We start from the raw sequence: 576,716 nt of genomic DNA, 5'->3' as shown, positions 1-576,716 counted from the left end.
ATCTTTTACTAGTCAGATGAAGTGAGCTCATTAAATAGGTGGCTACCTAAACACGTACTAATTTTCTTTTTTTAAATCTGCATTGTACCACACAAAAAAAGTACATGAAAACCAAACTAAACTGCAAATAAACTAAAAGAGCCCTGGACGTCCTAACCACAACAGCAAGAGGAACCTGTGCAATATTAAACAAAACTTGCTGTTTTTACATCAATAATACAGGTCAAGTAAAACAAAATTTAAAAATACTTAAAGAAAATGTGGCCATAAACTCAAATCAGAGTATGTATGGACATAACTTTTGAGTGGACATATGAAATATAAGCATTTTAAAGCTGTACAGTTCTGAGGTATTCATTTACATACAATAAAATGCACAAAGCTTAAAAGTAAACCCAGTGGTAGAATTCTCTCCTGCCATGTAGGAGAGCCGGGTTCGATTCTCGGTCCATACTTCCCCCAAAACAAACAAACAAGCAAAATACAAACAAACAAACAAAAGAATTCAACAAATGGTGTTGCAATAATGGGACACTCACATGGAAAAATAATGAAATGTGACCCCGCCAATATAACACCCCCCCAAAAATAGTAAAGTCCAGTGACTTTTTTTTTTTCCATATATGTCCTCTTCTCAAATCAAGAGAAAGAACATTTCCTTCCCCTGAAAAATGTATTTATGCTCCTTGCCAGGCAATTCTACTTTGGGCAAAACCTGTACCAATTCTTCCACCATATATTAGTTTTTGCCTTTGTATTCCCTGGTTTCTTTTGTTCAATGTAACGGTTTTGAGAGTAATCCATGTTGCTGCATATATCAGTAGTTAATTCCTTTCTATTTCTGAGTAGTGATCCATTGTATGAATATAATGGAATTTGTTTATCCATTCACCTGCCAACAGACATTTATGTTGCTTCCAGTTTTTGGCTTTTTAAGAATAAAACTTGTATGAACTGTTTTGTTCAAGTCTTTTTATTTAAAAATGTACTATTTTCTCTAGGGTATATACCTAGTAATAGGACTTTATTAGAAACTGTCTGGTGACATATGTAAATTAAAAAATAACTTATAGAAATGTGAAATAAAAGCAAAAGTCCCTTAAACTTTGCTTGATAATTCATAAAATATTAAAAATAGGTAAAATAAGAGGAACCATCCAAGATTTGAAACGCTTTGTAGAGACAGAGTAATTTTATCCTATAAAAATGCCACAACTGTTCTCTTAAGATATAAATTTTCCACGGTTGCGACTTTAAGCAAATTGTTTTTAGGGAAATTGGCTCAAAGACTCAATAAAGACTCTTGTCGAGACAGGTCGCCCCCCCCCCTTCTGTACTCGTGTAATTGAACTTTTAAAACAATGTAGATTTTACATTCATCCTCGTGAGAGTTCATACCTGTGGGAAGTACATGTCTATTTATGCACAGGGACATACATGGGATAGAAGGAAGTTGGAACAAGTAGACACTGGTGGAAAGAGGGAGAGGAATTCCTGGCCCTGTGCATGGAGCTCTGGGGGACAGATAAGGGGCCAGAAGCTGGCAGGATGCCGTAGGAATGAGAACGTGGCTGAGCCCGGGCAGGAGCCTAAGCAGGGCAGAGGTCCTGATACAGCGAAGGCCTAGTGGGTTTCACCAGGCAATGTTGAGACTACTTTGTGGGGAGGAGCTGGGGCTGTTGTTACAATTAATGAGGAAAATAAGGTCACGACCGATCCTGGGGTGGGGGAGGTGACAAAGAGAACTACATAACTAAGAGGGTCTCCGGTGTCAGCAGATGCTACAAGTTAGCATTTGTCAGAATCAACCCTAAGCAGTCTTTGTCCTGGTTGCAGAAATTTCAACTTCACTGCCGAAATGTGTCAGCACTTATGATTGCAGGTTTTTAAAAAAATTAAATTTGTAGTCATTCAAATGTGTTCATTATCCCTTTGGCCTTAGTGTCCTCCAGACTTTTGATAAAATTGCTTTCTAGCTCATCTTTCAAGTTATTAATAAAAAATATTAACCTGGACAGAATGAGAACAAAACCCACTGGAATGCAGAGACTTCCCCTCCAGGGTGACAGTGATTCATTAGTCAACACGCCTGGAGAACTATTGTTGAACCAACTATAAATCTACCTCCTAGTTCCCACTGACACATTTCCACCTTTCTACAAGAAAATCATGGGGGGATTTAGTAAAAGGCCTTCCAGAAATCAAGACGCAGAGTCTATTACATCGCCCTGATCCACTAATCTAATAATTCACCAAAAAAGAAATGAGGTTAGACTTGTTCTGAGTCCCCACTATTACCTGGCAAATATTGCTTTCTTTTTAAAGTCCTCAGAAAACCAACTGTTTGCTAATCCCTTCTCAATTTTTGTTGGCATCTGATGGTACTTGTCAATCAAATTGTAACTTTGATCTATCATGCCATTTTAAAATCAGGACACATTTTCTATTTCCATCCATTGGCTACTCTCTCTGATTTTCTAGGCTATTGCAAAGACTTCACAGGTGATCTCGGTGGATATCTGGGAGGTTGTCTGTCTGGCCCTCAGACTCATATAAGCAAGATAGGCAGTGTGCTTGGTATAAGGGAGCTTCTCAGACGTGATTAAAATTCATCCAGTGAAGTAGAGCGGCAGAAAGGTGAGCTGTGTTGTATACATATGATGGAATATTATGAGGCTACAGAAAAGAAAGAAGTCGTGAGGTAGGCAACAAGATGAATGAAACTTGAGTGTAAAATGTTGTGTAAAATGTTGTGTAAAATGAGCCAGAAACAAAAGAACAAATACTGTATGGTCTCTTTTAGAAAACACTTATGGGAAAATTGAGGCTTAGATTGTGAGCTCTTACAGCAGTCACATATGTCCCTGAGCTTTAAGTGTTATTTCTAGATCTGAGATGCTCTGCTATCTCTGTATAAGCTGGTAATTCCCTGGAACTTTGGGTACCTGTGTGACACCCAAGAATCAGAGCTGGAGCTCTGCAGTTCTGAAAGTCAGCATTGGTGCATACAATGATTGTTTAAAGAAACCAAAAAAGAGAGAGGTAAGAATGAAACCACTCTGGCTGGGATTAAGGTAAATCAGAATACAGGGTAAAGGATGATAGTGTCTATATTTTAGAACTTCACCTACTGTATGAGACCAAAGGAAGAGAGGTTTATTTTGATCAAAAACCTAAATTTTCTGTAGTGTACAATCTAACTCAACCTGTCTGGATAGTTCAATTAAACCACCCAAATACATGAAGCTCAGAATGGGTACAAGGGCTTGTAATTCTGTATAGCCTTATATAATACTAAGATATATCCCAGAGTATGTTGGGCAGATAATTAAAAAGTATTGGCAAAGTCCCTTGAGGGACTGGGGAAAAAATATAGAACTATTAAACTTTCCCTCATGGGAAACCCCAGATATTCTCCCAAACACTAGGGACTCCAAAGGCAATAGGCCAAGCCCTTGATCGGGAGGCTTCCTCTTATGAAATTTATTTCTGTAGTGGAGAAGCTAAGCCTACCTAGGATTATGCCTAAGAGTTACTTTCAGAGAACCTCTTTTGTTGCTCAGATGTGGCCTCTTTCTCTATACACCCAACTCTGCAAGGACAATCATTACCCTTCCTGCTATGCAGGACATGATGTCCAGGGGTATGAGTCTCCCTGGCAACATGGGACATGACTCCCAGGGATAAGCCTGGTCCTGGCACCATAGGATCAACAATGCCTGCTGGACCAACAGAAGGAAAAGAATTGCAGCAAAATAAGCTATCAGTGGCGAAGAGAGTTCAAATAGAATTGAGAGGCTATTCTGGAGGCTACTTTTAGCAAACTTCAGTTAGGTATGGCTAAATGCCATGGTTTGCCAACTCCCAACCTGTTAACCCTAAATAACATGCAGGGCTCTATCTGAGAGCCTACGAAAGTTTCATGCACTAAGATTACTTTCCAGAAACCTAAAGCTTTCAGATGGTTCCTGGGCAAGTTAAGTCCTGAAACCTAGAGGTGCCAGTCTTTCAAAGAACGTCAACCAGTCCCATCCCTCAATCCTACATTATTGACACCTCTTTTCAATATGGAAAATTGTTAGAATGGGCATAACCCAAGTATCCCTAATGATTGAGAAAAAGATCAAAGGAAAAGGAGGAGATTATAACAGAGAAGATAGTAATTAACAAATGAGTAGGACTACTGAATCATTATATTGATATTTCTTTTAATCTCCAGTGTCTTGGAGCAGCTAGAAGGAAAAACCAGAAATTGTGGAAACTAAATGTTGAAATCGGTTCTACGACTATTTGTTAAAATGCACTTTTAAATTTATTGCTTTTTTGTATATATGTTATATTTCACAACAAAAAATGTTAAAAAAAAATTACTCAGTGAGGGATATCCTTCCCATTTTATGGGATAAAAATCAATCAGTCCTGTGACTTTTCTGATCACTCATGGATACATAAGAGTTCTATAGTCACTTTAGGTCATCAAATATAGTCTCAATTTAGATATTAGAATTCTACTCCTATATAATAAGCAGAACTGCAAACATTGGTTAAATGAAATCTTTCTCACTAGCCTGGACCTGCCGCAGGCAGCTGACAGCTGGTGAAAGTGTGTGTTTGATTTTTTTCTTTTTCCCTGTTACAAACCTGGAATCCTGACTCCTCTGGGATGAGGGTTGGGGTGAGAGGTCAGGGGAGTAGGGAAGCTCTTCTTTGACTGGCACTGTAGTAAAATGGCTCTTCACTCTGTGGGCCTGGTAGGTATTACAAAGCTCCTCATTCTCTAGATTTTTCAGGCAGGAATCAGACCCCAATTTACTGTGTCCCGCTTTCACCCCTTCCTCCCCAACTGCTTTCCTTTGACGCCTCACTAGCCAGACTAGAGATGAAGGGGAAGCATCCCAAAGCACACCAGCTATTCTCTCCAAAGACCTCTCCCTCCCAAATCCTCTTCCATCTCCACTCCCCTGACCCCAAATGCCCTCGCTGTGGTGTTACAGGGTTCAAGAGACATCCAACCAGTTCAAAGATATTTGTTTTGAAATATTTGAACAGTGGCTTCCTGTGGAATATAACATCTTTCTCTCATGTTGCAGCCAAAAGGGAGGCAGATTCCCATTTGTGTATTCTGTTAGTTTTCCATTATCTGCTCTCCCATCTTGACCTTCAATTTCCTCCATTCTTATTGGATGACATTTCTTCTTGATAGGGAGACAGATGGAAATGAGTTAAGAAATTTTACATTCCTTATGAAATCTCCCTTCCTTACCTCCCATCTTTCTCAAACAGAGGGGTTTTCTTCCTTTTTGAAACATGTACTTGTAAAAACCACAACCGTAAAGGCATTCACTTAATTTATAAAGAATAGCATAATTGTACATTGATCTGAATAATCATGTTCTTTGCAATATTTCCTAATAGTAAAATTAAAGTGGGTGTGGGGAAAGAGAAGCAGGGGAAAGAAACTAACATTTATCAAAAACTTAATGTATGCTCATCATTTTATATTTATGATCTTATATAAAAATCACAATAGTCATGAGAGATAAATATTATTATCATTGCCATTTTATAGATGAGGAAACACAGGGATAGAGAAATAAAGCAAGTTGTCTAAAGTCTATAGCTAGCCAGATATGCCTGATTTCAAAGTCCATGCTTTTTCTAATATACCTCTCTGACTCTCTAATTATTGTCATAAGATAGATTGGTGAGTTTGGCTAAATAGCAAATGAATTGGATTATTTTTATTTAAAAAACACTGAATTGACAACTGCATTTATACCGAACCAAACAGCAGTTTGAACTTGCCTTTTAATCATGACCTTAGCCTTTATTTAAAAAAGAAAAAAAAAAGGTTTTTCTCTGATTTTTTTTTTGTTGGGGGGTGAATATAAAGAAAATAAAAATCACCAGGTGTAAATATCTAAAGAGTTGATATATTTCTTTTCAATACATTTCACTTAGGAATTTGCATGTAATAATTTTATGAAATCGAAATAATGCAATATACGCAATTCAGAATCCTAATTCTTAAACTGGCTATATTATGAACATTTCCATTCGTCAGTAAAAATTTCTGAAAACTTTTTTTAATGGCTGCATACTAAGCCAATATATGGGGACAGTATGATTTATTTATTCTTCTTCCTTTATTACTGAACGTTGAAGTTGTTTTCATTTCTTACCATGTTAAAATTAACTTCATAGTGTGTACCACTGTGCGTAAGTCTGCATTCGACTTTCTAATAATTACTAAAAGAAAAATGAATGATCAAAGAGTATGGACTTTTTAAAGGCTCTTGACTCAATTTGCCATATTACTTTCTAGAAAGCTTTGTTCAGCGATGGGCTCCTTTTAATGGATGGTGCCATCAGACTCCATCAGTCTGAAGCTTCATGTCCAGTCTAGAGCTGACCTTGCCAAGAGAATCTGAATGTTTATGTAAGCTGCCCAGCTCCTCCTCTTCTCTGGACAATGTCAGAGTCATAGAACAAAGTGGTTTTTGGCTCCCGGAACCTTAATCTCCAAGCTGGGAATCTGTTTGGAGGGAGGGTAAGGAGGAAGTACACTGTATATATTTGCATATTTGTAGTCAGGGCTCTCCCACAAGGCAGCATACGCCTCTGTTCCTACCTGCATTTCCTTCATCGTCCTGTAACACCAAGCCCTGCATCAGGCAGGCGAGTCGTACAACCACAGGGCAGGGCACCTCTATTTGCTCTCAATCACATTCTGGTCACACCTTCCAGTGCATAAATCCAGGGCTCCTCCGTGAAGGTGGAGTTTCTCCCAGGGATCCAAAGGGTTTAACAACATGGTGATAAACACTCCTTCATGTGGGTTTGTTTTGCATCTGCTGCAGGTTCAGTTATCCTAGTTTTGCTCTCAAAGGATGACCTTTATCCACAGCTTGTTCTAAACTTTACCCACTCCCTCCCCTCTGAACTACACTTTTAAAATAGGAAAACGACATACAGCAATACTAAAAATATACTTAGGTGACAATATTTAAAAATGTTTTTCTAATTTTAGAAGTAGTACATGTTTAATACAACAAAATAAAAATTAAAAAAAAAAACACCTTGGAAAACCCAGGGAAGCAGGAGGGGAAGGCTGCAGAGTGACCAGCATGGACGGTGGCCTGCCCAGCAGATGGGGAGTGCACAGGTCTCGGTGGACATCTGTGCAGTCAGCAGGGGTGATGTACAGCTCAGCAGATGTTGGGTGGCCACACAACAAAGACCGAGGACTTGACACTGTGTAAACCCCCCAAACTTAGTTCTAATCCCTAGAGAAGGGGGAGGGGTTGAAAACCTCTGCAGTGACTGAAATGAAAAATATAACGGTAGAATGGAGTTTGTATAGAAACGAAGTTCATTTGCAGGAGAACAAAGAATACCTGAGTCTAGTTTGCATTCCCTTTGTGACACCCTTTGGCTCCTGATCCCCAATCTTCGATGTATCCCGCCACCAAGCTTTTTGCCTCTGTTAGCTTCTGTCCCCGTACCAGAGAGAGTTTGAGGGACAGAACTATGATCTTTTGGGCCCCCTGTGGCAACTAGCCCTGCAAATCACCATGGAAACCAAAGATACTGTGATTGCTCGTGTGGCTCCTAAATGGAGACTGTTTGCAGGTGAAGGCTCAGAAAAGCCACACTCAAAATGATGTAACCACAAATGGCCCTCTATCTCTGGGGAATTTTCCTCTTACTTCTCCTCATTGGATTTGTTGGCTATGAATAAACCAAAGCAACAGAGGCATGAATATGCCAGACCAGGTTATTTGCCCCACAAGGCCCCTGAAGCCAACTGGCACGGTTGCCTTTCCCTTGGGGTCCTTCTTTCTTTGCATTTCTGCATCTTTGGCAACATTTCAGGGGAGCCCCAGTGTAGGGCAACATCTTAACTGTCGAGACACTGTAGCATCAGAGAGAGTCACTGAGGCAGGCTGTGGAGTCCCTGGAGACCTCCAAAAATGGACCACGTAAGTATCAGGATTGTCACTGCAGTGATGTCTTTCAAAGAATGTGAAACATCCAAAAGGCTGAGCCGTAGGGTACCACGTAAGCAATTTATGGTGACAAAGGAAAACTATGCAGTTATTAGGAAATATATAGATTTATGTAAATTAAAAGGGAGTGTGTTCCTAATGAATTCTAAGAAAGGATTTAAAACAGTCTGCAGCACAGTATCCTATTCTTAAATAAAAATACAATATTTATTTATTATAGTAGATGTAGAAAAATTATAATGACGGGATAACAGCAATTTTCATTTCCTTTTTTTCCTATTTCTCTGTATGTTTAAAATGATTATGATATATATACTTTGCTTTAATTTTAGAAACTACTGTGGAAGTGTTGTTAAAACCCATTGTGGCAGCCATGGAGGTATGTTGCTCAGATCTCCCTTCAAGGAAAAACATGACATCAAGGAGTTCAGTAAACTGGTTGCCACTAGCTGCAGTGTCTTTGGGATCCACTGCAGCTTCTTTGGGATCCACTGCAGGGTCTTCAGGATCTACTGCAGCACTTGAGCCACGTTCATGCTGTTCTGGGCAGCCAGCCGCCAATGGCTGAGCATGGAGGGGATTCCTGACCCAGCATTCATCTTTGACACTTTTGTCATCTTTGACTATTTTTGTCATCATGCAAATGGTCCATATACCCATTATCAAGTCTTCAGTTAAACTTCTGCAAACCTTTTGTGTCTGGTTTCTTGTTTGTACTTACTCTGCACTGTTGTGTTTTGTTCTCAGCAAGTGTTCTCCCTCACCAGCACCAATGAAGACCAAGTAACTCCCAGCCATTTCTGCTTCTTAGGGAAGTCCTCTTGGGCACTCTTTGCACTGGAGCTTCGCCTTGAGACTTTCTCAGGGCTACCCAATAATCTGAGGCTCTTCCTCCTCAACCTTTCTTTCCTCCCCTTCCTTTCACAGGCATTTCAGTTTCTCAGCTGCTGAAACAATTTCCATACAATAGGTTGGCTTAACTGGAATTTATTGGTTCATGGTTTCAGAGGCTGGGAGGTTTGCTTCCTCCCAGAGGTGGTATCTTCTGGCTGGCCAGCAATCTCTGGGGCGCCCTGGCTTCTCCATCACATGGCTGTGCATATCGTGGTGTCTTCTCCGTTCTCTTCCAGGTTCCCTTGACTTTCAGCTTCTGGATGCTCCCTATGGCTTCTCTTTCCACCTGACTTTCACTCTGCTTATAAAGGACTCCAGTAATTCAGTTTAATACCCAACCTGATTCAGTTAGACTACACCTTAACTCTAGTCACATCTCAAAGAGATGTCATTTACATTGGGTTCACAACCACCAGAATGTGGACCAAGTCCAAAAACATATCCAAATTGGAGCACACAATTCAATCCACCACAACAGGCATCAGACCTGCACCACAATCTGTAGTCTCTCCCTGCCTACTCCTGTTCCCTCTCCTGCTTTATTCTTTACAGGTATCACCTCAATAAATCTTTTGCACTTTTAACTCCATCTCAGTGTCTATTTCCTGGAGGGCCCAACCAATTCTGCTGTGTTTCTGAACTGACTATAAGAAACCTAGACTTAGCTCTTATGTTCTTTACATAGAGATATGCCCCACCACCGCCTCCTCGAGGAGTGATTGTCCCAGATGATCCTTAAGTGGTATAAAAAAAAACAGAATGAAATGCTTTTTGCTAGTAGAATTTTTATCTTCTTCTAATCGAAGCTGCCTGGAATTAAGAATGAGGTTGTTAACACAGGTTGCCTGCTGAGGTAAATGTGCCAAGGAGGATAGCAAGCAAAACTGGAAAAAGGGGGGGAAAAATCAAGATTATAGAGGTAAAACTCAGCATGGATTATGCTATGATTGCATGTTTGCATCCACATATTCTCATAAAAAGTATATTCATATACCAGCCCTATCACAGATCCACTGTAAGAGAGATTTCCTGGGCTGGAGTCCTTGTTTTTTTTTTTTTGGTGGATGGTCCAGGAACTGAACCCAGTTCTCCCGCACGGTAGGAGAGCATTCTACAGGGTATTTTTAAAACTTCTCAGGAGACACTGATGGGCAGGTGGAGTGGGCAAGTGTTTCTTTATCAATGTGACCCTCAGCCACCGGCATCAGAATCAGCTAGACATTTTGAATTTGAAAATTCACCCTCTTGGACTCTACGGTGGACCTACCGAGTTGGAATCTGGGTTGGGAAATATTTTCCAACCAGAATGAGGGCTCTCAGCATCCTGCGGCCACAGGACCGAATTCCTAGGGCCTAGAGCAACCACGGAAGTCGCTGGCACACCAGGCCAGCTCCAGTGCGGTGGGTCATCTTTTCAAAGATCTGCTTGTAAAATTTTTGATGACTGTCTCACCCAGCAGTTTCAACTTCTTGGAACTTATGCTAAGGAAATAACCACATGATGTGCAGGGACGTATGTGGAAGGAGGTTCATCACAACCCTTTTACATGAATGAACATTTAGGAACAACCCAAATATCCATCAAGGGGAGAATAATGAAAATAACTATGACACATCCATACAGTGGAAGACCATGTCGCGATTAAAACTGTGAGCTAGATCTCTATGCACAGAAATGGAAATATACCCACCATATACTGTGTTAAACAGGAAAAAATATCAGACGGCAGAATAATCCCAGATGCAGCCACTTCGTTTGGCATAGCTGCAGGTCATGTACAGTCTTTAGGGCACTTTCCTTTTCACCCCCAAAAAACGGGTCCAAATGCTTTTACGGAGAACCTTGGAGAAACTTGAACCCGCTGTATTTTATTTTTACGTCACACACATACACATTTACTTTTTATCACGGAAGTTTTCAAACATAAATCAAAGTCGTGAATAGTGTAATGATCCCAGTGTAGCTACCACCCAGCTTCAGCAATTATCAAGACAAGGACAGTCTTGTTTCATCATTCACCCCAAGCTGTTATTCTTTACCTGGATTGTTTAGAAGTGAATTCTAGATACGATTTAATCTCATCTGTAAATATTTCCATAGGTAACTCTAAAATATAAAGACTTTTAAAATACATAACTGCAAGGGCGGGCCATGGTGGCTCAGCAGGCAAGAATGCTTGCCTGCCATGCCAGAGGACCTGGGTTCGATTCCCGGTGCCTGCCCATGTTAAAAAAAAAAAAGACATAACTGCAATAGATTTGTGACACCTAAAATATTAACAAGAAATTTTAAATATAATCCTAGTTTCCTAAGTATGTGTATATACAGTTTGTTTGAATCTGATCCAAACAAGGTCTATACAAAGTGATTTGTTGATATGTCTCTTTTAATAATAATGTAATTAATAATAGTTAGTTGTTCTCCCTCTATTTTTTCTCTTGTAATAAAGAAAGCAAGTTGATCCTATAAAGCTGCACTGTCCAATACAGTAAGAACTAGCCATATTTGGCTACCAAACATTTAAAATGTAGCCTGTGCCACCAACTGAATTAATTTTAACTAATATAAATACAAATTTAAGAATTTGACACTTTATTCAGTTATTGGAAAACTTTTAAGAATGTTTGGAAGGGCTTGGTTATGAGAACCTGCATTTTTCACTGTAAATTTTATGAAAGCTAAATGTAGGCTAAGTATTTCTGAAAAATTGAGCATTCAAACTGAGATGTGCTTTAAATGTAAAATGCACACTGGATTTTGAATATTTAGCATAAAAATAATGTAAAATTTCTCATTAATAATTTTTATATTGATTGTATTTTAAAATGGTAATGTTTTGGATATATAGGTCAAATAAAGGATATCGTTAAAATAATTTTGCCTGTTTCTTTTTGCTTTTTTTAAAAAATGTGACTACTAAAAAATGTAAAATCAGTTACATATGTGCTTGCATATCTATAGAAATTTTCATTCTGACTTTTGCTGATTGAATACCCATGTGTTGTTTAACACATTTCTCCATTCCCTGTAATTCCCATGAGTTAGTAGTAGATCTTGATCAGAGTCAGGTTTAATTTTTTTTCTCATGACCACTTCATAGGTCGGATGTGGTGTGTGAGGCACATGGCCCCTGGTTGTCTCTATTTTTGTGGTACATCAGCCATTGATAATCATTGTGATGATGAAAAGGTTGCACAATGGTGGCATTCTAATTCTATTATCTCTTTGTTTATTAGTTCTATATTTCAGAAATTTCCTCTCACAAGCTCTTTGACTACCTTGAATGCTTTATCTGAGGAAAGATAGGACAAATGCTTCAGTATTTCCTTCAGTTACCAGTCTTCAAATAAGACTTTCAAATAAGAGTTGGTTACCTAGCAACTCCAAAGGTGATCAAAGAGAAACTTTGTTTTTGGCATTGTTATAAAGTTGTGGATTTAAACCTAAATGACAGATTTAATCTCTTGCAGTAAAGACTGATGCTTGTAGAAGATGCTGTCGATATGCTGCCCATATCCTTTGGGATTTACCACTTCAGGGTGCCCCTGTGATTTCCACTGCTAGTATCTGCATCTGCTTGCCTGTCGGTTTTTCCAAGAGTGAAAGACAGGCAGGTAAATCTGGAAGTTTGCAGAATTAACAATTGTAGTAGTTAGGTTCAGGTGTCAACTTGAACAGGTGATGGTGCACAGTTGTTCTGTGGTTGCGGACTTAAATCATCAGCATGTGAAATTAATCTATGGCTGATTGCATCTGTGGTCAGCTAAGGGGAGTGGCTTCTACAAAGAGTGAGGCTTAAAAGGAGAGGCCAGACGTGAGAGAAGGAGCTCAGCACAAATGCAGCTCAGGGCTGAGAGCCAACACAGACCTTGGGAGATGCAGAAAGGACACACTCCGAGGAAAAGCCATTTGAACCCGGAAGCCAAGAGGGAAGGGCAACAGACATCACCGTGTACCTTCCATGTGACAGAGAGAGCCAGAGGGAAGCCAGCTGCCTTTCCTCCAAAGAAAAGTAAATTTGCAACTAAATAAATCCCCTTTATAAAAGCCAGTCCATTTCTGGTATATTACATTCCAGCAGCTTTGGCAAATGAAAACAACGACCTATTCCCCAACAGGCCTTCACCACTGACTCCCAGGAGCTGGTATATACATATCCCAGCTTCCTTATTTTTCGGTTGGGACAACTCTGACGGGTGTGTTTGCATTGCTTCCCAGAATTTCCCCAACAGAACTAAGCTCCAGTCATCCAGAGTGGTAGCTGGCTTGATGACACACTTTTTACTGGCTGCTTTCTCTTCCCTGTTTCACTTCCCCATCCCCTAAACAGTGTTTCCTTCATTTCCCAAATATACTACTTGCATAAAGATACTTGTCTCAGGGTGTGTTTTTAGAGGAACACAAACTAAGGAAATGCTAAATTGTCTTGGCCAGTGAGAGCTTCTTCAAGCGGCTCATGAGTCTTTTGACATGATCCTAATTGCCTTTGGTAGCTTCCTTGCCTTCTGATAAGATTTTCCAAACTCATCTGGTACATATCAGCTCCAGACCTGAATTTCTTGCTTGTTACTTAATCTGAAAATTATTTTCTTTTAGGTTAAGTCCATTTGAGTTTATTGAGCATTAATACATTGGCTTCAATAGTTCTGTCATATGGTCTTATAATGAATGTATGACTTTTAGAAATATAATATTGTTTTGTGGATTATTTTATTTGGCCTTTTTTTTGGTATAACTTTTGAATTTAGACAAGCTTGTATTTTTTTTATTTATACTAATTCTACCCCTATATTATTCCTTGTATTCTTTAGGCTATTATCTATTGCCCCCCTCTTCCATGAGCAATCATGAAAGTACCTAGTAACTCCCCCTTTCTTATCCATACCTTCTTCTCAGCATCTAAGCTGAAGTAATATCCTTTTATCTCAGTTAAAACCAATAAGAAAATTTGGAAGTTTATGGAACTTTTTATATACTTTTCCCATTACCCCCCCTTTTGATAGTTTTCCTCTATTTATACTGTCAGAACATAATGCATTCATACTATACTCTTCTTGAGAACCGTCACTTAATCTTAATTCTACAGGAAAATATGTCTTTGACGCCAACCACAAGTCGTTTTGCTGATACCTCTGTAGTTATTTGGTTTTTTGAAACTCATTCTGTAGTGGATTCCTCAGGATGGATTCATGGGAAAAATATTCCCTGTGTTTTTGTTTTTGTTTTTTTTATGTGAAACAGCATTATCTTTGCCTTTATATTTAAAGGTCAGTTTGCTTGGTACAAAATCTTTGCCTCACAGTTTATTTCCTTGAGAATAATAAATATGTCGTTCCACTGTCTTCTGGTATAAAGCATAAAGTGCAAAGTTGGAAAGCAATTGGATTTTCTTTCCTGTATAAGTGACTTGACCTTTTTGCTGTTGGTTTTTTTTTCCTTTAAGTCATTTTTTTTCCTTTTTCTTTAAAGTCCAGCTGTTCTAGGTTGATTTTCCCAGATACAAAATGTGTCTTTCACTATGAAGTTTCAAGTCCTTTTTATCTCAGTAAAATTTTCTTAAATAATTTTGTATTTGTTTTATTGTATTGCTTTGGCTTTCATCTTCAGGATTTCTATTGTACATATGTTGGATCTTTGCCTGATACATGTGTGCTTTGGGTGTGTGCACTCTTTTTTCTTGAATCATTCAAAAAAACATTTCTGCTTTACAACTTTATTTTTCTATGGGCATTATCTGTGGTGTTTGTTTACTTTTGGGTTCTGTGTTGGTTTCAAAACACGGCCACAAAGAGGCAAGAGAAAGCATTGTAAGGGAACTATTCTGTATTTTGATTGTAGTGGTGGTTATAAGAGTGTATATGATTATCAAAATTCATTAACTGTACAATTAAAATAGGTGAATTTTATCATATGTAAAATCATCCTTAATAAAGCTGAAAAAATGGGCATAAATTCTTTGACACTCCTCCCATCAAGAAATGGGGTTTATGTCCCCTCCTCTTAAAGTTAGTTTGGCCTGTAACTGCTTTGACTAATAGCATACAGTGGAAATGCTGCTCTGTGACTTCCAAGGCTAGGACATAAAAGGCCAAGTGGTTTCTACCTTTCCTCTGGAACACTCACTCTTGGAAATGTTAAGCTACCATGTATAAAGTCTACCCCAAGAATGCTATGCTGGATAGGCCATGAAGACATGCCAGCCAATAGTCCTAGCTGAATTTGCCCTTCAGCCATCCCAACACAAGTGCCAGATATTGAAGAGGTTATCTTGGAAGTAGATCTTCTAATCCCAGCTGTTTAATTTCCCAGCCATTTGAGTCATCCTAGTAAGGCCCAGAACCCATGAGCATGAATCAATTGTGGCCATTTGAGTCCACTAAGTTTTAGGGTAATTTATTAGCAATAGATAGCTGGAACATGTCCCTTCTATTTTAGCTTTCATTTATGAAATTATATTTTTTTTATAGCTTATTCTTTCCTGAGCTTAGTAACTTCAATTTTCAAATCTTTCTTTCCTCAAATCACCTCACTTCTAAGTTTTTGGAATCTTATTATGCTATTCTTTCTTAGCACTTTTCATGTCCTTAATTTCTTTTAGTTCATATAACATTTCAGTTTACAGGGTTTATCTGTTTTGTGGGCATCTTTCTAACATATCTTTGTTATCTGTAAGACATTATTCTGCCCCTAAATTCACTATTCTAGAATTTCTTCTTCCACTGTTTTCATAAAACGATGAAAAGTAAAATATGGCCACATTCTGAGATGTTTCCTCTGCTGTCCTCTCCCCTTTAATCTGAATCTTCTCTTTTTTTTCCCTCTGATACTCTGTTTAACTTGTGCACCCAGCAGTTTCCTCTCAATGAGGAGTTTTATCTTGGAGGGAAAATTAGATTTGTTAGTTTCAAAATTCCGGAGAGCTCCAGCACCTGTGACCTTCCTGGGGAACCCTTGCATTCACTTGCAAATTGGATCCTATGAAAATCCCTCCTGGTTTTGGTGTCTTAGTTTGTGCCACCATGATTCCCAATGAGTATCTTATGGTAATTTGTAGATTCTTTGGTTCTCAGGGCTACTGGAGCCCCCTTTCCTTCCAGACACTTACTGATTTCACCTGGTTCCTATGGTTGTCAGTAACTTGTACTCACCTTCTCACACTTTGCAATGTGCTAGAATACCTGGCCACTTAACTTTGTTGTAGCTCAATCATTCTCAAACTTTAAAATCAACCAGAATCAACCACAGATGCTGGGCCCTATTCCCAGAGTTTCTGATTGAGAGGTCAAGTGTAGGGTCTGAAAATTTGTATTTCTAACAAGTTCACAAGCGCGGCTGATGCTGCTGCTTTGAAGACCACTGCTGTTAGGACCATTATAGATTGTAGATGTTGTCTGTGCACTTTTGTTTTGCTGTCTTCACTGTTTTATCTGTTTCGGGGGGAATTGAGGAGTTCAAAAACTATGTTGCTGCTTTGAAAAATAGATTGGGAGTCCCTGAAAATATTAAACATGGAGTTACCATTGGTACCCCCCCAGTCCACTCTAGGTAAATACCAAAGAAAAACGAAAGCATAAGTTCACACAAAAACATGTACCCATTTGAATGTTCATAGCAGCATTATTTATAGTAACCAAAAAAGTAGAAACAACCCAAATGTCCATCAACTGATTAATAGATAAATGAAATGTGGTTTCTCTATATGATGAAGTATTATTGGCAATAAAAAGGAATGAAATGCTGATACATACTACAACATGGATGAACCTAGAACACATTATGCTAAATGAAAGGAGGCAGACACTGAAGGCCGCATAGCCTATAATTCCCATTTATATGAAATATCCAAAATGAGCTATTCCATAGAGACAGAAACTAGATTAGTGTTTTTTTATGACTGGGGGCTTAGGGGGAAATGAGAAGTAACTGCTAATAGGCACAGAATTTTATTTGGGGTTGATGAAACTGTTCTAAATTTATTGCAGAAATGGTTACACAACTCTGTGAATATGCTAAAAACTATTGTTCAGTATGGTATGTGGATTATAGCTCCATAAAGTTGTTATACTAAAAGCCCCAGCGATGTTCCCACCACTGCCTTCTTCCTAGAATCCCCTTATTTAAAAAATACATACTATCCACCATGTCCTGTCCTTTGTGACACGTTTCATGTCAAACTTTTGCAGGCAGTCCCAGCACGGTTGCCTGCCAAGGGTGCTGCGATTGAGAGCTGGGGGTGAGGGCACCCTGAGGTAGGCTTTGTGGCTCCGGACTGTTGTGCTCAGTATAAGCTGTGGCGAGGGGACGTGGGGTTTGCCACGATAAAGCCATCCTCTTGGCCTCAGAACAAAGCCTCTCCTCTCTGGGAATCCCAGCCCCTCCCTGGCCCTTGGTGCAGCCCACAGGCAGTTGTCTCTCGACCCTGAAAGGAAGCAGATACCTTCCTCGCTGGCTATTATTATTTTTTCCCACTGGCAGGCTCCTTCCCAGCCCGTCCCTTGGTTCCAAGGGCTGTCAGGGTCACACCTCTTCCCCAAGCGCCCCCCACCCCCTGCCCCGTCAAGACTCATTCTGCTTTCCATCTTGTCAGGCAACAAAGACACTGGAGGAATTTATTTATACCTCCAGCCAGCTAATGAGACAATTCAATGAAAAGCAGCCCCAGCTTGGTGGAGCCTCCTCAGACCTTTGATTGCCTCTTCTGTGTTCCAATTCCCAGCATTAATTCTACATATAAATTTTCCACGGTGAATAGACACCATTCTTCCGGGAAACCCATTCGTTCCCTTGGCTATTCTATTTCACTCCCCTGTTTTGCTTTTTATCGTCATTGTTAAGCTGTAATTAATTCTTCTCCTATCAGCTTCTCTTTAGCGTACTATGCGTAATGTGGCATGAAGTGTCTTCCCTCACCCCCAGCCACACACCTATTCTTGAAAATAACAAAAGCTTCTGACATTTTGGAAATGCACAAGCTGCTAAGTCCTTCTCTCTATGGGATGGGGGAAGAAGGCAAGAAGGTTTGGGCAGGCGGAATTGAAACGCCTTCACAGTCAAGTGACCATGGATTTCAATTTAGCTGAGATGGTTATGGTTTTATTTAGCAGACAAATACTTGAAGAGTTAAAGTCATGAAGGAAATCTAAAAGAAAAGTCAAAAATGCAGTTTAAAATATGGCCCATTTCCTACTACTCAAATTAAGAATGAGTGTTTGCTTTTAAACTGCAGGGGAACTTTGCTGTATTCTGTTCCGTCCAATTTCTGGCAGCGTCCCCCAAAGGTCAGTCTCCTTGAAAGGTTTCCAAGCACCATGGACAATTTTGGGAAGATGTCTGCAGAGGGCTGTGTGATGACTCCAAGAAAGCAGATTCTGGTCCTAATCACTGGAATCTGTGAATGTGACCTTATTTGGAAAAAGGGTCTTTGCCGATGCAATTAAATTAAGGATGTTGAAGTGAGGAGATTATCCCAAATAATGTGGGTGGGCCTAAATCCAATGACAAGTGCCCTTATCATAGACACACAGAGGAGAGAGACAGATGAAGAGGAAAAGGTGATGTGAAGATGGAGGCAGAGACTGGAGCAAAGCATCTACAAGCCAAGAACTGTTAAGGAATGCTGAGAAGGCACCATGAGCTTAAAAGAGGCAAGGAAGGATTTTTTCCTAGAGCCTCCAAACGTAGTTGGGTCCTGACAACACCTTGACTTTGGACTTCTGGCCTACAGGTCTGTGAGAGAATACATTTCTGTTGTTTAAGACCACCAAGTTTGTGACGATTTGTTACAGTAACCACAAGAAACTGATGTAGCTGCCATAGTTAGCCAACTCGTTTGAACAGAAAACATAAAGAGACAGGATTGGATGATACCAAGACACAAAACCTTTAAAAACCACAAGAAACTGATGTAGCTGCCGTAGTTAGCCAACTCGTTTGAGCAGAAAACATAGAGAGATAGGATTGGATGATACCAAGTCACAAAACCTTTAAAAAACCAGTTTCCTTCCAGTTACCAGCAAGCTAAGTTGGCAGATCAGATATGGCAACCACGTAACTCAAGCCTAAAGCATATATTGGTTGCAGAATGAATTCCTAAATGAATTTCTGTGCTGATTTGAATCTGTTATGTACCCCAGAAAAGTAAGTTCTTTTAATTCAATCTTGTGGGGCAGAACTGTTGTTGGGTGGGAACTTTTGATTTGGATGTTTCCATGGAAATGTAATCCCACCCATTCAAGGTGGGTCTTAATCCACTTGCTGGAGTCCTTTAAGGGAGAGACATTTTGAAGAGAGCTCAGAGCCAGAAGAGTTCAGAGAAGCTGAGACAGAAACGCCTACAGAGAAACAAGCAAGGACCCACAGAAGCCAAAGAGATATTTTGGAGAGAAGGATCTGCAGACATCATTGAGTGCCTTCTCATGTGACAGAGGAATCCCACATGCCATCTGCCTTTCTTCAGTGAAGGTGTCCTCTTGTTGATGTCTAAATTTGGACATTTTCATGGCCTTAGAAATGTAACTTGTAACTTACTAAATCCCCATTGTTAAAAGTGAAATCACTTCTGGCACACTGCATTTTGGCAACTTTAGCAAACCAAACAATTTCTGTAACTCTGAGTTTATCAGAACTGGCTGCCCACAGCCTTGCTTTTCAGTAATATTACTTCTCACGTGTGCTCACAAATGGCGTTTAGTTGTTCATCTGAGATTGTTTTAATATCTAAAATTCCTTTTTTACAAAAAGTTTCCAAATTCAGATTCTCTATTTTTTTTTTTTCTGATGGCTGGAAAAAATACATTTGTCACAAGTAGTTCTAGAAGTTTTCTAGAGTCATGGTTCTACATGAGATCTTTCTGAGAAATCATATTGGTTGTGAGCTGATGGCCCTGCTTTTGTCTCAGAAAGTGGCATGTCCAGCAGATTAAGTGACTAGAAGGGTTGGCCATTCATCCACCTTAAGATCTGACTCTTCTTTTGCATATTTATTCATTCAACAAATGTCAATGTTTAATGTATTAGTTTTCTCATGGGCTGATGATATCTTATTGGGTCCCATTTTTCTTTCTCCTCTAGTTGTTCGGGTAATTATGGGGATCATTCTCCCCCATAAGCTTCTCCTAATTTAGTTCATTTTCTTCCTACTGCCAGCAAATCAAGTAATATCCAATGTTATTATCCAAGTTTCCTTGACCTGTCCCCAAGATTTAAGCCAAGCTGGTTTGGGATCATATTTTTCACCCTTCAGTAGAAGCAGCTCCTATACAGGACTCAGCACAGAGTAGGTCATCATAAATGACTGTTGAATTAAAAGGCCAAATTTCCAGATGTTTTACCCATATAATACAACTCTGTTATGCTTTGATTTTATCCTGTGAGACAGTGTTTGAAAACATATGTTTAAATTTCTTCTATTTCTATTATTTTAAATAACATTCTCTCTCAACTTACATGGTGAGTGTTCATCCCAAATGACTAGCTATATGTTTCAGTTTGACTTGTCAGAGTTCTGTATGTGTGTATTTGTATGTGTGTGCGCGTGTATTTGCACACACACACACAAATCCCTCTGGTAAGAGAAAGTTTATTTTTCCTCTCCGCATAACTTGAAGTCCACTGAATGAATTCAACTGAAATCACCTCTCCGAACCAAAAATAAATAGATAAATAAAATATCGACAGGATAAACTATGGCCAAAAATGTTATTTATTTTCAAAAAGTGGAAAGGTAAGTATAATTAAGTTTGCTGCTTGAATCACGGCTCTCTTGGAGACAACCTAAAAGAATACGTTCCTCCTTAGTTCTGCAGCCCAAACACAGTGGCAGTGGGGCCCCTCTTCTTGGATGAAAGGTTTTCATTTCTGGCAGAGCATGCCATAAACCAAGGCCCACAGCAGTGAAGCAAGAGGTGGTGTGGAATTTACAAAGCTCAGAGGGGCAATCTTGATCCATTTGTGCTGCTTAATATCTCCTTCCTTTGGGTTGAATGCCAGCCTTCAATTAGAAACAGAAACAGAACCTTTTTATTTTGGACAGCAGCCCTGCACCCCCAGCCCCAGACTCTCCCTGGATGGGGAATGCCCCTGGAAGAGAGGCCTGGTAAAATCTGAAGAGAAGAACTGAAACTCCCCTCTGCAGACCAGCAGGCTGTTAGCAAAGGGTGTTCGCATTCCTGGGCCATTTCCTGTGTATTCCAGGTTGCCCCTGCTGGGCATGGTTCATCATGGCAGGAATTGACCTCAAGAAGGTCATGTCTGGTGCGGACTTGAAGAAAAAAGACTTAGTGGGTTTCTTCTTTAATTTTTGGTGACTATTCTATATATTTTTTAAATCCCAAGAGTCCAAGGGAATCTGGCACTCTTGCTCACCTAGGCTGGTCCCCACACCACCCAGCTTCCTCCCTGCATTGAATTTGGGAACCTACCCATTGGGCCAAGTCTATCTGAGGCTTCCCTGCATCTCATCAGGGTTGAAGCTGATGTCATTAATGCCAAAACCAGTTATGGGGTAAGCAGGATTAATGGGAACATCAGGGGTTTTTCTGTTTGTTTGTTTAACTTGTATTTGTTGTAAGGGTGTAAAAAAGTAGCACAAGTTCTGATGCATTATAGTAGATCTTAGCCAAAAAGCCAAGAAGCAGTCTAAAACATTATAAAAGGCCTGTCCTCTTTTCCCTAACTTTCTTCTTCCTTTGCATGTACTTGCAGCTCTGCAGATGATCAGAGATTGCTCCTAAAAAAGACCCTGGGGTGTTGGGGGGATGCAAGGGTAGTTCAGTGATAGAATTCTCGCCTACCATGCGGGAGACCCAGGCTCGATTCCCGGCCCATGGACCTACCAAACAAAAAAATTTCAACCAATGGTGCTGCAATAATGGGATACTCATGTGGAAAAAAGAATGAAATGTGATCCCCACCATACAGCATACAAAAAAAAGGCCTTGGGGTCATCCTGGCCAGGATCCTCCCACAATGCACTAATGAAATTTGGTTCCTGCATTTGGATTTTGGAGGGAAGGGCATTTATTGGTTGCCCACTTCCTCATATTCATTCCCCACAACTTTCCCACCCCCATGGTATGGGTCAGGCATTGGGGGTTACGACAGCCTTTTCACAGCCCCACTGGCTGCCAAGGTGGATGGTCTTATGCCTAGCTCTGGCCTGTCTCCAGAACTGGGTGTTGGGTAACCTGCAGGGTGATGCATTAGTGTCTGCAGCTGAAGGGATCTGGGGAGGGCAGGTGTGCAGGATGTAGACTGCACCTTTTTGCTTTCCCCTCCTACTTGGCTGTCACAGTGTGACTGTGTGGTTGTGAGAGCCTTGTGTCTGAAGCTCCTTTTGTCTACCTTATTGATGGACAAGTAAAACATATGGATTAAAAATAAATAAAAAATAGGGGGAACAGATGTTAAAATAAATTTAGTAGATTGAAATGCTGGTGATCAGTGAAGGGGAGGGGTAAGAGGTATGGTATGTATGAATTTTTTTCTGTTTTCTTTTTATTGGTTTTTCTGAATTGAGGCATATGTTCTAAGAAATGATCATGATGATGAATATACAACTGTGTGATGATAGTGTGAGTTATTGATTATATAGCAAGAACAGAATGATCATACGATAAGAATGTTTGTGTTTGTATGTGGTTATGTATCATAAATAAAAAATAAATTAATTTAAAAAAAGTCTCTGTTCTCATGGAGCTTACCTCCTAGTTAGGAAACATGCAGTGAATGCAAACAAATAAATCACTTCAGGTAGTTTTAAGTAACATGGGAAACAAAAATAAAAAGGCTAGTATAATATAGAGTAGCTAGGCGGTAAGGTAACTGCCTTTTCGGGTGATCAGAGAAGGTCTCTGTGAAACAGTGATATTTGGGCTTGGAATCTCCGTGATGATGTGCATAGAACCTCAAGGTAAGGCAGCACCAGTCTTGAGAGGTTACACGGTAGGCATACAGGAAGAGAGCTGCCAGGTGTCTGAGTTTGGGACCAGAAAGCCAAGTAGGAGGGAAAACAAAAAGGTGCGGTCTACATCCTGCTCACCTGCCCTCCCCAGATCCCTTCAGCTGCAGACACTAATGCATCACCCTGCAGGTTACCCAACACCCAGTTCTGGAGCCAGGCCGGAGCTAGGCATAGGACCATCCACCTTGGCAGCCAGTGGGGCTGTGCAAAGGCTGCCCATGCAGCCCTCTCAGAGCAGCACATTTGGAGGGCGGTGTCAGCAACATTGACTATGCACAGTTTATTGTGTGACACGGGTATTGAGTCACACTTCTCTACCTGCTCTTCATTGTGGTCCATTGAGGGAGAAAGGTATGACCTGTCAAACTGTCATACTCTGGCGTAATCCAGTGTGATAAGTGCAGGGATAGGTGGGAGTGAGGGGAGCTGAATCACTCTAGTTTATCCTCAGTCCATCTTCAGACGTGACTCTTTGTACCACTTTCCAGCAATCATCGGGGCTCTACTTGACAGTTACTCTGGTTCAGACTAACCATGGTTAGTCTGCCATGGGTGAGTATAACTCCAAGTTGGACCAGCTCTGGAAGCCCATATCTCCCACCCCACCACCCTGGTGCTGCTCTCCACGAAGTGGTCTCTAGGAATTTCCCAGCCCATGATAGAAAGCTGGAGTCCCATCCTGTGTCTGGAACAAGTCCTGGGTCCTCCACACTCCACACATCCAGGCCTCCCAACTTGGCTCTGCAGCTGTTTCCTACCCAGTGTCATGCTGGGATTTATATCCAGCACCACCCAAGGCCAGATTGGACTCAACAGGCCCAACACAGTCACTCCAGGGCTGAGCTGAGCTGAGCTGAGGGATCCGGATGGCTCCATCCTGTGGTCTCAGAAACACAGACTCTCCACTGTGCTGAACAGGGGGCCTGGTGGCTACTCTTCACAATCTGCGGTGAGAGTGGGGCATTCCCTCCACTGGAGTCTCCATCTCAGAGCAAGTTGGCAGAGAGAGATCATGCACATTTTCCCACACTTGTAATATCGGTGCTGTGTCTGGGTCTCCAGAGCAAGCAGCATGAAACTCTTCCATCGAAAAGCCTCCTGGGTAAAGTTCTGATAACACGCGACAGCATGGGTGAGCCTTGAATACATTTTGCTAAGTGAAAGAAGCCAGACACAAAACGATAAACCGTGTATGATTCCACTTAGATGAAATATCTAAAACAGGCAAATTCACAGAGGTGGAAAACAGACTAGAGACTACCAGTAATGGGGATCAGGGAATGGGGAGTTACTGGTTAATTGGTGCAGAGTTTCTGTTTAGGCTGATGGAAATGTTTCAGTAATGGTTGGTGGTGACAGTTATGTAAGTAATGCCACTGAGTCGTACACTTAAAAATGGTTTAAAAAAAAAAAAAAGGGCCACGGTGGCTCAGCAGGCAGAATTCTCACCTGCCATGTCGGAGACTCAGGTTTGATTCCCAGAGCCTGCCCATGCGGAAAAAAAAAAAAAAAATTTAAGATGACTAATTCTTTTTGTATTCTATATGCCCCAGATCGCATTTCATTCTTTTTCCATGTGAGTATCCTATTATTGCAGCACCATTTGTTGGATTTTTGTTTGTTTATTCTTTCTTTATTTGCTTGTTTGTTTTGGGGAGGTACATGGGCCAGGAATCGAACCGGGGTCTCCCACATGGCAAGCGAGAATTCTACCACGGAACTACCCTCGCATTTCCAGAAGGACTAATTTTGTTTTATATATTTATACATATATAAAATTATGTGTATATGTGTATACATACACATAATTTTTTAATGGTAAAAATAAATAAATACATACATGAAAGGGCTCATGGACTTGTTTTCAGGGTTGGTAAAAAGTGGAGCTGAGGATTCTGTACGTCACTCCAGGGCCAGGCCAGAGTGGGTGGGGAAAGCAGGCGGGAAGGCAGGAGTCCTGGGACCTGCTGAAGGGGAGCGGGTCGGAGTCAGGGGGCTGAGCATAAAGAGCCAGCGTAGAGGGCAGTGGTTCTGACACTCCCTCCTTTATTCGTCACTGCTGGCTGAGGGATGACTCCCTTCTGCGTGGCAGATCAAAGCACTCATGAGGCATAATTTCATTCTCTCCTCACTAAGGGGCATGTAGGTGGTTTCCAAACAATGCTTGCACAAAAACATCTGAAAGACAGGTTATCAATGAAGCAACCAAGTTGCAGACCAACACATATGTTAGTATTTTATTGTTATAAAATAGATCTCACCCATAGGGTGGGCCACCGTGGCTCAGTGGCGGAGTTCTCACCTGCCATGCCGGAGACCTGGATTCGATTCCCGGGGCCTGCCCATGTTAAAAAAAAAAAAAAAAGATCGCCCACATAAGTCAAAACCATTTATTTCCGTACATATTTATATGCATAAGTAGGGGCTGGCGGCCCTACTGCATAAGCAATGGTCGCCTCTGGAGGAGGAGTAAGAGCAAAGAAGGGAATGGGAAATGTTAAGGGAAAGTGTGGTTTGAAATTTTTACAGTAAGAATGTTTGTCGGCCAAGAAATGATGATCATACATCTATGTGATGATATTAAGAACTACTGATTGCATATGTAGAATGGAATGATTTCTAAATATTGTGTTAGTTAATTTTTTTTAATTAATAATAAAAAAAAGAATGTTTGTCGATACTTCTGAGGTAAATTTTGTAAAACTGATCATTTCAAAACATCTCCCTGTTCTTTGAGTTGTTAGGGGTGGAAGTGCAGGATGGGGTGAGTGGCCTTCTGGGTTAGGTCAATCTGTGATGGGCCCTCTGGCTATGAAAGGGACAATCTAAATGGAAAATGATTGAAACCAGAGAGGGCTAGCTCACTCTGCAAAGGTCACTAGCTCTGTGCTGGCAACCAGGCAGAGAGGCTCCAAGGCCCTGGAAAAGGAGGAAGGTCTAGAGAGGAGTGATTAAGAGAGAGAGAGAATATGGGCCCAAGAATGGCAGCTGTTGGGGCCCAGGGAGAAAGATGGCATTCCCCGAGGAGACAGGGCCCAGGCCTGCAGGATCCAAGGTCTAAAATTCCACCATAGGTAGTTTCCTGCTTGGAACTGTCCCAGAGACCCTTAGTTATCCCCAAATCTTTAGGAGACATCTGTTACATGCAAAACTATATTAGTATACCTTTAGAGAATAAAGGAGAATGTGAAATGGTTAATCACAGGGCAGGTGACAAGCAGGGACTGAGAACTCAGAGAGATCAGGAATTTGAGGTAAGGCACCCGGGAGAATATGAACCCCCTTGGGATTCTTTAGAGACCCTAAAAAGGACAATACATTATCCGTGGGACATGGGATAGAGTCTCGAGCAAGTTTAATTGGTCACTGGAGGACTGGTGATTCCAAAAGACTGGAGCTCCTGAGGCTGTATGAGTTAATATGAGTAGAAGCATGCTAATTGATTTGAAAAAAATCAGAAACCTATAAAGTAGTAAAAATTGCTAGCGCAGCATTTCCATCCACTTGGTGTAATACATTCGTGTATTAAAAAGTAAATGCACATATCCCCCCTACTTTCCCCTCTACAATTGCATCTGATGGTTCAGCTTTTACAGTAATGCAGTCCATGGAGTCAGAAGCCCAGAGATCCATAAACTACCCAGACATCGAATAATGCTTTAAAAGGGGCTCTGAACACTGGAGGGTAAGTGACCAGTAATGGTTGAGCTGAGCCCAGAGGAGGAGGAGAGAAGACCCGAGGCTCCAGGGGAAAGTGAAGTAGCCAGTGTAAGGAGAATTTTTACAGCAGCAGTAAAAACAGGCCCCATGCACAAGCAGCTAGATTCTGAGTTGGCCAAATAAACTTGGGCCTCTAGCTGTTCAAGTTGCCAGCCTTGGCTTCAGTTCTGGCTGCTACTATCTTAAAGACCCAGTAAAAACACTTCGACAGAGAAAGAGGCACCACCACCTCATTATGGAGTGGCACAGGGTGCTTCTCAGAAGGGCCCCTGGTTACCAGGAGATCCAGGCAGCAGGCCGTCCTGTCAAAGGGCTCCTGGCAGGTGATTATTACTATTCAGCACCAGGCTTTGGTTCCTTGGAATCAAACAATGCTTTAGGCTTCTGAGAGGGGGCCATGCTTTGCAGACATGGAAGAGAATGCCTGTATTTGCAAAATGCTATGATTTAGAGTTGCTGACCCTGCAGCCCATTCCCATAGGAACTTCAAATAGAGATGCTCACCCATCAGAACCTCCCTAACTCCCTGCTCTCAACCAGTCCTTGGTGATAAGTGTAAATTTCCTGCTCTGGGCTGCTCAGGAAAGGTCAGAGCACACTTGCCAGGTTCACTGACACTCCCAGTTGAGATGTGCTAGGAAAGTCAGGCTGGATTCAGGCTGACAAACATTTAACAACTGTCTCTAAAGGAGAATAAAAGGCCCGCGATGCATCATTTGCCGATTTCCATGAAGTAAAAACTCCCACCATGACTGATTTCAAGCTACCAAATGATGTTGCTGATAGCGGCGGAGTTGGGAATATCAAGCTATAAGCAATAGAAATATCCTCAAAGGCATAGATAATAGTAAAATATAATAAGCAAATTAGGAAAGATGAGCTTTGAGTATTTATTACCCACATCTTTAATACAATTTATTTAATTTCGCCATATCATTTAATTTTTAAACAATTGTTGTGTTTAATAACTGGCTCACAAAATCTCTGAAAATTTAGCAATCAATTCTCATGAGGGCGTGGGAGCCAGCTCTAGCATACCACTGCCTCCACCCTGGAGCCTCCTTGCTTTGCTTTCTGGGCCTAATTTCTTTCTGCTGATTTTCTCCATGTTTATCTCCTCTTTATTCCTCTCTTCTCCCCTTCTTCCCTCTCTCTGGGCTGTGGCCCCATCTCCCCACTTTGCTGCATTTATTGAGTGCTTAGCCTCTGTACTGAGTATTCGCGTGTATACTTGGAGCTCTCTATGGGGAAGACTTCTGGTGCATCCATAGCCAGGTGTGCTCTTCTTTGTGGTGGTTTGAGGCTGTTTGTACCCCAGAAAAACATGTTATTGAATTTTGTTCATTCCTGTGGTAGGAAAAAGCATTGTAAATAAGACCTTTTGATGAAATTACTTCAGTTAAGGTGTGAACCACCTCAATCAGGATGAGTCTTAATCCTATCACTAGAGTCCTTTCTGAAAGAATGGAATTCATAACTAGAGGGAAAAGCCACAAAAGCATGAAGATTAAATCAATGAAACTCTGAAGTGATGGGAGAGACCAGCAGATGACGCTATGTGCCTTGCCATATGGCAGAGGAGCCAAGGATTGCCGGCAGCCAATCTCTGGGGACAAAGCATCGCCCTGATGATTCCTTGATTTGAACATTTTCCTGGCCTCAAAACTGTGAGCAAATAAATTCCCATTGGTTAAACCTAACCATTTCTTGGTATGGTATTTGCTCTGAGCAGCTGAGGAAACTAACATAAGGATGATGACACTTTGCCTCCCAGCAGCTAGGCAGAGCTGAATGGCTAGTTCTGGCCATTGGGCTGTGAATGGAAGTGGCATGTGTCACTTCTAGACTGAAGCATTTAATTGATGGCATGAGCTCTTCCAAAGCTGTCTTTCCCTGTTGCAGTGATCTTGGAGGAGGCCTTGAGTTAAGCTGGCAGGGCCAAACAGTTGAAGCTGCTCATATTGCTGGGTCACCACACAGAGGATAGTTGCCCCAAGAGTCACTGTACCCTTAACAGATTTTGTGTGAGCAAGAAATTAGCATTTATGTGCTAATCCACAGAGATTTTGGTGTTTTAATTAATACAGCATAATCTAGTCTATCCTAATAATCTTCTTTATAATGAATGACCAACCACATGCTTGTATTATCAGGAAATCCATTCTGCCTCCTTTAAGCCACCCCCTCCCCCCCATGGAAATCTTTATTTGTCTAGAAATCTCCATTTGCTGTAAGTGTTTTGGCTTGTTTTTCTTAGGGATTTGAAGTTTCCAATTAGTTTGAGCCTTCTATTAGGATATAGACAAAGAAACAACAAAATGTTGGCTTAAATAAGATAGAAGTTTCAAATGCTTATTCCTCTTACACATTAGAAGTCCAGATGTCAGTAATATAGGGTTGGCAAGTTTCATTCTGAATACGTAGATTTCATCTCTGGGTCCATGGCATATGTCCATTTGTTGCCCTTTCCCAACCAGAAAGGAAAAGGAAAAGGGTCTGGGAAAGAGAAACCTAATTCTTTAAAGCTAAGACCTACAAGTGGCATATATCACTTCTGCTCATATCTCACTGGCCAAAAATTCAGCCACATGGATATACCTGGCTGCAGGGGAGGCTGGAGATCAGTCTCTAGCTGGGCAGCCAGGTACCCTGCTACCACTTGGTGAAACATTTCTGTTATTAAAAGAAAAAAAGGGAGAATGGATGCAGGAGAAAAGTGGCTGTCTCTGCCATAATCTATTGTGTTAACTTGGGGCTGGTGGTTGGGTATGGGGAGTATTAGTTGTCCAGCTGACCCTTTTGCTCAAGAACCTCAGTGGATCATGACTACATTTGCACTCAGTATAAATTCTCTGCCCATAATTCAGGTTTCTGAGGTCTAGAGCCACTCAGTGTAGGCAGCTTTTTCTGGGCTGCCCTAGGGAGCCCCTTCAGCTCAGTCATGTTCTCCCCATCCCATGGTGACCTCTGTATGCAGCAATCTTGTCTTCCTACTTCATTGTCTTAGTCTACTTGTACTCCATTTTCCCTCTATTTTCAAAATTTCACTATCTATTCAAGGATATCCCATTCTCAGACCTCTTCCAAAAGTCTGTTCAGAATATTCCAATCCATACTATTATCTTTATCCTTTTATTTCCTTTCTGTCTCATGGTCAGCGCCATTATTTTGTCTACTGAACTCCTCGAGGGTAGAAACCATGGCTTGTACTTGTTTTGTGTGCTGCTATAATGTGTAGCACCAGACTTTGCAATGATAGCAGTGGGAGACACTCGTGGTTGCCCACTCAACTGCCAGCCAGCCTCCCACTACAGAGGAAGGAATATGAAAGTCACGTCTGCCATCCTCATGTGCAGCAAGGATGAATGATCCAGTCCTCACCACTGGAGCCTGAAAGAGTTCTTATAGGGTATGACTGGGAAAGATTTCCTTCCTGATGAAAGAGAAAAGTGTGGAAAGAGAAATCTTCTTCTTTCTTGTTCTTGGACATTGCCATGTAAGGATATGATGCTTGGAGCTGTGCAACCAAGATGGGGAGATATGCTGATGATTTGCAGGGTAGGCAGAAAGAAAGCCTTGGTCCTTGGTGATTGAGTTCTTGAATCAACCACGTAGCTCTAGACGTCTTTTGCAAGATAATAAATATTATAATTGTTTGAATCACTTTGGTAAAAGAAAAGCTGTTTTTTCGATAGCTGAAATAACCCAACTGGTATATTAAGCATACTAGTAGGAATACCATGAGTTACATAGTACAGTTAGAGATGTCCTTCTAGATCCAATGCAACTGTTGTTGAGAAGAGACCTTTGGCTCCAGTCACTGTCTGAATAATCCCTGGAGCATCTGCATGGATTGGGTACATGGCCACAGCTATATCCTCAAAGAAGACACCATTGAGGCTGAAACAATGGGGCCCTTAACCCTCATAGCTGGAGATTTTTGGGTGAGTTGGGCACTATATTATAAGAGGTACATTGATAAAACAGAGTGTGCACAGAGGAGGGTAGCAGGGATTGAGTAGGACCTGGAAATGAGATCAATTCAACAAGAGTCTGAGGGTCTGCAGAAAAGACTTCTTGGAAGACATGATTGGGCCATTACCCACAATTAATGAACTGGCATTGGGAGGGAGAAGAGACCTGCCCTATGCTGCCCAATGAGTAGAAGTCCCAGGGAAGTTTATTTCAGCATGTTTTGTTATTCACAGCAGTCCAATGTTGAAGGAGCTTCCTAGAAGGTGGGGACACATAACAGGAAAACCATGGGAAGATTTCTGTAGGAGATGGGAGAGGGATCCGAGTATTCCTTGAGTTCTTCCCAGCCCAAGATGTGATCCTCTGACATCATGAGAAGCATTTCTAACAAAGTTTCCATGGCCACAACTCCAGGAGATAAAGAATTGATGGGTCAGCAGAGACACGTACAGAAGCAAATGCACCAGAAGGCATCCACATAAGAACAACCTTCAGTTTCCCAAAACATTATCACTAAGAACATATATGACAATATCAGATTCTGCCCTCCCCATGGAGCCTCTCCTGGGTCCTCTGACCTCAGTTTCCACCTCTGCTCCTCTGCAGCTGGGATCACTCCCTCCACTGGTCAAATATCTCCTCCTTATCACCAGGAACCCTCACACCACCTCCATTTACTGACCTCTCTTTTATCTCCCCAGGCCTTAAACTTAAACTTAGGATGCACTCCCTTCCCATGTGAAGCAGAACAATCCCCATATTTCTCAGTCTGTGTCAGAGTGGAGCAGGTGGGTACTGGCCTCAATACGAGTCCCTGCTTTCTCCCAGCCTTGAGCTAGGATCACTGAACAGACATCCCCTGAGGCTCTTTGTGAGTTGATCAACCTCAGGAGTGAGCTGGGAAAGCACTTAAATATACAGGGCTTTGTTTTTTTTCATTCTTGATCATTTCATTAAGTCAGCTACCGACACTTTATGCTTTAGAAGAAGTAAAAGTCTTTGATAATGGACCTACCCACTCACAGAATCCTAGAAAATATGCCTCCCTGACCTCTCCAGGCAATCAGCTCATACCATGAAATATGAAATCCACACATGCAGAACTGTGGATGATATTAATGGTCATAAAACAATCCGACTTCTTCAAAAATCTAAGCCTTATTTCTGACACAGTCGCCCCCTAGAACAGACTGGCTATTCATGGTAGGAAGATGTATTTTCTTTTTTGTTATTAAAATTTACCAGTGATTAATCTACTGAGTGAGAGGCTTCTCATATTATGGACAAGTTGAAGCTTTTCCCTGTGTGATAGCTGCACACAGAAGCTCCCAGTCTGGGCTTGGAGATGTTTAACCTTCTATCCTAGGAGAGTTCTCTCTATCAGTTCCATGAATGCCCATCTATAAGTCGGTATCTTAGCTGGGCAGGAACTGGGATCTGTGTGGTCTTGGAGAAAGGGGTAAGGCAACACATCCACCCTCACCTTCAACCCATTATCTACTTATATGACCTAATTAAGAGGAACAACTTAAATGCCCATTAGGGAAATGGTTTGGTAAATCATGGAATGTACGTGTAGGCTGTGTGCCCAGAGTCCACTCATCCCCCTGTGTTCTGGGAGCTCCCTTCCCTTTAGCTCCTCATACTGCCAGCTTACACAGTTCAATAGGGGCAGACAGGTTCCTACTAAATGACCCTAGTTCCTCTTCTCCCCCCGCCCCCCAGTTAATTTGAACAAGGTCAGCACCTGATCAAAGCTGGGTCAATCAGCATGTTCTCCCAAATATTTGAGTTAGAATGGAGAGAGATCAGTTTCTCTCTGGAGTTCCCAGACATGTCAACTCAGGAGTGGTCAATGGCCATGTTTACTGCAAAAGCCAATATGCAAAAATAGAGGAAACTGGAGAAGTTCAGAAGAAAACAGATGCAAGTTGAGGGAATTGGCTTTCTGGGTTTCCTCCACCATTCCAGTCCCTAGTCATAATCTAGGCCTGAGATTTGATTATCTCCCTGCTTTTAGCTTCCTTGAGACATCCCTGATCCTTACACAATTTCCTTTAGTTTTTAAAAATTTATACTCGCTTGAGTAAGTTTCTATTTCCAATCAAAAGACTACTAACTAATATGTTTAACATTGGCTATTATATAACCATTAAAAGTTTGCTTATAAATAATTTTTAGTGTCTAAGGGAAATGTGTGTGATATAATGGTGAGTTGTTTAAAAAAAACAGAGTATAGAATTGTAGACACAGCACAATCTTAGTAATGTAAAACAATAGCAGAGTAAGAAAACATCAAAATATTGTGATTATTTCTAGGTAGTGGAATTGCAGGTGAGTTTTATTTTCTTTGCTATGTCTTTTTATCTCTATATATTAAATAGTTTTTCATAAAGTTTGTATTAATTTTGTAACCATAAAATAATATTTACTTGTATAAAGTAAAAATATTTAAGAATCTTTCCACGTGACCCCCTCCACCCCAAATCTGCAATGGAAGACCCAGCTTGAGTCCAAGTGTATTCACCAATAAAATTCAAACCTGTCTAGAAAGCAGGTTTACTGCTTTTGCAGTCAGCATGGCCACTGACCACTCATGAGCTGACATGTCATGGAACTCCAGAGAGAAACTAATCTCTCTCCATTCTAACTCAAATATTTGAGAAGACATGCTGATTGACCCAGCTTTGATCAGGTGCTGACCTTGTTCAAATCAACTTAGGGGAAGAGGGACTGGGGGTCTATTGGCATGAGAGGGTGAAGAGCCTGCTAGAAGAGAACTCGCTTAGCACAGGAGTCAGACATCCTCAACTGGCTTGTGAACTGAACCTTGGTTTTCAGGAAGGAGAGGAATACATAGCTGGATGCCCATTGCTCAGACCTGCCCAGCCAGTCTGCTTTGGCTGGTGTCTCAGCAAGAAGCTATTGATTAAAACTGAAAGAATTGTTTTGCTGAAAGTCCAGGGAGACAGGATATAAGCAGCCCTCCTTTGGGGCCCTTCTAACAGATGTAACATGTAAAGAGACAGAGATTCTCTCCCCCCATTTTGCTACAGACCACTGTGCAGCTTGGACATCATAGGGGGCCTGGGGTGTTGGCAGTCGTGTTGACAGCAGCAGCAATGCATGGTAGAGCTGTGTTCATGAGAGACAGCAGTCAGGCATGAAACCCACAGCAGTACCCAGCAGAAGCAATGCCAGTTTCCAATTAATGCAGCACAGTGGAGTTGTCCCATAGAACCTACAGTGACATCCAGCAAAGGCAGCAATGTCCAGTGGGTGTGGCCAGTCTACTGGTTAACGTGGTGACCAGCACTCTTGGATTGGAATAGGAGTAAAGGAACCAAATGTTGATAGCTGGCTGGATGAGTCAGTAGAAAGCTGGAAAGCTAAAGCTATTCTAAAAATCCTCAGTAGCTTTCTAATGCCTCATTGACCGGAATTTTGTCACATGCCCAACCCCCAGCTGAAGAGAAGTTTGAAAAAGGAAGTTTTCAACTCCATTTTTCATCTAGAAGCAAGCAAGAAGAAGAATATTAGGAATGAATATTGACTTTATAAAGGTGAGCTGCTAAATAAATCAGTAGCAAATTAGATATAGGCAAATATTATTGGGAAAAATTCAGAGGGATCCGCACTCGAATTGGAATTTTATGAAACATAGAAGGATATGTCTTAACCCTACATCAAAAGCTAGTGAAAGGATGCAAGGTAAAATTCTCACCTGCCATGCAGGAGACCTGGGTTTGGTTCCCAGCCAATGCACTTGCCCCCCAAAAACAAACAAACAAACATAATTCTACAAATAGTGCTGCAATAACGGGATACTTACATGGAAAAAGAATGAAACGTGACCCCTGCCATACAGCATACAAAAAAAAAAAAAAGCTAGTGAATGGGTGTTCATTTTATGTTTTAAATTAAAATGAAATGTTTCACATATGCCTATGCCATTCTTTCTGATTCCTCCCAGTAGCTAACTTTTTCAACCTTTTCAACTTGGATCTTATCATATCAGGCTGATTATATAGACTTCTATCACATTTTTCTTTTTTACTTATTTTGAAAATAGCTTAATTCCTTTAAATATTCATGCCCATTGTAATACTGAAATAATGCAGAAATAAATATACAAAGAATAAAGTAAAATTCAACCATTGCGGTAAATGTCCTTCTAGACATCCTTCTATGTGTACCTACTCAAATATTACGTAAATACGTTTACTCTATAGTCTATTAAAGTGCAGTAGCATTGTCTGAAAAAACACAGTATAGCAATACCTTTATTAAAAATACATTATTGGTGCAATGGTGGCTCAGTGGCAGAATTCTCACCTGCCATGCCAGAGACCCAGATTTGCTTCCCGGTGCCTGCCCACATGAAAAACAAAATTATTGCTAAATATGAAGGATATAAAGAATGTGTTTCTTTTTTATTAAAAGGAAAAAAGTGGGTATTTTCCTAAGATCAAAATGAATGGTTGTTACAAAATGAGGAAAATATAAAACAAAACCTGAGTTAATATGGGAGGTTTAGAAAGTTCTCAGGGAATAAAATTGTGGTCAAGATTAAGAAAAGTTTCATGGATCTAAAATATACTAATACAAAATTAAAACCGTTTTCTGTTAAATGATAAAGTTTTCTTAAATTATTATTCCATCTTCAACACAAAGTTTCCTTAAGTAGTAGAGTAAAAAGCAAAAAGTTTATACTTTGGCAAAAAACCTTTTTGTGTCTGTGTTAACTTTAGCATACCCTTAAGTTGTTCAAAACAAAATTTTTAAGGCTTTTTCTCACTTTAAATTAAAAAAATTCGTATTTGAAAAAAACATTATTGCTAAAAAAAGTTACAAAAATGGGATCATGCTGTTTTGTTATCCCCCCTTTTTCACACTCAATTAAACATGCCATAGACAAATCTGCATGTCATCAAATAAAGATCTATATTATCAATTATATATTATCTATATTATTTCTTTTGCCAGTTATTTAACCCTATTGATGAATATTTAGCTAAATGTCCCTTGTTCACTGTTATAAAAAAAGATGAGATGGAAATCCTTGGCAAGTCTTATTTGGCAATTGTTTTCACGAAAATGACAAGAGGCAAGATTGCTGGGTCAAAGGTATATGCATTTAAAAGGTTCATGTCAACCAACATTCTCTTCAGCAATCTTTCATCTACTATGTTCTTTTTTGTAGATGTTTTTTGGTGTAGGTGCCATGCTGAGGTTTTTCCAGCTTTTACTTATCTTTAGTGGAGGGCGTTCCATCAGGGCTTGCCATTTGCTAACAGTGTGGGTGAAAGCTTCTTGATTTTTTTTCCCCTGATAAGTTTAGTAACCATTTGCATCTTATCTTAAAATATGAGTGGAAAAGCTAGAATCTAATTATGGTTTTTCTTTGCGTCTTTATTCATTTGCCAGAAAGATCTGGCAAAGGTATAGGACCTTGATGTCACTTTTACCTTTGTGGCTACTCCTGCCACATTTATGACCTCACCAAGTTGGGGAGTTTTGGTTTTTCTTTGTTTCCCCTCTTCTGGGTAGACTGGCCCCATTGGTAAGAAGCTGGGTGAGTGGTGCCCTGTGTTTCATCAAATCAATCTGCTGGTCTTTAAGAAGGAGATGAACATAGCTAAAATTCTAGTTGCACCAGCATCTTCCTGGTGGTTAATCGGGTCCTCTCTGGAAAGGACCTGACCATTGGTGTCCAAGCACTACCTGCCGCTGGCCTCTCAGGAAGGAATAGGCTTGTCTTTGGTGAATCTCACTGCTCAGAGCTGACATGATTCTATCTAACTCAATCTCCAGAAGGAATAGGAGCCCCCTCAACCAATGTCTCTGACCTCAGAACCTAAAATCACACCCTCAAAGACGAGATGCTACCTTTGATGGTCACAACTCTTTCCTTTGGAGACACAGCCTGTGTCCCTGGCTGTGCCAGACATACCTGTTCCCTGCCCATGGACCACTCTTTCTGTTTGGAAGGCAATTGTTGAGTCACCTCCTTGGAAAGCCATCTATTTTCTGGTGAACAGGACTGGAGTCATCTGAAGAGGACCTAGATACTGTCCATGATAATAGTGGGGTGAGCAAGAGGCAGAGTTCTCTCTTCAGAACCAAAGTGCCAAGAGCTGGTGCAGCTTTCCTGTGAGAACCACTGTTTATATTTTAGGAATCTCATCTGCCAGCCTTTTAAAAAAGTACTGATGGCCAAGTGCACCTGACAATCAAGGTTTGTAGACTGGCTCAGTAACACCTCTCAGCCTTTCAACTCCATATTAATATTCTATTGCTGCCATGATGAATTACCACAAATTTAGTGGCTTAAAGCAATTCCCATTTGCTAACTCACAGATTTTAAGGTCAGCAGTTTGACATGAATCTCACCAGGCTAAAGTCAAGGTGTATTCCTTATGGAAGCTTTTGGGGAGAATCACTTCTGGGCACATACAGGTTGTTGAAAGAATCCAGTTACATGCAATCATAGGACTCAGCATGCCTATTGGTCTTTCTCAGCTTTTAGGAGCTGCCCCCATTCTTTGACTCATTACCCCTTTCAACTTCAAATCCAGCATCTGTGGATGGAGGCTTTCTCATGCCTCGTCTTTCTGCCTTCTCTTCTGTCACCTCTCTCTCTCTCTCAGGCAGGGAAAGGTAATTCTGCTTTTAAGGGCTCATATGATGAGATTGGGCCCACCCAGAAAAATCAGGATAATCTCCCCATCTCAAGATCTGTAACTTTAGCACAGACAAATGCAAAGACCCTTTTGCCATGTGATGTAGCGTATTCACAGTTTCCAGGGATAGGAACATGAATATCTTTACGGAGCCCATCATTCAGCTTACCATGACCTCCTTGACCAGGATTCATCCAGGAGCAAGAGCTCCTTCAGAGATCAGTCCAAGGAAGGCCTGCATGATTCTCTCCACTCCAAACCCCTGTTCACACATCTGCCTTCCTGAGACCAGTTGAACTCCCAGCTGAAAACCTCACTGACTCATGCCACAATGCATTATGATCAAGAGGCTGAGCGCCTGATGTGGCTTCTCTCTCTAAAGCCATCTCGGCAGGTGAACTCACTGCTCTCCCTCCTACATGGGACACGACTCCCAGGGATGTAAATTTCCTGGCAATGTAGGACAGAACTCTTGGGATGAGCCAGGATCTGGCATTATGGGATTGAGAAAGCCTTCTTAACCAAAAGGAGGAAGAGAGAAATGAGACAAAATAAAGTTTCAGTGGCTGAGAGATTTCAAACAGAGTTGAAAGGTTATCCTGGAGGTTATTCTTATGTATTATATAGCTATCTCTTTTTAGCTTATTGGAGTGGCTAGAACAAGCACCTGAAACAGTTGAACTATGTTTCAGTAGCCTTGATTCTTTAAGACAATTGCTTAACGATATAGCTTCCACAATGTGACTGTGACTGTGAAAACCTTGTGTCTGATGTTCCCTTTATCCAGGCTATGGACAGATAAGTAAAAAATAAGGACAGAATAAATAAATAAATAAATAATGCGGGGCGGGGATAAGGGGTAAAAAAAAATTGGGTGGATTGCAATACTTGTGGCCAGTGAGAGGGAGGGGTAAGGAGTATAGGATGTGTGAGGTTTTCTTTTTTCTCTTTATTTATTTCTCTGGAGTGATGCAAATGTTCTAAAAATGATCATGGTGATGAATACACAACTACGTGATGACATTGTGAGCCACTGATTGTATACTTTGGATAGACTGTATGTGTGTGAAGATATTCCAATAAAAATATTTTTTTAAAAAGAGGCTAAGGAAGTGGCACAGCCTACTGCCCCTGGAGGGAGTAGGGGAGTAAGGCTGGTACTTTTACCTCCAAACCCTAAGCTGTCCAGTTCATCTCCTATACTGCTGCTTCTGGAAGTTGAGCCAAAATTTCTGGGAGGAGCCCAAGGAGTTTACAAGGGACCATTAGAGGCTGGGATTAAGGTTTTGGTGTAATTGTAAGTATTATGATGGTATTATAGCCAGGGACCTAGGAAAGCCCAGACACATCTGTCAATCATCCCTTGCCCCTTGGGATCTCACATAAAGAAGAGTGTACAGGATGAAGAATAAAAAGTGGCATTTTATTATTAACTGTGTTAGTGGCTGACACTCAAATGCAAAACTAGGTGAAAGGATGATTGTATAAGATATCTGGAGTCTAAGCAAGGTCCCTGTAGGGAGTTGAATAGAGTCTCCCCTAAATTCATGCCCACCCAGAATCTCAGAATGTGAGCTTATTTCAATACACAGTCTTTACAGATATAATCAAGTTAAGATGATATCATTCTGGATTAGGGTGTGCCTTAAATCCAATAGCTAGTGTCCCTATAAGAAGAAGAGATGGCACAGAGACACACAGTGGAAGAGACCATGTGGTGAAAGAGGCAGAGTTTGGAGTGATGTAGCCACAAGCCAAGGAAGCCAAAGGTTACCAGAAACTACTAGAAGCTAGGAAGAGGCATGGAAGGGTTCTTTGCTATAGCCTGCAGAGGAGCATGGCTCTACTGATGCCTTGGTTTTAGACTCTGGGCTTCCAGAACTGTGAGGAATACATGTCTACTGTTTTTATGGTACCCAGTTGGTGGTAATTTGTTACAGCAGCCCTAGGAAAACAATACAGTCGCCCACTTCCCCTCCTCTTGAATATCAATCTGCGATCAGCGCATGTAGGCATATGTGCTGAGGAAGTGAGCAGCCCAACCTGACTTTACACATACAGGATGAGTGAGCCATGACCAGGCCTGAACAGAGGTGGCGGCCACTGCCTGAGTCTACTCACTACATACAGGTGGGAAGCAAACACACAGAGGGCCCCAGGGCTAGGGCCTTCCTAAGACTCATGCAGGATGTGAAAGAGAGAAAGTGGCACCCAGAGTGGATGCCTTTAAAGTGCGGTAACTCCACTCACCAGGGAAATATGGCCCAATGAACAGTCTTGACTCTGACCTGCCAGATTAGCATCTGTTCTTTCTTTGGGCAGGGAGGGCAGTTAGAAAGATGCTGTACTGGTTTGTGAACAAATGGACAACAGGATATTTCAGTGGGGTTTGCCTATGTCTACTTCTGGTCTCAATCCGATGGCTGCCTCTAATTTTCTGTAGATGGACGGGGGGGGAAGTGCTTATTGTCCCACAGGCTTGTGAGCCCAGGCCCCTTGGCAATGAAGTGATCAGTTCCTGAGATTGCTGGCTGACCATACCTGTCAGTGGAAGGATGCATCACCCAGAGAGGGCCACTTGACCACAGACCTCCTGGCGTGCAATGATAGGGTGAGCTGCTCCCTGAAATGTCAAGGACACCCTGACTTTCTGAGAGTAAAAGGACGTAGAAGCATTGGCCGCCAAATTTCTCTGCTGAGATCTTACTGGATTGGGTTTGGGGAACACGAGTAGTTTCCCATGTTGTATGAATTCTTGAGATTCTCTCCAGGAAGTTTTGCTGAACCCCAAGTCAGGGTTAGACATCCCACTTGGGTGTTTTTCTGTCTGTTCCATACTGTACTGAAATCCCCTTTTACTCATCTGTCTTCCCTAATGAATTCTGAATTTCTTGAGGCCAAGAACTGTGCTTTTTCTCTATTGCTTCCCTAGCCCACCCAGCACAGGGCCTCACACAGCAGGGACCGAGCTACCAGCTGCTGATGAACATTGCTTAAGTTCCTTGGCTCCTAAAACAAACACCATGCAATGGGTTGTCTTAACAACAGGAATTTATTGTCCCACAGTTTTGAGCCAGAAGAAGTCCAAAACAGAGATGTTAGCAAGACGATGCCTTCTTCGCAAAGAGGGGTGTTCTGGGGCTGGCTGCCAGAGATCCTTGGTCCTTGGTTTTGCTGTCACATAGCAGTGCACACGGCAGTGTCTTCTCCTTTCTCTGCTGAATCCCATTGACTTCTGGCTTCCGGCTGCTCCCATGGCTTCTCTGGCCTTCTCTATAAGGCCTCCGGGAAAAGGGCTAGGGCTCATCCTAATTCAGTTGGGCCACATCATAACCAAAATAACCTCACCACAAGATCCTAGTTACTATGGGTTAACACTCACAGTAATGGATTAAAACTAAGAACATGTTTTTCTGGGGTACCTAACTCTAAGCTACCACTGATACTCCTTTTTGCTTTCTGATCTATTGGCATGGACAGAGGGAAATACCTGAAATCTCTGAATTTGTAGTCCAGCTGCCTTGATCTCTGATAATGGTTGTATAACCCTTATTTTCTGCCCCTGTGATTGTAAAAACCTTGTGATTAACCTTCATTTGTACCCAGTTATCCAGTTCTTCAACTTTACAGGCTTGTAATCACTAAAGACAGACCCTAATGTTTATTAATGAAGGGTCTTGGGTCAGCCCAGGACTAACCCCAAGTTCACAGTTATCTTGAAGACTAAGGCTGGATGTACTCAAAGGGGGCCTGCCTGACATGTGCAGTACCTTAGCCTTTAACCTACAAGTCACCTATATCTCATTCTGCTATTTTCTTACACGCGGTCTGTGACTAAGCATGTAATCAATCTGCACATGCTCAATAATGAAATCACCTCTAATTACATCACCTGGGGCCACTGTGCTCATTATCCTAAACCTGCCCACTTTTTTCTCCAATTAAACCATCAGAATTACCACAGTTCTGGGAGACAGATTTTGGGCCAATAGGCCATTTGCCCTCCTACTACGTGGCTAGCAATAAACTCTTTCTTTGAAACCCTAGTGTCTCAGGAATTGGTTATTGAGGGCGGTAGGCAAAGGAATCCACAGCCTTTGTGCAGTAACAGAAGTTTTGGGGGTAGGGTGGGGACTTTTTCAAAACCCAACTGTAAACGGTCTTTGCAAAACTATTGTGAGCATTTTCTCTATCTATGCAAATCAAATCATCTCTGAATAAAGCAAACCACACCTATAATAATTAGCAACATCTGAAAAACTGCCACAATTAACACTCTGTAAGTAATAGTGTCTGAACAAATTCCTTATTTTCGTAACAAGAATCTTCTAAATAGCTAACACCTGGGAGAAATCCTAACCATAAAATAGAATCAAATTTTGCAAGGACTTTTTCCCAACCAGAAATTTAAGGTATGACAAGGCATAGCTTTACTAATAATCTAATAGTTTTAAAATAATACTGAGATACCTTTTATGTCTGTGAAATTGGGAAAGATTTTTAAAACATTTGTAAAACGGCCATGATATGACCAAATGGACTAACTGGACTTCTAAGAGTTCATTTTCTTTGATTTAGTAACTCCTCCCTAGGAATTTATCCTAAGGAAACAACCCTGAGTGGGACAAAAATTCATACTGAATATGCTTAGCAAAGTATACTTTATGATAGAAAAATGTTGTAAATGTTCAAATGGAGGCTGATTAAATAGATTATGTTTAATTCATTTGCTGAAACATTATGAAGCCATTAAAACGTTTTTGAAAATTATTTGATAACATGAGAGCATGCTCACTACATGTTCTCTGCAAATAAATAAAGCAGAACACAAACTGCATAAATTGTAGCAAACAGCTGAATCCCCACTTTGTTTAAAAATTACGTATGTATAGAGAAAAGACTGAACGCAAACTCCACAAAATGTTAACCACAACTACGTCTGAGAGATGGAATTATAGGGGCTTTACATTTTTTCTCTATGCTGTCTTCAAAAAATTTTTTCAACAAAAATGTAATATTTTGCAATCAGAAAAAAATGTACGTTTTGAAAACAATCTAGCAATTGCTTCTGTGACTAGCCAGGCGATTAACAAAATGGAGAAGATGTTTTTCTGGAAAAGAAATTAAATAATTTATGATAAAGGTCTTGATGTAGAAATAACTCACAGTTGTAAAAAAATCTAACATGCAAGAAAGCAGCCTGGACACACACAGAAGTGCTAACTCTGAGGTGTGAAATTTCACACATGCCAACGCCTGTGTGGGACCCATGGAGTATTTCCTGTAATGGCACATGGGAACTCATAGTCCCCCAGCTTTAACTAAGGCAGACTCGAAGGGGCAGTGAGAGTGCTGAGTTGTGCATTTTTGGTTCTGCCTTGGACTTCCTGGGTAATAAGTCCATTAACCTCTTTGAGCTCCTCAAGCCCCTGTCTCATAAGGAAATCCACTAACATCAATAAGGCGCCTTAGGGCAAAAGTGGAAGAGAATGAAAGCCACATTTAATGTGGTTTCAGACAGAAATCCAAGCCAGGGAGACAAGGACACTATACAGCTGTCTCCAATCGAATAGCCAACAGTGTCAGCTAAGAGTCATCCCAGGGCCCGGTTTCATGGCCTCCTCATTGCAACACTGCTGAAGGCACCCAAGGAGTGATGGCGCTTTTGTGCATGCAAATGGAGCTGCCTGGGACCCACTGCCATTCCTTTCACAGGAAGTCTTTATCAGGAACTAGTTACCATAATTCTATAAAACTGTCTGCCCTTAGCAATGCATCAGGCAGTGGTAATATGCTTGTAAACCCTGACTTCCCTGTGGACACTGAATACCAGCCCTAAAGGCATATATATGGTCCAGTGTTCAGGCTTCTGTTAGCCTGCAAATAAGCTAGGCCAGTGTCCTAAACTTTATTTGTAAAGGAGTCCTGAAGAGCTTGGAGTGGCAGGGAACTCATGTTAGAAACGTAGCACAGTGTATGGCACTAGTAGATATTCAATAAATATTTGATGACCAGTGAGGGCCAAGTGGGAGCCAAGTTCAGGTCCTATCCCTTGGAAACATATTGAACCAAATGTAGCTGAAAGCTGCATACTTTACAATACTTAATAATTTTGCTTAATATTGGCAGTTAAAATAACAGAAAACCATTCAGAGCATTAAATGACTGAATAATTAGTCTCAAACATATTTATCTTAATGTGTTTGTTGAGAAAAAAGTAGGCTTAATTAGAGGAAGATGGAAATGGAGACTTAATTAGAGGAAGATGGAAATGGAAAGAGGAATCTGGGCAGTTTCAAAAAGCTTCAAAATAGGAGACACTGGGTTTTTATTATTTTAATTTCAATATCATTTATACCTTTGTAACACTGGCACTTACCTTTTGGTTGACAGCCAAGTTTGGGGTCATTTTACAATGATCACAAGAGAAAAGAGGAGTGAGAGAAAATGAAGCAGTGTAAACTTGTGCTAGGACACTAAAGAGTCATGGCAAACCTCCTGCCACATACCTGGGGAAGAACAGGGACCAGGAGGCAAATCTAAGGTTTGGAGGACCTCGTTCAACCACTGATCAGCTCTGTTACATGGGGTCAGAGAGCTCCCTGCCTGAGCTTCTTACTGCCAAGTATAATACCCATTTCATAGGGCTACTGGAAGGATTTAATCAGATCATGTATTTAAGTGCTCTTGCACTGGTAAAATATAAATGCCAGACAGTGGTTATTTTTGATGATGAAGATGATGATGATGATGAGAAATGGGTTTTCTTGGGCTCCTTCTTTAAGCTCTGTTTCAGGAGGGTCTGAGCTGTGCCCATCTTATTCACTACTGTACATCCAGCACTTAGCAGGACTGGTGCGGGGCAGGAATTTTACAAATATTTGTTCTCATTTTCCCTATGGTCAATGGCATAATTTTTTTTCATCTATTTACTTTTTTATCTTTAAGTGTTTTGTAATAAATGATAGATATTGCAAAACTTCATTCTCAAAAAATTCAGTATGCACATCTAAAAAATGACATTTTCCTTCAAAACCACATTAAAATTAACAACAAAATTAACAGTAATTCCAAATATCATGAACATCTAGTCTGTATTCAGATTTCTTCAATTATCCCTGAAATGTCTTTTACAGCTGACTTTCTCATACCAGGACCAAATAAGGAACCCAAATTACATTTTTGGTTATTAGCTCTTTTAAGTCTTTTTGCTCTAGAAATAGAACCCCAACCCCTTTCTGTTTTCTATGACAGACTTATTGAAGCAACTGTAGAATATCCCACCTTTTGGATTTGTCTGATTGCTTTAGTTGGGGTGATATCTAACCTGCTCCTCTCACCCCTATATTTCTTTCATGAGCTGAAAGTTAAATTTAAAGGCTGATATGATTCAGTTTAAACATTTTCATTCAGAAAACTTCACAGATGATGCTGTGTATTTTATACAGCACCACAGTACAAGGCAAATAATGTGAGGTTGTCCTACTATTACGGATGCTAAGATTGACCACTTCATTGCAAAGTAGGGTTATTCCCCCTTGGAACTGCCAAGTAAACCATAGTTTGCTAAAGCTGCTGGAGTGCAATATACAAGGGAAGTAATTAAGTTGCAAGTTTTCAGTTCTAAGGCCATGGAAATGTCCAAATTAAGGTGCCAACTCAATAAAGACTGATGCTGTCTGGAACACCTCTATGAGCTAGGAAGTTTACTTGGCTGGCATCTGCTGGGGTCCTTGGCTTCTGGATATCTCGCTCAGCTGGGAAGGCACATGGTGACGTCTGCTAGCTTTCTCTCTTCATTTCATCAGACTTTCCCAGAGGCACTTTCCTTTTGTATCTCAAAAGGCCCCTGGATGGGTGGGCTCTGTTGACTCTGAAATTTTCTCCAAAATGGTTCCCTCTTAAAGGACTCCAATAAACGACCCCACCTTGAATCGGTGGGGATATTTCTCCCATGGCAACAACCTAATCAAAACTTACCACCCACAAGTGGGTGGGTAACATCTCCATGGAAACAATAGAAAAGATCCCACCCAGAGATATTGAATAAGGATTTTAAAATATGGCTTTTCTGGGGTACACAACAGTTTCAAACCTGTACAGGTGCTAACTGTTATCTTACAAACATGTAGTTCACCATCAACCTTTCACTGGATGGTTTTCGTATCCACTGATGACTCTCTCCTGAATCAATTATCCCAGTAGGCAAAGCATAAATTTTCTAATTCTATCATTTCTTCTTCGATTATTAGCCTGCATTCTTTGCTTAGCAGATGTCACACCTCTCATGTCAACCTCTCCATCTTCAGATCCCTTCTCGGGTTGTCTGCTCCTCAATCTAAGACAAGCAGTGGCTATCATGTAGCAGCAAATCCTGGTTATGCAATTTCTGAGTTTTGTGTTAACTTTCCTGCTGTACTTGGAAGCGTCTCTTAACATGATTTTTCCAATGCTTCCCTCGGAAACTCCTCCACAAGCTGATGGAATTCAATGTCATTTATTTTTCTCTTTGACTTAACATTTTATTTTAAGCATTCCAGTGAGAACTGTTAATTCTGAAACCTCAGATCAGAGTCAAAAGCTGGCCTCCTACCCAACTGACTACACCGTTTACATGTGGCTGGGCCGGCTGCAAGCCGAAAACCTCAACTCTCCACCCAGCCAAGCAACACAAATTGCACTGAGCTCTTTAACTTGTCCTCATCAATTCAGCCCAGCTCCTTGCTTCTTCATTGCCCCACGTCCCACCCCCCACCCCAGCACCCTTGGATTCCCTGCATCTATAGATTTTCTCCTCCATGACTGAGTTCAGCATGACAGCAATGTGGCTCTCCCTTCCTGAAATCAGATGCAGATTATCCCACCCTCTCTTTGACCCCTTTGCCGCCAGGCTTGCAACATAAGCTCCCATCTAATTGCTGCTCTGCCTCTCTCAGCAGAACTTGACCTCTTTCTCAGTTCTTCTCTTAAAGTAACTGTCTGTGTTTTTCATTATGTTTGCCAAGATGTACGCGCATGAACTTTTCGTGGATGAAGCTCGTTTTGCAACTTCTTCTTCAAACCTCTGAGGCAGCAGGTTCAAGAGTGCAGCTTTTGGGGGGTAGTTTTTGGTCCAGGAGCCTTCAACCAAGACAACTGAGTTCAACCTCATGTACCGCGGGGACTGCGGGAGAGCTGCCCCTTTAAGAGGTGGACGCATTCTGGTTCCAACTTCAAACCACAGTTGGAAGTTCAAGCCGCAATCTGAATACACATGTCCTGCCCAGAAAACTGCCCCAGCCTTGGCGTTGACTTTCTCCTACCAGGCTGTCATCCTTATACCCTTTCCACGCAAACACAAGCATCTCCCTTTAAATATTGAAGTCTCAGAGCCTCCACCCTGAAAAGGAAGCTGGAAGCCAAGTTCCCTGCACCCTCAGCTTCTGTAGTCTAATCAGCAACCTGGCAAGCAGAAGCGGCTCCCGCGGCAGCCTGGGTTTGCCCAACATGATGCCAGCCGAAAATTCCTTTATGATCACCGCACAGATGTCATCTCTGTGTATCAGCTAATCCTTCCCTTAAAAATAAAAGTGCTCATGAAACTGAGAGAGAAGAGAGGGGAAACACTGAGTGATAAGAATGCTAATTGGAATGAGGAGAGTTTCCAGCATTTAACTTTGCTAGTTGAAAATAAAAAAGTCATCTATAAAAAGGGCTGGAAGGCTTTTGCTTGCAGCCTGGGGCCTTTGCCAGGGGACAGATTTCTCTGCCTCAACTCAGTTTCTTCCAGCTTTATCCTATGAGTGCTCCTTTTCCTTTCTTCCTTTCTTCTTTTCTCTTTTAACTGAGCCTTCTCTGTCTGGGAAGCAATCTGCCGGGGGGCAAGAGAGCCCTGAGTGCTGCAGACCCAGGAAGCAGAAAAAGCTAACTCGCTGCTGATGGGGACCGTGGACCATTTGGGTGTGTGCAGTGGGGAGACCCCACTCCTCAGCCTGACGGGGCCCTGGAGAGGTCACAGCCCAAGCTCCCTGCTGCTGCTTCTGTCACCTCCCATGCAGTTGCATTCCCTTTTGCCTTCTTCTCCCTGACTGGGTCCCTCCTTTGATCCTTTTCCTTTGGCAGCAATGCTGACTAGGAGAGTCACCAGGCCTGAGGCCTTGGGTCGCCACCTTGGTTTTTGACCAGGCTTGCACGTCCAAGGATGGCCTTCCCCTGACTTTGGTGTCTGGATGCACGACCCCGGTGACTTTGTAAAAAAAATGGTATCATCTCAAGAGGTTTGCCTGCTGTAGAGAGGGGAATAAATAAGTTGATATGCAAATAAATCCACCAGAGCAGGGGGGGGGGATGTTCTGGAACTTTGCAAAACCGAGATAGCACATCTTAGAAGGTGGATGTTACTGTATTTCTAGTGAGCTCTGAGTCTGTGATTCCAGACAGGGGCTGTGGGAGAGAGAAAGTGAGCCGTGACTGACACGTGAGCCTCATGGATTGATTTGAGTTCAATATATTCCAAGAGCCAGTCTAATTGCTGGTTCAGTCTCAGGCTTTGATTTTCCTTTTTGCCAATTTTTCTCAACTACCACATTTCATTTCTATCAAGGGGCTCAGAGCTGCCCCTCATTTCTGTGGAGAATCCTTCTGGATTCAAAACCGGGCTCCTCTAAGAACATAGCCTGGGGGCACTGCCCTTGGCCAAAGGAAGAACCAGGCATTCCCTTCCCGAGAGAAGCATGCTGGTAAATTCTTGGGGGGTGGGGGGGAATTAGTTATTTTAATTTTCAGTTGGAGTGACAGGTGGCAGCCTGCCCTAGTTCACACAAAATCGGGGCCATGTTGCTATCAGGGTAGAGTCAGGTGAAAGTGGGAGGAGAGCTTCCAGTTGTGTGTGTCCCCGAGCACCGCCCAGCCAACGTGGAAGGCCACAGATACTGACCTCTGGGGTCTCACCCCATGACCCTCTCGCCACTTCACAGACCCCTACCCCAGCCTGGCTGCAGGTCTCCCCAGCTTGACCCCATGAGGTATCATCTGATTCTCTCTATTCTGGAAAATTTCAAATGCATGCAAAGGTAAATAGAATAGTAAACGATGCCCCTTCCGCCCTTCACCAGCTTCAGCAATTATCGACTCCTGGCCAGTCTTGCTCCTGCTACACGTCCACCCATATTCACCACCACCTTGCTGGGATGATTCTGAAGCAAATTCTAGATATTATATCAATTAATCTGTAAAGAGTTCAACATACATTTCCAAAAGATAAGACATAGAGCTACTCCACTATTACATCTAACAACAATTACAATAATTTCTAATATCTCCCAATATCCAGTCAGTGTTAACATTTCCCTGATGTCTCAATGTATTTTCATATTTGTTCAAGGGAAGATCCAAAGAAGGTCCATATATTGTAACTGGCTTATGTGGTGTCATGGTCAGGTTCATGTGTCAGCTTGGCCTAGTTGTGGTACCTGTTTGTCTGGTTGGACAAGTGCTGGCCTGTCCGTTGCAATGAGGACATTTCATAGAATCAGATCATGATCACGTCAGCTGCATCCACAGCTGATTCCATCTGTAATCAGCCAAAGGGGGGTGTCTTCTGCAATGAGTGATGCTTAATCTAATCATGGGAAGCCTTTTAAGGAGGATTCAGAAGAAACAGGCTCTATTCCTGCTTCAGCTGGTGAGCCTCTTCTGTGGAGTTCAGGCCCTTATTGGAGGTGTCAGCCTCACAGCCTGCCCCGCGGATTTTGGACTCTGTGTTTCCGCAGTCACGTGAGACACTTTTATAAATTTTATATTTGCGAGTGTTCTCTGTTGATTCTGTTTCTCCAGAGAATCCTAACTAATACATCTTGGTACGGGGAGTGGTTCTTAAGAAACAGAATCTTAAAAATGGGTTTTTATGAATGGTTTTCTACTATGACTAGACTCAAAGACACTAAAGACTCTGATTCCCGTAATCAGAATGACACTCCCAATCCACAGAATGAGTTGGCAAAAGAGATAGTCAAAACATCATCATTCAATTCTCCTAATGCTTCGCTTGTACGAAGCCAGGCTCTGGGGGATAATGTCTTTGACACCTTTACAGAGTTTTGTAGAAATAAGAGGTATAGAGATGTTGGTTGGTTGTTGTTAGATACACTGGCTACATTAAGGAGTGAAAGGGATGGGCTTAAGACTTCAAACGAGAAGCTTAAGCGATATCTGACAGATGTAGACATTTCTATGAGTATCCTGAAGGAAAATCTTATTTCTTGTAGCTGTAGACTTGAGATCTTTGAAAATCAGACTCAGAATCTTATTGTTAGAGTAGCAACTTCACAACATAAACTGAAATCTCAGTCTTGCATGTGTCTGCCATTAAAGTGAGGGCATTGATTGGAAAGGAGTAGGACCCTGAAAAATGGGATGGTGACATATGGATTGATAATGATATCGGGGCTGAGGTTGAAACCCTAGATCATGCTGAGTCTTCTCTAGATAACCCTGTAATAGTTTGCCCTGGGGACATAACCACCCTACCTCCAGCCTGCCTTGAGGAGTTGACCACCCAATCACCTTCTCCTGAAGGGATTAGCCCTAGAGTGATTAATCCTATTTCACCAGATGAAACTGCAAATGAAGGCCCTGAAGCAAATGGCTTGGAAGATATTTCTAATTCTTTTCATGACCTACCCCCACCACCCCTCCTTTCTTCCAGACCTATAACTAGACTAAAGTTCCAACAGGCCCCTAAAGGTGAGGTACAAAGTATCACACATGAGGAGGTACGTTATACTACAAAAGGACTGTGTGAGTTTTCCAATTTATATAGACAGAAATCAGGGGAATATGTGTGGCAATGGATTTTAAGGGTGTGGGATAATGGTGGGAGGAATATAAGACTGGATCAGACTGAATTTATGGATAGGGGCCAATAAGCAGAGATTCTGCATTCAGTGTTATAGCTCAAGTGGTTAGAAAAGGTATTAACAGTTTGTTTGGATGGTTGGTTGAAACATGGATCAAAAGGTGGCCAACATTACCTGAGGTTGAAATGCCAGAACTGCCCTGGTATAATGTAGATGAGGGGATTCAGAGGTTTAGAGAGATTGGAATGTTAAAATGGATTTATCATGCAAAGCCTGCTCTTACACCCCAGGAATGTCCAGAGGATGCAGCTTTTATGAGAACAGTGAGAAATAAATTTGTGAGACTAGCAACATCATCCCTAAAGAGTTCTGTGGTTGCACTTCTCTGTAGGCCAGGTATTACTGTAGGAACTGTTGTCACAGAGCGAGAATCCTTAAACACAATGGGGATGACAGAATCCCGAGTAGGCAAAAGCCAGGTGGCAGCACTTAATAGCCAAAGGCAAGGTAGACGTGGCTATTATAATAGACAGCAAACTCAAAGTAGTAGTCAAAATTATATGACATACAGAGATTTGTGGCATTGGCTAGTAAATCATGGGGTACCTAGAAATACAATAGAAGGGCAGTCTACTAAATTCTTGCTCAAGCTGTATAAACAAAAAAGTTCTAAGTCAAGTGAACAGAAATCTAATCTGAATTACAAAAACACAGAGTCACAGCCCCTTAATCAATTTCCAGACTTGAGACAGTTGGTAGATCCAGAGCCCCTTGAATGAAGGGGAGGCCAGGTCTCTTTGGGGGAGAACCCTGTTACACTGCCACAAATTTATACTGTTAATCTTCCTTCAAGGCTTCCCCAAGGAGACTGATGGCCTTTTACCAGAGTAACTGTGCATTGGGGAAAAGGAAATGATCAGATATTTCAGGGATTATTAGACACTGGCTCAGAAGTGACATTAACTCCAGGGGACCCAAAACATCACTCTGGTCCACCAGTCAGAGTGGGGGCTTATGGAGGCCAGGTGATCAATGGAGTTTTAGCTCAGGTCCATCTCACAGTGGGTCCAGTGGGCCCCCGGACCCATCCAGTAGTTATTTCCCCAGTTCCAGAATGTATAATTGGTACAGACATACAGAGCAACTGGCAGAATCCCCACATTAGCTCTCTAACTCATGCAGTGAGGGCTATTACGGTGGGAAAGGCCAAGTCGAAGCCACTAGAACTGCCCCTACCTAGCAAAATAGTAAATCAGAAGCAATATCGGATTCCTGGAGGGATTACAGAGATTACTGCCACTCTTAAAAGAGGACTTGAAGGATGCAGGGGTAGTGATTCCCACTACATCCCCCATTCAACTCTCCTATTTGTCCTGTGCAGAAAACAGATGGGTCTTGGAGAATGACAGTGGATTACTGTAAGCTCAACCAGGTGGTAACTCCAATTGCAGCTGCTGTTCCAGATGTGGTAATATTGCTTGAACAAATCAATACATCCCCTGGTACCTGGTATGCAGCCATTGATCTGGAAAATGCTTTTTTCTCAATAGCTATTAGTAAGGAACACCAGAAACAGTTTGTTTTCAGCTGGCAAGGTCAGCAATATACTTTCACTGTCCTACCTCAGGGGTATATCAACTCTTCAGCCCTATGTCATAATCTTGTCCGTAGGGACCTTGATCATTTCTTCCTCCCACAAGACATCACACTGGTTCATTATATTGATGGTATCATGTTGATTGGAGCTAGTGAGCAAAAAGTAGCAACTACTCTAGATTTACTGGTAAAGCATTTGTGTATCAGAGGATGGGAGATAAATCCAACAAAAATACAGGCGCCTTCCACCTCGGTGAAATTTCTAGGTGTCCAGTGGTGTGGGGCATGTTGAGATATCCCTTCTAAGGTGAAGGATAAGTTGCTGCATCTGGCCCCTCCTACAACCAAAAAGAGGCACAGCGCCTAGTTGGTTTTTTTGGATTTTGGCAACAACATATTCCTCATTTGGGTGTGCTACTCTGGCCCATTTATCGAGTGACCAGAAAAGCTGCTAATTTTGAGTGGGGACCTGAACAAGAGGAGGCTCTGTGTCAGGTCCAGGCTGCTGTACAAGCCACTCTGCCACTTGGGCCCTATGATCCAGCAGATCCAATGGTGCCGGAAGTGTCAGTGGCAAATAGAGATGCTGTCTGGACCCTTTGGCAGGCCCCTATAGGAGAATCACAATGCAGACCGTTAAGATTTTGGAGCAAAGTATTACCATCTGCTGCAGATAACTACTCTCCTTTTGAGAAACAGCTTTTGGCCTACTACTGGGCCTTAGTACAGACTGAACACTTAACCATGGTCCACCAAGTTACCATGAAACCTGAGTTGCCTATCATGAGTTGGGTGTTGTCTGACCCACCAAGTCATAAAGTTGGGTGTGTGCAGCAGCACTCTATTGTAAAATGGAAATGGTATATACGAGATAGAGCCAGAGCAGGTCCTGAAGGCACAAGTAAGTTACATGAAGAAGTGACACAAATGCCCATGGTTTCCACTCATGCTGCCACATTACCTTCTCTTTCCCAGACCAGAGCTATGGCCTCTTGGGGAGTTCCTTACAGTGAATTGACTGAGGAAGAGAAAACTCAGGCCTGGTTTACAGATGGTTCAGCACGATATGCAGGTACCACCCAAAAGTGGACAGCTGCAGCATTACAGCCCCTTTCTGGGATGTCCTTGAAGGACAGTGGTGAGGGGAAATCCTCCCAGTGGGCAGAACTTCGAGCAGTGCACCTGGTTGTTCATTTTGCTTGGAAGAAAAACTGGCCAGAGGTGCGTTTGTATACTGATTCATGGGCTGTTGCTAATGGTTTGGCTGGATGGTCAGGGACTTGGAAAGACTGTAAATGGAAAATTGGTGACAAAGTGGTCTGGGGAAGAAGTATGTGGATAGACCTTTCTGAGTGGGCTGAAAACATGAACATATTTGTGTCCCGTGTGAATGCATACCAGAGGGTGACTTCAGCAGAGGAAGGATAAGATGACCTGTTCTGTGGATACCAGTCAACCTCTTTCCCCAGCAACTACTGTCATTGCCCAGTGGGCTCATGAACAAAGTGGTCATGATGGCAGGGATGGAGGTTATGCATGGGCTCAGCAACATGGACTTCCACTCACCAAGGCTGACTTGGCTACAGCCACTGCTGAGTGCCCAATTTGCCAGCAGCAGAGACCCACATTCAGCCCCCGATATGGCACCATTCCCCGAGGTGACCAGCCAGCTACATGGTGGCAGGTTGGTTACATTGGACCACTCCCTTCATGGAAGGGGCAGCGATTTGTTCTAACTGGAATAGACACATACTTTGGATATGGGTTTGCTTTCCCTGCATGCAATGCTTCTGCCAAAACTACCATCCGTGGGCTTACAGAATGCCTTATCCATTGTCATGGTATTCCATATAGCATTGTTCTGATCAAGGAACACACTTCATGGCAAATGAAGTGTGGGAATGGGCACATGCTCATTGAATTCTCTGGTTTTACCATGTTCCCCATCATCCAGAAGCAGCCGAATTGATAAAATGGTGGAATGGCCTTTTGAAAATTCAATTATGGTGCCAACTAGGTGGTAATACCTTGAAAGGCTGGGGTAATGTTCTCCAGGAAGCTGTATATGTTCTGAATCAGCGTCCGCTGTATGGTGCTCTTTCTCCCATAGCCAGGATCCAGGATCCAGGAACCAAGGGGTGGCAATGGGAGTGGTACCATTCACTATTACCCCTAGTGATCCACGAGGAAAATTTTTGTTTTCTATCCCTGTGACCTTGAGCTCTGCTCGTCTATAGGTTTTAGTTCCAAAACGGGGAGTGCTTCCTCCAGGAGAAGCAGCAATGATTCCACCATCCTGGAAGTTAAGACTGCCACCTGGTCACTTTGGGCTACTTATGCCCCTGGATCAACAAGCCAAGAAGGGGATTACATTATTGTCTGGGGTGATTGACCCTGACTATCAGGAGGAAGTAGGACTGCAACTACAAAATGGAGGTAAAGAAGAGTTTTCTTGGAATATAGGCGATCCCCTAGGGCGTCTTTTAGTACTACCATGCCCTGTGATTAAAATCAATGGAAAACTGCAACAACCCAATCCAGGCAGGACTACTAATGGGTCTGAAAGTTTGGGAATGAAGGTTTGGGTCACCCCACCAGGCAAAGACCACAGCCAGTTGAAGTGCTTGCTGAGGGTAAAGGGAACATGGAATGGGTAGTGGAAGAAGGTAGTGATAAATATGAACTTCGACCACGTGATCAGTTACAGAAACGAGGACAGTAATGCTGTTTTGTTCATGTTACGCTATTTAAGTTGTAAGATATCAAGTTTAAGAATGAATGTTGCCCAAGGATTTGCGCCCTATTTTGGAGATATTTAATGTGTTTCCAGTTATACTCAGGACTGTTGAGTATTGTTAGGCAAAAGAAAAAATGTGTGTTTTATTGTTTTTATTTGGAAATTGGGTATGGTTTAAGGTGATATATATAGCTGCCAAGTTTACAAGGGGTGGACTGTCATGGTCAGGTTCATGTGTCAACTTGGCCAAGTTGTGGTACCTGTTTGTCTGGTTGGACAAGTGCTGGCCTGTCTGTTGCAATGAGGACATTTCATAGAATTAGATCAGGATCACATCAGCTGCATCCACAGCTGATTCCATTTGTAATCAGCCAAAGGGGAGTGTCTTCTGCAATGAGTGATGCTTAATCTAATCATGGGAAGCCTTTTAAGGAGGATTCAGAAGAGACAGACTCTATTCCTGCTTCAGCTGGCTAGCCTCTCCTGTGGAGTCTTCCAGACCTTCCATCGGAGTCATCGGCTTCATAGCCTGCCCTGCGGTTTTTGGACTCCGTGTTCCCGCGGTCACTTGAGACACTTTTATAAATTTTATATTGGTGAGTATTGTCTGTTGATTCTGTTTCTCTAGAGAACCTAACTAATACATGTGGCTTGTAAGGGTTTTTTCCCTGTAAGTTTTTTTTCTCTCTCTCTTTCTTTCTGCAAGTTTGTTTATTGAAGAAACTTCAGTTTTGAAAATTTTCAAGTGTTATAGGTTTAACTGCATCTCCAAAAAAGATATGTTCAAGTCCTATCCCTGAGTGCTTCAGAATGTGACCTCAATTAGAAATAAGGTTGTTGCAGATGGAATTAGTTAAGATGAGGTCATACTGTAGTGGGGCAGGCCCCTAAGCCAATCTGATGGTGATCTTCAAGAAGAGGAGAAGACACACGGACAGCGAAGAGAAGATGGCCCTGTGAAGACAGAACCAGAAAATGGAATTATGCATCTAAAAGTCATGGAACACCAAGGGTCGCCTGCAAACACCAGCAGCTAGAATAGTCCAGGAAAGATTCTCCCCTGGAGCCTTCAGAGGGAGTTGGATACTACAGCCACCTTGATTTCAGACTTCTGACCTCAAAAGGAGAATAAATTTCTGTTGCTTTAAGCCACCCAGTTTAAGCCACTCTGTCTTAACAGAATAGTACTCTGTTAAGGCAGCCCCAGGAAACCGAAGCATCAGTCTTGGCTCTGAGGAGGAAAAAAGCATAGTCTCCTTCACTGAGAGAATGCATCACCAGCCGTGGACACTAGTAGAGGCTTGCCTGATGGGGACCGGAGAGGTGGGTCTTCTCACACAAGCTACTAAGGACTCTGTGTCTGGAATGTAGGAGACCCACCCAAGCAGAAGCACCCAGGACCCAGGGCCCAGGCTCCTCAGACAAGGTTCGGCCAGTCTTTATACCAATAGGATCTCTGAGGACTGAGCCACAGTGAACCCACCTGGACTGCAGTCACGGACTAAAGCCTGCTGGTCACTGACTGCATCTGCTATCTAGCCCTGTCCAGGACCAGGGTCATCTTACCAGGGCATATGAGAAGTGGCAGGAGCATAGCAGGTTCTCTACCTTCAGCCCTGAGCAGGCAGCAGCAGAGGTAATGCCATGAGGGCAGTGCAGCTGGGCACCATCCACCCTTGACTGCCATAGTGAAGTTTGGGGCTTGGGACCCAGTTGAAGGGGCCCTGTGTCCGCCTCCAGGAAATATAGGTAGGGGAACTAACCAGTTCTGCTTGAGACTTTCATCTACTGCCTCAAGTTTCTTTCTGAACCAGAGAATGTTCTGGTTTCTTACCAAAGTGCAAAGGGGTTTTGGTAAAAGCTATCCCATTCTAAGTATGTGAACCAGACTCTGGTTCAACAGGCCCAACAACTGGCTCAAGCGAGCCCCAGTCCAGGTGGTTGTTATCTTCTGAGCAACAACAATGAGGCAGAGTAGTGGGGTTGTGGGGAGTTGGGTTGGAACTACTCACCTATAAGATGCTCTGAGTCTTACCTTTGGAGTTTGATGGCAGGAATTGGAGGGGGTGAACACATGAAAAGTTGGTATTGTCGCTCACCTACTGTTCATGTTTTTATTTCCTGCTGATGATCAGAAGTAGCTGGCATGAGTCCCATGGCCCTGCCAGCTTTACTTCAGTGTCCTTGTAGTAACAGACCATGCAAATATCCACACAGCTCACCTGGAGAGGAACAAAGCAAATTAGCAACCTCTGAGCTGTCCTGGGGCCAAGTATAATGGCTGGTTTCCAGATCCTCATATCCAGGTCTCCAGGAGCTCACAGCAGCTCAAAGGCACATCATATCCTTGCCACTTCCTGGGACTTTCTTTGTAACAGTGTTCTAGTTTGCTAGCTGCTGGAATGCAATATACCAGAAATGGAATGGCTTTTTTAAAAAAGGGGAATTTAATAATTTACAAGTTTACAATTTTAAGGCCATGAAAATGTCCCAACTAAAGTAAGTCTATAATAATGTCCAATCTAAGGTATCTAGGGAAAGATACCTTGGTTCAAGAAGGCCATTAAGTTCAGGATTTCTCTCTCAAGTGGAAGGGCACATGACGAACACAGTCAAGGTTTCTCACTCATCTTGAAAGGCACATGGTGAACACAGCATCATCTGCTAGCTTCCTTTCCAGGCATCCTGCTCATGAAGCTCCCTCATGGGCATCCTCCTTCATCTCCAAAGGTCGCCCGCTGGTGGACTCTGCTTCATGGTTCTCGTCATACTGTCATCCTTCTCTGCGCTCTCAAAATCTCCAAATGTCACTGGCTGGTGGACTCTGTGGTTCTCTTGGCCTCATGGCTCTGCTTGGCTCTGCTGTGGCTCTCTCTTCATTCTCAAAAGGCATTCTCTACAAAAATGTCTCCTCTTTTATAGGATCCCAGTAAACTATCAAAACCCACATAGAATGGAAGGAGACACACTTCCACCTAATCAAATTTAATACCCACAATTGATTGACTCACATCTCTGTGGAGATAACCTAATCAAGTTTTCACCTATAGTACTAAAGAGGGATTAGAAGAAACCACTGCTCTCACAAGATTAATGAGGATTAAAACGTGGTTTTTCTAGGTTACATAAATCCTTTCTCAATGCCACAAGCAGTCAACTAGGCCTGCCAGGGGCCAATACTATAACGATGTGGAGCTGCCATTTGCTTCTACTTTTCACCAGCTTTCAGCTCAAAGCATCCCTAGGATTCACTTTAGTGGCTTTGCTGGACCAGTAGAAAATAAAAGTGTAGTTGTCATTATTGCTGATCACAAATATTGTTGGCTCTCTGCCTTCTGGGCACACAAAAGGATTGGCTTTCCGAATCCCATTGTGTTTGGGTGGGTCATCGGACTAGTTTGACCAATGAATTGTGAACAGAAGTAATATATGTCGCTTCTATGCCTGAGTATTTAATTGTAGGGCAAGACACTTTTCCCCCAACTCTGATCTCTCTCTCTCCCTCTGCTGTGACTACTTGTGATGTTTGAAATGCTGGCTTCTCTGTCAGCCTAGGTCTCAGTGTAAGGAACACGGAGAAAAGCCCTGCCGACCACGATGGATATACAACTTTACCAAAATAAATCTCTGTTGTTATAAACTAATGTAATTTGGGGATTTTTATCAGAACGAAATTCAGCCTATCCTGACTGATACAACAGATCAGATACACTTGGGGCAGAGGCTGACTAGGGTGTCCTTGAGATTATACAGCCTCCTTGAGTTCCAGGGTCTGATGTAAGCTCCTGCATGATCTCTTAGAGGAGGAGTGATTATCCATTTTGGTAACACACTTAAGATTTCCTGAAATGGCTCGCTCCAGATACCCAGAATAGTCCACTGGACTTTGGAGCCTTGCATCCCTCATGATGCCATGTGCTACCTATAGGGCATAAGCCAAGATAGAGGAAGCCCAAGTGGAGTTAGGAAGAAGACTGCCCCCCCAACCCCGCCCCTGCCAAAGATGCCCATGGCTAATCTCTGGGACCTGTGCTTATATTACTATACATGGCAATAGGGGTTTTATGGATGGGATTAAGTTAAGGGTCCTGAGATGAGGAGATTATCCTGGATTATCCCGTTGGGCCCAATGAAATAATTAGGGTCCTTGTAAGTGCAAAAAAGAAGCAGGAATGTCAGAGAAGGTGAGAGATTTGAAAGTATTGTACTTCTGGCTTTAAGATGGAGGGAGGGATCATGAACCAAGGAATGCAGGGGGCCTCTAGAAGCTGGAAAAGCCAAGGAAACAGAGTCTCTACTTGAGCCTCCAGAAGGAACACAGCCCTGCCCATACTTTGATTTTAGCCCAGTGAGATCCACTTTGAATTCCTGACCTCCAAAATTGGAAAATAATAAAATTGCGTTGTTTTAAGTCACTAATTTTGTGGTAATTTGTTACAGCAGCAATAGAAAACTACTACAGAAGGGAAGATCCACTCCTGCTTCTGATAACTAAACTTGCCAGAGCCGCAGCACAACATGCACTTGGTGGACCCCCTGGAGCTCCCAGACCTGTCCTGTGGCTGTGTGGCCCATCCATGGACTCTGAGTTCTATAATGATCGTGGTAGGTATTCCTCAAGAGCCTCCAAGTTTGGATCCCGTCTATTGCCCATCACTCTCCTTGAACCATAAATGCAGCATCTTCCTCATATACTGTTACATATCGAACATGAAGCAAACAGAAAAATGAATGCATGAATAAATGTCACAAGGAATTCTCTGGTTACGTATTTCTTGATGATTTATTGAAAATCTCCAGCAAGAAGCACACCAAACTGAGTTGCGTGCAGTGAAAAATTCAGTTAAAAAACAAAACAGCAAAGGATATAAACAAAGCATTTAAAGTCTTGCCCTATAAACAAAGCGTTTAAAGTCTTGCCCATTCACAGTTTTTGTCAGGTGCCTACACAATCTGTATGGCTCTCCTTAGTTGGCTGCTCTTTTTATTCCTTCTGCCATGCATGTTTTATTTGTGCATGTGCTTGCAGAGGGATTTTCTGACAGTGCAATGGACCCATTCTCCCCTGGGCACCTGCTTCCTCCAGCTTATTAAAATTTCACTCACTTTTTAGAGAAGTAGCATGATTTTGTAAGCAAGGATGTTCAGTGGGACTAGAATAAAGCAAACTCATATTTTAGTAAACTGAATCTAGTTTCATTCATCCATGTTTCTTCCAACCCTACTAAGGAATAACAACTATAAAAGAATTAGAGTTTATTGCTACTATCAAGCAGCATTTTTGAAGAGAACTAGAGAGATAAAAATCCCATTTTAACAACAATGAGCATACCTCACTGCACATCAGTAATCTGTTTCTAGAAAACAGAAGTTCTGCCCCCAAAACATTGATCATCAGGATCATTATTTTAAATGGAAATAGTGATAATGCATTCTATAACAACCCAAAACCCTCAGATAATTTCCTAAAACATAATTGAAACATGGCAAAATGCCTATGTGTGTAACAAGTATCCAGTCTGCATGTAAAATGCTTCAAATGTTACTCTGATCAAACAAAACTACTGACTTATAAAACAGCTCAAAACGGCTCAAACAGGTAAATGAAAAATCTGAGACTATGAAACTTCTAGAAGAAAACATGGGAAAAAATCTTTGTAATTTTGTTTAGGCGAAGATCTCTTAGATATGACACCAAATCCATAAAAGAAAAAAGTTAAATTGGATTTAATCAAAATTGAGAACTGCTTTTCCAAAGACACTGTAAAGAGAATGAAAAGAAAAGCTACAGGCCAGGAGAAAATATTTGCAAATCACATGTCAAACAAAGGACTTGATTCCAAAATATATACAGAACTCTCAAAACTCAGTATTAGAAAATAACCCAATTAAAAATGGGCCCAAGGTTTAAACAGAGACTGCACCATAGCAGATAAATGGAGGACAAACAAGCACATGAAAAGATGGTTATCATCATTAGTCACTAGGGAAATGAACTACTTACCTATTAGAGTGGTTAACATCAAACAAGCAAACAAAAAAAGATGACAATACAAGTGCGGACAAGAACACAGAGCAACAAGAATTCTCATTCATTGCTGGTGGGAATGCAAAATGGCACAGCCACTTTGGAAAAGAGTTCCAGATACTCATCCAAAAGAAATGAAAATTTATGTTCACATAAAACCTGTATAAGAATATTTGTAGCAGCTTTATTCATAATTGTCAGAATCTAGAAACAGCTCAAATGTTCCTCCACTGGGGGATGGATAAACGAATTGTGTCTTATCCCATACATTGGAATGCTATCAGCAATAAAAAGGAATAAATTATGATACACGCTATCAATACGAATGAATTTTGGATGCATCAAGTTAAGTGAAAGAAGCCAGACTCAAAAGGCTACATTTTGAATATGTCATTCTGAAAAGGCTAAACTATGGGGACAGAAAATAGACCCGAGATTGCCAAGGACTGGGGGTGGGGAATAAGGGGGAGAACTGGACACAAAGGGACACAGAGGAACTTCTCGTGCGATGGAAACATACTATATCTTGATTATGGCGATGGTGATGTGTTTGTCAAAACTTGCAGAACCACACACTTTTTTAAAAGGTGAATTTTACTGTATGTAAATTACACCTTAATAAACACCAGCAACAAAACAAACACCCACTGCTCTTAGGCATCCATAGCGCCCACGACCCTTCTGGACACTCAATATACTTTTCAAAACATCTGCACATGATTCTGCTATTCTACCATTTGTGTTTGCAAAGTAAGTTAAGGCTTTCTGCACATTGTTTTCTAAAAATATTGAATTAAGGCTTCGGGATGTAAATATAATTTTTTCCTATGTAAACATCCAGCAAAAATATATTGAGAAATACATATGTTCAATAAAATTTGTGTATTAAAAACCCAGAAGGATCCTACCAGGAAAAAAACAGAACTGGAGAGATATTCTGTAGGGTTTGCCAGTATCATGATACTGCTGAACTCTATTTTTATGTCCTGGCTTACAGCCTATACCATCACTGTTAAACTGACATGTATACAACAAGTTCTGTTGAATAAAAATTCCTCCGTATTTAGCATATCTTTTGCAGTCACTGACAGTTAAACCAGCAAAGAGCAGAAGAATCCAAAGGAGCTGAATAATTTAAAGAATAAAGATGATCTAATATTGATTAATATTAATGTTAATATTGATTTCTAGATCTGGTACCTAGAGAATACATAATCTTTTCATGTCCATGGAATATTTACAAAAATTGGCATGTCAGTCTATGAGATTTTCTAAAATGTACAAATAGAATAAACTGCATTCTCTGATTATGATTCAATGTTACTATAAATAAATAATGGGAGAATAACCAAAAACTTCTACTACTTGGAATAAAACTTGTAATTACAGAATGTTTGGCAAATATTAAAACTGTGAATACTACATATAAAAACTTAAACGAGACAAAAAACCAACTTTCGAGACAGGGCGGTGCGATGGCGGCTCGGTGGCAGAGTTCTCGCCTGCCATGCCAGAGACCTGGGTTCATTTCCCGGTGCCTGCCCGGGTTAAGAAAAAAAAAAAACTTACGAGACGGAAAAAAAGTGTGTAGGCTTAAACACCTCAACTACCAAAAAGAAAGCTGAAAATAAGCAATAAATTAAGTAGTCAACTGAATATGTCTGGCACATATTAAACAACCAGTAAACATTTAGTGAGTAAAGAAATCAGAGGGAAAAAATAAGCTTAAGGAAAACATTTTAAAAACTTTACTTAAGTTTAAAAACAAAGAGTGAGTCAAACAGTTGGGCCTTGGGGGTGAAGACTGGTCAATCAAATAGATCTTCTACCAGCTAAACGAATTAAAAGGAAAGAGAAAGCATAACTTTAAAAATTTAGAATAAGAAAGGAGATAAAGTCATAAATATAAATGAGATGCAAAGAATTATAAGAGAATACTTTCTATTCTATACATTTGATAATCTAGGTGAAATGAGAAATTTTTAAGGAAAATACAAATTACTGGAAGCATGTGGGAAGAAGCATAAAACTAGGAGGCATTATTAGATCAAAGGTAAAAGTATGGATTTTGAAGCCGGGCAGTCCTTATTTCAGGTCTGAGCACTGCCTCTTGTTTGCTTGTAACCTTAGCAAATCACTTAACTTCTCTCAGCCTCAGTTTCCCTATCTGGAAGAGGGCACAAACATGGAATCTACACCATAGGAATAGCGTGGAGATTAAAAGAGATGACTGTAAACAGCTTTCCTGATGCACTCTTGTGATTACTAAAATTTAAAGAAACCGCAGAATAAATCAAGAATGTGGTCAAAGAGTTATCCCTCTTCAGAATACTGGAAGCAAATAGTTTCACTGTTTCCACTGCTATTGAAGCTGTTTCAGAACCTAAGAAAAGAAGAAAGGCATCCCATTTCTATTTTAGAAGGCCAGGATGATCCTGACACTAAAACCTGACAATGATAGTACATGAAAGAAAAGTCCAGACCAACTTTCTTAGAAATACAGATATAAGCATTTCAAATAAAATATTAGAACTCAAACCCAAGGGCATTTCATAGTAACATATATATCAAATTATTATTGCTTTATTATATTTCTGATTATATGGTGTACAAGTTTCCTGTGGCTGCTGTAACAAATTACCACAAACTTGGTGGCTTAAAACAACGCACATTTATTCTCTTACAGTTTGTGGAGGTCAGAAGTCCAAAATCAGTTTCAGTGGGCCAAAAGCAAGAGACTGTAGGAGAGAATCCAGTTACTTGACTCCTTTAGTTTTTGCCAGTATTCCTTGCCTCGCCACCCTTTCCTCCATCTTCAAAGCCTGCCACATAGCTTCTTCAAGTCTGTCTCTCTCTGCTGAGGTCACCACGTTGCCTTTTCTTTTTAGGGACATGTGAAGTCTCTCTCTACCTCCCTTTTATATCGATACATGTGACTGCATTTAGGATCTACCCAGGTAATCTAGGATTATCACCCCATTTCAAGATTATTAACTTAATCACATTTGCAAAGACCTCCTTTTGTGGCCATACAAGGGAACATTCATGAGTTCCAGAGTTATGATCTCTAAGGTGAGACTTTTCTGGACTTCCACAGTCTGCCCTTTGGGCCCCAAAGAGTCATGTCTGTTCCACATGCAATATACATTCACCCCATCCCAACAGCCCCAAGAGGCACAAGCCATTACAGCATCAACTCAAATTCAAAATGTCATCAGCTCAAAAGTCCAAAATCTCATCCCCTAATTCAGGTATGGGCACAATCCATCCTGGGGCAAAGTTCCACTCTAACTGTGAAGGTACAAAATTAGAAAACAAGTTATCCGTTCCCAAAACAGAATGGAAGGTACAAGCGTATTTAACAGTGTAGACATGCCCATTCTAAAAGGGAGACAATGGGATCCCAAACAAGTCTGAAGTCCAGCAGGGCAAATTCCACTTAGGTCTCTAGAGGCTTGGGAAGACATCCTTTGGGGTTGCAGCCCTGGTCTCCGAGTTATTCCTTTTTCTTGAAGACAGCTGAGTAGTTTTTATTAGCCTCTTTCCTGCCTGTAGAGTTCGGGGCGTCTGACAGCCTTCCTCTATTTCCTCCTCTCTCTGTCTCTTTCAGTACAAGTCAGCAGTATTTCTGCTGGTATAATATCCTCAAAAACCCTGTGAATCTCTCTCTGGCGTGTGTCACAGGAATTCACTCCATTACACAAGGGGATCCTCCACAGTTCTCCCCTGGATAGCTGATCTCTCCCCTGGCTTCTGCTGAGATGGTTGCAGGATCCATGAGCCACACCCCTAATCTCTTCAGCACTGGTAACAGATTGTCCAGGCCCACTCTCGGCCTTCTCTCCAGGGCATGCTTCCCAAACATTGAATCTTCTGATATTAAGATCTTTTGCAATCTGGATAGGCTAAGGGTTTTCCCTATCATCAAGTGTGGTGCCTTTTCACTTCACAGTTCTTTCTTCAATTTGTGTCTTTACTCTCACATTTTATATAAGCAGCAAGAGAAAAAAAAAAAAAAAAAAAAAGCCAAGACATACCTTCAACACTTTGCTTGGAAATCTCCTCAGCTAAATATCCAAGTTCATCTCACGAGTTCTGCTTGCCATGCAACTATAAGACAGGATTCAGCTCGGCTTTCCGCCACGACAGAACAAGATCTCCTTCACCAGCGATGCACGTCATGTTCAGATTCCTGCCAGCGTTCTGCTTCTGTGTTCTCCATGAGGAGACAGGCTTCCTCTGCTGGGTCCTCACTTCCTCCTGAGCTCTCCCTGGCAGAGTCTTAAACATCCGTATTCCTCCCAAAAGTCTGATCAAGGCAATTTGGGCCATCAGCATTTGCCTATTACGCTCCTCAAACTTCTTCAGCCTCTACCCATTATCCAATCCCAAAGCCACTCTCACATTTGTAGGTATTTGACTCAGCAGTACTCTACATCCAGTTATCAAAATCTGATTCACTCAGGGGCCCACTAGAGAAATAGAACCGATATATATATGACTAACTGTAAAGAGTTGCCTTATGCAATTGTAGGGACCAGCCAAGGCTTAAGGAAGGATAAGCTGAAACTCTGGGGCCCAACCTGAGCCAGCAGGTCACAGGCAGAATTTCTTCTTTTTCAAAGAATCTAAGTTCTGCTCTCAAGGCCTTTCAACTGATTGAATCAGGCCCACCCAGATTATCTAGGATAAGTTCCTTTACGAATTTGAACTTAATTGATTATAGACAATAATCACATCTACAAAATACTTTCACAGCAACACCTAGATCAGTGTTTGGTTGAACAACCAGAAACGATGGTCCAGCCAAGCTGACATATAAAACAGAGCATCAATATAGTTACTAAATGGTTAATGCAAAATATTCAGATAACCCAGAAATGCAAAGTAACGTAATGAAAAATACCAGAGACCTACCTACCAGAGATACCCTTGCGGCCTCTTGGGGAATATTCTTCCAGACTTTACTCTGTGCAAATACAAAGACATGCATATACACATTTAAAAATAAAATCAACAATAAAAATTTTACAAAACAAAATAGCTATATATATATATATATATATAAAATTTTAGAAGTAATACATGCTCACTATGAAGCACTCAGAAAGATATAAAGGAGAAAGTAAATATTATTGCAAGTCCCATCACTCAGAGATAAATCACCATTAATATTTTAGTGTATTTTAAATGTTTTTTTCAGAGGTACACAGAGATAAATATAGATATAAATATACACATTTAATTTAATAGCTGTATGCATTTTATAAAGCATAGTTTATTCAACCAATCCTTTTCTAATCATCCTTGTATTAGTCAGCACTCTTTCTATTGCACGTGACCAAAACAACTCAAAATAGCTTATGAGAAACAAAAGAATATATTGGCTTAAGTCACTGGGAGATTAAGGCACAGCTGGAACCAGAAGTTAAATGATGTCAGACTTATATCTCTCCAGCTCTTCGTAGGCTCTTTCCACATGCTGGGCACAATGGCTAGCAACTGCTCTAGACTCACTTTCTTTAGGCTTAACAATCTGTAGCAGAGAGTGCTATTAGTCTACCCAATATCCTAGTAGAACACCAGTTTCATTAGGGAAGCAAGTGCCCAGGTTGAAAACTACACGTCTGAGACTCCCTTGCAGGCAGGACTCAATTTTGGCCAATAATATGTAAGTTAAAGTCTTATGGCGAGGTTACAGGGAAGACTCTTAAAAAGTGATGACTTGGTTGGCATGTACCTTTTACCCTTTTCCTTTTCCTCCTTTTTCCTACCTGATCCATGGATGTGATGACTGGAGTGACAGCAGCCATCCTGTGATCAGGAGATACCCCTAAGGAAGAAAGCTGCATGTTAAGAATGAGAGCACAAAGACAGGAGAAGGATTGTGGGCCATTAGGATGGTAATGTGGAACTGCTGTATCCATTCTGGACTGCTTAATTAGAACTTTTTTTTATATGAAAGAACAATAAACCTCTATCTTGCTTATGCCACTGTTAATTGAGCTTTTTGTTACATGTAACTGACCAATACACGACCACAGTAAAAAAGAGACCTGTCCAAATAACTGGCCAGAAAAGCCCAGATGGGCTTGACTTAGATCTACGCCTGCCTACCCTGAGGCCAGAGGGATGGTACATGAGCTAGGTTACATGTTGTCCCTCCAAAACAGAAAAGCCCAACTTAAAACATTAGCTTAAACAGAAGCCACCATTCCCACTTATGTGTCATTGGCCAAAGCTGGTTACATAGAAGGTTGCCAAATAAAACACAAGATCCCTAATTAAATTGGAATTTCAGATAAACAGTGAATACTTTTTTAGTATAAGTATGTTCCAAATATTGCCTAGGACATACTTACATTAAAAAATTATTTTTTCTTTATCTGAAATACGAAGTTAACTGGATGGCCTGTGTTTTTGTTTCCTAAATCTGAGAACCCTGTTCACATGGCCACCCAGAAATATGAGAGATTAGGGAGGTGAAAAGAATATTTAGCTTTTCTAGCCTCTCTGTTTGAGGAGGGAAAAGGAAAACAGGTGTTAGGTTAGCTGACCAATACTGTCTGCCCTCAAATTGCCTTATTCTTTTAGCTCCAAATTCTTCTTTGCCTGAAATTCATTTCGGGACCCAATTTTTGTTGCTTACTTTAACGTAGAATATATCTGTCTATCCTTCCATATTCAACCTGGGTGTGTCATTTCCTTTTACATAGAGTTCTAGAAAGTAGTTTATAGCTCATTTTGCCTTTACAAATAATTCTTATCTGAATCTTTATATTTTAACAAAGGGATTCCACCCTCTTGTACATTTTATGGTAGATGCTCTCTTAATGTATCTTTTTTGTTTTGTTTTCTTTCCTACTTTGCTGTTGCTCCATACTCTGCATTGGCCTTGTTTCCTTCTCTTTTTCTTTCTTCTTTTAGGATTTGAAAACTACATATCCTATGTCTGATCTATTTATGGTTACCTTTACCTTCCAATTTGTAATCAAGATATTTGAGCACATGTTTCTCTAGAAACTTATGGATGACAAGAAAATACTGTTGGTGATATTACTTATCTCCCTTACTACCTCCCAATCTTGTTTAAGAATTCTAGAATACTACAGATAATGTTTTACATTATACATCCATCTGTTTAAAGAAACTTTTAAAAACAGTTGTATAATAATTTACAACCACAGTGTCAGCATTTAAATTTCAGTGTTTTTCAGTGTTCCCTATTCCTTTTCCTTTCTTGATTTCCGTATTTTAATTCATTTTTTTTATTTGATTGGGTGTCTTCTTTGAGAAATTTTTCAGAAAGGGTATGTGCATGGCATCCCGCCCAAGCCCCTGCATGTCTGAGCATGCTTTTTGCTTCTCCTCATACACATGAACAATCATTGGCTTGGAGTAGAATCTATGGCACAATCTTTGATGATCTGACATTTGTTAACATTGCTCAGTCATCTTCCAGTTTTCAGTATCACAGAAGAAAAGTCCAGTACCAACTTGGTTCTCCTCTCGTGTATTTTTTTTCCCCCTGGCTGGATGTTTCTTTATTCTTTGGAATTCACAAGATATGAGGCCTTCTAAAAATCAACCCGCTGTTCATCATAAAAACACTCAACCAATTAGGATGGTTGCTGGAACTCCTTTGTCACCAGAGCCCCATTCCAGACCTGACATCTCGTTGCAAGGAGGAAACAAGCAGGTATAAGTAAGTGATAGGGCTTATTGACGAAAGAAAGTTCATGGGCAAGGGAGAGAGGGCAGGTGTGCCCAAGGGAGAGACTACAGAACTGTTGATTGGCACATGGGTTTTTATTAGATTAAACAAAGGGAGGTGGAGTTTGAGCTCTTGGTACATTCGGGTTGGTTAGTAAACATGTAAATTAAAGATTGTAAGTGAACTGCTGCGATTGGCTGTCTAGACATTCAAATGAAGGACTGTAAATGAGCTACTGTGATTGGTCCATGCCTTGTGGTTGAACAATGTGTCCTGTTTTGCTCACCTGCTTAGGGTTTCAGGAACTTGATAGTTTTCTCAAGATACCTTCTTCTTGCACTGGTCTGAAAGCATCTCAAGGCCTACAAGATGTTTTCCCTAGTCTAACCTGCTTCAGGACCAGAAGGCGTATTCTATTTCTTTTTCTGCTGTAGCAAATCAACACAAACTTAGAGGCTTAAAAATCAGAAATGTACTATCTTACAGTTCTATAGGCTAGAAGTACAACCTGGCTTTCCCTGGGCTAAACTCAAGGCACCCATGCACGCCTGTAGCATTGCACAATCTAGAAGTCACAGTTCACATTGAACATATGTAAAAGGTGTACCAGAACCACCCCCTCCCATCACCTCCCCAAGACCAACAGAGTTTTGCAACCTCATGGCCTTTTCCAGATGCCTTGTAGTTTGTTGTTGTTGTTTCTCAAAATTTCCCTCTCTTTTGGTAGAATACCTTAGGTCTGTCTTCTGGCTGAGTGGTTCAAAAATTTGATAGCCCATCAAAATCAACTCCAGGAAAAACATATGGATTCCTAGCCTGCACCCTGATAGTTCTGATTTCACAAGTCTAGGGAAATCCAGAGACCATTTTTAATAAGTCCTCTGGGTGATGGGAGGCTTTAATTCATCTACTTGGGCAATTGGGAAGCACTTTCATAATTCACTGCTTCTGTGTTTTGTAATATCCATTCTGCTATTTACTGCTCTATTGAGCCTTTTAGTTTCACATTATTTTTCATCTCCAAGAACTCTTCATTTTTCTCAGATTGCTCCTTTTTTATGACAGTTTTCTTTTTCTGTTTTATTATTGCAATGCCCTTTCAGTTCTCACTGAGAATACTAATTAGAAGGTGGTTTTTTTTTTTCAATTCTCTCCTTTTTTCTGTATTGTTTTCTTTGTGTGCCCAGAGTGCTGTCATTCTGAGTGACTTTTCTTCTCCTTCGGCCTGTGGTGTAAGGGATTTGAATGCTTGGTGTGGCAGGGGCATCCTGTCCACAAGAGGCACTCACCAGGAAGAGGACTCCCACTAAAGTAAAGACAATGTCTCATCATTGCTGGAAATTTCCATCAATAATAACCCAGCAAGAACTTATCCAGCATCTTCTGAAGCACTGGTTTCCTCCTGGCTGCACATTAGAATCACCTGGGAAGATTTTAAAAATCCTGATGCCTGGGCTGTACCCAGAACAATGAAATCAGACTCTCTGTAGCTGGGTCTCAGGTATAGGTACTTTCTAAAGCTCCCCAGGTAATCCCAAAGTGTGCTTAAGGTTGCAAACTCGTGTTATAACCTAAGCAAGCACTTGAACTTCCTGTGCATAAAAATCACCTGGATATCATAGCAAAAAGCAGATTCTGATTCATAAAGTGTAGGATGCAACGTAAGAGTCTGCATTTCTAAGAACTACTATGGGATAGTAATGCTGCTGGTTTACAGACCACACTAAATATTAAAGTCTAAAGCAATGGGTCTCGCAGTGCACTGCCCAGACCAGCGATATCAGTATCCTGGGAACTTGTTAGAAATGCAAGTTCTCCAGACCAACCCCAGACCTCCTACATCAGAAAACCTGGGGATGGGGCCCAGCACCTGTGTTTTAACAATCCCTTCTGGAGATGCTGATGCTTGTTCAGGTTTGGAAACCCAAAGCACACTTCTCTAAGCATAAGCTTCTGACCACCTTTGTCAGAATCACCTGGCTGTGCTTTATAAGCTGCAAATTTGTGTACACCCCCCTGGCTTACCCATTCAGACCCTCTTAGGGCGAACCCTGATTCCACCTTTTTAACAGGCTTCCCAGGTCATGCTTGTGCACACTAGAGTTTAAGAACTGCTGTCTCTGGTGCCTTGCCCTCACTGAGTGTCTGAGTATGTTCCATGATCCAGCAGTGAAGCAGTTTTGGTTATTTCGATGCCCCTAGCTATTTCTAGCTGGTTAATTACCTGTGTAAAAGCTTAACATGATTAATTCAGGTGGATACCATCTTCGAAGTTCCAGAGAACCTTATAATTATGTGTGAAATACACACTTAATTTAAGCACAGGGGCAAACAGTACCCTGTTGATGCCCAGGGGTATGCAGGGCAGATTTGGAGCAGGGCATGGGATATCATAGCCATCCTGTGCCATAGAATCCTCAAGGTTTGGGTTTTCCGAATTCCCAAGTCAGTCTCCATAGCAATCACTTAAGATGTAATACTGCTAGTTTGTCTAAACTCTTTTGTTTTTTTGGTATGGGCAGGCACCGGGAATCGAACCCGGGTCTCTGGCACGGCAGGCGAGAACTCTGCCTGCTGAGCCACCATGGCCCGCCCTTGTCTAAACTTTTAAAAAAAAAAAGACATTCAAGCTTCTGTAGATAAAGCCCAGCAGAAATCTGGGTGCAATTATTTGAATAATTTGATCACAAAATGCGCCCAAAGAAATGTCATTTTTTTCCCCAGAAAAATATGTTTTTCAGGCCTGAGTTTTCAAAATTTCCTCAGACTCTTGTTTTGGCTCTTAGAGAGGGACAAAGTGTTTGTTTTTGCCAATGATACATTTTGATGGGCAATGCCATGATTTATTAAACAAGTGGAGAAGCTTTGGTTCAGAAATTCCCCTTTCGCTTTGTACTGGATGAGCAATTCAAATGATTTGGCTTTGGCTTCAGTATTCCTTCGGAGAGTTAGGTTATTTTTTATTTTTATTGTTTGGTAATCCTTTATGCAAAAAAAAAAAATTAAATCAATCCTGATGGCTAAAGCACTTCCATAACTGCCCACCCCACCCTGGGCAGAAAAAGAAAATAATAACACAAAACAGCTCCACAAGCTGTCCCCTCACTAACTCAAAACAGTTCTCGAGGGGAGTATCTCCTCTCCAAGGTTTTCTTTCCATCACTGGTTCCAGGGCTGAAACTGGAAAGGGGCCAAGCTTTAGCACCTCCTTGCTTTTGATTGCTGTTTATCCCCTGAAACATGATTGTCTATAATTATGGATAATCTCTCCCTTGTTTACTCTTCTCCACTGAAGCTTGAACGTGGTTCAATTGTGTCTCTCTCTCTTTCCTCTGCTTGGGTGCAGGGAGGAAACATTTCCTGCATTTTAACTTTGTTGTTTTTTTAAGGAAGAAAGGAAGGAGGAAAGAAAGAAAGAAAAAGAAAACAGGATGGGGGAAATAAAGAGAGAAAAGTGTTAGATCTCCATTGATCCCTTCTTTCTCTCAGACCTGACATTCTGGCATTTCCTGAATTTATTCGCTCAACAGCGTCAGTCGAGTGCCAAAGCACTGTGCTAAGTAGCTTGGAGGATCAGAAGTGAAACCAAAACAGACCCTGCCCCTGAAGCACTGGAGGAATAAAGGCCTCTTGACATAAAAATGTATGAAGTTATAGGAAAACATTGTAATTGAGAAAATAATAGGAAGGAATAAAGCTATTCATCTTTTCTTTCCCTGATGACATATTATTCATCAATATTTTCCCTCTCCCGGTCACTTGCTAGTTTGGTCCTGGACCTAGAATTAATCTTTAATAACTGAGTTTATTAGAGGAAGGGATCCATGTGTATGTGATTTAGCCTTTTCTGCTACATCTCAATTCCCCTGTTTTAAAGTGAAGCAGGGCTGTCTACATGCCAGGTCCCAAAAACCTGAATAGGCACAATAGATAGATACACAATTACAAGGGTATGGCCTATACATGCAGGGCCCCGCATTCCCCAGAGTCCAGAGCTTAGTTTAATGCTCTGCTGTCATCACCTTGACGTTTTTAATAATTTTTAAACCAGGGCCCTGCATTTTCATTTTACACTGGAACACACAGGTTATGAAGCCAATCCAGCACACATGCCGAGAACCCATGTTCCTATGGCAACCTCATCCAACTTGGAGCAAAAATGAATGGAAGTTCACCCAGAATCTAATGACACCGAGGCAGAGGGAAGGAGAGAAAAGTTTGCGTGTATGCTCATGCACTCAGGACTCTTGTGGCATTCTTCCAGTCCGTGTTTAGATTTCTTTCAAATGCCTATTAATCTTGTCACGTTTCAGTCTAGCTCCTCCGAAATAGAACTGACCCCAGAAATATCCTGGCAAATGGGCTCTTCAGGCCAATCACCTTTCTCAGGTGTCCTGCTCGCTGAAGGTGCTGCTGTGGGGACATCAGTCTCCCTGAGAAGGAAGCTGCTAATTCCCAGGTACTGAGTTTGGAGGACAGACTAAAAAAAGGGTAAATAACTCTTTAGGAGGGAATGTTTGATAAAGATGTCCCAAAGGAGGAGAGGTGAAGCCTGTTGGCCAAATCACCAGAGAAATACATTAGGGGAAACCAGGATCCACAACCCCAAACCCTAATTTATACATCCCCATAGGAGAGGGGAAAAGTTTCATCCTGAACTGTGAAAAGAATTAGCCCCATCTCTGCAAAGGGGCCCCAGGCCTGACCACATGGTCCAGTGGTGAATGAAGAAAGGGCATTTTCTTTTGACAAACCCCTTGGGTTGTCTTATAAGGATTGCTTTGTATTTGGTGAGGCAAATATTGGCAAGGGAATTGGTTAAAAAGTTAAAAAAAAAAAAAAAAGAGCAAAATCTTAAAAGCGAAAGCTTTAAAAAGCCTGGGAAAAAATAGGCACAGCTTTTGATTTTGGATGGTGGGATGATGATTGGGATTTTTTTCCCCTTCTTTTTACTCCTGGTTTTTCAAAAATTGTACGGAGATACTTTGTAAAATTCTTATAATATAAAAAATAAGTTTCTTTAATAACTATTAAGAATGGAAGGCTTACAGTGATTGTATATTTTAGATGGTTTGTGTGGTATGTAAATATATCTCAATAAAATTGAAAAAAATGGAAGGTTTAGAATTTTTAAATATGGAGATGGGACATACATTTGAGCTTTTTTTTTTTTGCTTGAGCATACATTTGCTTAAGCTGAAGCCTTTTTCATGAGGAATGCAGAAAATCATTTGACTTTTACTTCTCACTTCATTTTTAAATCATAGGAGATATTTGTATGCAAACAAGAACATGAGCTCATGGCCGGCAGAATTAATTTGTACCTGCTGAACATTCCCACCTGAATCTCCAGGCATTGCTTGGCAGTTTCCAGAGCAGTAGGAATCAAAGCCATCAAAAGCTGCTGTGACATCAGACTGCCAAGAGGCACCCAGAAGCCAAGTACTCCCTCTTACACAGACTGATCCAGCAATGGAGGCACGAGGACCAAGTTTATAAATTACCTGGCATGTGTGAGTAACAACGTTTGCAAGAAAGTCTTTCAACCTTTTTTTTTCTTATGAAGCGCTGGTGGCTCTTTCAAGTACCAATTATAAATTTTCAAACCCCAGACATTTGGGTGCCAGTCTGAAACAGGACTGTTCGTGCTAAGACTTGCAGTAAATTGCAACAGTGTGGAAAGTGGGTGGTTTGTTTCCCAGAGTTCAAGCAGGGACTGCAACTGCCAGTGGCGTCTCTTTGAGATGCTTCTACATGGGGCTCTAAGTTATTCCAAGAAGGGAAATAGCTTTCATGGGCTCCTGAAATGGGCTGGCTGGAGGGGTGACCAGCAGGAGACAGAATTCACAGGCCTGCGGGCTCCAGGCTCACCCATAAAAAAGTAACTGCTTATGCAGCTTCCAGCTAGGAGAAGAATATAAATGAACACTGTGCTCTTCCAAAGGCCTCTAATCTGAGGCGCCTGAGGATAATACATATGTATGTGTTAAATTTATCTATGAAGAGTCGGAACTTGCGGGTGCCTCTTGACGGCTTACGAGTCAAAATTCTCATGGTGTTGGAAGTTAACTTCACAGATAGGGCCCTGTTTCTAGACAAAAGGTCACTGGGCTGTCACTGAGAGATTCAGTGGGGAAACCCCTCAAGACGGCAGCATGTTAACTTGGGGGTAAACCCCAGCGTGCAGTGCACTTTGCACATGTATATGCACGTATGTTTCAACCTCAGTCAGATGGGTGGCACCACAAAACTAGTATTTAAGTGATTAAGTGTATTTGAGATTTTATTAATTCTAGAAGAGGTGGCACATGAAAGGAGATCCAGGCGGGCAGGGAGGAGTGTGTAGGTTGCAAATAAGAGAAGGGTGTGCTGTCTCTGAGTAGCTGCAATGTGCTGGGCCTGGAGGAAATGCTTGAATTAGCCACCACATAAAGGACCACGTTGAATGATGGCTGCGGGCTTACCCGCATATACAGATTCCAGAGGTCTAGAGGCAAATCTGGTCACACAACCCAGTACCTCAAGGGTGGCCATGAAGACAGTAAGGAGGACGTGAAGTCAGAAAGACCCTCTACCCCAAAAGAAAACCTCTCAAATCAAAGAGGGGGTACAAGCTTATTCCAAATGCATCAGTTTCCTGAAACAGGAGGCAAGAGAAAAGTAAGCAACCTAGACTCTGCCTGTGATGCTAGGCAGGAAAGAACAATATGGACCAATTCAGTCCCAGAGAACTTTCCTCAAGAGAAAAAGTTCTAAAAACAAACAAAAGCCCTGAGAGAACCTGGTCATCAACAATATTTGTCACACTTACTAGAGGTGAGGCCTGGGCCAGGGCAGAGAGATCAATGTCTAGCAGGAAAAATGCAAGAGAACCTGTAACCCACAGGGGTCAGTCAGCCAGCCAAAGGGCAGGTCTTAGGTTTCAAGGCTATTGGTGGAAGCTGGGGCTGGGGACACCAGGAGAAATAGAAGCTCCCTGGAAAAGGGTGACAATGACTAGAAGATTCGCTTGCTAAACATGAACTTGAAAGTTACAGTACAAAAAGCACAGACCATGTCTTTCAAAGATATCTGGCTTCATCACTTAGCACCTTTCCAAGCCTGGTTCAGTTAACCTATTTGAGCCTCAGTTTCCTCATCTTTAAAATGTGTATAATAAAACCTACCACATGAGACTGATGGGAGGATTAAATAGCAAATATTGGCAAACAATAAGCATTCCAAAAAATGTTAGTTTCCTTCTTCTTTCCTTTCCAAAGCATAAGCTTCTTGATTCAGATCTCTTTTGTTCAGTTTCCCTTTTTTTCCAACTTTTACTTCCCCTATTGTTTTTCAAGGACTGATGGAAGCTAAAGGTATAAACCGACCCCCCTTCCTTGTCCCTGGCCCAGGCCTCTAGTTCTGAGACCTACTTCTCCGTTGTAAGATGGGCCAGCCACACAGCAGGCTCCCCATGTCATGGAGCTGACAGTAGAGGCTTGGAGTTGATTTGGATCTGCATCTCTTTTCTAGAATGGTCTTGAAAACTGCATTTCTCTTGGACCAGGCCATTGATATCTCTAAATTGGATTATTGTCATTCTTTCATTTAATGATCCTCAGGTCCAAGGATCTTCCAAAATCTTGAAGAAATTGTCCTGCTCAGCCTCCATTTCCTACATTCTTGTACATGCTACAATCTCTGTGGAGGACAATTTGATAATATCTATTAAAATTACAAATGCAAGGTGGGCCAAGGTGGCTCAGCAGGCAGAGTTCTCACCTGCCATGCCGGAGACCCGGGTTTGATTCCTAGTGCCTGCCCATGCAAAAAAAAAAAAAAAATACAAGAACCAAATACAACTGACCTTATTCTAATTTTCACAGCCAATAACTTTACGATCAGTTCACTGTTTTAAAGATAGACCTGAAGTAAGTCAGCTTCTGTTATCCAAGGTTAAGACCAGTACATGGTGTTGAGGAAAGCAGCTGAGAAACATAAAATATAAATATATAGACAAGTATATTCTTTGAGTTTTTTTTTAATTAGATAATGAACGCTCAAGGTTAAAAAAATCAAAGCCATATAGAGAGTAAAAGATTTCTCTTCCATCCCTTGCCCACCTTTTTCCCTACTCCCTCTCCCCAGAGGTAATCACTTTTACTATTTTACATTTCCTTTCAGTTTTCCTTATGCAAATGTAAATATATTTCTATTTTCTACCTTTCTTAAACAAAAGGTAACAGATAACATATGCTGTTCTACACCTTGCTTTTCCCACGTAGCAATATATCCTGTATATTTTAATAAATCAGCATATAGATAAGTCCTTATGTATTTTTCCTCTCTTTTAGAAATTCATACTGTTCCACCGTGTATATTTACTGTATTTTAATCAAACCTCAACCAATGGACACTTGGGTCGTTACCAATCTTTGTCAACACAAACAATAATTCAGTGACAACTTAAACATCTTTTAATTTGTACATGTTTAGGTGGATCTGTAGAAGAAATTCCAAGAGGTAGAGGTAGGCGTAATGAATTAGAAGGTCAATGCATTTGCTTTTTTTTGCATGGGCAGGCACTGGGAATCGAACCAGGGTCTCTGGCATGGCAGGTGAGAACTCTGCCTGCTGATCCACCATGGCCTGCCCTGCATTTATAATTTTAATAGATATTATCAAATTGTTCTCCACAGGGGTTGTAGCATCGTGGACTTCCTCCAGCAGAGTGCCTGCTTTCCCATAACCTCACTTATAGAAACTTTGAACTTTGGGATTTTTTTTGCCAATCCAGTATGTGAAAAATGGTACCTCAGTGTCATTCAAATAGGCTGTCTTTGCCTTTCTCTTATTATGAGTTAGGATGAGGATCTTTTAAATATTTAAGAACAATTTGCATTTTTTTTCTCTGTAAGCTGTCTGTGTCCCCATGTCCTTTTCCTGATTTTCTATGAGTCATTGGTCTTTATCAATTTTTAGAGTTCTATATATAATTGGGAGTCAGTCCTTTTTCTGACAGGAGTTCAATTTTTTCCCATTTGCCATTTTTCCTTTGACTTTTTTATATAACTGAATTAATCATGGCTTTCATTTATGACTTTTGAATTTTGAGTCATAATTAGATAGGCTTTTCCTACTTCAACGTTAAAAAGGAATTTGTCCATATTTTCATCTAATATGTCTATGATTTTATGTTTATATTAAAACATGTATGATCCATATGGGATTCATCCTGGTGTACACTGAGATAGGGATCCAACTTTACCTTTCTCCAGAAGGCTGCAGAGTTGTCTCATTTATTTATAAATCTATCTTTACCTACACTTATTCAAGATATAACCTTCCTCATATATATAACAGTCATTTATATTTGTATTGGAATCTATTTTTGGATTTTCTATTCTATTTCATACAACCCTGGAGGCATATCCAGGATTAATTAAAAGCAAGGGGTTTGGAATCAAACTGCTTAGATTCAAATCAAATACATCACATGTTAAGTGTGATCTGGGGCAATACACTAATTTTCTCAACCTGTAAAATGGGATTAAATGTGCCTTGTACTGTGCCTGGCACAGGAGGCATAGTCAATCAATGTTAGCATTGGGAGAATAATGTTGATATGGTCCCCACCCATTAAAATGAGTGATACATCTTCTCTAAGAAGTTGCTTGAGGGGTGCCTCATACTTGGTCCTCTGTGAGAACACTGTTGTTTGTACAAGTCCTCTCTTCTTGTGCTCTGGTGTTGCCAGAGCAGGTCCAAACCAGCTGAGTTCCTTCCTGCTAGGGAGCCATCCAATGACATCTGTTTATAGCAAGTCCTGGAGAGATGGCTTCTTCTTGTAGTTCCGCTCTGAACCTGAGCTCCTGGGGGGAGGGTCTGTGAACTAACACCAGGCTCCCTTCATAAGTCCTTACAAATGCCTTCCCTTCTCTTTCATACTAAACCTTCATCCAAAGCAACTCCTCCTTGTAGATCAGTCCTCAGTCCACCTAGACAGGTCTGAATCCCAGCTCAAACCTACGACAGGTCTCTCTCGCTCCCCCTCCCTCCTTCCCTTCCCTCTCTTACATAAATAAATGAATGCATATTAACTAGAGATGTGTGTATCTAAGAATGTGAGTTAATGAGTTTTCCAGAATTGAAGAGAGAGGCCATTTGGGATACTAAAAAGCAGTAAGATAGAAGAATGCAAATATGAATCAGGGGTCCAGTCTGCCCACGTGTTCAGGCGTTCAGCCACCTACCCATGTTCAAGGGCACTCACCGTGCAGACCACAGCTAGGTTTTGAAGCGGAGATCAAAAGAAACTGAAGCCAGAGCTCTGATCTTGAAGGGTTTCCAGCTCAACTTAAATACAAAAATTGCAGAGACATACACCAAGCATAAGAGAAACAAGTAGTACAGCAGCTAGCCCATAAATGCACGCCTGGACATAGTCCTCTCAGTAGTAGCCACATGATCAGAAACCATACGTGAGCAAGGCACATTACTGTGCAGTTGTTAATAATGGAAAAGTACACTCTAAAAGTCCAAAAAATACCAAAGGAATTTAAAACAAAATACAGCAACCCAACTTTATTTATGTAGAATTGCATAGTTAAGGTCTCCTGTGAATCACTGATCAAGTAGGGCTGAGTCAATGAAAACAGAGCTATTTAACAGACCAAGCACATAAAATGCAGGTAAACATTTACTTTCTTTCTTAATCCCTCAGGCTCTGTCTCCCCATTTTAGCCACTCAGCAACTTCAAGGACACAACACAGTCACTGAAAATTCAGAATCAAGATGGATAATATTTAGCATTTGAGGGCAGGATGTGAGTTAAGTGATTTTCCTCTTATAGGGAATCCCTCTTTATATAATTTGGGTGGAAATAACCATCATCACCATACAGCTTCTATTACTAGCTGAGTTCTTGCCATGGGCAAGCACTAATATGGTATTTCACCTGAGTTCTCATTTAGCTGTCTGAAGCTCTCTAAAGCAAATACTATTTCCATTTCATGGATGAAGAAATTGAGGCTTAGATCTTTTAAGTCACTTTCCCAAGATCATAGAGCTTATACTAAGTAGCAGAACTTGAACTCAGGTCTGTCAGAGCCTATATTATTACCCTCTGTAATCATTCATTAATTACATTTAAACTTCAAGTACAAGAACTAATTGAGTCAAGTTTGCTAACAGCACCTGGGGGCATCAGTTACACAGCAGTAGCAGGGGCAGGTGGGTTGACCCTATTCTGTTCTAGTTCATGGGTATGAGCTCATTACTAAACATTCTCCTTGGCTAAAAATATCAAGCAGCCCACTCCCTGGAGCCCCGCAGCTGCTCAGGACACATGCCCTAGAACTAGAAAGTGCTTCATAAAGACTTTATGATGATGGTGATTGTAGTGAGAGGAAAGGGAAGGAAGTGAATGCAAGAAAGGCTGAGAGAGGCAACAGTAGAGGCAGCAAAAATAAGCCCTGGACCCACAATGTCTGCTCCCCTCACTGAGGTGGTAGGGTTCTTCCTAAAGAACCTTCCTAAAGGGATCTGTTCAGGCCACAATGCCAACCATCTTTAACTCTCCTTTGCTTTCATGGACCCTTTCTGGAATAAATGTGTTCCCATGGGTAGCTAAAGGTGGCTGGGAAATGGTCTCAATCCTTCAATCCACTTAACGGATATCTATTAAACTTCTATCACATGCCAGGCACTGTTCTAGATTCTAGGAATATAGCAACAAACAACTCTCCCTCCATAAGACATCCCTGAGTGAACCTCATGGAAATTACATTCTAGGGGGAAGGAGGAGCCACAGGAATCAGACAGGAAACAGAAAGACAACATCTATTTATAGTAAGTCAGATGGTGATAAGGGCTTTGAAGCAAAACAGATCAGAGTAAGGAGGATGAGAGGGTGAGGGGGAAGGAGGAGATTGAGGAATCACTGTTGCAATTAGAGGAATCAGGGAAGGGCCCTGTTCTAGTTTGCTAGCTGCCAGAATACAACACACCAGAGACAGACTGGCTTTCAATAAAAGGGGATTTATTAAATTAACGTGTAGTTCTTCAGAGGAAAGGCAGCTAACTTTCAACTGAGATTCTTTCTTATGTGGGAAGGCACAGCGTGATCTCTGCTGGCCTTCTCTCCAGGCCTCTGGGTTCCAGCAACTTTCCCTGGGGTGATTCCTTTCTGCATCTCCAAAAGCCTGGGCTGAGCTGCGAGTGCTGAGATGAGGAATGCTGAGCTGCTTAGGCTGTACTATGTTGTGCTCTCTCATTTAAGCACCAGCCAATTAAGTCAAAGATCATTCATTGCAGCAGGCACGCCTCCTAGCCGACTGCAGATGTAATCAGCAACAGATGAGGTTCACGTACCATTGGCTCATGTCCACAGCAACAGAACTAGGTGCCCTCACCTGGCCAAGTTGACAACTGAATCTAACTACCACAGGCCACAGTAAGGATTGTGGTTTTCTTTTGAGTGGATGGAAAAGCTGTGGAAGGGCTTTGAGTAGAGGCGTGACACCATGTTTGAGTTTAAAGGAACCATTCTGACTGTCCTAAGGAGGACAAGAGAGAGTAACTGAGAAAGTATTGCAATGATGTAGATGAAACATGAGATGGCCTGCACCAGGGTGGTAGTGGAGAAATGATGCAAAGTGAACAGATTTGGCCTACATTTTGAGAGTAGAATCTGCAGAATTCGCTGAAGGAATGCATGTGAGGTGTAGAAAATAGAAAGGAGTCAAGGAAAATTCTAAGGTTTTTGGCCTGATCAATTGGAAGGATGGAATTGCCATTTACTGATATTGGGGGAAATTACCAGAAGAATGGATTTGGGACAAATAAGGAATTTGGTTTTGAAAATCTAAGTTTGAGATGACTATTAGATATCCAAGTGGAGATGTTTAGTAGGTAACCTGGCATTCAACGGAGAGGGCTGGGCCTCAGGAGAATTATCCAAGGCCTTCTCACTAGCAGAAGCCTAGACCCGTTGAGGAACTCTACTTAGTCTGAGTTCTGAGCTCAGGTTCTCAGGAATAGACCCACACCACTTCCTCACCACTCAGGGTTTGCATGCTACCATACTCTTTAATCTAGGCATTCGTCAATAAAGATGAGTGGACAACTAGAAAAAATCAATTACTGGATACATGAGGGAAACAAAAGCTCAAAAACACAAGCAGAGCAAATTGTCATTGATGAAAGAGCGTTAATCTAAGAAATAGGAGAACACCTTTTAAATATTCTAATTAATGTTCAAACAAGATTCAAGAGACACTGGAAAAAGTAGATGGTCTTTTTTTTTAAAGAAGTAATTTAAGAACAAGAAAAAAATTAAAAAGCATCATTGCCAAACTTTAAAAAACCCAACAGAGTTGGTGATGTGAAACCTAGATAAAATGGATGTTTTTTAATACAATGAAAAATTGCCAAAGGCAACCCGAGAATAATTAGAAAATTTAACCTAGAAATATTCAAGGAAAGCTAGAAAATTATAGAATACAGTGTAGCAAAATTTTTCAAAATTTTCCATAAACTTTGATGATCAAGCCCATCATAAGGGCATTATAAAACACCTAGAAATTAAATTGCAAAAATATGCAAGATGTGTATGAAGAAAATGATAACAATTTACTAAAGAAGTTAAAAGAATACCTGATCAGGTGTACCAAGTATTTGCCAGCATTACTGAAAATACTTTCTCCTGTTTGCCTATTCAATGTGTAAAGACTGGGGAGAGGTGTTACAGTCACAAACAACAGGGTTTTTATGTATTTTTGTATTTCTCTATTGTGTAAAGACTGGGGAGAGGTGTTACAGTCACAAACAACAGGGTTTTTATGTATTTTTGTATTTCTATTCATTTTTTCTTAATTTTTCTGCTGTGTTAACGGGTACAAAAATTCATTACTATTGTATCTCATTATGGATGAAATATTTTTCTGTTTAGTGTTTTCTGCTTTGAATAAAACCTTGTCTAATGAAAACTCACTCCCTACTTCTTTTTTGTTTATTTACAGGCTTAGTACATCTTTTCCCATCTTTGTATTTTCTATTTTGATTCAGGGCCATTTTGTTGTAAAAGTGTCTCAAATAGACAGACTACATAAAATCATTTTTAAAAACAGTCTCTGAGTCTTTTACTTTTAACAGAGAATTTTATCTCACTTACATTAACTGTCATTGACTCAGAGTGGAATCTGAGTAAAAGTTACACTAGTTCTTTTGTAATGAGGAACTACTTAATTTCAAAACTTACTGAAGATATTTAGGCTTTAAAAATAATAGTATTAGTACTATTATTCCCCATCTGGGGAATTCCTGATATTCTCGCAAGCAGTGGGGACAAACAATTAGATAGGCTGAGCTCTTGATCATGGGACTCACCCTTATGAAACTTATTCCTGCAAAAGGGAAGCTAAGCCTATTTATAATTATGGCTAAGAGTCACCCCCAGGGAACCCCTTTTGTTGCTCAGATATGGCTCCTCTCTCTAAGCCAACTCAGCAAGTGAGCTCATTGCCCTTTCCCCTACATGGGACATGACTCCCAGGGGTGTAAATCTCCCTGGTAATGTGGGACATGACGCCTGGTTTGAGCCTAGACTTGATATCATGGGACTGAGAAAGCCTTCTTGACGAAAAGAGGGAAGAGAAATGAAACAAAATAAAGTTTCAGTGGCTGAGAGATTTCAAAGAGTCAAGGGGTTATCCTAGAAGTTATTCTTATGCGTTATACAGATATCCTTTTTAGTTTATGGTTATTGGAGTGGCTGAAGGGAGGTATCTGAAACTGTTGAAATGTATTCCAGTAGCTTTGAATCTTGAAGACGATTGTATAACTATACAACTTTTACAACGTGACTGTATGAATGTGGAAACCTTGTGGCTGACGCTTCCTTTATCTAGGGCATGGACAGATGAATAAAAAAATAATAATAAGGGCAAAAATAGATAAATAACAGGGGGAAATGGGGGTAAAAAAATTAGGTAGATTGCAATACTAGTAGTGGTCAATGAGAGGGGGGGTAAGGCGTATGGAATGAATAGGTTTTTCTTTTTATTTCTTTTTCTGGAGTGATGCAAATGTTCTAAAAATGATTATGGTGATGAATACACAACCATGTGATGATATTGTGAGCCACTGATGTATACTTTGGATGGACTGTGTGATGTGTGAAGATATCTCAAAAAATATATATTTTTAAATAATAGTATACAGTCTCATTCCAGAGTATGGGCTTGTTGACTTCCTCAATTAGCCCTTCCTTTTGTTTCTTTCATAGAGTGCTTCCAGGAACTTTGACATATATATTTTGGGATAGGAAGCTACTACCTGGCTGTCATAATCAAAGTTCTGGGGCCCAGAGTTTGCAAAACCTGGTGAGCAACTTCCTGTTCCAAATGTTTAGCCAAACTTATTTCCATCTGTGTGTGTAATGCATTACAGGAATCATTAATTAAATCTGAATTTAATTCAGTTTAGGGGACTGAATTAGTTCGGTTTAGGGGACTATGAAGGTTTTTCAAATAAGAAGTCATTTGAACCGAAGCATGAAAGAAGTGGCAAATACACACATAGGAAGGGGGAGGGTATTTCAAACAGAGGAAAAAACATGAATGTCGGTGTAATCCTGGAATGTGTTTGAGTAGTTCAGTGTGGCTGCAGCATGGGGAGAATAGCGAAATGATGTCAGGCTGTAGTAGAACAAAATGTTGCATTGGTAAAGCCAGACTGTGACGGCCCTGCACTCCATACTAAGGAGACTAGACTTCATTTAGTAAGAAACAAGGAGCCATTAAAGGTGTATAAAAAAGAAAGTGAACATTCCTAAACTATTTTAGGAAGATAAGATTATGCAAGCAAGAGACTGAAGGTAGGAAGGTTTTTAAGATATCTAGGCCAGGGATGATAAAAACCTCATTAACATGGTGGCCCTCCTTATGCCACATCCATGGCAGACATCACTACTTAATCTTGGCATTGTTTCTCTGTGATGCATCAGAATCTTTCTCAAGATGGCACTTCAGTCCATCTGAGTCAGCACAGGCACTAAATGAGCCTTCTAACCCTGGTTTAGGCAAGAGCTGTGGAGGGTCCGAGCTGGGGCAGACATGAGGGACATTGCATGGATAGAATAAAAAGGACCACAAGAGGTGTGTGAGGAAGGAAAATTTTAGCTTTGCAGAAATTCTTTCATAAAATGCACTGTGAAGGCATTATCACCAGGGGTTTTGATTCTCTTCAGTAAGTGCATTGGGCTGTGCTGATGCAAAGAAGATATTTGTGTTCAATAGTAAATGTGCAGTTCAACAAACTAACAACTCATTTTGAAATTAATTGGTATGAAAATGCAATGCGAAAAAAATTTTAAATTATTTTTATGTCTTTTTCCAGTCTATAATTGATTCTCTTATTGAGTGTTTTATGTTAAGTGCTTTATGACATGGGATATTAAGGATACTGCATAAAAATAAAATGGACTATACTATGCCTCATACACATAACCCAAACCCAAGTCCATTTGTCATTGCTTTAAATTAACTTTGGCTTTTACAATTTTTTTTCTGTCTTTTGCAGCTCTTCATTGATTTTTTTTCGTCCATCTCCTCTCAGTGACCTTTATTACACAGCCCTTTCTGATGCTAGTCCCTCCTACTCCATTTCATCTTTTCAATTTCTCCCTTATGCCTTATCTTGTTGGTCCTGTTTCAGACTGAGACTAAATTATATAGATTCCCCAGAGAGCCTGCATCGAACTAAGGAAGTGAACTGATAATCCTACAATAATATAACTGAGTTTGTAAAAATGTTCTTCCACCCTATTACTGAAAATTGGCTATTAATTTATTAGGTTAGTAAATAATTATTTGGCACATACTATGTTCGAGGCACCACCCTAGGCACTAGAAATACATGTGTCTGCCCACAAAGTCACTGTCAAGTTTTATGCGATTTATGTTTGTTACGGAGTCATAACTTTAGTCACACTACAACTCAGATGTGCAAAGAGAATATTGCTTTTTTTAGGTTGTCCTTTATAGATTTCTTCATGAGACCCTACCTCCTGGGAAGCTGGAAAAAACTCCTAAATTTTAGTCCAATCTCATAGCCTGGTTTGGTGCAATCACTTAAATGGTGTCCTTAAGAAAATGTTCAGTCTCTTTGGGTAAAACAGCTCTGCCTCTCAGACAGTCAGCTGCCCTCCCTGTTCCTCTACAAGCTGGCACCTAGGTGTAGGAGGAAGAGGTACAGCTCCCGTGACTTCGGCAAGGGGAAAAAGGTCTTAGATATGGGTCTCTGAGTCCTCGTTGGCCTCTGTGGCGATGGCGTCTCTTGTCCAATTCATCACCCCTCACTTCGTGAGCTTCCTCGGCCGTTGGCTATGGTCTCGTGGCAGAGCAATCCAGCTCCAGTGGTGTTCCCAGCTGCCTGGCCCCTTCAGCTCTTGCTGGCACCACAGAGTCCTCTGAGGTTCTGCTTTGTTATTCACCCAGCTCCTGGACACGTCTAACACCTTCCCTTCACCGCCACAGGGCCCACTGCAGGCCCACCAGCTCTCAACTCAGCTACCTTCTGAACACCCACCCACTCAGGGCGTGCAGGAACTTCTGGGTCCTACCCATGCGGCAGTGAAACCAACAACCACTGGGAAAACCAAACTCTGGTTCTCTCTCTCTGAAAACCATGCTACACCACCAAATGTGCTCCGAAGTGGCCCCTGCAGGCTGCGGCAGCACGACCTTTGAAAGGATCTCCTTCCAGAGACATAAACATGAAGAAAATCAAATGCCTAACATTCCCCTTAACCTAGCACTCCTCTCAGCTCTGAGCTGAGACCTTGAAGAATTCTGGGCACACTCCCTATTTCCCTGTTCTCGAGCATTTGTCTCCCTTTTTCCTTCTACTGTCTCCCCAGCCCAGGTTGGGGTTGGGGTGGGGGCAGGGCAAGGTGTTTCCTTTACTGCCCCTATATGTCTTCTTGGAAATTCTTCTAAGTACCCAGGGCCAGAAGAGGTGGGCACTGACCTGTGTTCTTCCTTCATAAATGTTTCCTTCTTCTCCTTTACTTCAGCCTTATGGCTACGCCTTAATAGCAAACGGGAAGGACAAGTGAGAGAGCGGCCTAACAATAAGTTAACCCAAATTGAGAGGCATTTTGAAATTTCTGTTTAACATTGAAAACGAGCTAGGATTACTTTTTATTTTTTATTTTTTTAACTGCCAAAAGATTAGAGCCACAAAATTCAGCTCTGAAATTCTGGAACAAAGAATAAGCCTTTTGGAAGAGGTCCCCTCCTGATTCAGATCACATTTCTATTGCAGCACGGTCTGGCTGTACATAAAGCAATTACATGTATTTGAATATTACAATGCTTCTGTTATAAGTCTCATTCGATAATAGGAAACTGGAATAGAAATCTTAGGAGTTAGAAGGAACATTAGGGATCATCTCATTACTTGTTCCCGCTAAATAGGAATTCTGACCGGTATCTCTCAAGCCTGCGACTAAACACTTTAAGTCCTAAGGAAACGCACCAACCTCAGTGGGCAGTCTCTCACGGTTAAACGACCCCCATGGTGACAAAATCCTGCTTCACATGGAGTCAAATTTGCCTCCTCAGACGCGGAAGACGTTATTCCTACTCTGCAGCTACAGAGGCAAATTGTAACATCTTTTGTCCACAGCACCACACTTAGAATACTCGAATTCTAAAACAGGCTGCCCCTTCCTCAATCTTTTCTTCTCCAATTCAGGGTACGTGTGCGCGTGCTTCCTTCTTTCGTTTCAACCTCTGCCGCCCGGACGCCCTTTCCCAGGCAGGTTTTGTTCTGGGTGTGGCGTCTCTCGGAACACGCTGCCCGGGTATGAACGGGAGGCCCCAGCAGCGGCTCCCGAGCGCTGCAGCCGGCAGGATCTGGACCACAGGTTTGTCATGTCCGAGTCTATTAACAGAGATGAATACCTGCTTGCTCCCCAGCCTCCACCCCCGGGTCACTGAAGCTCCCCGCTCGGGCCCTGAGCTACACCTGCCAAGAGCATGTTGGATGTAGATGCTGTCACGCAGCCCACCTCCTTTCCCCCACGTGTCTCTGCCTCGCTTGACAGCGGAAGAAACTGAGGTGCTGGTCATGTCCCGGCTCGTCCGGCTAATAGATGCAGTTATAAAAACCCACGCTAGCGAATAAAGCATGGGCGGGGGGCAGGCTATGGCATAGAAACAACCGTTCAAAAACGAAGAAAGATTTTTTTTCTCCTTATTTTCTCCCTTTGTTGTCTCAGAATCTTTCCCTTAGCTTTTAAAAATCATCTTCCATATTTGTTGGTACCATCAAGACTGTTTAAAGAAAGTAAAGTTATCCAAGTCCCATTGGGAGAAATGTACCGTTACAATACCATACTTTCTCATAACAAGACCCCATGATTGTTAGTGTGAATCATTTCCAAATGGATGGTTTGTCCCTCCCCCACTAGTTCAGTATTAAGATAGTCAACCTTGGAATGCACATCTGTAAATACTTAATTCAGTCCTAATGAAATAGTAACCTATAACTATCACAATATATGTGAAATAGAAAGTATCTTGGATAATACTTTGCCTCCTAAGTGAAATACCTTAAGTGAATACAAAGGTGGTGATATAATATTCCCACAAGAACTGCAAAGTTTGCATTTCCTGACTTGGGTAGGTTTTAAGTTACATCATTTACTTTGAGAAAAATACATAGATGGCTTTTAGGTTAGTATGGCAGTCGATGCATTGTTTCTGATATGGTTGCTCCTGCCATCCCATTAAAATACCATAAGGATACACTAAAATACAAAACAGATTTGGAAACTATAAAGAAGACAATGCTATAGGCCTGCAGTCAAGCAAATAAAGAAGAAACATTAAGATGCTTATTTGATTTGCCTCTTGCATGCTCCACCATTTAAAGGAGAACAGGGAAGAATGCCCTAGAGAAGGAAATAATTACTCAGATTCTTTCTTCAATGTCTATTCCCAATTTAGGTGCAGATGCGACAACCTAGAAAACAAATTGCCATGCCCTAACTGTGCAGGGGTTGTGTTCTGAGTGAGCTGGTCTCAGTCTCCTACCACCCGTTCAGCACTGTAACTGAGAAGTCAGGATTTCAGGGCTGATTTTGATTGCTGAATCATTGTATAGCTACTCCTTTTTGCTTTCTGGTATATTGCAGTAGACAGAGGGAAATACCTGAAATCTCTAAATTGTAATCCAGCTGCCTTGATCTCACCTAATGATTGTATAGCCTTTTCTGCCCCTGTAATTTTAAAAACCTTGGGATTAATCTTCATTTATTCCCAGTTGTTCAGTTTTTCAACTTTGGAGACTTGTAATCATTAAAGACAGCCCTATTGTTTATTAATGAAGGCTCCTAGGTCAGCCCAGAACTAACCCACCCCAAGTCCAAAGTTGTCTTGATAACCAAGACTGGATCTAATCAAAGTGGGCCTGCCTGACATGCACAGGAGCTAAGAATTTAACCTATGAGTCATCTGTACTTCATTATAATATTCTGCCATTTTCTTACCTGTGACTAAGCATGTAATCAGTCTGCACATGCTCAGTAATTAGATTACCTCTAATTACATCATCAGGGGCCATGGTGCACATTATCCTAAACCCTGCCGATCTTTTTCTCTAAAAACTCTAAACCTATCAGAATTACTGCAGTTCGGAGAGACATATTTTGGGCTGCTAGGCCATCTGCTCTCCTACTATGTGCCTAGTAATAAGCTCTTTTTTTCTTTGAAACCTGGTGTCTCAGGAATTGGTTATTGAGTGCTTTGGGCTAAAGAATCCATGGCCTTTGTCCGGTAACAGTAGCACTTTGCACATTCATCTGGAGACTGATTCTCAGCATGCAATAGAACAGGAAGACAGGAAGCAAGCAGAGAGGCACTACAGCCTGGAATAGAAAACTCCTTATATATTATGAACAGAGGTAGAAATAAAAAGAGTGTTGAAGGTATGTGCTCTTCATATAAGATACTGTTTAAAGAAGAAGAGCTAACTGCACCTGACTCTCTGGTTTAGAGACTCTTCAGGTTGAAATGGAAAATCCCACCTGGATCCAGCAAAGATAAACCAACAAATGCTTGCTAGAGGCTCTTATTTCCAACGTAATCTTTATGTTTTGAGTTAACAGGGCTAAGTGACCTGTGCATCCCTTGTTTGTTAGTAAAACCTGAGTCTGGATCTATTTCTTTCATTCATTCATGACTAAACAGAAAAAAGTAACAATATGAGGTTTATGAAAATGTTTATATTCTTGTCACTGATGAAAAATGAAATTTTAAGGTTTACTTTTCTAAGCTTAAAGATGTAAAGATTAATTAAAGATACAATTTCCGAATCCTAAATTACCACAGAGAATTCAAGAAAATAAACATTACTATTATTATTTTAAAAACAACATAGAGTATAGAATAAAAGAAGACAAAAGAAACAGCAAGAAAACACAAAAAGCAGAAAACATCAAATAAGTTGATAAAAACAGTTATCTTTACAAAGGACATAAATAAATGCATAAACAATTTTTCTGTGAAAACAAAAATTTTAATTGGTCTAATAGAGAGTCATATTATCTTACTGATGAGAAATTTATTCTAGGAGATATTAAAGCATTTTATAAAGCTATAGACATTAAAACAGTGTGGTTATGGCATAAAAAAAGATAGATCGGTGGAATAGAATGCAAGTAAATGGAAATCAGATGACGTATTCAGTAAATGATGTTGTGACATCTTGCTGGACATTTTGGAAAATAAAATGCTTCATCCACAATACACTTTTTTCAGAGTAAATTCCAGCAAGATTACAAATTAAAATGTAGAAGCTTGAAGAACAAAGATATTTGCGGAAAGGCCCTTTTGAGGCTTTCCATCAAGTGCAGAAAACATAAAGAAAAGATTGCTAGAGATCAAAATAAAAAATCCTTAGAGAAGGGAAAACATACCGTAATCAAAGTTAAAAGAAAAATATGTAAAGATATTTCCTTGCAACATACAAGGAAGTAATATCCTTTATATATAATAGTTATAATAAAGTGATAAGAGAAGATGTGCATCCAAATATAAATATAGGCAAAGGACATTAAAAGACAATTTGCCAAAGAGCACAAATGCCCAACAACCATACAAAAATATGTTCAGCCTCACTAATAATCAGATATGCAGATTAAATAATCAATAATTGTGGAAACATTTTACCTTTCATATTGGCAAAACCAAGAAAGATTGATACTCCTCAGCAGTGTCAAGGATGTGGGAAAATCAAATATAGCTCTGTTGCCTTCTGGGCTGGATATGTTACTGTGCCATCTCCAGCACCAGACACCTCTTCTGACATTAAAGTCCACAGAAACTGAATGTTGCTGCTGCTGAAGGGATTGATAGACAAGGAGAAAGCAGAAAAGTCAAAGGAGTGGCCCTGATATTGTTGAAGGGCAGATGTAGCCAGAGTCATTAGATGAGAAAGATGGAAGAATAAGAGATTATGGTTGGATAGCAGGATGTTGAAATATGTAGTATGGAAAATTCTGGAAAAGGACAGGACCCAGGTTGAGACAGTGGGAGAAGGTGGCTAGGGTGGCATGGGAACAAAGCCTTTTGGAAATGAGGGGGTCAATGACTGGGAGGCCGAGGTATTGAATGTGTTCATGTGGACCATGAAGTCCCTCAGGATGATGGCATGAGTTAGGATGGAAAATAAGCCGTGAGCCAGGAGAGAAAGTCACCAGTGAATGAAGGGGAGAAACTTGGATGCTAGTAAAAGTCAGTATCGAGGTGAAAAAAAGAGTGGTAGAGCAAAAAAACAGACATTTTAATTTCACAACAGAATGAAGAAATAATAGCTTAGAAGTGGCATTTTGGAGCAAGGAGAATAAATGCCACTTTCTGAATCTGAAATACACGAAGCAGAACAAGCAGCTTCCATTTAAGAGGGTATCAGAGGAAGTGATGTCCCTGGGGGAAAGCATGGTACCAGTTAAGATGGAGAAAATATTCAATGAAAATGCTGAAGATATAGAGGGACTATGGGATTAAGGAATGGGAGTTTTGCAGGATATGAAGAGGGGTTTGGGAGAAAGGGGAAAATTGATTTTTGAGTAAGAGAGTTGTACAGGAATATGAGGTCAGGGAAGTAGCACAAGCTGAAGAGGCTATAGTTTTAGGGAATGAGAGAAGAACATAAGTCTGTGAATCAGGTGCTGGGGCTGGTAGTTCCTTGGAAGGTTCTGGGCACCCCAGAATTCAGTAGTGATTGTGAAGGAAGCTCTGGAGGCTATGAAGTGGAAGGAGAGTGATCTTTTCTTTGTGTTCTTTAGAAGGGTAGAGGCCGTATTAGGACACTGTGGTGTAAACTTGATGGAATAGCGCAGGGTGGAAGGCTCCAAAGACTGGTGGCCAATAAACTTAGTCTCAGCATGTAGAGGTGTGTAGTGGCAGCTTAGCATTCCTGGGTTGCTTATCTTCCTACTGTTGACATGGTTTTGTCCAGTATTTGTCATGGGATATTGCATTTCTGTAACTGACAAAAGCTGGTTGGGCAAGTCCACCAGGTGTCCATTCACATGAAGGACTAAGGAGTCTTCTGGCCAAGACCTTAATCTGGGAAAGAACTACAAACCCGCTTAGCCCTCGACCAAAGTTTTGGTCATCAGAGATGATGTGTGATGGCACAGCATTGGTGCCTGTCACCTGGGTTTATCCCTCAGCAAAGCTCACCATGGACTCAGATAGGAAAAGGGTGGATGTAAATACTGAAAGACAAGTGTCACGGTGCTGGTGAGTATATCTAGGTTTGCAAACACTAGGAACCTAAATTTGACTTGTGTGACCAAACCACAAGAAGGGCAGGGATACTGTTGGGCCTGAAATACAGGTGTTGGGGATTGAATCATGTCCCCCACAAAAGGTAAGTTCAGGTTCCCAGTCTAGTCCTGTGGATGTCAACTCATGTGTAAACAGGACCTTTGAAGTTATTAGTTAAGGTGTGTCCAAACTGAATGAGAGTGAGTCTTAATCCAATTGGTTGAAGTCCTTATAAGCAAAGGAAATTGGACATGGAAAGAGAAGCCACAGGGAACAGCCTGAAGCTACAAGTAAAGGAACCCAGAAGAGAATGGAGAAGAGGCTGCCATGTGCGCTGCCAATGTGACAGAAAAGCCAAGGACCAAGGATTGTCAGCAGCCAGCCCCAGACGGTGGGTCTTCAGGGAGAAAGCATCGTGTTGTTGATGCCTTGATTTGGACTTCTTCTAGCCTCAAAACCCTGAGCCAATAAATTCTGATGGTTTAAGCCAATCCATTGTATGGTATTTACCAGCTAGGAATCTAATTTGTCAGGTCTCTGCTTCTCTTTGCAAGCTGGCTTTCTTCTCTCAGACCAGTCCTTCCACAGCTAGAAATTTAGTGACCAGCAACTCCCATGTTCAATCTACTAAATTTACCACTCCTACTCAGTAAGCAGACTAAAAGCATGGTTACAGTATAAGCCGAAAAGAGTAGTTATTTCACCCACTTTGCGATAGAACATGGGTCAGCCTTTGGCATCTCAACATCTCCCCCGTGCCACCAGCGACAGCCAGGGGATGCAGCAGCAGTGCCTGGTAAGCGCCAGAGCCAGGTGGACATACCCAGTTCCATTGGGAGGAGTTCAGGCCAGAGAGGAAGAAAATAATAACAGAGCCTCCCAACAGCTGATGGAATTAAACTAGGAATGCATGAGAGATACCCCCAGATAATCCCAGAAATGCTCACTAACTAGGAAGCAACAGTTACCACTGGGTACTGCAATGATGGGGGTGGGCGGGAGAAGCAAATTAGCAAAGTACAGGTAATCTTCATCAAAGTGAACTCATGTTTAACCCCAAGCTTGGATGACTTCAGCAAACAAAGGCTACAGAAAAGAAATGAATTAACAAGTGAATGATTGTTAACACTCTTGCTATAACAAAAATGGCAATTTATATGTAAAGGAGGAACACTAAATGCTCTCTGGAACACTAAATGCTCTCTCTTGTCCTTTCCCAATGTTTTGCAGGTCCAAGCCTTTCCTTTCAGAGATATAAAGGGGTACCTGAAACATTGTCCAATTTAATTAAGAGCAGTGTCCACCAGAGATATGAGCAATGTATTCTGAGTCCCCCAGCAGACCGTCCTTTTTCTTAAATAAGAAATATGTCCCATATTTCACTGAATCTAAAACACCATCGTTTGTAAGATGAACCAGTATTTTAAATTTTGCTAAGAAATAAAAGGCTGCCAATTAAACTCTGGTATAATGTTGGTTTAGCATTTAGAGGCTTTTTTTTTTTTTTTGTACTTACTGGAAAAGCTCTTTTAAACTTCTTTAGACAGATTTTTATCATACATTACTCTTGTGCAACATAAAAAGGGAAATTTAAGCAAAAGAATTGGTTACAGTATTCTTAAAACTTCTTCTCATTCAGTGTCTGGCTCTTTTGTATCAGTTTTTAAATTCGAGTTGTTGATATCACCCCTGGTGATAGAACATTCTTTAACAGAGTTCTTCACTAATATCCTGTTTTTTTCCCAAGCCACTGACCCCACATCTGCAAGTTTTGTTCCACATGTGTAAGCAATGACAGTACCACCAGCATCTGCTGCCCAGCTGGCAGAGATTTTAAGACACATTCTAATTTCAGAGTCATTACAATGTGGCAAAAAAAAATGGGCATTGCTTTTTAGTTTATGGGGCACTGGAGTGGCTGGAGGAAGTACCTGAAACTGTTAAGCTGTGTTCCAGTAGCCTTGATTCTTGAAGACGATTGTATAACGATATAGCTTTTACAATGTGAGGATGTGATTGTGAAAACCTTGTGGCTGATGCTCCTTTTATCCAGGGTATGGTCAGATAAGTTAAAAAAAATGGATAAAAAATAAATAAATAATAGGGGATAAGGAGTAAAATAAATTGGGTAGATTGAAATACTAGTAGTCAATGAGAGGGAGGGGTAAGGGGTATGGAATGTATGAGTGTTTTCTTTTTATTTCTTTTTCTTGAGTAATACAAATGTTCTAAAAATGATCATGGTGATGAATACACAACTATATGGTGATATTGTGAGCCATTGATTGTACACCGTGTAAGGACTGTATGTGTGTGAAGATTTGTCAATAAAAATTTATTTAGAAAAAGGCATTGAAGAACCAGTGAAACGCAGTATTCATAATGGGGAGTGCCATAGTCCTGCCAAGTGCAGAATTTCTACTGACATTGAAGTTTCAAGACAGTGCAGAAGAAACATCATTCTAGAAGGTACAGTCTTCCCCACATTGTTGCCAAGTCTCTGCCTACTCTCCCCACATTTTTGATAAGACCAACCTTAGTGATGATGGTGGGTCAGTTATTTTTGAGGGAGGCTCAGATGACCTAAATGAGAAAGACAATGCATGCTTTACATATCTTGCTTTTTTTTCATTTAATGAAGTGTTTTGCAGACCCTTTCCATACAAGCACTTATAATTAATTAATTCCTTATAACATCTACACAGCATCCCATTGTATGCATGAGTCATAATTTACTTTACTAGTTCACTAACAATGGACACTTAGTTGGCTTCCAGCCTTTCAGTTATTAAAATAATGCTGCCCTGGACATCTTTTCCTTTGAAAACACAAGAACCCATTAATAGAGATTTCCTCTCAATAGAGCCTCGGGGTTTTAGATGAGAGGAGACTTACTTTTCAATGTACAGCCTTTACTTACTCTTTACCTGTAATTATCTTTGCTATATGCTTTTATTATTTTGAAAATTAAAAAGTAAAAGCTTTTTATTTCCCCCCCCTGATTTTCTGCTTTGGTTTTGTTTGCTTGGTAGCCTGGAGTTTAGAATGAATGGTGGGTTTAGGCCTCTCCACTGATACTGCTCCAACCTGGAAAGGCTCTTGCCTTGTTGGATTTTTCTCAAGGACCACCGGCATCTCCAAGCTCAGCTCAGCTCTCTCTCTTCCAACTCCAAGCTGGAAAAAGACACATTCCCTTCAAGAGACCCTCCAGGCTGCCTGTGGTATCAAATGCTGTTCTTTTTTTTGTCCCCCGTTTCCAGATAGGAGAAAGGGGTATCTCTGTAGTATCCTGAAGAGACTTTGCAATCTGTTTTGTAAAGGAGCTTTTACCGTTCCTTCTATGTTCTTTTTAACGCTGAAAATTAGCATTCATATTCCACAAGGGGCAAGATCATTTTTGCTCTGAAAATTCCCCTATGTGGCCTAATCTAGAGCTAATCCCTAGTCCTTAGCAAAGCCTGTTGGGATGGACCTCTTGTGGTTTGGTATCTTTCTAATAATGAAAATATATTTCAAAATGGTTAAATAATCTGTTCTTTCCTACTTGAAGTGATTTTTTTTAAACCATTCTTTTTACCATTATCAGTTTCAAAATTCTGTGATTTTATATTGTAAAAGTTCAGATATACTAAGCTTTCTTTTTAAAACAAGACCTAGACTTCTGCTTCCATAGTGAAAGGACCAGTAATTTGGACAAACCCTCCTCTGGGGACAATTAGAAAAACCACAAAAAATATAAATTTATTCATATCAGCATTCGAGTTTTGATTCTCTTTTTTGGTATGCTTGTTGAGGGTACTTGACTTTGTTTCATCCCAGGAACAGGCAATCTCCAGTGTGTTTATTATGATTTTTTTAAATGCACATTTCAAAAATAAGTGGTGGGGAAGAGAACAATCTTCCCAAATAACAAATATAGATACTCTCCGCTCTAAGAGATGGTGCTTGATCCCCTCCATGACCCGATCAGATGAGCTGGACTTAGTGACGTACTTCCAAAGAATAAAATATGAAAAGGGAAAATAGCAACTTTACAGTGGAGAAAACTGGTAAACTCCACCTTAACCAAATGGTTGAGATTGCCTACCTCAGTGATGTCCCGTGGCCACCAGGTATGCCCTAAGATGGGATGGGAGAGGGCACGTCATCTCTGTGGTGTTCTTTCAGAAATACCCATGACCCCATCATGAGGAAACATCATCAAACCCAAATTGAGGAACATTCTACAAAACACCAGTACTTTTAAAAGGGTGAAGGACATGAGGGACAAGGAATAACCAAGAGGCCATAAGAGAGTGGAGGAAATTAGGGAGACACAAAACCAAATGCAACCTGGGACCCCCAAACTGAATTCACAACCAGAAATAAAATTTGTACTTTATTTTTTAAATTTTATATTTGAATTTTCTCTTTTCAAGATCAAACCAATGAAGTTAGGACTTTGTTTAGTCTGATTATCTTTACACACAGTATTATGGAATATGACAACAAATACCCTCTATTGCTGCTGAAAAACAGAGTTCTCATGTCATCCCTCAGTTTGACAGCCAGAAACCATGAGGAGAGGACGTCAATAGCCAGGGCAGGCATAAGGCAGTGAGCTTTTCCTGGAAACCACTGTATCTGGTCTTCCTGGACACCGGGGTACCACCACAGCTGCAGCTGCTGCTTTCCGGGGTTGCTCTGAGGTCTCCAGCTCCTGCACCTCCCTAAATGAGCACAGGCTGCCAACAACTGTACTGTGATTAGCACGATAGCAGAAACATTGTCCTCAATTGCATTTTTAGACTGTCTGTTCTCGCAGAGTCTTTTAGAACAATTGTGCTTGTTGTTTGAACACTATTAAAATAAGAAAGATGCTACAAACCACAGAGAACCAATGACTTTTTTCAATGGGTTTCCAATCTATAAACAAGAAAGGGAAACACAAATAAATATATATTTTTTCACTGGGTCAAATTTTCTGACCCACGGTTCAAAGCCTGGCTCTCTGTCTTTGGCTAAGCGAGACTTTGTCAGATATCTGAGAAGGTGAGAGGGTTTTGCTTCTCTTCCCTCTATCCTGTAGGAGACCAAAGGTACTGTTTCCCCTTCTGCTTTACTTCTTCCTGAAAAGGAAGAGTGTTATAGGGAAAACTCAGAATCGACCATTATGAATAAAGAGCCTCCCCTCAATTTCAAGTCCAATGGTGGATGGTGAAGATGGGAGAAGAATGATAAGGCAGAAGGTGAAAAGGGAACACATCATTTTTCCACTCAAACTCCCAGCCACAAAGACAAAGCTTAGCTAGCTAGAACCTTAAATTACTGCTCATAATCATAATAAAGATTAGTGTTTGGAATTTGTCCCATTCCCCCCAACATACACTTTTTTTTTCTGCACCCTACTAATTGAATGACCTGGAGTTTCTTCTTGAGACATTTAAAAGCATCTAAAAGTGAACTCACAAAATTTCCCTATGCTCATTTCAACAGTAGAGCTCTTCTTGCAAGGTGCTTGTTTGGGGACTTGCATGAAGTAACAGATGCAAAAACGTTTTGTAAAACACAGAGCATTCCGTGCATGTAAGCTATTATTGGAAGGATGCAGAAGGATGAATTTAAATCTGAAGATCCCCTGGAAAATGTGTGAAAGTTCCCTCCATATAGATTGTCACCCTCATCGTGCATTTACAGACCATTTAACAATTTCTCCCCGTGCTCACACCCATCTTCCCAGCGACATTCTTGCCCTGTGCTGGGGAGGGCGGGGGGGCTGACTCTCCCAGCCTTCCCGGTGGTCAGCATCATCGCCTGCGGAAGAAGGGGCTCGGTTGCTAGGAGACCAGCAAAAGTGGGTAGCCAGCTCCCAAGCAGGTTAGAATCCAGTGAGGAAGGATTTAAAAAGTCTATTTCCGTCTGCTTCTGCTAGAATTGAAATTCTCTTCAGGGTCCAGCCACCAGTGATACAATCTGCTTACATTATGGGTATTGAGAGGCCCTAGAAAGGGATCTATCTGGCCATTTCTTGTGTCTCCCTCCCACAGTGCCTGGAAAGGCAGGCATTAAAAAAAAAAAAAGAGTTGATGGAGTCCATAGCAGGAGCAGAGAAGTGACAGCAAGAATTAACCCAAGCACATGTGATCATGACCCTTAGCTGCCAATGAGGAAATAATTGTGCTCAAGTTATGTTAATTACAGCACATCTTCTGTTGCTTCTAAAGCACATCAAGGCAGGTGGCTACACAAGAACTGAGACTGTTTTCAAGTCCACAAAGCTGTATCAAATGGGTCTTTTTCTCTAGAGTTTATCTTCACAGGAACAGCCTGACATATGCTTCTGGGCTAATGGGATCATGATGACACTGTATTAAAGTTCTCCCTTTGAGGATTATAAAAAGAATATGATTTTCAAATGAGAATTGTTTGTTTGGTATTGTCTTCCCAATGCATACAGAACACTTAAGAATTCAAATGCTTTTTTTGATCTCGGTGAGCCTTCAGCAAGATATACTGACACTTACAACTGCCTAGAACAGAGTATTGAACTCAGGAGGAATCAACTGGAAAAAACAGTGGAATAATAGGTGCATTTAGAGTCATTTATGGGCTGATGCTTGACAGTCTTTGTGCCTTGTTACTGCCAGAGCAGTGAGAGCAAAACTGTAGTGCTGATTCATCAGGAAGAAAGAAGCTCGCAGGCCGTATGAAAATAAACCATCTCTGAAGACTTCCAGTGCCCCTCAGCAGACATGCTTTATTTGGTTAAAATGTAATGTCTAATGACAAAACGGAAGAACCATTTCATTATTTACAGGGACACCGTGGCTTCCAGCCTGCTTTTATAGACGGTCTGGGAGGGAGGGTGGGCATGGGGGGGGGGTGGCTCAAAGGGGGTGCAGTAATTGGTTGAGAAAAGAAAGATTCAGGAAAATAGAGGACATGCACAGGGCAGTGCCTATTTAATGGAGGTGAAGATGAGGGCAGACCTGAAATCTGAGAATAGCGTGCATCAAAAAAGACAGGAAACTCTTCATTGGCTAATAGGATGTGAGAGGAACACACAATGCTGAGCTGATGTGGGGAATTGCAGCAAGGTGGGCCAATGAAATACCATGATACTCTGCATATAAATGAGAAACAGCTCAATCTCATCTATGCCTCCGCATCTGACTCACTGAATGAAGTGGGCAGCCTCTAGAGCTGTTCCCCCTGATCTCTCCAATCTGTCAAGAGGAAATAGTTACTTGGTACATGGAGACTATTGTGGTGAGTGGAACAACCATGGAGTCATGTAGACCTGGGTTCAAATGCTGGCTGTGCTATTTCCTACTGTGGGATCTTGGACAAAATATTAAATCCTCTGAGTCTCAGTTTTCTCATCCATAATACAAGGGTGATGATAAGGCCTATGCTGCCTTCTTCCAGCCAGCAGTTCTTGCAAAAGCCCAGCTCCATCTGCCTTCTGGGCCTCTGCGTTCCCACTCCAGATTCAAATACCTTGGAGAGAGGGTCTGCTTGGTGATTGAAGGGGTAGGGCCTTTTGATTTTGAAGCCTTCTCCAGAATCATATAGTGTGAGGAAGGGGGTGTGTTTCCAAAAGGAGAGATGCCTATAGAGTGAGCAAAGACGTGATCCCAACAAAACAGCTTGGGAGGAATTTTGAAACACCTAAGACTGAAGACCAGTAAAACTGTACTTCTTCAGAAGTTTGTAATAAAGCAGCAGTAAGTTTTGCAATTTCAAAGAAATGCCCTTTAGGATTTGGTTCACCTTGGCAGCATTGTCCACATCTCCTAAGAGGAGACTCAAGCGTTTGTTGTCAGACAGTTTCTGCAGGTTTTCTCATGGCCAGGGCTGAATGAACCAGGCCACCTAAATATCCCCCTGGTCCCTGGGACCCAAAGGACAACGATAATGCCTTCTGCTTTGGAACCCATATGGCTAAGTTTCTCTGGGAAGCACCTTCTCCTTCCTTCATGAATGAAAATGAGTCTGTTTCTTGCTCCTCCCTTCAAAGATTCAACTTTAGGAAATGTTGGGTTCCTTGGCCGTAAACACAGGTGGGAATGAGTGAAAGCAGGTATTGGCTCTCAGGAAATTCTGTAGTTAAGCCTCATTAGCAAGTGGGGCTACAGCACCCTTCGATTTTTGTTTCTTTTTCCTTTCAACAGTACCAGGATTCTAGCAGGAGCAGTTGAATGTAGGGTGAAGGTACCTGGGGCTGGTCCTGGGGGCAAGACTCTAATTGTCAGCTGAAGGGGGGCTTCTTTGGCTTTCTGCTTCATGATTCCCTGCTAGGCAGTATGTGTGGTGGCTGTTGGGCATTAGATCATGTCCCCTACAAAAGGCATGTTCAGGTCCCCACCCCTGGTCCTGCGGCGGTGAACCCATTTGTATATAGAATCTTTGAAGATGTTATTAGTTAAGCAGTACCCAAACAGAAAGAGAGTGAGCCTTAATCCAAAATGGCTGAAGTCCTTGTAAACAAAGGAAATTGGACACAGAAAGAGAAGCCACGGGGAGTAGCCACAAGCTAGAAGTCAACAGAATCCAGGATTGCCAGAAGCCAAGCTCCAGAGCACCACAATTTTGGGGGAGAAAACATCATCTTGCTGACACTATAATATTGGATTTCTAGCCTCAAATTCTTGAGGGCAAAAAAAATCTCATTGTTTAAGCCAAGCCATTGTATGGTATTTGTCTTAGCATCTGGGAGGCTAAAATAGTGGGTCATCTACGAAACTGGAGCGAGCAACCTAAGAAGTTACCAGGAATAAAGCAGCTTCTGGCCCAGATATAGGTTACCATGATAGCAGCCCAGGCCTCCCTGTCTCAAGCCTCTCAAGCTAGGCAGGACTTACCTCACCTCCACCTGACCAGCAGCTGGAGGTACTTCTGAAAATGTCTCATTGGTTAGTAGATCTCCCTATCACCAGCATGAACCTGACTAACCCTTGGCATACCTAAGGGGGCAGATTTTCAAATGAGTTTTCTATGCCCACCTGTCTAGCTGCACACAAGGATGACCCATTTCTCACCTTCCCCGGGCAGGTGGAAACCCAGAAAGTTCACTCGCTCAGTTAACCTGTGCTAACGTGTGCAGGGGCATAAGTCTTTTAGCCATGTCAGAAGCTCCACTACTGGTTTCCCAGGGAGCCAAAACCTCCTCCCTGTGCAGGCTAAGCTCACCTTGCCCTTCCCTCCAAGGTGTTGTTTGCAACTTGCATCCCTGTCCTTGAACTAATCAGATGGAGTCCTGCCCCAGGGGAGCAGATGGGCAGAGAGGCACTAGGGGCCAAGTCAAGTGAGACCTAGAAGGCAAGGATTCACAAGTTGAAGATTCACAATCAGAAAGCTGTAGTAAGGAGATTGCACTGAAGTCAGAAGCCAAAAATGGCTTATGGAGAAGCATTAATGGAGGACGAGCCTAGGGGCAGGCAACAAAGAAACTAGAGAGCTGCCATTATGCCAGAGGAGGGGTGTGTCTCCAGAGAGTCAAAGGAAGCAAGGCAAGGACAAAAAAAAACAGGTTCTAAGCCTGGAGAAAGCCTAGGTGAGGTTGGGTGAATAGGACCCAGTTTGGTTTCAGCTCCCAAAGGCTGAGACCTGGGCAGGTGAGGAGGGAGGGAGCAACTGATATGCTGCCAGCAGCTGGCAGCCACATGGATTTTCAGCCTGTGCTGCAGGAGTCCAGGAACACCTGCCACACCTGAAGTTACCTTTTAAGGAAAGTGGCCCAAACCGGTTTTTGCCGGTGTCAGTTGCTACTGCTTATGCCATGTTTTGAGTGAAACCAACTTGGTGTCCTGATCATAACTGGCTTCACCGGATACTGATGCCAAGCCAAAGGCAGCCACCTATGAGTTGTACACACATGAAATAGAACAAGGGCTTCTGAGTAATGAGGCATAAAATCTGCCAAGTGAGAGCATTTCATATTGGAAGGTGGCAAGCCCACCCAATTCAATTCTCCCTTTTGAGAAAAATAAATGCAAGGTCAGTATCACTCATAGTCTGGCTGGAAGTACTGGAACCTGCACAGAATATACAGCTGAGGAGACAAAGTCTCTTATGACCCCATATTTCTTACGTATGTTAGCAATAAGTCCTTGTCATCAAAGATCATATGTCCTAGTCTCTTGTTTGAAACCTTATGGAGCTAGTTTCACATGTAGGAAGTTCCTGAGGGACAAGACCAAGAATGGGCCTTGGGGTCAGCACCTGAGCTGAGATAGGCCGTGCAGGACAGAAGTTGACAACATCACAGGCTCTGACCAGGAAGATGATGTGCTCTATAAACGACAGAAACAAGAGAAAGTAAAAGAATAAAAATGTACATTCATGTTGATGAGAAACACTGAGATGTGAATGGGACTCTATCTAGACTCACAGACTAGGAACAAGCAATTGCGTCCAAAATCGGCACTGAGCTAGTGGCTGGGGTCCACAAAGAGAGTGAATGTTGGAGATCTGGGGGGAGCTGGGATGCTAGGAAAGTCCCTGGAGTGAAATTTCCATACGGGATGTTGGTGAATAGCTCCTGGAGAGGACAAGAGTTGCCCAGGTGAGACTGTAGATTTCAATTTTTGAGGCTGATTTTTGTCTATTGGCTTCCTCTCCCTTCTTCCAGAAAAAATAAAGTTAGATTTCTGCTTCTATAATCGGCTCACAAAATGGTTAAGCTAGCTATTTTTGCTGCTTGTTTTTTCCTCCTTCCTACAATGTTGTTTATATGCATATTTTAAAACTATCGGGGGAGGCGGAACTGATATTTTGTAACTACACAAAGATTAGGTTTCTGCAACTTTGGACTTTTCTGGAGAGATGGGAATCTAGGGAAAGTGAGATAAACTCCAGCCGCCTTTTCAAATGAATTCTGGCAATTGTGTAAAGAAGTTAAAGACTGTGCATGAAGCTCTAGGTTGGGGGACAGGCAGGCAGGATGTAGAAAGGGCTTCTTGTATTCTGCACACTTCCACACGTGGTCTGCAGCTTTGCTTTGTTCTGATTTGATTTGCTTTGATTTTCTTGGCTTTGCTCTACTGTGGAGGGACTAGTCTGAGGAAGGGGAGGGAGCATGGAGAGGGGCACACTATCCTGAATACGTTGGGATCAAAAGGACTGGCTCTGCAACTCATTGCACAGTTCGCTCTTTCCCTTCTCTTTTCTTATTCCTTAAGGGCTTGGTTAGGCGCTTACAGGAGGAGAACAAAGTGTGAGAATGAAGCTGGTTTGCAATGGACTGTGAGAATCTTCGTTCCAATAGAGGCCCAGGAGAAGCATAGAACCCTTGCCAACAGCTACAATTCCTTTCATTCTGCCTGTGCAGAGCTCTACAGCATCTGGAGTTTGCCAATGATCTTGCAGATGAGGCTCAGTATTCTGCAAACTGGGCTGTGGTGGGCAAGTACATGAGCACCTTTCAGGGCAAGGGGTGGAAGAGCCCCAGGAGCAGGGGTTAAGCTCCCTGGACTCGAGGGGGTATAACATAGGGTTCTTGACAAGTTTTCAAAGATCATGCCCCTAGAGTTCTTCCCAGGGAGGAAAACAAACATGATTCTTTTTATTTGTGGGACTTCCCAAGAGGTTGTGGTTTGGTGGTAAGAAAACAATTTTAAATATGTAAATAAGCTTTGGAGCAGAGCAGTATCCCCAGAGATAAGGAAACATTAACTCTCAATTCTGATTAGTTTAGACATTTTCTCTGCTTAGGGACAGATAGGTAGGTCAACAAGATGATCTCTTGAGAATTCTCTCAGATCTATGATATAATATTTTCTCTAGGTTGGGTAATATCCCAATTGTACAACTTGAATTTATGATCAAGGAAATGAATGACAAGTAGTTTTTATTGTGTGTTCTGCATAAATAGGTGTGTTATCTATGCATGCTGTATTGTAAATCTGCTTGCTTACACATATATTTTCACTCCAGTGCAACACTGTGGCCATACATTTTGAATGACCTAAATAAAGATAGTTTTAGAAGACTTGCAGGCATTTCTGTATAGCTTTGGAAGAATAACCTCTTTAAAAACACCAGTTCCTCAGCAGTGATTTATTCGAGGGGCTCCCTGTAGGCTGTACCAGTTCTGCGTGTTACAAGGGTATGTGAAAGCAGAGTATAGGACTGTTTAAATCAGAGCTTGCTAGAGGAGAGTAGGGGAAGTTGCAATGCCATGGGAACAGTAATCAAAATCCAGAAGCAGCCTGTAGCATGTTATACTCAGGTACCAGAAGCCAAGGAACTCAAAGCCCATCTGCCTGGGTGCCACCACAGCTGCTCTGTCTCCTACCCGATAACTAAACTTCACAATTGAGGAACATGTCTGAAAGTGCTCCGTCCAATTGTCTTTAGCTTCCAAAGAGCATATATAACACACAGGAAGCTAGCAAGAGGAAAGAGACATTGAAACTAGCAGGAGCAATGCATGGAACAGAAACAGCAGAGCAGACGGCCTGATGTGGAGATAGGGAGTGGAAGAGTTTGTACTCCAAACAAATCAGGCATTAAGTGAAAAAGGATACACATCAAAAAGGAAGGAAAGGAGGGGTGGGCCATGGTGGCTCAGCAGGCAAAGTTCAGGCCTGCCATGCCAGAGACCTGGGTTCAATTCCTGATGCCTGCCCATGCAAAAAAAATAAAGCAAAGGTCGAAAAGGAAGAGACCGTCATTTCAGGCAAGATTGTATAGTACAAAGAGCCCCAGAATTGCAGTAAAAAGGCTTGGCCTCTGTTCACCAATCATGGCTGTGTTCTCTTGGGAAAGTTGCTTTACTTCTCACCTCCAGTTTGTTAGCTATAAAAAGAGAAGGGAAAGCAATCAACACTGAGCACCATCCTTGAGAAAACTCGTCACATACATGACCTCACAAAATTCTTAGTTCACTAAATGTGGGAGACATTATTGTCCCCATTTTATAGATGAGGACTTGGAGGCTTGACAGATAAACCAACCTTAACAAGGGAAGCTTAAAGAGATTAAATGATCTGTCCAAATTCACGTGGCTGGTAAATTGCAGATTGGGATTTTGAGCCCAGATCTAAACAACATCTGCATGGGCTCTTTCCACTGCAAAACAACTCCCTTCCTACAGCATAATTATGAGTTTAAAGGGCAGAGTATATATGAAAGCATTTGGACAACTGTGAAAAACGGTTGTGAATAATTATTGATGTGAAGAATTATTCTAATTTAAAGTTAGACTTCTTTGTACAAGCTGACAATGAGATAGTGGAAAACCGTGGTTCAAAGAAATGCAGCTCACTTGCCAAGTCAATGACATTACTTCCCAGATCACCAACAGTAATAAAGTGAGTTAATGACTGAATAAAGCTTTTAATGGCGGGTTGGGTTAAATGACCTCTTAGGCCTTGCCAAGTCAGTAATTCTGAGAATCAGGAATTTTATCAGAGCACCAAGAATGTAGCCCTGTGCTGAATCTGACCTCAGAGAAAACTGTGGAGTCAGCAAAATAGTCCCTTTTGTCTCTCATTTCATTTCTCTATTCTTTCCCCTCACTTTCAACCCTTTTTCCAGGCAGCCAAACTCTTAGGCTATCCTTAGCCTCGTGTGTCACGAAGGGAAGGAATTTGACCAATGAATGCAGAATAAAGGAGGGAAGGATCATGTTTGACGATGGACTCCAGCCCTGAGGGCTTATGTGATTTAGGGGTTGTCATTTAACCTCTCTGAGTCCCCAAATTCTTCATCTATAAGATGAGAAAGACTTACTCTTAGAGATCATTGTAGGAATTTAATGATGTGCCATGTAAAGTGCTTAGCAAGTAGTTTGAACTCCTTAAGTGTTAGTTCCCTTCAGTCTTCCAGATGCAGTGACTATTGGCAAAAAGCTAATCCTCCAAGAGGCGTCTGCATATTTTAGAAAGGATACCTAGAGAAGACAATTCAATACAGAGTGGTACCCAATCTAATGGTGGATTTTTTTTTCCTGCAATGAAGCATCTGGGTGGAAGAGATAAATTGAGGGTAGGGAAAGGGCAGAAAAAATAGACAGGACATCCTGGCCATCTCCCATTTCATTCCCTTATCCATGCCATCCTATAGCGCTGTAATTAGAAAAGCAAACCAAGGGCAGCCTTGTGAGAATACTTCCTTATTTTACTCAATTAAACATCGATTACTGAAGCTACTTTTTCTCCTATAGAGGTGTTTAAAGAATGGTTGTTACCTGTGGACAATCAGGAAACCTGACTGGTCATTTAGAGAGGTCATTCCATGGATCTAAAGGTTCTCCATCCAGAAATGGTTTCACTAGGGTTACAACAAAATATTGGTGGATTTAGCACACACTGATCTAGGCAGAGGAAGATATCTGAGATGAAGGCCTTTCGTTCCTTCCTTCCAGGAGGATACCATCCAGAAAAAAGTTTACAAGGAGACTATGGAAACCTGGATTTCTTCAGAGTCTAAGAATCTGTCATGTACTGTGTTTCCTTTTAATAAGCTGGAACTGCTAATGAAACGGAGACTTTCTTCTCACAGCTATAAAGTGCAGGGACTTTTGTCTATTTGTTTATTGCTGTATTTCCAGTATCTATAACAGTGTCAGCCATGTCGTTACCATTTAATAAGCATTTGTGAAACAAATGAATTGTGAAGATGATGCTTAAAAGAAACAGTTCTTCAGATTCCACTATAGAGATGTGTTTTAGCAGGCAGTTGGTTAACAAATTCTTAGAAATAGAGTTGATGTGGGATACTTCAAATGCTTCAGCCACTGCTAAGAATTCTTAGGTATGATGCAGAGTCTTCTCATAGAGCCTTTGCCTTTTGCTAATAAACAGTAAGTAAGTCTTTGGAAAATCTGCCCTTCATACATAATTGGAGGAAGATATACTTTGGTGACAGGATAAGAAAGATGTGACCTTTTAAGTTTTGTTCAATTGGTAGGTAAGGGAAACATAATCTGAAGACAATATTCTGACAAGCTTTCAAAAGCCAAAAAAAAAAAAAGGTACAGTTAAATAGAGTCCAAATTCCTTGCAGATTCCAGCTTTTTTTGGCAAAAATTCTTCTTAGTTCAAAACAGAAGGAAATTATTAAATGAATTCATGAGGTTCTCTTAGATATCAAGTAGTGCATTCAAAATATACTGTTAAATGAAAAGGAATGAAAATCATGATTAAATGTCTTATGAAACCCATCTGCATTTTTAAGATTAGGGGACCTCATTTTGTATTCTATTGAAAGCCAAACATTTGAAAATGATTTTAAATAGTGAGTTGAATACACAGTTCTGATATCTATATATTTATTCTACTACAGATTTTGTTTTGAAAAGACAAAGCCAGACACTGTACATTTTTTAATTTAAAAGGGAGGAGGTAAAATATTCAACAACAGCAACTCAGGTTTCCAGGATTTTTCTATAGAAGAATGAGATCTGCATTTGTGGTAGGGGTTTGTAGGTGCTTGGGGTGATTTTAAAACAGTTTGATCTAAATAATTAATCTTTCAAATGTTTTATACTCCTCGTTTGTATAACATTTTATATATAACATTTTTTATTTTAAAAATAGTTCTTTTACTTCATAATAACTTCAGAAATATGTGCCCATTTTTTTTTTTTACTAGACAGGAAGTTAAAATACCAGATTGTCAGGCACCTGGCAACCCTATTATAACTTTATGGGTTCATATAGCTCTTTCCCTTGGAACACTGCATTTGATTATGCATCTGGCCTCCTTAGTTTCTAGGAGAGGAGGGTGTTCACAAGAAGTAGTTCCTCATCATCTACCACACCTGTGGCAAGGCCAGGCCACCAAAGCCAAAAAAGCAGTGTTCCAAAGCAGCATCAACCTCACAGCCAGGTCCAGAAACTAAGTTCCAATTCCTAAGGACAATATTCAAAGGACAGAGCCAAGTCTGAATGGACCACTGTCGAAGCAGCAAGGAGATTGCATGTGGTAAACTCAACAAGGAGCAAGGCAGGGTGAAGATAAAGAGGAACGCCAGAGCTGGTCTGTGACCAGGTACCTCCAACATACGGTCATTCTCTGAAGCCACGGATGGCTCATCCTTAAAAATTAAAGGTATCACGCTGGGAAATGGACACTTTTGTAAATTCCTTGAATGCTATTCTACAATGCCACTTAAGGACTGAGAATTGGTGTCATCCAATCCACCACTCTCAGTGAGTGGTCCTGGCAAGAGGGAAGCAGCAGGGTCTTCCCTTTCAAAGTGGCAGCAGTGCATGGGTGCTTGGCCTAGGGACATGGTTGAGGTCAAAGCAGACAGGAGACAAGAATAGGGAGTAGCAGGTTAAATGAAAAGAGTAGAAAGTAGCCTTAGTGAATTCTGGGGAGTTTTTACCAGAGATTTGTATCTTGTACCAGAGCTAGTACAAAGACACAGAGAAGATTGTATTAATAAGACTGCCTCTTAGGGAAAATATTGTTTTATGTCTCTTGGGATGCAGGTTAGATCCTCTGAGGGTGGGCTTACATAATAATAAATGTCTTCTAAGCTGGCTTCTAAGGTCCACTGACGGCAAAGATTGTACTGAAAGGACGATGCGAATTTGGGGCCAGAGCTGTATTTAGAGGGGCATGAGTGAAGGACAGGGGATAACTACAAAAGAGAGAAACACAATATGCCTATCGAAGATGGTATCTGAGGGAGGTCGCTCTGTGGTATGGATGTTAATTCTCTCCTCCATCCTCCCCTCTACCCAATGAAATCTTCAGTAAATACTACGTTAATTACTGATATTTTTGTGCCATTAAAACACAAAAAGATACTGTAGCTGCAGGAAGGCAGTGTGTGGTGGAAACAGAGCCCGCATATGATGACAGCTAACTGATCAGACAACCTTCTGTTTGCCTTTTGCGCCCCTTTCTTTGGATAAGACAAAACTGTGCACACTGCAACCCCTACCACCACCTCCCACTTACCTGGTAGAAGATTGGGAGGTGGAAGGTGAGGTCTTCTGGCTTATATTCCTTGTAGGAGTCCAGACAACTGGAGGAGAAGGAGGTGTCATTAGGAGTTTAGCAACTTTTTCATGAGAATACTCAGGCTCCTTGCCTTGGTTCACAGGGGACCTCCTTGGGGTGTGGAGTTGGGTGTTAGTGATATGTATGTGGAGTTGAAAATGAGGTGAACATGTCTGCAGAGGGGCAACTGGAGTGAGAAAAAAAAGTGTGTGTGTGAGGTGGCGACTTGCATTACTTCAAGGGGCCCATAGTAAACTCCTTCAATTATTAGCTTGAGCGAACAGTCCAAATATGCTATTTTCTGCTGCAATGTAATTTCTTCTGGATAAAAAGAAAAACATGGTGATCATAACTCCCAGCCTGAAGTAGAGTAGGTGAAGCTTCAGTCCTTATTAAGGGATAGATGATCAGTGTTAGTAAAGTGATTTTTTTTTTGAACCAATAAGTTATGTTCAGCAGAGTTAGAACATAGTCATCCCTTCCCCCTACAGCCTTCTCTTCAGTCCATGCAAAACAAATTGGAGTGAAACAACACCATCTGCTCATTTCACACTCGATGATGAATCATGTCAATTCCTTCTCAAGGTTAGGAAGTCCAAACTCAAAAAGACACTCTTCTAGTTATGCAGTGAAAAATGCTTCTTAAAAACTGGAAACTGGTAGGCTTAGAAGGGTGCAATATTTCCCCAAATACAACATAGCAGGGGATGAGCTGATAAGGGCTAAAATGTTGAAGGCTTGCTTGTAGATGTGCTGCAGGGAGCTTTATTTGGTGGCTCAAAGTCCTGTTTCAATGGCCAGGTGCATTTCCATGATTTTATGCCTAACATGAATGAGAAGAACAGCAGTAGAAAGAGACACATAATCAACTGTTTCACCATAGTGCTTGCATTCTAATGCGGTGAGGAAGAGAAGGAAGTAAGAAAGATAAGTCTGGCTCAGTTTGAGAGTACTATTTTGTCCTGATATTTTTGTTCTCTGAAGAAACACATTTTTTTAAGCAATCACTTAAAAAAATCTAAATCTCTAAATTAAACTCCAATATTCTATGCAGAGAAGAGAATTTGGATTAGAAAGGAAGTTCAGTCATTTGATTCTCCCTTTGTTTATTTGTCTCAGTCAAGCTCTGGGGTCCAGAAGTAAAGATAAGGGTGGAGTCTCACCAATTCATATGTATCCCTCCAGAGATTCGGAGGGCAGTCCTTTTGCTTTGCCCACAAATCTTAATCTCTAACCAGCCACCCATCAAATAACGTGGCTCCCAAGAGGACCCCTGGGACAATAGGTGGCTGGATTTATCTTAGAGACGAGATACTTGGAATACAAAGTCTGAGAATAATCGAGTCTCATGCTACCTACAGCACTCCTCACTAGCATGTGTGTTGCTGGTTTTTATGTCCTTGGAGAAACAGGAGATTAACATAAAAGGATAAATTGTCATGCTATGTGGCAAATGAGCATCTATTATAAAAAAACAAAAACAAAAACTGTACTTCTTTTTGTTCATAAAGATCTTATACCAAAGTTTTGAGATTTGATGAACGAGACCGTGCTAACTCTAATTCATTCAATCATTCAACCATCTGTCAGTGTGTCCATCTGCCCAGCAAAAATGCTGGATGCCTACAGTTCTGCCAGCTCTCAGAATGACAGAGACAAGTAAGGCATGGGCCCTGCCCCAGTGAGGAAAGCAGATCTGTCAATCACAACTGGCAATAAGTGCAATAACAGAAGTGTGTTTAAGGTGGAAATGTAATCAAGAAGGAGGGAGTGATTGGCTATCTGTGGGTGGGAGTGTGGGGGTGTGCGGTTCTAGGCAGGGAAACCTTACTGAAAGCATTACAATATGAAAAAGGAGTTGGAATTTGTTAGGCAAGTGCCCAGTCTGAAGGCACAGCTTGAGCAAAGATATAGAGGTATGAAAAAGCATGGGTTATTTTAGGAGCTGGAAGTCCTTTGATATTGCTACAGGGTTTTGTTTGGCAGTGGTGGAGATGGACCTGGAGAAGTAAGAAGAGGCTAGAGTGAGATGGGCCTCATGGACCCTGCTTAGGCATTTCCCTGTAGACAGCAGGGACCACTGGCGGGATTTAAGGAGAGCACATGTTTAGAATCATTTCTGTGATCGTTCTGAGACAAATCAGAGGAGAGTGTGAAGGCAGGAAATCCAAGAGGGTAAGTTGTCACTATGTTCACACCATGCTTTTAACGCTCTGACCCTATTTCAGCTTCTGAATTTCCAGACTGAGAAATGCCGATGTTAGTCAATCCAGTGTTTTTAGTATCATAGATCATGCAGACATTGATAATTTTATAGTATACTGGAGTTGACACTTAAGGCAGCTTGTGGATAAGAGGACTGGGGGCTCCAGCCCCCTCCTGTCCTGTTCAGCTAGTCTAAGGAATCAGTAGGTTGGCCCAGCTATAACCCAGTGGAGCTACTCCTTGTGCCACAGTGGCTCTGAGCCTACCTGTAATAGAATCAGGTGAGATAGTAATAAACATTCTCGGTTAGGGTAGAGTTGGGAGCCAAGCTCTGGTCTCCTGATTCCAGTTATACTGCCTTTCTTCTCCAATGCAAACATGCTGCTTTTCTGAGCTGCGCTTTAGGAGAATTACTTTCCCATGGTATAGAAAAACGGGTAATGATCCATAAAGGCCAATCAAGGAAGTTAGGGATATTCAGGACTGACATACTAGAAGATAATCAAATTCTCTCATAAACTGTCTTTCAGTATCGAAGTCAGAAGAAGAAAACTGAACTGTGTGGTTCATTGGTTCCTTTCTATACTGATTAGGTCCACAATTATTGTTCTTAGTGATGAAGAATCTCTTTAATCCGGGACACGTAAACATAGGGATTCTGGATATCTATGAAAGTAAATAGTAAGAACATGAAGGAAACAAAAGCCCAATTCTTCTAATAGCTGAAGTACTCTACTTGTCATAGTTACTCTTTCTTTCTCTTTATTTAGGGTTTTTGTGTTGGCAGAAAAAGATCATGCAATAATGTTATTTTAATTTGCTAGTTGGTCTATGAATAATTCATTAAAAATAAAATCTCATTCCCAGCTCATGCACTTCCCCTCAAAAAAAAAATAATAAAAATAAAAATAAATCTCAATATCTTTTGAGTTTATTTTAGGGTCCTAGGCATTGATTAAAATACCAGCCTGTTTAGCAGATCAGCATGGTGGAGGCCAATCTTCAGGAAAAGGCCCTCCCTCTTTGAGCCATTACACACTTCTGGTGAATTTGTTTTGCATTATATTACATATCAGTGAATTTCCTCTTCCCATTAACTTTACAAATCAATTATTAAAGTCATCTTTAGATTTTTTTCTCTTCACATTTGTTTCACTATGATTAAAAGGCAAACTGAAAGTTTTAAAGTTGACTGTCAAGCTGGCAGGAATAGTAAATGTTATTTGTCCTCATCTCATTTTTGTCTTCAAAGCACCCTATCTAGGACTAAGAAAGGAATGTGTGCTGCTGGTAACATTATACTTCTTAGTTGTCCTGCTGAGACTGCCAACACAGTAGCCAAACAACTGTAATAATTTCTGGAAGGCATTTGTGGCATTGACACTTGGCCCATTATGAACTGCACCAAACCCCTCAAATCACTTCATACCGATCTGAAAGCTGCCGTCAGGCGGTGAAAGCTTTCAGTTGTTACTGACTTGAGCTAGATTTGTGTTCTACTTAGCAATTTCCATTTGGTGTTTCTGTTTGTGTTCGAATCAGGGCAAAGGTACGCTTGGACTCTCAAAATTCATTCCATATTTCTTTTAATCAATACAAATCAAAAGCAGCCTCAGAAATGCCTCATTGTCAATACGTCTGGCCAAGTCAGAAGTAAATGTCATGTGTTCTGAGGGCTGCATTTTTTCAAGGAAGCACTAGCCAGGCATATTTGTTACCTCAATTAGTCTGATTTAGTGGCTCCATCAGTGAGCGAGGGCCTCTGGCACTCAGCAGAGTAATTTGATTTCTAAACTGCTAGTAAGACACTAAAATCATCTGAAACGGGAAATCCGTGTCCTGAAAGCAGATGTACAGATCTTGACACTTTCGGTGGCATAGCTAGCTGGGAGGGAATTGTGGTGTTCTTTAATACAGGCTTCATCTAGGATCAGTGCCTCTCAGTGTCACATGCCTTGAGACTCTTGCTTTGACCATCAGTTCCCTGAGATTGCTGAGAGGTGACAGGACCAATGTTCCTTTTGGAAAGTCAGTTTCCTGAAGTGATCCTTTTGTTCTTTAACTGCTTTTAGCTGGCAAAAGGTACCGGCTGACAGCCCTGAAGACAGCCCTGCAGGGCATGCTTTAGAAAGAGAGAATGTTATTCTCAAAGGCAATCCATCTGCTCTCTCTTACCCTTACTCCATCTAGAAGCCCTGAAACCAATCTTCCACTGCTCAGACTGTGTGCTTTGGAGAAGTGGTCACATTGTGACTGGGACTAGTTAGATTCTCAATCAAGAGGGAGAAATGGTGGCTAGCATTATCTAGACAAGAGATGAAGAGAATGGGCCCAAGGTAACCTAAGCCAATATATTGTATTCTTCCCTCTCTTAATTCCCTGCTAAACTGCTTTTGGCAGTGTAACATAAAAAATAATTATTTATCACCTCTAGAAATCAGAAGGTAATCCATTTGCATTCCTGTCTCAAGAGTAAATTTATGCTGGTTACAAAAATACATATTATATTAAGCTAGGCATTTTTTTGGTTGCAAGCAATAGACAACAAATTCAAATTAGCCTGAACATAACCGGGGATTTATTAGACAAATACTGAGGTATTTTTCACAAAACCCAAAGTACAATTGAACAACTATAGATGCGGGGATGCAGCTGTGCCTCAGACCAGGAATTGAGGACTTGAGGATGTTTAAATATTGTCTTACTCATCTCTCCTGCAGTGTGACACACAGAGATTCTGTGGGTCAATCTCATCCTCTGTTGCTGCAGACTGGTTTTTCCCACATGCTGAAAAATATGGCTTTCTACAATTCTTGTTTTTTAAATCTTAGACCTTCAGCCACCAGAAAGAAATTTGCCTCACTGTCAGTACTCCAAGTCAAAGAGCCCCTTGTGGGTCTGATTTAAGTAAGATACCCATGCAGCAACCACTCAACTAGGGCCAGTGGGTTAGGGTACTATGATAAGGCAGGCTGGGGTCAGGTGTCCACATCAAGCCAAAGCAGCTGAAGCCAGCAGATGGGGGTCAAACTGTACTAAGCTGAAGCTCTGGCAGCTCTGGTGGTGAAGGGCTGAATGACATGCCCTCCCCAGCTGCTCCCTACACATAACGAAAACGAAAAGGAAACAGTTGAAAAAGAAAAGATATATTAAGCAAAAATAAACATAAAGAAAGTAAAATTCAAGGTCAAAGCTGTTCAGCAAATACAGTCATTTTATTTTGAAAAAGGTATATTTCAAAATAAGAACATAAAAGTAATAAACCCAAAAACATTGAGTAACATAATATAAAAAAAACATACAGTAAAACCCATTAAAATATAAGGAAAATTAATTATATATCTATAAAACCAACAAGTCCATTAAAATACTATTTGAATTGATAAAAAGATTTCAATAAAATGGTAGTATGAGATGAATATATAAAAATCAATAGCTAGCCTATATTAAAAATGTGATGATAAAGGAAATCCTATTCCTAATACCACCAAAAATACAAAAATGGTGGAGAGGGGATTAAGATGAACACTTGATCAAATTATTATAAAATTTATCTAGAAGGATAAACCATAATGATAGATATAAATTATATACACACACACACATATATAAGTAATTATAAGTATTTATATATATATAAAAGGCAAAAATAATGGGGGGGAATTAGCCCTACCAGATATTAGAATGTTTTATACTTGGGTAATTAAAGCACTATGGTATTAATGCAAAATAGAAGACAAATGAATAAAAGAAATGACCTTGAAAAAGATCCTGATATACTTAAAATGTTAATGTGTGTTAAATGAAACTGCACAAATCAATGCATGTGGGAACAATTATTCAGCAAAGAGTTTGGGGACAACTGGTAGTTATGCAGAAAGAGAGCAGCCCGCCAGCAAAGTCAACAGCCAAGCAAGAATCTGGTATAAATATCTGCAGCAAGGATGATAAAAGATTAATTTTTCTACTCTTTGAAAGTTTATTTATATCAATAAGAAGCCTAAATAAGCAAAGAGTGTAAAAAAAGTATAAATATCCAATGATTCTACCTCAAAGATTGAAAAAAATCGGTATAACCTTTGGAAATAATTAATAACAATGTATTATTAATACATTAATACTTAATAATTATTAAGTATCTGAAAAATGTTCATACTTTGTGACACAATAATTCTACCTCTGGTAAACTATCCTAACAAAATAATTTGAAAAACTGAAAACCATTACCAACTAACCTTTTCATGGCAGTCATGTCTGGGTTAACCACGCTGTATGAAATAGCAGCTCTGCCACTTTCTACCTCCTTTTCCTGCTTTATTTTCCTTAATGGCGTTTATTGTCACCTGACATTTGTTTATTGCTGGCCCCCCCCTTACTGGAATATAAGCCCCATGAGAGTTTACCTGCTCTGTTCACTACTACATTCCCAGGCCCCAGAACTCTGCCTTGTACATAGTAGGCAATTGATAAGTATTTCTGCAATAATTGAACAACCCCAAATGTCCAACAATAAGGAAATCATTAAGACGATTATGATTAATCTACCCAATCTCATATTCTATCCCTATCAGATATATTGTTTACAAATAATAATTTATAGCATGGGAAAGTATTTCTAAAGAAGTAATTTTAAGAAAGCAGAGTAATTTTCACATATGTATATTATGTTTACAAACATAGAAAAAGAAACTTTGTGGAAAGAAATAAAAATGGAGGGTGCTGTAGCCCACAAACATTAAGAATGGTTGTGGGAAGAGGGAAAACAGGTGATTTTCCTTTGGGACATTTTAAACGTTTTTTAATTGTTAAATATAACATATATACAAACCAAAGAAAGAAAAAGCAATGATTTTCAAAGCACACTTCAACAACTAATTACAGAACAGATTTCAGAGTTTGTTATGGGTTACCATTCAACTATTGCAGATTTTTCCTTCTAGCTACTCCAAAACACTGGAGGCTGGAAGAAATATTTTTTTCTTTTTTGTGAAAAATAACATACATACAGAAAAGCAATAAAATTCAAAGCACATTGCAACAATTCGTTGTAGAACAGGTTCCAGAGTTTGTTATGAGTTACAATGCCACAATTTTAGGTTTTTACTTCTATCTGCTCTAAGATACTGGAGATGAAAAGAAATATCGATATAATAATTCAACAATCATACTCTTTTTAAACCCTACCTTCTCTATATAACTCCACCATCACCTCTGATCTTTCTTCCATTTTTTAGGGCTATTTGGGCTATGCCCATTCTAACTTTTTTATGTTGAGAGGGTCTGTCAGTAATATGGGATAGGGGGATGGAACTAACTGACGTTCTGGAGAGGCTGGCCCCTCTGCATTTCAGGACTTATCTGGTCCAGAGACTCATCTGGAGTTTGTAGATTTCTGGAAAGTTACCCTAGTGCATGGAACCTTTGTAGACTTTTATATAATGCCCTAGATATCCTTTAGGATTGGCTAGAATGGTTTTGTTTGGGGTTTGACAAGTTATGATAGGTAGCAATGTCTGAACTGAAGCTTGTGTAAGAGTGACCTCCAGAATAGCTTCTTGACTCTGAAATCTCTCAGCCACTGATACCTCATTTGTTACACTTCTTTGCCCCTTTTTATTCAAGATGGCATTGTTTATCCTGTGGTGCCAGGGCCATACTCATTCCTGGGAGTCATCTCCCATGCTGCTAGGGAGACTTTCACCCCTGGATGTCATGTCCCACAGAGGGGTTAGGGCAATATTTTCACTTGCGGAGTTGGGCTTAGAAAGAGAAAGGCCACATTTGAGCAATGAGAGGTCCTCCAGAGGTGACTCTTAGGTATACCTATAGGTAGGCTAAGCTTCTCCATTACACACATAAGCTTCACAAGAGCAAGCCTCAAGTTCAAGGGCTTGGCCTATTGATTTGGGTGTTCCTAATGTCTGACACAGTTTCAGCGGTTTCCCTTCTTCGGGGCATTTTAATATTGGAAAATTTGATAATTGCAACATCAAAAGAGATTTTTTAAATCACCAATGATAAGAAGGTATGATTTCCGATTAAACTAGTGACAAATAGGAAAAGGAAAAGGAAAAGTGCAAAAGTGGTAAAAGTAGGGAATTATAGGTTAATATTTTAGTATAATTAGATAAATTTGTGTTTAAAATATGAAAATTTCCAAGATTGATTACCTTATAAGTCACTATTCAAAAGAAACCAGTATATTTTGATTACTTCTGACATCCAACTTAAGGGATAACTACCCTTAAGTTCAGCTTTAGAATATAAAAATTCTGAATCCAATGGGTGATTTCTCATAAATACATATAACTGGGACCCACTCCCTGGTAGTTTCTAATTCAAGAGAATTGGGTTGAGGCCTGTGAATCTGCATGTGCTTAAAACCTAGTCCGTGGTTGATTCTGTTTGGGAATTCCTGGGCTAAGTGACAGAGAGGCTTTGCCTCCTGGGGGCAGCACACTTGAGCTTCTTGGGTAGAAGAACCTCTCCTATCTATCTTTAGGTCAATATTTCTCCTGCAGTGTTTCCCCAGCCACAGCAGTTTTTTGCTATACACCTGAGGGTATGTATGAGGAATCTAGAACCCTAGAGCGACGAGCCAAGCTACTGACTGTCCCTCCACTGCTACATGGGCATCCACCTACTGACCCATTGCTATTGCCAGACATTTCCCTTAACGCCAAAGGCTATGCCAACCTAGGCTGGACTTCTTATAATCCACAGTCCTCCACATGACACAATGGGTCAGCGTCACCACTGATTCAAAACCCCTCATCCTAGTGGTCATTGTCTTTTAGGCTCATGTTAAAAAAGTTCTGTTTCCTCCTCACTCAGTTCTGAATCCCTGCTATAAAACTAACACCTTCATTTTCCCAGCCTCTGCACAGGCCCTCCCTTTATCTCTACTTTTTTTGAAATTTGACTCTGGAGGCCACTGTTGCCAACCTCATTTGTTCAGACCCCATGTGAACAATAGATGGTGGTAATATTCACTTGGACACACTCCTGTCCCCCACCCAGCCCACCACTGCGTTTCCCCACCATTTCATTTCCATTTCCATTACAGGCAAAACCAACCAACCAACCAACCAACAAAAAGCAATTTTTCAGAATCACGGCATCCAGTTGCACCGTCTTCTTTTTGTCATCTAATAACTGACTCCTGAGTTCACGCCTCAGGTGTCTTAAGTGTAAAGTGACTTACACTCTTTCTCTCCACCCCTGTCCATGTCCTGCCACCCTGGCTGACTTCACTGGCCTTGTGGATGACTCAGCTCTTAGCTACACTGCCCCTGTTCTCTCGCCTCTCCCTCCCCACCACTTTTAATGCCTGGGAGGAGATTGCATGGCAACAGGCAGGGCAGAAAGAAGTCAATATAGAATAACATTCCTGTTGACTCTTTCTAAAGGAAATCTAGAGTGAGAGGCAACTGTCTTTAGTATTTTCCAATCAATGGTGAGTTTGGGGGTGTCTTCTGCTTGGGGGTTTCTCAGCTCAGGATGGCCAACTAGGGCTAAAGGAAAGGGACCAAAACACATTTGGCCCTTATATAGAACATAAACTAAAGGAATAAATGAGATTCCCGAAGTTTTTATGCTGTCTAGTTTAGTTCCCTAATTTTGGAGAGTAGACTGGGAGGTGGAGGTTGTGGAGGGAGGAGTTACATCCGGAATAAGGAGTCTGTTGTCCTCTGGTAATTTTTTTTTTTAATCACTTCAGACCCTTTGGGGAAAGTAACTTGGGGTGTGTGTGTGTGTGTGTATGTGTGTGTGTGTATCATAAGGAAGCTCAATGACAGGCAACTGGATAGACCCAATTCACAGCAGCAAGAAAGGAAACCCCTAACATTTCTAAAAAATACAAATAACATGCCAAACACTGTTGCCTAAGAGTTTCTTGGCTTCCTTACTCTTCTGAAATAATAAACTTCAACATACAACCTTCTATGATTATGCTACTTCTTCTTTATTCATAATACAACTGCTTTTTGAGCTTCCTGAGTGCTCCAATCCCATAACATCCTCATTTTACCCTAACCATTCTGTCCATTCTAGATTTCCTTCCCTAAACTATATTATATATCATTTCAATAATTCACTTTTCAGCATCCTTGAGTCCCTCAATTTGTTGTTCTTTCGTGTCTCTACCCATCTCTAGAAATCCCCTATGCTGAATCAATCCACATTTCTACCTTCTCTCCTCTTACAATGTGCAGCCTTGTAGGTGGAGAGAAATCCCAAATGTATCACTACTAATTTCAGCTGGGCCCATATATGGTTCTCTCTCCTAAAACATTTATCATTCTCCTTAAACACTCTATCACATCCTTTTTCCTCTTTTCACAGCGGATGGCCTGGCTGCATACTTCATGGAGAATATCAAGACCCCCCTGTATGAACTTTGTAAACCCTCACCTACAAACCTATCTGCACTCCTTCCTCTTTGCCTCCTTCCTCCCTTCCAAGCAAAATCCATGATATCTATATTCCCTTCCACAATATAAAAAGTCTTAATATTAACACCAAATATTTATTCCCTGAACAAATATTTATTAAGCAGCAGGTACCAGTCTTGTTGATGGGATAAAGGGACAAAGAGAACCCAGCAGCAAAAGATGCCTGTTGTATTGAATGGCTTGTACCCCCTTGACATGAATTGCACATTCGTCTTCTATCTACTTGGTTGTGGTGGGAGCTGCAGTGCTCCTATTCTCCACTGCCTGGTCTCCCTAAGTGGTTTGGGGAGGGCCTCTAAACTAAGGCTGGCAATCAGCCCTTCCACAGGGAAATCTGAATCAGAATCAGAATCAGATGGCACGTAACAAGGTAACCTGGAAGCTCTTGTGACTAGGGCACAGGGGAAACCATTCTGCAGTTGGAATGAAGCTAAGACATATTTAGAGAGAAACGCAGAGACAAGGGATTCTTCAAAAGAGGATTTTCTGGGTTCTTTAAGGTGCCCCAGTCTCTGGTTCTATTCCTTAGGTCCAGTTGTGTTCTTGTGTTGATATTTCAGTGTCTTTCCAATCAAATGTCCTTTTGCTTAAGCTAGTATTTTGTGTTAGGTTTCTGTTACTTGCAACCCAAAAGCAAGATACTATCATTCTTGCTGGATCTTGTTTTGGGTTTGCTATATGTTGCTATCCACCTATGTATACTATGAGAATAGAATTTTAGGGGAGTAGGTAGCAACTATCAGGATGTTCCCTCTTATTTGCTGTCTTCATTACGGTGCCACAAGAAGGAAACATGCTCAAATCCAGCTGAAACCCACCTGGAAACCACCAGGTGTTCTAACTCTGTTTTGTAAAGTCCTTTTTTACCAATTACCAGTTGCCTGAGACCACTGAAGTCAGGTAATCCTGGGCCTTGCTGAACTGCAGCTCCCAAATTCTGTACTTCACTGTTTCTAAAACTAACACTTATCCCCTTTCTCTCTGGACTCTTCAACACCTTCCTCTCTATTGGCTCCTTTTATCAGCATTTAAATCCGCTTCCCTATTAATAAAATCCATTCTAGACTTCCCAAACTTTTCTCCTTTTTACAGGTAAACTTTTGTTTTTGTTTTTTTGTTTTTTTTTGGCATGGGCAGGCACCGAGAATTGAATCCGGGTCTCTGGCATTGCAGGCGAGAATCCTGCCTGCTGAGACACCGTGGCCCGCCCGGTAGGTAAACTTGATGAAGTTGTCCAAACTCTGTGTCAAGCCATACCTATCAGATGCAGTTGTACTTGCTAAGGTTACCCTTGACCACCTTATCACTAAATCCAACCTATGTTTTTCAGGTTTTACCTTACTTGACTTCTCAGGAGCAAGTGACATTGTTGACCTCTCCTGCATTCCTGAAACTCTTTCTTTGGCTTTTATGACACACTTGCCTCTGGTTTTCTTTCTACGTGTGTGCTTCTTTGTAAGTTCCTCTTTTTTGTTTTATGGCTTAAATAAGCTGGTGTTCCTAAAGACCTGTCTTAGTCCTCCTCAGCAGTCCTAAAATCTCTTAGGGTAATCTCAGCCATGCTCTTGGCATTATCATATACGTCTGAATATAGGACAGAGGTTCCCATTTGCCCCAAGAATTCCTCAGGAAAGAGGGAGTCAACCTATATGCGGACTCTTAAAAAATCCTCCATGTTTCTAGATGTTCTCTCAAATATTTTATTTTAAACGACCAAATGCTTTTTTTGGGGGGAAGGGTATACATATGTTTATGTATATACACACTCATGTTCTCATGTAATGTTCATATAGAGGCTGTTAACAGACAAAGGCCATGGATTCTTTTGCACTTGCGCTCAATAACCAACTCCTGAGACACTGGGGTTTCAAAGAGAAAAAGAGTTTATTTCTAGGTGCATAGTAGGAGAGCAGATGACCTAGTGGTCCAAAAATCTGTCTCTTCAAACTGCAGTAATTCTGATAGTTTTATTAGAGAAAATGATGGGCAGCATTTAGGATAATGAGCACAGCAGTCTCAGATGATGTAATTGAAGGTGATCTAATTATTGTGCACGTGCAGATTGATTACATACTTAGTTTCAGAACGTATGTAAGAAAATGGTAGAATAAGGTATAAGATGACTTGTAGGTTAAAGTCTAAGCTACTGTGCATGTCGGGCAGGCCCACTTTGATTAGATCCAGTCTCAATTATCAAGATAACTTTGGACTTGGGGTGGGTTCATTTGAGACTCACCCAAGACCTGTCATTAATAAACATCAGGGGCTGTCTTTAGTAATTACAAGACTTTAAAGTTGAAAAACTGGATAACTGGGTACAAACGAAGGTTAGTCACAAGATTTTTACAATCACTGGGGCAGGAGATAAAGGCTATGCAATCATTATCAGAGATCAAGGCAGCTGGATTACAATCTAGAAATTTCAGGTATTCCCCTTGGTCTACTGCAATATACCATAAAGCAAAAAGGAATATCTCTATAATGATTCAACAATCAAAATCATCCCTTAAATTCTGATTTCTCGGTTACAAGGCCACCTGGCAGAATTGGTAAGAACAGACTTAGTAATTACTTCTAAAGAAATAATTTCACACTTGCAAATGTTGGATGTCCTTGTAAACAAGCTTTTAAAACATCCCTATAAAAAGAATATACTAAGTGATTATGACTTGACTACATGATGAATGATGTAATGTGATTGGATATTTGTGGCTTGTAATAAAATTCCCAGATAGAGCGTCATAATAGAAAGTCAAAAAATTAGGTGGAACTAAAGTTGATGTTCCTGTGAAACTTCATCAGACGCTCAAAAGGTGATTCTGGTAGTGAAAAAATACATTGATGATAAAGATGAACCTGTTGATGATGAAAACACAGAAAAGAGTTTCAATAAAATGATTTTGTGATATTTATGTAGAAAATATACTTAAAATTAATATACTTATGTAATATGTAATTTAAAGTATTTACTGTAATTAAATTAATAAAGTAAATATTGTAAGTAGATCACTGATCATTTCATCTTTATATATTCAAGTTGGCCACAAAGCTTTATTTAGGGGTGGTGGTGGTGAAGGATATTTCCATTGGGAAAACGAAGGCACATCCTATATCCAGAGGCACCTTATTTTCAGATATATATATGCTATATGCTGATGACTCATCTCTCCAGCCTAAATTTCCCTGCTAAACTGTAACCTAAATAAGGACCATTTTACAAGATTATTCCTACTCAAGACATCCCCTAGGCACTTTAAACTCAACTTGTCCAAAGTTAAACTCCTCACATTTCCTCCTACCTGCTTCTCCTTCTTGTTCCCCTAAGCTGAAACCTGAGTAACTTGGTCTTCTCGGTCTCCCACATATCCTGTTGTTTCTGTCTATCTCCAACATCTCTCTATCTGTTCACTTCTCTTAACCCCTCTACCTTACTCCAGACCACCATCATTTCCTCCCCAGACCACTGTAACAAAATCTGAACTGGTTTTCTGGGGCTTGTCTCTTTCTAACCTACATTCCAAAAGCAGCCAGAGTGATCCTTCTAAAATGCAAATCTGAAGTAAATTCCCACTACTCCTAACCACCTTCAGGTCTCAGTTTAGTGCTCTCATTCTCCATTCCCAGCAGACCCACCCCACTCACACACACACACACACACACACACACACACACACACACACAGGCAGGTTAGATGCTTGTTCTCTGTTTTCCCACACTTCTTATCTTTCCTTATCACAGCACTCTTCACACTTCTTTGTTATAATTGTTTCTCTTTCCTGCTAAATGGCAACCTTGTCTATCTGCTCACCATTGTGTTCCCCTAAACACAGGGCCTGAGATGAAGTAAGTGCTTTATAAATATTAAATGAATGAACCAATATTTTTGTAACCCCACCACCTGGCACAGTGCCTGGGAAATATCAAGTCCTCAATAATATTTGTTGAATTGATAGACTGTTTTTTAACTAAAGACGTGATTATTAACTAAGCAACACGTAACAAGCAAAATTAATATTGTGCAGTCTTTGTCCTTCCTAATAGGTATAATCAGAGATGGCTCCCTGGACCAGGTGGCTTTTGAAGGAGAAAGGGAGAAAATAAAAATGTTTGCTTAGTGAAATGTAAGGCGCACGTATAAAAATATGAACATCTATGCAGAAGAAAATCATGTTCCTAAGACATGGGCAACTCCTAGTTGAAATTTGCTGTGACTTGGCAGAGTGTTCCTAGTCAGGGGGGCTAGCTTTCTTCTGCTCTTTATCTCGGAAACTGTGATTCAGGGAAAATCATCTGCAGAATCTCATTACTGACAGCATCAATGAATTATAATACCTAATGTTGAAAAATAATTATTTCAATATGAATGATACTATTTCAACCAAGTTTAATTTTCATAGGCTTTATTAATTTTCATTTAGCTTTTATATCAAAGTAAACTTAGAATAAATTTCATAAGAATATTACTCGTTATTTTTGGCCTGCACTTTGATGATTTATACTAACATACAATGGCAACTTTGTCTTCTTTGCTCTAAAAGTTTCCTTGCGCAGTACTTATTGAACATGGGCTTCATGTTCTAACTTTACTTAAATGAAAAAAGTTTTAATTTCATGAACGGTTAATGATAGCTCTTCATAGATTAATAGTTTAGACTACATAAAGTTATTTTGATTAGCAATATAGATGTGGACTGAGTTATTCATTGTAAATCTTGGAAGAATGAGGGTAAATGGGATGTCTAAGAAAATCTTTTCTCAAAGACACCTTACTAACAAAGGAGAAGTTAATGACTGCAAACAATGATTTAAAAAAAGAGAGAATGTCTACAGTGCCCATAATATTGGAACAAGGCAAAGGATCTGAATTCAAATATGTGCCTGGGTTATTTTACTGTTAACTCATGAACTGATTCGAAATCTGTTTCTTAATCTGGGGCTCCATTTATTACTTGTTTATTAGCGTGGGTTTGATTAAAATTGTGTTTCAATCACAAGTCCCCAAAATATGATTGTCATCCTATTTTACCGAAAATTCTTTAAAATTTTTTATGTAAACCTGATGAAATACACAGTGGGCTGATAAATCATTAAGATAGTTCGCAAAAGTCATACATGAAAATCCCACACCTCAAATATTTTTCAAAACTTGGGAGATAAATGTAACCTTCATTTTAGAAGTCATAGTATGCATTTCACAGTTTTAATATAATAAAATTTTCCACTTAGAAAATGTACCAAAAAAACTACCATTTGCAAGGCAATTTATAGTTTCCAAAGAGCCTCCCACATTATCTCAGAAAAATGAATAATGGTATGATTATCAAAGGTTAATTAAGCAAATACTTGTGAAGTAATTGGGAGATAATCTATTTCTAATTTAATAGGTCAATCGGGGTGTCTAGGAAATATTTTTGACGGTAATAACTATAAGAAAAATTAAGAACGATATTTAAATTGTTTCCCGCATGGAAACAATAAGTGGGTGTTTCTGCTTTTAAGAGTCATTGTTTCTCAGAACTGGGATGAGAGTTCCTAATTTCACCGTATTGATGGTTTAAGAGGTTTTATGAAAATTCTGAGCTCTTCCCTCCGAAGTAAATCCAAGCTTTATATTGCTTATTTTGGCACTTCGGAATAAAAGAAAACATCTGAAGAAAGTAACTACAAAAGCCACTGAGGGATGTGAAAGTCGGAGAACTAATCACTTTCTTGTGGAAAGCAATACATTTCGTTATTGACTACGCAAAACAGTGGGAAAAAAATTTCCAACTTATTAACGACCAAACATATCTCTCCGGTGCATACCCAAACAAAATTTTCTTAAAATATTTTCCAAGGGCGCAGAAGTGTAACTACAAACTAATTTCCGCCAACTTTGGGGTACTGCCTTACGATTGCAAAGTGGTTTGAAATCATATCCCACTTGCTCCCGCTTTACCGGCGAAAGCTGACTCCCAGGTACGAAAACTCTGCAAAGGTATAGGTAAAGGTTTCAGTTATTGCCAGAGGATTAGCCCTGGGGAGTCACAGTGCTCGGCCCCGGCCCCCGCACGAGCCGAAGGAGTGGACACCAAGCACCTTTGTCTGCCCGGGTTTCCTGGACCTGGGCCCACTGAAGCGGGTGGGGGCGCGGGTCCCGCGGTCCGGGCGGGCCCCAGCACTGCCCAGGGGAAACGCGCTGCGAGGGCGGCCCGGCCTGGAAGCGGGAGGTCAGCGGCGGTGCGACCGGTCCCCCTCCCACGGGAACCGCGCCAGATCCTAGCAGGAGCCGGGCGGGATCGCTATTGTTTTTGGCGAGCACATAAATCCCCGTGCCGACCCTCTGCGCACCCAGGTTTCCTCCTGGAGGCCATCAGATTTCCTCTTAGGCCCTATATAGAGGCCCCGGGCCCAGGCTGAGAGGCGCGCGCCAGCTCCGGCAAGCCTGCGCTCGCAGCGCCTCTTGCCCGAAGGTCTCTGCAGACAGAGTAGGATCAGAAGGTGAGAAGGGGTGATCTCTCCCCGGGGCCAGGAGCAGGAAGCGGGGGCGACACGGGTGAAAGGGACTACGGCGAGCGAGCGGGAGAAGGGGCAGGATTCGCTTCTCCGGGATTTCCCTGACGCCAGCAGCAGAGCCCGGCGCGCGCGCCCCGCGCCCGTCCGCGGCGTGGGGGAGGGGAGCGGGCCTGCTGCTTGCCCTCGCGCCAGCCCTTGCGCCCTCCACCGCGGCCCGCGAGGCGGCTGCCGGGATTGGAGCGAGCGCAGGCCGCGCGCAAAGCCCGGGCTGTGCGGGCGAGGGAGGCGCGCGCTCGTGTGTGCGCGGGTATGCGCGCCCAGGGTCCCCACCCCCCACCCCCCACCCCCGCCGCTCGTGGGCTCCGCCCCCTTCGCTCTGGTGTGTGGAGCTGGAGTCGGCGGCGGGTGGCGGCGCCTGGAACCTGGAGACCGAGAGCCCCCCCTCCCCGGAATGTACTGACTCCCTCTTCTCGGCTCTCCTTCACTCCCCGCCCCCCTGCAGGAGGGAGGCGCCCCCGAGTCTCCCCTCCCGCGAGAGGGGCCGCGCGGGCCCGGACGGGCTGGAGCAGCAGCGGCGGCGGCGGCTGCGGGAGCGGAGCCTGCAACGAGGGACCGGCTGAGGAGTGCGGGAGGGAAGGAGGCGAGGACTCCGCTGCACTGTCGCCGCCGCAGCAGCCGCTTACTCGCCGGGGAGAGATGACGGCGGAGCAGGGAGCCCGGCGACTCCTCGGCACCTCCTCCATCTGGCTCTGTTGCTTGCTGCTGCTCGGACGCCAGGAGCACGGCGCCGCGGCCGCCAGGAACGGCTCCCCGCCGCAGTCCCCAGGTAAGCGGCGAGCCGCTAGGGGCGCGGGCCGGGTGGGCCGGGGGCGCGGGGTGGGGGTGGGGGCGCGGCACCGGTGGCGGCGGCTGCAGTGTTTTGTTTAGGATCCAGAAGGAAACGTGCAGGAACTTCTCTGCCTCTCCTCCGGTTGCCTGAGAGAAAGGGGGTCGCGGATAGTCAAGAGTGAAATAGCCGGGAGGGGGGCTGCGGGGTGCATCTGGGGCCCCCGGCTCTAGGTCTGTGCTTTGTACCAGGAGGCAGGTTCACCCCTCTCCTCCCTCCCCTCCCCCAGGCTCATCCCACTTGTAAGAGTGGGACATTCTTGTGCTCACACAAGCACCAGTAGAGGCCACTACACACCTCATTAAATAAACAATCGTATGGCCAATTCATTAATTTTCAGGAAAGGAAGATGGGGGGGTGGGAGTGGGGGTGGTTTGAACTCCGCATTCTCTGGCCAGGGATTTCCCAGCTGAGGTCCCGGGGAAGCTCTGGCTTATCTCGAGGGACTCCTCGTGCACTGATTGGAGCTGCAAGTCTGCGGAAGAAAGAGGATGTCAGAGGGGCACAATTGCCGCCTCAGAGTCAGTGGTGTTGACTTAAAGATGAGGATACCTTGGAGAATGGTTCCAAGTGATTATAGCTGTTAGTGTTTCCGTTATGAAATGCCTCTTGTTTCCTGGGGATTATAACTATGTTTAAAGCTTGTTAACCACTTTTAACCTAGGGAATTGTCGAACCATCGGATTTTGAGTACGGGTAGGTTGTTTTCGGGCGGCAATCTTTAAATATATTTAGCTTCAAAAGACATTTTCAGTTTTCTTCTCAATATTATAGATTAACGAAATCACCTGCATTTCTCTTTTTTAAGGGGGACCAATTAACAAAAACGCCAAGCCTACCCATAAAGACCTGATTATATAGTTGAGGAGGGCACACTCAGGTCAGCAGTGGAAGGATAGATTTGCCCATCATCTGTTAAAATTGTTTGACCAAATTGGTATAGAATAAAACTTGACAAACCTTTTATTTACTTGTGTGAGATTTGAAATTTTTAGGTTGGAAAGTCATTTGAGCAGGCAGAATGGCAACTCTCATTGCTAACCCATTACTTGCTTTTCTCTGATACATGCGAAATAATATTTAAAATCACACATCATTATAATTTGGTTGATAAACTTTACTTTGGATTGTCTTGCAGAGTCCGTAGCTCATGGATTTTGCCAGTGTTAAAGAAAAGCTTTAAACCTTGAGTACAAAGCGATACTACCTTAGCAGATATGTTGACATAGTGTTTCAGTATAAAATTAACATCACTTAACATGGTGTGTACTCCCACATTCAGCCTTTACATGGTTTAGAATACACATTTCAGCCTTGAAATGTGGATAACTGATCCAATCCTTTCTTTCAGTGGAGATGGGCAAGAGAAATGTTAATTGTCTTGGAAAACAAGTTCCCTCACACTCTTGTTTAATTTTATATGTACAATTGGTAGATCATCATATTATGTGCTTAAGGTAATAGGTGGAGTTTTCGTTTGAAGTTTTGTCAGTAATCTTGTAAGTAAATAAAGTGCTAGTAATTTTATTGCTTAAGTTAATAAAAATAATATAAGCAGTCTTTTAGGAAATGATCTGAATATCTGTTCGTTTTAACATTAATTCAGGATATGCTTTTTTAGTTGGTACGGATGAGGTGCGAGAGGCATTGTTCAGCTGCTCTCTGCATTCCTGGTGCTTTACAGTCTGGTGAATGGATGGGAAAGATAGCCATTCAACCTCAAATTATATAATTAAGTAATTGTGATAAGCACTACAAAGAGGAATAGATTTTTGAGAAAGTATGTACTGGTGTCTCAGAAGTTGACACGTAAGCTGGGATCTGGGAAGGTGAGTAAGTGGAGGTAGGAAGGCTCCCAGTTAATCCTTGGTAACGTTGGGTCTAGGACGCAGAGCTTCTGGTTTAGTCCAGAATGCTTTCTACAAACCATCCTCCCTCATTACAAAGGGAAAAGAAATAACTGCTGGAAGGAGGGTTGGTCAATTCTGTCATAACCTGAGAAGAGAGCAAGGGAATTGGGAACTGAGTAAGCAGCAACTGAAACAAGCTCTCAGTAAATCAGGTATCATTTGTCAGTAGTTTTAATTTTTAAAAATTTTTGCAGAGTGGTAGACTCAAACCTATTTGTGGAAAATTAGACTGAGGAGGTGGTAGGAGATGTTTGGTATTAAAAAGAAAAATAGGGCATGGGACAACAAGATAAATGAAAGGTCTTTTTCCAGTTTAGGGGAAATGAAGACATGCAGAGAATAGAGGAAAAAGGAAAGCATGAAGGGGCCTGGTTTTAGAAAATGTCCAGAATGGTGGAGGATTGGAAATGAGTAGGACATAATTTGGTTTGAGAAAGAAAGGAATGGCAGATTACTGAAAAGATATGTAAGAAACTATGGGAAGATGACAGCAGGGCACTTGTGAAATGCAAGTCGTCTTTTTTCTTTTTAGGGCAAAAGGGTTAAGGAATGTTAACGGTGGAAATGGAATGCAGAATGGAGAAAGTTTGGAGGATAATGGCGAGAGCTCAGTTAAAATCACTTTGAATTTAAAGTAGATCATATCAACAATTTCTTCTTTTTTCTCTAGCGACTATGTGTGTTCCAAGAGTAGAATTAGAAAATGATTTTAATTCAATAGTGGTTGCTTATGAATTACATGAGATGTACATAAATTCTTTTGTTTTATTCGAATAGTCAGGTATCCCGTTCATTGGTCAAATTGGAAAAGAGTATTTGATGAAACGTCATTTTTTTTATCATAATAGTTTTGAGGTTACCTCGTCCTAGACTTTAGATATGCTGAGCTACTAAGAATCCTCGCCTCAACATCCTTCATCGATGGTTTTACTTACCACTTCTGCTTGAATCATTTACTTGATTGTGAGAGTCATTACTTTTCAAGACAGTCAATTCCAGTTTTGAATGACTTCTGTTAGAAAACTTAGCTTTATGCTGTGCATTTATTTAACTGTAATTTTCACCAGCTTCTTTCTCTTCTTGAAAATTTTCTCTTTTTTGCCTCTTTTGATATCACTTGATGTCCTGATTCAGCTCTTAACTTGCCTGATCTAGTCTTCATTTGTTTTTACAGGTTTCTTTCTCCCACTCATTAAATATTGGTATCCAAAGTTCATATCATTTTGTATACTCTTTGCTTGTCTTCAGTTGCTTCTTTTAAACTGATGACTCTCCTTGACCAAACCCTTCTTTGCGTGCCACTTAGTAGCTTCACTAGACAGGCACCTTGCATTATACAAGTCTAAATGTAAACAAATCTTTGCTTCTCTTCCCCTTGCTTCCCTCATCCCCTTTCTTCAAATAGTATCAAACTACCTCCTGGCCAGGCTTTCAGGTTGTTCGAATGAATGCATGGACTTGTCTTCCTGTTTTAACTGCCTTGGGCATCACTGTCGAACCCACTTAACCCTTTTTGAGATCTTAAATCATCCTGAACTCTTCCTTTTCTCTCATTTCCGTAGCCAATAGTACCATTTGTTTTTTTCCTTCCTAGATATTTCTTCAATCTTTATCTTTTCATCTTCAGTCCTATGTGGACTAACAGTAGTAGCTTTATAATTAATCTCTTTGTCTCCACTGTTATCCTCTAGAAATCTGACCTCCTGCTAGAGAGCATTCTTAAATATTTTCTGATCATAACCATTGTCCTACTAAAATTTCTTATTGATTTTCCACTGTTTGAATCTAAATTCCTTGGTATGAAGCTTGTGAGGCCCTTTGTGATCTTTTCCACCATTTCCCTCATCAGTTAAAATCTCATCTCTAGGCACCACTATTATGTACCTTACATTCTATCACAACACATTGACTTTGCTGCATCATGTGTGCATGCTGTGGCATGTGTTGGTTGGTCTTTCTTCCTGTTAATACCATGTCCCATTTCATCCACTTCTAAAACTTTTGCTCATCTATTCAATGAATTTTTCTCTACTAGCCCCCTCCACCAAAGAGGGTTACAGTCATCAGTATCTCTGTTTTCATAGCTTTGTTAGTACTTCCCATTTTGTGTTATTTTCTTGACTTTTCTACTAGTCTGAACCTCTTGAGGGTTGGGACTTTGTATTATTCACCTTTGTGTCACTAGTGTAACAAACGTAGCACAAGCATCTGGCAGAGAGTAGATAACCAATAAATGTTTGTTGAGTGAATGTTGAATTGCCTTTGTTTTTAATTCCCGGGACCATACAGCACACATCTGGTTCCTATATATTATGGCTCTTCTCATGTTCGATGACAGAATTTGTGTGTCTTTCTGCCTGTCTCCCCTCTACCTCCACCCTTCTTTCTAAGTTAATATCCTTAGTTCCTTCAGCCACTCTCATAGCTCTTAGTTTTCTGAACTTTTGTGAATTTGGTTCTCCTCCTGTGGATATGTAGCAGTTTTAGTGTTTATTAGTTTGTCATCTTTGAGGACATCAGTGATATTTCTGAGTCATTTATGAGAAGGCACTGATGCCCTGTTCTGCTTGGCTGTTAGAAGAAGATACAAAAGAAATAATATATTTCCAGGACGAATGCTCAGATGAGTGACTGCTTTTAGTAAATTATGAAAATTAGTACATGATGTGGGATTGTGTAAAAAGACTTCTGTTACGGAGGCAGAAGATTTGGGATATAACTCACAGTTTTACAGCTTCCCACATATTTGTAAATTGGGGCTCTAGTAAAAGAAGAGTAACATCTTGCCTCCGTAACTGGACTGTCTGAAGAATGAAATGTGGACTTGTTTGTAAACTGCAAAGTCCTGTATCTTTATAAATTGGTTTTAATGATTCTTTATGAACTTTAAATATATTATAATTTTATTGAAGTGTAGTTTTTTTCTGTTGTCTTAATTGATTATTGTTGGTTTTTGCCTTATGAATTTTCTCTTCACTAATACAAATATTTGGGCAACATTAATAAATCTCATTATATAGGGCCTCCGTTTCTTTTATTTTATTTATGTACTTATCTTTTTTTCCCAATACTTTATATTATTCATGACTTCTATGTGGTCGGGAGGTATGTACCATGTTATTGGTAAGCATTTTGGCTTCTGAGTAAAAGCACGTCAGTAGGAGAACAGTCAGGGGAAATGGAATGTAAGATCATATTGACCAGAGCACTAAATGAGGTCAGTGGCTAGAATATTTTTTCAACTTTAAAGTCTTGTGTTTAAGATTGAAAAATTGCCCGTTAGGGAGCACAAGCTATAGAAAGGTATTTTTATAAAACATCGCCCAATTTCGAATGCAAAGTTTATTCATTCAAAAATTTGGGAGAGACAAGGAATGCTATGATATTAGTGTATTTTTTTCTAGTCACTGTCTATATGGCACTTCCTTTTTGCTTTGTAGTCATGTTGTATGAACAAATTTATCTATACATGCTTTCCCTTAATGTGTCATTCTTCTTTGTTGATACATTATTTTTGTCATTTTAAAAATACTTAAATGCATGTTTGAGTTAAAACGGTTAAGTCTATAAAGTAAAATTTTCTATCACTTCTATCAATAAATTCCATTTTCTACCTTCAATAACCACTTTTAATACTTTTTCCCTCTGCATTTACATGTGTGTATAGTCATATTTTTTTACTATATAAGTGGGATCATCTATTGTTTTCAGCTTGCTGTTTTCACTTAACAGTCCCTTAGAGGTCTTTCCATGCCAGTATGTACAGATTTTCATATACCTGTTATTTAAAATGCCTGTATGTTATTCTGGTCAATGACTGTAATATTAAGAGTGGCCAAAAAATGTAGTATTTATCAAATACTCACTGAGCTCTAGGTACTGTGCCAAGCCATTTTACGTGTATATAGTCTTTTTTACAACCTTGTGAGGAAGATGGTAATATCCCCCATTCTACAGATAAATAAACTGAGTCTCAAAGATTAATGACTTGCTACAGGTCTCACAGCATTGAAAAGTAGGCCTTTGAATCCAAGCTTTTCCTCTAAACCTATGCTCTAAATCTAAATCTATGCTCTTATCACTTGGCATAATGCTGCTAATATTTTATTGTTTTCCAGTTGTGGTTATTGAAGTTTTCCTTTTCAATATTTTGCTGTAGTGAAGAACGCCATGATGAATATCTCTCAGTATATGGTCTTTCCCTCTATGTTTTGGATTGTACCGTAAAGCTCATTTCCTACATGGGATTACAGGTGAAAACATCATTTTTGTGTATATGTGGGCCTCAAGGTTCCATTTATTGTAGAAGAATAATGACATCATTAAAAATAATACTATTGACTAGTACTCACAATTTTTTCAAGGTATTTTTACCTTTAATTGCAAGCATTTAGTACTTAGGCCATTATTTTCTCTTCACCAATAAAAATATTTGGGCACAGTGTATTAATTTCTTAGAGCTGCTATAACAGAGTGCCATGAATTGAATGGCTTGAAACAGCAGAAAGTGATCTTCTCAGTTCTGGAGACCAGAAGGCCAAAATCAAGGTGTCAGCAGGGCCATGTGGCACATGAAACCGATAGTGGAGAATCCTCTCTTCCCTCTCCTAGCTTCTGGTGTTGGTTGGCGTTCTTTGGCTTGTAGACGCATCACTCCAATCTCTGGCTCCTTTATCTTCTCCTTGGTGTTTCTCTGTCTCTTTCCCCCCCCCTGCCCCCCTCCCCTTTTTTTTTATAAGGAGACCAATTATACCGGAGCAGGATGCACCCTATCCCAGTTTGCCCTCATTTGAACTAATCTCGTCTTCAAAGACACTGTTTTCCAGATAAGGTTGCATTCATGCTACCAGGGGTTAGGACTTGAATGTGACTTTGGGAGGGGCACAATTCCACCCATCAAACAAAGCTTCTCTGATTCATCTGTCAGTTGAGGGGATGGGCTAATAGGTAATCTCAGAAGTCCCTTCTACCTCCAACTTTCTATAACTTTAATGTCCATAAAATAGAGTTGGTGGGTATATCTCAGTTCAAGGACCTCTCTCCATTTCTTGTGTTTGAACACTAGCTATTTCTGTTCTTGCATGCAAGCATTACCATTTGTTATTCTTTAAATGTCAAGTTTGTCAAGTTGTATACCTTTTCTTTTTTTCTGGTGTGAAGTGGGATGTGATTGGGAAAAATTTTTAAGTTGCTTGTAAGTAGTTTTATTTTATTTTATATGTATAAAAATAGCTTTAAGTCTGAGTTCAGGAAATACAGGGTCAGTGTTAAGCCATTGTGAAATGTTTTAAATTAGAAATTTTAGATGCTTACTTTAATGCGTGTAAGAGATGGAAAGTTAGAGGACCAGGCTACAGATCTGGCTGAAATGAGGAGGTATGCCCTTATAAATCCTAAATGTAAGGAAAGGGAGAAAGACATAGCAGTTGGTATCTGGGGTAATCAGTTGTGAAGCTATATAGGTTTTATTATACTGAAATTAGTACTTGAATTTTTCTTAATAAAGAGTTAGCAGTTGAGTAGTCTGAAATAAAGATTGTGCATCCTTGCTTTTCTTCTTAAAAAAATCATTTAAAGGACATTTAAAATTGTTTTATAGTAAGAATTTTTAAATTGAAATTTCTAATAAGTCAGTCAGTTCTATGGCTAACGCTAAAATCTTAAGTAATTTTGGCTGTTTACATACACATATCTTTGAGGGTTAATTATGCAGAAAGCTGTGCATTATAGAGATGCTAAGATGCACTGGATATGTTTTCTCTCCTTGGGAAGCCTTTGGTCTAATTTGGAAGTAAGATAGATAACAGATAACTTGGTTTGGAGGATAAAAGCACCATCGATGCTTTGTAAGTAGAGAAACACTTTCTTGAATCATAGTGTTATTGTTGATCAAGGAATAGTGCTATTTTTTCTCATAATTCTGGTTCTGTATCTTTAGAGTAGTTCTTAGTTTCATTAAGCCATTAGACCAGGGTTATGAGAGGGAGTTATTTTTCATTTACTCTAAGTGAAACAATTATATGAATGTCTGAATATATGGGATGTTGATAATGGAGCCATCGGAGGGTGCAACTATTCCCATGGTCTTTTATATGTCCAGAGATTGATCATATCAGTTTTCAGGATTTATTACTCATCAGTAATAGCTAGTAAAATTTACTGAGGAGTCCTGAGCAGATGAATTTTTAGAATGCTGCTATGTAGAAACTGAATACACAATGTTTTCTGTTTTTCTGCTGCAGAAAATCACCTGACATTATTTTAATCTGTAAATTCAAGGTTAGAATAAATAGCAAATTGGAAGTAAAAAAATCTTGGATTTTTAGCATAATTTTAAACATAATAACTAAAATTTGAGGATCTTTTTTGGGTTATTCTTGAAAGCTTTTGAAGTTTGAGTTTTAGTTGTTTTAAATTAATTTAGTGTCTGGCATCCAAGAAATTGTGTACAGAACTTCTTATAGTCATGTGCCATTTACTAGTAGCACGTCACCTACATAAGACTCAACCATCACGTGCCCTTCCCTCCAAAATATAATTGAAGACTTGGGAGATAAGAGAAAATTTCTCATACAGTCCAAAAGGTCCTTGGTTTACAGCCTATTTACCTTTAATCCATATGCATTTCTAATAAACTGTATCATCTGATTTCTAATCCCATTGCTGATCAGAAGTGGATAGAAAGGCTGTCTTGCGAAGGTTGTTTGACAACAGCAAGTTGTTACATTTGCAGAGAAGACTTAAAATAAGTATAAGAACAAAAAATTTTCCCTTAAATAGAAATAATTGTCTCAGCCAAGTTGAAGAACACTTTTTTCCCCTCTCCGTTACCGCTAATTGACATTGCCTGCTCCCAGCTCATTCGTTTACCCCCTGATAGTATAGATACAATTGCTGTCTGGGAGATACAACTTCCATCAAATCTCTGGAGTCTCATCATATCTCAAATTAATATGGGTCCAAGTTGGGGTCTGAGGTGAGAGGAAAGCTGCTGGCCCCTACTTCTCAGGCCAGGGCATTTATCTTTATTAGCAGCATCACCAACCCTGATGGCTAAAGAATTTGTGGACATTTTTAATTTTTATTTTTAGGTAGAGTTAATTATTGGTTTGACTTAAAAATTAAAAACATAAAATTTCAAACTGTATTAAAATAAATGAAATTGAATTCAAGTTCCCCATTTGGAGTATTCTGATATTCTCACAAACAGTGGGGACAACCAAATCAATAGGCCGAGCCCTCAGTCTTGGGGTTTGTTCATATGAAACTTATCCCCCCCCAAAAAATTAAAGAAATGAAATCATAAGTCCCCCTTCCTCTTTCCAGAGATAATCACATTTAGTAGATTTTCAGTTTTATATATGCAATGAAATGTAAAATATATAATACATATATATATCACAAAAATAACAAGTTGAATTATGCTGTACATACTGTTTTTCTCCTTGTTTTAGGATATCTTTCCATGTGAGTACATATAAATTTATCACAGTCGTTTTGGTCGCCATATGGTATTTTATTTTATGGATGTGTATATATATATATATATAACTTATTTAACCATTTCCCGTTTGGTGCTCCCAGTTTTTATGATTCCAAATAAATGATGTAGTGAATATATTTTTCCAAATATCTTTGTGCACATGTGCAAGTATACTGTAGTATACCTAAGATTGTGAAAATATAAGTGTACTATAGGATGTGAAATTGTGAGGTAAAAGGGTATGCATACTGAATTTTTTAGTTATTTCTGATTTTCTCTCCAAAAAGCCAGATTTACATTTCTATCAACATGAATGAGAGTGTCTATTTCCTATACCCTTGCCAGAAAACTTTCTTTAAGATTTGCATTTTTAAAGTATTAATGGAGGTGGGTATCTTTTCACATTTTTATCCATCAATTTATATTGTTTCTGAGATTTGTCTGTTTATGTCTTTTACTCATATTTTATATCCTTTTTAAAATCTTTAGTTCATTTATGAATATAAATCAAATAATATATAATAAAGAATAGGAACAATTTAAAACTTCCTAACTGTCAGAAACTCTCGTGGCTGCTTGTGGTTTTTAACTTAATGATAAGCCACCTGAGTGATTAAGTCAGTCTGCTTATCTGATTTCTGCTACCCACAATTCATTTTCACTTGAAATGAAGCTTAAAGTTTCATACTGTTCTGTTTTGAAAGGGAAAGGAGTTAAATATTTTCTTCGTTGAGTTGAATAAAAAGAATAGAAATTGAAACAGGTGCTATCCCTCTTTTAAGAAGGGATGAGTAATTTTGATTTAAAGTGAGTAAGTACAGGGCGGGCCACAGTTGCTAAGCAGGCCGAGTTGTTGCCTGCCGTGCCGGAGACCCAGGTTTGATTCCCAGTCCTGCCCATGTTAAAAAAACAAACAAACAAAAAACACAACTGAGTAAGTATAGGTGATGAAATACTTCAGTGCCAGTTTAACTCAAGGTACTGTGGTGGTATCAAAGTGGAAAATGAATCAAGAATATAGTAGCAAAGACACCTTTGAGGGCAGGGTGTAATTTCTGTTTTGGACACTTTGAGTCTGACATGCCAGCAGACATGTTGGTTAAGGTATTTCAGAAGTAGAGCTCGGATGAGAGATCCAGGCAATAAATGTATGTTCAGGATTAACTGATAGTGGTGGTAGTTTAAGCCATGAAAACAGATCCTTACCACTTTGGAGGGAAAAAGAAAATCTAGGGTAAAGGCTTGGATGTACATACATTGTTACTTTAGTTCAAAGGAAGTACATATACTTAGGCCTGCAGAGGAAGAGACCACTGTTAAACCTGGATAACTACCTAGAAACTGAGCTGTGTAAAGAAGTTCATTTTGCTTATGGATATCTTATAGGGAAACTCATGTGTGAATGAATGGGATAGTACTCAAGTAATATCGGTTCTTTTCCCTACATCAATGATGTGGCTGTGGAGTAGAGTGCTGGGCAGTGGGGAGGGGAGGCTTAGCAAGACGGTCCTAAACACTGTTCTTTACTTTAAATAACATATAATAACTTGCAACCATAATGGGCTGAGGTGAACAATGAATGAGTTAACAACTGTCGTGCTTAGAGCAGAGCCTGGCATATCTTAATCATTCATTAAATATAGACTGTTGTTCTTATTATTACATACTGGATGGAGAGGCCAGCTAGAAAATGTGGTAAGGTGCTGATACTAAGAGAGAGACACTAAGAGGAAATAAACTTAGTTGGATTAACAGGTACATATCTCATATTGCATCCTCATACTGAATGGCAGATAGAATGGCTTGTTCTATTTAGATTATTTCATATTATCTCTTTCTGATATACAGTTGAAACTTTTAAACTTAAAATGTTTGTATGATGTGACTTTTATTTACTTAGTGGTTACACAAATCTACATTAGGCTAGTAAAGTTTACTTCTTTTATTTCTCTATTACCTCTGCTTTGTTATCTCTTTCTGTAATTCCAAAAGATATGTGTATTTGCTCTCTTATCTCTGTTCTCCATGATTCTGTTTCTTCTTTTTGTTGTGTCAACTATTTATTTATCTTGAGACTATATTATTAGAAAAATATGAATTTAGAATTGTTGGCCTCCTGTGAATTGTCATCATTGTTGTCTTTTGCCATCATCTCTAGCTGTCTTTTGGGTAATGTTTAAATGGTCTTTTTCTTTCCTTTTACTTTTAGCCTTTTTGTTGTCTTCATTTATGTTGTATGTCAAGCATATAGTTATATTTAATTTATTATTTAGCCTGACAATTTTGGTCTTTTATCTAGAGTATTTAGTCCATTTATATTTAATAATAGTGGATGATCATCTGGCTTTAAATTCTCCATTTTATTATTTGCTCCCTATTCTTTCTACCTATTCTATATTCCCCTTCTCTTACTTTCTTTTGATTATTTTCAGTTACTCAGTTTTTCCCTTTTTTATCATTTACCAGCTGTATATTCTTTTGTCATTCATTTAATGGCTCCTAAATATATTTTTTTGTGTATGTGTGCTATATAGTGGTGTCACATTTCATTCTTTTTCCATTTATGTATCCTGTTATTGCAGCACCATTTGTTGAATTTTTGTTTGTTTGTTTTTGGAAGTGTATGGGCTGGGAATTGAACCTGGGTGTCCCTCATGGCAGGTGAGAATTCTACCATGAAGTACCCTTGCACCCCTGTATATGCATCTTTGACTTATTACTTTTACCATTTCCTGGGCAATGCAGTATGTTCAGAATACCTTAACTCGAATTGTCCTTCCCTTACAGTTTATATGCAATTCTTTTTATGCATTTAGTTTTCTATATAACTAAATGTCTTATATCCATAAGACATTATTATTTTATAAGCCATTATTCATTTACATTCGTCCATGTATTTACTCTCTCAGTCAGTTCCTCTCCATTTCTTTCTGCATGTCTGAGCTTCCTTCTGGATCCATTTTCTTTCTGCCTGGAGAATATCCTTTAGTATTTAGTTAGGTCTGCTAGTGATGTGTACTGTCAACTTTTGTCTGAAAACATTTATCTCACCTTCGATTTTGAATGCTTTTTTGGGGCTGGGGTGGGGGAGGCTGGGTGTGGAATTCTAGGTAGACAGTCTTTTCTTTCAGTCCTGTAAATACAGGCATACTTTGGAGATATTGAGGGCTTAGTTCCAGGTGACCACAATTAAGTGAATATTGCAGTAAAGCAAGTCACATGAATTTTTTGGTTTTCTAATGCATATAAAAGTTATATTTATGCTATACTGTAGTCTATTAAGTGTGTAATAGTATTATGTCTAAAAAAAGTGTACATACCTTAATTAAAATGTGACACAGAGACACAAAGTTTTAAAAAAATGATGTTGGAAAAATGGTGCTAATAGGCTTGCTCCATGAGGGATCGCCACAAACCTTAAATTTGTAAAAAAGAGAGCGTAGTAAAATGAGGTATGCCTGTTGGTTCCTTCAGTTGGCCTCTTACCAAATGAAAAGTCAGCTGTCAGTCGTATTTTTACTCTGGGTAATTTGATCCTTGCTTCCTGCCACTTTCAAGGTTTGTTCTCTTATCTATGGTCTTCAATAAATCTAACTATGATGTTCCTAGTTGAAACTTTGTTGAGTTTCTTGTATCTGTGGGATGATCTCTTTCATCAATTTTGGAAGGTTCTTGGCCACTGTCTTTTCAAATATTTCGACTGTCCCATTAGAATTCAGTTCACTTAGACATCTTTGGATCTTCATGTCTCTGATGGGCTCAGATAAACTATGGTTTTGTAGCTCACTAAGCTGATTTTGCTTGTTAGAGGGAGAGCAACAATCTCTTGTAACTTTTTTAACATTCTCACCAGAGGCTGCACTTAATTTATTGAGTTCTTAATTTCATTTGTTATATTTTTTAGTTCAGAATTTCTGTTCTGTTTTCTTTTATAGTTTCCAGGTCTTTGCTGAAGTTCTCCATCTTGCATTTTATCGCTTTAAGCCACTCCATCATTTGCGTTCCTGTATGTGTTGCTTTTATGTCTGTTATTTCTCCTGATTTTTTTCAGCTCTTATTTGTGAATAATTTCAGCTCTTAATTGTTTATTTGTGATTGTGTGTCAGGCATTATGTATGAAAAATTATAGAGATAATCTACATGATACTCTCTTCTCCCAGAAAGGATTACCTTTGCTTCTGGTAGGTGATTATGATAGAGGCACTAACAATCTCAAATCACTTTGATCCATTCAGAGATTGAAGTAATTCAAAATTGGGTGTGCTTCAGACTGTGAGTTGAAATATTTTAGGCATCCCTTTACTAATCTACAGCCATGGAGTTTATCCAAGCCCCACCTCCTTGGCCCAAACTCTAATTTTTGTCCCTTCTAAGTTTGAGTTTGTCGAAAGCTATGCCCATCTTCTTAGCCACTTCAGCAGTAACTTCTAAAATCTGCATGCAAATTTAAGCAAAAAGCAGCCCCAAATGCCAGATTTACCTTTTTGAATTTTTTCATTACCTTGGTCTCTTGATTCCTCATTGTCTTGCTTACCTTCACAGAGCTGTTTTGTCTTGTCTGGTTTCTCTGTTTATCCTCTGTGGGAGAGTTGATCTAAACCACTGTACTCTTGTCATCTCTGAAAGCTGAACTCTGTCAATGTCTCTTTTTATGGTTCTCCCTATTTGTCTTCTATAACTAATTTTAAAGCTTGTCTTTGGTTTTCTTTTGGGTCCAATCTGTCTATATTATATTTCTTTGAAAAATTACTCAGTTGCTTTGTGATTGTAAGCAATCTTTCTTAATTTCAGATTGTTCTCTTTTCATATAAGCAGCATTCTCAAGTTTCTTTGGGATTTTTGCAGTTGGGATTTCTGCAGTTGGGAATTCTAATGACATTTAGAGTTCTCTATCAGTAAATTTTCTAGCAGAAAATTTTGCTTTGGGTCATAGAATAATCATTCTTTTAGCTTCTGGACCCTTTTCAAGTATTTATTGGGGGAAGGGCTGGTGATGATGATGACAGGATGGTTTCTGTGTGTTCTCAGTATTGCTGGTTGAGGTGGAGTCTTTTGAAGATTGCATGAGTTCCTGTTTTAATATTCAGGTCTAAATGAAAGAAAAGAAAATTTTGTATTTGCAAGAGTTTTAAGTTGATAAATAATTGATATAGTGCTTTGCCGAAAGTAGGGCCAAGGTATGGTCAGGCAGCTATGAGACAGGAAGTTTACCTGCTAAAGCATTTGTTTTCAGTGCTGAAATTAAAAAACGAAGAATGCAGTGCTGGCAATTGCTTGTGGATCTAGCAGTGGTGGCCACCTCTTCTCCCTCTGTCCCTTGTCTTTAAGCTTTATTCAACACGTTGTCCTCAAGATGAGTGCTACAGCCACATGCTTAGCTAGCAGCATAGGGCCACATGTAGGTGACACCTTTCTGTGATTTCCGGTGGGAATACAAATCCCACCCCCCACCACCCCAGGCTTTTTTTAATTTAATGGTTATTTCAGTGGATATTGAGGAGGTAGCGTTTTGGGTAGGCAGTGGTTAATTGAGCTCAGTTTTGCCATCTTGAATTGATCATCTACTCTGTGTGTGTTTTTTCTCAGTTGGTCTTGTTTGGTGTCTGACCCAATTATAAAAGAATAGTTTTTTGTTGTTGTTGATAACGTTTATGTACATGTAGAGTATAATTATGCAGTTTATTGAAGGACTCTATGAGGCTAATTAACTCTTGCATAATAAGAACCCTTTGATGAAATGAGGCATTTTTAAATCGACAGGTGTTTTATGAATACTGTATTTCGGGCCTGTGCAATGTTTTGTGGTACAGACAGGGGCAAGAACCTTAATTTTATGTACCTCTTTTTTCTCTGAGGTCGAGAGTCCTTTTTTCGGAGAACCAAAGCACAAATGTTGTTTTTAATTTTTTTTAGACAATGTAATGATTGTTGAATGCAAATAAATATTTGTAGAGTGGTAGATAATTGTGTTCACATATGTAGAGAATGTTCCAGTTAAAATCTTACATATAAATTTTGAAAAAAAAATTCTTACGTATAATTTTAATTGATTTCCTCATCTTTTTTTTATGGTCAGTAAATTTCAGCTTATTTTCTGATCAACTGATCACAGATTATTAAGTAATAAAGTGCTATTATGCTCTTATGTATATGATCAGATTTACTCATATTACATGTAGCAAATAAGTTTTTTTAAAAAAATAAGGAATTCAAAGTTTAATAAGGTAGGTAAAACATGAAACAGAAAAGTAGAAGCATTATATATGCATTTTGCAACTTTTCATCTAGAAGTAAAACAATTGAGAATCTGCTTCACCTTAAATCTCGAGTTTTCCAGTCTAGAAATTGTACTTTGGAAATGATTTGACAGAAGTATAGTGGAAGGAAATAGGAGAGGCAAGTACCTAGTGCCAAAGAGCAAATTGGAAAAGAAAATGGCAAGCTTCAGTATGCTGTGTGTGAAAGATCAGGTTATTTCTGTCATAGGTACAAAATACTTTGTAAGAAAAGTTGGCATCTTCGTTTAACCCCCAACAAAAATAGTAGTTTAGGGAAAGCGGTGGTTAAATTGAGGCTTCCTGATTAATGCTTTGTCATTGTGTAAGTTAATTAAAAAAAAATTATTTTAGGTGAATGTAAGTTAATTCTATTCATATTTTCTCCTAGGCTAAATATGTATTTTATTTAAATAATGTTATAAATTTGATATGACAAAATACATTTTTCAGTTTTTAATTCAGTGACTTTCACACTTGTTCAAGTGTTAGAACACCCAGAAGTACTGGTATGCTCTGTGAGATACTGTGAACTGGTAATTAGTAATGACTTTAAATTAATTACATTAAACAAATGAAGTATGATTTTTAATAACTGTAAATATGACTTGTGTGACTTGTATAGTATGCTAATGCTGATGGAATGCAATATACCAGAAATGGATTGCTTTTTTTTTTTTTAACTTTTTTTATTGTATAGTATAACATGTATACAAAGCAAAGAAATAAAAAAGCAATAGTTTTCAAAGCACTCTTCAAAAAGTGGCTGTTTACAGGATAGATCCCAGAGTTTTTCATGGGCTGCGATACAGTTCTCTTGTATTTTTCCTTCTAGCTGCTCCAGAATATAGGAAGCTAGAGGGCTTAAATACTTTTTATCATTATAATTGACTTTTTTCCCCTCTTTTATGGTGAACAGTTACGTGTGTACAAAAGAGCTATAAATTTCAAAACACAGCACCACGATTAGTTGTAGAACATATTTCAGACTTTGAAATGGGTTACAATTTCACAATTTTAGGGTTTTTTTAAAAATTTTTTTTTATTAATTAAAGAAAAAAAGAAATTAACACAACATTTAGAAATCATTCCATTCTACATATGCAATCAGTAATTCTTAACATCATCACATAGATGCATGATCATCATTTCTTAGTACATTTGCATCGGTTTAGAAGAACTAGTGACACACCAGACAAAGATATAGAATGTTAATATAGAGAAAAGAAATAAAAGTAATAATAATAGTAAAACAAACAAACAAACAAAAAAAACACAAAAACAAACAAAAACACAAAAACAAACAAAAACAAACAAACAAACAAAACCTATAGCTCAGATGCAGCTTCATTCAGTGTTTTAACATGATTACTTTACAATTAGGTATTATTGTGCTGTCCATTTTTTTTTTTAAAGTATTTTTTTTATTTTATTATTTTTTGTTTGTTTTGTTTGTTTTTTACATGGGCTGGGGCCGGGAATCGAACCGGGGTCCTCCGGCATGGCAGGCAAGCACTCTTGCCCGCTGAGCCACCGCGGCCCGCCCTGTGCTGTCCATTTTTGAGTTTTTGTATCTAGTCCTGTTGCACAGTCTGTATCTCTTCAGCTCCAATTACCAATTATTTTACCCTGTTTCTACCTCCTGCTGGACTCTGTTACCAATGACATATTCCAAGTTTATTCTCGAATGTCCGTTCACATCAGTGGGACCATACAGTATTTGTCCTTTAGTTTTTGGCTAGACTCACTCAGCATAATGTTCTCTAGGTCCATCCATGTTATTACATGCTTCATAAGTTTATCCTGCCTTAAAGCTGCATAATATTCCATCGTATGTATATATCACAGTTTGTTTAGCCATTCTTCTGTTGATGGACATTTTGGCTGTTTCCATCTCTTTGCAATTGTAAATAACGCTGCTATAAACATTGGTGTACAAATGTCCGTTTGTGTCTTTGCCCTTAAGTCCTTTGAGTAGATACCTAGCAATGGTATTGCTGGGTCGTATGGCAATTCTATATTCAGCTTTTTGAGGAACCGCCAAACTGCCTTCCACAGTGGTTGCACCCTTTGACATTCCCACCAACAGTGGATAAGTGTGCCTCTTTCTCCGCATCCTCTCCAGCACTTGTCATTTTCTGTTTTGTTGATAATGGCCATTCTGGTGGGTGTGAGATGATATTTCATTGTGGTTTTGATTTGCATTTCTCTAATGGCCGGGGACATTGAGCATCTCTTCATGTGCCTTTTGGCCATTTGTATTTCCTCTTCTGAGAGGTGTCTGTTCAAGTCTTTTTCCCATTTTGTAATTGGGTTGGCTGTCTTTGTTGTTGAGTTGGACAATCTCTTTATAAATTCTGGATACTAGACCTTTATCTGATATGTCATTTCCAAATATTGTCTCCCATTGTGTAGGCTGTCTTTCTACTTTCTTGATGAAGTTCTTTGATGCACAAAAGTGTTTAATTTTGAAGGAGCTCCCATTTATTTCCTTCTTCAGTGCTCTTGCTTTAGGTTTAAGGTCCATAAAACCGCCTCCAATTGTAAGTTTCATAAGATATCTCCCTACATTTTCCTCTAACTGTTTTATGGTCTTAGACCTAAACTTTTGTATAGGATGTGAAATACGGGTCTTCTTTCATTCTTTTGCATATGGATATCCAGTTCTCTAGGCACCATTTATTGAAGAGACTTTTCTGTCCCAGGTGAGTTGGCTTGACTGCCTTATCAAAGATCAAATGTCCATAGATGAGAGGGTCTATATCTGAGCACTCTATTCGATTCCATTGGTCGATATATTTATCTTTATGCCAATACCATGCTGTTTTGACCACTGTGGCTTCATAATGTGCCTTAAAACAATTTTAGGTTTTTAATTCTAGCTGCTCTAAAATACTAGAGACTAAAAGAGATACCAGTTTAATGATTCAGCATTCATATTTATTTGTTAAGTCCTATCTTCTATGTATAATTCCACCATCATCCTTGATCTTTTGATACCTCTCTTTGGGGTTGTTTGGGCTATGGCAATTCTAAATTTTTGATATTGGAAGGATCTGTCACTAATATGGGGTAGGGAGATGGAACTATATTATTCTGGAGAGACTGGGCTAGGTTTCAGGACTTATCTGGACTAGGAACCCATCTGGAGGGTGTAGGTTTCTGGAAAGTTACTCTAGTGCCTGGAACCCTTGTGGAATCTTATATAATGCCCTAGGTGTTCTATAGGATTGGCTGGAATGGTCCTGGTTGGGGATTGGCAGATTATGATAGATAACAATGTCTAACTGAAGCATGGGTAAGAGTGACCTCCAGAGTAGCCTCTCGACTCTATTTGAACTCTCTCTACCACTGATACTTTATTAGTTATACTTCTTTCCCCCCATTTGGTCAGGATGGAATTGTTGATTCCATGCTGCCAGGTCTGGATTCATTCCTGGGAGTCTTCTCCCACGTCTCCAGGGAGACTTTCACCCCTGGATGCCATGTCCCACGTAGTGGGGAGGGCAATGATTTCACTTGCAGAGTTGGGCTTAGAGAGTGTGAGGCCACATCTGAGCAACAACAGAGATCCTCCAGAAGTAACTCTTAGGCATGCCTATAGGTAGCCTAAGCTTCTCCACTACCAATATAAGCTTCACAAGAGTAAGCCTCAGGATCGAGGGCATGGCCTATTGATTTGGGTGTCCCTGAAGTTTGACACAGTATCAAGGGATTCCTTGTTGGTAAGGTTTAATAGTTTCATAGTTTTTCTCCCCTCCCTCAGAGGACTTTGCCAATACTTTTTGAGTATCTGCTTAATGTGCTCTAGGATGTTTCCAGGCAGTAAAATAATGTATACAGGATTAAAGGACCTCTTTCTTACTCTGGACTCCCTGTGTTTCAGTTGTTCGAATGAGCTATACAGATAGGTTGGATTAGATTATGCTCGACAGAAAATTTCAGTTCCAAATCAAATAAACCTTTCTTCCATTGATCTCAAAGAGTATGTGTGGTTCTAAAATATAGACACCGTCTTCTTTACCCCTGTATTCTGAATTATTTTAACCCGAACCTGTTCAGCTTTATTCTTATCTTTAAATATCAGGTTGTATATATAAAACAGCCTCTCAAAATCCGGAAGTAATCACCACTCCGGATTTAATGTGTCTGTTCTAAAAGCTCACAATCTAGACCCTGTTTTCTGAAGGTAACCAGACCATTGTTCTTTTGTTTCTGGCTTATTTTGTCTCATCAAATGTTCCACATGTTCATTCACATCATTGCGTGCCTCATGACATTCTTCCTTTTTGTAGCAGCACAACCTTCATTCATAAGCATATACCGTCGTTTGCTAATCTACTTCTCTGTCAGTGTATCGTTCAGCCGCTTGCATTCATTGGGCATTGTGTATAGGGCCCAAAGTCCACAGTCCATCAACATTCTCAATTTTAGATAATTTCATTGTTTCCAGGAGACAGAGAACGAATAAACACACCCTCACCAAATAGAAAATCTAAACCTCCTCTTAACTCTTCTTGCTCACTCCTTATTTACCTCTGCTTCAGAAAAATGCCTATTCATATCTTAAGCCCATTTTGTAATTGTATTGTTTGTTCTTTTGTTGTTGAGTTGCATGATTTCTTTGTATATACTGGAAATCAAACCTTTGTCTGATATGAGATTTCCAAATATTTTCTCCCATTGAGTTGGCTGCCTTTTCACCTTTTTTGATGGTCTTTTGCATTGCAGAAGCATTTGATTTTGAGGAGTTCCCATTCATCTATTTTTTCTTTTGTTGCTTGTGCTTTAGGTGTAAAGTTTAGGAAGCTACCTCTTATTACTAAGTCTTGAAGATGCTTCCCTGCACTTTCTTCTAGAAGCTTTATGATGCTAGTTCTTATATTTAGGTGTTTGATCTACCTTGAGTTAATATTCATGTAGGGTGTAAGATAGGGGACCTCTTTCATTCTCTTGGCTATTGATATCCAGGTCTTCCATGCCCAATTATTATAAAGACTATATTGTCTCAGTTCAGAGGATTTGAGGACCTTGTCAAAAACCAATTGACCATAGATTTGGTGGTCTGTTTCTGCACTCTCAATTCGATTCCATTGATCAGTGCTTCTGTCTTTGTGCCAGTACCATGCTATTTTGACCACTGTGGCTTTATAATCGGTTTTAAAGTCAAGGAGTGTTAATCCTCCCACTTCAGTCTTCTCTTTTAGGATGCTATTAGCCATTCGGGGTCTCTTTCCCTTCCAGATGAGTTTGGTAACTAGCTTTACCAAGTCTTCAAAGTAGGTTTTGGAATTTTGACTGGTATTGTATTGAATCTGTAGATCAGTTTGGGAGAATTGACATCTTAACTACATTAAGCCTTCCTGTCCAAGAGCAGGGAATGTCTTTCCACCTATTTAGATCTCCTTTGATTTCTTTTAGCAGTGTTATGTAGTTTTCTGTGTACAAGTCCTTTACGTCCTTAGTTAAGTTCATTCCTAAGTACTTGATTCTTTTAGTTGCTATTTTGAATGAATTTTTTTCCTTAACTGAGTCCTCAGCTAGGTCATTGCTTGTGTATAGAAATGCTACTGATTTTTGCACAGGATAATTTTATATCCTGCCATCTTGCTGAATTTGTTTCATCTCAAGTAACTTTACTGTAGATTTCTCAGAATCTTCCAAGTGTAGTATCATATCATCTGCAGATAATGAGAGTTTCACTTCTTCCTTTCCAATTTGGATGCCTTTTATTTCTTTGTCCTGCCTGATTGCTCTAGCTAGAACTTGTAGCACAATGTTGAATAATATTGGTGACAGTGGGCATCATTGTCTTGTACCAGATCTTACGGGGAAGGCTTTCAGTCTCTCTCCATTGAATATAATGCTGCCTTTGGTTTTTCATATATTCCCTTCATCATATTGAGGTAGTTACCTTTGATTCCTATAGTTTAGAGTATTTTTATAAGAAAAGGATCTGAATTTTGTCTGTTGCTTTTTCAGCATCAATAGAGATGATCATGTGATTTTTTTTCCCTTTTGATTTGTTAATGTGCTGCATTACATTAATTGATTTTCTTGTAGTGAACCATCCTTGCATTCCTGGTATAAAGCACATTTGGTCATGGTGTATAATTCTTTCAATGTGCTGTTGGATTAGATTTGCTAATATTTTATTGAGGATTTTTGCATCTGTGTTCATTAGGGAGATTGGCCTTTAGTTTTCCTTTCTTATAGCATCTTTACCCGGCTTTGGTATTAAAATATTAACTTCATAAAATGAGTTAGGTAGAGCTCCTTTTCCCCCAGTTTTTTGAAAAAGTTTGAGCAGGATTGGTGTTAGTTCTTTCTGGAATGTTTGATAAAATTCCCCTGTGAAGCCCTGGGTTTTTCTTTGGAGGAGGATTTTTGATGACTGATTGAATCTCTTTACTTGTGATTGATTTGCTGAGATCTTCTGTTTCTTCCCGAGTCAGTGTAGCTTGTTGGTGTGTCTCCAGAAATTTGTCCATTTCATCTAACGTATAATTGTTCATAGTATCCTCTTATAATTTCTTTAGGGTCTGTGGTAATGCACCCTTTCTCATTTCTAATATTGTTTATTTGCATCCTCTCTCTTTTTTCTTTGTCAGTCTTGCTAATGACCCATCAATTTTATTGATTTTCTCAAAGAACCAACTTTTGGTTTTATTGATTCTTTCTATTGTTCTCCTAATCATTTATCTCTGCTTTAATCTTTGTTATTTCTCTTCTTGTATTTGCTTTGGAGTTAATTTGCTGTTCTTTCTCGAATTCCTCCAGATTTGCTGTTAAGTCCTCAAATTTTGCTCTTTCTTGTTTTTTAATATAGACATTTAAGGCAGTAAATTTCCCTCTCAGCACAGCCTTTGCCATATCCCATAAGTTCTAATAAGTTGTATTCTCATTTTCATTCATCTCCAGATAGCTACCTGTTTCTCTAGCAATTTCTTCTTTGACCTACTGGTTGTTTAGAGTGTGTTACTTAATTGCCATATATTTGTGAATGTTCTTATTCTTTGGTGTTTATTGAGATCCAGCTTTATCCCATTGTGATCACAGAAAGTGCTTTGAATAATTTCAATATTTTTAAATTTATAAAGACCTGTTTGGTACCCCAACAGATGATCTATCCTGGAGAATGTTCCATGAGCACTAGAGAAAAATGTATATCCTTGTGCTTTGGGGTACAATGACCTATATATGTCTGTTAGGTCTAATGCATTTATCAAGTTGTTTAAGTTCTCTGTTTCCTTGTTGATCTTCTGTCTGGTTGTTCTATCTATGGAGGAGAGTGGTGTATTGAAGTCTCCTACTATTATTGTTGAAACAGCTATCACTTCCTTCAGTTTTGCCAATGTCTGTCTCATGTACTTTGGCCCTCCTTGATTAGGAGCATAAATATTTATGCTTGTTATATCTTCTTGGTGAATTGACCCTTTAATTAGTATATAGGGTCCTTTGTCTCTTATGATGTCTTTACATTTAAAGTCTATCTTGTCCGATATTAGTATAGCTACTCCCTCTTTCTTTTGGTTACAGCTTGCATGGAAAATCTTTTCCTATCCTTTCACTTTCAATCTGTTCGTATCCTTGTGTCTAAGATGAGTCTCCTGTAAGCAGCATATAGCCAGATTATGTTTCTTAATCCATTCTGCCCATCTGTATCTTTTAATTGGTAAGTTTAGTCTGTTAACATTCAGAGTTATTACTGAAAAGGTGTTTCTTGATTCTACCATCTTATCTTTTTTATTTTATTTGTCAGATCTATATGTTCTTTTCTTTCTTTGTCTTTGTATTCTTTAAATTACCCTTCGTGTACTTTTCAATTCCGTTCCCTCCTCCAGACCTCCCTCTCCTGTCTTTTTTTTTTCAGCTAGCAGAGCTCCTTTTAGTTTTTTTTTGTAGGGCCCGTCACTTGTTGACAGATTCTTTCAGGACTTCTTTGTCTGTGAAAGCTTTAATCTCTCCCTCAGTTTTGAAGGACAGTTTGGCTGTATACAGAATTCTTGGATGGAAGTCTTTCTCTTTCAGGATCTTGAATATATCATACCACTCCTTCTCACCTCCAGGGTGCTAGTTGAGTAGTCTGAATTCAGTCTTATTTGGTTTCCCTTTTATGTAGTAGATTGGTTTTCTCTTGCTGCTTTCAGAATTTTCTGCTTCTCTTCAACATTTGACAGACTGATTAGTATGTGCCTTGTGGAAGGCCTATTTGGACTTATTCTGTTTGGAGTTCTTTGAGCTTCTTTGACTTGTATATTTATGTCCTTTATGAGGGTTGGGAAGTTTTCCCCCATTATATCCTCAACTACTCTTCCTAACCCATTACTCCTCTCTTCTCCTTGTGGGACAACAATGATTCTTATATTTGAGTGCTTTGTTTTGTCTATTATTTCCCTGAGTTCCCATTCAATTTTTTCCATCTTTTTTGCCATTTGCTGTTTTGTCTTTGAAGTCAATTGTCCTGTCCTCTATATCACTTTCTTCTGTCTCTTCAAATCTGGTGTTGTGTGCCTCTGGTATGTTTTTTATGTTGTCAACAGTCTTTAATCTCTGTGATTTCCGCTATTTTTCTGTTTATTCTTTCAGATTCCTCTTTGTGCTCTTCTACTATCTTCTTGATCTCCTTTGTCATTTCTATCGTGCTTATTTTATTAAGTAGAGTTGTATGAACATCTTTGACTAGTTGTTCCCAAGTCTGTATCTCCTCTGGTGTTTTAATTTGGTCATTAGGCAGGGCTATATCTGTCTGCGTTGTGGTATGCTTAGTGATCTTCTGCTGTCTTAATGACATGTGAATATCTTGATTGATTTACTTTGGGAGTTGATGTCTTTCAGTAGTCTAAGGCCTTGTGTTTGTGGGATGGTTGTACAGCAGGGAGCAGGGCACGTGGTGAAGCACTCAGTGTGGTGATTTGTTTCAGGGTAGGTTTGGGTGCTCTTGGGGATGTTACGCTGACGCTTGTGAATGTGGGCAACCAGTGGCCAGGGAGGATGGAGCTGTGCAGGTGCACTGGATGGGGAGTAGGGGATAACTCTGGTGTGCGCTGGTCTAAGGCATGGGGCCCTTTGTGCGCATGCGTTGAGCTGTGGCAGCAGGTCGGTGTTATGCCTATGTGGATTGGGGGCAGATGTGACCCGGCTACACAGGTTGGTATTTTCTCAGAGCTGGGAAGTGAGGCTGAGGGCTATGTGCCTGTGCGGATCTAGGACTGCTGTAAAGGGCATTTCCCAGAGCTGAATAATGTGATTGGGGGCCTGTATGCATGCATGGGCCTGAGAGTGCCATAAAAGGATGTGCTGAGCTCAGGGAGGGTATGGTGAGGCTGTGTGACGTTTGGGTGGGGGGCAAGGGTAGCCTAGGTATGGAGGTTAGTGCATGCAACCTTTATGCTCTGGCAACAGCCTGCAGGGAACAGGGCATGGGAGGTAGTGCTCTGGAGGTGTGCAGGAGAGGTGGGTTGGGCTGCACTTGGGGTGGAGGTGTGGGGCAGTTACGTGCAGTGGGGGCTGCTGGGCTGGGAACACCTGGAGTGTGCAGAATGCGCTTGGGTGATGGAGTTCAGGTGCATGGGGTGTGGGGTGAGGCACTGGTCATGGGGTTGCATTGGTGAGGGTAGTGCACCCAAGGAACACGGCCTGGCTGACTTCCTAGTCCCGTGTTCCCGTCTGTGCCCTCCCGTGGGCCCCACAGCTCCACGCCTCTCCGCCGGGCTCCAGCTTTCTGCCTCTCAGTTCCTTGGCCTCTGCAACCAGGGCTGCTGCATGTGGTACAGAAGGCTCTCCCAGGTCAGCCATTCTCCCAGGTCAGCTGCACTCCCAATTTACCACCTCAGTTGCCCTCCTGACCCTTCTTTAACTTTTCCGTGGAGCAGGGCTAATCTCAAGCTACTCTAGTTGGCCATCTTCCCTGAAGTAATCTGGTTCGACTTTTATAAAGGGGATTTATTAAGTTACAAGTTTACAGTTCTAAGGCCATAAAAACTTCCAAACTGGCATCCAGGGAAAGATACCTTGACTCAAGAAAGGCTGTTCTAGGAAGGCTTGTGGGTGGCATCTGCTGGTTCTTTGGCTTCTGGTTTCAAACAGCTTTGGGGGAGTTTCTTTCTGCATCTCCAAACTGTCTCTGTCTTTGTTGGCGCTGAGTGTTTTCCCAAAATGGTTCCCTCATAAAGGACTCCAGTAAGTGGATTAAGACCCACCTTGAATGAGTGGAGTTACATCTCCATGGAAACAACCTAATCAAAAGGTCCCACCCTAAAAATTAGGTCTGCCACCACAAGACTGGATTAGGAAAAATAACGTGGCTTTTCTTGGGTACATAACAGTTTCAAACCAGCACAGTAGCTTAACTGACAAAATATTTAATGAGCATTTACTCTGTACAATGAAATAAGATAACTTCATGATGAAGATGAAACTGGAAGAGCTTAAAGAAAATAGAACTGACTTTTTTCCTAAACACTGAGGGTGTATACACTCTCCTGTGATTTCTTTGAGAGTGTCAGTAGGGACTGATTGCCTTCATGAGTGGCATCATGATGAAGGAATTCTTAGGGTGTGGTCACTACCTGCAGGAAATCGTTATACATCAACTGAAATAAAATATCTGGGGTTGAGTGGGCTGGGATTGGCATTTTCCCCAGGCATCCCAGGGGGTTCTTATGCACAGTAAAGTATGAGAAATATTTTCTAATGTTGATTGAAAAGAGCAAGATATTATTTCTGAGTTTGTAAGGGATAATGTTTTAAAATGAACTTCCTCTGACTATCTCGCCTCCCTCCTTCCGAAAATATAATTTACATGTGATGGGGTAGTTGCTGTTTATTCAGTTGTATTTTAGAAATGTCTTTTTGTATGAACATTTGGAATATTGAAATAAGTGCCATTTCTCTGAAAGTCTTTTATTTTAGTTTTCCTGTAGGAATGATCATATTATAATATATCTAATGGCTTTTAATAGTTTTTCAGCTATGAAATTTAATTAGAATTTGGGCTGCATTCCATTAATGTAATATCTGGAAGATTCAAAATTATAATACATTTTATAAAATTTTAGTTTTGTTTTATTAACTGCTTCCTCTTACAAAAGCAGGAATGTAAGTGAAACGTTAAACTCAAAGTCTTATTGTTTATAAATATTTTTTAATTTTCCAAAGCAGTGAATTTCAGAGTACTTATTCATTCAGTACATGCTGAACTTCATGCTCTCTGCTGGGGCCATAGAGATACTTAAAAGTCTGTCCTGATAAAGTTTAGACTCTAGTGTAAAGCAATAGGAAAAAATTTATGTAGAAGCACGTGATTTGTGTTTAGCCTAACTTTAAAGAAGAATTTGAAACTCCAGTGAAAGGAAATTTAACTTGACCATTTTAAATCAGGCAGGAAAAAGGGCCTGTGTGTGGGTAGTGTGGGGTCTCACAGTGAGAGTGTTCATGTAGGCTGTAGCTTAGGTAGTCTACAGTAATAACTTGAATTAGGTTGACCAGGGTGAAGAGAAGTGGATGGAATGGAAGGATATTAAAGTGATAAAATAGAATTGTTGATGGATTAGATATGGTGGTGAGGGAGAGAGATGTGCTGAAAAAAAATGATTCCTGAGGTTTTTTAGGACTTAAATGGTGGGATAGTCGATGGTGTCATTTACTGGGAAAGGACGACCTTTTTCTGGGGCAAGGACGTAATACATTTACTATGCCTTCAGTATATCCAAAGGAGAGTTGGTTATAATCTGGAGTATAGAGGAAGGTGTGGGCTGTAGATTTGTGAGCCATCTGCTTATAGGATATGGGTGAGAAGGATGTGCTGTTAGAGGACAGAGAAGAACTGGATGGAGAGGTAGGAGGAAAACCACAATAGGATTGTATCATGGAAGCCAGGAAAGGAGCATCAAATTTTGTGGCCAAATAAATAAGGTAAGAAGTGAAGAATGTCTTTTGCATTTAGCCATTTATAGTTTATTGGTTACCTTAGTGAGATCCTGAGGTGGAATTTGGAAGCAGGTTGAAGGACAAGTAGGAAGGAAGGAAATGAAAGCTGGAAAGTTCCAGAAATTTAGCTGTGAAGGGGATGACAGAGGTAGTGGTTGAGGTTGAGTGTGTGTGTGTGTGTGTGTGTGTGTGTGTGTGTGTTGGCCCAGAGGCTTGAGCATATTTGAAAAGCAGCAGAAGGCTTTATTTGAGAGAGGTAGTCTGAACATAGAGGGTAAATGGAATAATCAATACTGTAAGTTTCCTGGGAAGATTGGAAGGGTTCAGAGCATGAGGAGAAAGATTTGATTAGATCAGAGGAGGGATAGCTCCTTTCCTTTAACTGAAATAAAGGACAGTAAGAATAGATTAATATTCTTAATGAAGAGAAGAGGTTTTCACATTGTGTGAAGAGGTTTGATAAGCGTAAAATCATTTTCTTGAGAATTGGAGAGTTAGTTGACCAGAGAGCTAGCATTACCTGTTAAGTTCTGATATGATTATATACCTTAATAGGGGATTTAACAGCATTGTAAATTCTAAGGGGTTAACATTGTTTTCTATGCTTTTTTTTCTTTATCTATCAGGGGTCTCTGAACACATTGGAGATTGTAGGTTCCTACTAAATATTTACCCTAAACTAGAATCTTAAATGGAAAATGATTAAATAGTAAATATTCTTGACTGACTGAATTTTACAGACTGATAGACTTAATAAATGGAGACCTCTTCCTGTACAATGTTTAATTCACCATTTCAACAAATCTCTCCCTGCAGCTTACTAAGCTTTCTTTTTAATTAAGTACTTGATTTACATAGCAGATTTTACTCATTTGAGGACTCAATCCTTGTCTAAACACATAAAGGTAACAGCTCAGGCATAGTTAGGATGCATTGTAAATGCAATCAATTTTTTCACCTGAGAGCAATTCACTTTAAGACAGCCTTCTCTAAAAACCTGTTGTATCTAAAAGTAGGGACTATTCAGAGACTAATTATCTAGTTTATTTATCTCAAGATTAGGCAGTCTCCTTGTTTCTCCCTCCTCTCTAATCTATCCCTCTCTTTGGCCATTTTGTTCCTTAAAGCTCTGGGGCAAGCTAAGGAAAAGAAAAGTAGCAAATGCAGATAAACTAATGGCAAAAATGAAGTGCTCCTTTTCTTGTTTATTTTTCTTGTATCTTATTTCTGTGGCTCACTGGGAGCTGTTAAATGTGACTATTGTATATTTCAGTGTCATAAAATGAGTTTTCAATGTGTGAAATACCCTCATATTATTTCAATTATGGAGACAATTAAAAATTCCAGGCAAATAGAGTTCTTTCCTTATGTTTGAAGGAGCATAGGCATATAGCTTTTTATGGCCCAGGGAGCACTCCTTTCTCTGTGTAGGCCTTCACGTCCCTGTTGTGACTCACCCCCTTCTGTCAGTCTTGCCCACCAGCCCCTGGCACTCCAGCTTGCTCCTTCTCCTTTCAGAGCAGACTGGACCAGGATCAGATGGGCTTAGAGAACAGATGAAGAAATTCAGGCTGTGTTCGCTAAACGATACTCCTCCAGGTTGTGCATGTCTGTATCCTTTGAAGCCTAGCCCAGTGCTCACACGTCTCCAGAAATTTTTTATTTTTGAATGAAAGACTATTTCAAAATTATAGAGTGTAAGAGGAATTATTTAATTTATCCTTTTGTTTATCTTGATAAGAAAAGTGAGGCTTAGATTGAATAGTATCTATTTATTAAATGCCTGTGACATGGTTAGTTTTGCTTTAGACCACACAAAGATGTAAGTGAATATAATATGCAATTCCCGCCTTCTAGGAATCCCAAGTTAAATAATAATATAGAAAATCAAGCAACCATTTTATGGTTGGTGGTGTGCTTTTTTCTCTGTTAGTTTTTGTTTGTGTGTGTGTGTACCTGTTTGCTGTATACTAAGTATGGCAGATAAAAAGCTGCAAAAGATAAGCCTTAAGAAACTTGTCTAAAATAACATGAGACAGCATAAGAATCAATGTCTCAAAGCAGTATATGATTATGCCAAATGAGTGGTACACCTTTTTATATACTAACTTTATGAAATAAAAAAAATCCTACTGATTTGTTATTGGGAAGACATGCATTTTCAGTTGCTTTTTTTCTTAAAAAAAAAAAACAAACCTTTTTTTATTGTGAAATATAACATATATGGAAAGAAAAAATAAGCACTAATTTTCAAAGTATACTTCAACAAGTAGTTAGCAGACTAGATTCAGAGTTTGTTATGGGTTACCGTTCCACTATTTCAGATATTTTCCTTCTGGCTGCTCCAAAACACTAGAGGCTAGAAATATCAACATAGTGATTAAGCAGTCTACTCATTTATTAAATCCTATTTTCTCTGTTATGCCTCCTCCTTCTCCTTTGATCCTTCTCCCAATCTATAGGGATCTTTAGGCAGTGCTTATTCTGACTTTTTTCATGTTGAGAAAAGGGGTGTTGACACTGAAGGATGGGGGAATGTAATTAGTTTGAGAAGCTGCTCCCTATGGGTTTCAGGATTTATCTGGCTTAGGAACCCTTTGGAAATTATAGGTTCCAGGAAAGCAAACTTAATGCATGAAACTTTAGAGTCTCAGTTCAAGCCCTCGGTGTTCTAAAGAGTTAACAGGAGTGGTATTGGTTGGGGTTTAACAAACCATGGCAATTAGCACTATCTAACTGAAGCTTGCATAAAAATAGCCTCCAGAATAGCCTCTTGACTCTGATCTCTCTTGGCCACTGATGCCTTATTTTATTACACTTCTTTTTCCCCTTTTGGTCAGGAAGGCTTCATCTCCCATGCCGCCAGGCAGACTTTCGTCCCTGGATGTCATGTCCCACATAGGGGGACAGACAATGGTTTCACTTGCAGTTTTGGGCTTAGAGAGAGAAGCCACATCTGAGCAAAAAAAGAGGTTCTCTGGAGGTGAATCTTAGGCATACCTATAGGTGGGCTAAGCTTCTCCACTACATACATAAGCTTCACAAGAGCAAGTGTTCTAGTTTGCTGGCTGCTGGAATGCAACATACCAGAAATGGAATGGCTTTTAAAAAGGTGAGTTTATTAAGTTGCAGGTTTACAATTCTAAGGCCGTGAGAATGTCTGAATTAAAGCAAGTCTATAAGCATGTCCAAATTAAGGCACCAACAAGAGGTTACCTTCACTCAAGAAAGGCCAGTGAAGTTCAGGATTTCTCTCTCAACTGGAAAGGCACACAGTGAACATGAAGATGTCCTCTAGCTTCTTGTTTCATGAAGCTCTCCTGGGGGCATATATTCCTTCTTCATCTTCAAAGGTCTCCGGTTGCATGGGCTCTGGCTCTCATCGTTCTTGGGACTCTACTTTGTTGCTCCCTTTCATTCTGAAGCTTTCTCCAAAATGCTTCCTCTTTTAAAGGATTCCAGTAAACTAATCAAGACCCACCTGGAATGGGTGGAGTCACACCTCCCTCTAATGAAGGTTAATACCCACAATTGAATGAGTCCCATCTCCCTGGAGATAACCTGATCAAGTGTCCAACCTATAGTACTGAATAAAGATTAAAGGAATGGTTGCTCCCACAAGATTAGGACCATGATTAAAACATGGCTTGTCTAGGGTACATAAATTCATTCAAACCAGCACAGCAAACCTCAAGATCAAGGGCTTTGCCTATTGATTTTGGTGTCCCTAATGTTTGGCATAGTATCTGGGGTTTCCCCAGTGGTAAAGTTTAATAGTTCTATATTTTTTCTTCCCTCCCTCAAGGGCCTTTGCCAATACTTTTTTATTGTCTGCTTAATACACTCTGGGATCTATCCAGGCATTACATTAAGCTATAGAGGATTAAAGGCCCTCATTTTTCTTCTTTTTTTTTGGCATGGGCAGGTACTGGGAGTCGAACCTGCGTCCTGGCATGGCAGGCAAGAACTCTGCCAGTGAGCCACCGTTGCCCCCTCATTTTTGTTCTGGGCTCCCTGTGTTTAGATTATTTAAATGATCTATCCAGACAGGTTGAATTAGATTAAGTGCTACAGAAAATTTAGGTTCTGGATATAATAAAACTTTCTTCCTTTGGTCTCAAAGAGTAGGTGAAGTTCTAAAATACAGGCAATGCCTTCCATACCTGTGTATTCTGAATTACCTCAATCCTTACCTGATCAGCTTCGTTTTTATCTCTAAATACCAGATTATACATATGTAAAACAGCCACTCTAAATCCAGAAATAACAATTATCACTTGGACTAAATGTGACTGCTATAAGAGCTTACAACCTAGGCTCCAGTTTTCTTATAAATATTTTCTAAATGGAATCATACAATATTTGCTCTTTTGCTTCTGGCTTATTTTGCTCACCAAAGCTCCCACAGATTCATTCACATTGTTTCATGCCTTCCAACTTCTGCACTAAATAGAAAATCCAAACCTCCCCCTAACTCTTGTCCTTCCCCCCATTATGTACCCCTGGTATTATTGCGGTTCTGTTGATGTTTTCCTGTTAAACATAGCCCTGTGGTTATGTATGGCATTAACTATGCATAGCATGCAATAGCATTCTTCCCCCTATACCTTGATATTATACACTCTTTGTGTAAGAGTCATACCTTTGCAGTAGTTCATGCAAGAACTTATATTTTTAGTATTAATTGGTGGGACACATGAGTCTATACAACCCCTTTCAATCATGTTCACCTTTAATATGGTAACATTACTTATAGACCCACTGCCTTCACTTCTTTCCATTCCGTTTCAATTAACTTTAACGTCATTAGCAAAACTGTTCACCCATCTCAAGCTTCTGTGTATCTCCAGGTCCTCTGTATTCTGTATTATAAGCCTCTGATTTTACCTTTACCATGATCATAAAAGTAGAATCCTATAGCATCTGTTGTTTCATGTCTGGCTTATTTCACTCAGCTTTATGTCCTCAAGGCTTACTGATCTTATCTTGTAGTTGAGGACATCATTTCATCTTATTCATAATATTCCATCTTATGTGTATGTCACATTTTGTTTATCCACTTGTCTGTTCATGGACATTTGGATTGTTTCCATCTTTTGACAATTGTTAATAGTGCTACTCTGAATACCCGTGTACAAATGTCTGTTTATGTCACTGTTTTCAGCTCTTCTGGGTGTATACTGAGTATTGATATTGCCAGGTCATAGGGCAACTCAATATTTAGTTTTCTGAGAAGTTTCTAAACTTTTCCACAGTGGCTGCACCATTATACATTCCCGCCAACAATGAATAAGTATTCTGATTTCCCCACGTCCTCTCCAGCATTTGTAGTTTCCTGTTTCTTTAATAGCAGACATTCTTATAGGTATGAGTTGGTATCTCATTGTCATCTTGATTTACATTTCCTTTACAGCTAATGAAAATCAGCATCTCTTCATGTGCTTTATAGCCATTTGTATTTGCTCTTCTCAAAAGTATGTATTCCTATCCTCTGCCCATTTTATAATTGGGTTGTTTGTTGTTGAGCTGTATAATTTCTTTATGTACCTGGGTATCAAGCCTTTATGGTTTCCAAATATTTTCTCCCATTGAGTTGGCTTCCTCTTCACCTTTTTGACAATGTCCTTTGAGGCACAGAAGCTATTGATCTTAAGGGGTTTCCATTTATCTATTTAGCTTTACACCTAAAGCTGCCTGTGCTTTAGGTGTAAAGTTTAAGAAGCTACCTCCTATTACTAGATCTTGAAAATGTTCCCCTACCTTTTCTTCTAGTAGTTTTATGATACTGGCTCTTAAATTTAGGTCTTTAAACCATTTTAAATTAATTTTTGTATAGGGTGTAAGATAGGGGTCCTCTTTCATTCTATTGGTTGTTGATATCCAATTCTCCCATCTCCATTTATTGTAAAGACTGTTCTGTCCCAGTTTAATGGATTTGGGGGCCTTATTGAAGATCAACTGACCATAGATTCCATACTTTCAGTTCAGTTCCATTGGCTAATAGTTCTGTATTTGTGCCAGTGCCATGCTGTTTTGACCACTGTGGCTTTATAGTATGCTTTAAAGTCTGGAAGTATTGGTCCTCCCAGTATGCTCTTCTTTTTTAGAATATCTTTAGCTATTTGGGGTCTCTTTCCTTTCCAAATAAGTTTAATGTCTAGCTTTTCCAGGTCTTCACAGTAGGTTGTTGGGATTTGATTTATATTGCATTGAATCTGTACATCAATTTGGATAGAATTTACATCTTAATGATTGTGATGGCTAAGTTCAGATATCAGCTTGGCCAAGTTATGTACCCAGTTGTCTGATCAGGCAAACATTGGTCTAACCATTACTGCAAGGATATTTCCTGGCTGGTTGATAAACCTAGAAAGCCGGTTTATTCAATCATCAGTCAGTTGATTGCATCTATAACTGATTACCTCTACGATCAACTAAGCACATGCCTTCCCCAAACAATATAATCCAATCACTTGGATTTGGTTCGATCATTTGAAGACTTTTAAGGGAAAAGAGAGGACTTTCAGTTCTTATTCAGTCATCCAGCTTCTCCTGTGGAGTTCTTTGAGACTCTGCATTGGAGTTGCCAGCCTCATGGCCTGCCCTACGGATTTTGGACTCTTGCATCCCAGTTGTTGTGTGAGACACTTTTATAAATCTCATATTTACAGATATCTCCTGTTGGTTCTGTTTCTCTAGAGAACCCTGACTAACACATTCCACCTTCCTATCCATGAGCATGGAATGTCTTTCCATCTATTTGGGTCATTAAAAAATTTATTTTAGCAGTGTTTTGTAGTTTTCTGTATACAAGTCATGACATCCCTGGTTAGTCTTATTCATAGATACCTAATTATTTGGTCACTATTTTGAATGGGATTTTTTTTTCCTTAATTGTCTCCTCAGATAGGTCATTACTTGTGTGTAAGATCGTTAGTGATTTTTGTACATTAATCTTGTATCCCACCACTTTGCAGAATCTTTTTTATTAGCTCACTTAGGTTTGTGGTAGATTTCTCAGGATTTTCCAAGTATAGGATCATGTCGCCAGCAAATAATGAAAGTTTTGCTTCTTTCTTTTGTATTTGGATGCCTTTTATTTCTTTCTCCTATCTAATTGTGCCAACTAGGAATTCTGCCACAGTGTTGAATAAAAGTGGTAACAGTGGCATACTTGTCTCGTTCCGAATTTTAGGGGGACTGCCTTCAATGTCTTATTGTTAAGTCTGATGCAGGCTGTGGGTTTTTCATATATTCCTTTTATTATATTGAGGAGATTTCAACCAATTTCCATCTTTTGAAGTGTTTTTATCAGGAAATGATGCTGAATTTTGTTGAATGCCTTTTCAGCATTGAGCAATATGATCATGTGAATTTTCCCTTTCGATTTGTTAATATGCTGTATTATGTTGTTTGATTTTCTTGTGTTGAACCACCTTTGCATTTCTGGTATAAACTCTACTTGGTTGTGATGTATAGTTCTTTTAATGTGTTGTGGATTTGATTTGCTAAGTATTTTGAGAATTTTTATTTCTTTGTTTGTTATGGAGATTGGTCTGTACTTTTCCTTTTCTTGTGGCATCTTTATCTGGTTTTGCTATTAGAGTGATTGTTAGCTTTATAAAATGAGTAAAGTAGTGTTCCTTTTCCCTCAACTTTTGGAAAGAGTTGAACAGGATTGGTGTTAGTTCTTTTTGGAATGCTTGATAAAATTCCCCTGTGAAGCCATCTGGTTCTGGGCTTTTCTTTTTGGGAAGATTTTTGATGACTGATTGAATCTCTTTACTTATAATTGGTTTGTTGAGATCTTCTATTTTTTCTTGAGTCAGTATAGGTAGTTTTGTGTTTCTAAAAGTTTGTTCATTTCATCTAAGTTGTCTAGTTTTTGGCATATAGTTGTTCACAGTGTTCTTTTATGATTTTTAAGATTTCTTCAGGATCCGTGGTACTGACCCCCCTCTCATTTCTCATTTTGTTTATTTGCATCCTCTCTGTTTTTTTTTGTCAGCCTAGGTAAGGGGTCCAGCAAGTACATTCGTTTTCTCAAAGAACCAGCTTTTGGTTCTGTTGAGTTATTCTATTGTTTTTATTTTTCCTCCAGTTTATTTCTATTTTAAGCTTTGTTATTTTTCTTCTTTTATTTGCTTTGGGGTTAGTTTTCTCTTCTTTCTCTAATTTCTCCAGGTGAGCAGGTATGTCATTGATTTTTGTTCATGCTTGTTTTCAGTATGGGCATTTAGGACAATAATTTTCCATCTCAGCATTGCCTTTGCTGCATCCCATAAGTTCTAATATGTTGCATTCTCATTTTCAGTCATCTGTAGGTATTTAGCGATTTCTTTAGCAATTTCTTCTTTGCTGATTATTTTAAGAGTGTGTTGTTTAATCTCCATTTATTTGTGAAAGCTCTGGTTCTTCGGTGATTAATTTCCAGCTTCATTCCATTATCATCAGAGAAAGTACTTTGGGTAATGTCAATCTTATTAAATTTACAAAGACTAATTTTATATCTCAGTATCCTGAAGAACATTCCATGTGTACTAGGGAAGAATGTATATCCTGGTGTTTGGAGGTGTAACGATCTATATGTATCTATTAGTTCAGTTCACTTATCACATTTGTTAGGTTCTCTGTTTCCTTGTCCTCTGTCTTGTTCTGTTTGTAGTGAAGAGTGGTGTATTGAAGTCTCCTAATATTATTGTGGAAACGTTTATAGCTCCTTTCATTTTTTTTTTGGTATTTAGAGAATACTTTATTAGTTTCTGTAATCAAACACCTATAGATAAGACCTTACATATTTAATACTGTGTGTTACTCCTGTACAAATAGAAAAAAAATAAGTTTAGTTTCTAGACCAGTATGGCTATTAATTTCTGTACAATGCCAGCTCAACACAGTATAACTAGGATACTTTTTCCAAAGTTGACAGCACAGCTAAAGTTTCCAAAAATTCAGATTATATATATGTGTGTATATAAATAAAGACCAATAGCAGTATGTTATGCATCAATAGCAGCAACAGCTTTTCCAGGTTCTGCAGTTATCTGAACAAAATTATAGGGACATCTGGCACACTCCATTAAAAAAAAAAAAAGTAAAAAACAAAAGTCCCAGAAAATAGCAAGTTCTATTACAGCTATGATACCTGGCACCATTTTTTTTTTTATTAGCATGTCAGTCATCATTTGGAAAGAAAAAATTCTAGAATAACATCATTAAAAACAGGTCTGTTATAGCATGGTAACTATTATGTTATAATAAAGCAGGTACAAAATATTTTACATTCACAGAGGTATGATAACAGTGTTGTCTTACATTTATAGTACTAGAGGATACAATTAAGAAGGCATTGTTTGAGACTTGATTATACTTTTCCAATGGGGCTGCTCCTTTCAGTTTTGCCAATGTTTGTCTCATGTACTTTGTAGCTCCTTGATTGGGAGCATAAACATTTATGATTGTTATTTCTTCTTGGACAGTTGTTCCTTTTATTAATATGTATTGTCCTTTGTCATTTATTATGTCGTTACATTTAATGTCTGTTTCATCTGATATTAGTATAGCCAGCTCCTGCTTTCTTTTAGTTACAGCTTGCTTAGAACATCTTTTTCCATTCTTTCACTTTCATTCTGTTTGTGTTCTTGGATCTAAGATGCATTTCTTGTAAACATCGTATAGATGGATTATATTTGTAATCCATTCTGCCAATCTGTATCTTTTAATTGGTAAATTTAGTCTGCTAGTGTTCAAAGTTATTACTGTAAAAACAGTTCTTGAATCTACCATCTTATCCTTTAATTTTTATTTGTCAGATCTATAGGTTCTTTTCCCTCTTTTTATCCTTTTAATTACCCTTACTCTTCAATTCTGTGCCCTCCTTCAGACTTCCCTCTCCTGTCTTTTTTTTTTCAGGTCACAGGACTCTCTTTAGTATTTCTTGTAGGGCAGATCTCTTGTTGACTGGTTCTCTCAATCTTTGTTTGTCTTTGAAGATTTTAATCTCTCTGAGGAACAACTTGTTGGATAAAGAATTCTTGTCTGGAAGTGTTTCTTTTTAGGATCTTAAGTATATCGTACCCACTGCCTTCTTGCCTCTTTGGTGCCTTTTGAGCTATCTGAGCTCTGTCTTATGTGTTTTCCCTTGTATATAGTGGATCAGATTTCTCATGCTTTCAGGACTTTTTGCTTCTTTCACCGATTGACAGTTTGATTAGTATATGTCTTGGAGTAGACCTATTTGGATTTATTCTATTTGGGGTTTGTTGGGCCTCTTTGATTTACATATTTATATCTTTTTAGCGGTTGGAAAGTTTTCCCTGTTCATATCTTCAACTAACCTTCGCAGCCCTGCACTCTTCTCTTTTCTTTCTGGGACAAGAATGATTCTTATATTTATGCTCCTTTTGTTGTCCTTCATTTCCCTAAGATCCAGCTCCATTTTTTCCCTGTCTTGCCATTGTTCTTTTGTATAGTCTAATTCAATTGTTCTATCTTCTAGCTCACTTATTCTTTTTTCTGCTTCTTCAAATCTGCTGTCATGTGTCTCTAGTATATTTCTCATTTGGTCTACTGTATCTTTGATCTCTATGTGATCTGCCATTTTTACTTTAATCTTTTGAATTCCTTATGCTCCTCTAACATCCTTTATTTTGTTGTAGATATCCTTGAGTAGTTGTTCTGTATTCTGTGTATTCTCTAGTTTTTTGATTGGGTCATTTGACTGGGCCATTTCTGTCTGGATCTTCACGTGGCTTGTGATTTTCTGTTGCGCTTGGGATATTTGTTTATCTTAAAACAGTTATTTTGCAAGTTGGTTTCCTTCACTTGTCTGAAATTTTGTATATACTTGGTTTAACCTTAGCAGTGGTAGGCCCCTAAGTCAGAAGGAGACAGCCCCGAATATATTGGGAATGAGCTCAGACTGATGCCCACAGAAGGGAGAGAAAATTAAAAAATCAATATAATATGAATATATAAAAATGTATATAAATAAAAATTTAAAAACAATATTATTACTAATAAAAAAATAAAAAATATATTTAAAAAAAAAGAAAACCTAAGCAGATAGGGAGTTTGCCAGACTGCACTTACTGCTTCTTCCCAGCAGGTGGTGCTCCTGAGGCACCTCCTCCCTCAAGTCCGCCCCTCCCTGACTACAGCAGCTGCCTGGGAAGATGGCTTGTGTAAAAGCCGATTGCAGCACTTGGTGCATCCATCATTCACTGCACCCATTTGGACCACCGTTAGCAGTGCCCGAGGGCTCGGCTTTTTACAATGGGTGACTAGCCACACTTCTGGTCTCTTGACCGGTGCTGCTGGCTGTGCGAGGAGGTTTCCACAGCCAGCAGCTGGGGCTCACTGGAGCAGAACGATGTTCATTTCCCTCAGATCCGCACTTCCCCCCATGCTGCTGCGTGCCCCCCGTGGGGGTCACGGCCAGTCAGACCCACCCTGTCTTCCGGTCCTGATCGCCCCACCTCTTTCCTCTCTGGGAAGCCTCTTCGATCACTCACCCCTGGAACTGCAGTCCTGGTTTCTTTTTTTCTGTCTGTATCTTGTTCTGTGGAACGGGAGGTGAATCCAGCCTACCTCAGTCCACCATCTTCCTGGATGTCTTCAGTTGTGTTTTTAGAAGTGGGAACAGATTTGGATGGGTGAACTCTGTGTTTGAAAGTATTATACTGATGATTATTGTCATTATGATAGAGATGATTGAACAGTGTTTCTCAGAGTAAACTGTTCATGTGAAGATAGAGCCTGTTGATGGTCTCTTTTCTGTCATATAATGTCACGTCATCAGTCTACCCAATTGAGTTGGACAGTGTTGACCTATTGTAAATTTATTTTATTGCTATGTGTGTGCTTGTGGGAACTGGTGAATCCTAGGATGTGTTTTTAGCTGGAAAGGGACCTTCAAGATCGTCTGGTTACACAATCCTTTCCCTCTGCTCTGGTCCACAGAGGTTGAATCTCTTAAGTAGGTTGCACATTACTTGAGATGAAACTGGCACTCTCCCACATTCTCTTGTAAATTGAAATTAGCCATATTTTTCACTAATTGCAGGGGTGGTTTAGTGTGAAAGGAAGGGGTAGAAATCTGGGGAGAGGATTGGTGAAGTGATGTTGCTTCTGGTGAACTTACGAGAGGTTGGAAGAACCAAAATTTAGGTACAGCTCTGGTCTCCCTTTTAGCTGCTTTTGGTTTGTGATGGTATAACTTTGCCTGCAAATGGTCATGGTGAATATTTTCATTTTAATCAACAGCACCATGGGTATAGAAACAGATCCGGTAATATATCTAGATATAAGAGACTGTGAAAATAATGGCATTTATTATATTTACCCTGCTCTCAAGGTGTTTGTAACCTTTGAGAGATGATGCCTTCGCAAGGTTTACAGCCTGATTTGGGAGTTGGGGTTAAAGGGCCTAAAGAAGTTAAATAACAATACCACTTGTTATTTGTCTGCTATCCTAAATGAACGCTCATTACTGTTTTTACCCAGTGCCTGAAGTAGTACTGGGGACATAGCTGCTGTCAGTATCTGTTGACTGGGTAGTTGGTGCTGACAGCCAGGCATAGGGGAGGGCTGTGGCAGCCGGAAAAGGCCTGGGATCTCGTAAAGTGCAGAGGGTGACCTTCATTCTGGATGATTGTGCTTCCAAGCCCCTGACCGCAGCACCTCCCCATCGTCGTCCTCAAACCCCAAAGTAGTCCCTTCGTTTTGGTAAATGAGGTTTTCTCTTGAGGCAAACCTGACCTCTCTCACTTTTATTTTGCCATTTCTTTGGCCACCTCCTTATCTCTTCCTTTCCTCTCTTTCCACAGCATTACTGCTCATCTAAATCCTGGGGTTTAGAAGGCTCATGTTTTGGTTTATAGGACAACTGTGTTCTTAGTCCTGGTACTCTCTTCAGGAAATATTGTAGGAGCTGAGGCATTATTTCGGAAAGAACTGTGTTATCAGAAAAAGTTCAGAAGCATGAACTTGTTTGTTATTATTAAGGGGAAAACTCTCCACGATAGGTGATATCTTATAAGAACGTAGCAGTTTTGAGCTACATTTTTAAGCTATTTTAACTAGAGTTAAATTGGCTGCATTTTTTAAATACAAATTAAACTGGTTGTGTTCTGCACCCTCAGTTTTTGGTAGTATAAAGGCTTGTTTTACAGAGAAGGACACATAAACAAGTAAGTACAAGGAAGCTTGTGTAAATGAAGCTCTGCTGTATAGCTTGGTGACTTTTTCTGATTTAAGATGTAGTTTTTGGCACTTCAAATAGTTTGTGTTCCATGAGGGCGAAGTCCACTATATTTTACTGTGTTTAGTAAAAACTAATTATGATCTGTAATAGGAAGTGAGCTGTCAGCCTCATTTATTCATTCAACAAGCATTCATTGAGTAGGTATTATGTGCAAGGCACTGTGCTAGGTATCGGGAGATAGGAGAAATAGGAGTTAACAGTCTAAAAGAGGGCATATCATGTATAAAAACACCATAATGCCATGTAAGAAGTGATGTGTGCTGTAAAAGAGGTGTTGAGTGCTTCAGGGATTCCAAAAATAGAGAAGTTACTTCCTGACAGGGTAACCCAGGGAATGTTTTACGGGAATGATCGAATGTGAGCTGGATTGTGGAGGCTGAGTACAGGTTGCCTGCAGTGACACAGGCTGTGTGTGCACTGCACAGCTTGGGAATGCCAGCCACGCAGACTGTGATGCAAGTGGTGCCCCAGGAGTTGTGCGCTATGTGCAAGCTAAGTACATGATGTGGACCTGTTGAGTTGTGAAGGGGAGAGAGAAATGTAATAAGCAAAGGCCTAGACTAGGAAAGCATTGATGATAGAGGCAACAGAAAGTCATTTATTTTGAGTTTAGATGATGTGAAGCTTGATATGACAATGGTGTGTGCAGTGAATTGGAGCAGTTGGCTGAGTCGAAGCTATTTACCAAATTGGTATTTCATGGTCCATTGTTCTTCTAGTCTAGGGGTTAATAATTTTATCATGAGCAACAATCAAAATTGTTCCCTGCTCAAATAAGTTTGTCAATCCCTGCAGGAGAGGGAGGGAAAATGATAATGATATTTCAGATTGGGTTCTGTGATATACTGTATTCACTTGTGTTGCTATAACAGCAGAAGTGATACTTGTGTTCCCAAGTGTTCCTAGATTTTATCAGTTGAGATTTGTTGCATTTTTTCACACTGATGTCTCCAAGCATGGTTGAGGAGCAGCAGTGTAGGCAGTTGGGCGCCTATCACAGCTCTCCACCCACTCCACCAAGGGCCCTGCTTAATTTAGGAAATAAATGGCAGTGTCTCCTGCATTCTTGCAAAATAAGTCCATTACACAGGAAGGGGTTCTTAGAATGTTTTTAAGGACGCTGTGGTTGAGGTATAGTTTGGATGGCTGTTGGTCACATAGATATATTAGGTGTCCTGTGATTCTACTGTGTTAAGGTACAGTTGTATTTTCTTTGTGTCTTTCTGTAGATCTCTTCCTCATACCTACCCCACTAGCAGTGCTTTGGGACCTTAGGCATGTTGATTAGTGCCCCTTGCCTCAATTTTCTCATGCATAAAATAGGGATACTAAATACCTTGTATTTCTGTATTAAGGATTAGGTTAAGTGAGATATGGAACTCACACAGTGCCTGGCATGTAGAAAATGTGTAGTATGTGTTTGCATGTGATTGTTATCATAATTATATTACTTAGGTGGCTGTTTGACCTAAGTAATTGTTCTCTTTTCTGAGAGAAGAGTTTCTGTCTTTTGTTGTTTTGTTTTAAGTACTTTTTCCCCTACATAATCTGGGGTAGATGAGCTGGTGAGAGGAACTTTCTTCATCAGACACTATGAACCAGAGGAGTAATTTATGTTAGGTCTTACGTGTTAAGGACTTCAGTGTGCCGAAGGCTTTCTTAAGTGTTTGCAAACACTTAAGAAAGCTCTTTTATCTGTGGTCATATACCTAGTAAGTGACAAGCGGAATTTGGAAACAGGCCAGGCTCTTAACCAGCTTGCTTAATTACAATATACTAAACAGTATGGCTGTTCCCACCTGGAATCCTGGCTTCTTCCCTCTCTAAAGTGCATTTGTTCTCATTTCCTTTGTTTAGTCAAACCTACTTCCTCTGTTCCAACGAAAAAGAAAAGAACCTCTTAAATTGTTCAGAGTTTTATATAGCAAAGAGTGCCCAACTAGATTTTGCTTTGGAAACTTACTGTTACTAGTTATTTACTGCCCCAAATCTTGCTCCAAAGAACAGAGGTTTTACTGTCAAAAGTTTGGCATGATTGTATGCTGTTATACCATGCATTTTGATATGATAGTCCCAAAATTGTGACCCTAGCAATACAAATGATATATTAAAAAATATCCTAGAGTTAAAACATACATGCTAGTTTCTGTAACTTTTGGTTATATAAGAGTACTAGTAATTTCTTTTTGTTTTCTGTGCATGGTCTGGGAAATAATTGTTTTTTAATGGGTAGAATTATCCACTCTTATTCTTGGAAGACTTTTTTTAAAATTTTTAATGTTTTTTGAAGTATAATTTACATATGATGAAATGCAGAGGGGATCTTATCCATTTTTAATGGATATACAATGTTTTTTTTCCTCCATTCCATCATTTAGCATGTGAAAATATATTTTAATTTTAAATGTCTCTCTTTGCTTTGGGGTAGTATTTTCCTGTTTTCTGCGTATTTGTTATGAAATTCATATGTATTTCAACTCGTTTATTTTTTATTCAGGCATGTGCTAAAACAGTAACCTATTGGAGGTAATCTTTTCTATGAGCTTCTGGTACTCTTGAATAATTTCCCTTAAAAAAAATGGGCTGTTAGTGTTGGAGCTACATAGGGCGATAAGTTTCCTGGGAGGAAACGATAATAAAAAATTCAGGAAGTTATTAGGAAATGAGTACTTGTGTTCTTGTTCACTCAGATAAGCTGCTGAGACCTTTGTATATATGAAAACAGTTTCTGTTAGAGGAAAGTATGAGAGATTTGGCAACTTTCTTCTAAGTGTAAGGGACTTTGAACTATAGAATGATTGAATGTATGATGAATAATTGAAAGAAAAATACCCCAAAGCAAAGTTGAGAATTGATTTTTCTCCTTCTTTTTTTTTTAGTTTTTCTGACAAGGAAGAAAAGTAAGAGTTTTCTGCAGCCATGTTATGTGATTAAGTACCCATAGGGGAAAAATGTTCCCTATGAAACTCAGGGGAGACCCTGTGTTTCAGGGATAGAAAAGAAGTAAATGAGCATGTGCTTTCTCCCTTTGGTTCTATCTATTTGCTTTTTTTCCTTCTCTATGCTTAGTTCTCTTGTAATCATTAGACAGTTACTTAGCCATTTTGCTCTTAAGTAACTCTGAACTGTAACTCTCTCACCATTGTTTTTCCTTTTATTGAAAGGAATCGTTGTATTGATTGTTTTATTTAACAAACTGAGTTTAGAGGCCTGTTTTCCCCCAGCATGTGTTCCTGGCAGAGGGGGTTTACTCTTAAGCTCTAGGCTTTGGTTCGCTCCTCATTTGCATGCCCTCCCTTCCAGTGCTCGAGGGAGGCTTTAGCAATGTGGTCTATAGTCATTGTGCCGGTTTGGATCTATTCCGTATTCCCAGAAAAGCCATGTTTTAATCCTGATCCTATCTTGTGGGGACAGCTATTTCTTTTCATCTTGATTCAGTACTGTAAGATGGAAACTTCTGATCAAATTATTTCCACAGACACGTGACACACCCAATTGTGGGTGTGGCCCTTTGATTAGATGGAGATGTGACTCCACCCGTTCCAGGTGGGTCTTGATTAGTTTACTAGAGTCTTTAAAAGGGGAAACATTTTGGAGAAACCTCAGAAACAACCAAGCCGACAGAAACTTAAGAGCAGAGCTAACACAGATTTTGGTCCTGGAGAAGCAAAGTGAGGAACCTCAACAGGAACAGAGGCTGAAAGCAATGGAGCCCAGGAGCAAGGGACCAGCAGATGCCAGCCATGTGACTGCTCTGTTGCAGATCCATTGACCTTTCTTTAATTAAGGTATCATTTCCTGGATGCCTTAGTTTGGACGTTTTTTAGGCTTAGAACTGCAAACTTGTAACTCATTATATTGCCCTTTTTTAAGGCTGTCCCAGTTCTGGTTTATCACATTCCAGTGGCTTATAAACTGAAACAGTCATATTTTTGTAAAATTTGCAAAATTGAGATTCTTTTTCTTGATGTGGACCCCCAGATTATGTATGCTTCAAATCCCACAAAACTCAGATAAGCTCTGGTTCATGGTGCAGTTTGGGTGTTGATTTCTTATTGGCACTGAGGTAGGATTGGTGAGTAGATTGAAGGATAGCAAGAAGGAAGAATTAGCAAGGAGGCTGAGATAGTATGTGGTTTATGTAGTGTCCAGGGGTCTGTTTCTGAGAGCAGGTGCTGTGGTTTTTCTCCTGTAAACGTGGGCCAGAAAGATGGGGGTAGGGGTGAGTTGGAGTAGGACTGAAGAAGTAGTAGTGGAGGGGAGGATGTGCTGAAGCCAGGAGGGACAGATAGAATGCTGTCTTTAGATTTAAAGGTTATGTTGCCAATAGTATTCTCAATAACATTTAAAAATAACTGTATTTTTTAAAAATGTTATTGGGAGTATCCCAACGTACTATGTATGTATTTCATCTTGAAATTTAATAATACATTTTAAGAATTTTTAAACTTTTATTGAAGAATTTTGAAAAGTCAGTTTCTTGGGTAATAATTAATGAAATTGAAGTCTTTCTCTTATCAATTAGAATATTTTGCTGAAAACAAAACGAAAATACAAAAATGTCACTCGTTGTTTGGGATTGTTATAACTTGGGTTTTGGCAAGTAGCAAATCCTTAGTTTGGTAGGTGTTCCTTCTCTCCTTTCTTCTTTTGTCTCTCCTATGTCTTTTTCTTCCTTTGCCTCTTTCTTTGCTTTGGGATTCAAAGCTGTATTATACAGCTGAATATTTTAAATGACTGGACTTTGGATAACCACATTTTGTATTGTATTTTAGTGTTCTTTAAAGATAATTGGATCATCTGCATGACCTGAAGACAAATTTACCATTAAATAAAAGTATAACAATTTGAGAACCAGTTATATTGAGGTTGTGATTAACTGGCTTGGGTTTAAATATGCTTAAAATTATTTAACTTTTCCTAAAATTCCTTCTAGTTGGACTGACTTCTTAGGGTTTTTAAGAGCATTTCTAGAAAGTTGTGTGGATCTGCCACTTGGTGGTGAAGTATTCAAGTGTTAAATATTTGATGAGTTTAATAATGGGTTCTTTCAAGTCTTTGCCTTTGTGGCATCCTGTTTTTAGATTTAGAGTTAATATAGGTACTAAATTTTCTTTCCTTAAGTTTTTTTGATTGAAAAAAAATGTTGCTTAAATATAATAGAAAAGGGGAATTTTGACTAAAGTATTTCTCTATACTGCTTTGTACAGGACTCCTTACTGCCTTATGAAATTTGTCTATTATTGAGTTGAGAAAACTCTGAGCACCTTGAGAACAAACTCCCCTTAAGTTTCAGAAAGATAAGAGCTTTTGAGAAGAGAAGATTGATGTTAGTTATTCTCAGAACTTTTAATGTAGATAGTCATTGACACAGAAAAAACACAAATAAAATTCATAGGACAAAAGCATTATTTTTGGAGCAAGAAAGAAAGGATTCTGTTTATTCACTTAAAATATAGCATTAGGTATTACTCTAGTTTGCTAGCTACCAGAGTGCAATATACCAGAAACAAAATGGCTTTTTAAAAAGGGGAATTTAATAAGTTGCTAGTCTACAGTTCTAAGGCCAAGAAAATATCCCAGTTAAAACAAGTCTATAGAAATGTCCGATCAAAGGCATCCAGGGAAAGATACCTTGGTTCAAGAAGACCAGTGAAGTTTAGAGTTTCTCTCTCAATTGAGAAGGCACATGGGAACACAGTCAGAGTTTTCTCTCACCTGGAAAGGCACATGGTGAACACAGTCAGATTCCTCTCTTATCTGGAATGGCACATGCTGAACACGGCATCATCTGCTCACTTTTTCTCCTGGCTTCCTGTTTCATGAAGCTCCCCAGGAGACATTTTCCTTCTTCATCTCCAAAGGTTGCTGACTGGTGGACTCTGGTTCTCATGGCTATGTCATTCTGCTCTGATCTCTCTGAATCTCTCTTTCTCCAAAATGTTTCCTCTTTTATAGGATTCCAGTAAACTAATCAAGACCCACCCAAATGGGAGGAGACCTGCCTCTACCTAATCCAGCTAAACAACTGCTCTTGATTAAATCACATCAAGATCACATGACTCCCTAAATCACGTCTCCAGGGAGATGATCTAATTACAGTTTCAAACATACAGTACTGAATAGGGGTTAGAAGAAACAGTTGCTATTACAAAGTAGGATTAGGATTAAAACATGGCTTTTCTAAGGTATATACATCCTTTCAAACCAGCACACGTATTTTAAAGCTATTTTTAATAAATAAAATTGATATTATTTTATGGTTTTCAAATGAATTACTAATACAAGTAAGATTTTATTTACTGGATGCTGTGCTAGGTATAGAGGATAAAGTAGTGAATAACAGAAACATTCCTTTTCATCTTGGAGTTTATAATCTAGGTAGGCAGATAGTAAGCAAATATTTATGAAATAGCTTTTTACAATGTTGATAAATGCAATAACAGAAAAGTGTATTAACAGAGAGAACTAACCTAGTGTATTGGTTTGCTAAGGCTACTGGAATGCAATATGCCAGAAATAGGATGGCTTTTATAAAGGGAATTTACTATAAGTTTACAGTTCTAAGCCCATGAAAATTAAGACACCAGCAAGAGACGACCTTCACTCAAGAAAGGCTGATGCTGTCTGGAGCACCTCTGTCAGCTGGGAAGGCATGTAGTTGGCTTCTGTTGGTCCCTTGCTCCTGGGCTCCATTGTTTTCAACCTCTGTTTCCTGTGGAGGTTCCTCACTTTGCTTCTCTGGGGCTGGTTTTCATCTCTTGGCTTCCCTTGGCTCTCTCCAGGTTGTGGCTTGCTTAGCATCTCAAGGGAAGGCACATGGTGATGTCTGCAGGGCTCTGCCTGTGTCTAGACATCTAGTCTCTCTGTCGGCACTCCAGGCATCTCCATATATCTGTGTCTCTGTCAGCTCTGAGGCAACCGTTCTCCAAGCATCTGCATCTGAGGTTTCTCCAAACTGTTTTCCTTTTTAAAGGACTCTAGTCATTAAGACCTGCCTTGAATGGGCAGAATCACATCTCCATCTAGTCAAAATGCCACACCCACAGCTGGGTGTGTCACATCTCCTTGGAAACACTCCAGAGTCTCTCACCCTAAGCATTAAGTCTGGCCCCACAAGATTGAATCAGGATTAAAACATGGCTTTTCTGAGGCACATAATAGTTTCAAACTGGCATACCAGGCGGGTGTCAGAGAAAACTTTCTTGAAGAAGTGACATTTCAACTGAGACCTGACAGATAAAAGGCCCAGCCAAGGGTAGACTCTAAGGTGGGAAAGAACTTGGCAGGTACGAGGAATTGAAAAGGAAATCAGTGTGGCTGCAATACAATGAGGAAGGGGATATTGTATAAAAGAAAACATAAGGCAGGGTAGGAGTAGGCAGTTTTTGTTCTTGTTGTAAGGGTTTTGGACTTCTCAAGAGTAATGACAAGCTGCTGGAGTAATGTAGGCAGGGAGTGTCTGGATTAAGTTAATGGTGAATGGATCAGAGGAAGGTAAGACTTGAGGGTGGGCGACTGGTGAGAAAGCCTTGTGGTATTCCTGACTTGGACCAGAGAGTATAAGTGGACATGGTGAGAGGCTGACATATGTGGAATATATTTGGAGTAGATTAGGCGAAATTTGGTAAGCAGTTAGATTTAGTGGAAGCAGGGAAAGCAAGATGGAAATACCAACAATGAATCCCAGCTTTCTGGCATTCCCTCATTTATTCCACTTAAGGGTATGAAGTTAAGTAACCATTGTGTTCAGTTCGTAGTGTATATATATATATATATATATATATATATATATATATAATCATTGGACATTACGAGGGCGCTCTCCTTATTTTATTGTTCTTCTTTTCTTCCCCTTCATTCCTAATCCCTACTCTTATTTCTTCTCTTTCCTTAGCCTCCTACTCTAATATGCTATATGTATGTTCTTAAGTATGTATCAATGTATGTAAATTATGAAATGTTGTTTTGTGTGTTTTTTAACTTGTGATCCTGTTCTTTACTTTCTTACTCCACCAGTTACTAACTGTATGCCTATAGGTAAGATACTTAGTGATTGTTGAGATGTGGTTTCCTCATCTGTAAAATGAGTATAATAATAGTACTTGGGTGATTGGGTTGTTGGGAGGGTTAAAGAATTAATTTATGAAATGTGATTTATGTGCTTTGTTTTTTCCCCTTTCTACCTGATGTGGTGTTTTAAGGATGTATCCATGTTGTTAATGTACATTAGTTAGTTGTTTTTGTTACTTTATAGTATGTATGCATTCACTGTATTTTAATTATCCATTTCCAAGCTGGTGGATACATAAGTTTGTTCCAGCACCCACTACCACAAATAAAACCATGATAAAGCCTTTTACATGACTTCTTATTGACCTTTGCATGAATTTCTCTGAGAATATAATCCCAGGAGTAGAAGTGTTGGATCTTAGGGCACGTATATAATTTAATTTCATAAAGTACAGCTTCATTGTTTTTTAGAATGTTTGCATTAGTTTATACATCCACCAGTAACACATATATGACTACTCATTTCCTTGTGCTTTTCCAGTATTTGTTAGGATTTAGCTATCTAAATTTTGCCATTTTGATACTGATGTAAAGAGTTATTTCAGTGTTGATTGAATTTACATTTTTCTGATTACTGTTGAATCTTGTAATGATTGTAGACATCCGGTTGTCCCCTTCTATAACTTTCCTATTTACTTTCTGAGTATTTCAGATTTCTGACCTTTCTTGTTTTTGAGGGCAGCCATTCTTCCGGTCTGCCCTTGGCAAAAGTGGTCAAGGAAACTTAACTTGTACTTCCTCAGAGCGGCAGAGGACAGTTGAGGGGCTGAATTTGCTGGGCAGGTACCAAGATAAGAAAGTGCATTTTTGGGGAGCCATGTGTGGTAGTTTGGAGGTTTGTACCTCAGAAAACAGCATGTTCTTAAACTTAATCCATTCCTGTGAGTGTGAACCCATATAAGCAGAACCTTTTGGTGAGGCCATTTCGGTTAAGATGTGACCCAACGCAATCAGGATGGGTCTTATTCCTATTACTGGAGTCTTTTATAAGCAGAATGAAATTCAGATAGAAAGCCACAGGAAGCAAGAAGCTGAAGGTCAGCAGAACTTGGAAAAGAAGGAAGACACCAGCAGACACTGCCATGTGCATTGCTGCGTGACAGAGGAGCCAAGGATCATGGGCAGCAAGTTCTAGAACGCTTGTCTTTGGGCAGAAAGCATTGCCTTGATGATTCTTTGGTTTGAACTTCTAGGCTCAAAACTGTGGAGCTCATAAATTCCAGTTATTTAAGCCAACCTATTCACGGTATTTGTTTTAGCAGTGAGAGAACTAAAAACACTGTTTAAGAAGCTCCCTTCCTCACCCCTTGCCAAGGACAGTTTGGAGGCAGCCAGTGCTCTCTTTGTGGGTCCTTGGCCTTAAAATGTTCCAACTAGAAAAGATCAACTTGCTCAGGTGTGCCTTCCTGGCCCTCAACAGAATTTTCCCCTCCAGGCGAAAGCACCTTTTGAAATCAAAAGGAGTGTAAGAAAAAATTGAGGCCAGTTGCCTGGGCAAAGGCTTACCTGTTGTAAGTCCTGCTGCCTTAGCTGTTGTAAGTCCTGCTGCAGAACACCCAGGAGAAGAAGATCTGTTTCCTGGAAAGGGAACATTCAGACGCCTGTAAGTAAAGGAACCCTTACTTAAGTAAGTGACTTAAGTTAGTGACTTAAGTCACTAACAAGCACAGACCCAGGACACAGCACAGGCCCGGAAAACAGGGAGGATCCTGTAACTTGGATTCTCCTTGGGCCAACTTTCCTGATAGGTGGACTGTACTCAACAAAGAAGATCATACTTGGGACATATCAGAGAAAGACTTTAAAACATGGTTCTAAGTATGCTTAGAATGCTGAAGGAAAACATCAATAAAGAACTAAAGAACATTAGGAAAATGAAAGATGAACAAAAGAGAATATCAAGAAAGAGATGGAAATTATGAAAAGGAACCAAATAGAGATGAAATCCAAGCAACAGAGGTAAAGAAATTCCCTAGAGGGTTTCAAAAGCAGATTGAAGCTGGTGCAAAAAAGAATCTATGAATATGAAGAAAAGACAATTGAAGTTATTCAATCTGAGAAGCAGAAAGAAAACAAAACAAAGACAAATGAACAGAAAGTTTAAGAGACCTGTGGGGCACTATTGATCATACCAGTATACATGGAGTTACAGAGTAAGATGTGAGAAAGGAAAGGAGAGGATATTCAAAGAAATAATGGCTGGAAACTCCCCCAGTGGTTTTTAAAGTTTATTATATATTTTACTGATACAGAGAATGTACTAAATTCTCTGTATCAGTAAATCTGAATCTTAAAGAATGCTTCCATTGATTTTTGTGAAAATCTTGTTTCTGTAGCCAACTTATGGTCACAATTGATGAACAAGTGTATTTGGAACATGAGTGATGGCTAATATTTTTCTTTGAGTTAAATAAAATGAAAGTGATAAAAACAGATGTGCCATAAAATTTCACTTGTTCACTACAATGAAAGTAACTTGTTTTTGAATATTTCCTCAGTTGTTGTGCTATTCACAATGTTACTACTATAAATATAACATTCATTTTTTATATTTAATGAGCATTATTAACACTTTCTCACCACTTTTTTTAAATTTTAAATTGTGACATATAACATATATATATATAAAAGCAATAAATTTCTAAGTATATTTTAACAAGTAATTATAGAATAGATTTCAGTGTTTGGTATGGAATACAGTACCACAATTTCAAGTTTTTTCTTCTACCTGCTCCAAGACACTGGAGACTAAGTAGGAATATCGATATAATGATTCACTGGCCCTACTCATTTGTTAAATTCTAACTTCTCTATTATTACTCTTCCCTCTCCTTTGATCCTTTTCCCAATCTGTAGGGATATTTGGGCTATGTCCATTCTAACTGTTTTCATGTTGAAAAGGGGTACCAACAATATGGGATGAGGGATGAAATTAGTTGATGTTCTTGGAGAGACTGGCACCTCTGAGTTTCAGAACTTGTCTGGCCTAGTGGCAATCTGAAGGTTATAGGTTTCTGAAAAGTAAACTTAGTACATGAAACTTTTGTAGAATCTCAGATAGAGCCCTAGGTATTCTGTAGGGTTAACAGAAATGATGTTGGTTGGGATTTGGCACACCATGGAAATTAGCAATATCTAGCTGAAGCATGTATAAGAGTAGCCTCAAGAATAACCTCTTGACTCTATTTGAACTTTCTTAGCTACTGAGACCTTACTTTGTACATTTCTTTTCCTCCTTTTGGTCAGGAGGCATTGTTAATCTTGTGGTGCCAGAGTCAGACTCACCCCTGGGTGTAGCCAGGGAAATTTATACCCCTGGACATCACGCCCCACGTAGGGAAGAAGAGTAATGATTTTCCTCACAGAGTTGGGCTTAGAGAGAGAAAGACAACATCCGAGCAACAAAAGAGGTTCTCTGGAAGTAACTCTTAGGCATAATTATAGGTAGGCTTAAGTTTGCTGCTATAGAAATAAGTTTCATAAGAGCAATCTTCAAGACAAGGAAAACTCCCCAAATGTAATGAAAGACATGAGTATATATATCCAAGTTGCTCAATGTACTCCAAACAGAATAAACCCCTGGAGACCCATACTCTGTTGTCAGATAATCAAAATGTTGAATACCAAAGATAAAGGGAGAATTCTGAAAGCCACAAGAGAAGTAATGTATCATGTACAAGGCAGCCTTCTACATGATCAGACAAAATGCTGATTTCTTTTGGAAATCCTGGAAGCAAGAGGAGTGGAATGACATATTTAAAGCACTGAAAACAAAAAATTGCTGACCAAAAATTCTGTATTCAGCAAACTGTCTTTCTAAATGAGGGCGAGATTAGGACATTCCCAAATAAATAAAAGCTAAACACTAGTTTGTTACTAGTGAACTGGCCCTACAAAAAAAATCCTAAATGGAATTCTCTAGGTTGAAGAAAAGGATACTGGGCAATAGATCAAAGCCACATGAAAAAATAAAGATCTCCAGTAAAGATAACGATATGGATAATATAAAAGCTATTGCTATTATATATTTTATTTGTAACCCCACTTTTACTTCCTAAAGGATCTAAAATGCAAAGGCATGAAAATAATAAGTCAGTGATTTTGGACTCATAATGTGTAAGTATATAATTTGTGACCAGAACTACATAAAAGTACAGGAACATAGTTTGTGTATGCTGTTGAAGTTAAATTGGCATCAAATCAGATGAGATTGTTACAGATTTAAGATGCTAAATTTAAGCCCCATGATAACTACAAAGAAAATATCAGAAAAATATTCAGAGGTAAATGAAAAGGTTTCTTTCAAAAAAGATGAATTAAATACAAAAATCAACAATAATGAAGTAATTTTTAGACAAAAAAAAGTATGACTTATAAAAACAAATGGGTAAAATGGCAGAGGAAAGTTCTTCATTATCATTAGTAACCTTAAATGTAAAAAGATTAAGCTCTCCAGTCAATATGCATAGATTTCTCTACAACAGAAAGGAAAGGATCCCTTTAAAAATGTGCAAAAGATTTTGAGTAGACATTTCTCCAAAAAAGATATACAAATGGCCAGTGAACACATGAAAAGATGCTCAGCATCATTAGGGAAATGTAGATCAAAGCAACAGAGAGATACCATTTCACACCCGCTAGAATGGCTCTTATTTAAAAAATGGAAAATAATAAGTGCTGATGAGGAAGCAGAAATAGAAACCCCCATTCATTGTTGATGGGAATGTAAAATGGTGCAGCTGTTGTGGAAAACACTTTGATAGTTCCTTAAAAAGTTAAGACATACAACAATTGTATGACTGCACAATCCCATGTGTAAATGTGTGTGCAGAATAATTGAAAGCAGGAATCAGACAGATGTTTGCGCACCAGTGTTCCATAGCATCTTTGCTGGTTTGAAAATATAATGTACCCCAGAAAAGTCATGTTTTACTCCAGATTCAGTCTTGTGGGGGCAGCTGTTTCTTTGAATCTTGATTCAGTATTGTAGGGTAGAAACTTTGATTAGATTATCCCCACAGAGGTTGGCACGCCTTGTGTATGTGTAACTTTTTAATTAGATGAGACGTGATTCTACCCATTCAGGTCAGTCTTGATTAGTTTACGCAAATCTTTTAAAAGAAGGAACATTTTGGAGAAAGTTCAGAGCCAACAGAGAGCCGAAGTAGATGTTTGGAAATCAAGACAGAAATAGGCTGTTTTTGAAGCATGGACTCACAGAAATAGACAGAACCTGAAGAGAAGAAATCTCTAGCCCCAGCAGATGCTAAGCTATGATGAGATAAAACCCAAAGTTGCATCCTAGAGGAGCTAAGTGAATGCCTATAGATGCTTAGAGAGAAACCACTAGCATCGGAAGCTAGAAGTAGCAAAACTTGAAACAAGGACCAAATGATGCCAGCCATATGCCTTCCTAGCTGACCAAGGTGTTCCGGATGGCATCAACCTTTCTTGAGTGAAGGTAACCTCTTGTTGGTGCCTTAGTTAGGACATTTTCTCAGTGTTAGAACTGTAAACTTGTAACTTATTAAATTCCCTTTTTAAAAAGCATTCTGACTGCTTACAAACTAATACTGTCCCAATAATGCCCTTTTGGGCCTTTTTTTGTCCTTTATTAGAGTCAATTCTGCATAACATATTGCACTTAACTGTCACTGTTCTTTGCTGGCTCTCTTTTTTTTTAATTATGGAAACATATGCAATGTAAACTTTCCAGTCTCAACCATTTCTAAGCATACCATTTGGCAGACTAATCACGTTCATAATGTTCTACTACCACCACCGCCATCCATGACCAAAACTTTTCCATAACCCCACACAGAAGCTCGGTATCAATGAAGCATCACCTCCCAGTTCCCTGCCCCCAAACTGGGCCCTAGAAACCAGTTTTCTTCTCTGGGGCTGGCTTTCATCTCTTATGTTCACTTGGCTCTCTCCTGGGTCTGACTTGCTTGACATCTCATGGGAAGGCACATGGTGACATCTGCTAGGCCCCAAGCATCTCCAGACATCTCTGTTCTGAGCTCTCTCCAAAATGTTTCCTCTTTTGAAGGACGAAGTAAACTAATCAAGACCCACCTTGAATGGGTGGAGTCACGTCTCCATCCAATCAAAAGGTCACTCCCACAATTGGGCATGCCACATCTGTTAAGATATTCAAATCAAAAGTTTTTGTGCTACAATATTGAATCAGAATTAAAAGAAACAGCTGCCCCTCACAAGATTGAATCAGGAGAAAGATACGGCTTTTCTGGGGTACATAATAGTTTCAAACCAGCACAAGGACGTAAAAAAATTGGAGTATAAACTGCAAGTTTTATATCAATGTTAAAGTTTTTGAACTTGTTAAAACTACTTAAGATGGTTGTATAAGTAAGTATACTTGTTCTTAGGAAATGTACATGGAAATATTATGTTTTCAAGGAGGATGGTGTATTCAATATACTTTCAGATGTTTAGAAAATTGATAGATAGGTGGATACCTAGAATGATACAGCAAATGTGGCAGAATGTTAAAATTGGTGGACCTGGGTATCTGGAGCTAAGTATTTTGGAGTTCTCTGTAAGGGTTTTGTAATGATTTTTGCAACTGTCCTGTAAGTTTGAAATTCTAACAAAATTATAAGTTTTTAATTTTGTGACAGAATAGATAAATATTTATTGAATACCTGCTGTATTCTAAGCATAAGGGCAAGAGCTAGGAACCAGATGTCCAGAGTCACCAGTCGACCTGTGGAACTTATGAGAGAACAGCTAAATGTATTATTTAATGATTTAGAAAACTTGGATAATGAGGAAATTGGGATGGAATGAGGCTTGAATGGAAATAGTTCAAATAATTTTTAATTAACATATTATAAAACTAACTGTGTGTGTGTATAGTTCTATGAGTTTTATCACATGTATGAATTCCTTTAACTACCACAATAATAATAGTACAGGACAATACCACCACCACCACCACCACCACCACCACCACCCAAATTTATTTCATGCTGGCCCTTTGTAGTCATGTTCTCCCTTCACTTCTAACTTTGGCATCCACTTATCTGCTCTCCATCCCTTGAGTTTTACCTTTGCCAGAATTTCATGTAAATGGAATCAAATAGCATATTAACCGTTGAGGCTGGCTCTTTCACTGAGCACAGTGCATTGAAATTCATCCATGTTGTTGTATGTATAAATATTTCATTCCTTCCTATTGCTTAGTGCTGTTCCATTGTATGGATTTATCACCCTGTGCAAAGACATTTGGGTTATCTTTATTTTATAGTTTATGATAACTATAGAGTCATTATAAAGTCAGTCTAGTGAGAAAAGTAGCCTGCTTTTATGAATATATTCTAGCTTGTTGCATCTTGAATGCATCATTGAACCTGTCTGGGCCTTTTTTTTTTCCAGAATTATATTAAAGATGTTGTAATAGATGATTTCTGGCTGTCTTCTAACTCTATGATTATATTACCATGAAAATATATAATCACTTGCTGTTTATATGAACTAAAAGATATATTCTGTTTCATAAATGATCACTTAAACTATGCTGTCAATAAATCCTGGTAGGCCGTTTAAAATATAAAAACTTATTTTCATAATCAGAATAGTAATATATTTATCGTAGAAAACTTAGAAAATATTGTTAAAAAGCTTAGAAACTATAGAAACTAATAAAGAAAATCAGAATCACTTACTTCACAGTTCAGTGATTAATATCACTGTTTTAGATTTTTTTTTTCTAATTTTTTCCCTCTGCATACATACTTGAAGATTTTAAAACTGCGTATGTGCATCTATGTGTTTAAAACAAAAATTGGGATGAGGAACATATAATTCCCGGAGGGTTCCTAGGTCAGATAAATCCTGAAACTCAGAGGGACCACCCTTTCCAAGATTATCAATTAATTTCATCCCCCGTCCTTTAATGTAAACACCCCTTCTTAGCATGAAAAAGTCAGAATGGGCATTGCCCCAAGATCCCTGTAGATTGACAGAAAGGTTAAAGGAGAAGGAGGAGGTATAACAGAGAGAATGGGAATTTACAAATGAGTATGGCTGCTGAATCACTGTATTAATATTCGTTCTAGCCTCCAATACTTCGGAGCAACTAGAACGAAAAATCTGAGATGGTGGAATGGTAGCCCATGGTAAACTCTGGAATCTGCTCTGTAACTACTTGTTGAGTGTGCTTTGAAAATTATTATTGCTTTTTTCCTTTTTGCTTTTATATGTGTTATATTTTATAATAAAGAAACATTTAAAAAACTGGGATCATACTTCAGATAAAATTTTTACATGGAGCCAGTATGGCTACCTAATTTCATTGTATGAATATGACATAATTTTACATAAATATTCCTCTAATGTTGAACATTTAAGTATAATAAATATCTTTTAGGTAAGTTTTTTTATTTAGTTGTTTCGTATTTCTAGAAATAGAAAGTATTTGACATCAGAGGCTTTTCATATACCTTGCCAAAGTGCTTTTTAGAAAAGATCATAGAGCTTTTTTACTGCCTAGCAGATTAACTTGAAAAAAGTGTGTGTGTTTGTGTTTTTGTATAAAGTATTTATTAGAAATTATGTCTCTATTTATATATACGTATTTTTAATTTTAAGGAGTGGAGAAACCATTCTTAAAAGTTTAGTTTACCAAATGAATGTGAATATATTTTATTGTATTAGTGTGAATATTTGAGATATTTTTGAAACCAAAATTAAACCTTTTAAATTATGAATTTGCAAAAATGCCAACAAGAAGTTACTATGATCATGATAATGATATGGTCAGTAATTCACACAGCGCCATAATTTTGTTCTCTTTCAGCTTAACCAAGAGTATCAAAGAGGAACGATTCAGTTGTCAAGTGCAGTTTGTACCATATAACTTTACTGAAATTTTATTGGAAAATAATGTAGTTTTAAATTATTTATAGAAAGTATTTATTTCGATGGTATCAAGTAGACATTTTCAATTTTCTTAACTTTATTTTGAAATAATTTTAAATGTACTGAACTGTAACAAAAATAATACAAAACCCATACAGAAAACTCCCGACATACGTCTCTTCCCCAGAATACCCATATTCACCAATTTTAACATTTTGCCACATTTACCATGTCAATTCTTTCTTTACCTTTCTATCTGTCTTACCTGTCTATCAATCTGTTTTCTGAACATCAGGTAAATATGTTGATTCATAAAGTTGCTGAAACAGGTTCCTCTGGTATAAAAGTATGTAAGGCTCCCAAAATAGAATTAGGAATCTGTTTTTAGGTGTATTTTAGCAAGGGCAACTGTGTGTAGAGTGACCATAGTCCTGGTTTGCTTGGACCAGTTTATGCCTTTTGTTTCTGGTATAATTGTTAATGGTGTCCCTGTCTCCTCAGAAGTGTCTTGGTTTTGATGATAAATTATAGATCACCCTGCATTTATGGTAAATTGGATCTTTCCAGAATATAGACTTGTTCAAAGTTTTGAACCACGTTTTACTGGCGAAGGAACCCTCAAATAAGTATTTAAGAGATTATGGGAACTTGAGAAAAAATTGCAGCTTGGGGACATATAGTATTTCTTTGTTAAACATGGTTTTCCAGTGACAATTTCGAAAGAAATCTGGTTTTCTATATATGTACCAGCATTTAAAATTTGCCATTTAAATGTATGTTCAGTTCTATACAGCTGCCTTTAATAAAGTAACAGTTCAACTGTTACTGCCTTTCCTGACTGTAGACCAGTTTGTGAGGTCTTTGAGGTAGTTCAGAGAGAAGTTTTATTTCCAATACAGTCTCTCAGTACCTGTGTTTAAAAGAGCAGATCCAGAAGAGAGAGCCTAAGTCGTGAGTTAATATGTAATGAGTATTTTGCCAAGATTTGCAAAATGAAAGAGGAATCCACTTTCAAAGAACACTATTTTAGGACAGTAAGAACAGAAGTACAGTCTGCATAACATAAAATTATGGTATGATTAATTTATTTTATTCTTATTATGTGCCAGGTACTATAGGCTCTGGGGATATGCATTGAGTAAGGCCAACACAGTCCTTGTCCTTATGAAACTTAAGGTCTAGAGAGGAAAATAGAACATTTAAACATATCATTAAAATGAAAGTGATAGGTGTTTATGGGATGATGGAAAAGGGGTATTTAATCAACTTGGAATCATAAAATTCGAAGCACTACTCACACACTTTATTAAAATTAGTCAGTAGTACCCAGAACTTAAAATACAGTATTCTGGTGTGATGTTTTCCTGTCTGATTTACATGAACCTATGTAATATAGATGTTCCCAAAGCTTGCTTGGAATGTAATCAGGCTCAGTGCATTTTTTGCAGATGTTCCTGCTTATATGTATTATGTGAGTCCTTGTGAAGGCCTAAATTCAAGCAGAAGCCCATTATTGTTCCTTATCAAAAACAAATTTATAAAATGCTGTTATAGACTCAGTTATATAGAAGCTTTATTCTAGGTCTGCGGAAGAGTGAGTTTATCTGGATGCCCACAGTAGCACATTTGCTGTTTCTAGTGTGATACAGACTTTTTTAATATGACCCATTTGAATGTGTGTTTATTTCATTGTAGTTTAAAACTATACTGAAAATTGAATTAAGCAAAGAATTCCTGAAGCTGCTCACTTGAATATAGTAGCCACTCTTCCACATATGGCTATTGAGCACTTGAAATGTATCTAGCTTGATTTGAAATTTACCAAATGTAAAAATACACAGACTTGAGAAGATTTAATATTTTAAAAATGTAAAATATCTCATCAGTACTCCTTTATTGATTGCATGTTTAAATTATATGTTACGTATTTTGGGTTAAAATTAATCTTACCTCATTTTTTCATGTGACTACTTGAACATTTAAAATTACAGATGTGCTTTTATCTTTTTCTCTTGCATAGCACTGCCCTGAAGAATCTATTCAGGATCTTAGATTTCTTTGGAATGTGATACTTGAGGGCATCCATAGTTTCTCAGTTTACATTCCATCTCATGAACTCTCAGGGCAGGAAGTTCAACTGGATTTTATAATAAATTAGAATCAGAAATCTGACACCATTAAACACCTCTGTGTCCTCAGAAAGAATTCCTTTTTTTTTTTTTTTTTTATTACTTTCTCACATCTGTTTGTGTATAATTCTTTTGTTCGGAATCAAAGGTCCCTTTAATTAGTCACATAAATATAAGTCTTATTTTCCTAACAGGGTTATAAACTTGAGGGCAAAGATCATTGTGTATTTTTTGCAAGTGACCTATACATTGTAAATGTGATAAGCACTTGTTGAGGTGAGGGAGTGCCAAAACATTACCTCCATCTACAGTAGTGATTTTCAGAGTTACTCAGAAGAGAGAAAAAACACCATAGCTATTATGATATGGGCAAGTAACATGGAAAAGGTAGAATTTGATCTGTGCCCTAAATAGTAATTAAATTACCAAGCATTGTAACACTTGACAACTTTCAGAAAACTTGAGTGGACTGTCATGCTTTTGTTAACATAGTGAAGATGGATGAAATTATCTAAAAATTTGTTTCAGGTAAAAGCAGTACAAAGAGCAGTGACTGGATCCTGAACTAAAAGCAGAGATAAAACTCAAAACCAACTCACAAAGGTCACCAGACTTGTGATTTACCAGCATTTATGGAGAAAGTTCATCTTAGAACAGAGTTTTATGTTCATGTAAGGTCAAAGTTGTCTCAGTATTGTTTAAAGGTTTTAATCATGAAGTTAAATAAACTATAAGGGAGAGGAGAATAAGCCATAAATAAGATGGAGGTAGAGAGCTATAACTAAAGGGCATGAACCTGTAGCAGTCAAAGTCCAATCAGCAACTATACCTGTAATCCAAACAGGGAAATTTTAATAAAAAAGAATTGTTATTTAGGTAAAAGAGAACTCTTTAGATGTACAGTGTTAGTAACTTCCAAGAATGGCTACTACCCTTAAGGCTGAGGGAAAAATGAAGCAGAAAGGAATTTAGGAACTGAGAGGAGCCTGTTCAGACTTCTGAGAGTGCATGGCTTCCGTAGAAACACACTGCCTGCTGTTGTGATGAAGAAACGTGCTGGAGGGTACCTGCTTCTGAACTGGTACCTTTGAATGCCTGCCTGCTCTGTTCATCATTGCGTGGGAAACAACACTGGAAGAGAAGAAAGTTCCTCTTCCTCTTCCAGCCTTGCAGAATCTCTTTAGCACCCTCTGTTGGCAGAGCCTGATAACAAGTCAGCTGGCAAAAGAAGTACATAGTCTGAAGACTCAAGTTTCAGTAGAACGAAGCAGGACAGTGACGGTTTAAAGCTGAAAGGCCATAAGTTAATAACTGGTTTAATTCATAAAGGAAAAGGGGTCTTTACACACATTCAGAGTAATGCTTTGGAAGTATCACAAAAAGTTAGGACAACGCTGATGTCATTTTAGATACGAGGATGTTGGGGAATGACCAGGATTGTCCATGGAGAGCCAGTTTTCAGGTAAAGCAGGAGTAGAGGGAACATTTTGTGAGAAGGTCAGTGTGGATTGGAGATTTGTATATAACAGTCTGGATTCTGTAAGATACCATGGAAAAATTGAACGGTCAACAATGGGAGCTAAAAAGCTGCTGCTTTTAGTAGAAGGCAGGGGGACATTAGTTGAGTTGTGAAAGTTCCTTTTTGCCTGCCTTTACAAAAATAGGGAATGTGGGAGAATAAGCCGATTTGATGGTGAGTAATTTTAGTTTTAGGTTTGTTGATTTTTTTGTTGTTGTTAACTGTTCTCAAGAAAGTGGGAAGATGTCTGTTAATAGTTCAGTGAAATCATGTGCAAAGTGCCAGGAAGAAAGTTAGGACTAGAGATTTGGAAATCAGCTTCTCAGAAATGTTATTGAGGCCAGAAAATGTGCACAAAATTACCATAGGAAAAGTATAGAAAAATAAATGAGAACTGATCCTTGTGAAATACTTTCATTTAGAAAATGATAGGAGAAAGAGGTGACAAGGAAGTAGACAAACAAGAAGGAAGAGAGTTTCAAAAGTAGAATATGACAGAGGAGAGAGTATCAAAGTGGAGATGGGCAAGAAGAAACACTAAATAAGCATTTTTTGCAAAATGGGGGTTGTTGGTAGCTCTGAAGAAAGCAGTTTAGTACAGATGATGAGTGACTAAGCTAGCCCATAAGATGTTAAGGAATGGGAAATGAGGAAGATGAAGGCAGGGAGTGCAGACAACTATTTGGAGAAGTTTTATAGTGAAGGGAAGGAGTAAGAGAGAAGATAATATCTTAAAAGGATAGCAGGATTAAGGGAAAGATTTAAAAAAAATTTTTTGCTGTAATTTTCATTTGGGAAATGAGGGCATTTTTGTAGGTCAGGGCAGAGGCCCGGTGGAAAGGAAGAGATCAAACAGGAGCAAGAGAGCAAGCAAGTTGCTTCAAATGATGAATGAAGAGCCAGATGAATATGTAGGACAAGAATGATATCAAGCAGAGAAGTGGAGGGAGTAAAGAAATTATACTTTCTATAGGATGAAGCATGTGAAGTTGCTATTTGACCATTTTTTTTTCCCTAAAAAAATTGCAATTTAAAATGGTTTAACATGATACTTCTGACAGAAAGTGGGGAAGAAAGGTGAGATTTTGAAGTACAAAGAAAAGTTCAACTTATAAAAAAGGGATTCGTTTTCCCAGCAAAATACGAGGTAGGGTCCAGAGAGGTTTGGGATACATACAATGGGTGGGGAAAATAAGAACAGAAAGTCAGGGACAAAGATGTGTGAAGGAGCAGTGGCCTTGATGTAAGGTGAAGACTAGGATTAAGGAGAGACGCTAAAATGGAGAGGATGGGCAGATTCAGAAGAGGTTGTTTCAGTTAATTTTGGTAAACTAAGTGGACAGCATGAGAGAGTGAAGGTGAGTGTCCTAGTTTGAAAGCTGCTGAAATGCAGTATACCAGAAATGGAATGGCTTTTATTAAAGGGAATTTAATAAACGACAAGTTTACAGTTCTAAGGAAGTGAAAATGTCCAAATTAAGGCACCAACAAGAAGTTACCTTACTCAGAAAGGCCAATGGGTCAGGAATACCTCTGTCAGCTGGGCAGTCGTGTGGCTGGTATCTGCTGGTCCCTAGTTCCTGGGATCCGTTGCTTTCAGCCTCTGATCCTGTGGGGGTTCCCTACTTTACTTCTCCAGGGCTGGCTTTCATCTCTTGGTTTCCTTTGGCTCTCTTCTGGTTCTGGCTTGCTTAACATCTCATGGCAATGTCTGTTGGGCTCCAAGCATCTTCAGACATCTGTGACTTTGTTCTCTATGTGTCAGGTCAGCTGTGACATTTCTTTTGGCTCTGAGGCTTTTGTCATTTCTGTAGGTTCTGCTCTGAAGTTCATGTTGGCTCTGTCATTTCTGGCTCTCTCCGAAATGTTCCCTTTTATAAAGGATTCATTCCAGTAAACGATAATCAAGACCCACCTGGAGTGGGTGGAGTCATATCTCCATCTAATCAAAGGCCACATGCACAGTTGGGCGTGTCACATCTCTATGGAGATAATCTAATCAAAAGATGCCAACGTACAATATTGAATGAGGATTAAAAGAAACTCTGCCTGCACAAGTTTGAATCCGGATTAAAACAGGGCTTTTCTGGGGGACATAATAGACTCAAATCTGCACAGTGAGGTAGAAGGTAACCTTAAAATTTTGAGATGGGAGGATTAGATAATAATGATGCTTCTCAAGAAAATTTGAAAAGAATAGGGAGGGAAAAGTGTTAGATCTTAAACTGTTGAGCTTGAGTTGACAGGAAGAAAAAACTGAGATGCATATGCCATCCTTACAATTGATAGTTGGAGTCCCAAGAGTAAGTAAACTCAGGGGAAACAAACCTAGAGAAAGGGTCATTTTATTTTTGATTTGTAATTCAAGTATCTGAGAGTTTTAAACTTCTTATCTTTTGATGTCTGTTCTTGAGTATAATGATGAGTGGGCACTGGGTTTTAAGTTTGATTAAAAAAAATCCTTCCTGCCCCCCCAGTGAGAAGTAGGGAATTTTACCACCTTTTTAGAGTGGGCATAATTATGTGAAGTAAAAGAATAGGAGTGAGAGTACAGATTCTAATTGCTTATCTTGATGAGTATACATCGGTACATCTTTTTTTAATGCAATTTTATTAAGATATATTCATATAGCATACAATCCATCCAAAGTATACAATCAGTGGCTCACAGTATCATCATGTAGTTCATCACCACATTCAGTTTTTTTATCATCACATAGTTGTGTATTTATCACCATGATTATTTTTAGAACATTTGCATCAGTCCAGAAAAAGAAATAAAAAGAAAAAACACATACATACCCCTTACCTCTCCCTCTCATTGGCCACTAGTATTGCAATCTACCCATTTGTTTTTACCCTCTATCTCATACCCCCCTGTTATTTAAATTTTTGTCCTTATTTTTTTTTTTTACTTATCTTTCCATACCCTGAATAAAGGGAGAGTCAGACACAAGGTTTTCGCAGTGACACAGTCACATTGTAAAAGCTATATAGTTAAATAATCATCTTCAAGAATCAAGGCTACTGGAACACAGCTCAACAATTTCAGGTACTTCCCTCTAATCACTCTAATACACCATAAACTAAAAAGGGATATCTATATAATACATAAGAATAACCTCCAGAATAACCTCTTGACTCTCTTTGAAATCTCTCAGCCACTGAAACTTTATTTTATCTCATTTCTCTCTTCCCCCTTTTGGTCTTGAAGACTTTCTCAATCTTATAATGCCGGGTCCCTGCTCATCCCCAGGAGTCATGTCCCACATTGCCAGGGAGATGGGTTTTTTTAAAAATATTCTTATTGTAAACAACAAGCAAGCATACATTCTTTGCATGGTTTCAATCAGTAGCTCACAATATCATCACATAGTTGTGTATTCATCACCATGATAATTTTTTTGAACATTTGCATCTCTCCAGCAAAAGAAAGAAAAAAGAAAAAACTCATAATGCCATACCCCTTACCCCTTCCTCTCATTGACCACTAGTATTTCAGTCTACTCAATTTATTTTAACCTTTATTCCCCTCTTATTTGTTTATTTCTTATCCATATTTTTTCCTCATCTGTCCATACCATAGATAAAAGAATCATCAGGCACAAGGTTTTCACAGTCACATAGACACATTGCAATAGCTGTATCATTATACAGTCATCTTCAAGAAACATGGCTATTGGAACATAGCTTTACAGTTTCAAGTACTTCCCTTAGTTTACCATAAACTAAAAAGGGATATTTATCTAATGCGTAGGAATAACCTCCAGGATAACCTCTTGACTCTATTTGAAATCTCTCAGCCATTGACAACTTTATTTTGTCTCATTTCTCTCTTCCTCCTTTTGGTCAAGAAGGTTTTCTCAATCCCTCGATGCCAAGTCCCAGCTCATCTGGGATTTCTGTCCATGTTGCCAGGGAGGTTTACACCCCTGGAAGTCATGTCCATGTAGAGGTGGGGAAGTCAGTGAGTTCTCTTGCCATGTTGACTAAGAGAGCAAGAGACCACATCTGAGCAACAAAAGAGGTTCTTTCAGAGTGACTCCTAGGCCTAATTTTAAATAGGCTTAGCCTTTCCTCTGTAGGGATAAGTTTCATATGGGCAAACTCCAAGATTGAGGCTTGGCCTATTGATTTTGTTGTCCTCACTGCTTGTGAGAATATCAGGAATTCTCCAAATGGGAAGTTGAATTTCCCCCCCTTTCTCCCCATTCCTCCAAGGAGACTTTGAAAATACTTCTTTATTCACTGTTCAAAACCACTCTGGGATTTATTGGGCCGTCACACGAACCTGGACAAACAAAAAAATCTCACGCCCTATTCAAGGTTCTATGTACTTAAGGTGTTCAATTAAACTGTCCATGTAAGTTAAATTATTGTTAAGTTATAAATAATACCCTTGGGAATCATGTGCCACGTAGGAGGGAGGGCAGTGAGTTCAACTGCCGAGTTGGCTTAGAGAGAGAAGCCACATTGACCAACCAAAGAGGTTGTCTGGAGTTGACTCTTAAGCATAATTATAAGTAGGCTTAGCTTCTCTTTTGCAGGAATAAGTTTCATAGGGATGAGCCCCAAGATCCAGGGCTCAGCCTATTAAATTGGTTGTCCCCAGTGTTTGCAAGAATATCAAGAATTCCCCAGGTAGGGGAGTTTAATATTTCTTCCTTTTTCCCCAGTCCCCTAAGGAAACTTTGATACAGCTTTTTTTTTCCAAAAACACTTTTTATCGTGAAATACAACATACATGCAGAAAAACAATATGTTTCACAGTGCAGTTATAGAGCAAGTTTCAAAGTATAGCTTAACAAATAGTTACAGAGCACTCACAGTTTCCTCACTTAGTTGTGCAGTCATCATCACTCTCAATTTTAGAGTTTACATTGTTCCAAAGAGAAAAATAACAGACACAAACACAGAAAGAAAACTCAGAACATCTCATATCCCTTATCCAACCCCCAGTTATTTACCCCCTAATATTGGTGTGGGGGTAATTAATTTTTACTTAAGAAAGTAATTAAAAGTATTACTTTTAATTAAGAAAGTAATTTACCCCCTAATATTGGTGTGGGGGTAATTAACTTTTACTTAAGAAAGTAATTAAAAGTATTACTTTTAATTAAGAAAGTAATTAAAAGTATTACTTTTACTTAAGAAAGTAATTAAAAGTATTACACTGCTTTTAGATTTGAATGTATACCGGGTAGCAGAATTGCTGGGTTGTAGGGCAACTCGATATTTGGTTTTCTGAAGAATTGCCAGACTGACTTCCACAGTGGCTGTGCCATTTTACATTCCCATCAGTGGTGAATAAGTGCCAATTTCTCTTCATGTTCTCCAACATTTGTAGTTTCCTATAATAGCAACCATTAGTATAGGTGTGAGGTGATAATCTCATTGTGGTTTTGAGTTCCATTTCCTTAATAGCTAATGAACATCTTGTCATGTGCTTTTTTTTTTTTTTTTAGCTATTTGTATTTCCTCTTTGGAAAAATATCTATTTATAATCTTTTGCCCATTTTATAATAGGGTTGTTTGTCCTTTTGTTGTTGAGCTGTATGATTTCTTTATATATATACTGGCTGTCAAACCCTGATCAGAAATTTGGTTTCCAAATATTTTCTCCCATTGAGTTAGCTGCTTCTTCACCTTTTTAACAAAGTCCTTTGAAGCACAGAAATGTTCAAGCTTGAAAAGTTCCCATTTATCTATTTTTGTTGTTGTTGTTGCTTGTGCTTTGGGTATACGGTCTAAGAAGCTACCTCCTATCACTAGGTGTTGAAGATGTTTCCCTATTTTCTCTTGGGAGTTTTATGGTACTGGCTTTTATATTTAGGTCTTTGATCCACTTTTAGTTAACTTTTGTATAGGGTGTTTATCCATTCCTTTGGATATGGCTATCCAGTTCTCCCAGCCCCATTTAATGAAGAGACTATTTTGTCACAGTTCAGTGGATTTGGAGGCCTTGTCAAAAATCAATTGACCATAGGTCTGAGGGTCTGTTTCTGAGCTTTAAATTAGATACTACTGATTAGTGCCAGTACCATGCTGTTTTGACCACTGTGGCTTTATAATACATTTCAAAGTAAGGAAGTGTAAGTCTTCCCACTTTGTTCTTCCTTTTCAGGATGTTTTTGGCTATTCAAGGCCCCTATCCCTTCCAAATGAATTTGGTAATTAGCTTTCCCAAATCTGCAAAGTAGGTTGTTAAAATTTTGATTGGTATTGTGTTGAATCTGTAGATTAGTTTCAATAGAATTGACATCTTAACGACCTCTAGCCTTCCAATCCAAGAACACAGACTGTCTTTCCACCTATTTCAGTCTTTTAGCAATGTTTTTTAGTTTTCTGTGTACAGGTCCTTTACATCCTTGGTTAAGTTTCTTCCTAGAGACATAATTCTTTCAGTTGTTAATGTGAATGGAATGTTTTTCTTAATTTCCTCCTCAGGCCATTACTAGTGTAGAGAAACACTACTAAATTTTGTGCATTAATTTGTATCCCGCCACTTTGCTGAATTTGTTTATTAGCTCAAGCAACTTTGTTGTAGATTTCTCAGGATTTTCAAAATATAGGATCATGTCATCTGCAAGTAATAAGAGTTTTGCTTCTTGCTTTCTGATTTGGGTGCCTTTTATTTCTTTTTCTTGCTTAACTGCTCTAGCTAGAACTCTTAGCATAATGTTGAATAGCAGTGGTGACAGTGGGCATCCTTGTTTCGTTCTTGATTGTAGGGGGAAGGCTTTCAATCTCTCACTGTTGAGTACGATGTTGGCTGTGGGTTTTTCATATATGCCCTCTATGATATTGAAGTTTCCTTTGATTCCTAACCTTTTGAAGTGTTTTTATCAGGAAAGGATGCTGAATTTTGTCGAGTCCCTTTTTAGCATCAACTGAGATGATTATGCTACTTTTCCCTTTTGATTTGTTAATGTGTTGTATTACGTTGATTACTTTTCTTGTGTTGAACCACCCTTGCATGCCTGTGTGCCCACAAGCCTCTGGAGTGGGAAAGAGCTCCTGGCATTGCTGTGTGGCTCCTCCCTTGCCCCCGCCTCTCTGCCTGTGCACACTATTAGCACCCCTGGCCTCTGTGCAGAAAGGATAGAGGCATTGGGACCCAGAGTGTCTCTTTTGCCGACCAGTTGTCAGATTGGTTCTGCCCTATGTTCCCCTCCTCCCAAGTGGAGTGCCCCCCAATGTACTCCCCAAACCAGGAGGCTATCATGGCCTGCCTCAGGGATGGGGGATAAGCACTGGGCACCACAGCAGGTTCTCTGCGTGTGGGTAAACCAAGTCTGCTGGCTCCCAGGTTCCTGGGAACTCCTGGCTGCAGGTTTGAGAGGCTGCAGAGGTGAGAGTGCAGGAGTAAACCGTTCCTCTGGCCAGTGCTTGACAGCCAGTCTCAGGTGTGGTCATGATTGAGTAAACTTACCTTGTCCTCTCAGTCATAATTTCTCTGCTTTTTTGTTCAGATCCTCCCTATTTATTGTAGAAGTCCTTCTCTGGTCACTTGTGCCCTAGAACTGCTGTCCCAGATGTTTTCTGACTTTCTTTAATTGTTCCATGGTGGAAGAGTGAGCTCTTCCTGTCCTATTCTGCCATCTTCCCCAATGTCCTTCAGTATAGTTTATTTTTGTAGATGGTGGTATTTATCAAATTTTCTCAATTTGCATTATTTTTGACGTGGTACTTTGCTTCTAGACATGTATTCGATGGATATTGCACATGTGCAAAAAGTTAGAGGCATGAGGCTGCTTGCTAAAGCATTGTTTTTTTTACTTTTTTTTTTTTTTGCATGGGCAGGCACCGGAAATCAAACCCAGGTCTCCAGCATGGCAGGTGAGAACTCTGCCTGCTAATCCACCATGGTCTGCCCTAAAGTATTGTTTTTAATAGCAAAAAACAGAATGACTTAAATACTTAACAGGAGATACTGCCCTCCGGTGTACTATTTACACTTGTGCTGCCAGCATAATTATCAAGAGCCTTCTCTTTAACTCTAAGAAGTGACCTGGTTTGGCCCCTTACCCTTTGTGATGGCTAGGTTCTGGTGTCAGCTTGGCCAATTGATGACTCCCAGTTGTCTGGTCAGGCAAGCATTGACCTGACTATTGATGTGAGGATATTTCATGGCTGTTTGATAAACTGGAAGGCTGGTGTATTAAATCATCAGTCAGTTGATGGCAGCTGTGGCTCATTACATTTGCAATCAACTAAGGCGTGTCTCCCACCAATGAGATAATCCAGTCAATTAAAGAGTTTTAAGGAAGAAGAGAGATTTTGTCACAGCTTCTTCAGCCAGTGAGCCTCTCCTGTGGGGTTTGTCCAGACCGTTCATTGAAGCTGCCAACTTCATAGTCTGCCGTATGGATTTTGGGCTCTTCCATTTCCACGATTGTGTGAGATACCTTTATAAATCTCATATTTACAAATATCTCCTGTTGGTTCTATTTCTCTAGAGAACTCTGACTAATATACCCTTACAAATTCACTGATTGGCTTTTCATTTCAGCAAAGTAGGCTGTTGATATTTTGATTTGGATTGTGTTGAATCTGTAAATCAGTTTGGATAGAACTGGCATCTTAATGTCATTTAATCTTCCAGTCTGTGAGTGTGGACTTCTTTTTTTTTTTTTAATCCCTTCTGTCAAACTGTCTTTTGATTGGAGAGGTTAGTCCATTAATGTTCAGTGTTATTACTGTAATGGCAGTCCTTACTTACTTCAACTGTTTTATCCTTTGGCTTTTGTATATCATATTTTATTTTTGTCTCTCTTTTAATCCTTTTAATTACCTCTACTGATAATTTTCATTTCTCCACTCTTCTCCAAACCTGTCTCTCCTGTGTTTTCTTTGTCTGAAAATGTTTTAATTTCTCCTTCATTTTTGAAGGACAGTTTTGCTGGATATAGAATTCTTGGTTGGCAGTTTTTCTCTTTTAGTAATTTAAATATATCATTCCACTGTCTTCTCTCCTTCATGGTTTCTGCTGAGTAATCTACACAGAGTCTTATTGGCCTTCCTTTGTATGTGATGGATTGCTTTTCTCTTGGTGCTTTCAAGATTCTCTCTTTCTCTTTGACCTCTGACATTCTGATTAGTAAATGTTTTGGAGTACGTCTATTTGGATCTATTCTCTTTGGGGTACACTACACTTCTTGGCTCTGTAATTTTAAGTCTTTCATAAGAGTTGGGAAATGTTCAGTGATAATTTCCTCCATTAGTTTTCCCCCTCCGTTTCCCTTCTCTTCTCCTTCTGGGACACCCACAACATGTATATTCATGCACTTCATATTGTCATTCAATTCCCTGAGTCCCTGCTCATATTTTTCCATTTTTTCCCCTATATTTTCTTTTTCTTGTCAGATTTCAGATGTTCCATCCTCCAGTTCACTAATCCTATCTTCTGCCTCTCAAAATCTAACACTGTAGGTTTCCATTGTTTTTTTCATCTCTTCTACTGTGCCTTTCATTCCCATGAATTCTGTGATTTGTTTTTTCGGACTTTCAGTTTCTTCTTTTTGTTCATTTCTTGCCTTCTTTATATCCTTCCTCAGTTCATTGATTTGATTTTTTAGGAGGTTTTCCATATCTGTTCGTACATTCTGAATTAATTGTTTCAACTCCTGTATCTCATTTGAATTGTTGGTTTGTTCCTTTGACTGGGCCATAGCTTCAATTTTCCTAGTGTGATTTGTTATTTTTTGCTGGCATCTAGGCATTAAATTACCTTAATTAGTTTAATTTGGAGATTGTTTTCACTTCTTTTACCTAGGGTTTTCTTGATGGATGAATTTTTTGTCTGTCTGTTCTTTGACGTTCAGTTCAGCTTTTTCTGGACCTCTAGCTTAGGTTTTGTTTAACAGAGGAGAATTTTTCAGTTCTTGTTTTCTTGTTTCTTGCCCTGCTTGTATGGTGCCTTTTTCCCCCACCCTTTAGGAGGTTCTCCTTAGGTATTATAGACCCCAGCTGGATTTTCCCAGACCAAACTGGCCTCCTGTTAGGAGGAAAGAGTCACCTGCATCAATTTTCCCTGAGGGTGAGACCCAGCAGGTTGAAAGACTTTCCTGTGAAGTCTCTGGACTCTGTTTTTCTTATCCTGCCCAGTATGTGGCACTTGTCTTCCTGCAGGTCCCACCAGCATAGGATGATGTGGTACCTTTAACTTTGGCAGGTTCTCCCTCCTGGAGGCGTGGTGGAGACAGAGGAGAGGTTGTAGGCTGGTTTTAATGGCTTTAAGTTACCAAGACCTGGGGTCTGAATTTCTTGAGGGAGGGATTCCACCTGAGTTGGGCCTCACCCCTCCCCTGGGGAAGACACAAGCTCCTGACTAGGTCTCATACAAGCTTGTTTCTGCCAATGCCTGGGGCAGTTGCAGCCTGAGAAGCCCTGCCGCTGTATCCAGAGGCAGTGAAGCCTTTGTAGAAACACAGCCACAAAAACCTCTGTTTCTTTTTTTTTTTTTATCCTCCTTTTCCCATCAGCCCTGCCCCCTTGACACCGGGGCAAAGATGAGCGACCTCCATTTTGACCAGGTTCGCCTGAGCTGGGGGCCTATTTTGAATTGTCAGAATTTGTTAATTAATTCCACAATTGGGGTTTGGTTGGGCTCAGCCCCTGTGCTGGTAAAGTCTCTTTCCTTTCCCCTCTGGGAAGCTGCCTGTTGGGGAGGGGCACCGGCCGCCACGGCTTGAGGAACTCATGGTTCTGGGGGGGCTTGTAGCCGGTCCAGCTGGTCCAGACTGGGGTACACTGTGTGTCCGGTCACTGACATGGCTCAGGAGTTGTTCTTTACTGTTTCTGGTTATTTAGTAGCTGTTCTGGAGGACGAACTAAATCTCACACCTTGCTAAGGTGCCGTCTTGGCCGTCTCTCCCTGTCTTTTCTTTTTCAGCCTGTAGGACTCCCTTTAGTATATTTTATAGTGCATAGCTTGTTAACTAACTCTCTCAGTTTCTTTTTATTTGTGTATATTTTTAACTCTCCTTTAGGTTTTTTTTGTTTGTTTTATTTTGGCATGGGTGGGCTCCGGGAATTGAGCCTGGGTCTCTGGCATGGCAGGTGAGAATTCTGCCACTGAGCCACTGTTGGTTCGCCCTTCTCTAGAAGGACAGTTTTGCTGGGTAAAGAATTTTTGCCTGGCAGTTTTTCTTTTAGTACCTAACTATATCAGTCCACAGCCTTCTCACCTCCATGGTTTCTGATGAGAAATCCACACTTATTCTTATTGCAGTTCCCTTCTAAGTAACGAATCCCTTTTCTCTTGCTGTGTTCAGAATTCTCTCTTTATCTTTGGCAGTTGACATTCTGATTAGTATGTGTTTTGGAGTGGGTATCTCAGAATATTCTGTTTAGAATATGTCGAACTTCCTGGGTTTGCATCTTCATGCCTTTTATAATGGTTAGGAAATTTTTGGCCATTATTTCCTCAAATATTCTTTCTGTCTCTTTTCACTTCTCTTCTCCTTCTGCAATGTCCATGATGCATATGTTTGCGCGCTTCATATTGTCAGTCATTTCCCTGAGACAGTGCTCACATTTATCCATTTCTTTCTCCAACTGTCTTTTTGTTTGTTTGAATTTGGGAGTACTGTCTTCTAGCTTGCTGATTCATTCTTCTGCCTCTTCATATCTGCTCTTGTGTGAATCTGGTGTAGTTTTATTTTTAACATTTTTTATTGTGCAATATAACATGTGCAAAAAAGCAAATCTCACATACACTGTAACAAGTAGTTATAAAATATATTTCAACGTTTGGTATGGATTATAGTTCCACAATTTCAAGTTTTTCCTTCTAACTGCTCCAAGACACTGGAGACTAAAAGGAAATATCAAAACAATGACTCAGCAATCATACTCATTTTTTAAAAATGAGTATGTATTCACAGGAGCTTTATTTGTAAGAGCCAAAAACAACCTAAATGTACACTGGCAGATGAATGGATGATCAAACTGTGTGTATGACTCAGTGGAGTACCACTCACTAATAAAAAGGAATGAATTTTTGGTACATGCAGCAATATGATAAATTCTAAAGGCATTATACTGAGTGAAAGAATAAAAAGAAAGCAACTGTATCAAGTTATTGGAAATACAAACTAAGGTATAAGTAGATAGAAAAAGAAAAATATTTTCTGTTGCAATGTCACTCAGTTTTTTAGAGTTCTGTCTTATAAGCCAAAACAATTGTCAAACATTTTTTTAAATTATCCAATGCTTCTCATTCAGTTTATTTAAAGTAATAAATGTTACCACCATGAGCTACAAAAGGGATTTTTACTCAGTCTTTAAAAACACTCACTTTCTCAATTCTGATACAGTCATCCTGAATTATCCCTGAGATTTTAATACTGAGGTCAATAATGTACAATGGTAATTTTTTGGATGGGCAGAAAATTTGTCAGTTGGGTAAAGGGTGGTTATTAAATGAGAATTTGAAAAGGAGAACCAAGCAGACTGAATTTAAGAAATAGTACATAATCATACTCATTTGTTAAATGCTATTTTCTCTGTTGCAACTCCTTCTTCTCCTTTGATCCTTCTCACAATCTTTAGGGATAATTGGGCTATACCCATTCTGACTTTCTCATGTTGGAAAGCAGTGTCAGCAGTGTTGGATGGAATTAGTTGATGTTCTTGGAGAAGCTGGACCCTCTGGATTATCTGGCCTAGGAACCATCTGGAGGTTGTAGGTTTCTAGTAAGTAATCTTAGTGTGTGAAACTTTTGTAGAACCTCAGATAGAGACCTAGGCATTCTTCAGTGTTAACAGGAATGGGATTGGTTGGGATTTGGCAAACCATGGCAATTAGCAATATCTAGCTAAAGCTTGTGTAAAAGTAGCCTCCAGAATAGCCTCTCAACTCAATTTGAACTCTCTTAGCCAGTGGTACCTTATTTTGTTACATTTCTTTCACCCCTTTTGTTGGTCAGGAAGGCATTGTCAATCCCACAGTGCCAGGGTCAGGCTCATTGCTGGGAGTCATGTCCTACCTTGCCAGGAAGACTTTCCCCCCACGCATCACATGCCATGTAGGGGGAGATGGTAGTGATTTTCCTTGCAGAATTGGGCTTAAAGAGAGAGGGAGTCCACATCTAAGTGACAAAAGAGGTTTTCTGGAAGTAACTGTTAGGCATAACTATAGGTGAGTTTAGTTTTTCCGCTACAGAAATCAGTTTAAGAGCAAGCTTCAACATCAAGGGGTTGGCCTATTGTCCTTGGAGTCCCTAATGTTTGAGAGATTATTGGGTTTTCCTGGTGGTAAAGTTTAATAGTTCCATTATTTCTCCCATCCCTCAAGGATCTTTGCCAATACTTTTTTTGTTTTTTGTTTTTTGTTTTTTTTGGCAATACTTTACCAATACTTTGCCCAACTTGTTCTGAGATGTATCTGAGTATTATATTAAACTATACAGAGTTATAAGCCCTTGTTCCTGTTCTGGGCTCTATGTATTTGGGTTGTTTAAATGAACTATCCAGACTGGTTCAGTTAGATTATATGCTATAGAAAATTTAGATTTTGAACAAGATATATCTCTCTTCCTTTGGTCTCATACAGTAGATGAAGTTCTACAATACAGATAATATCACCCTTTACCTTGTGTTCTGAATTACCTTAGTCTCGACCAGATTGGCTTAGTTCTTCAATCTTCAATCTCTAATTGAAGCCTTTTCTTTTTTTGGCATCTTTCACAATTGTTGTATGTAGTGATGCTGACTTTAGAGCTATACAACTCTACCTCTGAGTCTTGGGTGTCACACAGATACCTAAAGTTCCAGGGAAATACCAGGTTGAACATATGTAGCACAGCATATCAAAATCTAGAAATAACATTTACAGCTCTGGACTAAATGTGACTGCTACAAGAGCTTACAATCTAGGCCCCAATTTTCTTATAAGTATTTTCTAACAGAGACCATACAGTATTTATTCTCTTGTTCCTTGTTTATTTTGCACCACTTAATGTCCCCAACGTTTATTCACTTTGTTACATGCCTCATGACTTCAGTCTTCTCTTTAGCTGGACAATATTCCATCATATGTATACACTCTGTGGTGTATTTAAAATTTCATTTATTGTCTTTCATTCGTATAGCATGTTTTTTTTCTTTGTGTGTTTTCAAATTCTTTTTTATGCTCATCCAGTGTTGTCTTAATATCCTTTATCTCGTTGCCCATCTCACTGAATTTGTTTAGGAGATTTGTTTGAACATCTTTGATTAATTGTTCCAAATTCTCGATCTCCTCCAGCCTTTTAATTTGATTGTTTTGGTCATGTCTTCTTGTTTCTTAGTATGTGTTATAATTTTTGCTGATATCTGGGCATCTGATTTTCTTGATAAGATTATTCTGAAAGTCGGTTTCCCTTTCTTGTCTAAGATTTTGTTGTTAATTTGGTTTGCATTAAAGCTCTTCCTTTGTACTGGGTTATTCAGGATTTCCCAGTCAAAATAGAGCTGGGGTCCCACTTACAGGGTGCAGAACAGTTCCAAAGGACCCTGGGGAAAGACCGTCAGGAAAGCAGCTTCCCAAGACTGCACTTTCCCACCCTTCCCAGCAGATGGCACTCTTTCAGCAACCTATGCCTCTAAGTTACTTTTTTAGATGTCTGTCCCCTTTGCTTCTGAGTTGGTGGAAATAATGGCACCTCAACCTTTTCAGAAAAAACAATGCTGTGGGAACCTGAGGTCCAGTTTTGTTGATCAACTGTTGCATTAGAACTGTGCCGAATCCCTTTCTGTTCGCAGTTGGGAGAGCTTCCCCGCTTCTCCCAGCCTGCGTCAGCCTACCGAGTAGAGTCCAGATTGACTTGAAGCTGTCAGCCTCGTGGGTGGAGGATGGTGCCACAGGCCGCCGCTGAGTTGAGTCATGGCAGCCTCTCCATCACAGTTTTCCCGTTTCTTCCTCTAGCTCTTTTGTACATTGCAGTGGTCATGCCCATTCTCCTAAGCTCCAGAACAGCTGCTTTGGACATTTTTTGCTTATTCTCTAGGTATTTTGGTGGAGGAGTGAGTTATGCCCTCTCCTTATTCCACCATCATCCCAGAAGTCTCCTCAGTGTAGTTTTAATTTGCATTTCTCTTATTCTATGAGTGAGGTTGAGCATCTCTTTAAATGCTTAAGGCCAATTTGCATTTCATTTTAGTAACTTATTCTACATCTGCATGAAAATGATATGCTATTATAGTAGTGTGGAAAAGTCTTGAACTCTCAACAGATGAATTTCAATTGCTTTTGGTTACTATATGCATGGCTTTACTGTGAGTGTTTAAGGCTGGTGTTTTATCCTTCTGATACTACTAACATCTTTCTTGGATTTTTAAGGTTTCCATTCTTTTTCCCTCTTTCAAGATTCACATCAAGAAATTCAGACCTCAATGAATGAAATATGCATTTGTTTGTGACTTAACACGACTTCTTGCTAATGTAAGATTGAGTTAGCAAACTGTTAAATTTATTTCCATCAGTAAGCATACAGTTCAGTAGAAGAATTCCAGAACTTGTTCTTCAGACCTTGTGATGTGATTTTCATTGAGAACTTGTGCATGCACAACATTCTTTGCAGAAAGCAGCCTTGATATTACAAGGTTCAATATTAAGAATTCTTAGTCTGTATTCTTCTCTTTTGCATATATTTAAATTTTTAGATTGTCCTTTGGGATTTAATAAATTCCACTTCTGTCAGTAAAGCTGCTGACAGCAAAAGCTTTGAATTAATTATTCACGTGCTGTTTTGTTTTCTCTGTTCAAGAGTTTATGCATCTTTACTTAGAATTGTTTTTCAAGCTGAACTTGTTATAACAGTTTTTAGACCTGTGGTGGTATACGCTAATAAAATCTATATTGCTTATTTTTCATATGAGAAAAGTACTCCATTAGTGAAATTTGGAGCAACATCAGATCTCTAGAATATTGCTGACTACTAAAAAATAATGGAAAAATAGCTTCCAAAACTGTGAAATAATTACTCTCATAAAAATTGCTGTTCTTTCAAGACGTGGGTGCCTGGATTTTATCACTATCATCTGTGTACTTCCTATTCATGTTCGTATAAGTCCTTGCTTACAGGCTTCTCTCCATCCCAAGTCTACCACTGTTGTGAATAATTTGAGTGTTCACTTGGCTTAACTTTCCAATATTATTTTCAGATTTTTAACTTTCTTGTCTGTGGTGACTTCTTTCATGCTACTTTTCTTTCTTGCCACTTCAAACATCAACTTCTATAACTGTTCCTAACCCTTGTCCTCAATCAGCAGTGCTGAAATATTTCAATAATATCCCAGTCCAGGCAGTCTCCTGTCCTTCCAGGTTTCTCACATTATTTTGACACTGTTTTTAGCTATTTAGATGGCTGTTTATTTCCTTCCGTATCTGTTTTAGAACCCGTGGATCAACCCTTTAACCACGTGCAGATATCCTCAGCCCTCTTACTTTGTTGTCGCTTCTAATTCATCTGTCTAGAAAATCTCAATTTTAAATGTCCTTTGCTTGTTCTACTTTATATCATATTCTCATATTCAAACTTTTAAATACTTCATCTGGGCTCTCTGTGCAGTCCAGTAATCCTCCTTTGTCTTTTCAGTGCCCTCTCTCTTTCTCTTTCTTTTTTTCTCACTGCGGATGTTTACTGCTGTCTGCAAGCCTCCAGCACCCCCCCATCACCCCAGCACACCCTCAGCCCTCACCATCAACAGATGAACTTACCTCATCCTTCAGAGACTGGGCAAACCATTAACAGTAACTGCCACCATCTCTACCCACTTCTCATCCTTCCTGCCTTGTTACAATGAAAGAGGCATCCTTCCTCCAAACCCAAGCTCATCCTTTTACACATCTTTTCTAATATAAGCATTTCATGTTTTAACCTGGGTGCTTAGTTTATAGCACCTTCATTCATGTGCCAGGCAAGGTTCCAGCTCTCGTAGAGCTTGTGTGTCATATTGTGCATATTGGCTAGAATGGAACGAGAGGCAGTAAACAACAGAAGAAAATTCTTTTGTTTTTATATATAATAGATCCTTGGTAATAATTTTGAAAGGAGTAATGTATAAATGATTATTTTAAAGATTCCTTCCAACTCCAGAAATCTTTGCGGTTACTATTTTTACTGACGTAAGCTCTTCAAACTCTGCTCTCTAAAAATGTAAGAGACCTGCTGATTGATCTCTTGCATTAGATAATAGTCCACAGCCTTTTATCCTACCATATTCTTCTTTATCTAGTTTCCCTGCACATATCTGTGGTAATCAAGGTCTGTTACATGCAGTGAGAAATGATTAACTTCAAAAATAGAAAAAAATATAATGTTGCATTACAGCATGATAGAATAGATTATGTTCTTTTTAAGAAAAAGTGTATTATGCTCATTTAAAGGCTGAGACCTAGATCAAAAAACTAGAAGTTTCTTCTTAATAGTTAAAATATAGATTTGATAGTCAATAGGTCAAGTTATCAGAAACAGGCAGAATATTTAGAACACTGTTTTCTTAAAATACTGTCACTTTATTAATTTGGCTCTATTTTAATTATATAAAAATGTGATATGAAATCTGTTTAAATGTCTTATATAACCAGGATATCAACTAAGATTTTATTGTAAGCTTTAGAAGCTAACTTTTGCAAAAATGGGATTTATTGGAATGATGTGGGGGTTAGCTCAAAGGACAAAGGAAAAGCTAAAGAACTGAATAATTACCCACTGTTCCATTTAGACTGTGGGGATTAGTTTTCTATAAATTATAAGTTTTCTGGGTGGGGTCACTGATTTTTCTTGTGTCTTTATGCCTAAGATTATATGTTTCATGTTGCATAGTTTCTGACATGTTGTAATTGCTTAGACAGTCAACAATTCAGTGCCATTTTTCTTCTCGACATTTTAATATTATAGAAGTACATAGGAATAAGGACATTCTCCTACATAACCATAATACCATTAGCACATATAAGAAAATTAAAACTATTTCAGTGATATCATCAAATATACTCAAAATTTAACTTCATCCAATTATTCCTGAAATGTATTTTATGGCTCAGGATCCAAAAAGGGCTCACTCATTACATTTGCTTTTGTATTTTTAGTCTTGGTTCACCTTGAACAATCCTCTTACCTTCATTTGTGTTTCACAACATTAGCTTTTTTTTTTTTTTTTAAATAGTCGTGGGCAGTTGTCTTAGAGAATGTCTCACTTCTAGAGTTGTGTAATTGTTTCTTCACACCTTAGATTTAGGTTAAATATTTTTACTACATGCTTCTGATTGTATCATATGATCACACATGCTGTCATGTTATCCTACTATTGGTAATAATGAATTTGATCACTTTGTTAAGGTGGTGACCACTAGATCTGCCCATGATAAAGGCACATTTCCCCCTTTGTAATTAATAAGTAATTTGTGGATGACACTGAAATTTTTGGCAGTCTTTCATCAGCAAACTTGCCGCCGATGAATGGTTTGATCATCAATCATGAATCAACTGCTACTGCGAACTTTACTTAATAGTATTTTAAAAGTTTGAGTTCTGAATAGGCATTTCTGAATAGGTTTTAAGGAGAGGATGCTGATATTGGCTTAAAAATTCTTTAAATTGTACTGTTTAGATGGTAGACCAGTTATTTAGATTTGACAGCCAAGAAGGAGCTTGGTTTTGATGTCTCCTGTCTGTTGTCATGATTCGTATTAATCTTTTACCCTTGGTAGAAATAATACGTTTTTTTTTCTTTAGAGAACTTTTTGTTTGTTTTGAAGCACATTCATGAAGGGTAGTATGGTCTTAATGCAGTGCTGTTCAATAGAATAGAGTGGGCCACGTATGCAATTTAAAATTTTCTAGTTACCATGTTAGAAAAGTAAAAAGAAACAAGTGAAAATAATTTTAATGTATTTTACCTAAATGTGTATATCCAAAATACCACTTTAACATGTACTATAATGAAAATATTGAGATAGTTTACCTTCTTTTTGGGGGCATGTGTCTTTTAAATTTGGAGTGTATTTTATACATAGAGCAAATCTTAATTTGAACTAGCCACATTTCATGTTCTCAGGGCTCCATGCCGCTAAGCAGCTGCCGTATTGGACAGCACAGGTCTAGTGGTTATGATCGTGGGCAAGGGGAGTCACACTATCTTGGTTCAACTCTTGCCTTCTCCAGCAGGTAGCTGTTTGTCTTTGGGCAACTTACATTCTCTTTGTGGCTCAGTCTTCCTGTAAAATGGAGATGATAACAGTTCCTACCACTAGGGTTGGGAGAATTGAAAGAATTAGTGTAGGTAAAACACTAGACAGTGCCTGGCACATTAATAATTGCTCAGTAAATTTAACGCCTATTATTATGTCTTTGTCTTGTAATTCATATTTTATCTTAGGAGTATCTTGTGTTTTATTAGGGAGATTGGGACTATATCTTGGATCCCTTGACTTCTGTGTATATCATACTGTTTCTTGCCCTTAATCCCTTGTTTTACCTCTTCTGAGGTGACTTTATAAACCAGTAAGATTAACTAGATCTTTCAGGACAGTTTTGATTTCAAATATTCTCTCCTCTTGTTCCCATAATTCATTAAAATGAATGGGAAAACCTAACAACTGTGCAGATGGCAATGAGTTAATGAAAGATTTAGTACTGTGACAAAAAACACAAAAGATTGCAAGATTTTTGTTTTCATTGTAAAACACAAATACCATTCTACCACAAAACTCACGTGATTGTAGCAGTAAGGGTAAGGTGTTTAGCAAATGAAGTAGAGGTGATCTTAATGTTTGTAGTTATAGATGTATCCAGTTCAGAATTATTTAGAATGTGTTCCACATTAATTAACTATATGCTTTTATTGTAAGGCAAAATAAATGCAGAAGATTGGAAAAGAAAGAAGTGTTTAATGGAATTTTGCAAAGGAGATATCCTATTTAAAAAGAACTTGACAGTTTACTATGATGAAATAATATATATTCAGAATACTAAAATATTGTTTTCAATGTAGAAAAATATGACACCACTTGAAAATCAAAGAAGTGTCAATGAGATGAAAGCTTTGTAATCATCACTGAATCAATGAGAATTTCCTGAAGATGATAAAATGAAACTAGGATAATTGAATATTGCAGTGTAAAACAATGTCATGATTCAGAACTGTGGAAACCACCTCTGAATTCATTTTCATTTCATATTATCATATTACCAGTAAGCCCATATTTTCATCAGTAAAGCAAAAAGTGGAACTGAGATGATATTCTTGTTTCAGAAATTGAAAAGCTTTGAATCAAGTATTGGGTGAAATGTCTGCCAATGCTTAGGAGAATCTTCTGACCACTGTCAACCAAGAAATGAAGATGTTTATTTGGGGTCTTAGACTTTGGAATTCAGGGAGGACAGATTCAAGTGGCAACCCAAATCGTGTCCTGTCTTGTTGCTTCCGGTCAAGGGTTTTTAAAGAAAAAGAAGATTGCGTAGGTTGTTTGTAATTGGTGGCTATTTGGGGTGCTCCACTTGTCCTTTGGTTTAGGTAGTTTGCTGACTTCCTTATCTTGCGGTATGAGTCTGGTGTCCATATAACCTTAGGGGTCTCAGGAACATTGTCATTTGTGGCTGTGCTTACTTTTGTAGTTTGTGGCATCTGGCTGAGATTTGCATGAAAGTCACCTGTGGAGCACCCTCCTTACTCTTATTTGAAGTGCCTTAGCCATAGAAACTCTAAGAAATAAGAAATTTTGTCTAATTTCTTTTAACATCACAAATATTGAAAAGTTGCTTGTAAGATATTTTCATGAAAGCTCTGTAATTAATGTAAACATTCTTAGATTTGTTTCATCTAGCAGAATGATTCAGATATTTTCCCTATTTTGAGCCGAGGTATTGCTAAGATGGTTGGCATGCCAACAGATATGATTCATGTTCTTGTTCTAAGAACTGTTCTAGAGAATTTCCAGGTTACTGTTCAGAACATTGGTAGGCTGTTTGCAGGTTATCAGATTGTACCTGGTTATTCTTGCAACTGTGTAAAGGTTGTTTTATGAGATACTCATTTTAATTATTTATAGAACTTTAAAAAATGATATCTTTAAAACATTTTTTTTTTTTTTTTTTTGCAAAGAACAGATTTCAGGTCATCTGGATATAAAATTTCTGAGACTTAGTAATCTTAGAAAAATAGTGAAGATTTGATGATATTATATAAAGTTGAGAATCACTAATATTTAATTCCATCTTGACCCAGCCACTTTTTCTACCTATAGCATCCTGCAAAGAATGACAACAGCAACAAAAAAGGTACAAATAGCCGTGACAAACAAGGAGTCATTTTAATACTCTCTTATTGTTTAGTCTTCTAGTGGGGGAGATGGAAGACCTCCCCCCCCCCCCCGCAAAAAAATGAAAGGAAACACAAAGGATAATTGCTATGAAGGTTAGGATAGGGCACTGGGACCTCTTCAGGGAAAATATCAGGGAAGGCCTCTGCAGAGTGACCTTTGGGTTGGAAGGTGAAGGAGGAGAAGTAGCTAGCTTTGTGATAGAAGAGTGGGCCGGGAGCAGGTGCTCCAGGCTGAGGGGACGGCAAATGCAAAGGCCTGATATGGGCAAGAACGTGACTTGTTCAAGAAACTGAACAGTATAGAAAAAGTTCATTGAGGGAGAGGGAGTGTGATGTGAGATTATGTTGGAGAAAGGCAGGAAGCAGATCCTGTACCCTTCGAATGTTGATGTATTTTAATTTTAATTATAAATTGAGAACTTGAAGCAAGAGAGCATGAACTGTATGGTAATGGTGGATGCCAAAGGATCAGGAATGGGGAACTGTTGGATTTAGAGACTGACTGGATGGGATAAGAGAGTTGAAAGAAAATTACTAAGAAATAGGAAGTCTTTTGATTCTAGTCTCTTAGCTTAGATTAAGAGATAATTTTTATGATGAATAGCATTATTCAGAATACTTGGATCTGTAGGTATATAAAAAATGTTTGCTCATCCTGCCCTGCATTTTGCCACCATCAAACTTTGAACGTCTTTGGGCAGTAGGACAGATAAATTCATTTTATTTCTGCTAATATTCAAATAATGGATGATATTCTTTTACTCTGGATAGTATAAAATTTATAATTATTATTAACTGTGTAATTAAGGTATTCAGTGAATGATAAGGTTTGTTGATATTTGTGGGTCAGAGGGATTACAAAGAGAATAAGTTCCCTGTGGATATTTTCCTTTCATAAGATGGAATTCTATCAAGAAGTGAGAAGTAGTCTATCAAAAAGTGAGGAATAGTCTATCAAAAAGTGAGAGATAACCCATTAAGAAGTGAGAAATTTGAGGAGACTTGGGAATGCAAAAGAGATCAGACAGAATCATTAAACCTATTTCAAAATATTTGTCCAATTTCTCTGGCCATAGTAAACTAAATTAAGCAGACTTAAGTGGATGGGAAATCGGGACCCTGGGGAGAATGTAGGACAGTTTTTATACAAAAAACAGCCAAGAAGCAAGTGTCAGATAACCCTGTACTGTGACAAAGGAAAAGTGGTTATAGGAAATGGTGATAGATCTTTCTAAGACTAATTCTCTATTCTTAGGAAAGGATTGTTTGCCAGCAACAAAAATGCTTCTTTGTTATTAAAAAAAAAACACAAAAGAAATTCTTCATATTTATGTATTTTAAAGTAAACAGTATAGAAATAAATGGGGTAAAAAGTACTCTCCGTGTCCTCTCTCCCATCAGCATTCCCATCCCACAGCCCTTCAGGACAAAACACTTAACTATTCAGGGATTTTCCCCTATGTATTTACATTTAAATGTGTACATATATACAGTTAAAAACAATATCATAAGTGCAGGTCGTACTGTACAAATTTGAAACTGGAATAGTTTTTATTTAACATTGTATCTTGACAGTCTTTAATCTTTCCATGTCAGTATATGAGTATACCTCAGCCTTTTTAAATAGCCATATATTATTCTATAGTATGGATGCACGATAATTATAATTATATAGCCATTCTTTAATTTATAGAAATTTAGATTATTTATCAGTGATGGAAACAATATTATATAAACAAGCTTGGGCATTATTTCTTTGTGCATGTGTGCAAGTTTTTTTTCAATAAATGGAAGTGGTGTTGCTAGACCAAAGGGAAAGAAAGACAGTTTTAATGTATTAATGTAGGTATTTGCCCAAATTTCCCTCCAGAAAAGCTGATTCAATTTACGTTCCCACCTGTAATAGTGGAGAGGGCTCTTGTAAATTATATCCCTGACAGTACTGGATAATATTAATTTAAAATTATTTTGTTCTGGTAGATAAAAATGGGTTCTCATTTTAGTTTGCATTTCTTGGCTTTTTGATGAAGGGAAAAAATTTTGTATCATTTTTGGATTTCTTTTCCCTTGAATGATGTTTCTATACACTTTGCCTGTTTTTCTTTGGGATTCTGAAATTTGTACCTGTGTTCTGGATATTGATTCTCTGGCTATTGACTTCAGCTGTCATTTGTCTTTTAACTTTAGTTTTGCCATATGAAAGTTGTTCATTTGTGGCAGGTTACTTCTGCCAATCTTTTTTTGTGTGGGTTCTCTGGATCTTATATCTTGTTTACTAAATATCTTCGTTCTCCAAACTTATCAAATATGTTCCTATTTTTAATAGTAGAAGGGATTTTGTTTCTCCTTTGTAGACCATATATGTGTGTGTGTGAATGTTTATTTACTAATGAAAATAACTATATTCCTGCTTAAACAATACTATTTTTACCGGAAGTACTCAGACAAATACCAAAGATGAAAAAAAAATTGCAAATCAACTGAAGTCCCTCTACACTGAGATAATCCCCAAGCATTTTGGTAACTTTTTTTTTAATATATGACTTTAGGTGTTTACACAAGTACGAACATATATCCATAATACCACATTCATATATGTACTATTTCTAAATGGATTATGTATATAAGCTAGTTTTTATCGTGAAACTATTTTATATATACCATGTAATTCTATTTAAATAGAATTACATGTACATACTTGGGGATTTTTATCATAATCTATTCCCACCCCTGCCCCTCCACTCCTTCTCTCCCTAAAAATCTCTGCCCATCCTTCCCTCTTTTTATTTTTATTAAAATATCATCATGCGCCATACAGTCCATTGAAAAGTATACAATCAGTGGCTAACTGTATCATCACATAGTTGTGTATTCATCATCATAATTATTTTTAGAACATTTGCATCAGTCACACAAAAAAGAGAAAAAACAAAAAACCCATACATTCCATATCTCTTTCCCTTTCCTCTCATTAACCCCTAGTATTTCAGTCAACCCAATTTTTTTTTACCTTCTATCCCCCCTATTATTTATTTAGTTTTTGTCCTTATTTTTTTACTCATTTGTCCATACCCTGAATAAAGGGAGCATCAGCCACATGGTTTTCACAATAACACGGTCACATTGTAAAAGCTAAATAGTTATAGATAGAAGTGAAGGCAGTTCACTAGTGGGTCTATAAGTAATATTACCATATTGAAGATGAACATGATTGAAAGGCGTTGTATAGACTCATGTGTCCCACCAACTAACATTGCAAATATAAATAAGTTATTACATTAATTACTGAAAAGGTATGGATCTTGTACAAAGAGTGTGTAATTTTGGGGTATGGGGGGAAATACTATTGCATATTATGGGCTATGTTTAACAAGGAAACATCAACAGTACCGCAGCAATTCCAGGGGGTACATAGTGGGAGAGGGACAAGAGTTAAGAGGAGGTTTGGATTTTCTGTGTGGTGAGGGTGTATTTATTGGTTCTTTCTCCTGGGAACAATGAAATTATCTGAAATTGAGAGTGTTGATGGACTGTTGACTTTGGACATTAAACATGAGGACCAGTAGATGGAGGTGACTGAAAGATGCACCAACTGAGAAGTAGATTGGTGAACGATGGTGTAAACATCTGATCAAACAGTGCTTGAAGTTCCAGGAAACAACCAGGTTATATACAACTAGATCAGCATCTCAGAATTTAGAAAAAAACAGTTACAACTCTGGAGTAGATAATAACTGCCGTAAGATTACAGTCTAGGAACCTTTTCTGTTCCCCAATATGATAACCTATATTCTCGACTTCAGTTCTCCGAGTTTGTATATTACAGTTAACCATGAGTGAGGCATAATATCATTTGCTTTTTTGTTTCTGACCTTTCATTTAACCATACTGTCTTCAAGGTTCATTCACCTTGTTGCATGCCTCACAAGGTCATTCCTCTTTGCAGCTGCTCAGTACTCCATTGTATGTACACACCACAGTTCCCCCTTCCACTCCTCAATCATTGCACCATTAAGTTACCTTCATCCATTGCACAAATGTCCATTCATATCACCATTCTCAGTTCCTCTAAGCATATACCTAGCAGCAGGGTCGCAGGATCGTATGGCAGCTCCACCTCTAGCCTCTTGTGGAACACACTGCTCTCCAGAGCAGCTGTACCTCTGTTTCCCTACCAACAGAGTAGGTGCATCTCTTCCTCCACATATTCTCCAGCACTTATTTCTCTCTTCATTTTTTTTTTTGTATGCTGTATGGCAGGGGTCACATTTCATTCTTTCTCCATTTGAGTGTCCCCTTATTGCAGCACCATTTGTTGAATTTTTGTTTGGTTGGTTTTTTGTTTGTTTGGGAAGTGCATGGGATAAGAATTGAACCCAGGTCTCCCACATGGCAGGTGAAAATTCTACCACTGAACCCTTGCACTTCATCTCTGTTCATTTTTAAACAGTTTCTTTCTGCACATCACGCAATCCAACATAAGTAAATCATCAGTGGTTCCCAGTATAATCACATAGCAATGCCTTTGCCACCACAGTCTCCATGAGGACATTTCCTTTTCTTCCACAAAGAATTCATACCCCTCCCTCCATATCCCTTGCTTATTGACATTTAATTTTGGCATATTGTCCTTGTTATATTCAAAGGAAGCATATTACTATGTTAGTGTTAACTATAGATCTTAGCTTGCAATGAGTGTATTTTTTCCTGTATACCATCCGATTTTCAATAATGTTCACATTAATTTGATCACCCTCATGCAAAAACATTCCTATATTTGTACATTTAATCACCATCACTATCCACTCTAGGCATCCCTCAGTTATACCGTCTCAGTCTTTATCCTGTATCTTTTCATCTACCCACAGCTCTTTTCTCACTCAACCATACTCACATGCAGCTTCATTCCATGTACTTATTATTGTGCTACCATCAGATAGTATTGTGCTTCCATTTCTGCATCTTTACAGACAGTTTGGGTGCACATTCTATACTCCTTCAGCACAAAATGCCTAATCCCTACCCTCTATGTCCTTATAATCTGTGTTGATAACTTTAACTCTAAAGTTCACTCATTAATGTTAGTTCATATTAGTGAGACCATACAGTATTTTACTTTTGTTTCTGGCTAATTTCACTTAGCATAATGTCCTCAGGGTTCATTAATGTTGTTACATGCTTCATGTCTTACAGCTGAGTAATATTCCACTGTATATATATAACACAGCCTGTTTAGCCACTCATCCATTCATGAACATTTGGACTGTTTCCATCTCTTGGCAGTCGTGCCACTATAAACGTTGGTATGAAAATGTCTGTGTTCTTGCCTTTAGTTCCTCTGAATATATACTTAGCAGTGGGATTGCTGGATCATATGGCAGTTCTATACTTAGCTTCCTGAGGAACTGCCAGACTGCCTTCCAGAGTGTGTGCAACACATTCTATATTCCTACCAACACTGAATAAATGTGCCCCTTTCTCCACATCTTCTTTAGCACTTGTCATTTTCTGTTTTTTTTTTTTTTTTTTTTTTGATAATGACTGTTCTGGTGGGTGTGAGATACTTCATGGTGGTTTTGATTTGCATTTCCCTAATAGCCAGTGAAGTTTAGCATCTTTTCATATGCCTTTTAGCCATTTAGGAGTTCCTCTTCTGAAAAATGTCTGTTCATGTCTTTTGCCCATTTTTAAATTGTTTGTCTTTTTGTTGTTGACTTGTAGAATCTCTGTATATATTCTGGATATTCAACCCTTATCTGATATGTGATTTCCAAATATTGTCTCCTGTTGCATGGGCTTCCTTTTTACTTTCTTGACAAAGTTCTTTGATTACACAAAAGTATTTAATTTTGAGGAGATCCCATTTATCTATTTCTTTTTTCATTGCTTGCACTTTGGTTGTAAGGGTCTAGGAAACCACCTGTTATTGCAAGATTTGTAAGATATTTCCCTACATTTGCTTCTAAAAATTTTATGGCCTTAGCTCTAATGTTTAGGTCTTTGGTCCATTTTGAGTACATTTTTCTAGTGGGTGTGAGATACTAGGTCTTCTTTCATTCTTTTTCATATAGATATCCAGTTCTCCAAACACCGTTTATTGAAGAGGCTGCTCTGTCCCAGTTGGGTTGGATTTGACTGCCTTACCAAAGATCAGCTGTCTTAAGATGAACAGGTCTATTTCTGAACACTCAATTCTATTTCTTTGGTCAGTATATCTATCTTTATGCTAGTACCATGCTGTTTTGACCACTGCAGCTTCAAAATATGCTTTAAAGTCAGGTAATGTGAGACCTTCCACTTCATTTTTCTTTCTTAAGATATTTTTAGCTATTCAGGACACCTCCCTTTCCAAATAAATTTGGTTATTGGTTGTATTAGTTTGTTAAGCTGCTAGAATGCAATATACTAGAAATGGAATGGCTTTTAAAAGAGAATTTTAATATGTTACAAGTTTACAGTTGTAAGCTTATAAAAATGTCCAAACTAAGGCATCTAGGTAAAGATGCCTTAATTCAAGAAAGCTGATAGATCTGTAACACCTCTGTCAGCTAGGAAGGCACATGGCTATGTCTCCAGGGCTCTAATATCTCTTAAACATCTACGTTGGCTCTGAGCTTTCTCCAAAATGTTTCCTCTTTTGTTTTTTTATTTTTTGTTTGTTTGTTTTGTTTCCTCTTTTAAAGGGCTCCAGTAAACTAATTAAGACTCACCCTGAATGGGTGGAGTCACATCTCCATCTGCTCAAAAGTGCATACTCACAATTGGGCACAATAATGTGGAGATAATCTAGTGAAAAGTTTGCACCCTACAATATTGAATCAGGATTAAAAGAAGAGGCTGCCCCCACAAGAGGCATTTGATTTCCTTAATTAGTTTATTCTGGAGGTTGTTTTCACTTTTTTACCTAAGGTTTACTTGTTGGTTGGCTTGTTCTCCATTTGTTCTTTGGCATTCAGTTCAGCTTATATTCTAGCTAAGCTGGGCCCTGTCTGCCTTTTCTTGGGGACAAGATACACCCTCTATGGAATTATCCCCTGTTCACCTGACTAATTACTTTGTCTCTCAGACATGCCTTAATTCTGCCCTTGCCTGGGGCAGTGCTGAAGCCTGAGAGTGATTGCAGGTCTATCTAATGGGCTGTTAAAAAAGAAAAGAAAAGAGAGAGAAACCCTTTTCAGAACCAGACCCTAGCTCTCCTGGTTTGCCAGTTAAGAGCTGTAATAGGCTCTCTGTGTCCCCAGACTCTATGTGTCCCCTTTTCTTGGGGCCCAGCCCTTTTCCAGTATTTTGTGCTGCCCAACTCAAAAAGCCTCTGTGTTTTTTTGTTTTTTTTTTTTTTTAATTTTTGTTGTTTATCTGTCAGCCCCACCCTATGCAGAGGAGAAAACTCATGGTTCCTTTAGGGCCTACTCCAGGTTTATCTGTGCTCAGGGTCTGTTTTCAGCAGTGAGAATTTGTTAGTTAATTCTGCAGTTGGAGCTTGGGATTGAGCTACCTTCCTTGCTCCTAGTAGGGTTTGTTTCTTTTCTCCTGAGAGCCAGGCTGCCATGCCTGTGGGGGAGGGCCACCAGCCTCTGCGGCTTGGGACACTTACAATTCTGTGTGGAGTCTCAGCTGTTCCACCTGTTACAGACTGGTGTACGCTGTGTGTCTGGTCACTGATGTCCCCCAGCAGTTGTTCCATACAGATCCTGGTTGTTTGCTAGCTGCCCTGGAGAATGAACTAAATTCTTCACCTCCCCACACTGCCGTCTTACCCCATCTCACCCGCATCCTTCCCTCTGGTGGGGGTGAACAACTTGGTGTGCACGTGCCTGCTTTTCCCAGTGTTCATACGATCGTGTACATATGAAATTACATTATTTACACTTGTCTGCATTGTTCGTTTTTCACAGAACTCATTCCAGGTTAATTGAAGCATGACTAACTCATTTCTTGGTTGATCATATTCTTAGGGCGGGAGTCACTAAACTGTGGTTGATGAACTGAGTCCTTCCTGCTGCCTGTTTTTTTTTTCCATCTGAAATTATTATTATTATTATTTTTTTATTAATTAACGGAAAAAAAGAAATTAATCCAACATTTAGAAATCATACCATTCTACATATGCAATCAGTAATTCTTAACATCATCACATAGATGCATGATCATCGTTTCTTAGTACATTTGCATCGGTTTAGAAGAACTAGCAACACAACCGAAAAAGATATAGAATGTTAATATAGAGAAAAAAATAAAAGTAATAATAGTAAAAACAAAACAAAACAAAACAAAACAAAAACCTATAGCTCAGCTGCAGCTTCATTCAGTGTTTTAACATGATTACTTTACAATTAGGTATTATTGTGCTGTCCATTTTTGAGTTTTTGTATCTAGTCCTGTTGCACAGACTGTATCCCTTCAGCTCCAATTACACCATTATCTTACCCTATTTTTAACTCCTGCTGGACTCTGTTACCAATGACATATTCCAAGTTTATTCTCGAATGTCGATTCACATCATTGGGACCATACAGTATTTGTCTTTTAGTTTTTGGCTAGACTCACTCAGCATAATGTTCTCTAGGTCCATCCATGTTATTACATGCTTCATAAGTTTATCCTGTGTTAAAGCTGCATAATATTCCATCGTATGTATATACCACAGTTTGTTTAGCCACTCGTCTGTTGATGGACATTTTGGCTGTTTCCATCTCTTTGCAATTGTAAATAACGCTGCTATAAACATTGGTGTGCAAATGTCCGTTTGAGTTTTTGCCCTTAATTCCTTTGAGTAGATTCCCAGCAATGGTATTGCTGGGTCGTATCTGCTGCCTGTTTTTGTAAATAAAAGTTTTGTTAGAACACAGCCCTGCCCATTTGTCTCTGTCTTCTTTTATGCTGCAGGGGCGGAGTTGAGTAGCTATGACAGAGACCATATGGCATGCAGACTGAAATACTGACTGTTTGGCTTTGTACAGAATAAGTTTGTGGATCTCTGTTCCAGGGTATAGATGTATCAGTTTATGCAACAGTTTTCTTATAGTGCTTGTTTGTTTTCAGGGGCTTTTTTCCCTCTCTCTTATAAATCATGTTGTAATAATCATTATCATACATACAGTGCAGTGTTTTTATTTCTATGGGATATGTCCCCAGGAGTGGCATTGGTAGATTGAAGGGTAGTTGTATTTTAAATTTTGGTGGATGTTGCCAGATGGATTTTGCAGGTATCTCTTAACCATTCATATTTTTACTAGCTGTCCATGAGAATACTCTTTTCCTTGAATCCCCACCTGCAATAGCTGTTACCAGAAACAAAATGCTTTGGCAGTCTGTTGAGAAGATGAGAAGACTTATGTTGTTGTTACTCTAGTTTGCATTTTCTCTTTGCTAGTTCTGATCAGCATCTTTTTCTATACTTACTGATCATTTAGATTTACTCTTTTGAAAATTTCCTATTCATATATTTTGCCCATTTTCTATTGAGTGGTTTAATCCTTTATTTACTTGTTATATATTATGATAATATTTTCCCCCAACCATTGTTCATCTTTTGCTATGTTGCAGTATTTTTCCATAATAAAAGTTGCGTATGTGTTTCTTTAAAGCCAATGAAGTGAAGCATACCTATTTTTTCTTTTCTAGCTTTGAGGTTTACCACTCTGGTTTCAAAAGGTTCCCTAACTCCAGGGTACATGGGTGGTTCAGTGGTAGAATGCTCGCCTTCCAGGCAGGAGACCCGGGTTCCGATTCCCGGACCATACACCTAAAAACAAACAAACAAACAAAAAACGGTTCCCTAACTCCAGGATTATCCTTGAATTTTTCTAAAATTTCTTCTAAGATTTTTATTTATATTTTTATAGGTAAGTCTGAAATGCATTTTTTATACATTATAGTGTAGTGGTTAAGATCACAGATTCTGGTTCTGTTACTACATACATATGTGACCTTGGACAAGTTACTTAACATTTCTTTGCCTCAATTTACTCCTAAGGGGAGTGATAACAATATGTAAGTATTCATAAGATAGAGTGAAGATTAATGATTTGTCCTAGTAACATTTATTGAAGAATTCATCCTTTTCCTAATTAATTTAAGATACCGTCTCTATTGTATATTAAGTTTCCAACTACATGTAGTCCGTTTCTGATCTTCTGTTTTTTTTTAGTTATGTGGCTCCGTCTGTCCCTGCTCCAGGGCCAAGGGTCTTAATTACTGTAGCCTTATAAACACTGGAGTCCCTTTACCTTGTTTTTGAAAATTATCTTGGCTAGTCTTGCATCTCTTTTGCTTTTCCATGTAATTTTGAGAAATAACTTGTCAGAATTTACATAAACCCTGTATGTGACGGAGTCTTAAGACCGAGCGTGACTTTAATCAGCAAGTCTTAGGATCGACCTGTAGTCTCATTAATACTTAACGAGTGGAAGTTTTTAGAGGTTGTCTGGTTATATAATCTAAAGATTGATAGCATCCACTGTGCCAGGTAGGCACCAGGAATGTGGTGAACAAAAACACTGTAGAAATATCTTGAGCCTGATATTCATTCCCAAACCAGGCTCTGCTCATGTCAGTGAACGTTCAATGGTGTTTCACATTCCCAGGGAAACACAGCGACATCTGTTGGACGCTACGTGAACTGCCATAGAAGCTCAAGGTAGTTCACAGATTCAGCATTTGATTGTGCTGTGTTCCTTTTGATAATGATATTTTCTAGAAGTTGGGGTTTTGGTGGTTGCTCTGTTAAAACAATTACTGGGCGGTGCAATGGTGGCTGTTTGGTAGAATTCTTGGCTGCCATGCCAAAGACCCAGGTTTGACTCCTGGAGCCTGCCCGTGCCAAAAAAAAAGCAATTATTGTGAAAAATCGGTGTGAAACAGGAAATAAAGGCTGCAGTATCCAATCTGATTCCAAAGTTTGAGCCGTTGTACAATGTCCAGTAGGTACACGTCTCATAATAACTAATTGTGGTAATTTAAAAATGAAATTAGGTTTTTTCTTTCAATTTGTGTGTGTATGTTTTTTTTTAATGCTGCTACCTTGTTAGGACATAAATACATATTCATTTGTTTGAATCTAACTTTAGTAAGCAACTGGCGAGCTTTTATTTCTTTGACCTAGGGTCTCTGAAAAAAGTTATTGAAATTACAAAGGCACCAGGAACCAACAAAGTTTGGAAACCTCTGAGTTAGCTAGTTATTATAAGTATTTAGAGATGAATTTTTGAAGTGCTGTGTAGGTGGAATACTGTATGCCATTTTTGGCTATAACAGGGTGATGTAATCTTGTCTGGATATCGGGGACAGATAGTATTTCTGAGGAAGTGATGTTTAGGCTGAGCTTGAAGAATAGGAATGAACTGAAAAGTGGGAACGGTAGCTTATGTGAAATGGAAAGAAGCTGTGAAGAAACTGAGTGAAGTTCAGCATGCTTAGAGGGTGTGGGGAAGAGGGATGAGGGGAGGCTGGAGAAAAGGCAGGGACCAGATCTCATGGTGACATCAAAGTCCAGTTAAGGAGTTTATTTAGATCTTTATATAAGAGGCAGTGGCAGGCCTTTGGAGAGTTTTAAGTGAAGAGAGAATATCTTATGTCACTGACCCCTTATTGAGGGAATAAAGTACAAAGATAGTTTAAGTAAATATTTAAGTAACACTAAGTAATACAATAGATTTTTTTTTTGTGAACTTATGAAGTGCCTTGGTTTTGAAAGGCATTTGCAAAATATCCTATAAGTATAATTTTTTCTTAATTTATGAGCACTTAATATACTCTTACTCAACTTGGTTGATATGGCTATGCACTTTCAAAACGAAAAAAAAAATCAGAAGCAAGGCAGAATGTTAAACTGCGAAACATTTCAGTTGGTGTAAATTATTTTTGTACTTTTTCAAATGACAAAAATTTTGTTCTGATGTTTAATTTATTGATTAATATGTGTAATAAAATATTTTGTTTTTGTTATTTGCTTATCCGACTGCCAACCTATTGTATTTATGTTTTTTAAGTACTTGATTTATTTAAATTTGTATGGTATAATAAAGATCTGATAGTTATATACAAGAAAGGTGTAAAAGTGATTTTTCTTAGTTTAGCTATCATTTTATACTGAATTTTGTATTTGGATTTATTTTACTGTATAAAATAAATAATATTTATTTATTAAATATTATAAATTAATATTTAATTATTGTAAATTAATGCAATAATGAGGCTTTTATAGTAATAAGAAATAAATTAACTGTGGGTTACTTCTAGAAAATTCCTAATCTCATTTTCCATGGTTTTAAGATTTAAAAAATCACTTTCATGTTCATCAAATGGGAACAGAGACCTGAAACACTTTTTCAACATCCCCATGTGGTGTTTGGGAAAGACTGATTGGTCTGTTCTGAATTTGCTTATCATTTTAAGCATTGGAAACCTTTTTTGAAGTACTATTATTTCTTTCCCCTCTGCTAGTGTGTTTCATATTTATTTAGAACTAGTCATTCATGATGTAATGTAGAATTGGTACCATCTTAAGCTTGTAATGTAAACAAATTGTAAATAAAGAGATGTAGAGATGTATCTGACAGAATCTTAGTTTGATCTATTGGACCAAATTTCCATGAGTATTCACATCAAGAAAACTGATTATAACTTGAGTTGTTCAAAAGGGCATCGGTCTGTAGTTTTCTTGTGGAATAGAGGTAAAGCATTAAACTGGAAAGCTTTCTTTGGCTGAAAATAAAAGTTTTATAGAAAATGTTTCCTTTAAATTTTGTTCTTCTGTGTTGAAACAACTGGTCAGGGTCTTGGGCAAATTAAGCTGATTCACTACTATACCCTTCATATCAAAATGAATTCCAGATAAAGGTTAGATGTAAAAACAAACAAACAAACAAAACTGCTAGAAGACAAGACTAAAATTCTTATAATCATAGTATGAAGACTTTTAAAAGTATAACATTTAATTTTATGTAGTTAAAATTTATTGTTTTCTTATGACACAATCATAGGCAAAGTCAAAATGGAATAAAGAATATTTGCAAAACATGATAGTCATGCCCAAAGATTGCTTTAAATCAGTAGAATGAATAAAACACTAGAAAAATGGACAAAGTATATTCATGGTGAATGTATGAAGGAAATACAAATAGCCAATAAAAATAAAATAAAATTTTATTAGAGATTTATATCAACTAACAAGGTTTAATTAGTTTAGCTATAAGGGTCTTTTTCCCCTAATGTCCTTATTCTAAATGGGTCAAATTTTGGTTACCTGGTAAAGTTTAAATTTTATTTCTTAGATGTTAATAGTGAGAGAACTGTTTTTTTTTTAATATTATGCCCAATGAGTATAAACATTCAAGAATAATTTTTGAGTATGTTGTATTTACCTTTAGAAGTAATGGGAGAAAGTTTTGGTTAACTTTGTTCTTTTTCTTTACTGTTTTTGTAGGAGCCAATGTTCGAACATTCACCCCATTTTATTTTTTGGTGGAGCCAGTGGATACACTCTCAGTTCGAGGCTCTCCTGTTATATTAAATTGTTCAGCGTATTCTGAGCCTTCTCCAAAAATTGAGTGGAAAAAGGATGGAACTTTTTTAAACTTGGTATCAGATGATCGGCGGCAGCTACTTCCAGATGGATCTTTATTTATCAGCAGTGTGGTGCATTCTAAACATAATAAGCCTGATGAAGGTTATTATCAGTGTGTAGCCACTGTGGAGAGTCTTGGAACTATTGTCAGCAGAACAGCCAAACTCACAGTAGCAGGTAAGTTTTGTTAGGTAATTTATTTGTTTTCAAATTTCTATAGATGGTAACTCTTGATAAAAGCAATATTATATTCCTGCAGATTTCATTTAATTGGTAATGATAATATATTTAACAATATCAGTTGTGCATGTACTGTGTGTATAGGATTGTGCTCAGGGTTTGCTCATTGCTGTAGAGATTAAACTGTAGCATTTGTCCAATTGTCGGATGATTTAGATGACTGATAGTTGCTATCAGAAGTACTGAGTCAGTACTTTCTTTTTCTTTTAATTGGAAATGACAGAGGCTGTAGTGAAGAATTGAGTCACTTTGATTGCTGTGTTTTTTTCCTACGCAACATAGACCATTTATTTAGTAAATAAATAAATAAATGTAAAACTTGTAATAGAGCCAGGGTCTTTGTTTCTTTATGTGTTAACCAAAGAAATGATGTGATGAATTACTGGAGCTGTAAAAAAATCTGTGGGGTATATATATTAAGATGGAGAGTAGTAACTTGTAAAGAGAGAAATATTCTGTCACTTTCAGAGCATTCTTACTTGAAGAATGGTGGAAAATGTAAGAAAAATTAAGGTTCTAGCGGAGGAAGATAATTGGTACCTAAATAAGTCATGCCTGTATTATAGTAGGCGCTGACCTTCTTTAGATCAGCATTTTCCTTTAGTTGAGTGCAAGATGAAGTAGTTGGTTTTTGTTATGGGTCACGTTGTACAAAAATGGTGTTATCTTTAAGTCCTGTGTTTACACTCACCTTGCTGAAATGCCAGCGTGTGAGAATGGAACCTGACTGGGAGAGTAGTCTCCCACCTCATTCCCACTCCAGGGTGTATTTTCTCATTCATTCCGTGCACAATGACTCTTTTTCTCTTTGGGACCACACACTCAAAGTTGAATTCAGGTGGAAAGCCAAATGGGAGATCACTGTGCTATTCACAGATTGAGGATGGTAAAATAAAAAGAGAAAAATTGGCCCTTTTGATGATTTTCTTTTTCTCTTACTGATTTCTTTTTTGTTTTGATTTTGCTTTTAATAATCTATTTGACAGGCTTTTCTTCAACTTGTTTGGTAAATAAATTGGCCTAATGCTGCCCCTCATGTCATTTAGGACAGCTTCAGGTTATCATTTATAATCTTACATATCTCTTACCTGGGCTTCTTTCTTGACTACTTTTCAGCCATCCCCCACATCCTCCAAATCCAGCGAATTCTTACCTAATTTCTCTGTGCTCGATCCCCCTTTTCCCTGTCTGAGGCTGCTTCTCACTGTCCCTCCCTGGGTTACTCCTCAGCCTCGTGACTGTCTGCCACCTCATTCTTACTCTCCTCCAACCCAGGTTCCACACTGTGGTTACCTTCAGTGGCTCTGTAGTGACATCAGGCTAACACTCTCAACTCTTTGAACCCTTTCGTGAGCTGGTCGTCACTTCTCTAGCCTCGTTTCTCAACGTTCTGTCCTGCCTCTGCCCATGCTCCCTGTGGCCACCCCCATCTCACCACATTTGAAGTTCTGGCAGTACTGAATATGTTTAGTTCTCTTTCAACTGCCTATAAATCCTTTTCCGTCTCCTTTCCTCTCATTCTCCTCCCCCACTAAAATTGTCCATCCTCCCTCTTAGCTTTCCTTCAAAAAGCATCTTTTTTTTCACCCATTTCCAAAAGTAAACAAGCAGTTTTAATACAAAGTGACACATTCTGTGGTGGCTGCAGACAGGTTTCTTTAGGAGATTGTCTAATCACTTCTGGCCTGGAAATAGTATCTAAGCCAAGGGATGAAGAGAAGTTATTTTTATTAGTTGCTTAGTATCCATTGTGTAGATATATTATGATTTATTTAAAGATTCTCTTTTTGCTGGGTAATTAGATAGATTGAACTTTTTTGATCCTATAGGTATTACTGGTGAACGGCCTTTTGCATACCTTTATTTCTGTAGAATAGAGTACAGAAAATTGGGATTGCTGAATGATAGAGTATATTTTGGGGAGTGGGTAATTTAAGATGATACGGTTTGGCAGTTCCTCAAGATGTTAGTCATAGAGTTATCACATGAACCAGCAGTTTCTCTCCTAGATATCTACCCAGGAGAAATGAATAGATAAATTCACACAAAAATCTCCTTTTTGGCTATTATGAATAATGCTGCTCAGCCAAAAAGTAGAGACAGTCTAAATGTTCATCAGCTGGTAAATGCATAAACAAAATGTGGTATATCCATATAATGAAATAAATGTTAGAAGGAATGAAGTACTGATACATGTTACAGCATGGGCAAACCTTGAAAACAGATTTATAGTAAGTGAGGGAAGTCAGTGACAAAAGACCACATATTCTGGGGGCTCCTTTATCTGAAATTTCCGTGGTAGGCAGATAGAGAGACAGGAAATAGATTTAGTGGTTGATTAGGACTGAGAGCCAGGCAGGGGAGATAGTGTGGGGAATGAGGAATGAGGAATGAGGAATGACTCCTAATGAGTACAGGATTTCTTTTGGGGACGATAGAAACATAGTTCTGAAATTGAATTGTGGTGATGCTTGTACAGCTCTGAATACACTAAAAACCATTGAATTATACTCTTTATTTCTTGAACTTTATGGTATGTAAATTTGATCTCAATTTTTTTTTAAAAAACTACCGAATTGCCATTCAAAATCTGTTAGTTAGGGTTCTTTGGTTGCAAGCAATAGAAACTGATTCTGGCCAATTCAAGCACTAAGGGAAATTACTAAAAGAACACTGAATAGATAGCTTACAGAATTAAATATGAGGGGTCTTTTTCTCTGGGCTGTTTGATTTCTCTGCAGCAGAAATCTCTGTTCTCTTGCCTGGCTGTCAGCATTTTGTGCCTAAAGATGGGGATATGGAATAGTCTAAATCCTCCCCCTCTCTGTTTTCCTGCAACTCTCTAGAGGCAACAGGACAGACTGGGCTCCTTATTGTGAGAATAGGAAACTGTAGCATTCTTAGCCTCAATATGTCAGTTACCAGTTCCTTCCCTTGCTTTCCATATCTAGAAGCTTTGAAATCTCATGTCTTTTGGAGTCTCCATATGTTGTTATGGGTTTATACTTTTAAAAATTACTCGTTTTCATGAGATCTCAGGAAATTTTTTGTGTTTTTGAATAGAACCAGTTCTTGATTTTAATTATTAAAATTCTCCCCCCCAATTTATTAATTGTTGTCTATATCTTTGTTAATTCCCTTCTTTTAATTTTCTGATTTCTTAAAAGTAGATGTTTGGATAACTGTACCTTTATTTCTTTCTTCCAAAAATTAAAATCTTGGAAGTAAAAAGTAAGAAAAAATTCATAGGAGGACTGGAAAGCATGTGCTATTTACATTTGGACTAACTCACTGTCTTAAAACTAGAGAACCTAGAATTGTTTCTTATAAGTTAGTATTTTTAAGTCTTTCAAAAAATACAATGTTATATTCTGAGCATTTCAAAGTAAATTTATAAATATTGTTAATAATTTATTTGTTGAGCATTTGTGTCAGACACTATACTGTATATGGATTATTCATGCTCTATTTTTAATCTTTTTAAGCAACTCTGAGATAGGTACTGTTATTGTTATTTTACTAGTAGATAAATGAGGCCTAAAGAGAAGTTAAGGAATTTGCTGACTTTAGAGAGCATGAAGTGATGGAGCTGGCATTCAGATTCAGGTTATGTGACTGTAGAAATGATACGCTTAGTCACTGCGTTCTGTGACATCTATAGATAACTACATTAAAATGTTTTATTTTGATATAATTTCAAGCTTATAGAATAATTATAAGAATGGAGCTAGGAAATCCCATATCCCCTTCACCCAGATTCTCCAGTTATTAACATTTTATCAGATTTGCCTTAGCATTTCCTTCCCCTCTAATATAAAAAACACAAATATCCGTATTTTTTTCTGAAGCTTTGAGTAAATTGACAGGTGTGTTGCTCCATTCCCTCTACTGAATACTTTAGCATTTATTTCTTAAAAACAAGCACAGTCTCCCCCAGAACCAAAGTATACTGAGCAAAATCCGGACATTTACTGTAACAAATACTGCCATCTAATTTATAGAAACATTCATATTTCAATGATTATCGTAGTACTATTCTTTATAGCCAAAAAAAAAAAAGCAGAGTTTTCTCATTTCTCCCATTTCTTTCTGGTCTGGGATTATATGCTTTGTTTAGTTGTGTCTCCTTAGACTCTTTTCATCTGGAATAGATCCTCACTTTTCCTTTGTCTCAGTGAACTTGATATGTTTGAAAAGTTACTTTGAAAAATGTCTCTCATTTTGGTTTAACTGATTTTCCCCCATGTATAAATTCAGCTTTTACATTTTTGGCAGAATTAACAGAAGTGATACTGTTGCAGGCGCATCATATCAGGAAGCATGAGAGGGTTTGTTCCATTCCTGGTAATAGCAGCTTTTATTACTTGCCCAGGATGGTTTATCTCATGCTGCTCCATTGTAAAGTCAATTAAGTATTTAATACTTTTATGTAGTATATATATCTTGAGAAGAGATGTTTTGATGCTTTTTAAACACACTTTTCATCATCACATTTTCATCTGCTAGTTTTAGCATCCAGTGATGACTCTCGCCTGAATCAGTTATTATCACAGTGGTTACCAAATGACGATTTTTCCATCGTTTCTATAAAGTACAGCTTTTCCTTCTCTTTAACTTGTTTGTTTATATTAGCATGGACTCAAATTACTATTTTATTCAGTGGTCTATAATGTATTATTATCACTATCTCATATTTAGCCAGAGAAAAATCCTGTTATCTGACTTCTGTGTCTTTTTGACATGTCCTTGTCATTCTTTGGTTACTTCCTTAATCTCTGTCACAGATGTTCCAGGCTTATACTTTCCCTACCGCAGTCCTAGAATCATGATTTCTCCAAGGAGCTATGGTTCTTTTTAGTGGAGAATGGTACTTAGAAATAAAGATCTAGTCACTGTGTATACACTCGTTGCTACTGGGTGATGTTGATTCTTGTCCCTTTCACTGTACAAAAGACAGGAAGTACATGTACGTATATTAATGTACATGTAATTACTGTATATGAAATGTATACATGTACATTTACAACTATAGGTGTTTCTGTATCTATAATTATTAAAATCAGTTTACATTTCCAATCTAGACTAATACCACAGGATTTATTCTTCTCTTCCTTTCCCTGTTTGTACCTTGCTTCTCCACTTGTGAGAAATTTGACTCCCATTTATCTTTAATTTATTTACTGATTTGTTCAGTAGCCAGTCTCCTGACCACATGGGCCTTCTGCTTTGTCCTGGCTCCATCATACCTTGTGGCCACACAGGCTGACTTGCTCCTTGCCCCTGTGACTATGTTTTTGAGTAATAGTTAACTGTGTTTTATTTCTTCTCTTCCTTTATTGCCCAGGTCTTCCAAGATTTGCCAGCCAACCAGAACCTTCCTCTGCTTATGCTGGGAATAGTGCAGTCTTGAATTGTGAAGTTAATGCAGATTTGATCCCGTTTGTGAGGTGGGAACAGAACAGACAGCCCCTTCCTCTCGATGACAGAATCCTCAAACTTCCAAGTGGAACCCTTGTGATCGGCAATGTGACTGAAGGAGATGGGGGACTTTATCGCTGCATTGTCGAAAGTGGTGGGCCACCAAAGTATAGTGATGAAGTGGAATTGAAAGTGCTTCCAGGTATTAATTCATTAAAAGTATTGATAGTTTTATATTTATTAATGGGTACAGATTATTCTATTAGAATTTTTTAAAAACTGTTAATATTTGTTGCATGGTAGTGTTAGCATAAGGGGTCTACTTTTCTTAAAGGGGAACAAAGAAAATATGCCACAAGATAATAGACTCTAGTATATACATTAACTAGCTAAAATTTATCAAGCAATATAGTATGTTCAATATCTAATTACATTCTTCTTGGCCAAACAACATTAGTTCTGTGTCTTTTTTATTAAGCCCCTGTGTTCTGCTACCTCCGTATAATAGAGTGCTTTTTATTGTTAGGTCCTTTTGCTTGTAAGAATCAAAGACTCACTCAGCTAGTTCATAAAGGGATAGTTAGAGTGGTAACTGTTAATATGACAACTTTAGAGACACTGACAAGCAAAAGTTCTTGAATCTTTATGGCATTTTCCCGTGTTAGTACTAACTCAGCTCTTTTCAGTCTTTCCTTCTTTTTGTGTGTTTTCTCACTCTTTCTGCCCCTACTGGCTGTCCTCAGAATGTTTTGTATAACTTTTCTCAGCTGCCTAACTCTGTTCACCCGTAACTTCCATCCCTTGTAGCTTTTCATGGTCCTTCTAGCCTGTTGCTCTTTCATGGCCTTTCATCTTCTGTTCCCACTGTTAGGTGCCTGGTTCTTTATATATTTGTTATTTCAAATCCACGTTTATGAATATACTTAGATTACCCCATCCTTGTTTGGGCAGAGTTTTTATGTATGGCTTCCTCATGGGCTCATTTTTGGTCTGTGTATTTTCTTGCAAAGCTAAACTAACATTTTGAGCAGAGACTGTGGAGAATATTCCTCCTAAGTCTTGAAAAAAAAGCAACTTCTTTCTTGTCTTCATCATCCTTGTCTGTGTTATTTCTGTCTCAGTGTATTCTCAGCTTTGCAGTCATAGTGATCTTTTAAAATGTACATAAAATCATGTCAGTCCTCAGCTTAAAACCCCCTTGTGGTTTATTATCTTACTCAGAATAAATGTTGGGTCCTTGGCGTGGAATGCTTTATATAATCTTAGCCTCCCATTCCCTCTGAAATCTCCTTTTCCTTCATTCTGTGATTGTGGCTACCGTGTATTTCTAGAGTACTCTAAACATGCTCTTGCTGTAGGGCCTTTGCACTTACTGTTTCCTCTGCCTGGAACCTTTTTCCTTCAGCTCTCTACCTGACTCACTCTCTCACCTTCTGCTCAAATATCACTTTTATCAGCGAAACCTTCATTGATTGCTCTCTTTAAAACAACAATAATTCAGAACTTAGCCTCCATCTGACGTACTTTATCTTTTATTTGTTGTCTTTCTTCCCCCTATTAGAATGTAAGCTCCACAAGGAGAGGACATTTTGTCTGTTTTCAAGAATGGTACCTGTTACATAGAAACTGTAAATATCTGTTACTAGTATGTTAAATCAGTTCCACCAACGTTAATGGGTTCTTTGGACTGCTGCTAGGTCATTTGTTCCACCTAAGAATTTAAGATTAAAGAGGCCAGGCAGGTGTGCGGGGAGACAGGGAGTATTGTCACATAGCAATATCTTCCAGCCTACTTCCTGACCTGCTTTTACCTGGCAGAGGTCGTATTTCTTCTCTACACCTAGAGAAGCATTCAAGCGAATCCTCAAAAAGTAATCCAAGAAAACAGTGTTCTTAGTGTCAAAATATGAGACCACTACTTAATATCTAAAGCAAAAACATAGTTCTGAATATTTCCTTTACTTAGGGATTGCTTTGCTTGTCCAACATACACAGTCTTGAGCAAAAGAAATTCTTGGTCTCCTCTAGAGTTTTGGGCAAGACATTGTTTTGTGTTGTGTTAGTTAAGAGGCAAGGGTGGGATTGATGGCAGTCATAGAAGCTTGTTTTGTCGTTGGGTACAGAGATGGGAATGGGTTCACATCAGCCTTAGAAGCAAGTAGCCCTGCTGCAGAAGCAAGTGGACTGACTTTTAAAGCCTGAGGTTGTCACTGATTGGTTGGCTTTCAAAGGCATGCTCTTAAGCCATTAGTCACTGATTTGTTAAACACAGTTTATTTGTTACCATGGCTGCAGGACTATCATTGATTGGTTGGATAAGTTGAAAACCAGTTCTGGTAATTGTTACTATGGCTATAGAACATTATTTCCTTGGAGTACGGGAATAGGAGTCACATCTCTCTGCCTGAGAATTTTTTTCCCTCAGAAATCAACACTAGAAATATCACCCCACTATCTCTACCCACAATAGTGTGGCTGTTTCCTATGGCCACAAGAGGACAACTATGTAAAATTAAGGCACAATCATTCTAATGTCTATATAAGAAATACACAGATGTAGTGATAGCTAGATGTTTGGCCTGTTGCATAATCAAAGCATTAGGAAATTAGGTAGGCAAGCTAAGGAGATGGAAGTCAGGAAGATTTTCAGAAGTAACATACAGATGTAAGGAAGAAAAGGAAACTTCTGATGCCCTTGTGAATAGGAGGGTGCTTTTGAGGGTCACAAGTTTGCTCATTCTGCTTCCAGTTTGTACATGTGGCATTTCCTTTATCTTGTCTTTTAATGTGAAGGGAAGTCATGTAAAATCTCCTTCAATTGACTAATATGTACCCTGAAGGCAGGAGATGTAACATACAGCTTTAAGGCCTCCCTGCCCCCCCAAAAAAGAGCTTAGCACAATGCTTTGCACATGGAAGGTATTTACGAAATTTTTTTTTCGTAATGTACATGGTATTTTCTTGAGTAATTTTTGCTTAATATGTACTTTGTCATATAAAGAATAAGAATTAGCTATTCATCATCATTAAAGTGGTAAAGTGCTTTATTAATCATTGTCTTTTATTTAACTTTTTTTTAGATCCTGAGGTTCCATCAAACTTGGTATTTCTGAAACAGCCTTCTTCCTTAGTCCGAGTCACTGGTCAGAGTGCAGTGTTGCCGTGTGTTGCTGTGGGGTTTCCTACTCCAGCCATTAGATGGATGAAAAATGAGGAGGCAGTTGACATGGAAAGGTAAATGTCTGCCCGAAAGCCCTTTCAGCCTCAGTCTCAGGCTTGGTCTAATCCTATTTGGGACTATTGATTAATAAAAAACGATTACTTCATTTTTACTTAAACACATTATAGTGCTCATATGTCATTCTTGAGATATGTTTATATGCTCTATCTGATTAAGCTGTTTAAAGAAAAAAGTGCTTTCAAAATATTAAGGATGATTATTTCCATTTGTTCCTTCTGAAGCTGCAGTATACGTAGCTTAGCTTAGTATACTTCGGGACCTCCTTTCTTAAATTGTTACTGAAGCTTCCATTCTGACTAACTGAAGAGTTTTTTCACTTAACACCTAAGATGCATTTTGTTTATCATGTTTTTTTCCTTTGTTCAAACAAATGTGAGAAAATGTGCTCCTTATGCTTTTATTTTGTCTTACAAAATCATACCAGCCTTCTGCTAGTATTACATATTCTTCATCTTCCCCAAAGGGCTTCTCTGCTAACACTCACCATCCAGTTGTCCCTTCTGTCCCACTCATTACTTCTTTAGGTGTGAGTGCTTTTCTTAATGGTATTCTGATAAGAGATACCACTGGGATGGTGGTGGTCGTAGTTAGGCATGATTTTTGTGTGTGTGTGTATCCAACATTAAATCAGTGATTTGTAATTTGACACCTGAACCTAGAACAGGGTTTTCCAATCTGGACCACATAATTCTTTGTTGTTGGAGGGGTGTCTTGTGCATTGTAGAATGTTTAGCAGCATCGTTAACCTCTGCCGACTACAATGTCAATAACACCTCCAAGTTGCCAGAACCAAAAATGTCTCTAGATAGTTTTACGTGTCCCTTGGGGGGCAAAATTGCCCCATGTTGAGGACCACTGGTCCATTAGAAATACAATGCAAACCACACATGTAATTTTTAATTTTCTGGTAGCCACATTTAAAGAAGTAAAACTATACGTGCATTACGTAAATTATTTCATGTGATACAGTGGTTAAAGTGAAATATAGTTTACCAAAACCATAGTTTATGTTTAGTGGAAAAATGTTTTCCTGCTAACTAAAAACTAAATGTTCAGTTCTTCAGTCATACTAGCCACATTTCAAGTGTTCAGTAGCCACGGTGATGGGTGCCAACTGAATATGACAGAGCTGGTTTAGAGTTACCAAAATGGGTAATCAAGTGTGATCAGAGACTCTTAATTTGAGTAGCTCAGCAGCCATGGCATGAAAAGAAGTATCTGTCTAGTAAGCTGGATGATCAGCCTTCACACTCAGTGAGAATGATGGATTGCAATCAGATTGTTACTCATGTTTCTTTGCAAAACTGATATATCATCCCCCAATATTGCATGATGTCTTTCTCAATACCCATTTAGTCACCAATACCTTCTACACATATTTTGTTTCCTTCTTTCCTTTCCACTCCTCTTCCCAGTTAAACATTATGCAGAGAATTTGTTTTGTTTGTTTCAGGGGTATTTTAGTTTGCTAAAGCTGCCAGAATGCCACGCACCAGAGATAGATTGGCTTTTAATAAGGGGGTTTATTTAGTTACAAATTTATAGTTCTTCAGAGGAAAGGCAGCTAGCTTTCATCTGAGTGCCTCTGTCAGTAGGAAGGCACATGGCAACAACTGCTGGCCGCCTCTCCTGGCTTCTGGGTTCCAGTGGCTTTCCCCAGGGTAATTCCTTATGTGTCTTCAAACCTCTGGGCTGAGGTGTGACTGCTGAGATGAGGTGTCCTGAGCTGCTGAGCTCTCTTCTGACCTCTCTCTTTAAAGCCTCCAGCTAATTAAACTAAACCTCAGTAATTGTAGAAGGCACTCCCATTAGCCAGCTGCAGATCTAATCAGCCATAGATGAATTTCACATACTGAAGATTTAAGTCCGCAGCAACAAAACAACTGGGCATCATCACTTGGCCAAGTTGATATCTGAACCTAACTATTACAAAGGGGTTTTGTTTTACTTTTGTCAATTGAAAGGTAGGGAACCTTGAAATAGGAGATAAAGATTATAAGCTTTAGAGCAGAAATTTTAATTGATTGCATGTTAGAACAAAATCTTTATCAGGAATAGAAAAGCTGAAAGAGGGTATTTAAAAACATTTACATCTTATCATCATAGAAGAACTTTCTGAAGCGTTATAACAGATTTGGGAGTTAATGGTTTCTTATATAATAAATATGAGTAAGGATATTGTTTATTCAATAATTAGTCAGCAAATATTTATTAAATGCTGACTGTTTTAGACACTGGTCTAGGCAACTTAGTAAGATCAAAAATTGTTAGACAATAATCATTCCTACTCCAGTCATAAACCATAGAAGGAACTGTGGCCCCATCCTCGCCCACACCAGCAGAGGCCAAATGGAGAGCCTAGATATTCTCCCTTGCCAGGCTATATAGTGAGGTGCCCCAACATCCTTGGAAGTGATGTCAGAGAAGCCAAGACTTTTATCCTACCGGGTGATAAGGAGGCCCTGTCCCTGGTGTTGTCAATGGAGAACACTTTGGGAGGTTGGATTTCCATTCCACCCAGGCAGTAACTGGGCATCCTTCTCCCTTATCACTGGGGTTGGATCAAAGGAGGACTAGTGGAGAGTTAAGACTTTCACCATCATGCAGTAACAAGCCCTTTCCCCCTTTCGTGGTGTCAGTGGAGGGCCTGGAGAGAGGACTGAGGCATTCCTCCCCTTCCCAGCCAGTGAGGTATCGGTGGAGGCCTAAGGGAGCTGGAACTCCCAGCCCTGCCTAAGAGGAATGAGGAACATCCATCATAGTCAGTGGAGCTGAGTGGGGAACCTAGATTTCTACCCCAACCCTGGCAGAGACAAGGGTGCCACCCTCTCCCTTTTTCCTCTGCTGGAGCAGTGTTCAAGGACACCAGCTAAAACAGAAGGTTTAAATCTAATCTCAAAACATAATACCCAAAATGTCCAGGTTTCAATAGAATATCATTCATCGTACCAGGAACCAGGAAAACCTCAATTTAAATGAGAAAAGACTATCTATAGAAGCTAATAACAAGATGACAGAAATGTGAGAACAAGATGACAGAAATGTGAGAATTATCTGACAAAGATTTTAAACAGTCTTCATAAATATGCTTCTACAAGCAGTTGTGAACACACTTGAAACAATGAAGAAATAGAAAGCTTCAGCAAAAAAGTAGAAGACTTTAAAAAGAACCAAATGGAAATTTTAGAACTGAAAAATACAATAATCAAAATAAAAAACTCATTAGATGGGCTTACCAGTAGACTGGAGGGAAGAAAGAGGACAGAACAGTAGAAAAGATATAAAAACACTAAAGAAACCTGAAGTGGTTTTATCAATACAAGCCAAAGTGAATTTTAAAACAAGTAATACTACCAGTGGTAGAGAGGGATGTTTCATAATGATAAAGAAGTCAGTTTATGGAGAAATTGTAACAGTCCTAAAAAAAAAAAAAGAACAATAGAAATTACACAATCCAAACAACAGAAAATATACTTGGGGGGAAATGAACAGAAAAAGAAGTAGAACAGAGTCTCAAGGACCTGTTGGAAATATAACAGAAAATGTAGCATTTATGTCTTCAGAATACTAGAAGAAAAGGAAAAAGAGGGTGGGACTGAAAAGTACTTGAAGATATAAGTTCTGAAAACTCCACAAATTTCAATATAATTTTTTTAATATAGACATTTTAGTATATATTTTTGGTATGTATTTTTGCATGTATTGCATTTTTTATAACTTTGAAGTTGAACAAACTGTATAGGATAAACCAAAAAAAAATCACACTAAGGTACATTATAGTCAATTTTCTAAATACTGAAGACAAATGAATCATCTTGAAAACAGTGAGAAAAAAATAGCACCTTACTTATAAGGGGGAAACAATTTGAATGACAGTGTATTTCTTTTCTTTTCCACCTAGAGAGCAAAAGTAGTGGCATAACATATTTCAAATGCTAATTAAAAAGACCGTAATCCTATTCTAGCAAAAATATCCTTTTAGAATGAAGATGAAATCAAGATATTGCCAGATGAAGGAAAACAAAGAGAATTTGACACCAGTTACTCTACTTCATCTACCCTAAAGAAATGCAAAAGGAAGTTCTCTAAACAGAAGGGAAATGGTAAAAGAAGGAACCTTGGAACATCAGTAATGAAGAAAGAACATGATAGATAAAATTACTAGAAACACAATAGGCTTTCCTTTGCCTTTAAGCTTTCTGAATTATGTCTTATGGTTGAAGCAGAACAATTACTGATATGGTTCTAAATATATTTAGAGGAAATATTTCAGACAATTATTTTATAAATGGGGGAGAGTAAAAGATGTGAACAGTGGTAGGTTTTCTATACTGCACTTGAATTGGTGAAAAGATGACATTAATAAGCTGTGATGTTATGTATGGTTAATGTAATGTAACATCTAGAGTAGCCACTAAACAAGCTATACAAAAAGATACACACGAAAATACTGTAGATATCAAAATGGAATTTTAAATAACCATTTGATTGACATACAAAATTCACCCATTTAAAATATACAATTCACAATTTTTATTATTTTCACAGTGTTTATAACCATCACCATAATCAATTTTAGAACATTTTTATGACAAAATGAAGTCTTAAAAAGTGTTCAAGTAACCAGTAGGAAAGAGAAAAGGAGAAAAGCAAAACAGAGAACAAACAGAAAAATAAAATAAAATGGCTAGTGGATGTCAACTCCAATTTTAGACTGCTGCAGGAAACTCAGTACATGTATATTGCCATCTTGGATCATTTTTTACAGATTGAGCCAGTCTCTTGTAAGAAGCTTCAACTAGTTGGGATTAAAGTTCTGTACTTGGCTTTCAAGTATGAGGAAATACCCAGATATTGAAGATTTCGTTTACATCACAGACAGTGCTTATGCCAGTTCTCAGATCTGAGAAGTGGAAACTCTAATTTTGAAAGAACTACACTTGCCATTACACTTCTTTAAGATGGGCATTGAAAGCCAGAGAAGTTGGTGTTGAACAGCACACTTAAGTCGAATATTTGATGGAGCTGATTCTCATTGACTATGACCTGGTGCATTATCAACCTTCTAAGGTAGCAGGAGCTGCCTCCTGCTTGCCTCAGAAGGCTCTAGGCCAAGGAAAATGGAGCTTAAAGCAGCAATATTAAGCTGGCTTTGTAGAGAATGAAGTGGGACAGAGTTCTGGTAAGATGTCGGAATAGGATAGATAACTGTTTCCAAGAAATAGCTAGAGAAGTGATAGGAACACAACTGAGACAGCGATTGCAGGGAGTAAGTGTCCTGGGAGGGTCTGCTGCACCCTGGTTGCAAAGGCTGAAGAACTGAGACAGAGAACTGGAGATTGTCCAGCTAGTACAAACAACCTGACATGCCCCTTCCCAAATGGAAGCCTGAAGCTCTCAGGAGTGCACAGATGGGGAAATGGGGTCTAGGAAGAAAGCTAAACCGCATTCCTTGAATGCACTATCCTCACCAGTGCAGCTCCATGACCCATGACTCACCTAACACCCTAGCACCTGAACCCCATCACCTCCACCCCCTGCATTCCAAGCACCCCTGTCCAACTACCCCCCCCGCATATGTACCCACTGCACATCCCCACCCCAAGTGTGTGCATATCCCTGCCCCAGCCCATCTCATATCTCCTGTGCAAGCACAGTTTCACCCTGCCACTCCCAAGACGTACTTTCCCCTCCTTCACCCCTGTAGGCAATCACTAGCACATAAAGGCTGTGAGTGCTTACCTTCATACCCAGGCAACATCCGTCTCCAGCCCGTAAGGTCTCACAACCTCCTCAAGCTCTGCGCATGTGTACATCAGTTTATGGCCCTCCTAGATATGCACATGCACACAGCTCCCAGTACAGCCCCCAGCTCTTGGCAAGTGCTGACCTGCACAGCCAGTCTGCACCCATCCCCAGCAACACAGACACAACCCTCCCCACTGCCCCTGAGCTCTGTGCATGTGCACACAAGAGCCTCTCTGCCTAGACTAGCACACACCAGGGCCCTGTCCCCCAGACTCATGCACCCACAGAGTCACATCCTCCTTGCCGCTGGGCGCCCACACATTCATGCACTGACTTCTTGACCCCTGCACTCCAACCCCCTGCCCCACAAACATGCATACTTGCCCCACCCTCCAGCATAAGCACTCTACTCCCACACCTGGCAGGTGGTCATGGGTGAATCTGTGCTGTATCACCTCTGCACTGCATATACATACACACCTGCTCCAACCCGTTCCACACCTGAGCACTCATGCCAGGGGACTGCCCACCTGGTGCCACCCCCCAACCACATCCTGAAACCCCGGAGACGTATGCCCGCCCCTATACACTCCCACATCTATGCCCAGGGCCCTCTGGGCCCCTCCCCATGCAAGGACACAGCCACACCCTGCCCCTCCTGTGCTCTGACCTCTGTGCCACCTACCTTACATCCTGATACTCACAACCCGCATGCTCCCTAGCACACCCACATCCTACCTGCCCACTAGCCCCCATACAGCCTCCCCATTCCCACTGCCCACTAGCCCCCACAGCCTCCCACTGTGCTCTACCTCTGTGTCCCCCATGCCACACCCTGCTCCTATACTCCACGGTCTGCCTGAGCTGCGCCCTGTACCCTTGGCTCTTGCAGCGCACCTCCACAACCCCATGACCTGCACCCCATGCTTACAGGCACCAGCGTAACGTCCCAACCTGTGCCTGTACCTGCACTGCGACCTATCACCAACCACACTGTTGTGTCCCACCCCATGCCCCTGCTGCACATCCATCCCACAAATACAAAGCTTTAGACTACAACTCCACAGTAAACCTGTTCAGATATTTACATGCCTCGAAGACATCATAAGATTGCTAAGCATATCATGATGCAGACACATATAGTTCAGTCTAATGACCAAGTTAAAACACCAGAGAAAACATAGAGAATGAGGTATTGGAGGTCATGCAGTGCATAGCTGAAAATGTAGTGAATAAATAACAACTTAACATAATTCACTGCCATCAGGAATAAGTATGCAAACAGCAAACTTCTGAAGATCAGCACAGTCCCTCAAGCTGAACTCAAAAATCATCAAAGACCTTGGCTCACCTCTAATTGGAAGGTCCTAGGCTGCTGTGACTCTTAGAGCTGATTGCTTCACCCATGCGCTTATTCTTAACTGCCTTGGAACTCTTGACTTTGTATAGAGAACTCTGGTCTAGTCAATGAAACCTTTTCTCAGACCTATTTTCTGAATGTATGTTGAGGAAAAAATGAAGATGCTGATTTTTCTTAAAAAACTTGTCAGTACATTAAATGTTAAGTGTCTAAACAAACCAACTAAAAGATAGATAGACAAAGTGGATCTAAAAATATGAGCCAGTGATATGCCAAGGAGCTCACTTGAAATATAATGAAATAAAAAGAATGGAAAAAGATGTATCAGGCAAAATTAATAAAAAGAAAGCAGGAATGACTTTATTAATATTATATTACATAGACTCCAGAGCAGAGAAAATGACCGGAGACAGGAATATTGTGCAATTATAAAATGGTCAATCCACCGAGAAGATTTAGCAATCTTAAATGTACATACACTAAACAACATAAACTAAACAACATGCCATATGTGCGAAGCAAAATTGATTGAACTGGAAGGAGAAATAGACAATTCCACAATTATAGTTTTAGGTTTTAACATCCCTTTCAGTAATCGATAGAACATCAGCAGCGATGTAGAAGACTTCAGCAGTACCATCAACCAACAGGATCTAATGAACAGTTGTAGACGTTCCACCCAGAAGCAGCAGAGTGCATAATCTTTCCGTGAGTCAACAAAACTCTGTGTCCAAAGATAGACCATATGCTGCACCATGAAGCAAACCTTAACAAATGTAAAGAAATTGAAATTATACAGACTGTGTTGTTTGGTTTGAATTGATTGGAGAGTCTCCTGTTATCTTTCTGTTGCTGTTGTTGAACAGTTTGTTCTTTACTTTTTGTTTCCAATTTCACTTATTTCTGCTCTTTTCTCTTTTATTTTTTTCCTTCTGTTTGCTTTGGGTTTATTTTGCTCTTAATTTCCTAGGATCTTGAGATGGGAGCTTATGTTATTTATTTGAGACTAATCTTTTCTAAGATTAGTCTCAAATATGCGTTATGCATTTAGCGCTCTAAATTTCCCTCAGCACTGCTTTAGATGTCCTGCCAGTTTTGATATGTCATATTTTTATTTCCATTCAGTTCATTTTCATTTTCACATAGTTCAATGAACTGTGTTAAAATTTTCATTTTGAACCATGGATTATTTAGAAGACTTGAAAAATACTATATAAACTAACTAGACTTACAGACATATATAGACTATTCTACCCAACAACAGCCGAATACACATTCATTTCTTCTATAAGACTGACCATACGTTAGTTAGGTTACAAAACGAGTTTCAATAAAATTAAAAGGATTGAGATCATACTCTGTATCTTTTCTGAGCACAAGGGACGGAAAGCTAGAAATCAGTAACGGGGGAGCTAGAAAATTGACAAAATATGTGGAAATTAAACCATATGCTCTTAAACAACCAGTGGGTCAAAGAAGAAATCACAAAGGGAAATTAGGAAATTTCTTGAGTTGAATGAAAATAAAAATACAACATGCCCAATCTATGGAATCAACAAAGGCAGTGCTAAGAGTAAAATTTTAGCTCTAAATGCTTACATTAAAAAGAAGAAAAATCTCAAATCAGAGGCCTAACAACTGGAAAAACTAGAAATTCAAAGAGCATACTAAGCATAAAGTGAGCAGAATGAAGGTAATTAACAGGGTGGAGAGAGAATTATTCTTGATTAGAGAGAATCAACAAAACCAGAATTTGGTTCTTTGAAAAGATCAATAAAATTGACAGACCTTTAGTTTGAATGGCAAAAAGAGAGAAGACACAAACGACTAAGTGGGACCATGAATATCAACCCCACATAAATAAAAAAGGATTATAAAATGATACAGTGAACATTTATATTCAATAAGATGACTTAGATGAAATGGTCAGATTTCTAGAAACATACAAACTACAAAACAGTGACTCAAGAACAAATAGAAAATCTCAACAGACCAATAACAACTAAAAAGATTGATTAAGTAATTGAAAAACCTCCCAACAAAGAGAAGTTAAGGATCAGATGGCTTTACTGGTGATTTTTACCAAATATTCCAAGAAGAATTAGCTCTGTCAAACTCTCCCAAAAAATTCAGAAGAGAAGGAACACTTCATAAATCATTATGTGAGGCCAGGATCATGCTAATACCAAAGCCAGATAAATAAGAAATTACACATCAATTTTTCTTAAGAATATAGATGCAGAAATCCTCAGCAAAATGCTGGTAAACCAAATCTAATACCATATTAAAAGACTTCTATACCATGATCAAGAGGAATTTATCCCAGGCATGCAAGGATAGTTCAACATAAGAAATTCACTAATATAAAATACCACATAAATAGAATGAAAGGCTAAAGAATAAAGATCATCTGTAATGCAGAAAAGGCATTTAACAAAATCCAGCATCCTTTCTTAATAAGAACACTCAGAAACTAGTAATAGAAGGAAACTTCCTTAACATAATAAAGGGCATATATGAAAAACCCACAGTTTAAATCATACTTAACAGTGAAAGGCATAAAGCTTTCTCCCTAAAATTAGGAACAAGACATGGATGTCCACTGCGACTACTGTTATTCAGCATTGTTTTGGAAGATCTAGACAGAGGACAAGTAGGCAACAAAAAGCAATAAGAAGACATCCAAATTGAAAAGGATAAAGTAAAACTTGCCCTATTTGCAGATGACAATAAAGCTAACTATAGTAATAAATTAATTCAGCCAAGTGGTGAAGTACAAGATGATGCAAATATCAGCGGTGTTTCTATATGCTAATAATAATGAACTATCTGAACAGGAAAAATATTCCATTATAATAGCAATTAAAAGAAAAACTATCTAGGAATAAGTTTAACCAAGGATGAAAAGGACTTGTACACAGAAAACTGAAGAACATTACTAATAGAAATTAAAGAACACCTTTATAAATAGAAGGATATTCTGTGTTCTTGAATTGGAAGGCTCAATACTGTTAAAATGTCAGTTCTTCCCAGAGTTACTTACAGATTCAATACAGTCCCAACCAACAGTCCTTCAGCCTTTTGTTTTTTTTTTCAGAAATGGGAAAGCATATCATAAATTCATATGGAAGGCTGAGGGGCTTTGCATGGCCAAAACCAATTTGAACAAGAACAGAAAAGTTGGGGACTCCCACTTCTGCTTTTAAAACTTATTCCAACCTACAATAATCAAAACAGTGTGGTGCAGGCCAATGGCAGACCTATTCACCAATGGAATGGAGGCGAGAGTTTGGAAGTAAACTTTCACATCTCTGGTTAGCAAATTTTTCACAAGGGTACTAACTCCATATAGTGGGGAAAGAATAATCTCTTCAACAAATATTATTGAGAAACATGGATATCTCTATGGAAAATAATGAATATGGACCCCCTCTACACAACATAAAAATTAACTCATATTGATCAGAGACCTAAATTTAAGAACTAAAACTATGAGACTCCTAGAAGAAAACATAAGGAGACATCTTCACAACCTTATATTAGGCAATAGTTTCTTAGATTTTAACCGAAAGCAAGAGCAGCATAAGAAAAAAAAATAGAGGACAGGACATGGTGGATCAGCAGGCAGAGTTCTCGCCTGCCATGCAGGAAACCTGGGTTCAATTCCTGGTGCCTGCCCATGCAAACAAAAAAGAAGATGAATATGCAACTTCATCAGAATTAAAAGCTTTTGTGCATCGGAGAACATTATTAAGAAAGTTGAAAAGATAACCTGCAGAATGAGACAAAATACTTGCAAATCGTTATCTGATAAGGTTTTTTTTTTTATTGTGTAGTTTAACACATATACAAAGCAAGAAGTGAAAATGCAGTAGTTTTCAAAGCACTCTTCAACAAGTAGTTACAGAACAGATCCTAGAGTTTTTCATGGGCTACCATACAATATTCTTAGATTTTTTCCTTCTAGCTGCTCCAGAATGTAAGAGGTTAGAAGAATTAATTTTTTTATCACAATCTTTTTTTCCTTTTTTTTTTTTGTGAAAAATGACATATGTAAAAAAAGCTATGAATTTCCAAACACAGCACCACAATTAGTTGTAGACCATATTTCAGACTTTGACATGGGTTACAATTCCACAATTTTAGGTTTTTACTTCTAGCTGCTCTAAAATACTGGAGACTAAAAAAGATATCAATTTAATGATTCAGCATTCATATTCATTTGTTAATTCCTGTCTTCTATGTATAATTCCACCATCACCTTTGATCTTTCAATACCTCTGTTTGGAGTTGTTTGGGCTATGACGATTCTAAATTTTTGATATTGGAAGGGTCTGTCACTAATATGGAAAGGGAGCTGTAACTATCTGATGCTCTGGAGAGGCTATGACCTCTAGGTTTTAGTACTTATCTGGACCAGGGACCCATCTGTAGGTTGTATGTTTCTGGAAAGTTACTCTAATGCCTGGAATCCTTGTGGAATCTTATATGTTGCCCTAGGTGTTCTTTAGGAATGGCTAGAATGGTCCTGGTTGAGGGTTGGCAGGTTTTGAAGCCAACCTGAAGCTTGCATAAGAGCAACCTCCAGAGTAGCCTCTCGACTCTATTTGAACTCTGCTACTTTTTAAATTATACTTCTTTTCACCTTTTGGTCAGGATGTAATTGTTGATCCCACTGTGCCAGGTCTGGATTCATCCCTGGGAGTCATCTCCCATGTCACCAGAGAGAATTTCACCCCTGGATATCATGTCCCTTGTAGGGGGGAGGGCAATAATTTCACTTGCAGAGTTAGGCTTAGAGAGAGTGAAGCCACATCTGAGCAACAAAAGAGATCTTCCAGAAGTAACTGTTAGGCATGCCTATAGGTAGTCTGAGCTTCTCCACCACCTACATAAGCTTCACAAGAGTAAACCTCAGGATTGTGGGCATGGCCTATTGATTTGGGTGTCCCTAAAGTTTGACACAGTATTAGAGGATTCCCTCATGGTAAGGTTTAGTAGTTCTATATTCTTTTTCCCTCCCTCAGGGGACTTTGCCAATATGTTTTGATTGTCTGCTTAATATACTCTAGGATGTATATTAGGATGTATACTCTAGGATGTATAATCCAGGCGTTTAATAATCTATACAGGGTTAAAGGACCTCTTTCTTCTTCTGGACTCCCTGTGTTTCAGTTGTTCAAATGAGCTATACAGATAGGTTGAGTTAGATTATGCACTACAGAAAATTTCACTACCTGAGCAAATAAACCTTTCTTCCATTGGTCTCAAAAAGTATGTATGGTTCTAAAATACAGACACTGTTTTCCTTACCCCGATGTTCTGAATTATTTTAACCCCAACCTGTTTGGCTTCGTTCTTATCTCTAAATATCAGGTTATATATATAAAACAGCCTCTCAAAATCCAGAAATAATTATTACCACTTGGGACTTAATGTGTCTGTTCTAAAAAGCTTACAATCTAGGCCCCTGTATTCTTATAAGCATTTTCTAAAGGTAACCATACCATTGTTGTTCTTTTGTTTCTGGCTTTATTTTGTCTCACCAAATGTTCCACATGTTCTTTCACATCAATGCATGCCTTATGACTTTGTTCCTGTTTGTAGGAGCAAAACCTTTGTTCATAACTATACACCATCGGTCGCCAATGTGCTTCTCAGTCAGTGCATCTTTTAGCCATCTGCATTCATTGGGCATCATGTATAGGGACCAAAGTACACAGTCATCAACCTTCTCAATTTTAGATAATTTCATTGTTCCCAAGAGAAAGAAAACCAATAAAAACAGCCTTGCCAAATAGGAAATCTAAACCTCCTCTTAACTCTTGTCTCACCCCCCATTTTTTACCTCTGCTGTTGCTGTGGTAGTGCTGATGGTTTCCTTTTCAACATACCTCATAGCATGCAATAGCAGTGTACCCTGGACTTAAACACTCTTTATACAAGAATCATATCTTTGAAGTAATTCTTGCAAGAATTAATTCATATTTCTAGTGTTAATCAGTGGGACACGTGGGTCTATACAACCTCTTACAATCTTGTTCATCTTCAATATGGTAATATTACTTATAGACCCACTAGAGAACCACCTTCATTCCTGTCTATTCCCTTACATTGGAGTTCAACCTCATTAGGTAATTGTTCACCCATCTGTAGCTCTGTTATCTCCAAGTCCCCTATATTCTGTACTATAAGCCCCTGATTATATCTTTATGCTGGTCATAAAAGTGGACTCATACAGTATCTATCCCTTTGTGTCTGACTTTGTTCCTTTTTGTAGCAGCATTATGTCCTCAAGTTTCATCCATCTTGTCATGTGCTTTGGGACGTCATTTTGTGTTATTGCTGCATCATCCATGAATGTATGATGGAATTGCATACATTCCATCATATGTATATACCACATTTTGTTGATCCACTTGTCTGTTGGTGGTCATTTGGTTTGTTTCCATCTTTTAGTGATTGTGAATAATGCTGCTATGAACATTGGCGTGCAAATGTCTGTGTCATTGCTTTCAGCTCTTCTGGGTATATACCAACTAGTGCTATTCTTGGGTCATAGTGCAACTCGATATTTAGTTTCCTAAAGAACTGCCAGTCTTCCAAAGTGGCTGCACCTTTATACATCCCCACCAGCAGTGCATAAGTGTCCCAGTTTCTCCACATCCTCTCCAACATTTATAGTATCCTGTTTGTTTAATAACAGCCATTCTTACAGGTGTGAGGTGGTATCTCATTATAGCCTTGATCTGCATTTCCCTTATAGCCAGTGAAAATGAGAATCTCTTCATGTGCTTTTGAGCCATCTGCATTTGCTTTTCAGAAACATGCCTATTCATATCTTTAGCCCGTTTTATAATTGAGTTGTTTGTTCTTTTGTTGTTGAGTTATATGATTTCTTTGTATATACAGGAAATCAAACCTTTGTCTAATATGTGATTTTCAAATATTTTCTCCCATTGAGTTGGCTGCCTCTTCACCTTTTTGGCAATGTCTTTTCAGGTGCAGAAGCATTTGATTTTGAGGAGCTCCCATTTATCTATTTTTTTTTCTTTTGTTTTTGTGCTTTGGGTGTCAAGTTTAGGAAGCCACTTCCTATTTCAAGGTCTTGAAGATGTTTCCCTACATTTTCTTCTAGAAGCTTTATGGTGCTAGTTCTTATATTTAGATGTTTGATCCACTTTGAGTTAATTTTTGTGTAGGGTAAGATAGGGGTCCTCTTCCATTCTTTTGGCAGTTGACATCCAGTTCTTCCATGCCCAATTATTGAAAAGATTATTTTGTCCCAGTTCAGAGGATTTGGGGGCCTTGTCAAAAATAGTTGACCATAGATTTGGTGATCTATTTCTGTACTCTCAATTCAATTCCCTTGGTCAATGCTTCTGTCTTTGTGCCAGTACCATGCTGTTTTGACCACTGTGGCTTTATAATAGGTTTTAAAGTCAGGGAGTTTTAATCCTCCCACTTTGTTTTTCTTTTTTAGGATGCTTTTAGTTATTCGTGGTTTCTTTCCCTTCCAGATGAATTTGGTGATTAGCTTTTCCAAGTCTTCAAAGTAGGTTGTTGGAATTTTGATTGGTACTGTATTGAATCTTTAGATCAATTTGGGGAGAATTGACATCTTAACTATATTTAGCCTTCCTATCCATGAGTAGGGAATGTCTTTCCACCTATTTAGATCTCCTTTGATTTCTTTTAGCAATGTTATGTAGTTTTCTGTGTGTAAGTCCTTTCCATCCCTCGTTAAGTTCATTGCTAAATACTTGATTCTTTTAGTTACTATTTTGAATGGAATTTTTTCCTTCACTGACTTCTCAGCTAGGTCATAGCTGTGTATAGAAACGTTACTGATTTTTGCACATTAATTTTATATCCCACTACCTTGCTGAATTTGTTTATTAGCTCAAGTAACTTTGCTGTAGATTTCTCAGGATCTTCCAAGTATAGTATCGTATCATCTGCAAGTAATGAAAGTTTTACTTCTTCCTTTCCAACTTGAATGCCTTTTATTTCTTCATACTGCCTGAGTGCTCTAGCTAGAACTGCTGACACAGTGTTAAATCATAGCGGTGACAGTGGGCATCCTTGTCTTGTACCTGATCTTAGGGAGAAAGCTTTCAGTCTCTCTCCATTGATTGAGTACGATGCTTACTATCAGTTTTTCACTACTATCGGTATTTCATATATTCCCTTTATCATATTGAGGTAGTTACCTTTGATTCCTGTCTTTGGGAGTATTTTTTATCAGAAAAGGATGCTGAATTTTGTCAAATGCTTTTTCAGCATCAATCGAGATGATATGTGATTTTTCCCTTTCAATTTGTTAATGTGCGGTATTACATTGATTTTCTTGTCTTGAACCATTCCAGCATTCCTGATTAAATCCCATTTGGTCATGGTGTATAATTCTTTTAATGTGTTGTTGGACTCGATTTGTTAATATTTTATTGAGAATTTTTGCATCTGTGTTCATTAGGGAGATTGGTCTGTAGTTTTCCTTTCTTTTAGCACCTTTACCTGGTTTTGGTATTAAAATATTAGCTTCATAAAATGAAATGTTATTTCTCTTGTTCTGTTTACTTTGGGGTTAGTTTGCTGTTCTTTCTCAAGTTCCTCCAGGTGTGCTGATAAGTCCTTGATTTTGGCTCTTTCTTGTTTTTTAATATCGGCATTTAGGGCAATAAATTTCCCTCTCAGCACAGCCTTTTCCACAACACATAAGTTGTGAAAAGTTGGATTCTCATTTTCATTCATCTCCAGATAGCTACTGATTTCTCTGGCGATTTCTTCTTTGACCCACTGGTTGTTTAAGAGTGTGTTGTTTAATCGCCATATATTTGTGAATGTTCTCGTTCTTTGGTGATTATTGAGATCCAGCTTCATTCCATTGTAATCAGAGAAAGTGCTTTGAATAATTTCATTATTTTTTAATTTATAAAGATCTGATTTATGCCCCAGCAGATGATCTATCCTGGAGAATGTTCCATGAGCACTAGAGAAGAATGTATATCCTTGTGTTTGGGGGTACAGTGACCTATATGTGTCTGTTAGGTGTAATTCATTTATCAAGTTATTTAACTTCTCTATTTCAATGTTGATCTTCTGTCTGGTTGTTGGATCTGTAGAGGAGAGTGGTGTATTGATGTCTCCTGCTATTGTTATTGAAATGTCTGTCTCTCCCTTCAGTTTTGCCAACGTCTGTCTCATGTACTTTGGAGCTCCTTGATTGAGAGCATAAACATTTATAATGCTTATATCTTCCTGGTGAATTGATCCTTTAATTAATATATAATGTCCTCCTTTTTTCTTATGATGTCTTTACATTTAAATTCTATTTTGTCTCATATTAGTGTAACCACTTCTCTTTCTTTTGATTACAACTTGCATGGAAAATCTCTTTCCATGCTTTCACTTTCAGTCTGTTTGTATCCTTGTGTCTAAGAGGAGTCTCTCGTAAGCAGCATATAAACTGGATTATGTTTCTTAATCCGTTCTGCCAATCTGTATCTTTTAATTGGTAAGTTTAGTCCATTAACATTCAGGTATTATTGAAAAGGTGTTTCTTGAATCTACAATCTTTTCTTTTTTATTTGTCAGATCTATATATTCTTTAAATTCCCCTTAGTGTACTTTTCAATTCTGTGTCCTCCTCCCTCTCCTGTCTTTTTTTTTTTTTTCAGCCAGAAGTACTCCTTTTAGTATCTCTTGTAGGGCCGGTCTGTTGTTGAACAAAATCTTTAGTGACTTCTTTGTCTGTGAAAACTTTAATCTCTCCTTCAGTTTCAAAGGACTGTTTTGCTGGGTACAGAATTCTTTGCTGGAAGTCTTTCTCTTTCATCATACCACTGCCTTCTCACTCCAGGTTACTAGTTGAGTAGTCTGAACTCAAGTCTTATTTGGTTTCCCTTGTATGTAGTAGATTGTTTTTCTCTTGCCTCTTTCAGGATATTCTGTTTCTCTTCAACATTTGAGAGACTGGTTAGTATGTGTCTTGGGGAAGGCCTATTTGGATTTGTTCAGTTTGGAGTTCGTTGGGCTTCTTTGACTTGTATGTTTGTGTCCTTAATAAGGATTGGGACGTATTCCCCCATTATTTCCTCAACTACTTTTCCTACCCCTTTATTCCTCTCTTCTCCTTTTGGGACACCAATGATTATTATATTTGTGCACTTTGTTTTGTCTATCATTTCCCTGAGATCCAATTCAAATTTTCCCCTCTTTTTTTCTATTTGCTGTTTTGAGTCTTCAAAGTCAGTTATCTTGTGCTCTGTATCATTTATTCTTTCTTCTGTCTCATCAAATCTGGTGTTTTTTGCCATTAGTATGTTTTTTATTTCATCAGCAGAGTCTTTATCTGTCTGCACTGTGATGTGCTTATTGATTTTTTGCTGTCTTTGTGGCATGTAAATATCTTGATTGATTTACTTTGTGAGTTGATTTCTTTCAATAGTCTAAGGACTTATGTTTGTGAATGGATGTACAGCAGGGAACGGGATACGGGGTTAGGCACTCAGTGCGATGATTTGTTGTGGGGCAGGTATAGGTGCAGGTTGAGGGTATTATGCTCATACTTGTGAACGTGGGTGACCAGCTGCCAGGGAGGATGCAGCTGTGCGGATGTACCAGTCTGGGGGGCCTAACCCTGGTGTGCACTTGTCTAAGGCTTGGGGCCTCTTTGCATATGTGTGGAGGTGTGGCAGCAGGTTGGCTTTATGCCTTTATGGGTTGGGGGTAGATGTGACCTGGCTGTGCAGGTCAGCACTGTCTCAGAGCTGGGAAGTGAGGCTGAAGGCTATGCACATGTGCAGTTCTAGGACTGCTGTAAACTGAGGTTCCCAGAGTTCAATGATGTGATTCAGTGTCTGTGCACATGCGTGGTTCTAGGACTGCTGTAAACTCATGTGCAGAGCTCAAGGGGGCGGTGGGGAGAGGGGAACTGTGCGACACTGTGGGCATGAGAGCAGGGGCAGCCTGGGTATAGAGGTTAGTGCCCACAGCCTTTATGTGCTGGCAACAGCCTACAGGGAAAAGGTTGGTGGAGGTAATGCTTGAGAGGGGTGTGGGAGAGGTGGGTTGGGCTGCACTGGGGATGGGGTTTTGGGGCAGGTACATGCTCTGGGGTCTGGGGGGGTGGGGCACCTGAAGCATGGGGAATGAACTTGGGTGACAGGGTTCAGGTGCATGGAGTGTGGGGTGAGGTGCCAGTCACAGGGTTGCACTGGTGAGGGTAGTGCACCCGCAGAATGTTCCCTGGCTTACTTTCTAGTCCCCGGCTCCTGCATTCCTGTGGGTTCTGTGCCTCCGTGTCAGACTCCAGCTTTGTGCCTCCAGTTCCTCGGCCTCTGCAACTAGGGCCCCCCTATGTGTTGCAGAAGTGTCTCCCAGGTCATCCACGCTCCTGAATCACTGCCTCTGTCGCCCTCCTGTCCCTTCTCTACTTTTCCGTGGAGCAGGGCTGATCTTGAGCTACTCTATTCAGCCATCTTCCCGAAAGTCTATCTGCTAAGGTTTTATATCCAGAATATAAAAATAACTCCTACAACTTAGCAATGAAGAGACAAGCAACCAGTTAAAAAATGGACAAAAGGCTTGTGTAGACATTTCTCCAAAGAAGAAAAACAAATGGTCATTAAGCATGTAAGATGCCAAACAACATTACCCATTAGGGAAATGTGAACAGTACCACAGTGAGAGACCAGGTCACAATCAGTAAATGGTTTCCACTGAAAACATCAGAAAATTTTATAAAAGTGTTGGCGAGGATGTGCATAATTAGGAACCCTTGGCCATTGTTGGGAATGTAAGATATCAGTCATAGCAAGTATAAGGAATATTTTTTTTGCCTGTAATTATTAGATATAAATTGCTTTATCTTAATTTAAAAAATAGTTTACCAACTGACATTGCAAACTATATTCATCTCAGCTGGGTATCATATGCATATACTGCTGGTTCTTTATTTGTGAATATTAAATTTTCAGTCTCTCATGCTTAGTAGTCATTTTTTGTCTGAGCAAAATATATGATTTTAAATTTGGATTTTTAAGTTTTGTAAATTTTTCTTATTTTGTGAGGCAACAAAATCCTCATTCTCTGTTTTATGGCATTCATCCTTGCACTAATCTTTTAATATGCTACCTCTTTCTATTTCATCACATGAGGTTGGAATTTGAGAAATAATTAAGATGTTTCATGAAAGAACAGCTGATTAAATTTAGTCATGACCTTGCAAGGTATTATTTCCTTGGAGAAGTCATCAAACTTGATATGGTTACCAACTTTCTATATCTAAAAACAATTTTATTTATCAGATTGAGGAAGACTAATCACTGAAACTCATAATATACTGAAATTTAAACCAAAATACCACTTTACTACTCAGAGTGAAAATTATAAATGAGGTTCACATTCAGAAATCCCTCTGATTTTTTCCCCCATAAAGAACTCTATGTGAAAAGCCAAATTATAATTGGATTTTTTTGTTGTTGTTGAACATAGATACAGACTGGAAATGTAACAGTTCAGAGAAAATTCTGCCTACGAAAATTTGTTTAGATACAGAACCTCAAAATAAAATACATATTTGTGCATTTGTTGTTATCTGAATACCATGTTTCCTTCATGCCACGTTTGTTGTACCATATTTTGGGTTTATATAATCTATGAAAATGACTTTTAAATTGGCAGCTTAACTTATGCATTTGTTCCTAGAATTGATGGCATCCTTTGCTTTAGGTCAAGAACATTTTTATATTTCGTTTAACTTGTAACTCCCCAAATCAGTAAACTTGTTGGTTTTATAAAAATTTGATCAGAACACTGATTTGTGGTTTCTTCTTCAATGTTTTAGGATCATTTTTAGTTTCTCTTTAAATAGATTTAAATCATTCTGTAGAGTTGGGTGAGGAACCCTCAGTGTCCTTGTTGATAATAACATGTGGTGACTGATTTGTGTCCAGCTACAAAGCTCAGAAAGGTGCTCTCTGGCACTGTCTTTCTCTCTTTTGCCTTCGCACTCTTTCCTAGTTAAGCCACCCTAGGAAACTTTCAGTAGACATTGGTGAGCCCAGTGTGGTATAGTTGTGTTGCAGTGGCTCTCAGGTTGATTCCAGTCATCAAAATGACCTAATTTGCAAGAAAATTGACCAGACTGGGGAGATAGGAATGGAGTGCTGGTAGAATTGGTCACAAAAATGGTATCCTTTGGGAATAATTAGTAGTCAGAAAGAAATCATTGTAACATTTTGACCTTTAATTGTGATACTTGTGAATGTAAAATATGAGCAAAGCAAATAGGATTAAATTAAATTCTGATACTTACATGTATCAGTTTCAGTTTGTAGTCATATGCATGATACTATTTAAGTGTTTTCTCTATTTTTTGAGGTGAGTTTCTCATGTATTATTTTCCTGGTAGCACTGAAATGTATCCCTTTTTTTTTCCCATATTCAGCTCTGAAAGATTGGTATTGCTGGCAGGTGGTAGCCTCGAGATCAGTGATGTCACAGAGGATGATGCTGGGACTTATTTTTGTATAGCTGATAATGGAAATGAGACAATTGAAGCTCAAGCAGAGCTCACAGTACAAGGTATGTAAATTTTATTGTGTAAATTAAAATTGTTTTGTCCTTCCTGGGTTTGCTAGTTATCTGATGTTAATGTTGAAGAGACAGCAAGCATAGTAGTTAAAAGTCTAAGCTTTATACCCTGCTGCTTGGTTTTAAATTGCAGTTCTTATACCTCAAAGCTGTTTGACTATAAGCAATTTACTTAATCTTTCTGAGCCTCAATTTTCCTCATCTTTAAAATGGAGATAGTAAGAGTACTTACCTCATAAGTTGTTTTGAGAACCAAAAGAGTTACTACTTGGAAAGCTCCCAGAATAGTGACTAGAATCTGGTAAGAGATCAAAGTTAGTTATTTTTAGTAATAGTATACTTAGTAGTAGTATGGAGAAGTGTGAACTGAAAGGTTCAGTTCAGGTTTCTTGTTTCAGGATGTTTTTTCACAAAAGTTTTGATGTTCTCTGACCCAGAAGCATGTTTCTCCTCAGTGTTGTTATTCCTTCTTTTTGGGTAAATAAATCACCCAGGAAGTAGTACACTATAGCTTTCATTGTAACCTGGACATTTGTTTGATGATTTGATATTTCTTACTCTGTGATCAACCATTGTAGATCATCATTGCAAGGGTAATTGTTTTCCCCTGTCACCATACTCTCTCCTTCCCACCCTTATGGTTTCTGTGGTTGAGAGTTGAAAAGCTAGCAAATAAAGATGGCATGTCCACGTAGTCCTTTAACCTCATCTCCTCTGCTACTCCTCCATATAGAAATCTATCCTCCAGAGAATATTTACAACCTCTTCAATGAGTTGTCAGCACCCTCATTTCTCTTTGTTCCAAATAAAATTCTGTAGGGCCTTCTCCATTACTTTCGGAGAAATCCACCACTGCTTGTGTATGTGCAAGTATATAATAACCCACGATACTCAGTTTCACCTAATTCCAAATTGTATTTTATTTGATAGAAATCCTTCATGATCCATGATCTGGGGATTTTGTAACCCCCTGGCTTTATTTTACATGAAAGCTTGTTTCTCTAGGTCCATTTTTGGGGTTTCAGAGTGGGAAGTAGTCCTGCTCCAATAACCATTTACCAGGGGACTCAAATGGGTTTTTTATCAGAACTAGAGAGCAGACTGTGTGAGATTCCAATGCTGGTGAAAGCATAGAATGTTTATATTCTGTTATTTGTGGGCGGATTCATAATTTCTGCATCAGTAAGGCAGGCAGTAGAGTTCACATTATTTTTATATCAGTTGAGCTTAGAGCTTAGCAGTATTCTTTTTCTTTTTTTTTCATGGACAGGCACCAGGAATTGAACCCGGGTCTCTGGTATAGCAGGTGAGAACTCTGCCAGCTGAGCCTCGGTGACCCGCCCTTAGTAGTATTCTTAGCTAAATGGAAGGTTGGATAATGGGGCATTGCAGTTTAGAATGACGAATTTAGTTCTTCATCTCAATATAATTGGCATTGGACAAACAAAACATTTTTGAGCTCCATCTTGTCTAGTCTCTGTGTATCCCTTAATGGAAGTTTTATCTTTTTTTTGTTTTCAACATTAATCAGATTCTTGGACTAACGTTGTCTTCCATTTTCCTCCCTGTGCCTGTTTCCTGCAGTGACCACCTCATGTGGCGGATGTTATAAGCCTCAGATGAGAGGCATACTGTCTGCTGTTCTTGTTAGTTGCTGCTATTATGTGATTATTTTCTGCTATTTTATTTTCACTCATTGTGTAAAACCTTAATTGTGACTCTACCTATCCACCAAGTCAACTGCTTTTTTAGTCACAGATAATACACATATCTTACAATTTGTGCCAGGTTCCATCTTATCATCTGTATCTGGAGAAAGTGATTCCTAAGTGAATACATTCTAGAAAATTAAGAAAAAGAAAAAGTAAGGAGAACCAGATATTAAACATTACCGTTAACCTTCTCTTAAAACAGCATGGTACCTGCATAAAAACAGACAATTGAATAAAATCCAGTTGTTACAAGTAATTATAGGACTTTAAAATATAATAAAAGTGGCAATTCAGTTCAGAGACCAAAAGTGTTTTATTAACTAAACAGTCTCTAAATAGACTCTTGAACTGGAAGAAAATAAAATTGCATCTCTACTTCAATCCAAAGTTCTAAATGTGAAAAAGTGAAGAATATGGGGTGATTATTTGCATTATTCTTGTAGAAGAGACTTTCTTAAGAAAAACAGGAGATAAGATGTGATAAGCAAAAATCAAACAAATTTGACTACATGCAGTTTAAAAAAAAGGTATATAGAAAAGAAACCCTGTACTAAAAGCTAACTGCCAAGGATTGAGAGAAAATATTTGTAATATGTTAACTTAGAAAGGATTAATACCCTTAAAATACAAAGAGCTTTCATAAAAAGATTTTTATAGAGCAAATTACTAAGGCATATTGATAAAGAATATGAACAAGCAATTCACAGGTGTTTATTAACTACTTGCATTTCATTATCAGTGGATGACCAAACTTACTAGTAATCAGAAAAAATATAAAAGTAAAAGATAGCATTTTTCACAACCATTGTTTTGGCAAAATTAAAAAGATTTTTCCCTTGTAGAGCATGAGGTGCTTAGAACTGAAAATAATTCTCTCTCCAATACAGAATACAGCACAACCATTGCATTCACTGCTTGCCTCAGATTTCTGAATTACTCTCAGCTGCCAATGTCCTCACTCAGGATCAACTCTGAAAAAATAGAGGCATGAGGAAGAAGTACAAGGAGACTCAGGCTGTCTTGACCCTGTATGGTTTTTTTTGCGTAGGCAGACACCAAAAATCAGACCCGGGTCTCTGGCATGGCAGGCGAGAACTCTGCCACTGAGCCACCGTCACACCACCACCCCCCTCCTTTATTTTTGTTCTATTTTTTTTTTTAACCTTAAGTGTTTTTAAAAGTAGGGGGATGAGTATGATGTATGTGGGTGGTAACTGTAGCCTGGGACTAAGGACCACCAAAGGAAACATTAAGAGAACAGGTTGAAAGAAGGCTAAGTTCTCTTCTTGTTTGTTGCTGGTGTGACCTTGAAACTGTCTTTGCCTGACCCTTCACAGAAATGAGCAGCAGTGCCCCAGGTCCATGAAAAGGTCCACAGAGGCTCTGCTGGCATTTGTTTAGATCGGAGTGATAGGACTGACTGTCCTTAGGAGGTCACTTTTCTACCTCTTCTCCCCAACCTATCCAAACTCCCAGATGGGTGCATTTAAACCTAGGAAAACTTCCATTCCCGGGGCTATTTCTCCCTGAGAGCTTAAATGTGAAGCCCTGACCAGAGGAATTGCCTATGGAATGCCCAGCAGATTGGAGTGGGCAATAATGGTTCTCAGGTCTCTGGGACTCATTCTTTTCCCTAAAGTTCACCAGGTTGATACAATTAGGGCCTGGTCTTTTGCCCTTTCACTATATATGTAATCAGACAGTCTGCCCCCCAGAAGAACGTTAGCTCACAGCCAAACTAGTCACCTGTGCAGTATAGCTACTCTAAAAGAAAGACAATGACATAACATCTGATGGAGACTTGTTGGGAAAAAATTGACCAGAAAATAAAAACAAGCATGGTAAATATATTTAAGGAGATAAGGGAAGATATTAGCAATGTGATATAAAAACATAGAACCAAGTAGGGATAATAGGTCTGAAAAATATAGTAGTAAAAGTAAAGAGCATAGAAAGAATAGATGATAGTCGAAGATATACAGCTGATAAAACAGATTCATGAATTGGAAGATGATATTGAAAAACTCAGAAGAGGTAGCAGTAAGTGATGAAGTGAAAACACATAGAATGAAAGCTAAGAGGTATGAAAGTTAGATGTAGAGACCTCCTATCCAGATCAGTAGGAGTTTTAGAGGAGAAAGAAAAAAGGGGAGAAGAAAATATTTGAAGAAATAGGATACATTTCTCAGAATTAGAGATTGTTGAAAGATTTTACACTGAAAAGGTATATGGACTGCAAAATAGGGTAGAGAAAGAAAAACCCACCATTAGGCCTTAGTGATGGATAATAATACCAAAGATAAAGAAAAAGATCTATAGGCTTCCAGAAACAAAGAGCAGGTCACCTACAAGTGAACAAATATTAGACTGCATCTAGTGTTAATTTTGAGAAATCTGGTGCCTGGAGGACAGTGGAGTAATGTTTTTTGCAAGTGTTGAAGGAAAAGAACTTTGAATCCACATAGAATTTATATGTACCCAAATGTGGGGCATAATAAAAATTCTCATAATTTAAAGCCTCAGAAGATTTGCTACCCAAAGACGCACACTAAAAACTCTTTGGAATAAATACTCATATAAGAAGAGACACTTCAAGGAAATGCTGCAAGGAGATGGGGAATTTTTTTGAAACAGCCCTCAAATTCTTTGGCACACCTCCTAATGGGAGTGGAGTGCTTGTATGTCTCTTGCCTTTGAAACTGTGAGGGCTTAGAATTGTTTTGACCAGTAAAGTATAGCAGAAGTGAGGTTGGTGATTTCTGAGATGAGGTCATAAAAAATTGTGAAGATTCCTTCTGATTTTCTTGGAATGCTTACCCTCCAGGCATTTCCTTTTGGAATCTTCCTTTCACAACCCAGCTACCATGGTAGGTGCTCTGTAGACAGCTTTAGCTGATCCCCAGTCTTCCAGTAATCTAACCTGGGATGAGATATAGAGGAAAAAAGCCTCCAGATGATATCAGCCTGTAGCTCTCCAAGTCCCCCAGATATTCAGTTCTTCTCAGACATTGTGGAACAGAGACAAGCCTTCTCTGCTGTGGCCTGTCTGAATTCCTGACTCTCAATCTGAGAGCATAATAAAATGGTGGTGGTTTTATGCCACTAAGTTTGCTATACAGCAATTAGTAACTTCGTAAAGTTAATTAATTATTGATTTTTTTTTCTTTTTAAAGGCTAGAACCAAAGAAAACAAGATGTGTATCAACAATAACCTAAAGCTAAACTTTTTTTTACATTATCAAGTGGTAAGGGTAGAAAGTATTGGTATAGTTGAAAAAAAAAAAAACAGTTGGGGGTGGGCCACGGTGGCTCAGCAGGCAAAATACTCGCCTGCTATGCCAGAGGACCTGGGTTTGATTCCTGGTGCCTGCCCATGTAAAAAAAAAAAAAAAAAAAAAAGCAGTTGGGGACTTGCTCTACCATTACTTAAATATATTAAAAAACCACAGTAAATAAAAACAAGTGTTGTATTGGTGCAAGAATTGTAAAATAGGTCAATGGAAGGAAGGGGGAAAGGAATTGTTTAGTACATGGTTTGGAGAAAATAACGTCCTATAATGGAGAGAAATAAAATTGAATTTCTCTGTAATGCCATGTTGCCTACATCGGTTCAAAGGTAAAACTAAAGTTAATAGAAAAAAATGTAGGACCCTAACTTTGTCACCTAAAGGCAGGGAAGGATTTATTTTTATTTCATTGTGGTAAGACATATACAACATAAAATTTGCAGTTAAAAAAATTTTTTTTGCAAATATATTTACTCCTCTTCTCTCCCTTCTGTTACACCCTCCCCCCAGGAACCTGAAAACTGCTTTCTAGCTCTGTGAATTTGCTATTTCTAGTTATCTCTTATAAGTGATATCATACAATTTTTGTCCTTATGTGTTTGTTTATTCACTGAGCATGTTTTCAAGGTTCTTCTCTGTTGCAGCATATCTCATAACTTCACTTTTTCTTATGACCAAATGATATACTAATGTGTGTGTATACCAAATTTTGTTTATCCATTCATTTGTTGATGGACCACAGATGTTTCCCTCTTTCTACTGTTGCAAATAACTGCTACAAATGTTGATGTACAACTATCTATTTGTGACCCTGTTTTTACTCTCTTTGAGTATATACCTTGAAGTGGGATTTCTGTTTCAAATGGTAATTCTCTGTTCAACTTTTTGAGGCTCTGTCATGTTCCTTTCCCCAGTAGCTGTGCCGTTTTACATTCCCTCCAACAATATACTAGAGTTCTAACTTCTTGCATCCTTTCTAACATTCGTTATTTTCATTTTTTTTTTTAAATAGCCATCTTTGCGGATGGGAAGTGCTGTCTTGTGGTTTTAATTTCCATTCCCTAGTGGCTAATGATGTTGAGTATATTTTCATTTTTATTGTCCATTTGTACATCTTCTTTGGAGAAATGACTATCCAAGTCCTTTGCCCATTTTTTAATTGGGTTGTTTGTGTTTCCGTTTTTGCATTGTGAAAGTTATTTTTATATTCTGTGTGTTAAACCCTTATCTAATATCTGAAACTTTCTTTTCCCATTCTTTAGTTTGTCTTTTTAGTTTCTTGATAATTTCCTTCAGTGCACAGATTTTTTAATTTTGATGAAATTCAACTTATCTATTTTTTTCTTTTGTTGCTCATGCTTTTGATGTCATAATAAGAATCTATTACTGAATCCTAAGTTATGATGAAGATTTGTCCTTATGTTATCTTCTAAAACTTTCAGTTTTAGCTCTTCTGTTTGGGTCCTTGATCCATTTTGAGTTGATTTTTTTGTATATGGTGTGAGGTAGGGTCTAACTTTATTCTTTTGCATGTAGAAATCCAGTTTTTCCCACGCTGTTTGTTAAATAGACTATTCTTTCCCTACTGTATATATTTAGACCCTTGTCAAAAATCTATAGGCTATAGATGTGTGGTTCTATTTCTGTATTTTTATTTCTATTCCACTGACCTAATTGTTCTTGTGCCAGCAGCACACTGTTTTGATTACTGTCATTTCACAATAAAGTTTGAAATCAGAAAGTGTGAATCCTCCAGCCGTATTCCTTTTCAAGATTGTCTTGGCTATCCAGAGCCCCTTGAAGCCCCATATATTTGTAAGGATTGGTTTTCTCATTTCTGCAAAAATGTTGACATTTGAGTAGGGATTGCATTGAATTTGTATATGGCGTTGTTGGCATATTAACCATGTTAACTCTTTCAGTCTATGAACATGGGATGCCTTGCCATTTATTTAGCTCTTCTTTAATTTCTGTTAACAGTATTTTGTAGTTTTCAGTATGCAAATCTTTTGTATCCTTAGTTAAATATATTTCTACATATTGTATTCTTCCACATGCCTTTGTAAACGGACTTGTTTTCTTAATTTCCTCTTCATTTTGTTCATTGCTTGCTAGTGTATTGGAACACAGTTGTTTTGGTGGTGTTCTTGTGTCCTGCCACTTGCTGAATTCATTTATTAGCTCTAGTAGATTTCTAGTGAATTCCTTTGGGTTTTCTATATATTAGATATTGTCATCTGCAAATAAAGATAGCTTTACTTTTTTCCTTCCAATTTGGATACATTTTATTTCTTTTACTTGCCTAATTATTCCTACAAGAACTTCTGGTACAATATTAAATAGCAGTAGTGAAAATGTACATCCTTGATTTGTTCCTGGTCTTAGAATAAAAACTTTAAGTTTTCACCATGGAGTATGATGTTAGCTGTTTTTCATATGTGCTTAATGGCCATTTGTATGGAGAAAAGTCTGTTTAAGTCCTCTGCCCAAGTTTTTATTTGCATTTTTTTTTGTTAAATTCCTTATATGTTGTGAATACTGTATACCCTTATGAGATATATGATTTTTTGCTGGTATTTTGTTCTATTCTGTAGGTTGTCTTTTTACTTTCTTGATAATGAGCTTTGGTACACAAAAGTTTTAAAATTTTGATGAAGCCCAGGTTTGCTATTTTTTTTGTTGTTGTTGTTGCTTGTTCTTTTGGTTTTACCTCTAAGAATTCATTGCCAAATACAAGGTCATAAAAATTTATCCCGTATGTGGTCTTCTAAGAGTTTTATGATTTTAGCCCTTACACTTAGGTTGTTGACCTACTTTGAGTTAACTTTTGTGTATGTTGTGATGTAAGGCTCTCACATCATTCTTTTGCATGTGGAAGTCCAGTTCTCCCATTTGCTGAAGAGACTATTCTTTTTCTATTCATTAGAATTAGCACCTTTATTGAAAATTTGTTGCCCTGAATGTATGGATTTATTTCTGTACTCTCAATTTATTTCCTTATGCCAGTACCAAACTTTTTTGATAACTTTGTAGTAAATTTTGAAATCAGGAAATATGCTTTTTGGGGTCCACTGTAATTCCATACAAATTTGAAGATCAGTTTTTTATTTCTACAAGTAAACTCTTGGAATTTTAAAAGGGATTGTTTTGACTCAATAGGAATTGCACTTTGGGTAGTTGATATCTTAATAATATTGTCTTTCAAACCGTGAACACAGGATATCCTGGAAGGATTTTATTTTTCGTAAAGACTGCAGGCCAAAATTTTTTAGATTCCAAAGAAGAATAATCAATGAGATAGATAAGCCAGTAGAACATGTTAAAAAAACTTGAAAAGGTAACTCACAAAGGATCTCCAAGTGGCTAATAAACATTGAAAAAGTAGTCACACAATTTGTCTTTAGAGAAATACAAAATTGAAACTACAATGAAATACCATTATACTCTGGCAGAATGGCTAACATTTAAAAGACTAACCATATCAGGTATTGTTTCACATGAAGAACATTAGGACCTTTAATATACTCCTGGTAGGAGTATAATTTGATACAGTCACTTCAGAATACTGATTGGCAGAATCTGCTAAACCTACACAGCCATATCTTATGATATAACAGTTGTACTTTTTCTTTTCCCGCATGGGCAGGTACTGGGGATCGAACCCAGGTCTCTGGCATGGCAGGCAAGAACTCTGCCTGCTGAGCCACCATGGCCTGCCCAGCAGTTGTACTTTTAGAAGTATATTCAACAGAAATGCATAAGTATATGCGCCAAAAGGCATGTACAATAATATTCTTACCAGCTTTCTTAACAGTGACTCAAAATTGGAAACAATTTAAATGTTTATCCAGAGTAGAATGGGTCAATAATTGTGTTGTAATCATAAAACGACACTTGATCAGCAGTGAAAATTGACAGACCAGTGCTGCAATCAACAGCATATATGAATCTCAGAAACAGCATTGAAAGGATAAAGCCAGATACAAAAGAATATATACTATATGATTCCATTTGTGTAAAGTTCAGTAATAGGCAAAACAAATCTATGGTTTTAGAAGTCGGGATAGTCGTGACTTTGGGAGAGAGCAGAGTAGTGACTGAATGTATATAATGGGGTCTCATGGGGTGTTCGTGGTCTTTTCTTAAATTAAATGGTAGTTATAATTCAAGCTGTGTGGTTAATGTTTGTCAGGTGAGGTCTTTTTATTGTTTATAGATAAGAATCATAAATACAAAAGCATATTTGAAAAATTTTCTTTTAAACTCTTTTCCATAACTGAAAGGCTTTTTTCCTGGTGTATAATGGTTGGGTGATGGAGAAAACAGTTCATGAGAAATAGTTGGAGATACATATATATATATATATATTTAGTCATACCTGTCTGACTCCTGTTATTTTTTAAGAAGTTAAAGCTACAGGAAATGCCATAGTGAGTGTTAATACAGGAAAGGTTTAAAGTTCATTCTTCATCTGTTAAATATTTCAAATTTATTGTTTTATCATTAACTCCTGGGATTTCTACACATGCTGTGACGTAAATTAGCCCATCATTTATTTCCTGTCACCTCAGGAAATAAGTAGTTGATAACACTTAAAACGGATCATGAGTTGTTGTGTTTTTTTGTTTTAAAAACAGAGGTTTGTCCTTTTCTCTTAAACCGGTCATGGTACGCTGACACAAATCTCCCTCCTCTCAAAAATAGAGGAAATTTTTCCATTTGGATTTTAGTGAGGCAAATTGATAACTTTTTAAACAGCTACTCCCTTGCCTGCTGAAATGTAAAATTCCACCATTCTTTCTCTCTCACCACAGTCTAACATCAATCTTTTCTCATTCTTCTACTCTCATCTATATGACTTCTACCCTTTTTGAGATAGTGATCTTTCCATTTTCTCCCAATCTTCTTTATGATTTCACTTCCTTTACGTCAGGAACAGTCCTGACATTCTGCTCAATTCTCTTGATTTCAGGATAAAAAGCAAACTCTCAATTCTCTTGATTTCAGGATAAAAAGCAAACGCCTTATAGCGTATGGACAAAGGACACCCAGACCTTTCCTAGGCAACTTTTTCAGTGTTAACTGCAGAGGCACCGTAGAGTAAAACGAGCATTCCCTGGACCAGTGAGCCTTAGTTCCAGTCTCAGCTTTGTCACTTACTTAACTGTGTGAACTTGGCCACAATTTTTAACTTACTGTACCTTTGTTCCTTTATCAGAATGGGTTATTATAAGGATTGATTAAGTAAATTCCTTGCACTCTTCCACGTAAACCTGAGATTGAGAGTCACTTTTACCAAACTAAACATAGTTTCCTGAATATACTGTGCTGTCTGACAGCTCTGTTTCCCTCAACCCCCTTACTCTTAGGCATATTAGTTCAGCTGATTCCTCTGTAAAATTTTCCCTAACTAGTCCCTTGTTCTCAGGCATAATTAGGCTCTTAATATCTCTCTTATTACTGGTAGTATTTCTTACTAATTTGTTTATAAGCCTTTTCCCACTACTACTAAATTGGGGTCCTTATTAATAGGGATTGGTCTTTATTTTTTATCATAGTAGATTATCAGCAAATAATCATTGAATGAATGAATGGGACTTTGCATTGAAATTGTTAAATATGACAGCTAGAGTGATTACTCTTATTATGTGGTTACTTTAATTATTATTCATAGTGTCCTTTGCACTTTGTTTTTCATAGACCTATAGTGAAAAGACACTTGGATTTTAAAAAAAAATCCTCTTTCAAGAGGTTATTCTGGAAGAAGATGAGCTATTACTCTAACTTATATAATTGAGGATGTAATTATCATCTTCATATGCCAATGGGTTGATAAACTGTGCTTGGTCATCTGTTAGTTTCCATTCTTGACCTTTTGGTATTTTCCAAACACCAACATAAACTTTTAAAAAAAGAATATTGAACCATTAAGATGAGCTTTCCTCCAAATGGCAGCCATTTCTGCTGCTTTAAAACCCTCTTATCTTTGTCTGCCATCATGATCAAGAATGTATTGAATTCCTTTATTTTAATCCCAACCCCATGGGGATACTCTGCTGCCTTAGCATGATAACATTGTATTATTGGTTTTTAGTTTTCTCTCTCTGTCCATTCATTCCTTCTCTTTTGCTTTCATGGACATCTTTTCTTCTACTTGTTCATTAAAATATCAGTGTTGCTTAAGGTTCTATCTTCAAATTAATCTTGGCACTCTGCATGTTCATCATTTCAAATATCACTTATAGAGCAATGACTCCCAAATTCCCAGATGAGACCTCTTTCCAAGCTTCAGGCATTTCCAGTTGGTACCTCAACTTCACATGTCCAAAGTTCAATCTAACATTCTTTCCTCAAAATCTCTTAATCCTCTGATACTGTCGAGTGCTATCACTGCCCAACCAGTGTGCTGGAAATATAGGAATCATTCTTGATTTTTTCATCTTTTTTCAGTTCTTCCCACATGTAATTCATTCGGTTTTCTTTCTCACTGCTTTCACCTCTCTAGTTCAAGCTTCGTTGATTTCTTATACAGAACTACCAGAATAGTATCTCAGCTGGTTTCTCTTATTCTGACCTGATCCTTCCTCAGATCCATTCATCACAGAGTGGCAAAATCGATCAAAGTCTTTCAATTAAAAACTTGGAAAAATAACTGCAAAATATGTAAATGACACTTATAAATTAACAAGACAAAGATGAATACTTCACTTAAAGAAAAGATGAAATAGTATCTGTTTATAAAAATGAAATGAAACTGACCAGTTGACCTGAACAGAATTCAGCCTCACCAGTACTATAAGAAATGCAAATTAAAATCGCCTCCCCACTCCTCCCCAAGCCCCCACCCCCACCCCCATCCACTCTCACCAAGATTGCTAAGATATGGGGATCCTTTTTACTGGTGGTACAAATTGATGCTGTCTTTTTGGAGGGCAGTTTGGTAGTATGTGTCAGAAACCTTAAAACTTGTGCATACTTGACCAGCAGTTTCATTTCCCATAGTATCTTGTAATGAAATAGTCATTTCATTAAGCTGTTTTGATTTTTAAATACTCAATAAAATATTTTTGATGTATTAGAAAAAATAAGGTTCTAAAGCAATACATAGAAAATATGATTTTTGTCATAAAGTTATAGTGTAAACTGGGTCATATCCTTTGAATTTCTTTCAAAAAGTCTGATATATCTTCCTCTTAAGTACATCTTCCTGTCAGTTATCCAGAATACTGAGGTTTGCTTATGTTAAAGAGTTATTTCTCTTCTAAAAGGCAAACAGAGAGAAAATTGGAGTCTGATAAGTCCAGGATTTCCGTTGCTTCCAATGGTAATTTAACTTAAAGGGTAACAACTAGCAGCTTGTAAACGTCACAGAGATCTTTTGCTTGTACTATCATTCTACCTAGAATGTTTCTCCTTCCACTCTCTTACCCTGAGAAGTCTCCTTTGCAGCCCTGAGTCCTGCTTATTCCCGTTCCTTTTACCATCCACTCCTTCTGTTAAGTACTCTTTAATTTTGCACATATGCCTGTACATATCTTCCATATCTTTATAGGGATTTCTTATTTCATCTATCACATTAACTTTTTTTTTCAGTTCGCATATCTTTCTCCCCTATGAAAATGAATTCCTTGAGGAAAGGACCTGGCCTCATCAATCTTAGTACCTGATATAATGCCTGGTAGAACATATCTGACAACAAGAGAAAGATTTAAGAATGTATTATGTCACCCTCTGAATAGGATGTTGGCAAATAGATTATAATACATTCTTACAATATGTTATCTATATCTAGAATATTTCAAAAGTACACTTTGTAAACTTTACATTTTTAAGGCATTGCTGTAAATTAGAAAATTCTTTGGGATTGTTTCATAATCCTAATTTGGAGCTTGAATCATTTCAAATTGGTTTTTAGATAAAATTTTATCACATCAGCGGTTGCGTTAGCTTTCATATAAATTCCCATTCTACAAGCTTGAAACAATTTTATAATAATTATGTAAATTTATTCTGAAATACAATTACATCATTTCCATTGTGACTAGCCATTTTCCAAAGAGAACATACAGGTATTCTAGAGACCAGGACTATCCACATGAAATAAAATGAATTATGATGTATGAGTAAAACCCAGATTTATGTGGAATTCAGATGCATGAATTCTGATCATGAAAATGTTGCAGAATAGAAGAGTCATTCATTTGTTTAAAAATTCTTCCTGTTTGCTGTTTGTGCATTAGGCAAAATGCAACACTAAGAAAAACTCAACTCTATTGTGATTTTATATTGTCAAAATGATTCTATGCCAGAGAAAGCTTTGTGGAACAAATAAGCAGGAATCATGATATATGGATTGCTGCTTTCTATAAAACTACTAAGAGATCAGCATTGCATCTCATAGAAGGAATATGGTATGATGAAAGAGATGTGATTTTTTTTTAGGCGTGTCCCTTGTTCTAGTTTGCTAGCTGCCAGAATGCAATATACCAGAAATGAAATGGCTTTTAAAAAGGGAAATTTGATAAATTGCTAGTTTACAGTTCTAAGACTGAGAAAATGTCCCAATTAGAACAAGTCTATAGAAATGTTCAATCAAAGGCATCCAGGGAAAGATACCTTGGTTCAGGAAGGCCAATGAAGTTCAGGGTTTCTCTCTCAAGTGAGAAGGCACATGGCGAACACAGTCAGGGTTTCCCTCGCATCTGGAAAGGCACAAGGCGAGCATGGCATTAGCTTTCTCTCCTGGCTTCCTGTTTCATGAAGCTCCTGGGAGGCATTTTCCTTCTTTATCTCCAAAGGTCGCTGGCTGGTAGACTCTCTGCTTCTCGTGGCTATGTCATTCTCTGCTCTCTCAAAATCTCCAGCTTTCTCCAAAATGTTTCCTCTTTTATAGGCTTCCAGTAAACTAATCAAGACCCACCCAAATGGATGAGGCATGCCTCCACCTAATCCAGTTTAACAACCACTCTAAATCACATCTCCAGGGAGATGATCTAAGTACAGTTTCAAGCATACAATACTGAATAGGGATTAGAAGAAACAGCGGCCTTGACAAAATGGGATTAGGATTAAAACATGGCTTTTCTAGGGGACATACATCAGTCCCTATAGAAAACAAAGGGAAACAGCTATCACTGGAGATATAATAATAGGGCATAATCCTCTTCCTCAAGGAAATATTAGGCAATACAGACAAGTTATAGGTACATCTAGCCCAGAATGATAAAAGCTCAATATTATGTTTCATCTTTGTCTCTGAGACTTATTCTGGTTTAGTCAGTTTTGTTGGTTCTTATTCAGAAATAGAAGGAAAAATGACAGGGTTTTTAACAAATTTATTTGAATTCTTGACATCATACTGTGAATCCTAAATGGATATTTAATCAAAATATTTTGAAAACTTTTTAGAAAGAAATTTTATATGGAAGAGCTATGTCAAAAGTAACAGGTCTAACTTGTCTTTTCCTATGGTTTTTTAAAAAATAATAAAATCCAAATTTTGTTAAAGATTTCAAATTTCATTACATTTGAAATTTCTAGAATGAGATTGAGCCATTCTGGAATTGGAGAAAGGGCATAAATGAATACTGACATCCTTTGAAACTAACTTTATTAAGAAAACAATTCTTCTGCAAACCATCTGTTCTTTATGTAACAAGATGATATGTTATCTACTGCTTCACTTTGACAATAGCTATTTCCTAAAGAAATGGAAAAAACATAGTGGTATTGCTCCTTCTTAAATTTATTTAAAAATAGGATTCTATTTTTAGATAAAAAACATTAAGTTCAGTGAAAGCTGTAAAGAGGAGAGCTATGGGTAAAGAAAAAACAACTAAAAAATCAGCACAGATGTCTAATCTGCAGCAGAATCATTTTGAAAATAAAGAGAAAAAAAGATGTTTTCATGGCAGTTTTTTCTCTATAAGCTATTACAGCTGGTTAAGGATTTCCAGTAGTTAATTAAAATCTCAAGGGAGAAATGAGTAATACTATACAAAGAAAACACATTCACGTTACAAGACTTCAGTACTAAAATTTCAGAAAGAAAACCTTAAGAATTAACCACTGTAATTTTATTACAAGCAGGAACTCTTGGCCTGCCTTCCACTATCTTAGTCCATCCTCACCGTTAGAGCTTTAAGTTCATCACAAAAAATTAACAGTAATTAGCCTGAAATGTTTAAAATGTGGATGTTTAAAATGTGGCTCTACTCTTGAATTTAATGGCAAGTTTTTAAAAAAATGGTCTTATTTCCACGTCAGTCTTATGGCTAAAAGTAGTACTTATTACAATATGGTCATTTAAAATAACCTGAAAAAAAGTCTGTGGACTTTTTAAATAGTTGCCCAACCAGTCATTTCTATTAAGATAGGAGCCACATACAGAGCTGTAAGAGTGTTCTGTTGCCTGTCCAGATCCAGAAAGAGGTACTTAATTTCAGTTAAGAATTATCAAGTCCTGGTATAAATAAGATGCTGAATTATCATATCTGTGGTATCCTAAATAGGTCCAAATTTTGGAGCTTTCAATGAGACTGAGCAAACATTGCACAAAATTTAAGTTAATATGCTTCAACACATCTGTGAGGTAAAGTAAATGGTACTTCCCCTTTTAATACATAGTAAACAGAAGAGTGGGCGTATGACGTACTCATACTTCTAATAAGAATAAATCATAAGAGACTTGGGGCCTCCTCTAGCTTTAAATCAAAGGAAATAAAATTTAGCTTTTTAATCCTTTTTCTAAAAATGTATTACATTATTTAAGGTTTTATCTTTATTTTTAAACTACCTTATTAGATTAGTACCAACTTCCAAAGATGGCACCCTTTTCTTCAATAATCTGGTAATTAAATTTGCCTAGTATACTCGTGTTCATCCAGTTATAAGTACTTGAAATATCCAGTCACAAAAGCCAGTCATTGCATTGGTGGTAAAACGCTATTTTCCTAAAACCTGGTGACTTTTTGCTTCCTATTCTTGTGAGGTATGTTTTATTTGTGAAGCTTTTGCCCCAAAGTTCAGCTGAAAGAGAACTATACAATCTGAAGCATATCACATCAGTGTGTTAAAGTGAGAAAGTAATATGTAAGCAAGTTGTTAGATGGGCCAGAACTATCTCCACCCCTATTTATGGGACAATAAAGCTTGAGTTCCAATGATCGTACAACAGAATTATACTTTATATATAAATATTTTACATTTTTGGGACTTCAGAGAATTATAATAAAGTGCCTTCTGTAATATTTGACTCATAGCTGATATTCTACAAAATTCAAACCCAATCAAGGTATTGTTACTTATCTACTGATTGGTAAAGCTTCTGAAAGTTCCTCAATTATATTTTCCTCTTTAATCTTTTCTTAGGATGTTGAAAACAGTTGCTGCATTTTAAAAAAATGGGTACAATTTAGGTAGAGGAATTATGAGCCATCTTGTGATTTTTGACTTGCCAAGAAATTTAATTATGATAGATATAACATCAAAGTACTTTTGCTTTATTCAGAAGGTATAATCCATGCTTTGCCACATGTACATTCTATAATTATCTCTGGAAAATTCTTTAAGTAACTTTTGTATTAACTACAACTTTTTGTATTAACTACAAAAGTGTTTTCATAAAGATTATATCTTACTATGTCCTTTTAAGGAAAAATTATTTTCTGAAGATCACAAGCACACTTGAAGGTGAGTCCAGAATTAGAAATCTAGAACTTTTGATTCCCAGTCTAGTACTCTTTCTACAGTGTCATACCTTTTTGTAAACTTTTTTTAAACACAATTATATTCACACACGATCAAGTTCATCCAAAGTGTACAATCATTGGCTTTTAGTATAATCACAGAGGTATGTATGCTTACATCGCTACAATCAATTTTGGAATATTTTCAAAGCTCCAAAGGGAAAATCCTTAAAAATCTGCACCTCCCCACTTCCCCGCCATATTGACACTTAGCTTTGCTGCGGTACCTTTGTAACATGTGATGAAAGAACATTAAGTTATACTGTTAACCATAGCCCATAGTTTGCATTAAGTGCTTTTTTCCCCTATACCACCTGTATTAGTTTGCTAATGCTCCCAGATAGCAATATACCAGAAATGGAATAGCTTTTAAAAAGGGAATTTAATAAGTTACAAATTACTGTTCGAAGGCTGTGAAAATGTCCAAACTAAGGTACTGACAAGAGGTTACCTTCACTCAAGAAAGGCTGATGCCATCCAGAACACTTCTGTCAGCTAAGAAGGCATGTGGCTGGCATCTGTTGGTCCTAGTTCCTGCTTCCATTGCTTCCAGCTTCTGATGCCAGGGTTTCCTCTCTAAGCATCTGTGGGCCTTCACTTAGCTCCTCTGGGACACATTCTGGGTTCTGGCTTGCTAGTGTCTCATGGGAAGGCACATGGCAGCATGTACTGGGCTCTGCCCATGTCTAGGCATCTGCTCTCTCTGTTGGCACTCCAAGCATCTTCAACCATCCATGTCTCTGTCAGCTCTTAGGCAGCTGTTCTCCAAGCATCTGCATCTGCACCTGAGGTTTCTTCAAAGTGTTCCCATTGTAAGGACTCTAGTAAACTAATCAGGACCCACCTTGAATGGGTGGAGTCACATCTCCATCTGATCAAAAGACCACACCCACAGTTGGGCACACCACATCTCTGTGGAGATAATCTAATCAAAAGTTTCTACTCTACAATACTGAATCAGGATTAAAAGAAATGGCTGGCCCCACAAGACTAGTTCAGGATTAAAACATGGCTTTTCTGGGGTACATAATAGTTTCAAACTTGCACAACACTCTATTATTAACATCTTTACTTGGGACATACATGTGTTGTAATTCAAGGAAGAACATTCTTGTATTTTTATTACTAATCACTTTCATCATCCATAAGAGGGTTCTCTATGTTATGCAGTCCCATATTTCATCCTCTAGCTTTCCTTCTAGTGACATACATGACCCTAAACCTCCCCTTTCAACCACAAACACAATCACACATGATTCATTGCTGTTATTTAAACACACGATAATGTGCTACCATCACCTCTATTTCCAAATGTTTACAGTCAATCTTATTATAAAATTCTGTACAAATTGAGCATCAATTCCCCATTTTCTATATCTTCTAGTAACCTGAATTCTAGATAATCACTCCATGAGTTTGTTCATTATATTTAGATGATATTAGTGAGAGCATACCATATTTGTCCTTTTGTGTCTGGCTTATTTCACTCGACTTACTATCCTCCAGTTTCATTTATGTTGTTGCATGCATCAAGACTTCATTCCTTCTTACAACCAATTAATATTCCATTGTGTTTATAAACTATATTTTGCTTATTCATTCATTGGTAGGTAGATACTTGGATTGCTTCCATCTTTTTGGTGATTGTGGTTTGCGCATTTGCACACTGAAGTCTTTTTGCGTCCCTGCTTTCAGTTTTTGTGGGTATATATGGGTATATCTAGGATTGCTAGATCACCTTGGAATTCTATATGTAGATGTGCTATTTTGCATTCCCACCAGCAGTGAATAAGTGTTCCTCTTTCTCCACATCCTCTCCAACACTTGTAGTTTCCTGTTTGTTTGATAGTGGCCATTCTAGTAGGCGTGAAATATCTCATTGTGGTTTGGATTTGCATTTCCCTAATAGCTACTGATGTTCAGCCTCTTTTCATATGTTTTTTAGTCATTTGTGTTTCCCCATGGAAAAATGTCTATTCATGTCTTTTGCCCATTTTTAAAATTGTTTTTTTGTCTTTTTATTATTGAATTGTAGGATTTCTTTATATTTTTTGGATATTAAACCTTTATCAGATATATGGTTTCCAAATATTTTCTTACATTGAGTAGGCTGCCTTTTTACCTTCTGGGCAAAGTCTTTTGAAGCACAAAAGTCTTCTATTTTGAGGAGGTCCCATTTTTCTTTTGTTGCTTGTGATGTAAAATCTAAGAAATCACAGCCTACCACTAGATCTTGAAGATGCTTCCCTACATTTTCTTCTAGGAGTTAATATGGTACTGGCTGTTATATTTAGCTATTTGATACATTTTGAGCTAGTTTTATAAATGGTGTGTGATGGGGTACTCTGTCATTCTTTTGCATATGGATATCCAATTCTCTCAGCAGCATTTGTTGAAGAGACTGTTCTGTCCTAGGTGAGTGGACTTGGGAGCCTTGTCAAAAATCAACTAACCATAGATGTTACAGCATTATAAATTTTCATTAAGGCCTTTGTTCTCTACCAGTGGCTTTTAAACATTTTTAACTGCTGTAATAGTAAGAAATGCATTTTATGATACAATCCAATGTACATCTGCCTTTAAAAGGCAATACTTACCCACACTATGTGGAGTGCACTCTTATTTTCTGTCCCACCCCATTTCATCCCTTCTATATTTAAAAAAATTGATTTTATGAAACATCTATAGGTCAACTTACAAGGGGGTAAGAGTAGCCTGCTCTGACAGGGAGGAATATTTTATCACTGAGAATTGCTAGCACATGGTGATAATACCAAGCAGACTAAATTTAAGTGAGTTTAGTAATTGTTTTAAAATTCTTTGCAGAGTGCACCCCCTCATTGCTTGCACTACAATAGACCATTCCTGTTGCTCAGCTCTTGGTATGCCACTGGGTCAGCAGTTTGAAAAACAAGTCTTATTTGTATTGAACTGCTGAAGGGTGAACCTGTAAATCCAGTGATTTGTTAAGCTTTTAAGAGCTATGTGGAATTTTGAAAAATATATACTTTAATTTGCATGTGGAAAAAGTACACACAGGGAAGCGTGACAGTGGCCCTGCCATGCCGGAGACTGGGTTCAATTCCTGGTGCTGAAAAAAAAAAACAAAAAAAACCCCACACAGTGTTTTCTGTGCTAGGCCAACTCAGGGAGTTTTCATGAGCTATAAGGAGTGAAAAATATGCCAGTAGCAGTTTAATAATTAAAAGAAAAGCTTTAGGAGCAAGCTTTTCATTTTTGGAAATGAATTTGATAGTCCAAAGAAGGTCAGTATTGATTGGATTATTGTCAGGGAGCTGCATTCGCCTATTTAAGGTTTCGTAATGAGATTACAAAATTATTTCTCTGACTATAAATTTATATTACAAAGAATAACAATTTTTCCATGTTTAAATTTTAAAACTGATATTGTGTATTCCCCATAAAAATAAAACTGGGGATTTTAAAGAAGAAAAATAAATCTTAGCTACCAAAAATAGCATCATTGTTTTCCTTTTAGATTATATATTTCAATTTCATAAACACATTCATGTCTTTATAAAAACAAAATTATACCTTTCATTCTGTTTGGGTTTTTTTTTGCATTTTTTTTTCTGTTGCATGTCATTGTCATACCTTACTCTGTCAAAACGTATAAATCTACATTATATTTTAGGGGCTATATAGCAGGGGTCAGCACACTTTTTCTTATAGGGCTAGCTGGTAAGCATTTTAGGCTTGTGGGCCATGTAGTCTGCCACTACTATTCAACTCTGCCATTAGAGCAGGAAAATAGCCATAGAGTGTACCTAAATGAATGGCTGTGGCTTTGACCCCACAAAACTTTATATACAAAAACCAGCTGTGCTTTGCTGACTTTGCTATGTAGGATTCCAGTGTATGAATATGTTGTAATTTGTTTATCCAGACCCCTAATTAATATCTAGGTTTTTGGTTTTTTACTACTATAAATAGCACTGTGATGAATATCCTTAATCATAAATACTTATACACATCTTCGTTATCTTTTTGTGACAAATCCTATAAGTATTTTTGCTAAGGTAAATAGTGACGCATCTTGCTAGTTTGATTTCCAGAAAGGTGGTATCAGTTTTCATACCCCCCAACAATATGAGAATATGGGTTTTCCCACAACCTCCCCTGTACTAGTATCCATCAAGTTTTATAGTATATGTTAATAGGTGGGAAAAATATGTATCTTATTTATTTTCTTATTTTGTTTTATAATTCACATTTCTGTATTTGTTAGTGAGGTTAATGTATTTTCAGACTTTTATTGACTATGTATTTTTCCTTTAAATTGTCTGTTCTTATTTGACAGTTTTTTGAGTTAACTTTTATTGACTTAGAATTTTCATATATATTCTGAATATTCTTTGACATATGAACTACAAATAATTTATTTAAATCTTATTTTAACACTTTATTAGTATATAATTGACATAATAAACCATACATCGTAATCAAATTCAACCTATTTGAATAGCTCATTTGAACAATTGAAACATAGGTAGCACAGAATAAGAAAAAGGTCCTTTAATCCTGTATAGATTATTGTAATACCTGGATATATCCTAGAGTATATTAAACATATAATCAAAAAGTATTGGCAAAGTCCCCTGAGGTATGGGAGAAAGAATATGGAACTATTAAACCTTGTCATCGGGGAATCCCCTGATTCTGTGTCAAACTTTAGGGACACCCAAATCAATTGGCCATGCCCTCGGTCCTGAATCTTACTCTTGTGAAGCTTATGTAGGTAGCAGAGAAGCTTAGACTACCTGTAGGTATGCCTAAGAGTTACTTCTAGAGGATTTCTGTTGTTGCTCAGATGTGGCTTCACATTCTCTAAACCCAACTCTGCAAGTGAAATCATTGCCCTCCCCCCTACATTGAACATGACATCCAGAGGTGAAAGCCTCCCTGGCGATGTGGGAGGGGACTCCCAGGGATGAATATTGCCCTGGCACCATAGGATCAACAATTCCATCCTAACCAAAAGGGAGAAAAGAAATGTAACTAATGAAGTATCAATGACAGAGAGAGTTCAAATAGAGTCAAGAGGCTACTCTAGAGGTTGCTCTTATGCGAGCTTCAGGCAGACCTTGCTACCTGTCATAACCTGCCAACCCCCAACCAGGACCATTCCAGCCAATCCTAAAGAACACCTAGGGCAATATATAAGATTCCACAAGTGTTCTATGCACTAGAGTAACTTTCTGGAAACCTACAACCTCCAGATGGGTCCCTGATCCAGATAAGTCCTGAAACCTAGCCTAGCCTCTCCAGAACATCAGATAGTTCCATCTCCCTGCCCCATAATAGTGACAGACCCTTCCAGTATGAACAAGTTAGAATTGCCATAGCCCAAACACCCCTAAAGAGAGGGATAGAAAGATCGCAGATGATGATGGAGTTATATAGAGAAGATAGGATTTAACAAATGAATATGAATATTGAATCATTAAATCGATATCTCTTTTAGTCTCCAATATTTTAGAACAGCTAAAAGTAAAAACCTAAAATTGTGGGATTGTAACCCATGTCAAAATCTAAATATGTTCTACAGCTAATTGTGGTGCTGTGCTTTGAAATTTATAGCTTTTTCGTATGTTATTTCTCACCAAAAAAAGAAGGAAAAAAAATCGACTGTGATGATAAAGAAAAATATTTAAACCCCCTAGCCTTCCATATTCTGGAGCAGCTAGAAAGAAAAATCTGAGAGAATTGTATGGTAGCCCATGACAAATTCTGGGATCTATCCTGTTGCAGAGTGCTTTGAAAACTTTTGCTTTTTTATTTCTTTGCTTTGTATAAATGTTATACTATACAATAAACAAAGTTAAAAAAATGAAATGGCTGCCTCCACAAGATTGAATCAGAATTAAAACATGGCTTTTCTGGGGTACATAAAACTTTTCAACGGGCACATTGGTCTTGTTTTCACTATCACCATGTGCTAGCAATTCTAAACAGTGTTAGTAACAAAATAATTTTAAAATATATTTTAAAAATAAAATTAAAATAAACTGCACACATCTCATGCATACATAAGTTTTAACTATGTATACACTCATGAAACTATTACCATAACCGAGATAGTAAACATATTCATCTGATTCCACCAAATTTTCTTATGTTCCTTGATAATCCTCCCACCTCCCACTAATCCTTCCCACCCCTATCTCCAAGCAAACACTAATCTGCTTTCTGTCATTGCAGATTGGTTTGCATTGTTTAGCTTTTTATATATTCAAATCATATAGTATATGCTCTTTTTTTTGGTCTGGCTTCTTTTATTCCGCCTATTCATTTTGAGATCCATCTATGTTGTTGCTTGTGTCAGTACTTCATCTCTTCCTTCATGCTCCTTACCCCATCCCCACCCCTTTCCTCGGAGGTAACCATTTCATCAGTTTAGTATGTATTCCTCTAGATTTTTTTTAAAAAAAGCATTTATGTACATGTACATATAGAAATATATTGTTTCTCATTAACAAATGAGATTGTACCATATGGTGCTCTGCAAATTGCTTTTTTTTTTTTTTTACTTTTCTGTGCTTACATTTTTCCATGTTTGTGCATGTAGAACTACATTAGTATTTAAATGCTCTAAGGCAGTGCTTATCAAATTTTAATGTGCATACAAATCACCTAGAGATCTTGTTAAAATGCTGACTCTGGTTCAGAGTCTGGGGTGGGACCAGAGATTCTATATTTGTAGCAGTCTCCTAGATGATGATGATGCTGTTGGTCTCAGACTGAGTAGCAAGATTGCAATTTATTCTTCAGTTAGATGTACCATAGTTTATTTAATTATTATCCTATTGAGTAAATCATTGGGGTTGTAAGTCATTTTCTGTAGAAAGAACAGAAGGCTTTTCCCTACTGTGACTAGTACAGCAGTGCATATTGAATTCTTCCATAAGAGGTAGATCTTTTTTTAATGTTCTAGGTAGGCATTCATTGCCATGCTATGTGTGTAAGAAGAATATTTCACCAACCTTACCCCCAGATTTATATATATATTTTACTTATTTAATGGCACAAGTTAGAACCTCCAAACAAGTACAGTTGTTTCAGTGGTAGTGATTCTCTGATGAGAATATGAAATTGGTACAGCTTTTGGTAATATTTATCAACATTTTAAATATGAAAACACCTTGACCTAGTTATTCCCTCTAGGATTCTGTTCTTCTGAAATCTTGCTTATGTGTACAAAGATATTTATGTATAAGGATGCTTATTAGAGCATTAACTGACTGGAAAAGTTAAAAGCAGCTTTTAGTTGTCCATCAGTGCAAGAATGATTAAATAAATTATGGCACAGTCATATGATGGACCACTATGCTGCTATTTAAAAAAAGAGGTGCCTGTAGATGTATTGATATGTAAAATTATTGAGAGAAGCACAGATTGCAGAATAGTATGTTTTGGTTGATCCAGTTTATATTTTTAAAAGGTGTTTAATATTTGAGATACATAGAAAAATGCTTGGAAGACTTACACACCAAAAATATTAGAGACTATCTCTGGGGAGGGTAATGTATTGACAGATGGTTTGGTAAAGAAAGGGCTTCTGCATATTCTGAATTCTTTACACCTCCTATATTGAGTACTTATTCAACTTTTTAAATTTGAAAATAATAAAAAAGGAAAGTAGAAACAAGGAGAAAGGAAAGCAAAAGATCCTCTCAGTCAACAGAAAGAACCAACAAAAAATACTCAGTCAACAAAAAGAACCAGCTAGGGCAGACAAATCCAAACCATTCAGTAATCAGTTAAATTTTCTTAAATTAGCAATATGTATACATGGTAAAAATTTAAATGGTACAAAAATGTATATGTTCACTGTTTATCTTTCCCCATTTGTCTTTTTCCCAGTTAATCTTCCTGAGAGATAAGCGTTAAACCATTTGTGTGTATATCTCTCTATGTATCAGTAGTTAATTATGTCTCTCCCTTTTGAATTACCATCCATATAGTACTTTATATTCTTTTCTTGAACTGTTGTACCTTTCTGTCTTACTTTATAGCTTATTAAGCATGTTTTTTATTATCTCAGACTCCCCTACAGCATCCAGTAAGTGTCTTTGTAGCTTAGTAATTCATTAAATATTTGTTTAATGATTATCCTCATAAATGAGTTCCTGTGGTCATTGAAGGCACAAGAATTGGGGAACTCTGTGTATAAAATAATGATGATATATGTAGCCATCTTGTTTAGTGTCCCCTAATGCAGGTGTTTCATTTTGCTAAAGCTTCCAGAATGCAATAGAAGGGATTTATTAAGTTATAAGGCCATGAAAATGTCCAAATTAAGGCATCAAGAAGAGGATACCTTCACTAAAGAAAGGCTGATCCCATCTGGGGTTTCTCTGTCACATCTGATGGCCCTTTGCTCCCAGGTTTTATTGCTTTCAGCTTCTGCTTCCAGTGGCCTCCTCTCTGAGTGTCTGTCTGTCTCCAAGCGTCTCTAGACATCTCTGTTGAGGTATCTGCTCTATGTCAGCTCTCCAAGAATCTCCAAACGTTTGCATCCTAGCTTCATTTCTCTGCTCTCCATGTCACTTCTCAGCTCTCTGTGTTGGCTCTCCAAACATCTGGGCTTTCTCCAAAATGTCTCCTTTTTAGTGAAAGGAATCCAGTAAAATAATTGAGACCCCTTGAAAGAGTATGGGCCACATTTCCATGGAAATAATCTAATCAGGAGGCCCCAGCCACAATTGAGTGGGCCACATCTCCATAGAAGCAAGCTAATTAAAGATCTCACCCAAGCAGTCAGTCTACCCCCCCCCCCCCAAATTGGATTGGGATTAAAAGAGCGGGACTTTTCTAACGTACATAACAGTTTCAAACCAGCACAGCAAGGTTCTTATACTTAGGCGTGATTGAGAATGATCTAGGAGAGCTTGTTACAATTGGATTTTGTGACCTCATCTTTTAAAATTCTCAAGCAGGTGGTATGAGGTCTACATTTTTCTGAGTTTCTCTGCAAGCAGTCTATGGAGCTCTCTTGGATAAACATTGTCTTAAGGCATTGTATGCTACAGAGCTAATAGGCAAAGAGTTTACAAGTTAAGTTAAGCTATTTAGGGAACATAACTAATGTACTTGTAGTACCAAGTGAAAGAAATCAACTTTGAGGCCTCTATACCTTCTGTATCTAAATGTCATATGCAGTTAGTTCGTCATGATAATGTTTAGGTCATCAAGTAAAGATTAAGTGTGTTCAATTTTGTTAAGAAAAAGGAGCCTATAATTTAATAAAGATGTTTGTGAATTCTTCAGCATAAATATAATAATTTTATAGAGCACAGTTCTCAAAATTTTGGCTTCAAGTTTGAGACCCACGTTTGAGAAACATGACATTAGGATTAAATGCTGCAGTCACAGAGCCAACTTGTAAACTTAAGCACAAATGTGGATGATGAAATTGCATGCTTATTAATATTTTTACATTATCATCGGTGTTTAAAACCAAAATTTTAAATTCATGCAATAAATTCACAGTAACCCAAGAATAGATTTAGGGACCCCTTTTGGAGAAGCAATGGTTATAAAACATTGAATCCTCGAGAAACTTGTGAATTTTTTGTGGCTCCAAAATACCATAAACTGGATGGCTTTAAAAAACAGAAATGTATTGTCTCTCAGTTCTGAAGGCTTAAAGTCCAAATCAGAGTGCCAGCAGAACTGTGTTCCCTCTGAAGTCTCGTTTGGGCTCCTGGCAGTGGTTTGCCTGCCGTCCATAGCATTCTTTGGCTTGTGGCATAACTCAGTCTCTGTCTCTATCACATGACTCTTCTCTGTCTGTATTCAGTTTCCTCTTTTTATCAGCATGCCAGTCACATGGATTTAGGACCCAGCCTCATGTAGTTTGGGCCTCCTCTTTAACCAACATCTTCACAGATCCTGTTTCTAAATAGGGTTGCATTCATGGAACAAGGGGTAAGGACTTGGACTCTATCTTTTTTGGCAACACTACTTAAACCAGAACAATCTAATAATCTGATAGGACCAATTAATGGAATTTTAAAAATTGAAGTAACCATTCATTTAACAGAAACATATTGAATGCCCTCTCTGGTTTATGACAGGCTAGGAATGGGAAGAGGATGGGGAGAAGCTTTTTAAGTAAGATGCAAAGAGCTGAAGATGAGGATATGGTAGCTCAGTTGGGGGGAAGGTAAAGAAAAAGCAGCTTGGAGCTAGGGGTTTGGGAGTCTGGAGGATAAAAATATTATTTCAGAGACGTGCAGCTTTGTCATATTGTTGCTTCGCAGTTAGGATTTTTGCCTATTTCTCCTAGAAATTAAGGAGAATCTATTCACTGTCATTGGAATGGGATGCGTCTCAAGAAATGTTGGAAAGTTCTAATGTATTTTTGCTTTGTTAGTTAAGCTACAGCAGACCTGTTGATTAGATACTGTCAAAAAATATTCCTGAAAGGATTTTAGGCTGTTAAATACTTGGTTTGTATTTGTTGGCTTTTTTTTTTTTAGAGGATCTAGATGTAATTTTGTGAATTATAGAAAAGAAACTTAAGAATAGCAAGAGGGCAGTTTAATGTAAAATGGGCAAAATTGCTTTAGTTCTCTGCTCTAAGAGCTTTTAAGAATTTCAGTGCTAAACCTTTAAAATCAAGCAGCAGAAAACTCCCAACAATTCAGGTCTAATGTAAATGACAACTGTTATAATCCTCCAAATCACAGTATAATAAAGTAACCATGAAACATTGGCATTACCCTATATTATTTTCTGCTTGAACTGAATGGCAATTTGTTGCATTATATAACAGTGATGAAATTAAGTGATGTTTCTAGTAAGAGAATTTTGCAAGTATAATGTTTTGGTATTAAATTCTATTTGTGCATTTAGCAATTAAAATTATTGTAATGATGACATTAAAAGGGATAGGGCGCTGTCAAAAAGGATTTCAAGCTTAATTATCTCTTTGGTAACGAAATGCATAATCTTCCATTACAACACTTATTTTCTTACGGTAATTGGTTCATTTGCTCTCTGGTTATCAATTTAACTTCCAGACCACAAACAGCTGCTCTTACATTGTATTTAATTGGTGTGAATACTGTCTACAGAGTAGTTAAAATCCAGAAAACATTTTAAAGGCATTATTTTATAATTCATGAAAGGAAAAAGTAAAGGATGAATTGAGCATTGTTTGTGGTGGTGTTTTTTTTTTTCCTGAAAGTCTGTTTACTGAAAATACATACTATAATTATATTTATTGAAATTTATTTTTTTTTTGAGGAGGATTTGCCTGTGTTTTCCAGAATTGCTTTTCTGCCTTAGGGAACGCCTCAATTCTTTAGGCTCAAGGAATATGTTAATTTCTTGGAACTCTGGTACCTTAGTGGTTAAGAGTGCAGGCTTTGAAGATAGAATTTTTTTTAGTATGTTACTATTTAATTTAAAGAATAGGGGTGCGGACAAATTTGTGTGTATATGTGTGTCTGTGTCCGTGCTTACTTATACATTTAAAAAATGGAAGAATTAAACCATTAAAAATTGTAAATGGTTACCAATAGGGGAAGGAGGAAATAAGGTGAGGGAAACAAGATTAGAAGCTATACATTTGTGACTATACATTGTTTTGTATGTGTATAAAATTTTACAAAGCAATTTCTGAAAATGAAAAGTAAATTGACAGTATGTTGAGTGATAAGCTGGAAATGAAAAGACAAACATTATAATGCCTGAGTAATACGAGCTAACTATAATGTACACACTGAGAATTGAATTCAAGAGAATAGGTTATCAGGGAGAGACTTATTGTATATTCTCCTAGATTGTAAGTTCCTACAGCAATCGCATCTATTCCTGAGCTGTAACAATTATTTCTAAATTATAAGATGCTGAACTTGTTGTATATAACTTGGTCATTCCCTGGAACTTTTGGTATCTGTGTGACACCCGAGACTCAAAGCTTGAGTTCTTCAGCTATGAAAGTCAGCATTACTCTATTCAGCAACTGATTAAAAAGCTGAAAAAGAGATCACACTTTAATTAGGTATATGAATGAAGCAGATCTGGTTAAGACTAAGATAAATCAGGTAAAGGTAAAAGGGTAAATGATGATGATGATATTGACTGTGTTTTAGAACTTCAACTTCTGTGTGAGACCAAAGGAAGGGATGTTTATTTGGTGCAAAATTTATGTTTTCTATAGCATGCTGTCTAATTTAATTTGTATGGTCAGTTTATTCAAATGCCATAATTTCATGGAACTTTTAATAGGGAGTGAGATCTTGTGGGTTTTTACAGGTTTTTAGTGTGAAGCCCCAATACACTCCAAAGTAATTTGAACAGAGAATAAAAAAAAATTTGCAATCCCTCCTTAAGGGACTAGGAGAAATGTGAAATATTAAACTTCCCTACCTGGGGAATTTGGAATATTCCAAATATTCCACAGATATTGGGGACTGCCAGTTTGGTAGGCGAAGCCCTTGATCTTGGGTCTTGCCCACATGTAATTTATTCCTGCAAAGGAGAAACTGAGCCTACTTATAATTATGCCTAAGAATCACTCCCAGAAAACCTCTTTTATTGCTCAGATGTGGCCTCGCTCTAAGTTGACTTGGTACCATATACGCACTGCCTACCTGCCCTACATGGGACACGACTCCCAGGGATGTAAATCTCCCTGGCAGTGTTGGACATGACTCTCCATATGAGCCCAAACCCAACACCCTGGGATTGAGAAAGTCTTCTTGACCAGGAGGGGAAGAAGAAATGAAACAAAATAAAATTTTAGTGCCTGAGAGATTTCAAATAGAATCAAGAGGCCATTCTGGAGGTTATTGTTATGCATTATAAATATTCCTTTTTAGTTTTTAGTGTATTAGAATAGCTAGAAGAAAATACCTGAAACTGTTGAACTGTAATCTAATAGCCTTTGATGCTTAAAGATGATTGTATAACTCTATAGCTTTTACCATGTGACCATGTGATTGTGAAAACCTTGTGGCTTACCCTCCCGTTATCCATTGTACGGACAGATGAGTAAAAATAAGGATAAAAGATAACTTAATAATAGGGAGGCATAAGGGGTATAGGATGTTTTAGGTGTTCTTTTTTACTTTTATTTTTATTTTCATTTTTTTGAATAATGAAAATGGTAAAAAATCAACTGTGGTGATGAATGCATGATACTATGAACTATTGTTTGTATTCTTTGGATAATTATAGGGTAATTGAATGTATCTCAATAAAATTGCATAAAAAATTTTAAAAAGCAAGCTGAAACAAATGACTCTAAATGATTATCCATTCAGCAGGATAGCCATATAGAAAGTTACTATTCAGAGTTACGGTTATTATCACAACTGAATTTAAAACATGGTATTTGAATTACACATACTAAGTGGGATACAATCTTAAGAACAGAAGAACTGCAAAAATCTTCAGCTTTTTCATCATCATATCATTGTTGAGTCTACTGGGTATAAGATACAGTAAATGAGTAAGTAGGTTAGTGTCATTGAGAACAGATTTTTGGCATAATAAAATGATGGTGCACGTGTAAAATTGTTTTAGTTAAAATCTGTAGTCGAAATCAATTGAAAATATCAGTATGAAATTGTGATTACTTTTATCTTTAAGAAATACATAATTCATGGTTTTGTCCACAGAAAAACCCTAGAAACAGTGGTCAGAAGGTCTTCAAGACCACTAGTCTCATGTCAGAAAGGACTCAGGAGCCAACTTTATGAGGCTTCCATTGGCCAAAGATGGGATAGAGCATCAAAGAAATAATAGCTTCAATAGCTTAAAGCAAATCAAATATAGTCCTCATTATTTGTGGGTTCTGTATTTGCAAATTCACCTAATCACTAAAATGTACTTGTAACCACCAAAGCAGTACCCGTGGTGCTTTTGTGACCATTCGTGAACATGTACAGAGTTACAAAAACTTTGAGTCCTCTGACACATTTCCAGCTGAAATCAGACAAGCCAGCATTTTCGTTTCAGCTCTCACACTGTGAACAAGTGTCCTTTTCACAGTTTATTTAGTACAATTTTTAAAAATGCATTGTTTGAATACCCCCAAGTGTGGTGCTGAAGTGCTGTTTAGTATTCCTAAGTGTATGAAGGATTTATGGAGAAAATACATGTGTTAGGCAAGCTTTATTCAGGCATGAATAGAGAGAGAAACCCTGAACTTCATCGGCCTTCTTGAACCAAGGTATCTGTCCCTGTATACCTGTGACTGGACATTTCTGTAGACTTGTTGTAATTGGGGCATTTTCTCGGCCTTGGAACTGTAAACTTGCACCTCATTAAATTCTCCCTTTTAAAAGCCATTCCATTTCTGGTATATTGCATTCCGGCAGCTAGCAAACTAGAACAGTCTCAAAGAGTAGGTGCGGTTCTAAAATATGGACACGGTCTTCCTTACCCCTGTGTTCTGAATTGTCTTAATCCCGACCTGATCAGCTCCGTTCTTATCTCTAAATACCAGGTTATACATATATAAAACAGCCCCTCAAAATCCTACACTGACTGACTTTAAAAATAATGTTTATTGGAGGCTTTTTCCTAAATGTAATAAGTGCGTACAACCTATAATGTCATTATCTGAACATATTTTTGGAAGATACCCCCTAGAATCTTCTGTGTATATGTGTACATGGATATTGTTTCGTTGTTCTAAATAGTGTATTGTCCATATTGTTTCATTGTATAGCTTGCTTTACTCCCTAAACAATATATCATTTTCCCATGCCATATTTTATTTTATGGTGCAATTTTTTTTTTATAAAGGGAAATTTGTTAAGCTGCGGGTTTATAGTTCTGGGGCCATGAGAGTGTCCAGATTGGGGCAGGTCTATAGAAGTGTCCAACTTAAGGCACCAACAAGACATTACCTTCACTCGGGAAGGGACGATGAAGTTTAGGGCTTCTCTCTCAGCTGGGAGGGCACATGGCGAGCATGGCAATATCTGCTGGCTTCCTCCCGGGCTCCCTGTTTCATGGGGCTGCCTTGGGGACGTTTTCTGTCTTCATCTCCAAAGATCTCTGGCTGCATGGGCTCTCTCGTCTCTCATGCTTTTTTCAAAAAGTTTCCTCTTTTAAAGGATTCCAGTAAATTAATCAAGACTCACCTGGAATGGGTGGAGTTACATCTCCCTCTAATCAAAAGTTAAAACCCAAAACCGGCTGAGTCACATCTCTGCAGAGACAATCAAGTTTTCAAACCACGATGCTGAATAGGGATAAAAAGAAACAGCTACCTCCACAAGATGGATCAGGATTAAAACATGGCTTTTCAAGGGTTTATAATCCTTTCAAACAGGCACAAGAAAAGAGAAAGAAGACATCCAAATTTCTTCCTTTTTCTTTTTTTTAAAAATTTTTAAATTAATTTTTAAAATTAAAAAAATATGATGAAAGAAACACAAACATTCTTAACATATGATCATTCCGTTCTACATATATAATCAGTAATTCACAGTATCATCACATAGTTGCATATTCATCATCATGATAATTTCTTAGAACGTTTGCATCAATTCAGAAAAAGAAATAAAAAGACAACAGAAAAAGAAATAAAATGCAAACAGGAAAAAAAAATTATACCATATGCCTTACCCCTCCCTTTCATTGATCACTAGCATTTCAAACAATTTATTTTAACATTTGTTCCCCCTATTATTTATTTTTATTCCATAAAAAAAAAATATTTTGCTAATGGATGGTGGTGATGGTAGCACAACATTGTGAGTGTAATTAACAGCATTGAAATGGGTATCTGAATAGGATTAAAACAGGAAGTGTTAGAATATGTATATAGTAAGAGAATTAGAATTTTGTTTAAATTCATGGAATATATTACACAAACAGTGAACCCTAAGTTAAACTGTGGACTTCAATTAGTAATACAGTTATAAAAATGTGCCATCAATTGTAACAAATGTTCTACGCCAGTGCAAGATGTTGGTTGTGGGGTGGTGTATGAGAATCCTATATTTTATACATGATTGTTTTGTAAACCCACAACTTCTCTAATAAAAAATAGATTAAAAATAATAAAGACTATACAGTCAAGAATTGGGGGAGAAGTTAAAAAGAAATACTAACATTTTGTAACTCCTAAAAGGCAGTGATTATCAGAGGCTGGTAACATCACAAAACAAGAGACCATCAGACATTGTGAGCCTCCAGATGGAATGGTGTGATACTGCCTATGAAGTAGTCTTGAAAAGAAAAAAAAAAGGACCTGACTCCAATCAAACAAGTCAGCACTCTCGTTTCAGCTCTCATACTGTGAACGAGTATCCTTTTCACAGTTTATTTAGTGCAGTTAGTACACTGAGCTGCCAGTTCACAGGAAGAACATGTTAAACATGGGGATGCAGTCAGCAAAGACAGACTGCAGGAAATTCTGTAGAACCATGCCTTGGTTTCTTCAACAAATAAGTTATAAGGAAGGATAAGAGATAACTTAAGATTAAAAGAAATTTAAACAAATTAGGTGGTTCGGTGGTAGAATGCTCACCTGCTATGCAGGAGACCCAGGTTCAATTCCTGGCCCATGTACCCCCCCCAAAAGAAAAGTTAACCAATACCAGTGTAAGATCCTTTTTTCCAATTCAGTATTTAAAAATCATTTTTAAAATTATAGGTATATGGCAGCTAGAGGGGACCCTCTAATCAGGAACAGAAATGGGTGAAGCACTGGCAGTGTAGGAGGAGACACAGAAGAAGGAGTCACCAGCAGAGCTCTGGTTCAGAGAAGGTGGCTCTGATTAGAGGCCTAACACCGGGACCCCACGAGGTCCACGGGATTCTGGCCACAGTGATGATGAGGCCCAGTCAGCCTATTTTAGCAGAGCTGGAACTCCTTCTGTGCCACATCTACCAGGGTATTACTTTACCCTGAAGAGAAACGCGACTTCTGCTTGCTCCCCAGACATAACTGCATGCAGCCTTCTCATAAAGGAGAACATCTGACAGTAAGAGCTGGAGCACAAAAGACTACTGCTGCTAGAGGAGGACAAACAGAAAAGTAAAATAGCCAGGATGGGATTTAATGCATCTTCCTTGCTACATAAAAGACAGCTGGATTTTCTTAATGACATCAGTTATTGCTGTCTAACCCAGGAGCTGTGATAGGAGCTGCATGTAGAGGAAAATGGTCCGGATTCAGAGCTCAGATCCCTCCTCTTTATCAAGCAACCGACTTAATCTCAATCCGGCGGGTACCAACAGGGACCGGTCTTCACAGTGAATGACATTAAAGTCAGGGGCTCCAAGTATGGTATCATCCTCCCGGGTGGTCAGCGGACCCTGGCACGCACTGTGAAAATGCGCGAAAGCCTCTGCTTTACTCTGTTCAACTGGAAGGTGAATTCTGTGTGCTGGGCCTTGCCGAATCACTTGGATTCCTACATTCTCCTGTACCTTGTGGGAATCACAGAGACCCTAAGCTGTGCCACTCTCCTCTAAGCATTGCTTTCGATGAGCAATCCAACAGAACAACCCCCTTCTGCAGTTTCCAGATCCCCAGTGCCTTGTAACCTTGAGTGATCCCTTAACATTCAGGGAAATAACTGCTGCAGTGCAGGCTTGTATTGGCCAGTTGGTGTGGTCCTGTCACACCAACATGGTGACAGGACACCAGCAGTCATTTGGGACAGCAGTCCGCTGTCGACACCCCTGTGCTGTGTAACAGCTGTCGTTCTGGGAGGATGTTTGCCATTGATCTCTGCTCTCAAGATCAGGGCAAGGGCTGGAAGACTATCTGCCTGTTCCCTGACTCTGCTGTGACCTCTGTACAAACCCTCCAATGCCCTATGGCATCAGACATGGCTGGAAAGGTCACGTTGTGGGACCTGAGGGCCACTAAGTGTGTTAGCCAGTATAAGGACCATGAGTTGTCCCTGCATGTGCAGGAGGAAGAAAAAACCTCGGTGGCAGTGGGCCAAGACGGCTACACGAGGATCTGGAGCTAGCACGACGCCCACTGCTGAGAACCGTATCCTCCCCACACTCTGCCTCCTAGAGGACAGCCCCACTGTAAGCTCTTCTACGCTCCAGGGCTTCAGGAGTGCCGGGCTACTCAAGGCCACCCCGCAGGACCTTTACTATTTCTCCTGCAACTAATTCTGTAGTGTGCAGCCTGGAGGAATGAGTATTTTGCTGAAAGGGATAAATTATTTTCTCTAGCAAGTGTGTTTTAAATGGATGCTCCCTACACGCAGATCCCATCTGTACAGCTGCTGGTGTGAAAGTGAAATAACTGTCAGTAAAGTTATGTTAATTAAGTTATGGGCTCAGAGAGCTTGGAAGTCCTTTTCATAAAGGGTGCCCATTGCTCTTTCTCGTTGAATTCCTTAGAATAGCCTTTCCAGTTGATTTGTTCATTTGTTTTTTTAACAAAAAGACCTTTTTCCAAGTACTGAAGATTGATGAAAACAAAAAAAAACTGGTTGTCTCTTCTTTCACCAAAAGTACTCTCATGAAGCCACATGATGAGATCGAGTGAAACTGTGTTAGGTTAGGTCTGGGTCACGTGCTTGAGAACACTAACTGGATGGAATAAGAAGGGGGCAGTCATTTCTCTGAGTCTCTACAGAGCAGATTTAAAGGATGGAATTTAGAGTCATTAAACCTGGCCTTTTTGAATAAAACTCACTCAATACCAATAGCAGATCTCTGGGATTCTCATTTTAGTGTCATTTGTAGGCATTTAAATGCTAGCAGGTTTTAAACAGACAGGACTTCCCATACCTTTGTTAAGACACCTTTTAGAACATTAGGTATAGCCACTATTATTTCTATTAAGGTGACTTGAATATGAGATTTAAGAGCTCAGCAAAGAAGGCACTTCCTGGAAGATGGCGGCTTAGTAAGACGCGCGGATCTTAGTTTCTTCTCCAGGACACCTACTAGGGGAGTAGAAACGATACAGAAAGCGCCCAAAGCCACAACAGAGATAAAAAAGACAGCGTACCCCATCCTGGAACGGCTGGCTGGCTGAGAGAGGCAGCTCGGGTGAGATCGCCGGGGCGCGCGGGCCTTGCCGGGCGGGGTGGCAAGCGGCCGGAGTTGCTCCCTTCCCCCTTCCCGGGCCGGCTGGGAGGGTTGGAGAGGTGGTCCCCTGAGACCAAGGCGACTGGTGCCCACACCACGCGCAGCCCCCGGACCAACTGAGAGAATTGGATCGGAAACCCCCAGGCCGCGGAGAACGGTGACGGGTGGGGGAGGCCCCTTCCAAACCCGTGACTCCCGGGGAACGTGCACTCTCTCGGGCGGGCCGCTGCCGCTGGCGCCCTCCCGCCACGCTTGTTGCCCAGGGCCGACTAGGAAATTCGGACGGGCTCTTTCCCTGGCTGCGGCGACCAGCAACCCTCCCTGCGTTCGGACCCCGGGCCGGCTCAAGCTGTTTCGGCTAGCGAACCCCCAGGACGGCGAGAGTTTTCCAAAGTTTAAGGTCCCACAGCACCTTTTACTGGTGGGACCCGCAGACAAACGGGTGCCACGAGCGCCACCTACTGGGCAGGATAAGAAAAACAGAACCCAGAGATTTCACAGAAAAATATTACAACCTTGCTGGGTCCAACACCAAGAGAAATCTGAATAAATGCCCAGACGCCAGCAGCAGAAGATAACTGTCCACGCTCAAAAGATTGAGAATATGGCTCAGTCAAAGGAACAAACCAATAGCTCAAATGAGACACAAGAGCTGAGACAACTAATGCTGAATATACGAACAGAAATGGAAAACCTCTTCAAAAATGAAATCGATAAATTGAGGGAGGACATGAAGAGGACATGGGCTGAACATAAAGAAGAAATAGAAAAACTGAAAAAACAAATCGCAGAACTTATGGAAGTGAAGGATAAAGTAGCAAACATAGAAAAAATAATGGATAGCTACAATGATAGATTTAAAGAGACAGAAGATAGAATTAGTGATTTGGAGGATGGAACATCTGAATTCCAAAAAGAAACAGAAACTATAGGGAAAAGAATGGAAAAATTTGAACAGGGTATCAGGGAACTCAAGGACAATATGAACCGCACAAATATACGTGTTGTGGGTGTCCCAGAAGGAGAAGAGAAGGGAAAAGGAGGAGAAAAACTAATGGAAAAAATTATCACTGAAAATTTCCCAACTCTTATGAAAGACCTAAAATTACAGATCCAAGAAGTGCAGCGCACCCCAAAGAGATTAGACCCAAATAGGCGTTCTCCAAGACACTTACTAGTTAGAATGTCAGAGGTCAAAGAGAAAGAGAAGATCTTGAAAGCAGCAAGAGAAAAACAATCCATTACATACAAGGGAAACCCAATAAGACTTTGTGTAGATTTCTCAGCAGAAACCATGGAAGCTAGAAGACAGTGGGATGATATATTTAAAATACTAAAAGAGAAAAACTGCCAACCAAGACTCCTATATCCAGCAAAATTATCCTTCAAAAATGAGGGAGAAATTAAAACATTCTCAGACAAAAAGTCACTGAAAGAATTTGTGACCAAGAGACCAGCTCTGCAAGAAATACTAAAGGGAGCACTAGAGTCAGATACAAAAAGACAGAAGAGAGAGATATGGAAAAGAGTGTAGAAAGAAGGAAAATCAGATATGATATATATAATACAAAAGGCAAAATGTTAGAGGAAAATATTATCCAAACAGTAATAACACTAAATGTCAATGGACTGAATTCCCCAATCAAAAGACATAGATTGGCAGAATGGATTAAAAAACAGGATCCTTCGATATGCTGTCTACAGGAAACACATCTTAGACCCAGAGATAAACATAGGTTGAAAGTGAAAGGTTGGGAAAAGATATTTCATGCAAATAACAACCAGAAAAGAGCAGGAGTGGCTATACTAATATCCAACAAATTAGACTTCAAATGTAAAACAGTTAAAAGAGACAAAGAAGGACACTATATACTAATAAAAGGAACAATTAAACAAGAAGACATAACAATCATAAATATTTACGCACCGAATCAGAATGCCCCAAAATACGTGAGGAATATACTGCAAACATTGAAAAGGGAAATAGACTCATATACCATAATAGTTGGAGACTTCAACTCACCACTCTCATCAAGGGACAGAACATCTAGACAGAGGATCAACAAAGAAATAGAGAATCTGAATATTACTATAAATGAACTAGACTTAATAGACATTTATAGGACATTACATCCCACAACAGCAGGATACACCTTTTTCTCAAGTGCTCATGGATCATTCTCAAAGATAGACCATATGCTGGGTCACAAAGCAAGTCTTAACAAATTTAAAAAGATTGAAATCTTACACAACACTTTCTCGGACCATAAAGGAATGATGTTGGAAATCAATAATAGGCAGAGTGCCAGAAAATTCACAAATACGTGGAGGCTCAACAACACACTCCTAAACAACGACTGGGTCAAAGAAGAAATTGCAAGGGAAATTAGCAAATACCTCGAGGCGAATGAAAATGAAAACACAACATATCAAAACTTATGGGACGCAGCAAAGGCAGTGCTAAGAGGGAAATTTATTGCTCTAAATGCCTATATCAGAAAAGAAGAAAAGGCAAAAATTCAGGAATTAACTATCCATTTGGAAGAACTGGAGAAAGAACAGCAAGCTAACCCCAAAGCAAGCAAAAGGAAAGAAATAACAAAGATTAGAGCACAAATAAATGAAATTGAAAACATGAAAACAATAGAGAATATCAATAAGGCCAGAAGTTGGTTCTATGAGAAAATCAATAAGATTGATGGGCCCTTAGCAAGATTGACAAAAAGAAGAAGAGAGAGGATGCAAATAAATAAGATCAGAAATGGAAGAGGAGACATAACTACTGACCTCACAGAAATAAAGGAGGTAATAACAGGATACTATGAACAACTCTACGCTAATAAATACAACAATTTAGAGGAAATGGACGGGTTCCTGGAAAGACATGAACAACCAACTTTGACTCAAGAAGACATAGATGACCTCAACAAACCAATCACAAGTAAAGAAATTGAATTAGTCATTCAAAAGCTTCCTAAAAAGAAAAGTCCAGGACCAGATGGCTTCACATGTGAATTCTACCAAACGTTCCAGAAAGAATTAGTACCAATTCTCTTCAAACTCTTCCAAAAAATCGAAGTGGAGGGAAAACTACCTAATTCATTCTATGAAGCCAACATCACCCTCATACCAAAACCAGGCAAAGATATTACAAAAAAAGAAAACTACAGACCAATCTCTCTAATGAATACAGATGCAAAAATCCTCAATAAAATTCTAGCAAATCGTATCCAACAACACATTAAAAGAATTATACATCATGACCAAGTAGGATTCATCCCAGGTATGCAAGGCTGGTTCAACATAAGAAAATCAATTAATGTAATACACCATATCAACAAATCAAAGCAGAAAAATCACATGATCATCTCAATTGATGCAGAGAAGGCATTCGACAAGATTCAACATCCTTTCCTGTTGAAAACACTTCAAAAGATAGGAATACAAGGGAACTTCCTTAAAATGATAGAGGGAATATATGAAAAACCCACAGCTAATATCATCCTCAATGGGGAAAAATTGAAAACTTTCCCCCTAAGATCAGGAACAAGACAAGGATGTCCACTATCACCACTATTATTCAACATTGTGTTGGAGGTTCTAGCCAGAGCAATTAGACAAGAAAAAGAAATACAAGGCATCAAAATTGGAAAGGAAGAAGTAAAACTATCACTGTTTGCAGACGATATGATACTATACGTCGAAAACCCGGAAAAATCCACAACAAAACTACTAGAGCTAATAAATGAGTACAGCAAAGTAGCAGGTTACAAGATCAACATTCAAAAATCTGTAGCATTTCTATACACTAGTAATGAACAAGCTGAGGGGGAAATCAAGAAACGAATCCCATTTACAATTGCAACTAAAAGAATAAAATACCTAGGAATAAATTTAACTAAAGAGACAAAAAACCTATATAAAGAAAACTACAAAAAACTGCTAAAAGAAATCACCGAAGACCTAAATAGATGGAAGGGCATACCGTGTTCATGGATTGGAAGACTAAATATAGTTAAGATGTCAATCCTACCTAAATTGATCTACAGATTCAATGCAATACCAATCAACATCCCAACAACTTATTTTTCAGAAATAGAAAAACCAATAAGCAAATTTATCTGGAAGGGCAGGGTGCCCCGAATTGCTAAAAACATCTTGAGGAAAAAAAACGAAGCTGGAGGTCTCGCGCTGCCTGACTTTAAGGCATATTATGAAGCCACGGTGGTCAAAACAGCATGGTATTGGCATAAAGATAGATATGTCGACCAATGGAATCGAATAGAGTGCTCAGATATAGACCCTCTCATCTATGGACATTTGATCTTTGATAAGGCAGTCAAGCCAACTCACCTGGGACAGAGCAGTCTCTTCAATAAATGGTGCCTAGAGAACTGGATATCCATATGCAAAAGAATGAAAGAAGACCCATCTCTCACACCCTATACAAAAGTTAACTCAAAATGGATCAAAGATCTAAACATTAGGTCTAAGACCATAAAACAGTTAGAGGAAAATGTTGGGAGATATCTTATGGATCTTACAACTGGAGGCGGTTTTATGGACCTTAAACCTAAAGCAAGAGCACTGAAGAAGGAAATAAATAAATGGGAACTCCTCAAAATTAAACACTTTTGTGCATCAAAGAACTTCATCAAGAAAGTAGAAAGACAGCCTTCACAATGGGAGACAATATTTGGAAATGATATATCAGATAAAGGTCTAGTATCCAGAATTTATAAAGAGATTGTTCATCTCAACAACAAAAAGACAGCCAACCCAATTACAAAATGGGAAAAAGACTTGAACAGACACCTCTCAGAAGAGGAAATACGGATGGCCAAGAGGCACATGAAGAGATGCTCAATGTCCCTGGCCATTAGAGAAATGCAAATCAAAACCACAATGAGATATCATCTCACACCCACCAGAATGGCCATTATCAACAAAACAGAAAATGACAAGTGCTGGAGAGGATGCGGAGAAAGAGGCACACTTATCCACTGTTGGTGGGAATGTCAAAGGGTGCAACCACTGTGGAAGGCAGTTTGGCGGTTCCTCAAAAAGCTGAATATAGAATTGCCATACGACCCAGCAATACCATTGCTAGGTATCTACTCAAAGGACTTAAGGGCAAAGACACAAACGGACATTTGCACACCAATGTTTATAGCAGCATTATTTACAATTGCAAAGAGATGGAAACAGCCAAAATCTCCATCAACAGAAGAGTGGCTAAACAAACTGTGGTATATACATACGATGGAATATTATGCAGCTTTAAGACAAGATAAACTTATGAACCATGTAATAACATGGATGGACCTAGAGAATATTATGCTGAGTGAATCCAGCCAAAAACTAAAGGACAAATACTGTATGGTCCCACTGATGTGAACGGACATTCGAGAATAAACTTGAAATATGTCATTGGTAACAGAGTTCAGCAGGAGTTAGAAACAGGGTAAGACAATGGGTAATTGAAGCTGAAGGGATACAGACTGTGCAACAGGACTAGATACAAAAACTCAAAAATGGACAGCACAATAATACCTAATTGTAAAGTAATCATGTTAAAACACTGAATGAAGCTGCATCTGAGCTATAGGTTTTTGTTTTGTTTTGTGTTGTTTTGTTTTGATTTTACTATTATTACTTTTATTTTTTTCTCTATATTAACATTCTATATCTTTTTCGGTTATGTTGCTAGTTCTTCTAAACCAATGCAAATGTACTAAGAAATGATGATCATGCATCTATGTGATGATGTTAAGAATTAATGATTGCATGTGTAGAATGGTATGATCTCTAAATGTTGGGTTAATTTCTTTTTTTCCGTTAATTAAAAAAAAAAAAAAAGAGAAGGGATAATTGGAGATGAAGGGATACAGACTGTACAACGGGACTGGATATAAAAACTCAGAAATGGACAGCACAATACTACCCAATTGTAATGCAATTATGTTAAAACACTGAATGAAGCTGCATGTGAGGTATAGGTTTTTTGTTTTTGTTTTTTTTGTTTTTTTTCTTTCTATTATTGTTTTAATTCTTATTCTGTTGTCTTTTTATTTCTTTTTCAAAATCGATGCAAATGTACTAAGAAATGATGAATATGCAACTATGTGATGTTATTAAGAATTACTGATTGTACATGTAGATTGGAATGATTTCTAATTGTTTTGTTAATTCTTTTTTTAATTAATAAAAAAAAATAAATAAAAATAAAAAAAAAAAAAAGAGCTCAGCAAAGAAAATTGGCTTTGACTTTTTACAATCTAGTAGAAGCAGTTTGTGAAAAAAGTGTTGAATGAACCTGTCTTTCTACCAAATAAAAAAAAACTAGAAAATTTTTAAAAAATCAGTGGAATATTACAGTCAACTCCAAGTTAAACCATGGACTAGAGTTGATAGTATAGTTATAAAAATGTGCTGTCATCAGTTGTAACAAATACATGACACCAGTACAAGATGTTAATAATAGGGTGGTTTTGTGGGAATCCTTTTTTTATGCATGATTGTTCTGTAAACCCACAATTTCTCTCATAGAGAAAAAAAAACTAGAAAAAAAAATAGCCTTTTAATGAAATGTGAATAATCACTGGATAATTGATGATATTAAGGAATTAATGTTGATGGGGGAGAGGTAAGTCTTTTTAAAAATTTATTTTTATTGAGAAATCTTTACACACATATAATTCACACATGGTGTATAATCAGTGACTCATAATATCATCACATAGTTGTGTACTCATCCACATTATCATTTTTAGAACATTGGCATCATTCCAGAAAAAGAAAAAAAGAAAAACTGATACATCCGATACCCCAAACCCTCCCTTTCATTGACTACCAGTATTTCAATCTACCCAATTTTTTACCTTTTATTCCCATCATTATTTATTTATTTATTTTCCCTTATTTTTTCCTCATCCGTCCATATCTTGATAAAAGGAGCATCAAACACAAGGTTTTCACAACCACACAGTCACGTTGTAAAAGCTGCATTGTTATACAGTCATCTTCAAGAATCAAGGCTACTGGAACACAGTGCAACAGCTTAGGTGTTTCCCTCCAGCCACTCAATACAGCATAAACTAAGAAGGGATATCTAGATAATGAATAAGAATAATCTCCAGGATAACCTCTCGACTCTGAAATTTCTCAGCCGCTGAAACTGTTTTGTCTCATTTCGGGGAAAGTAGTCTTGATGATGGTATCATGGTTATATTGAAAATGGGAGTTCTTGTTTTGCAGAGTTACATACTTAAATATTTATAGATGAAATAATATCCCATCTTGGATTTGCTTCAAAATAATCTGGGTTAGGAATGGATTAGGATACAGATGAAACAATTTTGGCTGAGTTGATAATTGTTAAAGCTCAATGACCAGATATAGGGGGGGTTTGTTATTCTGTTCTCTTTATTTCTATGATATAAAAAGTGAAATTAAAATTAAAAAAAAAAAAAAAAAAAACGGGGTGGTTTGGATTCAGACTGCCTAGATTCAAAATCCAGATCTGTTACTAAGCTCTGTTATCCTGTGAGAGTAGCTAAATAATAGAGTTGTTGTGAGAGTTAAATGGTAATAGGTACAAAGAGCTTATGAATATTAGCTGTTAATTACCACATATCAAAGACATAAACTAAAGTCACAAAACTCCAGTTGGTTTAAGATGATAGTGTGTTTAGGAATAGTCTCACTGACTATTAATCTCTTAATTAACATGGTTCAGTGGTAGAACCAGAACTAAATGATAGGTCTCTTAAATCCCAATCATTCCAACTACCTTATAGTAAATCATTATTGAGGAATATCCTTAAATATCTTGTTCTTGAATAGGAAGACTCAGGATTGCAGTTTTGTTCATTTTTCCTCCATCTAAAATTTATTGCCGTTCGAATGAAAACCCTAGACTGTTCTTGTCTGTTTTGAGACGGAACAAGGAAACAACAAAAATTAAATTTAAATTTCATCTGAATTAAAAAGAGAGCCCACAGAAATAAGTTAGGAAAATTATGGGGAATAAAGGAATGAAAGAAGAGTACTTGTTTTACCAAATTTAAAATATATTGTATAGTTACATTAAGAGTGTGATTGTGGCCCAGGGAAAGACAGATCAACTAAACCAATTAGTGTTCAGAAAAAGACCCAAGAATACTTTGGATTTTAATATTGAAACTTACGTTTCAAATCAGTTACCCTATTGGGACAACTAGACCTGCCATTTAGAAAAATATAAAACTGAATGCTTACTTGCCTTAGTGAATCCAAGATTGCTTTATAGAAACACTAGAAGGAAATGTGACTATTTTTGTTGTAAGGAAGCAGAGAAGGCTTTGGAGTAAGAATAATAAAATGCAGATACTAAAAGGAAAGGACTGATAAATTTTATCACATAAAAATTTAAAACTTTGCTACAACAGCAGGTGACTTAAAAGGCAAAAGAAAAAAAAAACTGGAAAGAAATAATGGTACCGTATATGACAAAGGTTTAATAGCTCACTGTATTAAACAGTTTTCAGCCAGGAGACAGAAACCACACCAGTAATTTGAACAACAAAAAAAGTGTAATATAAAGAATTGTTAACTAGAAAAAGGTGTTTGACTACTAAAATGGATAAAATAGGACTCAAAATAATATAGAAATAGAAAATACAGAGACGTGCTACACTACCTCTAGGGCTGATGGAGAGAACCCAAGGGAAGAACAGACTTGCAAAGAGGACTGTCTCATCTAAGCCTGAGATTCAGACCTTTTTGGAGAGAGAGTAGCTGATGCTGAAGGCCACAGCTGTGGACCAGAGCTGCTCCACAGGAAATCACCTGCTGGGATGCCACAGGTCTGAGCTGGTGTGTGGAAATCTGCACATTGGGGAACCATCCATTGGAACTGGTATGCAGGAAGCTATGTATTGGGATGCTGCTGGTCGGAGCTGATGCATAGAAAGCCGTCTGATGGGGTACTAGAGAAACATAATAAAGACTGAGCCAATAAATATGCAGGAGGGTTAGTATCACTGAATTCCTCACATACCATTTAGTAGCCACACCAGAGAGGCAAGAGCAAGAGCACAGCCCAACCTGAGAGATAAGCGATTTCTCAGCTGTGCCTTGTATTATCTCTATAGCTCTCTCTCTTAACTAAGTAACATTGTACTGTTACTTAGTTGGCAAAGAAGAACTGTTTACAGGGTCCACATTCCATTAGTGCAAAGGTGGATTTGTTGCTGAGAGACCATAAATTGATAACTGGCACACTTATGTGAAGTGCTCTTATAAATGAATTATAAAATTGTAAGCACTCTAACTGAAAAATAATAGGCAGGGTACATGTGTAGATAATTTATAAAAGAATAATGGCTAATCAGTGTTTGAATGGATAGTCAAATTTACTATTAATATATTTCTCTGATTTAATCTTATTACACAGACTTGTATTTTCTGGATCTTCTATCACTGTGAGGGTATGTTGCTTCTTAAGATTATACGTTCTTTCCCTCCTTGGCTCCTACTTTTGCCTGAGATTTGTACCTACAATTTGTACTCTAACTGTTCATTTTCCCAAGTTATGAGGCTAGTCTAAACTTCCTAAGACCTACCCTACTCTAGCCAGTGCAATAAGACAAGAAAATGAAAAAGGAAAAGATATTGGAAAGGAAAATCTAGATCTGTCTCTTTTCAGACAATATGATTTTCTATGCAGATAATCCCAAAGAGTCTAATGCAAAAGACTGAACTGAGTCAGTCTTTAAACTGTTAGAACTGAGGTTAACGTGACCACGTGATACAAAATAAATAAACACAAGTCAATTTTATCTCTATACTAGCAGTGAGCAATTGGAAATTAATATTTTTAAAAGCTATCTATGTAAAGTAGTACAAAAAGAACTTGAAATACTTAAACATAACAAAATATGAGCAAGATTTGTATACTAAAACTATAAAACATTCATGAGCGAAATAAAAGATCAAAATAACTGGAGATGTACCATATTCAAGGAAAAGAAAGCTCAGTATTGTTAAGATGTAAGTTGCCCCAAATAAGGCACAATTCCAATTAAAATCCCCAGCAAGCTCAACAGAAGAAGGAGCGGTTGTTATCAATTGTTGTCTTCATCAGTGTTGTCATTGGTTGTTGTGATATTTAGTATAACTGGACAATAAAGAAGCTGGCTCCTTTGTGATGTGAGGTTCCTTATCATTTAAAATTTTCAAACATATATCAGGAAGACCACTTGTCATGGATGGTGTAGGAAACTACAGAAGTGAAACTAGATCTGCCGCATTCTAAGTCAAATATTATGAAGCTAATATTTATAAGTCATCAATTAGGGGAAGAGGAAAAGGAGATACTGAAATATTCAGAGAAACTATTTTAAATATGCTTATTCTTTCCCCCAAAAGATCCTGTTGCTCACTCTTCCTCCCACCCTGAAAAAGCATTTCATGTAATGCAGGATATTACTAATGGGATTGTGTTTCATGAATGAATTATTTTAGGCCACTAAGGTGACATCTGTATTATTTTGTGTCACTTATCATGCCTACTGAAAAGGAGGATGTCAGTTTTCTCTACAAGTTTTGAATTTAAGTTATGGCTCTTCCAAAAAGGAATTTATCTTAAAGTATTCTTTAATATTCGTTTCTAGACAGCTTGGCATATTCACATTTTCAGTTTCTTTAACATAGCCTATTTCTTAAGACGGAGCTAGGGAAACTCAGAAATTATCTTTAGAATTGATTTTTAAATTAATTTACATCTTTTTCAATATATTTGGTATATGTCATTGCCAAAGTAATGTGAAGAGCTCAAATAATAAGTAAAAATTCACTGAATTCTATGAAAAAAGTTGATTGAAATGTGAATAAGGTACCAGTTTTTATTTTCATTAATATTTTAATTTCCTTTCAATTTTAAAGCCCCCCCTGAATTCTTGAAGCAGCCTGCTAATATATACGCTCACGAATCTATGGATATTATATTTGAATGTGAAGTGACTGGGAAACCAGCACCAACTGTGAAGTGGGTCAAGAATGGGGATGTGGTTATCCCAAGTGATTACTTTAAGATTGTAGTAAGTATTTTTCAAGGTACTCTTTGACTTCGAAGCTTTGGAATGTCTTTGAACAGTATCACTAAGAGATCAATTGTCTTATGTACACCAGATTATGTACTACTGAAACGAACATAGAACAATTCACGTCTCTTCATTGGCTGCGGAGAAAGACTGAGCTCAGAAGTAATTTTTGTAGCGTATGTAAGATCATGTCACACATCCCTGGCTAAAAACTTTTATAAGCCTAAAGTCCTGGTCTCTTGACCAGCAGCCTGGTACTCCTAATTTTATGCAGCTGTCTCCATTTTCTGGATAATAATTGGCTTGCATTTATAGGTAACAAGTTGTGGTTTTCGGTTCTCTAGTCAAGGAGCAGAAATCTGTACCTTGAAGTATGGCTGGAGAGCAGATCCATTTGGGAAACATAATAGGCTAATAATGCAACTGATTATTAGAAAAATATCACTTGGAAAAATAATAAATATGATACAGAACTTAACCAAAAATCATATGCTGATGCCAGCCCTTGCAAAATGAATATAATGCTGTATGGAAAAATTGGTGTGACAGTAGATATTAAGATTCTCTTAAAAGGTAAATGTGAAAGAAAATCGAGTTAAAAGTATTTATGCCTACTCAGCCATAATTGCTATCTTCTTTATATATAGTAAATGCTTAATAAATGTTAGCTACTATTATCATCATCCTCATTTAATATCCTACTAATGGAATTTTCCAGGTTTTATTAATAAAGATTAATGACATCTTAAGATGCATGTGTGACATTAAATATTTAGTATCTCATAAAAAGTTTGTCATGTAAGTAGCTCATTCTTAGTAGGAATGTATTATCTGTTTTTGAAAGGCATAATCTCATATATTACCAGTGTTTAGCATGAACTAAAAAGCAACTTGTTATTAAATTAGGATTTTCCTGTTATCAATATTTTCACATTAAAAAAATTTTAAAACCATATAGTATTATATCAATAACAACACTATTTTTCATTCATATGAAATATGTATTCATTGTTTAAGAAAAAACTCTGTGCACAATTTCACTTCACTTACCTCATTTGGTAGAACTATTAATATTATAAACTTGAAATACCTTAAGTTCGTGAATTCATACTTTCACTATATTCACATGGTATTGTGTACCAGATGTTTTTCCCAGAAAAGATGTTAGTTTGCAAACAGTAAGGGTATGACTTTCTTGTAAAGGGTAGTTTATTACTCGTTAATGATAGTATGTACTTTTATAATGATTTAAGACAGTACCTTGACAATACTCAGATATAAGATTGAGTTTAACAAGTACATTTGTAGATAATGTTCAGTAATATTAAGTAATCACAGCATGTTGCTTGTTTTTCTTCCCTGGAAAGAGCGTATCCTTGAAGTTTTGAATTAATATTCATCAACTTATAAAATTGTGTTTATATTTTTCTTCCCCAGAAGGAACATGACCTTCAAGTTTTGGGTCTGGTGAAATCAGATGAAGGATTCTACCAGTGCATTGCTGAGAATGATGTTGGAAATGCACAAGCTGGAGCCCAGCTGATAATCCTTGAACATGGTAAGGGAGCGCTGAAATAGTAAGACGGAGGACTGACTCCGTTTGAGGAACCAGTCACTCCAGGAGACCTCACAATTAGTGGCTTGTTTGTAGAGGCCAATAGTATGGAATAACAAAGAGAAAAAGTAATAGCAGCCTCACTCATTTCCATAGCTTCAAATTACTAAGGAGCATGATTTTTAATAATACTGAAAAGAAATAGGTATTAAGTTGCGAGACTGGGCTCCCTGCCCAGTGCGCATAACAGCCTATCTGTGACACTGGGGTTTCAAAGAAAGAGCTTTTATTGCAAAGTGCAATGCAAGGAGAACTGAAAGCTTGCAGGCTTCCAATCTGTCTCCCCAAACTGGAGACCTTGTGAGAGTTTATGGCATCTTGGCAAAGGCAGGCTTATGATAATGAGTACAGTGGTTTGAGATGATGAAGTTAGAGATAGTCTAATTATGGCACATGTGCAGACAATGTACGTACTTTATCATAGGACTTATGTTAGGAAAATGGCAGCTCAATATTATGGTCATGATTTTTAGTACTACAATGAGGTATAGGTTACTATAGGTTAAAGTTTTGTGCTACTACACATGTCAGGCAAACTAACTTTGGTTAAAATTGACCCTGTCTAGTGTGATAAGGGAGGAATTGGTGTGCATTGGCTCAGGTTTCTTCATTACTAAACATTGAGGGGCTATAAACTGAATCACAAGACTTTTAAGTTACAAGACAAGGTAAATACAGGGTTACTAGATTATTATGAGGCTATTCAGTTACAGTTACTAAAGCAAAGCATCAAGGCATCTGGGCTACAGTTCAGTGAATTATAACAGTTACAAGTATTTGCCTTTTGGCTACATTATAATATGTCAGAAGGTTAATAAACATCCAAGTAAAGTTTAGGAAGTTATGATTATATTTGTTAATTCTCAGTTATATTAAGAAAAGAAAAAATGAACAATTTTAGAGACATACAAATTATTGTTCTTCAGATTACAATCTTTTAATCTCAGAAATACTGTTTTGCCCTTTAAAATATCTTCTTAAAGGAATGTTTATTTTGCGTTGAATTTTTCTTCAGTTTTTCAAAAATAGATTTAATTGCTTTTTTTATTATCCCAAAAATGCTTATTAAAAAATTTGACAACATTGAAAAGTATAAAGAAAAATAATCCACTGTCAATCAAGGTCCAATCAGGAGAAACCACGGTTATTTGAATAGGAAAAACTTAATATGTTGAGTTAATAAAGGTACCAGTTGGGTGCATTAACTATAACAGGGGAGTAAGAAGTAAAGAGAATTCTAAAGAATATGGGAATGGCACTGATAAGTAGCCGCCCCTCTCCCTGGTCTGATAGAGAGCCCGTGAGGAGGAGCCCCTCCCCCACTCTGGCTGCCATCTAGTCTTTGTTGGAGATGACACAGTGCAGCTGTGGCTAACTGGATGACAGGGAAATTGCTTTTGTGCTGTGTTGATGAAACTTACTTGAAATTAACACTGTAAGCTGCTGAGAAAAGCCTCTTACAGGGAGGTGTCTCTCCAAGGGCATTCTGCTACAAAATCAACCAAGCAGGGTGGGACATTCAGTGAACTGTTGATGGCAAAAGTCTGCCAAACGACTACTCCAACCAAGAAAGAAAACCCACTCCTCCTACAATGTGTGTTTCATCTGAACAAGGAAGACTATTTGAAGAACCAGTCTCCCTTTTCGCAGAACAGGCAGTGGAGGGTAAATTTGGAGTTGAGAGATGATAAATTGGTAACTGGAACGTACCCCAAATTCTACCATCTAGGGATACTGCATGTAAACACACTCAGATATATGTACAGTTTTATAACCTGCTCTTTTCCTGCAGTAGCATGTTGTGGCCATCTTTCCATGTCAGTAAAGATGCATCTGCACCAATATTTTTCATCATTGATTTGTACCTGTGCACATTGGTTTATGTAACTGATTCCTACTGGTTAACATTTAAAATAGTGTACTGTTTTTACTGCTCATGTTTACTGTATTACTATTTACTGTTACTGTTTTTATTATTCAACAATGCTGTGTTGAATTTCTTTTTATTATTATTTTCTTATACTGAATTACCAAATGGTGAGAGCCACAGTGCTCTATTGCATTGTTAAGGACCCCTGTTGGGTACCTTGTTTGTTATAGGAAGTAAAGCATTTTTCATTTTGTGCTTTTTCTTGGGAATGCTTGAAAACGATGCCACTTTAAGACATTTGATCTGGTGTCCATGTCATATAAGGTCAGGTACCAGTGTGGTTCCAGGAAGAATTTCTCTAACAGCCGTGGACCTTGACCAGGGAAATAATAAGCAAAGTTGGTACCTCCTCCTGCTTTTCTCAAACAAGCATACAGGATTTTATATGTTCTTGAAAATGTACTTGAGAGTACTGTTATTAAAATAAAAAAGCATAAAATATTAGAAGTACTTCACATGTTTGTGTTTATGCCCTTCTCTCTTCATTGGAATGATTAAGAAGCTTGTCATTTTTCCATTTTGGCACAGTGCCTGAGTATGATTAACAAATAAGGCACCAACAGAAGCAGTGAAATAAATAGACTCACTTCTTTTTACTAACGGCCATGACTTTCCTTAGGATTCATGGCTATCCTGGAGTTATCTACATGGAACTTAACAAAGGCACTTTAGTATATTTGTGTTTGGAATTACTATATAAATCTAATTCTCATGGTAAAATGGCTGGCTATACAAGGAGATACCTCACCTAATCCTAATTGGGCTTCTGAAAAAATTGTTTGATGACATAATAATCATGGTCAGAGTGTGTGTACTTCTTTCATTTTGAGATGTTTTATAGATTAGTAAATTTTTTTAATATTCTTGTCAGGGATGCATTAAGAATGGATGGATTATAAGGAGGCAAGTAAGTGTCATATAATTAATTTTGCTTTTTTTTTAATTTGCAAGGTGAATATTCATGTGTTAAAGCTAAAAGAGACAATGTAACAGTTTATTAGACCTCACCTCTGCCTCTAGTAGTTTACAGTGTAGTAAGGGAGGTAAGAGATATACACAACTTAAATACCAGTCTGTAAGTGCTATTTGAATAGTACACATGAAGTTCTGAACAGAGGAATTCTGTTTGTTGATCAGAGGTATTGTCATGTAAAATGTCCCTTTCATAATAGGTCTTGAAAGATAAGATTTTCATATATTATAAAGAGAGCTGAGTCAGTATGGAATTGTAGCCAGTATGATTAGAATACCTGTTCCTGTAGCAGGTTGACCTGTAAAGGCAGAATAGAACCAGATTGAGAATGGCTTTGATTAAAAGCAGTAAAGCATTGCTGTAGTAAGGCAGTCCAAGGGTAGAGACAAGTTTAATTAAAAGAAGGCAGGGTGGAGGCTGGTTGAAGGAATGTTGTTACAGCAGACCATTGTGATATAAAGACTTGTGCTAGAAAAATGGAAGTAAAGGATTCTATTAAAGGGATATTAATGATTCATCTAATGCAGGCTTTATTAATTGATTGAATATGCAACATAATGGAGAAGTCAGATACTTCAAAGTTTCCATTTGGGTGACTGAAATGGTGATGCTTTACAAAAATAGAAAAGGAAGGTGAATCAAAGTGGAAAGAGACTTCTATTCAGGATGTAAAGGGCTTGAAAAAAAATGTCCCATCCTCACAACAAGAAAAGGTTGGATTATCTCCAAAATTGTCATTTCTCTTGAGCACATCAGAGAGGTGAACTTGCAGTTCAACCAAAGGGTAGGATAAGCCCACCCTCCACCAAGGAGATGAGTCATATGAATTGTTTCCCATTTGACAGAGCATGAGAGAAAGAGATAACTGCCATAAAAGTGGTTAAGAAGTAGCTAAAATGGGCGGGCCACGGTGGCTCAGCAGGCAAGAATGCTCGCCTGCCATGCCAGAGGACCCGGGTTCAATTCCCGGTGCCTGCCCATGTTAAAGAAAAAAAAAAAAAAAAAGAAGAAGTAGCTAAAATGTTAACTGATTGTTGAAAGCCAAGTATGGACCAGCTTGTTAGTTTGGCATAGCTGGGGGCCCAAGATTCAAAGGGAGTTCACACTTGCTTGCAGATACTTTTCCACTGGCCTTCACAAAGTGATTGTGATTATGATTGGAGGCAAGGCACGAGGATGGAGAAGGCCCCCTTTGGCGGTGTAGAGGTGAAGGAGGTAAAAGAGGTGATCTTTGGCTACTGGAAAACAGGTACAAAGCCCATCCTGATTCCTTGGTCCCTTCCTTCCCTTGAGCTTTAAACCAATGGGGAGAGAGCAGAGAACCTTACCTGAAGAGATTCCAGAGGAGGATTAGAAGCAAAACTTCTCTGCCTCTGGGGAGAGAAACCTGCTGCCCCCCAGGAAAAAGCCAAAGGTCCATTACCACAGGGTGAAGGGTAGAAGAGAAAACTCTTTACCTTTGAAAGACATGCTGAAAACCATTTTGGACTTCAGTATCCTACTTCAACTGCAAGGAGAAGTCTTTTACTGTTGAGGGAAGGAGCACGATGTTGGCTACCACAGGAAGGAGAGGCATAGAGCCTCCCTAACACTGAGGCTGGACCAGGAGAGCAGAGGATCTAACTGCCCCAGCCGTGTGCCCAGCACTGAGTAACCAAGCTGTGTGCCGCTGGCGGAATGGCAAGACTGTGGTGAGGTATAAAGGAATGGTTGAAAACTCAGGGAAAAAAGGATGAAAATTTAATAAAACCCTTCAGCTCATCATTTTTTACCCTAATCACAAGACAATGGTAGTTTACCAGTAGAGGAATTTGAGCCCGTGGTGCATTGAAGGTAACTATGACAACAGTAAAATATATACTAAGCTCAGTTCCTGACTAAATTGAATAAATCTCTCTACACTAATGGCTTGACCGAAGAACAGGTGCACCCATTTCCAGGTATCTCAGTCTAAACTGTTCTGCACACCATGTTCACTAGTCAATAAAGAAATATTAGGCAATCAAAAAGGAAGAGCGAGGGGGGAAAATCAGCCCATTATCAAGATATATAGCAACAAACAGAACCAGACGCAGAAGTGACCAGGGTGTTTTAATAGTACCAGACAGGGACTTTAATTATTACTGGTATTTTAAAAAATCTAGTAGGAAAGATGGCTAACAGGTATGAACAGATAAAGAATTTTGGCAGAGATGGAAACTATAGAAAGAGATCGAAGATACTTACATTTGTCTCCAGAATGAAACCTATCAAATGAAGGAAACTTAAAAAAAGAAAAAAATCAGAGATAAAAAGTTCCTTCAAACTCATTAGTAGACCCAACAGAACTGAGGAAAGAATAATGAAGGCAAAAACAACTATAAATTATTTAAACTGAAACAAAAGAAAAAAGTGAGAAGAAACAGAAATTCCAAGGTGGAACAATATCAGATGGTCTAACAAATTGGAGTCTCAAAGGGAAAAGAGAATGAGAACATGGCAAAACAACTATTTGAAGAGATAATGGCCAGGAATTTTTTAAGTCCTAAAAGAAAAAAAAAATCAACCCAAATTATATACCCAGCAAAAATATCTTTCAAAAATGAAAGTGAAATAAAGGCCTTTTTGGAACAAAAACTGAGAGAATCAATTGCAGCGGACCTGTGCTACAAGGAATATTAAAAGGAGTTCTTCAGAAAAAAGCAATCTTAGACCGTACAGAAGCTTGAATCTTCATAAAGAAACAAGTCAGAAGTGGTTAGGGAAAAATAAAGATAAATATATATATTTTTCTTTTTAATTGCATTAAGAGATAATTGACTATCTAAAGCAGGGGCCAGAAAACTTTTTCTTTTAAACGCCAGTTAGTATTTTAAGCTTTGTAAGCCAAGTGGTCTCTCTTACAACTACTTTTCTCTGCTGCTGTAGCACATAAGCAGCTATATGGATTGAATGGCCAGGACTTTATTCCCGGAAAAACACTTGACTTGGGAAAGCAGATGGCAGGCCCTAGTTTGCTGACTTCTGATCTACTACAAAAATAGTTTGTAGCATATGAAATTAAAACGTATGGAAAATAGCGCAGTGTAGGCAGGTAGAATTCAAAGTAAACTGTTGCAAGGTTTTTATACTACATATACATCAAGTTGTATAATATTTCAAGTAGACTGTGATAAGTTAAAGATGCATTTTATAAACACTAGGGAAATCACTAAAAAGGTAGGAAAAGAGATTTAATAAGTGAATAATGGGCATACAGTGGAATCATAAAAAGAATGCAGGAAAAGAGAAAAAAGAACAAAGAATAAGTGGGAGAAATAGATAGCAAAATAGTAGATTTAAATTTTTCCGTGCCAAATAATTACATTAAATAGATATATGATTCTTGACTATAAAGTCTCAGTGCACTTGACAGGATTGAAATAATATAAAATTAGTTCTCTGACCTCAGTGCAATTAAACTAGAAAACCATAACAGAAACACTTATGGAAAAATCACCAAATATTTGGGAATTAAATACCCTTCTAAATAATCCATGGGTCTAAGAGGAAATTAGGAAATATTTTGAACTAAATGAAAATGAAAATACAGCTCATCAAAATTTGTGGATACAGCTAAAGTAGTGCTGTGAGGGAATTTTTAAAAACTAGTTGAGTCTCAAGCAAAGCAGAGGAAGGAAATGATGAAGAACAGAAAAAAATGAAATGGCAAGCAGAGAAAACAGCTGAAACCCATACTTGTTCTTTGAAAAGATCAATTAAATTGATAAACTTTTAACCAGACTGATCAACGAAAACTCAGACTATCCATATCAGGAATGAAAGGGAGGACATCAATGCAAATTTATGGACTTAAAGAGAATAATAAGGGGATATTATGAATAATCTTAGACCAATACATTTGAAAAGGAAAGTAATAGAACTGGTTTGTTTAGGAAGATAAAACATCAGTTTAAGATGTGTTGATTTTGAGGTACAAAAGAAAACAAGATAAAAATGTCTAGAACCCAGAGGGCAGCTCATGTTAGAAGCTCAGGAAGAAGTTAAGGTAGGGAACGTTTGATTTTGATAGATTTTTTAACCAAACTCTTCTGTTGCTGTAAATTAAGGTAGTTAAATATTGTTTTATTTTCTTGTACGTAGAGAATACTGTTCTCCCTTTGCCTTGTGATAGTCTTTCACACAACTGAAAACTGAAACCTCTTAATCTGTCTTCAGTCAATCAAGGTCAAAGGGATCACCTGTTATTTACTAGTCTTATTTCCCTACCTTCAGAGGAATATCTTAGTTATCCCGATTCATCCCTTAAATATCCCCTGGAACATCTCCATAAATGCCATCGCCACAATCTTTTGGTATAATTTTTGCCATGTTTTTTCTTAACAATCCATAAATCTTTTCTTTTTCTTTGGTACCTCTTATGCCATGAATTCATAGGGAATATATTTTAGTAGCTCAGGTTCTTTTCCATTGGTTCGCACAAAATGTGCTTCTCTGGGTGGAGCTGGCTGGAGCTTCAGTTGAAGTGTTTCCCTTTTTCTGATCATTTTCCTTCACACGTTTCAGGAAGATATCTCAGCTGTTAGAGTGCTGAATATATTCTATATTGCATTAATTCTCTTGGCAAAAAGCTTACCCTTAACTTGTTTGTTTACAGCTGTACCAATTGCATGCTGGTAACATTGTGGACTCGTGTGGTTTTGCCATGGTCACATTTGAGGGGCATTCCTTTTTTAGTAATGCCCATTCCTATGATTTCTACAATATCACCTTTCTTGTAGACTCACATGTATGTGGCTGAAGGAAAAACGCCATGTTTTTCTAAAAGGCGTAGAAAACATGTAGCGGGTACCTCTCCCCTTTCCCATTGTGTTTGTCATTTTGGCAAATTATTGCAAGACGATGGTTCCAGCTGAAAGGCTGTGTTTTTTTCTTAAAAGTCAGGAGATTCATTCTTGGTTCCTCCTTAAACCAGTTTTCTGAGGATTTACACTTCAAAATCTTTTATCCACTTAAAGATAGCACTTAAACTCCTCTATTGTTTTTTTCCTTCTTACCAACTCCAATAAATTAAATTTCTACTAGAACCGATTATATTCCACTGATTTTTAAAATCTTCTCTATTCTCAGTATTGTGCACATCATTTTAAAAATATGGTCGCTTAAAGGAAGCTGGGAAAGGAAACTTTTGAAGCAGAAATTTCACTTCTGAACTTTTTTGTTTGTTTGTTTTAATTTGTTCATGTCATGGTTAGGGACAGGCGTCAACTTGGCCAAGTTGTGGTACCTGTTCATCTGATTGGGCAAGCGCTGGCCTGTCTGTTGCAATGAGGACATTTCATAGGATTAGGTCATGATCATGTCAGCTACATCCACAGCTGATTCCATTTGTAATCAGCCAAAGGGGAGTGTCTTCTGCAATTAGTGATGCTAAATCCAATCATGGGAAGCCTTTTAAGGAGGACTCAGAGGAGACAGGTTGCATTCCTGCTTTGGCTGGTGAGCCTCTCCTGTGGAGTTCATCCAGGCGATCCATTGGAGTCATCAGCTTCGCAGCCTGCCCTGTGGATTTTGGACTCTGCATTCCTACGGTCACGTGAGACACTTTCATAAATTTTATATTTGCAAGTGTTCCCTGTTGATTCTGTTTCTCTAGAGAACCCTAACTAATACAGTTCACTTCTGAACTTTTATATCATGATTAAGTATGGATTGAAAGGATTGTAAATTAAATGTACATGGACAATTAGTTGGTGATTTAGAAATAATTAAATTATATTTTTACCTTGTAACATAGCAAAATAAAACACAGAAAAGTAAAAATTTAAATTGAATACATGAAAAGGTTGACAGAGAGTAAAAGTCTTTTACTAAATATAATATGTGTGTATATATATATACACACACACATATATATGGAAAAATTTTGATGCCTTTGGGCATAAAAATTAGAATCTTCTGTATAGCAGAAATACCTTAATCAAAATAGAGAGCCAAGCTGGTAACTAAAAATTTTACAAGAATTATGAAAACTTAATATTCTGAAATAGCAAGAACACAGACAGATGGATATGAAAAATAACTGATATAAGAATATAATGCACCGAGCATATGTAAAGATAAATTAGTTCAAAACATGACAAACATTCCACCTTGCTTCCAGTCAGATATAAAATTAAATCAGTGAGACGTCATTTTTGTCTAAAAGATTTTATAATTTTTAATGAACATTTTTTATAGTGAATGTTGGCTGGCTAGGGTGTAATTAGGTTTGCACCTTTCTTCTAGTCTTAGTGAAAATAACTGTTACATCCTTTACTGAAACCATTTTGATAATTATATCTTTGAAACTACTGACTCAACCCATTATTTGTTCTTTGAAGAATTTTTCCTAAGGAAGGAATCAGAGATTTGGACAAAGATTTTATATACAGGACTGTTCATTTCAGCACTAGAAACTTAAAAAGAAAAAGAGAAATGAGGATAAAGAGAGAAAAGGAAATGACTTAAATATCCCGATATAGAGGAAGTAGTTAAAATAATTATAGTAGTACATCCTTATGATGGAAAAGTTATTTGGCCATTGAAGTCACGCTTTTGAAGACTCTTTAATGATATCAGGAAACTCTCAGGATGTAATGTTGAGTGGGAAAGTAAGATACAAAACTATATATACCAAACAATCCAAATTTAATGTTAAAAATTATACATACACATTTAGACATTTCCACAGAACTGATGGGTATTTTCTCAATTTTCTAAAATAACCATGTTTTTGCATAGTCGGCAAAGGATTTTATTTTTTTTAAGTTAATACTAAACCCACCTTTCACTCTCTAGTCATAAAATTGAATTGGTTTTATTTGGGGAGTTCACATTTTTGAAAATGTGACGTTTTATAAAGCACCATGCCAAGAGGTATTCCCAGTGACAATAAACACTTGTATACTTAAAAAGATAGTATTTTGTTATTAGTATTATTATTTAATAGTTGTTTACCATCTGCCAGAAAATTTCAGAAATGTTTCCTTCATAACATTTCCCACATATTATGATATGTATAATAGATTTAAGTTATTAAGTAATGCAGAAATAGTACTGAAAATTTACATTTCCATCAGAATGTGCAGGCTGAAGGTTTATGGGATTTTAAGAATTAAGATATTATCAAAAGGATTCTTGTGTGCCTGATTTATAGTATAATTTACATAGGGATTTGGGGCAACTGTAAGTCATCTTTCTGCTTTTTTTTTTGTTTGTTTTTTAGTATCTTTTTATGTTATGTGGTGCCTATCCCCTTATTTTCACAATAAATTTTAACTGTATAGAGTAGAAAATACGTATGTGTTCTTTTTACCTCCTTTCTGAGCTGTACTTATAAAAATGTGTTGAGTAGAAACAAACATATGTCCCTCAGTAGGCAGGCTGTTTTCAGTGCCTGCAGGTTACTTGGGCATTTTCTCTCTTTCTGGCTTTCTCTCCCACTTAAAAGAGTGTTGTTCTCTGAGTAAAATTTTCCTTCATTTAAGTAACTAAAACAGTGCATTAAAATAAAATCTTTGTGTTTTAGTAATGACAACTTGTAAAAATGAACATGCTTTTTGCAATATGTTGAAATCCAGTGTGAACATTTTACTGATTATACTGATTTTTACTTTTTGACTATTGTTATCCACATGTGAACTCAATAAAGAATTTTAATATATTAATTTATAGAATAGATCAGAAGTAATATATATTATCTCCTCTTCATTGTACCTTGACAGTTCAACTTGAAAAGCAATTAATTTTTTTTTCTTAGTTCAAATGATAAAAATTAGAGGTAGTACAGGGGTCAACAAAATTTTTTTGGAAAGGACCATATAGTAAATAGTTTAAGCTTCGCAGGCCTTACAGTCTGTCGTAACTACTCATTTCTCATTGTAGTGTAAAAGCGGATGTAGAGAATATGTAAACAAATGAGCATGGCTATGTTCCAATAAAACTCTCTTTATGGGCACTAAAATTTGAATTTCATATAAATTTTATGTGTCAGAAAATATTATTCTTTTGATTCATTTCAACCATTTAAAAATGTAAAAAATTCTTAGCTCCTGAGCCCTACAGAAACAGGCAGCTGAATGGAATTGGCCTACAGACCATAGTTTGACCTCTCATGATATAGTGAAAAGAAAATAGGACTAGGAATCAGGATACCTCGTTTCTGCTTTCACCTCTATTTCTACCTTGTGTAATCTTGACCTGGGTATTTTTCTTTGGGGTTCCTTTTCGTTGTCAGTAAAATAATGTAATGTAGCCAGCTGGTATTTTCTCATGGTTAGTATGAGAAGTGGGCTAAATATGACAGCCTTTGTAAAAGACCCTTTGTTTTTAATTATTTATCACAACATGTGTAGAAGTACAAGGAATCTAATGTTTCAGATAATAAGTGGCAAATATTTTCTCTTTTGGTTGATATGAGCTTCAGAGCTATTAACCATAGGATTAAATTACCTTTACTAGAGCAAATAGTTGGTTATCTCTGCACCTGACCTGAGTATGTGGCACTGTTGTTTCCCTATGCTTTGATAATTTGCTATTAAATTAGTTTATACCTGCAACCTTGTAAGGATGGTCCTTCTTTCTACTCTTTTTACCCTCAATATTGACAGCATGGAAAGGAGAAGATTAAAAGGAAATGGAAAAATTGTGTGGCTTTAACTACTGGTATTTACTTTTAGTTTTAATTGAGAGGCGCTTCTGCTTGGGAGAAAATTTTGGACCTTGAAAACTAGTAAACTGGTAGGGAGGCCTAGAATAGAGGAACCAGGTAGCAAGTTGTTAGGGCTTATTCTCGTTAAAGGGTCATTCTCAGTTGTCCAGTCCAGTAGCCCCGGGCTAAACAAGAAGGCAAGGGTAGGGAAGGTAACTCTGTCCAACAGAACTCTTCAGCTAAGTTTCTCTTGCTAAATTTCTCCAAAACGCTTTTTGGCATAGGGTATACAGAATGCAGGCGAATAAGAAATCTATAAGCTTAAAGATAACACTTAGAGGACTTGTGGGAAAAACGTTGGTATGAATTGAGTCTTCTAAACTCACTGCCCCGAAACTGTCCAAAATGAAAAAAGAAGCAAAATGGAGGTTAAAATAAATAAGTACTGAAATATAGAAAAGACACCAACCACGTAACTGGGGACTTTCTGCCAAACACATTGTACATAGAAGTTAAGAGCTGAAAAACAATTTCCTTGTGAGAGAAGAGTTGGGTTGCATTGCAAAGTAAACAGGAATTCTAGTAAATTTCACGATACCCCTGGATTTGGTAACACAATGGTTAGTCATTTGGGCAGCTTGAAGGAGGGAGGTTGAAAACTGTTCTGCTTTCAGCTTCTTTCCCCTTGTATTTGATTAACATTGTAAATCTCTAAAAGAGAGATATAATGTATATATGTAGCATATAATGTATATAAATAGCATATAATGTGTATATAAAATATATTTAGCCTACAGTGTGTGTATGTAGATACACACACACACACACACACACACACATATAACATTTCCCAGATCTCCTTGACCATGGACCTTCTTTTTTCAGTAGGCCCATTAATATCTTATGCGCTACAGTTTGGGAAACACTAATGTAGAGATATTCCAGGGTGGATGGACTAGATTGAGGTTTACAAGCTGGTCTGCAGCCAGATCAGGCCCAACTCCTGTTTTTGTAAATAAAAATTTTATTTAGAACATAGCCACACTCATTTGTTTACCGTTGTCTATGTCCTGTTTATGGTTGCTTTCATACTCTAATGGCAGAGATGCATAGTTCAGATAAAGACCATATGACCCACAAAGCCTGAAATCCTTACTATATGGTTCTTTACAGAAGAAGTTTGCCAACCACTGACTATAAGAGAAATGATAGTTTATGATTCTAAGTCAGTTTTCTGGTCAGTGGAAGTCTGTTTCACTTAAAGTTTTTAAAAGAAATATGTGGGAGTGAGGAAAAGAAGACATAATTGGGGCATGAAAATGAAGAATATAAGGGTAAGAGAAGAAAGTAAGACTTGGTGTGTGAATAACTGAAAGGAAGTGAGTGCTGATGACTCTCGAGGAGGTAGGTGTCAAAAGGAGAACTACAGATAGTTTGCTAGCATATCTTTATGACTGTCATCTGAGAGACACTTAGACACTAAAATAAAATGGAATAATCTATTAAAAGTGAAAAGAAATCTGTTGTGAAACTGCTTATCTTCCTGTGCCTTGTTTAAAAAGAATGTTAGTGTCATGAAGATGACAGTTCTACCCAAATTCATGTATAGATTCAAGGCAATACCAATCAACATTCCAACACCCTACTTTGCAGACTTTGAAAAGCTGATTACCAAATTTATTTGGAAGGGAATGAGGCCTCGAATTGCCAAAAACAGCCTAAAAAAGAACTAAGTGGGAGGACTTACACTTCCTGAATATAAGGTTTATTATAAAGCCACAGTGGTCAAAACAGCATGGTATTGGCACAAAGATAGGCTTACTGATCAGTGCAATAGATTGAAAGTTCAGAAATAACCCCCCTGATCTATGATCAGTTGATTTTTGACAAGGCCCCCAAATCCTTTGAACTGGGACAGAATAGTCCTTTCAATAAGTGAGGCTGGGAGAACTGGATATACATAGCAAAAGGAATGAAAGAGAACCCCTACCCCACTCCCTATACAAAAAGTAACTCAGAATGGATCAAAGACCTAAACATAAGAACCAGTAGTATAAAACTCCTAGTAGAAAATATAGTGAAACATTTTCAAGACGTAATAAGAGGAGATAACTTCATAGACCTTGCACCGAAAGCACAAGCAACAGGAGAAAAAAATAGATAAATGGGAACTCCTCAAAATCAAATGCTTCTGTGTCTCAAAGGGCTTTGTCAAAAAGATGAAGAGGCAGTCAATTCAATGGGAGAAAATATTTGGAAACCATGTATCTGATAAGGATTTGATAACTAGCGTATATAAAGAAATCCTACAACTCAGCAATAAAGAACAAACAACCCATTTATAAAATGAACCAAAGATATGAATAGACATTTTTCCAAAGAGGAAATACAAGTGGGTAAAAGGCACATGAAAACATGTTCATCTTTATTAGCTATTAGAGAAATACAAATAAAAACCACAATGAGATATCTCACATCTATAAGAATGGCTACCATTAAACAAACAGGAAACTAAAATGTTGGAGAGGATGTGAAGAGATTGGAACGCTTAGCCTCTGCTGGTGGGGATGTGTAATGGCATTGACACTATGGAAGGCAGTTTGGTGGTTCCTCAGAAAGCTAAATATTGAGTTACCTAAGACCTGGCCATTCCACTACTTGGTTTATATCCAGAAGATCTGAAAGAAGTGACACAGACATTTGCACACCGATGTTCATAGCAGCACTATTCACAGCTGCCAAAAGATTGAAACAACCCAAGTGTCCATCAGTAGATGAGTAGATAAAAAAAATCTGATATATACATATGATGGGATATGCAGCAATAAGGAGGAACGAGGTCCTGAAGCATATGACACGGTGGATGAATGGTGAAGATAAAATGCTGAGTGAAATAAGATGGACACAAAAGGATAGATACTTATGACTTCACTAATATGTACCCCCTCGAAAATCTAAACTCAGACTCAAAATGTAGAATATAGGGGTTCTAGAGAAGTTAGAGAAGGGGAGCTGTTAACAAGCTTGTTAACAAGACTTGCTAACAAGGTTGAATTTAAATGTATGGAAACAGATAAAGATGTTGGTAGTATGTTAGTGGGATTATAAGTCATAGTGCTGTATTGAAGGTGGACATGATTGAACGGGTTTGTTCAGAAGCATGTACCTCACTGATTAGCACTACAGATATAAATAAGTTCTTGTATGAACTACTTCAAAGGTATGACACTTGACCAAAAGTTAATAATAGATTGATATATGGGAAGAGCTACCTATTGCATGCTGTGTACTTTATTTAACAGGAATACCTACCTAGTACCACAGTTATACTGTAGGTAAATAATTGGGGGGCTAAGTGTTACGGGGTGTTTTGAGTCTTCTTTTTGGTGTGGGTGTGTCTTACCCTTTTCTGAAGTGTGTATTTGTATATACACTGACTGCAGGAAAGGACTTTGCAGTTTGCACAACTGGCCTGTGATATAATTAGGCAGCATGGTTTTTAAAGTCAATACCTTTGAATATTAAGTGAAATTTCATAACTGTTGTTCGAATAAATAAGTTTGTACAATAACAACAGAAAACAAAATTCCTAATCCAACGGGAAAGTAAAATTCGAGAAGTTTTATTTCAAACATGCTTTCTTAGTCAAAACATTTAAGATGCAACTTTTAATATTTAGCTTTCTTTTTATACATGTCTTCAGTAACAGCAACTTTGGTTTTAAATTATCTTGTGTTTCTTAAAATATTTAACAACATAAAGCAATGTTTTATTTGCTAACTGTTCAAATTAACATTGCCTTTTTATGCTAAAATCATTTTTTAAATAATCATCTGTGCAATTAAATATTATTTAAAAGCATTACATACAAGTTATTGCAGGTATGATAAGAGCAATAAGAATTAAGTATGGTAAAATACCTGTGTTTTTTGTTTGTTAACTTTTTTTTTTGGTGGGGGGGGGGATGCATGATTCAGGAATTGAAACCCGGGTCTTCTGCATGAAAGGTAATTGTCCATGAACTTTTTTTTTTTTCATGGGCAGACACTGGGAATCGAACCCGGGTCTCCGGCATAGCAGGCTAGAACTCTGCTGCTGAGCCACCATCACCTGCCCCCGTCCATAAACTTTTTATTAGCCTCTCCTCCTTTCAGTTTGAATTTAAAATGAGCTTCCAAAATTATCATGTAAGACTGGAATATAAAAACAGAGAAATATGCTTTTTCTCTGTATGTACTTTTGTATTAAATCTGGTCATTGTCAGTTTCAGGATCAGTAAGGAAATAAGGATTGGTGAAAAGGGAGTAGCATGAACTTGTTTTTAGTGAAGGAAATTCATAGTTTATTAACTTATTAAATGATTTCTAGGCTATTATGGCCAGCATAGATAAGGATAAATATTGAACAACGCTTTTTAAATTTTTTGACAGAAACATTTATCAAAAATTCCATATAGTGTCTGAGTTAATATTGAATAACAGAGGTTTTGGAATAAGTGACTAATAGCTTGGCATGATTAAAAGTTGGCTAGATAACAGGAAATTATTAGTCATTAGTGGAATATTTTAAATCTAAAGCGTTAGGATATGTGACAGTTGTTTTGATTTTAGTGAAAGGATAAATTCTAATCAGTTATTTTTCCCTTTTTGTGGCAGTACTATAAATTTGGGAAAGTTTTACCAGAGACAACTCTGGTGTGTTTTGATTTTTCAGTCATGAACTCTATGTCTGGGAGCTCTCTAAGATTGAAAATGCATTTGACTAATATCAGGGCCCAGGGTCTAGTTCTTGCGTGCCATTAACTTGCTGGAGTGAGTGAATCTGGTACTGAAATGCTGTAATTTTTATTTTCTATGAAATGAAGAAATTAAATTAAATCATCTCGTAGTTCCCTTGTCACTCCATATACTCTGAGTAAGTGCAGTTATTTCAGAAGTATATGCATTAAATCTAAGATGCATTTCAAAATAAGTTTTCTGTCTAGGTAAATATATTATTAGCAGACAGACTGAGGCATTTCAGTTAATGAATAGTTTTATGTTACCTGCCGCTCTGTGTATAATGAAATAAACCTCGTGCTAAGAATCTAGAAGTATTGACGTTATGTCCCAGCCCGACGATGGGCAAGACAGTTTATCTCTCTGAGCATCCATTTCCTCACCTATAACTATGAACAGTGATCTCTGCATAGTGCACTGCTGGGGGGTGGGGCAAATAGAATAATATATATAAAGTATATGATGAATTTTAAGTACTCTGTAACTTTAAGATAATAGTAATTTGTAAGAATGTATAAAGCCAGAGCACCCGGAAATTTATTTAACTAAATTTAAATAACGATACAGGTAAACTTCTTGAAGCGAGGTTTGAAAAATTTTTTTAAATAGGCAACAAAAATCTGTTTAATATACAATTAGATCATTTAAATTTGCAAAGCAAGGAGAAAATCTTACATGACCAGATTGTAAGCCATCTGAAATGGTCTAGTTAAATTAAACTTGCCCTAAAGTATTTTTTAATAAGCATAACACATGCTCATTGTCAATAACATGAGTGCATAATTGAATAAAATAAAAATAAATTTACTTTTTACCCTTCCCCCAATCTCACTTTCTAGAGATAGCTCTTGTTAACAAACACTGGCCTGTATATTCTTTTATTCATTCAGCATTCGTTTAGCAAAATTCTAAATGCCAGTCCTTGTGCTGAGTGGTGGAGATGGACTGGAAACAAGTAGACATGATTCTTCACCCTCATGCTGCTTATATTCTCGTAGCAGAGATGACAGTAAATGAATAAATGGATAAATAAAATAATAATAGCTTTTATGCCCACTTCAAATATGCCTATTCTTAAAGGGAATAGAGGGAATTATTAGGAGTAGGGTAGGAGTTATTTTAGACAGGGCAGACAAAGAGGGCCTTTCTGAGGTGGTGATATTTAAGTGTAGACCTGCAGGATAACTAAGTGTGTATGTGAGAGAGAGATGCTTACATGTTAATATGTATGCATTTACATATAAACTTTATTTGTATAAGTTAAGTTGTATTTTTCTATGACTTCACTAAATAGTACTTTGTGGATGGTACTTATTTTGTTGTAATTTTTATAACTGCTCTATGCTTATCAGACTGGAGTATGAGACTTGTACTTTTGCATTCCTGATGGTGGTATTAAATTTTTTGAAATGCAATTTAATAATTTAAAATTCATATACCCTTTCATCAAATAGTATTGGTTTAGCAATTTATCTCACAGATAGAGTTGACCAAGTATTTAAAGATATGTAAGTTAGACTAACATAACCCTGGAAACAAATTAAATATCATAAAGAAGCTAGTTAAATCCATGAGTACAGTACAATACTAAGTACTGTTAAAAAGAATTAGGTAGATCTATGTATGATGATATTGGAAAATACCCAATACTATATTAATGAGGCAAGTTACAGAAAAGTATGTATAGTCTAATTTCATTTGTTTAAAAGGTGAGGGGTAAGGATATAGATATGTTTGTATGTGTAGGGAAGTTCTATAGCTCTATACAAAATCTGTTCATTGTGGTTTATATCTGGGAAATAGGATGGGAGAATTGTAAAATTTGGAAAAGAAAAATAAAAAATTCTTTTGGAAATTAAATTTGGACCCTTTAAATAAGGCCTACACATAGTGTTTTCTATTTTGTTCATGGTCACTTGAAACTTTTTGAGTTTTGATTTCTTGAAACAAGATGTTGTGAGTGATAAACAGGGCAAGAACACTTGCTACCTGCAAATATTACCAGTTATAGCATTTTTCCCTAGAAGATGAATCAAGTCATACAAATGCTAAAGTGGTTAAGTATAGGTTATTAAAATATTAAAAATGATTTTTTTTGTTTTTTTTAAACAAGCATTTTATTCGGTTTATATGCTGTGTAATAGAGAGTACACACACATACACATACTGTAATAGACTATTAGTGGAGAAAATGTAGAACGGACCTTAAAAATCTGAGTATCTAGCCTAGCTGAGTTGGAGATTCAATTAAATGACTTGCTTATGTACCAGCTAACTAATTACAAATGCCTTTCTGGGCCCCAAACTGGATTTAGAGATTATCAGAGAGAGGAACGAGCTTGAATTTGCATTTGATGCTATTATTTTTTATAAAGAAAGAATCTATTATGCAGTGCTAAAAACACCAGAAGGAAGATAGTATGTCTGAATATCTCTTAATTGGTAGCTATATTTAAAAGATGCTAAATTATACAATAATGTCATAGTTGGCAGAATATCATTTGGGTCTCAATGACATCACTGCCAGTCTGCTGCTTATAGAATTGATTTCTTATAGTTTCAATGCTGGATCACTGTTTCTTTCATTTTAGGTTATAGTGTTTGTTGGTGTTAAGAATAACTTCCAGTTGATGCATGCCTAAGAGACCACTGAAAATAAAGAGTATAGTATGATTTGATAAGCATTTTGAGAATATTTTTCTTTGTTATTTGCATTTTAAATTCTGCTACTGTCCCATACCAATTATAGTATGTCCTAAGTTTTAGCTGTATACATATTTTTTTATAAAACACCTTTGTTTAACACCAGAATTATTCTCTGAATTTCCACTTGCCAGTGTCCACCTGAGCATGGTAGAACCCCTGTGATAAACTGAGTGTGAGACTTTTGTCTCCCTCCTTTCCTCTGGCATGTCGGAATCGTATTGAAGAGGCAGCTTTTTGGTTTAGGATGAAAGGAGAGAAGGCTATCTTTTTTCTGAGCCTACTGCTATGGTAGGTGCGTCATCAACATCTGGCACACCTTTTTTAATGAGTGCTTTTTATGTCAGGAAAAAGTCAGATGACTTCCTAAAAATTGAAACATCTCTCCTGCGCACAAGAATGGGAGGAGGATTTTGTGTTCATTTCATTTTATAACTTCCTTCAATTGTTTACATAAGTCATTTGTTTAAACCAGTAGTTCACTGTCAGTGCTGCTTATCGGAACACATCTGCACATGTACTGAAAAACTCCCTAATAGAGTAAATCCCTATGCTATCAGATTAGTTCTTCTCTGCCTTTGGGATTTAGTTCCTCATAGGTGGAGCTCTTAAGCACCAACTTTTATTGGACCATAGACTCCTATGTAATCCTTTTAGATTTCTCTGGTTTACTACCTCACCCTACGTATCAATGATTTTAACCTTCATGCTTCTCAAACCTACAATTCCTTTTCTTTTAGCAGAGACCTCCTGTCCCAGTTCATTGGAATTTGAGATTATTTTTAATTTAATCGTGGTCAGTCTTTTAATGATGATTCTTTGGGTGTTATGTTTATTGGATGTAACGGTTTATAAATATCTATTAGATCGAACTTGTTAATTACATTATTAAAACCCTTCTATAGGCTGGTACCACAGTGGCTCAGTGGCAGAATTCTTGCCTGCCAAGCTAGAGACCCAGGTTTGATTCCCTGTGCCTGCCCATGCAGAAAACAAAGTCTAAGAAGAGAAAGACTCTGAGTGTGTAAAAAATAAGTTTTTGAGAATTTTTTTATCCTTGAATGTTACATTCTGGGAAAATCGCTAGGGTTGCTTTCCAATCCACTAATTTTATCTTTCTTTGAGCCCAGTTTGCTTATCTGCCTGTATTTTTAAAATAAAATTCTTATTGTAGAATAGTTTTAGATTTACAAAAAGTTGCGATGGTAGTACAGAGTTCTCTTACATCCATGTCCCCTTTTCTCTGTTAACATCTTACAATAGTATGGTACATTTGTCACAGTTAATTAACCAACATTATTAGCTTAAGTTCATACTGTATTCCGATTTCCTTAGCTTTTACCCAATGTCCTTTTTCTATTCCAGGTTTCCATACAGGATACCACATCACATATAGTCGTCATGTCTCCTTAGTCTCCTCTTGGCTGTGACAGTTTCTCAGGCTTTCCTTGTTTTTGATGACCTTGAAAATTTTTAGGAGTACTGGTCAGGTGTTTTATAGAATGTCCCTCTGCTGGGGTTTCTCTGATACTTTTCTAGTGATTAGACTGGAAATATAGGAGTTTTGGGGAGAAAGACCACAGAGGTAAAGTGCCATTCTCATTGCATTGTATCTCTAGGGTACATGACATCAACATGACTCATCACTGTTGGTGTTAACCTTGATCACCTGGCTGAGGTCATTTTTGTCAGGTTTCTCCACTTTAAAGTTACTCTCTTTCTCTTTTCCATATAATATAGTTTGAAAGGAAGTCACTTTGCAGGGCCCACATTTAAGGACTAGGGAGTTATCCTCCAGCTCCTTGTGGGCAAATATCTACATAAACTATTTGGAATTCTCCTACACAGATTTGTCTCTTCTCCCCCATGTGTTTATTTATTGAATCATTTAATGTATAGCAGTCTAGACTCAGATATTTATTTTAATACTACTTTGTTTGCTCAGATTCTTCCAGCGTTGGCCATTGGGAGCTCTTTCAGTTGGCTCCTGGGTCCATTTGACATACTTCCATCATTGTGGAGATTGATTGAGCAATCAGTTGATGGATAAGTAGCACTTTGTTAGTTTCTGGCACTACAAGATGCTGTGTGCTCTGGCCTTAGAATCAGCCATTTCTCCAAGGAACATTGGTTCCTTTAACTGAGGAATGTTATTAGAATGGTATTAGAAACCAAGATCTAGGCAGGGTGTGTTTGTTGCTATTGTGGTGTCTGTTTTTCATGTTTGCTTTTACTGGGTTAAGGAAGTTTCCTTTTATTACTAGTTTTTTGAGAATTAAAAATGAGTCCGTGGATGTTGATTAAAATTTTTTTTGTTAGGGCAGTTGTTGGTTTTCAGATAAATCATTCAGAAAGTACATGTCCTATTACCCCCTACACACACGCAGTTTTACCTATTATTAACGTTTTGTATTAGTGTGTTATCTTTGTTATAATTGACAAAGCAATATAAATATTATTAACTAGCCCATAATTTACCTTAGGATTCACACTATATATTATACAGTTCTATGTTTGTTTCTTTGCTTGTTTTATTCCGTTAACATATATACAACCTAAAAGCTTGCCTTTTAACTACTTTCAAGTGTACAATTCAGTGGTATTAAATACACTAACAATGTTATAGTATGTGTCTTTCAAATAATTGGTTCATTTCATCTAAGTTATATATGTGGGCACAGAGTTGTTTGTGTTATTCCCTTACTATCCTTTAAGTCTATAGATCAGTAGCAGTAACACCTCTTTGCATATCTAATATTGGTCATTTGTCTTTTCTCTTTTTTTTCTCCCTCTTCCCTTGATTAGTCTGGTTATTTGTCAATAAATTAATAAATTGTATTGATCTTTTCATAGAACCAGCTTTTGGTTTCATTTAATTTTCTCTGTTTTCTCCAAACCTTTCCATTTTAATCTATCAGTGTCTTTATATTTTTAAAATGAGTTTCTTATAGACAGCATGTAGTTGTATCTTGTATGTTTTTTAATCCACTGTGACAATCTCTGTCTTTTAATTGGTATATGTAGACCATTCACTTTAAAGTGGGCATTGATATAGCCAGATTATTATCGATCACATTTATAGCTTTTTTCTGTTTTATTGCATTTATTTGTTTCTTTTTATCCCTCTTTTTTTTCCTTGTTTGGTTTTAATTGAATGTTTTATGCGATTCCATATTATGTCCTCCTTTAGAGTGTTAATTATGCATCTCTAAAATTTTTTAGTGGTTCCCTAGAGTTTACTTTATACAATTTTAACCACACTAAGTCCGCCTTCAAAAAACACTATTCTATTCTGTCTGGTTCTTTCTTAGAGTTTCTATCTCTCTGCTTATTCATCTGTTCTTTTTTTTTTTTTGAGAATAAGCAAGTTTATTCCTGCGCCCCTGGGCAGAGCTCACAGAACTCTCAGGTAGGGAGTTGTGAGTTCACTGCTGGGCCCTGGTGCGGGCGGTTTTTTTTTTTTTTTAATTAAAAAAAATTACAAGAAACACAAACATTCCCAACACATACACTCAGCAATTCACAATATCATCACATAGTTGCATATTCATCATCATGATCATTTCCCAGAACATTAGCATCAGTTCAGAAAAAGAAATAAAAAGACAACAGAAAAATATAACAAACAGAAAAAAAAATTTTAAGGCCATACCCCTTACTGATCCCTTTCATTGATCGCTAGCATTTCAAACTAAATCTATTTTAACATTTATTCCCCCTATTAATTTTTATTCCATATGTTCCTCTCATCTGTTGACAAGATAGATAAAAGGAGCATCACACACAAGGTTTTCACAATCACACAGTCACATTGTGAAAGCTATATAATTATACAGTCAGAAGCACTGTTGCTTCTGATCATCATCGAGAAACATGGCTACTGGAACACAGCTCTACCTTTTCAGGCAGTTCCCTCCAGCCTCTCCACTACATCTTGAATAACAAGGTGATACCTACTTAATTCGTAAGAGTAACCTCCAGGATAACCTCTCGACTCTGTTTGGAATCGCTCAGCCATTGACACTGTCTCATTTCCCTCTTCCCCCTTTTGGTCAAGAAGGTTTTCTCAATCCCTTGATGCTAAGTCTCAGCTCATTCTAGGGTTTTTCTCAATCCCTTGATGCTGAGTCTCCGTTCATTCCAAGATCTCTGTCCCACATTGCCAGGAAGGTCCACACCCCTGAGAGTCATGTCCCACGTAGAGAAGGGTAGGGTGGTGAGACTGCTCGTTATGTTGGCTGGAGAGAGGGGTCACATCTGAGCAACAAAAGAGGCTCTCTTGGGGGTGACTCTTAGGCCTAAATTTTAAGTAGACTTGACCTATCCTTTGCGGGGTTAGGTTTCATATGAACAAACCCCGAGACTGGGGGCTCTGCCTATAGCTTTGGTTGTCCACACTGCTTGTGAGAATATCAAGAATTCAACTTGGGGAAGTTGAATTTCTCCCCGTTCTCACCACTCCCCAAAGAGGACCTTGCGAATACTTTTCCACTCACTGATCAAATCACTCTGGGATTCATCAGGGCATCACCTGGACAAACCAACAAAATCTCATGTCCTATACAAAGTTCCATGTACTTAAGGTGTTCAATCAACTATCTACATAAGTTATATTAGGAGATGCACTAGTCAAAGTATAGATTTGTACCAAATAAACATTTTTTGCTTTAGTCTCACACATTAGTTGAAATTTTAAAATATTAATTACCATCTATTTTCAGCACACTGCAGTAATGACATTCTTTTGTTCTTCCTCATGCAAAAACATTTTTAATTTGTACATTTAGTCACTATCATTATACACTCTAGGCATTCCTAGATTGCACCATCTCAATCTTTATCGTCTATCTTTCTTTGTGATTTCATTTATGCCCCAGCCCTCCTCCCTCTCTCATTCTCATATGCAGCTTCACTCAGTGTTTTAACATAATTGTATTACAGTTAAGTAATATCGTGCTGTCCATTTCTGAGTTTTTATATTCAGTCCTGTTGCACAATCTGTATCCCTTCAGCTCCAATTACTCAATATCTTTCCCTATTTCTATCTCCTGATGGTCTCTGTTACCAAGGAAATATTCCAAGTTTATTCACTAATGTCAGTTCATATCAGTGAGGCCATACAGTATTTGTCCTTTTGTTTCTCACTAATCACACTCAGCATAATGTCCTTAAGGTCCATTCATGTTGTTACATACTTCATAACTTTATTCTGCCTTACAGCTGCATAATATTCCATCTTATGTAAATGTCACAGTTTGTTTAGCCAACTGTCTGTTGATGGACATTTTGGCTGTTTCCATCTCTTGGTAATTGTTAATAATGCTGCTATAAACATTGGTGTATAAATGTCCATTTGTGTCCTTGGCCTCGTGACCTTGGAGTAGAGACAGCATATAGATGGATCCTGTTTTTTAATCCATTCTGCCAGACTGTGTCTTTTGATTGGAGAGTTTAATCCATTAACATTCTGTATTATTACTGCATGGGTAGGACTTTCTTCTACTATTTTGCCTTCTGGATTTTATAGGTCACATCTAATTTTCCTTCTTTTTACCTTTACTCATAGTCTTCCTTTCTACACTCTTCTCCACACCTCTCTCTTCTGTCTTCGTATCTGTCTCTAGTGTTCCCTTTAGTATTTCTTGCAGAGCTGGCCTCTTGCTCACAAATTCTCTCAGTGATTTTTTTGTCTGAAAATGTTTTAATTTCTCCTTCATTTTTGAAGGACAATTTTGCTGGATATAGAATTCTTGGTTGGCAGTTTCTCTCTTTTAATAATTTAAATATATTATCCCACTGTCTTCTCGCCTCCATGGTTTCTGCTGAGAGATCTGCGCATAGTCATATTGGGCTTCCCTTGTATGTGATGGATTGCTTTTCTCTTGCTGCTTTCAAGATCCTCTCTTTCTCTTTGACCTCTGACATTCTGATTATTAAATGTCTTGGAGTATGTCTATTTGGATCTATTCTCTTTGGGGTATGCTGCACTTCTTGGATCTGTAATTTTAAGTCTTTCTTAAGAGTTGGGAAATTTTCAGTGATAATTTCCTCCAGTAGTTTTTCTCCTCCTTTTCCCTTCTCTTCTCCTTCTGGGACACCCACAATACGTATATTTGTGCGCTTCATATTGTCTTTCAGTTCCCTGAGTCCCTGCTCATATTTTTCCATTTTTTTCCCTATAGTTTCTGTTTCTTGTCGGATTTCAGATGTTCCGTCATCCAGTTTAGAAATCCTATGTTCTGTCTCTCGAAATCTACCATTGTAGGTTTCCATTGTTTTTTTCATCTCTTCTACTGTGTCTTTCATTCCCATAAGTTCTGTGATTTGTTTTTTCTGATTTTCAGTCTCTTCTTTTTGTTCTTTCCTTGCCTTCTTTATATCCTCCCTCAATTCATTGATTTGGTTTTTGATGAGGTTTTCCATGTCTGTTCGTACATTCTGAATTAATTGTTTCAGCTCCTGTATGTCATTTCAATTGTTGGTTTGTTCCTTTTACTGGGCTTTATCTTCAATTTTCCTAGTGTGATTTGCTGGCATCTAGGCATTTAATTAGCTTAATTAGTTTATTCTGGAGATTGCTTTCACTTCTTTTATCTAGGGTTTTCTTGCTGGATGAATTTGTTGTCTGTCTGTTCTTTGACATTCCGTTCAGCTTTATCTGGACCTTTAGCTTAAGTTTTGTTTAACAGAGGAGAATTTTTCAGTTCTTGTTTTCTTGTTTCTTGCCCTGCTTGTATGGTGCCTTTACCCACCAAACACTTAGGAGGGTCTACTTAGGTATTATAGACCCCAGCCAGATTTTCCTAGACCAAACTGGCCTCCTATCAGGAGGAAAGAGTCACCTGCGTTGGTTTTCCCTGAGGGTGAGACCCAGCAGGTTGAAAGACTTTCCTGTGAAGTTTCTGGACTGTGTCTTTCTTATCCTGCCCAGTATGTGGCACTTGTCTGACTGCAGGTCCCACCAGCATAAGATGATGTGGTACCTTTAACTTTGGCAGGCTCTCCCTGCTGGGGGTGTGGTGGAGACAGAGGAGAGGTTGTAGGCTGGTTTTAATGGCTTCAAATTACCAAGCCTGGGGTTTGAATTCCTTGAGGGAGGGATTCCACCTGGGTGGGGCTTCACCCCTCCCCTGGGGAAGGCTCAAGCTCCAGATAAGCCCCCAAAAGAGCTCACTTCTGCCTATGCCTGGGGCAGTTGTAGCCTGAAAAGCCCTGCTGCTGTATCCAGAGGCAGTCAAGCCTTTGTAGATACACAGCCACAAAACCTCTGTTTCCTTCTTTTTTTTTCCCCTTTTCTGTCAATCCTGCCCCCTTGGCACCGGCAAAAATGAGCAACCTCCGCTTTGAGCAGGTTCACTTAAGCTGGGGGCCTATTTTTAGTAGTCAGAATTTGTTAATTAGTTCCACAATTGGCCTTTGATTGTGCCCAGTCCCTGCTGCTGGTAAAAGTCTCTTTCCTTTCCCCTCTGGGAAGTGGCCTGTGGGGGAAGGGCTCTGGCTGCTGCAGCTTTGGGAACTCACGGTTCTGGGGGGTGCTCGCAGCCAGTCCTGCTGGTCCAGACTGGGGTACGCTGTGTGTCTGGTCACTGACGTGGCCCCAGGAGCTGTTCTGTACTGTTTCTGGTTATTTAGTCGTTGTTCTGGAGGATGGACTAAAATGCGCACGTTGTTAAGCCGCCATCTTGACCCAGAATGTCTCATCTGTTCTTGTATGTTGTCTACTTTTTAAGACCCTTGACATATTAATTATAGCAATTTTAAATTCCTTGTCTGAAAATTCTAACATTTGTGTCCTATCTGAGTTTGGTTCTGATGGTTGCTTTGTTTCTTCAAGCTGTGCTTTTTCTTACTTTTTGGCATGCCTCATAATTTCCTGTTGAAAACTTTGTATCACATAGTAGAAACTGAGGAAATGGGCCTCTAATATGATGATTTATGTTCATTTGGGTAGGAGGTAGGCTGTGTTTAATGTTTGTTGTATCTAAATGTAGCAAACATTTCACATTTCTCTAATTGTCCTTGTTTTTTCTCCTCCTTCTGACTTTGGAACTTCCCTCTGTCTACTCCTGAGATAGAATCTGTTTCTTACAGCTTTTCACCTGTAATTTACTGTTACAAGACTGGTTCCCTGTTTGTTTGGTAAGATGCTGGGAGTGGGAAGGGGTTGTGTTCTGTAACCTTTTGCTGTAGTCTGAGGTTTTTAGTAGGCCTGTGTCTCATGACTGTGACCTTCACAAATGTTTCTCCAGTGGCACAGTTTTCTTCACCTTGACCCTACTCCTTTCCCTGGTGAAGCGCTGTCCCTGTTGACTAAGGATTGTTTCTTTTTCTCCCTTGGGTGAGACAGGAATATGAAGGGGACTGAAGGAGAAAGAATTCCCTTCCCCCAGTTAGGATAAGGTTTCACTTTTGACCAAGTTCTGAGGAAGTGATTCCCTCCTGAGAGTAGACCTTTATTATGGAAAAAACTGGGCATGTTTACAGTGGTTACTCTTCCCCTTCCCCTGCCAGAGCCAGGAGGGAATTTCTTTTTGGAATCTTATGGTGAGAACCTGGTGTGGTTTCTGCAGGGGAAAGCCCACAGAAATGCAGGGTTCTCTAAGACTGTGGCTTCCAGGAGTCTCACTTGCAATGTCAGTCCACACTCAGCCTCCTGCAATTTGTTAAAACTACCATTTAGATGTTCCTCCCAGTTTATAGCTTCATTGATTTTGATACTGGACAAAGGCGATGGGTCCTCTGCCCAACGTGCTCAAGTGACTCATTCCTGAAGAACACCAGGGTGTCAGAGAGAAAAAGATCCCTAGGCATGAAGCAAGGGTCAGGTGGCCTGTTGGCTTCAAAATCTGTCCCCCTAAACTGCAGCAATTCTGATAGCTGTATAGTACTTGAAGATGGGCAGGTTTTCGGATAATGAGCACTCGAGATGATGTAATTAGAGGTGACCTAATTATTTTAATGAACATGCACAGATTGACTCCATGCCTACTCACAGAATGTATGAAAGAAAATGACAGCCCTAATATGATGATGGACGTGATTTTTATGATTATAGTGAAGTATAGGTCAATTATAGGTTAAAGTCTAAGCTGCTGTGCATGTCAGGTGGGCCCATTTTGGTTAGATCCAGTTTCGGATATCAAGATAACTTTGGAATTGAGGTGGGTTAGTTCTGGGCTAACACAAGACCCTTCATTAATAAACATTAGGGGCTGTCTTTAGTGATCACAAGACTCCAAAGCTGAAAAATCAGATAAAATGGATACTAGTGAGTGTCAGTTGCAAAGTTTTTACAGTTACAAGGACACAAGATAAAGGCTATACAGTCATTATTAGAGGTTAAGACAGCTGAATTACGGTTCAGAGATACCAGGTATTTCCTTCTTTCTGCTCTAATATACCAGAAAGTAAAAAGGAGTATCTATAAATGATTCAGTATTCATAATCATCCTAACTTCTTGGTTGCAGTTTCTGCTTCAAATAAGCAAATCTTGATTGCTGTATCTCTGAATGTGCCTTTCCAGAATCTGGAGTGGCCATTTGCCGTGTTACCTCAGTTCTCTGATGAGTCTAAGAAAAATTGTTCATTTTTATCTTGTCCAGCTTTTTCTTGTTGTAAAGAGATTGGTAGTCATGACTACCAATCTCTTTACATGTAATAAATGAAACTGGAAGTCTCTCTTTGCCAGTGTTATTAATTTTCAAAATCTCTAAAAGTTCTTTTCATAATGGCTTATTCTTATTTTATGGTTTGTTTAATCTGTTTCTTTGATTATTCTTTACCCTGTTTGTTGAGTTTTGTAACCTTCTCTCATTTTGTTGATTCTAGATGATTTATTGTCTATTCTTATTTGTGTTTGATTATCCCTGTTTTCTTATTGTTGATATATGTAGGGTCTATTCTTAGGAATTTGTCTTAAGTACTTTTTTGGGAAGAAAGAAGTTCTAAGAGTAAAACCATGGCAATATGTCTCTTGATAAGAGCAGAGGGAAGGTTTTCAGGCCTTGCAATTCCAAAAATGTTCCTTTTCTCAATTGCTTATGTACTTTCTCATGTCCTTTACTCTGGAGTTTTCTGATCTTGCTCTCATCTATAAATTTCAAAATGATTTTCTCCTCTGCCAGATTTAGCTGTAGATTTTCTGTTAACTTATTTCCACTGAATCACGTTATCTTAAGAATTCAAGATTTTAATTTCAAAGATGGCATTCTTTCTCATTCAAGTAGTTTTGTTTTTGTTTTTTAATTTCAGGAGATTTTGGCTGGAAAGGGACAGCAGACATGGGTACTCAATTCAACTTGATTCAATCTCCTTCACTTTAAATTAAGAAGTAGATCTAATTGTTCTAGTAATAATAATAAGTTATTATTATTATTAATATTTGTTGAGCATTTTCTCTGTTAGGGAACATGTTAAATGCTTTCAATATTTCTTGACTTCTAACCCTTGCATCAACTCAGAAAAGTGAGTGCCGTTGTCTTTCTATTTATATAAGGAAACTGATCCTTATCCAGGATCACACAGATAATACATGTCAGAGGTGAGATATGGACCTAGTCGATGTCTTACAAATCCACTCATTTAACCACTGTGTCATAGTGTGCGCATAGCTTCTGCTCCACCAAATTCGACTAAGTTCAGTTCCTCATTCACCTGTACACTTTGCCACTTAAGTTACTTTGCTCACAAGATGCCATTCCCTTCTCCCAAGACCAAGTCCTGTCTCTCTTTTGAGGCCCACCCTTAAATGCCACCTCAGTAGCAATGCTCTTGGCAGTCTTCTAGCAGAAAAAACCTCTCCTTTGCTCTCCCTTCTAGCACTTTGTACTTTATGTATAATAAACATTTGATACATGGAATTTCATCCCTACTAAACCAAGATCACCAAGAGATGGCTTTGTATTTTTTTTTAATTTCTGGCATTGTGCAGTGCAGCATTTCAATAAATGATTTAATAAATAATTAACAAGTAATTCCTCAGTTTAGTTTATCTTTGATTTGTAAGTACAGCTTTTTTTTTAATTACAGCTTTTTAAAATCAATTTTAAAAGGAGTTGTTGACTTATTGTAAATAGTTGTGTGGATTTTATTTAATGTTGAGTGGACATCTTGAGCATATGTAGTTTAATACTGTGGTTGGGATTAATATTTATGAATATCAAAAAAAAATGACAAACAGCTTTAGAACTAATTGGATAGAGGCTCCTCATTATGCTGGTATCAGTATAAATATATACATTTGCAATAATATTTCAAAGAGAGAATATTTGGGAGTCTTTTACATGTTAAGTAAAAATTATATTTATGTCTCCTAGAGGTTAAATCATATGGATTATAATATGGAAGATCAGTCACCAATCAAATAAGTTATTATTTCTGTCACATAAACTTCAAAGGAAAATAGCATGCCTATCAAGTCTTAAAATTCATGTCACGGTTTCACAAGGCAATTTAAGTATAAAATATCTTTTTTTTTAATAGTATATAACAGTGCGGTTTGTACCATTTTAAACCAGTGGTATGTTAAATATGGAATCACTGAGATTTGCCAAGGGAATATCAATCAGAATTGCTATTTGTGCTGGGGAAAGTTGTACTGTTCTGAAATTATCATTGAAAATATATGTATGAACAGGAAACTCAGTATTCATCCTTTAAATTTCAAGATTATTTTGTTTCTTTCAGAAAATCAAAAAATCTTAAAATTACACATTTCACCTTTGCAGTGATTGTCTTTATAGGAACCTTCACCATCACCCAGTGGTAGGGCATTCTTGCTCACAAGACATCCCATTCTACTATTGAATTTTATGTTTAAAAATTATTTCTTAGTTTAAACTTAGATCTACCACCATATTTTTAAAAATATTTTCCTTACATACACTTTGAACCTATAGAATCCTTAAAAACCTTAAGATTTTTCACAGTAATTCCCATGACAGCCAAGGTGTGGGACATTCAGAAGAGTTGGATAGGGCACAGGCATTAGCTGTCTCTTTCTATGAATCTCCTGAAAGAATAAGATCCTAAGCCTGAATCGTTCACTGCTATTTAGCGTTAATCCTCAGCTTTAATTTTCTTTAATTCACTATCATTAAAAATACGTATTTTGAAATGTTACCATCAGAAAACATGATCCTAAATAGTCAGGCCCGCCTGATCCCACATCAGAGAAACGAGTCTCTTTCCTTTGGTGAGAAGGTGAGTCTATTAAAGATGCAAGGAACTAGAGGAAAATCCAAGACCAGTTTGGAGTGGGCAGGGTCGTTTGTGCTTTTATAACCCAAACAGACAAAGAAATGGTAAAGGTCCAGAAGAAAGCAGAAAAAAATAAAAAACTAAGTACAAGTCACAGGGTTGTTAAAATTGAGTAACGGTGACTTGCTTCATTTTGTGTGGTCAGCATGTCCTGTTATCTGGTAGGTCCTTCTCTCTTTGCTGACCATTCTGCCTTTGATCTTGTTCTTCTCGGGGAGGAAGGTGCTAGTATTAGTTCATATGCTGTTTCATTCCCACAAACACAGCAAGGAAGGATTTCTGGGAAAGAGAGTAAGTTTTTTTTTGTTGTTGTTGAGATTAGACCAACAGCAGACTATTTCAGGAAGGGCTTTTTATGCTTAAAATAACTCAAGGCTGTTTGAGTGAAGTTTTTTTAGCTGCTGAGAACTATACTAAGCATTTTCCAGCTAAAGGATTATATTGAGTATTTTTTTTTTTATCTATCCAGCTATTAGAAATAGTGAATTTTACTAGTTAGGGAAGGAAAATGCAGAAATCTCTATCTTTTTCTTATACTTTCACTTATGAATTTCCATGACATATGCCTAATCCATTGAGAGACACTGTTGGAAACAACCAGCGTACAGCCTGAGCTCAGTATAACTACCACGTATTTTTCAGTGGCTCCTTTTTGTGACAGATTACCCTCAGGAGCAAATAACATGCAGCTCTTTTCATATTCTCTTACTGTTTTTATTTTTAATAAAGTGTTGCGATTAATAGCCTAGTGTAATTGTTGTATCCCTGTTGAGTGTAAATGCTTCATTTGAGTGTCTTTAACTTGAAAGAACAGTTGTTTTATTGAACTCATTGTTTTTCTGTGCTTCTCAAGATTTTTTTATTGCTTTCTTTGAGCTATGTACAATAGGGGAAAATGAACTTCTCTATCAGAACCATAGAGAAGGGCCCAGTAGAGAAATTTTAAGGATGAATACAGAGATACCTGAATATTCATACATAAATTTTTAATGATCATTTCAGAATGGGAAACATTCCTCAGCACAAATAGCAATTTTGATTGACATTCCCTTGGCAATTATAAAAGTAGCTTGTCTCTTTGGTCTTCTGGTATTATAATGACAGTCCTTATAGATGCTATCTGAAATGTTAGGGTGCTTTCACTAAGCAAATCACATTTAACATATAAGGTAAGACAGGAGGTGGACGAGAAAGAATTATTGAAAAATTGAGAAAATGTGAGCTGAGTTTTTACAGGAATATGTTGCCTTCATTCATCAATAGGACAACAGTTTCTTGTTTTTATTCTTGAGTGGTGACATTATTTTCTTCAACCTGGGATCCACATTGCATGCTGTTGGCACCAACTATTGAGTATTTCATTAACCCTAATTATGAGTCAATTAGATTGTCAGTCATGTAATCAAGTTGGAAATGTAGACCCTTCTGTAATTTCAAGACCACTAACAATAAGGCTGAGAGTCTTGAGTGTGGAATGCATGTAACTTTTATTTGAATAACCAGATAACTTGGGTAAAACTTTTACAAATTAAAGCAAAATAATTTAGGACTTACCGAGTTTAATAGCTTATTATTTGCAGTTTTAATTATGAAGTATAATATTTTAATATTGTATACATATAAATATCAGTCTTTTTTTTGGTTAATGAGAATATTACTTTATTTGAGAATGTTAAGGAGAAACTACAGCTATCTTATATTTTGTAGCTAAATGCCTTTATTTTTGTATAAATAACAAAGACCTCTTTAGAAATCTGACCTCAGAAGTTTTATTTATGACATAAATTCATAGTTTTAAAGTCCTTTATACTCCCCAAATAGCCTATTTTTCTTAGATTTTTCTAGATAATTTTAATTTATTCAGCCATTGAACAAACATTTATTGAATGCATAGTAGATGTCAATCATTATTACTAGTTCCTGCAAAGGAAACAAATGAATGTAACAAAGTAAAATAAAAATACATAAGAAATGTTTCCTATAATGACCAGAGTTTAGAAATATTTAAAAAAATTTTTTTTATTGTATAGTATAAAGTATATACAAAGCAAAGAAATAAAAAAAGCAATAGTTTTCAAAGCACTCTTTAAAAAGTGGATATAGAACAGATCCCAGAGTTTGTCATGGGCTACCATGCGATCCTCTCATATTTTTCCTTCTAGCTGCTCCAGAATATAGGAAGCTAGAAGGCTTAAATACTTTCTTATCCTCACAATTGACTTTTTTTGTGTGAACAATAATATACATACAAAAAAGCTATAAATTTCCAAGCACAGCACCACAATTAGTTGTAGAACATATTTCAGACTTTGACATGGGTTACACTTGCACAATTTTAGGTTTTTACTTCTAGCTGCTCTAAAATACTGGAGACTAAAAGAGATATCAGTTTATTGATTCAGCATTCGTATTCATTTGTTAAGTCCTATCTTCTATGTGTAATTCCGCCATCACCTTTGATCTTTCCAGACCTCTCATTGGGGTTGTTTGGGCTACGGCAATTCTAAATTTTTTGTATTGGAAGGGTCTGTCAATAATATGGGTAGGGAGATGAAACTATCTGATGTTCTGGAGAGACTGGGTTAGGTTTCAGGACTTATATGGACCAGGGACCCATCTGGAGGTTGTAGGTTTCTGGCAAATTACTCTAGTGCCTGTAACGCTTGTGGGATCTTATAAATTGCCCTAGGTGTTCTTTAGGATTGACTGGAATGATCCTGGTTGGACGTTGGCAGATTATGATAGGTAGCAAGGTCTGCCTGAAGCTTGTGTAAGAGCAACCTCCAGAGTAGATTCTTGACTCTATTTGAACTCTCTCTGCCACTGATACTTTATTAATTACACTTCTTTTCCCCCATTTAGTCAGGATGGAATTGTTGATCCCACGGCACCAGGTCTGGATTCATACCTGGGAGTCCTCTCCCACGTCGCTAGGGAGACTTTCACCCCTGGATGTCATGTCCCACGTAGCGGGGAGGGCAGTGATTTCACTTGCAGAGTTGGGCTTAGAGAGACTGAGGCCACATCTGAGCAACAACAGAGGTCCTCCAGAAGTAACTGTTAGGCATGCTTATAGGTAGCAGGTAGCCTAAGCTTCTCTGCTACCTACATAAGCTTCACAAGAGTAATCCTCATGATCAAGGGCATGGCCTATTGATTTGGGTTTCCCTGAAGTTTGACACAGTATCAGGAGATTCCCTGATGGTAAGGTTTAATAGTTCCATAGTCTTTCTCCCCTCTCTCAGGAGAGTTTGCAAATACTTTTTGATTATCTGCTTAATATACTCTAGGATGTTTCCAGGCATTACAATAATCTATATAGGATTAAAGGACCTCTTTCTTATTCTGTGCTCTCTGTGTTTCAGTTGTTCAAATGAGCTATACAGATAGGTTGAATTAGATTATGCCCTACAGAAAATTTCAGTTCCAGATCAAATAAATCTTTCTTCCTTTGGTCTCAAAGAGTATGTGTGGTTCTAAAATATAGGTGCTGTCTTCCTTACCCCTGTGTTCTGAATTACTTTAACCCCAACCTGTTTGGCTTCGTTATCTCTAAATATCAGGTTATGTATATAAAACAGCCTCTCAAAATCCAGAAATAATAATCACCAGTCCGGACTTAATGTGTCTGCTCTAAAAGCTTACAATTTAGGCCCCTGTTTTCTTTTAAACATTTTCTAAACGTGACCGTACCATTGTTTTTTTGTCTCTGGCTTATTTTGTCTCACCAAATGTCCCACAAGTTCATTCACGTCATTGCATGCCTCACGACAATGTTCCTTTTTAGAGCAGCACAGTCTTCATTCATAAGTATATAAGTAGAATCACTTGCCTTTCTGCTTCTCCATCAGAGCATCCTTCAGCCACCTGCGTTCATTAGGCATCATGTAGAGGGCCCAACAGTCCATCAGCATTCTCAATTTTAGATAATTTCATTGTTTCCTTTTCAACATAGCTCATAGCATACAATAGCAATTTTCCCCTTGTACTCTGGACTTAAACACTCTATACAAGAATCATATCTTTGAAGTACTTCTTACAAGAACTCATTCATATTTCTAGTGTGAGTCAGTGGAACATGTAGAGTCTATACAACTCCTTTCAATCTTGTTCATCTTCAATATGGTAATATTACTTATAGACCCACTAGAGAATCACTTTCACTCCTGGCTAGTCCCTTACATTGGAATTCAACCTCATTAGCTAACAGTTCACCCATCTCTAGCTTCTATGTATCCTTAAATCCCCTGTATTCTATGTTTTAAGTCTCTGATTATACCTTTATGCTGGTCATAAAAGTGGAATCATACAGTATCTGTCCTTTTGTGTCTGTCTAATTTCACTCAGCATTATGTCCTTAAGGCTCATCTGCCTTGTCCATGTGCTTCAGGGATGTCATTTTTTCTTACTGATGCATATTATTCCATCGTATGTATATACCACATTTTGTTGATCCATTCGTCTGTTGATGGGTAGAAATATTTTTAATGCAGCATTTAAAAAAATTAAAATGGTACTTCTTCGAAAGAGGTAGTCTGTTAATTATTGTAATATTGTAAAGGCACTTGAAGCTTAGACTTCTGTCCATGACAGAGTAACTAAAATCGGGCTAGCCCTCCTGCTCTTACTAGAAAATTGGACAAAATATATGAAGTAAATAGTTTTAGACATTAGAAAATGTTCAAGACTATCATTCCAGTTGTCTGCCTGGAGACACTTTTTAGAATGTAACACACTTTGGGGGGAGGGGCGCCGGCGGCATAGTGGTCCCAGTGAGCTAAGGAGACTGAGATCAGAAAACTACCAAGGTAGCTGGAGTTCATGGTGCAGGCTACAGGAAAGAAGAGAGATGTACAGAGGAGAAGCACTAGAAAGCTGCATAGAGTTCCCCTTGAATCCTTTTCTAAATATTAAATTGCATAGGGCAGTGCAACGGTGACTCTGGAAGAATTCTCACCTGCCATGCTGGAGACCTAGGTTCAATTCCTGGTGCCTTCCCATGCAAAAAAAAAAAAAAAGAAAAAAGTAAAAATAAACTGTGTATACATAGGGTGAGCTTTTACAAGGCCAGGCAAAAAATAATTACTAGGGACCTGTGAGCTGAAAAACTACCAGAGTATACACAAGGTTGAGAAACATTTACCCTGCACAGGGTTGAGAAACATCCAACCAGTCAGAGTGGAGACACCTCATTGAATACCCCAGGCATTCAGTGCAGAACACAGAAAGACTGCATAGTTCTAAGATTAACAGTAGGGCAGATATAGCTCTAGATTAAAGGCTACTCTAGACCCATCCTAACAGAGTTTAAAAATAAACCTTGGAAGGATTAAACTGATTTCAACAAATTAAATGTCAGCCAAGAGAAAGTTCCATACTTTATTGAGAAGCCAACAAAGTCTAAAACAATCATCAGGTAGCATTTATAATGTCAATTATACAATCAAAATTAGTAGACATGTCAAAACAAAGAGGAGGTGGGATATGAACCATAACCTGAAGAAAAATCAGTCAACAGAAAACATCCCAGAAATGATAGGCATGATGATATTATCAGACAAGGAATGTAGAGTAGCTGTTATAAATATATTCAAGGATTTAAGGGAAAGCATGAACATAATGAGGGAATAAATAGGATCTCAGTAGAGAAATAGAAATATAAAAAAAAAAACTAAATGAAATTTCTAGTACAGAAAAATACTTCTGAAACAACGTGTGGAAGAGTACCAAAAGTTTGCTGCCCCCCCCCCAAAAAGAATCAGTGATGCTAACAAAGATAAGTTTTATCTGTTTAACTCCCTAGTTGAACTGTGCCCAAAGAGTCATGTAAGTTAATGTTACTACAATAGCTGTTAACACACTTTTCTTGGTTGGAATATTCTTGCCGCGTTGCTTTGTACAACTATATAATTAAACAGATGCATAGGTAGTAAGGATAGTAGATAAATGCATAGAATTTGTCTATGCATAGGATAGTAAGATAAACTCTTATATTTAAGAATGTTAATGTATTAAAGAATTTCACTTGTGAAAAACTTAAGATCTTTTAAGTTAATACTAGCTCAATCAGTCTTATCAGTGTAATGTGGATGCAAAAAAATAAAAAATAAAAGGTATTTTAACCTTAGGTAACATTGGCAAATAACACAGTATCTTATCTAAGTAGAGAATCCCTGCTCCATAATGTTTTGGGCATTTCATTTTAAGAGTTTGTAGAAGGACTTTGAAACCATAATATAGAAAGAAAAACAGAGAGAATTAGAAAAATTTGATCAGCAGAAGAGAACTACCCTCAAATACTTGAAAATGATCCTTGGCTATCATTCATATTTAAGAGCATAGTATTAAAAAAAAAAAAAAAGATAGTAGAAGTTCTGTGTATGTGGGTGGGGCTTTTTAAAAAACTATTTTAAGATAATAAAACTATTTTGAGATTTTAGATTTGCAAGAGTTGCAAATACAGTAAAAGTCCTAGGCTGCACTACCTTATAATTAATCCTGGTACAACTTAACTGCCTATTAGATTCTCTGGGATCACATAAGACTCTTTCTCTTAACCACTCTGGTAGGACATGGAATAGCAGCAGTAGAAGTAGAATCAAGCTGGAAGGGAAGTAGATAAAGAATGAGAAGAAACTAAAGACCTCAACAGAACAATTACAAGTAAACAGATTGAATCAATCATCAAAAACTTCCTAACGGAGAGAAGTCCTGAACCAAATGGCTTCACAGAGAGAATTCTACCAAACATTCTAATTCTACCAATTCTGCTAAAACTCTTCCAAAAAACTGAATAGGAGGGAACACTGCCTACCTCATTCTATGAGGCTAGCATCACAATCAGTTAAAGATACTACAAAGTCAGATAAAGATACTACAATAAAAGAAAGTACAGACTAATTTTTTTATGAATATAGATGCAAAAATCCTTAACAAAATACTTGCAAATTGAATCCAACAGCACAATAAAAGAATTATATACCATGATCAGGTGGGTTTTATCGCAGGTATGCAAGGGTGGCTCAACATAAGAAAATCAGTTAATGCAATAAACCACATTAACAAAAAAAGGGGGAACCACATAATCATTTAATTGATGCAGAGAAGGCATTTAACAAAACCCAGCATTCTTTCTTGATAAAACAAAAAAAAGACTTTAGAAAATAGGAATAAAAGGAAACTATCTCAGTATGATAAACTGCATCTATGAAAAACCGACAGCTAACATCACTGTGGTGGTTAGGTTCAGGTGACAACTTGGCCAGGTGATGATTCCCCATTGTTCTGTTTCAGTATGTGAAATTCATCTACGGCTGATTACATTTGTGGTAGCTAAGGGGAGTGGCTTCCACAATGAGTGAGGTTTAATTTAATTAGCTGGAGGCTTAAAAGAGAGAGGTCAGAAGCCAGCTCAGCAGATTAGCATTTCTCACCTCACCACCTGCAGCTCAGCCCAGACATTTAGAGATGCAGAAAAGGAATCGCCCCAGGGAAAGCTGTAGGAACCCAGAGGCCTGAAGAGAAGGCCAGCAGACATCACCATGTGCCTTCCCATGAGATATTAAGCAAGCCAGACCTGGAGAGAGCCAAGGGAAGCCAAGAGATGAAAACCAGAACGCAAAGTGAGGAGCCCCCACAGGAGCAGAGGCTGAAAGCAATGGAACCCAGGAGCAAGGGACCAGCAGATGCCAGCCATGTGACTACCCAGCTGACAGAGCTGTTCCAAACCCATTAGCCCTTCTTGAATTAAGATATCTTTCCTTGGATGCCTTAGTTTGGACATTTTCAGAGCCTTAGAACTGTAAACTTGTAGCTTATTAAATTCCCCTTTGAAAAGACATTCCAGTTCTGGTATATTGCATTTCAGCAACTTGCAAACTAAAACAGTCATACTCAAAGGTATAAGACTGAAAGCTTTCCCTTTAAGCTTGGGAAAAGACAAGGATGCTCATTATCACCACTGTTATTCAACATTGTTCTGGAAGTTCTGACCAGAGCAATTAGGCAAGAAAAAAACAAATAGAAGGCATCCAAATTAGGAAGGAGGAAATAAAACTTTCACTATTTGCAGATGACATGATCCTATATATGGAAATTCCAAAAAAATCTGTAATAAAGTTATTAGACCTAATGCATTCAGAAAAGTGGCAGGATATAAGATCAACACCAAAAATCAGTAATATTTCTATGCACTAGTAATAAGGTATCCAAGGAGGAAATTGAGTAAAAAAAATTCCAAAAGAAAAAGAACGCTGGGGCTACAATGGACATGGATTTTTCCCATGATTAATTTGGAATTATTTATGACTATCTGGTATTATTTACACCTTCATTCTCTGTAAACAGTATATCATTGTATAAATATTATTTATGTACTCTTTGTATCAGCTAAAAAGATTAAAATATTGTCTGTGTAATGAGAGTCTAGAAATGTTGATCTCCATTACCTCAAGCAGAATAAAACTCTGCCTGAACTTTATTCCATTTATTAATTCAATAAATATCCATGTATTGATTATCTAAATATATAGAGGCACAGTGAGAAATTCCAAGGTGACTCAGATACAGATTTTATGCATAAGAAGCTTATTTTGAGTATAAGAGTTACACCATAAACATGAATAATATAAATAGAAATGTTGGATGCTAGTAGAGAATTACAGTTGTTTGCTGTGGAAGTTCAATAGAGTAATTATATTTTTTCTATCTGAGTGATTCTTTAAAATATCCCACATTATCCCCGTCACCTTTTAACTAACGCAAACATAATGCTTTCTCATGTACTTTTCTTATTTGATATACATTTGGTTCATATCAGCCTGGGGCATAGGTAGAAAGCATTATTATTCCCAGTTAATAGATAAACAGATCGGAGAGGCTTGGTAATTTGTCCAGGCTCACATTATTAAGAAAGTATCAGAGTCAAGTTTTAAACAAAGGTATTTGTACCCTAAATCCTGGACTCTTTACAGAATGCTATGCTGATTATCATACAACAAACTTCCTCTTCCCTCCAGACAATAGATAAATGGGAAAAACTTAGCTTGGTGAGTAGGGTCAGACCTGGAAGCAGCTTAGTTTGTTTCTGGGCAAGCACAGAAATGAGGCAACAAAGCCAGATTATTTAGTCTACTCTTTAAGCCATTTCCTTCTAAGGGGTTTTAGTGACTAAATTTTAACGGTAATCAGAAATCTAGATTCCCAACTGATTGTTACGTGTTTCTCCTGTGTGTGTTGAAGACGTTCGTGTTCAGAACCAAATTCAGCGTCTTCCTCTTTTATGTTTCCTTCTCTGTTAATGACACCACCAAGCACTTAGTCTCCCAAGCCAGAAACGTGAGAGCCCTTCTCTTCTTCCTGAGCTTCACCCCAACATCTAAAACTCTCAGCTCCACCCTACCTCTTAGGCTTGTTACGTAAATAAACTGACACAAAAGTATCCCAAAAGCTGTAAACGAGAGATATTATTTCCTGAGACAGCCCATTGGTTGAAGCATAAGAGGTAAGAATGAGGTCCATATAGGCCATTCAGATGGACACTGGTGTCAGTGAAGTTTATACTTTTATCTATAGCTTCATAATCTTACATTTTGATAGCACTTAAAAGCATTTCCCATTGAGGGAAAGAAATGGAAGAGAGAGAGGCAAAGAGAATAGCGGATCTGCCCAAGGTGATGCAACCAGGACTAAGATGGAAGCTCCTCGACCCCTGTTGGCTAATTCCAGAGGCCTGTAAAATACAAGACAGGTGGTTCTAAAACTCCACTGCTTATTCTCTCTGGCCTTGAGCTCTTATAAATGTCAGTTTCTAGTTAAATAGAGATATAATGATAGTCCCTACTTTGCAGAATAGTGAGGCTTGAATGAGTCCATATAAAGAGCCAAAGTATCATGAAGGAAGTGCTCAGTAAATGGTAGCTGTTGGATTACTGTTTCTCCCTCCCTGCTTATCTAGAGGCTCTAGTTTGACACTTCTCTGCTCTTTCCCTTAGAGAATTTATTTCATCTGACCTGTTTATTTAGACTGCCTCATTTAAGACTCTCTTTCAGTCCACCAACATTTTCCTTACTGCCTTATTCAGAACTCTGTCCAGAATTTTCCAGGTTTCCTTTCTACCTCTCTCCTACTAATTTCCCTGTGAAAGTTATTATACTACAGTGCTAATGAACTCCTTTAGTTAAAAAATGTGAGATTAAATTTGTACTTTGTAGTCACAGAATGAAGGAGATTTTAGGTTTAATTTTAGGCTCTAAATTTCCAAAATTAGAATTTCCAACAATAGAATGTGCTGCCTTAGGAGGTAATAAGATTACCTACGATTATAGCTGTATATTCAGAGGCTTTCACTAGCAGAGCTTTGCTTGCTGCTGCTTCATTATCCCATTCAGTTCCTGAGGTCTGCAAACCATTTTAATACGCGTTGCAGTCAGGCCAGTACAAAGAACAGATAAGCTACCTAAGGCTTTTGAATTTTAGATTCAGGATTTTATGTCTCAGTGAAACGAATTAATAAGGTAGCAAATGAAGGATACCTGAGTCCAGTGAGGAAAGTTAACAAACTTTGTCAAATACGGAGACAGTTTAATAGTAGACCAAAGTTGAGGACGTGGCTCTTACATCTCTGTTGTCTGAGTTTCACTGTGGAGCTGCAAACACCTCTGGTCCTGCAGTGTATAACAATAGCCTTGGGCCTCTGTCGAGTGTAACTAAGCTCATCCACACAACACATACTATTCCGTATTTTGATAAAGTAAAAGAAGATATTGAGGTCTTTTCATGTACAAGACTTAGTGTGCAGTTTGACAGATATTGCATGCTGCTTTTAGGATTAAGTAAATTTCTTGGGCACTGCTGTATCCTTCTGTTAGATGTTTTATTCTCAGTTGTCACTCTCCATGTCCCTTGCCCTCTCTCATTACAGTGGCCAGAAGGTCTGGTTGCTCTATAGTGATGTGTCTTGAATAGTGCCCATTAGTTTTCAGTAGTTATTCCTGGCCTGCATGTTAGCCTTCAGTTTAATGGCCTTTTTAATGTTCATTCATTTTATTTTATTTCCCATCGTGGTTTTGTTTATTTCTTTTTTGTTTTTTGTTTTTTCTGTTCTCTTTTTTAAAACCGTCGTGGTTTGCCCTTCATATTCCCCAATGTTTGCACATGACAAGATGTTGCCATCCCAACATTACCTCCCACTTCACTGACCAGTGCCACTACTGACCATCTAGCACCAGCCACAACGGGACCACTGCCTTCAGCTCCTCGGGATGTCGTGGCTTCCCTGGTCTCTACCCGTTTCATCAAATTGACGTGGCGGACACCTGCGTCAGACCCTCACGGAGACAACCTTACCTACTCTGTGTTCTACACCAGGGAAGGAATTGCTAGGTAAGTCCCTGTGTGTCCGGATCCTGTTGATTGCATCCTGATGAGACTAGCTCAGGTGTGCTCACCCTGGCTCTTTGTTGTACAGTATCTGTACCAATTTTTCAGACCAGAAAATATGATCACTAAAATGCATCTCCCCTAATTTTAGGTCATTTAAAAAATCACATACAGACTGAGAAGTATTGTTTTTCTTTCTTGCCTCTCTGGGATTACTTGGGGAAAGGGTAGATAGGAAGGGCAAGGGAATAAAGGATAAGAGTTGTTTAGGTGGAAGCATTAAAGTGTAGCCAGGATCAGTGCTACGGTGGCTCAGTGGCAGAGTTCTCACCTACCTCAGCAGAGACCCGGGTTTGGTTCCCGGTGCCTGCCCATGCAAAAAAATAGAGTAAAATAAAATATAATCAGGACCAACTTTTTTTTTTTCTTCGTAAGATTCAGTTAGCACAGCCTTCAAGATACTGCTTACTGAGAACTTTGATATTCTAAAGATCAAGGTAGACTATTACTTTATTAAATTAAACATAAATGGATATTTGTCTCCGTCTGTCTGTGGCTGTGGGCTGCTGATCTCTAGAGGGTTTCCTTGACAACGGAAGAGCAGTTAGTGACTGATCTCCCTAAAACAGCGTTTTCATTAGATTCCTCTCCATCTCCTCCCCTTTCAAGAACTCATAATGCCTCTCCATTGCTTCCAGGAGGAAATTCAGAATCTCTACATTCTTTGCTTATTTTATCTATCCAACTTTTATTTTCCTCTGTTCCCCAGTTTGAATCACTGTCTCTTGAAGCCAATCTAATTCCTATCACCATAGTTTGTCCCCCCCATGCAGTTTTCTTCAGTCACAGCCCCTTCTCCTTTCCCAGCTGAAGTTATCCCTTTATCTAAATGTATTTAATACTTACTGGCCCAGGTTAAGCCCCATGAAGCCCTCAAAAAGCTTTCCCCTCCTCCTTCTGCATTTCTCTTTATGTGTATTTATGCTGCTGGTATTGTTGCTTGGATTATAAAAGCACATGCTCTTGTACAACCATAAGTTGTTATTTTGTGTATATTTGTGTTGTTTTCTCAACCAGATTATAACCTGTTTGAGAGGAACCATATCATGTGCTAACCATGTGTCCTTAACACTGCTGAGTGTGTACTTCTTTAGGCTCTTACTTCACACCAAAGTAAGAATGCCAAAATAGCTGTTGTGGCTAGGGCCCTAACACATTAAATAAAGCCTGTGTTTCTACTGGGATGCCAGCATTTGATAAATATTGTATTTAATGCCATCCTGGCTAGTTCAGCAAATGCAGAAACCATAATTAAGGTAGAATTGATCATTTAATACTCTTGAATGATAAAATGTGAGCCGGAAAGATAGAGCAACTCAGAGGGCAGTGTTTACTTGAGTACTCTACTGGATGGTCTAGATGAATTACAAAACCAAGGAAATAGTTTTATACCCAAAAAGGCATAATTATCAACAGCAGCAACAAAACACTTCATTAAAGTTTTGGTATTGATATTAAAATGTCCCAAACAGACTTTCAAATCTTATTTGCAAATCTCAAGGAGGAGTTCACAGAAGGAAGAAGGCATTTCATAATTCCTCAGCACAACAGGCTTATTTCTACATAGGGCCTTTACCCTTACTCCTTCTACCAGAAATGTTTTTCCTTCACGAATCTGTATATCTGGCTCCTTGTCCATCATTCTGAGATGACACCTCCTCAGGCCTTCCCTGAATAACCACCCAACTCAGATCCCTCAGTCACTGTCACACAGCATTTTTCTAGAAAGGCCAGTTGTTAAATTTTCAGGAAATTTTTCAAACCTGATGTAGTTGAAATAAGCCATGGTGGGAGTATTGCCATCAGAAAGTGCTACACACCAGAGCCAGTTGTGAAACATTTACTGGAACACCACTGCCATCACAATACCTTGTCTTGTTTTTGTTTTTTTCAGAGCACCGATCATTGTCTGAAATTTTCCCCTTTGTAAACGTGTTTGTTGCGTCTGTCTTGTTCCGTAGAAATCATCAGCCTCTGGACCAGAATCTGGAATAGGGTAGCCCTCAAAAGATATTTGTTAAATGAATAAACTAATTTCAGCCAGTATAGAGATAACAGATTTATTCAATGACTCATGTTGATGTTGACATAATTGATTGTCCATTTGGTGGGAAAAAGAGAAAAGAGTTATATCCCCATCCTATACCATGTTCAACAATAAATTATAGATGGATTAAGATTAATATTTTTACAACCTATAAATGTTTTAGAAAAATATATATTAACTGTTTTTATCACTTGGAGTATGAGAAAGGCTCTTTAAAAGTAGAAAGAAAATCCTGAAGTTGTAATAGAAAAAATTGACAAAGTTTATTTTTATAACAATGTAAAATTCCATTTAGTAAAATACCATAAACAAAATTAAAATGTCAAGTGACAACCTGAAAAAAATGCTTTGTAACATGTATAAAAGATAACATATTGATAGCCAATCTATATAAAAATTGGATACAAATCAGTAAGACAAATATCCCAAGATACAAATGGAGCAGTTGATTCAGAGGAATAAGGAAAACTCGTTAAAGTTAGAAAATATTTTCACTTTCCCTAGCAATCTTGGAAATGCAAAATGAATTATCTTTCACCTATAAGGCTGACAAAAAATTGTATGTGGATAATATCCAGTGTAAGTGTGTCAAAGGGCTGGGAAGAAATCCACTGAAGGCTATTGGTGGCGGTATAAATTAGAATAGCCTTTGAGGAAGGCGATGTGGTAGTATTTGTTTATCTTTTTAATGGACATACCTTTTGATACAATGATTGCACTTGTAGGTGTCTCTTCTAAAGGTATACATATACCATAAGCTCAGAGGTTCATACAAAAGATATGTACTGTAGATTGTAAGAACAACAAAAAAAGAAACAATGAAAGGTCCATTGATAGAGGTATGGGTACATAATGTATGTGTATCTGTATGGAATATAGTGCATAAATTTTAGCAAAATGACTCAGATCCATATATTTTGACTGTATGTAAACGTATAGAGCAGTGATTCTCAGTCAGGGCCAATTTTGTCCACTAGGCAACACTTGGCAGTGTCCAGAGACATTGTCACAACTGGAGGGAACAGGGTGTGTACTGATGGTTAGGGGCCAGAGATGCTGCTAAACATCCTGCAATGTACAGGATAGCCTCTATAACAAAGAATCATCTAAACCAAAATCTCTGTGCTGAGGTTGAGAATCCCTGACATGGAGAGATCTGGTAAGATGCATGTTAACACATCATACAGTTAGGTCTCAGGACTGGGACTTTATAAAAAATGAGAATGTATCCCATTTTTAATTTTTAATTAATGAACTGTAGGTGGAATAAGCAGGGATGATTGGTAAATAAAGTTGGAATTGAAAGAAAACAAAAGTTAAATTAGCATGGACAGGGAGATCAGACAAGTATGTATAAAGGAAGATGAGATGTAAGGTAGAGGTCTAATTTAATTTGTGTGCCTGGAATGTAAAGGATAGGACAAATACAGGAGCTAGCCCAACTGACCTGTAGTTTCTGGTAGGGTTTAGTGAGAGATTAGAGTAATGTGGAAGTTTGGAGCCAAATGTTGGAATACCAGGAAAAATTTGGAGATATAATCTGATAAGTAAAAAGAGACCATTTTAGATAGTTGGATAGGGATGTGCTGATTTTTTTAAAAATAGCTTGTATTAGCATTATTTTCAGAGTATTAAATAAGATTAGAAGGGAGAAGAAATGGAGTCAGAAAGACATTGGACCGTGGTTGTGTTAATATATGCATGTCTTTTTTTTTTTTTTTTTTGGCATGGGCAGGCTCCAGGAATCGAACCCGGGTCTCCAGCATGGCAGGCGAGAACTCTGCCAGTGAGCCACCATTGCCTGCCCTATGCATATATCTTACATAGAGCCTGATGGCCTAGATGAAGGTGGCAGCAGTGACTTAGAGTAGATAGGGTAAATCTGGGAAATATTTCAAAGGAAGATTGTTGGAGACTAATTTTTTTTTCCACTCCCTCACTTGAAGTTTGTGATTTCTGAGTAGAGTTAACACTGTAAATCAAAACACTGCATCCTGGCTGTTTGTTTTATAAACAAAATTTACCTAACCTAAGATTAAATTTTCTTATCTAGAAACTGAGGGTAATAAATTGACTTCACAGACTTAAAATAAAAATTAAATGTGAGGATGCTCACTACTAACTAAGGTGGTCAGTACAGTTGTGCCCACCCCCCACCCCCACCCCCCTGGCATACACATACTTCCTGCATTTGAAAACTCAAACACCAGGTGGCACTATATACCTTGGTTATGAGATATAATTCTGTGTATCAGAGTCCATAGATTCCAGACTCCTTCCTCTGCCTTTTCAATTATGAAATTTTCACCCTCTTATTTTTTTTTTAAAAAAAAGCCTTTTTTAAAAAACAGCAGTAGTTTTCTGATACTGAACACTAAGGGTAGAGTAGAGACTATGCTATTCCAGAGGTTGTGTGTTAGAGCTGTATGAAGCCTCAGAGATTTTAGTCTAGATGTGGGGTCTTGCAAACTGTGATCCAGAGGCCAAATTAAACCATCTACATGTTTTTTGTATGGCCCAGGAGCTAAGAATAGTTTCTGTATTTTTTAATAATTACATTTGAATCTTTTATATTAATAACTACGTAATACCTTCCATTTTGCTTCTTGACCTGCAAATACTTACTATCTGGCCCTTTAAGAAAAAGTTTGCCAACCCCTGGTCTGGTCCTTGCATTTATCACGTGAGGAAACAGGCCCTGAAAGGTTTAGTGACTTGCATCCTATCCTCTAGCAAGCTGGTGGTACTGGCAGAACTGGAATTGGATCTTGTAGCTTCTAGCCCAGCACTGTTTTAATATAAAGTATATCTTTTTCTTTCCCATTTGACTTTTAGCTCACATGTTCTAACTAGGCCCATTGCAAGCCTAAACATTTATGAAAATTCTTCTTTATAATTTACCCTGAATCTTGGAGGGTTTTTTTCCTGGACAGAAACCTGGTTCTAGGACTTCAGGCCAGTCAGGTGACAGAATCCTTTGCAAGTGCTGGGTAGTACATCTTAGGGAATCATACCTATGACCAATTTTTATGTTAATGGTTATACAGAAATTTGTTTCAGGTTTTAGTAACCTTCACACAGTTCTCCCTTTTATTTCTCTTGTACATAAGAAGATAGACGATATAAAAGATATCACCCCCATTCTGGATTTGCTCTTCAAAAGGAGGCAGATTTTCATTCATTCAGTCAGTACACGCTTGTGGTCTTGCTCGCCTGTGTAAGCTTTCTGACATGAATTAGACAGTCTTTCACTTTACTTAAAGTAAAACACTCCCTCTTGCATTATCTTTCTAGGAGAGAACTTGCTTAAAGTTTTATTTACAAGGTAGGTAAAATGGACCTTTTCTGTGCTATTTCACAGAGCTTTTAGTTTCGTGAAGTGTACAATACAGTACTTTCTTTTAAATAGGTCATTTATGACCATACCAGATACAAGTGTCAAAAACCTCAAAGTATAAATAAATCGTCTGATATCTTCTTTGTTTCTAGGCTCTGTGATTTGAAAGTTTAGCTGAAAGAAAATGGATATTTCAAATATCTCTGAGCAGTAATTTTGTTGACAGTTGACCTAGCTGATTATAAGAAACAACCTCTGTAGAAATGATAGGCATAATATTTTTTTTTTTTTTTTTTTTTTTTTTAAAGACAGAGAGAAGGAAGGAAGGATAGAAGGAAGGAAGGAAGGAAGAAAGGGAAACATTTTTAAACATTTTCTTGTTTTATTGTATTCTGTTTCTCCGTTTTTGTTACATGGGCTGGGGCCGGGAATCGAACCGAGGTCCTCCGGCATAGCAGGCAAGCACTTTGCCCGCTGAGCCACCGCGGCCCGCCCAGGCATAATATTTTTATCTTAATTAAAATAAGGCAGCTTAAAGAACCATAGAAAACTATTTTTAAATCATTAAAATCTTTCAAATTCCAGTGTTGACTTAACAATCAGACATATGGTCCTATAGACCTACATAAATTTTAATTGGTGATTTCAGGAAAAATTACCAATATTTTAAAGTATGAATATTATTAATTCAATGGATTGGCTAATTCAGGATAATTTCTAACAGTAGTTTTAGCCTCTTTTATTACTTTCTCCAGATAGATATGGGTCTTTCCTCCCTTAATTGGTAATTCTTAAAAGCCAGCTACTTGTCTAAGGACAAATAAATTTCTTCATAGTATTTGTTAAAATAGTTATGTAATATACTGTGTTGTGTTTTTTTTTCCTGTCTAGTACAGTAGGCTGAGCATAATTGTGGACAGGTGCACCCAAGTTACAGCCTGGAAGAGAACCTTTTTTAAGACCCTAGATAACTGGTGATTTCATCTCCTTAGAACGCTAGACCATTAGATTGATTTGTGCCGTTTGTGATAAGGTGTGACAGATATTTCAAATCAGAAGGAATATTATTTTTAAGAAATAAAATTGTAAAGTCATTGTCTTGATAAGCTGATTTTAAAGATTGGGTTACACTTAGGGTTCACGTAAGTGTTCAGTGTTATTTCAAATTTTAAAAGTGATAATGCCTAGCTCTCTTTTTGACAGTTTATTATCCCAAAATGCGCATAACATTCCTTCATATTTTCTGTGAAAATTGGGTCATACCTATAGCTACCTTCTGTTGTTTTCCCTGAGAATCACTTCTTAAAACACAGTGATTCCTCAAGCCCACTGAAGTGCTGACCCGCTGCCCCATTTGAAGCAGCCCTGGGCAGAGCCCACTCTGTGTCTTCTCTGTGATTTTGATCAGTGGTGTGTGATGTTTACTCAAGAACATCTGTAAATTGTCAGACATGTATTTACCTTGCCATTTGTCAGTCTCTGTATCCTATTGTCCACTCACCAGAAGTTCCTTTTTCTTTTTCTTTCTTTTTTTTTTGGAGCATTGAGAGTTAATTTGACCTAAAGTTATTAAACTTTGATGTAGAATGTATGAAGGCATTGCAAAGAAATACAGTTCTAGAAACTGTACCTTCTAGAATTATTTCTAATTAATGCTGTTTCTTTTTTTAAATCCTTTATTGTCCAAAGGGAACGTATTGAGAATACCAGTCGCCCAGGAGAAATGCAGGTAACCATTCAGAACCTAATGCCAGCGACTGTGTACGTCTTTAGAGTGATGGCTCATAATAAGCACGGCTCTGGGGAGAGCTCAGCTCCACTGCGAGTGGAAACACAGCCTGAGGGTAAGTTTTCCCTGTCTGTCAGCGCCACCTATACGTGGATCCAAATGGAGGTCTCTTAGATTTTTCGCCTTCCATAACGGAGGTTGCCCTTGAAACATTTGACTTACAGTATTCTTGGAGAAAGAAGCTGTGTGACCCAAATCCCAGAAATAGGATAAAGCTGTGTACATGCAAAAGTGAGTCATGAAGAGAATGAAGTAAAGGTCTACTGGATTTGATCCAGTGCAAGAATTTTATCCTGGCTTCTTTGACCCTTACGAAGATGTTTGCGTGTATTCACATTTTTCTTAGGAGAAAGCCTGGAGCTTTCATTATCGTTTCAGAGCTTGTGAGTCAAACTGTTGGAAACTGCTTGACTAAGAGGGTGATTGTCAAATCCAGAGAGGAAAGGAAAGATGTAAAGCAGAGTAGATTTATTGAGTGCCTCTCCTAAGCCAATTGCTTTGCTAGGGAGACAAGATATGAAGATAGATCATATCCAGATCTGATCATATCCTGCCCACAAGAAACTTTAAGTCTGGTACCTGAGAGACTAGGAAATAGACAATTGTAATAGCATCAAAAGTGCTGTCATCACAAGGCAGGGAGGCCTTTGATTGCTTATTCAAAGAGTTTGATTAAAAGAGAGTAGCTCTGTAACTTCAAAGGTTAACGTTAAGTTCACAGGCCATCAGGAGATAGAAAGGGGATAGAGATTGGGCATTAAGCACTGAAGGAGCACAGAATGTGCAACAGGACTGATGGTAAAAATGCAGAAATGGACAGCACAATAATGTAAGTCACTGAATGAAGCTGAATGTGAGTATGACTGAGGGAGAAGGCTGGGGGCATGTATGACACCAGAAGGAAAGATAGAGGATAAAAACTGAGACGGTATAAATACCGTCTGAGTGTAAATAATGGTGATTAAATGCACAAATATAAGAATGTTTTTGCATGTGGGAGAAGAAATGAATGTCAGCATTGCAAGGTGTTGAAAATGGGATGGTGTACAGGAAAAAATGCAATCATTACAAGGTAAGGTCTGTAGTCAACAGTAGCATCGTAATATGTGCAAATAAAACTGTTTAAAAATGAAAAAAAAATAGTTATGGTGAGAGTATTTTAGGGATGGAGAGAGACTAACATGACTTATGGCAAAAGAGGAATTAACAGTGAGAGATTTGCATTTCATCTGGAGATATTCAGCTTGTGTGGAGGAAGTTTAAGTGTTGGAAATATTTTACTTACTTAGCTTTACATGCCAACTAAAATTTTAATCTATTTGTTATGCTACTGTATAACTGAAGTGAAGGAATTCATTAGCTCCTCTTTTAGGATCATGTTTGCCTACACTTAGCCCATGAATATATTGGAAATGATTTAAAGGGAATTTAGAGACTGTTTTGCTTTCCTTCCCCTTTAATAAGCTAGAGGAAAACTTTCCATAGCAGCAGAAGTGACACATCCCACCTGTCAGACTGCACAAAATATGCTCTTGACATTAAGCGAATAAAATAATTCATGGCTAAATAAAGCAATAACTGTTGGAGTAACCATATTCAGGTTTCTCCACTTTGATAGCAAAACTCATCTTAAGTTGTGGTGCTGTTATTTAAGAAAGCCAGTTTATTTTACATTTTCTTGGTTTTTTCCCTTCCCAGCTCTTAAATCTAATGATGTCTCTTATAGAAACAGCAGTGCCAAATAAATTGTTTCAAATATAGTGTCTACCAAAGTGTAGGCATAGGCAGCTCTCCAGCATTTGTGTATGAATTGGGACTGGAATCTGTCTGTCAGACAAAAAGAATATAGTTAGAAAAGTATGAGCCATTGTGGGAGTTAGAATAAAACAGACAGAGAGATAGTTGATCGTCTTCTCATCCAATCACATAAGTCCTAGTTGTTGTAATGCTCTCCTTACTTCCTTCTTGAGAAAGCACTCAACTCCAGGCTCCACTACTCACTTTCTCATCACTTGGGAAGGGTTCCTAATCTCTCAACCTCAGTTTCCTCATCTGTAAATGGGGATGATAATAGTATCCATCTCATTTGGGTTAAACCTGTACAGAGGGTAAATAAGAAAATACATGTGAAGCACTTAATGGTTGACTGTTGTAAACATTCAACAAATGGTAGCTAATTTAAAAAACTGTCATTCCTTTATATAGTCCTGCCCCTTTGTTTTTAATTCTATGCATGTGTTCGGATATCCTTCCTAAACACAGATCTAATCATATCATCCTTTTGCTTATAATTTATCTGTAATTACTGACATCTACTAGAGAAAATCTGAACTCCATAACAACACTAAAGGCTGTTCATTATCTGACTCCTGTCATCCTTTTCAACATTATCTCTCCCACATCCATTCTCTCTTTCAACTAACCTGAACCCTATAATACTGTGTCTTGTCATATATCTTCCATTGATTGGAATAATTTTTTTCTTGGCAGCTGAGCAAAGTCCTCTTCATTCTTCTTCACTCCAAGAAATCATAACCAATCCTTGCCTTCCTTCTCACCCCCTCCCAAAGAAGAATTAAATATTCTCTGTTTTTGTTACAGCCTTTCCCGTTAGGACATTTGTCACTATTTACAAGTCTGGGTTACCTGCTGAGCTGGAACCTTTTTGTGGGTAGGCACTCTGTCCGTCACCGCAGGCTGCAGTGCAAAGGAAGGCTCTCTTTGTGATGCTTGCTTTTTGTGCTGCAAAGTCCAACTGCAAAACTAGAATTTTATAAACCACAAGAAGAGATCCATAGTCCTCATTTTTTCTTACTTTGAATCAATTTGAGATAACTTCACAGATGATTTGTGGTTTTAGTTTTAGTCATATAAAGGGAAATTAATTATATATTCTCTTAAAACCACATCAGTCAAAGCAATTGTTTTATTAGCTTTTATTGTTTTTAAAACATGGCCGATATGACAATATTTCTGAGAATAGTTATTGAGGAGTCCAACGAATTTCATTTTTATCTTGTTTTCTTGAAATTTTCTTTCTAGTTCAGCTCCCTGGCCCAGCACCTAACATCCGAGCATATGCAAGTTCACCAACTTCTATCACTGTCACATGGGAAACGCCATTATCTGGCAATGGGGAAATTCAGAATTACAAATTGTACTACATGGAAAAAGGGACTGATAAGGAACAGGTATGAAGTAAAATCATTTGTTAATCCATTGAGTGAAATAGCAAGGTTAAATATATTTCCAAAACTCAGTAGGTACTTGATTTGAAATCTGAGAAAAAAAGATATATGGGAAATAAATTTGACAGATTCTATTTCTGTGTTCCAAGGTTTTTCTCTGTAGTTTTTACCAGCAAGGGTCACTAAACATTAAGCAATATTTCTGAAGCATATTGCCACTGTTCATGATTAATCTGCTTTGACTGTTAAATAACGTTCTGTAAAAAGGGAAAAAAATCTGTATCGTGCAGGATATAGAATCTGCATAGTTAATTATTTTGTAGCTTTTCTTTTGGTTTGAGTTGTGTATGTGTAAATTTGTTTTATTTTACTCAAGGATGTTGACGTTGGAAGTCACTCCTACATCATTAATGGGTTAAAAAAATACACCGAGTATAGTTTCCGAGTGGTAGCCTACAATAAACATGGTCCTGGAGTCTCCACCCAAGATGTTGCTGTTCGAACGTTATCAGATGGTGAGTCTGCCTTTCTTTGGAACAAAACACTATGGTTGGTGCCCCTAGTGGCATCAAAGAAATTTTATGAGGTTTGATGTCCAGACAATTTGGTTCAAATCCCAGTTCTACCACTTTCTGATAGTACAGTTGGTCAAATCGCTTAACGTTTCTGAGTGTGTTTCCTTATGTGAAAATATAAGCAATACCAACTTCATAGAGTTGCAGTAAGGATTCCAAGAGAACATAGAACTTATAGTGTGTGGTATTGAATGGACATTCATTGTTTTTATTTTTAGCCGAGGCTTTTGTGTAAGCAAATACTACTGTTTGTTCATAACATAAACCATTCCAGCATTAGTCTTGCTCTAGTTAACAATCATATTTGAATGCCAGATAGATTGTCTTAATTCCTCAGTGTTTGGTGACCATTTCATTTCTCACCTGTAACTGAATTTCTAAACTGTTATATGCACGTATCTGTGACCAAGAGCAACGTTTTTATATAGAACGACTTACCAAAGAGATTTTAGGCTAAGATCAGCATTATTCTAAAATACTTTATTTTCAAAATAGAACAGGAAATATCAGACTCCATTGCACTTAAGGATTTGTATTATTTCAGAAAACAAAACTCACCTAAATCTATATATTATTAAGATACTATTTTTTTAATGTGCATATATGTGTATTACCCTTATATATAAACAATGCATGCTTTAAAACCTGTAGCTTGACTCCCATAAGCAAATGGTCAAACTTATCCTCACCAATAAAGGAACAGACTGGGGCGGGCCGCGGTGGCTCAGCGGGCAAGAGTGCTTGCCTGCCATGCCGGAGGACCTCAGTTCGATTCCCGGCCCCAGCCCATGTAAAAAACAAACAAACAAACAAAATATAATAAAACAAGAAAATGTTTAAAGATGTTTCCCTTTCTTCCTTCCATCCTTCCTTCCTTCTCTCTGTCTTTCCTTCCCTTCCTCCCTCTCTCTAATTCTTAAAAAAAAAAAAAAAAGGAACAGACTGACATCACATGCCTCCTTGAGAAAAACACAATTTCATTTATACAGTAACTGCCAAAAAATGTTTAACTTGAATCTGATTATATTGAAACAACCAGACATATCCAAATTGAAGGAATATCTGCAAAAAAAACCTGATCTGGATTCACAAAAAAAAATATTAGTCTCATGAAAGAAAACAAGAGGATGGAGAATCATTCTAGAATATAGATAAAAGGAAATGAAGTGACATGAAACAAAGTGCAATATATGATCTTTGACTGGATCTGGGGAGGAAAATAGCTATAAAGGTTACTCTTGATGCAGTATTTTAACATTATGTACTAATTTTTTTATATTATGTAATAAATTACAAATGGAATATGTATTTATATTACTAGACTATATTGACTATTAGATGATATTAGGTATATTAAATAATAGCTTTGTATGGATATCAAATTTTCTGAATATGATCATTGCATTGTAGTTAAATTAGGGGATGTTCTTGTTAGGGGATGAATGCTGAAGTGTTCAGGAGTTAGGGATTCATGATGACTGCAACTGTATGTCAGATATAGAAACAATATAGATAGATAGATATGCATGTATCCATACATATTGAGAGAAGTACACCGCATGTGGCAGAATAGTAACAACTGATGAATCTAGGAAAAGAATATGTGGAGTTCATTGTACTATTCCTGCTGCTTTTTTGTGGGCTTGGAATTTTTTTAAGATAAGAAGTTGGGAAAAATTAATAAATTTAGACTGTAGCTTGATTAGCCATATACAGAAGCCAGTTGGTCAAGACCTTAGAGAAAGATTTGAGGAAAATAATGTAAACTTTTAAAGCTATGCGCAAGTCAGATTTTTTACTGCAGTGCCTGTCCTATAGCGTGCAGTCAGGGCAGCACTTTGGAGTTAGACAAGTCCTGATTCCTGTGCCAGCTGAACATGTTGCCCTGAGCCTCGCCTATAATTTTCTCATCCATAAAATGGGAATAATCATAGAAACTCTTTCCTATTGGGATTATCGTGTGTTAAGTGAGATTGTGGTAAGAATTAAATGTGGAAGCAACTGTACAGTACTCAGCAGAACCTGGCAGGTAGTGAACATTCAGTTAGGGGTCATGGCAGTGGTGGTGAAGAAGAGGAGGAGGAAGAGAGCGACGATGATAGCAACAACTATTTTGGATGCTTCTGCAGTTAAGTCAGAGGTTTTTGACAGGCATGTGGCTGGAATCATTGATGAAGTTTTTTATAAAATATGGGAACCTAATTCCTGTCCAGACCCTCTGCACCGGCTCTGGGGTGGAGGCCTGGTCCTCTAGAAGCTTATAGCACAGTGGACACTTAGTTTCATACTTGGTCACCAAGAGGGAGAGAAAGAAATTCCATGGATGGGTTAGGAGAGAAGGGCTAGAGTCATCATTTTGTGAGTGGAGAGGAGATTTATCAGGTCTGCTTAAGTTTTCCTTGCTTGGTATTATCACTGTGCAGGAGGAGCAGGCTGGAGGGTGTGTAAGCCATTAACTTTGACCCCTACTTTATGTTCTCACATAAGTAGGGGGAGCTAAAGCTATGCAGCTATTTGTTTAACCCAAGGCCCAAACTTCTCACATCTAAATCAGCATTCTCCGCTATATAGTTGCCTTGGAAAGCCTGATGGTTCACTTTTGTATTAGTTAGGGTTCTCTAGAGAAACCGAATCAATAGGGAATACCCGCAAATATAAAATTTATAAAAGTGTCTCACGTGACTGTGGGAACGCAGAGTTCAAAATCTGCAGGGCAGGCTGTGAAGCCAACAATTCCGATGAAGGGTTTGGATGAACTCCACAGGAGAGGCTCTCCAGCCGAAGCAGGAAGAGAGCCTGTCTCTTCTGAATCCTTCTTAAAAGCTTCCAGTGATTAGATTAAGCATCACTCATTGCAGAAGACACGCCCCTTGGCTGATTACAAATGGAATCAGCTGTGGATGCAGCTGACATGGTCATGATTAAATTCTATGAAATGTCCTCGTTGCAGCAGACAGGCCAGCAGTTGCCCAACCAGACAAACAGGTACCACCACTTGGCCAAGTTGACCCATGAACCTGACCATGACAACTTTAGTAAGCTATTATTTCTTAAATATCTCTTTGCTCTACTTGAGAACTGCCTTCAAAACCATTTTAGGAACCTCACAAGAAAGCCAAGCTTACTGATTTATGTACATCTCATTAAGACCCAGAATGATATTACCCAGTTCAATCACTTAACCATATTCATTTAAACTTGGATATGCTCTTACCAGAAATATTCAAAAGAATATATTGAAGGATTAGAATATATCTAGAAGGCTCTGCAAAGATTTAGAGCCTTTGGGAAAGTATCTGACTTCCCAAAGATGTAGCCTGACTTTGGTATGGATTCATGCATGTGAATGTGTATGATTTTTTTAAATGAAGCAAATAGGGCCCCACCGCATCTACTGTCAGCATCATGGCCCTGGCAGTGGGAGTTAGACCGTCAGATACCATAATTAGTGAGTTGGGCATTTGTACAGAATCTGGCCAGTCACATGATGGGTGCTGTGTGGCTGTTTAAAAGAATATTTATGTACTTTTGTCTTATTATTTCCTAACCCCTCTAGTTCCCAGTGCTGCTCCTCAGAATCTGTCGCTAGAAGTAAGAAACTCAAAGGTAAAACATCATATTGCTGCTGTTCATTGTTTCTAGTATGTGTTGAAACTCAGACGGCTTGTGGAGAAAGAGATTCTGTGGGACAGTCAAAATAAAAGAACACTAGTTTGTTATAATCCACTTGCTTTTAAAAATAGTGAACCTCTAAATTGGAACTTAACTGAAAACCACTATAATCAACAGAGAATAAGGTGACATAGATAACATACTGGCCAGGAAAGCTGGGCTTAGAAACAACTCTGGTTCATTTTACTCAGCTTTACTGTCTTTCTCTGATGCCAAGCTGCTTTAGCCTTTCTACAGATAAATTGCGGTTATTATGTAAATCATGACATTGTAGATCTGAATGGTCCAAACTTGGTGATAAGGCAGAAATAAGTTAGAGGTGATAGCGTAGTCACTTTGAGTCCGGTGTGCATCAGAGACAGACTCCCTCTGGTTGATTGCATGTGCTCAAACCATTCTTCTGGCAGTCTCCACGCACGCCACACCTAGGGCCACACTGCCTCTCAGAGGCCCTCGGCCCCTTCTGGTCTGCACAGTCAATTGAGACATTCAGCCCTTCCAGAACGTGCGTCAGGACTTCCCTTTAAAAAACTACCAGTGTTAATTATTGGTAGCTTTTTGAAAGAGTTTTAGATAGAGACTATTTAATTCACCTATGGAGATGGAAAAAAGAACCTTTATACCTAGCAGTCATTTACTTCCTAATCCATCTGCCTCTAACCTTTTTTATTTTCCTTCTGAAACTTTTGCCCAGTGTCTTCACTTTCACAAAATACCCAAGAGATCAGACACCCAAGGGTTTCTGCCCGCATATAAAACCGCCCTATTTGATTAATGAGTGCTTTAAAATAAAAAAAGATACATTTTTCAGTGATTATTAAATAATTTTGTACAACTCTGAGCACCTTTATGCCTTTATTTTCCTTCTCTTTAACACAGTGAAGCCAGAGTAATTATGCATAAAAGAGAGGATCATGCTTTTGATACATTCAGTCTTTTTCCTATAATCTGGTGTTTTTTCAGAGTATTATGATTCACTGGCAGCCTCCCCCACTAGCCACACAAAATGGGCAGATTACTGGCTACAAGATTCGCTACCGAAAGGCCTCACGAAAGAGTGATGTCACTGAGACCCTGGTAATTGGGACCCAGCTGACTCACCTGGTTGAAGGTAAGCTGCTTTGCACATAGACAAAGCTGGGAGATGGTGTCTTTCTCAGACATTGAATTATGTTAGTTTAATAACTGCTGTGGGCTGTTAAGTTATACAGAAAAATTTGAAATGGATCAGAAAAATTGTTAGTGATTCAGTCTACTTCTGACTCGCTACATTTGAATGAAAAACACTCTTACAAGTTCTGCCATTCTGAGTGGTGAAATTGTTTGGTTTGAATTTCTTGCCTTGTGTTTTTCTGTATTTTCCAAAATTTTTTTAATGCATATTGTTGTTTTGTAACATTAAAAAAATATATAACACAGCCATAGAAATTACTCCCTTCAGTCTGTTTGGTAACAGGTATTTACAAAATGATTTTTGTAATACTGACACCACTCACGTACGCCTGAAGCTGTATTTGTGAATAGCTGCAGCAATGCAATAATACATCTTCTATGGATGCTATAAAATTTTAGAGTTTTTCTATCAGTGGGAGCTCTTTTGTATTGTTTTCCCTTTATATGCAATAGAGCAAGTAGCATTCCAGATAAAAATGGGCCCTGGAACATACCTTATATTGGTTCCCGATGGTGATCACAGAGGATCTCCTATCCTTCTCCCTCATGTAGGGGAGGCAGAGTTGACTAAGCAAGGGCAAGTTTCTCTCTCTCTCTCTCTTTTTTTTAGTGACTACATGTTTGATTGTTGGTTGGTAGGTTGGTTTCTGATTTAAATTAAAGATGCTGTAGGTTTACAGAAAAATCATGCAACAAGTAAATTGTTCCCATGTATACTATACACACACAGACGGTTTTCTCCATTATTAACACTTTACATTAGTGTGGTACTTTAATTGTAATTGATGAAACAATATTATTATAATTATACTGATAACTGTAATCCATAGTTTACATTAGGGTTCACTATAGTGTTGTACAGTTCTGTGGGGTTTTTTTTCAATTTTTTATTCTGGTAACATATATACAGCCTAAAATTTGCCATTTTAACTACTTTTCAAATATACAGTTCATTATTAATTACATTCACAGTCTTGTGCTAACCATCACCACTATCCATTAACAAAACTTTCCCATCACCCCAAATAGAAAGTCTGTACCAATTAAATACTAACTCCCCATTCCCTACTTCCACCCCAGCCCTTGGTACCCTGTGTTCTAATTTCTGATTCTGTGAATTAAAGGCAATGTTCCTTTGTAGTAGAAGTATGGAAGGGAGCTTGAATGCTTTTATCCCTTTGGTGTTGGAACCATGCTTACAAAGAATAAAGAGATGCCCCTAAATTGTCCTTGTTCTGTAGGGGTTTTCATAGATGCTTAATTCAGCTGCCTAATTGACTCTGGTCTGATGATTAGAGAAGCTTGGCATTGGCCACTTTCTTGTGCTGAGGGACCTAAGATCTAGGGTCAAAAAGTATAGTGGCTCTTCCCTTCTTTATAGATTTGAGTTTCTAAAACAGAAAATAATGCAGAATAGTAGGAAAAATCAGAAAATAATGCAAAGATGTAACTCCTATCAGGTTATATCTTATAAGAGCCACTGACGTTGAAAAATTGTGCTATAGTAATCCAGGAAACTTTTCTCCTTACTCTGACCTCACAGATGGGAATGACTTACTGCAAAATAGGAAAAGGTGAATGTTTAGCTCTTAGAGTATCTTCTGGTCTTCTGGGGTCTTCATATAACCCCACATCTCTAAGCTGCACCAAGTATACGTAACTATAGTAGGTGTCGTTGAGAAATCTCACAAAGGGAGCTTTACAGAAAAACTGGTAAAGGACACTCTAAAAAATCAGTTTCTGATTTTGTTCCAAATAGAGATAAATAGCACTTCCCATCTGTAAGATTTTCAATTTGAATATTTAATAATAGATTTTTATTGTAGACCACATACTGTTCTTTGTGCTCTTTAATATAGAGTTCAATCCCTGTCCATGAGAATATTCATTTTCTCAGTGGAAGATTTGATGTTTAAGCAAAATATCATTTTCATGATAAAGATAGCTTTTTGTTTATCAAGAAAATTCTTGCACTTTAAAACCATGTCCAGAGTCACTCAATTGTTAAACAGGTTTTTCTTGAATTTCTATTGACATGTACTGGCTCTGGGGATATACCAGTGAACAAAGACAGTGATCTGTGTTCTCTTGAAGCCTTAACTCACAATTTGATCAGTGTTAGGGAACAACATGGATTACTAAGATCCTATTCCAAACCATAAATTATATAAGTAAACTAAGTTTTAGCTGGAAGTAATTGTTTTTTCTTTTTGTACCACTGATTTTATGCTACATTCTGCCACATCCTTATAATATGTATTGTTTGCTTTGGTTTTTAGTCTATAAACTCTGTAGATTACTTAGCCTTTTACACACACCTCTTGCTTGCTCTCTCTTGCTTGCTTGCTGCCCTTTTCTTTCGGACTATCCCCAAAGGGGAAGGAGTGGTAATCTGATTGGTTGGATTCTTTCAGGACCTTACCTAAGCCATTTTTACTAGTAGTCCAGATCACTGTTGGTTACAGTCATGAACCTGTGTGTACCCCACTCGGCACTTTCTGGTTCAGTAGAGGCAGGGGATGAACTACTTCCCAGCCATTTTCTCCTCCATTTTTCTTGTTCCTCACTTTCTTGTGAGCACACTGATTCAGAATGGGCCTGCAGAGAACAGAACCTACCACCACTCTCCCCATACCTTGTGATAGGATTGATGGACTGAGCCAAAGCTTACCTTGCAGCCTGGTCAAGTTATTAACATTCTCTCTCAGTATCTCTCTTTGATTGGAGTTTTGTACTGCCAAAGATCCAAAATTTGGATACAGAGAGGTAGGGCAATTTTTCATATACCTTTACAAGAGTAGTTCAATATCTGGTATTTAAGTGCTCTAAAAACTTATGCATGAATATATTAATAACTATTATTGGCTCTTGCCCTGCTTTATAGGGTAGACTTTCATATCTGAATCTTTATTGCCTTTTTGTTGTTGTTGTATGCTGTATGGCAGGGTCACATTTCATTCTTTTTCCATGTGAGTATCCTGTTATTGCAGCACCATTTGTTGAATTTTTGTTTGTTTTTTGGGAATCACATGGACTGGGAATTGAACCCAGGTCTCCTGCATGGCAGGCAAGAATTCTACCACTGAACTTTCCTCACACTCCTGATCTTTGTTGCCTTTGATACACTGGTAAATCATGTACTTTATTAGCTGGTATAATACATAATAAGTTACTTAATAGAAAGATTTTTTTCCTCTTTTACTTACTATATATATGTGAAGGTAACCAGGTTGTTGAGAAATAGATTTCCAGACATATTTGGTGCTTACATTTTTTCCTACTTTGGTATTGAGAGGTAACCTGATAGGAGTTATTTCTTTGCATTATTTTCTGGTTTTTACTGTCTTTTGAGATCAGTTGGCTTTGTTCCTTTGTTGAAATTCTATCATTATCTGTGGCCTCTCTTTTGGCCTTATGTACATAGTCCCCATTTAGTGGCATATCCAGGTCTTACTGAGTTTGTGGATGAGATGTTTGTTTTAATGAAGAGATTATTAATCTTTTGTTTTTCCAACGCCCTTGTTTTAGCCTGTCTTTGTTTGGGTCTCAGGTCTTGATCGGGGCACTGAATATAATTTCCGAGTGGCTGCTCTAACAATCAATGGTACAGGCCCTGCTACTGACTGGCTGTCTGCTGAAACCTTTGAAAGTGACTTAGATGGTAAGAACAACAATTTGGCAGGACTGGCACGTGCTAGGCACTAACTGTATCAGATGATTCAAACTGGAAAGCCATAGGTGTATATGATTTAAATCTGTGATTTTGGTGAATTATACTGCTATCATTTCTGTATTGCAACATGGGCCCTGCAATGTTTTTGTTTGTTTGTTTGTTTTGCAGTGCTTTTTAGAAATCTTTTTAAAGTAGAACCCAAACAAATTAAAATGTACAGGTACTATCTGTTTTTTATACCAAGGTAATTAAGTAGATGAATGATTTAAAATTTAAGACTGAGCCATGTAAATTATGCCTTTATTTTCAGTTGCAATTTTCCATTTCCTTTAGTCCTGCGCTTGCCTTTTTCCTTGCCTGTATATTCAGTGAGCGACTCCATACTGGGGAAAGGCAGTGTCTGTTAGCATTTGTATTGGTGACAGGTGCCAGGCTTTGGAGACAAAAGACTTAATTCTAAGTCTTAGTTTACCCGTTTTAAAATTAAGATAGTTCTTTATGCTTTGAAATAATATAAGTGAAAGCTACTGTAAATTGCCACTTTTTAAGGTCTCTTAGTCTCCCACCATTTGAATCACTTTGTGGATCTAAAGTTTCCTATTTTCTGACTTATCATATTACCTACAAGAGTAAATAATTGATATCATTGCTATAATGTGATGCTTGTCCACTTGTTGACAACAGGCATCTAATACTCAGTGTTATCCCTGCCTCATTCCATCTGGTAGAGTTTGGAGATGGGTTATAGGGTCAAGAGGGATGGACAGCTCTTGAGAAGCAATTTATTTGTTTTTCTGCATTGGGCAGAGATTCATGGATCTCTGTCTTCCCCATCCAGATTAATATTGCATGGTCTTATATTTCCTAACCATAATAGTGATAAGACTTATTGTGTTTTGTTTTCATAAAATACCTACTAGAATGCATCAAAACAATGGACCATATTTCACTGTGCATATGAGCTTTATTCTCTTTGAACTCTTAGGCATAATGAAAAAAACCTAGCCCCAAACAATTTGGCAGGAGTGTATTTCACCCCAAGGCTGGTGAAATACACTAAAAGAAAGGTGGATTGAATCTTGTTTTACTGTTTTCCTTCTCAGAAACTCATGTTCCTGAAGTGCCTAGTTCTCTTCATGTCCGCCCACTTGTCACTAGCATTGTAGTAAGCTGGACTCCTCCAGAGAATCAGAACATTGTGGTCAGAGGTTATGCCATTGGTTATGGCATTGGCAGCCCCCATGCTCAGACCATCAAAGTGGACTATAAACAGCGCTATTACACCATTGAAAATCTGGGTGAGTATGCTAAGTAGAGGAAGTCACCGTACAGGTGTTGTTTTTGTTTTTTAACCTTTTATTTTGTAATGATTACATTTTTACAAAGAATTCCCATATCTCCTTCACCAAGATCCCCCAAAAGTTAACATTTTACCACATTTGCTTTACCATTCTCTATATAGAGATTTTTTTTTCCCTAAATGTTTCAGGGTATGTTGCAGACATGATACCCCTCTACCTAGTAATACTTTAATGTACATCCCTAAAAGCAGTGATATCTTCTAACAAAGCCACAATGCAACTATCAAAATCAACAAATTTATGTTGAGACAGTATAGACTTTATTCCGCTTTTGCCAAATGCCTCACCAATGTTCTTTATAACAAAAGAAAAATGTTGTTTTCTGGCCCAGGATCACATGGTGCATTTAATTATCATTATCTCATCAGTTTTCTTTGATATGGGACAGTTCCTCAGCCTTCCCTTGACTTTCATGACTATAACTTTTTTTGTCTTTATTAGAGAAGTTGTGGGTTTACAAATCAATTATGCATTTAAAAAAAAGAATTCCCATAAATCATTCCACCAACACCTTTCATTGATGTGGAACATTTGTAACAATTTATAATAGCACATTTTTATAATTATACTATTAATTAAAGTCCGTGGTTTAATTTAGATTTTAGTGCTTGTGTAGCATAGTTCCTAGATAGTATTCCTAAGTATTTGATTCTTTTAGTTACTTTTGTAAATGGAATTTTTTTCTTGATTTCTTCTTTTGATCATTCACTGCTTGTGTATAGAAACACCACTTATTTTGGGGTGTTGCTCTTGTATGCTGCCACCTTGCTGTATCCATTTATTAGCTCCAGGAGCTTTGTTGTGAATTTTTCAGGATTTTCTGTGTATAGGATCATCTCATGTTCAAATAGAGAATGTTTTGCTTCTTCCTTTCCGATTTGGATGCCTTTTGTTCCTTTTCTTGCCTAATTGCTCTGGCAAGAACTTCATGCAGTGTTGAATAACAGTGGTGACAGTGGGCCCCCTTGTCTTGTTCCTAATCTTAGAGAGGTATACTCAGGGTTCTCTAGGAAACAGAATCTGTAGGAGATATCTGTAAATATTATGAAATTTTTATTAAAAATTGCCTCACATGACTGAGGGGATACACAAGTCCACAAACCTTAGGGCAGGCTGCAACTCCGATGAATGTTTTTGGTGGATTCTCCAGGAGAAGCTAGCTGGGTGAAGTAGAAATGGACATTCTCTTTTCTAACTGCTGAAATCATCATTCCTCTTTTTCAAGCCTTCAACTGGTTGGATGAGATTTCTCTTGCTGTTGAAGGCAGTCTCCTCAGTTGACTGTAGATGTAATCAGCCATAGAAGCAGTCAGCTTACTATTTAAGACTACAGATTGTCCACACAGTAACAATCAGGCCAGTGCTTGTTAACCAAACAGCTGGACAGCAGCACCTGGCCAAGTTGACACATGAACCTAATCAGCATAGTCGCCTCTTGTTAACGTGGCAGCCATACATATCACCTTAAACCGTACTTAATCTCTAAATAAAAAGTAGTCTTTTTTGGCCTAACAGTATTCAGCTGTCCTATGAACAGCTGGAAATGCACTAAATCTCTTCAGAATAGAGTGTAAGTCCTTGAGTAATACTCACTCTTAAACTTGATATCCTATAACTTAAATACTATAGCATGAAATTCATACAACTTATGCCCTAAAATAAGTTAGGATAGGGAAGAAAAAGATAATGTTTGTTTTATGTACATATACAAACATTAACATACTTAACAAGGGAGAAATAATCATAACCATTACAGTCCTTGTTTCTGAAACTGGGCACATGGTCGTGGTTCGTATTTATCACTCTCTTCTTCCACTACCCATTCCATGTTCCCTTTACCCTCAGCAAGCCCCTCAGCTGGCTGTGGTTCTTTGCCTGGTAGGGTGACCCAAACCTTCATTCCTGGAGTTTCTGGGCCATTGATTGGACCTGGATTGGATTGCAGTTTTCCATTGACTTTAATCACAGGGCATGGTAGAACTAAGACATACTGTATTCCAGGCAAACTCTTCTTTAACTCCATCAGGTATATACAATCCTGTTTCCCCTTGATAGTCAGGGTCAGTCACCCCACCCAGTCCCTTAATTCCCTCCTTTACCTGTTGATTCAGAGGCATGAGGAGCCCAAAGTGGGTGGGTGATAGTGTTAACTTCCAGTTTAATGGAATACTTGTTGTGTCTCCTGGTGGAAGCACTCTTCCTTTTGGAACCAAGACCTATAGGTCAGCAAAGCTTAAGGTTGCAGGGACAGGAAATTTAAAAATTTTATTTTTAAATATATAAATTTTAAAACAATGGATATCCAGGGTAAGTGGTACCACTCCCATTTCCACCCCTTGATTCCTGAACTCATGAATCCTGGCTGTGGGAGAAACCACATCATAGAGCAGACCCTGATTTAGAACATACTCAGCCTCCTGGGGAACATTGCCCCAGGCCTTTAAGATTATTTCCACCTGGTTGATGCTGTTTATGAATCTTCAAAAGGCCATTCTGTCAATCTGGCTACTTCAGAATAATGGGAAACATGGTAAGATCAGTGAACTCCATGAGCAGGTGTCCATTCCATTCGTGCACTTTATTTGCTATGAAGTGGGTTCCTTGATCAAAAGCAATGCTGTGTGGAATACAAACAGTGGATAAGGCATTATATCCTCAAATGGTAGTTTTGGCAAAAGCATTGCATGCAGTGAAGTCAGATGTATATCAGGAGTATGTTTCTATTCTAATTAAAATAAATCGCTGTCCCCTCCATGATGGAAGTGGTAGTATGCTGATCACCTCAGGGAATGGTATCATATCAGGAACTGAGTGTGGCTCTCTCCTGCTGGCAGATTGGACACTCAGCAGTGGCTGTAGCCAGGTCAACCTTGGTGAGTGGTTATACATGTTGCTGAGCCCATGTATAACCACCATCCCTCACCAGAGCCACTTTTTTTTTTTTTTTTGCTTGGGTAGGCACCAGGAATCAAACCTGGGTCTCCAACATGGCAGGCAAGAATTCTGCCTGCTGAGCCACCATGGCCCACCCACCCATGGCCACTTTTTTCATGAGTCCTTGGGCAATGACAGGAGTGGCTGACAAAGGAGACTGACTGGTAACCACAGAACGGGTGTCTTATCCACTTGATTATTAAAATCTCCCTCTACTGAAGTCACCCTCTAGTGAGCATTTATGTGGAATACAAGTATCTTCATGTTTTTTTTGCCCACTCAGAAAGGTCTATCCACATACCTCTTCGTCACCGAGTTCTCAGTCAGGCTCCTTCCAAGCCCCTATCACCCAGCCAACCATTGGCAACAGCCCATGAGTCAGTATACAAACACACCTCTGGCCATTTCTCCTTTCAAGCAAAATGAACAACCAGGTGCACTGCTCAAAGTTCCAACCACTGAAAGGATTTCCCCTCACCACTATCCTTCAGGGATGTCCCATAAGGGGGTTGCAGTGCTGCAGCTGTCCACTTTTGGATAGTACCTGCATATCATACAGAATCATTTGTAAAGCAGATCCAAGTTTTCTCTTCCTCAGTCAGCTGATTGTAAGGAACACCCTAAGAGGCCATAGCTGTGGGCTGGGAAAGAAAAGGTAATATGGCAAGAGTGGGGGCCGTGGGCATTTGGTCATTTCTCATGTAAATGAAATGAGTCCTGTCTCTTAGATATCATTTCCATTTTATGATGGATTGTTGCTGTGCATACCCAACTTTATGGCTTGACAGGTTAGACAAAACCCACCTCATAATAGACAGCTCAGGTCTTGATACTGTAAGCGTGGCTCTTTCTAATAGAGGGACCTCTCTGAAGGTGAAGGTGATTTATTGCAAGTACATTTGCAACAAACTGGAGGAACTCTTCCCCAAACCAATTCAAAGTAGGAGTGTGAGTTAGGATCTTTATAGGTAAAGGAAAGAAGATAGGGGATCAAAAACTAAGCAATGTCCATATGATTCATTCTTGCCAGGTCAGTCATTACACTGGATCTTTGTGAGGAGGGTGCAAGCTGTTTCTCAGTCCTGTATTCCCTCAAGCATGTCTTGTTGTTCCAGCTTTGGTGATTAGGTTTAGATACTGATATCAAGTTCAGTTCGTGTCTGCAGGGTCTTCATGACTCTTTTCTTAGCTGATCCTCAGGAATATCAAACTTTTGCCTTTTGAGGAGAAAGTCACTGATTGACTAGGCCACAGAATGTTCGTGATGCTATTCTGTCATCTTATTCTTGTAAAAGCAGAACTGAAAAGTTCTGGTTAATGCTCTGGGGGAACTAAGAACAGATAGTAGATTGCTAAGTTCAGTTAGGGTAAGCATATTTTCCAACTCTCAGTCTCATGGTAACTTAATGGCCCATGGTAAAGCGTTTGGTCTCTAAGGCCCAGTAGCAGGCCAAAAGCTGTTTCTCTAAAGAAGAATAGTTATCTATGGAGATGGCAGAGCTTTGCTCCAAAATCCTAAGGGCCTGTATTGTGATTCTCCCACAGGAGCCTGCCAAAGGCTCCAGACAGCATCCCTATTTGCCACTGACACTTCCAGCACCATTGAATCTGCTGGATCATATAACTCAAGTGGCAGAGCAGCTTGTACAGCAGCCTGGACCCTGTCACATAGCCACCTCTTGCTCTGGTCTCCACTCAGAACTAGCAACTTTTCTGGTCACTCAGTAAATGGGCCAGAGCACAGGTAGCACACCCAGATGAGGAATCTGTTGTCTCTAAAATCCAAAGAGGCCAACTAAGTGTTATGCCTCTTTTTTGTCATAGAAGGGGCCAGGTGCACAGTTTATCCTTCACCTTCGAAGGAATATCTTGACATAACCTACAGCACTGAACACCTAGAAATTTCACCGAGGTAGAAGGCCCCTGTATTTTTGTTGGCTTTGTCTCCCATCATCTAATATGCAGATATACCAATAAATCAATAGTAGTTGCTACTTCTTGCTTACTAGTTCCAGTCAACATTATATCATCAATATAATGGACCAATGTGATGTCTTGTGGGAGGGAGAGATGATCAGGGAAAGCTAGATTATGACACAGAATGGGAGAGTTGATATACCCCTGAGCATTATTAATCATCTGAGAAATGTAAATTAAAACCACAGTGACATACCACTACCCGCATACTAGAATGGCTAATTAAATACTGACAATACCAAATATGAGCAAAAATGTAGAACAATCAGAACTCTACTATTTGCTAATAGGAATGCCTGATAGCATACTTTGGAAAATAGTTTGGAAGTTTCTTTTAAGGTTATCATATATTTAGCATCCAACCCAACAACAGTCCCACTGATAGATATTTAACCAAGAGAAATGAAAACACATGTCTACATAAGAACTTGTACACAAATGTTCATAGTGGGTTTATTTATAAAAACCTAAAGGAAAAATAGATAAATATTCATGAACAGATAAATGGTAAGTTATACTGTATCCATACAATGGAATGCTACTCAGCAGTTATTTATTTTATCTATGGGTGGGGCATGGGTTAGGAATTGATTTCGGATCTCCCATATGGCAGGTGAGAATTCAACCACTGAACTACCCGTGCAGCCTACTCAGCAATTATTGATGTATGCAGTAACGCAAATGAATCTCAAAAACTTTATGCTTAGCAAAGGAAGCCAGACATGAGAGAATACGTATTCTGTTGTCACATTTTTATGAAAGCATAGAATAGGCAGAACTGATCTGTAGTGACAGAAAGCAGCAGCATTGCTGCTTGGAGTGGTTGTGGTGGGAATTGGCCACACAGGAGCATGAGGGAACTATTTGTAGTGTTAGAAATGTTTAATATCTTAGCTGTGGTGGCGGTTACGCAGATATGTATATTTGCCAAAACTCCACAAACTGTACCCTTGACTTCTAAGTTAAGAAGGCTTAATTACACAATAAAATGGATGCATTTTATTGAATGTTACTTATGTCTCAAAGTTGATTTTAAAAGCGACAGTTTTAATACTAGTATTTTACAACAGACAATGAATTAATTAGGTAGGTATAATTACTTTTCCAAATTAGATTATCGTTATAGGGCTTTCTTTAAAGTACTTGTATTTAAATTCAGAATCTACCTTAACCAAATTTTTTATTCAAATCCTTTCTTTGTAAACATCTTTCCTGAGAACAACTTCAAGTGCCTAATAAATGAGTTGCCTTCATCCTTTCTGGTAGAAAATTAGCAACATTTTAATGCTTTATTCAAAAAACAAAGTAGCCTTTCTCCATTTCCTTCTCAAAAGACGCAGCACATCTACCCTAGGAAGTGCTTTTTCCACTGAACAGTCTTACAAGGCAGTTATTAGAAAGCAAAAGAAAAGCTTTGCTAGTAGGATAAAAATGCCCCTGTGGTGACCAAGCCTCCTACTGTTTCCATCACGAAACTCCTGAAATGAAAGTCCTGTGCAGAGTAGGCTGGGCTTGGTCTAATAGGACTAAAGGGGAAACTCGAAACAATGAGGTAAGTTGAAGTGAAGAATGTTTAGAGAAGGGAGAAAAGAGCAGACAGGGAAGAAATGTAACCTGTGCTTAAAAGACTGAATCAGAAAATGTTTGGAAATGTAGAAAGAAGGAGGAGTGCTACACGTGCTGAAGAGAAGTAAACAGACTTGATTAGAAACTGAAGTACATACTGAGAAGTAGCAAAAAATAAATTTGGTATAAAGTAAAATAGTCTTGAGTTGTATATATCAACATGAATAGAACTCAGATGCATATAATGTTGAATGAAAGAAGCAAGTCAGAGGTAGAGTACATTTAGAAATTCATTTATTCATCAAACTATAGCTCTTTCATGAGCTTCAGACCCATATAGCTATCTCCCTACTGGAAAGCTGCATATATATATATTCAGCTTGCCCAGAGCTGAATATATATATTCTGCTTGTCCAGGACTAAAGTCAGTATCTTCTCCCCCAAACCTGTCAGTCAAATATTTAATGTGCACTTACAGACTCTCAGACACTGCTAAAGATAGAGCAGGAAACCAAACAGGCATTTTTCTAATTATTAGATATAATACAATTACAAAAAAATTAAAATTGCTTAGAGTCCTGAGGAAAAGAAATGGGGTACCACATGGGCTAATACAGTCAGGAATAAGCATTTTCTAGGTAAAGAGGAGTGGGATGTGTCCCCAGCATAGGACACAGCTGCACATGTGAAGGGCCTGTGGTAGGAAAGAAAAAGCATACTGCTCAGTGAACTGCGAGATGGCCAGTAGAGATGGAACACAGAACAAGGCAGAGTGGTGAGAGACAAAACTGGAGAGGTTGATAGCTTCTGCAGAACCTGATAGGCCAGGTTAAAGGACTGGGAGTTTTATTAACAGATTCTTGAATTTTTAAAGGATCACAGGCTGTTTGGTGAGAATGAATTTGAAGGGAGCATAAGTGGAAGTGTGAAGACAAAGTTAAGAGGCTATTACAAATGTCATTGGTTGAAGTAGATTAGTGGGGGTGGGAGAGAAGGAGTAAATGGGTGAATGCATTCAAGAAGTATTTAGTAGGTAAGCTCAACAAGATTTGATGATTGCTAGCATGTAGGGTATGAGAGAAAGGGAGGTATTAATGATGTCCAGGCTGGTTAGTGGTGCCATTTACTAAACTAGGGAACGCAACAGCAGATTTGAGATAGGGAGAGGGAAGAGGAGAGAGAGAGAGACTTGAAATTTCCAAGTTGAGATGTCAGACATTCAGAGATCTGCTGCCCAGAAGAAAGGTGTGGACTAGAGAGATTTATTTACAGTTGATGGCACATAAGTGCTAATCAGAGCTAATGAGAGCATGTCAGGAGAGAATAAAGTGAGAATAGGAGATGGCCACAAATCAAGCCTTGAAAATTTGTATCATGGTTACTCTGCCTCTGTCTCCAAACTCAATGAGTGACATCATCATCTACCATATTGCCTAGACCAGCACTTTTCCCTTTTCCTCACCTATCAAGTACTAAATTTTGTTGATTACATTTGTAGCTAATTCTGTCTGACCTAGGAAGACCAGGTGCTTGTATATATTGCCCATTAGTATATAGAGTGTGGATGGACCACCAAGCATAGCAGCTATTATTTCAAGCTTTTGAAGTTAAGACAGGCTCCTTGCAGTGCGATTACTTGGAAAAGTGCTCAACTTTGCCAGAATCAAGTAAAACTGGAACACTTTGATGGAGCCCAAATCTCCCTTTGTGAAACCAGACTTTGGAAGTATCCATGCTAAACCTTGCCTGGATGAATTATAACATCTTCCTGTTTACCTCAGCCAATAGCAAATGAACTCCATTCAACCTATTCAATACCCTTTCTTTTCTTGGAGTCTAGTTGAGCAGCATTTTGTGTCATCACTTAGTAGAAGTGTTGATCTCAGTTTAGGGCAGCATACTGGCCTCAAAGTCAGGCAGTCTTAAATTACCTGCAGCTTCACCTGCAATCCAATTCAAGTCCTGGGCTCTATCCACCCAAGAAGTTTGCACGATGACTAGGTGAGGTTCTGGGGTTTCTGGATTTGGAGACCCGCAGATTTGGAAGTCTGCTAGAGAATTAAGGACAGTCAGAAGTTACAGAGTTAATAATAGTTCATCTACTTCTCAACACTGATTGTTCCAATCGCTGACCTCTTTCTGGGGTAAAAAGGATTTGTTTATTTCCAAACTCTATCTGTAAGCATCCAACACATGAAAGTCTGATTTATTCATTTTTGTCCAAGCCACTTCACCATATACAGTGAACATCATTAAGTCATAGTTGGGACCAAGAGAGAATTCAGGTCTAGTGAACCTCCAGTACTGAAACTAGTCCAGGAAGTTGATCCCAGCCAGCTTTTCAGTTCTGGTGTGCTTCTGTCTCCACATTTCTTCCCCACCCGAAAATAATCCCCAGTCTTTAAAAATAAAAAATCTTCCTTCTGGCTTCCTCTACAGTTAAGATCATGTACAGTCACATCTGAATTTTTTTAAGCACTGTAGTGAGGAAATTTAGTGTTCTGACTTGTTTCTTGCCTTCAGATCCCAGCTCTCACTATGTGATTACTCTGAAAGCATTCAACAATGTGGGTGAAGGCATCCCCCTGTATGAGAGTGCCGTGACCAGACCTCACACAGGTAAGATGTCCTTTCTGTGGTTCAGATTTAGCTCTTTATCCAGGAGCTTAAGGAGGATGCTGGCATGAGGCCTACCCCATAGATAGGTTTCAGTTGAATGAAAAATGTGGGGCAATTTAGGGTGCAGACTTCAAATGGGAAAGTATACTTTTAACGTGGAAAGTTCTGTTAATTCCTGTTTTGCTCTTTGGAAATAATCCTATCATGTAAGCAATTCCATGTAAATACATAATACATGTTTTTAATGTGTTGGGATCTGGAAAGTATCCTTTTGATAGAATTTATAGTGACTTTGTATTTTGTGGTCATGTGAGTTATAAGTGAAATCACTAAAAAAATGAAAGTTATCCCTGTATCTCTGAATGAATTATATAGATTACTAATGGTGGCAATACATGTATGTGATTGGTGAACCCAACATTTGCTTTACTAGTTATCTGATTGGTTATGTGCCTTTTATAAACTTAATTTATACAAATAGCATCAACGCAAACGTACTAAATATATGATATCGTACATTTTTTATGTAAACTTACTGTAGAAGAGACCAAATAGTCATTATTTTTTATTTGTAATTTATCTATTTAAAAAATCTTTAAAATAAATATACAAATTGTAAGATTTCTACAGATATATAAAGCGTTTAATTTATTTCTGAATGAGAAAACTTATTGAAGTAAATATATTAGAATAGTAAATTTTTTAAAAGGGTGTGAAAACCAAAGAATTATCATTTCCAGAAATACTCTTTTCCATTTGTTTCCCATAATTTTGAATCTGTATTACCCACTATGTCTTCTAATAATTTGTGTAATAGTTCTGATTTGGCAGTATTCTTTTTAAAAAGATAATCTCTGTCCTTTTTTTTGCTGTTTCCACTTAACAAGACCAGCATCATTACTACATGTTTAATAGTTCTGCCTTGTCTTCTGCTTTTATGTGCTTATAGCTTATAAATTCTTTTAAATAAGCTTTGGTATTCCAGGAAGGAAAAAAACAAGATTAAAAAGAGGATTTTTAAATAAGTGGTTTGCTACTTTCTTAAGTGAGCCTATAATAGGAAAAACATATTTTAAATTATTTTTCTTTATTGTGGCTTGAAAAAATAGTCTTCTGGTTAGAAATATACAAGGAAATTTTCCTAAATAATGTAACTTCATTATCTTATTCCAACAGCTAGTTCAAATAAATTTTAAAAAAAAATTTCTCAAAGAATTCTAGTGATTTCTGCACCTGTAACTAATTGGTATATGCCCTGAAAATCTTTGAACAAAGCCTCTGATTACAGTGTGTGCTGTTCCTCTGTTATTTTTAGTCCTCATTGTATAAGAACTACGCAAACGGAGACTATTACTTTGGCTTGGCAGTAAATCACAAACAAGGCCTGTACCATTTCAGATTTTGAGGTGTAGGAAGGTCTAGGCACCATGACCACATGGGAAGCACATTTTAAAACTTGAACTTAAAATGAATCAGTATGTGTATTCATAGAAAACCTAACCAATTGTTGAGAAGGCCCAAATAGATCCTGATGTATTGCCCTGGCCCATGGGCTTTAGAGTATTCGTGCTTGTTTTGGCCTATTTTGGCTATAGTGCTTAGGCAGGGAATGTATCCATTGCATGTAGAACAGGCTAGCACATGAGTATAGGCTTTCCTTTCCATCAAATAAATACTCTGATTTCTACAGTTCTTGAAGGATATGTCACTCAGACCCATGCTAACCATAGCATTTCTCGTAACTGATTGGGACACATCAGTAGCTTATTCTCTGACTTGGCTGGAAATAGTGCACCAGCTTCTCTAGCATGGTGTCAGCGTACCTTTCCTCAAGGAAGAGTAATGTCCTTGAGTTCCTTTTGCTTTATTTGGATGTGCTCCATATCAGTGCAGGATATTGGCAGATCTGAACCTGACCTTGTATGGGTATCAGATACTCCCAATACCAGGATGAGACTGAGTTGTCATTGGCTGACATCAGAACACAGGTTTATGAGTAGGACCCTTATGCGTCCAGTGATACACATTTATAACCCATGTCAAGAAAATCCAGCCACATTCACTGAAATATCAACAGAGCACGAGCTTTGTGTTGCTTGTCCATAAATTATAGCCTTAATTTTAAAACCAGTCTTTATTTACCTTTCTGTGATCTTCACTGGACTAGTGGTAGTATTTGCAAGAATTTTAAGAACATTCAGCCATAAGTACATTAATAGAATCACTGGGCTGTCAAATTTTAGTATGCCTATAGAATGCAGTAGAGTATATGGTTAAATACTGCTTCTCAAACATTTTTCTGCATTTTTTTCCTCAAAGAACACAAGTGGAATTATTCTTTTAAATGAATGATGGTTATATATTAACTCTGGATCTCTTTCTTTTTCTCCATTTCTCACCTTTCATTCCATTATATTACCCTGCATTTCCCTTTTGTTTTATTTTTGTTTATGTTAAAATGCCACTTCCCTTTTTTAATTACTTTTTACCCAGACACTTCTGAAGTTGATTTATTTGTTATTAATGCTCCATACACTCCAGTGCCAGATCCCACTCCCATGATGCCACCAGTGGGAGTACAGGCTTCCATTCTGAGTCATGACACCATAAGGATCACATGGGCGGACAACTCACTGCCCAAACACCAGAAGATCACAGACTCCAGATACTACACCGTCCGATGGAAAACCAATATCCCAGCAAACACCAAGTACAAGGTACTGGCACGTTTGCTCTGAGTGAGAAAATATGTATTTTCTAGAAGATTAGTTTTCTAACCTGAAAGTTCTTGATTCATATTTTTCCAGAATGCAAATGCCACAACATTGAGTTATTTGGTGACTGGTTTAAAACCAAATACACTCTATGAATTCTCTGTGATGGTAACCAAAGGTCGAAGATCAAGCACATGGAGTATGACAGCCCATGGGACCACCTTTGAATTAGGTATGTGCCATCAGAGACTTATCCAAGATGTAGAAAGGCTGTGGACATCCATGCTAGTGTGTTGTGCCACCTTCCAAGTTCACAGGACTTCTTATCACCTGCTTTTACTACCCAAGGAAATATTTGAGTGCATGAATTGACTTATTTACAGGACACAAGAAGCAACTACAATTGGAGTTCAGAGTTTGCCATTTAAACTGATGAATTACGTTTTTTCCCATTATTGTACAAGAGCATTAGCAAATAAATGGATAACATAAGGCAAACCATGCTATATTTTAGGAATCAATAGATTTGAGTTCAATCCCAGCTCTACCATTTACAACTGTTTATGTAATCATGGGCAAGTTACCTAACCTTTCTTAATATTGGTTTCTTTAAGAGATTAAAAATTCCTCCCTTCCTATTGTAGAGGGTTATTGTAAGGGTAAAATGAGTAACAGATGGGGAAACGTGGTAAATTATAAAACACTATGTAGATGTAAGAGATTATTGCCATTAATCCTCTTTACTGGTGAATGAAGATAGAAAAGATGAAGTGCTGTGCCCTTGACCAAGCAGCTGCCAAAGTCAGGCTCATACTCAACACTTTACCAGGTGGCCCCAAAGCTGCCTCTGAAGCTTTCTTGTGAGGCAGATAGTGTCTTGTAAACTCTCCTACTGAAATAATCTTAGTTTTGTTTGTAAATGGGCATGAGAGACAAAATAAGACTAAGCAAATTAAGGAGAGAGTGAACCATCTGAATTTGAAGTCCTGTTTGCTTCTTCATCACTTTTTAGGCCTGTCCCTTTACCCTTTGGACTTCCCTAGCATGAGGATATGTGTAACCATTCATGAGTTTCTGTCTGTTCTGACTTCCTATATTTCCTTCTCTCCTAAATATGAATAATAGAAAAAATGGAGCTACAAACTCTCCCCAAACTATGCTTGGTCCCAATATCTTTTTGTTGTCTGCCCATTTGATTGGACTTCCTGCAGAGTAGAGGGTTGGATTTGGAGAGCTAGAAACAATGATGTACAAAAGTACATGGCCCTTTTAGACCTTGAGTTTACTTTATCTGCCAAAGTTTTACAAACAGCATTTTGCTTAGATTCTAACCCATTAGTGAATAAATGAGATTGTGTTTTCCCTTAGAAAGTTTGCGTTACACCAGATTTGCTTCTGTTTTATACTAAGAGAATTCCAGTATTTTAGGAAGAGAAGACTAAATTTATAAATATGTGCTTAATTTGCTGATTTCCCTACTAGTTCATTAAAAGATTTTAGTTCTAACATGGAAACACACTGTCGTTTTTATGTTCCATAAACAGCTTTACATTTCAGAGGAATAACCCCCAGGTGTTGACAGTATGTTTTCAGTGTAAACTAAAAATGAAAAATATCATTTGTTCTTTAAAGGAATAGGGGCTTTTAAAAGTCATATTTGGTTTGGAGAGCCAAATATAAATGAGAGTAAAACATTTTACATTTAAACAATTCGGATTATTTTGTAAGACTTTTTAACTATTTGGAGTTTCAGTCTAATCTGGCCTCCTATTTCCTTTCTCTCTTATTTAGGATTAACAAAAGAGTCACCTAGGGAAAATTACACTACCTCTCTAATTTTTGGTTTCTGTTCTATAAAACAGGAATGGTGGTAAATACGTTTCAGGGTAGCCATAAATGTTAAGTGAGAAACTGTTCGTAAAATGTCTGGCATTTAATAGTGCTTGTTAAATGCAAGTGTCATTAGGTTTCCTTGCCTCATTGTTCTTTATATCCCTGACCCCCAAATGAGATGCCAATTCTGTGTCCTCATAGTATTGTATTTTCTCTTTGGTAATTTACAGATTCTTCTTTCTATTAGAATAAGCCATTTTTTTTAAGACAGAACGTGAGTTCTTTCAGGTCTGGAGACTTTATCGCTTTTGTCTTGTACCCTTTACAGTATCTTAACAAATAGAAAGAGTTGGACAAATGGTGAATTACATTGAAATGGACATGGATTATTGAAATTATTGTTATTTTGTAGTTCCTACTTCTCCACCCAAAGATGTGACAGTTGTGAGTAAAGAGGGAAAACCTAGGACCATAATTGTGAATTGGCAGCCCCCCTCCGAAGCCAATGGCAAAATTACAGGTAAGATGCCTTTGCGCACACGTTTGCAGGAGCATTCCAGGAGTGTGCTTTGTGGTTGGAGAAGTAGGATCTGTAGGTGGGTTGGTCATTTGATGGGATGACATGAGTCACGATGGTCCCTGAGATTGGAGCCAAGGGGGTGCTGTTTGCCCAGAGTGGCATGAAAAGGCCTCCCAGAGGAGAACCTTTCACAGTAGAGCAGACCTAGGCCTTCCTCATCCTTACCAAGGAAGAATGCCTTGTGATTTATCTGCTAATTACTCCATGTAAGTGTATGCTTAGTACCTGGAGTTTGCCTTCTGAGTTGCTTTGTATAAATAAGTTGACCTGAGGAAACTGAAAGCATTTCTTAGCACTGTCCTGCTTCTGGCTTTCCACAGGTATTCCTTTCCATAAATCCCTAGTCTTATGTCATTTGTTTAGGCTTTTAATTTTCAATTTCCTTCTCCTATAAAAGAAGGAAGCATGACATGACTTGGATTACATTTTGGTTTGGCTTTTAAAATCAGTAACTGGGTCAGGCAGGCTTTCCTCGTAGCTCTTCCTGCTTCACTGTGGGGTTTGAGTGCCCTCTGGTGGAAGTATCAGATGACGTCTCACTGTGGCTTCATCCACCCCATGTCTAGAACTTACACTGAGGTTGCTGCCCATCTCCCAGGAGTTTATCTGGGCTCTTCATGTAGGCAAGAGCTAAAACAGCATGTCAGGCCATTAATGGTTTTTTTGAAACTGCTTTATTCTACTTTGTAGACCGTTTACAGTGCAGTATTCCAATAATAAAAGGTTGAACTGATTGAATATTTTCCTTATATGATTTCTTAACCTTTGATGAACTCTTAACCTCTGAGGGTACTTAACCATGTATTTTTATCTTAACCATGTTTATTACTTCAACTGATGGTATAAATGATAACTTACCTTCTGACCCTGTAGAAATTGCAGTTTTCTCTGTATCATGTTTAGTGTATCTTTTATATGAGTTTTGCCATTGCTCTTAAATTAGAAATTGGTTCTGTATTCTTATATGCTGTAATATGTATCTTTATTGACTTACTGATTGCAGAAAGAAAAGCAGGACTAAAACTTCTCTTCTCATTAACTCCTTTGGACAGGTTACATCATATATTACAGTACAGATGTGAATGCAGAGATACATGACTGGGTTATTGAGCCTGTTGTGGGAAACAGGCTGACTCACCAGATACAAGAGTTAACACTTGACACACCATACTACTTCAAAATCCAAGCCCGGAACTCAAAGGGCATGGGGCCCATGTCCGAAGCTGTCCAGTTCAGAACTCCTAAAGGTACAGCTTCCCAAACAGAGGGTTTTATTATGTCTCTTTAATGGGGCTATACTTGTGCATATCACTTTAGCGTATAGAAACTACAGATAATATAAGAAGTCCTGATGAGGAGCTTGTGAACCACAGTGTAAAGATTTATCTCAAAATGACCCCTCCTCCATTGGCCACCAAATCCGTGCTCTCTAGATTACTGGCCTCATTGCATCTAACCACACTGTATGGGCCAGATGAATTGCAATTGATCTGAAAGTTTTACCAGTCAGATCAGATGTGATTCTTTTGGTTCAGAGAAGTAGCCCATTATTGTAATGGATGATGGTTTTCAGCATGTTTAGGTTCTTAAACAGAAAGGCTTATATATGGACTTTGTAGAGCAAAAGTGATTAAAAGGGGCTCTTTATAAGATAAGAAAATGAAGATAAAGTATTGACCAAGTGAGGTTAGGAAATAAAATTTTGTAGGGGACTACATCTGTAGAAGTGGCATCCTATATGAATTTCGTTTCTGTTAGTACTGGAAACAAAGCTCGGTTTGGAAGCTTGTGGGGGTTTTATAGTTTTCCTTTTAAATTTCTGCCTCTCCCATCTTCAAAGCTTGTGATCCTTGCTCTTGTTTTTTCTTCCCTTGTGCTTGGCCTGTTAGCGGACTCCTCTGATAAAATGCCTAATGACCAAGGTAAATGAGTAGATGGCCTCTCTTTCCTCTCTTTTGTGAGCTATTATTAGCTTTTCATTGTTTTTTGTTTGTTTGTTTCTCTTTTTCTCCTGAAAATCAGTACCATGTATTAAAAGACCACATATTTATTGGCCAAAGTGGAGTTGAGTCCATGTTTGTGGCACTTGGGTACCATGAAAAAATTGGGGAATCTCTTTAGGAGCTAAATAGATTGGTGGTAGAAAACTGACAGCTGAGTGCATTAAGAGTCCTACAGCTGTAGGAAATTGGCACTGTGAGTCAAATTATCTTTTGTGCCAAGATACTGAAGTTCTGTGACAACAGTAGACATTTGAGCTATCATGAGATCTTCAGAGGCCTAGGTCCTCAAAATACCAATTTTTAATATTCATCGTATCTAGAATTTTGTTAGTGCCTCTGATGAAAAGTTATCATCAAATTTTTTTCCTTCCCCCCACAAAGAATCTACAGATTTACCCTATGATATTTACTATAGTTGAGTGATTATCTGTGACAAATCAGTGTTCTTTGTATCTGTTGACATAAGTAAGCTTAATGCAGAGTTCTTTTCCCATTTCTTCCCTTAAATATATCTGATCATTTTAAAAGAAGATAAAAACTATTTAAAATGGAAACTTACAAAGCAGGAGCCTCAGTAACTCTATCTTAACATCATCAGTCTAATCTTTTCCCTATAATTGCCATGGTAAAGAGGTAGCGGTACTTTGCAACTGTCACCTCTGGGAGGTCAGCTGAAATTGATACCTTTGCGTTCTGAGGCAGAGCAGTCAAGGTCAATTTAATGGTTGCTTTTATAGTTTAGGAGTAATTACTAGGAAATACATGATCTTTGAATCTTGTTTATTGACAAAAAAGAGTCAGAACTTGAGGTTTCAAGTTCTGGAAATGTGCTTGCATTCAGTGGGTCTTAGGTGAATTGGAGAAACTTCAAACATACTTTTTGTGTATGGAAGGCATCCTTATCAAGGAAGCAATTTTGACTTAAAGGTGAGAACAGAAAAGTAATCATAATGCATATGCACAGAAAATAAGTGTATTCACTGTTTATCTGTCACTTCACATGTTAGCCAGAGTGTGGTTCCTAGCTGCATCACCCCTCTGGGTTTTACAGCCCTTTACTCATTGGTATTTGGGTGCTGAGTTCATCCTTGGAATTTCCAGTTCACAGTTTCAATTTTTTTTTTTAATTTTTGGAAATACAGGAAGATAAACCATTGAGTTTAAGGACAAATGGTGTCATCTTGGGCAATTATTTACATAATATGATGCTGTGAGTATTTTGGTTAAATGTGGCGTACTTGACCACTGAGTACACTTAAATATGAAACGTCTTAGGCATGCTAAGCCATTTCAGCTAACGAGACCTTGCCACAGTGAAAAGCATATGAAAGACAATTGGAATCTTGACATATGATGTGTCTGTCATTTGGAGGGAATGATGGCAATGATATGGAGAGCCAGGTTCGATTCTTGGTACCTGCCCATGCAAAAAAAAAATTTAGTAAATATGATCATGGAAAGGGGGTGTCAGGGACTTGGAAATCGAAGATATCCAAGAAATTCTGATACTTACTTTTTGGGGATTTTCTGCTTCTGAAAACAGTAGCTTTGACTAAATAAAAAACACTGTTATAGTCTCTAGATTTATTCTATTAAAGGAACCACATATACAAACCTTGAGCTATGAATTTCTTTCATTTCCTCTCCATATCTGATAATTTATAGAAGTACTTGACAATAACTCTAATGTTTCACATAAACATGTCTAGTGTATACATTTCTAGTCAAGCTTTATTTGTTGAAATAACTCACAAGTGTTTTGTGAAGCTTCATGCTCTCTGCCTCTTCCCTGAAGATTTATTATGCTTGTACTAATAGTAATTAATATTTATTGAACCTTTACTATGCTTTGGGCAGTATTCACAGTATTTTATAGGATTAGATTTCTGTTTTATCTTCAACATCTTCATGAAGTAGATACTGAAGTTATCCCTGTTTTACAATGAGGAAAGTGAAGGCCAAAAAGAATAGTTAAATAACTTGCCCAGGATCAGACAGTAAGTGATGGAGCCAGTGTTCAAGCACAGGCAGTCCATGAAGCCCTGTGCTGCATTACTATCTGGAGCAGCTTTTACCTTGCAGTTCTTTCAGACCTCCTTTTCAAAAGAAGTACAAGGAAAGCTATGTCTTAGTTTGCTTTGCTACTGCCTTCTGGATACAACCTTGGATTGAGGGATTCCTTTTCTGTATTGGAAAAACTGGCAAAATAAATTGCTTTATTAGAAAACTGATATATGTGTTTTCTGAAGTCTGCTTCTTGGGTGGTCCCATGCCTGAGGTTGGCAGGCTCACATGTTCCCTGCACAGCTGGATTAGGAGACAGTGTCCTTTGTGAGCAACTAGAATGAAGACTTTGATTTTTCCATTTTCGAATGCTAAGATGTTTAGGTGACTCAGCAGGAACAGAGAACCCGATTTGAACCTCTCCTTGCCTAGGGTAACTTTATATTTGGAAGAACATGCTTGAGAAAAGAATCCAAACAATATTGACACCACCTAGGCCAGGTCAACAGGGGCAGGTCTCTTGGAAGAGTACAGTTCTTTAATGTAGAGGTTAAACTAACTGGCCCCCTCTGTTCCTTTTCCAAGAGAAACTACTTGTGCAAAAGTCCTCTGAGCAGTTCTTGAGGAATTGTTTCCTGGGCTGGAGAAGTGGGTGTTTTCCCATCTTCTGAACAACAGCCTCATAGTTTGGGCATACACTAGATGGGGCGGTGGAAGGATGTCAGCCTTTTAGTTGCCTCCTTACAAGGAAAGCTATGTCTTAGTTTGCTTTGTGCACATAGAGTATAATTTACCTTGTTATTTATGTGCTTATGTGCTGCCTCATTTTCTCATGGGCAGAGTAGACTAAAATGTTGTAGGTAACGTGCATTAACTGTAGAGTGTCCGCCCAGGGTGTTGGATCATTACTGACATGACTTTTCTCTTCAGCCTCAGGGTCTGCAGGAAAAGGAAGCCGGCTGCCTGACCTAGGACCTGACTACAAACCTCCAATGAGCGGTAAAGCCCTTCCTATGGGTTTTTTGACCTACTTATGGGCAGGAATCCGTTTTTCTTGAAATTTTGAAATGCTCTTATAGTACGTGTGTGGTGGATTTAACATGTCACCTATTTCCTTGCATTTAGTAGATACAGTTTTAGGGAAATTCTGAATTACTGCAAACCCAGTACAGGAGCCATAAATAAAATTTGTTTCCCCAAATATACAATTCTTAAGGTTAAAATGTTTCTTCCTTTTGTCTTTTGCTTCTACAAAACAATTTAAGTCTTACTTTGAAAAATAAACCTCCCAGTGCGGTTAACTACTACCCAGAATAAGCCAAAGAACTGCTTTAGAATCATCTTACAGCAGTATATTTAGTTTGGGAATTCTAGAAAATCTTCCCATTTCCTAACTGTTCCAGAAGCTGGTATAGCCTGATTATTTTAATGATGACACCTCCTTCTCTATAGAACTTCACCATTTGTAAGTTATTTTCACAAATGAAGTCATGTGTGACCTTTATACCACCGTGAGGCATGGAGAACAGAAACCATTATTCTTATTCTACGCATTAAGAGACTTAGTGGAATACTGATGTGCCCAGGACACTTTACACATTACGGCCTTTTTTGCCATCACATGCAGCCTGAACAGCATGCCTTTCTATACTAGATACAGGAAATGGCAAAATGCCCTCAAAAGCAGTTATTAAACGTGACTCTGTAATCTCCGTACTCCTGTCCCAGATGGACATATGGAAGTGAAAGTCTTATGCTCTAGAAACTCATACTCCAATTTTGGGGATAAAGTGAATTCTCAATCTTCAGCAATCTATTTCAGTAAAAGTTGGTACTGCCCAACTATTCTTAGGAAAGCCAAACAGATTTGCACGTTTCAAGAAGCCTTTCATGCTCTGAGTTGTAGGGCTTTTTTATAAGCTTGTCCTTTGGGATTGCATCTATTACATTTATGTGCTGCCCATAGTATAACATTCAAGCCTGTGAGAAAAGTAATTGCTCTTTTCTTTTGTCTTTAACTCATGCATTCTTTGATGCATGTATTTTTTAAAGGTTCAGGTTCTTTATAACAGGCTATGGAATCCAGAAGAATACGTAACAATCTACCTGAAAGAGAAAAGGGGAAGTTTCATAGAAGTGATCTCTAACCTAGGTCTTAAAGAGTGCCTGGAAGGTTGCTAAAATGACAAGGAGGGGATCGGGCATTCCAGGAAGCAATGATAGCATGTGCAAAGGCAGGGCAAATAAAAGAACATGGTCTCTCCTTGGGGTCACACTGCATAGAGACAGGATAGAGAGCAGGTTGAAAACAGAATAGAGCTAGCTTGAGAAAGGTTCAAATACCAGTGAGAAGAAATTTGTGCTTTATCCTGTGAATAACATCTGTAAGCTACTGGATACTACTGGAACACTATGATTTCCACTTACTGAATGTCTACTATTTTTATTTGTAAAACAGCAAAGAATGAGTTAGGTGACTGAGAGTATGAATCAGAGGAGAAGTTAGGCAGCTGTTGCAATAGTTCAGGTGAGGCTTAAAGTAATGGTATGTAGTATCATCCCTGGTGGGGTTGTTAATGCTTTCTTTTGCAGCTCACTCTTGCTCTATCTCAGCTCAGAAGTTAGAGGTCAGATGCAGTTGATTAAGAATTTGTCACTTTTGAATGCAGGAAAGAAATAACCATCGTTTTTGCTTGCCTCCCACACCCCACCTCCCCAGTCTGATTACAGTCCTGCCCCAGAAAGTACTCCACCCAGTAGGCTCAGTACTGATGTTAATAAAAGCTTTATATAAAACCCTATTTGAATATGAACAATATGGGTTGATCTTACTGGCACCAATCTGTAGTTTTTCCCAAATAAAAAATTATTTATTGAAGGTTAGTATGTACAATTTATCATTCCACTCACTGTTTTCTCAGAAATGATGGATAAAAATGCTTGAACCACATAAAAAGAATAAGTTCTTAAAGCCTTCTAAACCAGTGTGGGATTTAGCCCTATGCTTAGGTGTAGCCCATAAAATCGTAGAATCAAAGTTGCAGTAGAAGAGCTAATCTATTAGAAGATAGAAGAGATTCCCACAATGAATGTAAATTTGGATGAGATCTTAAGTTTATAAATCAAAGCTGTTTATGAGCATCACCTTATGAGCTTTTTTAAAAAGGATTTTTAAATCCTTTTGAAAGGATTTTTTTAAAAAGGATTCCTGGGGCATACCTTCCAGGTAGGAATTTCTTCCGTAACATCCCAGGCTGGTCAGATGTGTCTTAAGGACTTCTAGTGACTAAAAACTCATTACTTGACAAGGCAGCTCATCTCATTTTTGAACAGCTCTGATTGTTAGGAAGGTGAGAGAGACAGAGAAACAGAAGAAGGAAAGACACCAAATATCTGTGTTGATAATATCTGTGGGGCGGAAGTCCCACAGTTTATAATATGAACATGCATAATTTTAATAAGAGGTAAGGCAAAGAAATAGAAGTTTCAGAAAATGAAAGTGATCAAGACTTGAGCCAGATTACAGAAGGCTGTAACAAAAAGTCTGGACTTCATCCTAGAAGCAATGGGAAAATAAGATGATGACAAAAATAAATATAAATTCCATTAAGGTCCTAAATGATCCGGCCCCTGGTCCACCTCTCCAGCATCTTTTCCTCCTCACTTCCTTTCCATTTGTTGACATATCTCTCTCTGCTTCAGCAAAACTGGTAGCCTTTCCATTCCTTGAGCATGCCAAGCCCTTCCTGCATCAGCACCCATGCACTAGCTGTTCCCCTCTGTCTGGAGGGTTCTTCACCTAGTCTTGTAAGATGGGGTCTTGGTTGTCCTTCAAGTCCCATTTCCTCAAAGAAGCGTTTTCCAACCAGCCAGTCTAAAGTAGCCACCCACTCTATATCATGTCTCCTTATTTTTTATTCCCTCATCACTTCCACTGTCAATTTATTTGTTTGTCTGCCTCCATCCTTACCCTCAGTATTCACATTGCATCCCTTTTCCCTAGAACAAAGCCTGGCACATAATGACCACTCAGTAAATATTTGTCAAATTGTATATGTACATACCTCCTTTGTCCTGAAGTTGAGAGAATGAACTCTACACGGACTACATTTATAGAAGCAGAGAGACTTGATTTTTCAAGTAATTTTTAAAACATCAGATATATTTATGTTGGAGAAAACTTTTTCTTTTTATGAATATACATTTTTAATGGTGTTGGAAGTCAGGAAAGTACTTGATTTACAGATGGTGCTTTACATGATGAATTCGTATATAGCATGAGACACGAGAGAGGCAAATCCGCTATTTATTCAAGTATCATCTGAACCTTTGAAAGCCTTCAAATGTTCAGTGCAATTTGAGAAGAATAATATTTATTGAACAGCACCTTTTTCAAGGCGGTGTGCTTGGAACACAGCTAGGGCAGCATCCCAGCTCTCCAGAAATCCATGGTCTAGAAGAGAGAGCCATGCTTCAAGGCACTTTACACACGGCACAGTCACGAGTGTTTTTTTAGAAGAAAGTCCACGTGAACTACCGTGAAAAAGCTCTCTAGCCTGACTGTCCGAGTTTTCTAACTTCTGTCACGCTAACACGTCGTTGTTCCCTGTGCAGGCAGTAACAGTCCCCACGGCAGCCCCACCTCTCCTCTGGACAGCAACATGCTGCTGGTCATCATCGTGTCTGTGGGCGTGGTGGCCGTGGTGGTGGTGGTGGCCGTGGCCATCTTCTGTACCAGGCGCACCAGCTCGCACCAGAAGAAGTAAGTAAGCCCTCCGCACGCCGGCCAGGGGCCTCCGGTGTCCTCTGCTTTGCTTCTGTGTGATTTCTGTATTTGGAGTTGTGAAGAGATTTAAAACATCAAATACATGAAAAAGGAAGTGCTAAATATTTGTAAAGGAAATAGAAAATGGTTCTTCTTATAAACGCATATCAGTTAATAAAGAGGTGACACCCTTAAAAGGACTGAGTTTAAAGGAGGGACCGTTTGCAAAGGCATAGGTGGAGCTAAGGAGAAAAGAGGCAGGGATATTGAAGGACTCGCAGTCGTGGAAGCCACTGTCACCCTTAGCCCTGAAAGGGCAAGAGGAGGAAGGAGTTTTCAGAAATATGAAGCTGTAGGAGAGGGCTTCCCAATAGGAGCTGTGCTGGTAAGTCAAGGAATGCAACTGCTGCTAGCATCTAGCCCAGTGGGAAGGGGGTGGCACAGAAATACCTACCTTCCACTCTCTTGCTGGCACCTTCTGTTGGCCAAACTTCTGCTTCTCTCAGTTGCCAAGTAAATGTCAGACATTTAGCTCAGCTTCTGAAATTACAGAAACAAGTAGCGAGTAGCTCTGGAGGAGAAAGTGGAGATAATGTTCAGTATTGCTCGTAACCCCTTTAGAGTAGTATCTATTTATTTATGCCCAGGGGACCAGCTGCACGGGAGTGTAAGGGCAGCATCCTTAGCGGAGGTTTCATGGCACAAACAACAGCCTTGATGCAAGACCATAGGCCCCTTGTTCCAAATCTAAAAATAATAACTTTTTAGATTCTTTGTTAAATCTGTAGGTAACCTGAACAAAATAAAGTACTCTCAAGTGTTGAGGTCCTGTTTGGAGTAGAGGGAGATTGCTTTCATAAAAAAATAAAAGATCATTTATAATCAGCATATTAATTTCCCAGAGAGGCACAGTAATGACTTCTCTTCTAGGATTTTGAGGTTTAGGGCCATAATGATCTCAGCACATACAGCACGGGAATTCTATTCTGTAGTGCTAGATGACAGGGTGCAAGCCTAAACTTGAGAGAATCCTTGACCCTAGGTCACATTCAACTCATGTATTTGGCCAGGAAGACAGATACCAAAAAAAGGTTCCTGAGCTAGCTTCAATAACAAAAACCTCATATGGGTAATAAAATGACTTCAATTGCAGTATCCTGAAAGATCATAAGATGGGAGTATTGCTCCATGAAGGAAAAAGAGAAATCCATGTCTGTGTTAGTGATTATCTGTTTCATTTTCTCTGCCTAAGGCAGGGATGCCTATATTTAATAACAATAAATGTTTGTTTTCAATATTACAGGAACAAGGTACCCTGTAACTGCTGCTAGTAATAGCTGTGTGTCATTTTCTGTAGGTAATGTGGTGCTTTGTGACTTTCCTTTGTCCAGATAAATAGCTTTCCATAGCCTTCATTTTATCACTTTCCAAGGGAATGGCAACTCCTTTTTGTAAGCCACCTTTTTTAAACTGTCTCTTACAGGTCTCCCTGTTGACTTTTGATCGTAGAAAACTGTTTCTCAGAGCCTCAAGGATTAATTTTTTTCTCCTCTACAACTATTCTGCAAGCTTCTTTGAGAGGCAGTTTATATCTGTCTTTATGAACTTGGTTTTATATCTAGTTGTAGATATCTTGAGCTCTTTATTTAAAGTAATCTAAAACCCAGAGTGACAAAATTTCTTGGTATTTGGGGGTGCTTAACATTCAGAGTAAACAGAAAATAAGAGTACTTGATCTTCAGATTGAAAGGTAGGAAAATGAGTTGGTAACAAGCTCTGTACTCTGTGTTTGATCTGCAAGCTCAACTCATTTGGGTCCCTTTGCTTAAAAGAACCATAGCAGGTCTTCACAGGGCTTTCCCTGTTCCTGATGACCTGCTTTCCAAGGGTTCCAATGAATGAAGACTATAGATGGGCTTTTATTACTTTTCTTCCTCTTTGATACCTGAAGTGTCCCCCCATTTAAATTGTAGCTATTTATAGAATCTTACCACCTCCCAGTTGAGAGAGCGTTTAGAGAGTCTCACCCCTCATTGTTTCTTGGCACATCCCTCTTTTCCTCTCCCAAGTTCAGCAGGTTACCTGGGCAGACTCTACTCCGTGAAGAAAGTTGAAACTATGAGATGAGAACCTCCTCCATGTGCCACTGTCAAATCTGAAATATTTCTACATTGGTAATAGTTATTTCCTCCCCCTTCCTCAGTGTACTTTCTCCTGTCTCAAGCTAGTTCCTCCATTTTTCCTCTGCATCTCATTGCCTCTTATCCTAAGACACTGCTGCTATCTCCAGCGTACCAGCCTCTCACTCCATTGGCTCTTCAGTATTTAAATGCGCTGAACCGCTTTCATCTCAAGAAATAATTATAATTCTCCCTGTCCTGCATAGCTCTTACCATCAGCTGCTTCCAAATCTCCTTCACTTCACCATGGAATTTCTTCAGTACTCATCTGCACTCACTTGCCATTCCTTCACTCCCTTCTCAAGCTTCAGTTCTTTCTAAACTAGTAGTCCCTACCACTGCACCAAATTGCTTTCGCTAAGGTCGCCAGTGACCTCCGTATTGCTTAAAGACAAAAGATATTTTTAGTTTTTATCTTACTCTATTTCTCAACAGCATCTTTAACACAGTTGACTACACCTTCCTTCTCGAAATGTTCTCTTCCTGTCTTCCATGATCCCAGCCATTGAATACACACATTCTTCAGGGTCTGATCCTAGATTTATTCTCTTTTCCCTCTGTGCTTTCCCCATGCAATCTCATCGACTCCTGTGACTTCATTTAGTATCTCTATTCCAACTATTCCTGTATTTGTATCTCCAGCCAAGGCCTCCTCCCCTAGAGGATCAGGCTTGCACCCCAGTTACTTCTTTAGTTCCCCTTGAATGTCTCAGAGGCACCGCAGGCTCAGCATGTCCAAAACAGAATTCATAATCTGTCCTGTCACACTTGCTTCTACTCTGTTATTCCCAAATTTAGTAAATGGATTAATCCATAAACCTTAGCATCATCCTATATTTCCTCTCTCCCCTTCACCCCCAGCCTAGATCCATGTGTTCACCAAGTACTGACATTTCTGCCTCCTAAATACCTTTCACATCTGCCTCTTGTCCTCCATTCCTTTTGTCCCAGGCCACCATCAGTCACAACTGAGACTACTGCAGTAGTGTCCTACCTGGTGTCCTGACCCCCATTCCACAAATCTGTTCTTTGTAGCACAACACAGTATACATGTTTAACTCCAAATTGGTCTTCTTACTCTCCTGCTTGAAACCATTTGATGGTTTTTCTTTACGTTAGAGAGAAGTTCAGATTCTCAATCTGGCTAACTGCACTTTATAATCTGGCCCCTTACTATTTCTCCAGCATCATTTCATATCATTCTCCCCAGGGCTCATTCTTGTTACCACACTCAGGGCTTCTTACCAGTCTCTTGCTTTAGGGCCTTGACATAAGCTATTTTCACTACCTGGAATGCAAGTTCTGCCTCTTTGGGTCTTAGCTTAAATGTCACTTCTTCCTCCAGGTTTTTCCTGCCCACCTTAGGTCCAACTGAAAGAGGCTGTGTAGCACTTGGTACTTCATAAAGCTCAGAGCATTTTCAAACAGTCATTCAATGTGTACCTTTCTCACTTGATCAAAAATGAGGGCACAGCATCTAGCACAAGATCTGACGTATCAGTAAATACTTATTGGATGGGTGGGTGAGGGAGTGAATGGAGAAACTGAGGTACAGAGAAGTAGGCACAGTCATCTGCATTCATGACTCTACTGAGTTGGTAGTCTTAGTTTGAGTCGTATAAAATGTTGTTCACTCCCTCCTTTGGCAGCATAGACTACCTCTAATCTATTTTTATATTTCTAGTTAATTTTGTCATTGATTGGAAACTTGTGATGGAAACTTCTGCCTTAGAGATTGATAAAAAATGCTTTCTTAGTCTTCTTGAGAATCAAAAAAAGTCATAAGGCAGTATTCATATATAACCTTATATATCTCTTAATGTGTGTGGACAAAGTCGAGATATATTTGCCATTCCCAGAGGTAAACATCCTGACTTGGTTTTTTGTTTTGTTTTTTTTCCCTTTCTGCCTTTGCTTGAAGCATCTCTCAGAAAGACAGTTCTAATGATTCAAGCCTTTTGATAAATATGCTCAGAAGAGTGACTGAGAGAAAACAAACCGTCCTCTTAATTTTGTGCCTAGGAAACGAGCTGCGTGCAAGTCCGTGAATGGCTCCCACAAATACAAAGGGAACTCCAAAGATGTCAAGCCCCCAGACCTCTGGATCCATCATGAGAGACTAGAGCTGAAACCCATTGATAAGTCTCCAGACCCAAACCCCATCATGACTGATACTCCAATCCCTCGCAACTCGCAAGATATCACGCCAGTTGACAATTCCATGGACAGCAATATCCATCAAAGGCGGAATTCATACAGAGGTGCCATTTTAAGTGCCTATTTTCCCCATAAGGAGACTATTTTCATTTAAATCTTTTCCTGTTTTCTAAGATTGCCTTAATTTGGTGATTCCCATATGAGATAAGGTTTAAAGAAATTTGCATGTAGTATGAAATTTAATCAACATTTGGCAAAGATTAGCTAGCTTGTTATGGATGGGGTTTTGTACCCATAAGAAAGAGCCTCCCAGATCTTTTAGCCCTCTCATCAAGCTTCATCAACTTGATACTTGAGCATTTGAGGCAACTTAGGCCATATCTGTGCTTTCCATTCCATCCCTTCAGTTGGAATCCAACTATCAATGTGGCATAAAAATATTCTTGGTCTGATCCTCACTCACAGGCACCCCGCCAAAGTGGGGCAGGCCACAGTGCATCATGTGCGTTGGCTTTCAGCAGGGACTCCTGTGATGTGCTCATCATCATTTTCCTCTTTACTTTCTGCAGAAATACCTTGTCCCCATTGTCAGGTTGTTTGTGAGTCCTGAATCCCCCACTAGAACCGTTTCACTGCTGAGGCTGCTCTGTGGCATAAGGCACACTCCTGTAACTAACCTCCATATTTGATGTCCAGGACATGAATCAGAGGACAGCATGTCTACACTGGCTGGAAGGCGGGGGATGAGACCAAAAATGATGATGCCCTTTGACTCCCAGCCACCCCAGCGTAAGTTAAAAGCATCTTTCCCCCAGCACTGCCCCTCTATCCAGTCATTTTGGGGAATGACTATGAATGATCATTTGTGTTAGGTCTAAGTAAAGTCAAAATGATCAATTATCAAGGCTCTGATAACTTGGGGGCAAAATTATCAGACATTTGCCATATTTTATAGGAATTATTATTCTTAAGACTAACCTCTTTAGTTTTAAGGCTAATAAATTTAAAAGTCCATTTCTCTAGTCTCCCAGGAATAGAAAGTATGAATTTCCCCCTAAAAGTGTGTAGTATCTCTGTAACGAGATGGGGGGGCATGCCTCAAGGCTGGGGCTGAGGATTACCAGATGCCACAAGTATTCCTTAGGCTTCCTGAAACATTGTCAGCATTGGCGGGAACCTAGTGAATTTTTAAAGCTATACATCTCAACCTTATGGGATCCATTCCTCATACTGATGACCATAAAAATTGCCTAGCCTCCTTTAATAATATTTGAAATTCAAAATAACTTAAATATCATGATTAAAAAACAGAAAGCAATGGGATAAAGCAATTCTTTGTGTCCCCTCCCTTGTCACTGTTGTCAAGGTAGAGAAGCCTTTTGACCAGCTGGCATGATAGGGCCCCCTGTACCATCCTAGGGTGGGTAAGAAGCCAGATACCCACCTATATAAGTTTAAAAAGCTGTTCCTTGATGGTCAGGTATCTATCCTAAGCTGAGAAGTAGTCCAGTAAGCCTTAAACACTGTCAGACGCCTAGATTCAAATTCTGAAAGCATCCATAAATCACTTCAGTTTAACCTGAATGAGTTTCTGAATTTTCTGTTGATTTCTTAAAAGATGTCTCATTTCAAAACTCTCAGTCATCTCTGTATCTACAAGGGGCAGATTTAAATAATCCTGAATATCCCTTATGCAAGTAAGTACACAGTGGCATTCTGTACTTGGAAAGGTTCCTCATATCCAACCTCCTGGTGGTATCCCGCAGGCGTGAAGAAGTCTGAATGTGCACACGTGCACATTCTCAGTGTACAAAAGTTTATGACAGTAGCTTTTAAAAATCTGTTTTGAAAGAAGAAGGGCCTGTTCATTAATAGGTAATTTCCACACAGAGTCGTTTTTGCTTAGGGTCTGTGTTGGAAAGAAGGGCCATACTTGGAAATGTACAGGGAGAAACATAAGAGGTGCCATGGATCAGATTTAAAGATACAAGTGCCTGGAAAGAGTAAATTTATACATTCCCTTTGCTTTTAGTTTATAAGATGGTGGCTTGACTGTTTGTATAAGATTTCAGTTCCTACATGAACTGGCTTATTTAAATCCTACAAAATTTGACTATCCTGGTCTTAGATTTGTTACTTTTAAATATTTTAAGGAAAGATGTATTTCGTACCAGTCAATAACATTCTTTTTTGGGGATTAGGGGCCAGTGGGGGAAAATAGGTATAAATATTACAAAGTAATTTTAACCTCATTTAATTTGTGTCTCAACAATTGGATGGGAGTAGAATCTTTTAATTCAAGAATCTGAAACCTGGAAACTGTACTTGTGATCTTTGAATTTTCGAATATCCTTTTCCCAAGCTAGCTACAGTCCTCTTTCCCGAGCTGGGAGTCCCTGAGCTCTGGTCCTCAGAGGTGGGTGCTGCCACATAGTCTGTTCTCAAATAGCTTTGCAAAACTAGGAAAGGCTTGCTAACGTTGGGATGAAATTCAGCCCAAGGCCTTGCACAGAGCTATTTATGGGCAAGAAATAGTGGCTTGAAATCCAGCTAAGAGCTGCTGATGGCTTCCTATACTCTAGAGGCAGGTACTTTCACGTTGTCTTATTTTTTTGTTTACTTAATTTTAGGAAAACTTGAAAAAGCCTGAAAAAAAAAAAACCAAATAAAAAGCCTGTCCCCCCCCCCCCCCCCCCCCCCCCCCCGTTTTTGAGAGTCAGATACCTAGAACCCTTTTTTTTATATAAGAGCAGACGCTGGGAATTGAACCTGGGTCTCTGGCATGGCAGGCGAGTACTCTGCCTGCTGAGCCATCGTAGCCCATCTAGAACCTTTTTAATTTAGGTAAAAATCAGGAGACTTACCTCCTCACCCCTGCCTGAATTCTGAAAGACACTCCATTTCTGAAAACCATCTTTCTTCCCCTAGAGGACAAGTTGACTACCAAACTGCTGAGAACACTTCTCAGACAGCACTTTGACTTTCTGTGTCTTATTCCAAAGAATCACATGATCCCCTGAGAGCAAACTGTGGGGAAAAGCCCTGTTTTGTTCCTCAGGCCTGAGCTGGGGAGGGAAGGGGTTGCCAAGCCGTGGTGCCACCTGCTTGCACATGGTCAGGCCAGGAGGTGGGTAGAGAATAAACGTATCCATTTCATTGGCTGGGACTCCTCTTCACCCAGGTAATGTAGAATGGCCCCACCAAGGTCTAGAGGCACCATGGTGACAGTGACATGATAATAGGCTCCAAAGTGCTTACTAAATTTAATCTGTTAACTCTTGAAGAAATTTGGATTATTTAACTAAATGCAGGGAATGGAATCCTTAGCCAGCCTGAGAAAGAAAAAGGAAAATTCCATTTATATTTGTAAATGCTACTGGGTGTGACTGAGTCCCCAGGCAGGAAACAGTGAGAGATGGTGCTCCAGGCCTGTGGTTCATGCACTTAATATTAAATTGGACCTCCGAGATCAAGTGCATTTGCATTCCTTTTAAGATATAAAAACTGCTTAAACGACCACACATTCATTCGGCCTAAATACGTGTCCCATGCCTCATTTAGCAACTAAGAAAAGGCAGAATGAATTAGGAATATATTCAAAAGTGAAAACCTTACTACCTTTAGCAGGAATAAACCATCATTTGTTTACTTAGGGATTTGTATTTGGGGACTTCTTTAATAGATATTTTTAATAAATCATACAATCCATGTTTATTGTAGAAGAATTAGAAAATGTAGATAAGCCAAAGAAAATCCTGACCATTCTTCTACAATCACTGTTAACATTTTGGTATATATTCCTCAGCCTTTTCTAAGGAATATATATGTATATATACATATGAGTGTGCTAATTTTTTAAAAGCAAACATAAAATCCATGGTTAACTGTCCAAATCCAGCCAGCTGCCACCAAAAAGCCAAGGGAGTGGTTGGATTGCATGGGAGGTGGGAACGGGGTGACTTTGCTATAAACTATGATTTGTGTGTGTCTGTGCAAGCATGTTAAGCATTTCTCTGTCTTGTGTTCATTCACAGCTGTGGTTAGTGCCCATCCCATCCATTCCCTCGATAACCCTCACCATCATTTCCACTCCAGCAGCCTCGCTTCTCCAGCTCGCAGTCATCTGTACCACCCGGGCAGCCCATGGCCCGCGAGCACATCCATGTCCCTTTCAGACAGGGCCAATTCCACAGGTGAGAGATGAGGATCAAATCCCAGACGGAAAGCATTCTAACAGTTGGCAAGCTGAAATGGGGAGGGCTGGCCCTATTTAGAGGAGGGATTTGGAATTTGTCTCTGTGTTGTTTATTTATCATAACATTTCTGTTATTGACTGAAACTTGTTTCTGTAAAATTCATCTCATTTTTCTCCCTAAGCTTTAAATGCTCAGTACAAGGTGTCATTGTATTCAAAACAGCAGCAACTCTACTTACATTATCATCTCTTTTGGCCATCAATTTGCATCATAGTCATTTTTTTCCCACTATGCTTATTTTGTTTCATCTTCCAAGTTGAGGGAAAAACTCACTCAGGGTGACTTTCAGTCACCTTCACCAGGAAGCCAGTAGGACAGCCACAATGTACAGATGGCTCCTGCCTTGGACCAAAGCAAGACGAGGATGGAACACACATCCAAGGAGCACTGGTGGTTGTGTCCATCTGACCCAGCAGCCACATTCAGTGTGTATTTATTGTAAGCTTCAGGTTGCCTAAAGGACTGAATTCAGGAAGGCATGCAGAGGCATAGATAGGAAATTAGCATAACGGTGTTTAGTGTATTTAAACGAAAGCTCGATGACTTTGCCAGACAAACGTATTCCAATTTGGAACTCTCAGACAGCACTATCAGAACCTCAAAAAACGTTTTAAGGAAGAAATAGTGAAATGGAGGGGGCAATGAATGCAACAAATATTATTGTTCCTCATTAATTGAAAATTAATTTGCATTCTCTTATTTTTAAAGTATAACTCTAGTACCTTCTCATATATACAACGTACTAATTTTCCATCATTTGAAATCTCCCTATTAGTACTTATTGTAATGTTACAGGTAGACTTACGTTTTGGTGGTGCTTGGAAATAAGGGAATTTTAAATGAATTCCATTTTAAAAGAACCTCCAGGGTGCATGGGTGGTTCGGTGGTAGAATGCTCGCTTTCCATGCGGGAGACCCGGGTTTGATTCCTGGATCATGCACACACACACCCAAAAAAAGTAAAACAACCTCCAAACTTGGTGCTTGAAGTTTGGGTTGCCAGTATTAGCTGCTTCTCTTTTAAGTTTTGATCAAGTATAATGATACTCAAAACATCAGATGAAGAACAAAGCTTTACTAAGAGATGCCCCGTAACTTCCAGAGTTATCTGTTCCCAAAGCCTTTACCTGGTTTGGAGAATGCTGTTGAACCCATGTCTTAAAGTGACCATCCGAGTAGCTGCCTCCAAATCGAGGTGGAGACCTGCAGGTAGGGAAAAACAGTCTTCAGAATAGTTATTCCAGGTAGCTACTTGGAGAATCAAAGTCTGTCTCACAAACCTTGTCTCAGAACGGAGAACCAACCAGAAGGCAACCCTCCTAACTTGCTCTTAGAAAGCAGATTTTGTGCCTTTCCCTTGGTTCCTCATTTTTAAGACAGGACTCTTACCCACTAGGATATGGGCTGGCCTCAGTGGACAGCGGCCTTTTCCCACATTAGCCTTTTCCTCCTGGACTCAGAGTGGGACGGGTTAACGGAGAGAAGCATGGCAGCTCCCACCCAGCCCTCATCAGAGAGGTTTAGTCTTGGTAAAAGTTCCTTTCTTTATGGGACTAGGTAAAAAGTGGAGAGGGAGAAAAAAGTAATGATTTTTTATTACTAAATGCAATTGATTTTTATTTCTAAAAGGTTTCTTGCTTTTTAATGACCAGAGGGGGGGAAAAAAGGAAAATTTAAGTGTTAGATTCACTGAGATTGATTTGAAATTTAGAACAAGTATCCAGAAATAATTAGAATCTGCTTACTATTATATTTTCTAAGACCTTGTGTAAAAGCACAGTGTGTTGCCACAAGCTCTGGATGTATGGACTAGACATTACTAGAACCTGGCCAGGGACTCTAGAGAGCATTTATTATGGTACCACCACTTGACACAGAGCATTTTTCACTTTCCAAAAACTTGGCCAGTATGGATTTTGTGTGTCTTAAGCAACTTTGAGAAGTAGGTAGGCCCAGAAAGTAATCCCCGTGCCAAAGAGGAAATTTTAGCTGCAGCATAGTTGTAATAGGCTGGTGGCGTTGCCCAACTCCATGAGTTTGAGGCCGTCTTCATAGGACTCAAGCCCAGTTTTCTCCTGTACTCTCTGCTACCCTCCCTCACCAGCTTCCACCTGGGCCAGGGTCATGCAGATTGGGCCCAGCAACTCCCCAACTGTGAAGATGGCTGATTAGAGCAAGCATAGAAAGTGAGACCCTCTGTGACCCCTTCAGGGGATGAGAAATGACCTAGGTCAAGTAGATTCATCACAGAGCTCGGCTTTTGGCACTTGGCACCCAAGACCTGTAAGCTGAGAAGGTGGCATTCATGACTGACATGACCCATCTCTTCAGAGCCCAAGGAAACAGGTTCCTTGATAAAATATAAACTCACCTCAGAAACAGAGGCACGGAAGACGTTGCATTTCTGCAGATTGCTCATGAATTACTACCTAAAAGAGCGTGTTTTCTTTGTCAGGGTGGAGTACTCTAGGGGTCCAGTGAAACCTGGAGGGTACCTGGTGCGATCCATTGCCCCAAGCAGGTGCTATCTCAGCTTCTTCTCAGGCTGTTCAGAAGTTCTTCCTTATATAGCCTTGCTGGGCCTTGGTGCGGCTGCTGCCCCTGCAAGCTAGGAAGACGGGTGGGCAGCGGATGTGGAAGGGCAGTACTGTATGTATACAGTAGTGTGAAAAGTGTAGGCTTGAGAGTCAGAGTGCAGGTTTCAGATCCCTGCCCTGCTGGTTCCTGGGCTTTGACACTTTGTTTAACCTCCAGTGTCTTCTGAATTATGAAGATTAAATGAAGCTCAAAGAGCTTTGTTAACTTTGCTAATAAGTTCAACCAACTGCAATACCAAGAGTAGACTCCAGGTGTGTCTGAATCCAAAGCCAGTGCTTTTTCTACCCCATCAAGAACAGTCCTGCTCCCTCTTCACAGATTTGAGATCATTACCATGTTCTTCCTTAGTCTTCTCCTTCTCCAGGCTCATCTACCCTTAGTCCTTTCTCTGGACAAAAATACCCTTCATATGGCATGATCTTAAAGCTATTTTAGACCTCTGGACTGTTCATTTTTCCATGTCTCACCTGAGCTTGGGGCTGTGGCTCTGGTGAGGGCTATTGACGCTCCCCTGCAGTAACCACAGGCCTTGCCAGCAGAGCTGGTACTTACCTAGTGTCTGGTCAGACTTGGTGACTAGATATGGTTGTCTATGAAAGGCCAGTCTCTAAGACTTATCAATACATAAAAAATTTAATTTGTATCTTCAACAGTCCCAGGAACCTTTATATGTGCTATTATTATAAAACCTGAGGATAACTTTAAACTTGTAAAATCGTAACCACTCAGCTGTGTAGGTGAAAACAGCTAGTTTATGACAAGATTGTTTGGGACTCAGCCTTGACGGTAGTACTAGTCCATGGTCTCGTGGACCAGTACTGATTCCAAGCGCTTATTGAACTGGTTTAAGGGGTCCTATTACAGAAGTAGCCAGACCCTGAAATTTGTGTATGTTTCATGCTAAAATAAATGCTAACACTTAGACTTTCCTACTGTAGAATCCATTCGGAATACCCCCAGCACTGACACCATGCCAGCCTCGTCGTCTCAGACGTGCTGTGCTGATCATCAGGACCCTGAAGGTGCTACCAGTTCCTCTTACCTGGCCAGCTCCCAAGAGGAAGATTCAGGCCAGACTCTTCCCACGGCCCATGTTCGCCCTTCCCACCCACTGAAGAGCTTCGCTGTGCTGGCAGTCCCACCCCCAGGACCTCCCGCCTACGATCCCGCCTTACCAAGCACACCATTACTATCTCAGCAAGGTGGGAGCAGCAGTGCTATTGGAGGGACCCTGGCCTTAGGCCTAGGGCACTGGTTACCTCTTCTTTGAAGAACAACAAAGCAAATATCCTTCAAGCTCATCCCAGCAGTTTAGAGTAACCATGTGTCATTGCCCCACTCGGGGTACATGAGCTCTTCTCCGTTGAGAATGCATATTCACCAGGAATGATGTGGTGGGGATTGATGACTGACCTCTGAATTGTGTTTTACACTCTGAAACCTTAATGATAAGATCCAGGAGTCTAGTTATGGGTAACAGATGTGGTTTGCCCAGCCTCCTGGCATTCCTCACTCAAGGATCCTACAAACCAGGAAGGGTCAAGGAGGCCAGTCTTAGACTCAAAGGATGGTGAAACCAGAAGGAACCTCAGAATAGGGAAACAAACCCTGCAGAAGGAAAGTCTCCACACTGCTAGCTCAGTAAAGGTCCATTGACAAAGGCATGCTTTTCTTCCCTACTCTGCCACATATTTGTTATGATGGTTTGTTTCAAACAAAATCAGTGGTTCTCACACTTTAGTCTCAGGACTCCTTTATACTCTTAAAAGCTATTGAAGACACAAAACAGCTTTTCTTTATATTAGTTATAGCTGTCAACATTTACCATATGAGAAATTAAAGCAAAGTTTTCAAATATTTTACTTAAAAATAACAGTAAAAGCCTATTATATGTCAACATAAATAGCATGTTTTTATGCAAATCAACTTTGAGAAGAGTGGTATGGTTTTATATTTTTGCAAATCACTTTAATGTCTGACTTAATAAAAGACAGCTAGATTCTCCTATTTGCTTCTTTACTCATTTTGCTGTAATACATTGTTCTGGTTGAAGTATAAGAACAAAATCCAACCTGAAAGATATGAGTATTTTATAGCCTTTTCAGGTAATTGTGGATTTTTTTGATATTACAGCAAATCTGAAAAAGTGGTGGTTCTTAAAGATTAGTTGTAATGTGGAATCTGAAACCATATCAGTGAGCTATTTGTATTCTGTTCCATTAAAATCTTTTACTCTATCTTGCACTTTGAATGCTTGGTGTTGAAATCATACAGTGGTCTTCTGGAAAATACTCGTTCATTAAGTTACACAGATCCTCCAAATATTGATATCCTTCATGATACAATATCTAAGGACACATTCATGAATATACCAACAAAGTGTTTTAAGTTTTAGGAAGCTATCAAGCTCATGCCAAAATCTGTATCAATCAAGGTTCTCCAGAGAAACAGAACCCAGAGGATATACGTGCACAGGGAGCGAGATTTATTATGAGAAATTGCCTGACCCAGGCAAGTCTGAATTCTGTATGTCAGGCCAAAGGCTGAAAGTCCATTAAGAGTGATGTTAAAATCTTTTTTTTTTTTTCGCATGGGCAGGCACCAGGAATCAAACCTGGGTCTCCGGCGTGGCAGATAAGAACTCTGCCTGCTGAGCCACTGTGGCCTACCCTAATGTTGAGGTATTGAGTCCAAATTCCCTAGGCTGGAAACTCAGGAAGGCGTGGCGAGTGTAGTCTGGAAGCAGAATCTCTTCTCCCCCACCCCTCAGTTCTTCGCATTTAAGGTTTCCAGCTGGGAGGCCTGCCCAACTCCTTAAGGGAAACTTTAAAGTCAGTGGTACTAATCGCAGCAGATACTTTTACAACAATATCCAGGCCTGTCCTTGACCAAACAACTGGACACCATAACAAGTTTTTCAAAACTCTGAGTTTTTGCTTGAAAACTTAAATTTTATTATTGACAGTAAATGTTGTCCATTGCTTTTCTTGAAGCAACAGTGTCGCTTCTTTAATTTTCTAGGAAATGTCTGCCAAATGTTCAAATCTGTGTAACTGGTTTGTATGTCAGTCTTTAAGAAAGCACTGACTATGGTTTGCAGCAGAAGTACCTGTTTCATCACATAGAATATTTAAAAGATGTGTACTTGAGAGTCCAGATTTAATAATTTTTACTTCATTAAGGCTTTTTTTTAAACTATACTTACATGTCAGGCAATGACTTTGTAGGACAGTTTGGAGCCTCTGCCTCGATTAATGCTAAGGCTCTGACAGGCTTCCCTGCCATTGCTTTTTATCATCAGTGCAAATGCTCACACAGAAAAAAAGGCAAGTAACATCCTAGTATTACAATAAGAGTTTTGACCTCCCCACACATTCTGAAAGGGTTCCATGTACTACCACACTTTGAGAAACCACTGAACTAAAATATTTGTTTTCTAATACCAAATGGAATATTTTCTCTGGCTTCTTGATTCCTCCACTGCCCTCCCAGCTCATTCATCGCCTTTTCAGAACGAGCACCGGGTATGTATGTTCCTCACCCGGAGCAGCACTTGGACCTCAGTGCCTTTGCGAGGTCCAGGGTGAGCAGGGTCAGCTGCACGCCTAACCGTGCCATTTCCTCCGCAGCCCTGAACCATCACCTTCACTCAGTGAAGACAGCCTCCATCGGGACTTTAGGAAGAAGTCGGCCTCCTATGCCAGTGGTTGTTCCCAGCGCCCCTGAAGTGCAGGAGACCACAAGGATGCTGGAAGACTCTGAAAGTGTGAGTTCCCAGGGCTGTTGGCCCCAGCTTGATGGCTAGGAATGAGTCTGAAGGCCTGATGCTGTAGGCAGGCCCAGGCTGCGCCGCTTGGAATGCGAAGTAGATTCACTCATTTATTCTGCAGGCGTGTAATGAGCATCACCACTGAGCCAGGGACAGTGTTGAGGTTTTGATCTGCTATTTCCCTCATCCCCACTCTGCTATACCTTGGATTAGCTTATCGCACCAGCCCAACTAGTGATTTTTACTCCCCCTGTGCCACCTGTCTTCCTTTCAATGCTTTCCTGTCTCCTTCCTTGATTTGAGCCATCTGCTGGTTCCTTTACCCTTCAGTCCTTCATGACATGGTCTGAGCAGGAGGGGAACGTGCTTGAGTGGTTGATTTTCTCAAGAACATCAACAGTCTCATCCTTGATATTTCACTCTCAGTGTCTGCCCCTGTATTTCCAGGGGCAAAGTACTCTCCAAGAGGACAGCTTGGGGTCCAGAAATCTAGAAGGGGTGAGCCATGCTGGCCTGTGACGTTGCCGGTCATCTGACCCTGGGGGCTGTGTATTGAGGCAAAGGCTTGGCATTTTGCAGCGTAAAGAAATGCATAATTGCAGACCTGGTGTCAGAGTGACCTTGGGCACACCCCACTACTTCTGTTTGACTTTCCTGGGTCATCCTGGTTTCAGTAGACCGGTTTCACAGGACAGGTTATCAGTGACGAGCTGTCACTGTGACCTCTCTCTCTCTCTAGGCTCTGCTTCGTGGATGGCTCCTCCATGTCGTGGCCAGTGACAGTGTTCTCTTTTCCACAGAGCTATGAACCAGATGAGCTGACCAAAGAGATGGCCCACCTGGAAGGACTAATGAAAGACCTAAACGCCATCACAACAGCATGACGACCTTCACCAGGACATGACTCCAAACCTGAGTCTAGAAGTCTTGGGACTTGGCCTTGAAAAATAAGGCATTGTACAGAGTACGAGCGAACAGCACTTGAGAACACAGAGTGAGCAAGCAGACAAGTCAGCACCTCCAGGTGGGACTGGCTCCAGGCATGGCCACCTGCCTTCTCCTGGTCAGCCTGGAAGAAGCCTATGTCGAGGCACCTTCCCTTTGCCTGCTGCTACCCTGCAGGACTGGGCACCATGGGCCAAAATTTTGTGTCCAGGGAAGAAGCATGAAGTGCAAGCTCCATTTCACTTTGTGGTCAGGCTGCATCTTCGTGCTCCAACTGCATCGCCTTGATGGAGTGTAGACATTGGCATTTATGTACAACTTTGTGTCCTATTTTATTTTACCATTTAAAAAAAAAAAACACTATCAAAATCCAAGGAAGTCCGTGGTGGTCTCCACAAGTGGTTGACATTTGACTACTTGTTTTGGTTATGTAAGGAAAGTCATTGACAGTGTGGGTTGTTCCCAGTTGGCTTGGTTTTTTTTGTTGTTGTTTTGTTTTTGTTTTGATTTTTAATTGAGTCATTGCATCCTCTGCCAGCTGTTAATCCATCACTTTGAGGGGGAGGAAATGTTGCGTTGCTGTTTGTAAGCTTTTTTATTATTTTTTTATTATAATTATTAAAGGCCTGACTTTCTCCTCTCATCACTGTGAGATTACAGATCTATTTGAATGAAATGTAACATTGAAAATACTTGTTTGTTGCTTTCTGTGCAGTTTCAGTATTGGGGTGGGGGTGGGGTGGGGGGTTGAAAATAGGAAATGGAGGGGCTGCTGAGGTTCTGTGAATGTTTCAGTCATTGTACTTTCTTCCAGAAGCCTACAGAGAATGGAGGCATCTTCTCTATTGTCCTTTCCTGGCATGTCCATCTCTAGTCACTACGTTGCAACTGGAGTTTCATTTGGATCTGATTAAAAAATTCTTCTGTGCAATAGGTGGGTTCAAGGATTTAGCTGTCATGATGTCTTGGTCATATCCTGATGAGAATGTCCACACTGAGAACGTGGGTGCTGTATTTCTAATCGTAGGAATGATGCAGAATAGGGCAAAAGCCTGACCTTGATGGGAGTTCCTGGGAAATCAGAGAGCAAAAGTTGAAGACTCTTTTCTGCTACCGTCTTTGGTCCCCTTTGGGGAAGTCTGAGATTAAGGAAGAAATTTCTTTCCGTATATGACTCCTTGCATCTCCCCAGTTCCCTGTCCTTAGCCAGTGCAGCTCTCACTTGTGCATTTCAGAGCCCCTTTCAGAAAAAGCTGTAGCAAGAATGAGGCAAGGCAGGGACTGCAGGAGTTCCCTGCATCTTCCTGGACATTGTTCTTCAAGTAGCAGGCAATAGCAGAAAGGGATAGGGGAAAAGCTGACCCCTCCTTCGTCCAGCAGCTTACCCAAGTAGGTGGCAGGAGATTTTTCTGAGGTACACAGAGAAGTTCAGCCATACACAGAAGCCTTTTCCCTAAGGAATTACTTATAGGTCTCCTTTGCAAATAGTTCTCAAAACAATAAGGAGCAGAGGTTGGTTTGCTTTTTTAATATGAAGAATATGTTATAGAAAATACAGGACTGACCCTCAGGCATCTGTCCCTAATCCCCACGAGAGAGTGGAGGGGGCCTCTGTGTGAACTAAATTGGGCTTTGGTTCTGTAGCCAAGAAGGAGCCAGCTGCTAAGACCGCCAGTGGACACCGCAGCCTCAGCAGCCTCCCACCACGCCCTGACCACTGCCTGGGCCTGCAGGTGCCCCACAGGCTGGTGGAAGGTTGCTTGCCTTTGAATGTTGGTTATCCCCCTTTTTGGGTTTTATCACACATTTGCTTTTCTAGATGAACTCTTTGTATTTATTATTTGGGGGGCAATGAAAAGTGCAATTCTGGGGCTCCTACTGCCATGCTAGCTGACCACAGAGAATGGTGCCAGAAAGGATTCTGCAAAACCAGTGCACTTGAACTGATCCTTAAGAGAACCCTCAAGCCCTCTAGCCACCAGGAAGGCTATATTCCCCAGAAACTGTCTTACCTTTTGCCCAAAGAAACATGCTCAGTATTCAGGGCATTCCCTCCCATGAACCCTGATACTTCTGTTACCTCAGGGCCTTGGTACCTGGATACTGCCACAGAATTGGGGTGGGGGGAGGGAACTATTTTTAAATAAAATAGCTGTTCCAAGTTGGGGTTTTCTTTTTTAATTAAGAAAAAGAAAAGCTGTTCTGTATTGCACCTTTTCACAATTTAATACATTTTCTTACATTTTCTTGTGGTTTTTCGAAACTAATCCATTGTGTGTCCTGTAATGTCTTAGTTGAGCTGCTGCTCAGCAGCTTCCTTCAGGAGGATTTGGAGCAAATGTGTCTGTTGCCTTGTTGCCTGCTGGAGGGGGGCCTGGAGGTCTGCTGGGGACTGGTTTTTCTGTACACATTTGTTTGGGCTTTTCTGTAGTTGATGCTGTAAACTCTATGGCTTTTTAAAGACAATTTCATGTTTTTATTTAGTATTGGAAATCCAATACACTTTTTTAATCCAATCAAACTCTGGTCTTGTCAGAGAGTTATTTTCCTTTTTCCAGAAGAAAACGGAATGTTGGGTGTCCTAGCCTTTAAATGACTTCACTGTTGCCCTCAAAGCTTCAACATCAGGCATTCAAAGGGGGCCCCAGGGAGGTGTGGCAGGTGAGCCAGGAGGCTGCGGGTCCAGTAGCCACAAGGATAAGTCCTGTCCCTGTCCCCACCCCAACATTGCTGCCCTGCAAGACTGAGCAGCTGAGGAGTCAAAGGTAGCATCTGTCAGAGCCAAGTGACCCAAACAGAAAAATGCAGCTGCCCCTGAATGGTATGACGGCAAAATCCCCACTGTGGACAGAGCACCACTCTGAGCCCCAGCCTTCGCCTTCCCACCCCCTCCACTCACTGGTACATGACCCCTGGAGCAGGTGCCTTCAAGGAGGGCCACCTTCCTGGACTGTGCGCCCCATTCCCACCACACTGACTCTACAAGCATTTCTCATGGTTCACAAGGTTCTGGAACAGTGGTGCACACAACAGCCAGAGGCTCTGTACTGTGTGTACAGTGAGTGCCAGACACAGAGCAGGGTCCTTTCCAACCGCTGCCTCTGCTTCAGTACTTTGTCCGCTCTGCTGCCAGATCCTATTTTCTCAATCCCAGATCCAAATGTCATTCCCTTCAGCAGTGCTCCCCCATTGGTCTCAGGATGAAGTCTTGAGTTTTCAGTGTTCCATTCAGTGTCCATCTGAGCTAGTTTGCCCACAGCCTTCAAGTCCATACTCATGCCATAATTCATGTCTAGCCATGTAAAACTACTTGTGAAACACTTTCAGTCTTTGTACATGATGTTCCTTTACCTGAAATGCCCTCTCTGCTGCAGAGCTCATCTTATCTTTTGAGTCAGCTTCTTCCTTGATAACTACTCCCATTCTAATAACCAAAGAATACCCCAATGCCCCCTCCTCTCCCACCACCTTCTCTGAGTTCCTAGATGAAGCTTTTGGCACATTTTACAGTGATTTGTCTGAGTCTTTTTCCACTGGATTGTGGACTCAGTCTCTAGGACCCGTGGCCTAGAGCAGTCAGTTGGAAGGTTCTTACGTGCACCAACCACTCCCTGTGAGGTGCCCTTCTTAGGTTCCGAGCAGCCAAGGTCCCTAAGCACCCCGAGATATATTCAAAAGAACAAAGACCTGTCTCCCTGGCAAAGCCATAGGGAACAATGCTGATGCCACAATGGCCACCTGGTTTTGGGAACTAGGGCAAGGATGTCCTCCAGATTGGCACTAAAATATTATGAACATTCCTTGTTCAAATCTTTTGATGATCCCCCACCCCATTGCCTGTGGAATAAAGTTTAGAGTTAAAAAAAAAATGAACAAAGTTCCATATGAAGAAGAAATGGCCTCTTCCCCCAGCTCATCATTTCTTCCAACTTAAGCCACCTTCCTGCCAAGGGTTAGGAAGTATCATCAAGGGATACTAGGGAGCTTGGCTTGCCACTGCAGAGTTACCCATAACCAAGAGATGTTTCTCATGGGAGGCCCCTGTCTTCTTATGAGATCTCAGCATCTCGTAATGGTCAACTCTAAATATTGTCACTTGACTTCCCCTCCTGTGGCTAATGTTAATAATAGAGCAGACAAAGATCTCCAACTGTGGAACTTTACCAGCCCCACCATGGCCACTTTCTTTACCCAGTTGTGAAAGTCCTGTGAGCACAGCCCCTGCTTTGTTTCAGAGTCCTAGGAATCCACCTCTAACCATGTCTTGGTTGATTCTTATTAGATTTTTCCCAGAATCTAGGCCATTCCTCTCAGAGTCTAGCCAGTATCTTTGGCACTGAGGGACAAGAGCAGCAATCAGGCCAGCTGATGGGGCTAGAACAGCAAGGAGCTAAGAGAGGCTGCCCCTAACCTACACACGGGGCTCCTAGGTCGCAGGTACCCAGCTCTGACTCATCACCTTGTGAAAAGTTTCCATAATCTTTTAATAATATGTGATGTTGAAAATGCCATTTAAAATTGTCATTGCCCTCTAAGGTGACTAGATAACATTCATCTCAAGACACCCTTTTACTCAGCCTAGGAACTGGAGTTTGGGAAATGAAAAGATGCACCTAGAGCTGAACTCAGGGAGGGCTAGAGGGAGTTCTTGCTGCCTACAATGTAAGAAGTTTGGAATTTCCTGAAATAATTGTGGTGGGGGGGAGATAGGGGAAGGCTGAGCTGACAGTGGTATAATCAACAAGAGAAGGTGAGGGAATGGGGGCAATGTGGGAAAATACCTCCAAGGAGAAATGGCAGATTTTAAGATAGTCCCAAAGGACTTCTTAAAATAAGAATACCTGCTAGATGATTTAATGTGTTTGCTCTCTGCACTTCTATGATATAAACCACCTCCAACTCCCCTAATCTTGTATAAAATCTTCTATATGCACAAGGCTTTGCGTGAGCTACTAATTTTATTCTGCGTCCCTTCCCTAACCAAGGAAAGAACATCTAGGCCAAAATGATAATGGACATACCATGAGTTTTGCACTGTGAGGGTGACCCATAAATAAAATTAGTTCACTGAAAGCAGGAGCTCAGAGTTAAAAGTGGCCATAAAAATCTCAGTATAAGAATTCACAGAAATCCAGGGGTCAGGAAGGAGGGCACCAGACCTTTCACAAGTCAAGAAATAGGGAATCCAGTCAGCCTTATCCAGTTATTAAGAGGCAGACTGACCACCAAAGTGACTGACCTTAGTTTGTATCTGGGTTGCAGTCATTTTAACTTCCATGCTGTCCATGTCAGTATCCTAGAGCAATTACCCTTATCACCCTGTCTAGGTATGTATGACTGGGTGTCTGCCTGCATTATTGGAACTACTTTCTGTGGACCTGGTCTCCCAAGGGAGAATTCTAGGATCCATTCTAAATTCTTCCTTCAATACAACACTCAGCAGATATTGTCAGCCCTACCTTCCAAAAGTCCTCCAGATATTCTCATCCTTGTCAACTGTTGGCAGACTCCTAATTGATTCCCCTGCCTCAGCCTCACCTGCAATCCAGTATCCATTCAACTATCAAGATAATTTTCTAAGTCAAATCTGACATTTCTCCCTACTCAACATCGTATAATAGCTACCCCATCACCTGCCCTACAGAATAGTCCATTGTGGCCCTATCTGCCTCTTGGATTTTATCTCCCACTTAAACTGAACCTTCACTCAAATTTGGCCCTAGCAATAAGGAGCAATTTGCACTTTTCAAATGAGCCATATGATATTTTGGTTCTGTACTATTCCTTCTGCCCCAAATTTTCTCCATATCCTCTACCCTCACTACTGGCTTCGTCTAGCAAATTTCTATTCATCTTTGAAGACCCAGCTTAGTCATGCAGTCATCTGATAATTGTTGCTCATATTTGTATCTCTTCCAATACACTGTGAACTCCTTAAAGCAAACAATCATACTTGATTATCTTTGAATTCTCCACCCCAGTGCTTAGCACACTATAGGTGCTCATTAAATGTGCTTCAGATGAACTGGTCTGATGAGGAAAACAGACTTGAAATCAGACACCATGGCCCGGTGTTAGGGAGTTGACAAAGCCCCGATTCTTCCTGGGAACACTTACTCAGGAAGCTTCCTCAGAGGACACAAGGCTGAGCTGGATGTAGATGTGCCGTGAGGTCATCTCTCTTGTAGAAGGAGGAGGCCACTGCAGAGCTGGAAAGCTGCCCATTTCTCATAGCCGTCAGTGTACCTTGAAGAGAACAAATCCCAATCATCTTGTACCAGGCTGCTTAGGCTCTTCCTTACAGGATTACGTTCAGGGGCCCCAGCACGCCAGTACGGAGGGTATGAAAGATGCAAAGGTCTGGGCGTCAGTGGAGACAGTGAGATGGCACTCTCCCCCAAGGTTCCTGGAACGCTGCAAGCCAAGTGCTGGGTTTGGTTGACCAGGTATCACCCTTGGGAAGCAGGTCTGGTGAGTTAGGGATAATGTGGGTTCCTTCCATAAACCCCAAACCCAGGGATTACTGAGAATTCTGGCAGCTCATGGCTTCCTAAAAGAGGGAAGGAAAGACTGGGGTCTGTTCCATGAAGGCAGAAGGATGGATCAGACTCTCACTGCCTAGATGAAAGGCAAAGCAGCTGATGAACATTGCAGACCAATCTACAGAGGGACTGTCTGGAGCTGAAACCAAAGAAATTTTGGTCAAGGCAAATAATGTAAGAGAAGGAAAATTTGTATCCAATCAGGAAAAGGTCTTCCTTACCTAAGAAGCTGGGTTCCACAGATAATTCTGAGGGCCCACCATGTGCCAGTCAGCGAGGATGCAAATATGAAAAGACTACCTTTTGTTGACGTGTTCACAGTCTAGAGGACACAGCCAGGTAATGGACAAAAGTTACCCTCTAGCATGAAAAGTGCTAAGAACCCTGCACAAAGGGATCTGGTAAGGCAAAGAAGGAGCTCCATCCCTTCCCTGGGAGTCCTGGAGTCACAAAAGAAAGTGACTGAGAAGAACAAGGGAAAAATCACCCAAGAAAGGAAACAGTTACCTCCAGCATTGCTTAATGACAGATATTCTGAAAAGCAGCAAAAGGTAAAATGCTGGATAAATTGCAGCAGGCAGTTGTAAACGATTTGCTTAAAGTAAAGGGTTCGATGCTGCAACGGAGGCTCAGTGGCAGAATTCTCACCAGCCATGCCGGAGACCTGAATTCAATTCCCTGAGTCGACCCATGCCAAAATGAATGAATGAATAGTTATCCCTAACAGAGGACCAGAAAACTGAACCCAAGCGGTAAACTAATGGAGAAGCTGGAGCTTCCCCAGAGATAATGCTGCTACTCGAAAGCCTGGTAGGGGGAGGGAAACCAAAAGCCCTCGGCCCCTGAGAAGCAAGGAAACCGTATCGACCACTACATAAAGCCAGGACACTAAAAGGGTAACCCGGCAAAGGGTAGTCCAGGAGAAGTCAATCTGTCAGCAAAGGGAACCAAAAGGAAACCTGCCTAGCATGTTTATAAAAAAAAAAAATGCATTTATAAAAAGTAGTGACATCAATCAGTTCTCTTTAGAATTTTAAACCACCAGCTTGCTTTTATTAAGGTCGGAGTTCAAACTTGAACCACAGTATAATCAAAAATTTCAGATCTAGAAATTTTATTAACATGAACCCAGGTTGGTAGTGGCTGTAGTATTTGATAAATAAATAAAAAAGCACCTCTGGAGAAAAATCCTCTCTGGAAAAAAACACCTCAACCCATGCATCTCAGATCCCCAAATATACACAATAAAAAATTGCCCAGACCCAAGGAAATCAGTCTTCCAACATGTTTGCCACAACAGGCAACAAATTCAGACCCCCAAAGATTTTTGAGGTATCTAAACAGTTACAGGTTATATAATGATCCTGTATAAAATACTTAAAGAAATAAAAGATGGAATTGAAAAAATTAAGGAAAAAACACAAATAGTTACATTAATATAGTATATAACATTGATTTTTGCATGTTGAATCAACCTTGCATTCCTGAGATAAATCCTATCTGATTATGGTATATAATCCATTTTATATAGCACTGGGTTTGATTTGCTAGTATTTTGTTGAGGATTTTTATGTGCATGTATTCATAAGGGATATCGGTCTTTAGTTTTCTTTACTTGCACTGTCTTTGCCTGGTTTTGGTATTGGGATAATACTGGCCTCATAGAATGAGTAGGGAAGTGTGCCCTCCTATTTTGAGGGGGAGTTTGTGAAAGACTAATGTTGCTTCTTATTTAAACTTCTTCACCAGTAAGGCCATCTGGTCCTGGGCTTTCCTTTGTGTGAAGTTTTTTTCATTACAAATTTAATCTCTTCACTTGTTACAGATCTATGCAGATTTTCTATGTTTTTTGTTGCATCAGTTTGGATAGTTTGTGTATTTCTAGAAACTTATCCATTCATCTAGGTTAATTTGTTGGCATACAGTTGTTCATAATATTCCCTTATAATCCCTTTTCTTTTATGAGGTTCGTAGTAATGTCCCCTCTTTTATTCCTGTTTTTAATATTTTGAGTCTTCTCTTTTCCTTGATCATTCTAGCTAAAGGTTTGGCAATTTTGTTGATTATTTAAAAAAACAAACAAACTTGTTTTCACTGTTATTCTGTATGGTTTTCTATTCTCTATTACATTTATTTGTACTCTAATCTTTATTGTTGTTTTTTCTTTTCCTTCTGCTTGCTTTGGCTTTCGTTTGCTCTTCTTTTCATGTCAAAAGGTTATTGAGATCTTTTTTCTCTTTTAATATAGGAGTTTACTGCTATAAATTGCTCTCTGAACACTGCTTTCTCATTTCCCTCATGATTTCTTCTTTAACCCACTGGTTACTTAGAAATGTGGTGTTTAACTTCCACATTTATGTGAATTTTCCCAATTTCCTTGTTATTTATTTCTAATTTCATTCCATTTTGGTCAGAGAACATCCTTTGTATGATTTCAATCCTTTTAAATTTATTGAATTGTGTTTTGTGACTTAAATGATCTATCCCGGAGAATGATCCACGGCACTTGGGGGAAATGTATATTCTGCTGTTAGATATCTGTTAGATCTAGTTGGGTTGTATTGTTCAAGCTGATCTTCTGTCTAGTTGTTCTATCCTTTATTGGAAGGGGGTTTAGAAGTCTCCAAATTACTATTGAATCACCTATTTTTCCCTTCAGTTATGTTGCGTTTGCTACATGAACTTTAGAGCTTTTTTTAGGTGTATATTATGTTCATAATTATTAAATTTTCTTAATGAATTTACCCTTTTATCATTATGAAATTACATTGTCTCTAGTACATTTTTGTCTTACAGCATTGTTCTGGTTTGCTAGCTGCTGGAATGCAATATACCAGAAATGGAATGGCTTTTAAAAAGGGGAATTTAATGAGTTGCTAGTTTACAGTTCTAAGGCCGAGAAAATGTCCCAATTAAAACAAGTCTAAAGAAATGTCCACTCAAAGGCATCTAAGGAAAGATACCTTGGTTCAAGAAGGCCGATGAAGTTCAGGGTTTCTCTCTCAAGTGAGAAGGCACATGGCGAACACAGTCAGGGCTTCTCTCTCAGCTGGAAGGGTACATGGCGAACACGGCGTCATCTGCTAGCTTTCTCTCCTGGCTTCCTATTTCATGAAGCTCCCCGGGAGGTGTCTTCCTTCTTCATCTCCAAAGGTCGCTGGCTGGTGGACTCTCTGCTTTGTAGTGTTGCTCTCTCTGAATCTCTCTGAATCTCTCATTCTCCAAAATGTTTCCTCTTTTATAGGACTTCAGAAACTAATCAAGACCCACTCAAATGGGTGGAGACATGTCATCCCCTAATCCAGTTTAACAACCATTCTTAACTAAATCACATCAACCAGGGAGATGATCTCATTACAGTTTCAAATATACAGTATTGAGTAGGGATTATTCTACCTTTATGAAATGGGATTTATATTAAAACATGGCTTTTCTTAGGGAGCATACTTCCTTTCAAACCAGCACAAGCATATTTTGTCAGAAACTACTATAACCCCTCCAGTTCTCTTTTCAATATTATTTGCATGGTATGTCTTTTTCCATTCTTTTGCTTTCAACATAGTTATGTCTTTAAATTCTAAAGTGTGTCTCTTCTAGACAGCATGTTTGCTTCAACCATTCTGCCAATTTCTCCCTTTTTTTTTCCACAAAAAAATAGGAATTTAATAGAATACTATGTAGACATTTCAATAAGGAGGTTGACCAGCAAACTGATATGGAAAGCTCTCTAAAACAACCAAATTTTATATGTACATATGGTTCTATTTTTTTTTTGTAAAGATGTATATTTATGCACAGATCTGAGGATGTAAATAATAGGAAATGTACAGGAAACACACCAAAATTTAGGGGGTGGGGAGTGCAGTTAGATGTGGAGGCATTTAAAGCTAGTCTTCCTACTTCTGTAGTGTTCAATTCTTTTAAGTACAAATTTCTAAATTACTTGTGTAATAAAAATGAAATGAAATTAAAAGATACCATTTAGCATCACAATGAAGCTTTCATCTTGTTGAAATTGAAATTGCCACACATTTTACTGAATTATTCTCAAATTTTAGTGTGTTTCAGAACCACTTGGCCTGGGGAAGTAAAGGGGATGGTCCCATCTTAAAGATTCTACAGCTGATGATTCTCTAGAGCCCAGGAAATCTGCATTGTCCACAGGCCCTCATGCAATTCTGATGCAAGCAGCAGTGGATAAAACTAATCCACAGTCTCACATATGAGAAACAGTGCTCTAAGCATGATGTGCAGAATTTCCTAAACGAGCATTTCCTCTGTACTAAATACATATCTAACTCCAAGCTTTTATCCAGGCATCTTCAGCTATCCTGTTTATTATGCTTTTTAATAGGTCGATTTACCCTTTGTTATTTGGCTTTAGCTCACCTTACTTTATTTTCCAAAGCTCTTTATTCTCTTATATAGCATCCTCAAAATTATTAGTCTGTTCATAGAAAATGTTCTCCCACCTTCCTATATGTTTTTTTGTTTTGTTTTGTTTTTTGTTTTTGTCTGTCTGGTTGTTTGTCTTTTTTTTTTTTTTACTATTATTATTACTTTTATTTTTTTCTCTATATTAACATTCTATATCTTTTTCTGTTGTGTTGCTAGTTCTTCTAAACTGATGCAAATGTACTAAGAAACGATGATCATGCATCTATGTGATGATGTTAAGAATTACTGATTGCATATGTAGAATGGTATGATTTCTAAATGTTGGGTTAATTTCTTTTTTTCCGTTAATTAATAAAAAAAATTCTCCCTTTTAATTAGTGTTTAATCTATTTACATTTAATGTAATTACTGATAAGGTAGAATTCACCTCTGGCCTTTTCCAATTTGTTCCTATATGTATTATGTCTTTTTTTGTTCCTCTATTCCTCCATTACCGCCTTCATTTGTGTTATTTTCTAGTGCATCCTTGTCATTTCTTGTACTAATATATTTTTTAGTTATTTTCTTAGTGGTTGCCCTGAGGATAACAATTATGTTATTAATTTTAAGTTGTTAAATGTAACAACTTAATTTATAATGATGTTGTCTGGATTAATACTAACTTAATTTCAGTAGAATACAACACTTTGCTCCTATATTGCTCCATTCCCTACTCCCTCCTTTGTGCCATTATATTCATACAAATTACATCTTTATACATTGGGTACCCATTAACACAGATTTATAATTATTACTTTATGCAGTTGCCTTTTAAATCGAGAAGAAAAGAATTACAGACAAAAAGTAAATTTACACTATCTTTTATATTTACCTATGTAGTTGCTTTATTTAGTTTTATTTATTCACATGGTTTCCAATTACTGTCTAGTGTCCTTTCATTTCAGTCTGAAGGACTCTCTTTAGTATTTCTTATAGGGCAAGTTTGCTAGCAACAAATTCTCTCAATTTGTCTAGAGATGGCTTAAACTCTTCATTTTTGAAGGATACTATATACAGGAATTCTTTGACAGTATTTTCCTTTCAGACCTTGAATATCTCATTGTCTTCTGTCATCCATGATTTCTGGTAATCAGCTGTCAATCTTATTGAGGCTCACTTGTACATGAGTTGCTTTGCTTTTTCTGTTTTCAAGATTTTCTGTCTCTGTCTTTCAGTAGTTTGATTATGGCATGGCCAAGTTTGGATCTCTGAGTTTATACTACTAGGAGTTTGTTGAACTTCTTGGATGTTTTTCATAAAATTTGGGATGCTTTGGGCCATTACTCCTTCAAATGTTCTTTCCGCTTTTTTCTCCCTCTCTCTTCTAGGACTTCCATTATGCATATGTTGGTATGTTTGATGATGTCCCACAGATCTTTGAGGCTCTTTCATTTTTCATCATTCTTTTTTTTCCTTGGTTCTTCTGACTTGATAATATTAATTGACCTCTCTTTAAATTTGTTGATTCTTTCTTCTGTCTACTCAAACCTGCTGTTAAGCCCTCCTACTGAATTTTCATTTTGGTTATTATACTTACCTATTCTAAAATTTGTGTTTGGTTCTTTAGATATAAATTCTCTATTGATATCTCTATTTGATAAGACACCATTCACATTCTTTAGTTTTTTCAGACATTGGTTTCCTTTGGTTCTTTGAATATATTTAATAGCTCATTGCAGTCTTCTCAGATTCTCTCTCTTCCCAAGTATTTGTTGTTGCTACTGTTTATTTTTAGTGTTCTTTGTTTAGTGATTTTTGTCTGAATTCTGTAAAGTCTATATTTTTTGTTGTGTGTGGCCACTGAATTCTCTGCTCAGGTAGCATAATGGTCAGCTAATGATTGTATAGATTTCCTTAAGTTTCTAAACCAATAAATCCTCCAGTCTTTCCCGAGGGGCTCTGTGTGTGTACTGGAGCTTCCCACTTAGTGTCTTCAACACTCAGTCACGCAGCTGACAACTTTGCCTTAACCTTTATTTCTTGCTTGCACAGTCCCTTAAAGTCAGCCAGAGGTGAGAGCTTAGGGTCTTCTCAGATCTTTTTTTGAGCATATGCACAGCTAGATTTGTGCATGGCCTTCTAGAGTCAGGAATATATTAGAGCTTTTAGAGCCCATCTAGACATCTCATTCTCCAGCTTTTTCTTTGAAGCTTTTTGCTTAGCATATTGTTTACTCTTAACTGTTATTTACCACCTCAGGCAGCCCCAAATGTTAAAAAGTTGCCTCTCTAACTGTTTTTAACAAACACCCTGGTGAAAGGCTTTTCACACTGGAAACTATGAATCATGCCAAATAAAGACAGTCTGTGAGTGCGATGTTTCAGAGACCCACCAGATAGGTCAAATCATGATAATCATCTATGAATGATGCTTTGAAGGAGCTCCAACACTATTCTGCCACCTCTGATGACTGCCAGACTGCTGGATTTCACCAAGATTGAAAACTGTTGTTTTTCAAGGCTACCACAGAGCTATAGAGGGGAACATGGGAATAGAGCAAGTTAAAATGTCACAACTGAGCTGAGATTCAGCCATTTTTCTTGAATAAGCACTCCCTGGAGTTTTGCAAGTCTTTGGTTAATTTCCAGAGTTCCGAAAAAGTTGATTCTGAACTTTTTTTTTTTTTTTGCCAGTGTTTTCATTGTCTTTATTGGAGAAAAGAATTTTTGAAGGTCCTTACTCTGCCACTCTCACTAGCATCACAAATAGTTATAGATATAAAAATGTAATCATTTAAATGTTTTAGATGTAGATTAGATACTGCTAAAGAGAGAGAATTAGCAAAGTGAAAGATATCTTACAACATTATCCAAAATGCAGTACATAAAAAGACAGAGATGGAAAAATACAGGAGAGGTTAAACAGCATGGATGATAGAAGGTCTAATAAATGTCAATTAAGTTTTTTAAAAGGAGAAAATTCAGAAAATGTGGTAAAAGCAATATTTAATGAGACTATGACTATGATAAATAGCATATCATGAGCAGAATAAAAAGCAGAGATCCACGCTTCCACACATTGTAATGAAACAATGCAAATAAAGAAAATGTCATAAAATCACCCACAGAGAAAAGATCTGTCAGAGTCAAAGTAACAATTTGACAACAGACTTTCAACAGCAACAATGAAACCAAGAAAATAGTAGAATAATATCTTCAGAGTGCTGAGAAAAAAAATAACCCCTAACCAAGTATTGTGCCCAAAGGGCAAAAAATGGCTTTTGGGAGCAAGGGTGAAATAAAGACATGTTAAAACAAAAACAAAGTTTATCGTAAACAGAGCGTTACTAAAGGGGCTTATAAAACCATATTTTTAAGCTACAGGTCATGACCCATTCATAGGTTGTGAAATCATTTTATTGCATTGCAATGAACATTTCAAAAAAGTTAAAATAGAGACTAGAATAAAACATCCGAAAACCTTTCCATAAAAGGGCAAGCATCGCTTTGTAAAATTCTATGTTTAAATTTTATATGTAATATGTGTATGCTGAGTCACTATGTATAATGCATTTCTTACTGTGAGTAATCATAAAAAAAAAGGCTGGGAAAATGCTACCAAAAAAGAAAATCTGATATACAAGAAGGAATGGTAAGCAGAGAAATTAGAAAATATGTGGGTGAATCTAAACAAATTCTGAATATATAAAACAATAATTATAATTTTCAGAATTAAAGAGTACAATGTAGAACTAAAATACTGGACAAAAATAGCCAGTAAGTGGGAGAGGGATGATCGTAGTTAAAAAGATCTTGGTCCCTGTGCTGTTCAGAAAGAGGGCAGAGATATTAACATCAGTCTTTATTGAGATAAATATGCATACATGCATGAAAAATTGGGGGGATGATCATGAACATAATAGGAATGGGATGTTTCACTTCCATATTACTGGGGGTGAGCAAATGGATCTAAAAGGAGACAAGAAGAAGAAATAAGTAGACTGATAATAAGTAAGAATAGAGAAGACTTGAACAACACTCGCAGTCAACTTAACCTAACAGACATTTATAGAACCATCCACCCCAAAACAACAGAATATACATTATTGCTGAGTGTTCCAAGAACACTGATCAAGATAACCCATATTGGAAGAGGATTGTGGGAAGATGGTATAGTAGGAAGCTCCAGAAGTCAGTCCATCCACCAAAATGACAACTTAATTGGCCAAAATAGTCTGAATCAACTATTTGGTACTCTGGATTCCACTGGAATGAGATGCAGCATCAAGGGAAGAACTGAACAAAGAGGCTGGTAAACTGTGGTAAATATCAGTGGATTTCCCCCTCCATGTAGCCGCTACCATCCCCTACGCACCAACTACATGGCAGGCAGCTGTGGGAACCAAAGCCTGGGTTCCTGGTGCAGCTTTCTGGTGCCAGCATGGGCTTTAAGGATCTAATCCTGCAAAATTTCGGGGAATATGATCTGGTCACCAATCACTGCTTTTGATCAGCAACTTCAGATAACTAAGAGGCCAGCAATGAGCATGACAATTGCTGTAACCCTCCTCAAGCAAAAGTAGCAGAGAGTTCTTAAAGAAGCAGTAACTCTTTCTTTTCTGTTTTCTCTTTCCATTCCCAATTTGGGAATAAAAATAGTTGGGAATAGTCACAAATTAACAGTTTCAGCTATCAACAAGAAACAAAAAACAACAAATGAGATGAGTGAGAGAATTAGATTTCCAGAGTCATAGCAACATAATACGCAGAATGTCCAGTAATCACCAAAAATTACAAGACACACAAAGAAATGAGAAACTATGACCCATTCACAGGAAAAATAAAGAATTTGCCAGAAAACATCACTGAGGGAGCTTATATATTGGAACTATTAGTCAGACTTTAACTATCTTAAATATGTTCAATGAGCTAAAGGAATCCATCTGTAAGGAAAGCTTTATCGGAACAAAATAAAGAGATAAAAACTATAAGAAGGAACCAAATAAATTTTGGTGCTGCAAGGTGAAGTAATTGAAATGAAAAACTCACTAGAAGGATTCCAGGTGGATTTGAACAGGCAGAAGAAAGAATCAGGGAATTTAGAGATTGTAATTATCCGGTGGGTAGAACAGAAGGAAATATGAAGAAAAATGAACAGAGCCTAAAGGATCTGTGGGACACCATTTAGTATATAAATCATTGGGATCCCAGAAGGACAAGAGAGAGAGAAAGGGGCAGAAAAAGTCTTTGAAGAAATGATGGCCAAAAACTTGCCAAATTTGATGAAAGACATGAGCTCATACGTCAGTGAACTCTAAGCAAGACAGACTTCAAGAGAGCTACAAGACACATTTAAGTGAAAAGGTCAAAACCCAAAGACAGAGAATTTTGAAAGCACAAGAGAAAAGTGACTTGTCAAATACAAGGGATCCCCAATAAAATTAACAATGGATTTCTCATCATAAGGCATGGAGGTCAGAAGATAGTGGATGACATATTAAAAGTCCTTAAAGAAAAAAAGATGGCCACTAAGAATTCTCTATCTGGCAAAATTATGCCTCAAAAAAACAGGAAACTGAAAGTTAGCATAGTTATATATAATAACTGTTGAAGTAACCAAGTCAGAGATTAGGCCTCAATTAGAGTTTAAAACAAAGCCAATTTGTCTGGGTCTAAGGTAAATTAGAATGTAGGATAAAAGATGACAATATATGTACCTCTATTATGTCTAGAACCTAAATTTTCTGTTACACATAGCCTGAATCAGCCTTTTTGGATAGCTCATTTAGACAGCACAGGCTCCTGGAGTCCAGAACGGGAATGAGGCCTTGTAATACTCTATGGTTTGGTATAGTGCCAGGATACTACTAAACTCTCCCATCTGGGAAACTCTGGGTACCTCCTACCCACTGGACACTCCCAAGAAAATAGGCCAAGCCCTGGATTTTGAGTCTTGCTGTATGGAACTTATTTCTGCAGGGGAGAAGCTAAGACTATTCATAATGAGGCCTAAGATTGCTTCCAGAAAGCCTCTTTGTTGCTCAGATGTAGCCTCCCTCTCTAAGCATAACTCTGCAAGGAAAATCATTGCCCTCCCTGCTACATGGTACAAGCCCATCAGGTGTAAAATTCTCCCTGACAATGTGGGGCATGACTCCCGGGGATGAGTCTGGCCCTGGCACCGTGGGATCAACAGCACCTTCCTGACCAAGAAGGGGGAAAGAAGTGTAATAAAATAAAGGCATCAGTGGCCAAGAGAGATCAAATGGAGTCAAGAGGCTATTCTGGAGGCTGCTCTTTATGCAAGCTTCAGTTAGCTAGAACTAATTTCCATGGTTTACTAAATTCAAATCAACATTACTCCTGCTGTCTCTTAAAAACAACTAGGACTCGAACTGATACTCTGGAACGGATTCATGCACTAGGTTTGCTTCCAGGAACATATATATTCCTGAATTCAGATAAACCCTGAAACCCAGAAGGACCAGCCTTTCCGATTATCACTTATTTACATGCCCTATCCTTCAGTGTGGACACCCCTTTTCAATATGAAAAAGTCAGAACAGGCATTCCCCAAAGATCCCTATAGATTGGGAGAAGGATTAAAAGAGGAGGAGGAGGAGGAGGTATAACAGGAAATGGGATTTAAGAAATGAGTATGGCTGCTGAATCACTATATTAATATTTCTTCTAGCCTCCAGTGTTTTGGAGAAGCTAGAATGAAAAACCTGATATGATAGAATGGTAGCACATGACAAACTTTGAGATCTATTCTGTAAGTACCTGTTGAAGTGTGCTTTGAAAATATGTTACATTATAAAATCAGAAAACATTCAAAATGTAGCACACTAATGCAAGATGTTAATAATAGGGAGGTATGTGGGAATTCTGTGTTTAATGCATGATTTTTCTATAAACCAACAATGTCTCTAATTAAAAAGAAATTAAAAAAAAAACAGGAAGGAAAACTGGTTATATACTTCTGAGAAAATGGAGAAATAAGGAGCGAGCTGTGGAACCTACGCTCTTCCCAAAGCATTGAGTAGCCAAATCAAGTGTTCTGGACCTTTAGAGACCAGGATAGTTCTGTGCAACATCCAGGGAAGTGGAGGAGGAAGAGACTGGAAACGATGATCACAGATTGAGTAATTTCATCTGTAACTCTTGGCACCCATCCCCCACCCTGGAGGGCACTATCACTAGGTGGTCTGATCCTTGCCTGGGAGGCTGTTGCAGACTGGAATGGCCACAGGAGTCCTCTGCCTGAAATACAGAGTGGGGAACACCCCAGTTCTGAGCCAGACACTGATAGGCGAGTTAGAATGCAGGATCTACTCTTCCACCCCAACATGGTTAGACACCTCCCGGCACCATTGTTTTGACTGTGTCAGAAGCAGAACTGGCAAAAGACCATAACAGCCTGCCTTCCTAGCACTGAGAGGAATAGATTGCAAAAGAACATCATCTGCTGGGAAGGTCGGGAAGGGCAGTTATGAAGGGTAGGAGTGGGGGCACGGCAGAAGCTTTTTAGAGTCTTTCCTGACCCTCTCTCAGGGGCCTTTGGATCTGGTCTGCACACCTGCATGAGTACCAGGCCCTGTTTTGGCTGGGAAATACTGATGAACTAACTATCAAAGAAGAGCCTTAATTAAAATTCAATCAACAACAAAATCCTAGACAAGAGCGAGAAACTGAGTTTCAGAAATAAACCATCAAGACAAGCAGATACCCAGAATCAACAAAAATAATCACAAGGCGTACTATAATGTGGGAAGACAGGGCCCAGTCAAAGGAGCAAATTAAAAAGACAGAGGCAATACAGAATTTAGAACATCTAAATGAAGATGTTCAAACAAATTCCTAAGTCAACTCAAGGAGATGGCTAAAGGGATAAAAGATATTATGAAGATACTGGGTAAGGATAAAGAAGAATTTGAAAGTATACAAAGAAAAATAACAGATTTTACAGGAATGAAAGCTACAACAGATGGAATTAAAAATACTCTAGGGGCAGGGGCATACAACAGCAAATTTGAAGAGACAGAAGAAAGTTCCAGGGAGCTAGAAGACAGAGCATCCAAATTCAAACAGACAAAAGAACAGAAAGAGAAAAATGGAAAAAATAGGAACGGTTCTCAAGGAAATGATTTTCAACACAAAGCACACAAACATGTGCACCTCGGGTGTCCCAGAAGGAAAAGAGAAGGGAAAAGGGCCAGAAAGAATATTTAAGGAAATAATGGCTGAAAATTCCCTAACCCTTATAAAAGACATAAATATGCATATCCATGAAGCATAACATATTACAAACAATATATCCAATAGACCCACTCCAACCCACATACTAATCATGCTGTCAAATGCCAAAGATAAAGAGAGAATTCTGAAAGCAGTAAGAGAAAAGCAATTCACCACATACAAGATGTGTCAGTCAGGGTTCTCTAGAGAAACAGGACCAACAGGAGAGATCTGTAAATATGAGATTTATAAAGGTGTCTCAAGCAACTGTGGGAATGGAAGAGTCCAAAATCCACAGGGCAGGCTGTAAAGCTGGTGGCTCTGATGAAGAGTCTGGATGAACCCAACAGGAGAGGCTCACTGGCTGAGGAAGCAGTGAAGGGGTCTGTCTTCTTCTTTAAAATCCTTCAACTGATTGTGGGGGACATGCCTTAGTTGATCACAGATGTAATCAGCCACAGATGCAATCAACTGACTGATGACATAATACACCTGCCTTCTGATTCATCAACCAGACACTAAATGTCCTTGCAACAATGGCCAGGCCAGTACTTGCCTCACCAAACAACTGGGCATAATCATTTGGCTATGTTGACACCATAACCTAACCATCACACAAGGGAATCCAAGTAAGACTAAGTTCTGATTTCTCATAAGACATTGTGGAGGCAAGAAGGCAGTAGTACAATATATTTAAGATACAGAAAGAGGAAAAACTTCCTGCCAATAATTCTTTAACTGGCAAAGTTGTCCTTCAAAAATAAGGGGGAGTTAAAAACATTCACAGATAAACAGAAGCTGAGGGAGATTTTTTTAACAAAAGAGTTGCCCTACAAGAAATATTAAAGAGAGTTGTACAGGCTGAAAAGAAAAGACATGACAGAGAGGCTTAGAGAAGAGTATAGAAATGCAGTTTGTCAGTAAGGATAACTAAAAGGATAAAAAGAGGAAAAAAATAGATCTGACAAAAGGCAAAGGATAAAACAGTTAAAGTACTGCCTTTACAGTGATAACACTGCGTGTTAATGAATTAAATTCCCCAATAAAAAGACACAGATTGGCAGAATGGATTAAAAAAATATGATTCATTTATATGCTATACACAAGGGATTCATTTTAGATCCAAATGTACAAATAGATTGAAAGGGAAAGGCTAGTAAAAGATATTCCACTCAAGCAATAACCAAAAAAATAAAAACATAAAAAGCTGAGGTAGCTATATTAACATCAGACAAAATAGGCTATAAACACAAAAACGTTATGAGACAAAGAAGGACATTATATATTAATAAAAGGGGCAACATACCAAAAAGAAATAACAATCATAAATATCTATGCAACTAACTAAGGTGCCCCAAAGTACATAAGGCAAACGTTGGTGAAGCTGAAGGGAGTAATGAATGTCTCTACCATAGATATAACATCAAAACAGAGGATCAATAAAGAAACACAGAACCTAAATAATGTGATAAATGAACTAGGCCTAACAGACATATATAGAACTTTGCACCCCAAAACAGCAGGATATATGTTCTTCTCACGTGCTCATAGATCATTTAGACCACATATTGGGGCAGAAAACAAGTCATAGTAAAATTTAATTGAAATTATACAAAAAATTTATCTGATCATAATAGAAGGAAGCTGGAAATCAATAACAGCCAGAGAACTGGAAAATTCACAAAGATATGTGGAAAATTCACAAAGATAGGGAGGTAAAACAACAGGCTCTTAAAGAATCAGTGGGTCAAAGAAGAAATTGCAAGAGAAATCACTAACCATCCCTAGGTGAATAACAATGAGAGCACAACAATCAAAATTTATGGGATGCAGCAAAGACAGTGCTGAGAGGGAAATTTATAGCCCTAAATACATACACTAAAAGGGAAGACAAGAGCTGAAATTAAAGTCCTAACTGAACACCTGGAGAAACTAGAGAAAGAACTGCAAACTAACCCCAAAGCAAGAAGGTAAGAAATAACAAAGATTAGAGTGGAAATAAATGAAATTGAGAACAACAAAAGAGAATCATAAAGCCAAAAGTTGGTTCTTTAAAAAGACCAATACAATTGACAAACATTTAGCTAGACTGACAAAGACAAAAGATAGAGAAGATGGAAATAAATAAAATCAGAAATGAGGGGGTCATTATCAAAGACCCCTGAGAAATAAGATCATAACAGAGTACTATGAACAATTGTATGCCAACAAATTAGACAACCTAAATGAAATGGACAATTTCCTAGAAACACACTAGCAGCCTACATTAACTCAAGAAGAAATAGAAAATTACAACAAGTGAATCACAAGTAAAGAGATTTAATCATTCATCAAAAGCCTTCTAACAAAGAAAAGCCCAGGACCAGAAGGCTTCACAGGAGAATCCTACCAAAATCCCAAGAAGAATTAGTATCAATCCTTCTAAACTCTTCAAAAAAACTGAAAAGGCAGGAACACTACCTGAATTATTCTATGAGGCCAACATCACCCTAATACCAAAGCCTGATAAAGATACTGCGGGAAAAAAAATTACAATTTCTCTAACGAATATAGATGCAAAAATTCTCAATAAATTACAAATAATATCTAATGGCAGGTTTAAAGAACTATACACTATGATTGAGGGAATTTTTTCCAGATATTCAAGGGTAGTTCAACACAAGAAAATAATTAATGTAATATACCACGTTAACAAATTGAAAAGAAAAAGCACATGATCATCTCAATAAATGCAGAAAAGACCTTTGATATAATCCAGCATTCTTTCTTGATAAAAAACACTTGGAAAAGTAGGATTCAAAGGAAACTTCCTTAACATGCTAAAGGGTGTGTGTGTGTGTGTGTGTGTGTGTGTGTGTGTGTGTGTGTGTATAAACATATACTGCTTATATATATGTATGTATGATATATAAAAACATACACTGCTAAACATCATATTCAATGGTGAGAGACTGAAAGCTTTCCCTCTAAGATCAGGAAGAAGACAAAGATGCCCACTGTCACCACTGTTATGAATAACTGTGCTTGAAGTTCCAGCTAGAGGAATTAAGCAAGAAAAAGGAATATAAGACATCCAAATTGGAAAGGAAAAGTAAAACTTTCACTATTACAGATGGCACAATCCTATATTTATGAAGTCCTGAAAAAACCATGGCAAAGCTACTAGAGCTAGTAAATGAGTTCAAAAAAGTGGCAGAATACAAGATCACCACATGAAAATCAGGTCTGTTTCTATACACTATTAGTGAACTATCCAAGGAGGAAATCAATAAAAAATTCCATTTGCTATAGCAATTTTAAAAAAAATCAAATGCTTAGGAATAAACTTAACTGGAGATGTCATGGACCTATATTCAGAAAATTACAAAATATTGCTAAAAGAACTCAAAGACTTAAACAAATGGAAGGACATTCCATGTTCATGGATTGGAAGGCTAAATGTCATTAAGATGTCAATTCTAACTAAATTGAGCTACAGAATCAATGCAATACCAACCAAAATTCCAACATCCAATTTTGCAAAAATGGAAAAGCCAATGATCAAATTTATGTGGAAGGCTAAGGGGTCTCAGCCAAATACATCTTGAAAAAGAAGAATGAAGTGGTAGGTCTCACACTTCCTGACTTCTAAGCACATTACAAAGTTACAGTGGTCAAAACAACATGGTTCTGGCATAAAAATAGACATAGTGCTCAAAGGAATAGAACTGAGAGTTCAGAAATAGACTCTCTGTTCTATGGTCAATTGGATTTTGACAAGGCTCCCTAGCCCATTCACCTGGTACAGAACAGTCTCTTCAACAGTGCTGGGAGAACTGGATATCCATATTCAAAAGAATGAAAGAAGACCCCTATTTCACACCTGTTCTAGTTTGCTACCTGCCGGAATGCAATATACCAGAAACGGAATGGCCTTTATAAAGGGGAATTTAATAAGTTGCTAGTTTACAGTTCTAAGGTCAAGAAAATGTCCCAAGTAAAACAAGTCTATGAAAATGTCCAATCAAAGGCATCCATTGGGGAAAAGATACCTTGGTTCAAGAAGGCCAATGAAGTTCAGGGTTTCTCTCTCAAGTGAGAAAGCACATGGCGAACACAGTCGGGACTTCTCTCTCATCTGGAAAGGCACATGGCAAACACGGCATCATCTGCTAGCTTCTTCTATCTTGGCTTCCGGTTTCATGAAGCTCCCCGGGAGGCATTTTCCTTCTTCATCTCTAAAGGTTGCTGGCTCGTGGACTCTCTGCTTCGTGGTGCTGCAGTATTCTCTGTTCTCTCTGAATCTCTTCTCTTCTCCAAAATGTTTCCTCTTTTATAGGACTCCAGAAACTTATCAAGACCCACCCAAATGGGTGGAGACATGTTGTCATCTAATCCAGTTTAACAACCACTCTTGACTAAATCACATCATCCAGGGAGATGATCTGATTACAGTTTCAAACATACAGTATTGAATAGGGATTATTCTACCTTTATGAAATGGGATTTTGATTAAAACATGGCTTTTCTAGGGGGCATACATCCTTTTAAACTAGCACAACACCATATACAAAAAGTGATTCAAATGGATCAATGACCTAATAAACAAAAAGAAAAGAAAATGGATCAAAGACCTAAATATAAGAACCAGACCACAGAACTCCTAGAAGAAAATGTAGGGAAGCATCTTCAAGATTTAATGGTAGGCAGTGGTTTCTTAGACTTTAAACCCAAAACACAAGTAATGAAAGAAAACAATAGGTAAATGGACCTCCTCAAAACTGAATATGTCTGTGCTTCAAACTTTTTCAAAAAGGTGAAAATGCAGCCTACCCAATGGGATAAAATATTTGGAAACCAAATCAATATCTGACAAGGGTTTAATATCTAGGATATATAAAGAAATTCTTTTTATATATACCCTAGATACATATACAATTCAACAATAAAAAGGAAAAAATGAGGAAAAGATATGAATAGAACTTTTTCTAAAGCAGAAATACAAAATGGCTAAAAATCACATGAAAATCTTCTAAACTTCACTAAGGAAATGTAAACAAAAACCACAATGAGATATCATTTTACAACTACTAGAATGGCCACTATTAAATAAACAAGAAACTATAAGTTTTGGAGAGGATGTGGAGAAACAAGAACACTTATTCACTGCTGATGGGAGTGTAAAATGGTATAGCTGTGTGGTATAGCTCTCTCAGGAAGCTAAGTATAGACTTGCCTTACAATCTGGCAATCCTGCTACTAGGTCTATACCCAGAAGAACTGAAAGCAGGGATGTGAACCGACATTTGCACACGTATATTCATAGCGGCATTATTCATAACTGCCAAAAGATGGAATCAACCCTGGTGTCCAGCAACCGATGAATGGATAAACAAAATGTGGTATATACATGCTGATGAAATGTTATTCAGAAGTAAGAAGGAATGAAGTCCTAAAGCTTGTAATAACATAGAACCTTGAGGACATTGTGTTGAGTAAAATAAGTCAGACACAGAAGGGCAAATATTGTATGAACTCAGTAATATGAACTAATTATAATAAGCAAACTCATAGAGTTAAAATCTAAGACATAGGTTACCAGGAGATAGAATGAGGGTAGAGAATGAGGAGTGGATGCTTAATGTGTGCAGAATTTTTTACTAGGTTGACTTACATTGTTTGGAAATAGATAGAGGTGATGGTAGCACATTATGGTGAGTATAATTAACAGCACTGAATTATGCATGTGATTGTGTTTGAAAGGGGAATTTTAGAGTCATGTATGTCACTAGCAAGAAAGCTAGAGGATGAAACCTGGGACGATATAACACAATGAACCCTGCAGTGGATGATGACTGTGATTAATAATATAAATATAAAAATGTTAGTTCATAAACTAGAACAGATGTACATCATTATTACAAGGAGTTAATAATAGAGTAGTATACAGGGAAAATGTACCTATTGCAAACTATGGACTATAGTGAACAGTAATATTTTAATATTTTTTTATCAACAGTAGAAGATGTACCACAGCAATGCTAGGGGATACAAGGTGTATGGAATATATATATTTTTTGGAGTAATGCAAATGCTCTAAAATTGTCTGTGGTGATGAATGCACAATTCTGTAACTATAGTGTGAGCCATTGATTGTATACTTTGGATGGATTGTATGGTATGTGGATATATCTCAATAAAACTGCATTAAAAAAAGGAAAAAAGTAGAGGGGACATTACAACTGACCCCAATGAAACAGAAAGAATTATAGGGAGATACATGAATAACTGTGTGGTAGTTAGGTTCAGGTGCCAACTTGGCCAGGTGAAGGTACCTAGTTCTGTTGCTATGGACACAAGCCAATGGTACGTGAACCTCATCTGTTGCTAATTACATCTACGGTTGGCTAGGAGGCGTGCCTGCTGCAATGAATGATGTTTGATTTAATTGGCTGGAAGCTTAAATGAGAAAGCTCAACGTAGCACAGCCCAAGCAGCTCAGCATACCTCATCTCAGCACTCACAGCTCAGCCCAGGCCTTTAGAGATGCAGAAAGGAATCACCCCAGGGAAAGTTGTTGAAACCCAGAAGCCTGGAGAGAAGGCCAGTAGAGATCACCCTGTGCCTTCCCATGTAAGAAAGAACCTCAGTTGAAAGTTAGCTGCCTTTCCTCTGAAGAACTAACAAAATAAATCCCCTTTTATTAAAAGCCAATCTGTCTCTGGTATGTTGCATTCCAGCAGCTAGTAAACTAGATAGAACAAACTGTATGCCAGAAAATTAGATACATAAATGAAATTGAAAAATTACTACAAACACAAACTATTTCTATTGACTTAAGAAGAAATAGAAGATCTCAACAATCCAATAACTAGAAAAGATATTGAATTATTAATTTAAAAACCTCCCAACAAAGAAAACCCAGGACCAGATAACTTAATAGGTGAATTTTATCAAATATTCCAAGAAGAAATAACACGAATCCTGCCCAAACTCTTGTAAAAAATTGAACAGGGAACATTCTACAAGGCCACTTTACCCTCATATAAAAGCTGGATAAAGATACCATAAGAAAAGAAAATTACAGACCAATATATATTATTCATTTAATCTATTAATATAGATGCAAAAATCCTCAACAAAATAATAGCAAACCAAATTCAACATCACATTACAAGAATTATACATCATGATAAATTGGGATTAATCCCATGTAGCATGCAAGGTTGGTTCAACATAAAGCAATCAATTAATGTAATGCATCACATTGATATGATGAAGGAAAAAAAACACATGATCACACCAATTGATGCAGAAAAGGCATTAGACAAAATCCAGCATTCTTTCTTGATAAAAACCCTTAGAAAACTAGGAATAGAGGGAAACTGCTTCAACATGATAATAGGCATATATGAAAAACTCACAGCTAACACCATACTTAATGGTAAAAGTCTGAAAGCTTACCCTCTAAGATCAGGAACAAGACAAGAATGCCTACTGTCACATCTGTTATTCAACACTGTACTGGACATTCTAGACAGAGAAATTAGGCAAGAAGTAATAAAAGGCATCTAAATTGGAAAGGAAGAAGTAAAACTTTCACTATTGCAGATGACATGACCCTATATACAGAAAACCCTGAAAAATACAGAACAAAGCTCCTAGAGCTAATTAAAAAATTCAGCAAAGTGTTGGAGTACAAGACCAACACTCAAAAATCAGTCCTTGCCAGACACCTGGGCTCAATTCACCATGCCTGCCCATGAAAAAAAAGAAAAAGAAAAGAAAGAAAGAAAAATCTGTCCTGTTTTGAACAATTGAAAGAAGAAATCAAGAAACAAATTCAATTTACAATAGCATCTAAAAGAATCAAATATCTAGAAATAAATCTAAACCAAGATATAAAGAACTTGTACACAGAAAACTTCAAAACATTGCTAAAAGGAATTAATGAGGGCCTAAATAAATGGAAGGATATTCTGGGTTCATGGATTGGAAGACTAAATATTGTTAAGATGTCAATACTGCCCAAAGTACTTTATAGATTCAAAGCAATCCCAATGAAAATACAAAAAACCTTTGCAGAAATGGAGAAGCCAATCACCAAATTTATATGGAAGAAGACTTCCAGAAAGATGGTGGAATAGGATAGGCTGAGTTCACCCCTGCTCCATGGAACAACTAGAGCCATGACAGAAAAATGACCAGGACAGCAGTTCTATGGTAGAAGTAACCAGAGAGGGTCTTCTACACTATATAGGGGGGTCCTGAATGAAAAAGTGGAGAACTTGGGATGGAGAAAACAGGGTAGGTGTGCTCAGTCATGACTCCACCTGGGGCAAGCAATGGTGCACAGGAAGGAATGGGTACTTAAGGCATTGAGTGGACCCTGCACTTCTGCCTGCCTCCACAGCTAGTTTGGGAGATTTTCCCTCTCAGCTCCATAGCCAGGAGCTCCCATGGAGAACCTAGAAGCCAGCAGACTTGATTTGCATACACACAGACCTTCCAGCCAGTGTACAGTGACCGCCCCCAACTCTTGAGATAAGACTTCTGTAGACACATAGTTTTTTTTGGCAGAGACTGGAGTACCCTCCTTGGGGAGGAGAAAGAGTTGCAGAGTGGAACCAGTCTGACAATTGGCCAGTGAAAGAATTGGGTCCTCCTACCTCTTTCCTTTCCCCCACAAAGGTCTGGAGCCCTCAGGTGTTCACAGGTGGAGAGGGATGGCTGAGGAAGCAAGCAGAGCTGAGCTGCACAGCTAGGTTTTTCTGTGTTGGCTGAGTACAGGGGCAATTGAAATACTTAGTCCTACAGCCTGAGGTCATCCAAAGCAGGAACGTGGTAATCATCAGGCCCACAAGCAGATTCTTCTCAAGGTGAAACCCACTCCTCCCAAACCCTTGGGTTTATGTCTTTCAGTGTACACTGACACCTGCAGCCTTGGCTGGAGTTGCACTGGGTCCCCATCCTGCTCAGCTGGCTGCCACAGTCAAGGACAGGTAGGCCTGAAGGGAAGAGGTGGCCCAAGGGCACCATCTTCTGGGAAGATGCAGAAGTACAATCTGCCAAACTGCCTATCTCCCTAGCTTTCAACAGATCTTCAAGTAGAATTGCATTTCCTGCATGAGATCCAGGCCTTAAATAGGTGGGGAATTATTGACAAACCAAGCACAAAAGGAGACCTTCAACACTAACCCAAGCAAATATAAAACCTTAGATGAATGAGGAAATCAACTTTCAAATTAATTTTATTGAGATAATCAAATGCCTCAAAGCCAACAGAAAATCACAAAGTACATGAAGATGCAGGCAGATATAGCCCAGTAAAATGACCAAATTTAAACACTGGATGATATGTAGAATTTGGAACAACTAATCAAAGACATTCATACAAATCTCCTAAATAAATTCAATAGGTTGGCTAATGATACAAAGGATATTGAAAAGATACTAGAAGAGCGTAAAGAAGAATTTGAAAGAATAAATAGAAAAATAGAGGATCTCAGTGAGTTGAAAGATACAGTGGATTAAATTAAAAATATACTAGATGGAAAAAAACTATACTAGAGACACACAAGAGCATATTTGAAAAGGCAGAAGAAAGAGTAAGTGAACGAGAGGACAGGACAACTGAATTCAAATGTACAAAAGAACAAGTAGCAAAAAAAGACGGAAATATTTGAAATGGGTCACAGGGAAATAATGGACAACATGAAGCCCACAAATATAAGAATCACTGGTGTTCCAAAAGGAGAAATGTAAAGGGCTAGGAAGATAGGTTGAAGAGATAATAGGAGAATCTCCTAACCTTTATAAAACACATAAATATGTAAAATCATAGAAGCCCAATGAGCTCCAGATATAATAGCTCCAAACAGATCCACTCTAAGACACATACTAATCAGACTATCAAATGCTGAAAAGAAGGAGAAAGTCCTAAAAACAGCAAGGGAAAAGTGATTCACCACATAGAAAGGAAGCCACATAAGAATGTTTGGACTACTCAACAGGCACCATGGAGGTGAGAAAGCAGTGGTATGATATTTTTGAAATTCTGAAAGAGAAAGACTTCCAGCCAGGAATTCTTTATCCATCAGAGTTGTCATTCAACACTGAGGGAGATGTTAACCTCCAAACCCAGGCTACCCCTCCCCCTCCCACTTATAGTGTTGCACAGCCTCACCCCGACCCCATCCCCCCACCCCGAGCTCTGTGCATCAGCTTACAGCACCCCTAGTCCCATGTACGTGCAGTCACATCCTTCAGCTCTGGGAACTTCAGCTTACGACAATCCTAGACCCACGCAAGCACATGGGCCCCCAATCACATTATTCAGCCCTGAGAACTTCAGTTTACAGCAGTCCTAGAACCACACATGCACATGGCCCTCAGTCACACTTTCCGGCTCTGAGAAAGTATTGATCTGTGCTGCCAGATCACATCTGCCCCCAACCCCAGAAGGCATAACACCGACCTGCTGCCGCAGTTCTACGCAAGTGCACAAAGGGCCGCATGCCTCAGACCAGTGCACATCAGGGCTACAACCCCCAGACTGGTACACCCGCACGGCTACATCCTCCCTGTTCACTGGGCACCTATGTTCACAAGCATCAGCATAACCTCCCCAACCTGTGCCTATACCTGCCCTGAAGTGAATCACTGCACTGTTGTGCCCTGCCCCATACCTTGCTCCCTGCTGCACATCTATCCTGCAATACAAGGCCTTAGACTACTGAAAGAAGTCAACTCCCAAAGTAAATCAAGATATTTACATGTGACTAAAACAACAGAAGATCACTAAGCATATCACAATGCAGACAGATATAGCCCTGCCTAATGACCAGATTAAAACACCAGAGGAGACACAGGTGTTGGAACAACTAATCAAAGATGTTCATACAACTCTACTTAATAAAATAAGTGAGATATCAAATGACATAAAGGAGATCAAGACAACAGTAAAAGAGCATAAAGAGGAATTTGAAAGAATAAATAGAAAAATAGCAGATATCACAGAGTTTAAAGACTCTGTTGACCAATAAAAAACATACTAGAGGCACACAACACCAGATTTGAAGAGACAGAAAAAAGAAGAAGCAATATAAAGGGCAGGATAACTGACTTTGAAGACTCAAAATAGCAAACAGCAAAAATGATGGAAAAATTTGAATTGCATTTCAGGAAAATGAGAGACAAAACAAAGCACACAGGGTGGGCCACAGAGGCAGAGTTCTCACCTGCCATGCCGGAGATCTGGGTTCAATTCCAGGTGCCTGCCCACGTTAAAAAAACCACAACAACAAAAAAAAAATAGCAAGAAAACAAAGTGCACAAATATCAGAATCATTGGTGTTCCAGAAGTAGAAGAGAGGAGTAAAGGGCTAGCAAGAACAGTTGAGTATATAATGGGAGAAAACGTCCCAACCCTTATAAAGGACATAAATATGTAAGTCAAAGAAGCTCAATGAACCCCAAACAGAATAAATCCAAATAGGCCCTCCCCAAGACACATACTAATCAGTCTGTCAAATGTTGAAGAAAAGCAGAAAATTCTGAAAGTGGCAAGAGAAGAACAATCTATTATATACAAAGGAGACCATATAAGACCGAGTTCAGACTACTCAACTAGCACCATGGAGGCAAGAAGGCAGTGGTATGATATATTAAATATCCTAAAAGAGAAAAATTTCCAGCCAAGAATTGTGTACCCAGCCAAATTGTCCTTCAAAACTTGTTTGTTTCACAAACAAGTCCTAAAAGAATTTTTCAACCAGAGACTGGCCTTATAAGTAATAGTAAAGGGAGTTCTGCCAGCTGAAAAAGAAAAAAAAAAAAAAAAAGACTGGAAAAGGGGCTCTGGAGGAAGGCACAGAATTGAAAAGAACCAGTAAGGGTAATTTAAAGGATAAAAAGAATATAAAGATCTGACAAAATTTAAAAGATAAGATGGTGGATTCAAGAAACGTCTCTTCAGTAATAATTAATTAGTTTGAATGTTAATGGACTAAACTTACCAATAAAAGGTACAGATTGGCAGAACTGATTAAGAAACATAATTTAGCTAAATGTTGCTTACAAGAGACTCATCTTAGACACAAGGATACAAATAGAATGAAAGTGAAAGGATGGAAAAAGATTTTCCATGAAGGTTTTAACCTAAAGAAAGCAGGAGTTGCTATACTTATATTGGACAAAATAGACTTTAAATGTAATACAGGGTGGGCCACAGTGGCTCAGCAGGCAGAGTTCTCACCTGCCATGTCAGAGATCTGGGTTTGATTCCTGGTGCCTGCCCATGAAAAAAAAGTAAAGGCATCATAAGAGACAAAAAGGGACACCATATACTGATTAAAGGGTCACTTCACCAAGAAGATATAACAATCACAAATGTTTATGCTCCCAATTAAGAAGCATCAAAGAACATGCGACAGACATTGGCAAAACTGAAGGGAGTGATAGATGTTTCAACAATAATAGTAGGACACTTCAATACACCACTATCCTCTATAGACAGAACAATCAGAAAGAGGATCAACAAGAAATAAAGACGTTAAATAACTTGATAAATGAATTACACCTAAACGCAAGGATATACATTCTTCTCTAGTGCTCATGGAACATTCTGCAGGATAGATTATATGTGTGGCACAAAACAAGTCTTTATAAATTTAAAAACATCAGACTTCCGGAGAAGATGGCGGCTTAGTAAGATGCGCGGATCTTAGTTTCTTCTCCAGGACAGCTACTAGGGGAGTAGAAACGATACAGAACAGCACCCAAAGCCACAACAGAGATAAAAAAGACAGCGTACCCCATCCTGGAACAGCTGGCTGGCTGAGAGAAGCCGCTTGGGTGAGATCGCCGAGGCGCGCGGGTGGCGCTCCCTTCCCCCTTCCCGGGCCGGAGTCACTCCCTTCCCCCTTCCCGGGCTGACTGGGAGAATTGGAGAGGCGGTCCCCTGAAACTGCGGTGGCTGGTGGCCACACCACGCGCGGCCCCCCGGACCAACTGAGAGAATTGGATCGGAAATCCCCAGGCCAGGGAGAACGGTGACGGGCGGGGGAGGCCCCTTCCAAACCCGTGACTCCCCGGGAACGTGCACTCTCCCGGGCGGGCCACTGCCGCTGGCGCCCTCCCACCATGCTTGTCGCCCAGGCCGACTAGGAAATTCGGACGGGCGCTTTCCCGGGCTGCAGCGGCCAGCAACCCTCCCTGCGTTCGGTCCCCGGGCCGGCTAAAACTCTTCCAAGCCGCTTCGGCTAGCGAACCTCCCGGACAGCGAGAGTTTTCCAAAGTTAAAGGTCCCACAGCACCTTTTACTGGTGCGACCCGCAGACAAACGTGTGCCACGAGCGCCACCTACTGGGCAGGATAAGAAAAACAGAACCCAGAGATTTCACAGAAAAATCTTCCTAACTTTTGGATCCAATACCCAGGGAAATCTGTCTAAATGCGCAGACGCCAACAGAAGATAACGGATCACGCTCAAATAATTGAAAATATGACCCAGTCAAAGGAACAAACCAATAGTTCAAATGAGATACAGGAGCTGAGACAACTAATGCTGAATATACGAACAGAAATGGAAAACCTCTTCAAAAACGAAATCGATAAATTGAGGGAGGACATGAAGAAGACATGGGCTGAACATAAAGAAGAAATAGAAAAACTGAAAAAACAAATCACAGAACTTATGGAAGCGAAGGATAAAGTAGAAAAGATAGAAAAAACAATGGATAGCTACAATGATAGATTCAAAGAGACAGAAGATAGAATTAGTGATTTGGAGGATGGAACATCTGAATTCCAAAAACAAACAGAAACTATCGGGAAAAGAATGGAAACATTTGAACAGGGTATCAGGGAACTCAAAGACAATATGAACCGCACAAACATACGTGTTGTGGGTGTCCCAGAAGGAGAAGAGAAGGGAAAAGGAGGAGAAAAACTAATGGAAGAAATTTTCACTGAAAATTTCCCAACTCTTATGAAAGACCTAAAATTACAGATCCAAGAAGTGCAGCGCACCCCAAAGAGATTAGACCCAAATAGGCGTTCTCCAAGACACTTACTAGTTAGAATGTCAGAGGTCAAAGAGAAAGAGAGGATCTTGAAAGCAGCAAGAGAAAAACAATCCATCACATACAAGGGAAACCCAATAAGACTATGTGTAGATTTCTCAGCAGAAACCATGGAGGCTAGAAGACAGTGGGATGATATATTTAAATTACTAAAAGAGAAAAACTGCCAACCAAGACTCCTATATCCAGCAAAATTGTCCTTCAAAAATGAGGTAGAAATTAAAACATTCTCAGACAAAAAGTCACTGAGAGAATTTGTGACGAAGAGACCAGTTCTGCAAGAAATACTAAAGGGAGCACTAGAGTCAGAACCGAAAAGACAGAAGAGAGAGGTATGGAGAAGAGTGTAGAAAGAAGGAAAGTCAGATATGATATATATATAATACAAAAGGCAAAATGGTAGAGGAAAATATTATCCATACAATAATAACACTAAATGTTAATGGACTGAATTCCCCAATCAAAAGACATAGAATGGCAGAATGGATTAAAAAACAGGATCCTTCTATATGCTGTCTACAGGAAACACATCTTAGACCCAAAGATAAACATAGGTTGAAAGTGAAAGGTTGGGAAAAGACATTTCATGCAAATAACAACCAGAAACTAGCAGGAGTGGCTATACTAATATTCAACAAGTTAGACTTCAAATGTAAAACAGTTAAAAGAGACAAAGAAGGACACTATATACTAATAAAAGGAACAATTAAACAAGAAGACATAACAATCATAAATATTTACGCACCGAACCAGAATGCCCCAAAATACGTGAGGAATACACTGCAAACACTGAAAAAGGAAATAGACACAAATGCCATAATAGTTGGAGACTTCAATTCCCCATTCTCATCAATGGACAGAACATCTAGACAGAGGATCAATAAAGAAATAGAGAATCTGAATATTACTATAAAGGAGCTAGACTTAACAGACATTTATAGGACATTAAATCCCATAACAGCAGGATACACCTTTTTCTCAAGTGCTCATGGATCATTCTCAAAGATAGACCATATGCTGGGTCACAAAGCAAGTCTTAACAAATTTAAAAAGATTGAAATCATACACAACACTTTCTCGGATCATAAAGGAATGAAGTTGGAAATCAATAATAGGCGGAATGCCAGAAAATTCACAAATACGTGGAGGCTCAACAACACACTCTTAAACAACGAGTGGGTCAAAGAAGAAATTGCAAGAGAAATTAGTAAATACCTCGAGGCAAATGAAAATGAAAACACAACATATCAAAACTTATGGGATGCAGCAAAGGCAGTGCTAAGAGGGAAATTTATTGCCCTAAATGCCTATATCAGAAAAGAAGAAAAGGCAAAAATGCAGGAATTAACTGTTCACTTGGAAGAACTGGAGAAAGAATAGCAAATTAATCCCAAAGCAAGCAAAAGGAAAGAAATAACAAAGATCAGAGCAGAAATAAATGAAATTGAAAACAATAGAGAAAATCAATAAGACCAGAAGTTGGTTCTATGAGAAAATCAATAAGATTGATGGGCCCTTATCAAGACTGACAAAAAGAAGAAGAGAGAGGATGCAAATAAATAAGATCAGAAATGGAAGAGGAGACATAACTACTGACCTCACAGAAATAAAGGAGGTAATAACAGGATACTATGAACAACTTTACGCTAATAAATACAACAATTTAGATGAAATGGACGGGTTCCTGGAAAGACATGAACAACCAACTTTGACTCAAGAAGACATAGATGACCTCAACAAACCAATCACAAGTAAAGAAATTGAATCAGTCATTCAAAAGCTTCCTAAAAAGAAAAGTCCAGGACCAGATGGCTTCACATGTGAATTCTACCAAACGTTCCAGAAAGAATTAGTACCAATTCTCCTCAAACTCTTCAAAAAAATCGAAGTGGAGGGAAAACTGCCTAATTCATTCTATGAATCCAACATCACCCTCACACCAAAACCAGGCAAAGATATTACAAAAAAAGAAAACTATAGACCAATCTCTCTAATGAATACAGATGCAAAAATCCTCAATAAAATTCTAGCAAATCGTATTCAACAACACATTAAAAGAATTATACATCATGACCAAGTAGGATTCATCCCAGGTATGCAAGGATGGTTCAACATAAGAAAATCAATTAATGTAATACACCATATCAACAAATCAAAGCAGAAAAATCACATGATCATCTCAATTGATGCAGAGAAGGCATTCGACAAGATTCAACATCCTTTCCTGTTGAAAACACTTCAAAAGATAGGAATACAAGGGAACTTCCTTAAAATGATAGAGGGAATATATGAAAAACCCACAGCTAATATCATCCTCAATGGGGAAAAATTGAAAACTTTCCCCCTAAGATCAGGAACAAGACAAGGATGTCCACTATCACCACTATTATTCAACATTGTGTTGGAGGTTCTAGCCAGAGCAATTAGACAAGAAAAAGAAATACAAGGCATCAAAATTGGAAAGGAAGAAGTAAAACTATCACTGTTTGCAGACGACATGATACTGTACATCGAAAACCCGGAAAAATCCACAACGAAACTACTAGAGCTAATAAATGAGTACAGCAAAGTAGCAGGTTACAAGATCAACATTCAAAAATCTGTAGCATTTCTATACACTAGTAATGGACAAGCTGAGGGGGAAATCAAGAAACGAATCCCATTTACAATTGCAACTAAAAGAATAAAATACCTAGGAATAAATTTAACTAAAGAGACAAAAAAACCTATATAAAGAAAACTACAAAAAACTGTTAAAAGAAATCACAGAAGACCTAAATAGATGGAAGGGCATACCGTGTTCATGGATTGGAAGACTAAATATAGTTAAGATGTCAATCCTACCTAAATTGATTTACAGATTCAATGCAATACCAATCAAAATCCCAACAACTTATTTTTCAGAAATAGAAAAACCAATAAGCAAATTTATCTGGAAGGGCAGGGTGCCCCGAATTGCTAAAAACATCTTGAGGAAAAAAAACGAAGCTGGAGGTCTAGCGATGCCAGACTTTAAGGCATATTATGAAGCCACAGTGGTCAAAACAGCATGGTATTGGCATAAAGATAGATATATCGACCAATGGAATCGAATAGAGTGCTCAGATATAGACCCTCTCATCTATGGAATTTGATCTTTGATAAGGCAGTCAAGCCAACTCACCTGGGACAGAACAGTCTCTTCAATAAATGGTGCCTAGAGAACTGGATATCCATATGCAAAAGAATGAAAGAAGACCCATCTCTCACACCCTATACAAAAGTTAACTCAAAATGGATCAAAGATCTAAACATTAGGTCTAAGACCATAAAACAGTTAGAGGAAAATGTTGGGAGATATCTTATGAATCTTACAACTGGAGGTGGTTTTATGGACCTTAAACCTAAAGCAAGAACACTGAAGAAGGAAATAAATAAATGGGAGCTCCTCAAAATTAAACACTTTTGTGCATCAAAGAACTTCATCAAGAAAGTAGAAAGACAGCCTACACAATGGGAGACAATATTTGGAAATGATATATCAGATAAAGGTCTAGTATCCAGATTTTATAAAGAGATTGTTCATCTCAACAACAAAAAGACAGCCAACCCAATTACAAAATGGGAAAAAGACTTGAACAGACACCTCTCAGAAGAGGAAATACAAATGGCCAAAAGGCACATGAAGAGATGCTCAATGTCCCTGGCCATTAGAGAAATGCAAGTCAAAACCACAATGAGATATCATCTCACACCCACCAGAATGGCCATTATCAACAAAACAGAAAATGACAAGTGCTGGAGAGGATGCGGAGAAAGAGGCACACTTATCCACTGTTGGTGGGAATGTCAAAAGGTGCAACCACTGTGGAAGGCAGTTTGGCGGTTCCTCAAAAAGCTGAATATAGAATTGCCATACGACCCAGCAATACCATTGCTGGGAATATACTCAAAGGACTTAAGGGCAAAGACACAAACGGACATTTGCACACCAATGTTTATAGCAGCGTTATTTACAATTGCAAAGAGATGGAAACAGCCGAAATCTCCATCAACAGAAGAGTGGCTAAACAAACTGTGGTATATACATATGATGGAATACTATGCAGCTTTAAGACAGGATAAACTTATGAAGCATGTAATAACATGGATGGACCTAGAGAACATTATGCTGAGTGAGTCTAGCCAAAAACTAAAGGACAAATGCTGTATGGTCCCACTGATGTGAACAGACATTCGAGAATAAATTTGGAATATGTCATTGGTAACAGAGTCCAGCAGGAGGTAGAAACAGGGTAAGATAATGGGCAATTGGAGTTGAAGGGATACAGACTGTGCAACAGGACTAGATACAAAAACTCAAAAATGGACAGCACAATAATACCTAATTGTAAAGTAATCTTGTTAAAACACTGAATGAAGCTGCATCTGAGCTATTGGTTTTTGTTTTGTTTTGTTTTGTTTTGTTTTGACTTTACTATTATTACTTTTATTTTTGTCGCTATATTAACATTCTATATCTTTTTCGGTTATGTTGCTAGTTCTTCTAAACCGATGCAAATGTACTAAGAATTGATGATCATGCATCTATGTGATGATGTTAAGAATTACTGATTGCATATGTAGAATGGTATGATTTCTAAATGTTGGGTTAATTTCTTTTTTTCCATTAATTAAAAAAAAAAGAGAGAGAAGGGGTAATTGGAGCTGAAGGGATAGACTGTACAACGGGACTGGATATAAAAACTCAGAAATGGACAGCACAATACTACCCAGTTGTAATGCAATTATGTTAAAACACTGAATGAAGCTGCATGTGAGGTATAGGGTTTTTTTTTTCTTTCTATTAATGTTTTAATTCTTATTCTGCTGTCTTTTTATTTCTTTTTCTAAATCGATGCAAATGTACTAAGAAATGATGAATATGCAACTATGTGATGTTATTAAGAATTACTGATCGTACATGTAGAATGGAATGATTTCTAATTGTTTTGTTAATTCTTTTTTTAATTAATAAAAAAACTATAAAAAATAAAAATAAAAAAATAAAAAAATAAAAAAAAAATTTAAAAACATCAGAATTATTCAAATCACTTTCTCTGAGGACAATGGGATGAAGCTGAATCTCAATAGCCACCAAAGAATGAGAACATTCACAAATATATGGAAATTAAATAACACAGTCTTAAACAACCACTGGGTCATAGAAGAAATTGCTACAGAAATCAGTAGCTATCTGGAGATGATGAATGATGGAAATGAGAATACAACTTATCAGAACTTATGAGATGTGGCAAAGGCTGTGCTGAGAGGGAAATTTATTGCCTTAAATGCCTATATTAAAAAACAAGAAAGAGTAAAAATCAAGAACTTAACAACACACCTGAAGGAACTTGAGAAAGAACAGCAAACTAACCCCAAAGTAAACAGAAGAAGAGAAATAATAAATATTAAAGCAGAGGTAAATGATTGGGAGAACAAAAGAATAAAAAGAATCAATAAAACCAAAAGTTGGTTCTTTGAGAAAAATCAATAAAATTGATGTGCCACTAGCAAGACTGACAAAGAAAAAAAGAGAGAGGATACAAATAAACAATCAGAAATGAGAATGGGTGCATTACAACAGACCCTGCAGAAATAAAGAAATCATAACAGGATCGTATGAACAACTATATGCCCACAAACTAGACATTAGATGAAATGGACAAATTCCTGGAAACATACATATTCCTGGAAACATACAAACAAGCTACACTGACTCAGGAAGAAATAAAAGATCTCAATAAACCAATCACAAGTGAAGAGATTCAATCAGTCATCAAAAATATTCCTACATAGAAAAGCCCAGGGCCAGATGGCTTCACAGGGAAATTTTATCATACATTCCAAAAAGAACTAACACCAATCCTGCTCAAACCTTTCCAAAAAATTGAGGAAAAAGGAACTCTACCTAACTCATTTTATGAGGCTAATATCTTTTTTTAAATTTTTATTTATTTTTTAATATCATTTTAATACCAAAACTGAATAAAGATACTATAAGAAAGGAAAACTACAGGCCAATCTCCCTAATGAATATAGATTCAAAAATTCTCAACAAAATGTTAAAAATTGAATCCAACAATGCATTAAAAGAATTATACACCACGACCAAGTGGGGTTTATGGCAGGAATACAAGGATGATTCAACACAAGAAAATCAATTAATGTAATATAGCACGTTAACAAATCAAAAGGGAAAAGTCACATGATCATCGCGATTGATATTGAAAAGGCATTCAACAAAATTCAGAGAACAAAAATTCCAGAAAGGATAGGAATCAAAGGTAACTGCCTCAATATGATAAAAGGAATATATGAAAAACCAATAGCCAGCATCGTACTCAATGGAGAAAGACTGAAAGCTTTCCCCCTAAGATCAGGAATGAGACAAGGATGCCCACTGTAACCACTATTATTCAACATTGTGCTCGAAGTTCTAGCTAGAGCAATCAGGCAGGACAAAGAAATAAAAGGCATCCAAATTGGAAAGGAAGAAGTAAAACTCTCATTATTTGCAGATGATATGCTACTATACTTGGAAGATCTTGAGAAATCTACAGCACAGTTACTTGAGCTAATAAATTCAGCATGTGGTGGGATATAAAATTAACGTACAAAAATCAGTACTGTTTTTCTACACAAGCAATGACCTAGCTGAGGAGTCAGTTAAGGGAAAAATTCCATTCAAAATAGCAACTAAAAGAATCAAGTGCTTAACAATGAACTTAACTAGGGATGGAAAGGACTTATAAGTAGAAAACTATATAACATTGCTAAAAGAAATCAAAGGAGATCTAAACAGGAGGAAAGACATTCCCTGTCATGGACAGGAAGGTTTAATATAGTTAAGATGTCAATTCTACCCAAATTGATCTACAGATTCAACACAGTACCAATCAAAATTCCAACAACCTACTTTAAAGACTTGGTAAAGCTAGTTACCAAATTCATCTGGAAGGGAAAGAGACGATGAATAGCTAAAAGCATCCTAAAAAAGAAGAACAAAGTGGGAGGATTAACACTCCCTAACTTTAAAACCTATTATAAAGTCACAGTTGTCAAATCAGCATGGTACTGGCCCAAAGATAAAAGCATTGATCAATGGAATCAAACCATGAGTGCAGAAATAGACCACCAAATCTATGGTCAACTGATTTTGGCAAGGCTCCCAAATCCTTATAGTCTTCTCAATAATTGGGCATGAAAGAACTGGATATCAATAGCCAAGAGAATGAAAGATGATCCCTATCTTACCTCCTACGCAAAAATTAACTCAAAGTGGGCCAAACACCTAAATATAACAACTAGCACCATAAAGCTTCTAGAAGAAAATGTAGGGAAACATCTTCAAGACCTTGAAATAGTAGGTGGCTTCCTAAACTTCACATCCACAGCACAAGCATCAAAAGAAAAAATTGATAAATGGGAACTCCTCAAAATCAAACACTTCTGCACCTCAAAAGACTTTGTCAAAAAGGTGAAGAGGCAGCCAACTCAATGGGAGAAAATATTTGGAAATCAAAGGCTTGATTTCCTGTATATACAAAGAAATCATACAACTCAACAAAAGAATACATACCTAATGAGGTTGAACTCCAACATAAGGGAATAGATAGGAGTGAAGCGTTTCTGTAGTGGATCTATAAGTAATATTACCATATTGAAGAGGAACAAGATTGTAAGGGGTTGTATAGACCTATGTCTCCCACTGATTAAGACTAGAAATATGAATTAGTTTTTGTAAGAATTACTTCAGAGATATGATTTGTGTACAAAGAGTGTTTAAGTCCAGGGTACAGGGGGAAAACTGCTATTGCATGCTATGGGCTATGTTCAAAAGGAAAACATCAGCACTACCACAGCAACAGCAGAGGTAAATAATGGGGGGAGGGATAAGAGTTAAGAGGAGGCTTAGATTTCCTATTTGGGGAGCGTGTGTTTATTGGTTTTCTTTCTCTTGTGAACAATGAAATGATCTAAAATTCTTCTCAATTTTAGATCACTATACATGATGTCCAATGAATGCAAGTGGCTGAAAGATGCACTGACTGAGATGTAGATTGGTGAACAATGGGTATACCCATGAATGAAGGCTGTGCTGCTACAAAAAGAACAAAGCCATGAGTCATGCAACAGTGTGAATGAACATGTGGGAGATTTGGTAAGGCAAAATAAGCCAGAAACAAAAGCACAACAATGGTATGGTCACCTTTAGAAAATGCTTACAAGAAAACGGGCCTGGATTGTAAGCTTTTAGAGTAGACACATTAAGTCCGGAGTGGTGATCATTATTTCTGGATTTCAAGAGGCCATTTCATATATGTAACCTGATATTTAGAGACGAGAACAAAGCTACTCAGGTTGGGGTTAAAGTAATTTGAAACACAGGGGTAAGGAAGACAGTGTCTATATTTTAGAACCACACATACTCTTTGAGACCAAAGGAAGAAAGGTTTATTTAGCCTGGAACTGAAATCTTTTGTAGCGCATAATCTAACTCAACCTATCTGTATAACTAATTTGAACAACTGAAACACAGGGAGTCCAGAATAAGAAAGAGGTCCTTTAATCCTGTATAGATTAATGTAATGCCTGAATACATCCTAGAGTAATTAAGCAGATAGTCAAAAAGTATTGGCAAAGTCCCTTGAGGGATGGGAGAAAGAATATGGAACTATTGAACTTTGCCATCAGGAAATCCCCTGATACTGTGTCAAACTTTAGGGACACCCAAATCAATAGGCCATGCTCTCCATCCTGAGGCTTACTCTTGTGAAGCTTATGTAGATAGCAGAGAAGCTTAGAATACCTATAGGCATACCGAAGAGTTACTTCTGGAGGACCTCTGTTATTGCTCAGATGTGGCCTCAGTCTCTCTAAGCCCAACTCTGCAAGTGAAATCATTGCCTTCCCCCTACATAGAACATGACATCCAGGGGTGAAAGTCTCCCTGGCAACATGGAGATGACTCCCAGGGATGAATCTGGCCCTGGCACTCTGGAATCAACAATTCCATCCTAACCAAAAAGGGAAAAAGAAGTGTAACAAAGTATCAGTGGCAGAGAGAGTTCAAATAGAGTCCAGAGGCTACTTTGGAGGTTGTTCTTATTCAAGCTTCAGTTAGAACTTGTTACCTAACATTACCTGCCAAATGCCAACCAGGACCATTGCAGCCAATCCTAAAGAACACCTAGGGCAATGTATAAGATTTAACGAGGGTTCCATGCACTTGAGTAACTTTCCAGAAACCTACAACCTGCAGATAGGTCCCTGGTCCAGATAAGTCCTGAAACCTAGAAGGCCCATCCTCTCCAGAACATCAGATAGTTCCATTTCCCTGCCCCATATTACTGACAGACCCTTCCAATATGAAAATTTTAGAATGGCTGTAGTCCAAACACCCCTAAAGAGAGGGATGGAAAGATCAAAGATGATGGTGGAGTTATACAATAAAGATAAGATTTGACAAACGAATATGAATGCTGAATCTTAAATTGGTATCTCTTTTAGTCTCCAGTATCTTAGAGCATCTAGAAGTAAAAACCTAAAGTTGTAGAATTGTAACCCATGTCAAACTCTGAAATAGGTTCTACAACTAATTGTGGTGCTGTGCTTTGAAATTTATTGCTTCTTTTGCATATATGTCATTGTTCACAAAAATAAGAAGGCAAAAACGTCAACTGTCATGATAAAAAAATATTTAAACTTTCTAGCCTCCTGCATTCTGGAATAGCTAGAAGGAAAAATATGAGAGGATCGTATGGTATAGCCCATGACAAACTCTGGGATCTGTCCTGTAACTACTTGTTGAAGGGTGCTTTGAAAACTATTGCTTTTGCATTTTTTTTTGCTTTGTATATATGTTATACTATACAATAAAAAAGTTTTTTAAAAAAGTGAGGGAAAGATAAGGGTGCATGGGCGGTTCAGTGCTAGAATGCCTACCTTCCACGCAGGAGACCTGGGTTCAATTCCTGGACCATGCACCTCCCCCCAAAAAAAAGAACTGAGAGAGAGATTAAAATTTTCTCAGATGACAAAGGCTGAGAGAATTTATCAACAAGAGACCAGCCCTACAAGAAATGCTAAAGGTAGTCCTATAAGCTGGAAAAAAAAAAAAAAAGAGAGAGAGAGCCAGGACAGGGAGGCCTGCAGGAGGGCACAGAACTGAAGAATAGCAGTAACGGTAACTTAAAGGAAAAGAGAGAATGGAAAAAGAATATATAGATCTGACAAATAAAAAAACCAAAGGATAAGATGGTAGATTCAAGAACTGCCTTTACAGTAATAACTTTGAATGTTAATGGAATAAACTCACCAATTAAAAGACACAGATTGACAGAATGGATTTTAAAAATGATCCATTTGTATGCTGCTTACAAGAGACCCATCTTAGAATCAAGGTTACAAATTGACTGAAAGTGAAAGGATGGAAAAAGTCATTCTATGTAAGCTGTAACCAAAAAGAAAGCAGAAGTAGCTATACTAATATCAGACAAAATAGACTTTAAATGCAAAGATGTCATAAGAGACAAAGAAGGATACTACATATTAATCAAAGGGACAATTAACCAAGAAGACATAACAATCATAAATGTTTATGCTCGCAATTGAGGTGTTCTTCAAAGTACATGAAGCAAGCATTGGCCTGAAGAGAGCAATAGACTTTTCAGCAATAAAAGTGGGAGACTTCAATATATCATTCTCCTCTATAGAAGAACAGCCAGACAGATGATCAATAAGGAAATAGAAAATACGAATAATGTGATAAATGAAAATTAGATCTAACAGAAATATACTGATCGTTATGCCCCCAAATACCAGGATACACATTCTTCTCTAGGCTCATAGAATGTTCTCCAGGATAGATCATATGCTGAGGCACAAAACAGGTCTTAAAAACTTAAAAAGATAGAAATAATTCAAAGCATTTTTCCTGACTATGATGGAATGAAGGTGGAAATCAATAACCACCAAAGAACCAGAACTTTCACAAATATATGGAGATCAAATAACACACATTTAAACAATCAGCGAGTCAAAGAAGAAATCACAAGAGAAATTAGTAAATATCTGGAAATGAATGAAAATGAGAATACAACGTATCAGACCTTATGGGATGTGGCAAAGGCAATGGCTGAGAGGAAAAATATTGCCCCAAATGCTTATATTTAAAAAGAAGAAAGGGCAAAAATCTAGGACTCAACAGCTCATCTGGAAGAACTGAGAAAGAACAGCAAACTAACTCCAAAGCAAACAGAAGAGGAGAAATAACAACGATTAAAGCATATATAAATGAATTGCAGAACAACAACAACAAAAAAAAAAACAATAGAAAGAATCAATAGAACCCAAAGTTGGTTCTTTGAGAAATTCAATAAAATTGATGGGCTAGGATGACAAAGAAAAAAGAAAGTGGATACAAATAAACAAAATCAGAAATGAGAGGGGAGTTGTTACCATGGTCCCTGGAGAAAAAAAAAAAAAACATAAGAGGATACTACGAAGAACTATATGCCAACAAACTAGAGAACTTAGATGAAATGGACAAATTCCTAGAAACACATGAACAACCTATTCTTCAGAAAGTTAAGTATAGAATTACCACATGATCTGCAATCTCACTATTAGGTATATACCCTAAAGAACTGAAAGCAGAGATTTCAACAGATATTTGCACACCAATGCTCACAGCAGCAATATTCACAATTGCAAAAGGTTGGAAGCAACCCAAGTGCCCATCAACTGAGAATGAATAAACAAAATGTGGTATATACACACAGCAGAATATTATTCAGCTGTAAAAAAGAAATCAGTGACCATAGATTTGGTGGTCTATCTCTGCACTTTCAGTTCTATTACATTGGTCGATACTTCTATCTTCTGGTACATGCGACAGCATGGATGAACCTTGAAGATAATATGTTGAGTGAAATAAGCCAGACACAAAAGGACAAATACTGTATTATCTGATAAGAAATAATTCGAATAAACAAAGTCAGAGGTGGAATATAGAATACAGGTTACCACAGGAAAGGATGGGAGGAGAGAATAGGGATTACTGTTTAAAATGTACCGAGTTTCTATTTGAGATGATGGAAAAGTTTTGGCAACATATGCTGGTGATGGTAGCACAACATTTTGAACATAATTAGTAGTACTGAATTATATATGTAACTGTGGTTAAAAGGGGGAGTTTGAGGTTGCATATATGTTACTAGGATAAGGATTTTTTAAAATTCCGTGGAACTGCACAACACAAACAGTGAACCTTGAGTTACCCCATGCATTATAGTTAATAGAACAATTATAACATGTGTTTTCATCAATTGTAACAAATGTACCATACAAATGTAAGGTGTTAATAATAGGCTGGTAAATGTGAACCCTGTATTTTATGCATAATTTTTCTGTAAACCCATATCTTCGCTAGTAAAAAAAACTGATATAATTCACCATATCAACAGAATAAAAACAAAGAAAAAACACTTTATGATCATATTAGATGCAGAAAAAGCATCTGACAAAATTCAACACTGAATCACGATAAAAACCTATAGCAAACTATGAATAGAAGGAAACTTCTTCAACCTGATAAAAGGAAAAAATCTACATCAGATTTAATGGTGAAAGACTGAATGTTTTTCCTCTAACATTGGGAATAATACTAGGAAGTCAGCTCTCCTCACTCTTACTCAGAATTTACTGGAATTCCTAGCCAGTGTAAAAAGCAATAAAAAGGACATAGAGATTGAGAAAGAAGCAGCAATACTGTGTTTATTTGCAGATGACATGATTATCTATATAGAAAAACCTCATGTTTCTAAAGAAAAAAATTACTTAAACTATCAAGTTATTTTAGGTCACAACATACAAAGCTAGCATACAAAAATCAATTTTATACCTCTATATTAGCGATAAAATTTAGAAAATGATTTACATATCAAAACCATTTACAATAGCATCAAAAAGTAAAAATTACTTATGGATAAATTTAACAAACTATGTACATGACCTACATTCTATAAACTATAAAAATGTTGGTTTTTGAGAAATTAAAGACCTTAAAAATTTAGAGAGAAACTATGTTTGGGAATTGAAAGTCTCAGTATTATTAACATGTCAGTTCTCTACAAATTGATATTTGATTCAAGCAAACCCAATTAAAATCTCAGCAGGATTTTAGAAATTGACAAATGCATTCTAAAATTTATGTGGAAGTCCATATAGAGTAGACAAAATAATTTTTGAAGTCACAGGGCTCACCTTATCCGATTTAAGATTCAGGATAGTGGTATGGGAATAAGGAGAGACATATAAATCAATGGAACAGAATTTACAGTCCAGATTAGATTTTTGACAAAAGTACTAGGGTAATTTAGTTTGGAAAGGATAGCCTTTCTAGCAAATGGTAATGAAACAATCATCTATTCATTTGAAAAATAAATGAAACTTCCTTAACCTTTATCTCACACCACATACAAAAATTAATTAAAATGCATCATAGACCCTCAGACAAGAGCTAAACCCAGAAAACTGTAAGAAAAATTGTAATAAAAAATCTTGTACCTTTGGGTTAGGCAAATATTTCTTAACTAGGAAACAAAGACCCAAATCATAAAAAGAAAAATTTGATAAATTCGACATCATGAAAATTAAAACTGTTTATACTTTGAAAGACATGATTAAGAAAATGAAAAGGTAAGCCACAGACTAGGAGAAAATATTTACATACATATGATAAAGGAGTTATATCCTGAATATATTGTTTTACAATTCAATTATAAGGAATCAAATTACCTAGAAAACCAAATGGGTAAAGATTTGGACCATCCCTTTACCAACAACACTTACAGATGGCAAATAAAACCCTGAAAAAATGTGCATCATGAATCATTTATGCAAATGCAAATTAAAGCAGGAGTTATCATTACACACCCTCTGGAACGGTTAAAATAAAAAAGGTGGACAATAAGAAGTGTTGAATGGATGAGGACCAACTGGAACTCTCATACATTGCTAGTAGAAATGTAAAACAATATTCCAACTTTGGCAAAGTATCTGGTGGTTTCTTATAAAGTCTGGCATACATTTACCATATGACCCAGGAATACCACTCCTGGATATTTACCAGAGATAAATGTAAAACTTGAGTCCACATGAAGATTCGAACACGGATGTTCATAGATGCTTTATTCTTACTTGCCCCAAACTGGAAACAGCCCAATAGTTCATCAACTGATAAATGAATAAACAAATTGTGCGATACCCATATTGTTCTAGTTTGCTAGCTGCCAGAATGCAATATACCAGAGATGGGATGGCTTTTAAAAAGGGGAGTTTAATAAGTTGCTAGTGTATAGTTCTAAGGCTGAGAAAATGTCCCAGTGAAAACAAGTCTATAGAAATGTCCAATCAAAGGCATCCAGGGAAAGATACCTTGGTTCGAGAAGGCCGATGAAGTTCAGGGTTTCTCTCTCAAGTGAGAAGGCACATGGCAAACACAGTCACAGTTTCTCTCTCAGCTGGAAAGGCACATGGCGAGCAAGGCATCATCTGCTAGCGTTCTCTCCTGGCTTCCTGTTTCATGAAGCTCCCCAGGAGGTGTTTTCCTTTTTTATCTCCAAAAGTCACTGGCTTGTGGGCGCTCTGCTTCTCATGGCCATGTCATTCTTCTCTGCTCTCTCTGAATCTCTCATTCTCTAAAATGTTTCCTCTTTTATGGACTCCAGTAGACCAATCAAGACCCACCCAAATGGGTGGAGACACGCATACCCTAATCTAGCTTAACAACCACTCTTGATTGGATTACATCTCCAGGGAGATGATCTAATTACATATAGTATTGAATAGGGATTATTCTGCCTTTACGAAATGGGATTTTGATTAAAACATGGCTTTTCAGGGGTACATACATCCTTTCAAACCAGCACAATATAAAGGAATATTGCTCAGCAAAATGCATAACAGATGAATCTCAAAAGCATTAGACTAAATGAAAGAAGCCAGGCACAAAAGACTACATGCTTTATTATTCCATGTATATGAAACTCTAGAAGAGGCAAAAGCTTAGTGACAGAAGGCAGATCAAGGATTTCCAGTGTTCATCCCTGGGTAGGCAGAGCTGATGACTGTAAATGGACATGAAAGAATTTGGGAGAATGAAATGTTCCATACCTTAATTGTGGCAGTGTTGTATAACTACAGACATTTGTCAAAACTCATTAGCTTATACAGTTAAAATCAGGGAATTTTGTGGTATATAAAATATACCTCAATAAAGTAAAATAGATCTAATTAGCAGTAAAAAATAAAATGCAAGGCACTAGGAAAAAATCTAATAAAATGTACAAACTTTCATGAAGAAAATTATAAAACTATACTGAAATATCTGGGAGAGGAATTAACATTCTATGTGCTCTCCCCAGATATCTCAGCCTCATATGTGGTTAAGTTGTGGCCAAATCACATTGGAATGCAATTGGAAGTGACATAGGTGGCTTCTGGAGAGAAGAGGTTCATCCGCAGTTATCTTGTCCAGCTGTTTCTTCTCCTCCCACAGTGATTATGGAGACAAACTATTCAAGCAGATATCAGTAAGGAGAGTAGCTGCCTGGCTTGCATAGGACTTAACATAAGCTAGAGTGAAGCTTTATTGCATTAAAGCCATTGAAATTTCGGGCTTTGTCTGATGGGGCACCTAGTGCCAATTACTCTGACTAATATAAAAGATATCTTAAAAAGACCAAAATATGGGAGGAGTTATACCATGTTTATCTGTAGGAATATCGATTTTCATAAAGTTAATGTAATTTCAATCAAAAGCCTACAGAGACTTTAAGTTGACCAAGATAGCAATGTGAGACATCCCAGGGCTCCATTCCACCACAGAACATTTAAACAGCAAAAATTTGCAGAGCCATCTTCCTCAGAGCTCCAGAAGACAGTTAAAGGGTTGTAGTAACTGGATAAGTGAGGAATAAAGAATCCTGAAACCTGCAAGAAAGAAGTAATGTGTCTTGTATAGGGGAGCCTCAATAAGATTAAAGACTAATTTCTCATCCAAAACAATTGAGACACAAAGGCAGTGGGATGAGATTTTAAAGTGACAAAAGAAAATAATTGCCAACCAAGAATTCTGTATCCAGTAAATTATCTTTCAAAAATGGAGAGGGGTGCAAGGGTAGTTCAATGATTGAATTCTTGCCTGCCATGAAGGAGAATGGGGTTCGATTCCAGGCCCATGCACTACCTCCCCCAAAATATTTTTTTTTCAACAAATGGTGCTTCATTACACCATTACATGAGAAAAGAATACTTACATGGGAAAAGAATGAAATGTGACCCCCACTGTACAGCCTGCAAAAAAAAAAAAAAGAGGCTCAAGCAGTGGGGACAACTAAATCAATAGGCCAAGCCCTTGATCTTAGGGTTTGCCCCCATAAAACTTATTCCTGCAAAGGATAGGCTAAGCCTACTTAAAATTATGCCTAAGAGTTACCCCCAGAGAACCTCTTTTGTTGCTAGATATAGCCTCTCTCTCTAAGCCAGTTCAGCATATAAACTCACTGACCTCCCCACTACATGGGGCATGACAACCAGGGGTGCAAATCTCCCTGGCAATGTGGGACCTGTCTCCAAGGATGATTCAGGACCTGGAATTATGGATTGAGAAAGCCCTCTTAACCAAAAGGGGGAAGAGAGAAATGAGACCAAATAAAGTTTCAGTGGCTGAGAGATTTCAAACAGAGTTGAGAGGTTATCCTGGAGGTTATTCTTATGCATTATATAGATATCTCTTTTCAGTTTATGGTGTATTGGCGTGGCTAGAGGGAAGTACCTGTAACTGTTGAGCTGTGTTCTAGTAGACTTGATTCTTAAAGACGATTATATAACAATATATAATCGTGGTTATGAAATATATGTGGTTGTGAAAACCTTGTGTCTGATACTCCTTTTATCCAGGGTATGGACAGATAAGTAAAAAATATGGATAAAAAAGAAATAAATAATAAGGAGATAGGGGTAAAATAAATACAGTAGATAGAAATAATATTGGTCAATGAGAGGGAGGGGTAAAGGGTATGGGATGTATGAGTTTTTTCCTTTTTCTTTTTTTTTTTCTGGAGTGATGCAGATGTTCTAAAAATGATCATGTTCTAAAAATGATCACGGTTATGTGATATCATCACATATGTGATGATATTGTAAGCCATTGATTTTATACCATGTATGGACTGTATGTGTGTGAAGATGTGTCAATAAAATATTTTTTTAAAAATGGTGAGAGCTTCTGTTGAACAACATAGTGGTGTAAGATTCTCCAGGGTGCCATTGCCCACAGAATCTTCAAACAATCATTTAAAATGAGCAGAATCATCTTCCTCAAAACTCTGGAAAACATTAAAGGATTGCAGTAACTGGGAAAGTGTAGAATCAAAAAAACACAATTTGGTAAATGGTATGTGAAGCTCGTGATGCCCTTGATAGTCCCTCCCCTCCTCCTCCCCAGTGTAGTGTGGAGCCAGCCTGTGCTCCAATCGAGGGTCCCAGGTCCCGTTCCAGAGACAGAAGAGAAGCCCTAAGTGCATATGGGTATACCTATATGTTGGTGCCAATCTACCAGGTTAAAGACCAAACTAGGAAACATGTCCTGGCCTTGCCCTGCCAAAACCTAGCCGGCAGGAAGAAGTAACTTACAGGCAGCTAAAACCATGTAAGAAAGAATTCAGTCAAAGTGGCCTGGGGAAAAGGGTAACCTGCACTAAGTCATGCAATAGAGCACCTGATGGGGGTGGGGGCAGGGGGCATCTGTTTCCTAGGGAGAAGAGGGGGCATTCAAATTCCAGGAAACAAGGCAATCTCTAAGGCCATGAGCAAGCACAGGCCCAGGACAAGAAACACAGGCTCCTCAAAAGAAATAGAAGACTTGAACAATACTCTACACCAGCTAGACCTAACAGACATATTTAGAACATGTCACCAAGGAGCAGAAGAATATACCTTCTTCTTGAGTGCACATAGATTATTCTCCAGGATAGACCATATGTTAGGTGGCAAAACAAGTCTCAAAAAATTTTAAAATAGTATAATTATACAATCCATCTTCTCTGATCCAACAGAATAAAGCTAGAAATCAATAACAGAGGGAGAAATGGAAAATTCACAAATATGTGGAAATTGAACAAGGTACTCTTAAACAACCCTTAGTCAAAGAAGAAATCACAATGGAAACTACAAAATATCTTGAGGTAAATGAAAATGAAAGCAAAACATGCAAAATCTTAGAGGCTATAGCAAAGACAGTTTTGAGAGGGAAATTTAAAGCTCTAAATACTTACATTAGAAAAGAGAGAGATCTCAAATCAGAGACCTAATCTCAAAACTCAATAATGTAGAAAAAGTATGCGAACTAAATCCAAAGTAAGCAGAGGGAGACAGTAATTAAAAATAAAGTAGAGATAAATGAAATACAGAATAAACAATAGAGAGAATCTACAAAACCAAAAATTGGTTCTCTGAAAAGATCAATAAAATTGATAAGCCTTTAGCTAAACTGACAAAATAAGAGTGACACAAATAACTAAGGCTCAGAAATGAAAACAAGAGGACATTACTACTGACCCCACTGAAATAAAAAGGAGCATAGGAGGATACTATGAACAACTGTATGCCAAAAATTAGATAATTAAATGATATGGACACATTACTAGAAATACACAAACTACACCTAACCAAAGAAGAAATAGAAGACTTCAATGAACCAATACTGGTAAAGAGATTGAATTAGTAATCAAAAACCCCCCAACAAAGAAAAGCTCAGGACCAGATGGCTTTTACCAAACATTCCAAGAAGAACTAACACAAAACCTGCTCAAAATCTTCCAAAATATTGAGAAGGAAACACTTTCTAATACATTCTATGAAGCTAATGTCACCCTCATACCAAAGTCAGGTAAAGACACTCCAAGAAAAGAAAATGACAGACCAATCCCATATGAATATAGATGCAAACTCTACAATAAAATACTAGCAAACTTAATACAACATCATTTTATAAGAAGTATATATTACATAAAGTGGGATTTATCCCAGGTATGCAAGGATGGTTCAACACAAGACAAGCGATTTCTATAATACAACACACTAACAGAACATGGTGGGGGTGGGGTGGGGAACACATGATCATCTCAATTGATGCAGAAAAGGCATTTGTAAAATCCAGAACCTCTTCTTGGAAAAAACACTTAGAAATATAGACACAAAGAAAACTTCCTCAACAAGATAAAGGGCAAATATGAAAAACCCATTGCCAACATCATCCTCAAGGGTGAAAGACTGAACAAGACAAGGATGCCCCCTAAGACCATGAACAAGACAAGGATGCCCACTGTCATCATCATTATTCAACATTGTACTGAAAGTTTTAGCCAGAACAACTAGGCAAGAAAAAGAAATAAAAGGCATCTTGGGGTGCAATGGTAGTTCAGTGGTAGAATTCTCATCTGCCATGTAGGAGACCCGCATTCAATTCCTGGTCCATGCATTTCCTAAACAAACAAACAAGCAAACAAACAAATGAAAAACCAAAACAAACAAAAAATATTCAACTAATGGTGTTGCAATAAGGGATACTCACAATAAAAAAGAATGAAATGTAACCCCACCATGCAGCATACAAAAAAAAGGCACCCAAATTAAAAAGGAAGAAGTAAAACGTTCCCTATTTGCAGATGGCATGGCTTATACAGAAGATCCTGAAACAATTCACAAAAAAAGCACCTAGAGCTAATAAATGAATTCCACAAAATGGTGAAGTACCAAATCAGCACACAAAAATCAGTAGTGTTTAAAAAAAATCAGTAGTGTTTCTATATACTAGTAATGAACAATTGGGAGAAGAAATTGATAAAAACCTATTTACAATAACAACTAAAAAAAAACCAAATATCTTTGAATAAATCTAACCAAGGATATAAAGGACTTATACACATAAAATTACAAAATATTGCTAAAAGAAATCAAATGGAAGGACATTTGCTATTCACAGATTTGAAGACTAAATAGTAATGCAATTCTACTTAAAGTGATATACAGATTCAACACAATCCCATTCAAATTCCAACAACTTTCTTTGCAGAAATGGAAAAGTCAAACATTAAATTTATATGGAAAGGTAAATGTCTCTGAATAGACAAAGCAACTTGAAAAAGAAGAACAAAGTTGGAGAACTAAGAATTTCCAATATTAAAACTTATTACAAAGTCACACTAATCAAAACCGCACAGTACTGGAACAAAGGCAGATAGTGTGATCAATGCAATCAAACTGAGAGTTCAGAAATAAACACTCACAGCTGTGGCTTTTGATTTCTGACAAGGGCTCCAGGTCCACTCAATTAGGAATAATAATTGGGAAGACTGGTTAATCCATATGCAAAAGAATGAAGGGGAGCCCCTACCTCATACCATATACAAAAAAAAATCTCTCAAAATGTCAAAAATCTATGTATAAGAACCAAAACTATAAAACTCCTAGAAGAAAACATAGGAAAGCATTTTCAGGACCATGTGTTAGGTGATGGTTTCTTAGACTTTACACCAAAAGCGTGAGCTAGATAATAAAAAATAGAAAAATGGGAATTAATGTTTCTGCATCAAAGGACTTCATCTTGAAAGTAAAAGACAACCTACAGAATGGGATAAAATTTTGGAAATCACTTATCTGATAAGGGTTTAATATCCAGAATATATAAAGGAATCCTCAACAACAAAAAGACAAAAACACAATTTTAAAATGGGCAAAAGTCACGATTAGATATTTCTCTAGGAAAATATAGGACTGGCCAAGAAGCACATGAAAAGGGGAAATGCAAAACAAAACCACAATAAGATAGCATTTTTGCACCACCAGAGTGACTACTATTTAAGAAAAAAGGAAAAGAGCAAGTGTTGAAGTGGATGTGGAGAAATAGAGGCACTTGTTCATTGAAGATGGGAATATAAAATGGTGCACCATTGTGGAAGACAATTTGGCATTTCCTCAGAAAATTAAATATTGACCTGCAAATCCCACTTCTAGGTATATTCCCCAAAGAACTGAAAGCAAAGAATTGAACAGATATTTGCACAACAGTGTTCACAGCAGCATTATTCACAATTGCTGAAAGATGGAAGTAATCAGAGTGCCCATCAACAGATGAATGGACAAACAAAATGTAGTATACAAATACAATGAAATATTATTCAGCCATAAGAAGAGATGAAGTGCTGGTATATGCTACAACAGGGATGAGACCTGAAAACATCATGCTGAGTTAAATAAGTCAGACACAAAAGGAAAAATATTGTATGATCTCACTGATGTGAAATAATTAGTTATGCAAATTCATAGAGTCAGAAACTAGAATGCAGGTTACCAGGAACCAAGTTGGAGGTACGGAATGGAGAGCTAAGGTTTAATTGGAATAGAATTTCCATTTGGGGTGATGGAAAAGTTTTTATAATGAGTGGTGGCAATGGCAGCACAACATTTTGAATATAATTAACAATGCTGAATTGTATATTTGAATGTGATTAAACAGGGGAAATTTTAGGTTGTATACTTGTTACTCGAATAAAATTTTTTAAAAATCATAGGGCTATCAACACAAACAGTTAATCCTAATGTAAACTTGGGACTATAGTTAACAGCTCAATTGTAAAAAAGTTATTTTATCAATTATAACAAATATACCACACTAATACAAGGTGATAGCCTTGTATATGGGAACTCTCTATTTCATGCATGGTTTTCTGTAAACCTATAACTTCTCTAATAAAAAAAAATGGAGAGTTTAAGACATAACCCAATCAACAAAAGCTGAGGGAGTCTGTCTTCACTAGACCTGCCCTATAAGCAAACCTAAAAGGTGTTCTTCAGATTTAAAGAAAGGACACTAGAAAGTAAATCAAAGCAGCATAAAGAAATAAAGGTCTCCAGCAAAGGTAACTACATGGGTAATTATAAAAACCAGTACTATTGTAATGTATTTTTGGTAGGTAACTACCCTTTTTATTTCTTACAGGAGCTAAAATGTAAATGGATAAAAATTAATGATCAAGGTATAGTTTCAGATACACAATATATAAAGGTATAATTTGTGATGAGAACAGCATAGAGGTGAGATGACAGAAGAGTATAGGTGCATAGTTAGTGTGTGTTAGTGAATTTAAGTGAGTATGACATTGAGATTATTACAGACTTAGAGTGTTAAATGTAAGCCCCATGGTAACTATAAGGAGAAATAGATAGAAAGGGAAATGTAGAGGGAAACAAAATTGTTCACTGTAAAAGATTAATAAATAGATATGAAAGTAAGCAGTAATGGAAGAATTGGGTGACAAAAAAAGGTATGAGACTTAATAAAAACAACAGAAAAATGGCAGAAGAATGTCCTGCATTATCAGTAATACTTTAAATGTAAATGGACTGAACTCTCTAGTCAAAAGGCAGAGACTGACAGAATGAATTAAAAAGGCTGACCCAACTGTATGCTGCTTACAAGACAGTCACTTTAAATTCAAAGGCATAAGTAGGTTGAAAGCGAAAGGACAGAAAAAAGTATACCACACAAATAGTGAGCAAAAGAGAGTCGGGGTAGCTATACCAATATCAGATAATATAGACTTTCCAACAAAAACTGTTACAAGGATCAAAGAGGACATTATATACTAATAAAGGGGTCAACTCAGCAAGAATACACAACAATGATAAATACATATGACCAAATGGTCAAAAAATATGAAGCAAATATTGATAGAGGTGAAGGAAGAATAGTTTATGTTAATAGGAGACTTCAATACACTACTTTCAATAATGGACAGACGATCTATAAAGAAGATCAGTAAGTCCAGGCTCAGATGGCCTCACTTGAATCTTAAAAAATATTCAAAGAAGAATTAACACCAATCTTGGTCTAGTTCTTTCCAAAAATTTTGAAGAGGAGGGAAAACTCCCAAACTCATTCTATGAGGCTAGCATCACCCTAATACAAAAGCCAGGTAAAGATATCACAATGAAAAAAAACTACAGGCCAATATTCTTTATGAATATTGGTGAAAACTTCTCAAAATACTTTTTTAAAATGTTTTTATTGACAAATCTTCACATACATACAGTCCATACCTGGCATAAATCAATACTTCACAACATCGTCACATAAATGTGCACTCATCACCATGATTACCCCTCAGAACATTTACATCACTCCAGAAAAAGAAACAAAACCAAGAAAGTAAAAATTCATACCTTCCATACCCCGACCCCTCCCTCCCACCATTCACCAGCACTTCTATCCACTCGCTCTATTTCACCCCTTACCCCCCACCCCCCACTATTCATCTACTTTTTATCTATATTTTCCACTCATCTGTCCATATCCTGGACAGAAGGAGCATCAGACACAAGATTCTCACAGTCACACTGGATAAGTTATATCTTTCTACAATCATCTTCAAGAATCAAGGCTACTGGAACACAGCCCAAGAGCTTCATGTACCTCTCTCTAGCCACTCCAACACCCCACAAACTAAAAAGGGACATCCACACCATCCACAAGAATAACCTCCAGGGGCGGGCCATGGTGGCTCAGTGGCAGAGTTCTCGCCTGCCATGCCGGAGACCTGGGTTTGATTCCCGGTGCCTGCCCATGCAAAAAAAAAAGTAATAAAAAGAATAACCTCCAGGATTATGCCTTGACTCTGAAATCTCTCAGCCACTAAAACTCTATTCGTCTCATTTCTCTCCTGCTTCTCCTGGTCAAGAAGACCCTCCCAATCCCATGATGCCACGTCCTGACCCATCCCAGGAGTTCTGTTCTATGCTGCCAGGGAGAACTATATCCCTGCGAGTCATGTCCCAAGCAGGAAGGAGGGCAGTGAGATCACTCGCTGAGTTGGCCCAGAGAGAGGCCACATCTGAGCAATAAAAGAAGTTCTCTGGAAGTGACTCACGGGCACAACACCAAGTAGGCTTAGAAACTCCTCTGCAGAAGCATGTTTCATAGGGGCAAACCCCAAGATTGAGGGCCCAACCCATCAACCTGGTTGTCCCCACTGCCTGTGAGAATATGAGAAATTCTCCAAATGGGGAAATTGAATACTTCCTCCTTTCTCCCCAGTCCCTCAAGAGGACTTTGCAAATACTTCTTTATTCACTGCCCAAATTACTCTGGGATGTATCGGGGCATCACCCTAACCTGAACAAACCTAAAAAATCTCATGCCCTATTTAAAATTCCATGTACTTATGGTGTTCAACAAAATACTTTTAAACTGAATCCAACAGCACATTAAAATAATCGTACACTTAGATCGTGGATTTTTTATCCTCGAAATGCAAAGGTGTTAAAACATGAGAAAATCAATTAATAACAGAAACCACCTTAAAAGAATGGAGGGGAAAAAAACCCCACAAGATCATCTAAACTGATACAGAAAAGGCATTTGACCAAGTCCAGTACCACTTCTTCTGTTTTTTTTTAAATTTATTAATTAAAAAAAATTTAACAAACGAAATATAACATTAACATAGATAATCTGTAATTCACAATATCATCACTTAGTTGCATATTCATCATTTCTTAGAACATTTGCATCCATTCAGAAAAGACAATAGAAAAAGAAATAAAATGAAAACAGAAAAAGAAAAAAAGATTATACCTACCACTTAACAAAAACACTCCAAAAACTACGAATAGAAGAGGACTTCCTCAACACGATAAAGAGCATATATGAAAAGCCCACAGCCTACATCATACTCAGCGGTGAAAGAATGAAACATTCCCTCTAAGATCGGGAACAAGACAAGGATGTCCACTTTCACCACTCTTATGCAGCACTGTACTGGAAGTTCTAATTCCAGTGAAATTCCACTTCACACTCATTAAAACAGCTGTTATTTAGAAAAATGGAAAATAAAAAGTGTCAGCAAGGATGTGGAGAAATAGGAGCCCTTGTATGTTGTTGATGAGGGTGTAAAATGGTGCAGACGCTGGAAATATTTTGGCAGTTCTTCAGAAAGTTAGACATAATGATACCATATAACAAAGCAACCTCACTTCTAGGTATATACCCAAAAGAACTGCAATCAGGGATTTGAACAAATATGTGTACACCGATGTCTACAGCAGCATTATTTTAAATTGACAAAGGATTGAAGCAATACAAATGTCCATCAGCAATTGAATGGATAAACAAAATGTGGTATATACGTACTATGGAATATTATTCAGCTGTAAAAAGAATGAAGGGTTGATACATGCTACCACATGGATAAAGCTTGAAGACATTATGCTGAAATAAGTTGTACACAAAAGACCAAACATTGCATGAGCCCAATGTAAATGAATTAGGCAGAAGCATATTCATAAAGTCAGAAATTAGAATACAGAGGCAAAGGTGGGGTGGGAAATGGGGGGTGAATGCTTAATGAGTACAAAGTTTCTACCTGGGGTGATGAAAATATTTTGGAAATGGATGGTGATGATGGTAGCACATTATGAATGTAACTAACACCCACTGAATTGTGTACTTAAAAGAGGTCAAAATGGGAAATTGTATGTTGTTTGAATGTAACCTGAAAAAAAATTTTTTTACTCCACAGAACTGCACAAAACAAAGGGTGAACCCCATTCACTATGGACTATAGTTGATATAATTATAATATTATTGGTTCCTTTTTTATAATAGTTACCACATTAATGCAAAATGTTAATAACAGAAAACTGTGTATTTGAGAGGGCTGTGTATGGGAACTCTGTGTCCTGCATGATTTTTCTTTAAACCTAAGACTGCTCTAATAATTTTTTTAACATTTAAAAAACTCACAGAATTCTGTATGCATCTTGACAGACTGATTCTAAAATATATACGGCAGCACAAAGAGCCTAGAATAGCCAAGACATTCCTTAAAAAGAAGATGAGAGACTTGCCCTACTGCATATTAATATATTTTAATAAGCTATATTAAATAGGACAATATACTGTTTGAAGAGGAACAGCCAAATAAACTAACGATAATAAATAATAGAGAGCCTCAACACATACGAAGACAGTATGTAAAAGGTGACATGAAAATTTATAAGGCTCATTCTGCCAATGATGTAGTAAAACTTGGTTGTCCATACGAGCAAAATGACACTGAACCATAACCACAGACTACATGTAGGGTCAAAGTCAGGTCGATTAAAGACAAGTATGGGAAGCAAAAGTTCACACTTTCAGAAATAAATATAGAACAATATCTTTACAACAAGCAAGTAAGACAGATTTCTCCAACAAGCTAAAAGACACTAAAGAAGTACTAGATATTAAGAAAAAGATTGCAAAATTTGACCTTATTAAAATGGAAAACTTCTGTTCATCAAAGGACACCAAAAATAAAAAGAACAGACAAGCCGTAAGCTGGGAGAAGATATTTTGCAGCAACACATAAAGGCTAAGGATTAGTTTTCCAAATAGGTACTTGTGCGTGTGTATGTGTATGTATGTGTAAAACTACTACAAGTAAATAAAAAGACAAACAATAATAGAAAATAGGAGGAAAACATGAACAAATATTTATCAGAAGAGGAAATACACATGGCCAATGAATATACAAAAAAGGAGGCTCAACCAAACTAGTAATTAGGGATTGACACATTGAACACAATTAGATATCACTAGATTGGGAAAAATAAGAAAGGCCTGATGATTCCAATTATTGGCAAGGATGTCGAGTAAGGGTAATTCTCACTGGCTGCAGGTGGGAGTGTAATTTGTTAGAATTACTTAAAACAGTTTGGCATTATCTTGTAAAGCACAGATTAATTTACCCTCTGACTCAGTTGTCCCATTCCTAGATATAGCGACTAGAGACCCTCTTATACATCTGTGTCAGGAGCCATGGATGAGAATGTTCCTAGCAGCAGTGTAACTGAAATGGAGAGAAGTCTCTATTTCCAGGAGAATACATAGGTCAGTGGTAGTATATTCATATACTGGAATGCTACACAGCAGTGAAAATGAATTACCTATGTTCCATGCATCAACAGGATCTTAATATGGAATGAAAAAAAGCAAACGAATTAAGAATACATCCAACATGCCATCACTATGTCAAGTTTCCAGAATTTATGGATATATTTAGTCGTGTGTGAAGGTGGAGGGAGTGTGGTCTACCCTTGGTGTAGGCCATAAAGGGGTGCATTTTCTGTGAAGAAACTTAAAACAATCATAAAATTAACTAAAAGTCATGTGCTTTTTATTATCATACATCAGCAATTCTAAATATTGATAAAAATCCTCCTTCCCACCAAGGAAGTTACTTCAAATGCCCATCTCCTGGGTATGCAACTAAATATATTGTTTAGAGACATTTACTTCCGTAGTAAAAAGTATTATGAAAAGCAAGGGAATGATAGAAATTAAAATTCAGATTAGTGGGTTTCCTCCGAGGGAGGGAGAAAGAGACAGTTGGGGAATGGCATAGATGTCTTCAAAGGAATTTGTTATGTTCTATTTCTTCCTCTTTTTTTTTTTTCCTATTTCTTCAATTGACTAATTGGTACATGATTTTTTTTTTTTTTTTACATCTCATGTATGTAGTATATCTTCTTCTGTAAGTATGAAATGGATCATCCTCAAGAGAAAGAAAAACGAAGAACCAAAATTGGGGCAGGGGATGGGGGGAGATGCTCTGAAATGCATTGGAAGCCGCCAACTTGAGAAGAAAAAAAGGGGTGGGGCTTTGGTTAATCAGAAAGGATGCGGAACTGGTGTAGTAGCCTGAATTGAGGGGTAAAAATGGGAGGCATTTGCCTTCGGGCTGGGGACCTCACAGGCGTGGGTGCGGTTACCCCTGGGAAGTGAGCGTGGCGCCAGCAGATAGGGGTCAGGGCCAGAGGTCCAAGGAACCCTTAAAGCCAGGGTGGAACAGAGAGCTGGGAAGGCCGCAGGAGAGAGTGCGGACCTGAAAGCTGAGGAAGGCGTGGTCAGCTGGGCTAGATAACCACTGGGAAAACAGTAAGACAAGGTCTGAGATGTGGGCCCTGTATTTCTCAATTTGGGTCTTTGATGGTGCAGTGGCGGGGAGGAGAAGCCACATGGCTACGGAGGAAGAAGTGAGCCAGCAGCAGGGAAATGAGGACAGAGAATTCGGACAATTCAACAACTTTGGCTGAGAAGAGCAAGTAGTAGCTGTAAACCCTGGCCCGGTAGCCTCTGGCTGGAAGGCCCCCACCCGAACTGAAACCGTGAACATCCGGGCATACAGCTGTTCCAACTCAGCCAATCAGGACCTGCCCTGACAAACAAAGGACCCCACCCCCACCCCCACTGCACACGGGCCGTAGCTATGCCCCCGGCCCTAAAGCGTGGGAAACTCCTCACCTACCACAGGAGGCCCCGTAGGCATCGTCAGCACCCCCACTAGCTAAACCCCACCGCTCCTAGGGGCTTCCCCAGCCCGCACCCTGAATACCCGGTAGGACAATAAAATTTTAAACTCGGACTCAGATTCCCTGATTTCTCAGTCGGCTACCGTCTAAAACCAGACAGTAGCCAGAAGGAGACATGGAGTCAAGGGAAGAATCTGATTAAATCTTTTAAAATATTTCTTTCAAAAATCCCAATCCAGTTTTGCCACGCCAAAGCAGGACGAGTGTCTTCAGGCCTGCCCACCATGCAGGGAGACTGAAGCACACCAAGCACCCCTCGAGGATGAAGCAGGGTGTGGAGCAGCATTTCAAGGGCTGGGGGGTGGGGGTGCAGTTTGCCCTATGGGGTGGGTGGGAAGGAGTATCATCATTGCCTCCGTTTGTCAGGCTGCTATCACCGTACAATGGGTTTGCTTTAAAAAACAGGAACTTACTGGCTCACGGTTTTGAGGCTGGAAGTCTTGCTTTATCCCGGAGTCTGCAGCATCCTAGTGCTAGCTGGGGTTCTTTGATTGGTATTTCTGCCTCCTGGCTCCTTCTGTGGGTTTCCTGTTTCTTCCTCAACGGTCTTCTCCACGTTCTGACTTCCTGTTTCTTCTCTTGACAAAGCCTCTGGTAAAATTGCTTAAGACCCACCCTCATTTAATTGGGCCACACCTTAACTAAAAATAACATTTCAAGAGGTCTTTTTTTTTCTTTTTTTTACAATGGATTAAGAACGTGTCTAGATTGGGGTACATAATTCAATTTACCCTGCTAACATTGTTCAGAAGTGCTGGCACATGGTGATAAGAGAACGCAAAATGGCATTTATGCACTTTTATTGCTGTTTTTAAATTCTCTGCAGACCACGCCCCTTTTATTGTCTGCACCTGGGACAAACAGCGTCCACCACCCACCCTTGGTCTAACAGGTGGGATGTGTTGGGAAGGGATGGGTTCTGTCTTAAGGACTTGGAGGTGCATCCTGGTTCTATCACATTCCGGCTAACGGGTCACTGGCAAGGTGTTTTACTTTTACCCTCTATGAAGAACCTGGTCATTGTAAAGGAGACTAATTTTTACCTAAAGGGTTGTTGTGAGGATGAAATGAGAAAATATGAAAGCACCAAATGCCTACCACATAGAACGTACTTATTAAGTGTCCTTTTGGAATCAAAAAACGCAGAAGAGAGTGACTGATGCCCCCTCTTTCCTCCAACCTCCCCACCCCCACCCCTTTTCCCGGGTTGGCAGTGCAGGTCCTATGTCTGGTCACAGGGAGGACTCCCTGGGTGATGCCTAAGGGTGAGTATCCTCCTGGCCAGGGTGGACCGGAATCCACCCCCTTGCTAAACCCTCCCACCTCCAAGACTCATCACAGTTGTCTGTCCGCAGAGGTTCCCCACTGTCCAAAGGACAAGCGTGTCAGAGCCCCCGCCCCTGCCCTAGAGTCCCCGCGGGGTCCCCGAGGAAGCTTCACTGCTTTGGCCGCAGGGGGCAGTTGTCATGGGGACGTCGGGGCCTGCTGAGCAGCCTCCTTAGCAACGGGACTCCCAGGAAGGTTACCATGGAAACAGCATCCACTTGGCAATCAGTGATGGGGAACGGCGGGGACGGATTCCCTGCCCTTTCCAAGGACTTTCCCTTCCTCAGGCTAGACGGCGCTCCCCACGCTGCTGCCACCACCGCCGCGGGGAGCCCCGAGGACTTCGTTTTCCCTGTCACCAGTTACCGGCATGGAGTCATGGGCTGCCTCCTCCCTTCCTCGTGGCTGGGGTTGGGGGTGCGGAAAGGAGGCCATCTGAGGGGTTCGCAGAGGCCCTGATGGGGCCAGGCCTAGAGGCTGCCCTCCCTTCTCAACCACCCTGAGGAAGCCACCTCTCCATCCTGGCTTGGGTACCCTCCTTTCATTCTGGTCACCATTAGTCACCGCCCCCCCACGCCCCTCCCCCCAGCCGCCATCCAGCTTCAGAGGACCTGTCTTAATTGACTAATATGGCATCTTCCCTCTTCCATATTTAGCTGGAGTTATGCAAACATTCGCTACCCTCTTGCTCCTTCAGGGAACTTCACAGAGCCCCAGGAATCTTGGAGCCCTGCTGGCTGGGGTGGGATGGGGCCGAGTTAGGTTCTCATGCTTCCCCAACCTTGCCTTTTCCCGCTCCACAGACACACACAGCCCCTGTCTTCAGACTCTTCCCAGCCCATAAGAGAACTGCACACCACATCAGAGCCGGGCCTCACACACTCCTGTGCATATCTCTGCACAGAGAACGCGCTTCGGACTCCTGAGGTACAAGCACGCGCACAAGTGCACACACATGCTTCTGGGGCCTGCGGCCCACCACCCTCCAGCCTGGCTCCTCAGCCTGCACTCCCTGTCAACCTCACCCCCAGCCCCCAGCCCTGACCCCTAGAAGAAGGCAGAATCTGCTGGAATTTTTTTATTTAAATAAAATATACAACACGGCAGTAAACCGTTTTCTGTTTTAAAAGTGGAAGATTTGAAAATTGCTTGCGGGATTTTGGGGATGGGAGGTCCCACTGACAGTCTCTGTGGAGTGGCTGGATGGGCTCAGAGCTTTTAAAAATGTGTATGTGTGTGCATGTGTGTATGGAAAGAAAAGGGTGCTTAGGTCAGGCCCTGACGACAAAGGGGGCTCCTCACTCATGCCCCTGAATCCTCCATCCCACCCACACTGCCTCCAGGGGTAGCCATTGGGTTTGGATGGAGTCTCACTGCCCTCTCTGAGCTACCCTTCTTGTTGTGGGAAAGGAAGTACTCAGGTTGAGGCTGCTGTTTAAGTCCTTTCAGCTCTGAGAACATCTGGGGCCCATGGGGGTTGGGGGTGGGATGGGGGTAAGAGGGGTTCTCCAGCCCTTTAAAGACTAGGGCTAGTCTGGCTTCTAGCCTCCATCCATAGGACCCTACAATCCTCACCTCCTTCTCTCCTGGATTATTGCCTCCCACTCCCCACAGCCCACCTTTGGAGAAATTGACTTCAGGACAGCTCAGGACAAAACTTGATCTTGCCAACCATATTCTGGCTTGGAGCATGGAGCAGGGATCCAGATGGGCACGGCAGGACCAGCCCTCCTCATTATTCAGGTCTTGGTAGCCAGACCTGCTCCCACCCTACAGGCAGGCGGCAGACCACTGACCTTGGCTCTGGGAGGATCCTGCACTTCCAGAAAATGGTTGGGGAGGATGATCATCCCTCAAGAGACGTGTGAGCTGCTTTCACATTGGCTTCCACTCTGGAATGGCTCCTGGTTGCCTTTGGAACCAAGCCCAATCCTCTTAGCCTGCCATGCAAGGTCTATGCTGTGGGCCTCCTACCTAAGCCTCTGACTCTGCACCTAGCTCAGTCATTTCCCTGCTGCACTCCATCCCACCCACTGCTCCTTCCTACCCTTCTTCCCTTCCTTCCTCTCTCTCTAACTTGCCCCATCTCTTAAGGCCTGGCTCAAGCCCACCACTGAATGGACATCTTCCTCAGGCCCTTAGGGAGGCCCAACCACTTCCTGAGTCCTGAGATTTTTAGGTCCTGGAATTCTCTGCCAAAGCTCCCTGGGGCTGTCGCCATAGCTTGCTGGAGCCATGGGCTGGACACAAGGGGCAGAAGAAACATGATTTATTGAGCACCTACTACAGTACATGCCAGGCACAGGGCTGGGGACTTCACATACTAGTTTTCCCACCTGGTCCTCAAAGATCCTTGTGAAGGCAGTAACATTGTTGTTCCCATCTTATAAATGAGGTAACAGATTCAGAAAGGTGAGATAGCTTGCTTAAGGTCATGCAGCGAAGAAGTGACAGAGCTGGGATTTGAACTCGGGTATAACGGACACTCAAATCTGGGTGGGCTCTTCCCTTTGTACCATGCTTGGGGACCGTCTTACTCAGCCCCTCTAGACAGAGTTTTATGATGGAAGGAACACAGGCTTTGGCCTCAGGCAGGATTGGCTTTGGATCTCAGACCAGCCCCAGCTCTGACCCTCCTAGTTATGTGACTGGAAAACTAGCCCAAAACTCGGTTTCCTCATCTGTGAAATGGGAAGAAAGTACCTACCTCAGCGTCTTTTTGAAATTGAAGGAATTAATGTGTAAAGTGCTAAACCAGTGCTTGGCACAGAGCAGACTCAATAAATACAGGTTCCCCTCACACCCCACCTCCTACAGATGGGAAAACTGAGGGCCACAGAGGTGACAGGCATGCTTGAGGCACAGCCTGGAGTCTTCTGCTTCCGTGTAGAAGACTGCTTCCATGTGGTGAGAGGTCGGGTGGGACTGGACTTAAGACCAGTGATGGGGAAGAAGGGGCCCTACAGAGAAGTTCCAGGGTGTCCTCTCCCCTGAGGCCTGGAGAGGATGCTTTCCCCAGACCCTGCAGTGCCCAGCCTGCGGGCCAAGGTGGGATGCTGGGTGTAAGGTGACCTGGGTGTCCTGGCAACATGGGGTTAATTAGATGGCACACATGTGTGTGCACATGTGAATCTATCTACAGGGCTCTACAGAGCGCTACATAGCTATACATATACACATCTTGCATACATATCCATATACATGTTCATATACATATCTTGCTAAGTAAGTTTGCAGTAGAAAAAAAACGAAGACCCTCAGGGCCCTGGCCCCATTTTGTCCCAAGGACTCAGGTTTGGCATGAGATCATGCCAAAGGGCAGCCCCTTCCCTGGGGCACGGGTTGACTCCCAGCAGAGGGAGCTCCAAGTTCACAGCTAAAGGGCTGGTGGTGGCTGTTGTTCTAAAACAAATACAATGTCAGGTCTGCTCTAGCAACCCCAAATAGGGTCACCCCACCCCTGGTCAGCCCCAGAGACCCTTCCTGCTACCCTCTGGCTTCTGTATTTGGGCCCTGTCTGCTCCCTTCCCCCCTCCCTCCCTCTAGTGCTGAGTATTAAAATAGTCTATAAAAGCAAGTGACCAAAAATCTATAGCTCTAAGAATACCTGGTTATTTTCTGCTGTCTTTTGCTTTTCTGGTGTGGGTTCTTTTTTTATATAATGATAATTATTATTGTTATTGGTATATTTCCTAATCACAGTTAAACCTGAAGGAAGAAAGAAGGGCTGAAAAAGAAGAGAGGAAGGAGGGAGGGGCCCCGCTCATAGGTTGGATGGCAGTTTGGAGCGCACTGGCTCAGACCTGGCCCCAGGTTCTCTCTGGGGTGCAGCAGTCACAGGGGGCCCCCCAGAAGAGGTGGCTCTTGCCCCAAACAAGGAAAGAGGGGGTGGCAAGGAACCTGAGGATGTCTTCCGAGGCAGAGTGACGTGCTGGCCAGGGGTGGCACCATAGGGCCTCCCGGGGGGACCAAGGCCTCCGCTGCCCCCGCTGCCGCCCCCAGCCCTGGGGAGGAGCGGGAAGGCAGCCACGGACTCCCCAGAAGAGTGTGGGGAGGCTCTGCGTAGAGTCTGCACCCCGTCCTGGGGTAGAGCTGGCTGGGAGGCTGAGATGAGCTTGAGGTCCTGGGTGAGGCGGCCTGGAGTGAGGGGTGGTGTCCCCCGGCGCTGGGGGACCTGGGGTGGGGGGGGGCTGGATGCAGGTGGCAGGAGCAAAGAACCATGGGAGCCAGAGGCCCGGGGTGGGGCACTTGGGAAAGTTCTTGGGGGACCTGGGCTATGGCCAGTGGGGCTGAGGCCTCCTCGGGGGGTAAAGGATATAGGGGACACTCCCCCAGAGACCCCTGCAGTGAAGCTTGGCCTCTCTGGCTGCCGTGGGGGTGTCTCTGGTGTACTTGGTGGGCCAGCAGCCAGACCTGGGGACAACTCCCCAGGAGGCTGGCCCAGCTGCCCGGGACTAGATGACGGGGACCTGGCTGAGGGTGGGGGTGGCAGGAAGTGCTCCAGGAGTCCCAGGCCTCCCTGGGCGCCCGGCAGCGGAGGTGGCAGCTGGGCAGCCTGTGGGGACCGGGCGCCGGGCTGCAGCGGGGTGAGCAGCGGAGAGTCCGATGAGGACAGGGAGCCGCCCAGCGCCTTGTGGAAGTGGCCAAACCCAGCCGTGGTGGTGGCAGCAGCAGTGGTGGCGGATGGTGTGGGAGCCTGGGGGGAGCTGCAGGCCCCCGGCGGCGGGGAAGAGCTGGACGAGGGCAGGAGAGGGCTCAGTCCGGCGGGGGCAGAGAATCCAGCCAGCTGTTGGATGTGGAAAGAGGATGAAGACGGTGTGTCCACCTGGGAAGGGCTGCTGGCGGGTGACGTGGCGCCCATTGCAGAAGGGATCAGAGACTGCAGCCGCTTCAGGTGCCTTGGTGTCTGCCCAGCCCCGAGGTTGCCCAACCCCGGTCCCGGGGGTGGGCGGAAGATGGCGGCAGGTAGGCGTGGGTGGTGGGTGAGGGCTATGGCCACAGAGGTGGTGGCTGCAGCGGCCTGCAGCGGGGCCTGGATGAGCGGGGTCCAGATGACGGGCGTGGGGGTCGGGGTGGCCGAGGCAGCAGCCTGGACACGGTGTGCACAGTGGGCCATCTCGCGGTCATGCTGCACGATCTGCTGGATGATTTCATTCTCCTGGTAGTTGAAGACGCCTGAGTTGAGGTCGTGCTGGACTTTGTGGAGGAGGATGGAGTTCTTCTTGCCTGGGCCACAGAACAAGAGCAGGTGGGCTCAAGCTGGAGCGGGGAAGGAGACGGGGTGGCCACCCCACCCCACGTGGCAGGGAGCCCTGCCCTCCTGGCCTCCCGCCCGTCCCCCTCACCGATGCGATCCAGGCGGTCCAGCGCCACAGTCTCAAAGGCCCGCCGCATCATGGGGTACTCCTCCAGCACCTCGTTGAAGTTGTCCACGCTCAGCGAGTAGAGGCGGCAGTAGGTGTCGGCCCTCACGCTGGCCGTGCGCCGGCCCCGGGTCAGCAGGCAGATTTCTGCCAGGACGTCAGGAATCAGGAAGGCGCATGGACAGCCGGGGGCCACCCAGTAGACTCCTGAGGGTCTCCTGCTCCAGTATGCCCTGGGTCCCCACTGATTGGTGCAGAAGCCTTGACAGGTCTACAAGTTTCCATGCTGAGGCTGTAGCTACACCGGATGCCCACCCTACCCCACCCTAAACTTGCGTGCCAGGCTCTTTCCCATCTCTAGGCCTACAACCCCCCACCCCATATTGTGTTTGCAGACACCCACTCCAGTTCCACTCAATACCTCTGTCACCCTCGGTGTCTCCCCAGCCCACTCCCTGGTCCTTCCACCACCACCTTCCAAGCCACCTCACCTCCAAAATAGGAGCCATCCGCCAACTTGGTCTCCTTGTTGCCCTTGGTGAGCACGCTGACCACGCCATGCTGGATGAAGTACATCTTCTTACCGATGGTGCCTTCGCGGATGATGTAGTCCCCAGGCTGGAAGACCTCGAAGCGCAGCTTGGTCAGCATGGAGGTCACAAAGTTGGGGTCTGCATTGGCGAACAGCGGCATGGAGGCCACCAGTTTCCGGCAGTTAAAGTTGATGATCTCCTGCTCACCAGATGGGATTGATTGGGAAACAGAAGAAGGAGATGAAGTGAGGTATCTGGCAGGAAGACCTGGCTCCCTTCCCTGGTTCGGACAGTCTACAAATCTCACCTCCCTCAGCGGCTCACTCAGCTCGCCCAGGATGCTTTCTTCATCAAACATTTTGCCCTGGTAGCGGTGCTCGTAGTAGTCGTGGATGCGCTGCCGAGTGTCAGGTGGGAGCTTGTGGAAGGACATGTACTGCTCCACCTGCTTGTACTGAGTCCCGGGAGAGAGGGAGAGGGGTGTCACCTCCAAGCCAGCCATGGTCCCAGCCTGTGCACCCCCAGCCTTGGAACTGCTGGTGACCAGCTGGGCAGACGTTGCCTCCCTGAGACTGAACGTCTTTGGTGTGGTGTGGTCACACTGAGCCCATAACGAGTACCCAGTTGCTTGGGTGCAGGAGGGGGAGCTCCACCAGAGTTTCCATCCTCTCTGGGTGCAATACTATGGAGATGGGCACGGACAACAAAGACTGTCCAAAGCTTGGCTATAGGATGCCAACAGACCCAGGAGGTTGACCAAGTTTCCTCTGTAACTTCTTTTTTATGTGGACCAGAGAGGCCTCAATGACTCTGAGAAGAGATGTTTCCTACTAATGGTAACAGGCTGACATAATCAACAGGATTGGGCTGCAGTGAGTTAGAAGAATGGGAGGTTGAACCAGGAATGTATGACCCATTCCACAAGATGTGTCCCAACATAGCCTCAGGTGAGCCCCTGTGTCAGTTTGTTGAAGAGCAACTCCAGGCTGGGGGCAGGGGTGGGTAAGTATGGGGAGGGCAAGTAGAGCAAGGACCTTCAAAGAGGTTTGGGCACAAGAGATTTGTGAACCTAAGTCCTCAGGGCTCAAATCCAACCCAAATAAGAAATGACCCTACCCACCTAGGAGTTACTCCAACCATCCCTGGAATGTGGGTAAGAGCTTTGGGACAGAAGGCACTGATTAGGTAATAACTGTTTTTTTCACACTGGGAAGTAAGGGAAGTCCCTGTAATCTTAGCAAGAATCAGACACAGGGGAGCCTATTCTCCCATCTTAATGTTCCAAAGACATGGGGATCCAGCACTGTTGCTTAGAGATGCTAATGGGCAATTGAGGGGGATGAAGGTTTCTGAGGTTCTTCCAGCCAACCTGGTCCCTGTCTGCTCTAAATTATGTCAAGCCATGTGGGCAGTGACTTCCTTGGCAGCTGTGGAAACAGGGCATAGAGAATTTCTTCCACCGCTCATGGATGAGTGACAGAGGTGAGAAGGGAGAGCATGGAAGCAGGGAAGGTATCAGAAGGTTGTTGTAGTGGTCCAGGTGAAAGGGTAGTAGGAATAGAGAGGAGGAAATACATTTAAGAGAGATTTCTGGGTGAATCAGTAAAACTTGGAGAGCTATTAAGCAAAGGATAAAACAAGGGTGGGAAGTTATAGGTAGACTTGACTCTGGTCCTAGAATAAATCCTGTCCTTTTTCTAAACTAATCCCTGATCCTAGTCCCAGATCTAAGCTTCTAACTGAGCCCCAATCCTGGTCACACACTGAGTCTTGACCCTAATCATAAACTAGGCTCTGAGGTTGGTCACAGGCTGAGGCTTGACCCTGGTTACTCACTGACCCCTGACTCTGGTCATAGACAGAGTCCTGACCCTGGTAACGTACTGCTCCCTGATCCAGGCTCCAGAATGATCCTTGCCCTGACCCTAAATTAAGCCCTGACCCTCATAACTGACCCCCTCTCTCCCTGCCCCCTTACTCCTGACCCAGAACCCTTTGTTCTAACCATGACTATTTTTTTCACTACCTTTCCATACACTTTGCTCATGTTCATCATGATGACAGGCCTAGAAGGTTCTTCCATCTCCTCTTCCACTGCCACCTCAAACCGAGCCCTTCCATCGACCCTGTACTCAATAGGCTCTCCCCAGGTCATCCTCTTGACTTCATGGGGCCTGCGCCTCCATGCCTGAATGCTGCCAGCTGCCAGCTGCCCCAGTCAGGGAGCTCCTGGGAAGCACCTGAGGCAGGCAGAGTCAGTCAACAAATCAACACCGAGCCCTACTATATGTCAGACACTGGGAATACGATGGCAAACACGACAGACCTGGATCTTCCCTCATGGAGCCACAGTCACAACAGGGAAGACAGAGGGTTCAACAAACAGCTACATATGATTAACTGAATAATTACTGGATGGAAAGTGTGGTAAAGGAGAATTAAGGGGTGTGCCATGGTTGCATAATGGGATGGAGGGCTGACTGGGTTGGGGGTGCTTCACCAAGGAGGTAATATCCAGGCTGAGCATGAAGAAGGAATCAGATGAAAAGAAGAGGAGAGCTCCAGGTTTAGCTGCAGTTTAGTCATGGCCCCAAGGCAGGAGAGAGCATGGCATGTGCAATCAGGGAAGAGCCTACTGAGGCTGAAACAGAGAGCACTGGGGCCCCTGGAGATACCTGAGGATGGAAAAGGGCAGGGGCTGGATTATGTTTCCTAAACGCCAGGGTAAGAAAACATGCTTAGGAGTTAATCTACACATTAAGAGCATGTGAAGGCTTGGAAGAGTTTTAAGCAATGGGGTAATATGATCAAATTTCTATTTTTTAAATGCCACTCTATCTACTAATGTGAAGGCTGGAGCAGAAGGTGGCAGAGTGAAGGCTGTCTAGCTAATTTATTATGAATGGTTTACTATATGTTTACGCGGTCCTGTGGGTTGACATGTATTTATTCAGTCCTCACTAAACCTGTTGACATAACTACGATTATGACGCCCAGCTAAAAGATGAGGAAATGGGGCCCAGAGACGGGAAGTTTACATGCCCAAGAACAAAGCATTCGTCCACAGAGGAGTTGGGATTAGAACCCAAGCTGATTTGCTCCAGGTAACAGCTCTCTGTCACTGTGGTACACAAGGGCCAGGAAGCTGTTGTAGTGGCTCAGGTGAGAGAGAGGTTGGTGACTAGAGCAGATGGGATAGAGAGGTGAGTAAGCACTCGTGACGGAGCTTGGTGATTATTAAGGACAGTGCAGTGGAGAGGCGTTGGGCTGGCTCCACATTTCTGGCTTGGGCAACTATGTCACTAGTGTCCTTTAAGATAGGGAAGAATGGAAGTTTGGAATGGAGATGGGAAGGGAGATTGCTCTAATTCTGGACACAGTGAGGTTGAGGTGTCCAGCGGGCATTAAATAGGCAGTCTGGAGCTGAGAAAAGAAGAAGGGGCTGATTATATAAATTTGAGCCCCACTCCATATAGATTAACACAAAGGGTGCATTCAGTGGGGGGTGGGGGGCTGAACATAAGACAATAACACCAAGGAAGACAGTATAGAGAGAGGATCAGCGAGAATAGGCCTAAGATAACATGGACTTCAAAGGAGATTCAGAAGGACTGGCCAGACAGGTAGGAGGAAAACCAGGGAGCATTTGGTCACAGACACCAAATAAGGAGTCAAGAAGGGCATGGTAGCTGTCAAATTCTGCTGAGAGGTTGAGCAAGACGAGGACTGAAAAGGATCTACTGGATTTAGAAACAGAGGGCATCGGTGAGCTTAGATTTAATAAGCTAACAGAAGGAAGTGGATTTAGCAGGCATTAACAACTTTTTTTTTCTTTTTAGGAATTTGTCCATGAAAAGGAGGCAGACAACAGAAAAGACAGAAGCTGAAGCGGGATGATGGCCAAGACAGGTGTTTTCAGGAAAGGAGAGACTGAGCAAGTGTAAATGCTGGCGGGAAGGGCCAGAGGAGAGGGAGAAGCTGCAGGCTGAGAGATCCATGGATAAGGCAGGGTCCCTGAGAAAGTGGGGAGACATTAGATCCAGGACACCATGGGAATGGGAGGTAGAGAATCCTCAGTCGGGAGAGATGGGCCCTCAGTCACATCAGGAGGGGGGAAAGGTGGGTGCAGACAAAAAGACATTGATAGGTCTAAGGCCAGGGAGCTGAAGTGGTTCTTATCTATGGGGTGCCACCCTCCTTCTCCATTCCCCCCACTGAGAGTCCTGAGCACAAGGCTGGACCCTTTGCGGCCTGGTGGGTGCCCACTGGCTGGCAGTCAGTGCTCCTTTTTGAGAAGGACTAATGGCAGGTTCTCCTGTGAGGCCTGGGTGGACCGTGGCTTTCCACCCTACCTTTTCTTGGTACTGGCGCCGGGAGGAGTCCAGGGACTGGATGAGGGCGGTGGCATGGCCGATGAACATGGCGTAGCAGGTGGCACCCACGATCATGCTAAGCATGGTGAGCCAGACGTCCGACATGCCCACGGGCGCCTGCCGCCCGTATCCGATGCACAGCATGTGGCTCATGGCCTTGAAGAGGGCGTAGGAGTACTGCTTTCCCCAGGAGTTGTTCTGTGGACAGATGCATGGGGGGGATACACAGATGGAAGGGAGGGCTAAACAGGCTCGGGCCAATGAGCAGGAAGGCCCTTCTCACTGGCACCTGGAGAAGGCCCCACCACCTCCCAGCCCTCAATCTAACTCACTCCCAGTGGCTGAGCCCGGGCCTCCGAGAGTTTCTGGAAGCTGACAGCCTTTGGGGACTGACCCAATAGGCCTGAGCTGGCAACGTGTGATGTGACTCCCCCATGTCGGTCTTTCTCCTGCAATAGGGCCAGAGTGGAAGTCCCAACCCAACCTTCATCTGATCTCTCAGCCCCTCAGGGGCAGCCTGGACCTCCCCTGAGTACCAAAAGTCTCAAGGCTGAGTCGCCCTGATGTCCCTTAATTGTTGAAATAGCTCCTTCAAGATTCAACATCCTTTCCTGCTGAAAACACTTCAAAAGATAGGAATACAAGGGAACTTCCTTAAAATGATAGAGGGAATATATGAAAAACCCACAGCTAATATCATCCTCAATGGGGAAAAATTGAAAACTTTCCCCCTAAGATCAGGAACAAGACAAGGATGTCCACTATCACCACTATTATTCAACATTGTGTTGGAAGTTCTAGCCAGAGCAATTAGGCAAGAAAAAGAAATACAAGGCATCAAAATAGGAAAGGAAGAAGTAAAACTATCACTGTTTGCAGACGATATGATACTATATGTAGAAAACCCAGAAAAATCCACAACAAAATTAATAGAGCTAATAAATGAGTACAGCAAAGTAGCAGGCTACAAGATCAACATTCAAAAATCTGTAGCTTTTCTATACACTAGTAATGAACAAGCTGAGGCGGAAATCAAGAAACGAATCCCATTTACAATCGCAACTAAAAGAATAAAATACCTAGGAATAAATTTAACCAAAGAGACAAAAAACCTATATAAAGAAAACTACAAAAAACTGTTAAAAGAAATCACAGAAGACCTAAATAGATGGAAGGGCATACCGTGTTCATGGATTGGAAGACTAAATATAGTTAAGATGTCAATCCTACCTAAATTGATTTACAGATTCAATGCAATACCAATCAAAATCCCAACAACTTATTTTTCAGAAATAGAAAAACCAATAAGCAAATTTATCTGGAAGGGCAGGGTACCCCGAATTGCTAAAAACATCTTGAGGAAAAAAAACGAAGCTGGAGGTCTCGCGCTGCCTGACTTTAAGGCATACTATGAAGCCACAGTGGTCAAAACAGCATGGTATTGGCATAAAGATAGATATATCGACCAATGGAATCGAACAGAGTGCTCAGATATAGACCCTCTCATCTATGGACATTTGATCTTTGATAAGGCAGTCAAGCCAACTCACCTGGGACAGAGCAGTCTCTTCAATAAATGGTGCCTAGAGAACTGGATATCCATATGCAAAAGAATGAAAAAAGACCCATCTCTCACACCCTATACAAAAGTTAACTCAAAATGGATCAAAGATCTAAACATTAGGTCTAAGACCATAAAACAGATAGAGGAAAATGTTGGGAGATATCTTATGGATCTTACAACTGGAGGTGGTTTTATGGACCTTAAACCTAAAGCAAGAACACTGAAGAAGGAAATAAATAAATGGGAGCTCCTCAAAATTAAACACTTTTGTGCATCAGAGAACTTCATCAAGAAAGTAGAAAGACAGCCTACACAGTGGGAGACAATATTTGGAAACGACATATCAGATAAAGGTCTAGTATCCAGAATTTATAAAGAGATTATTCAACTCAACAACAAAAAGACAGCCAACCCAATTACAAAATGGGAAAAAGACTTGAACAGACACCTCTCAGAAGAGGAAATACAGATGGCCAAGAGGCACATGAAGAGATGCTCAATGTCCCTGGCCATTAGAGAAATGCAAATCAAAACCACAATGAGATATCATCTCACACCCACCAGAATGGCCATTATCAACAAAACAGAAAATGACAAGTGCTGGAGAGGATGCGGAGAAAGAGGCACACTTATTCACTGTTGGTGGGAATGTCAAAGGGTGCAACCACTGTGGAAGGCAGTTTGGCGGTTCCTCAAAAAGCTGAATATAGAATTGCCATACGACCCAGCAATACCACTGCTAGGTATCTACTCAAAGGACTTAAGGGCAAAGACACAAACGGACATTTGCACACCAATGTTTATAGCAGCGTTATTTACAATTGCAAAGAGATGGAAACAGCCAAAATCTCCATCAACAGAAGAGTGGCTAAACAAACTGTGGTATATACATACGATGGAATATTATGCAGCTTTAAGACAAGATAAACTTGTGAACCATGTAATAACATGGATGGACCTAGAGAATATTATGCTGAGTGAATCCAGCCAAAAACTAAAGGACAAATACTGTATGGTCCCACTGTTGTGAATGGACATTCGAGAATAAACTTGAAATATGTCATTGGTAACAGAGTTCAGCAGGAGTTAGAAACAGGGTAAGACAATGGGTAATTGAAGCTGAAGGGATACAGATTGTGCAACAGGACTAGATACAAAAACTCAAAAATGGACAGCACAATAATACCTAATTGTAAAGTAATCATGTTAAAATACTGAATGAAGCTGCATCTGAGCTATAGGGTTTTTTTTTTGTTTTTGTTTGCTTGTTGGTTTGTTTGTTGTTGTTGTTTTTTACTATTACTACTACTTTTATTTCTTTTCTTTATATTAACATTTTATATCTTTTTCTGTTGTGTTGCTAGTTCCTCTAAACTGATGCAAATGTACTAAGAAACAATGATCATGCATCTATGTGATGATGTTAAGAATTACTGAGTGCATATGTAGAATGGTATGATTTCTAAATGTGTTAATTTCTTTTTTTTCTTTCCGTTAATAAAAAAAAAAAAAAAAAAAAAAAAAAAAAAAAAAAAAAAAAAAGAAATAGCTCCTTCACCTCCCCCCGCCACCCAGCTGTTGCCAAGTGAAGCCCATTTCCCCACTGACCTCAATTATAAAACCAGATATGCTTCCCCTGGGGGGACAAGCTCTGGCAGACTGAGCTGAAAACACTGTCCTCATTTTGGGTGAGCAAGAATTAAAGTGATGCCAAAGCTAACTCCACCTCCTGCATGAAGCATGAACACTGCCCACAGCGCGCTCAGTTCCTGCAGCCCCCCCCACAGAAGTGGACTGCAGGAAACACACAATGCCTGGGGGTGGAAACAGGGAGCCCAGGAGTGACGCTCCAGGCTATTTTTGTCTCCAAAGCTAGTTGGCATCTCAAGGAAGGCTCAGTGTGGGAACACTGGGCTCCTAAGTGCCATGTCTTGAATTTAGTGCATGCAAAGGTCTGCTACCCTCACATAGAGGAAACTACCCTAGATGAAGGGGCTGCCAGCCGAACCCCAGCACCAGTCACCTCCCCAGTGTCTGTCTCTGCTCACGTGGCAGGTGGATTACCAACAACGTGAAACCCACAGGGCCTGTGCCTGGCGACCTAAGCATGTGCACGGTTACCAGGCCTTTCCCAGCAACTGGAGGGAGATACAGAAGCTCCTCTTGCTTCACTGAGCCCATGTGCCATATTCAAGGTCACTCAGAGTGTGCTCAACAAACCTGAGCTGGCTTCACTGGTCTGGTGACTCTAGACCACACTAGGGTAGGGATCGAGGGGCTGATCCCCAGAGATGGAAGGGACCTGGGCTCCTTCCCAGCAGCCTCCAGTCGGAGCTTCCGGCCTTGCTGCTGAGCCTGGGAGGCTTGGAAATTCAATCCATATGGCCCATTCATTTACACATAGCTCATCAAAAGGCTGTTTTGTAAAGGCCTGTTTGATGCTGAAAGATGCCTCAGGGTCTTTTTTACCTCTTTCAAAGCTCTTTTTTCCTCCCCTGGAGCCCTGGGGATTTGCCTTCAGACCAAACTGTACTGACTGGGAGAGAGAAAGAGGGGAGGCAGGGGTTATAGCCAGATGGACAGAGAGAAAGGCTCACAGGTCCAGGGGGTCCTCCTTGGCCCCAAAACCCTGCCTGGAGTCACTCTGTTCATGGGGTCGGATGGGGAGGGACTCTGCCTGGGGCTTCCATGGCCCTGATTCCAACTTCTCTCACTCAAGCAGTATGAGAGGTAGGGAGGGGATAAGGCCCTACCCCATCCTGCTACCCTCCAGCTCAGGACCCCATGTGACCAGGACCTTGGCCTCTAGGAGATTTGTGGGGTGGGGGTGGGGAGAGGAGGGGTGGTGAGGACATCCCAGCACTGTTGATGGCGCAGAAAGTGGAGTCATGTGACCTGGGAGTCTGTATGTGCTGCAAACAGTGCCCTTCGCAGATTTACTTTCTTGGGCTCGGCTTTTAAGGGTTGGTCTGCCTCTGGGGAACAGAGGTCGAGCCCCAAGCCCAGCTTGGCCACATCTGATATAATCAGAGGACACTTAAGTCTTAAGTCTCCTTGGGAAAAATTAGGGCCAATTATTGAGGTTCCCAACTCCTATGGAAGCTGTAAGCAGGGTGTGGGGATAGGTCTGTGGATGGACTCCGGGGACTTGCGGCAAATGCTTGGGCCTGTACCAGGCCCAATGGATCGATGGGGGCCGGGCTCTTCCCCCTGGGACTCAGGAGTTTCAAGTTTGTTGACCTGCTCTGCCTCTCTGGCCTCGGGCCCCGCAGCCCTGGAGAACAGCGCAGGAGGGCGGACTGGGCGCACTCACCACCATGTTGTTGATGGACACCCAGCAGTCGTCGGGGAAGTCCTGCAGCATGGGCACCAGGAACTGCAGGCAGCCGTCCCAGTGGCAGAGCAGGAGCATCATCCCGATGAGGTTCACAATGCGCACCACGGCACTGGCCAGGTCGTAGGTCATGTGGAAGATCTGCCAGCAGAGGCAGGAGGGGATGGCCCCATGGGTGGGTGGCTGGGAGCGAGCAGGGCCCCTGCCTCCCACACCCTGGAGCTGAGTGTGGGCACTGCCCTGCACATACTTTGCAGAGTGCCAGGCTTGGTGCAGGGCCAGGCTGTGGCTGAGGGGGGAAGGCAAGCTGGAGGAGGTGATACAAGCTGTAGGGTAGCAGAGGGAGGATGCCTGGGATTGGTGCATGGTGTGGGTCTACCGAAGAGGTCCAGCCATCCAGACTGGACTGGCAGAAGGAGAGTAGCTGGAGGCCCATTCAGCCCATAAAGTAGGCAAAGAAGCTATTTCATCAGCTTTCCCAGGGCAAGAAGATATCTGGGGACAAGAACTTGAGGCTCCTAGGGAGACTAAGCCCCTTTGACCCAAGATCAAAAGTCAAACCAGGGTCATTTGACACTCAGGACTCAGCCCCCGGGCAGAGGGCTCTGCCTAAGGCACCTGTGAAACTGCAGAGGGGCCAGCATGAACCCACAGGCTCTAAGTTCAGAAAGGCTGAACACAGGCCTGCTTCCTCCCCCAATTCTTAGCTGTGTGACCTTGAAAAGTCAGTGAACCTCTCTGATCAGGTTTCCTCATTTGGAAAATGGCAATAAAAATTCTTACCTGAGTAGGTTGTCATAAGGATTAAATCATACTTATGAAGTGCTTAGTACTGGGGTATTGAAGTATTCAATAAATTGCAAACCATTATTAAGTTATTATTAATACTTTATCTTTACTATTAATTAATATGTATTGGTCATAATACTTTCCCTTTATAGTTTAATAAAGTACAGTACCCTCAACCCCAGTCCACTGCCATCCATCTATCTCCATTCCTTGTGGCTCCAAGACAGAGTGTGGATGTGTGGTTGAGCAGGGCCAAGGGTGGGCATATACTCCCCACCTCTCTCTCCCCAAAGCAGCTCAGTTTCTGGCAAGGGTCACACTTGGGAATGGAGAGATGGAGGGAAGTCTGGAGGGAGGTCTCTGGAAGTTCTGGCCTTATCACTGGCCTGGGAGACCTTGGGGGTCTCACCCACTTAGCCACCCACCCCCAGTTCTGGTCCCTCTATTACATTCCCAGGCAGAGATACCCCTTCTGGAAAGGGGCTTTTGGGCCAAAATGATAGACTTGTTGAATGCCAAAGAGACTAATTTAAGCCCATTTCAGATGGGGAAATTGAGGCACAAGAAGACAGACCCTAGATATTTCAAGTCTCTGTACAGTGATCTTCTAGCTACAACCTTGTAACTGTTGTCAGAATGTTCTGATACTGATGGCCTCAGTTTCCCCTTATGACATATGAGGTTAGCCTGGGTTCTGAAAACCAATGTTCACAGTCTATAAACCAAAGCAAGGCTCTCCTGAGGCCCCATGAAGGGCATAACTCTGAATGCACCAGACAATAGGATGTTGAGTCTTTTCAGGACCCAAACAGGCATTTAAAAAATTCACAGAAGGCTGGCTGGTACCTCAAGCTTGTCTCCCTGCTTGCCTGTGACTCTGTCAACAGATGAACTGATGACAATACACTAGAGTGAGGGCATGTGTGCCCCATCATTCATCATCTCATTTAAACTCACAACAACCGTTTGCTTAAGATATCATTAACCCATTTTACAGAAGAAAACACCAAGACTCAGAGAAGTAAAGTCACTTGCTCAAGATCATAGTAGGTTTTGAACCAAGGTCTGCCTGATTCTGAAGCCTATACATCATAATCGATTATTAGATTGTCCCAGAGAAGGAAAAGTGGTTTTCAGTAGCTCCATTTTGCAGATAAAGCAACTAAAACCCAAAAAAGGCTGAATGAAAAGCCCAGACGCACCCCACAAGTGAGCAAAGAGCCAGATGGGACTTTCTGGGCTCTAGCCTCCTATATGCCAAGTACACAGTGTGATGCTTCAGACAATGCTGTGTGTCCTGCAGCACAGCACCCCTCCAGCTGTCAGTGTGCTCACTCTTGGCTTAGTCAACACATGTTAGTGTCTGCCATGGCCTTTAAGGAATGGTGGGCAATGGAGACCAGGCAGGTCATTCTGTGGCCAGAGTCCTATGACCAGGGTCAGGCTCAGGCTGTGCTGGAGCCTGTGTCTGGGACACAGAGAGTACCCGAGGATGAAGCTGGACCCTCTGGTCCACCCGTCCACTGCTGACTGTGGCTTGGTGGCCTGGATCCTGGGCCTGTGAGGCCTTCATCAGCCTATCCCCATGCTCCACCAGCATTTCCCCAAATACCAGCAGTGGCTCTGGGGGAAGATCCCTTTTCTGCCTCTTGAACTAAGTAAACAAGACAGCTTTGTGTCCTTAGGCAAGTCACTAACCTTTCTGAGCCTTGGCTGACCAGGAGTCTTCAGCTCCCCACCATCTCTGACGTGATGGTCCCCAGCACCTGCCCTCATCTCCCACCACACCTCAGTCTCCCCAACTAAAACAAACTAAATATTTACTGCAACCCCATTCCCTAGCCATCCTATCCCAATTCTCAGGGTTGCTCGAAATGTTGAAAGTTTAGGCTAAGAAAGTGCATGGGGTACTGTGATGCACACAATGAAGAAGCTTGTTATTAAGCTTCTTCATTTCCCAGCCTTTGGAACCCAGGGGATAGTCAGTCCTTTGCCACCAATTAGGAACAGGCTAAGAAAACCAATGCTGCTGGCTGCAGTGCGAGTGGATGGGCAGGAACAGGGTGGCAGCCTTCCCCGCGTGCTTCATCGAGAACTTAGCTGGGAAAGCAGATAATGCCCCTAACATTTCAGGGTCCAGGGCAAGGGGACCAATAGAGTTCCATACACCACAGCTTTGGATATTTAAAGTTATAAATCAAATCAACCGTTAAAGAAAATACAGTCTATCTTCCTACCTTGACAGAACATATCATCACGTCCTGAAAGGTCAGCTTTGAATTTAGAACTCCTAGAAAGCCACGCCAGAACATGGCCCGCTCCTCTTCTCTTCCCTGCTGTTCCACAGTGAGGGACCCTAACCCACATCAAGCTTCATGCTCGGCCCACAAACAGCTGCCCATAAGAAGGCATAGGGGTGTGCTGAGAGCAGGATGGTCCCCTCTGGGCACACACCTGGGGAAGTGGCCTGCTTCTGGACTCAGAAGCAGAGCTGTTGGGGTTAAGGAGTTCTGGGGTCCCAGTTACCTGGAGTGTGATCTGGGAAGAATTGGTAGGGCCCTATAGACCCCTCACTGTGGAGAGGGGAGCCCTCTAAAAGTGTGGGCTCAGGACCAGCGCTCTCTTGCCTGGGTCTAAGGGTGGTACCTTCAAAGGGACCCCAAATGTCTGCTGCACATCCCCAGGAGGTCAGCCTGTGTCAATGCCTGAGAAGGTCCCCTCCACTGAGGGGTTCAGGGTGAGGGTCTTACGCCTGCTTCCCCAGAGGAAAAGGACTTTCTGGGAAGGTAAGTCACACCCAGGGAAAGGACCAGGGGACATGTGTCTAGAAGCCCAGTAGTGAGGAGTTCAGGCAGGACAATGGGGAGCTTAGGAGAGGGCCAGGCTCTAAGCTCACTCAGCTGGATGCAGCCTTGGAGTTGAATAGCAAAAACCCAATAGCTGTCAGATTACCCCTTCCTTCACCCCTTCCCCACATTCTCTCTATCACCAATTCTTTTTGGCGCAACTCTCTAAGTATATACTTTAATTCATCTACTTCACTCCAATCCTAATACTACTCTATTCTAAACACCTCATCTTTTACCAAGACAACTGCCCCAACCTACTGATGGGTTTCCCTGTCCCACAATCCTTTCTCTACGAAGCAGCTAGAAAGACCATTTAAAGACATAAATCAGTGCATGTCTCCTTACTGTAAGCCTTTCAGTGACTTCCGATGGCATCTAAGGTGCGAACCAACTGCCGCACTGTGACCCTCAGTGTCCATGCCCCTGCCCCTCTGCCCAGCTCACCTTCCCACTCTTTCCATCCCTCAGCCCTCTAGCCACGTTCGCTTTCTTTCCAGTTCTCAGTGTCCCTAGTCACTTCTTGCTTCAGGGCCCCCGTATTGGACTGGCTATTTCATTTGCCTGTGCTGTCTTTCCTCCAGCTCCTTCCATTGTCATGTCTCAGCTCCGACACCACTTCCAGGGAGAGGCTTTCCGGGACCCTCTGTAAAGTGGCTATGCACCTCTCCTCCCCCACCCTCACCATAGCTCTTCGCCCCAATGTATTTTCTTCATGGACTTATTTCTTCCTAAATGTCATTTACTTGCTCCATGAGGGCAGGGGTCTTTATATGTGTTTCACATCTGTATCCCTCAGTACTTAACATAAGTCAACACTTAGAAACATGCTGATTGCCTGAGTAAATGCATGAATGCCTAAATGAATTAATGGATACAATATCAGAGCTAAAGGAAGCTTCAGGCTACTTCCAGAAAATGTCCCAGATTGCTACAAACCACAATAATTGCTCTTTTCTATGAATCACTCTGGGTCTTCATAATTTTTTGTCTGTTTGTTTGTTTTTTACATGGGCAGGCACTGGAAATTGAACCCAGGTCTCCAGCATGGCAGGCTAGAACTCTGCCACTGAGCCACAGTGGCCCACCCCACTCTGGGTCTTAATGACAGAAGATTCACTTTTTTATGTGATGTTTTGTTTTGTATTTTAGTTTCAACTGTTTTTCTTCCCTTTGTAACCAGTTTTCTTCTGAGATAAGGTCCTTGTCTAATTTTGCCTTTTTCATGTTCTCAGTAATGAACGTGGCACAGAGCACGTGGTAGGGTCTCAGGAGCTGAGAAGTGCTTAGTGACGAAGGTGATAATGACAGTGATGGGGTTGGGGTGGGGATCAGGGCCACCACTAGTCTATACCAGGAATTAGAAAAAGGCACCCATTCTGGGCACGTGCAGCCTACAGGGAACCTGCCTTTGACTCTACGGGAAAAACAAAGGTGCCCTTTTCCTCCAGGTGGACACAGACGTATGGATCCTACAGAAAGCATCGGGGAAAATTGCCTGGTGAGTGAAGCTGATGAAGGAGGCAGATGCTGGGAGTGTTCAGTGGTGATGGATGAGGGTGGGGGTGGGGATGTTGGGCTGGGGGAGGGGTTTCTGGGGCAGTGGGGTGATGATGAGGGACAGGAATGGAGGGAGTGTTCAGTAGTAGTAGGTGAAGGTGGTGAGGGGTACTGCAGATGGTTCTCAGACACTGCAAAACCAAAGCTACTGATGTGACAAAGTCTGAACTTCCTGCAAAGAGTTGGGACATGGGGCACATCCATTCAGGTGAAGAGGGGACCCCAGATTACGAGGCCACTCACCCCATTCCCCCAGGACATGGTTGCCAAGAGCAAGGCTGGACGTTGCTTAGAGAAGTTGCTAGACACTTATGTGTCCCTGCTGTGGGCTGGAGCTATAGGACACCTGCCAGTCAGCTGCACTTGGCAAATATTTATCTTGCTCTTTATACTTTATTAAAACCCCTTTTTATGGTGTTGGTTCTGACTGTGGTCTGGAGCAACTTAATTTGCAGGGCCACCACAGCCTCAACAGGTGGGCAGCCTCAGCAGCTTACTCTCTGTACCTCACATGGCACGTAGGGAAGCCCTGCTCCCACTCCTTGTATAGTTGCTCAAATGCAATACAAGGAGAGATTAACACATCTCCTACCTAGGGTATGTGCCTTCTACACTCTAAGCCTCGGTTTCACCATCTGTGGAATGGATCAATAACTCCCAGGGCTGAGATGAGGTGAGATAACGTCCATAGTGGGGACATAGTAGGTCTGCACACATCGGCTCCTTCCCTTTTTTCTCTTTCCCAACTCTCAAAATAAAGAGTTGATTTCTCAGTCCATGTGAGAGACCAGAAACTGAGGGTCAGATCACCACAGAGTTTCCAGCAAGGCTTCTTCTTGGGACCTGGTTGATTTCCCTCCTGAGGACTTTTTTCCTCCTCAGTAAGGAAGAACAAACTTATACCTGTATCTCAGGAACAAGTGGCCTGACCTAGGCTTAAGAAAGAGTGGCTGGAAGCAGCTGGACTGAAGGCCATGCTGGGTTCCTTCATGGGGGGCTGATAGAGAGGTAGAGTGGCCCCCAGGGCCATTCCCCAAAGATGCCAAATACCAGATTCTGAGAGCAATGGAGAAATCCAGGCCCGCAGGGGGAGGGCACCCAACAGAGGTTGCACAATCCCTAGATCAGGCTCCTGCCTCCAGCCCTCCATCTACTGTTCCAAGCTATCAAGGAAGAGAAGAGGCTTCTGGGATGGGCCGCTGGGGTGCTGGGCCCTGCAGGGGAACATACAAAGGGGGGCAACTGGCGGTTTCTAACAATAGCCTCCATGCCTATAACAAGCTCACACCTCAGAGGGAGGGAAGAGGCTTGACTGGGAGAGGCTTGGGAGGGAGGACGCTGACCTAGATTGCCCAGGATGGAGGCAGAGGCTGGAGTCCTCTAGAAGGCAGCCTATACCTTCCCCAGACCATTCCAACTTCCCCTGACTCCCAAGATCTTCATTAACTCTTAGGAAATCTCCTCGTGGCGGGCGGGCGCGGGGATGGACTGGGCTGGGGGAGACAGAGGAAGAGCCTGGGGCTCAGGAGCCTCATATACTACAGCTTCCCTAGGGGCCTTGGGTGAGCTTCCCCCAGACATGGGAGGCAGACTCCCCAGCCGCCACCTCAAGGCTTCTTCTTTTAGACCCCTCAGCCACAATAATGTCCTCAGGATCAGCTCACCGGAACCTCTCCAAGCGGACTGGACCTGGGGCTGGGCCCTGGAAGCCATAAACTCAGAGGACATCAGAGCACTCGTGGGGTCTCATCAGAGTGCAACTGGGAGAACCGAGGCCAAAGAAGGAAAGAGGTTCACAGAGGGAGATAAGGAAGAGACAGGGCAGGGCTTTCTCTACTAAATTCTCCCTTCCTTAAGTCTACTAGGGACCTGAGGCTCAAAGGGTCTCTTCCTGCTGCCCCCAAGCCAAGCTGTCCCTCAGTGGCAGTCGAGGGGAGCAGAAAGAAGCCCCAGAATAAAGTAAACTGTTCAGGATCTGGAGGGGGAGTTCCCTGGGACCATATGGGAAGTCCCAATCCAATCCCAGGGGTCCAGTGGGAGCCCCTGGCTGGGCCTTATGCCCAGCAGACACCAACTTAAAGCAATTTCCTCCCCAGCTGGTAAGAGAGATAAGGGTACATGTGGAGGGGGCAGGGAATCTTCCATCTGGCCTCCTGGAATCTCCTATCCAGAAGTCCCACAGGATTGGGCCTCGGTCTACCCCAGGGAAAGGCTAGGACATCAGCCTGATCAGTTCAGATAGCCCAGAGGGAGCAGGGCCAGAGGGATTGGGAGTCATGGCCCTGGGCTCACAAGGGCATAGGGTGTGGGCATGGCAAAAAAAGAGCTTAGCTCCTGCCCTGGGGCTCGCCCTGCCCAGCCCCTGGCAACTCTGCCAACTGCCATCAAACATCATAGCCTCAGTGCCCTGGCCCAAGAAGGCAGCAAGGTTGTTCCCCAGGGAGGTTGGTGCCTGGAGGCATGAGCCCACGCCGAAAAAGCCAGCCACTACCCTGCTTTCAGTGACAATCTAGCTGCAAATCTAAGACAGATGGAAGGCTGGGGTAGAGGTTTTGGGGGAACTAAGGAATCCAATTTGATTCAGAAACCAGGAGGCAAGCCTCTCAGGGACTTCCGGGAAATACGTTTTCATCTCTCATGTACTGATATGCAGTGTGGCCCTAGCCGGCCCCCAAAACAGGCACTGTTCCCTCCCACCCATGAACTCAGACCTACATGCCAACATCTCTCTGCGCCTAAATGTCCCATGGGTACCTCGAACTCAACCTGTCAAACAGAATTCCTCCTCCAACCGTGAAACCCACTCTGCTGCCCCTTCCCAATCTCAGTTGGGAGTTGCCTCTTCTCCCTGTGGTCTCTGGTGCCCGACACAGGACAGGGCATGAGGTGGGAGCTCAGTGAGTGCCTGCTGGGAGTGAACTGAGTCCAGTCACCCACGGGTGCAAGTGCATGGAACCGGCATCAGGCATCCTAGTTAAAAATCTCACCTTTGGGGCAGCTGACCCTTCCAGTTCTGCCCTGTTTACCTTGCCAGGTGGGTTGGAAGAACTAAAGAAATAATGGGTGAAAAATAAGTGAGAAAAGTAAAACACATTATAGAAGTATAGGGGTTGGTAAGGCAATCAGGTGGGATGATGGGCATTTACTAACTGGCTCTTCTGTTCCAGGCTTTGTGTTAAGGGCTTTACAAATGTTCTCATTTAATCCTCACAATGATCCAGGAAGGAAGGTACCCCATTTTGCACATAAAGAGACTGAAGCTCAGTGAGGTAAGGGACACCAATGTCAAACAGACAGTGTGGAGCCGGGATTTTAACTTGTGTCTCAAATGTCGTTCTATCTCCCAAGCCTATGAGCATTCTTCTGAGCCAGGCTGAGACTGCCAGGTTGCTCTGGGAGCTGAGAGGGCTAACTGGGCTCTGCCCCAGCTCTGCTGAAGGTCTGTTGTGTGACCTTGGGCAAGTCATTGCCACTCTTTATCAGCAGGAATAATGCAAATTTTTCAAGCCAAAGAGAATTTCTACCACAAAAGAATTCTGCCAAGCTGGTGTAGGCACTTCTCCCGAGGCACATGCGCTCTTGATGTCTCTGACCTGAATCTGCTTGTGTCTCAACCATTAGCTGGCTGTGGGCTGGGGCTCAGGATTCTGTTGGGGGGTGGAGGTGGAAGGCTTTGTATCCTGATCATGAAGGAATTCTGGAGACCGGGGGACCAGCAGTGCAGCAGCAGGACACAGCAGGAAGAGCTTCCCACCTTGCACGGCTTATCTCCCTCTACTCCGGGATCTTCAGGCTGGCCTGGCCTACTGCCAAAAGGCATATCTGGGTGGGTGGCAGATACAGACTGAAACACTGGGTAAGGTCACCCTGCTTTTCTTCAAATCACAGCCCTTAGTTCTCTTTTCTTCCTCCTGCAGACTGACTGCCTTCTGCCTGTGGACGAGTTAGGTTCATCCCAAACAGTGTGCTCTGCCCAGAGCCCCTTGGATTCCTCTACAGTTTTTATGCACTGTGCCTCCAAGCTCCCCAGGGGCTTTCATTCCCAACAGCCAGTACCTGCATCTGCCAGTGGCCTGCTCCAGGCTGCTGGGAACTGCTGTGCCTGCTAACACTGGGGGGTTGGAAGTGCCCTTAAGCAATGACTGACAGGGAAGAAAATAGAAAAATTCCAACTATTTTGCCCTGACTGGGATAAGTGTCCCCAGATATCCTCTGTGGGACTGAGCCAAATTCCCACCCACCTTGGGACTTTGCTTGATGTCCCACCCTTGTTAGGCTTCCTACTTTCCCTATCCCTGTTCCCTACTCCCTTACCAGATTTTCCTGAGAATATATCCATTAAAAGAATCATCTCAGGGTTTGCTTCAGAAGAACCCAAACTAAGACAGCTGCCAAAAAATTTAGTATAAAAATCCAGATTTTGTTTTCTCATGATAATCTTTAGATCTAGCAACCCTGGTCCCATTCCCACAATAATTGGCTAGAGCTGAGTAGAGGCTGCCAAATTATAGCCAGAATGTGTGTTCTCCAGTTTTCCCCAGTCCACAACATTCCCTATTGGGTTCCAATTGGTCCTGTTCACCCATCCACATTCCCTACCTGGCCCCTGTAGGCTTAGCAGTTTGCGACCCTTATAATATAGCACTGGTGTTACCAGTGCAGGTTCTAGAGTCAGTTGGCTTGAGTTCACATTACCAGTAGTGTCACCTTGTGTAAATCACTTAATATTTCTGTCTTTCAGCTTCTTCATGTGGGAAACCTATATGTAACCAGTGTGGTGGTTATGAGGATTAAACGGGATGTTGCGTATAAAGTGCTTTACCCAGTAGCTAGTAAGAAATTCCTAGTGTTTGTCCTCTTGGAGCAGGTGTACCTGCTACAATCCAACAGCCCAGACCCAACTGACTGAGATTACCTGCTGGCCCCTCACGCCCACAGAGGGAAACAGCCCCCTCCCCTGAGAGGTCTGGGGCTGACCACTCACCTCCTCCCACTGGTGAATATATCGAATGAGGCGGGAGAGACGCAGGAGACGCAGGAGGCTGAGGATCTTGGTGAAGCGAACAATGCGCAGGGCCCGGGCAGTCTTGTAGACCTCTGAGTCGATGCGTGTCTCCACAATGAGGAAGATGTAGTCCACGGGGATGGAGGAGATGAAATCCACCACGAACCAGCTCTTAAGGTACTTCATCTTGATTCGCTGCGGGTCCAGGATGATCTCCGTGTTGTCCTCCACCACGATCCCCGTGCGGAAGTTGAGGACCAGGTCAATGAGGAAGAACGTGTCTGACACCACATTGAAGACGATCCAGGGTGTGGTGTTCTCATCCTTGAAGAAGGTGATGCCCACAGGGATGATGATCAGGTTTCCCACCATCAGGAGCAGCATGGTCAGGTCCCAGTAAAATCTGCCCAGAGACACAGGGGTCAGTGGCCAAGGGGAGAGGGATGGGGGAGAGTGAATGTGCAAGAGAGAAGGTCTAGGAGGTTCCCAGACACTCAGGGAGAGAGGCCCAAGAGCAAGACGTGGAGACTGGCAGATTCCAGGGCAAAGATACCTAAAGAGGCTCTTCATTCACTGAGAATCCCTTCGGCCCTGCTGTTCCATGAGCTCCCCTGATGTCAAGCCTCCTACTCCCACCCCCAGTCCCAGCGGGAGTCAGGTTGCAAAGTGAACCAAACCACGACATCTGGGAGAAGTGAGAGGCTACTTCGGATATAGAAGCATGTTGCCCTGCACCACTCCAGGCTCAGGCCAGGCTGTTCCATCCCCCCTGAGGGTCAGCGTGGCTTGAGACAGGCTGTCAGGCAGACATGCCATGGACCGTGACCAGAGCACAAGGGAAGTCCAGACCAGCAGGCACTGAGAGGCAGGAGGCCCGGGCTTCAGCTGCAGCTCTGTCACTGACATGCTGTATGGCATTGGGTAGGTTTTCCTCCTCTCTCTGGGCCTAGTTTCCCCACCGTGCAATGAGGATTGAAGCCCTCAGTCAGTCCTATAATTCAGATCTGACCCTCTCCCACACTGGTTCTCTGGGGTCACCCTTTGGTCCATTCCCTATAGTCACAAAATGTCTGACCATCTCCCTCCCCTGTTAGGGGTTTACATTCCCAAGGCAGGGGTCAGCCACCAAGGGGAGAGGGATGAGGGAGAGTAGTATCATCAAAGGCAGGAATTGTTAAATGGGGGAATTTCAGGCACCCATGAGTAATGCCTTGAAGTGTGACCAGCCCAGGGCTGCCAGCACCATTTCTCCTCACAACATCTGTAATGTCCATCCTGAGGGGCAGATGGGGGTGGGGCGAGGATCCTCATATAGAGCCTCTGAGAGGTCAAACAATTTATAAAGCCAATTCACCAGGCCTGTACCCCATTGTCTCCCACCTGACCCAGCAGCAGCCCAACTGGAGAGGGGAGATAGCCTGTAGGTAGGCACAGATCTCATATTTAGAAGCCATGGCCAACAATTCCGGGGTCCTGCTCCAGGTACCAGCCACCCCAGGGCCAGCTTCAGGGCTCGCACTGCAGAACTGTTTCTTCTGCTATTAATTTAGACAGTTAGTTACACAATGACATAAAGGTATTAAGTCAGACAGAAATTAGCAGGTCTTCTCCCAAGAGAAATAACCTTTCAGTCATCTTCAACTCTCTACTTAAGGGAAGCCAGGAGGAAAGAAGTGAGAGAGAAACACATAAGCATTTCTCTAGTCTTCAGAGGGTCCTACTGCAAGACCAAAGTGCACCCCTGTCTGTAGAGCTCCAGGTTTAAAAAGAAAAAAATACTTCATAGCAAACTGTTTTCTTTGCCAGTGCACCTCAAAATGGTGCTGGAAGTCAAGGAGAGGGCAGAGACTGCTTCACGGAAGGTGGGTGGACAGCTGTCCCACATCACACAGCTCAGGGAAAGGTGGCTCCCATAGAGGCAGCCCTCCAGGCCCCCAAGACTGGCCTTCATGGGGCAAAGGCTTCTAATCTAAGGCTGGTGCCTAGAGGTCAAGTGCAATTCCTTCCCTGTCCCACTGCCCCCTGCCCTTTCTACAGCTCCAATACCCCTAAGCCAGCTTGGAGAACCCAACTTACATCCTGACAACCCACACCAGCCATCACACTCCAGCCCTGATGCCCCACTACAAAGAACACAGCCTTACTGCTAATGAGTTGTGGGCACCAGGTTTCCGCCTCTCTGGGGTGCTCTTGTGCTGTGTACCCTCTCCCCCCCCCACCAGCCCAAACGTATCATTCAAAGGCAGCTGTGTACACTCATTAGATACACACACAGATATCCTCATTCACACACACAGTGTGCAAACGCCCCTGTATACACACCGCTGTCATTCTTTTTCATTTAATCTCTTAGGAAAAACAAAACAGTGGCATAGAGAGGCTACTGAGGGCATGTGGCCCTCTGTACATAAAGCTAATAATACACTCAGGCTGGAGGAGTTTCTAAAATTAACAAAGCAGGCACAGGGCGGCTGGGAATGCTGACTCGGGCAGGCCTGCCACTCCAGCGGGTTTCCACGCTCTACCCAGATCTAGTTCCCTCAATTACAGACCAAATTCGAGACAGTAATTAACAGGAGAATGTTTGCATTTAGTGTTCTTCATAAAACCAAATTATATGAGGCAAAAACACCCATTTCCTTGCATTCGGACTAATTGTTTCAATCATGAGTTTCCAGATGCTCAAAGATATTTTTGGTGTCTGATCAGGGTTGGGGTCGAAATAGTGAAGCACTCTTCCCCACAAACCACTGTTCCTGGAGCCTCATAGAGCTTATTGAGAGGCAGCTAGTAAGAAGCAATGGCTCTGGAGCCAGCTAAATGGTTTTGATTCCTGGCTCCATCATTTACTAGCAAATCACTTAATCTCTCTAGGCCTCAGTTTCCTTCTCTGCTCAGTGAGGATAACAGTACCTTTCTAGCAGAAATGTTATAGAAATTAAATGAATTGATATTTGTAAAGTGCTTTTCATCTATGCTTACCTATTTTATTAAATGAAAAAGTAAATTATCCAAGCCAACAAATTCAAAGGAAAGAGGTGAGGGAGGAGGAAGACTGAAAAACCAAAGCAAAGCATGTACTGGGGGGTGGGGGTGGAGGGGTACCTATAACAGACCCAGGAGGACCAGCCCCTGATAGCCAGATGTGGCAATATTCACCAACCAGACAAAAGAACTTATTTACATCAGCCACAGGAAGCTCATTGTCCCAGAGGACAAGGCTTAGATAGAAGACAGTGATGCCGGGCAGTGATATAAGATACTGTCTCCTGGCAGCCCAAGCATCTGAGAAAGGTGGGCTTGGGTGACTTACGTAAGTGAGGGTCAGGAAAGTACTCCTGGAGAAAGTGGGAGGTATTGGGCTTTGGGAACTTCCCTTGGCCTCACTGGCTACACTTCCTTTCTCGTTGCCAGACACTTCACAGTTTTGAAAGCCCAGGTTGGCGAGAGCCAAAAATGGTGTTCAGCACCACGGACAGCGCCAGTCGTTCCTGCCAGCCTCACTCCAGGGGTCCATCCAGGGGAAGATGTCAACAGCTTTCCTGCCGGTGTCCTTGGCTCTGTGGCCCCTCCTCTCCCCCCATCTGGTGGTCAGGAGCATATCAAATGATTCCTTATGCTCCTGGGCATTTTCATCAGGGGCTCCTTAGTGACTGAAAAAGCCTTCATTCTGAAAGAACCCAAACGTCTCACATTCATTGAACAATTTGTGATGTCCATGCATTGCTTCATTTAATCCTCACACTGGCCCTAATGTGGCTGCGATTTTCTATATTTGATATATGACATGGAGGATCAGAGAGGAGAAGTATCTACTTAAGACCACACAGGTAGTGAGAAGCAGACCCAAGATTCAGAGAGGTCTGTGGGACTCTGGAGTCTGCCCTCTTTGGATTTTAGGCCTCTTGGTGGGAAATGGGGGGCTGGTGAGCTTTTCTGGCACCTTTGCATCACACTGAGGGGACAGTCTAACCATCAAAAGCAGCCCCTGCCCCAGACACAAGAGAGCAGAAGAGGGGGTTGCAAAAACATCTCAAAGGAAGATCAAGGGGTGTTGCACAATTTTCAAGTGTTAAAGCACCCCAGTCCTCAGCAGTCATCTTGGCACTGTTGTACCAAACCTGTAGAAAAAAACCTAAGGTCTAAAAAGGAGTGAATAGTGGCATTTCTAAAGCCTCAAGCTAGATACCCAAATCTCCCCCCACCCCATCCACACTGTCCCTAGAATCATTAATGAATAAATCCCACAATCCAGAGTACATGCTGGATGTTATGGCAATGGACAGTAAGACTAGGACAAGCTCCTGGAATTGGCACATGCCTGATTTAGACATTGGTCTCCTCAAAAATGAAGGTCCTTACCCACCTCAGTGCTCTTTAAGCTAGACGGGGTCCTGGCCAGCAAGATACCAACCCAGGTTCAGCTCTAGACCCTGGACCAGCCCTGGATCCCAGGCCTGGCTCCCTTCTTTGGTAACCAGTCCCAGGTCTGTCCTTCCTCAATTCTGCCAAGCAGCTGGCCTCTCAGCAGAAGCCAGCCTCTAAGCCAGCTTTTGAAGTGGAAGGACCCATGTGGAAAAACAATACAGAATGGCAAAAAGCTAAACAGCCTTTTCCCATTGATATCTAGGACATTTCATGGTTTGGTCTGAGAGAAAAGTTAGGGCCTTAAGGGAGAAAGAAGATGGGAGTCTTCTGGCACTGAACTCAGAGATCCAAGAACCAAACGAAGGACCCTCTCTTTTCCTGGAGTCTGAAGAGGATATGAAGGATGAAAAAAAATGGAGGAAGGAGTGGAGTCCCCTGAAAAGGTTATGGCTTTGCCTGCCTTTGAGTGTGCATGAGCACACAAACATGTACACACATATGCACTCACACCCATGAATACATTTTTGTAAACATCCTCCATCTATGCACTCCTGTTTCATTTTTCCCTCATACACAGATCCATTTTCACATATGCATACTTTCTTGCATACATCTTGGCACGAATGATATCCACTAGGAATCTTGTCAGCTGAAAAAATAGAGAATGTCATTTTTTTGTCCATTAAAATCTTTTCCATCCTTCAGGATGGAAGGATTCATCACCCCTTCTGAGCATCTCCAATTTCTGACAAATAGAGCTGATTTTAGATATCACAGATCACTGTGGTCTCCTTGACAGGCCTCGTCCGAGACCCCCCGTGCCCCCACAGTGCTGACTGTAGGCCACAGGTCTTCATGCTTTCTCCCAGGTGAGTGGGACATCCACAACCCTATCTTTTACTCTCTCCCTCTGTGCAGAATGCTCTCACCCAGACTCTACTCCTAGCACTAATTCTGCATTCCCACCTGCCAGAAAAATGTGTCCACCTAGAGGACCTGCTGTTTCCTACTCCCAAAAAGACCAAAGCTGAACTCAGCATCTCCTTCCTCAAAGCTGAGTGGCCTAATCAGCATTTCCATCACCCAGGATCAAAACCTCATAGTCATCCTCAGCTGCCCTTTCCTCCATCCCACCTGTCCACCCCTGCAGGCCCCCTAAGCAATGACCAAGACTTGCTTGGCTTTTTCCTTGATGGTTCCTGAATGTGTCCCCATAGTTTCACACAGACTGTTCTTCCCTAGATCATTTCCTCACTACTCTTCATCTGGACAGTTGCCTCTGCCTCCGACCTGGTCTCAGCCTCCATGCTGTTATTCTCCACATTGCAGGCCGTCTGACTTATCCTTCTAAACATTATGATTATGCCATTCTTTGCTTGCACTCTTTTGGTGGATCCCCACTGCCTACAGAAGAAAGTTCAAACCTCCTGGTCTGGCATCTTACATCACCCCTTCCCTTTTCTTCCCCCCACCCTCTTCACAGTAGCCAACTAGACCACTTGTCCCCCATTCTCATCTTCCTCCACATCCTGGTTCCTTGCCTTGAAAACCACCCCTGCCTACTGAGCCCCCATCATTTGAAATCTCTTCCCTCCTCCAAGGCCTACGTCAACAGCCTTTTTTTCCACAAAATCTGCCCAACCATGGTCCTTCCCTGTGCATGTGCTTTTCTATGGTAGCAATAGTCATATCCTATTTCTTTCATCAAGTACCACTAACTCTCCTTCCAGTATCCCCCAAATCAGAGAATCTAAGAACCCCAGAATCTCCGTATCTGAGAAAGGGATGGGATCTGGGATATTTCCCCTTTGTTTCTTATCTATCCCTTGATTTTCCAGGCCTAGCAAGAGTAACTGCCCAAGGTGATAATGAAGATGAGGAGAATGGAGGAGGATAGCAATATTTATTTACTGAGCATTTACTACTTGCTACGCATGGGTCTGAGTTCCTTATATGGATTATCCTATTTAAACGTCATAACAACCCTACTGCTACCACTTCCTGCTTGTGGCAGAAATGTCTGCATGACCTTTTGGGAATCTTGTCATTTGCTAGCTATCTTTCCAGCATCCATCTGCCACCCTTGGGGACCCTGGTGATACTGATACCAGTTCACAATCTTCTGTTCCACTCCAAACCCTGCCATCAACTGATGGTTTGTATTCCCTGTCATCGATCCAGACCACACCTAAGCCTCTTGGTGGCTTGAAGCCCAATTCTAATGACTCTATATCAGTCATCCATTGAAACACAACACTCTAGACCATGTCACCAACTTCAACTGTTCCGTCTCTGCAATCCCAGATGAGCAAACCTCTCTCTCACTCCAAGCTTCTCTCCTTCCACCCCTCTCACCCCAAGCTTCTCTCCATCTCTGTTATTCGAATATTCAGTTGCACCTATGTGTCCTGGGAACCTCCAGTCTACTGATCCCTCTGATTCCACCATCAGGACCCTTCCGCCTTCCTCCTCCCCATCTTTTGCACAAGATCATGACCCAGCCTACCAATCTCTCTACAACCAATACCTTAGCTCCCTTGCTCTGTTCTGACACCCACCTCATAAAAGCACAACCTTGGATCAGGGCCTCCATCAACCCTATTCATAATTAACTGGGGCTGAGCAGAAAACCCCACAACCTCAGACTAGTCTTACTGCTCCTTGTGCATCAAGTTCCTTATGGAGGTTTCCAAACTCAGCTTGATTCTCACCTTTACCAGCCATCCCTCTAGGAGACCCTAGTAAACTTTCCCTTCCATTCTCCCCAGCAGCTATTTCAAATTATCTCCTCTCTCCTCAAATCTCTGAAACCACCATTTTTTCCCTCACTCATAGCAGATGACACTGTCCCCTATTTCAGAGAAAAGAGAAGCCCCCTCCTCCTTCTGCCACCAGACTCCTGCTTTGTTTGCATCTCCTTCATCCCTTCCCTCCTCAATTCCTGTCCAAGGGAAGCTATGACTCTTCCACCTGCTCTCTTGATACCATTCTCTTTTTTTTCTCCTCAGGGACATTAATCTATAGATTATCCCCTCTCTCATCTATATTTCCAATCTCTCTCCCACTCTCTATTGATCTTTTCCCATCAGCTTTTTTAAAAAGCTAAGCTTAAAAAAATAAAATCACTCCATGGATCCCCACTACCTTATCTCTTCTCCCCTTTAGAACCAAGCTTCTTGAAAAAGGCGTCACTGTCCCCACTTTCTCACTCCCATTTCCATCCTCCAATACTCCTCTAAACTCTTCAGTAACACCACCAATACACACCCCATTGCTAAATCCAATGGACACTTTTTCCGTCCATTTCTCTCTTGACTCTTGGCATCATCTCATACTACAGATAAACTGTGCTTCAAACATTCTCCTCCTTGGCTTCAAGATATCCCTCTCTGCTGGGTTTTTCTCAGTGTTCTCTGCTTATCCTTTCCCTTCTCTTGGAAAGGCACCTCTTCCCCTGTATGACCTCCAAATGTGTGTATTCCTTTCGACCCTTGCCTCTTCTCCCTCTATACCTTCCTCCTGGGTGGCCGGCACCCATGACTTCTGCTGGGTTTCAAATCTACACCTTTAACCAGGCCACTACCTTAAGCTCCATATCTATGTGTCCACTTGCTGACTATAACATCTACACCTGGATGTCCCATGGTAACATCAAACTCAACATGTCCGGACATAACTCAACAGCTTCTCCTACAAACTCTAATGTTCCCAGCACGTGGTACCAACTGCTTAATTCAGAAACTCAGGAGTTACCTTTAACTCTTCTCTTTTACCTTCCAACAATATCATGTTGGATTCAGCAAGTCCAATCAACCCACCACATGGACTAGCAGCTTTCTAACTGTGCTCCTCACCTCCTCTCCCATCCATTCCATTCCCCACACTTCGCAAAACCCAAAGTCTTTCCATCCTCCCCACTGACTCCCAACTAAAATCCAAATTCTTCACTGTTGTCCTGAAGGCCATCCCTGCCTCCCTCATCTGTCTCCTCCTCCTGCCTTGGTCCTTATCATTCATCCCTTTATTCACTCTGCTCCAGACATACTGAGCAACTTCCAATGTCCCAAACACACCATGGTTTCTGTAACCTCTGGGCTTTCCTACATGTTGTCATGTCTGCCTGGAACTCTTTCCTCCCCCACTCCTGCCCATCCCATTCCCACTAGATTCAGAGGCATCCCTTCTTCTGGGAAGCTTTATTATTTGTATTTGAGGAAATCTGGTTAGGATCCCCTCTTATAAGCACATAAGCTATAGGATTTATCACGCTATACTGAAATTATGTATTTGATTATCTATCTCATGGTCACTTGACTCCCTGAACTTAGCACAGTGCCTTTTACATAGCAGGTCCTAATAAATATTTGTTGGATGGTTAAATGAATGAATGAACGAGTACCTCATGAGCCCAGTAGAAGCTACACAAGATGGGAAGCCCTCTGAGACCCTGGCTCCTTCCCACAGGCTTTCACAGGATGATTAGGGAAGAACTTATCACATTCAAACCCCAAGACTCTCAGCAATACCCATCAGCAAAAGGCCATGACCAGGTGCTGAAGACAATGGTGGAAAAATTGCAGAGAAGGAGGGGAAGAGGTGGAAGTGGGGGTGGGGGGAGGGCAGGTAGATGAACAAGAAATGGAGCAGGCAAACATGGGATTTGGGTTTCTGCCAAAGTGGGATGACAGAGCGAATCTGTGGGAGATTCTGTGGTCTGGTGGGAGACATTGTGGCTGAAGACTTCAACTGAGACTGTGCTTGTATTTCCAGCCTGACCTGCATAGCACCCACGGAGGCATAACTCACCTACCCCCATCAGTAAGGATTTTAAGGATTCTCCCTTCTCTGGAAACAAATCTGGCACAGAGGAGGCTGAGGGGGAGGGGCAGGGAGTGAGGCAGTGACCTCAGTAAAATCTTCCTACTGTTAAGTAGAAGGATGGAAGGAAAGTTGGAAGGATGAAAAATTGTTGCCAGGGGCAAAAATTACTATCAAAAATAAAAATAAAGAAAACCCTAAAATGTTAATACTGTGTATTGTTGGGCAGTGGAAGTAAGGGTGATTTTTGGTTTCTCCTTTACATCTTTCTATATTTTCTACATTTCCCATAATGGGCAAATATTACTTTTAAAATAAGTTAAATTTAAAAAAATTCCCCTTTAAACAATGACCAGCATCCCATGCTCTGAAACATTCTCTATCACATGTCAGGGGAGGCACACACTGGGCTCCAGGGAACTCCTAGGCTGATGGGGTGAGAGGCCAAACCACAGGGCCTGTGGTCAATGGAAGCATGTAGGGAAGAGGCTGTGGCACTGGGGTATCGGGGTGACCATTTTGGAAAACCGAGGCCATTTGAAGGGCAGGTGTAGTAAGCAAAGGTCACGTGCATGCACCCCCAGCATGTCATGAGCATCGTATGCACCCCAAACACACCTGTCCTCACCCAGGGACCCCGGCCTTGCCTTCTCCCACCATCACTTACAAGCTGTTTGAAAGCACCAAGCACCCCCACTCCAGGCTCCTGTTTATCTTACTCTGAGGCAGAGCTGCTGCCCACCCCCTTGACCACCTGACACCCACCGGAAGGGGCAGCTGGCTGCCTGGAGGCGGGAACGGAGGAGGGCATGTAAACAGGAGGCCTCTCATGACTGTGTCCTGGGGCTTCCATTTTAGCCTCTTCCACCCCTCAGACTTTAAATAGCTGCCTCCCACAGTCCTTTTGGGCCAGGCTGGGCTGCTCAGCTCAGGCCTCTGAAGGGGAACACTGTCCTCCCCACCCACCCCAGCTCAACCTCACCTCCCAGCTCCTTGCCGACCCCAGGGTCTCCTGCTACAATGGATGAATTGCTCTCTTCCTCCCACACCCGCCCGGCCACTAGGACTCTATTTATAACTCACCTCGAAATCTCTGACTCAGAATCACAGGGCTCCCAGGTAGCTGCTCCCTCAGCTGCCCGGGGCTGCCTCTAGGAGCGGTGAGATTTAGAACCAAGGGCATCGAGTGCTGGTTTATGGGAGGGTATGGATTTGGGCTATTTTTTATTTTCTACAGTGATTATCAGTTATTCGAGGAATAAGATTTGACTTGATTTTAAGACAAAAACAGATGGGCCTTTGCCCCTACCCTCTTTCCAGGAGTCTCCATGTCCTGGGCTGATGCCCATTTCCCCTATTTTCTAGAATAATAAGGGCTAGTCTTTGGCCTTCCCTCAAGTAGAAGGTGAGCTGTCTCAGGACAATAAGAGACTGGACCTTCCTTCCCTTTCTATGATCCTTCAATCTATTAGAACGGTGCTTCTCAAAATACATTTGGTACAGGGGGGTGCACGTGTAGCTCAGTGGCAGAATTTCCACCTGCCATGTGGGAGACCCGGATTTGATTCCTGACCCCCGCATCTCCCAAGACAAACAAACAAAAACAAAAATTCAACAAATGGTGCTGTAATAATGGGATACTCACATGGAAAAAGAATGAAATGTGACCCCCTCCATACCCCGTACATAAAAAAGATAAAATGCACTCGATACGGAAATCATTTGAGGATCTTATTATGTTGCAGACAGATTCGGGGGCGGGGGGGGCAGGGCCAAGATTCTGCATTGCCAACAAGTGTCCAGGTGATACTGAGCCTGTATCTCATGAGTAGGCACAGGAGTAGCCAGGCTAGAGCAGGTGGTCTGGCACTTAGGCGCTCTGGGGTTTGAATATCCTGCTTTGTGACCTTGGGCCAATCACACAGCTTCTCTGAGCCTGTTTTCTCATGTGTAAAATGAGAACACTCATCCCCACCTCCCAAGATTCTGGGGGAATTAAATGAGACAATAATTGTAACATGCCATACACAGCGTAATACTCAGTACCTTCTGGTTGTCACCATCATCATCATCATTGTTCCTGTGACCACTAAGAACCAAGCCCCACACTGAATGAGGGTTACTGGGATCCCGAGGTGCAGGAAAGGGTTCCACCTCAAGAAGCCCTCAGTCTGGGGGATGGACAGAGGGAGCTGATGATCCAGGCCAGTTCCATGGGCAGATGGGGCCAAAAGCCCAGGTATGGGGGGCAGGGAACACTGGTTTTCTTCTGTGTTGGCTGGGGGTGTTTCCCAGAGGGAAATTCAGGAGCAAGCTTGAGAACGCAGGCACAGAAAAGCAGGGGGCAGCATGGCCTGGTGAATATTAAGAAGGAAAGGGCCTGAGTGTGCCCCCTAGCAGGACATGGTTGTGGCTCAAGCCCAGGGGTTACAGGAAGGAGTTCTGTGCTGTGCAGAGGAAAGGTCCAGACAGGGACCTGAGAGTCCTGGGTTCTAGTTTCATCTCTGTCTCCAACTTGCTGCCAGACCTTGAACAAGCCCCTGCTTCTCATGATCTCTTCCTCAGTTTCCCCATCGATATAATGAGAGGATGAAGCCAGACAATGACTAAAGACACAACAAATTCCATAATCTCTGCAGTGCAGAGGCAAAAGAGGTCAGACAAGGGCAGCTGACCAGATCGAAAGCTCGCTAAAGGAAGAAAGCACATCTCTAAGAACTCTTATACCCCATCCCCCCAAAACCAATACTGGTTTAAAGAGAAGATGGGGCACCTTGAAGGCTGGGATGAGAATTCAGGACTCTTCTGGAGGCTGTAGGGAGTCAGGAAATTCACAGAGGAAGAGAGAGTTCCTTGGGGAAGGGATTGTGACTGTGCCTTCTCAACAGCACAGCTGATTACAGACCTGGGCATAAGGAACACTTATAAATGTCAACTCATTGTGTCTCTGATAGGCTCAGACTGCCCCAGGAGACCTAAAGGTGGTGTGTGCATGCCAAACCATGTAGCAGGGGTTGTCTGCTCTACAATACCCTGAGCTGCCAGGATGCTGTGTACCCTTGGGCAAGTGGCCCAACCTGTCTGTGCCTCACCCAGCTGACAAAACCATCTGGGGAAAATTCAGGATGGTTCACCAATTGGAGAACCTCTAACCCCAGCTTATAAGAAACATAGACAGCTCAAACATGGCTCCCCATGCAAAGTAGCACATGAGCAAAACCTCAGGGGAAATTAGGTAAGAGAGCTGAGCTCACCTTCTCCTGCAGCAAGAAGCCACCTGCGTGAAGGAGGAAAGAGGCTCGAGTTGCTACAATGTAAGGGACTGGAATGGATGTGGGGTAGAAATTCCTAAGGCCAGGTAGCACTGGTTGTAAAAGGAGTTAACAAGGAGACTACGGGATAGCTGCCCCGTAGAGGAGACAGCTAAATAATAACTCAGGGAATGGATACATGACTCCCTTCTTGCTGGGATGGGAAGTGAGTGTGAGTCAAACAATCAGGGTCTCCTGTGGGCACCTGAGCTCTGAGAACATGGAGTTGGATGGGACCCCGGGCCCCTTCCCTCAAGGAAAATAGTCTGACAAGGAAGCTGAGTGAGGGCCATCCCTCAGTTCCCTCTCAGGATTTTATGATTCTGATCTCTAACAACGTGTGAGGAAGAAAAGGGAACACGTGTGAGCTTGGATGCTGCCAGGCTGAGGAGTCATTATTCTACCCCCAGTATTTATCCCCCTGGGGAACCACCAAAGGACTAAGGCAAATGTAGTGCAATCAGACAACTGCAGACTGTTAACACAGGAGGGGCCTTGGGGATTCCCTAGCCCATTGGCTCCCAAAGGGACAGAAGCAGAATCACCTGGGTGCTTCCCTGAATTCTACCTGCCCAGCTTCACCCAGGGAGGCCCAGGCATCTATAATTGCACGAAGCTCCCAAGATGATTCTGCTAAAGCCAATTTAGGTTTCCGAGTCTTGCTAAAACCCAAACTCTCCCTAGACCAATTTTAGATAAGAAAAGCAAGGCCCAGAGAATCAAACTTCAACTGGCCTCTTACTCACAGGCTAGCACCCTCAGCTCTGTCCCCAGGACATCATGGGACAAAGACTCCTCTGGGACAGGATGAACACATTTCCTCCTACTGCCAATTCCGAAGGTGACAGGCCTGTCCTGTCCCATGGGACCCCTCTGACCAAAGTTGTCTAGTGTGATGAGTAGTCTCCAGGGAACCTCATGCTCTGCACTCTTCCAAGATCAGATCTGAGCTACTGGACTCCCTAGGTCAGGGGGCTTGTTGGAGGGCACGGTTGGGGCTCTTGCCTGGAGGACAACATTTCAGTTCATCTTCATAAAGCTCCTGTTGTATATCAGTCCCTGTGCAGGGTACCCAGGGGACAAAGAAAATAAAGCATGACCTTTGCTCCCAAGGGGCTGTGATCTAATGAGGACCTAAACAGATAGTACCAATATGACACAAAATGTTAGCCCTATCCCCCAGTACTAAGGGCTCAGCAGAAAGACGAGAGCCCTACCTACCCCAGAACCACAGAGGCTGCACAACAGCCACCAGTTCCAGGATCACACCTTCCTGGGCCTCAGCAGTCTCCAGAAAGGGAGGGAGATTCTCATCAGCTCGGCTGGCAGCACTGAACCTCCGCTGGCTCATTTTGTACTAATGGGGTCAGGATTATGGGTTCAATACCTATTTGGACAATTAGCTTTGCTCTCTTCTCAGCGTCCGACTGAGCCCTGACCCTGGATACTGAGAGTGGAAAGGACTTTGTTGAGGTCAGAAAGTAGATCAGAATGAGGGTCAGGAGGACAAACTCATGGGAGGGGTAGGAAGTTACAAGCTAGGAAAGCTTAAGACAAGAGGATGCAGGCTTCCAGGGTGGGCCAGGCCTGATGAGGGCCCCATTGCACAAGGACAGGCCCCACCTGCACAATTTTACCTGCTGGACCTCACATGTTTCTTCTATAAAGTACCCACAGCATTGATGTGCCTGGGGAAGGAAACAAGTGCTCCGTATCCTCTGCCAAACTGTGGGTGGGAGAAGCCCATAGCTGGCTTTAGCATCAAACGGCTGGGGACTCATGTTAATCATTGACAGGGGCTGTTCCAGCCTCCAACGGGAACCGCAGGGTAATTATTTCTGGGCTTCAGGCCACACGCTCAGTGACATTATTACAGCAGCAGTAACACCTGCCTTCTGGGCCTAGTAAAGGAGGAGAAGGGGATCTTCACAAAAATTTTGCAGCCAGGGCCCAGGAATGCCCCCCCGCCCAGGGTGAGAGGTCACAGAGGCATGCACACACACACACATGCTCACACAGCATCAGAAGAAAGACCCACAGGCATCAGGGTGACAGGTTAAGGGAGGAACGTTTTAGGAAGTTGCCCTCAGTACCTACCAAAACCTACTCCACCCTGGTGGCCCCACAGCACAAGGTCCCAGACACCTCCTTTCAGAAAGTGTGCAGAATGGTTTTCTCCTTTGGATCACCTTCCTCCAGGAAGTCTTTCTGACCATCAATCCGTGCTGAGATACTTTTCATCTGTTCTCCCCAGAACCAGACCCAGGGACGCTAAGAAAGAAGTCCTTTCCTCTTTGCCAAGTAGGTAGTGCTTTCCATCCCCCACAATGGGTGAAAACAGCCTTGGAATGGACCACATGGTCTCCCCGGGGGCACGACCCCCTTAGCTTGTCCCTCCCCCAAAGACATTGTATTAGCCAGCCCTATGCTAAGTATTAATTTCTGAAAGCCTTATTCATGCAGACATAACACATCTACCCACACAGGTAAATGCTTAGACAGACACAAAATCAGCAGCAGCCAATTATCAGGGTCCCCCCACCACACAGCTGCCATGATCAGACCAGGAGGCCCTGCTGCCTGTTCCATCGTTTGTGGCTGCCCAGAGCTGGGCATGTGGGTGGAGTGGAGGGAGGCAGTCCCTCTGTCCACCAGTACACTTCCCAAGCCCGGCCCTGAGCCCTACTCTGCAGGACCCAGCAAGACTGCTGCCTGGTTGGAAAGACCACACACCAGTACCCAACAATGAGAGAGCAGAGTGGGTCACGTGCGAGATGTGGTGTCTTTGGTGTTGGTAGTGGTGGCACTGTTGTTTATTTATAATTTGTACTTTAGCTCTCAGACAGAGCCATAGACAGTTAGCTCAGGAGCTAAGAGGTACAGGAGCGCAGGAGCTTAGGAAGGCTGGAGAGCTTCCAACAGGAGAGAGCACAGGACCAGGTGATGGGCCACCAGCCCATCCCGCCTCAGGGAAGGCACTGAGGTTGGCTCAAAGGCTTCATTCAAGGACTCCGGTTACTGACCCTGACCAAGCCCTGACCTTGACCACTGGTGATTGATCCCTGATCCTGGTTCCAGACTGAGCCCTGATCCTGGTCACACAGTGAGCCCTGATCCGCAGACTGACTCCACTTCCTAACTTCTCTGAAGGAGATAATGAATAGACCACACATGCTACACAGAGCACAGACACCACTGAATTCCAGTCCCCTTTTCCTTTGAACCCCAATCATCTCCGTCTAGGAACAGGGGCATCAATGGTACCTGAATGTGGTTCCAAAATCCCAGTCAGGATCAACCATATGGAGGAGCAGGCATCCTGATTCAGTACCCCCAGGAGTGGCAGCCCCAGTGTAGGGGGTCAGGGTGGGCACGTCTCAGTCCCCAGACTCTGCATCTTCAGATGTGGACAGATCTTCCTCATGGGATAAGCCTAAATTATAATGGGACCCTGCAAATACCTTTCACCCTCAAAACACAAGCCTGGGGCTGGGTGGTAAGAAAAAGCTCTGAGCAACAAGACCATTCATGAAAAAGCTTCCCTGGAATCCTCCAGATAGGGAGCTGGTGATGTTCTGTGGAGCTTCAACCTTTGCAGCCCAGACATTATATAATCTACCTGGGTTCTGGCTTTATTTCTGATATAGACTTAATCTGTGGCTTTGGGCCCACTGCTTCCCTTCTCTGCTCCCCATCTATAAAATAAAGGCTTCAGGCCAAGGACTTCTTTGGCCTCTCCAGATCTGATCTTCTGAGACCCTGGTGAATCTCCTGTGCCTGCTGGCCCCTTTTCTGAGTCCTTCCTCATATATATAGTCAAATGTTATCTGCAATGTTTTAATTTTCAGAAGAATGCTTTCTTGAGCTACTTGTGTAATTAAAAATTGTAAAGCTAACCAAAAAAAAAAAAAAAAAAAAAAAGGAAGGAGGAAGGAAGAAAGAGAACAAGGGACAAGCATGAGTTTGGAATCTGACAGACCAGATTCAAATTCCTGTTCTGGTACTTCAAAGCTTTGTGATTTGGGACAAATCTCCCACCCCCACCCCTGAACTATTTGGTGACTTCTGGTCTAAGTACTGCTCAGACTTGACTTGAGTGCTCTCATTGATAAGAAGCTCACCATCAGTCAGCAGATGCTGATGGTGAAGTGTCTTCAAATGGTTTCCTAGGCCTTAGGACTGCACAGATTTCCAGGGCCCTGGCAGTGGTTTCTCAGCAAAGAAGCCTGGCTGGCAAAGAATACCCTTTCAGAAGCCAAGGAAATGCCCCTGCCCTCCCCACAGCCTGCTCTGGCTGGGAACTGTAGATCCTTCAGCATCCCCTGGGCCCAAGCAGAGCTGCCTGGCCGGCTTCAGTAGCCCTTCTATTAATTAGTGACAGGAACTAGCAGCTTCATAAGGGCCCTCCAGCCAAGCAGTGTATGTGCTAGAGCTGTCTGTCTCCTAGGTTATATGACATGTCCCAGGGGAGCAGCCTGGACCTTCTGCTCTAGGTGAATTTCCCCATGGTTTACAGTGAAGTGGCAGGCACAGGAGACCATTCAGGCTGCCATGATATGTGCCATCCCCATCATCTATATGCTGGACTATGCATTCCAGGTTGGGAGCGGGTAGGGAGAGGTGACAGGCAGGTCCAGTACATAGGGGAGGCTGCTGACCATGGCCTGGGATGGGTGAAAAGCATCAAGATCAGGCAAAGCCCCTGCTCAAGGTGCTAAAACAGCTACTGCTGCTGGATCCCCTGTCCTCCACTTCACTCCAGCTCCCCTGTACCATCACCTCTGGACTTTCTCACTGACAACATCTGTTCCTTCCTGGAAATCTCATTCCAGCATAGCAGACACAGCACTCCCAGCCCTTCTCCCCCAGCCAGGCCAGCCTTTGGGATCTTCTGTTTTGGGGAGAGTCTGCTGAAAGGTTGGGGCAGGATGGATAATGGGAGTATTCTGATCACTCTGCCTCCCTCTATTTACCCCCCATGCCACCAGGGTAAGCAGGTCCAAGGAGCAATGCAGGAACGGAGGAAAAGTGGGCTATGAATCCCACATTCCCAAATCTACAAGTCCAGCCATCAGCAAAGGTCTGTGGCTTGGCTCAGGGGAGAAGCCAGTTCACAAAATTCACTCACATGGTCAAGTAAGGTGCAGGAGGCCAAGAGGAGAATACAGAGTCTCTGCCCTCAGGGAACTCAGTTAGGGAACTCAGGCTAAGAATGAAAGACGCACTTATTTGTAACCTCAATATTCCAAGTGTGGTCCTGGTCTAGGCTCCAGTGGCCTCAGCATCAAATGGGTGCTTATTAGAAATACAGATTCTCAGACCCACCCAGGCCCTACTGAATCAGAAGCTGTGATCCTACTGAATCTCCAGGTGAGTCAGATGACATTACAGTGTGAGAAGCACTGCATTATAACAAACACAGAGCTCCATTCAAATGTTTTGCGGGGTCAGGGGGGAAGCAAGGGACGGTGGATGCAGGGGTCCAAGAGGGCTTCCTGGAAGGACCAGAAGTGAGGCTGAGCCTTAAAGCCTAAGGAGAGCAAGGACAGACAGGCAGACAGCCAGCCTTGCGGGAAGCTCCCTGTGTGCAGCAGGCTACTTGACAGCATGAAAAGATCGCAGCTTCAGGGAACAAATGAAGCAAGGCCAGAGAGGCAAGAGGCAGCCCCTCATCATGTAGTCCCTAGACCAAGGAACTGAAGCTTTCTTCGCAACAGGGAGAAAACTGGAGCCCAGGACTCCCCATCCAGGCAATATAAGGGGCCTGGCCCTTCATGCCTTTTGGGGTCCTGTGTAGCCGGCATCCCAGAAGCAGCCCAAGCACACCCTCCACCAGTCCATCTCATCAGGTTGGACACATCCTCATCCCTGGAGAATCCTGCTGCCCACTGTGCCAGCTGACAGCACCGCCCAGGCAGCTCACCTTGGAATTCCCCTCTGCACCAAGATGCCCTTCCCCCTCCCCAGCTCCGCAGCCCTGCAGCTCCCTTCAGCCTGGCTTTCCACACTGATCGCAGCAGCAGCAACCACCCGCTTGGGCAAGGGCCCGAGGGAGGGCCCTCTATGAAGGCACCACAGAATCCCTCAGAGCCAGAGCCAGGCTGCCGCCTTCTTCCCCTTCACCAGCTCCTACCTGAGTAGTCCTCCCAGGGGTGGCAAGGAGAGGCATGGGAGGAGGACTGCGGAAACAGAAAGGTAACTAATCCCCGGGGCCAAGGGCAGGAGACCCTCAGGTGTGTAACTCTGGCCCTTGATTCATTTCCATCCTGCTGGCAATAGGAGGCCCAAGACCCAGACTACAGAGGGACCCCCACACCCCAAGTTTCAGGGAAAGCTAGCTGCAAGCTAGCAACCTCCACCAGGCTGGGCTTTCTTGTGGAATGGCCTAGAGTGGGGTTCACAACCTCATTTAAGGAGGTCCACAGATCCTGTGTCTGGGCATATGTTATCTTTCTAGGTAGAGACTCTAATTTCCAGTGGGTTCTTGATGAACTATGTCTCTGGCCCAAAACAGGCCAGAACCAGTGGCCCAAGGCAAGGATAGAGGCTAATTAGAGCTACCCCTGACAGCACTGCCCGAGTGAAGGGTGCAGTGAGAACAAGGGAAGTGTGGCTCACAACACACTCTTTGGTCCTCTGACAACTCACTAGAGCCTCTCACCTCTGGAGGTGACCACAGTTAAACAATTTGTGTCTGACATGGTGATAAAAAACAGGATTCCCATTTGCTAGGTAGGAAAACTGAGGCTCAGGGAAGGCTCATAACCCAAGCAGGGCCCATTGGGAGGTGATGTGAGGTGGGCAACAGCAGGGACTGGGTGCCAGGGACCAGCAACAGGAAGTCGACTTTGGGCCACCCTGGAACCTAACAGACCACTGGTCCAGTTTCTGTCCTTTCTGCCCCAAGGAAAGGACACTTTGGGCCGTCCCTTCCCTTCCTCGTGGCTTCAGGGATCTCAAGCCAGGAGAGGATGGGGGCAGGAGGATGAGGAGGGTCAAGCTCGGCCTGCCTCCATCCTCATGGTAGCAGGAGCCCCAGAACTGACATCCCACGCAGGGACTTCCCTACCGGCATCCGTGTCCACCCACACAGTCCCCGAGATACTCACCCAGACACACACCCAGACACACACCCAGGCATACACCTGAGCCTGAAGCTTAAAAGCCTGGACCAACTTCTGGAAAACTAAACCAATTTCATCTTCACTCAGGGGGGCCCCACTCCCCTTCTTCTCTCTTTCTCTCCTCTTAGAAAAATAGGATAATCCAGATATTATGTTTTATTTGTTCCCAGGTTTCCACCACCAGGCTTGGCTTCCAGAACATGGCTCATGTGGAAGAAAGGACCCACCCAGGTCTCAAGAGTCCAGTCAGCCTTGGTCAGGAGCCCAGGGATCAACATCCCAAGAGGCTGCTGCCTCCTGGCCTCTTCCCTTAACAAACCATAAATAAAAGTTTCAAAAGGAAAATGGAGAGTTGGAGGGTGAGGAAGACCAGATAAGTCCTTGGAGCCTAGAAAAGCCCTGGGGTGGCAGGGGGATGGTGGGATGGTAGGGGTGTGGGGAGTGAGAAGCAGAGGTAGTCAAGAAAAGTCTAATTTTTAGACACAGCCCAGGTTATGCCGATCCCTCAGAGTGTAGTTTACTTCAGCCCTTGGGATAGGCACCCAGCCTTCCTCCCCCAGGAACAGGAGATGCTGGAAGCAGCCCATGACAGCGAGCCTCGAACTCCAAACCACAAACTCAATCTCTCCTGGCTTGCTGGTGATTCTTTATTAGACCAATTCTGCTGGATCAATGCTTCCTACTGGTCAAAATGATGAATAAGTCCTCAACTGGCCTGAGCCATGCTTGCAAAAGCTCTCCCAAAGCTTGAGGTGGACAACGGGAATCAACCTCGTATAGAGGCTCAAGGGCCCATGGCCAAGAGAGAAGTTCTAGGGAGCGAAGCTTGGGGCACTGGGTATGTGTATGTGTGTGTAGTGGCGTTAGGCTGGGTTGAGTATAGGTTTTCCAAGCTTAGAAGACCTGGGGTTACTCCCTTGCCTTTTTGACCTTCTGAAGATGAGACCAGCCTTTCCGGCCTAGAGACAGGAGAGGCATGAGTATCACCCCTCCAGACACACACAGATGATCCTTCTTGGATTTCTTTACTTATACCTCACCCAGCCCCTACTGCACACAGAGGACTTACACTTCCAATCACCAGTTTCTGTTGCTTATTGCACAAATCCAAATTTGAAGCTCAGTCTCACCCTTCCTATTGCCTGTTTATGAATCCTGCTGCATCCAACCTTCAGGCTCCCCACTCCCTGCCATTTCTGGGGAGCCTGCAGTTAGTGGGAGATTCTGCAGTAGGGGGATTGCAGGCAGTCATGCCAGGATGGGCAGAGAGAGGTAAGGTAAGGAATGGGGGTGGGGGGGGTGGGGAGGTACCCATTTGATGAAATTAACCCAGTCCTAATCCTTCACTTTCCAGGGTAAAGGGAGTAAAGGAAGACAAGGCCCAATGGCCAGAAGGTGCTCAATAAATAAATGTTGTAGGTGGGTTCTAGGGTTCCTGGGGTTGGCCCCTTGTAGGCCTCCCCAGCCCAGGAAATAGGGTTGGTGTTAGAAACGTGAACATAAGCTTTTAGACAACAAAGACAGCAGGGAGTTGAGAAAGAGAAGGAAGGGCCTCTTGACAATCTCAAGTGGTTGATAATGGCAGCTCCTGGAACAGCCTGTCTGTCACCACCACTAAGGAGTTCAGAGGGAGGAGAAGCCCAGGACACTCTGAGGGTGGGGGAAACACAGCTTCTGTGCATTTCTCCCTAGTTCAGGCTGGGGTCTTCAGGTCCCAGTGCTTGGCCAGAGAGAAGGTCACCCTCTAGGAACTGGGCGCCGGGAATCCAACCACAGTGCCTAATGGGGAAGTCCCACATTTTATCACAAAACTTGGTAACTGTAGCCCTGTCTCTTTAGTCTTCCCTCTGGCCTCCCACATCCTTTGGTAGCCCTGCATATTAGGGTTTAGGAAGAGTAGTCCCTCAAAACGGGACTCTGTTCTCCTATTTTAAGCCATTGGGTATTGCCTGACTGATCATTCCCAGCATGAGAAATCACTCTCATTGGATGGAAAATGGCTTTGCTCTCATTACAAACTCGGCTTCCCTGGAGTTTGCAAAAAGGGCTCTGGATTGGCAAAATGTTCGTTACCATAGGCAGGCAGGCAGGCAGGATGGATAGGGAAGAGAGATAATAGGGGGCAGGAGAGAGAGATAGAGAGTAACAGAAGTAAACCCAGCTCAAAAAGGTGAACATTTTCCAGGCTCTTATCACATCCCTGTGTATCAGGAAAGCAAAGAGTAGGAATGGGGAAATGCAGAACCCAACTGGGGTAGAGGCATCCCTGATCTCGACTCCAGAGGAAATGTATAATTCTTCTTTTTGCACAGATATGCCCACAGGCACCCAAGTAGCATCTGCATTCAGTGGCATCTGACTCAGATGATGCAGGAAGGAGACAGGGTCCCTCTTCCGGGCCAGCAATCACACCTTTTCTTTGGGGGCCCGTGACTGACCCGTAAGCTGTGGGAGTTTAGGCCATCCACTGGATGGGATGAGCTCTTGGGGGTCACAAGACGGCTGCTCATCAGTCTAGATACCAGGCATCTTCACTGACCACGATGGACAAGGTCATTCTGCCCTGCCAGTTCAGGTACCAGCTACCCAAGGTGCCCACTCCTGGCACCATTCTGCAGGTGGGTTGGGTCCAGGGTTAAGGTGGGTGTAGAGTGACCCTAGTTCTGCAAGAGCCCAGCTGTCTCCCTGGCTGCAGTTATCCAGAGCACCAGAAGGCAGGTATTAATGTCTGGAATCGACATCCAAGAGCTGGTCCAACTGCTAAGAGGTCCATCTTCCCTTATGGCCCAGCTCTGCAGGCTGAATGACCTGGAACTGTCTCTAGAATGGCCACCCTGACTCTGCAGCCTTGATGGGATGTGTGGCTTAAGGTGACAGAACCCTACCCCCCGCAGTTGGCAGGGTTAGGCCAGGTTCAGAACACCTTTTCAGACTGCCTCTAATGCAACACAGAGCCAAGCGGATGGAAGCCTGAACAGAAAGTTCCCAGCGCGGCGCAGGTTTGGGGGTGTCTCAGAACCTAGAGGCTTCTCTCCCAGCTCCCAGCGCCAGGGAGGAAAGTTAACTCCGGCGGGGAGACGGGGCCAGGAGAGGAAGCCTGCCTGCAACCACTCAGGGCACTCTCAGGATCACCGCCGGGCCCCCTTACCTGAAGTCGCTGTAGGGATGGATAATCCAAAACCCGGCCGATTTAACCCTCTCCTGCTCGCGCTCCACGGCTTTCTGGCTGCCGAACATCCTCAGAGAGAATTTGTTAACCCCGGGCTGGAGCATGGCCCCGAATTGGCGCTGCATAAAGCCGGCCTGGCCCAGTCGCACTTCCGCCTCTGGGAGAATCTGATCACCGGCGACCGCGCCTCCCTCCACTTTGATAACGGTGTCCGCCGGCGGCTGCTCGCAGGAGGCAGAGGCCGGCTGCGGCGGCTGCTGGGGCGGCGGCGGCGAGGCTGAGGGCTGCACTGAGGCGCCGGGGCGCTCGGGCTCAGCCGCCAGGCCCGGGGGCGTCCTGTCCTCGCCGGGGGACACATCGCCCTCGGCGATAAGCCGCCGCTCCTCCGCGGAATCATGCAGGTGCCCGTGGCTGCTGCCGCTCCCTGTCCCCGCGCCGCCGCCGCCGCCGCTCCGGCTGCCCAGCGAGGCCAGGCTCCCGCGGAAGCGCCTGCAGTCACCATTGGTGCTGGACTTGCCCGCGCCGCGGGCCGGCCCCTCGCCGTCTGCCGCCCCGAGGGCCGCGCCCCGGGGCTCCGTGCCACCCGCGGCCGCCGAGGGCGAGGGCGAGGGCAGCGGCCGTAGCCGGATGCTTCTCCGGCTGGGGTCTTGGCGGCCCCCTGTCCCCTCCTCCTCGGCGTCTTCTTCCTCGTCCATGATCCACGCCTTGGCCCCCACCTGCTGCGGGAGGCTGTAGAGCCGCTTGCGCATGGACGGCGGCAGCTTGTCCATGGCGCCAGGGACCCGGGCAGGGCCGGGAGCAGAGGCGCGGGTGCGGCGCCGCGGACCGACTCCAGGTCCGCCAGCCGGTCAGTTGGCCAGCGGAGACGCGTCCTTCGCCGCCGGCGCGGGGCCGCCTCAGGCGCCCATGCTTCAGCAGGCTGCGCGCCGCGGGGAGACTCCCAGTCCAGCTCCGGGTCCCCGGGTTCGCCGCGCTGCGCCCTCTCTCGGGCCCGGCTGGGCGCGGGGACCCCGCAAGCGCTCCCTCCCTTCCTCCCTTCCTCCCTCCCGCGTTGAGGGGCGCGGCGCGCAGCCGGGCTTCAGGCGCCCCGCCCCCGCGGGGAACAATGGGCGCCGGGCCGGAGCGGCGCTGCGGCCGCTGCGCTCTGAGAGCTGCTCTCCAGCGCAGAGCGCACGACCGGCGCGCCTCGGGGATGTGCGTCCGGCGGACCTGCGGGCGGACTGCCCGCCAGTGCCGCCGCCAGGGATTGTGGCCGGCCGCCCGTAAGCTCTCCTAGCTTCTTGTGGCCAACCCCGGCCGCGCCGTCCCAGGGCTCCCGCCGCAGCCAAAAGGAGCCCAGAGGCCCGCCGAGCTTACATCAGTAGCCGCCTCCCCCGGAGCGCCCTCGGGCAGCTCTGGGGCTCCCGCGCCCCGGAATATTTATGAAGCCGCCGCAGCTCGCGGGTTGCCATAGGAGCGGCTCCTGGAGCCGGGCCTGCCTACCTGGGCTTCTTAAAGGGGCAGCGGCGTGCCGGCCAGGGGCCGAGAAGGGGGCGGAGAGCGGACCCCGTTGGAGGTCGCAGGGCGGACCCTCGCTGTATCTTAGGGGCTGCGGCGAGAGGCGGCCTTACCACTGCGCCCTCAGATGTGTTTCCTTCGCCGACGGCTGGGATAGCGCCCCAAGACTAGGACTCTGGCTTCGGTTGCAAATTCCCTATCGCAAGACAGGGGAGGCGGGGTCTCCCAATATCTCCTTTCCCAAACCCTGGGTTGCCCTTTCTCCTGCGATTTTGTGCCTCAGTTGGGCCTCCGGCCCTCTTCCAGGGTCGACTGCATGCGGAGACTTGGGCCTTCCTGCGACCCTCCTAGAGAGGGATTTCCCGGAATTGCGCTGCGTCGGGGCCGCTCCCAGGGTTTTCCTGTGATACTGGCTGGGGCGAATCCCCGCCAGTATTTTCCCTGCCGAGCGTCGCGGCAGCCAGGCAAGGAGGGCGTGGGGGAAACTCGGGAAAGCGCAGGGCCCGCGAGTGGGACCTAGCCCTTCGAGGTAAGACTTCGAGGAAATGAGCCTGCAGCAGCCACGGACCCGGGATCCAAGGTCGGATCCCTGCGCGCGGCTCTCCCTGGGGCGGTTCCGATGGGGGTTTCCTAGACCAGCATGCCGCAGCGGGGAACTGGCAGGCAGGCTCCTCTAGCGACCTGGCACTCTTGGGCTGACTTTGGATCCCTTTCTCCCTGGATTCCCATTCAAATAGACCCCACCTATTTGGAACCAGCGCTAGAGGAATTCCTGCCCCACCCCTGCACCTCCAAGCAACCGCACAGCCTCCATCAGCTTCAAACCGCAGCACTCTATCCCCTTCCTTCCGGCGATCCAGCTGTGCATCCTCTCTCCCAGTATATATATATATAGTCTCTGAGGATGGACATAATCCCCCTGTTCACTCAGTCTGAGAGCCTGCCATATAGCTTTGCCCCTCTCCAACACCCTAGGACAGCCTGACACTCCCCAGCCACAAAGGCCTTGCTGTCAGACCGGCTCCCTCCCTGCCCTGGGGGCAGTTCAGGTGGTTCAGGAGTTACTCGGATCAGGTCAGGGTGCAACACCCCCAGAAAAGGGGGCGGGGATAGATGGGGCATTTGAGGGAAAGGGTTGGCCAGGGAAAGTTGGAGTCTGGGATAATGCTGAAGTGGATTCTCAGTAAAGTGTGATGGCAGGGAGGCGAGAAGGTCCCCTTGCCCTGCCAGGTTCATGAAGAATAAAATTAAGTTTTTGTTCAAAGGATTTTTTGTTCTTATTCTTAGCCCACTTATGACTACCTCCACCAACCCAATCAGGGCAGGAATTTTAGGGACAGGTGGGGGGTAGGTGGGTAGAGGCCTGCCGGCAGGGGCTTTTCTGCTCTACCCACTGAACCATAGGACCTCAGTGGAGTAAGGCAGTGATTAGGGCGATGACATCACCGTAGCTGGTGTTTCTACTTTTGAGCAGCTCTGAGCTGACAGTCCTTTGCACAGATGCTGGGAGGCCTAATCCCTGAATGTCCTTGGGTCTCCTTGAGAAGGAGTGTTCTTAACTGCTGTGAGCCCTGCCAGCCCTAGTGAGCAGCCACCGGGGGCAGATCTCCATTTAAGTCACTTCTTTGAGCTTCTGTGTCCAGCAGCTAGCTAGTATGCTGTAACCCAGCTTCAGGAAGTCAGCCTAAACAGGCTTCCTGGTGACCCATATTAGAAGCATTCACCCTACCTCTAGGAAACCTTTTCTGATCACCCAAGTCTTGGTCATGGCCCCTCTTTTGGTTCCCATGGACCATGAGTTTCCATCAACTGCAGCACTGATTACACAGGACAATCTATATCCGAATCTGCATTCCCTTCTGGAGCCCCCGGAGGGTAGGGACAAATTAGCTCATCTCAGGGACCTCAGCTCCAATAAAAGTGTGAGCAGAGAACAGATCAATAAATGCCAGTTGTGCAAATGAGAGGGGACCTGGAAGTTAGCTAATAGCATAGAGGGATTGACCGGGAAGAGCCATCCTTAGAGAAGAAAAAGGATGTTACTCAGGTCCTGCCTCCAGGATACTGCTGCCACAGGGTGGCCAGGGGGCAGGGCCCCTTAGTTCCTCTCCTTCTATCACTTTATATACCCTCATTTTAGTTAGCACCACCCATTCAGAACTATCTAAGACCACCCTTTGCAGAAATGACCATTAGATAAATCAGGCAATCTGTAACCCCTGATGAGCCCTGGCCTTTCCTGTCTCTTCTAAGTGAACCCCTAATGGAGAATATCCATGGCATACCAGTAAGCTAGGGGACAAAAGAGGAGGAGAACCAGTTCTTGCCCTTGGTGGGCTATAAGTTGTAGAGAAGCTAGATTTACACTCAGGAATAGAGGAGAAAACTCAAGCCAGGAAATAAACATGTACTAAAGCATGCCTCAGTCAGAGGGAAATTGAGGGGGACCTTGCTGAGCTTGGAGTAGCTAGAAAGGGCTTCCTGGAGAAGAAGGTCAGAGTTGGTTAAAGAAATGTATCCAGCACTTTATAGTTTACACCTCATTTTTAAACCACACGAAATTGTCATTCTGTGGGACAAATACAGTCAAATTTCAGCAAAAATTTTCAGTTTTCCATAGATCAACCTAATATTCTTACTCCGGTTTGCAGGCAAGAGAACTAAAGCTCAGACAGGTTAAGTAACTCGCCAAATGTCCCACAGCAAGAAAATGGTGGAGCTGGACTCCTGCCAAGGTTTCATATATCAGACTCTTCTCTATTGCCCAGCTGTTTCACACAGTTGGAGGTGGGGGTGGGGCAACAAGACAGGTGCAGTAGAGAAGGGCAGTTCTGAGTCTGGCCTGGGTGAAGCAGAAGGAAGGTGAAGAATGGGGAGGGAATGGAGCCCCCATGTTCTGAGGTCTCCGCATTGTTCTATCCAGGTCTTGCACCCTCTCCTTTCTAGTACTGTCCAGAAGGCCTGGAATCTGCTCTGGTTCCTCTGATAACACAGTAGCAAGGACCTGGGGACTCAGAACTATGATAGGGAGAATAGCTGCTCTCGGCATTGGTAGGGACTGGGTACCACATAGGTAGGGACTGGGTACCTCTGGGGGATAGATGGGCTCCCTTTAGGGCCATAGGGGGCCTGGGTATTCCTAAAAAAGAGCTAGATCTCAGAGAGAGGGAAGATGGGGGCGGAGGATGGGCTTCCTTTCTTCGGTACCCAGATAAAATCTGATATCTGTGAAATTCAGCAGACTGCAAGGGGTGGGATGGGTATGTAGCTGCTTTGTATGTCAACCTCAGACTTTATTTGGTGTGGACCTAGATGGGCAGAGGGAGACAGGAAATTCTGAAAGTATATTTGCTCGTGGGCTGAGGGTATTGTTCTTGCTTGCAGAGGCAGCTCCAGTGTAGGGCAGAGATTCCTACACCCTGCAATGCCAAGGTTTTGGCCAGTTCTGCATGAAATAGAAAAAAAAAAGAGAGAGAACAATGCAGGATATTTTAGTGTAAGGTTGCAACGGTCCTTTCTTAGAAGCTTGTCTTCTTTATTCTGAGATTATATCCTTCCCACATTTTCTTTGTTAAAATGCCCTTTTATGAAATCATGGTGCTAGAAGATGATATTTTTTTGTCCCTGGCTAAATAAAAAGTTGGCACAGGGCTCTGTGCTTGTTCCCAAAAATCATTTTTGAAATGTTATCAGTCTGTGAATTCCAAAAGTCTGGGAATCCCTGGTATAAACAATAAAGCATGAAACTGGAAAACAAAAGCTGTAGAATTAAATGCTTCTCTGTCTTTTACTGCCTATGTATGCCTCAATCCTCCTCATATGTCAAATGGGTTTAATGGTATATATCTCACAAGTTATTGTAAAGACTAAATGAGAAAATGTAGGCTCCTAGCATGATGTCTCATTTGCAGTACATTTCAGTTAACACTGAATGATGGAATGAATGAACAAAACCCGTAGTAGCCAACCCAGGAGAAGATACTTGGCCTTTGGAATCTGATCTAGGTCATAAATTCATCCTAAAAAAATGCTATTAGGATGAAAGGATGCCTTGCTATACTGGATTGTTTCCTTTGAATTCTCCATCCCTAATAAGTCCTGGCTAAATCCCCACAAGGCAGACTTTTTTCTTCTCTCAGGAATAGGCAATTGCCCTGACTCCAGGCGCTATAGGCAGTTGCTTAAGGGGAATCAACAGAAGAAGAAAATGACCCAGAGTCTACGCCCTTGCGCTCAAGAACCCCTGAGAAGTCTGGATGCAACTGGGCTTGGCTCACAGTCTCCTACTAATGCAATTTCATCTCTCTGCTTAGCGTAGATATGATCCTGCCCAGTGCACCATATGCTCTGCTCTGAGGCAAGTCGGCTCTGTGATACTAGGTAGGAATTAAAGACATATAGACTTCTTGCGAGGAGACCTGGCCTGGGGGACTAAGCCTCAGAGAAAGAACATTGGAATCAGCAAATATTCCTTCAGGTTTCCTGTTGAAGAAACTAACAGGGAAAAGAGGCACACCCAAGAGAACGAGTCAGATTTGGATGTAGATCTATGGGGAAACAAATCAATCACAAGACTTAACTAAGTTGGCTACCCAAACCTATGCACAATCACACATGGATGGAGGCCAAGAAAGCACAGAGCTGCCTCAACTTGGACAGCAACCAGCCTGGTCAAATCATCAAGAGACCATATCAGAGGTTTGCAATCAAAGATCAAAATATGTTCAGAAGCTCAGAGCAATGATGTCTCCTGAGTATGGTCAAGGTGACCTTCTGGAGGAGATGGAAAATGAATTAGGTTTTCTAGGCACTGGTTACAGTGTGTATATGTTTGTTTGTGTGTGTGTGTATGTGTGCATGCTACACATGTGTGTGTATTGTGGGAAAGACAGCGAATGAAGTGACCTGGCAGGGGTGGAGGTAACCAAAGGAAGATGGGAAGTAGGAGTGGTTAGATTGGAAAGGATGGGTGAGGCCTACTGCATTCTCTCAGGAGTAAACTGAGGCATTTCCAGGGGATAGAACTAAGGCAGGTATCCAACTAAGGGGGCCATTAAGACATTGCCCAAAGCTGGCCCTAGCAGAAGATCTGATCTTGCCATAGAAGGAGAGTACTGGTCCCCTTCCTCCCAATACCATCACCCCCAGACTCTGGCTCTGAAGCACATTGGAAGCCCACATGCCCACTGTGCCCCACATACATCAAAGCATCAGTGAACAAGAAGGTCCCTACAGGCTCAATTTCCTTTGGGGCTCACAACTTTGCTTTCCTTTCAGTTCTGCTTGATTTCTTATGAGATATTGTCTTCTTGTCCATCTTGCAGTACTCTGCCTGTGAGCACCTGGGGACCAGAAGAGCACAAAGCCCTTTTATCTCCCAGCCAGCCCTGGCTGCATTGCCCTTGATCTCTCCATTCTCTCCATCCTGCAAACCCGGCTGTTTCCTTGGGACTCTGCCAGGGCACTGGCTGGGACCTCACCCCCCCTCCACCCCCCACCCTGAGGAGGCTGGAGAAAGATGTGCTGACAGCTCAACCAGCCCTGGACTATGTCTCTGTGTCCTGCTGGGGCTCCAGGACGTCTGGGCCACCTGGATTTGGAGCCAGGCTGGAGAGAGAGGCTCTGGGGGTGAAGCTTCTGAGGTGCCGGCTGAGCCGAGCTGCCAAGAAGTAAGTACTAGAGACTCCTCTGTCCCAAGTCTGGAATTCATGATACATCAGGGCTGAAGTGAGTTTACAGCCTGGGGCCTCTGGGGGTGTGAAGGAGGGAAAGGAAAGAGGCAGGCATGGCAGGGATGGGATGGGGGTGGTAGCGGTGAATAAGCATGGCAGAGGGGACAGAGTGGTAATGATGGGGGCATGTAGGGAGACGGGGCTCATCTGGGACACTGGGAGGTGGCCCAGGAAGTAGACTTGGCTCAGAGTATCCCACTAATACTGCACATGCTGTCCTCTCTGGTGTAGCCCTCCTTCTCGACATCTTCTTCTGCTTCCCCCAATTTCACATCATTCCTTTCATTTCTTCAATCAGTCTAGCAAACCTGTGGAATATCTACTATACAATGCTCTAGAATTGAGCCCTTAATCTCCAGGCACCTCCAAGCCGTGGCGAGAATAAGACAGATGCAGAAACTCACATAACGAAACCAGGGACAAGGATCATGTGATGTGGACAAGTGGCTTGGGAGAACAGAGGAACGAGGAGGCTGCAAGTGGAGGAGGGGAACTGAGGGAGATGTCAGCTTTGAATCCGTCTTTGAAAAAGGCATGGGTGATTTAGAAAAGTGGAGGCAGTGAGGCTGGACCTACAAGGGGAGGGGTACGATGTGAGTGAAAGAGAATCCATTTGCAAAAGGGCAGTCCATAGGATCCGGGAGCAGTTTGGAAGCCTGCAGCCCTGGCGGAGGAGGGTGGGGAGTGGTGAGCATGAGGGTAGAAAGGTGGGTTAGGTTCTGGGGGCAACGATGAGATGAGCGATTGGAACTTTTTGCATAGAGGACTGACTTAACAGTCCTCTCTGAGGCCTTTAGACTTTAAGGAGAAATGTAAAGATTGTGTCCTGGGGCCCAGGCCTGTGCTCAGCTCTGCAGTGAGTGAGCAAGATGAAAATAAGACATAGTCCCTGCTCTTGGAAGTTCACAGTGGAGTCAAGGAGACAAAATCAACGCCATGAAACCGTTCAGTCATCTTGTGAGAGGAAGGGCCTGGACCCATGAGCCCCCTGGGCACACTGAAGGAGCCGCTGGCTCAGAGGGCTGGTTTGGGAAATGTGCTTGCTCCCTGTGAAGCACATCCTTTGTATGGCCCCCATGGCCCAGCCTCCCTCCCACAAGCCCTGCATGTAAGGATAACCTGCTATTACATGAGCCTTCTGCTGGATGCCTTCCAGAAAGAGACAGTTCCACTGTGCAATGAGAGCTGTGCCCCACAGGCCACCCTGCAAGATCCAGAGCAGAGGCAGAGCCAGGGACAGGATGACAGGGCCTATGACAGGGGCTGTGACGGACTCTGGTAGAGATGCTACAACAGGGACTGTGACATGGGCTGTGGCGGGGATAATAGCAGGGGCTGTGACAGTGGCTGTGATAGGAGCTGTGACAGACTACAACAGGGACTGCGACAGACCGCAACAGGGACTATGGCAGGGTGTGATAGGGTTTGAGAGGCTACACTAGGGCTGGGACAGAGACTGTAACACAGGCTGTGACAGACTGTGACAGAGGCTGTGACAGGGGCTGTGACAGAGACTCTGATGGGGCTGGGACAGAGGCTGTGATAGGAGCTGTGACAGAAGCTGTGACAGGGGCTGTGACAGAGGCTGTGACAGGAGCTGTGACAGGAGCTGTAACAGGGGCTGTGACAGGAACTGTGACAGGGACTCTGATGGGGGCTGGGACAGAGGCTGTGACAGGAGCTGTAACAGGGGCTGTGACAGGAGCTGTGACAGGGACTCTGATGGGGCTGTGACAGGGGCTGTGACAGAGACTCTGATGGGGGCTGGGACAGAGGCTGTGATAGGGGCTAGGACAGAGGTTGTGACAGGGGCTGTGACAGGGGCTGTGACAGGGCTGTGACAGGGGCTGTGACAGAGGCTATGATGGGGCTGTGACAGAGGCTGTGACAGGGGCTGTGACAGAGACTCTCATGGGGGCTGGGACAGGGGCTGTGATAGGGGCTGGGACAGAGGTTGTGACAGGGGCTGTGACAGGGGCTGTGACAGGGGCTGTGACAAAGGCTGTGATGGGGGCTGGGACAGGGGTTGTGATGGGGCTGTGACAGGGGCTGTGACAGAGACTGTGACAGGGGCTGTGACAGGGGCTGTGACAGGGCTGTGACAGAGGCTGTGACAGGGGCTGTGACAGAGACTGTGACGGGGCTGTGACAGGGGCTGTGATGGGGCTGTGACAGGGGCTGTGACAGGGCTGTGACAGAGGCTGTGACAGAGGCTGTGACAGAGACTGTGACGGGGCTGTGACAGGGGCTGTGACAGAGACTGTGACGGGGGCTGGGACAGGAATGTGACTAAGTCTGGAGCTACAGTCAGAGTTGGGACAACAGCTCTTGGAGCCCAGGCCCACACTCCCACAGTCGACAGAGCAGTTGGCGGTGACAGCAGCAACACAGCAAACACGCAGGCCCAGCCAGGCCCAGGCATTTGTGGAAATGCCAACAGGCTGAAGCTGCCACAGGAAGACAGTGAGAGGGAGTTGAATGAGGCCGTTCCCACTCAGCTCTGGCACAGCCTTGTCTGTGGGCAGGTTCCCGATGCTCCCTGGGCCTCAGTTTCCTTGATGATCCCCACCACGGCGAGAGAGCAGATTACAGAGAGTGAGGTAGGTGCAAACAAAACACGTGGGCCCCCTGCGAGGCTCGAGCTGGGGTGAAGGTTCTCTGAATCTCTAGTCTCACCAAACACAGCCTGTGGGCTGAATAAATAACATGCCTTCCACATATAGGAACAGCCATTCCTCTCATGTGTGGGTGCTATTGTGATAAATAAGATGCAAATTCGTCTTAAAGTATAACTGAATTCATAGTCTTGATGATAACTAACATTCACAGAGGGCTTGCTTTGTGCCAGGCACCGTGCCAAGGGTTTAGCATGGATTAGCTCACGTAATCCTCACTGGAGACCAGTCAGGTAAGTGGTATTATCCCCATTTTAAAGGTGATTAAATTGAGGCTCAAAGAGGTTGACTGACTTGCCTAAACTCCCACAATTTGAGGACGCGCCACGGTCTGAAGGCAGTTACATCTGACCCACGCGTGCCATGAGTAGCTTGCTCAAGCACAACTGCTGTCATGTCAGATATTTTTTGAGCGCAAAAGGAGTCCTCATGCTGGATTTGGCTGGGACTTTGCAGGCAGCACTCCTTCAGTCCGCGGGCATTTTCGGAACTCTATTCCCTCCCTGCCCCCCACCCCAGGCCCTAGATTGGGCTGGGAATTGAGGGATGAACAGACATGATTTGCTGTCCAAGGAGCTCAGAGAGCAGCTCTAATAATTTCAAGGACTATGGTTGTTATTGCATCTCTGGGTCAGGAGCTCACCTATCGCTGCTCTGGCTTGGCTGTCGCTCTGTGCTCCCACGTGCTAATACTGAAGGGGTTTCAGATGGAGCCCCAGAGCAGACAGAGCCCTCAGCCTCTTCACAGAAGGCCCCCTCCTCCACTGTCCTGGAGGTGGGGGGGTGTGTGTTCTCATTTTCCCTGACCCACTATGATCAGGAAGTGAGGTGGGGGCTCCCTATCTGTTTTCCCAAACTGTTTCTCCTCCTCCTCCCATGAAATTCCTGCTCCTTGGAGGGCCTCACAGCCAGTCGCCTCATGGTTATCATCCTGGGATTGCTCCCAACCGGCTTCCTCTCCACCTCACTTTCTGCTCGCATGGGGCTCCAGGAACCTTGACCTTGACTTCCTGGCCTCCAGTGATCTTCTTCTCAACTTTAGCCACCTGCTCCCATGACCACAACCTAAAACTGCTCCACCTCCTAAAATCTGAAATTCTGGCACCCCAGTCTGATCTCAGCCTCCCTCCTCAGCTCTCTGGATTTCTCCCTTTATATCCTCTCTTTCAGGGCAGACCAACTCTGTCTGCCCAACCCTCCTGCCCTCAATGCCTTCCCTCCCCAGCTTAGGTTCCAAAGGCCACCACTTCAACCTCCATCTCACCAGTGTCCTCAACTTCCTCACCTCATGGTCCTTTTGTTTGCAACCAGGAAACTCCAACCCACGTCAATCCAGTCACCTACCCTGTCTGCAGGTACACCTGTTACAGCTGCTCCACCAGGGCAACCAGAGAAAATCACACAGCTGCACTTCTTCAAAGGCATGGTCTCCAATGTACCTCAGAGCTGCCTGGCAAATCAGACCATGGTTTCTTAATCAGCCTTGTCTTTATCCTGTTTCATCAGTTACCACTTCTCCCTAATTTTCAACCTCTTCTTGCCCATCAGCATTTCAACCTGATCAAATCTCTCCTACTGCAAAAAGGTCCTCCTTTAACCCCACATTCCCTTTCTCTCCTTCCCATCACATCTAAACTTCTTGAAAGGGTAGAGTTCACTAACCTTCCTTTCTTGGCTCTTGCTCATTTCTCAGCCCACTGCTATCAGGCTACGCATATTGTTCTTAGCAAGGCCAGGAATTACCTCCTTCTGAACTTACCTGCTTTCATTCCTTTCCTTACTTGACTTCTCAGCATCATGTGATGCTGCTGACCACTTCCCCTCCTTGAAACATCCTCTTTTCTTGGCTTCATGCACACGCACTCTCCTGATCTTCTTTCTGCATCTCTGGCCAGTCTTCAGTTTCCTTTGCATCTTCTCTTCCTTGTCAGGCTCTTCAAGTATCAGTGTCATTCCTGACTCTCTTGCATACCCTCATGTAATCTCTCTTCCAGGTCTCTGGCTTCAGTTTCTATCCATGTCTTTGGCCCAGACCTCTCCCTGGTCTCAAAATCTGGGTATTGAACTTCATTTAAGATATCTTGCAAGCACTTTTCACATCAAATGTTCAAATGCCTGTGCTCTTCTCCAAACACCCTGCTCTTCCCATTCCATGAATGACACACCTGTCTTTCCAGTGGCTAAAACCAGAAACATGGGCATTATTCCTTCCCATCTCCCACATCCAGTCAATTCTCAACTCTTATTACTTCTCCTTCACAAATAAATATCTCTCAAATATGTCCACTTCTCCTCATGTCCACTGATACAACTCCACAGTATTTCATGCCTAGGCTACAGCAACTGACCTTCCTCTTTCCAGCTTCATCCTACTATAATCTACTATCCAAAGTGCTGACAGAGTGGTTTTCCAAAAATGTAAACTTCATCATGTCTGCTTAAAACTCATCTATGACTTCTGCTGTGTTATGTCCAAACTCCTTAACCTGCAAATAAGTTTTGCAGGCCTTTATGGCCTAACCATGGTTACTTCTTCAGCATTCTTTCTCACTAGTACCCTCCTTACCCTTGCACTCTACACTCATGCACTTTCATAAGACTTTCTGGTTGTGGTGATGGGGACAACCTTGTTAATGGCTGTGGTGGTGATTATGGAGATATCAGTGGTCAGTGATTACAACGATAACTTGAAAATTCTGCCTACCACTTTTTTTTTTTAACATGGGCAGGCACCAGGAAATGAACCTAGGTCCTCTGGCATGGCAGGCGAGAACTCTGCCTGCTGAACTACTGTGGCCCTGCCCACCACATTTTAAAAGCAGTCCTTGGAAGGAAAGACTCCCTCCCATGGATGGTCTCTGCTCCTGTCTCCTGGAAGTTGATTGTGCATGCCTATCTCAGGGTCTTCTCTACCTAGGATTGTTTTAAGACCCTCTGGTCAGGAACGTTTCTATCTTTTCATGTTGACTCTTGGAAATCAGCCTGAGCCTATTTTCAAACATTCGTCTCTTTCCAGTCTTGAGCTGAGCCCATCACATTGTGATAGGGTAGTGATGCTGATGGTGGTACAGGGATAATGTTGATGAAGGTGAAGATGCTACTGTAATCAGCACTCAGTAGGGAGAAGTTAAGGTTAGCCAAGAGGACCCTAGAAGAGGTGTCTCTGGAACGTCAGCCAGTTGGTACTGGCCCTAAGCCCTCTCTTTGCTGGAGACTCCCTCACTGATCAGCTAGCAGGGCTGCTTTGACTTTCTCAGAAGCTTAGATCTGTAACACTTACCTGCCATTCACTTTTCATGTATAGGCAAGACAGAGGCTTGGCCCCATTACTGAGCATTTGACTTGCCAGATTGGGGCTCTGATACTCCTGGTATGCACATCTCTCTCCAATGTCAGCATTTATTTACATCTATGAATATACATAGGGACTGTTTTTCTAAATTGGGGAAAGTTCTTAGGGACTAAAAAGAAAGGAGATGAACAATGTAAAGGGTGACGAAAAGGCATCTCCCTGTAGTAGGTGGAATAATGACCCCCAAATATATACAAGGTCTAATCCCTGGAACCTGTGAATGTTACCTTATATGGCAAAGGATTTTGCCAAATTTTGCGGATGTGATTCAGGAAAAGATGAAGGATGATCCTGGATTATCTGGGTAGGCCCAAAATGCCATCCCATGTATCCTTTTTTTTTTTTTTTTTTTTTTTTTAATATTTTTAAATTGTGAAATACAACACACATACCAACAAAAAAAGAAAGAAAAGGCAATAATCTTCAAAGCACATTTTACAAGCAGCTACATAACAGATTCCAGAGCCTGTCATGGGTCACCATTCCATCATTTCAGATCTTTCCCTCCAACTGCTCCAAAACACTGGAGGCTAGAAGAAATGTCATTATAGTGATTCAGCAGTCATACTCACTTGTTAAATCCTATTTTCTTTGTTATACCTCCTCCTTCTCCTTCGATCTTTTTCCCAATCTATAGGGATCTTTAGGCAATGCCTGATCTGACTTTTTCATGTTGAGAAGAGGTGTTGACACTAAAGATTAAGGAGATGCAATTAGTTGATAATCTTGGAGGGGCTGGTTCCTCTGAATTTCAGGATTTATCTGACCAAGGAATCCTTTGGAAATTACAGGTTCCAAGAAAGCAAAGTTAGTGCTTGAAACATTTATAGAGTCTCAGTTTGAGGCTGAGGTGTACTAAGAGTTAATAGGAGTGATGTTGGTTGGTGTTTAGCAAACTATGGCAATTAACACTCTCTAACTGAAGCGTGCATGTGCATACGAGTAGTCTCCAGAAGAGCCTCTTGACTCCATTTGATCTCTTTTGGCAACTGATGCCTTATTTTATTATATATCTTTTCCCCCTTTTGATCATGAAGGTGCTGGCAATCCTCCAGTGCCAGGGCCAGACTCATCTTTAGGAGTCCTACCCCACATTGTCAGGGAGGCGTTTACCCCTGAATGTCATGTCCCATGTAGGAGGGAAGGTAATGATTCTCCTTGCAGAGTTGGGCTTAGATAGAGAGAGGACACATCTGAGTAATAAAAGAGGTTTCTTGGAAGCAACTCTTAGGCCTTGTTATAGGTAGTCTTAGCTTCTCCACTACAGAGATAAGTTTCATAAGGGCATGCCTCAAAGTCAAGGGCTTGGCCTATTTTCTTGGGAGTCATCAATGGTTGAGAGGTGTCATGGTCAGGTTCATGTGTCAACTTGGCCAAGTGGTGGTTGGGCAAGTGCTGGCTTGTCTGTTGCAATGAGGACATTTCATAGAATTAAATCATGATCATGTCAGCTGCATCCACAGCTGATTCCATTTGTAATCAGCCAAAAGGGCGTGCCTTCTGCAATGAGTGAAGCTTAATCTAATCACTGAAAGGCTTATAAGGAGGATTCAGAAGAGACAGGCTCTTCCTGTTTCGGCTGGTGAGTCTCTCCTGTGGAGTTCATCCAGACCCTCCATCGGAATCGTCAGCTTCACAGCCTGCCCTGCGGATTTTGGACTCTGCATTCCTGCAGTCACATGAGACACTTTTATAAGTTTTATATTTGCAAGTGTTCCCTGTTGATTCTGTTTCTCTAGAGAACCCTAACTAATGCAAGAGGGTACCCGGGGTTTCCCACATGGGAAAGTTTAATGGTTCTAATTTTTTTTTTTTCCTTCGGATCCTCAAGGGACTCTAACAATACTTTTAGATTATCAGCCCACCATATTCTGAGATGTATCCTGGTATTACATTGAGCTATACAGCATTACAAGGCCTTGTTTCCGTTCTGGACTCCAGGAGTTTGGGTTGTTTAAGTGAGCTATCCAGACAGGTTGATTTAGATTGTGTGTTACAGAAAATTTAGGTTCTAAACATAACAAACCTCTCTGCTTTTGGCTTAGTGTAGTAGGTAAGGTCTAGAGTGTATACACGATCATCTTTTACCCTGTATTCTGATTTACCTTAGACCCAGTCAAATTGGCTTTGTTTTTATCTCTAATTGAGGACTGATCTCTTTTTCGGTTACTTTAACTGTTATTGTATACAGCTATGCTAACTTTCAGGGCTGCAGCACTCCATTTCTGGGTCTTAGATGTCACAGAGTTACTCCAAGTTCCATGGAAATAACAACTGATACACATATAGCTCAGTGTCTCGGAATCTAGAAATACACTTACAACTTCAGAGTAACTGTAGCTGCTATAAGCTTTCTTACAATCTAGGCTCCAATTTTCTTATAAGTATTTTTTGCAAGAACCCTTAGCATATTTGTTCTTTTGTTTCTGGCTTATTTGCACATCACATTGTCACCGAGGTTTATTCAGTTCATTGTGTGCCTCTCGATGTCATTCCTTTTTGTAGCTGCACCATATTCCGTCATATAAACTGTGTCACAGTGTGCCATTCTGCTTCTCAGTTATACCTTCAGCACCCCTATTTATTGGGCCTCACGAATAATGTCCAAAATAAACAAACCATGTCTTACAGTATTCTCATTTGGTTGTAACAATCAACAGCACTCTCAATTTTAGACAATTTTCATTCGTCCATAGAGATGGAGAACTGATAAACATAGTGTCACCAAACATCAAATCAAAACCATCCCCTATCACTTGTTTCCCACCCCACCCCACCCCTGCCCCTTAGTTAGCTGCCCCTGGTATTGCTGTGGAACTGCTAATGTTTTCCTGTTGGAACTATTGGCCATAGCATGTAATTTTAATTTTAATATACCCCTGTATTATTGGCTTTTTGAGGAAGATCAGACCTTTGAAAGACTTCATGCAAGAACTTATTTATAATTGTGGAGTTAATCAGTGGCATACATGGCACTGTACATCCCCTTTCAATCATATTCATCTTCAATACAGCAACATTACTTTTAATCCACTAATTGGTTACCATCACTTCTATCCATTCCCTTGCATTTCATGTATCCCTGTAAGAGAGAAGCAGGGGAAGATTTCATACTGAATAAGAAGGCAATGTGACTGACCATACTAAGCAAGCTGCTATGCTACTGGCTATGAAGATGGAGGAAGGGCCCATGAGCCAAGGAGTGCAAGAATGTAGCTCTAGAAGCTGGAAAAGGGAAGGAAATTGATACTCTCCGAGGACCTCCAGGGAGCATGGTCCTACTACCTTGAATTTAGCCCAGTGGAACTGATTTCAGATTTCTGACTTCCAGAACTGTCAGAGAATAAATGTGTATTGTTTTAAGCCACTAAGCTAGGGTAATTTGTTACAGCAGCCATAGGAAACTAATGCAGTCCCCTTCTTCTTTCCCTCTCTGTCTCCCTCAACTTCTTGGGATGGGTTAAGCCCCTTGGTTATAGCAGGGAGACCAGCACAGCAGTAGAGAAAGGCACTTTTCTCACCTCTACCTGGAACCCAATACCTTCTGGTTTCAGGGAATGGTAGCTTTGGGAATATTGGAAGGGGACACCTCCTTGAAGCAGTAGCCACACATGGGGCACTGTCAGAGCAGCATGCTGCGGTACTTCTAGTGGCTTTGCTGGCAGCAGGCATTGAACTAGGACAGGAGAGAAAGAATTCCATAGAGGCCATGTGGAAATTGTGACTGACAGGGTGATGCTTTAGCATATGTGTGCTCCCTTTTTTGGAACTCCCAGAAATACTTGTGGCAGAGGAGGAAGAAAGCAGGGTGCAAGAAGGGAAATAGCAGGAACTTTGGGTCATGGATGTTAATGGAACTCTATTTATAGTCACAGACAGAGAAGGTCTGATAACATATGTGTAATGCTGTTCTTCTAGCTAACTACTCCCTGCCTGCCTTTACACAAGGGGGATGATTAGGCAAATCAAGATTTCCACACTCTTCAGCCCCGTTCCTTTTTTCATTCGGTTTTTGTGTTTTCTTATTAAGTTGGAGTCCTTTCTATTTTGTGATGAGTATTACCTTTTCTATTATTTATTGCCACAATATCCGTTCCCCTTGTTTATCATTTCTTTCAACTGTTTTTATGGAGTTTTTGGCATGCAGAAGTCTTCATTTTTATGTAGTCGAGCATATCAATCTTTCCTTTTATGATATCTGACTCTTGCCCACTTAAAGAAATGTTCAATTAAATTTTCTTGTCTCCAAATAAATTTTCATATACATATATAATCCATCTTTTCCCCATTAATTAGCAATGTCTCCTCTCTCATTCTGTATCTGTTCCATTGATCTGCTTCTCTATTCCTGCTCCTAAACCACTCTATGCCAAATCACTGTGATAAGTTATCTTTTCAAAAGAAACTGATAAGAGAAGTCTCTCCTTCTACTACTCTTCTTTTTCAGAATTTTCCTAGCTATTTCTTACCAGATAAACTATAAAATTATTTGATCATGTTAAAAAAAATCATATTGGTAAATAATCAGGAGATAGAAAGAAGGTAGAGATTGGACAATTGATGTTTAAGGGGTACAGGATGTTTAATAAGGTTGATTGTAAAGGGTTGGAAATGGATAGCACAATACTATGTGATGATAGCATAATGCTGTAAGTGTAAATAACAAAGCTGAGTGTGAGTGTGGTTGAAAGAGGAAGGCTAGGGGCATGTATGACACCAGCAAGCAAGATAGAGGATAAAAACTGGGACTGTAAAATAAGTGAAATATGGAATGGATGATGACAATGGTTAATTATACAAATATAAGAAAATTCTTACATGAACTTGAACAAATGTACATCACTATTACAAGGAGTTAACAATAAGGAAATATATGGGGAAAATACAATTAATGCAAACTAAAGTCTATAGTTAACAGTGACATTGTAATATTTTTTCATTAATTGTAACAAAGGCACTGTACCAAAGCTAAATGTCAATAATAGAGGGATATAAGAGGTGTTTTAGATTTTAAGCTGCCACAATGCAATATACCAGCTCTTTCAGGCAGCTCTCCTCTGTTAGCTCTGCTCTGTCAGCTCTATGCTCTCTCCAAAATGTTTCCTCTTTTAAAGGTCTCCAGTAAACTAACAAGACCCACCTGGAACTTGGAGATAATTTAATAAAAATTTCTGCCCTACAGTATTGAATCAGGATTAAAAGAAGGCTGCCCCCACAAAATAGGATCAGGATTAAAACATGACTTTTGTGGAGTACATAATACTTTCAAACTGGCACAAGGCATATGGGATTTTTTTTTTGAATAAATATTGACTGTGGTGGTGAACGTATAACTATGTGATTATAACAAGAGTCATTGATCATACACTTAGGGTGGATTGTATGGTGTGTGAATAAAACTTTTTTTTAAATAATCATGTTGGTATTTTGATTAGGATTGTGCTGAATTTATAAATTAATTTAGAGAGAAAAATATGGTTATATCATTGTGTCATTGCTTCCAAAAAGAAGGTCTGTCTCTGTTTATTTAAGTCTTCTTTTGTGTCTGGGAAGAATCATTCCATAGTTTCAGCCCTGGTACAGCTTTTTCTCTCATTTTTGTTTCTTTTTGTTCATTTCTGTCAAGTTCAGGGAGGAGAGTTTTGTAAACCTGCATTTAAGCCACCATGATTTCCAGAAGTCTTTAGATTTGCACTGAATTGAGGGTGAAGGCGGGGATGAGAATTGAAGCTGTGGGTGTGGATGAAATTCTTGAGATTAAATGCTAAATGAGAGAAATAAAACCTTGCAAAGCTCCAACATTGATGGGACAAGTGAATGAGGTGAATGCGGATTAGAGAAACTGTACACAAGGGAGAGAAGAGAAATAAGTCAGGGGAAGAGGAAATCTTTAGCGCTCAACCAATAGAGTCATGTTGCAAAGAGGTTGTGGAGAATGAGGATTGTGATGCAGCTGGGGGTGGTGTTGGTTGTAGCTCGGTAGTGGTAAAGGGCCCATCCAAACTTGGGCACTTTGATAAGATTCTGGAACAACAGGAGTAAACCAGAAATATTCCTAGAAATGAAGACATATGGTGTCCCTAGTTAGTGGTTACCTCTAAGTGAGCAGTCTCAATGGAAGGTGGCCAAGATGCCTGGGTCATGTGAGTAAACAGTAAGAGTAGACTGTTCCTCTTTAGAAGTTTGATCACATAGGCAAAGAGCATATTGGATAATAGCTGGAGAGGAATTAGGGTTAAAGGAGTGTCCATTTGCTTTTTTATTTTTTAAGCTCTGAGAGATTTGTCAGTCTGGGAAGGAAAGTACTCATTAAAAGAAAGAGATTGAAGATGCAAGATGTAGAAAGGATAATTAATAAGAACGTGCAGGGCGGGGGTGGGGGTGGGGAAAGGAGGCAATACCAGTGGCCTCCGGAACCACGGGATGAGCCTGGAAGAGAAGGAAAAACAGTTCTTGATAGGAGACACAAATAAAAGAATGCACGACAACCCAGAGAAAAGTTGAGTTGCAGGGAAGGGAATTTGAGGAAACTTGTTTAACTTCTCAAGAATGGTTGCTGAGAAGAAAGTAAGCAAATATGTATGGGACAAAGAGCTTCCAGGGGGAAAGGGCCAGAAATGCTGACGTCTTCCTTTTGGGGATCAACATGGTTAGACCTTCTTTGATGGATAAAGATGGTTCTGAATGAGGTTCACTGGTGGTAGGAATCTATACAGGTTGTTCCAGCTCCAAGCCAGGCTAACAGCTGGCAGGGTCCTGGACGGTGTGTGTCTGAGATTTGGCAATTGGGGTCTGCCTCCATTGCAGAACTACAGCAATTCCTGTAGAAATCTGGACCAATGAGGACATCACTACGTTAGTAGATAAGGATGCTCAAAACTATGCAGGACCAGGTTCCACAATGACACCTTAGGTAGTAATGGAAGCCATGGCTAACCAAAGTCTCCAGTGCTCTCTTCATCTGGCTTTGGAACAACCAGCCCTTTGGATCAGAATGTTCTTGACCAATTCAAGATCAGTGAAGACCCCCAGAGAGAGATACTGGAGTTCTTGTTACTTTGAATGGGTTCAAGTGGTTAATTTGAATATTTATGATTAATATCTTATTTATATCCAAGTTGATAATGCGTCATATAACGGAATGGTATGCAGCCATGCAAAACGATGTTGGAAAATAATATTTGATGGCATGAAAAAATATTCAGGATACATTGAAAAACTAGTATGAATACAATGTGAATTTTGAAAAGAATACATGATATATCTATATATGCACAGACTGTAAGAATATACCAGTTAGCAGTTGTTTCTAGGTGGTGGAATTACGGGTGACTTTTCTTCTTTTTACTTATCTTTATTTTCTAAATTTTCTGTGATGTGTCTGTGTTGTTTCTTTAGTATGTTAAAATGCAAAGTTATTTTTTAAAAAGGATTGCTGAACAGCAATGGGACCCCAGCTGAGCCTAGAGGAGGAATTTGTCAGAGAGCCAATGCATGAGTTTGGGTGTACTCCGTCCAGCTGCACTCAGCAGGTACAGCTCATAGCTGTGTAAACCAAAGAGAAGACATCTTGGCCAAATTTAGCAATGCATCTAGCCCAGTGTTGCTTGGAAATCACCCCTGGGACACATTCAAGGGGAGCTGCCTTACAGTCCCCACCTAAAGCTCCATAGAGCATTTTCAATCCAGATGACACAAATCAAATTTACCCTCTTCTCCTGACCCTGCATGCAACTATTCTTGGCCCATTTGTACCCAAGACCAAATGGGAGAGTAAAGGGTTTAGGAAGGCTGAAATAATAAAGGGATTCTTGGAAGGGATAAACTGCTGTGGCTTTGGCTATGATTCTGGTTATGTGAATGCTATGCTTACTGCACTGCATGAAGCTATGGTTGTTCCATCAGGCCTGTTGACAGAGTAAGGACACTGCCAGAGTCAGAAACTGGGGAAAAGGCACATCACCAGACTAAAACCTAGAACTCAGAGAAGGCCTAGGTGGTCCTTTCAGTTCTAGCCAAAGTCCTGGGTAGTCAGTCCTTGAGAAGTCCTATTCAGTCCTAAACTTAGATTAGATGGTCATCACACTTACCTTGGCCTGAACTGTTGGCCCGTCCTCCAACCATCAGAGAGTCCAACTCAGGAAAAGCTCTTGGGGAAGTTTCTGGACTCAGAGGATTTGCTCTAGGTCAGCCCATTGGAGAGGAACCCACTGATGCTTCCCACATATTTGGCTGGTGTGTATGTGTGTGTGTGTGTGTGTGTGTGTGTGTGTATGTAGGAGGGGGAGTGTAGTTGTTGGATATGAGTGGCTTTCCATTGGGCCATGTAGAAGGGCCTGGGAAGGGCCTGGGGGCTGCCCCACCCTCTACTCTTTCCAGACCCCTGAGCTTTTTTTTTTTTTTTTACATGGGCAGGCACCAGGAATCGAACCCGGGTCCTCTGTGGCCCGCCCCCCCCGAACTTTTGATCCCTGAATCATATGCCATTACCGGTACCCTAGGAAACCCATTAAGCAGACAGACCTCTCTGTTCAGCACAGCAGAACTGTGTCTCTCTCAGAAGCAGCACCTTGGCTAAACAGCAAGAGGGATGAAATGGGGCAGATGAAGAGGGAGGAGTGTGTGAAGATTTCATGCCATTCCTGGTAACTACCAGCTCTTCTCTGAACTTTGCACAAAGATGTTCTAAAGTAGATACTCAATTTATCTCTGACTCAGATAGTCATTCCATAAATATTTGTTGAATGAACAAATGAGTGAGTGAATTAATTAATTAACTAACTAATCTTGTGGGCAATAAGTAGTTCTACATGACTATATGAGAAAATAGAATCTTGTTAGATGAGAGACATGGAGATAAAAATACCTACAGTGCCTGGCTATAAGTAAAAAAGAAAGGCTAAGATGACATTTGTGACTGTGATTCAAAAATTTTATGTTCTAATCATGATGCTTAAAATAAAGTCTTGCCTTGGCACTTGAATGACATATTATCAAGTCCAACCAAGTCCAAAGTTTGGATGAGAAAAGGGAGTGACCAAAGCCAGCAAGGTAGCAGAATTAAAGCAAGAATTTAGATCTTTTGCCTCCCAACTCCTGCAGTACTCTTCCCACTATTCACTCCACTTTTGTCTTCCAGTTGGGGACCTTCTACTCCGGACCAGTTTCCCTTATAAATAAATACTGATTGGGCACCCAAGCAAGTTTGCTAGGTGCCAAGGATATAATGGTGGACTAAATATTGCCTTAACAGGAGAGGAACAGGTAATTAATCAGGTAATTATGATAAGGTAAGTGCACCAGGCTTTGGGAGCCCAGAGGAGGGACACCCCAGACTTGGGGTGAAGGGTCAGGATGGGGTGGGGAGCAGACACTCCACATATTCCTCTTAGAGCCTTTGCAGGGGCCTATAAACTCGGCATTCCCACGCCACCCTGTCGCCTGCTTGTCTCTGAGTGCCAGGCTCCAGCGGCCCAAGCACTCTAGATAATAGTCACACTTCAGGGCTAAGGGGACAGATAAGCAGGACAGGCTACTCAGATGGAAGGGGTCTTAGGCAGAGGCATCGGGCTCTAGAGAGAGGTCCTGGGAACAAAAGGGCCTGTTGTTCTGCTTAAGGGGCTGTGGGGATATAGTGTAGACCCTACAGCAGAGACTTGAGCTCCAGGACCCTTTCAGCAGGCCCTCCTTCTACCCCCATGCAGCCATAATGAGTATATTAGTCAGGGCTTAGCAGAGATACAGAACCAATAGGATATACATGTATATTTATTAGAGGATTGGCTCGTGTAACTGTAGGGCTTGGCATGTCCAGATTCCATAGGGCAGTCGGCAGGTTGGGAACTCCAGTGAAAGTTTCCATGAATTCCCCAGGAGATGCTGGCTGGTGGAAGGAGACACGGAGATTCTTCTTTCTGACTGCTGAAATCATCGGTTCTCCCTTTAAGTCCTTCAACTGATTAGATGTGATTTTTCTCATTGCTGAAGGCAATCTCTTTAGTTGATTATAGATGTAATCAGCCATAGATGCAATCAACTGACTAAAGATTTAAATCCACTAAATATCCTCAGAGTAACAATCAGGCCAGTGCTTGCTTGGTCAAACAACTGGACACTATAAACCTAGACAAGTTGACACATGAACTTAACCATCACACTAAGTTTTCCTTTTCAAACATGAGCCTCAGTCTTGTTTTGAGGCCAGAGCCTCTCTAAGAGGCCTTCTCTAAGAGGCCCTAGACTCTTTCTGATCTCCCTTTTCACTTCCTTTCTCTCCATAGCTGATTCTCCAACTGAAATTCACCTCTCACTTCATTGTCAGCCCAACTTAAATAATACATATCAATCAGGGGCCCTGCAGGAGAAGGGGCATATAGTCATACTAGGCCATAGAGAAGAGCTTAGTAAAGAGACTATATAAAGGGAAACCAAAAGGGACGGGATAGCACATCATCTAGAAACAGTAGGAAGCAGCTTCTGTTGCTGGGTCCAACGGAACAAGTGGAGGGAGCAGTTACTGGAAACTGAGGAGCTATAAAGAGAGAGCCACCTGACAGAATTCATAGGGGGACACACCCACCCATACTAGCCTGGCAGGAAGAGTGTCAGGGAATACATACCCCACCCACTCTCTTCCTGCCCTCCAGTTGTCTGTGGTGGCTTCCACTGGCCAAATCCAGAAGCCAGAAGTCAAGGAAACCTACAGATGCAGTCCAGGAAGATCAGCTTCTCAGGGCAAAGAGTGGGTCTGGAGGGGCAAAAAATTGAAGATATCCAGTTTGTCTGACTGTGAGCCAATGATTCACATGTAATTACATCATTTTACAACCACAATAACTCTGTTACGGAATGGATTGTGTCCCCCAAAATCATATATTGAAGTCCTAACCACCAGTACTTGTGGATGTGACTTTATATGGAAATAAGGTCTTTGCAGATTTATTTAAGTTCAGATGAAGTCATACTGAGTTAGGGTGGGCCCCAATCCAATATGACTACGTCCTAATAAGAAGAGAAAGAGTGACACAGGGCGAGGAAAAGCCAGGTGAAGATAGAGGTACAAACTGGAATGATGCAGCTAGAAGCCAAGGATTTTATACAAACACCAGAAATTAATGCAGTAAGGGAGGATTCTTCTCTACAGGTTTCAGATGGAGTGTGACCCTGCTGACATCTTGATTTTGGACTTCTATCCTCCAGAACTATAAAATAATAAATTTCTGTTGTTTTAAGCCCCCTAGTTTGTGGTACTTTGTATTGGTAGCCCTAGGAACCTAGCATAAACCCTTAGGCAGGCCTTATTATTACCCCATTTTAGAGTGAAGAAATCTGAAGTTCAGAGACATTAAGGAACTTATCCAAATCGCTCAGCTGCTTAAATGCAGGAATATGGACTTGAACCAAGGAGGGAGTCTGACCCTAGAGCTGTGGCCTGCTTATGTCTTGGTTCAGAATTTGTCTATCTAAATCAGCGCTGTCCCAGTACAACTTTCTGCAATCATGGGATTGTTCCATATCTGTGTTGCCCAGTGCAATAGTCACTAGCCACACCTAGCCATTGAGCATTTTAAATGTGACCAGTGCAACTGAGGAACTGAATTTTAAATTGTATTTAATTTTAATTTATTTTCATTTAAATGGCCACATGTGGCTATCCTATAGGATAAAGTATAAATCTCATTCTGTAGGTCTTTGTTGGATCTTGGAGGGAAGCATTGCTGTCCATCTCTCTGTAACTCACAAAATTTTGATGGATTGATTGACAGGGAGTCAAGTTGGGGAACACATGGACTGAGAAAAAATATAAGGGCATTTAGCTGACCTCCCCATCTCAGGTGGAAGATTTGTATCAGAGATATCCCTTCACCCTTACCTCGGCAGGAGCAGGGCATGGAGATAGGAGAGCTGTGGGTCAGCAAGATGCTGGAGGGGGGAATGGGGGCTTGGTCCTAAGGCAAAGACACATTTCCCAAGTGGAGAGTTGGACATGCTGGTTAAATTAATAGTTAGTCCTAGGTCTGACTTCACAGAGATCTTATTTGTTACTGCTACTTGATCTGGGGCAGACCCCTGAGCACTTCTCATGCTTCCTAATCAGGAGTTCTTAGCTGGGTACTAGAATTCCATGCATGGCCTTTGGGGGGTCTCTGAAGCCCCTGAAATTGTATGTAAAATGTTGTATATTTGTACATGTGTCTGTATTTTTGGGAGAAAGTCCACAGATTCAGACTCCCAAGGGCATCTGTGACACACAAAAAGGTAGAGAACCACTCATCCAGGTCCTTTGGAGGAAGTGCATCCTGCTCACCTGTCTCCTCCTGCAAGGGCCCCCTCCTCTCCTCTGGATTTCTTCCACTCCTGTGGTTCTTAGGCAGCCTATCTCCAGAGGCAGTGGGGGCCATGTAAGTCTCTGCTCACCTGGGCGCAGCACCGCGTCCCTATCGGCTGCCCTATTTAGGAGCTGCTGAGCAAGCTGCAGAAACCAAGCCTGCATCTGCCTCCTCTGGAGGAAGCCAAGCTTTTAGACGGTGTGTGGGCAAAGGACCTCCAAATCTCTGCATTTACAGGAAAGAGTTTGAGTTCTGGAGTCAAAAAGATTTGCAATTAATCCTAGATCTATGCAATCTTGGACAAGTTAACAGACCTTCCTGAGACTCTGTTTCCTCCTCTATGAAATGGAAGCAATAATGCCTACTTTCAGGGGTGTTGTGAGGTCTAGTCCAGGTAGTGGTTATAAAGCACCAGACACTTGATACATGTTAGCTGTTATCTGGCACAATTGGATTCAGAAATTTTCCCTACAGTGTCCTTGCCAGAGGTTGTGCAGCTGTTTCTGGCAAGCTGCTGCCTTGCGAGGCTGCCCAGCCCCCATTGGGACAGCTCTGACTGTGAGGAAGTTCTTACGTCAATCAGGAACTCTGAGTTGAAGTGACAGAAATTCAACTCAACTGGCTCACCAAAAAAGGGACTTTATTGGCTCAAGAATTTGGGAAAGGCAGGAATGAAGGCAACCTCAAGGACTCTAGAGACCCAAACAGTGTTATCAGACCTTTCCTCCTCTGCGATCCCCATACAATGCTTGGCTCTGTTTCTCCATATGAGTTAGGGAGAAGGCAGTCATAATCACCTCTCAGCTTATATCATCATAGCTTCATGAGCCCAGAAGAGAAAGCTTCCTACTCCCAGTGACAGCACATAAATCCCAGGGAAGAACTATGACTGCCCAATCTTGGGTCAACGTGTCCATCCCTAAGCCAATCAATCACAGTGGGCAGAGACACGGGCCATGATAAAATAACCGGAGAGGAAAGGACAGGGCACCTGAATGGCAGCCACACTTGAACTACATTGGAGTGTGGAAGGGTAATGTCCTGAAAAGGAGGAATGCTGTTTATAGAAGCCCTGGCAAACAAAACCAGTGGATGGTCATTACTCGTTCATACACTGGGCCCAAGTCTCTGGCCCTCTAATAATCTTCACCTGGGCACCTTCCTGGCTCTGTCCATTCGGTCTGCACAGGACATGGCTGGTCATGCAGTGGAGTCAGGCCCTCAGAGACATGGTCATTTTGAACTTCACAATCTTCTTTTCTCCAGGCTAAACTGTTCAAGTTCTTCCATCTTCCTGAGTGTGACTGGTTTCCAACCTCCCTCCTCTCTTATTCCTGGGCAGAAGGCAGCAATATGGCTGGAAGTTGGTAGTGGGTAGAACTTGAGAAATATTGATTGGGGTGCTGATGGAAATAATCGAGGGCTTTCATACCCCTTGGAGCCTGCCACTGACCCAGAGCTTCTTTTAGCTATAAATGGGTATTACTAAGAGAAGAAAGAAAAGGAAAGAGGGGACTGTGGTAGGGGGAGAGGAGGAGGATAAATAGGCAGAAGGAGAGAAGAAGGAAGAGTGGGAAGAGAGAAAAAGGAAGAGAAAGTATGAGGAAAATGAAGTAACAAGAAGAATGGGGAGAAAGTTCAAGTCTCTGGGAGCTCTCAGGCTGGGATGCATGATTGAAACTTGAAAAGTCACACAGACTGTGTGGTATAGACATTGCTCATGGCTAGGTGGTCAAGCTGCTTTCTGCAGCAAAGCAAGCTTGGGCCCAGTCAGCTTCCAATTTCCCTAACTTCAGAGTGTTACTATCTTATGGCTGGGCTTGATCTCTGAGGGAAGGGGATCAAAGGTGAGCAGAGGAGAGACAGTAGAACACAGCCTCAGACCTCGGCTAGCTCACTCTAGTCATAAGAGGCTAAAGCATAACAAGTAAAAAGTTAACCTATGACAAAAGCTAGAAATGCTCAGATAAAGATGTATGGCTTGATGGGGCATGCCAAATTGCAGGTGGTTGCAGAGATGGGGACAGGGCTGCAGGAGTAGGCAGAATGGTGCAGTGGACAGACCCCAGCTGCAGTAGGTTGAATTATTACCCCTCAAAATATATGTTTTGATGTGGGTGTAAACCCATTGTAAATAAGACTCTTGTAGATGTTACTTTTAGTTAAATTGTGACTCAACTGAATGAGGGTGGACTTCCAGATTCCTGGAAGCCTTATAGAAAGGACCTGGAAGTAGCAGAAGGCAGAACAGAGAGGACATCATCAATGTGACCAGCAGTACAAATACAAGCCAGGAACCCATAGCATTGCCAGCAGCCAGTACTACAACCCTGTGGTCTTTGGGGAGAAAGCAAGCCTGGCTTTTATCTTGATTTCAGACTTCTTCTAGCCTCAAAAAACATGACCCAATAAATTCTCACTGTTTAAACCCAACCCATATTGATCACAGCTCTGGAAAACTAAGATATTAGTTCTAGGTTGATGTGCTGTGTGGTTCTGGACAGATGAGTCCCCACTCTGGCTCTTTATCTTCCCTGGAATGTGAAGATGATGGTTATGACTTGGTCTTCTTCTGAGGAATCTTGAGATGCACATGGGAAATCCCATTGTCAGCTCCAAAGAGGCTGCAGGTAGGGTAGTGGATGTGAGGAAGATGGCAGGGCTTTGACTTCCTTACTGCTCTGAACCCCAAATAGAAGACCACCCAACACAACAGCTATTGGACCATTTTAGTTACCATTCCCACTTCACAGGCAGCAAAGTGAAGCCAAAATCCTCAAAAGTGTCTCCAATATGGACAGGAGGGCCAGCTGCAGGGTCCAGCTCTCTGTCTTAACAGGCATCCTCTAAGATCCTCTCCAAGGACCTAGAAACCTCCAGGGAATAGCTGAGTCAAGGAAAGACTGCTCCAAAGGCTCAATTGCTCACACCAGGCTCTGCTCAGGAGCTTTGCAGAGTCTTGCTACTTGGCCCCACAGTCCTGACCACTCCTTCCGGCTGAGCAGAAAAGATCTTTCTTGAAAGGAGAATAAAATCCACTGTTTCTGCTGGAGAAAGGAAAGGGAGAAAGCCCCTACTGAAAATCGCTGATAGGAGGAAGAAACAAACTGGCCAAAGGAAAATACAGATGAACATTTCAGTAGGTTCCTCTTCATTGTCTCTCTCTTCTTTTTTTCTCTTCCAGGGTCCCTCTTCTCCTCTCCCCCTCCTTCTCTGCTCTTCACCTCCCTTCCTTTCTTTCCTCCATAACTCCATGAGGCACTTCTGGCTGAGGGGTTCCAGAGGGACCTGATCTGGTCTCAGACTCCCAGGGTAAGACTATACTGATTCCATGAAAGTCATCCCTGCTGCTCAGGTCACAGGAAAGTCATCATTCTTGGCTCAGGCATCTGGATGATGACAAATTTAGAGCAGCCATCTCTAAGTCCAACCTCTTTGGCTTCCCATTTGGGTACCAGGAGCCAGCCTAGCCCAGAAGATTGGCTTCTGACCAGGGCTCCAAGGCCCAGAATGGGGGCCAGCTGTTCTAGGCCTGTTACTTCCTATAGTTGGCCCTGTGTCACCATCAGGCACCTGGGCCCTTCTGGTTGACTTTACTACCCCAACTTTGTGGAACATGCTAATTGTATTTTCCTCATGTGGCAGTGATGAATGATGGGTTGGATGGTTCAGGTCTCTTGGTGGCAAGGGGTAGAACCCAGTTCATACTAGATTGGCATAAAGGGGGATTTTACTGGTAGTAATATCAGGCTGTCCCTCCTAATTGCCAGCCACAGCCAGGACTCAGGAACATGTGAACCAAAGTCCAGAATGCTGCCAGGAATCTGTCTCTTTCCATCACCATCCCTGGTATCTCTGCTTTTCTTTCACTGTAGAACAGCTTCCTTTACCTCTTGAGCCTTGCCCATCACAATATCTTCCTGGAGAGAGATTAACTGTTGATCTCAGAACCAGTTCAAAAAGTCCCAGGGAAGAAGTCTGATTGGCTGAGCTTGGGTCAAGGTCAGCTATGACCAGAGGATAAAGTAACAAGATGACTGCTCCCATGGGAGCTATGGGCCGAAAAGAGGAAGGAGCAGTTTATTACAAGAAGGGAGATGTCCTTCCCAAAAATTGAGAGGAGGATTGGAGGGACGAATCAATAGGTATCTACTTCATCTGTTCTTTCATAAAGAGGACTGTAGAATTTTCTTGCAGGTCCCACTAGAAAAGTTTTGCAAATACCACTCTCACCAACCCTGGTTCATTGAGGGCATGGAGTGCCAGGAATATTTCTTTCCTCTGTCCATAGCTCCTGCCTGGTCATTCTGACTTGTGGATGCTCTTACCTGTTGGCCCTGGTAACCCCCACCAACCATCTTATTCTGGCATCTTGTCCTGGTCAGCTTTACTTGGCAACTCAAACAGAGCCCCAAAATAAGAGCCCAGGATTTGGAGTTAGCTACACCTGAATTTGAATTTACATGCCAACATGTACTACTACTTGTTGGGTCTTAGGCAACTTCTCTGAGGTTCTGTTTCCCTGCTTGTAAAACAGAAAAAGTAATAGTCTCTAACCTACAGGGTTGTGGTGTAGATTAAAGTACATGATAGACATAAGCACTTGCCACATGGTGAGTATTCAATAAAAGGCAGCCTGAGAAAAGCCACACGAGGTATAGTCTTCATGGCTCCTTGTCCAAAGAGCAAGAACACCATGGCTGAGCAGGAGCGATTTGTGGCAGATGGGGGAAGAGGAGTGGGATTGTCTTAATGCTCCAGGCTCAGGCCCAAAGGGCCAGTCCAGAGTGCAGGCTGAAGGAGAAAGCCTTAATATCCCCTTCCCAGTTAAGCCCCCACATGCTCCTCAGGCCAGCTCTGAGGAACCCTCTGTGTCCAGGGAGAATGCCGAGATCCTGGTGAAAGCCCTCTGATTCCTCAGAGCCTGTTCTGTGAGCCGAGTGGATCAGGGAAGGAGGACTCTGCACAGGACTTTGGTCACATCTGTTGTGAAGAAGCACCCAGCTTCTAAATGCTTCAGGCCACAGAGAAAACCCTGAACACAGGATCCCATAGGGCCCTAATCTGCATCTGCACCCAAACAACCTTCTGTATCAGTACCAGGCTCTCTTCCAAAGAGCTGGCTGTGACCAGGCATGGGATATTGGAAAACACATCTCAGCTTCAATCCTCTTTATTTGGGTCCTCATCCCTGAGCTGCTGGCTGGTAGGAATGGTAGTGGTGGTGGGAGGGTACAATAAGGAGGATCAAAGACATGGGCATGCATGTGCAAGCACACTTAGACTCACAGGCACCCACACATGTGCAGGCCCTGTGTGCACAGGGAAACAGATGGCCGGGACCAGAAGCCTTACCTGAGGCCTAATAATAGTCATTGAAACTGCATTTACAGTCCACTTGCCATGTGCCAGGCACCTTTTTACACCCATTATCTCACTGAAACCTCTCCATTCCTCCCTGAAGTGGGTAATAACATCCCTGTTTACAGATCAGGAATGGAAGCCCAAAGGGTTAAGTAATTTTCCCAAAATCATCACTCAATTAGGATGTGGTAGAGCTAGCATTCAATCCCAGGCCTGTTTGATTTCAAAGCCCTGTTAACCTGCTGCCCACCTGGGAACTACAAAAGACCCAGTTTCCCCAAGGAGAGATTCGCAGGAGACAGCAGTTTCTCTAGGCAAATGTTCTGGTTCTTGCTGACCCTATTCCCTACTATGGGTGTTGGGATGGATAACACGAATGCTTGATGGTGACTCCTTTTGCCTGTTTATCTTAAGGCTTAGTCAAGGCTGAAGGGGCCTATTCTGTGTCCTCTTGTGGAAAACTAAGCTTTCTGCAAATGGAAGGGAAAGAGGAGCACCCTCTTCCTCTAATGCCCAGAGGGAGGGTGACGTAAACCCCAATCCACACTCCAAAGTCTTGGGGGCTGGGAAACCACACCAAGATGGGTCCAGGAAGGGTTCCAGAGTTACTTTCCTCTGGAATCCCAATGAAGACTTTTTTTTTTTTAAGTTTTTAAATTGTATAGTATAAAATATATGCAAAGCAAATAAATAAAAAAGCAATGGTTTTCAAAGCACTCTTCAAAAAGTGGTTACAGGATAGACCCCAGAGTTTGTCATGGGCTACCATACAATCCTCTCGTATTTTTCCTTCTAGCTTCTCCAGAATATAGGAGGCTAGAGGACTAAAATACTTTTTTATCATTACAATAGACTTTTTTTCCTTCTTTTTTGTGAACAATAACATATATACAAAAAAAGCTATAAATTTCAAAGCACAGCACCGCAATTAGTTGTAGAACATATTTCAGACTTTGACATGGGTTTCAATTTCACAATTTTAGGTTTTTACTTCTAGCTGCTCCCATGAAGCCTTTTAATTCTTGCAGGTCGACTTCTAAGCCCTTTTTATTCTTCCCCATAAAATTCTTATGTTTAGGACAGAGGCCTTTTATGGCCTAAGGAAGCTTCTGTGTCCTTAATCTAGAGGAGGGAGGTCTGAAAATGACCACCTCAAAATCACCTGAAGAAGTTGCTGAAAGTGCAAGTTTTTGGCCCATCATCTCTTTCCTATCCTCCTTCCAGGTACTGATTCAATAAGGGTCCTGGGAATATGCATGTTAATAATCTGCCCAATTCCCATGACATCACCCCACCAAATTACAAAAATACTTTTATTCATTATAGTTTTTTTCATTCCACATTTCTTTAGGTGGGGCTCAGGAACCTGCACTTTTAACAAGTTCTCCAGGAGAAAATTATGCTCACTAAAGTTTGGAAACACCTGCTCAAGGGTTTGAAAACGTGACCTGTAATGCTGTTGCTGGGCTTCCACAGATCAGTCCTAGGGATCTGCACAGAGTAAAAGTCTGGGGACTCCACAGTCTGGAGTTTGAGAGGAGGTGGTGCACCACCTCCCGCTCAAGCCTGGCTCCTCAGTATCCTATAGCACATGTGAACTCAGCTTCATGAGGAGAAGCAGAGGATGCTGTGAGCCATGAATGGAGAAGGCGGCTGTGCTGAGCCTTCCCATCCACGGAAAATACATCAACAGCTCCTGCATAGGCCCATCCTCCTTCTGCGCTCTGCTCAGGACCCTCTCCTTTAGGAGCCTGGGACCACCCCTTGGCTCCCTACTCATTGAGCTCCTCCCACACCATTCTGCCAGACATACAAAGCTCCTCTTCTAAGAATGTCCTACCCTGGGTAATTGGACCCTCAGGCCATTGACATTTAAGGAAATGTTCTTGACCTTTTCAGCAGTTCCATAAAATCATAAAATAGAACTCTAAATATTACTCCAGACTCCTACTTGCCTAGACCCTGGCAGAGACTCATTTTTCAGGCTAACTCAAGAATAAGAGAAAATAGCAAAATTGCTAGCAAAATAGGGCTCTTCAAAAACATGTTCCTTCTGATTTCATTACAAACCAATATTATCCTGCATGAGCACTCTGTCCTTCACCACCACCATCCTCATCAAAACTATCCTCCCCAGCATCACCACTTGCAAGTATCATTACAGGTTTCACCATCATCATCTTAAGTACGTAAAATGATCAGGATTTATGCTCTTGGGAAATGAATCTTCCCAATGTTAAAGGTCTGTGTGGCAGATTGAGTTATGTTCTCCAGAAAAAACATGTTCTTGATCTTAATATATTTCTGTGGGTGTGAATCCATTATAAATAGGACCTTTGAAAATATTATTTTTAGTTATTGTATGACCAACTACATTAGGATGGGTCTTAATCCTATTACTGGAGGCTTTATAAAGAGAAAACTGTGGGAAGGAGCAAGACGCTGGAAGTCAATGGAGCCTAGAAGAGGAAGGAGAGGACATCTCCATGTGACAAGAAAGCCAAGGAACCCAAGGATGGTCAGCCAACCAGAAACTACCAACCCGAGGAGAAAGCAAGCTTTCCAGCCTCTGAAACTGTAAGCCAATAAATTCCTGTAGTTAAGCCAACACATCATGTGGTATTTGTCATAGCAACCAGGACCAAAGCCACACATGGATCTCTTTTCCCTTTTCTCCTTCCCCTATGTGGAAGAAGATAAAACTATGAGCAGAGAAGGGCCAACTACCAGGTCTGGGAGGCAGGGACAAGAGAGGACAGAAACTTAGGAAAAGGGGAATGAATATGTTAAAATACATATTTGAGAAAATCCAGGCAATTTGAACATAAATTATTTATTAGATCAGGACCACCCCTAACATTTATGAAACTTGGAATAAGAGTAAAAAAAGTTATTTTTCCTGTATGTTCTAAAAAAGCTTATTTTTAATCTTAAACAGCAGTTACCAAACTCAAGCCTGTACAACAAGCCCAACCCTCAGCCTGTTTTTGTACAGTCCTTGAGTTAATTTTTATATTTTCATAATCATTTTATTGAGGTGGTGAAATGAATTGTGTGCCCAGTTTTGAAGGGCTTTTTGTCTTAATCCACATTCTGCTGGGTTATAAATAGGATCTTTTGAAGAGGTGAGTTCAGTTAACGTATGGTGCAATTGAACCAGGTTGGGCTTTAATCCAGATACTGGACTCCTTTATGAGCAGAGTGAAATTCAGACAGAGAAAGAGAAAGCCATGGGAAGGCACTGGAAGTCAACAGAACCGGAAGGTGAAAGGAGAAGACACCACAATGTGCATTGCTATGTGACAGAAAAGCCAAGGACCAAAGATGACCAGCAGCCAGCCCCAGAATACCACAGTCTTTGGAAAGAAAGCATCACCTTGCTGATGCCTCAATTTTGGACTTTTCCTAGCCTCAAAACCATGAGTCAATAAGTCCCCATTGTTTAAGTTAACTCATTTTATTTGTTTTAGTAACCAGGAAACTAAGATACATACCATAAGATTTACCCTTTTAAAGTGTACAATTCATTTGTTTTAGTATACTCACAGAAGTGCAGAATCATCAAATTCCAGAACATTTTCATCATTCCCAAAGAAAAACTTTAACAGTAGCAATCATTCCCCAATCTCCTTTTACCCCAGTCCCTGGCAAGCACTGATCTACTTTCTCTCTCTATGAATTTGCTTATTCTGGGCATTTAATATAAACGGACTCATACAATATGTGACCTCTGTGCCTGGTTTCTTTCACTTAGCAAAATGTTTCCAAGGTTCATCTGTGTTGTAACACAAATTGGCTCTTTATTCTTTTTTTTTTTTTTAACTTTTTTTTATTAATTAAAAAAATTAACAAACAAAACCTTTAGATATCATTCCATTCTACATATACAATCAGTAATTCTTAATATCATCACATAGTTGCATATTCATCATTTCTTAGTACATTTGCATCGATTTAGAAAAAGAAATAAAAAGACAACAGAAAAAGAAATAAAATGATAATAGAGAAAAAAAAACTATACATACCATATCCCTTACCCCTCGCTTTCATTTACCACTATTTCAAACTGAATTTATTTTGACATTTGTTCCCCCTATTATTTATTTTTATTCCATATGTTCTACACTTCTGTTGATATAGTAGCTAAAAGGAGCATCAGACATAAGGTTTTCACATTCACAGAGTCTCATTGTGAAAGCTATATCATTGTTCAATCATCATCAAGAAACATGGCTACTGGAACACGGCACTACATTTTCAGGCAATTTCCTCCAGTCTCTCCACTACATCTTGAACAACAAGGTGATATTTACTTAATGCGTAAGAATAGCCTCCAGGATATCCTCTTGACTCTGTTCGGAATCTCTTAGCCATTGACACTTTGTCTCATTTTACTCTACCCCCTTTTGGTTGAGAAGGTTCTCTCAATCCCTTGATGTTAATTCTCAGCTCATTCTGGGGTTTTTCTCAATCCCTTGATGCTGAGTCTCAGCTCATTCCAGGGTCTCTGTCCCATGTTGCCAGGAAGGTCCACACCCCTGGGAGTCATGTCCCATGCAGAGAGGGGGAGGGTGGTGAGACTGCTCATCATATTGGCTGAAGAGAGAGGCCACATCTGAGCAACAAAAGAGGCTCTCTTGGGGGTGACTCCCAGGCCTAAATTTTAAGTAGACTTGACCTATCCTTTGTGGGGTTGAGTTTCACGTGAACAAACCCCAAGACTGGGGGCTCAGCCTATAGCTTTGGTTGTCCACACTGCTTGTGAGAATATCAAGAATTCAACTTGGGGAAGTTGAACTTCTCCCTACTTTCACCATTCCCCGAAGGGGGCTTGCAAATACTTTTCCAGTCACTGATCAAATCATTCTGGGATTCATCGGGGGATCACTCTGGACAAACCAACAAAATCTCATGTCCTACCTGAGATTCCGAGTACTTATGACATTCAATCAAACTATCTACATGAGTTATATTAGGAAATGCTCTAGTCAAAATCTAAATTTCATAACAAATAAACATTTTTTGCTTTAGTCTCACACATAAGGTGACATTTTAAAGTATTAATTATCATCTATTTTCAGCACCCTGCAGTAACGACATTCCTCCATTCTTCCTCATGCCAAAACATTTTTAAAATTTTTACATTGTACATTTCACTATTATTATACACCCTAGGCATTCCTAGATTATACCATCTTGATCTTTAACATCTATCTTTCTTTCTGATTTCATTTATGTCCCCAGCCCTCCTTCCTCTATCATTCTCACATGCAGCTTCATTCAGTGTTTTAACATAATTACATTACAGTTAGGTAGTATTGTGCTGTCCATTTCTGAGTTTTTGTATCCAGTCCTGTTGCACAGTCTGTATCCCTTCAGCTCCAATTACCCACTATCTTACCCTATTTCTATCTCCTGATGGTCTCTGTTACCAACGACATATTCCAAGTTTATTCACTAATGTCGGTTCATATCAGTGAGACCATACAGTATCTGTCCTTTAGTTTTTGGCTAGTATCACTCAGCATAATGTTCTCTAGGTCCATCCATGTTGTTACATACTTCATAAGTTTATTCTGTCTTAGAGCTGCATAATATTCCATCGTATGTATATACCACAGTTTGTTTAGCCACTCATCTGTTGATGGACATTTTGGCTGTTTCCATCTCTTTGCAATTGTAAATAATGCTGCTATAAACATTGGTGTGCAAATGTCCGTTTGTGTCTTTGCCCTTAAGTCCTCTGAGTAGATCCTTAGCAATGGTATTGCTAGGTCATATGGCAATTCTATATTCAGCTTTTTGAGGAACCGCCAAACTGCCTTCCACAGTGGTTGCACCATTTGACATTCCCACCAACAGTGAATAAGTGTGCCTCTTTCTCTGCATCCTCTCCAGCACTTGTCATTTTTTGTTTTGTTGATAATGGCCATTCTGGTGGGTGTGAGATGATATCTCATTGTGGTTTTGATTTGCATTTCTCTAATGGCCAGGGACATTGAGCATTTCTTCATGTGTCTTTTGGCCATTTGTATTTCCTCTTCTGAGAAGTGTCTGTTCAAGTCTTTTTCCCATTTTGTAATTGGATTGGCTGTCTTTTTGTTGTTGAGTTGAACAATCTCTTTATAAATTCTGGATACTAGACCTTTATCTGATATGTCGTTTCCAAATATTGTCTCCCATTGTGTAGGCTGTCTTTCTACTTTCTTGATGAAGTTCTTTGATGCACAAAAGTGTTTAATTTTGAGGAGCTCCCATTTATTTATTTCTTTCTTCAGTGCTCTTATTTTAGGTGTAAGGTCCATAAAACTGCCTCCAATTATAAGATTGATAAAATATCTCCCTACATTTTCCTCTATCTGTTTCATGGTCTTAGACCTAATGTTTAGCTCTTTGATCCATTTTGAGTTAACTTTTGTATAGGGTGTGAGATACGGGTCCTCTTTCATTCTTTTGCATATGGATATCCAGTTCTCTAGGCACCATTTATTGAAGAGACTGTTCAGTCCCAAATGAGTTGGCTTGACTGCCTTATCAAAGATCAAATATCCGTAGATGAGAGGGTCTATATCTGAGCACTCTATTCGACTCCATTGGTCAATATATCTATCTTTATGCCAGTACCATGCTGTTTTGACAACTGTAGCTTCATAATATGCCTTAAAGTCAGGCAGCGTGAGACCTCCAGCTTCGTTTTTTTTCCTCAAGATACTTTTAGCAATTTGGGGCGCTCTGCCCTTCCAGATAAATTTGCTTGTTGGTTTTTCTATTTCTGAAAAGTAAGTTGCTGGGATTTTGATTGGTATTGCATTGAATCTGTAAATCAATTTAGGTAGAATTGACATCTTAACTATATTTAGTCTTCCCATCTATGAACATGGTATGCCTTTCCATCTATTTAGGTCTTCTGTGATTTCTTTTAACAGATTTTTGGAGTTTTCTTTGTATAGGTCTTTTGTCTCTTTAGTTAAATTTATTCCTAAGTATTTTATTTTTTTAGTTGCAATTGTAAATGGAATTCGTTTCTTGATTTCCCCCTCAGCTTGTTCATTGCTAGTGTAAAGAAATGCGACAGGTTTTTGAATGTTGATCTTGTAGCCTGCCACTTTGCTGTACTCCTTTATTAGCTCTAGTAGTTTTGCTGTGGATTTTTCCGAGTTTTCAATGTATAGTATCATATCATCTGCAAACAGTGATAGTTTTACTTCTTCCTTTCCAATTTTGATGCCTTCTATTTCTTTTTCTTGTCTAATCGCTCTGGCTAGAACTTCCAACACGATGTTGAATAACAATGGTGATAGTGGACATCCTTGTCTTGTTCCTGATCTTAGGGGGAAAGTTTTCAATTTTTCCCCATTGAGGATGATATTAGCTGTGGTTTTTTCATATATTCCCTCTATCATTTTAAGGAAGTTCCCTTGTATTCCTATCCTTTGAAGTGTTTTCAACAGGAAAGGATGTTGAATCTTGTCAAATGCCTTCTCTGCATCAATTGAGATGATCATGTGATTTTTCTGCTTTGATTTGTTGATATGGTGTATTACATTAATTGATTTTCTTATGTTGAACCATCCTTGCATACCTGGGATGAATCCTACTTGGTCATGATGTATAATTCTTTTAATGTGTTGCTGGATTCGATTTGCTAGAATTTTGTTGAGGATTTTTGCATCTATATTCATTAGAGAGATTGGTCTGTAGTTTTCTTTTTTTGTAATATCTTTGCCTGGTTTTGGTATGAGGGTGATGTTGGCTTCATAGAATGAATTAGGTAGCTTTCCCTCCACTTCGATTTTTTTGAAGAGTTTGAGCAGAGTTGGTACTAATTCTTTCTGGAATGTTTGGTAGAATTCACATGTGAAGCCGTCTGGTCCTGGACTTTTCTTTTTGGGAAGCTTTTTAACGACTGATTCAATTTCATTACCTGTGATTGGTTTGTTGAGGTCATCTATTTCTTCTTGAGTCAAAGTTGGTTGTTCATGCCTTTCTAGGAACTTGTCCATTTCATCTACATTGTCGTATTTATTAGCATAAAGTTGTTCATAGTATCCTGTTATTACCTCCTTTATTTCTGTGAGGTCAGTGGTTATGTCTCCTCTTCCATTTCTGATCTTGTTTATTTTCATCCTCTCTCTTCTTCTTTTTGTCAATCTTGCTAAGGGCCCATCAATCTTATTGATTTTCTCATAGAACCAACTTCTGGTCTTATTGATTTTCTCTATTGTTTTCATGTTCTCAATTTCATTTATTTCTGCTCTAATCTTTGTTATTTCTTTCCTTTTGCTTGCTTTGGGGTTAGTTTGCTGTTCTTTCTCCAGTTCTTCCAAGTGGACAGTTAATTCCTGAATTATTGCCCTTTCTTCTTTTCTGATATAGGCATTTAGGGCAATAAATTTCCCTCTTAGCACTGCCTTTGCTGCGTCCCATAGGTTTTGATATGTTGTGCTTTCATTTACATTCGTCTCGAGATATTTACTAATTTCTCTTGCAATTTCTTCCTTGACCCACTGGTTGTTTAAGAGTGTGTTGTTGAGCCTCCACGTATTTGTGAATTTTCTGGCACTCTGCCTATTATTGATTTCCAACTTCATTCCTTTATGATCCGAGAAAGTGTTGTGTATGATTTCAATCTTTTTAAATTTGTTGAGACTTGCTTTGTGACCCAGCATATGGTCTATCTTTGAGAATGATCCATGAGCACTTGAGAAAAAGGTGTATCCTGCTGTTGTGGGATGTAATGTCCTATAAATGTCTGTTAAGTCTAGCTCATTTATTGTAATATTCAAATTCTCTGTTTCTTTATTGATCCTCTGTCTAGATGTTCTGTCCATTGATGAGAGTGGGGAATTGAAATCTCCAACTATTATGGTAGATGTGTCTATTTCCCTTTTCAGTATTTGCAGTGTATTCCTCACGTATTTTGGGGCATTCTGATTCGGTGCGTAAATATTTTTGATTGTTATGTCTTCTTGTTGAATTGTTCCTTTTATTAGCAGATAGTATCCTTCTTTGTCTCTTTTAACTGTTTTACATTTGAAGTCTAATTTGTTGGATATTAATATAGCTACTCCTGCTCTTTTCTGGTTGATATTTGCATGAAATATCTTTTCCCAACCTTTCACTTTCAACCTATGTTTACCTTTGGGTCTAAGATGTATTTCCTGTAGACAGCATATAGAAGGATCCTGTTTTTCAATCCATTCTGCCAGTCTATGTATTTTGATTGGGGAATTCAGTCCATTGACATTTAGTGTTATTACTGTTTGATAATATTTTCCTCTGCCATTTTGCCTTTTGTATTATATATATCATATCTGACTTTCCTTCTTTCTACACTGTTCTCCATACCTCTCTCTTCTGTCTTTTCGGTTCTGACTCTAGTGCTCTCTTTAGTATTTCTTGCAGAGCTGGTCTCTTGGTCACAAATTCTCTCAGTGACTTTTTGTCTGAGAATGTTTTAATTTCTCCCTCATTTTTGAAGGACAATTTTGCTGGATATAGGAGTCTTGGTTGGCAGTTTTTCTCTTTTAGTAATTTAAATATATCATCCCACTGTCTTCTTGCCTCCATGGTTTCTGCTGAGAAATCTACACATAGTCTTATTGGGTTTCCCTTGTATGTGATGGATTGCTTTTCGCTTGCTGCTTTCAAGATCCTCTCTTTCTCTTTGACCTCTGACATTCTGATTATTAAATGTCTTGGAGTATGTCTATTTGGATCTATTCTCTTTGGGGTACACTGCACTTCTTGGATCTATAATTTTAAGTCTTTCATAAGAGTTGGGAAATTTTCAGTGATAATTTCCTCCATTAGTTTTTCTCCTCCTCTTCCCTTCTCTTCTCCTTTTGGGACACCCACAACACGTATATTCATGCACTTCATGTTGTCTTTCAATTCCCTGAGTCCCTGCTCATATTTTTCCATCTTTTGCTGGTGGGACCCACAGACAGACAAGCGCCACATACTGGGCAGGATAAGAAAAACAGAGCCCAGAGACTTCACAGGAAAGTCTTTCAACCTGCTGGGTCTCACCCTCAGAGAAAACTGATGCAGGTGACTTCTTCTGTAGTTTCTGTTTCTTATTGGATTTCAGATGTTCCATCCTCCAGTTCAGAAATCGTATGTTCTATCTCTTGAAATCTACCATTATAGGTTTCCACTGCTTTTTTCATCTCTTCTACTGTGCTTTCATTCCCATAAGTTCTGTGATTCGTTTTTTCAGACTTTCAGTTTCTTCTTTTTGTTCTTTCCTTGCCTTCTTCATGTCCTCCCTCAATTCATTGATTTGGTTTTTGATGAGGTTTTCCATTTCTGTTCGTATATTCAGAGTTAGTTATTTCAGCTCCTGTATCTCATTTGAACTATTGGTTTGTTCCTTTGACTGGGCCATATCTTCAATTTTCCTGGTGTGATTTGTTATTTTTTGCTGGCGTCTGGACATTTAATTACCTTAATTAGTTTATTCTGGAGATTGCTTTCACTTATCTTACCTAGGGTTTTCTTGCTAGATGAGTTTGTTGTCTATCTGTTCATTGACCTTCATTTCAGCTTTTTCTGAGCCTCTAGCTTAAGTTTTGTTTAACAGAGGGTAATTTTTCAGTTCTTGTTTTCTTGTTTCTTGTCCTGCTTGTAAGGTGCCTTTTCCCTCCCCACTCTTAGGAGGGTCTACATAGGTATTACAGACTCCAGCCAGGTTTTCCCGGACTAAGCTGGCCTCCTTTCGGGGGGAAGAAGTCACCTGCATCAGTTTTCTCTGAGGGTGAGACCCAGCAGGTTGAAAGACTTTCCTGTGAAGTCTCTGGGCTCTGTTTTTCTTATCCTGCCCAGTATGTGGCGCTTGTCTGTCTGCAGGTCCCACCAGCAAAAGATGTTGTGGCTCCTTTAACTTTGGAAGGCTCTCCCTGGTGGGGGCGTGGTGGAGACAGAGGAGAGGTTGTAGGCTGGTTTTAATGGCTTCAAATTGCCAAGCCCTGGGGTCTGAATTCCTTGAGTGAGGGATTCCACCTGAGTTGCGTTTCACCCCTCCCCTGGGGAAGGCTCAGTTGGGAGACAGCCCTGAAAACAGCCTGTTTCTGCATATGCCTGGGGCAGTTGCAGCCTGTGTAATCCCGCCACTGAATCCAGAGGCAGCCAAGCCTCCGTAGAAACAGCCACAAATGCCTGCGTTTCATCCCCTTTCCTCTTTTTCGGTTAGCCCAATAGGCGACCTCCGCCTTGACCAGTTTCGCCTGAGCTGGGGGCCTATTTTTAGTAGTCAGAATTTGTTTATTAATGCCACAATTGGTGTTTGGTTGGACTCAGTCCCTGCTAATGTTTGAGTCTCTTTTGTTTCCCTCCGGGAAGCCGCCTTTGGGGGAGGGGCACCGGGCGCCGGCCACCGTGACTTGGGGAGCTCACCATTCAGGAAACTTGCAGCTGGTTCAGCTGGTCCAGACTGGGGTATGTTGTGTGTCCGGTCACTATCGTGGCTCTGGGAGCTGTTCTGTACTGTTTCTGGTTATTTAGTAGTTGTTCTGGAGGACAAACTAAAATGCACACATTACTAAGCTGCCATCTTGGCCCCTCTTTATTCTTTTTTATGGCATGGTAATATTACATTGTATAGATATACTATTTTAGGCTTATCCATTCATCAATTGATAGACATTTGAGTTGCTTCCATTTATTGGCTATTATAAATAATGTTGCTATGAACATTTGTGTACAAGTTTTTGTGAGAAATTATGACTTCAGTTTTCTTGATACATACCTAAGTTTGGAATTGCTGGGTCATATGGTAACTCTGTTCACTTTTTGAAGAACTGCCAGACTGTTTTCCAAAGCTGCCTTACCATTTTACATCCCCACCAGCAGTGTATGAGGATTCCAACTTTTCCATGTCCTTGTCAATACTTGTTATTATCTATTTATTTCAGCCATCCTAGAAGCTGTGAAATGGAATCTCATTGTAGTTGGATTTTACGTTTTTTAAATGCTGTATGGCAGTGCAATGGTGGCTCAGTGGCAGAATTCTTGCCTGCCATGCCAGAGACCCAGGTTCGAGTTTCGGTGCCTGCCCATGCCAAAAAAAAAAAGGAGAAAAATGCTGTAAAAGCAAACAAGCAAGCAAAAACAAAGAAAGTATGACAGAATGTATGCTATATAAGGCCTGCAAAGCATAATTTACTATCTGGCCCTTTACAGAAAAAGTTTGCTGACCAACTGGTTTGAAATATTCTGAATTATTTGTTAAATTAATAAGCAAAATACAAACTGCAATAAATTAGTGTCAAAATTTTAAATCTAAATTATTTAACTAAAGTTTAAATTAATTTTTTAAATTAGCTATACTTTTAAAATTTTTATCAAAAGTATTCACAATTTTGGCATTCAATGTCCATCTCATTGCCAATGTAAAGAATCCACTAAATATCCTTAGAGTAACAATCAGGCCAGTGCTTGCTTGGTCAAACAACTGGACACTATAAACCCAGACAAGTTGACAGATGAACTTAACCATCACACTAAATTTTCCTTTTAAAACATGAGCCTCGGTCTTGTTTTGAGGCCAGAGCCTCTCTAAGAGGCCTTCTCTAAGAGGCCCTAGACTCTTTCTGATCTCCCTTTTCACTTCCTTTCTCTCCATTGCTGATTCTCCAACTGAAATTCACCTCTCACTTCATTGTCAGCCCAACTTAAATAATTTCTTCTTCATTTGAATGACTCCTTTCTAGAGGAGCTTTGAAGTCAAGGGACAGAAATGGAGAGAGAGACATAACCATGATTCTTCTGCTCCCCTTCCTCCACTTCCTCCTAGTACTAGCAGTAAAGGCTAACACAGGCAGGCGCCTACATATCAATCAGGGGCCCTGCAGGAAACAGGGCCCTACAGGAGAAGGGGCATATGGTCATACTAGGCAATAGAGAAGAGCCTAGTAAGGAGACTATATAAAGGGAAACCAAAAGGGATGGGGTAGCACATCATCTAGAAACAGTAGGAAGCAGCTTCTGTTGCTGGGCCCAACAGGGCAAATGGAGGGAGCAGTTACTGGAACCTGAGGAGCTATAAAGAGAGAGCCACCTGACAGAATTCATAGGGGGACACACCCACCCATACTGGCCTGGCAGGAAGAGTGTCAGGGAATACATACCCCACCCACTCTCTTCCTGCCCTCCAGTTGTCTGTGATGGCTTCCACTGGCCAAATCCAGAAGCCAGAGGTCAAGGAAACCTACAGATGCAGTCCAGAAAGATCAGCTTCTCAGGGCAGAGAGTGGGTCTGGAGGGGCATATTTCAGGGTTATTATATCCAGATTAGAATATGTGACTTGAGAGTAATATGCATTGTTCGATTTTGCAAAATGTTCTTCAGCCATTATGTACCACTGCTGCAAATACTATGCTAATTCACGAGTGCCTCCAAAACCATGATCTGTAATATAAGGAGAAGCAAGAAAATGATCTCTTGGCACTATTGGGACAGATAATTCATTATGCGAACAACTATCACATCCACATTATTTAAGAGAAAGGATATGGCAAGTTAATTAATTTGTCTTTTCCACACTTAAGTGCTACTGCTGCTAAAATCCTGCAGACTCTCAGCAGTGTACTCATTTCCAACCACGGAGCAGCACAGCTCATACATATGAGCTCAGTATTTGGGTATAGATGCCTTTAATGTGGGGGCCCTGGGGCAGGAGAAGCCATGAACTGGGGCTGAATAATGTTAGACTATTCACTAGACTATGCCAGGGCTGAGTGTCTTAGTTTACCAGAGCTTCTGTGACAAATATCACACAAAGAGTTGGCTTAAACAACAAGCATTTATTGACGAGAAGCCCAACATCAAGGTCTGCACATGCCATGCTTTGTCCCTGAAGTTTATAGCATTTTGGTGCTGTTTTCCCACAATCCTTGGGGTCCTTGGCTTGCACTTCTGCCTCCATCACATGGTCTCTTTCAGTGGCTTTCTTTGACTTCTGGCTTTTCTGACTGCTTCTAAATTTCCTCTCTTAATAAGGTCTCAGTCATAGGGATTAAGGTCTACCCTTATTCAGTTTGGCACAGTTAACTAGAATCTCCCAAGATCTTAATCACAAATGAGTCCACACTCTCACTCACCTTAACATATTCAAAGATACTAATTACAAATGCATTCACCCCCATAGGAACACATACTAAGACTTGAATACATCTTTTGTGGGGTACATGATTCAATCCCCAATACCAAGTGGTAGAGGTGGTCACACGGTCTTTAATAAATTTATTTACTGTGTGCGTTTGAAATACATGGGAACCTCTAAAGAGTGGGTCCATTATTTGCCCAGGTTTCAAAGCAATACTGTATTACTGCATCAGAGAATTTTGAGGAATTATTAGTAATTTTGTTAGATGTGAAAATAGTATTACGGTAATTTTTTAAATGTCATCTCCTATTACTGATGTATTTATAGATTAAATGAAATAATGTCTGGGATTTGATTTGCAGTGCTGCAGCAAAAATATCAGAGTGTTAGATGAAATAAGATTGACAAATATTAATATTAATAGGTGTCAAAACTGGGTGATAGATATATGACGGTTCATTTTACTGTTTTCTCTACTTTGTATTTATTTGAAAGCTTTTATAATACAAAGCTAAAAATAATGAAATGAAAAGAGAAAAAATTGTTCATGAGGAACAGAGAAAAGGAATGAGGAAGAGGGTCTAGAGAAGATACGCTCTGCCAAATGGGAGGGTGACCATGTGTTACTCCAAAAAGGATGATGGCATACCCATGAAGGTTGCTGGGGCACAGATGCAAGAATCTTTACCATCAACCAGTTCTATAAAACTGGAAAGTTATCACTTGTACCTGAAACAAAGCCTTCGCAGGATTCCAGTTGTGCATACAACTAGCTAACAGTAGTCTTGTTTTGATATAGATTGTTCCAACACTCCCCTCTGCAAAGAGGGTTTTTGTAGGGTCAGGTTACGCGAAGAAGGCTGGAGACCAGATGAAGACCCAGCATACCTGGGATGTCTCATGCCTGAGTCAGGGCTAACCCCCATGGCAGCTTTCTTCTATATAATCTTTAAAATTAGGAGATAGTTCAGGCACCAAAAGGAATGTATAAATATATATATATATATTCTTATACATACCTATATTTATAAGTAAATACTTATATAAGTACTTATAAAATTATGTGAATTTATAAATATAAAATAAACATCCATGTATCTATCATTCAGCTTGTCAAATCTTAACATTTTGCCATCTGTGTTTTGGACCCTTTTCTTCATAAATTGAAATAAGATATCACAGATACAGCTGAAGGCCTTGTGAGCCAATTCCCCTCTCTTCCCTTCCTTCTCAGAGGTAACCAGAAGCTTGAGTTTTGTGATAATCATTCCTATGAATTTTTTTTTGGGGGGGTGCATGGTCTGGGAATCAAACGCTGGTCTCCAGCATGGAAGGTGAGCATTCTACCACTGAGCCACCTGTGCATCTCCATGAATGTTTTAATACTTTATCTACATATGCATGTGTCTGTAAACAGTATATGAGATTGTTTGGCATATTTTAAAACTTTATATAAATTGTATCACACCTAAATATCCTTTTACAATTTGATTTTGCACTCGTGCAAGATTTATCTATGTTAATCCAGAATATACAACAATTTATTTATTCATTCTCCTGTTGAACATTTAGGTTGATTCCAATATTTCTTGATTGCAAACTATGCTGAAATGAATATTTTGTACATATCTTCTCATGCACATGTAAGAGAGTTTCCATTCACTCGGTAGTAGGATTTTTTTTTAACTTTTATTGTGGCAACATATAAACAACTCAGTATTTCCCATTTTAACCACTTTCAAGTGTACAATTCAGAGGTATTAATTACATTCACAATATTGTGTTACTGTAGCCATAATCCGTTACTCCAACTTTTTCATTACCTCGAACAGATACTCTGTACCCATTAAGCAATAATTGCTCTCTCCCCAACCCTGGACCCTGGTAGTCTGTAATCTATTATCTATTTCTATGAAATGTTCTTATTCTAAGTATTTCATAAGTGAAATCACATAATATTTGTCTTTTTAAATCTGGCTTATTTCACTCAACATGTCTTTAAGCTTCAGTGATGTGGTAGGATGTATCAAAAATTCATTCCTTTTTATGGCTGAATAACATTCCTGGGTGTGTATGTGTGTACACATTTTGTTTTCCGTTTATCTGTTGATGAATGGTAGTAGAATAGTTTTTGGTTTCTAGAGTATGTTAGTAACTCCTTTCCAAAGTACTTGTATGAGAGCCCCCATTATATCAGACATCTTAATTTTTGTTAATCCAGTGAGTGTGAAATGGTATACTATATTGTCTTAATTTTGCATATATTTGATTGAGGCCATGCATCTTTTCCCTTTTATTGCCCATTTAAAGTTTCCTTTTTTGTTACTTCCCTGTTTGACCATTTTTTCTCCTTTATATTGTTAGCCTTTTTTTCATTGATTATAGAAGTTCTTTATATATTGTATATACTGACCTTATGTTAGTTTTATGCATCACATAGATTGTCTCCCAATCAAAAAGTTGATGTCTCTATTATGAAATCTTTTTGTACAAAAGTTTTTATTTTTAATTTAGTTGAATTTATCCATTTTCCCTTTATTGCTGATGCTTTCCCCCCTCTAATTTAAGAAGTCCATTCCCACTACAGGGTCATATAGGTATTTTCTTATATTTTCCTCTAAAAGATTTTATGTTTTGCTTTACATAATTAGGTCTTTAATCCTTCTAGAATTTATGTTTCTCTATGGTATAAGCTACAGATTTAATATTTTACATGTGAATAACCAATGTTTTTAGCATCACTTATTACTTATTCAAAATTTGACCTCTATCATATATCAAATATATACATAGGCATAAATATGTGTCTGGGGTCTCTTGTCTGCATTTTTCTATTTGTCAATGTTTCTTCCAATGTCACACTCTCTTAGCTACCCTAGCTTTATATCAAATCTTGATAGCTTTTTGGGGGAGTCCTTTCTCCTTTTGCCTTTTCCTTCAAATTTTCTTAGCTGTTTTCAATCCTTCACTATTCCATATAAATGTTGGATTGGATTTTCAATTCCATGGAAAACTCTATTGAGATTTTGCCCCAAACTGTATTGATTTTATGTATTAATTTGGGGATAAGTGTCATCCTTACAATGTGGGTTTTCCCACACATAAATATGATACATATCTCCATTTATCCACATTTATTTAGGTCTGTTTTTAAGTCGTTAGGTAGTGTTGTATAATTTTCTCCATTAAAGCCTTCTGAATGTTTTGGTTAGATTTATTCTTAGTTAACTTCTAGATTTGTTTGATTTTCCTGTTCTGATGGTATATTAACATTGTATTTTATAAGTATTTATTGCTACCATATATGAATCCAATATTTTTTATTTTCACCATCTCCTGCTCTTAGGTCTAATAATTTCCTTGTAGACTTTTCTGCATTTTTCCATGGAACTAATATTCTGCAAATAATGATGGTTTTGTTTCTTCATTTTCAATACATTTTTAACAGCCCTGTTAACTGCTTTATGCTTTAAAGGAGGTACATTTTTTCCTTTCAAATATTTAGGGTGGGGTGGGTGGGTGCTGGTTAGGGCCTCTCTTTAATGAAAAAACCGTGATATTATTGAGCCTTGTCTTATTCCTAGGGAATGCTTCTAAAACATTTGTTGTACGGTTTTGGTTGACATCTTTTATCAGGTTGAGTATTCTCCCACTTACTCTTTTCGTGCTAAGATTTTTTTTTTATCATGAATGAGTGTTGAATTGACTGCTCCTTCTGCCTCTTTTAAGAGGGTCATATGAGTTTTCTCCCTTTAAAGTGTCGATGTTTCTGATTGTACAGAATTTCATCATGGGCTTGTGTTGCAGTCTGGCCTCTTCTGGAGAGGCTGCAGCAGAATTGCCACTATCACTGTTAGAACAGAGGCATTTTCTCCTTGACCGGTTGCTATTAGAACTCATGACAATGTGGAACAGATCCAAAGAAGCAGTGTCCTCAGGCTTTACAGCTGCTTCTCTGATGAGCCATTTTTCTTCTTCTTACTCAAAGAATGGGAAAATTTCTCAGAGGAATACTTGCAAGAGCAGAATCCCCTCATTTGGGATTCTTCCTGTGAGAGGAAAGCCCTACTGTTTCATGGAAGGCATTTACCTTTGAGACATTAACGCAAAGTGAGCTGGAGAAAGGCTTAAATGGCATATGTGCAGGGGTCTGCAGATAAGATTGCCCATGAAAAACATAAGTGCACATGATCGAGGAGAACTTGCAAAGGACACCAGAAGATACAAGAAGGGCCATATTAACTACAGAAGGCTAAGGTCCAGGTCCCAGGTAATGCTTGGGATCTGCATATGGTTCAGTGGTGGGGAAAAGGAAGCCATCCATTGCTTTGAGGTGCTTTATATAATAAAGGGTTGGAGTGCTCAGAGCCTGATTTATTTTTTTATTGTTATTTAAAAAATTTTTTTATTAATTAAAAAAAATTACAAGAAACAAACATTCCCAGCACACACACTCAGCAATTCACAATATCATCACATAGTTGTATATTCATCATCATGATCATTTCCCAGAACATTAGCATCAATTCAGAAAAAGAAATAAAAAGACAACAGAAAAATATAACAAACAGAAAAAAAATTTTTTACAGGCCATACCCCTTACTGATCCCTTTCATTGATCACTAGCATTTCAAACTAAATTTATTTTAACATTTGTTCCCCGTATTATTTATTTTTATTTCATATGTTCCTCTCATCTGTTGACAAGGTAGATAAAAGGAGCATCAAACACAAGGTTTTCACAATCACACAGTCACATTGTGAAAGCTATATCATTATACAATCATCATCAAGAAACATGGCTACTGGAACACAGCTCTACATTTTCAGGCAGTTCCCTCCAGCCTCTCCATTACATCTTGGATAACAAGGTGATATCTACTTAATGCATAAGAATAACCTCCAGGATAACCTCTCAACTCTGTTTGGAATCTCTCAGCCATTGACACTTTGTCTCATTTCACTCTTCCCCCTTTTGGTCTAGAAGGTATTCTCAATCCCTTGATGCTGAGTCTCAGCTCATTCTGGGATTTCTGTCCCACGCTGCCAGGAAGATCCACACCCCTGGTAGTCATGTCCCACGTAGACAGGGGGAGGTTGGTGAGTCTGCTTGCTGTGTTGGCTGGAGAGAGAGGCCACATCTGAGCAACAAAAGAGGTTCTCTTGGGGGTGACTCTTAGGCTTAATTTTAAGTAGGCTTGACCTATCCCCTGTGGGGTTAAGTTTAATATGAACAAACCCCAAGACTGGGGGCTCAGCCTATAGCTTTGGTTGTCCACACTGCTTGTGAGAATATCAAGAATTCAACTTGGGGAAGTTGAATTTTCCCCCGTTCTCACCATTCCCCGAAGGGGACGTTGCAAATACTTTTCCACTCACTGATCAAATCACTCTGGGATTCATCAGGGTATCACCTGGACAAATCAACAAAATCTCATGTCCTATACAAAGTTCCATGTACTTAAGGTGTTCAATCAACTATCTACATAAGTTATATTAGGAGATGCACTAGTCAAAGTATAGATTTGTACCAAATAAACATTTTTTGCTTTAGTCTCACACATTAGTTGAAATTTTAAAATATTAAGTACCATCTATTTTCAGCACACTGCAGTAATGACATTCTTTTGTTCTTCCTCATGCAAAAACATTTTTTTAATTTGTACATTTAGTCACTATCATTACACACTCTAGGCATTCCTAGATTGCACCATCTCAATCTTTATCATCTATCTTTCTTTGTGATTTCATTTATGCCCCAGCCCTCCTCCCTCTTATCATTCTCATATGCAGCTTCATTCAGTGTTTTAACATAATTGTATTACAGTTAGGTAATATTGTGCTGTCCATTTCTGAGTTTTTATATTCAGTCCTGTTGCACAATCTGTATCCCTTCAGCTCCAATTACCCAATATCTTACCCTATTTCTATCTCCTGATGGTCTCTGTTACCAAGGAAATATTCCAAGTTTATTCACTAATGTCAGTTCATATCAGTGAGACCATACAGTATTTATCCTTTTGTTTCTGGCTAATCACACTCAGCATAATGTCCTAAGGTCCATTCATGTTGTTACATATTTCATAACTTTATTCTGTCTTACAGCTGCATAATATTCCATCTTATGTAAATGTCACAGTTTGTTTAGCCAACTGACTGTTGATAGACATTTTGGCTGTTTCCATCTCTTGGTAATTGTTAATAATGTTGCTATAAACATTGGTGTGTAAATGCCCATTTGTGTCCTTGGCCTCATGTCCTTTGAGTAGAGACAGCACATAGATGGGTCCTGTTTTTTAATCCATTCTGCCAGACTATATCTTTTGATTGGAGAGTTTAATCCATTAACATTCAGTGTTATTACTGCATGGGTAGTACTTTCTTCTACTATTTTGCCTTCTGGATTTTATAGGTCATATCTAATTTTCCTTTTTTTTTTTTTACCTTTACTCATAGTCTTCCTTTCTACACTCTTCTCCACACCTCTCTCTTCTATCTTCGTATCTGTCTCTAGTGTTCCCTTTAGTATTTCTTGCAGAGCTGGCCTCTTGGTCACAAATTCTCTCAGTGATTTTTTTTCTGAAAATGTTTTAATTTCTCCCTCAGTTTTGAAGGACAATTTTGCTGGATAAAGAAGTCTTGGTTGGCAGTTTTTCTCTTTTAATAATTTAAATATATTATCCCACTGTCTTCTCGCCTCCATGGTTTCTGCTGAGAGATCTGTGCATGGTCTTATTGGGCTTCCCTTGTATGTGATGGATTGCTTTTCTCTTGCTGCTTTCAAGATCCTCTCTTTCTCTTTGACCTCTGACATTATGATTATTAAATGTCTTGGAGTATGTCTATTTGGATCTATTCTCTTTGGGGTACACTGCACTTCTTGGATCTATAATTTTAAGTCTTTCATAAGAGTTGGGAAATTTTCAGGGATAATTTCCTCCATAAGTTTTTCTCCTCCTTTTCCCTTCTCTTCTCCTTTTGGGACACCCACAACACGTATATTCATGCGCTTCATATTGTCTTTCAATTCCCTGAGTCCCTGCTCATATTTTTCCATTTTTTTCCCCTATAGTTTCTGTTTCTTATTGGATTTCAGATGTTCCATCCTCCAGTTCAGAAATCCTATGTTCTGTCTCTTGAAATCTACCATTATAGGTTTCCATTGTTTTTTTCATCTCTTCTACTGTGCTTTCATTCCCATAAGTTCTGTGATTCGTTTTTTTCAGACTTTCAGTTTCTTCTTTTTGTTCTTTCCTTGCCTTCTTTATATCCTCCCTCAATTCATTGATTTGGCTTTTGATGAGGTTTTCCATGTCTGTTCGTACATTCTGAATTAATTGTTTCAGCTCCTGTATGTCATTTGAATTGTTGGTTTGTTCCTTTGACTGGGCCATATCTTCAATTTTCCTAGTGTGATTTGTTATTTTTTGCTGGCATCTAGGCATTTAATTACCTTAATTAGTTTAATCTGGAGATTGCTTTCACTTCTTTTATCTAGGGTTTTCTTGCTGGATGAATTTGTTGTCTATCTGTTCTTTGACATTCTGTTCAGCTTTATCTGGACCTTTAGCTTAAGTTTTGTTTAACAGAGGAGAATTTTTCAGTTCTTGTTTTCTTGTTTCTTGCCCTGCTTGTATGGTGCCTTTACCCGCCAAACACTTAGGAGGGTCTACTTAGGTATTATAGACCCCAGCCAGATTTTCCTAGACCAAACTGGCCTCCTATCAGGAGGAAAGAGTTACCTGCGTTGGTTTTCCCTGAGGGTGAGACCCAGCAGGTTGAAAGACTTTCCTGTGAAGTTTCTGGACTGTGTCTTTCTTATCCTGCCCAGTATGTGGCACTTGTCTGACTGCAGGTCCCACCAGCATAAGATGATGTGGTACCTTTAACTTTGGCAGGCTCTCCCTGCTGGAGGCATGGTGGAGACAGAGGAGAGGTTGTAGGCTGGTTTTAATGGCTTCAAATTACCAAGCCCTGGTGTCTGAATTCCCTGATGGAAGGATTCCACCTGGGTGGGGCTTCACCCCTCCCCCGGGGAAGGCACAAGCTCCAGATAAGCCCCCTAAAGAGCTCACTTCTGCCTATACCTGGGGCAGTTGCAGCCTGAAAAGTTCTGCCACTGTATCCAGAGGCAGTCAAGCCTTTGTAGATATACAGCCACAAAAACCTCTGTTTCCTTCTTTTCCCCCTCCCCTTTTTCTGCCAGTCCTGCCCCCTTGGTGCCGGGGCAAAAATGAGCAACTTCCACTTTGATCAGGTTTACCTAAGCTGGGGGCCTATTTTTAGTAGTCAGAATTTGTTAATTAGTTCCACAATTGGCGTTTGATTGTGCCCAGTCCCTGTTGCTGGTAAAGCCCTTTCCTTTCCCCAGGGTGCTGGCCACTGTAACTTTGGGAACTCACAGTTCTGAGGGGTGCTCGCAGCCGGTCCAGCTGGTCCAGACTGGGGTACGCTGTGTGTCTGGTCACTATCATGGCTCCGGGAGCTGTTCTGTACTGTTTCTGGTTATTTAGTAGTTGTTCTGGAGGACGAACTAAAATGCACAGGTTGTTAAGCTGCCATCTTGACCCGGAAGTTTTTAACAATTTCCCTGATTTATTTTGTCCTGCAAACATAAAGAAATGGGAAATTTCTCACTGAACGTCAAGGAACTCATTCATGCCACCTGTATTATATAGGCAGAAATTGTTGCTTCTTTTGCTCACCTAGACCAGAACCAATCATGCAAAAGACATTCTCCTTTCCAATATTTCTTGGAAAGAAATATACAAATGAATATTTGTTGTTGTTGAATAGAACACATACACAGAGCAATAAGTACAAGCCCTGGCACATGCTGATATGGAAGCTGTAAAGGCAGCTCTGGGGTTGATTAGACTCTAGGTGATCAGAGGCCCTCACATGTTTACAACGCAAGTCTCAGACAGACAGTGTCTCCCTGACTTGAGAGAGCAATGTGGGAAGGCAGCATCAACCTCCTTCCTCATCCCTGGCTTCTCTTATGTACACTTTCTAAAGTGCAATAGAGCCAGGAAAAAGAAAAGTGACAGGAACATGTCAGTTCACACAGACTGTTCCCCTTGCTATGCCTTCCTCTGGCTCATCCTTATTTTCTTCTGTTTCACTAAGAGAATGAGACACATATGAGTATGTTGTCTGCTTTACACCTTTCCCAGGAATCTTTCAGCTTACCTGTCAGAATTTATTCTTAAAAAAATATCAGTGATTAGAAAGTAGTGTTTGGTTCCTGTTTTAGTTTGTTAATGCTACTGGAAATGCAATATACTAGAAATGGGTTGGATTTTATAAAAGGAATTTATTAAGTTAGAAGTTTAACGGTTCTAAGGCCATAAAAATGTCCAAACTAAGGTATTCAGAAAAAAGACATCTTGACTCAAGAAAGGGCTGATGACTTTCCGGGTTTCTCCATCAGCTGGTAAAGCACATGGGGCCATCTGCTAGCTTTCCCTGCTAGCTTCTTGTTTCAAAAGGTGTCCCTGGGGCATTTTCCTTCTGCATCTCCAAAGATATCCTGTCTGTGTCAGCTCTGAAGCTTCTTTCAAAAGAAAGAAGAAGAAGTCCCTCTTGAAGGACTCCAGTAAGCAACCTCACCTTCTATGGGTAGAGTCACATCTGCATGGAAACCACATAATCAAAAGATCCCACCCACAATTGGGTGAGTCACATCTCCATGGAAACAATTTAATAAAAAATATCCTATCAACACCATTGAATCAGGATTAAAGAACACGGCTTTTCTGGAGTACACAACAGTTTCAAACTGGCACAGTCCCCTTTTTTGGTTACCTCCAATTGAACAGGAGAAAAAAATGTACTTTGCACATCTTTTCCTCTCCCCTATTCCTATTACCCATCTCCTCTTCTCTCCATGTCCTTACTGCAAAGGACTGGCTCTCCATCTCCATTCTACCTTCTTTTAGCAAAAAGGTTGAAAAACTAAAAACTTTGTTTTTAAGATTCCTTTGAAGCTAGGTTTCCAAACACAAAGTCACTGAATAATATTACATTGCATGGGTATACCACATTTTGTTTATCCATTCGTTGGTTGATGGACACTTGGGTTGCTTCCATCTTTTGGCAATTGTGAATAATGCCACTATGAACATCAGCATGCAAGTATGTGTTTGAGTCCCTGCTTTTAATTCTTTAGGGTATATACACAATAGTGGGATTGTTGGTTCATATGGTAATTCTATACTTAGCTTTCTGAGGAATTGCCAGACTGTCTTCTACAGCAGCTGCACCATCTTACATTGCAACAAACAATAAATGAGTGTTCCTTTTTCTCTTCATCCTCTGCAACACTTGTAATTTTCTGTTTTTTTTTTAACAGTAGCCATTCTAGAGGATGTGAAATGGTATCTTGTAATTTTGATTTGCATTTTCCTAATAGGTAATGATGTTTAGCACCTCTTCATATGTTTTTTTTTTTTTTTACCATTTATATATCCTCTTTGAAGAAATGTATATTCAGGTTTTTCCCATTTTTAACTGAGTTGTCTTTATATTGTTGAGTTGTAGGATTTCTCTATATATTCTGAATGTTAATTGGATATTTGGTTTCCAAATATTTTCTTCCATTGGGTAAGCTGTCTTTTCACTTTTATGATAAAGTCCTTTGATGCACAAGTTTTTATTCTGATGAGGTCCCATTTATCTATTGTTTCTTTTGTTGTTTGTGCTTTGGAAGTAAAATCTAAGAAACCATTGCCTAACACAAGATCCTGAAGATGGTAGTTTTCATCTAGGAGTTTTATCACCCTAGTTTTTATATTTAGGACTTTGATTTATTTTTAGTTCATTTTTGTGTATGGTATGAGGTAGAGATCCTCCTTCATTCTTTTGCATTTACATATCCAGTCCTCCCAGCACCATTTGTTGAAGAGACAATTCTTTCTCAATTGAGTGGACTTGGCAACCTTGTCAAAAAACAATTGGCCATAGATGTGAGGGTATATTTTTGAAATCCCAATTTGAATCCATTGGTCTGTATATCTATCCTTATGTCAATACCATGCTGTTTTGTTTTGTTTTTAACCACTGTAGCTTTTAATATTTTTTTCTACAACTTTTTTTAAACATTGTTATTGTGAAATTAAACATATATACAAAAAGGGATAAATATCAAAGTACATTTTAACAACTAGTTATAGAACAAATTTCAAACTATGGTATGGATTACAGTTCCACTATTTCATATATTTCCTTTTAGCTGCTCTAAGACACTGGAAATAAAAATATAATAATTTAGTAGTCATACTTATTTGTTAAATCCTGTCTTCTCTGTTACAACTCCTCCTTCTCCTCTGATCCTTCTCCCAATATTTAGGGATATTTGTGCAATACCATTCTAACTTTTTCATGTTGAAAAGGGGTGTTGACATTATGGAGTAGGGGGATACAACTGGTTGATGCTATTGTAGAGACTGGTAACTCTGGGTTTCAGGGCTTATCTGGCCTAGGAACCATCTGGAGATCTTAGCTTTCTGAAAAACAAACTCAGTGAGTGAAACTTTTATAGCATCTCAGACAGAGCTTTGAGTATTCTTTAGGGCTATTATTTGGGGGTGGGCACAAAATGGCAATTAGCGATATCTAGCTGAAGCTTGCATAAGAATAACTTCCAGAATAGGATCTCAACTCTATTTGAAATCTCTTAGCCACTGATGTCTTATTTTGTTACATTCCTTTTCCCCCTTTGGTCAGGTAGGCATTGCCAATCTCATGGTGCGAGGACCACACTCACCCCTTATTATTAAGAAATAAGGTATTCTTATTTACCCTGGGACTCATGTCCCACATTGCCAGGGAGACTTATACCCCTGGGTGTTATGTCCCATGTAGCAGGAAGGGTAATGATTTTACTTGAAGAGTTGGGTTGAGAGAGAGGGGGGCCACATCTGAGCAACAAAAGAGATTCTCTGGAAGTAACTCTTAGGCATAATTATAAGTAAGCTTAGCTTCTCCATTACAGAAATAATTTCCATAAGAGCAAGTGTCAAGATCAAGGGCTCGGCCTTTTAACTTGGGAGTTTGAGAGAGTATCAGGGGTTTCCCATGTGGAAGTTTAATAGCTCCATATTTTTTCTCCAGTCCCTCAAGGGACTTTGCCATTATTTTTTATTTTTATTTATTTATTTATTTTTCAATTTTTTTGCATGAGCAGGCACCAGGAATCGAACCCAGGTGTCCGGCATGGCAGGTGAAAACTCTGCTTGCTGAGGCACCATGGCCCGCCCTGCCATTACTTTTTAATTACCTACCCAACATAGTTTGGAATGTATTCGGGTATTACATGAAGCTATACAGAACTGCAAGACCTCATTCCCAGTTCTAGGCTCCATGTATTGAAGTTGTTTAACTGAACTGGACAGACTGGTTGTTAGACCGTGTGCTATAGAAAATTTAGGTTTTGGACAAAATAAACCTCTCTTCCCTTGGTCTCATGAAGTAGGTGAAGTTCTAAAATACAGACAATGTCATCTTTTACCCTGTATTCTTATTTATCTTAGTTTCAACCAGATCGGCTTTGTTCTTACGTCTAATTAAAGCCTGATCTCTTTTTTTGACTCCTTAACAATTGCTGTATGTAGGAATGCTGACTTTCAGCACTGCAGAACTCCAACTCTGAGTCTTAGGTGTCACACAGGTACTCAAAATCCTAGGAAAACACTAAGTTATACACAAAGAGGACATCTCAGAATTTAGAAATAACACCTAAAGCTCAAGAATAAATGTGACTGCTATATGAGCTTACAATCTAGGCTCCTGTTTGATTATAAGTATTTTCTAAAAGAGATCTTCCAATATTCATCCTTTTGTTTCTGGCTTATTTTGCTCAACATAACGTCTCTGTGGTTCATTCACTTTGTTGCATGCCTCATGACTTCGTTACTTTCTGTAACCATACATCATTCCATCATATGCATTCACCAGTTTGTCCTTCTAAGCTTCTCTGTCAATGTACCTTTCAGCCATCTCCATCCATTGGACTTCATGAATAATGTCACATAAACATCAGTGTGAAATGTCTATTCAAGTCCCTGCTTTCAGTTCTTTCAAGTTTATTCTCAGTAACGGGATTGCCTACTCATATGGTGACACTATATTTAGCCTTCCATAGATCCACTACATTATCTTCCATAGGAGCTGCCCCATTCTGCTACCCTACCAACATTGAATAGGTTTATTTCCCTCTCTACATCTTCTCTAGCACTTGAATATTTCTGTTTCTTTATTTTGAAACTGCAGATTTTGTTGAAATATAGTCATATACTATATATTCTATCCAAAATAAACAATGTTTCACAGTCTCCTCACTTAGTTGTACCATAATAATCACTCTCAATTTTGGACAATTTTCATTGCTCTAAAGAGAAAAATAACAGTCACACCCACACCAAAGAGAAAATTCAAAAACTTCCCTTAACTCTCCCTCCACCACACCAATTATTTACCCCTAGTATGGTTGTGGTACCAGTGATGTCTTCCTGTTAAATATAGACCATAGCATGCAATAATTAGTTTTTCCCATATACTTTTCTATTATTAACTCTTTGTACAAGTATCATACCTTTGAAGTAGTTCATGCAAGAACTTATTTATATTTGTAGTGCCAATTGGTGAGGTGCATGGCTCTAAACAACCTCTTTCAATCATATTCACCTTCAGTATGGCACTGTTACTTATAAACCCACTATTGAACTACCATCACCTCTATCCATTCCATACTTTTAGTTCAATCTTATTAACTAGTCTGTACCTAATAGGTAACCACTCCTCCTTCTCTAACTTCTGTCTATCTCTAGGTCCCCTACAGTTTATATTTTAAGACTCTGAGTTTACATTTTTCAGGGGGTTGATAAAAGTGAAATCATACAATATCTATCCTTTTGTGTCTGGCTTATTACATTCAGCATTATGTCCTCAAGTTTCATCAGTGTTGTCATGTGCTGCAGGACCTCATTTCTTCTTACTGCTGCATAATATTCCATCATATGTATATACCACATTTAGTTTATCCACTTGTCTGTTGATGGACACTTGGATTGTTTCCACCTTTTGGCAATTGTGAAGTGCCACTATGAACACTGGTGTGCAAAATTCTTTTTGTGACACTGCTCTCAGCTCTTCTGGGTATGTACCAAATAGTGATACTGCTAGGTCTTAGAGTAACTCAATATTTAGTTTTTCTGAGGAACCACCAAACTGTCTTCTACAGTTTGGAATTATTCACAATTTGAATAAGTGTTCCAATTTCTCCACATCCTCTCCAACATTTGTAGTTTCCTATTTGTTTAATGGGAGCCATTCTTTTAGGTGCGAGATATCTCATTGTGGTTTTGATTTGTATTTCCCATATAATTAATGAAGATGAATATCTTTTCATGTGCTTTTTAGCCATTTACATTTCAGTTTCTGAAAAATGTCTATTCATATCCTTTGCCCATTTTATAATTGTGTCGTATGTTGTTGCTGAGTTGTATGATTTCTTTATATAGACTGGATATCAAGCCCTTTTTAAATATATGATTTCCAAATGTTTTCTCCCACTGGATTGGCTATCTCTTCATCTTTTCAATAACGTCCTTTGAGGCACAGAAGCATTTGATTTTGAGGTGTTCCCATTTATCTATTTTTTCTTTCTTTGCTAGTGCTTTGGGTGTATGATCTAAAAAGCTACCTTCCATTTCTAGGTCTTGAAGATGTTTCCCTGTATTTTCTTCTAGGAATTTTATGGTACTGACTCTTTTATATTTAGGTCTTTGATCCACTTCGAGTTCATTTTTGTATAGTGTGTGAGGTAGTCATTTCATTCCTTTGGCTATGGATATTTAATTCTCCCAGTCACACGTATTGAAAAGATCAATTGACCATAGATTTGGTGGTCTATTACCGAACTCTCAATTCAGTTCCATTGATCAGTAATGTCTAGCTTTGTGGCAATAGCATGCTATTTTGACCACTGTGGCTTTAAAATAAGTTTTAAAATCAGGACGTGTAAGTCCTCCCACCTCATTCTTGCTTTTTATGATTTTGGCTATTTGAGGTCACTTTCTCTTCCAAATAAATTGGATAACTAGCTTTTCCAAGTCTTCAAAGTAGGTTGTTGGAATTTTGATTGGTATCGTGTTGAATCTTTAAACCAATTTGGATAGAATCAACATCTTAGCAACATTTAACCTTCCTCTCCATGAATGAGGAATGTCTTTCCACCTATTTAGGTCTTATCAATTTCTTTTGGCAATGTTTTGTAGTTTTTTGTGTATGGGCTCTTGACATCTCTCATAAAGTTTATTCCTAGGTTATTTGATTCTTTTAGTTGCTATTGTGGATGGAATTTTTTTCTCAACTGTCTTCTCAGTTAGGTCATTACCTGTGTATAGAAACATTACTGATTTTTGTGTATTAATCTTGTATCCTGCCACTTTGTTGAATTTGTTTATTAGCTCAAGTAACTTTGTTGTAGATTTCTTGGGATTTTCCAAGTATAGGATCATGTCATCTGCAAATAATGAAAGTGTTACTAGTTCCCTTCAGATTTGGATGCCTTTTATTTCTCTTTCTTGCCTGACTGAATAGCTAGAACTTCTAGCACAATACTGAATAATAGTGGTGATAATGATCTTATTCCCGATCTTAGGGGAAAGGCTTTCAGTCTCTCACCATTGGATATGATGCTGGCTGTGAGATTTTCATATATGCCCTTTATCATATTGATGATGTTTCCTTTGATGCCTACCTTTTGAAGTGTTTTTCTATCAAGAAAGGATGCTGAATTTTGTCAAATGCTTTTTTCAGCTTCAATCAAGATGATCATGTGATTTTTCCCTTTTGATTTGTTAATGTGTTATGTTATATTAATTGATTTTCTTGTGTTGAACCAGTCTTTCATAACTGGAGTAAACCCCACTTAGTTATGGTGTATAATTTTTTTAATGTGACATTGGATTCAATTTGCAGGTATTTTGTTGAGAAATTTTGCATCTATGTTCATTAGGGAAATTGGCCTTTAGTTTTCCTTTCTTGTAATATCTTTATCTGATTTTGCTTTTAGACTGATGGTAGCTTCATAAAATCAGTTAGGTAGTGTTTCTTTTTCTTCAATTTTTTGAAAGGGTTTGAGCAGGAATGGTGTTAGTTCTTTTTGGAATATTTGGTAAAATTTCCCTGTGAAGCCATCTATTCCTGGGCTTTTCTTTGTAGGAAGATTTTCATGACTGGTTGATTCTCTTATGTTTGGTTTGTTGAGGTTTTCTGTTTCTTCTTAAGTCAGTGTAGGTTGTTTGTGTGTTTCTAGGAATTTATCAATTTCATCTAAGTTGTCTACTTTGTTTTCGAATACTTGGTTGTAGTAGTCTCTTATTTTTTATTTCTTCAGGGTCCTTGGTAATGACCCCCACTTTAATTTCTGATTTTATTTACTTGTATCCTCTCTCCTTTTTTTTTTTTTGGTCAGCCTAAGAGTCCATTAATTTTATTGCTTTTCTCAAAGAATCAACTTTTGGTTTTATTGATTCTTTCATTTTTTTCTCCAATTCATTTATTTCTG

At 40.0% G+C, this 576,716-nt stretch overlaps 2 protein-coding genes, 3 long non-coding RNA genes and 2 pseudogenes across 10 annotated transcripts; 5 read left to right on the top strand and 2 right to left on the bottom strand.

The window, feature by feature from the left end:
- Window positions 1-126,453: 126,453 nt before the first annotated feature.
- NEO1 (neogenin 1) lies at window positions 126,454-404,530 on the top strand. Of its 5 annotated transcripts, none has more exons than XM_077123852.1 (28): window positions 126,454-126,899; window positions 223,168-223,485; window positions 228,893-229,168; window positions 232,047-232,200; window positions 252,769-252,905; window positions 299,646-299,800; window positions 301,241-301,361; window positions 343,956-344,115; window positions 351,246-351,400; window positions 354,388-354,536; window positions 354,910-355,048; window positions 358,665-358,714; window positions 359,744-359,891; window positions 363,504-363,614; window positions 364,730-364,924; window positions 373,988-374,083; window positions 376,577-376,800; window positions 376,891-377,029; window positions 379,043-379,150; window positions 380,263-380,457; window positions 384,148-384,216; window positions 387,832-387,979; window positions 392,185-392,423; window positions 393,016-393,108; window positions 396,354-396,512; window positions 400,112-400,375; window positions 402,803-402,939; window positions 403,743-404,530. In XM_077123852.1, the coding sequence occupies exons 1-28, from the start codon at window positions 126,770-126,772 to the stop codon at window positions 403,824-403,826; spliced, it is 4,353 nt and encodes a 1,450-aa protein (XP_076979967.1). In that variant the 5' UTR covers window positions 126,454-126,769; the 3' UTR covers window positions 403,827-404,530. The 5 variants fall into 5 exon arrangements, with proteins under 5 accessions (XP_076979967.1, XP_076979966.1, XP_076979965.1 ...); XM_077123851.1 differs by having other exon boundaries at window positions 343,896-344,115; window positions 376,625-376,800; XM_077123850.1 differs by having other exon boundaries at window positions 343,896-344,115.
- LOC143652692 (G2/mitotic-specific cyclin-B2 pseudogene) lies at window positions 235,434-237,406 on the top strand (annotated as a pseudogene).
- LOC143652691 (DDB1- and CUL4-associated factor 4-like) lies at window positions 281,699-288,502 on the top strand (annotated as a pseudogene).
- On the bottom strand, window positions 387,393-467,071 carry LOC143652324 (uncharacterized). Its single transcript, XR_013160565.1, has 5 exons — window positions 466,017-467,071; window positions 410,005-410,133; window positions 397,703-397,778; window positions 388,437-388,553; window positions 387,393-388,045 (listed from the first exon to the last, which is right to left on the bottom strand). It is a non-coding gene; the product is annotated as an uncharacterized LOC143652324 (long non-coding RNA).
- A 3,349-nt stretch (window positions 467,072-470,420) lies between these two features.
- HCN4 (hyperpolarization activated cyclic nucleotide gated potassium channel 4) lies at window positions 470,421-515,856 on the bottom strand. The gene is made up of 8 exons (XM_077122358.1): window positions 515,066-515,856; window positions 492,276-492,699; window positions 482,076-482,237; window positions 477,178-477,396; window positions 473,133-473,279; window positions 472,784-473,024; window positions 472,275-472,439; window positions 470,421-472,155 (listed from the first exon to the last, which is right to left on the bottom strand). The coding sequence occupies exons 1-8, from the start codon at window positions 515,854-515,856 to the stop codon at window positions 470,693-470,695; spliced, it is 3,612 nt and encodes a 1,203-aa protein (XP_076978473.1). The 3' UTR covers window positions 470,421-470,692.
- LOC143651582 (uncharacterized) lies at window positions 475,853-477,759 on the top strand. The gene is made up of 3 exons (XR_013160053.1): window positions 475,853-475,929; window positions 476,665-476,765; window positions 477,657-477,759. It is a non-coding gene; the product is annotated as an uncharacterized LOC143651582 (long non-coding RNA).
- An 8,658-nt stretch (window positions 515,857-524,514) lies between the features above and the next one.
- LOC143651580 (uncharacterized) lies at window positions 524,515-547,617 on the top strand. 2 transcript variants are annotated; one of them, XR_013160052.1, is made up of 4 exons: window positions 524,515-524,910; window positions 536,844-536,987; window positions 537,482-537,618; window positions 547,387-547,617. It is a non-coding gene; the product is annotated as an uncharacterized LOC143651580 (long non-coding RNA). The 2 variants fall into 2 exon arrangements; XR_013160051.1 differs by having other exon boundaries at window positions 524,515-524,915.
- The last annotated feature ends 29,099 nt before the right edge of the window (window positions 547,618-576,716 follow it).

This window comes from Tamandua tetradactyla, chromosome 12, assembly GCF_023851605.1.
Source record: "Tamandua tetradactyla isolate mTamTet1 chromosome 12, mTamTet1.pri, whole genome shotgun sequence".
Classification (NCBI taxonomy): Eukaryota; Metazoa; Chordata; class Mammalia; order Pilosa; family Myrmecophagidae; genus Tamandua; species Tamandua tetradactyla.
Note: the sequence above shows the minus strand (reverse complement) of the source record. Positions and strands in the feature narration are given on the sequence as shown.

Bases quoted from the DNA above. Each gene is read 5' to 3' on its own strand.
- NEO1 (XM_077123850.1), top strand. From the start codon at position 126,770: ATGACGGCGGAGCAGGGAGCCCGGCGACTCCTCGGCACCTCCTCCATC. The intron at 252,906-299,645 runs GTATGTAAATTT...TCAATTTTAAAG, and splicing joins AGCAGAGCTCACAGTACAAG to CCCCCCCTGAATTCTTGAAG. The intron at 355,049-358,664 runs GTGAGTCTGCCT...TAACCCCTCTAG, and splicing joins TGTTCGAACGTTATCAGATG to TTCCCAGTGCTGCTCCTCAG.
- HCN4 (XM_077122358.1), bottom strand. From the start codon at position 515,856: ATGGACAAGCTGCCGCCGTCCATGCGCAAGCGGCTCTACAGCCTCCCG. The intron at 492,700-515,065 runs GTAAGGGGGCCC...GTCTCTGGGCAG, and splicing joins CATCCCTACAGCGACTTCAG to ATTTTACTGGGACCTGACCA. The intron at 477,397-482,075 runs GTGAGTGCGCCC...ATCTGTCCACAG, and splicing joins TGTCCATCAACAACATGGTG to AACAACTCCTGGGGAAAGCA.